Source organism: Galleria mellonella, unplaced genomic scaffold (assembly GCF_026898425.1).
Source record: "Galleria mellonella isolate WM207_F2 unplaced genomic scaffold, CSIRO_AGI_GalMel_v1 utg57, whole genome shotgun sequence".
NCBI classification, from domain to species: domain Eukaryota; kingdom Metazoa; phylum Arthropoda; class Insecta; order Lepidoptera; family Pyralidae; genus Galleria; species Galleria mellonella.
The window spans coordinates 555,107-989,759 of NW_026442119.1; the positions used below are offsets into that span (position 1 = coordinate 555,107).

The following is a 434,653-nucleotide window of genomic DNA, read 5'->3' on the forward strand; positions in this document are numbered from 1 at the left end:
CAGCATAGAATGGGTTACCCCTTTCTTTCCCGTGGCTACCGTAAGAGACGACTAAGGGAGGGCGAGGGATGGGCAGCAGCGTCTCTTTATTAACGTCTCTTTATTTTCATTAACCATGATAGTTTTCAGGGGGAACCACGAGGAGATCGACCTGGTTAGGTATATTGCTAGCAATGAGATTCTCAGTCTCCATTACTAACAATCCCTTTCCCCCTGGTTGAATGGTTTTGGTGCATGGGCAGGTTACCTATATCCTGACTTAACACAAAGCATATCATACTTTATATACCGATACGAGCAGGCAAAGCCGCGGGAAACACTTAGCGATCAATAACAATTAGTGGTACATTATTAATCATCATTAGAATCGGCTCAGTGATAACCGATAACTAAGTAATAAGTCAGCAAAATTAATTCATCGCCAAATGTTTCCCGGAATGCAATATGCCAAGAACTTCATACTAGGGGAGTGGCGCAGATAGATGACACGGATATAAATAAATATGGCTGGAAAGATTCCACTTTTAGGGATCAGTATCAAAATGTTGCAACAAAAGGGTTCCTTATAAAGGACTTTTTTAAAATAGACAAAGTTTTTTTTTTTTTTTTTTTTTTATTATTTTAAGGGCTTTTACCTTCTTCAGGTATATCAGTCCTATTGTACCCTGAACTGATTTCTCCAACAAAACTTTATCTACCTTCCCTAGACGCGGAAAGAGAAGAATTAATGGGCTTCAATAATTTACACAGATGTTCAAAAATTTCTGGTTTAAGTTCAGCTAACATAGTTTGAATAAGACCAACATTCAATTTATTTAAGTTAAAGTGGCGCATGAATTCTTCTCTTTCCTTCGTGTTAATACGACACTCTAATAGAATATGATGCACATCATCGATGGTATTACAAGTTTGACAATGGGGTGACAAGGACTTCCCCATCATATGTGCAAATTTTTTTGATGGATAATGACCAGATCGTAGACGAACAGCTAATTAGTTTATCATACTTTTGACAAGACAAAATTATGGTCTAAAGAGATTTATTTTTATCACTATCTTTAAATAAGATTTCATTTATATAGTAAAAAAGGAGATAGAAAAGATTTTTTTTAGGTAAAAGAAAAACAATCATATATGTCAATATATAATTGAATAATTACTTTAATATGTAAAATTACAATTGGCGTAACAATTTAAATATTTTCATGTTTTATTTATAAATTAATTGATCCTACAGATATTGTCCTGTTGTCCTGTCTAAATCCCATTTTTTTAAACCTTAAACTGGTTCAGTTAAGATTTTCAAGGTTGCAGTGTTGAATTTAATTTATTCATTTAATTAAAACAACTTGAGTTCATTTTTAGTTAGTAAGTGTACTTAAACACTATGTTAATACTTACTCACTAACAATGATATAGTCCTGTCGGCTAGCATTCTCATGAGACGACTATCTGATTTATTTCCAAACATGTTGAAGATACTGTGCCACACCCGCGTATTCCATATAAGAATGAAGCTATTTTTTTACGCCAGATTTCGTCAATTTTGTCTGTATTTTTTTAATGGGTGAAAATGGCATAGTTACCCCGCCTGCGCTATCGGTATACACTGGCGAGATACCAGAGAGGTGATAGGTGAGGATGAAAAAGCAGGTCATGTCAAAGCCTATCATGATGAATTCAACGATAAATTTGTTACGATAGTTTCCAGGGGGAACCGCGTGGAGGTCGACATGATAAGGTACATTGATAGCAACGGGGACTAACCTCTCCATTACTAACAATTCCTTCCCCCCAATTATCTATATTAGCTTTAGCAAAGATCGCTGAGACGCTACAGAAGCGCGGTAGCCGCAACAGCAACCTTTTTTTTATGCAACTTAGAATGGCAAACAAGCTGACGACCTGCTGTCGCCTATATATATGTGCATAACATATATGGGCATAACAGAGTATACTGTTTCACCCATGATACCCCCAATGCGTTGCATTCCTGAGGACTCAGGTGTTATTCCTCTGTACCCAGTAAATTCACGCCATATCCCACCCTTCAAACCGAAACACAGCCATGCAAACACAACTGCTTCACGGTAGGAACACGAATGGGACAGAGGTACCTAAGCAATCGACTTTTGTACAAAGTCTCCCTCTGGTATAACCTACAATTGTTGTTAAATTGGAAATTGATTTACAATATGACAATTAAAAAAATATGTCTACGATGTGTATGATTTGCCTTAAAAACGAAGAGCGTTTAATTTTATTCTATCATTTCAACAGTTAACTATCCACTGCTGAACATAAGTCTTCCCCATAAAGGGAGTTTTGCCACTAGTTGCCCCGCTTGGCAAGCGGGATGGCGATCGCAGTTTTTTTTAATGGATGATAATGGAATGGTAGCCTCGCCTGCGCTAACGGTGTACGCTGGCGGGGTACTAATGAGGGATGATAGGTGAGAACGAAAAGGGAGGTCAGTTAGCCCATCGTGAGAAATACACCTCGAATTTAGCACGATGGTTTCCAGGGGGCACCACGTGGAGGTCGACCTGATAGCAATGAGACTGATAGTCCGCATTACTAAGAATTCCTTTCCCCCCTGGCGACCGCAGTTAGGCTTTTAGAGATGTCTCAAAAATGTTTCGATTATAAGTTCCCTTAATCGCTTCTTACGACACCCACGGTTAAGGAAAGGCTAGTGCATACACGGCGAATTTTATCCTTTATTATATTTTGATGTAATTTTTCCACGGCGTGTCCGTTCCACTTATTTATGCACGCTCTATATCTGAAATATAGTTAGCGAAGTTGACTAGCATTAAGTTGGGGCAAATGAGATGCGGCAATTAAACCGCGCGGCCGTCTTGATTGCAATCTGACGACTCATTGCTTGCTAATAGTTCATTTTATGTTTCAACTGTTAATTTCTTACTTGGCGCCTCATTACACGACTGTCGAAGAAAGGTGTACTCCTTCCTTCGTTTATGTGTTTGTTGTGTTGTTTTTTGTCAGTGTCTATGTATTATGTATCTAAGAGATTGCACACAATCTCTTTCAAAATAAATTAGTGATTTTTTTTTATACAAGTTAGAATGGCAAACAAGCTGACGGCCTACCTGATAGAAAGTGGTAACCGTCGCCTATAGATATGTATATAGTAGTACCATGGACATAACAGTAAATTCAAGCTATATCCCACCCTTCAAACCGAAACACAGTCATGCAAAGACAACTGCTTCACGGTTGAAACACGAATAGGACAGGGGTACCCAAGCAATCGACTTTTGTACAAAGTCTCATCAAATCAGCCTTTAACTGTCCACTGCTGAACATAAGCCTCCATTTGGGGGGTTTCCCCAGTAGTTGCCACACTTGGCTGGAGGATTGGCAACCGCAGTTAGATTTTAGAGATGTTTTAAGAGAAACGCTGCTGCCCATTTCTCGCCCTCCCGACGAGTAACGCCTCTTACGACACCCATGGGAAAGAAGGGGATGGACTATTCTATGCCGGGACTACACAGCCATGAAATTTTCTACAAACTATCAGGGCTGAAATAATAACAATAATAAAACTTCTATTGAAACAAATTATACATTAACCAAATGAAATAGCTAAAATTAATTAAAAACATAATAAAATCCGTTTTCAATTAATAAATAAATAAGTTTCTTGATTCAGATTACATAGGAATAACACCTGAGTCCTCAGGAATGGCAACGCATGGGGGGTATCATGGGCGAAACAGTATACTCTGTTATGTCCATGGTACTGCTCATGTCTATAGGCGACGGTTACCACTTTCCATCAGGTGGGCCGTCAGCTTGTTTGCCATTCTAAGTTGTATAGAAAAAAAAGATTGTCAAACTTGGATATCCTATAAATCGGAATATTTTAAACCGAGTCAGTTAAAAAAAATCCCATCGATCCACCCGCCTCTTTATGCATCATAGAATAAAATAAGCAATACGCGAAAAGAACAGTTTACTTCATTAATCCTCTTTGGGCATCAGTTGAACATCAGCTTCAGTTCAAAACGTTTTTCCGCCTGAATAACATTCAAAAACAACTCTGCAACTCCCCATTAAAATTCTCGCGATGAAACGCGTTGGAAACTTTTAGAATTTCTCTCATTAAGAACTAGAACGATTTATAATCATAACATGATCAGAGCTCGCTTCGATAGTTGCTACTTCGGCTTAATTGGTTTTTCAATTATTTCTACATCACAATGTTGGCTAACAATCGATGGAGGGGGGAGGGAGGGATTGGATGCAATGGGACTGGTTGTTTTTAGTGGGTGATAATGGAATGGTAACCCCACACGCGTTATCGGTATATACCGGCGGGGCGCCAGTGAAGAATTATAGGTGAAGATGAAGCAGGTCAGTTAGCCTATCGTGACGAATTCAACAAGAATTGTTCACGATGACTTCCAGGGGGAACCACGTGGAGGTCGACCTAATAGGGTAGGTAGGTAGTAACGACCTAATTGCTAGCAATGGGGCTGTCAAAATCCCTTTCCCCCAATGGGACTGGTAATCCGCCTGGTAATTGGTCAGCCTCCACGTAGTCCCCTTGGAAACCATCGCGCTGAATTCTAGCTGCATTCTTCACTTTGGTCTAACTAACCTGCCCTTTCATTCTCATCATTCATTCCTCACCAGCCCCGCCAGCGTATATCATTAATGCAGGCCGGGTTACTATTCCATTGTCATTAATATTTTAATTAAATTATTTGGAATTATTAAAAAACAATCGATATGTATCGATAGAAAATAATTCGATTATTCGCTCGGGACTAAACAACAAACAATCGATTATATATGTTTTAATATAAAATAAAAGGTTAATGATTATCATCGATTAATCTTATCGATTGATCGATTAAAACACTATCACGTAATTGTGTTGTTCGTACGATATCATGTATTATAATTAACTGCGATAAAATAGATTAATCGATATAATATATAGCCAGTACAAACAGTAACATATAGCCTATACTGAGAGTATTGTTTTGAACAACAATATAATTGATTCGATTCGATTGTCGATATTTGTTTATTTCGAGTTAAAAAGTAGCATATGTCCTTCTCTATTTCATATAGTACATCAAATTTCAAAATATTTCATCGGTTAAGTCATTAAAGGGGTTAAGATGTCACAAACATACTTTCGCTTTAATTATTAATAATTATTTAATAATTAAAAATATTAATAATTATTTATTAAATAAAAATATTAATAATTATTTAATAATTAAAATTATTAATAATTATAATTATTTACATAATGAAAATTATTCATAATTAATTGTAATATTTAATAAGAATTTTAAGTTTTTTTTTTATAATTACTAATACACAACATAGTGTAAAGATACTGATATTAAAATATAATCAATTTCTGCTTCATGCATTAGTTACTAACACGTTCAGTAATAGCGTGTGGAATCATCGTTAAAAAAGTTGATGGATGCAAAAAAAAAACATGTCGAAATCATAGTTCACGCATGCGCGGTGCACCGATCGAACCGAAAAATAAGTATGAAATGTAGCTACTTCATAAATAAGTAGCTATAACCAGCGATTTGCTCACGCGAATTAAGTGTCATGTGTTAATCTTAGCCGTGTGGTCCCGGCATAGAATGGGCCACCTCTTTCTTTGCCATGGGTGTGGTAAGAGGCGACTAAAAGAAGTTAATTATCGAGGGATAGACAGCAGTGTCCATCTTAAAACGTCACCAAAGTCAAACTTCGGTTGTCAACCCACTTGCTAAACTTGGCAACTAATGATAAAACCTTCCAATAGGATAAGGAGTGTCCAGTTAGTTAATGCCATGGATGGATGATGATGATGACCCTGTAATTTCACCGCTTTATCCCAAAAAAGTCTTTCTGTGGTCAATACTTCTAGTATGATAAAGATTTTAAATAGGAATTTCTCACTATAATAAATTAGAATCTAGAAAAGAAATGAAAAAAAAAAAGTTAAATAGTGAATGCTTTAATCATGTGTTTCAACCAATTAGAATAGATATAGAATTTTGAATGACGTCAACACTTCGTTTGAATTTACTCTAACCGATGACTTTGCCGCCCAAACCGTAGCCGTAGCCAAGGCTGCTGCCCCATCCGAGTCCACTGTTCAGGCCGAGACCATAGCTGCCGAGTCCCAAACCGCCGAGGCCGAGTCCAATGGGTGCGGCGACAGTTTTAACAACGGGTGCAGAGATGACGGGGGCAGCGACGGTTCTGATGACGGGGATGGGGGCGGCCTTCACTAAACTAGCGGTGGAGATCGCAGCCGGGGCCAGGATGGGGGTGCTGATGATAGGCGCTGACAGACCTGGTGGTACAATTTATATATGTTCCAAAATTAGAAAATTAGAATTTAGTGTTGTTCGGACTACCTCGCTTTTGTAGCGCCTCCAGCATGTTTGCTCAATCTCACGTAAATGACTACTACGCTATAAGGAGAAAGAGAACCAGAGGGAGACTTTGTACAAAAGTCGATTGCTTGGGTACCTCTGTCCCATTCGTGTTTCAACCGTGAAGCAGTTGTGTTTGCATGGCTGTGTTTCAGTTTGAAGGGTGGGATATGGCGTGAATTTACAGGGTACAGAGGAATAACATCTGAGTCCTCAGGAATGGCAACGCATGGGGGGTACAAACATTATGGGCGAAACAGTATACTCTGTTATGTCCATGGTACTGCTCATGTCTATAGGCGACGATGACCACTTTCCATCAGGTGGGCCGTCAGCTTGTTTGCCATTCTAAGTTGTATAAAAAAAAAAAAAGAACTGCATCATTGCTACACAGGGGCTAGGACAAGCACCAACAGCATTCTGAAAGTAATAGGCGATAAATATAACTTGCCTATAATTGGGCATTTCATTCAGATGCTGATCTAGTCGGCTGGCTCACATCTAAGTGAACTGCTTTGACTAAATTGTAGTCTGAGTAATAAAGTATATTATAATATATAAAATCACATTTTGTTTGAAAAATAGCAACAGCCGAGTTTCTTGTCCGTTCTTCTCAGTTGAAGGTGTATTCCGAACTATGTGGTAGATTCGTAACATATATAATTTTTAAATAATGCAACCGCAGTTAATCTTTGGTGCCTTAAAAGGGACGCTGCTCTCCATTCAATCCTCTTAGTTGCCTCTTACGACGTTTACTCTTACTTAGGGATGTCTCATTCTATGCCGGACCACACGGCTAACTTTTCTTACTATGCTTAAATATATTTATTGATAATTGATTGCTTACCAATTCCACCGTAGCCAAGACCAATGGGAGCAACGGGGTTGCTGTGGCCAAGGCCGAAGACGGCCAGCAAGCAAGCGAACTGTAAAAATAAAAGAAATTTATTAAAATAATATTATCTATTTTTACTGAAACATTATTTGGAAGTGACTTCCAAAAAAACTGGTTCCTAGTTCATCTGGATTTTTTTGTTTTTCTATAATGTAATTATACGATTACGTTATGAATTCTGATCCAATTTTTATAGATATCTTCATAGCAGGTAAATTACTTGACAAATTTCCTTAAATCATTAATATGGACAATGTAAACTAAAAGAGAAATTAAAAGTTCTACAAACAACCAACCGAATTTTGCAAATTTTTACATTTAAAGTGATTTCAATACTATTTGTTTAACAATAGACAAAGCTTTAAATGCTTTGCTCTTTAAAGCTATGGGCACATGGGAGTAACCTATATGGTTTTATTTATATAGATCGAAAAATAAGTAACATTCGTTAATTATAAATTATCGCGTTGTTTACACATATTTTATTAAAAATTTTTGGCAAGAAAAAAGTTTGTCTTAGAACTTTTGACATAATAAATTTTGCTATTATGCTATCCTTTATAGCAAACCTTGGTGTCAAACTGTTTCGACTACCATTGCTGTATGAGTATATGAGCCTCTGAAGCATACCATCATGTCTTTTTATTATAAATTAAAAGGTTGTTAAGTAATTATCTTGGAAGAATCCATCTTAGAAGAACAATCTTGAATTACAAGCGTGCACGGTGTTAGTCGATCATGCACGGGTTTTTTAATGACCATGTAATTTTAGACATAGTACATTTAAATAAATACACATAATGTTAACAGAGATTCAAAAGAATAATTGTCGAGTTTCTTGCCGGCTCTTCTTACAACTTTCCAAACTCTGCGGTAGATTTAAAAAAAAAAATGACGGTTTAAAAGTGCTTGTAAAGAAGTCTGTTTCAATAAAGATGTTTTGAATTCGAATTTGAATTTAAGGGTAGTACAATTAGAATATGAGGCAATATTATTTGGTTCTGAATTATCAGAACAAAGCCTGTGAAGATCCCAGGAAGCTTCTGTGTTTCTGGGTGGAGCTGAGTTGGCTGTACTAGCCACGACTCATACGCACAATGGCCCAAATGAGAGGCTAAGCGTGGAAAAGAGAGTCCAATCTACATTACATTTATCAGAACAATTAACAACTATTCCCATTAGAGGAACTGAAAGTAGTTCCAATATGGATTCCGTCCATGGCAATTAGACAAATTATAACAATACGATACCATGAAATATAAACAATAGAAACTTACTGTGATGTAGGAGTTCATTGTTCTTCAGTTACTCAAACGAAGTGTACCAATTTTGTGTATGTTGGCGAATTTATACTAAGTTAGTATCCTGCGGATAGCACCGGACGCGGCTGTCGAGTGCGCGCACGCATTGCATTTTCTGATGCAACAGCATCAGAAATTTGCATCGTGCATCCTTGTAGGATTTATTATTGGTAAAAGTCACAAATCATATGTCTTCCTCATATTTATTTGATTTTTTTTATCTATAGAGAATAATTTAGACGCCATTATATATATTTACAATTGGATGTTGGTGAACGTAAGCCTACTCCATAGATTGGCAATGAAAGATCTTGAGTCGCCTACATGCATTAACTATTAAACGACGACAATTATAGGTCTTCTTACTTTCTCCTATTGCGGAAAGGGTTAGTAGGGGCCTTGAGGTAAATCCCTTTATCCCGGCTTCAACTCCGAGTGCGACGACCCCAGTCACTGAGTTCTATGTCGAGCAAACTGGCGTAGCGGTTTGGCCTGTTTGGCTTGTCATATATTTCTTTTGTTTTTTATTTTATATCCATACAACATTATACATATTTGCCTGCTATTTCCAACAGAGAGTTTCATTTTCATGTGAGTAATAATTATCTGTCCACTGCTGAACATAGGCCTTCCCCGTAGACTTCTATAAGGAACAGTTCCGAGCTACTCCTATCCTCTAACGCCCTTTTTTTTTAACGTCTGGAAACTGCTTTATGCAGACCCATACACCTTATGGGAGGTGAATGGGTACTGTGGGAGTCCCCCCGTAAGGTGGGGGTGTACCCACCAAAAACCAGACGATATACCCTCGAGGTGCCATATGTCGGAGACATGGGTTCGCTTTCGCACTCACCACATCTCCGACGGCAGCGACCCGCCCCCTGATGGTAAGAGCAGGTCTCCTCTTTCAAGATAGGGTGGATGGCGTGCTCACCCTACCACTCGGGGGATCCTCTAACGCCCTGCAATACTTTTGAGATCGTCGCTCCATCCAGTGGGGAGTCCTCATATACTGCATTTGCCTGTACAGGGCCAGCAATCAAGAACCGTTCTACCCCATCAGTCGTTGGTTTTTTCGGTTATATGACCAGCAACTTCAGCTCAATTATCCTTCGGGTCATTTCGGTCACTAGTTCTTTAGTATAGTTACACTACCCTAACTTTATTTAAATTATTAAAACCTGCAAGACTATTTCTTGAGAATTTACGAATAGAAACTAATTGGGTATGAAATGGTATGTTTATTTATTTATTTAAACTTTAATGCACAATGTAGCTATATGTACTCATATGGTGAACTTAACACAGGACGATGTTCTCTACCAATCAACAATTGGGCAAACAGAGAAATAGACAGGCGGTGTATTAAAAAATGGAGAAAACATAAAGTAATACTTAACATGTTTATACATTATAAACATATAATTACACAAATGCTGTGTGGTCCCGGCATAGTATGGGCCATCCCTTCCTTTCCCGTGGGTGTCGTAAAGAGACCTTGATAGTCGACAGATGGGCAGCAGTATCCCTTTTAAAATACCAAAACCTAACCGCGGTTGCCAATCCACTGCTAAGCGTGGCAACTATTGGTAATACCAAGGGGGTGGCCAATAGTTGCTACGCTTGACAAGCAGTTTGACAACTACAGTTAGGCTTAGGTGATGTTATAAGAAGGTCGCTGCTGCCCATCCCTCGACCGTTAAGTTCTCCTGGTCGCCTCTTAAGACACGTCTAATGGCAAAACCTCCCAAGGAGTTGTGAATGTTATTTCAAGATCTGAAAAATTTAACTATCTATTCTGCTTTTTTCTGCTCTGCTCTCTTCCGTTTTCCTCTGCTCTGCTTAACTCTATTATACTTAATTTAGTGTTATATTATCAGTGATTCTATTCTGTTTTTATCAAACATATATATTTAAAAATGGAATATTTCCCGACATAAAAAACGTGATATAGTGCGTTCCTTAATGAATGTTTCACATATTTATTTCCACTTCGTATTATATTGTTATATAACTTGTTACTAGTGATTTTTATAGTAAGAAACAAAAAAATAAATTTTCATTAGTGTTACAAATTGTCATTGTTTTTGTGAAGTTGAACAAAAGTATTTTATGTTCTCATCCACAATTTAAAATTGGACTTAATCTGTTTACTAAATTTTAGTAAAATTTACTCATCCCTTTAAGCAGAATGGGTAATAAACATCGCAATAAATTTACAAACTTTCACATTTATAGTTTTTATAGGAAGTAGGTATAGGATGTAATGTATGGTTAGAATAGTTAATTACTTAAATCCTGATGAATAACAATTATGAAGCGATTGAATGCCAACTCTTTGTTAACTGATGCGACATTAATCTGAGAGTACCCTATGGTCTCACTACCTTTTTTTTATGCAACTTTGAATGGCAAACAAACTGACGGCCCACCTGATGGAAAGTGGTAACCGTCGCCTATAGACTTGAGCAGTACAATGGACATAACAGAGTATACTGTTTCGACCATGGCACCCCCATATGTTGTCATTCCTGAGGACTCGGGTGTTTTTCCTCCACCACGCCAACACAACTGCTTCACGGTAGAAACACGAATGGGACAGAGGTGCCCAAGCAAACGATTTTTGTACAAAGTCTCCCTCTGGTAAACTTAAAAATACACAACAAATAAACCTCAAGACGCTGCCTTTTCTAAATCGCTTAAGAATATCTTTAAGGGACAATCGCCACTTTAAACCAAATGCATACTGTCCCTTTGAGATGAATCTCTTATATGGCTTCCATTATAAACAAATTTTGGACCTTCTGGCGGTACAACGAATTTCTTACCGCAATAAAATTACAGGATATGGAGGTATAACACTTTAGTCATGGGGCGAATGGGATTGTTAGTAATGGGGTCTAACAGCCAGCAGGGTTACCATTCCATTTCATTCTTGCGGTATAACCGCAAGCAGGGTTACCATTCCATTTTCATTCGTTAAAAAAACACTTCAGTTCTGAGAAATGGCAACACTAGTGGTGTGCGTGTATAATACTTATTTGCTAGAGTCGACCAGGGCGAGACTGAGAATCCTATTGCTAGCAATATACCCAACCAGACCGATCTCCTCGCGGTTCTCCCTGGAAACTATTATGGTTAATTCCTGATAATGGATTCATCATGATAGGCTAACTGGCCTGTTTTCATTCTCATCTATCACCCTTCACTGGTGCTCCGCTAGCGTATCCCGTTAGCGCAGGCGGGGTTACCATACCATTTTCACTCATTAAACAAAAAAAAATACTTATTTGCTATATATACCAAGTTGTAAAGATAAAAATAGTTTTGCTACATCTGGGAATGAACCTGTGTCCTTACAGCTATAATCAATAATCAAACTACCAATAAGACTAAGATAAGGTGATAATGAAATAGTAACCCCATCCGCGCTATCGGTATACGCTGATAGGGCACCAGTGAAGGATGATAGACGAGGATGAAACAGGTCAGTTAGCCCATCGTGACGAATTCAACGAGAATTGTTCACGATTGTTTCCAGGGGGAACCACGCGGAGGTTGACCTAATATATTGCTAGCAATGGGGCTGTCAAACTCTATTGCTAACAATCCCTTCCCCCCTACCAATAAGACATTATGTGGGTGTAAATAATTCATTAAAACATATTTAGGAAACAATTAAACGCATTATAACTTCGCGTGCATATATTAATTAACAAGAGTTCATTGTTCATATTGCTTTAGGCTTAGGTATATAAAATAATTTACATTCATGATTACATGATATAATAGCGGTTATTGTTTTAGTAATTACATTGTTTATTTTTAACCGACTACGAAACAAAGATGGGTAATGTTGATTGGGTGTTGGCTATGATTATAACTTAGATCACATAAGGTTTATGATTTATGGAACACAGACAGCATAAAAATATTATACCTATTATAATGTATTTATTTATTTATTTACACTTTATTGCACCAAGTAAAAAGAGATATAACAAATACAGTATGTACCTAATCCTTTTTAAGAAGCGGAAAGGGATTGTTAGTAATGGGGTCTAATGAACCCATTTCTAGCAATACACCGTAACAGGTCGACCTCAGCCCGGTTCCTCCTGGAAACCATCATTACTATGATGTATACAGACATAGAATGTATGTCAGTGAATGTTTCTCATAATTTTTTTTTATGCAAGTTAGAATGGCATACAAGTCGACGACCCATCTGATGAAAAGTGATAACCGTCGCCTACAGACATGAGCAGTACCATGGTGGGTATCATGGGCGAAACAGTATACTCTGTTATGTCCATGATACTGCTCATGTCTATAGGCGACGGTTACCACTTTCCATCAGGTGGGCCGTCAGCTTGTTTGCCATTCTAAGTTGTATAAAAAAAAAAGTAATTTGATTAGGATTATAAATAACTTAATTCAATTCGTTTCATTGGCAACAAGTCAAATGTTACAAGTGTAATTATTTATAAATGTCCGCTATTATTTGTTTTAGCGCAAAATTAATGTATTTATGTTGAACAGTAATTACGGTTAACTCGTGTTCTCGGTCGAATTAATACGATAATTGCGCCCAAATTATAATATTTTCCATTATGTATTGACCTAAATCTGTGGTTAAATAGACACACGTTTTGAGGTAAGCAGGTTCAATGATTGACAACGTATTTATTATACGTAAAAATTATTAATTTACTCTTGCGCCACCTACCCACTTCTACATGTTCTCCTTTAACCAAAGGTTGTCTGTAAGAGATTGCCCTAGCGATAAGACCGCCTTTTGTACCTTTATATGTATATTTTAACCTGTACTTCATGCTACTGTATTTTAGTTGAATTCTTTATATGGCATTGTTTATTTTTATGTTTTTAGTGCAATAATGAGTTAAATGAATAAACGTAATTGTGACAGAATTGTAAAAAGCCGAAAATATTCAAGAACGCCGCGGCCCTGTATACAGTAATACACTATTTACTTTTAGATCACAAAGGTATATATATATTTAAAAATATTAATTTTAAACTTTCTCATTGTTTACACATATTTGAATATACATACATAGGGGGGGAAGGGATTGTTAGCAATGGAGTTTGACAGTCCTATTGTTAGCAATATGCCCTATTAAGTCGACCTCCACGTGATTCCCCTGTAAATCATCGTGAACAATTCTTGTTGAAATCGTCACTATGAGCTAACTGACCTGCTTCATCCTCACCTATCATCCTTCACTGGTGCCCGCCAGCGTATCCCGTTAGCGCAGGTGGGGTTATCATTCCATTTTCACCCACCAAAAAATATATATATATATATATACATACATATTTTAAATACACTATCAAGACTACGCGAAACGTCAACGGTAATAAAGAAACAGGTATGTAGATGCTATTTATCTGCAAAAATTTGTCATCGTATTAAGTTCCGATATTGTGTTTTAAATAGTATATAGTTACTTTTTGATGTGAACTACCCTACAAGTGCAAAGATCTTAAGCACCCCTATTTACAGCGCAAATTACTCAGCTGACAGTTTGAGTAGAGCACGAACAATATGGAATCCAATTTGTTGGGAAGTTCCTTGAACATATTGAATTATTTACTGGCCGGAATAAACTGTTAAGTTGCTAGCCGTCTAGTCAGATTGTTGGCCGTGTTTGAAATTGAGAGATTTGTAGTACGTTTGTTATGTACAAATTTATGTATGTATTTATCTCGGTTTTGTTTATTTATTTATTTTTAGCTAAACATACAGCCCGATTCATTTAATACATAGTTAAGTTATATTTATGTTGAGTCATGAATAGTTTCCACGTTTGAGTCGGTAAACAATCGTTTTTTATATATGTAAAAAAATATATACATACATACATATATATATATATATATATATATATATATATATATATATATATGCATAAACATCATCATCATTATATCACCCGTTAACTGTTCATTGATAAACATAGACCTCCCCCATAAAGGAGGGGGCGGGGGGGTTTGCCAGTAGTTACCACGCTTGGCAGGCGGATTGCTAACTACACTTAGGCTTTGATAATGTTTTAAGAGGGACATTGCTGCCCATGCCTCGACTATTAGTCGCCTCTTACGACACCGACCAGGATGTATACTTTTTTTTTGATGGGTGAAAATGGTATGGTAACGGTAACTCCCCCTGCGCTAACGGGATACGCTGACGGAGCACCAGTGAAGGGTGATAGATGAGAATGAAAACAGGCCAGTTAGCCCATCATGATGAATTCATCAGGAATTAATCCCTTTCCCCCCGCATGTGTACTTTCCATCATGTACATCCAATAACTACTATATTCACATAACTCGTGACTCAGTTCTCTTTTATTCTAGAGTAAGGACAATGCAGTCACCATGACTGTGACATATTAAATAAAAGACGGCAGACGCCATTTTGCCGGAAGGCCGACATGTTCCGGCTTCGGAACTTTCTAAGCTTAGTCACTGAGCGAGTTGGTTTGAAAGAAAACGTTGGGGCAAAACGAGGAAAGGAGTTATGTTTATATACATGATAATAAAATGACAACCCTGCTAGCGTTAACGGTATATTTACCACCTAGTTTGTACCCACAAGCAAGGGATGATAGGTGAGGATAAAGTGGATCAGTGTGATGTGACTGTTTTCACAGGATAGGATAGACCTACGTCTATCCTATTCTATACTAACAATCCCATACCCCTGGAAAGTATATGTTATATTGGTGTGATTTTTTTTTACAACACAGGGGGCAAACGAGCATGCGGCTCACCTGATGGTAAGTGACTACCGTCGCCCATGATCACCCACAACACCAGCGGCATTGCAGGTGTGCTGCCGGCCTTTTAAAAAGGAGTATACTCTTTTCTTGAAGGTTATGTTGTCGTATCGGTTCGGAAATACTGCTGCTGTAAGTTGATTCGAAAGAATGGTTGTGCGTGGAAGAAAGTGCCTTGAAAAACGTACGGTGGAAGACCGCCACTTGTCCAGATGATAATGAAAGGTTAACGAAATGTCATTAAATGTCAGGTTATACCAAGCTTTTCTCGTTAGTATGGAGAGAATCAACTACTAGCACCACCAGAGGGAGACTGTACAAAAGTCGTCCGTTTGGGTAACTCTGTCCCATTTGTGTCTCTGGTGTAGAGGACTTGTGTTTGCATGCTTGTATTTTGATTTGAATGATGGAATATGACAATGAATTTACAGATTCCAGGATCATAACATCTTAGTCCTCCGGAATGGCAACATATGGGAGTACCATGGCTGAAACAGCATACTCTGTTACGTCCATGGTACTGCTCACGTCTATAGGCGACGATTACTTTCCATCAGGTGGACTGTCAGGTTATTTGCCATTCTAAGTAGCATAAAAAATAACATCACGTCAAGTGGACCTTTATGCGGTACTTCTTGAAATCATTGAGATTTCTGGTGATAATGTCATGAAAAACTATGAGCATTGATTTTAACTGCACCTATTATTCTTCATTTGTACCCCAGCAACGTAAACCATTAAATAGCGCTTCAGATAAGTATCAAAATAGCCTCCCTCGTAGTCTGTATTCATTTACATTTATTTATTTACTTTCAATCGACTTTAAGAAGAAAGAGGTTCTCGATTTGGTAGATTTTTGTTTGTTATCTTATAACCCCATCAGTTGTAAACCAATTTGGAAAATTATCTTTATATTTAAAAGAATATACGTATAGATTAGTCGAATAGAAATTTTATTAAAATCGTTTTAGTAGTTTAGTTTTTAAACCAAAATAACCGGTATTGTCATAATGGAGGTCTTTTTTATACCACTGTGGTGACAAACAAGCATACGGCCCACCTGATGGTAAGTGGTTACCGTAGCCTATGAACACCTGCAATACCAGAGGTATTACGCGTGCGTTGCCGACCCTGAAGAAACCTCTTTACCCCCCTTTTGAAGAACCCCATGCTGTAGTCTCTTGGGAAAACCTCGGCAGGGAGCTCATTCCATAACTTGAGTGTTTTTTTTTGGGAAACTATGTTTAATTATAAACAAGTTAAGATCCGGGAAACCAAATTAATAAAAACACAAGATTCAAAGTTCCTTGACGTTATATTTAGGTAGAAATTGAAATAAAACTTAAACAAAATTAATGATTCTGAATTTACTCTTAGAATAAAGACACGCCGTTTAGCAAACTCATGAACTATCGTGATGCTATACCCATTTGTCTTGTTTACATCAGCCAAGACGCGATACGGGCCCTCATAATCCCCATCTTAAGTTAATCCTGGATGAACGGAACTCTGGTCGCTGGGGAACATTGACCTTTCAGTTGGCAACTATCGTAAAAATTACAGATAGACCTGGGAGAAATTTTAGTATTAGCCTATACTAGCTACACGCCACGGCTTTGCATGGTTTTCTTCAACCAACTCCTTCTGTAGTTTTTTTGTATTTGAAAGGACATACCTACAGATTTGTTTTGTAGTACTTTCTGAAAATCAGTTTATATATATATATATATATATGTAATATTTACCATATTCGAAATTCTTTCTATTAAGTTTACTTCTAAGTTCTTTCTATTAACATACAAATACATACATATACATATGTGAGTGTGTGTTAATACACAATATTAATACAAAAATACACATACAAATAAAGTATAAAGTAAACTGTGGCTTACTTTACTTTGCAAAAAAAGTACAAGAACCGTTTTCTGTCAGGTGACCTCTGCATCGAGGTCACCTATATTCCGACCCCTACGGATTTAGTCAAGTCATTCATTATAGTCAGATAGGAAAATCGAAGTGTCTCAGCTATTAGCTTGGACGGATATAAATATATCAACTTCTGTGATCAAATTAAGAACACATAAATATAACTTTTTTTTTATACTACGAATGTGGCAAGTAAGCATACAGCCTGTCTGATGGTAAACGGTTACGGCAGCCTATGGACGTCTGTAACACTAGGGTTGTCACGTGCGCCTTGCCGACCCTGAAGAAACCTTAATATACCCTTTTTGAAAAATTCCATACTGTAGTCCCTAGGAAAATCTCGGCAGGGATCTCAGTCCATTGTCTAAGCGTTCGCCGGAAAAAAATTCTTTGACACCGTACTATTTAGTATAACCTATTTACCAGACTGACAGAATTTCACAATGGTTTTCAGTGGGAACCGCATGGAGTTCAACCTGATAGGGTACATTACTGTTTTTTTTAGTGAGTGAAGATGGAATGGTAACTCCGCCTGCGTATACCAATACTATTCTATCTTGAAGGGTGACAGGCAGGTCAGTTGGCCCATAGTGACCAATTGAACAAGAATTAACCGCTATGGTTTCCAGGGGGAACCGCGTGGAGAACGACCTAATAGAGTGTATTGCTAGCAATGAGGCTGTGAAATTTCATTACTAACAATCCCTTTCCCCCCGGTACATTATTGTGAGACCCAATTACTAACGATCCCCCCCCCCCCCCCTTGGGACAGAGTTACCCAATTAAACGACTTTAACTCAAAGTCTCTCTAGTAATATCTGTAAGATAAACATTCATTACTTAAAAATATCATACAGTACATTATACTCTGTTTAACAAGGTAAATATATATCCGAGAGCACATGATCCCGGGGGAAATAAAGAAGAGGAGGCAGGCAAATTGTTTGCCGAAGGTAAGGCTTTAAAATTCATTACAGTGAGACGGTTTGTTCAAAATGTACACGTGACAAGCGTATATAATTTTAATGAACATTTAATGAAAGGTACCTTAGATTGGATGTCATTTAAATAGAGTTGGCATTATAAACATTTCGATAAAATACTTTTAAAGTTTGTATAAAATGAACTCGTGACAAGCGTATATAATTTTAATGAACATTTAATGAAGGGTACCTTAGATTGGATGTCATCTAGATGGAGTTGTCACTATAAACGTTTCAATAAAATAGTTTTAAAGTTTGTATAAAATGAACTCGTGACAAGCGTATATAATTTTAATGAACATTTTAATGAAACGGACCTTAGATTGGATGTCATCTAGATGGAGTTGTCACTATAAACGTTTTTAAAAAAATAGTTTTAAAGTTTGTATAAAATGAACTCGTGACAAGCGTATATAATTTTAATGAACATTTAATTAAAGAAACCTTAGATAGTATATAATTTAGATGGAGTGTCTAACTGTAATATATATTATATTATAATCATTAAATTTTTCATTTTAATTCAATTTAATCAGAAAAAAAATGTTTGAATGTAAAAAATTATACTCTAAAGGGTAATAATAGTAGTAATAAATTACTATTTATATGTATCTATTTCCAACTTCTTTTATTTCATGAATGTCGTAAGAAATGACTAAAAAGGTAACACAATATGCCAATTCAAGAGAAGAAAGAAATCTAACAAGAATTCTTATGTAGGCTATATCCTCCTTTAATAAGACAAAATCCTGACCAGCAGTGGTATGCTATTGGATTGTCCTGAACATATCTGATTACAGTTTTTATAAGATATATAAAAAAACATACTTTTTACACAACTACCTAAAAAATTATTGAAATATTTTAAGGGTTCATGTTACATACAGCCTATGTTCAGCAATGGACAGATGACGACTGAAATGATTATGATGATGTACATACACATGCGTGAATTTGTTCATTCTACCATAATTTCTAAATATCTCAACAGATTTATATGTTATCCGTCCACTGCTGGACATGAGCCTCTCCCATAGACTACCATAAAGAACGTTCCTGAGCCACCTGCATCCACTGACTCCCTGCAATGCAATACAGGTTGTCACTCCATCTAGTGGGAGGTCGTCCTACACTGCGTTTACCCGTACGGGGTCGCCACTCAAGAACCTTTCTTCTCCATTGGTTGTCGGTTCTTCAAGCTATGTAACCAGCCCATTGCCACTTAAGCTTGCTTCTCCTTAGATTTATATGTATGAGGCATTATTAGAATCCATAGTACGTCCGGAGTGACACTGACACAAATATTTTTAAAATATGTTGTTTTTTTGGTAGTTCTATCGTATTTTTTTTTATTTGCAAACCAAAATGAACTTTTATCACATAAAATGTCATTCCATTTATCATTCCATTCGACTAAACATTCAACAGAAGTAAAAATACTAATAAATTTATTTAATTTTATAATTTAAACTCTTTTGTAACTGCATATAAAACACTGAAATATAAACTGACAGGTAAATTATCACTTCATTGCTATCGAATTACAATTAACACACAATATGATGTTAAGTACATATAGATATAGTACAATAGATATAGTCTTAATTTTATTATAAAACTATTTATTACAAAATTGATATTAAATAAAAAAAATTTTAAGTGATATTCTTGTCTTCACAAACTCCTGGCTCCGGTGGGATTTTTAAGGTATTGATGCCATGTTTGGTGGTGTCCGTAGGTTCCTGGAATGTTAAAGTAAATATATATGAATCTCTTTATATAGTTAAAGTTTATTTTTTAGTTCATTAAAAAATAAAATAAAAATCCACTGTAGCATACTTAGGATAGTCATCAGTGTGTTCAAATATCATCATATGTCAGCCTTTAACTGTTCACTGCTGAATATATGCCCCCTGCCTGCTGAAATAACCCCCCTTGGGGGGTTTTGCCAGTAGTTGCCACGCTTGGATTTTTTTTATATACAACTTAGAATGGCAATCAAGCTGACGGCCCACCTGATGGACAGTGGTAACCGTCGCCTATAGACATGAGCAGTACCATGGACATAACAGAGTATATTGTTTCGCCCATGATAACCCCCACGCGTTGCCATTCCTGAGGACTCAGGTGTTATTCCTCTGTACCTAGTAAATTCACGCCATATCGCACCCTTTAAACCGAAACACAGCCATGCAAACACAACTGCTTCATGGTTGAAACACGAATGGGACATAGGTACCCAAGCAATCGACTTTTGTACAAAGTCTCCCCCCTCTTCTAATAATTGATATTATTAATGCATTTATAAGTGCAATAAAGAATATTTATATAATTTTTTTTTTATTATTGATCACATCAGTAGAAAACTATTACATACAATAAACAGTAATCACTCAGTAGAATAAAAAAGGAAAACTAAATTAAAAATTAAAGGTACTATAAGGGTACATAACTAACATGTTCCGAGTCGAGCCTGTCCATCTCGTGCATGGACTTCATCATCCTCTGTGCTCTCTTCTGTGCGGACGCCGCTCGTTGTTGCAGTATCTATGGGCAGGCAATTAATAATTAAATAAATATCACAATATGTCACATATGAGTATGTTATGAGAAACCAGACAAAGAAAGTTTGAGATACAATTTATTAAATAAATGAATTTTTTATCTTATTGCATAAATGATCTGGTCCAGCTAAGAAATCCTGTATTATGAGAAATCTCACAAAGAACATCTGAGAAACAACTCATTAAATATGCCCCAAATAACCGTCAATTACATGGTCCTAAAACAGGGATACATAATATTATGAGAAACCACACAACGAACATTTATGGCACAACCCGTTAAGTAATTAAATAAGTCCTATACAATTGTACTTGTAGTCATGTGGCCCTCATACTGGTATACTGTATATTTTGAGAAAACTGACAATTAAGGTTGCCTTAAAAATGCACCAATTATCAAACAATTAAAATATAATTCTCAGATTTTCTTTGTGTAATTTCTCATATAAATAAATAATAATTAAATAATTGCCATAAAATGCACCAATTATCTAATAATTAATACGTAAGTGTCATGGAATTTGTCTAACAGCGACTATCAACACTTCTGCCAAACGTGGCAACCACTGGCAAAACCCCCCAAGAGGGAGGCCTATGTTCAGCAATGAACAGATAATTACGACGTCATAAAATTAGATTATGTATATGACAAGGAAGTGTAAATATACGAGGAATAACCGAAAAATGGATGCATGGACAGCAGCATCTGTCTTAAAACATCACTAATTCGCCTGCCAAGCGTGGCAAACACTGGTAAAACCCCCCAAGGGATGTCTTATATTTAGCAGTGGACAGTTAAAGGCTGATATGATTTTATGAAATAAAAAAAAACCGTTACACAATTGACGAGACTTTCGAGTAAAATACACTATAAAAATATTATAGCATTGAAAACTTTACTTTCGAAGTTACTTCTTTGATTTTATAAGGTTTTAAATTTTGTTTTTTATTACATTATTCTATAAAGTGTCTATTTAATTAAGGCAAAATATGAGGTTCAAAACATTAAAAACAAAATGTACATACCGCTAGTCTTCTTTGCTCGGCCTCAGCTAATTTCTCTTCTATATCTGGTAGACTAATTTCAGCTTGGGGTGGCTGCAGCAGCCTTTGCAAATGTGGTGGAGGCGTGTTGGAGTCCCGACGGTTGCCGTCGATCTCTTCTAGGGGTATCTCGAAGGCTATTGCTGAAAACAATTAGGTAAAGAATTAAATAATAAAACACTGATTGAAAAGAGGTTGTCATGTCTGGATTCAAATTATTTTTCTTTCCCTGAAACTTATTAGGGGTGTCGTAAGAGGCGATTAAGGCAGGGTGAAGGATGGGCAGCGGCGTCCCCCTTAAAACATCCCTAAAAGCCTAACTACAGTTGCCAACCCACCTGCCAAGCGTGTCAACTATTGGCAAAACTCCCCTTACGGGAAAGGCTTATGTTCAGCAGCGGACTGTTAACGGCTGAAATAATAATAAAAAATAACTTTTTAGGATATTAAAAAAAAAAAACAAGCAAGTAGTACAGCCGTTCTCAGATGGTATATTTTTGGAGGGAAGGGATTGTTAGTGATATGATCGTGGGTAGCTCCATAGCTAGCAACATACTCTCACAGGTTGAACTTCATTTGCCTTTCCCCACCGCTGGAAATCATCATGCTTATTTCCTTGTGAATTCGTCATGATTGGCCAATTGATCTGATTTCATCTATACCTATCATCACTCACTGGGGAGAAGAGACTGTTAGTAATGCGGACTACCAATCCTATTGCTAATAATATACCCTGTCAGGTCGACCTCCACGCGGTCCCCTCTGGAAACCATCGTGCTAAATTCCAGGTGTATTCTTCACGATGGGCTAACTAACCCTCACTGGTGCTCCACTAGCGTACACTGTTACCACAGGCGGGATTGCCAGTCCATTATCATCCATTACAAAAAAAACAACACTTACTGGTAACCTACTAGCGTATACCAATATCTCAAATGGAGGTTACCATTCCATTTTCATCCTCAAAAAACTCCATCTATATGTTATTAATCTATGTGTTTGTATAGATATAGAATACTTACGAGGCTTGGGTTTGATTGGCGTATCTGGCAAGACCACCGTGGGCAAGTCGTCATGGTCGTGGTCACTGTGATCGTTCGTCACACCGTTCTGTCCGTTGGCGGGCTTGTGGCCGTTTGCTGTCTCCTGCGATGGTACCACGTTGGCCGATGATCCACAGCCCATGGTTGCACCGGTCTAGTTCGTACCGCGTGTACACAGCACTTTTTAACTTTTTTCACGCACTCGAATGTTTGTGTGAATTAAAGATGTATATTTTATTGTCTGTGCCGAAGGACATTAGATGTACTTAACACGCTTCGACACATTAATAGTCTATGTCATTAATAAGGAATTTGTTTATTAATATTTTATTATGTACATTTTTTTATACAACTTAGAATGGCAAACAAGCTGAAGGTCCACCTGATGGAAAGCGGTAACCGTCGCCTATAGACATGAGCAGTACCATGGACATAACAGAGTATACTGTTTCGCCCATGATACCCCCCATGCGTTGGCATTCCTGAGGACTCAGGTGTTATTCCTCTGTACCCAGTAAATTCACGCCATATCCCACCCTTCAAACGGAAACACAGCCATGCAAACACAGCTGCTTCACGGTTGAAACACGAATGAGACAGAGGTACCCAAGCAATCGACTTTTGTACAAAGTCTCCCTACAACCCTCCCTCCCTCTGTAACAGTAAATTAGATTTATTGGCCATAGATAAGGTTACAATACTAGGAAACCAGACTTTTTTTAACTGGGTCAGGCTGGATGTTGAGTTCTGCTTCCAGAAACGCCTTTAACATACCTTAAACGATTCAAAATAACAATTCGGGATGTACTTCTATCTAAACAAGGAGTATGGAAAACTTCTGTACTGGGTTTATTCATTTTAAAGTATGACAAATATTTTATGATTATCAGCTGTCATGGCGCAGTGTTTTTTTTTAATGGATGATAATGGAATTGTGACGAATTGGCGGGGCACCAGTGAAGGATAATAAGTGAGGATAAAGCAGGTCAGTTGGCCTGTTATGCCTAATTTAACATTAAAATTAATCACAATAGTTTCCAGGGAGAACCACGCGGAGGTCGACCTGATAGGGTATCGCTAGCAATGGGATTGTTAATTTCCATTATTACAAATTCCCTCTTCCCTGGTGCAGTGGTTTTGATGGGTGAAAATGGTATGGTAACCCCGCCTGCGCTAACGGGATACGCTGGCGGAGCACCAGTGAAGGGTGATAGATGAGAATGAAAACAGGCCAGTTAGCCCATCATGATGAATTCATCAGGAATTAACCATGATAGTTTCCAGGGGGAACCGCGAGGAGGTCGACCTGGTTGGGTATATTGCTAGCAATGGGATTCTCAGTCTCCATTACTAACAATCCCTTTCCCCTCTCCTGGTGCAGTGGTAGGCACGTTGCTTTGCGTAAATAAGGTCCTGAGTTTGATTTCTAGTCGGGTCAATTCAAGAAACGACTTTTTTTGAATTAGCTCAGGTCTAAATATTCTGGGTTATGCCACCAGATGTTTGTCGCCTAGTTCCTCACAACACAGGATAATCTACTTTGAAGACCAATCGATTGGTGTGGTGGTCTGGCATTTATATTATATTGTTTATTTATTTTTGCCCGAAGCGGCAAAATGGCTAGTAGGGCACAAATTCTTGTTCACATGTATGCAGTTAAAAATTGGACATAGGTGATTGCATAAATAACCTCAAATAACGTCTTTAAAAAAGTTTACATTCATTATATTTTTTACCCACGCTTTAAAATCAACTTCCAGCAACATTATTTCCGAACTGATACGACATCGTAACTTTTAAAAAAAGAACATATTCCTTTTTTAAAATGTTGTGGGCACCCATGAAGAGTGCTAGTGTCCTTAAAGTACATTTACCATCAGATGAGCCGAATTCTTGTTTGCGCCCTTTCCAAATAAAAAAAAAACTTTTTAACGTGCTTATTTAAAACTTTTAAGACATGGATCCGATGTAATTTCCATAATCTCTATCCGACCTCGTCTCTCTTCGTAAAGAAGCGGCCACGGTTGTAAGGTATTGAAACCACAAAATACATTATGTATTACCAGGGCCGTAGCTAGACCCGAGTTTAAGGTAGGGCAAAAGTACTTTTTGGTAGGGCACAAACCATAATTAAGTGACTTCAAAAAAGCGAATCCATCTAATTGAGCAATAAAAGCTAAAACAATAATTTTTTAAAATTTTATCTGTCTGTATGTTTGTTCCGATATCACACAAAAACTACTCTATCGAACTGGAAGCGGTTTTACAGCTGTATTTTTGAAGATCTAACTTAAAAATTGGTGCATGTTTTATTTTGACAGCTTTACAGCCAGAAGTGCTTTACTTCATTGATTACTGTTTTTGAAGTCCACGCGTACAAAGAAACGGGTAAAAAGTGAATCTAAGATAAATATCCAAGCAAACTGTCTATTTTTTCGAAAACATAAAATACATACAACATCCGCACGAGATTTTTCCTGTTCAGCCAACTCTAGTGGAAGTCTAATCAGGAAATATTGCTGCCGGTTTCCCGTCTTATTTACCAAAGATCAGGGCACAGCGCTGCTAGATATTTTCACAACAATCTTGTTCACTTTAGCGGGCATTTTCTTCTGTAACTTCGCGTTATAATAAACTCTTTCCTGTATGAAAGATTGACCTATATTTATAATCAATATTGACGGTTCCTTATGTTACAGATATGTTACGTTTATGAGAGTTTGGTAACCATTAATCTTATGTCCTATTCTATAGGAATATATATATATATATATATATATATATATATATATATATATATATATATATATAACCATTTACCATCAGGTGGGCTGTATGCTTGTTTGCCACCTCAGTGGTATAAAAAAAACCCAATTGTCCTTATCCAAAATGTGGTATGCCAAATTCCATCACGTTTAATTAAACCATAAAAGCACTGAAATATTCGTTGTTATCACATATACGTTTTTACATTTATACTTTAAAAGCTTTTACATTTATATATATCGCCGTGTGGTTCCGGCATAGAATAGGTCACCCCTTCTTTTCTTGTAGGTGTCGTAACAGGCAACTAAGGGAACTTAATAGCCAAGGGATGGGCAGCAGCGTTCCTATCAAAACATATCTAACCTTAACTGCAGATGCTAACTCGCCTGCCAAACGTGGCAACTATTAGCAAAACTCCCCTTATGGGGAAGGTTTATGTTCAACAGTGGACAGTTAAGAGCTGATATGATGATGATAAAGCTATTACCCGCGACTTTGTCCGCGTGTCCGGGATATATTTACTGACCGGGATAAAGAGTAGCCTGGATAGTTAGATACTCTTTATTGTTTTCTCCAAAAGATTACCCAAAACCATATAGCTGCATCGTAAACGATTTGTCGTAATAACTAGAAAAATGTACCGGAATTTTCGGCTGGAGGCCCTTAGAAGACCTTAAATTGTCCTTAAATTAAATGTGTGTGTGTGTGTGTGTGTGTGTGTATGTATGTGTGTATATATATATGTGTGTGTGTGTGTGTGTATGTGTCAAATATAGGCACAAATAAAAACTTCTTTCCTTTTTTTTAAATAATATTTTTTTTAATTAGTATTGAGAAATAATTCTTGTAAGAAGTAATTTACAGTGGTACCCTGCATTTTGGTTGTTTTGTTAAGCGCTTAACCAGCGCTGTGCAGCTGTTCACATTGCGCTGGGACACTCACAGCATCAGCTGAGCCGGTTCCTTTTGCCGGGTGTGAGACATTTTTTGTATATGTTATTTGTATTTTGTCTTGTAATTGTATGGCAATAAATGTTTCTATTCTATTCTATTCTAAATTAAAAGAATTGACGGAGTGTAGAAAATCATACCGCTCCTTCAGATAGCGAGGGGAAGCCTATATCTTTCTACATCTCGTGTTATACCGTGTATACCAAATTTCATAGTGATTGGTTAAGCCGTTAAGGGGCTATGAAGTAGTAAACAAATAAAATTCTCTTTCACATTTATAATATTAGAAAAAATAATACAGGTGTTCAAATGTGCTTACTTAGCAATAGAGAGCAATTAATCGATGGTGACAGTCCCTACCTGACCATGACATGGGCATTTTCTGCACATTTTACTTTCCCACGGATATTTATTTTTCCTGAATTCATAAATAAATGTGCGAAACAATTATATCAATAAACCTGTTCCACGCTATTGAAGTAAAGCACGGGTAATATAGATACCGGGGGGGAAGGGATTGTTAGTAATGGAGACTGAGAATCCTATTGCTAGCAATATACCCAACCAGGTCCACCTCCTCGCGGTTCTCCCTGGAAACTATCATGGTTAATTCCTGATGAATTCATCATGATGGGCTAACTGGCCTGTTTTCATTCTCATCTATCACCCTTCACTGGTGCTCCGCCAGCGTATCCCGTTAGCGCAGGCGGGGTTACCATTCCATTTTCACCCATCAAAAAAAACGGTCCAGTAGTTCATTTTTATTACTTTTTTTATTAGTTTTTGCGTGATTCCGGAATTAACATACAAACAGACACACGGATTGACAAAATTTTTAAAAATTATTATTCTATCGTCTATTGGTCTTATTAATACCATTTATATATATTTTTTTACCCTCCATGTATTAATGAGATTAATTTTGTGACGTCAAGAAAAGGTAATTAAAAATAATTAGGTCGATGAAGGGGGATTTTTGTAGAAATTTGTTGTTTTCTGTCTCTTTCTATTTGGTTTATAAAGTCACTTTGAATGGAAACAGATAGAAGACAATGCAAATCGTATTTTTTTCTTAGTCTAAGTTTTTGGTCTATGGCAGTATTAAAAATATTTATGGGCTATAAAAAAAAACCCACCGCTCCTTCATTGTTTTGGAATAAAAAAGAAATTTTCTTTATGTGTTAATTAATAAATTACATACAGAGATTGTTGGCATATGTGGAATTTAGAATCATTTTTATGTTTTTTTTTAATTAAACGCTGTCATTTTTTTTTAATGGATGATTAATGGAAAGGTAACCCCGCCTGCGCTATCGGTATACGTTGGCGGGGCACCAGTGAGGGATGATAGGTGAATAATGAAAAAAGGCAGGTCAGTCAGCCCATCGTGATGAAAACACATGGAACTCAGCACGATGGATTCCAGGGGGAACCGCGTGGAGGTCGACCTGACAGGGTATATTGCTAGCAATGGGACTGGTAGCCCGCATTACTAACGATGCCTTCCCCCCACTTCCTTACTTCCTTCCTTTTCATTGTGTTGTGATATGTGTAAATAAAAAAAACGTACGCATGATTTCTGGTTTCTTCTATTCTAATTATTATTTTTTAGCTCAAAATGCATAAATATATTAAATGAATTAATATTAATTATAAATTTTATAACCTGTTGAAGTGTTTTTAATTATAAATATAACTAAACATATTTATTAACTGCCACTTAAATCCAAAATGTTTTTTCTGTAACTGTATGTTTTGAAAAAATCTAATTATATTTTTTTTTACACTGTTGTCGATCAATCTCAACACTGAATATTGTTAATTGCGTTTAATTCTATTATACAACGAATCGGGCGTCGAACCGGCACCCGTGCGGCCGCGGCCGCATCATCGACGGTACTATTCGCTCCGATTAGTAGAATTTTATTTTCACCTAACTAGTTTTTCTATGATAGTGTCGGTGTACAGCGACTTATACATTTTGATACTTTCTAAGCAACTTATGAAGCCAAATATGTTTATGAAGCAAATTTTTTATGCTACTTAAAATGGCAAACAAGCGGGCGGTAAGACATGAACAGCACCGTGAACATAATACCCCCCATGCGTTGCCATTCCTGAGGACTCAGGTGTTATTCCTCTGTACCCTGTAAATTCACTGTCATATCCCACCCTTCAAACCGAAACACAGCCATGCAAACACAACTGCTTCACGGTAGTAACACGAATGGGGCAGAGGTACCCAAGCAAACGAGTGGGAAGCAACGCATGGGAAAGGCAACGCAAGGGAGGTATCGTTGGCGAAACAGTATATTCTGTTATGTCCATGATACTGCTCATATCTATAGGCGACGGTTACCACTTCACATCAAGCATTCACATGTAGTTGTATCAAAATTTAAAATCTAACAAAATGAAAAAATAAAAAATTAAGCATGATAAAATATGTAATGTATAATTGTGTAAAAATGTATAATTGTATAATTGTTAGTTAATGTACATTGACGCTTATCTGTTAGAGCTGTATACACCTTTAATTGATGTGTTCACATGGCCTTAAGCTTGGTAGGGAGGAGTGAGACTTTGTACAAAAGTCGATTGCTTGGGTACCTCTGTCCCATTAGTGTTTAAACCGTGAAGCAGTTGTGTTTGCATGGCTGTGTTTCGGTTTGAACGGTGGGATATGGCGTGAATTTACAGGGTACAGAGGAATAACACCTGAGTCCTCAGGAATGGCAACGCATGGGAGGTATCATGGGCGAGGTATCATTTCCATCAGGTGGGCCGTCAGCTTGTTTGCCATTCTAAGTTTTATAAAGAACAAAAAAAGTGAGATTTTTTTGTTCAAACTTAGATTTAAACATTTTTGAATAGTAGTTTATCTCTTTTACTTACTAATAACATTGTATAATGTCTGCTTAATTATTGTGAGCATATTGCTGGTGTGTCTTTTTTTTTTTTATACAACTTAGAATGGCAAACAAGCTGACGGCCCACCTGATGGAAAGTGGTAACCGTCGCCTATAGACATGAGCAGTACCCTGGACATAACAGAGTATACTGTTTCATCCATGATACCCCCCATGCGTTGCCATTCCTGAGGACTCAGATGTTATTCCTCTGTACCCAGTAAATTCACGCCATATCCCACCCTTCAAACCGAAACACAGTCATGCAAACACAACTGCTTCACGGTTGAAACACGAATGGGACAGAGGTACCCAAGCAATCGACTTTTGTACAAAGTCTCCCTCTGGTTTTATAAATAAATAAATAAATAAAAATATATGGTCTTAATTGCCATCAAAAGTGGATAGTTCTCTCTGTAAATTGTGATACCCTTACGGGGTGTCACGTGACTTATGTACTTACCTATTAATAATAACTAATTTGCACCACGTGGCATTATAATAAATATAAATAAATAAATAAATAAATGATGGTGTTATGAGGTAACAAATGTAGAAAATAATTCGAATTGAGAACTTGCTACTTCTTTCGGTTAAAAAACATAATACCAACAGACAAATTGGAAACCTTTACTCAATTTGCGTGTATTTTTCGTGTACGTGTTACGCGATATTTCCCCCTATTATGGGGTCTATTAATTTTTTTTTAAATTGATACGGTTTACTTCCGTCTTGGTTTCATATTCATTTCCAACGGTTGAAGCCACAGTAATTTTTTGCGAAGCAAAATGATTAAAACGTTAGAATACGTGGAATCTGTCGCCGAGATTATGCGTAAAAAGTGGATATTGGGAAAGAGGACTCCTCTAGCTCCCCCGTATAAGGAAATATGGAGGAAATTTACGTTTTTTTCCAAATATAGGCATCATCATCAATCATCATCTTTAGGGTTGGCAACGCGTACGTGACACCCCTAGTGTTGCAGACGTCCATAGGCTACAGTAATTGTTTACCATCAGACGAACTGTATGCTTGTTGGTCACCTTTGTGACATAAAAAAAAGTAGATATTTCCACAAAAAAGAACCAAACTGACTTCAGTCGTAACAAAACCAGTTCTTTTGATTTAAAAACTTAAGTGCTAAACCGATTTTGATAAAATTTCTAGGGTACTATAAATAACATAAGGTCCTTCATAAAAAAAAATTGCAAATCAATTTATACATGTGGGAGTTCTGATGTAACTGACCTAAAAAAAAACAACCTAATTAAAAATCCTCTCCTTTCTTAAAGTCGATTGAAAAGCGTCAAATTGTTAATAAAACATGACAGAATGTTACCTTTGAGACTAGAAGGATATGAGAGCAGAAGGGTGAGGGAAAAATTGAGCGGGAAATAAAGTAACATAGGGGTTATGGTGTGGGGTAAGGGGTCTTGTAATGTGGGCGTGAAGACAGCAGTTTAAGCGAACATGTAAGCGGTTGGAAATATCGAAAATTAGTTTTTCAAGATCTCGTTGCTCATTTTAAGTATCAAGTAGTAATGATCCAATCGTATTCAGGATTCAACAATGCTTACATAGAAATTACAGCCGCCACTGTAGGCTTACACACAACCCCTTCGTCGCCGCGGCGTCACAAACAAATACGCGGAGTGGAACCGCATTAAAGATAATAAAACATTTCTAATGGCGCGAAAACCTAAAGCTGTCACGTTGACAGTCGAAGTACGAGTATGACCACAGATAATGTAATAATAACGTATCGTGAATACTCACTAACTGGCATTTTAATAATAAAAACGGGACAAAAAAAAATGTTACACTTTTGTGTAACAATTTCTTTGTCTCTTGTATGCGTATTTTGTAAATGTGTGCACTGATAGATCTGAATTTATATGGAATTGAATTTGCAAAAATCATGTATTTGTTATGTTTTATTAGAATTCCTGGTCTATTTTCCATAAAACGCCTGTTCAAGTAAAATAGCAATATCACTACAATATTCAGTCATATGCAAATTTTATCAGGAGTTGAAGTTAACTTATTTTTATTTCATAATTCATTAAGTAGGTATGGGTAAAAAAAAAAAAACAATTATTATATATATACAATAAGAGCGAAGAAAGAAGCCCTAGAAGAATGAAGACACCACGCCGGCATACACAGACCAACAGTATATGCCGGCAGCAAATCCAGCGACCTGAAGGTCGTCGCCTCCGGAGTAGAAGCCGGGGTAATGGGGTACGCCCCGAGGCCCCTACTTCGCCCGCCCACACATCATCTGGCGGGCAAAGAGTAGACCCTGTTGTTGTTGTTGGTATAGGTAATATGAATACAAATCCAACATATTGGATTCCTTTGGACATTGATATATTCTTTTTATTTTATTTTATCCTAAATACGTATCTGTAAATTTAAGTTGTTTGTGAGGAGACATAAATAAATAAATATATATTATATTATATTATTGATGGCGGAAAAAAGTCATCATGCATTTCGAATTCGCCCATATTGATCGGATATTTATTTTCGAATATATTAAAAGTCTGTTATCTAATATTATATTTTGGATAACAGACTTTTAACATGTTCATTATTGAATCAAAATATAGATATGATATTTAAAATACATAGATATTGCTATATATTATTCACCTCTTACATCGAGTTATTTTTTAATCCCAATTTACGTGTTAATATTTTTTTTTCATTTATACACCGACTCCACAGTTTAGACTAAGACTCGTCACTCGATGGGGTTAACAATCACCGACCGACACCTACCATTGATTGCCCCTACATAATGCATAGACAACCCTCCCCCCTTGCCCCCTATAGACTCAAATTATTCTACCAACCATTATACATTGGTACGCGTGATTACACATGTTGCCACTAATTACCCCACACCGTGAACAAGCAAGGGGGGAGTGGAAGGTCTCGCTACAAAAGTGTTCCATTGATGGTATGCATGTTGATAATTTCCAATCGATTTTAATAATTATATAGTAAACGTATGTAGGCGTGATGCGGTGCAAAAGGGAATTTGGGGTAACCATTGTGTTTTTTAACTTGAAAACCTTCTAACCCATATTTTAATGTCGCGTTACACAGATAATGAAATGTCAATTAATAATAATGTTCAACAATGGAAAATGTATGAGGTGTTTTTTTACTAATTGATGAAAATGGAACGGTGACTCTTACTATGCTATTGTTATACGCTGGTGGGGCGCCAGTGAGAGATATTGCAGGTCAGTTAACCCATCATGATGAATTCCACAAGAACTAACCACGGTATTTCCAGGAAGAACTATATAGTGCTCGACCTGATAAGGTATTTTGCTAGCAATGGGGTTATTTTTCCTTAGGTGAAATGATTATATGTCGAAAAGTTATGGGACCATGGGAGCATATTGTTGCTGGAGTCTTATATCACATTTTGTCACTGGTGCTCCAATAACATACACCAGTAGCATAGGCGAGGTTAACATTCCTTTGTACCCCATAATAAATTAAGATTGTGTCTAAAAAAAACATTCTTATTTTCCAAATCGGTTAACAACTGATGGAGTTATGACACAAACAATAAGAGTTTCTCTTTCTTTTCTCAATGCCCTCTACCCAAAGGTTGTCTGGAAGAGATTGTTCGGCGATACCACGTTTTTGTAGTGCATCCACAATGTTTGCAGCGGCATGGACAGATGACTTCTATGCCATCAGACGCAAACGGATCGCATCTCTTTTATACCGATTGCGTGGCAGCAGTAACAGCATTCTGAGGGCATTGTGTAATAAATACGATAGTCCGATCCTCTCATTGTGGGTCAAAATTATTATAGGGGCCATAAAATAAATTTTGTATTTTTTTTTTTCCACTAACATAGTTTAAGTCAATTGTTACTAACAAGAATGGATCTTTGTAATCTATAAATAAATTATTATTATTATTATTATTATAAGACCGCCTTTTGTATCATTTCTCATTACAGTTAAATGTATTTACTATTCTTTAAATGGTGCAATAAAGTGTAAATATATAAACAATAAAAAATACACCCAAATTGAGAGCTTCCTACTTTTGAAGTCGGTTGAAAAAAGACTTTATCCAGCTTTGAGATTCAGTTCTTTTTAGTTACTCAGGGATGAGAAGTATAGCGTGAAGAGAGAATAATCGTTCGAGAGCCAATTAAAAAGACAATTTCCCGTTTCATCCACCAGGGATTAATATCTCAACTGTACACTGCTGTAAAACATTTGATTACTTTAATCATTATTTCGAATTTAGTGTAAGTTGTTATTCGTAGTTTTTTTTTTTTATTCTTTTATAGCCCTTTTTAGTTTGTTTTAAATTATATAATATATTTCATGTAAAATCATGATTCGAAGAAGAAATAATCATCTTCAATTCATTGCTGATACCCATCGTTCATATGACGCTTCCAATGTGCGCTAATTTTATAGAAATAAACACATTTTGGGGGAAAAATGTACACCGAGTCAGCTAGCTACTTTAATTGTGTAGAACGCTTCATTCCTCTTTCAATTTTAATTACATCCCTACGCATTTATAGTGTTAGCCATTTTTTTTTATTGGACAAAACAAAGGGCTAATAACTCCAAATAATGTATATGGCAAAACAACGTTTGCTGGGTAAGCTAGTTTAATGTATATATAAATCTATTACGTTCTTTAAATCGGTTCTAATGTTTTTTTTTTTTAATGAATGATGATGGAACGGTAGCCTGGCTTGCGTTAATGCTATACGCTGTTTTGGGGGAAGGGATTGTTAGTATTGCGGAGGTTGGTCCTTATTGTTATCAATATATCCTATCAGGTTGACCTCACGCGTTTTCCACTGGAAACTGTGGTGATTTGTTTTTTTTTATATACAACTTAGAATGGCAAACAAGCTGACGGCCCACCTGATGGAAAGTGGTAACCGTTGCCTATAGACATGAGCAGTACCATGGACATAGCAGAGTATACTGTTTCGCCCATGATACCCCCCATGCGTTGCCATTCCTGAGGACTCAGGTCTTATTCCTCTGTATCCAGTAAATTCACGCTGTTAAATTCAATACAATTTCGTCGTTAAATTCCTCACGATGGGCTAATTAACCTGTCTTTTTATTCTCACTCCCACTGGTGCCCCGCCAGTGTATACAAATAGCGCAGGCGGAATTCATATTTTATTATCATTCATTAAAAAAAACGGTATACGTGTGCGGGGCACCAGTGAGGGATGATAGGTGAGAATGAAAAAGCAGGTCAGTTAGTCCATCGTGATGAATACACCTGAAATTCAGCACGATCGTTTCCAGGGGGACCACGTGGAGGTCGACCTGACATGATATATTGCTAGCAAAGCGACTGGTAGTCCGTTTTACTAACAGTCCCTTCCCAAAATCGGTTCCAATTATTTCATAGAAATGTACCTCCGTGACGCGTAATACGTGTAGGTGTCTTGTGAGTAATAAATTAGATCTATAGATAGATAGATACGTACGGGCTTTATTTCGAGGAAAATCAATTATCATATAGAATTTTCCTTGAAATATAATTAATTATGTCTGCTATTACCATACCTACTATTTTACATGCTTTTGATAAAATCGAAATTTTATATTCAATCGACGGCGTTGTGTTTTATGTATATAACACCATCTAGTACTTTGATTTTGTAACAGTAACTGCCAGTGTTATAGGTAGATGGCGCTGTACGTAGAAAATTGTATTCACAAAAAATATAATCAAGTATATAATTTTATTCTAACGGAACTTGTCATTTGTTGGTTACAAATGACAATTTTTTGATTTTTCTCTTTTAATTAAAAACGCTTCCCTAACATATGTTTTTTAAATATTATATGTATAATAATATTGATTTAGTGTTTAATGAGAAATTACACTTAAGTTAATAATCACTAAAATTGATGATGTGATCCGGACTTTTTATACCAAACGAAAACTCTAAAATTTTTTGTGTCTAAATAAAATAACATGATAAATATATATTTGTCACGTAATTAATAAAGTGCTAGATAAAATATAATACCTTAATAATACTACAAATATTAACAATGCTTGCAAATACATATATTGATTTTATATTTTATTCTATTCTTAATTGTGACAACATAAAAGCGCCATCTAGCGCATAATTTTCTCATTAGATAATATATATAGATTTTAAGCACGATCAATCGATCTTTTGCTATTTTTACATACTTTTAATTTTGAAATATCCAACAGGTGTCGCTATGTGTTTCAAAATGAATTCTTAAATTAAAATAATCAGTAAAATGTTTATTATATTTTAATTACATATTAACAAAAAAGGTATAACTAATTTTTTTTTTATTGCGGAAAAGATATTTTTTTAAAAAAAAAAAGATTCTTATCTTTCTACTAGTTTATTTCCGTTACCTATATATCTGTAATTAGACTTAGGTGATCATAGGTAATCCACAGATGTTGTATCAGCGGTGAACTGTTCACTGCTGAACATAGCTTCCTCCATAAGAGCGTGTTTTGCCAGTAGTTGCCACGCTTGGCAGGCGGGTTGGCAACCACAGTTTGGCTTTTAGAGATGTTATAAGAGGGATGCTGCTGCACATCCTTTCAGCAAAAGCTCTCTTAGGGCTTATTAGTAATGGAGTCTAACTGATCTATTGCTAGCAATACACCCTACTATGTCTCCTCTTAGAATTAACCACGATGGTTCCCCCTGGAAACCATCGTGGTTAATTCTATTGGAATTTGTCGCAATAGTCTAGCTGACCTGCTTCCATCATCACCTATCATCCCTCACTGGTGCCCCGCCAGTGTATACCGATACCGCAGGCGAAATTACCATTCCATTATCACCCATTAAAAAAAACATAGTATATATGACGATATGACTATATTCTCACCTATAATCTCTCACCGTATATATATATATATATATATATATATATATATATATATATATATATATATATATATATATATATATATATATATATATATATATATATATATATATATATGTTTCCATTACTTAGGCATTAAAATTACTAGAAAGCAATACACTATAGTGGCGTGTTCACACCGGTCGTTCAACCTGGACCGACGACCCCGAGCCCGTGCTGAAAAGCTGAAAAGCTTTCAGTAATTACATTATATACCTATGAAGAGATAGTAATAGTACGTATACTATTGATCCATTCTAAATCAATATAATTATATATAGTTAAATTAATAATAATAAATAGAACTCAAAGAGAAATCCTTAAGGGGATCCGGTGGTCTGGAAGCTCAGAATTACAGAATTAGTGGGTACAGAGGAATAACACCTGAGTCCTCAGGAATGGCAACGCATGGGGGTATCATGGGCGAAACAGTATACTCTGTTATGTCCATGGTACTGCTCATGTCTATAGGCAACGGTTACCACTTTCCATCAGGTGGGCCGTCAGCTTGTTTGCTATTCAAAGTTGTATAAAAAAAAACATGATTTTTTTTATATTTAAATAACAACCAAAACTTATGAAACTTTTGAAGGACTATCAAATTACTATTTAAGTATATAATAATCTTTATTACAAAGAAAAAAAAAATATTTTAACTATTTTAAAGATGGCGTTGAAGTCAGTCTCCTTAAAAAAAAGTACCTACATTTATAAATGTGAAAGTGAGTTTGTTTATGTATTATGCTTTCACGTCAAACCGCTGAATTCATTGTGATGAATTTTGGTACAAATATAGATGAGACCCTGTATATGGTTGTAGGCTATTTTTTTCTCTCAGATAGTGAACATATCTCGGTCATACGGACGAAGTCACAGGTAAAAGTTAGTATATTTACATTTATGATACAATCTAATTTGAGTAATCAGTTTAGGGTATGATAGGGTTGATATACCCGAAGAAGATAAATAATTATATAAATTATAAAAATTAAAAAATAATACAAAAAAAAAAAAACTTTTATTTCACTTGCTTTAATAAGTTAGTATTTCTGTTCCAAATTTGCAATTTTTTACCAATTACTAGCGTCCAATTATGAATGTCTTTACCCAACTTAGAATTTTGTTTATTTTTAGGCAATTTAGAATAGCAAACAAGTCGTAACCGTCGCCGATAGACATGAGAAGTACCATGGATATAACAGAGTATATTGTGTCACTCATGATACCCTTTTTGCGTTGCCATTCCTGGAGTGCCTACTAATGTAGTAGGGGGAAAAGGGATAGTTAAGGGGTCTAAATACCCCTTTATTAGTACTATACCCAATTAGGGTAGCCCTTACGCGGTTTCTCTTGGTTAATTCTTATTGTATTCATCACGATGGGCTACCTGACCTGCTTTCATTCTCACCTATCACCTTTCACTGGTATCCCGTCAGCGTATACCGATAGCGTAGACGATGTTGCTATTCCATTATCATCATTAAAAGAAAAACAAATATTTGCCATATTTGTTTTTCTTTTAATTTATTTACTTATTATTTACTTTTATTTAATTCTTTATTGTACACACCAGTTATAAGAATATGACAGAGGTAATCAAATGTACAAAGGCGAGCTTAACTCTAATAGAGTTTTCTTCCAGCAACACTCAAAGTGGAAAGGAGCATCAATGTAAGCGGATACAGCAGTGTACAATATTGTGACAATTTTTAAACAGACAAAATTAATTACATTATATTTAATCGTACAAATACACACATGCATATATATAAATATATACCTACATCTATGCATATACTTACACACACATACACATATACATATAATATATACATATATAGATAAATAAATATATGTTCATAGAGATAGAAGATGCTCTTTAAGTCTACTCTTAAAAATATTTAGGGATTGACTCTCACGGATAGATATGGGAAGAGAATTCCACAATCTAGTAGCATGGACGGTAAAAGATCCACTATAGCGCGTAGATGAGTGTGAAGAGATTTTGAACAAGGGATTCATGTACAGTAATTTCAATTCCTTTATTTTAAATCGAAATATTATCAAATAAATATTAAGTTCGCCTGCAGAAACACACGTGGAATATATATATCCGTCTACATGGGTGTCATACTAAATGTCTTTTTGCTTTTTTTTTTTATACAACTTAAAATGGCAAACAACCTGACGGCCCACCTGATGGAAAGTGGTAACCGTCGCGTATAGACATGAGCAGTACCATGGACATTACAGAGTATACTGTTTCGCCCATGATACCCCGCATGTGTACTTTGCTACTTTTAATTTAAGACACATTTAACCCATTAACCTGATGAAATCATCGAGACTGATACATATATGTATATAAATACATACATATATGAAAATAACTTTCACGCATCTACCCCAAAAGGCCGGTGGACATTTTATTGATTTTAAATTATAATATTGCGTACATTATAGCGTTACTAAAGGAGACACGATTTTCTAAAAAGGTATATTTTAGGTCGGTGCGTGGTTGTTCACAAACATGAGTTCAGTGACCGATTAACACCTATTAGTGTAAGGTAACTGCACCTACAATGGACATACAAAGGGGTGCGTGAATTTTACTTTTGCTTCTTTGAGCGACTCTTGCTATAGAATGCCTACATAATAGCAATTTGCTTGAACCCAATATGTGGTAGAATACATAATAGTAGGTATTCTAATTTATTTTGACCCAATACGTGATATAGACTAGCTTTTGCCCGTAACTTCGTACGTAGTGATCATGAAATCAAGTAACTAATTTTAGATGGCATATCAAGGCATAATATACACCAGATTCTAAGTTTAAACTTTAGAAATACAACAGCATCCAATTGGGTGCAGTAGTTTTTGTGTCATATAGAAACGAATATAAATAGATAAAACAAAAGTGCTAAAAATTATATTTTCGATATCTATCTTTCTTATTAAGACCCTTTATATATTTTTTTCTTAATTATCTCCTATCACAGTATATACAGACATCGTCTATTTAAAAAATACCAGAGGGAGACTTTGTACAAAAGTCGTTTGCTTGGACACCTCTGTCCCATTCGTGTTACTACCGTGAAGCAGTTGTGTTTGCATGGCTGTGTTTCGGATTTAAGGGTGGGATATGGCAGTGAATTTACAGGGTACAGAGGCATAACACCTGAGTACTCAGGGATAGCAACGCATGGGGGATATCATGGGCGAAACAGCATACTCTGTTATGTCCATGGTACTGCTCATGTCTATAGGCGACGGTTACCACTTTCCATCAGGTGGGCCGTTAGCTTATTTGCCATTCAACGTTGCATAAAAAAAAACTTGTTTTCTCATTGTGATTATTTCTTGTAATTATTTATATTTATAATAAGTTTACTATTGTAATCTTTTGGAGGAAATAATAAAGAGTATGTATCTATCTATCTTTCTATGTATATTTATATGATTTAAGTAGATGTATTTATAACTTTTAGATATTATATTTTTATTTACAATATTGTGAATCTATTATAATTTGAAACAACTTGAAACATTACTGATTCACAATTATTTCGTCTGCCCTTTACAATTATTAGGTTGAATTGATTAGGTATTGGGCTTTTGAATTATATATCAAATACTTACCACAAAGTATCTTAATACGTATTAGAAGAATCATGTTGTCAGTTAATATTCATCAACTTGGATTTAATTTATTGATGTCTTTATTATACATGGTGTCTCTAAAGATATAGTTATGACAGGACGAAACTCAGAAATTTGACAGAAATTTGTCCTTTGTGGGGATTCTAATTGTATTATAAAACTAGCGGACCCGACGGAGGTCGTCCTGTGCAAATTCCTTTTATTTTCTTTAAAATACTTAATTGAACTTTTAAAAATATAAAAAAAAAGTATATTTGACTGTCTTTTCAATTGTTACACTTACCAATGTTAAAATTTAAATTTTTATTTAGATAGATGTGAAATTTTGAAAAAAAATATATTAGATTTTTTGAGTTTATTGTTTAAAAAAAAACATAGTGATAAACATATGGTTTAAACATAAATAAATGGTTGTATGCATTAATACATATATGTACCGGTTTATATTTTTTATATACGGCTAAATATTTAAATTATTTTACTAATAAAAAAATATAAAAAATATTTATTTAATTTTTAATTTTCAGTTGATTAATATTCCATTTATTTCGAAATTTTTCGATTTTCCTTAAGAAAATTTTTTATTCTTAATAAATCAATAAATACTAACACTAAATTTTGACACACACTAGTTATACCCGTATCAATACACGCTGTATACGATCACATAGTCCGCCTGACATGTCTGATGACGTCAAATAGGTACTCCGTGATCCTAATTGCGTTTCAAATTATCTGATAGCATAACACGGGCTAAGTACTTGGTAAAATAGTTTATTTGGAATTCATTACAATGGAATGGATGGTCATTCGTCGATAGATAAATGTGAAAAGAAAAACAAAACATACATAAGAAAAAAGAGAAAAAATATAAATCCAGAAAATAAAAAAATTGTTTTATAAACATTTACATGCCAAATAATATGTCAGTTACCCTATTCGATTTTCTTGCAGAATCCGTTAAACCAACCGAAATGGTATTAGTGCGGTCATTTTCTGAATCAACGCTCTCTTAATGGTTTCTTACCCTTTTTCGTATGTTTACGTATAATTTCCAATGACAACGGTAACCGAAAATCGCTTTTTAGGAAAATCGACCGTTCGCCGTTCGATTCGCCGTTTCGCAGTAAACGGTAAATGGATATCCAGTTTTTGTGAATAAATAATAATAATAAAAAAAAATATGCAGATATCGACATAAAACACTTTTTTTTTATTTTATTTTATACAAAAATCCACAGCTCTGAAAAAATAACGTGAATTTACTGGGTACAGAGGAACAACACCTGAATCCTCAGGAATGACAACGCATGGGGGTATCATGGGCGAAACAGTATACTCTGTTGTGTCCATGGTACTGCTCATGTCTATAGGCGACGGTTACCACTTTCCATCAGGTGGGCCGTCAGCTTGTTTACCATTCTAAGTTGTATACAAAAAAAAAATTACATGCTAAGTCTTATGAATACAGCCAATAACAGATTTTATTTATACGAACAAAAATTTTGATTCCAAAGCGAGGTAGGCAAGTTAGAGTGGGTGTATGCAAGTAATAGAAGCACAAGTATGAAAGGAACCATATATAATATTGAGTGTCTATAAAGTTAAGTTAATTGATATATAAAATAATTAAAATCCATGTTGCTAAAGTTCAGATATTGACAGCAATGGTTTAATAATACAAATTCATGGTCACCAATTGTAAAGAGGGTGTTCTTCCAAACTATTTGAAATACTGATTAGTTCTTTATGAATTCATACGAATAGAGTACAGTGGCGTAACTATGCCATTTGGGGCATGTGGCAAATTCTTTTGATGGAGCCCTATCATTTATTTTCAAGTAAAATAAAATACTCAGGTACAATATAAAAAAAAATCTGAGCTCGCGGCCTCTTGAGCCAGGGCCCTTTTGGGTCGGGGGCCCGTGGCATTTTACCAGCCCTGCCACCCTATTGTTACGCCACTGATGCTGTTTTTTCCTCCAAAGAATTGTAAAATATAGGATTTAAACAATACGAGTAGATATTGCCGTGTAGGTCCCGGCTTAGAATAGGCCACACATTCCTTTCCCGTGGATGTCGTAAGAGGCGACTAAGGGAAGGCGAGGGATGGGCAGCAGCGTCCCTCTTAAAACATCTCCAAAGCCTAACTAAAGCCTAACTAAAGTTAAGGGCTGATATGATGATTATGATGATGTTTAACTGTATATTTGTTTATGTACTCTAAATATTAATAGTTGTAGCACTTCAGCTACCCGCTAACAACATGCTTTCTAACTGCATCGGGTTGACTGGAAGAGATCTCTGTCAGAGATAAGTCCACCCTTGCTCACAATATTTATAAATGCATTAACAATGTAATTTACAAGTGCAATAAAGAATATACAATGATGATGAAGTTGCCTAAATTTTTTTTACAAAATTTCGCTAAAAAAATATTTTAACCAAAATGCGAAAGTACCCCAAAGAAGGAGGCTTATGTACAGCAGTGGACAGTTGAAGGGTGATATGGTGATCATTATTTGAAGGGAATGATAGGAGTTTTCATTCATTCATCCATTAGTTCACTGAAGATCGACTTGACAGGGCATACTGCATACTGGCATCTCCCCTCACATTCAGTATTTATGGAATACATAAGTGCCTATGATACTTATCAGTGGATTGTTTTTTTTTTTCTTTCTTTTCCCATAAATAATGACGAACTGTTGTAAATTGACATTCATTGAACATAAAAATACAAGAGGTGTAAAAAATAAGGAAAGGTAACAAACCTGTGAAGTACGCAACGGTCTCTCGCATTGAGGAGTTCCGTACACAGGATCCTTACTAATATAATTAACATTTATATGAAAAAAAAAATTGTGGCAAAACCAGTTATTTTGATTTAAATATTAAACTGCTGAACCGATTTAGATAAAATTTCTATGATATCTATCTTGAAATATATACTTCCAAATAAAAAAAGAATTTTCCATATTGGTTCGCAACTGACGGAGTTTTTTTTTAATGGATGAAAATGAAATGTTAACCGCGCCTAGAGGCGTGAGAGATGATAGGCGAGGGTGAAAGCAGATCAGTTAGCACATCGTGAAGAATTCTGTGACAATTAACCACGATGGTTTCCTAGGGAAACCGCGTGGAGGTCGACCTGACCTATGTTAGAGGTTATAAATCTGAGTAGCAATGGGTTTCTTTGATTCTCCATTATTAACAATCCCTTTCCCCCTTTTTATCCCAGTTAGTAAACACATCGCTGTCACCCTTTGGGAGGTTTTGTTTTACAGTAGTTGTCACGCTTGGTAAGCGAGTTGACAACCGCAGTTAGGCTTTGGTGTTGTCTTAAGAGAGACGCTACTATCCATTAATTGACTATTAAATGCCCTTAGTCGCTTCTTACGACACACACGGAAAAGGAAGGGATGGCCCATTCTCTGCCAGCATCAAAAGCATTTTGTGTTAGGTGATATTCACGTTTAATTGACTATAAGGAACCCTAGAACTATATGTATATTTGTGCCAATTGTAAAGGCCACAGACACATATATATTCAATTGTACATAATGCTTTTTTCCAAGCAGATGTGACTTGATGCAGACCCCACCTTAAGACGGGATGTCGCGTGTATGTGATGCGACAAATTGTAATGTTAGCTACAGCTCGTGAACGATGGTGTGGGGATTATTTTAACGAACGGGTTATATTTATTTAAACTTTAATGCACAGTAAAATTCTATGTACATTTGGCGGTATTAACACCGGACGGTGTTCTCTACCAGTCAACCATTGGGCGAACCGAGAAATAAGTAGGCGGTGCATTATTGAATAGACGAAAAATAAAGCGATAATTGATAAATTAAATAAATAAATACGGGAGAAGTTACTCCATTTTTAAGCTTCCGTTGCGTGTATACCATTAATGGCCCAGTTTTAAAATGTAAAAATGTCCACCCGTGCGACGCCGGGACGGGCCGCTAGTATACAATATTATGTTACAAAAGGAACAAATCATAAGACATTACTTGTATAGATTACTTTTAACTCCGTCTGTGAACATATTCAAGGCATGTGGACGAAGCCGCGGGTGAAATCTAGCCATATTATATTATACTAGTTTTTACCCGCGACCTCGTTCACGGGATATGTTTACTGACCGAGATAAAAAAATAGCATATATGCTTTTCCATTTCATATTAGAAATGTAGTAAGAATTGTGGGAACAATTATAATAAATTATAATATATCAGAATCGATGGCATCGCGTAATGTGTACATTAAACAATGCAGGTTTCTTTTTTATACAACTTAGAATGGCAAACAAGCTGACGGCCCACCTAATGGAAAGTGGTAACCGTCGCCTATAGACATGAGCAGTACCATGGACATAACAGAGTATACTGTTTCGCCCATGATACCCCTCATGCGTTGCCATTCCTGAGGACTCACGTGTTATTCCTCTGTATCCAGTAAATTTACGCCATATCCCACCCTTCAAACCGAAATACAGCCATGCAAACACAACTGCTTCACGGTTGAAACACGAATGGGACAGAGATATGCAAGCAACTTGTACAGTCTCTCTCTGGTTAATTGAAAATCTCATTTTTAAAGTTGCAGTCATTTCACAAGTACGTATTTATCGTTTATTTTTAACAGAGACTGATAATATATAGCAATATTTATATATTTTAGATACATTATCTATATATTGGTCAAATAACGGAGAAGTTAATAATCTGCTATCGAAAAAAAAATATTTAATAACAGATTTTTAAGATATCCGTCCGATATGGGCAATATCGAAATGGTCAATGACCTTTCCACCATTAAGGTCTGGACCTAAGGGATATTAGATCGGTATTCATGTTTTTTTTTAATGGATGAAAATGATATGGTAACCCCGCCTGCGCTAACGGGATACGCTGGCGGAGCACCAGTGAAGGGTGATAGATGAGAATGAACACGGTCAGTTAGCCCATCATGATGAATTCATCAGGAATTAATCATGATAGTTTCCAGGGAGAACTGCAAGGAGGTCGACCTGGTTGGGTATATTGCTAGCAATCCCTTTCCCCCCCGATATCCATATTACGTATGCCTAGTATTTAGAGCGGATATGCAATAGGTAGTTAAACTGAACCGCCGCAACCGAAAAGTTTCCGCGTATGTTTATTTAAACAAAACTCACGAGGTTACGTAAAACGTACAAACTAAATTAGTTTTACAATAATTAGTATTGTACCATCAAAAGCGACGCGCCATATTGGGCGAGTCCAAATTATGAGACCAAACACGCTCAGGCACATATTTGGTGACGCGAATTGGTCCCCAAATGTTGCTTTTACAACTTGACAAAAACGGTGTTAATTGTTCGTTATGTCACGTGGGCTGTCAAGGTTTTTTTTTTTTTACTCTGCTCATAATTCTAATGTGACAAAATATCGTCATTGTACACATAAACAGAATGTGTGGTTCGGATTTTTGTTTTATTGAAACGTTGTTTTGATGATTCACTGATAAGCGAATATGAAATAGCTTAATCTCTTTTTGTAATTTAAAATGACAAAATCATCAGAAGTAAAGTGGAAAGTCGGTAAAGTGAAGATGTCGGTAGGGGCCGCCCTAGACGGACGTATGTCGACCAAATAGGCGACGTGCTGAAGAAGGGCCAAATTGAAAGTACCCGTAACCGGCGAGCGTGTATGAAAAGATTGATGAATGTGGAAGAAGCGAAAGAGGTTTGTTTGAATCGAAGCATTTGGCATTCCATTGTTTCTGCCTACCCTAATGGGAGACAATTGTGACAGATACATATGTATGTATGTATGTAAAGTGGAAAGTCATTACTTTTCAACCAACTTCAAAAAGAAGTAGGTTTTTCAATTCGGTTGTATTTTTTTTATGTTTATTACCACCATAACACCATCAGTTCTTAATACATTTAGATATTTTCTATCTAAATGAATATACTTATAGATTTATCCTTTAGAAGTCTTATCAAATTCGTTTCAGTTGTTTTGAAATTAAAATAACAGCCACAATTGAAGTCGGTTTTTTTGTGGACCACAAAGTTTAATCATGTTATAATTGTTAAATTTATCTTATATTTGTTATAATTTTTCACTGCATTGCAACTATTAATTAATAGATTTTAAGCCCTTATCAGTATTATACTCGTAAATATGACAATGACTTTGTTAGTCTATTCGATTGTTTGTTTGTTCCTTGACGCTTGAAGGGCTTAATCAGTTATCATGAAATTTGCACACAATTTAACACACTACCAATTTAAGATGGAAATACACACAGCTTACTTTTTGATTGACCCGATAAAAAGTGGTAATCGTCATCGTCGCCTATAGACATGAGCAGTACCATGGACACGACAGAGTATACCGTTTCGCCCATGATACCCCGCATGCGTTGCCATTTCTGTCATTCGTCTGACAGTAAATTCACGGTGTCATTCATGACTTTCCATCAGTCATGTAAATTAAAAAAAAATGATCCATCTTTTATCAACCGACTACAATAAAATTGTATGAAAGTGATCCATCTTTTTCCTAGTGTATTAAAAAAAAGGAACAAATATAATATCTTCGTGTACTGTAATCATATTTATATTTAATGAAAGACACTGCCATCTTTAGAGTACATACATCACAATTTATATTCCATTTTCAACTTGATTTTTATTGTACTTATTTCTTATTTATTGTCGAAGTATCCATTTTTGATGTTATAAAGAATGGCTGTTAAAAACCGTTATCGTTCATGATAGATAGATAGATAAACTTTTTATTTGAGCCATTTATGACACACGTAAATTAACAAATGAGTTTATACAACTAAATTATTTACACTATATATATATATGTATAACTTTTTTAATGTCAAGAGAAAACAAGAAAAACTAATATTATTATGTTGGCTACACCATCATTATATCGGCCGTTAACTGTCCACTGTTGGTCATAGGCCTCCCCCATGAGGGGGGGGGGTTGCCAGTAATTGCCACGCTTGGCAGTCAGTTGTTATTTATTATGTTGTTTATATTTAATTAAAATTACAAATTAGGTATTACCTTCTATCTAGATATATAGATATTATATTATATAGATAGTACCCATACAAAATGCTTCGAGAAAAGTGGGTAAATTTTTTCATTTGTATTTTTACGTGATAAATAATTGTGTCTTCCTTTAGAAATTCTATATTTATTTTGTATTATAATTTTTGCATATTTTTAATGCAAAAATTATATATACATGTAAGATATATATATATATTATATATATATATATATATATATATTTTACTCGATGTATCTCTATAATCTAAGTTCCTTTAGTCGTACGTTTAGCACACGTTTATTTTTATTCTATTTTTTAATTATTTACTAAACACAAGAAATTTACAACAGAGGGAGACTTTGTACAAAAGTCGATTGCTTGGGTACCTCTGTCCCATTCGTGTTTCTACCGTGAAGCAGTTGTGTTTGTGGCTGTGTTTCAGTTTGAAGGGTGGGATATGGCGTGAATTTACTGGGTACAGAGGAATAACACCTGAGTCCTCAGGAATGGCAACGCATGGGGGGTATCATGGGCGAAACTGTATGTATGTGTACTGTTATGTCCATGGTACTGGTCTATAGGCGACGGTTACCACTTTCCATCAGGTGGGCCGTCAGCTTGTTTGTCATTCTAAGTTGTATAAAAAAAAATTGGACTGCGCACTAGGCGAACCTGTATTGCGGGAGTTTCTAAGAGATTATTACCAAGGCACGGTGATTCACAAATATATGTAGATCGTTAGGTATTAATTATATTGTATCATAGATAGATATTAAAATACTTATTACCAAATTATACCATTCGCTACCCTATCTGCAATCACACACATGAATGTATTCATTCATCTAATATTAACCAAAATATGACTTACAAATAGGTTATTGTTTGTGTAAACATGAAAGCGGTTTACGCGACTTCCGAGGTATGCGTACACTAACATTTAATGTTATTTCAGTCTAAAGATACACTATGTTATTATTAGATGTTGCATTTTACGTCAGTGCCATTGTAATGAGTGTTTAACTGCGACTTTGTGTGATCAGGATACGTTGATTGACCGAGATAAAAGTGGCGAAGAATATATATCTGAGGGCCTACCATGAAATATTTTCCGAAATTTCGGAGCCGAACGAAACACAAATTTAATGTTAAAATTACATAATATTTACCGTTTAAAAATATTAAAAATATGAAAATATTATTCCTTGGGACTTTTATGGTAGGATTTATGACGAACGAAATCTTAAGCTCCATTTACTGGCCCAAGGGCCGAGGTGTGAACAAAAACACGAAATTGAGTCCGAAACTTCGGAATTTCATTTCATAGTAGGCCCCCTGTTTCTATATTAAAATCCACATATACCTTTCCGAAATTTCGTAGCCGAACGAAACACAAATTTAATGTTTAAATTACATAATACATACCGTTTACAAATATTATTATTTTATTATTTCAGCCGTTAATTGTCCATTGCTGGACATAAGCCTTCTCCGTAAGGGGAGTTTTGCCAGTAACTGCCATGCTTGGCAGGCGGGTTGACAACCGCAGTTAGGTTTATAGTTTTTATAGATGTTTTTAAGAGAGACGCTGCTGCCCATCCATCGCCCTCCCTTAGTGACTTCTGCGCCGTATGGTCCCGGCATAGAATAAGTCACTCCTTCTTTACCCGTGGGTGTCGTAAGAGTCGGTCTTACAAATATTAATAATGTCAAAATATCGTTCCTTTGGACTTTTGTGGTAGAATATATGACGAACAAAATGTTAAGCTCTATTTACTAAATTGATTTCGGTACGAATAAAAATACGAAATTAAGTACGAAAATTAGGAATTTCATTTCATGGTAGACCCTCAGCTTTAATCGCCTATCATCTCTCACTGGTATACCGCCAACGTATACCGATAGCGCAAACTGGCTTACCATCCCATTATTATTCATTTAATTAATCTACATATACTGGGGGGAAAGGGATTGTTAGTAATGGAGACTGAGAATCCCATTGCTAGCAATATACCCAACCAGGTCGACCTCCTCGCGGTTCTCCCTGGAAACTATCATGGTTAATTCCTGATGAATTCATCATGATGGGCTAACTGGCCTGTTTTCATTCTCATCTATCACCCTTCACTGGTGCTCCGCCAGCGTATCCCGTTAGCGCAGGCGGAGTTACCATACCATTTTCACCCATAAAAAAAAAAAACTACATGTACCAAATTGTATAACAATTGATAGAGATGCTGTTAAAAACGTCAAGAAAAAAAAACAATCAAATAAAAAAAAACTCCATGTACAAACGTATAAAGGTACAATAAAAAAACATAAATGGGACTAAAGACAAAATGTATTCAACCAAAACTGATTAGGTATCGGACGAGCGAACCGTAAACCCAGAATGGTAGGAACCCAGTGAATGAATGACACACTATTTATTGAGACAAGACATAAACAAACAAATAAGTCGAGGAAACCCCACGGTCCAGACGCGCCACGTGCATCTCCTTACACGCATCAAGACTACCCATAAATTTGGTTCCGATCCATAACTAAGGGAGCGATGTGTACTCCAGTTACCGCAGACTTATTTAGCAAGTTGACCATCTTTGTAAGGCGGCCTTAAGTGGTGATGCTAATGTTTTAGACACATGGGATTTTCTTTTTGGTCTGACCAAGCTCCAAATGGGCAGTTCAATGTTACGGTTGTGTAATAGTCTTGAATGAATGTGTTTACGTTACGACGATAGTAAAGCAATAAGGATTGGGAAGTGTAGTTTAGGTTAGGTGACCGACCGGACACCAAAGATGGATTGTATTGGTTTTTTTTGGACGAGATATAAATGGAATAATTACTCCACGTGCACTATTGGGATACGATGGCAGGGTACTTGTGAGTGATGATAAGTAAATTGGCCCATTATGACGAGTTCAATGGTTTCCAGGGATACTATGTGAAATCAACTAAATATTCCCCCCTTTTTGTAAAGTCAGTAAGACTGTTGTAACACTTTTTTTTAATGGATGATAATGGAATGGTAACCCCACCCGCGCTATCGGTATACACCGGCGGGGCGCCAGTGAAGGATGATAGGTGAGGATGAAGTAGGTCAGTTAGCCCATCGTGACGAATTCAACAAGAATTGTTCACGATGGTTTCCAGGGAAAACCACGTGGAGGTCGACCTAATAAGGCATATTGCTAGCAATGGGGCCGTCAAACTCCATTGCTAACAATCCCTTTCCCCCCGACTGTTGTAACTAGGTGTTCGATTTTCGCTATTCGATACAGAGGACATGGCAATCAAAGTAAGGCTACATGTTGAAGAGAAGAGTGCAGGCACTGGTGTGCATTTTAATAAAGATGTATGCCCTATTTTGTTTAATGGGTGAAAATGGAATGTTAACCCCACCCGCGATACTATCGGTATACACCGACGAGGCACCAGTGGATGATGATATTTGAAAATGAATTCAGGTCAGTTGGCCCACCATGATGAATTCGACAAGAATTAACCGTGATGGTTTCCAGGGGAACCGCGTGGAGGTCGATCTGTGAGAGTATATTGCTAGTAATGGGGCTATTAAACTTACTAAATTACTTACAATACGATGATATTTTTTTGTAATGGCTGATAATGAAATGGTAACTCCGCCTGCACTATCGGTATACCCTGATGGGACATCAATGAAGATCAAGGATAGAAGTAGCCATGTAAACTCAGCCAAAGTGGTTAATTATTGTTGAATTCCTCACGATGGATCAACTGTATTTTGGATTAAATATTGTAATATTTGTGGTACTGTTCATATACATAAGAGACGGTTACTTTTTTCCATCAGGTGGGCTGTGAGCTTATTTGCTATTTCAAGTTATATTTATAGATATATATGTATATAAGTACGCTTGATAGTACCACGTAATTTCAATATTAGATCTGCTAAAATAGTTAACACATTTTCAACATACGCTTGTCGTAATAACTTAGGATCCAATTCTCCCCTCAACAGAATGTTATCATCGTATAATAAAGCCGTAAACGTTGACCATGATATCGATATCTTTGGTAATTCTTTAGTGCAGTATACTAGGCTTATTAATAATATGGATTAGTAGTTAGGTCTTTTCTAATTGTATAATTGTTAGTTAGTATACATTGACGCTTATCTGTGAGAGCTGTATACGCCTTTAATTGATATGTTCATATAGCCTTAAGCTTGGTAGTGAGGAGTAAGATTTTTTTTGTTCAAACTTAGATTTAAGCATTTTGTAATAGTAGTTTTTCTCTTTTACTTACTAATAATATTGTATATTGTCTACTTAATTATTGTGAGCATATTGTTGGTGTGTCTTTTATAAATAAATAAAAAAATAAATAAGTATTTAGTTTTAAATAAAAGTAATGATTAGTAACTTTTTAACTATCTTTCAAAGAGTGTATCGCCATGAAACTGTCATGCGTTTTGGCGAATTAATGTAATATATTAAAAAGTGTCCCGTGTGGTCCCGGCATAGAATAGGCCACCCCTTCCTCTCCCATGGATGTTGTAAGAGGCAACTAAGTGAGAGCGAGTGATGGGCAGCAGCGTTCCTGTTAAAACATATCTAAATCCTAACTGCGATTGCCAATCCGTCTGCCATGGATGGCAACCACAGACAAAATCGCCCTAGGGGAGGCTTACGTTCAGTATTGGTCAGTTAAAAGCCTATATGAGAATGATTAAGTGTATTTTGTTTATAAATAAATTATTTTTCAGCTAACGATACCCTGAAGATGTCGTTGATGGAATCTGAGACGAATATTATGGTCTTTTAGAGCCACTGTTACAGGTTTTATGCATATGGTAGTTCTATCCATGTATAGTTTATATAACTCGGATAATTCAACTCGTTTAGTTCAAGATAGCTCGAAGATTTATATGGACATGACTACAGTCCATAGATCACTTCCTAGAAATAAAAAAGCTTAATATCACGTTCGTCGGGTGGCCTCGTATAGGATTTTATTTAAAGTCTTCATACACTTGCACTGATGTATTTTTACCTTCTGCGGATGAAAAAAAATGAGGTAAGTATAAAAAAATACAAATTGTACTAAGATACATATTATAAAAATTTTAGAAAAAAAGTGTTACTCGCAGTACATAAAAAAATATAATTACATACATTATATTAAGTCCAAATTTCTCCAACGAACTGTTCGATTCAAATTACATAGACAGCTTAGAAAAGATTTACTTCCTCCCAATTAAAAATAATGGCACGCTTTCATTTCGAATCGTTTAATTTCAATGTCAATCACAAACTTACACACCGTTGGTTATGGTGTACGTGTTGTGAAAACAAATAATCGCTATCATTTATTTATTTTCATTTCCGGTGCTCGCAGGAAGGACGTGGACAGTTAGTTTTGCGCCAATTGCATAACAATCGCCATTTTGTCGTGCGCCGGATACCTGCGCGCAAAATGGCCGCCGCACTGGGTATGACCTGATTTTGTTCGTGTTAATTAGTAAACAGTCGATAATTTCGGATGATTTAAACATTCCAAAATTTAAAAATATACAATTATTTATACAAAAATAGAATAAGCAGTATATCTATTGATGTTAATAGAAAGAAAAATTATATGGTGCTATCTTCAAAATAAAATCTTATACTACCAAACCAATTAAAAGAAATAATAATAACTATACCAATACCATACAATATATATACAATAACAATACCAATTCTTTCACCATTACTGCTATCGGCCTCTGGAATAAAATCCCTGTAGAACTACGCAGAGCACCCAATAAGGATACATCTGAAAGAAGACTTTTTAATTATTTGTTCAGTGAACAATACTAGCTTTAATCATAGGTTACTATATATCACAATGTTTATCATAGTTTTTATGTATATGTATATATATTTCATATATATTAGTATAACCATATTTATTATAAGTAGTATTTGTGTACATAATAATACATAAGAAGTACACATATAGTGTATTTTTTATGTATTATTATTTATAATTATTTCAGTATGTTACTCTATAATTATGTCACATATTTTTCACCACGTTTGCCCTTTATACGCTTTCTGTTTTATCTGTGTTATTTCTGTGCTAGTTATTAATATGGACTATCAAAATATATAAATATATAGTTACGATTTAAATGAAAGAGGGTATTAGCAAATAGAACGCGGAGAAAAATTCTACTAATTAATCTTTGAGGGAGGGAGAATTTAGACATGGGATGTAGGGCGCACACGTCCCCCATTATCTGGAGGTCATTTTTCAAGTTCCGTACAACATTCAATTATGCGTATAAATGTATGTATGGATAAGGAAGGGTTTACAATGATTTATAATCGACGCTGGAATGGCAAAATGTATTATATTAAGAACCATTTATTCGAATAATTGAATTCATTTTTTTTTCTGTGTAAAATAGTATATGTATTTAATAAATTTATCAGAGCAAATTGGCGCGAATTAGCTCAGTCATAAAATGGTCAAATTTCTTTGTTTCAAACTCTAAAACATTCCAATTTTTTTATTGATATAATATATGTGTCAAACATACAAAGATGCGACAGTTATTTTTTATTTTATCAGATATTTACTGTTTATCTTTAATTGTATAGACAGAACTACGAGTATTAAATATATATCAAAATCTAGTCTGTTAATTTGACGTTTGAGAGATTTTTTTTTTATAAAAACAAAACGCGCCTCTTTTCAGTGTTGCAAGTAATTGGTTTGAAATTTTTCCAAAATATGTTCCAGGTCGATTTTTTACATTTGTTATTGGAATTATTTTTATCAATTTAATATACGTGATAAATGTACCTTATAATTGCTTATAAATTGATTAAAGTATTAATTAAAATGGCGGCCATTTTTCATAATTTAAAAACGAAAAAATATTTCTTCTATACTCAAATATTCAGTATTCTCAAAGTATCTGAATACTTTGAAATATAGTACTATATGTAAGAATTTTGTATCGTTTTTGATTTAAACTTATAAGATAAAATTCTCCCACATACGTAGTATTAACCGTACATACTGGTAACCCCATTTACGCATACATAGACAATTTAACCTATTTTTGGCGAAGCATTTGTACAGAGTAATTCTATCTATATAATCTTAGTATCCTATCTATTTTTTCCATTGTCAATATATGGAATGAATCAATATGTGATTTTCTACATTTTAAATATAAATGGATACCTGAAAAACAACGCCGTGCTGATATATTTTGCAGATATACAAAAAGGATTTCGGCTTTCGTTTAATGTTATAAATGATTTATTCATTCTATCAATCATTCATTCAATCGAATCATTCATTCAATCGAATCATTCATTCGTAAGAGCTCTATGTTACATGTTATATTAGTAATTTTAAGTAATATTCTACAAGAACCGATGAAATGCTGCCGAAAAAATGTTTCAATATTATTTTGTCTTTATTCTAACGTACAGCAAATAAATGGCAATTGAGATATTAATAAATTTCATGTTTACGTATTTTAATGGGTTCATTGTTTGTAAAAAATAAAATGTTGTTTATCGTTCTTCGACCGTTTGTTGTTTTTTCTTCCTTAAGGAAAATGTCTAATTTCAAAAATAGAACACTCTTACAAAAGGAGAGCAAATATTTATTTTTCATTTTGTATATATTTTTGTAAAATTTAACATCATCGTCATTATATCAGCTTTTAACGTTCACTGTTGAACATAAGCCTCCCCCTTAGGCGTTTTTGCCAGTAGATGTCACGCTTGGCAGGCGGGTTGGCAACCGCAGTTAGGCTTTAGAGATGTTTTAAGATGGACGCTGCTGCCCATCCCTCGTCGTCCCTTAGTCGATTCTTATGACACCTACGGGAAAGGAAAGGGTGGTCTACTCTATGCCGGGACCACACGGTAAAGAGTTTAACAATGTACATTAATTTTCAAATTAAACTTTTTAATTTAAGACTTTTGTTTTAATTAACACAATAAATTAAATTTCAAAAGAGACTTTCAAGAAAACAAATGTGAAAACCGCATTCAGTTTGGTGCAGTAGTTTTTGCGTGTTGTCGGAATAAACATACATACAAAGCGACAGACAATTCTAAAAAATATTGTTTTTGCATCTTCTTTTATTGCTCTTACCAAGATTCCTCGTAATTTTTTAACTTATTTTTTATATATGTGTGTGTGTGTGTGTGTGTGTGTGTAAACGTGCGTTTTTTAAGGAGGTACTTTCTTCCACGCACTACCACTCTTTGGAATCAACTTTCAGTAGCGGTATTTCCAAACAGATACGACATCATAACCTTAAAAAAACATATTCCTTTTTAAAAAATGTATATTATTTTATTATTTATCAATTTATTTGTCCACTGCTGGACATAAGCCTTCCCGATAAGGACAGTTTTGCCAATAGTTCCCACGCTGGCAGATTAAAAAAAATGAATGTACTCGGTGTACTTACTCATGCCCTCCTAATAACCTATTCATGGTAAATACGCAAATAAATTGCATAAAATGTACAAGTTCACACATGACAAATTAGGCCTAAGCGCATGCGTGGAACGGTACTCATCCGGCGGATGCGCGAGGAAAGTAAACTAAGCTGATTGCTAGCCCATAAATTGTTGGGATATTCCTGCCGTGCCCGGGTCACCTGCGCTTGTTCCGATCCACCGATAGGAAATACTACCATTTCTACCGTAGTTTTTTTTTTTTCGTTAACAATTGTTTAATTTGTGAATAATTTTATATTGTTATTATTTTATAACTTTTGCCAATAATTTCATATGCGTGAATGCCCGGGTCACCTGCGCTTGTTCCGATTAACGTATAGAAAATACTACCATTTCTACCATAGTTTTTTTTTTCGTTATTAATTGTTTAATTTGTGAATAATTTCGTAATGTTATTATTGTATAAACTGGCTTTTGCCAGGAATTTGGTATGTATGGATTTTGTAAGTAGGAATTTGTAATTTACCACCAGAGGGAGACTTTGTATAAAAGTCGATTGCTTGGGTACCTCTGTCCCATTCGTGTTTCTACCGTAAAGCAGTTGTGTTTGCATGGCTGTGTTTCGTATTTGAAGTGGGATATGGCGTGAATTTACTGGGTACAGAGGAATAACATTTGAGTCCTCAGGAATAGCAACGCATAGGGGGTATCATGGGCGAAACAGTATATTCTGTTATGTCCATGGTACTGCTCATGTCCATAGGCGACGGTTACCACTTTCCATCAGGTGGACCGTCAGCTTGTTCGCCATTCTAAGTTGTATAAAGAAAAAGGAAAATTAATTATCACTTCTATATGACATGTGTAGCCGTGTAGGTTCTGGCATAGATCAGGCCACCTTTTTTTACCGTGAGTGATTAAGGGATCTATAGTCGAGGGATGGGCAGCCGCGTCATTCTTAAAGCATTACCAAAAGCCAAATTGCAGTTGCCAACCCGTCTGTCAAACGTGGCAGCTGCTGGCAATACCAGCCTTATAAGGGAAGCTAAGTTCAGCAGTGGACAGTTAAAGGCATACATACATACATATGGCAATAATATCAAATAAAACATACACCAGATTCAAAGTTCAATCTTCAAGAATACATCTGTGAAAACTGAATCAAATTTGGTGCAATAGTTTTCGCGTGAACAAACATATACATAGACAAAAATTTCACGTGGTTTACCAGACGACGGCTTTACGTGCTATTCGAATCATGAAGTAATTGTTGAATTCCGAAATTCAACTATCGCTCGTTTAAAAAAGTATTTTTTTTTTTATTTAGGCCCTCCGAACCGCAGTTAAGCGCTGCCCAACTGCATAGTTTCCACTCTAAGCATAATTAATGCTCCAAATCTTAATATTCCAGGGAGCAAGCTTACCAGCTACGTCATAATCTAGACGCACGACCCAAAATTTGAATCGCAAATTCATTTTCATTGGCGCACGGAATCTCCCGTAAATGCCGGGGAAGGCATTAAAATTGTACAGGATTCCGGTTTTTGTACGCGTGTCGTGTGTACGGCGAGCACATACGAGTACATAATTATAATTAACATAACAGTTCCCGTAATAACTGCAGGAGCGCGCGCGCCCCAAAATGGCGGCGGCCGGTTTTTGCGCGGTGCGCGTACGATGAATATCCTGAGGTATGTGCGTACAGTGCGTGCACACGGAGGCATTTTTCTCAATACTCTTGTTGACATTTAATTTTATTTATTTATTTATTTATTTATATTTTTTACGTTCACATGTAATATAGACGTTAAGTTCTAATAAAAATGTATACAAGTGGACTTATCCCTTAATGGGATTTCTTCCAGTCAACTTTGAGATCCCGAAAGGAAAAAGTATGTAAAGGATTTATATATAAAGCATAACATATATGGTGCAAAAATAATATATTTAATATATATTATAAATTGCATTATTTCTGGCAATGTAGACATTTAAAAAAAATACAACTAATACAAGAACTTCCATCTTTTTTGAAGTCAATTGAAAATGTCCTTTTTTATTTTTTATATATACATTTGATTTATACCCACATATTTCTAAATATTATATAGGCATATCATAAATGATATTGAAAAATATCTTAAAAGTCAACCTGTGTGTTTTACTATTGTCAAAGCGAGACGGAGCTACGCCCTGTTTGTCACTCCATACTGCCTATCTACAATTGATATATTCCTTTACAACAAACGATATGAAAATCATTACTATTTCATTATTTATTTTATAAACAGATTATTATTATTAGCAAGCTGAAAAGGTACTTAGGAAAAGAGTTGAAAAAATTCTAAAATTCAGCTGAAAATGTGAAAAATTAACAATGCATTTTTTTACGCAATCTAAAATGGAAAACAAACAAATAGACAATTTTGTATGGAAATCGCTACTTATTAAATAATTAATTAATTAAGAATTCCTTTTAATAGATAAGCGTTGTGGGTGATACGAAGTTCACCAGGTCATCTAGTTACGAATAAATTGTCCGTATCCCATTATTATCTCGCATATCTCTAAACCGTCGTATCCGACGCATTCACGGTAGTCGTACAACGTAAATTCTTTCCAGAACTTGGTTCTTAGGAGCGCCTCGTAAGCGAGCTGTGTGCGGTGTACCCACTACGGTCACCACATATCAATACTTGCAGGCGACATCCCGATCTTAACCCTTACGTGAATCTATTACTAACTATTCAGAGAATCCACACATATTTCGCAGTGTCTCAAGTTTTACTCGTTTTATTGGTCATGATATGGAACGAAAGCAATTTTTTATGCGTACAGTAATATTATTATAATTTCACTTTAGAATTTATTTAATATTACAACGTAATATTAATTAATAAAACTAATTAATTAGTAATAATTATTGAATTATTATTAATAATTGAATAATTATTATTCTTTAATGCAATAATTCATTAATAATTATTAATCCTACTCTAATATTATTGTGAGTGTTTGTATGTTTGTTAATAATGCTTAAACGGCAGAATAGATTTGAAATAAATTTGGTAGACGTCCCCGTCTTTTATAATAATTATAGCCTGAATTCACATTCAGGATATTTTATACAGTATGTTAATTAACGTAACTCAATCCTCAAAACTAGTATTGGAATTCTTAAAAAGGATTTAAAAAAAATCTTAGAATATATTTTACCCACGATACTGTACAATGTATGTACTTATACCTATTATTAAGAAGTGACGTTGGTAAAGATACATGGTGTTCTTTTATTTGAGTTTTTTATTTCTTTTTTATTTTAATAATATATTTTTTTTTAAAGGAAAAAATAAAACACTGAAATCCTTGCTTATATTATATAGTAGACGTAAAGATGAGTTTGTTTATTTGTACCTCTTGGCGCCTTGCCGTCAACAGGATATTGTAGGATATGAGATAGAAAAGGATATAAGCCACTCTTTATCCCGGGTAGTGAGTATATCTCGGTCACGCGGACGAAGTCGCGGGTAAAAGCTAAGCTATAGTATTAGTAAGGGTTCAATCCCATAATTTCTTACCCGTTCACTGGAAACACTAGTGGCGGGCGTACGTTTTTATTGGCACACGCAACACGATCGGTCCATCTCATAATTTTGCGTTTTTTCCGCCATTCTCGCTCATGCCTATTAAGGTCGGGATCAATTCCCTTATTACGTCGTCGAATCAATAAACTCGGAATAAGCTTTTCTTGTATCCAAAACGGAAAAGTTACACTTTTTTAATGAACTTCTGAATAGCAATCCAAATTGATTAGTTGACCAATCTGATGAAAAATTGTAGACGTCAAAGAATACACTGTGACGCCGATGCCACTCACGAGTTGCTATTCTTGAGAGCTAAAGTGTAACTACGTGTTCCAACCAAATTATTATAATTACATGCCATCTTATTTCTTCCATTTGTTGCCACTAACTATAGAAAAAAAAATCATATCTCTGGCGTGCAAGCGATAAATTTAATAAAATATCTAGAGATCTCCATTTAGACTTATTTAATGCTAAGATAGAATCGGCAAGACGCGTGCTGAGTCAGTGGTTTTATTTTGCGTAACTGCCTACCTATAATGTTGTTACTCTTGATTAAATTTTGTTGATTGTAAGTATCAGCGATATCATGTACATTTAGTTAAACCTTGTTTCTATTTGTCAAAACCTGTAATTGTATTTTTGTCATTATTATTTTTTTGTTATTATAACATTTTCTAACTGTTGGTTTTTCTTTAATAAAAAATAAAAGTAAAGAAGAAAGGTATGATTTTTATATATTTGTTTGTTTGTAATGAATAAAGTTAAAAAATAGTCAACAATTTTTAAAAATTCTTTCACGCATAGATATCTACATTATCAGCGAGTAACATAAGCTATATATAATTAAAAAAAAAATGGAAAATTCTACAAAAATTGCAATAACATAACACAAAATTACGAAAATTTATCTAATAAAACTTTTATATTAACTTATTATATACTAATTTATTTCTCTATCGATGTTTTCGTTCTGAGAACAGCACCATGGGCTTCACAGAAAAAAAATCTATTATATCTATGATATTCCTGCGTTGCAATTCATGAAAATTACTATATTGTCTCCAGACACTGTAAGTTCACTGCTCACCCTTAAAACCAAAGCATAACGGGGGGAAAATAATTATTAGTAATGGTGTCTCATTACAGCAATATACACTACCAGATCGACCTCCACGCGGCTCCCCCTGGAAAACCTGGTTATCTTCTATTAAATTCGTCACGATTGACCAACTGACCTGCTTTCATCATCAGTCATCCCTTACTGGTGCCCTGCCATCGTATTACGCCAGGCGAGATTACCATTCTATTTTTACTTATTAATAAAAAAAAAAATACCAAAATATGACCATGTAAGGACAATCGCTTGAATGATTCTATTATAATGAGATATTGTATTGGTTTACATTATTATCTTAATTGACTCGTATTGTCTCCAAAGAATGATGATAATCAGGGCCCTCTGTGGGATTTCCTTCATTACTGACATTTCCGAAATGAATGACATTAATTGGAAATCATAACGATGGTGTTGAGGTTTTATTTATATTACTTTTGAAAATAGATTTTTTTTTTATGTAAGTTATTATTTTATTATTAGAGAACGTCATTTTTAAATATCATTATTATTGTACTAGAAAAAATATAATATATCTTTATTTAGTACTTTCTATTTTATTGTTCTACACAACGAACCCTTCATAGATTTTTTTTTTGATGGGTGAAAATGATATGGTAACCCCGCCTGCGCTAACGGGATACGCTGGCGGAGCACCAGTGAAGGGTGATCGATGAGAGTGAAAACAGGCCAGTTAGCCCATCATGAAGAATTCATCAAAAATTAACCATGATAGTTTCCAGGGAGAACCGTGAGGAGGTCGACCTGGTTGGGTATATTGCTAGCAATGGGATTCTCAGTCTCCATTACTAACAATTCCTTTCCCCCCACCCTTCATAGATGGATTCTCTTTACTGTATTAATGTTAAGAGATTGTTAGAAATAAATTAACTGAATACTAATGTAATTCATTATTAATTCTTGAAATCCTATGATTGACGATGTGTGGTATTACATTTAAATATAGAACAAAGTAAGAAACAAAAAAAAATAAGAAGTAAGAAACAGTGTGATTAGAATCCGAAGTAGAAGACTTAGAAGTATGGACTTAAAGACGATGTAGTGACGAAAACTGTAAAGGTAATGTCGCATTGGTTTGACCATTTGGAGAGCATGGATCAAAGAAGGGATTACAAAAAAGATTTGTCGAGCAAGAATGAATGGAGATGTCGGTAGGGGCCGCCTTAGACGAACGTATGTCGACCAAGGCGACGTGTTGAAGAAGGGCCAAATTAAAAGTACCTGTAACCGGCGAGCATGTTGAATGAAAAGATTGATGAATGTGGAAGAAGCGAAAGTGGTTTTTTTGAATTTTTTTTAGCATTTGACGTTCCATTGTTTCTATATATATATATATATATATATATATATATATATATATATATATATATATATATATATATATATATATATATATATAATTAGAATGGCAAACAAGCTGACGGCCCACCTGATGGAAAGTAGACCGTCGCCTATAGACATGAGCAGTATATATACAGAGTGTATATATATGTTGCCATGACTATGTTATTCCTCTGTACACAGTATATTCTAGAAATCCTCTTGAATCACACTATCTATTAATGAAACCGCATTAAAATCCATTGCATAGTTTAGAAGATCTAAACGTATAGACGGCGGGAAGAGACTTCGTTTTATTTATGTACAGATGCATAAAGTCGAGTAAAAATAAATAAAAACATAACCATATAGCAAATTAAATGATAATTACGTACAATTGACTTGAACCTTATTGGTAGTACAGTTATAAACGGTAAGTCGGTAGGCGGGCTATAGAAATTAAGTGAATTTCAAGTAGTCTTTTCATTCCCCTGCCATTTAAATAGATGCACGTAAACACGGGGTGTTTTTTGTCGATTTACCCTACTTAATGAAACCGTTTTGAATGTCTTAGGGTAAATATGCAAGTTCCATTTTTTTTGATACGTAAATAGTTTTCAAATTGAAGCGAACGAGGTAATTGACAATATGGTTAATATTAAAAAGAAAATTATTAAAAAAAAAATAAGAACAAATATAATATAACATGTTAAGAGCATGTTAAGAGAACAAATGGAATTTTCATTTTATATATGTAAATATAATTCATAAATAACATTTTAAAGATTATTTTAGATGCATATTTATAAACAGATAAAAAAAAATGAGTACTAAAAATTGTATAAACGTATAAAAGTACAATCACAAATAAAAGCATGGCTTTTCATGCAACTTTGCAATATGATAGGAAAACTTATGAAGTCATTTCTTTTTTATATATACCTATATATATAAAAAAATAACACTATTTAGTACATGAAATACAAAAAATATTTTGCTGTATAAAAAATCAGCAAGTTTATAAAAGCTGATTTCTTTTTTCCTTAAATATAATATTATACAGGGTTATGAAACTTTTTTGTATTGTGTTTTATGTTATGTTAACCGTTAACAGTTTAACAGTCCACTGCTGAACATAACGATAAAAAGGGTTTCGGAATATGGAATTCTAAATCTTAAGTCTACAAGTCGACTTTACTTTGGGATAATAGAGATTTTGCTTTATTGATAAAGATGGTAGTGTTCCGTCGCAAGATTAATATGAATGGTGTTCAGTTACGTAAATAAGGGTTCGATTCCCTTTCGAGCCAATATAAGAAACTATTTTTGAAGTGGCTTGAATTTGCGCGGTTTGTACTTCCAGATATTCGTTACCTCCTTTTGCCACAGAAAGGAAATATTATATTAGTAGTTTTAATTTTTTTTTATACAACTTAGAATGGCAAACAAGCTGACGGCCCACCTAATGGAAAGTGGTAATCGTCGCTTATAGACATGAGCAGTACCATGGACATAACAGAGTATACTGTTTCGCCCATGATACTCCCCATGCGTTGTCATTCCTGAGGACTCAGATTTTATTCCTCTATACCCTGCAAATTCACGTCATATGGACTTTGTACACATGATTACCGTGGACATACCAGAGTATACTGTTTCGCCCATGATACCCCCCATGCGTTGCCGTTCCTAAGGACTCAGGTGTTATTCCTCTGTACCCAGTAAAATCACGCCATATCCCACCCTTCAAACCGAAACACAGCCATGCAAACACAACTGCTTCACGGTTGAAACACGAATGGGAAAGAGGTACCCAAGCAATCGACTTATGTAGAAAAATAAAAAAAAAATAATGGATAATATTGGAATAGTAACCCCGCTTGCGCTAACATTCATGCTGGCGGGGCACCAGTGTGGGATGATAAATAAAAAGGCAAGTCAGTTAATCCATCGTAATTAATAGACATATAATTCAGCAGGTCGAATTCCAGGCGTGATTTCACATGGAGATCAACCTAATAGAGTATATTGTTAGCAATGGGACTAGTAGTCCACATTACTAACCTTTGGCCCCAAAAAATTGCCTTACCAGAGAGAGACTTTGTACAAAAGTCGTTTGCTTAGGCACCTCTGTCCCATTCGTGTTTCTACCATGAAGCAGTTGTGTTTGCATGGCTGTGTTTCGGTTTGAAGGCTGGAATATGGCAATGAATTTACGGGGTACAGAGGAATAACACCCGAGTCCTCATGGATGGCAACGCATGGAAGATATCATGGGTGAAACAGTATACTCTCTTATATCCATGATACCGCTCATGTCTATAGGCGACGGTTACAACTTTCCATCAGGTGGGCCGTCAGTTCGTTTGCCATTCTTAGTTGCATAAAAACAACAGTAAAATGCAATTTACTGTTTAATTTAATCACTTATAATGATGATGAATATTATCCACCGTAACAAATAGCTTTAATAATAATTTAATTTAGGCTTTAATTAATAAAATAACTATATTTTAACCATAGTTATGTTCCTAATAATATCATCTTTATCGTTTAGGTTTTTTTTATGGGTGAAAATGGTACAGTAGCCCCGCCTGCGCTAACGGGATACGCTGGCGGGGCACCAGTGAAGGGGGATAGATGAGAATGAAAACAGGCCAGTTAGCCCATCATGATGAATTCATCAGGAATTAACCATGATAGTTTCCAGGGAGGATCGCGAGGAGTTCGACCTGGTTGGGTATATTGCTAGCAATGGATTCTCAGTCCCCATTACTAACAATCCCTTTCCCCCCTTATCGTTTAGGTTAGGTAGGTAGCATATACTGATGCTCTTAAATTATGTATGCAGGCAGTAACTAAATCATTAATTATAGTAACTCATAAAAAACATGGCTGTTAATGAGTGACGTTAATCGTTTCCCGCCTATCACGTTTACATTTTATGAAAATCGTCCTTCAGACATTGTGATGGGCGGCGCGGGCGCACACCGCGCCAAAACCGGAGCGGACGCGGTTAGGCGCGAGCGCGTGCGCGGCCATAATTATTAATTTTGATGGTGACCATCACTTGGTATGGTTTTTTTGGGACAGTAGATTGATTAACAGATTGCTCTAGCGATAAGACCGCCTTTTGTACCTTTATTGTGTATATTTTGATCTGTATTTCATGCTACTGAATTTTAGTTGAATTGTTTATATGTCATTGTTTATTTTTATTTTTTTGGTACAATAAAGAATTAAATAAATAAATAAATTAATTAAGACATCCTAATAATAGATGTCAATTAGATCGAATTTCCTCTGACATCCTAACATAATATATAATCGATAGATATATTTTATCTTAAAAGAACATATGTCGACCAAATAGGCGACGTGCTCAAGAAGGAACAAATTGAAAATACCCGTAACCGGCGAGCGTGTATGAAAAGATTAATGAATGTCCTCCACATTCTCTCAGAACTATCTCCACACAGCGAAAGAGGCTTGTTTAAATGGAAGCATTTGGCATTCCTTTATTTCTGCCTACCCTAATGGAAGATAGACGTGATATATATGTATGTAAATATTTTATAGATCTTTTAAGCATATAATTAATACATCTCGCGGATTCTCCTTGAAATGAAATTACGGTTAAGGATAGGTTTTAGATTTATATTGAAGCGACTAAAAGTATCTCAGTTAATGTAAGACCAGTTAGTACACGAAGGACTTATGAGTTAAAAACTTATAGATTATGATCAATGGTTTATTATTAGGTTATACGCCTCCACCCCGCCTGCAACGACATCTACACAGATTCTGCGAGCTGCAGCCCACAATACGAAATGAGATGATATGAAGCGAAGCACCGTACACCCTCTGAAGGAGACATCCGGATGAAGACGAAACAATTGTCGGAAATGTTAAACATAGTAAAAGAATAGAATATATTTTAATGCCCTTCAATAATAAAGGGTGAAGGGTTTTATAATATTTGTATGCCTAATAACGGCAAAACATGATTTTATATATAATAATCATGTAATTTATGTAATCTATGTTCGTGCAAATAAATGTTTGACTTGATTTGACTGGAAATAAATAATAAATATAAATGCCCCAATTACATGCCATTATTAACGTTAATAGTACTGGTATTTTTACACAACAATATTAAAATATTAATAATAACTATCATATAAAACTGTAGAATAACTTATTTATTTATTTATTCTTTATTGTACAAATTACAACATATAATATATTATATTATAAATCTATATATTATATAATAATAAATAGATTTATTTTCTCTTCACAATTTATCACAGTGGTATACAATGAGACATGTTTATATTAATCAAATTATAAATATAACTGTGAGAGACTGGTGCCTGAAATAGGTATAAGAATACCTGTATTACAGCTCACCAGGGCCTCACTCCGCAGGATTACTTACTAAGATATAGACATGACTATAAAGATAGAGACTTATAAAGATGTACAACAGGTGAGCTTAACTCTGTAAGAGTTCTCTTCCAGCATATATGTTTTAAATGATTTCTTGTGTCCTAAATTATCATTTGATCAGTATAGACACCCTAGCCGTGTGACGTATGTTACCTATTAAGGGAGGCACTATTAAAATAATGTGCCCATACAACGATCATTGGCAAAATATTTATTCGTTCACCGCTATGAATTTTTATGTTCCTTACAATGGTTTTTCAAACAAAGCCTATTGATAGTCGGAAAATTTTTAACTGCCAGACGCGTTTGTACGTTGACTTGATTGTTAACATAGATTATTAAGCTATTATAGTGGATAAAATATTTTGTCTATTTATACATACATATATATATATATATATATATATATATATATATATATGTATAATTAAATATATTTTATACAAATAGGTAAAAAAATATAATATACTCTACGTACTGTAAGTATCAAAAATAAGACCTTAAAAAAATATTTGGAGATCGCAAATGATAAATGATTTTTTTTAATTTTCGGTACCTTTCCTGCACTAGATGATCCGCCAATTAATTATTTTCTCTCTAACTACACTGATCTCTTTCAGAGATAAACCCTCCCTTGCTAACAAGTTGTTAAACTAATCGCTATATGTATTGTTTAAGTGCAATAAAGAATATATCTGTGCCTCTAGTGAGAAAAGGTTCAATTCAAAATGGCCACTTTTCAGGAGAGCCAAAAAACTATTTTAAATAAAGAAAAAAAATTCTGCTGCTTTTATTATTTGCTAATTGAACAAGTCAATGATTGCATTTATAGTAATTTTTTCTCCTCTTTCTTATGAAATTGTCGGTTTTTGTGTAAAACCTATAGTTTTAAAAATAATTCTATTATACCTAATCACACTTAACAAAAATATTAAAATTATCATGTGAAAATAGTTTTAAGTTGAATTAAAACTATTTTATTGAAGTATTGAAGAAAAACAATGTTGTGTATTTTACGCTATAAAAAAATAATTGCTATTAAATGGTGTAAAAGGGTTCAAATCGAACTGATTCATTTTACACAAAAATAAATTCATATTTAAAGGTTGGTTCTAAGTATCTTTTCATTTTTGGCACTATTTTTTGTAAAATATTGTAGTTTTATTTCTAATTATGACTTTTTTACCACAAATATTTTGTTAATTGTAGCCTTTTACATGTTTACTATCTCTATTGTTTTTAAAGATATCGTTACGATTCTTATACCATTCGAAAGAGAAAAATTTGCTTATTTAAAGTAGCCTAAAAAAGAAAAAGGCTATAACTTGAGTTATACCCTTTCTCACTAGAGGCACAGATATATATAAAATTTCTTTAAAATTACTACCAACTGGTACGGTACCTAGGAAACTTGCTGCATTTCCACGCTGAATAGCTATGGAAATGCGTTGACCAAAGTATAGGCCAGCCTGCCGGTCACCAGAAGTTTCCACCGGCCGGCGTGACATCTAAATCTATCTTTGTCTATTTAAATTGAGGAATAACACCTGAGTCCTCAGGAATGGCAACGCATGGGGGGATATCATGGGCGAAAAGTGGTAGCCGTCGCCTATAGACATGAACAGTACCATGGACATAACAGAGTATAGTGTATCGCAAATGATATCCATATTGTCAAATTTATGTAAAAAACTTGTTTTATAAATTAATATTTCCGTTTGCTGTACAGATTTATAATCAGTATTTCATTTAGGAGTCAGCACTGGCCTTGATATTGACGATACTGAAGTAAATCTATGCAACCAATTAGATCCTAATAGTCCAATGTGGGTAGTGTCTAAGTGCAATAAAATTAATTAGTATTCTTAGTATTATGAAATTTATGTAGCTATAAAGCTTTTATTTCAAATATCGATAACGACTAATTCTTAAAACAAACAAACATTTTTTTGTTTGATGTGGTATAAACTTGGTATACTGATTAATAAATAAATTTGTATTTTACGAATTAAACAATCATTAAGAAATATAGAAATTTATTTAACAAATATGGAAAAACAAAGCTACAAATAATGCAGCCGTTACAATGCACTGTTAATAGAAACACTGACTTAGTAATAAATTTGCCATGATGATCTCGTAAATCCACTTTATGCATGTTGTCCTTACACCAAACGGCGGACAATCCATCTAAATGTTGTTCATATGGATTATATTCAAGAATTAGGTTTGCAAACAACCACTGTGACTGAGTGACAACATGTCGATTCCTGATAGCCGTGTACAGATCTAGTTTTATGGTTACCCAGTTTATAGTACTAGACAATTCTACAGTAGTGACATCTACATGTTGCTTCCATAACAAATTGTGTATTACGCATACATTTTTATTATCTATACCTAATATTATAAAGAGGTAAGATTTGAGTGTTTGTTTGTAGCAAGTAAATTCAAAAAGTACTTAATTGATTTTAAAATACTTTCACGATTAGAAATCTATCTCTTTATTAGCGTATAAAATGGATTTTTTTTTATGCGTGAAAATGGCATGGTTACCCCGCCTGCGTTATTTGTATACACTAGCGGGGTACCAGTGAGCGGTGATAGGTGAGGATGAAAAGGCAGGTCAGTTAGCCCATAGTGACGAATTCAATGATAAATTGGTCACGATAGATTCCAGGGGGAACCGCGTGGAGGTCGACCTGATAGGGTATATTGATAGCAATGGGGACTAAACTCCCCATTATTAACAGACCTCCATGCAATTCCCCCTGGAGACCATCTTGGTTAATTCTAGTGGAATTCGTCAAGATAAGCTAACTGACCTGCTTTCACTTATCATCCCTCACTGGTGCCCCGCCAGTGTATACCGATAGCGAGGGCGGGGTTACAATTTCATTATCGACCATTAAAAAAAAATTACAAATTTACTTATTTTATATAACTTTAGTATAAACACGTAATCGACTTAGCACAATACGTCAACACGATGATTTATTTATCATCAACAAGTACCGTTCAGAATAGATAAAGGAAATTGGAGGACGATTCGTCGGAATGAGGAATCGGCCGTCAACTTAATTGCTAAATTTACCATTCCGTCGACGTTCGCGAACGCATTTGTTTACGTCGTAATTGTTTTGAATTATCTCCTGTAATTAATGTTTCGCCGTGCATTTCTGTTCTCTTCGTGTACAGTTCTCATTGAAATAATCCGTGGGTATTAATTGGTTTGCTTTTGTTTATTTAATGGCCGTGTTTCGGCTTGAAGGGTGGCGCGCGGCCGTGGAATTAGAGGGTAGGGAGGCGTAACATCTTAGTTCTTAGGGAATGGGATTGTTAGCAATGGAGTTTAACAGTCCCATTGATAGCAATATACGCTTTCAGGTCGACCTCCATGCGATTTCCGTTGGAAACAATTTTATTTTATTTATTTAATGCTTTATTGTACCTACTAATTATAGATATATATTAAATATGACAGAGGTAATCAAATGTAATCAAAGGCGAGTTTGACTTTAAAAGAGTTTTCTTCCAGTGAGTTCTTTCAATGACAATAGTACAGACGAGAGGGAAAGGGATTGTTAGTAATAGGGTCTAATTTCTCCATTAATAACAATACACCCTATCAGGTCGTCCTCCATGCGGTTCCCCCTGGAAACTATCGTGGTTGATTCCTGTGGGATTCGTCACGATGAGCTAACGGACCTGCTTTCATCGTCACCTGTCACCCTTCATTGGTGCCTCGCCAGCGTATACCGATAATGCAGCGAGGGTTACGATTCCATTATCACTCATTAAAAAAAATAGTGCAGATGAAGGGGGAGATTGTTGGTGATGGGTATTAGTGGCCCCATTGCTAGCAATATATCTTAATAGGTTGATATCTTTGTGATTCTCCATGTAAACTATTGCATTTAATTCCTAGAAAATTCGTCACGACGGGCCGACTTGTTTTTTTGTCGTCATATATTCCACTAGTGCTCTGTCAGAGTATACTAACAGCTTAGACGGAGTTACCATTTTTTTTGACCCAATAAAAGGATCGTATTTTTAGCATAAAACTGAGTTCACATTGATTAAGTTAGGCAGGAATCGCGAGGAATTTAAGACATATAAATGAACAGAAAGCGAATCAACGTTTCCACGCAAAGTTAACAAAGAAAGTAGCCACCATGAATATTCATTCGGCCAATTTGTAATTGAAGCACAGAAGTTGGTGTACTGTGGTATTTGACATTTCTTTAACCCTGTTACAATGTTAATATAAACAACTTGAAGTTATTAGTACCTAAGATTTTTATTTAATTCACAAACGCGCCATCGATTTTTTTTTCTTTCGAATTCAATTCGGTGATATCACTGTTGTTTGTTACCATGAGGTAAATTTTAGAAATTCGTTTAAAACTGACAGAATTATGAAATTCTGAGTATGAGATATCAGAATTCGAATTTCAAAATTTTTTTTTTTATCCGAAAAGATATACATCGTAAGTATATACTGGTTGCATAAGAATTTAAACCAATTGTTTCAGTTTAAATAAATTTTAGTTTTAATAAGTGGTTTTTGTCAAAAATGAAGTAAATTTTTTTTGTGGGATTACAATCTTCAATTGGATATCTGAATTATTTAATATATAAAATTCTCGTCTTTTTTTTAAACCAGGGGGGGGGGGGGGAGCAAACGAGCATGCGATATGCGGGTCGCGGTGTTTGTTACCAAACTCCTCCGAATCGGTTTTACCGATTTTTATAAAATTTTGTGTGTATATCGGGTAGGTCTGTGAAACGGCCAACATCTGTTTTTCATACCTCTCAATGACAAGGGTAAAGACACACCCATAAATATATTTTTTTATTATTTTGATAAAAAAAAATTAATATTTTATCATGATATAGCATTGAAAAATACATACAATATCAAATTTTCACCCATTTAAAATCAATCCCTGTTTTTAAATCACGTTTTTTATATTCCGCAATAGGGTTGCAAAATGGCAATTGAATATAATAATTGTAGTACTATATATTTTCATCAATATTGTCTAGTTAATTCTAAATATATATGGTAAAACGTTTGCCAGCTGAGCTAGTAATGATATAAAATACAAATTAATATTTAAAAAGTATCATAAATTAAGTATAGTACATACGTATTTGAGCGTATTGCATAATAGAACTAAGCGATGTATTCATGCCCAGTATGGAGTTAGGTATTCAAAAAGATTTTATAGCGTACATACATTGTAACTTGCCAGTTTTTATTCTGTATACACACATATGGTTACATGGGCGTAACTGGCAAGGCGGGGAGGAGGCATGTCGCTGGCCATAGATTAACAGTCATAGACTACAGTATGAGGATTTTAAAACGGATATGTTTAGGTTTCCACAAGGTCGGCAACGTTTACGTGACACTTTTTTTATACAACTTAGAATGGCAAACAAGCTGACGGCCCGCTTGATGGAAAGTGGTAACCGTCGCCTATAGACATAAGCAGTACCATGGACATAACAGAGTATACTGTTTCGCCCATGATACCCCCCATGCGTGGCCATTCCTGAGGACTCAGGTGTTATTCCTCTGTACCCAGTAAATTCACGCCATATCCCACCCTTCAAACCGAAACACAGCCATGCAAACACAACTGCTTCACGGTTGAAACACGAATGGGACAGAGGTACCCAAGCAATCGACTTTTGTACAAAGTCTCCGTCTGGTAACACTTCTAGTATTGCAGGTGTTCATAGGCTACAGTAACCGTTTACCATCAGACAGGCTGTATGCTTGTTTGCCACCTTCGTGTATAAAAAATAAATAAAAAAATACAACAAATATTTAATTAGAATATTATCTACTATTTTATGAATTGTGCAGTGAGAAATCAGCATCCATGGAACACTTGATGTAATTGTATAAGAGTCATACATTTGTATGATTTACACTATTGAACACTTGATGTAATAACTTAGCACGGAGAAAAACAGGCAAACTTTATTGTAATCAATTAGTATATCCCGGTCACGGGGACGAAGTCGCGGGTTGAACCTAGTAATAGTTTAAGACTGAGTTATTACAAAAAATTACCAATAGGAGACTTTGTACAAAAGTTGTTTGCTTGGACGGCCTTCTTCAGGCAGAAAAACCTGTGACAATGCGACTATTCCATAATCTTTTTGAATTTTCCATGATCATGATTCGTGAAAATTCTTTAACAAATCCTTCATGAAATTTGGTGCAATAAAGTGTTTAATAAATAAATATTCCATGATTTTTGTACTCGCCCTTATTTTTAAAGTTCGCTGCTAACTCCTGTCAGTGATGTTTTTTGTAGCAATGCTTTTTTAGTTATGAAGTAATTAAAAAAAAAAAAAAACATAAAAAACGCAAACGAATTGAGTACGTTCTTTTTCGTTAAATTCGTTGAAAAATAACCCTTTTATTCATAACTAGCGGCCTGTGTGGACATTTTTACATTTTAAAAAGTGACCATTAAGGCTGTATACGCGACGGATGCTTAAAAATGGAGTAACTTCTCCCGTTTTCCCAACATTTGCTTTCACTGCTCTGCTCCTATTGATCGTAGCGTGATGAAAAGTATACTATAACTTGCCCAGGAGTATGAAGAATATATGTACCAAGTTTCGTTAAAATCCGTCGAGTAATTTTTGTTTCTATAACGAACATACGTTGCAGACAGGCAGACAGACAAAAATTTTACTGATTGCATTTTTGGCATCAGTATCGATCACTAATCACCCGCTGATAGTTATTTTAAAAATATATTTCATGTACAGAATTGACCTCTCTACAGATTTATTATAAGTTATAGATGACACAATTTTGTTACTTTCATTCAAATTGGGAATTTAGTACAAAAGAAAAGGATAGAACAGTTCAGTACCTAAAATAGGTTTAAGGAATTTGACGTTTTTTATGAATTATAGGGTAAGTTTATACTTACTTTTAAGGTTCTCAAGTTGACGTTCGTAGCTGCTCTATGAATATAGTACGTAATGGTAGAATGTAATATAAATGATCACCTTATTAGGTGGCACGTTGCTTATCAAACGAGAACAGAAATTGCGTGGCGTCGATTTATTATAAATCGATAGTTTTTTTTTTGTGATGGGTGGAAATGGTATGGTAACCCCGCCTGCGCTAACGGGATATGCTAGCGGAGCACCAGTGAAGGGTGATAGATGAGAATGAAAACAGGCCAGTTGGCCATCATGATGAATTCATCAGGAATTAACCATGATAGTTTCCAGGAGGTCAACCTGGTTGAGTATATTGCTAGCAATGGGATTCTCAGTCTCCATTACTAACAATCCCTTTCCCCCCAGGAATCGATAGTTGTTGTATTAAATTTTTTGTTAAACGATTTTTTATGCAACTTAGAATGACAAACAAGCTGACGGCCCACCTGATGGAAAGTGGTAACCGTCGCCTATAGACATGAACAGTACTATGGACATAACAGAGTATTGGTGTTATTAAATGACAATATTTTTTTAATGGATGATAATAGAATGGTAACCCTATCTGCGTTAATGGTATACGCTGACGGCAGTAAGAGGTGATAGGTGTGAATGAAATGGCAGGTCAGTCAGTCCATCATGATGAATACACCTGGAATTCAACACGATAGTTTCCAGGGGAGACCAGGTGGAGGCAGGCCTGATATTTCGCATTACTAACAATCCCTTCCTCCAGTACTAAACATTAGGTACAACATTCTATGAAGTTTGAAGTTATTTAACAAGAAACTATTTTAGAAAATATTTCCAATCGACTTCAAAAAGCAGTATATTCTCAATTTCGTTGCATTTCTTTTTTATTTTTGAGTTCATAAATTACTATGGTTGCATTCATACTTCGAAAGATGTTATTTATAATTAAAACTGAATCGAGAGATGAACTGCCACACGTGAGGTAACCATTCTTTCTTAATTAAAATTAATCTTGTCATTATTCTTGTCACGTCACTTATTTCGTAGTCAGTACGCGGGAAATAAGCGTAGGTAGTACCTATAAGAAATATTGCAAGCATTTTTACTCCACTCCACAGATTCCTAGCTGTCAACATGGTGCGTGAATTATCAATCAGCCAAGCTTATTGGTCCGTTCCTAGCCAATAACAACGCGTATCAAAATATCGTATAAAATTCATGCCGAGTCATTGAATTACTAAAAAAATCCACTCACACATTATGACCTATAAAAATAAGACTATCGCATTGTGTTGCACGCTTAATTGTATTGAACACCGCAATTTACGGAGGTCTTCTCAAAACGGTCGATTATCATCGTTAAGCATAATTGTTTTTTTAATCAACTTTGACAGCTCTAGGTTCTAGTTTTTGCGCGCTCGCCTCTCGCGTTTCGAATGTGATTGTTCTTTTTTTGAAATCGAAATACTAATGGCCGATTGTAATTATTGTTCGCTGTAAAAAATAAAACTGGATTCGTTGAGAAAACTATTTCGTTTGTTTCAATTTGCTTCATTTGACTTCGCTAACTAGATAATAGGCATTCCTGCTACTTCCATTTTAATAATAATGTTTATATCTTCTAATGAAGTTCTGTTTAACCCTTCTTTGCATGATTTTTTTTATTGGTGAAATAAATGGTGATATAATTCATGTTCAAAATTAAAGGAGAAATGGTTAAAAAAATTAAATTTGACAGTTATATTTTTTTTTCTGCAATGGACATTAAAAGGTATCCAGACACGATCAACTTAAAGTGAACTTGTTCTTTTAAATAATTTTTGGATATTTAATGTTATGATGGAAATTTCCCCCATTATGCAAAGAAGGGTTAAGTGTTCGTAGTTTTAGCTTAACGAAGTGTGGTCGCATTTATATGTGAATTTTCTAAAACAATAAAAAAAAATTTCAATATTTTTGACTGATTAATTAAAAAGTGCTTTGCGTACGAACTAAAACGTTAAATGTTTTTCAGAGAACAATTTTACTATTTAAATATAATCGCCATGTAATACCGACATAGAATGCGCTATATCTTTCTTTCCCGTGACTGTAGTAAGAGGCGATTAAAGGAACATAGTGGTCGAGGGATGGGCAGCAGCGTCCTTCTTAAAACATCTCCAAAACCTAATTAAAGTGGGGGGAAAGGGATTGTTAGCAATGGAGTTTGACAGTCCCATTGTTAGTCTATTATTAATTTTAAAATATTTTGAACGTGGTTCCCCCTGGAAACCATCGTGAACAATTCTTGTTGAATTCGTCACGATGGGCTAACTGACCCTTCATCCTCATCTATCATCCTTCACTGGTTCCCCGCCGGTGTATACCGATAGCGCGGGTGGGGTTACCATTCCATTATCACCCATTAAAAAAAACCTAATTATAGTTGCCAACCCGCGTTCCAAGCGGGCAACTATTATTATTATTATTATTATTTTTATTTAACTCTTTATTGCACCATAAATAAAAATATACAATGACAAGTGAATAATTCAAATGAAATACAGTAACATAAATACAGATTGAAATATACACATAAAGGTACAAAACCTTATCATAGGACAATCTCTTACAGACAACCTTTAGTTAAGGGAGAACAGATAGAAAAGGGCGATGGGCAAGAGTGAATCAACAATTTTCGTGCATAAAATACAAAAACATGTAATGCACAAAAATATCAAATACATATAATTTATTAAACTACTTACTATAACAATATATATACATACATACATACACATACACATACATATATATATATATACATACATATACACATATAACATACATACAAAATACATAAACATACACATATAAATACATACATAGCACACACAAGGAAATATGACAAATCTAGTCCAAAAATTATCAACCCATGGAAAAAGTAACTACAGTGAAAGAAAATGTGATTTGACTTGTCCCGCGAAGCCAAGGATTGCGCACTCTGTATAGACGGTGGCAGTGAGTTCCATAGGGAGCGCACTGTTGAACGGAAAAGGATTTGGTGTGACAGTTAACGGGTTTTTAAACGGAGACTATTTAACGCGAAACTGAACTTGACGAGAAATATAAATCGCTCTTTAAGATAGTGAGGTGTAAGAGGTCGAATAGAATGGAATAAAGAAGAGATAATATATGCCAATCTCGGCGTCGACATGGGAACTTGAGCTGAGTGCGAAAATTAGTTTTGCCAAATACAAATCTAATACACAGGTTTTGGAGACGCTCAAGTTTATTAAGTTGGTCTTCGGTGAGATCAATGTAGCAGGATCAGCATAGTCAAGGATGAAGGATTTTATTACTCTAGTGGCCATCAAATTGTTCTTTGTAAAATGTCAGATGTAGGTACGGGTACTATACCTAGGATTGTTAGTAATGAGGTCTAATAGCCCCATTGCTAGCTATTGCTAGCAATGGGGCTGTAAGCTGTAGCAATAATAATATACCCTGTCAGGTCGATCTCCAGGCGGTTCCCCCTGGAAACTATCATGGTTAATTTTTGTCGCATTCATTATGATGGGTCAACTGACCTGCATTCATTCTCACCTATCATCTTTCACTGGGGCACCAGTCAGTGTATAGTGCGGGCGGGGTTACCATTCCATTTTCACCTATTAATAAATATGGATACCGATCCGATATCTATATATTGGGTTCCTCCAGAGTGTATTGGCAGAAAACAGGTCATCACCCATTTCAATATCGCCCATATCAGCCGGACATCTATTTTGGAATATGTTGAAAGTCTGTTATACAATATTATTTTCGGGTAACAGATTTTTAACAAATTCGTTATTGGACCAATATACATATACCGTATTTAAAATATATACATATTGTTATATACTCGTATTACCGTCTCTAATTAAATAGCATGGTACTACCTAGTACTTGTACTGGGGGGAAAGGGATTGTTAGTAATGGAATTTGCTAGCAATATGCTCTATCAGGTCGACCTCCACGTGGTTGCCCCTGGAAACCATCGTGAACCATTCTTGTTGAATTCGTCACGATGGGCTAACTGACCTGATTCATCCTCACCTATCATCCTTCACTGGTGCCCCGCCGGTGTATACCAATAGCGCGGGTGGGGTTACCATTCCATTATCACCCATTAAAAAAAAAAGTACCTGTACTATTAAATTTTTGATTAAAAAATTAGTTAAGCAGTTCTGTTCCGAATAAAAAAATAAAAGGGATCACACAATTTTTTGACATTTTATTATAAAAATTGAAACGAAAAGAACATTAATTAATAATAAAGTGAGGAAAACAACCAATACAACTTATCTGCGATAATCATATACCTACATACAGAGTGTGGGGTTTATACACCCCATGCATTGTTATCAGAACGAAATACTGGCAAGTTCGAAAATAATTTACATAAATGCTTTCAAAGTAAGTAACAAATTATTTGCTAAAACCACAAAACAAAAAACTCGAGGAAATATCGCAGCACGTGTGAGTATTATTGTTTTAATATTTAACAATTATTGTTATTTCAGATTATCATTATCGGTAATAAAATGTAATTTAAAAAAAGTTCCAACTGAAATAAAGATGTACAAAATATACAAAAAAAGGGCGCACTCTGTTTAAAAAAAAAACATTTTTTAAAAACAGTTTACCTACCTAAATAAAAACCTGCACACAAATACGAACTAAACGTAAACTTGTATTAAACATTTATGCATTAAAGTTCAAATAGATAAATAAAATTAGGCCTAGCTAGGAACAAATGAAAATTATCCGTTAGCAAACGCGTTGGTAACATTTTTCAAAACAAAACAAAGCGCGCCATTTTCTAGTGTTGCCAGTAATAATATATGTTTTTGTATCTCAATACAAACAAACACTAACAACAGTCCACAGATGAAAAATTTCTGCTAGTTTTTTGTTTTGCGGATAAAAATAGTGAAGTAATTAGTTGCACTTCTTCTAAATAGAATAATGATCGTGTTTAAATTATTTTCTAATATTTTTCAATACAGCCATAATTCAGGTTTTAATCTTTGTTGAGTTTTTTTTTATTATAAAAAAAATTCCATATTACACTATCTTTTACTCTATTATGAAGATTGCAACCCAAAATAACATAATAATTAAATTAACAAATCGATCGCTAAATAAGTACATAATGAAACTAAAAATGTCTGTAACATAATACAAAATGCAAAAAGAACATACACTAGGTTATCCAATTTAATATTAAAAACCTAATATTATGATTCTCAGCCATTTTAAGGTTATAGTAAAAAAAAAATTGTAACCGTAGTATCTCAAATTAAAATAAAAAGTTATAAAACAAAAGAAACAAATCTGCTTCTGTATAGATTTATTCCTTTGCCTTTCCCAAAAAAAAAAAAAAGAAAATACAAAGTAATTATTTTTACTTTTGTGTTAATTTAAAAACATTGTAAAACAATTATCTTTGTCTATAGTTATCAAACATATGAGGCAAGTTTCAATGTTCAATAACTAGAAGAATAAATTTGTTAAATTTTATTGTAGAGGATATATAGATATATAAAATATATCAAATTAGTTTTTGTATGAAACATATTTTAATGTTTCATTTTAAAACTCGAGACTGTTGAATTTATTTTTTATTTTGCATATAAACAAAATAAACAATGTAACAATCTATTAACCATTACGTTTGTATTAAAAAATGTATGAGGTTGACAGAAATTTGCGCATGTAGATTACGTGACTATTTGAAACCCTGTCAATCTCATACAGTTTTCATTTCTTTACAATCGTAAAAATACAAAGAGCATTTTTGCATTGTTTTTTCATTCTAATGAATGTCACTTTTTCTATAATTAACACTATTACGATATTGATAGTAGAAAATAATCAAAATTAGCTTAGTTCTATACATTTGAAATATATCAGTAATAGTAAATTAAATGTATGTAGTTTGTTTCATGCAAAACATTCAGAAAAAAGTAATACGAAGAAAAATTACATCGCCAACTGCTATTGAAGCATTGCCTTCTATGAAAAGGATTATTTATTTTCGTACAAAAATACAATATATGTTATTTTTGATACAAACAATATCTATTTATAAATGTATAATAAATAACGCATTAGGACCCAATATCATATATTCCTTGTTATATTCCTCGTCATAGATATTAAATTGATTAGACAACGCAACATTGACATAATATGAGTAACTTATGACTACAGAATAAGTAAAATAAAAACGGAATCAAACGAACTGTAAAAATGTTAACCGCGAATAAAAGCTACAACAATGAACTTGTATTAAATCAGGCCATTATCATGTTAATGGTAGACGGACATTAAGTGATAATAACTCTTTTATTATAAGTACAATATGAATAAATAAAGATGCAAAATGGTATAAAACGTTCCATTAAGGTATAAAAAATGAATATTAATATTGGTAGAGCGTCATAATAAATGAAAGGACTGCCTTAAATCTCATACAACAGATTTTATGAAAACTAAAGTGCCGAAGCATTTTTGTTATTGTCCATTATTTTAGAATTATATCATTCTATAACAATAAATTAAGACGTTAGTGAAACTACAATAAAAATATTTATCATATAAACATGATGCTAATTTGATAAGTAAACTGAAGTGGCAATAGACTGGTCATATAGCTAGAAGTATTTAGAACCGATGGGGAAGAAAAGTTCTTGAGTGGCAACCCTGTACAGGCAAATTCAGTATCAGACGATCCCCCAGACGACGTAGGACCGTTCTTTATGGCAGTCTATGAGAGGGAGGTGGACAGATAATGCCTGAGATAACAATGTAACATATAAAAACATATAATTATGTTTTCTTAATCGTTAATCACCACAATTATTGACTAATTCCAATAAAAGCAAAAATGTAAACATTTTTATATAAAAACAAAATATTGATTTAATTTTCTAAGTGAAACTGTTCTTAATTCAGACACTCAGATTGAGTCGATTTACGTTATCTATACATTTTAATATCTATGATTCTTGCACATTTTACAAATATTTTTAACTAAAATTTACAAATTGGCAAGAGTACATATTGTTAAGGATCGTGTTGTAATCATGCATTATGAGAATTATATGATAAAAATCGGTAAAAATATGATGATGAAATCAAATCATCACTCAATCATACTATAATCATCTAGACAATGATTAACTATGATTATAGTCAAGATATAATATTATATAATGACATATTAGTGATTTATCATTTTACATTAAGCTGTTTGCTATAGAAAAGTAGGTATTTCGTCTTAAGACTTCCTGACGTTGTTGTCCCACTTACTGAATCTGAAAATCTGCAGTGAGTGCACTTTTAGTGCACCTAATCCTCCATTTGTTGAAAGTCTTAAATCTAGTAGTAAGAATTTATAAGGCAGTTTATTATAAAAATGTTAATTTCTATTTCTGCCTGAGATTTTGTGTGGAATTCTATACATTTTAAATTTGACAGTCAAAAATACAACAGTGAAAACCGAACCCCATTTTGTGTAAAATTTTTTACGTGATACTTGAACAAACGTAGAGACATATCGTCTATAGGCGACGGTTACCACTTTCCATCAGGTGGGCCGTCAGCTTGTTTGCCATTTAGAAATATGAAAGCGTAGCGGTTTTTGTATTAATTGCCGCATGCATTCTTATGTAAAATGTGAATACTATAACTATCAGATGGCAATTGTGAGTAGCTTTGACGTGGTCTAGTGTTTTGAGTAGTCATGCTCACTAAAATGTCCAGACTTGTGGCGGCGTGGTGGGCCGGGTCATTGGGCTCCCTAAAATATGGTCGAGCGCAGTGATGGCTGGCTCATCCGTCATACTCGTGAACGGATGCTGCTTGTAGGGACTGGTCTGCTCTAATCACTATGACTGATTTCCTCTTATTAATTGTTTAACCAGTTGGTTATGTATTCAATATTTTTTTCTTTTTGAGTATTTAATTGAATTAGTGCTAATTGGCGGTTTGTATTCACACACTTAAACTTAAAAATGTTTTTTTTTTTTTTTTTTTTACAACACAGGGGGCAAACGAGCATGCGGCTCAACTGATGGTAAGTGACTACCGCCGCCCATAATCACCCACAACACCTACGGCATTGCAGGTGTGCTGCCGGCCTTTTAAAAAGGAATATGCTCTTTTCTTGAAGGTTATGTTGTCGTATCGGTTCGGAAATACTGCTGCTGGAAGTTGATTCCAAAGAGTGGTTGTGCGTGGAAGAAAGTGCCTTGAAAAACGCACGGTGGAGGACCGCCACTCGTCCAGATGGTTGGGATGAAATTTTAGTTTATGGCGGGTTGTACGATGGTGAAAATCAGCAGCAGGTATCAATCCGAACAATTCTTCAGAGCACTCCCCATGATAAATTCGGTAGAAGATGCACAGAGATGCAACATCTCTACGCAGTTTCAGTGGGTCGAGCCGGACAGTAAGACGCCGATCGTCAACAATTCGAGCTGCCCGACTTTGAATGCGGTCTAATGGAAGGAGTTGGTACTGTGGCGCTCCTGCCCACAGGTGAGAACAGTATTCCATGTGTGGCCTCACTTGAGCTTTATACAGTTTAAGGCGGTTTTCTGGCGTGAAATACCGTCTCACCCTATTGAGCACCCCCAACTTTTTGGAAGCTATCTTAGCTTTTTCCTCCAGATGACCGCAAAACTGGACGTCGCTAGATATATCGACGCCAAGAATCCCCAGACTCGACTTATTATCAAGGGAAGTGCCCTGAAAGTGAGGAGATACGACAAACGGTGTCTTTTTTGCGGTGAACGCGCATGTATAACGAAATGTAAAGTAATAATAAAATTATTTAAAAGAGCAACACGCAAGTTTCTTGCTCGTTCTTCTTGTGATGAGACAGCTTTCCGAACGAGCGGTAGATTAAAAAAAATTTAATGACTATTCAAAAGTGCTTCAATGTAAGTTTATTTGAATAAATGATTTTCTATTTTATTCTATTCTATTCTAGGTTGTATAAAAAAAAATTGTTTTGGCTTGTATTGCTTTTAAGACCCTTTATGGCATTTTTTTTAAATACGTCCAATATTATAGACATCGTTTATTCATAATTTTATTATTAGCCATATTTTTGAACGCAACACGATCCTTAATATAATTAATGTTGATAAAATTTTCTCTATACATGTTTTATGTCTATTTTTTTATAGTACAAAAATTTTACACACGTTAGGTATTGAGTATATTTTAACAGATAGTTAAAATCTGTTTGTTCAAAATATTCTTAAATCATCTCGCCATTTGTCGCATTTGTTATGTATTTTAACTTCAGACGTCATACTTTACATTCGATAATAAATAACAATTTCAAGCTTTACAAGTATTAATCTAATTTAAAAAGTTTACTACACTGATTAATGATTAGTTACGAAATGAAATGTACTTACATTCATTAATTTAAATTAAAAAAAGAAAAAAAAACGAACAGAAGTGCCCTGAAAGTGAGGAGATACGACAAACGGTGTCTTTTTTGCGGTGAACGCGCATGTATAACGAAATGTAAAGTAATAATAAAATTATTTAAAAGAGCAACACGCAAGTTTCTTGCTCGTTCTTCTTGTGATGAGACAGCTTTCCGAACGAGCGGTAGATTAAAAAAATTTAATGACTATTCAAAAGTGCTTCAATGTAAGTTTATTTGAATAAATGATTTTCTATTTTATTCTATTCTATTCTAGGTTGTATAAAAAAAAATTGTTTTGGCTTGTATTGCTTTTAAGACCCTTTATGGCATTTTTTTTAAATACGTCCAATATTATAGACATCGTTTATTCATAATTTTATTATTAGCCATATTTTTGAACGCAACACGATCCTTAATATTATTAATGTTGATAAAATTTTCTCTATACATGTTTTATGTCTATTTTTTAATAGTACAAAAATTTTACACACGTTAGGTATTGAGTATATTTTAACAGATAGTTAAAATCTGTTTGTTCAAAATATTCTTAAATCATCTCGCCATTTGTCGCATTTGTTATGTATTTTAACTTCAGACGTCATACTTTACATTCGATAATAAATAACAATTTCAAGCTTTACAAGTATTAATCTAATTTAAAAAGTTTACTACACTGATTAATGATTAGTTACGAAATGAAATGTACTTACATTCATTAATTTAAATTAAAAAAAGAAAAAAAAAACGAACAGAAACTATCATATTAATCCGTTATGAGCTTATATACAAAGTAAAATTCTGTTAGCAATGTTGCTATGAAAAATAAACAAGATGTATGGAATTGACATACGTCATACATCAATTTGTCATATTCATACATTTTAAATTTTTTTGCTAATTATTCTGTTAGCAATGTTGTTATTAAAAAAAAACAAGATGTATGGAAAAGATATAAGTCCCACATCAATTTGTCAAATCCATACATTTCTCACTTTTTTGCTATAATTCTGTGAGCCATGTTGTTATGAAAAAAAATTAGATGTATGGAACTGACATAACTCATACATCATTTTGTCAAATCCATACATTTTTTACATTTCTGCTAAGAAAACTTTGCTTTATATTGCCACTTATTTCTACAATTTAGGTTCATTGAAAATATACAGTCATTGTGCCAGTAACTGAGCTAGTAGTTACTAGGTAAGTTTGATTTTGTTTAGTTTTACTATCATTTATAGGAGCACCATATTTGAGTAGCACCTATCACCATTTTTAGTGCATCCTCTTCAAGATAAGTTCTATCGTATATTTATTTTAATGATGGATATAAACAAAAGAAATATTCAAAAATGTATACTGAGTTAAACCTTTCCAAGAGTAACATTATTTGAGTGTAATGTCATTTATTAATTATTTAATTGGTTACAAATCTAATTTGTATGACAATTCTGAAAATTTTGAGTAATTTTATTATAACATAATCAAAATTTTAATGTAATAACTACCGGTTCAACTTAGATGTAATTTGTTCAAGCTCAACTAGTTTCAGGACCATTCAGGAGCCTTAATCGTGAGCGGCTGTCACGTGTCCAAAGTTAAACCAGTAGTTGTCATATTAGAATTTAATGTGTACTTACGTGTTTTTTTACAATAAAACAATGTATTTTGCAATAAAGAATTATGTTACAGAGTATATGATATATAGTAACTATATAATTGTCGTTTGCATATACAATTTATATATCCAAATACAAAACTTTGGTAAGCGATATTCATAGTAACTTAGTTTTAAAAAAATACAAAGATCTTATCCATTCTTGGCATTGTTTTTATCTGTAACAATAAAATAAATAATATTAGATAGATAGATAGATAGACAATTTATTTACATTACTTACAGCACACAAATTACAATAAAAAAAAACATACACGTAATACACATCAAAAGAGACAAAAGAATAAAAATAAAAAAAAAAAACACAAATAAAAAAAAAATACAAAAACAAAATACATAATCTAACAATCTCCCTTGTTACCATTCATTCATGCGTGTGCCATAGTAACACAAAATGGTCACAGCTCAGTTTATTGCTTTGCCCTTAAAAGAGCAAAACACTGATATTCTGCTGTGGCCAAGAGTCAGTCGCGAAACTTTTCATTAAAAATTTACAATATAAAATATATATATATATATATATATATATATATATATATATATATATATATATATATATATATACATATATATATATATATATATATAAATAAACTGCATTTAGTATTATAACATTTCATATCAGCTGTTGACTGTCCACTGCTGGACATAGGTCTCTCCCATAAGGGAAGCTTTGCCATTTCAACCGTGAAGCAGTTGTGTTTGCATGGCTGTGTTTCGGTTTGAAGGGTGAGATATAGCGTGAATTTACTGGGTACACAGGAATAACACCTGAGTCCTCAGGAATGGCAACGCATGGGGGGTATCATGGGCGAAACAGTATACTCTGTTATGTCCATGGTACTGCTCATGTCTATAGGCGACGGTTACCACTTTTGATCAGGTGGACCGTTAGCTTGTTTGCCATTCTAATTGTATAAAAAAAAAATCGCCACGCTAGGCAGGCGGGTTGGCAACCGCATATAGGCTTTGGTGATGTTTCAAGAATGACACTACTGTCTATCTGTCGACCATTAAGTTCCCTAAGTCCCCTCTTATGACACCCACGGAAAAGGAAGGTTTTTTTTAATGGATGATAATAGAATGGTAACCCTCCCTGCGCTATCGGTATACACTGGCGGAGCACCAGTGACGGGTAATAGGTGAAAATGAAGCAGGCCAGTTAGCCTATCGTGATAAATTGACTAATGAATCAATTACGATGGTTTTCATGGCGAGGAGGTCGACCTGTAAGGGTATGGAAAGGAAGGGTCGACCCATTTTATGCCAAGATTTAAAGGGATTTCTCTTAGTCAACCTTGAGAATCCAAAAGAAGAAAGTGTATATAGGATTTGTATATAAAGCATAACATATGGAGATGATAAGATAGTGATTTTCAACTTAGGAAACATTTTTGAAAAATAATAAATTAGGAGCGTTTTATACAAAGTTTCCTGCAGGACGCGCCATATTATTATGGGAGGCTTTATGTTTCATATATCATCATCACCATCCTCATCATCATTATCATATCAACCTTTAACTGTTCACTGCTGAACATAAGTCTTCCCCTAGAGGGCTTTGCCAGTAGTTGCCACGCTTGACAGGCATATTGGCAACCGTAGTTCGGCTTTGGAGATGTTTTAAGAGGGACGCTGCTGCCCATCCCTCGTCCTTTCTTAGTTGCTTCTTATGACACCCACGGGAAAGAAAGGGATGGGCATATTCTATTCCAGGACCACACGAGAGTTTCATGAATAAAAATCTGTATTTGCTCACTCACCATTCTGTTCCGGTCACTTCCTCCCTGTGCTAAGGTCTTGTAGCTCGCTGCTGTCGTCACTAGAGGCACTAACTGGCCCTCCATTGGTACTGGATGCTGGGTTCGCCGCTGCCGCCATTGCCATCGACAGCGGGATGGTGATGAACTGGGGCTGGGTTGATGATGACGCTACAATTACGGAAACATTAATAGATTACGTACTTTCACAAAGGTGTAACGATGATCAAACATTTAGAGATTCATAAAAATGTCATACCTCTTATAAACCTATCTTAGCTATAGAAAATTTTGTCCCTTTCTTCTGCGTTATTTACTCAATTTGACAGACAGTGATAAAACATTCTAATAATTAAAGTAGATTTGCAGAACGTTTTAATTTTTATGAATAAGGAGGGTAAGTGATAAAAACTGATACCAATCTTTACTAAATAAATATAGGACTTTCCGATTGAAAAAAAAATCCTTTAGTTGCCTCTTACGACATCTGCGAGAAAAGAAAGGTGGCTCATTCTATGCCAGGGCCACACGGCAACGAAGGATACTATTGGCATAATAGTATATTCTGTGATATCCATGTTAGCAGAAGGAGACTTTATACAAAAGTCGTTTGCTTGGGCACCTTTGTCCCATTCGTGTTTTTACCACAAAGCAGTTGAGTTTGCATGGCTATGTTTCGGTTTGAAGGGTGAGTTATGGCAATGAATTTACAGGGTACAAAAGAATAACATCTGCGTCTTCAGAAATGGCAACGCATGGGAGGTATCATGGTAATATCGAAACAGTATACTTTGTTATGTCCATGGTACTGCTCATGCCTATAGGCGACGGTTACCACTTTCCATCAGATGGGCCGTCAGCTTGTTTGTCATTCTATGTAGTATAAAAAAAAAACATAGGCAACAGTTGTCACAGTTCATTAGGTGAGCCGTCCACCTTGTTATTCCTAAGTACTATAAAAAGAAACTTACCGCCTTCTTGTCCTTGATTGGCAAGCCCCAATATAAAGCTGTGAGGATAACCCATTGTTAGATTGCCCAAACCGATATTGGTACCGAGTGAATCTAAACCGGCTAGAACACCACTATGGTACAACATTGCACCTCCCGGAAGGTCGATTTTGGGCAAGAGTTTTGGCAAAGAGGACTGGCTAGATTTACTGCTGTCCGCTTCTTGGGTGGCCGATGACGTTGATGGTAGCGGCTCGTTCAAATGATCTCTGGAACTAACGGGAACAATTGACATATCTTAACTACTGAAGGGGTGAAGGATGTGTACAGTAAAAACTCAATTCATCATCGTATTAGCCGATAAATATCCACTGCTGAAAAAAGGCCTCCTACATAAGGGGGGTTTTGCCAGTAGTTGCCATGCTTGCCAGGCGGGTTGGCAACCGCAGTTGGGTTTTGAAGATATTTTAAGAAGGACATTGTTGTTAAAACACTTTTAACCAACCTGCTGTTCAGTGACAAGTACTTTTGACTGATTTTATTTGTCAACAGTACTTTTGACTGGTTAAGAGTTTTGACTGCAAAATAATAATATGGTGGTTGTTTTAATTGTACAAAATAAAAGAGAAATAAAGAAAAACTTCGAAATACCTTTTACTGCCTTCTCTTTCGCTCGTCTCAGTGTGGGTCCATTCCTGTTTGAGGCTCTGTGCGTGGAGAAGTTTCTCACTGGGCGACTCCGGTTCGCTGCCGCTCTCGTCACCGCTGTCACCTGATGATGCGGGTTCATCCTGTAACAAGGATACATTATTAAGTCAATTATAATAAAAAAAATCATGGAAAATGATGCGACCTCATTAAATTGCTTTGCGTAGTCAGATCCCGGGTTCGATTCTCCATCGTGCCAATTTAAGAAATGAATTTTTCTAAATTTTAGTTTAAGGACCAGTCATTTAGTGTGATTGTGCAGTTCTATCAGACCTGACAGTGTATATTGCTAGTAATGGGGCTATTTGACCCCATTACTAACAATCCCTTTCATTAGTATATTGCTATATTTTTTTTATACAACTTAGAATGGCAAACAAGCTGACGGCCCACCTGATGGAAAGTGGAACCGACGCCTATAGACATAAGCAGTACCATGGACATAACAGAGTATACTGTTTCGCCCATGATACCCCCCATGTGTTGCCATTCCTGAAGACTCGGATGTTATTCCTCTGTACTCAGTAAATTCACGCCATATCCCACCCTTTAAACCGAAACACAGCTATGCAAACACAACTGCTTCACGGTTGAAACACGAATGGGACAGAGGTATCCAAGCAATCGACTTTTGTACAAAGTCTCCCTCTGGTAAAATATAAATATATGCAATGGAGTTTTTAGATCCCTTTATTGACAATTTTTTTTCCCCTTGTATATTAATTACCTATTTACAAGACATATTATCAACACACGGATAACGTGTCTACAGTATATATCATATTTATGTATTTTAAAAAGGTATTACTGGGACAAAAAATTATAAATTTTTTAGTGACAAAATGGCCATGTTTTACTTAGGTGCTATGTTATGACGTCACTTCCACAGTTTTATACTATCTGAATGTTTCAAGAGTTTTAGCGCGCGGAACTACCTACCGGGTGCTTATTTTTGAACTTAAAAGCTGAGTTAAGATGCGCTGTATAATTTTACTATGTTATAATATATTAAATATTTATTTATTTCTTATAACATAATAAAATTGTAACTAGTCAATTTTTATGCATGGGAATATTTAAAAAATTTGATGTAAGGGATTTTAATAGGAGTTATGGAAGCCAAAATAATATTTTTTTTTTAGAAACTTTGTATGCCCATCTGTTTGTATGTATTGCACCAAACTGAATACAGTTTTTACGTTTTGATTTATATTTCTAATGATCTAACTCATAAACTGAGTGCCGATCCTGTAGGGACAAACGCAGTGTAGAACGACCCCCCATTAGATGCAGTGACGACCTCAAATGCATTGCAGGGAGTCAGTGGATACAGGTGGCTTAGAATCGTTCCTTATGGCAGTCTATGGGGGAGGCCTACATCCAGCAGTGGACGAATAATGGCTGAAATGATGATGAGCTAAAACCTGGTGTATATGTTATATGCTACACAGAAATAATTACTTATCGGCTAAATTTACATATACGAAGTTGCGAAAAAAAAAAGTAGATGTATAAATTACAAATTTAATAGAGTTTTAGAGGAAATAATTTTAAGTATATTTAGAGAGGTATGTCAGGAAAATTATATGATTTTTCACTACGAATTTTGATTCCACTTTGAGAATATGTATATTATTGTATGCGTGAATTACATACGAAGGAACTAAAAATTATCGGAGATAATTTTGACGACCGTTGAAATTACAGTAAACGCAACACTTGCCTTTCCCATAGTTACTTCAGCACATTGAACTAAATGTAATAGCAGGCGAACGCACCGCCATCTCTCGGATTAATAAGGTCAATATTGTTTTTATAATCGAAAAATTTGTTGTAAATTTATAATGAAATATTTTCGTCTGACACTTGTGATAATTGTTTTAATAATTCTACTTTAGCATCCTTATATTCTCACTTGTATATCATAATTTGTTTTTTGTTTTGTCAGTGTCAATTTTATTAATGTGAAATCGATGTCTTGAGAAAATGTTGTGTGCATCTGTAATTTATGTAAATGCAAGACATTGCATTTACACCAAAAACCAAAAAAAAAATTGATATCAATTAAAATCAATATCTGTATTGTCTACCAGAGGGAGACTTTGTACAAAAATCGATTGCTTAGGTACCTCTGTCCCATTTGTGTTTCAACCGTGAAGCAGTTGTGTTTGCATGGCTGTGTTTCGGTTTGAAGGGTGGGATATGGCAATGAATTTACTGGGTATAGAGGAATAACACCTGAGTCCTCAGGAATGGCAATGCATGGGGGGTATAGGCGACGGTTACCACTTTCCATCAGGTGGGCCGTCAGCTTGTTAGCCATTTTAAGTTGTATAAAAAAAATTACATTGTTGATGTACCTTTTAAAATAAATAAATAGATACCAAATTATAAATCACAATTTTTGCATTTATGAGACAATCCATTATCTTTTTCGGTTCAAAAGTTACGAAATAGATTTTTGAATACAGTGAAATTACACACGACAGTTTAAGCGTATCGCGCAGGTGTCGACAACAGTGGGCTTTTTGTAACATTTTACATTATGTAACCACTTACGCGTTATACCCACTGTGATGAACTTCTCACAGCCTCTACCTTCATAATAATTTAGTACCAAAAAGGGGTTTCTGTAGGCCAAGTGCGTTATTTAAGTGCTAGAAATTTTCAAGCGACTTCAAAAAAGGAAGACATTCTCAATTTGGTTGTTTTTTACATTTGTTACCTTTAAACTCAATCATTTATTAACCTATTTGGATTTTTTTTATGAAACTTAGAATGGCAACAAGCTGACGGCCCACCTGATGAAAAGTGGTAACCGTCGACTATAGACATGAGCAGTACCATGGACATAACAGAGTATACTGTTTCGCCCATGATACCCGCCATGCGTTGCCATTCCTGAGGACTCAGGTGTTATTCCTCTGTACCATGTAAATTCACGCCATATCCCACCCTTCAAACCGAAACACAGCCATGCAAACACAACTGCTTCACGGTTGAAACACGAATGGGACAGAAGTACCTAAGCAAACGACTTTTGTACAGAGTCTCCCTCTGGTAATAAATTATTAGTAGCTATATATGCACCAGAGTATGAATAAAGAAAATTTTTATTTCGTACTTTTTGGTCCGTTAATATTTATTTGTAACAATATTATGCAATATACAATTTGTGTTTGAAAAATGTATTTCCTATAAATATATATTTCTCAAGAAATACATGCACATCATATTAAATTGGAAAATAATTTATTAAACGCAAAATTATCCTCTTTCCGGTGGCGTTTAAAAAGAAATAAAACCATCAGCTATTTCCATTCTCCGTTATTAACTCGAGAATCGCAAGCATTTAATTTTGTCGACGTATTTTTTTTTAACAAAGCAATTTCCAAGTAAATCGAGCGAAATTATATTAAACATGCATCCTTATAAACAGTTTATTATAAGGGTAAAGGGATTGTTAGCAATGGAATTTGACAGCCCCATTGCTAGCAATATTAATATAGCCCTATTAGGTAGACCTCCACGTGGTTCCCACTGGAAACCATCGTGAACAATTCTTGTTGAATTCGTCACGATGGGCTAACTGATCAGCTTCATCCTCACCTATCATCCTTCACTGGTGCCCCGCCGGTGTATACCGATAGCGCGGGTGGGGTTACCATTCCATTATCACTCATTAAAAAAAACATCAATATTTATTGTGTGAGCTACCCTCTGAAATGTACAGACGAGTGGGCGACGCCATTACCGGTAGGTACTCGATGTAGGCCAACTTTTTCCCCAAAATCCCATATCTCCAGTATTGATCTCGCGAAACCGTGTCTAACTTTAGTTATCATTTCAGCATGAACGAACGCAATCTAAGAGATTTACTAACTTTCCATATTACCATGTGAACTCTACTATCTTACGAAGTTGGAGTAAGCTCTTGATTATTTTCGATAACACGATTCAGGACAGATTCGAAGATTCTTAAGATTCTTAATATATATTGTAGAATTATTATTGATATTTAGATACATATGTATATATATTGTTATTATGTTTACTGTTTGTTGACGTAAATAAATAAATAAATAAATAAATTATATTTAATGTGTTCATATAAGCTTGGTAGTGAGGAGTGAGATGTTTTCGTTCAAGTAAACTTAGATTTAAGCATTTTTAATAGTAGTTTTTCACTTTTTACTTACTAATAACATTGTACATTGTCTGCTTAATTGTAGTGAGCATATTGTTGGTGTGTCTTTTAAAAATAAATAAATAAATAAATTTAAAAGAACATTGAAATTTAAAAAAAAAAATTGCTTACGGCTGAAGTAGGTACTTTTACCAGTGATATAACATTAAAAATATATATAGGGACATTTAGAACTACATATTTAAAAAACCTTGATTAGTGAAAAAAGATTTTAAGGATGGAATTTATATTTTATTGGCCGACTCATTCGTCATACTAGAGAACGGATGACGTTTATAGGTAACATCCTAGACACAGGTATAAAAATGCTTGTGATCATAATTTGTTATAATAAAGATATTTCAAGGCATTATTTTTTTATATACATACATATACTCGAACTTGACAATACTCGAAGTCTTTGTAGATGCAAACAGACAATCTAATAAAATTGTACATACCGTCTGTACATGGGAGATATTTAAGAAAAATAATAGGACCGATAGATGCCAAAACAATATTAAAAAAAATGTTTGTTCCATTATTACGTAAAAATTCCTGAATCAAATTGGATGTGGTTTTCACAGTTGTGTCTAACTAAAAATCTAAGATGTAAACATAAGTAAATGTAGGAGTAAATCTGAAGTACCGCGTTCGTGATTCACTGTTCATCCCAAAGGTTGACTGGTAGAGAATGCTACTAGCATTAAATTCGCCTCTTGTACCTTATTTTATTTTGGTCAAAAGTTATTAATTTAATTAGTAGTTAAGTCAAAAGTTAAAGTTATTTAAATAAAAATAAATAAATAATATAAAGATCTAACTTAAAATCCACCAGAGGGAGACTTTGTACAAAAGTCGATTGCTTGGGTAGCTTTGTCCCATTCGTGTTTCTACTATGAATCAGTTGTGTTGGCATGGCTGTGTTTCGGTTTGAAGGGTGGGATATGGCGTTAATTTACAGGGTACAGAGGAATAACATCTGAGTCCTCAGGAATGGCAACGCATGTGGGGTATCATGGGCGAACGGTATACTCTCTGTTATGTCCATGGTACTGCTCATGTCTATAGGTGACGATTACCACTTTCCATCAGGTGGGCTGTCAGCTTGTTTGCCATTCTAAGTTGTATAAAAAAAAAACATTTTATCTTAATACACCATCTAGAAGTGAACTAGAACTTCTAAAATCTACGCGTACTTGTACGAAGTAGCAGACTAGAAGCTAGTCTTGAATACAAATAATTGTATTGTGTGGGAATCGAACCGGTAGTAGAGCCCTTACCGCTCTTAAGAGTAACACGTTCAGAGAAACTTCTTTGTGCTCACAAAAGTTACGTTCTCAATCAATTAAAACGACATCGCGACAGCCGAGCGCAAAGTTTGCTAGTGACATTTTTACTTGTGTGTGCAACCAGCACTCACTTTAAATTAGTAACAAAAAGAAAGAGAGCGCGATACATTTAGAAATAACTCCAATGTTTATTTTATTTGTTTGTTTAAAGTTTGTGTTAAAACTCTTTCTAATGGATAGTGCTGCAGTTTTGTACTATGTCTACAATTGTTTTTTTTTTTTTTTTGAATGGATGATAATGGAATTATATCCCCGCCTGCGCTAACGGGGCACTAGTGATGGATGATAGGTGAGAATGAAAAGACAGGTCCACCCGTCAGGTTAGCCCATCGTGACGAATTCAACAAAAAAACAATCACGATGGTTTCCAGGGGGAACCTGCACACAAGCACTGGTGCCCTGCCAATGTATACTGATAGCGCAGGCGGGTTTTTTTTTTTAATTGATGACAATGAAATGGTAGACCCTGGTCGTGCTAACGGTATACACTGGCGGGGGACGAGTGAGAGATGATAAGTGAGGATAAAAAGACAGGTCAGTTAGCCACCGTGCTGAATTCTGGGTGTATTCATCACGATGGTTTCCAGGGGGAACTATGTGGAGGTCGTCTTGGTTGGGTATATTGCTAGCAATTGGGCTCTTACTAACAATCCCTTTCCCCCCGAGCAGGCGGGGTTACTATACTGGCTGGTCCCAATTTGATACTACATTTTTGTCATTATAAAACTTCTATTCCCCGTACAATGGCTAAGACCTATAATTTTGTTATTATCAGATCGTTTACGCAGTTACGCCGGCGACCTTTTCGCTATATTACAATCGTCTCCTTTATTCCGCAATAAAAGTATTGTATTTTTTATTGAAGTCACGCGCATAATAAATCACGGGAGTAATTAAATGGTATCACAGAAACGTATCAAAGCAGTACAATTGTTAATAAATACCTACAAAGGATGATTTCGAACGGGCGACGGTTGCGCGCGCGCCGATACTATCGTTCGTTTATAGTTAACGCTAGAATATGATGGATATGGCGATGGATTATTTTAATTAACCTTATTTTGTGTTCCGGTATAAAGAGTAAGATTTTCGTCAACATTCACATAGACGTCTACTGTCCACTGCAGAGCATAGGCTTCCCCCAAAAGGGGGGTTTGATAGAAGTTGTCACGCTTGGCAAGAGGGTTGGGAACCGCAATTAGGTTTTTGGTGATGTTTTAGTAAGGACTGTTGCCTATCCCTCGTCCATTAAATTCCCTTAGTTGCCTCTTACGACACCCATGAAAAAAGGCACAGAGGTCCATTTTATATCGGGACCATAGGGCAAATCACAGAAAGCGAAGGCATAATACCATGTTTTTAAGGAATGGCAACACATGAGTGGTACTATAGGTGTCACAGTATATTCTGTGATGCCCACGGTGCTGTTTATGTCTATATACGACGGTTACAACTTTTATTTAATATCAGCTTATTTGTTATTCTACCACAAAATAAAAACATTTCAAAGGCATTTTATTCCATTTTCTTAATTTCTCAGAACATGTTTAAACAGATTATCTGTATGTATGTATGTATATATTGTATCTTTAAAACATCGTAGTTAACCAATTCCATCAATTTCGTTAAATTCCTCCAAAGTTAACAATCATTATAAGAAGTATTGGAAAAGGTTAAATTTGAAAGTTTATAAAGATGCTCTGAAATCGGTTATTGGATTACGCTTTAACGGTTTAAAAGATTTAAATGAAATTTAGTCGACGGATTACCGGACCTACATTAGCATATTGCGAATTTTTATTTTTATTAATGAATTAAAATAAAAAATATATTACGTAAAATATTATTCTTGCGAAAATACTTGGACAGTACAACTAATATAATCAAAGATTGTGTCCCACAAAAAAAAAACTTACTTTAATTGTGATAAAACCAGTTATTTTGGTCTAAAAATTAATAAATTACTAAACTGATTTTGATAAAATTTCTATGGAACTAATATGTAAGTATATCCTTTCAGATAGGAAAATATTTTATTCAAATCGGTTTAGAACTGACGGAGTTATGAGGTAACAAATATAAAAAAAAAAACAATCGATTGAGAATCCCTTCTTTTTGAAGTCAATTGAAATTTTGAATATACTTATAATAGTTATCGTAGAATCATATTAAAAACTGTTTCAAAAAATCTAATTTTTAAATAAATAAGTACGTAATTTTTTTGAATAATTATTAAAATTAATAACCATTTAGTAATCGTCGGTTATTCAAAATTATTATTTAATTTATTTATTATTATTATTTATTTATTAAAATTATTTAATTTATTCAAAATAGTAAGTATCCTATTTCGTATACTGTACGATATTAAAACTTTATATCAATCAGATATCCATTCCAAAATCTAAATCCAAACACCTTCTCTGCTATAAACAGACAAAATAAAATTTAACATAAAGATATGACAGATTTATTATTTATTTAACTCTTTACTGAACCAAAACACAAAAATAAATAATGATATATAAACAATTCAACTGAAATACAGTAGTATGGAGTACAGATCAAAATATACATATAAAGGTACAAAAGACGGTCTTATCGCTAAGGCAATCTCTTACAAACAACCTTTGGTTAAAGGAGAACAGATAGAAGTGAGTAGGTGGTGCAAGAGTGAATTAATATTTTTTACGTATAATGCACAAAAACATCAAATACATATTGTTTATTAGACTGCTTATTTACATACACATTCAGAGAGACAGTGTTGTTATTCCGTGTTATTGTCGAAGTAAATCTCTAGGCGAGCGAGCTCTCGGTTGGACAATTAAAATTTTACGTCCCACTTCCGTTTTGTGAGAGGCTTCTTTACTAACAAAGTTGCAGTTTAGTGTATCAACGTTACGCTACATAAACATTACATATTTATGTAATGTATGTTTGTTAAGTTGTTATGCAGGTTTGTTAAGCAGGACGTTTGATGTGGCTAAATAAAAGTTTATTTAAAATATTCTTTATATCGTTTATTCTATTTAAAAAAGGAATGAAAAAAAAATCAAAATCTCATTTCTTCGCTCGCTACATGGTACAATAAGAAGTTACATATACAAGTAGGCACAAAACATGCAGCACCCAATAGAGGTATGCAAATGTTAAACTGTATTTAGCCTTTACATTACATTACAATTATGAAGTCCAAATGTTTTTCGAATTACAGTGTTCTTTATGTCAAATTGTCATATAAAATTATGGTTTATATTTTAAGTAATCATTAATACATTACATATTTTAATACATACATTGTTCATCTTATCCTGCTATATCATCATATCAGCCTTTAACTGTCCACTGATGAATATAAGCTTTCCCCTTGTGGGGTTAAGTCATTAGTTGCCACACTTGGCAGGCGGATTGGCAGCTGCAGTCAGGCTTTAGAGATGTTTTAAGAGGAACGCTGCTGACCATTTTTCGCCCTCCCTTAGTCAGCTCTCACGACAACCACGGGAAAGGAAGGGGTGGATTATTCTATGCCGGGACCATAAAGCCAATTTTATGCGACTATATATTCGTATTTAATCTTTTAGACGCTAAAGATATTTATCTATATTAGAATAACAGAAACTTAATAAGTATATTTTTTTAGTAATTTAGCAAGCTATTTAGACGGATATAATAATTGTATTTAATAAATTGATAAAACCTGGAAACCATCTTGTTGAATTCTTCGTGACGGGCTAACTGGCCTGTTTCATCCTCACCTATCATCTCTCACTGATGTCCCGCCAGTGTAGAGTGGTGCTACTACCAGCGCGAGTGGGGTTACTATTCCATTATCACCCATTAAAGAAAAAACTTCGCATGCGTGTGGCGCCCTCTAGTAGAAAGAGCCACTAGAGCGCTTTCAACATAGGCAAATTATAATGAAATTTAAAATCACATCCACGTTCTGACCATGGTGAGTGTTTGTGGAGACCGCGTGGGCGTCTCCTTTATTCGCCGCTGTACTAAATAATAATAATTGTACTTAACTAACTACCGTTTAACGCATTCGGCTTTCTTTTGTACATCTGATAAGTGCACGCGGCCAGTCCACGTGGCCGTACCAAGAACTCACCGCCTGACATAGTAATATTTTATTTATTTTTATTTATTCATTAAAAATAACAATAACTAGAGGGAGATTTTGTACAAAAGTCGATTGCTTGGGTACCTCTGTCCCATTCGTGTTTCTACCCTGAAGCAGTCGTGTTTGCATGGCTGTGTTTCGGTTTGAAGGGTGGAATATGGTATGAATTTACTGGGTACAGAGGAATAACACCTGAGTCCTCAGGAATGACAACGCATGGGGGGTATCTTGGGCGAAACAGCATACTCTGTTATGTCCATGGTACTGCTGATGTCTATAGGCGACGGTTACCACTTTCCATCAGGTGGACCGTCAGCTTGTTTGCCATTCTAAGTTGTATAAAAAAAAATTACAGCTTTTTGACAGCAAAAGCCAAATCAATGTTATGAACCTAGTGTGCTAACATACAAAATTATAAAGGTATTTAACCCGACTCCAGATATGTCTGAGCCGCTTCCAATATCTTTGGCAGGTTACTACAAAAAATATCAATGATGTTTATTATATTATTTAATAATCGGTATATTTGTATGTATATATGTTACCCGATTCCTATTCAATTGTTATTTTTTTTTATATTTTAAGCGACTTCCAAAGGTTCTCAATCTGTCTTACTTTTTTGCCACTATATTACGTAATTGCTTAGTAAATTTGAAATAAAAAATCAAAACTGATTTTTATAATTCTTTTTGCAATTGTAAATTTTTACCTCCTAAAATTTTTCTCCAAAAATCCTCCTCCTTGCTCCTTATTAGTTGCATATTAATGTTGAAAATCATCCCACACTAGTGGCCCGCACGCGTATACCAATATCCAAAGCGGAGTTTCGATTTCATTATCACTTATTAAAAAAAACCATTAGCTTACCATAAGTGTTCTACCATAACAATAAAGACTATTGTTGTTTTGTTTGTTAAAAGTTTCAATTAATTTTTTTTTTTACAACACTGGGGCAAACGAGCATGCGGCTCACCTGATGGTAAGTGACTACCGCCGCCCATGGTCACCCACAACACCTACGGCATTGCAGGTGACCTGCCGGCCTTTTGTTTTTGTTGAGATATAGGCACCAGGTGCGTTGAATCTAACTGTACACGTGCACAGTAGATTCAGCGCTAGTCCATATTTAAATGTAACCATAATTATACTATATTATTTTGTAATAACTAGAACAACCATTATAGAGTTGAATATACCTATCTCTGTCTGTCTGTATGAAATGACTAAATTCCCCCCCTCTCATGTCACAAATGTACGAGTATAGAGAAATATTCAAGAGATTTGTTAATATCATCATCATCATCATCATCATTATCATCATAGGGAGACTTTGTACAAAAGTCGATTGCTTGGGTAAATCTGTCCCATTCGTGTTTCTACCGTGAAGCAGTTGTGTTCGCATGGCTGTTTCGGTTTAAAGGGTGGGATATGGCAGTGAATTTACAGGATACAGAGGAATAGCACCTGAGTTCTCAGGAATGGCAACGCATGGGGGGTATCATGGGCGAAATAGTATACTCTGTTATGTCCACGGTACTGCTCATGTTTATAGGCGACGGTTACCTCTTCTTATCAGGTGGGTCGTCAGCTTGTTTGCCATTCTAAGTTCGCAAAAAAAATTTAAGCTGCTTTTAAGAATAGCATAAACGAATACCGTGACATAGGATTTGTATAAAATGAGTTTTAATCCAGTACACTAAGCTCGAATTTGGAATGCGACTTTTAAAATTAAAGGATAATAATATACATAAAATTGCACACGTTATTTGTGAGTAAAGTAAAGGTCCATTAATCACTGAAGGAATCTCAAATGCGAAGTGAAAATGCAGCCATTACCGCCGTATCAGAGTACAGGTGCACGGGACCAGTGATCGAGGTGTCGACCTGTTTAGGACATATTTATAGTAAAAATATAAATACCGGATTTAATAATTAAATGTGAAATTTATTAATTCGATGATGACGATGATACAGCCGTTGACTGTCCACTGCTGGACATCCCTCATGGAGACCTCCCCTTGGGGAATTCTACCAGTAGTTGAAACGTTTAATAGGCGGGTTGGCAACAGAAGTTAGGCTTTGATGTTTTAATAGGGACGCTGCTATCCATTTCTGGACCATTAAGTTCGCTTAGTTACCTCTTACGATACTTATGGAAAAGAAAGGGGTGACTAGAGTACTATTCTATGCCGGGGTCATAATTATAAATTTATTTTTTTATTTATTACATAACACTATTACAATATTACATTACATGTATTCATACTGCATAAAATAGATATAGTAGAAATGAATACGTATGTACTATTTTAGGCATTTGTAATGGGAGCAAGAGAGATAGAAACCCTATTAAAAAAGTTTGTAAATACTAGCTGTTACTTGCGACTTCGTCCATGTGACTAAGACTATGTTGATCGCTGGAGATAAAATGTAACTTATGTCCTTCCCCATCAAACATAGTATGTATATGCTAATTTTCGTGACAAATGATTGAGCCGTTAAAATGCCAACAGGTAAATTTACCAGAGGGAGACTTTGTACAAAAGTCGTTTGCTTGGGTACCTCTGTCCCATTCGTGTTTCAACCGTAAAGCAGTGGTGTTTGCATGATTGTGTTTCGGTTTGAAGGGTGGGGTATGGCGTGAATTTACAGGGTACAGAGGTATAACACCTGAGTTCTCAAGAATGGCAACGCATGGGGGTATCATGGGCGAAACAGTATACTCTGTTATGTCCATGGTACTGCTCATGTTTTTAGGCGACGGTTACCACTTTCCATCAGGTGGGCCGTCAGCTTATTTGCCATTCTAAGCTGTATAAAAAAAAAAGGTAATAAACAAACGACCTCATTTTTAAATTTATAACTCTATCCCGCGACTCTGCCTTCGTGAATTAGTACATAAAGTATTGTATGTTCTAAGTTAGAATATATTTACCAAATTTTATTGGAATCTGTACAGTAGTTTTTGCGTAAAACTATAACAAACGTCCATTCATCGTTACAAACTTTCGCATTTATTACATTAATAGATATATGACGATAGTACAGAATTATATATAGTCGCCAAAGTTTCTGGGGATACCTTTATCGTTATTCGGTAACTTACAATTGTCCTCAATGTTTTTTAACAGCCTTTATTCTTTTCCTATCTTCCATATTATGCATTCGTTTTTTGGTTTACTTGATTTTTTTTTCTTGCTTTTTTATCTTTATATTATACATATAGGACTTTTTTTAATTTATAATGGGATTATTAGTAACTAGCTTTTTACCCACGACTTCATTTGTGTGACTTGGAGTTGATTTCACAGTATAAACTACCATTTAATATTAAACTTTGTCTAATAGGATTGCCGTGTAGTCCCGGTATAGAAAAGGTCATTTCATCTCTTCTCATGGGTGTTGTAACAAGCAACTTTTTTTATACAACTTAGAATAGCAAACAAGCTGATGACCTACCTGATGGAATGTGGTAACCGTCGCCTATAGATATGAGCAATACCATGGACATAACAGAGTATACTGTTTCGCCCATGATACCCCCCATGCGTTGCCATTCCTGAGGACTCAGATGTTATTCCACTGTACCCTCTAAATTCACGTCATATCCCACACTTCAAACCGAAACACAGCCATGCAAACACAACTTTTTCATAGTAGAAACACGAATGGGATAGAGGTATCCAAGCAATCGACTTTTGTTCAAAGTCTCCCTTTGGTAAGTAAGGAAGGGCTGGACAGCAGTATCTCTCTTAAAATATCACTAAATCCTAACAGCGGTTGTCAATCTGTCTGCCAAGCGTGGCAAATACTGGCAAAACCTCCCAAGGGGGAGGCTTATGTTCAGCAGTGGACAGTTAAAGGCTTATATATATATGATGTTTGAATTAGAATTATTCCTTACAAAAGTTAATGTAGAATAAACTGTCTACACTGCAGAGAGTCAGTGGATGTAGGTAGCTCAGAACCGTCCCTTATAGCAGTCCATGTGGGAGGCCTATGTTCAGCAGTGATATAATGGCTGAGATGATGAAGATGATGAAATTGTCTACACAAACATTATCGCAACAATCAAACGTTATTATTAAAGTAATTAACAAATAAGTAACAAAAGACTACAATATTCTTTGACTTCCATATCATTTACCTAAGTTGTAAATCAAAACACTTAATGTTTATTCACTTAATAGTAACTACAGTTGCATTATTAAATCATTTCACTATATCTTACATTACTATTAGAAATCCACAACAAAAGCTATTGTATTGTCATATTTTTAAAACTCGATCCAATGCAATCTGACAGCATAGTATATTGTAAAAGGAACAAATATCTGTAATGGCTGCTGGCACCGGCTACGAGATTGTTTGCCAAGCGACCGCTCGTTTGCAGTTAAAGGTAGTCCTCACAATCCGAAAGATAATTAGAGCAATTAGTTATGTTATTGCAAGGTATTAAGGGATCCACTTTTATATTATACAACTGAGAAAGAATCTTAATAATAAGAATCTTACAGTGGTACCTCGATATACCAATGTCCAAATATACGAGTATTTATAGATACGGGCCGTTGAGCGACCGATATTTTGCTTTGAGATGAGAACAAGATTTGAGATACGAGGAATACCACACTACACCGCTGCATACGACCACAACATGCGGGGTGGATGTTGGTGTCTAACTGTTTCTCCCATCTCAGACTAACACTTAACAAACACAACTGAGGTTGTTTTTTTGGGAGTATAGATTAATGGCATTTCAATTAATTTCAATGGGGAAAATTGCTTTTACATACAAGCAAGGTTACGGAACGAATTAAACTCGTATGTTAAGGTACTACTGTATTTTCTTTGTGTAATATTTGTATATTAAAAATACAAGTTTACGTAGTTTTTAGTTTACACATTCATTATGTGAATGTGAGAAGGACTCTGTTTTCCGCGCTTAGCCTCTTAAAAAAAAAGAAAAAATACAAGTATTTAAGTATATCTATCAGTTGACTAGTACCTGTAGACAAACATCGCTTAGTTTTGGACTAGATGGCGCTGAGTATAATATGTTCAGTGGTATTTATTTCTTACTATTATCAATTATCTATGTAATAGTAAATTTACATGAATAATGCCTTTTGTCGGTTAATTCTAAGATATTATGTCAAAAGTCAAGGATTTGATTCTTAAATAATATAAATATTTGTATTATATTATTTATATTTATATTATTTATATAGTATTATAGTATTTATTTTATTTTTCACTCTGATGAGTGAAAAATAAAATAAATACTTATATTAAAATTTAAGTGCATTTTTCAATAAAAGAAAGATATATTACATTAATATTAACATTAATATTACAAAAATGGTTATCTTTATTGCAATACAAATGAACTATATTTTATTAGCTTATATATATATAACTCACTTCCACATTTATAATGTAAACACGAATGCTTATAAATAAAAATTAAAAAATACCCAAATGAGATTTAACGAAACAGGACTGCACTATCTTGAGACAATCGGGCGAGATGCTATCGTTGCCGATGGTGTCCGATAGCTGAGTGCGATCGGGAGATACACGCATTATATTATACGGGCCCGATAATCAGCGTGCACTCTTAGTTTATTAAACGGCCAACACTTGAATTTTGAGTAACTGTACTATATTATTTTCAATACAAATGCCAAAATATATTTTATATTTAGAATAGAAAAGATATAGAATAGAAAACGTTTACTGCCAATAAACTCACAATCGCAATAGAAAATATAGAAAATTACTTTACCAGAGGGAGACTTTGTACAAAAGTCGTTTGCTCCGCTTCGTGATTCAATCGTAAAGCAGTTGTGTTTGCATGGCTGTGTTTCGGGTTTTGAAGGGTGGGATATGGCGTGAATTTACAAAGTACAGAGGAATAACATCTGAGTCCTCAGGAATGCATGCAGAAACGCATGGGGTTATCATGAGTGAAAGAGTATACTCTGTTATGTCCATGGTATTGCTCGTATCTATAGGCGACGGTTACAGCTTTCCATCAGGTGGACCATCAGCTATATATATATTTAAAAATATATATATTTAAAAATATTTTTATTCGCATTTCTTAAACTATGAATTTAGGTAGGTATAGTCAATACTATCCTATATAAATAAAAAAAAAACAATCAATTTATAAAGAATTTTACGTTTTTGGTTAATGATTTACTTCGAGCTTAGCGCTTGGGACATAGTGAGGGAATGATTTTTATGATACTTTTTTGGACATATCTTTTTTGTTTATCGTATAATAAATTAATTTGTTTCATAAATTTGTGCATCTAGTACAGTAGTTTTATTTAAAAAAAAAAATCTTATAATTGACGATCCTGGTTTACATAAATCATCAAGGACATCAATTTAGACTCTTTTTCGGAATTAGCCATATATATTATAACTAACGTAGTAAGACCAGTTATTTTAATTTAAAAACTAAAGTTCTGAACCGATTATGATTAAATTTCCATGAAACTAATCTATAACTTTTCAAATAAAACAAGAATTTTTCAAATCAGGGGGCCTACCATAAAATGAAATTCCGAATTTTCGGGCTCAATTTCCTGTTTTTGTTTGTACCTAAATCGACACAGTAAATGAAGCTTAACGTTTCATTCATCATAAATCCTATCCTAATAGTCCAGAGGAACGATATTTTAATAATTTTAAACGGCATGCATTATGTAATTTTAACATCAAATTTCTATTTCGTTCGTCCCCGAAATTTCGGAAAATATTTCATGGTAGGCCCTCAGGTTATAATTGACGGTGTTATAAAGAAACAAATAAAAACAATTTCACCGTGTGTGGTAAGAGGGAACTAAGGAAACTTACTGGTCCAGGGTAAGGACAGCTGCGTCCCCCTTAAAACATTACCAAAGATTAACTGTAGTTGTTAAATTTTTTATCTTTTTAATCCTAACATTTTTTTTTACAACACAGGGTTGCCCCCTGCAGTATTCGGCTCACCTGATAGTAAGTAGTACCTTCCGCCGCCCATGATCACCCACAACACCAACGGCATTGCAGGTGTGCTGCCGGCCTTTTAAAAAGGAATATACTCTTTTCTTGAAAAGGTTATGATGTCGTATCGGTTCGCAAATACTGCTGCTGGAAGTTGATTCCAAATAGAGGTTGTGCGTGGAAGAAAGTGCCTTGAAAAACGCACGGTGGAAGACCGCCACTCGTCAAGATGGTTAGGATGAAATTTTAGTTTGTGGCGGATTGTACGGTGGTGAAAATCAGCAGCAGGTATCGATCCGAACAGTTCCTCAGAGCGCTCCCCATGATAAATTCGGTAAACATTGAAAAAAATTATGCGTTTTGTTTTGATTTACAAAAAAAAAATATCAAATTGAGTCAGCCAAATGTCAGTTTCGCTGACTAAATGTTGAGCCTTTTTTGGCTCTCGATGTTCTATCTTTATTACTTATACTCCATTGTACATACTAATAACAATAAAGTTTTTTGCAGTTTATAATACGGAGAAAGATCCAAGGTTGCTGAACACCGAAAGACGCCTAAACTCCTGGTTAAAAATCTAAGATAGTGACTTGAAATGAGCATCAGATCCCTTTTCAGAATGACGGTGGATATAGTCAAGATCGTCTTGATGATCGTCAATCTCCGGTAGGAGATGGCACCTTGAGAAGAAGTACACACTAACAATAGATAAAAAGTATAACAAAGGCAAGAAACGTATAAAGGCAAGCTTGACTCTAAAAGAGCTCTCTTCCAGCAAATACAAAGTGGAAAAGAGCATCAATATCAGCGGATAGAGCGGTGTACAATGTTGTGACAATATTCAAACAAGTCATAAACTATCTTTTTAATAATAATTTTGTACTGAAGCTGCTATCCTCTTGTGAACAATAATTTTACTTTTTAAGGAAAAACCAATTCACTTTTTATTTTAAATGGATGATAATGAAATGGTAACCCCGCCTGCGCTATCGGTATACGCTGGCGAATCACCAGTTGGAAGTGATAAGTGTGGATGAAAGCAGGTCTGTTAGCCCAACGTGAAGAATTTCACGAGAATTAACCACGATGGTTTCCAGGAGGAACCGCGTGGAGGCCGATCTGATAGGGTGCATTGCTATCAAATGAAGCTGTTAGAACCCATTACTAACAATTCCTTTCCCCCCCCCCCCCCCCCCCAACCGATACACTTTGAGTACAACACCAAAACAGCCCCAAACCTCGGGTTATTCAAATACGAACACATTGTAAATCATTATTCCAAGCATCCCCATACAAGTGTCTGAACACACATACGGACTAACAAACATGTGTATAGTAAAGAATTCCTATTATACCGCCGGAATGTATCTGCTTGATTTTGAATGGCCGCTTATTATGCACCCATTTACACCCAAGCAGCGTGTACTGAGATGTAAAGATGCTGGAATGGGAGCGCGTAGAAATATAGTAGTTTTCAACGGTTTTCAAATAGAAGCTTTAAGTACTTTATATTATTCTCAATTTCGTGTATAATATAATATATTTTATATATGTGTAAGTATATTTGTAATTTACATATTTATTTAACTCTTAAATACACCATAAACAAAAATATATAATGACAATTGAATAATTCAAGTGAAATACAGTAACATAAATACAGATGGAAATATACACATAAAGGTACAAAAGGCGGTCTTATCGCTAGGGCAATCTCTTACAGACAAGCTTTGATATATATTTATATATATTTATTCGTTTATATATGTAATTTTAGTATGTATGTATATCAATAATTAGTAGTACCGCATTCGAGTACTCTGACACTTCCCTATGGTTGACTGGGAGAGAATGCTTTTAGCATTAAGTCCGCCATGTACACATATATGTACTAATGAATAAATAAAATACTCGTAAATAAATAAATAAGGTTTTGAATTCAATAGCATCTTTTATGTTTGGTATTTCATAACTCCGTCAATTGTAAACCTATTTAAAAAATCTTTTTTTAACTAAAAGGATATACTTACAGATTTAGATTATGTAGATAGATAGATAAATGCTTCGAGTAATACGGGTTTTTTGAAAATTTTTTCATACTATTTTACGTAATAAATAGTTATGAATGATTCCTTTATAACTTCTATATTTATTTTGTCTTATAAATTCAGCATCTAATGAATGCGTACTTATTTTGTTTATTAAATAATGTGTCAGGATACATCTTATGCGTAAGTATAGAATTGCGCTAAAGGTGCAGTTCAGTTAGTCCATCGTGATGAATACAACTGGAATTCAGCACGATAGTTTCCAGGGGGGACCACGTGGAGGTCGACCTGACAAGGTATATTGTTAGCAATGGGACTGTTAATTTGTATTACTAACAATCCCTTGCCCTCTACTGAACAAATCGTGATATATTAGAATATTTCTAGAAGAGAATCAAATTATTGGCTTACATTATAGATGTATGAACATATGTTCTTTGGTCGGCAGAAAGTCTACAGCAGTCTAGAGGCTTCGATGCTTCAATACACACTTTGATGTTGTCAAAGATTCAACTTAGTACAGCAAAGTCTTTGGAAGCCTTTGTAGAATTCTAATGTTTTCTCTCGTGCAGCGTCCGAGGATTTAATGTAAAACAAGCAAACAAAGTTATATTTCTACGTATTTTATTTAGTATTCTAGTTACCAGGCAGAATATTTCATGTAGGCATGGATATATGGATACTGAGGGCCTACCATAAAGTATTTTCCGAAATTTCGAGGACGAATGAAACAGAAATTTGATGTTAAAATTACATAATACATGCTGTTTAAAATTATTAAAAATGTTAAAATATCGTTCCTTTGGATTATTAGAATAGGATTTATGATGAACGAAATGTTAAGCTCCATTTACTGGGTCGATTTTGATACAAACAAAAACACGAAATTGAGCGCGAAATTTCGAAATTTCATTTCATGGTAGACCTGATTCGATATCTATATATTGGGTTTCTCTGGACATTAGTAGCGGAAAACAGGTAGTCGCCCATTTCGATATCGCCTATATCGGTCGGATACCTATTTTTCAAATATATTAAAAGCCTGTTGTCCAATATTATTTTCTGGATAACAGATTTTTAACGTAATTTTTTTTATAAAACATAGAATAGCAAACAAGCTGACGGCTCACCTGATCGAAAGTGGTAACAGTCGCCTATAGATATTGCTATATATAATATTACCCACTCCACTCCACTGCATATGAAAATATTTCAATAACTAAATATTATTATCATGAAAAGGGAATGTTGCATTCGTTTGGCCATTTGGGGGAGATGGATGAAAGAAACATTATGAAAGAGATTTATCAAGCACGAATGAATGGAGAGGTCGGTAGGGGTCGCCCTAGATGGACGTATGTCGACCAAATAAGCAACATGCTGAAGAAGGGTTAAATTAAAACTGTAAATGGCGAGTGTTGAAATTAAGGGTGCGTAATATACAGCATATCTATATATGGACCCAATAACGAATATGTTAAAAGTCTTTTTAAAAAATAATATTGAAATAAGAGACTTTTACACATATTCGAAAATAGATATATGATCAATATGGGCGAATTCAAAATGGATGACCTTTTTTCGGCCATCAATATCCAGAGAAACCCAATATATAGTTATCGGTTCGGTATCGATATTACCCATGCCTAGTTTGAATAGATTGATGAAAGTGATAGAAGCGAAATAGGTCTGATTCAACCAGAACATTTAGCGTTCCATTGTTTCTGCCAACCCCAATGGAAGACAGGCGTGACGGATATACATGTCTTTATGTAGTATTTTTTATACAACTTAGAATGGCAAACAAGCTGACGACCCACCTGATGGAAAGTGGTAACTGTCGCCTATAGCCATGAGCAGTACCATGGACATAACACTGTTTCGCCCATGATACACCCCCGTTCCATTGTTTCTGCCAACTCCAATGGAAGACAGGCGTGACGGATATACATGTCTTTATGTAGTATTTTTTATGCAACTTAGAACGGCAAACAAGATGACGGCCCATCTGATGGAAAGTTATAACTGTCGCCTATAGACATGAGCAGTGCCATAAACATAACAGAGTATACTGTTTCGTCCATGATATACCCCATGCGTTGCCATTCCTGAGGACTTAGTATGTTGAAGTATTCCAATTTCCTATACCACTTCCAGTCAGTCGCTCCCTCTATAACAGATACGAAAACAGTAGCCCAAAGGCGTATGATACGCATCTCGCCGCTACGGTAACAAGGGCCGTGTACCTGTCAATCGAGCTAATGTTCCGAGCGTACAATTGGTTAAATGTATGCGTAATTTTCATACAGAGTTTGTGCGGTGGGCGAGATCGAGGCGAAACGTGTTGGTACAGTTCGCCTGGTGTCCGACGTGGGAGATGTATTAGCTTAGTGTTCGATCGATGCGGCAGGATTTTGTAGCAATAAAATATCTGAGATAACAACTGGCCTATAGAGAAAGCAATCACTATTTCATTGGAGAGTCGGCACTGCCTTTGTATTGACAAAACTGGAAAATGAACCCATGCAAACATCTAAAAGTATCATTATAATAAAATAAACAAATATTCTCGTGTTATAACTATATTCCTGTTACCACAGGGAGACTTTGCACAAAAGTCGTTTGTTTGGACACCTCTGTCCCAAATCGTGTTTCTACTGTAAAGCAGTTGTGTTTGCATGAATGTGTTTCGGTTTGAAGGGTGGGTTATGGCAGTGAATTTACAGGGTACAAAGGAATAACACCTGAGTCCTCAGGAATAGCAACGCATGGGGGGTATCATGGGTGAAACAGTCACTCTGTTATGTCCACGGTACTCATGTATATAGGCAACGATTACCATTTTCCATTAAGTGGGCCGTCAGCTTGTTTGCCATTCTAAGTTACATAAGAAAAGCTACAATTATTTATAATCCTCTCACCAAAATATAATAATTTATCACAAAATAGTTGGTTACTTTATATTGTATTTTTTAAAAACTATACCAACTAACATAAAAAATACTTTTTTAGTAGAGAACACAAAGGCTTATTGTTAAAGGAACATTCATCCTATAAATACTTTTTATTTCTAGTCTATGGTACAGAGAAATATTACAAAGGAATACTTGGAACAAAAAAAAAATAAAGTCTACTCTGTATTTATTATGGCGGGAAAGCTTTGTGTTTCAATTTCAGCTGCAGTATTTGCACGGAAAAAGAAATGGAAAAACTAATACGAGTTGTCGGTTGCATTAAAACAGAAATTAACTGAGATAGTTATTTAGTTACACGAAGTTTATTTAAAATGAAAGATTTTATTTGAATAGTAGAAAATGGTATGACAGTGCAGCCTCCTAGGACAATAATTTAAACTAGTGGAGAAACAATGAGGGGTGATAGATGTGGATGAAATTAGGTTACCAATCGTGACTAATTTGCCAGGTACGCTAGTTTCCAGGAGAGACCGCGTAAGGTACACGTAGCAGTTTATTTCTTTTTTAGTGTTAGGGAGGCAAACAAGTAGACAGTTCACCTGATGGAAAGCGGCTAACGTCGCCCATGAACATCTGCAACACGAGAATAGTTGCTTGTACATTGCTAACCCTTTTAAATGTTTTTAGGCGCGTTATATTGTTAACAAGAGCTTTTTTCCTTACTACCACAGATTTTTTATGCAACTTAGAATGGCAAACAAGCTGACGGCCTACTTGATGGAAAGCGGTGACCTTCGTCTATAGACATGAGCAGTACCATGGACATAACAGAGTATACTATTTCGCCCATGATACCCCCCAATGCGTTACCATTCCTGAGGATTCATGTGTTATTTCTTTGTACCCTCTAAATTCACTGCCATATCCCATCCTTCAAACCGAAACACAGCCATGCAAACACAACTGCTTCACGGTAGAAACATGAATGGGACAGAGGTAGCTAAGCAAACGACTTGTACAAAGTCTCCCACTGGTAATTTTCAATTTATCACCGCATAATAACATTTTTATTCCAAAGGTTGACTGGGAGAGAATGCTTTATAGTATTAAGTCCGCCTTTTGTATCAGACATTTTGTCCAATGTGGTCAGTAAAGAATAAATAAATAAATATACTATATTAGTATTATTACCATGAATTTTCATCTTGTTTTTCTTTTAATAAATGAGAATGGAATGGTACACCCGCTTATGTTAACGGTATACAATGGTCGAAACACTAGCGGATGATGAAATGATGAAGTCTTTCAGTTTGCCCACTGGGGCAGTCATCATTACCATCTCAGTCATCATCTGACCATTGCTGGGCATAGGCCTCCCCCATAGATTTCCATAAAGAACGACCCTAAGCCATCTGCATCCATAACTCCATGCAATGCATTTGAGGTTGTCACTCCATCTATTGTAGTAGGATTCCCTTACAATGCGTTTGCCCGTATGGGGTCGCCACTCAAGAAGCTTTCTTCTCAAGTTGTCGGTTTTTCAAGCTATGTGACCAGTCCATTGCCACTTTAGCTTGCTTTTGATTCTTCTGTGGATATCCTTGTTTGGGATTCAATCACGCAATAAAACTCCGAGCATACCCCTCTCCATAGCTCGCTGAATTTGAAGCTTTTGCACACGGGCAGTTGTAGCGAATGTAGTAGTAATTAATCGCTTTATTCTCTAGGGGGGACCGCGGGGAGGTTGGTTGTTAGCGATGAGGATAAATGTTCTCATTACTAACAACAATCCACCTTGTTAGTTAAGTACTTCTGCCAATCGTGTGAAGGTGGCGCCCTCTGGTAATAAGAGATTCTAGGCCCTATTCTTTATCCATGAATGCCTCTGCCGACTGTATAAGGCTTTACCGTGTCTTTCGAAAGAAAAAAAAATACAATCTTTTTTAATTATAAAAATAAATTTGTAATATTGGCGATTATAATTTACCGCCAAAGTGGCTTTTAATGCTTGTTTTATTATTCCATAATTAAACTGTAAGTACAGAGTAAACAACTCAGGATGATCCCTTACTTTTTAATTAAAAAGGTCTTAAGGAGATGAGTCGAACGTTCCTATTTTGAGATAATTAATATGGGATCAGCATATTAATTTTCTTGAAATAGAATTTTAAGATATTAATTTTGTCGATGGAAAGCAATCTCTATTTATTTATTTATTAACCAACATAATGATTACTGTACTTTAAAACGTATTATAGCATTGAGAAAATATACAAAAATCATAGAGAGAGATAGAGAGAGAGATATGAGTTCTTTTATTTGCAACCAACTTTTATCCACGACTTTATTCGCGTGACCGAGATATTTATTTATTTATTTAACTCTTTATTTCACCAGAAACATAAAAATAAACAATCACATATAAGCAATTCAAGTGAAATAAAGTAGCATAAAGTACAGATTAAAATATATATAACATAAAGGTACAAAAGGCGGTCTTATCGCTAAGGCAACCTTTTACAGACATTTGATTAATGGAGAACAGATATATATACAGATATATATATATATATATATATATATATATATATATATATATATATATATACACCTGATGGTAAGTGACTACCGCCGCCCAAATGTGTGTATATATATATATATATATACACACATATATATATGTATATAGTCTTTCTCCATACCGAATAGTATACACCAAATTTCAAAAGATTGTCTCTCCAAAAAAAAATTCAAAAAAAAAGTTCAATTGTTACAAAACCAGTTTATTTCGGTCTAAAACTTAAACAACTGAATCGATTTTGATAAAATTTCTACACGAATAATCTGTAAGTATATCCTTTTGAATAAAAAAAGAATTATACAAATCGGTTTAGAACGGATGGAGTTATGAGGTAACAAACATAAACAATACAACCGAACTGAGTACCTCCCTTATTTGAAGTCGGAAGAAACTATTCAAACACGTATTATACGTAGAAGTCGGTCGAATAGCGACCACAAATGATGCCAGTTTAAATTAATGGAGAACTTTACCAACTGGGTGGGAGAAGTTTAGTGACAGTATTTAGTGCAATTGCCTTCCAAATTAGTCTTTGGTAACTAAGTTCCCTGAGCGCCGACAATATGAGGGTTACTACACTCGCTATTGTTAATAATAGAAGCTAGAATTAGTCTATGGAAGTTTTCTTCATCATCATCATCATCGATTATATTTCAAATATTAATCAACCATCAACTGTCCACTGCTGAACATAGGTCTCTCCCAAATCTCTTGGTAGGCGAGTTAGCATCTGCAGTTAGGCTTTGGTGGTGTTTTAAGAGGAACGCTGCAGCCCATCCCTCGACCGTTACGTTCCCTTACTCATTTCTTATTTCATTTCATTTTACCAGAGGGAGACTTTGTATAAAAGTCGATTGCTTAGGTACCTCTGTCGCATTCGTGTTTCTACCATGAAGCAGTTGTTTGCATGGCTGTGTTTCGGTTTGAAGGGTGGGATATGGAGTGAATTTACAGGGTACAGAGGAATAACACCTGAGTCCTTAGGAATGGCAACGCATGGGGTGTATCATGGGCGAAACAGTACACTCTGTTATGTCCATGGTATTGCTTATGTCTATAGACGACGGTTACCACTTTCCATAAGGTGGGCCGTCAGCTTGTTTGGCATTCTAAGTTGCATAAAAAAAAGTCTTACGATAGTCACGAGAAACGAAGTGGTGGCCCATTCTATACCGGGACCACACGGCGTAAAAATTTTAGTCAGATATAATTATGTCTATAAAAGTGTTAGCTCTATTTCCAACTCTTTCCAATGTAATTTAAAATGTACAGATTTTTTTACTTTTTTACGCCATCTATTGTAAAGAAGAGTTAACACTCTACTTGACTATGTATGACTTTGAATCTTATTTATTCTACAGAAAGAGGTTCCTAATTCGGCTGTATTTTTATACCTACCTTGTTTTGTAATCTCATAGCTCCGTCAGTTGTAAACCGATTTGAAAAATTATTTTTTTATCTTAAAGAATAAATTTACTGATTGGTCCTGTAAAAATTTCAACAAAAACATTTCAGTAGTTTAGTTTTAATATCATAATAATTAATTTTGCCACAACTGAAGTCGATATTTTTTGGTACACAAAATTATTTATGGAGAGGATAGAAAACAATGAATAGAACTGGTTATATTCTTGCTCCATGGTATTTATATGATATTTTATTTATCTATATACAACTTCCAAGTTTCAGCGACATAGGTCCACGATCTCCCTTAAACCTGGTGTGCAGACACGAGCAAACCATGTCGAGATATTGATCAAGAAAAAAGGTCTTTTACCAATTAACACCGCATTTATTTGTACTTGTAAATATTTAAAAATTATTCAAATAAAGAAGGCATAACGGAGTCGTTTGTCAATGGTGGCTTGTATCGGTGTAGTGTTAACCTAACACTCATTGAGTTTGATTTCAGCATAAGTAGCTATTATATTGGATCAATTTGGTTCAAATAGCCAATTAATCAGATTCAATATTAAGAATATTGTTTTACAATTAAATAAATTACTAAGCCGTAATTCTATGTAATTACAAAGAAAAATCGTTCAGACGTTCTGGATTACTAATCTAAACAGTTATCGTCATGTTACTTTTTTCTGTTATGACATAAAAGTAATTACATTGTTATGTTTTAATCTAGATGGCAAACAACACAAATCCTGTCTAAGCACAGCATCATTATCCATAAGTATGGCAATGCATACAATATGCCTTACTACATGTGACGGGATCAACGTATTTCATTTTTATGAACTTATTAGCTTTTATTCACAACTTTACCTGCATGATCAGGATGTACATTATCTCAATTAGTACGTGAATACCAAATTGCATGATGATTGATTGAGCCGTTAAAAAACAAAAAGATAACAAATAAACCAGCTCACTTTCACATTTATAATATTAGTAAGAACATAAACTACAGTTACTATTTAACACGACATGAGTTTTCAATGTATTCGTTTACCAATAAGTACGTATTAGTATTAGAAACCTATTTAATTTCTAATAATATAAATTGTACGAATAAGATGGTACCAAACGGGAACAACCCGCGATGGGGTCTAACCACCCGTGTTACTGTCTCGGCTCGCTGACGCGTGTCCATTGTAACGTGTTCGATTCCCGGCCGTGAGATAACGTTGATGCGACACCTGAATTTTAACTCGCGAAGGTGCCAATTACTTGTATATTTTTGTATTCATTCCATACTAGCAACTAACACCGGCTTCGCACGGGCGTAATTTATTACAAATAATTGAATTTATATACTTCTCGTCATCATCATTCCACCATTGTCTTTCCACTGCTGAAAGTATTTAATAATTTAATTAAGATGTAGGTATTGTATATAGACATATTCCTAAAAATGAATTATCTTAAATAAACTGATTACATGTCTGTTTTAGATACTTTATTATGTATGTATGTATTTATTTTATTCTATCGATACCTAACTATGAATAATTTTTTTTATACAACTTAGAATGGCAAACAAGCTAACGGCCCACCTGATGGAAAGTGGTAACCGTCGCCTATAGACATGAGCAGTACCATGGACATAACAGAGTATATTGTTTCGCCCATGATACCCCCATGATAAATACAACTGTATGGATTTCATAATTGTACTATAATAAAATTCATACACATTCAAAACGGTGGAGGGTAGGGGGTTGCAAGATATTTTTACATACTAAGGGGGTCGCAAGATATGTTTACATAATAAGGGTGTTGCAGATTCAATTTATTATGTAAGAATGAACTTTTTTTATTATTGCACGTACTGGCCACTTATACTTTTTTACTATTAAAATATAATCGATTTTTTTTTCGAATTTTAGTAAAATGGATGTTGAAAACATAATATGTATTTTATTTATCTCGTCGTCCTTATAAATATATAATAGTTTAGCCGCATTTGCATCGCAATTATCGCAGTTCTCAACAAAGGGGGTCGTGTCATGAAAAAGATTGAAGAACACTGGTCTAAAACATTCTGCACACTTCCATATCTTGCGCACATAACACTTATTCAGTGATAAATGCAGTATTAGTCACAAACATAAAGGCCTACCGCGATAATGTTGCGTTATAATTGTACCCATTACCGATTACAGGACAATGAGATGTCGTAATTTCTAATGTTAATAATATAATAACGAGTTTGCGCCTAATTTGGACTGAAAGGTAGACAAAACGGGAGCAAATAAATGTATGGGTGCAGTGAGAAAGGGTGTAAGACAGAATTTTATTAATCCACTAGCTTTTGTTCACAACTTTTGCATTTTTTCTCTTTCTATAATGGATTTTGAAGATAGGTAACTATTTTCAGATGGCTCCGAGCAAAATAAAACATGCAGCAGATTTTAAATTAGACTTTCAGGAGTATAATCGTGAAAACTGCATTTAATTTGGTGCTACAATGTTTGCTACTTAGAAATATAACTTATTAAATTTGAACAGTCGAATTATTTATAATACATAGAGCAGATATCTTAGGATAAATTGACCTTCAAGGTTTGACTTGGCTAGTTTTCACATACAAGTTTTTTTTTTTTTTTTACGAAAACAAAACTTTATTAAACTCAATAGTGGGTAGGTACTTTAAAACAAAAACTGATCGAGTTTGCACAGTAAATTAATATCGAGATTTTAAAGTGTTAAACCAACTTACTGCTATGGATCGATCTGACATTGTGGAAGGATGTTAATTCACACACATAAAACGATTCAATTTTAATATGTCATACTTATGTCATATTGATCCTTTTTTAATGGAGCAGTGTATATTTGTCAAAGTACTTTTTTTTTTTGATAGGTGAAAATGGTATGGTAACCCCGCTTGCGCTAACGGGATACGCTGGCGGAGCACCAGTGAAGGGTGATAGATGAGAATGAAAACAGGCCAGTTAGCTCATCATGATGAATTCATCAGGAATTAAACATGATAGTTTCCAGGGAGAACCGCGAGGAGGTCCCTGGTTGGGTATATTGCTAGCAATGGGATTCTCAGTCTCCATCATTAACAATCCCTTTTCCCCCTGTCAAAATACTTGGGCAAAAAGTAACACAAATAGTGACTTACGGCACTTCTTGCACCGGCGATGTGCAATGCACACGGAAGTCAACTCACCACAATGGGCGGCGAGATGAAAGCGCATTTAAATACGCGTGACATAATGGCATCTAATGGCCACCATGAACGCTTACCTACGACTATTGTTATGGGATTTATTTATCGAGAGGGATTCGCGGGGATTTCGGGATTCGCTATTTGCGTCTCATAACAAACGGCCTAAATTCGGGATTCCGTACTGCTATTGTATTGTGGCGTAATTTATTGAAAATTCTGAGGCAATGTAATGGAGTTTCAAATGGGATACTGGCAACCTTTGCAATACCTCTCAAATACGTAAACAATTTGGAGTATTACTATATAATACTTCGACAAATGGACTCGATGTTGTCTTCAAAAGGGAGGCTCTATATCTGTGGCTATTTTTTATGTATAATATTGGATAACTACGACAATTTCTTAAACCGGTTTTAATAATTATTTTTGTAGTAGACAGGTTTTACTTCCATTTTAGTTTAGGATACATTATAACATGATTGAAGTGTTGTTTTTTCAAATTCACGCCATATCCCACCCTTCAAACCGAAACACAGCCATGCAAACACAATTGCTTCACGGTAGAAACACGAATGGGACAGAGGTACCTAAGCAATCGACATTTGTACAAAGTCCATATGACGTGAATTTGCAGGGTATAGAGGAATAACATCTGAGTCCTCAGGAATGACAACGCATGGGGAGTATCATGGGCGAAACAGTATACTCTGTTATGTCCATGGTACTGCTCATGTCTATAGGCGACGGTTACCACTTTCCATCAGGTGGGCTGTCAGCTTGTTTATCATTTTAAGTTGTATAAAAAAAAATACAAATGCAAAAAAAAAAATTAAACGCACATACATCTAAGTACTTATAATAATCTACTTAAGTCGGTTACATATCACCTCTGACATAATAGCATGAAGTCTTCAAGATAATCACGGAATAAAGAGGAATAATACCTATTAGTAAAACAGTAATACAAAAAGCTCCCTTTGAAAATTCCCGTAACACCATCAAATAAAGGTATTTAAAAACCTACAATTCGGAAGACAGGGGATCGTTTAAGGCGATTTAGAGCCCTCCATTTGCTAAAGAGGGCTTTGAACAGAGCATCGACCTGCGAGGAGACAAACCGAAAACGGTCCTTCAACGCTCCAATTGAAGATTCCCAGTTTCAACTGAAGTTTTGATAAAGTACTAGCTTTTACACGCGGATTTGTCCGCGTGACTGAGATAAAAAGTAGCCTATATCTTTCTCCATCTGATACAGCAGGTGTATATCAAATTTTATAGGAATTCGTTGACCAATTAAAGCGCTATGAGGTAACAAACAAACACACTTTTATATTTATAATATTAGTAAGTATTATATTTATTTTTGAAACTTATGTTAATTTTTATTCTATGTCTATATAAATATGGGAGATTAATAAACTCACTGTTTTTGTCGTTTCCGACAACTGTTTCGACTTCGTCCGAAAGTCTTCTCCAGGGGGCGTTTAGCGCTTTGCGTCATAGCGTCTCGCCTTACAAATATAGTATTTTTTTGAGTTTGTCATTTTACGTATTTTTTATCATCATCATCGTCATCGACATTATACCAGCCGTTAACTGTCCACTGATGAACATAAGCGTTCACCTTGGGTGGGTTCGTCCCTCTTAAAACATCTCTAAAACCTAACTCCGGGTGCCAACCCGCCTGCCAAACGTGAGAACTACTGAAAAAACCTCCTTATAGAAGAGACTTATGTTCAGCAGTGGACAGTTAACGGCTGGTATAATGATGATATTTATTTATACTGGTTTCTGGCAGACTAATAATGTGATATCAGTATCTGCTTCGTAACTTTATGGCAAACATATACGAATAATTTATCAGCCAAGATTTTTTTAAATCACCTTTTCCCTCGGTATATCCCGTACACCGTTCACACTTCACCCACACGGCGCCGTTCCCGGCCACGCCTCGAAAATTTGCGCCGGCGCATCGATCCAACATTCGAACGTGACGAATTCAAATCGATCCGAGCGCAAACATCGTCTAACGCGCAAATCACAGGCGGTGGCGGCGATCGTTCCGTCGTGCCGCCCGCGGGCGACCGAATACACCGACTCCACAATCGAGATTATACACTTGTTTTATATTCACTGACGTTTAGATTCATCATCAACAATACTGTGATTGATTATAGTTTTTTATCAATATGGGGTGTTTTTGTAGAAATCTGTCCGATTCTGGAATAAGGGCATACGGGTATGCGACCGCGGCTTCCCGAGCCGCTGCAGTGTCCCAGTCCTTACCGCAACTGCCTTTCCTTTCCCACATAAGTCCCTTATTCTTCTCATTTACTAATTTCCTTTACACGTTTCCAATGTTCCCTTCCTTTTTTCCTCAATCCTTTCCACCATGCCGCAGGTGGCGGAAACCACCAACAAATGCATTTCTAAAGAGGGTTGACGTTAGGCAGGTGGCCGGTCGTAAAACTAAAAACCAAATTTCTTTTTGTAATATGGATAAAACCATATTACACCGACCCCAAATAATAATTGGGATAAGAGTAGGAAGGTGATGATGATGGAGTGTTTTTGTTGGTCCTATAGTCCTGGAATAGAGTAGGCCATAGACTACTCCTTCCTTTCCCGCAGGTGTCTTAAGAGGCGACTAAGGGAAGGCGAGGAATAGGCAGCAGTACCCCTTTTAAAACATCTCTAAAGCCTAACTGCGGTTGCCAATTCCCCTGCCAAGCATAGTTGTACTATTGGCAAAATGCCAAGACAGGTGGTGGTGGTTTGTGGGAATTTTAATTTTTACTACAACTATTGGCAAAATAAAAACCTTGTTCTTTTTAAAGTCGATTGATAACACAGCATAAATAGAAAGAAGGTGCTATCGTGATACAATTTCAATGACTGGATAATATTGTAACAGATCCTTAGACTATTTCTAAAGTGAAAAAAAGTGGAACAGGGTTCATAATTGAAGTTATGTTCAACAATAATAAATAAATAAATAAAATAAATAAAAATAAATAAGGTGGAGAAAAAGTGGACAGGTAAAGGCTGATATGATGATAAAGTTTGTGGTAATCACAGTTGCCAGTAGTTGCCACGCTTGGCAGGCGGATTAGCAACTATAGTTCGGCTTTGGAGATGTTTTAAGAGAGATGCTGCTGCTCATCCTTCACCCTCCTTAGTCGCTCCTTACGACACCCACGGGTAATTACTGTATATTACATTTTTTTTTAAATAAAGTTGTATTGAATTGAATTTTTATTTATTTTTGTTAAAGTCGATATTGCAATAAATCCACTTGCCACTGCGGTACATATTCCAACCGCAATGTATGCAATCCACTGCCACGGTGCAGTTGGCACAAATGAAATGCTAGAGCTATCGGGCACGCTTGAGCCCCGGATAAATAGTTCACACTTGCACGCCGTGTGGTAAGTAGCCACCATGTTATATTTTAATCAAAAGTCCGTATAATTTAATTTATTATAAGTTGATAAAGAGATATTCTCTGACACTTTCCCTCCACCATAAACACCCTTATGGGCAGCAGCGTCCCTTTTAAAACATCATCAAACCCCAAACTGCGGTTGGCAACCCGCCTACCAAACGTGACAACTACTGGTGAAAACCCCCCTTATGGGGGAGGCTGTATTCAACACTCGACAGTTGCTGATACAACAAAGAATAAGAATAATTTATTTGCTCGAGATGTGGTACAAAGATCTTAAATGGTAACTGAGCTACACATTTCACTTATCTAAAGGCATTTAAGATATTAATTAAATTAAAATTATTATTTAAATTAAAGATTTTTTTTTTTATTTTATTTATTTATTTGTTCTTTATTGACCACATTACAAAAAATGTCTGGTTCAAAAGGCGGGCTTAATACTATATAGCATTATTTCCTACTGAACCTTTGGCAAAACAGAAATTTAATTATGCGGTGAAAGAAATTGATAATTGTTTATATATATATGCCCTGTCAATCATACTTTCCGCTATTCCTGTATATATCGCAATATGGTGTTAAATCTGCCATTTGTACTATCTAGATATATTAAAGTTTGATAAATAAATAAAGAAAGTGGACCAATGTAAATATTTCAAATAATATCTTACTAACATTATAAATGTAAAAATTAGTTTTTTTTTTTTGTTATTTCCTAGCGAACTATCGGCTTAACTAATCACTATAAAATTTTATTAATTTATTAATTATTCTATGAATTTTTATTTATAAAATTATCAATAAGACATTCTATTTTTTAAGTTAAAGAAAACAATACACATCTATATAATTTTATTACAATTTGTTTAACAGTTTCAGAGATTAGAGAGAGAGAGAGAGAGAGAGAGAGAGAGACTGAAAGAAAATCGTGAAAGGGATTTATATATATTTAAGATTTATTTATGTAAATTACTTTACTGACTGAAATAAAATACGGTACAAAAGGTGGTCTTAATGCAAATAGCATTCTCTGTCAGTCAACCTTAATAACTCTCTACCAGTTAACCTATTTATTATATCCATTTTAAGGATTAAGTCTATTGAGAAGTGAATTATAAAATTGTTGGAACGTAAATGAGACCGTATCTTACCGTGCCGCGTGCCGGCACGTGGGAGAGTGCATCCGAGCAACGCCGCGGGGCGTTATCTGCATACATTTCCGCAGTTTTATACGGAACACCTAGATTTTTAAAAAGCATTCCATCCAACAACGGCAAGTCAACGGAGGATTTTTAAATTGCATTGTTCTAGTTTTTCATTTGGAGAGTTTATATTACTTAATTTGCGAACTGCCTTATCTATACATCTTCACGCCAAGTTCTTTGTGGGTTAGGCAGGAGCAACAATCCTTATTCCGTATAGGCTTGGCACCAACTTCAAACAGATTTTGTCCTTTAAAAATTGTAGACTGAAAATTCGCCCATGACTCCAATTATACGCTGGTATAAGCTTCGGTAAGAATGCCCTTGAAGTTTAAATGATGCCCAAAATTTGTGGAGAATATGACATTTGATACAAGAATGTTCTTAAATTCTATATGATATTAGATTAATTGGCATGTGCCATGTGGTCTCGGCATAGAATGAGCCACCCCTTCCTTTTCTGTGGGTGTCGTAAGAGGCGACTAAGCGGACTTAAAGGACGAGGGATGGGCAGCAGCGTCCCTCTTAGTAATGTGGACTATTAGTCCCATTGGTAGCAATATACCCTATCAGGTCTACTTCCACGTGGTCCCTCCTGGAAACCATCGTGCTGAATTCCAGATGTATTCATCACGATGGGCTAACTGTCCTATTTTTTCATTCTCACCTATCATCCCTCACTGGTGCCCCGCCAGCGTATACAGATAGCGCAGACTGGGCTACCATTCCATTAAATAAAATAACATTACTAATACCTAACTATGGTTGCCAATCCGCCTGCCAAAAGTGGTAACTATTAGTAAAACACCCCAATAGACGGAATTCTATGTCCAGCAGTGGACAATTAACAGCTGTCATAATAATAATAAAATTAGATTAATTATAAATATTTAAATCAAATTGCTCTACAGATCTCTCAAAGGGACAGTGATCGGAATAAGGGTCAAGGAATTTAATTAAAGTGTTAATTGTATGAAAATTTATGTAAATTGTTAAGCGCTAAGTCACCATAACATTATCGAAACTCCTGGTTTAATTTTATTTTGAGATTTCTTGTATACATTGTACCATAGAATGGCCATTTGATTGATGATTAGAAAGAAAATATAAACAAATATATCAATTTAAATAAATAAACGTTCACGACCATAATTCATGACGGGAGTAGACAGAGACATTTTTCGATTACCGAACTATTTGCCTAATTTCGAACCGAATTTTGTAATGCTTTATACATACCTCGTCATCATCGTAACAGTACTCTTAACCCACTAATAGCCTTCTCCGTAGGGAATTTTGCCAGTAGTTGCCACGCTTGGCAAAATCTCTTAATTGAAGGATTGGCAACCGCAATTAGGCTTAGGTGTTTTAACATGGATAGTACTGCCCAACCCTCGCTGTACTTTAGTCGCTTCTTACGATACCCATGGGAAAGGAAGGGGTGGCCTATTCTATGATGGGGCATATTAATTACACATACATACAAACATACACATTTACTTCATGTATATTTAAAACTAAACTCAAAGTCTGGCTTCGTGATAATATTTTTTATAATCTAATTTTTTTTTATACAACTTAGAATGGCAAACAAGCTGACGGCCCACCTGATGGAAAGTGATAACCATCGCCTATAGACATGAGCAGTATCATGTACATAACATAGTATACTGTTTCGCCCATGATACACCCCATGCGTTTCCGTTCCTGAGGACTCAGGTGTTATTCCTCTGTGCCCTGTAAATTCACGCCATATCCCACCCGTCAAACCGAAACACAGCCATGCAAACACAACTGCTTTACGGTTGAAACACGAATGGGACAGAAGTACTCGACTTGCATTTATATAATTTTATAATTATAAATGTTTGATTTATAATTTGATTTTAATTATTCTTTATTATATTAATTGTATTTACAAATGATATTTCTTTTTAATTATGTATTGTTTAATAGACTGGTAATCTTACCTGCACTAACAGTATACGCTGGCGGGGCACCAGTGAAGGATAATAGGGGAGAATGGAAAGGCTGGTCAGTTAGCCTATTGTGATGAATTCACTTGGAATAGAACACAATAGTTTCCAGAGGGAACCGCTAGGAAGTCGACCTGACACCTATTGCTAGCGATGGGGCTACTAATCCCCAATATAAACAATCCATTCTCCCCCCGCGGTACCTACATATTTTACTCATGTCTATTAATCAGTTCGTACAAACAAACGAACACTTGCGCTTTTTTATATTAGTATTTAAACAGACAGACACACATGTTAAATTATTTCACTTTTTGAAAATACGGGTGAAACATTAATAAAACAATAATCAGTATAAACCGTGAACTTTAAACCGTGATTTAGGAGTTTGATCGGGACAGACAGATCGCCGCGGGCCCGTCGGCCTATCACGAGTGCAGATATCGCAGTCAGCCACGAAGTAAGCGGGTTCGATTCCTGTCCGTCTGATATTTGTGGAAACCATTTGTCATGGAAAATGTTTTGATCCTCTAACAGTTATTTAAAGCTTACATTTATTAAAAGTATTTCTTTTTTTTCTGGGAAACTGATGACCTGATGATGAATTAACAATTAAAAATAAATTATTTAAACGAAAATTTACTTGGTCTTCTAATTTAAAACTCGTTTGTACAAAATTTGACTGTAATATTAACGAAATTAAATCGAAATTAAGTTATCAATTGTGATAAACAAAAAACGTTTTGACGTTCAATGAGGTTGTCGATGCTCTGTTATGTTCATGGTACTGCTCATGTCTATAGGCGACGGTTACCGTTTTCCATCAGGTGGGCTGTCAGCTTGTTTGATATTCTAAGTTTTAAAAATCTAACTACCACATTAGCAATATATATATATATATATATATATATATATATATATATATATATATATATATATATATATATATATATATATATAAGCGTAACAATAGTAGACCATCATCATCATTTCAGTCTTTAACTGTCCACTGCTGAACATAAGCCTCCCCCTTGGGGGGTTTTGCCAGTAGTTGCCACGCTTGGCAGACGGATTGACAACCGCAGTCAGGCTTAGAGATGTTTTAACAGGAACGCTACTGCCCATCCCTCGCCCTATCTTAGTCGCCACTCACGACACCCACGGGATAGGAAGGGATGGCCTATTCTACGGTGGAACCACCCGGCCAGTATACCATGTTCTCCCCATTTTCCCAACAATGAGACATCTTTTTTTTAATGGATGATAATGGAATGGTAACCAAGCCCGCGCTATCGGTATACACCGGCGATGTACCAGTGAGAGATGATAGGTGAGGATGAAGCAGTCCAGTTGGCCCATTGTGATGAATTCAACAAGAATTGTTCACTATGGTTTCCAGAGGGAACCACGTGGAGGTCGACCAAATAGGATAAATTGCTAGCAGTGGGGCTGCCAAACTCCATTGCCAACAATCCCTTTCCCCCCAACAGTGAGACGTTAATGGGTTATCGATACCGGAGGGCACGCCTCTACAAAAATGAAGTAATCAGAGTGGCGCGCGCGCACCGATCAATGTATCGGATAATACTATCCATTAACAAAACACGCCGTGGCTGGTGCCAGCTGATTTATACCAACACTATCCAACACTAAGCCCACACTTTATGACACTATTTAAATAATCTTTATATTAGGATCGGTCTGTTCTGAATTATAGTTTGACTAGCGATCCGCCCCGGCTTCACACGGGTGCACATTACATTACATCACATTAGAAACCTCTAAAGTTATCAGTGTTTCTCTACTATATTATGTATGTATTATACATATAAATCTTCAATCACTCTATTTATTAAAAAACCGCATCAAAATCCGTCGCGTCTTTTTAAAGATCTAACCCTATGTCAAATTTCAAGTTAGCAGTATTTTTTTCAAATTTTTCTCCCTTGTACTAAAATTCAGCAGTGACAATTAACGGCTGATATCATGATGATTATGATGATGATGATATAAATATAATAGTTATATTCGTTTTAAAACAGAACAATGAATTACTCTTTTCTTTTCATTGAAGAGTTTCCTCTTGTCGGTGCAACTAATTCATGCATCTTCTTCCAGCCACTTCTATCCCATGCCATATCCTTGACCTCCCTATACGACATGACACCTAGTGTTTCTTTTATCTGTCCCATGTAGTTATTCCTCGATCTTCCTTCTCCTCTTTTGCCCTCTATTTTTCCTTCTACTATACTCTTTAAAAATCGTCATGTCGTATAAGGTGGCCCAGCATTTTGCCTCTTCTATTCTCTATTGTTTTAATTAATGTTCGTTTCTCATTCACCCTTTTCAGGACTTCCTAAATATAATATATAATTCCTATATATAATAGTGAAATACTAGTTAATTTAATTTTGTAATTGAATTCGCTGTTTTTAGCAAGTAAAATATACATATCAACACAATTATTTATCAAAACTCTACCCAGTTCAACAACTTATTTAGTCAATACAGTTGGTACGGTATTGGCTGTGGATTTACAAGGAGGCGTAACATGGTGCAAGCTATCTATATGCAAATATCTTACATGTTGCAGCGAGAGTACTACGACAGGGGGTTTGATGCCCTATTTTTAAGGTTTCCGCATTCAAATTTAAGATTTTTTTTATATAACTTAGAATGGCAAACAAGCTGACGGCCCACCTGATGGATAGTGGTAACCGTCGCCAATAGACATGAGCAGTACCATGGACATAACAGAGTATACTGTTTTGCCCATGATACTCCCATGCGTTGCCATTCCTGAGGACTCAGGTGTTATTTCTCTGTACCCTGTAAATTCACGCCATATCCCACCCTTCAAACCGAAACACAGCTAAGCAAACACAACTGCTTTACGGTTGAAACACGAATGGGACAGAGGTATATAAGCAAACGACTTCTTTACAAAGTCTCCCTCTGGTAGGATCGTTTGATCACAGAAAAACCTACTTTGATTTTTACCAGGCGACGGTTACCACTTTCCATCAGGTGGGCCGTCAGCTTGTTTGCCATTCTAAGTTGTATAAAAAAAATGTTGCAAGATCAATTATTATGATTTCAAAACTAAACTATTAAGCAGACTTGATAAAATTTATTTATTTATATGTTTTTCTACATTCACTTATAGTATGGATATATTTTTTTAATGGATGATAATGGAATGGTAACCCCGCCTGTGCTATTGGTATACGCACGTATTGGTATGGGCACCAGTGAAGGATGATAGGTGAGGATGAAGTAGGTTAGTTGGTTCATCGTGACGAATTCAACAAGAATTGTTCACGATAGTTTCCAGGGGAAACCACGTGGAGGTCGACCTAATAAGGCATATTGCTAGCAATGGGACTGTCAAACTCCATTGCTAACAATTCCTTTCCCCCCTAATATAGATATTAGGTTATACCAAAATATACACAGACGGACTTATCCCTTAAAAGGATTTCTTCCAGTCAACCTCGGGAACTTAAAAGGAAAAAGTATTTACAGGGTCAGCATAAAAAGCATAACAAATTTCAATTTGCATTCCAAATCAAAGTCTACTCATCATATTAGCCTTTAACTGTCCACGGCTGGAAATAAGCCTCTCCTTGGGGGGGTTTGCTAGTAGTTGGCATGCTTGGCAAGCAGATTGGCAACTGCAGTTAGGCTTTGGAGATGTTTTAAGAGAGACACTATTGCCTATCCCTCGTCCTTTCTTAGCTACACACCACACACCCACTGGAAAGGAAGAGGTGGCCTATTCTATGTCGGGAAAGAGATTGTTAGTAATGGAGACTGAGAATCCCATTGCTATCAATATACCCAACCAGGTCGACCGTCTCGCGGTTTCCCCTGGAAACTATCATGGTTAATTCCTGATGAATTCATCACGATGGGCTAACTGGCCTGTTTTCATTCTCATCTACCACCCTTCACTGGTGCTCCGCCAGCGTATCCCATTAGCGTAGGCGGAGTTATCGTTACCATACCATTTTCACCCATCAAAAAAAAACAATATATATATATATATATATATATATGTGCATAATATTACAAGTCACTTTTTTTTTAATAATTGATATTTTAATCTAACACATTGCAAGAGGGCATAGATCGCTCGATTTGCTTATCAGGGCGGCCATACGAATACCACCCTCGTTGTACAAAATAATCCCTAACTAGTGATTTCTATTTATAATGAAATTTATAAACGATCCAAGGGGTAAAGGTCAATAATTAAGATTCATATGTCCCATGACCATTTCGGAAACACCATCAAATTGTAACGAACCATTCAATATAAGAAATGGAGAGCAATTATTATTGTGTCATCCCCATCAGTCATTCGACGGTGTCACGCGTCATTTTGACAGCAAATATATTATAGATTGACAGCTGTCACGTTGTCACGCTGTCACTGGACAATTGACAGGTGGCGATTAAAGGCGTCGCGGCCACCCTGGGGTCTTGTGAACTTGGGCGTCATGGAATTCCCAGTACGCCTAATAAATATGACTTTATCTTGGAATATTCTTGTTGTGATTCATATAAAATTATGTACGTAAGTTTGTATGTTTATTAGTAGATCGTTATTAAATACCAGTTTTTGTCTGTGACTGCGAATATGTCCATTTTAGAAGAAATCATACACCGTTTTTAAATGGCGTATCAAGACAAAAGAAACACTAGATTAGGTTAAAATAACTGAAAGTCTATCTTAAACAGAGTAACCAGTGTAAAAACCGTATCAAATTCAATGCAGTCGTCTTTGCGTGACACCGAAAAAATATACAAACAGACAGACAATAAATATAAAAGATTCATAATAATTAAATAAATAATTCAGTCGAATATCTAAAAGATATTGTCTTGGCAGAAGCCAATCAATTTTTCTTAAATATATTTACTTTGTAATATATATACAGCATGGGGTTCTTCAAAAGAGGTTTCTTCAGGGTTGGCAACGCGCGTAATACCTCTGGTATTGCAAGAATTTATAGACTATGGTAACCGCTTATCATCAGGTGGGTCGTATACTCGTTTGCTACCTCAGTCGTGCGTGCGTGCGTGAATGCGTGCCTGCGTGCGTGCGTGTGTGTGTGTGTGTGTGTATCAACATAGAGCATTTATCGTTATCGTATAATATGTTAATATATTTAACATATTACTACAACACTATTTGTTTGTGGACACATTTTAAACTATGACTACGACAAGTTTACCAGAGGGAGACTTTGTACAAAAGTCGTTTGCCTCTGTCTCATTTGTGTTTCAACCGTGAAGCAGTTGTGTTTGTATGGTTGTATTTCGGTTAAAAGGGTGGGCATATGGCAATAAATTTAGAGGAATAACACCTGATCCCTTAGGAAAGACAACACATGGGGTATCATGGGGGTATCATGAAACAGTATACTCTGTTATGTCCATGGTACTGCTTATGTCTATAGTCGACGGTGACCACTATCCATCAGGTGGGCCGTCAGCTTGTTTGCCATTCTAAGTTGTATATAAAAAAAAATTTACTACCGATAGAGATTACAACTTGGTTTCTTTATCGAGTTTCGACGCTTTTAATACCGATATCCGAGAACTTATTATAAAACATACAATACCAACACGCACCAGTGCCGGGCTGTGACAAAAAAATCAAAACAACTAATAACTCGTATACGACTGATCGTTTCAAAGTATCCATGAAAAAAACGCATTGATTTATAGACACGGGTTTCCCACGTGCTACGGGGAATAAAACCCGGAACTTTGTCCTGGGAATGGTACGTTACGAGACGGGCTTAGGGTTTTTCTTGGAGACATAGTGATGCGATTATTTTCCATCGAACGAATATGTCTTTTTTCGGAATATTACTTAATACGAGATGTAATCTAATCATAATCATAAGTTGAAAAACGACAAAATATTTTTGAGGTTCTGATAACGAGGCGCTGTTAGCAAATTATACATTAACTATTCTCTAATAGTAAAGTAGTTCAAAGTCTTTGTAAAGTATTTTATTTATATAATACACATGTATTAAAGTTACAATAAACGAAACATACTAATCTTGGGCGGGAAAGCAAATGTTAGTAATGGAGACTGAGAATCCCATTGCTAGCAATATATCCAACCAGGTCGATCTCCTCGCGGTTCTCCCTGGAAACTATCATGGTTAATTCCTGATGAATTCATCATAATGGGCTAACTGGCCTGTTTTAATTCTCATCTATCACCCTTCACTGGTGCTCTGCCAGCGTATCCCGTTAGCGCAGGCGGGGTGGGGTTACCATATAATTTTCACCCATCAAAAAAAAAACATACTAAAATTTGTTAAAATATGTAAAAATTACATTCATCTTTTGATTATCACTATTTTATTATCACATTATTTTTTCTTCAACAATTGTTTGTTTTTTAATTATTATTATTATTTCTTTGAACATTTTTCATTAAAACAATACAATAAATAGTTATTATTTAAATAATTCTCCTTAAAATTAATAAACATTTATATAGATGTTGGTGGAATGGCCCCTGCTTTTGATATACGCTGGCGGGGCACGAGTGAGTGATGATGCGAGTAGGTAAGGATGAAATCAGGTCAGTTGGCCCATTGTGACGAATTCTCCGGAAATTAACCACGATGGTTTCCAGGAGGGACCGCGTGGAGGTCGATCTGATTGAAGTATACTCGCAAAGAGGTCATTGGACTCAATCACTGACGAATATTTCTCCCATAAATAAATGTTAAGAATATAGGTCTCAAAATTGGTAGTGTCCCATCACTATTACGGAGTTACTAGAGACCGCAGATACTATAAAATAAAATAGCGGTACATCCGAGATAGCATTGCTTGTATACATATATCTCGAACTATCGCCTGCCGATCTATGTATAGAAGTTTAAATCGATTACAGAGTAACTTTGAAGTCTCAGATGTAATTATCAATTTATTAACGTTCCAAATGTTAAAGTAGGGAGAACAGCTAAGGAATTACCTAGAAGGAATGATAAAATAAAAACTGTAAATCATACGGTTGCCTCCTTTCTTCTTATGCAAATATAATTAGTAAAAGGAGGCCGAAATATACACCATCATCTATTTTTCTCAACTCATAGCAGGCTAGTGTATATAAAATGGCTGATATGTCAATCATTTGTCAATGACAAATTTAAATTACTAGATTATATATTCGACACAGTTTATGTAGAAAGTATGCAAGCAGGATGTATCTAAATTTGGTAGGGTTATACGGCCGTATAACATTTTTCTATAGACTAGCCTGCTATGAATTGACAATTTTATCACTCCTATGTAATTCCTTGTTTTTAGGGGAAAAGGAATTGTTAGTAATGGGGTCTAATTTCCCCATTACTAGCAATACATCCTAACAGGTCGACCTCCACGCGGTTCCCCCTGAAAACTATTGTGGTTATTTCTAGTTTAATTTGTTACGATGGGCTAATTGACCTGTTTTTATCGTCACCTATCATCTCTCACTAGTGCCCCGCCAGCGTATACTGATAGCGCAGGCGGGGTTACCATTCCATTATCGACCATTAAAAAAAATGCCAAAGTGACTCTTGTCTTTTTGTTATTAAATGATTATTAACTTTAAAACAATCACAATTAAAGTGTATAATGCTAAAGGTAGTATTTCTGATAGTAAATTGTAATAAATGATTGCTTTTTCTACATCATCATCATGAGTATAACCCATCTATTGTCCACTGCTGAATATAAAAACATAGGACTCCCTCATTTGCCACACAGTATAATTCCTATCTAATTTCATTTATCGATACTTTACTCTCGCAGGTAGGAGAGGAGTACCGCTCCAAAACCGAGTACCAATCTTATATATAAAATTCTCGTGTCACGGTGTTTGTTACCAAACTCCTCCGAAACGGCTTTACCGATTTTTATGAAATTTTGTGTGCATATTGGGTAGGTCTGAGAATCGGCGATCTATTTTTCATACCCCTCAATGATAAGGGTGACCCTCCCCAAAATTTTTTTTTTATTTTTTTAACAAATTTTTCCGTTTTTATTTTATTATGATTTAGCATTGAAAAATACACACAACTTTATATTTTCATCGTTTTACGATCAACCTCTGTCTTTTAATCGCGATTTTTATATTTCGCAATAAGTGGTAAAACAACGTTTACGGGGTCAGCTAGTATCTATATAATGGGTTTCTATGTACATTGATGGTGAAGAAAAAGGTCATCACCCATTTAAATATTACCCACAAATCTCGCGACTGGCTTTTGGCTTTTGGCCACAACAGAATATCAGTGTTTTACTTTTTTGAGGGCGAAGCAATAAACTGAGTTGTGACCATTTTGTGTTACTATGACGCACTCACGAGAAATTATGTAACCTCTTTTATGTAGTTCCTTTTTGTTTTTTTTTTTTTCTACAGGGCGGACTTAATGCCTGATGGCATTCTCTACCAGTCAACCGTTACTTTAAACAGAGAGAGTAAATGGCGTTACATAGATTAAAAAAAATTGTATATTAAATAAATATTTTGAAAGATAACAATTTATGATAATAATATTTTTTTTTAATATAAAAAAAACGAAATCTTACTGCACACACTCGTGTAACGTTCTTTGATTGAAAACCTGTAGTTTACTTCTTGGACAAACAAGTCACTGATGTACACTGCTTTTATTTTTTATTATTTCAGCCGTTAACTGTCGACTGAACATAAACCTTCCCCATAAGGGAAGTTTTGCCAATAGTTGCCACGCTTGGCAGGCGTGTTGGCAACCGCAGTTAGGCTTTTAGAGATGTTTTAAGAGGGACGCTGCTACCCATCTCTCGCTCTCCTTCAGTCGACTCTTACGACACCCACGGGAAAGGAAGGGGCAGCCGGGACCACACGACAATTTATTTTTATAAATGCCAAGAAATCTTTTAAAATAAAATTATGTTAATAATAAAACAATTATTTTTTTTCATTTACCATCAATAACACTAACATTAAAACCGAAAACAATGGTGACGGTGCAATACTAAAATGAGGCAACATACCACTTTCACGTCGAGGCACCGTCCGGTTTTTATACGTAGGTATATACGATAAATAAATATGAAACTTTTTATCGTCCGGACACGTCCCCAGATGGAATCCAGCTCGGGGGCATCCTTAAAAGGATGGGGATGCACTCCGGGTCCTTTATATTCTGCTGGAGTTTGCCGGCAAAAACTTACGCTACGGCGTACGCGATGTGTGTACGCGGTGCGCGTACGCCGAGATGCCTGGATTGCTAACGAGAGATGCCATCGTTGCATCGCCATTGCCACGCGTTTATGACGAAATTATTTCACGTTTGTGTACGTGATTTTATTAGGCGATATACGTATTTTTTATTCACCGTGGACTGGCCAATTTAATCCGACGTACGGTTGTCTCGCCCCCTGCCGCGTTGGATCCGACTATGTTTGAAATGTGGACATGCTGAGTGTTAGGTTAGGTTAACCAACAAGGGCAACCATCACGAATTCCTCTGACTACACCACCAGGTATTGTAGTCGTGAGTATATTTTTGTGCAACGTAGAATGAAAAGCTGATAGCTTGCTTGACATGAACAATAAAACAAATTTGGAAAACTGATTGAGAGGTCAATGGTATCTTTCATTTTCTATTCCTTGACAACTAAGGTAATCCATACTTGGCAACTACTGGCAAAACTCTTCCTTATGGGGGAAGGCTATGTTCAGCAGTGGACAGTTTAAGGCTGACACAACAAAATATACAATAATTAACATTTTTAACAAATTTAAAACGTGACATCTTTAGTCGCCATTATCAAGTTTCTAACTTTAGAATTAAAATAAATAAGAGTCATTAAAATAATGTATGTTTTTCAACCGACTCAAAAACTAAGTTCTCAATTTTATTATATATTTTTTTATGTTTATAACCTCATATATATGAGTACCTACTATTAATTATATTATTTCTCAATTTCATGTATAATATAGTTTGTGTCATATATGTGTAAGTATATTTGTTATTTATATATATTTATTCGTTTATATATATAATTTTAATATGTATGTATGTATATCAATAATTACTAGTACCGCATTCGAGTATTCTGACACTTTCCTAAGGTTGGCTGGGAGAGAATGCTTTTAGCATTAAGTCCGCTATGTACACATATTTGTACTAATGAATAAATAAATAAGTAAATAAATACCTTACATGGGACAGATAATAGAAACACTAGGTGTCATGTCATATAGAGAGATCAAGGATATGGCCTGGAATAGAGAAACGAGAGGAAACTCTTAAATGAAAAGAGAAAAGAAGTTTGTTGCCTCATAACTACGTCAATTGTAAACCGTTTCAAAATTTTTTCTGAAAGGATATGTTAGCAGTTTGGTCTCATAGAAATTTTATAAAACTTAGTGGTTTACTTTTTAAATAAAAATAACTGGTTTTAACAACAGAGGGAGTTTTTTATGGCACGCAAGGCACAATTACAATTAATTTTTTTAATATATACAATATTAACAAAATTCTTGCACATGAAAATATATATTTTGGAGAAGCTCAATAAAATAAAGGTTGGGGAACCCCTTGGACATGAAAATATATCAAATCTGGACAGTGGCGGATTTGCAATCTTTGCCGTCTTAGGCCGCAGGACATGTAGTAAGTACCAGCCACCTCTTTCTCAGCACCCATCATATCGAGTACATAATGAATTTACTCTTATGCCAACTTTTATCGAAATCGATTCATAAATTTAATTAAATTTACTACAATATCTGCTAGTTTGTAATATTTTCCGAGGTTTCTTTTAGTTATATGTAGTTTGAGTTATTTTTTGTTGTCATCAGTGAATTTTTTATCACGATTGGCCGCCCCTAATATCTGGTCACCGTAGGCCCGGGTCTCCTGGGGATCTGGAGAGGCACAATAAAAGAAAGGTTGAGGAACCCTGCTGTAGACCTTACTTGGCATTGCAAAATAGCATTACAAGAAGTACATAATTAAGTACTAATTTGCTTTAACGTTTAAAGAATTCGAAACGGGCCGTAACCGATTAGTGTTTCACTCAAAAACTAAACACAATATACTTCGTAACTCAAACGGGACGGCACGAAAGCATTCGGCCCTCAATGTCGTCATTCCTATATCTAATTGTTTGAATTAATCGAATAGTATAATCGATGATCGAAATGACGGTGGGGGTCATCAGGAAAGAATCAGGTAAACACAGGATTTGGGGAAATGATTCTTTTTAATCGACTTCAAAAAGAAGGAAATTGTCAATTCGGTTGTATTTTTTTTAATCTTTTTAAATTTGTTACCTCATAACTTTGTCAGTTCTAAACCGATTTGGATTTTTTTTTATTTGAAAGGATATATTTACATATTGGTCCCATAGAAATTATATCAAAATCAGTTCGGTAGTTTAGTTTTTAAATCAAAATAACCGGTTTTGTTACAATTTAAGTCGGTTTCTTTAGACATAATCTTTAATTATAAGAACATACATTACAGAACTAACTAAAAAACTAACTAGTAATAATTAACTAAAAAAATATTTCAAATATACATTAAGTATACATTATACATCACCAGAGGGAGACTTTGTACAAAAGTCGATTGCTTGGGTACCTCTGTCCCATTCGCGTTTCAACCGTGAAGCAGTTGTGTTTGCATGACTGTGTTTTGGTTTGAAGGGTGGGATATGGCGTGAATTTACTGGGTACGGAGGAATAACACCTGAGTCCTCAGGAATGGCAACGCATAGGGGGTATCATGGGCGAAACAGTATACTCTGTTATGTCCATGGTACTGCTCATATCTATAGGCGACGGTTACCACTTTCCATCAGGTGGGCCGTCAGCTTGTTTACCATTTTAAGTTGTATAAAAAAAATATTTAATCAACCGACTTTAAAAAATGAAACAGTTTCTCATCATCATAATATCTGCTATTTACTGCTAAACATAGGCCTCCCCCACAAGGGAAGTCTCGCCAGTAGTTGCTACGCTCGGCAGGCATTTGGACAACCGCGGTTAGGCTTTACTGATATTTTAAAAAGGACACATCTGCCCATCCCTCAACTATTAGGTTCCCTTAAACGCCTCTTACAAAACGTAGAGAAAAGAAAAGGGTCAAGTCCTGGTATTGCAGGCGCTCATAGGCTACGGTAACCGCTTACCATCAGGCGGGCCGTATGCTTGTTAGCCACCTCAGTAGTATAAAAGAAGGGTAGCCTATTCTATACCGGGATCATACGGCGAAATTATCATCACTTAAAATATATTAATTAATAAAATATATTTCACTACCCACAAAACAATACATTTCAGTTAGATACCTCTTTCTTACTTCAAAAATCATCATCAGGAAGTGACGACCAATAGGAATAAATATAAACCACATGACGTTAATTGTATTCAATAAAATGGATCTAATTAGGTAATTAGAATTGGTAACGTTGGATTGTAAAGCAATAAAATTAATTCAGTGCAGATACCTCGCTGACACGATTGCTGCCGTGAACATAATAGGGTCATGTCCAGGGTACGTCAGATGAATAACGTAGCTCCTGTTTGAATAACACCTTCATCTTTTGCATATGACATACTTGGTTTTATTTTATTTTATCTTTATTTGGACTTCAAGCAATTTTTTTTATACGACTTAGAATGGCAAACAAGGTCACGGCCCACCTGATGGAAAGTAGTAACCGTCGCCTATAGACATGAGCAGTACCATGAACATAACAGAGTATACCGTTTCGCCCACGATACCCTCCATGCGTTGCCGTTCCTGAGAACTCAGGTGTTATTCCTCTGTGCCCAGTAAATTCACGCCATATCCCACCCTTCAAACCGAAACGCAGCCATGCAAACACAACTGCTTCACGGTTGAAACACGAATGACTGGATGGACGAATAAATAGATTTGAATGAAATGATAATTCCATTCAAATCCATTTATTAGTTTTTGCATGAAAGAGAAACAAACATAAAATTGAAGAAGCAACACGACGACACGCGTGCAAAGCCACGGGCAATAGTTAGTGGAAGATACAAATGAATCTGCAATCATTTACAATGCAAGTTCACATTCCACTGCCAATAAGGGCCTATAAGTACTTCTACCAGCTGTGTATTTATGATAATCGTATTATATTGTCTCTAGATCTCTATTAATTAAATTGATTAATTATATTGTAAGGAAGTAATTATTTATTATTATAATAATATAATTAATAAACAGTTAGTAGAGGTTCTGTACGCTAGCAAGCCAATATCTCAGTTCTCGTAAGATTTTTTTTTTGTGTCCAATAAATCCCTGTAATATTATATAGATAGATAGATAGATAGATCGTTTATTTGTTTGTTACTAATCACACACAACATGTACATAAGAATAGATAATACATAAAACAACATAAGATTTATAATATATGTATATAGTCAGTAACATTGAGAACAAAACACTGATTTTCAGCTTTAACAAAGAAAATAATAAATAAAATAAATATAAAATAAAAAGAGTAATATTTTTGGTGATTGTCTGTATAGCAGAGGGAGACCTTGTACAAAGATGGTTTACTTGGGCACATCTGTCCCATTCGTGTTTCAAACGTGAAGCAGTTGTGTTTGCATGGCTATGTTTCGATTTGAAGGGTGGGATATGGCAATGAATTTATAGGATACACAGGAATGGCAACGCATGTGGGGTATCATGAGTGAAACAGTATACTCTGTTATGTCCATGCTACTGCTCATGTCTATAGGTGACAGTTACCACTTTCGATCAGGTGGGCCGTCAGCTTGTTTACCATTCTAAGTTGTATAAAAAAACATTTTATCTTAATACACCATCTAGAAGTGAACTAGTTTGTAAAGCAGGATAGTCTTGAATTAATATATGTTTTTTTACCGCTCTTAAGAGTAACACGTTCAGAGAAACTTCTTTGTGCTCACAAAAGTTACGTTCTCAATCAATTAAAACGACATCGACGTGTAATAGTTTGTAAAGAGGATGTATTATATATATTTTTTTTTATACCACAAAAAAGTCAAACAAGCATACAGCCCAATAATGTTAAACTAAATATAACTAATACATTTTAATAATTGCTAATTTATTAGTAAATTTTATACAAAAGTACATTTTGGCAGTAATCACTATAGTATGTACTGATTAAAGAAAAAAAAACTAAATACCCAGGCTACATGTCTTGGACAGTAATCCTGCAGCGTCTAAGCAATTCCCCATTAATATTCATACATAGCCAGAAAACCTTGATGGTGGCCTTACGTGGCAGGATTCCTTCACCAGTTCAGTTAGTTTTTCATGGATAATTACCTTTTTAGGGTTCCCTTTGCAATATATGAGGTGGATTACATTGATATTGATAACTCAGGTACTTTGGACTGATATACTTGAAGAGCTATGCACGAATTATTACAAACTTTTTAAGAGAAAAGTCTATTAATTTGTTTACTTTTTTATTATTATTATTATTATTATTCTCATCTCCCCTCTTAAGGAGAGGAGATGGCAACTAACCCCCGGCAGAAGCACAGTCGGCCGGGGTTCAGGGCCCCAGGGAGAGAAACCGGCGTACAATGCGGGCAGAATCTAAGAGCACCGCTTTCTGCATATTTCCCGGGAGTGAGCCGCCTCGGAATCCCAACCGTCTGAGATGATGGTTATTATTATTATTTTAAGGGCTTTTATCTTCTTCAAGTATATCAGCCCTATCATGCCCTGAACTGATTTCTCAAATAAAACTTAGACGTGGAAAGAGAGAAATTAATTGGCATCAATAATTTACAGAGATATTCAAAATTTCTGGTTTAGGTTCAGCCAATATAAATTGAATAAGACCAACATTAAATCTATTTAAGTTAAAATGGCGCATGAACGCTTCTCTTTTTTTTATACGACTTAGAATGGCAAACAAGCTGCGCTTCTGCCCATGCGTTGCCATTCCTGAGGACTCAGGTTTTATTTCTCTGTACCTTGTAAATTCACGCCATATCCCAGCCTTCAAACCGAAACACAGCCATGCAGGGGGGGAAAGGGATCGTTAGTAATGGAGACTGAGAATCCCATTGCTAGCAATATACCCAACCAGGGCGATCTTCTTTCTGCCATCAGTGCCCAGAGAAACCCAATATATATGTAGATACTGGATTAATATCTATATTACCCGTGCTTACCACCGACTGCCTAGTGATTAATTAAAAGAAAAAAAAAACTACTAGTAAATTTATGTCAGGAACCCACACTATGCGTGATCTATTCGTACTTGGCGAATATTTTTTTTTCTCCGAATTTGGCGGTGCCACGCGTTGCGCGCGCGACCGCCAAATATAGACGGCGGTAGATACTCAGAAACAATCAAACTTGTTCTGATTGTGAATTCAGTAAGTGACAATGACCACAAAGTAAATAATATTAAAATAATATAATTAATTAAAGAGAATTAATGAGCGAGCTTATTGTAGCAACTTGAAATGGCGAACAAGGAGACGGATTTCTTTTATATCACTTAGGTGGTAAGCAAGCATACGGCCCGCCTGATGGTAAGCAGTTACCGTAAGCTATGAAAGCCTGCAATACCAGGGGCATTATGCGCATCTCAATTCAGCTATAAAAAGAAAAATTGGCAAACGCGATTATATATTGACGATTAGGTAGGTCTATGATATTATTCGAAATTAGATTAAAAAAAAAATAAAAAAATATATATTTTTTCCATCTGTATTTTTCATTAATTTAATTCACTAAATTAAATAATTTCTAAATTCAAATTTAAATCATCTTTATTTAATAAGACTTGTTTACAAGCACTTTTTTTAATTTTTTTTTTTTAACGAACCCTGCAGTTCTGACATTGTTGTGTTGAGAAGAGCCCGCAAGAAACTCAACAGTTACTCTTTTAAATCTATGTTAACATTATGTGTAATTTAAATGTACTAGGTCTAAAATGGCATATTTATTCAAAAGCCTGTGTATAATGGATTAATGCATTGCATAGGAGAAGCCTATGTCCAGCAGTGGACAATTAACGGTTTATATAATAATAACATAAAAATTAAATAGTATTATTACTCCATATCAGAGGGATACTTTGTACAAAAGTATTTTGCTTGGATACCTCTGTCCCATTCGTGTTTCAACCGTGAAGCAGTTGTGTTTGCATGGCTGTGTTTCAGTTTAAAGGGTGGGATATGGCAATGAATTTACAGGGTACAGAGGATTAACAATCGAGTCCTTAGAAATGGAAATGCATAGAGGGTATCATGGGTGAAATAGTTATGTCCCTGTTATGTTTGTGATACTGCACATGTCTAAAGGCGACGGTTACCACTTTCCATCAGATGGGCCGTCAGCTTGTTTGATATTCTAAATTGTATAAAAAAATTTTTTTTTTTTTATTTAGTTGTATTATGTATGCAAAATAATCATGAAATCATTAGACATAATCACAAATAGTGCTAGTTAATACTAAAACATGCATTCAAAATAATACCAACATACTAACAAGAGAAAAAACAAAACAAAACAAAACAATATGCAATAGTGTCGTCAAACTTATTTCCCTACAATCCCGTACCGATTCACAATGCAAACACGTATATAGAGAACTCGGGGCTTGTAAATATTTTATTGTATGTAACCCTCGTCTGTCCGTCTGTCTGTTCGCTTGATTTGCTGCCGGCTCCTGTATAGTAATGCCGGCGGTCGTCTGACGGCGCACCCGCGCCGGCAACTCGATGATCGATTCGACGTTTGTAATCGATTGTGTGTAATCGATTATACACATCGATTTGTTGGCTTAATTATTGTTGACTGCTGTGTTATCTTTGTAATAGGTAATTGTTTTTTTTCCATGATACTTAGAATGGCAAACAAGCCAGGAACTGCCAACCTGATGGAAAGTGGTAACCGTCTCCAATAGAAACGAATAGCACCACGACCGTAACAGAGAGTATACTGTGACGCCCGTGATACTCCTTAAGCATTGCCATTCCTGAGAACTAAGGTCTTACATTTCAAATCGAAACACAGCAAATAAAACTGCTTCACAGCAGAAACACGAATGGGGCAGAGATACTCAAGCAGACCACTTTTGTACAATGCCTTCCACTGGTAAAGTATTTTAAAAAAGAATTATGAAACTAAATAAACTAATAAATTAATAATTAATTCTTATACAAGTACATTTAATTAATTTGTAAGTGCAGTTACATTATTGTTTCTTTTTAAACGACTGTAATGAGTCGATACTCAACTAATTTGCTTTTAATTGATTTTTTTTTTATTGGATGAAAATGGAATGGCAACCCCGCCCGCGCTAATGGGATACGCTGGCGAGGCACCAGTGAAAGATGATCGATGAGGATGACAACAGGCCAGTTAGCCTATCATGATGAATTCATCTTTTTTTTTATACCACTGTGGTGGCAAACAAGCATACGGCCCACCTGATGGTAAGTGGTTACCGTAGCCTATGAACACCTGCAATACCAGAGGTATTACGCGTGCGTTGCCGACCCTGAAGAAACCTCTTTACCCCCCTATTGAAGATCTGGAATTAATCATGATAGTTTCCAGGAGGAATCGCGAGGAGGTCGACCTGGTTGGGTATATTGCTAGCAATGGGATTCTCAGTCTCCATTACTAACAATCCCTTTCGCCCCTTTAATTGATATTCAAGGGGATTTTTATTTTTGTGGGACTAAAATATGGGATAGATAGTAAACATATTCAGGTGACACTAGCGAAATCGTGGTTAAAGCATAGATACTATAGATAATTTTGGTTTTGTGTCAATATTCTATAATTCAAATTTTAGGTTTACATGACTCATTTCGTCTTCTAGCTAATTACTAGAACTATTTACTAGAAGTAACTATATTCCAAAAGTTTAACTAACTTCTTATGTCATTTTAAACAAAGTCAGTTAAGTTTATTAATTTTTCATTCATTTGTAATTATATAAAGCGAATTGTTTAACCAATTCGGTTTATATATTCAATTTTAGGTTAAAGTTAATAAACATTAATAAAAAGCGATTTAATGAAATTTATTTAGTTAGCCGATATTTTTTTTCAGCGACAAACACTTTTATGCAACTTAAAATGTCCAACAAATTGACGGCCTACCTAATGTTAAATGGTAAGCGGGGAGGGAAAGGGATTGTTAGTAATGGGGTCTAACTAACCCATTGCCAGCAACACGTTCTATCAGATCGACCTCCACTTGGTTCCCCCTGGAAACCAACGTGGTTTATTTTAGTGGAATTCAACAGGATGTGCTAACTGACCTGCTTTCATCGTCACCTATCATCCCTCACTGGTGCCCCGCCAGTGTATACCGTTAGTGCAGACGGGGTTACTATTCATTAAAAAAAAATGGTAAGCGTCACCAAAACGACAACAAGATTCCGTATCTTTCATTGCTGAACCCTAAAGCCTCGAAGGAACCCGAAAAACGGTAATAAAACGGTCCAGCCGCCCGAAGGCAGACGCCCGTTCGCACTAAAGAGCTCTTTGCTTATTAATCACACTTGTACAAGTCAAAGATTCCGAGATAAAGTACGAAAAATAACGCCTTCGCAATGAGTTATGCATGGTGGACTCTTACAAATTAACTGTTTGGGTTGTAGCTATTAAACGAGAAGTTTGTTATCATACGTACATACATACATACATACAGACAGACAAACTTGATGATGTAGGGGCAAGAAGGATAACAATTTGTCTCATCTTTAAATGTTTTTTTCTGCAACTTAGAATGGCAAACAAGCTGACGGCCCACCTGATGGAAAGTGGTAACCGTCGCCTATAGATGAGTAGTATAGGCATAACAGATTATACTATTTCGCTCATGATACCCCCCCCCCCCCATGTGTTGTCATTCTTGAGGACTCAAGTTTTATTCCTCTGTGCCCTGTAAATTCACTGCCATATCCCACCATTTAAACTGAAACACTGCCATGCAAACACAACTGCTTCACGGTTGAAATACGAATGGGACAGAGGTGCCCAAGCAAACGACTTTTGTACAAAGTCTCCCTCTGGTTGCAGATTTGCTTTTTACACAATTTTATATTGTTGTATTTAAAACTATGTATATTTGAATTATAAAATATCTAATCTATATTTACAAAAATATGTATGATGATACTTACTCAATACTCATATCAGCTTTTAACATTGCTGAATACAGCCCCTCCATAAAAGGGGTTTTGCAAGAAGTTGTCACGCTTGTCAGGCAAATTGGCGGCGCAGTTAGGCTTTTGGTAATGTTAAAAGAGAGACGCTGCTGCCCGAACCACGACCGTAAAGTTTCATTAGTCGCCTTTTACGACACTCATGAGATAGGAAAGTGTCCCAAATGGGCCATTCTATACCGAGACTGTGGTCTCGGCATAGAATGGCGTTAATTGGGCGTCAAACAAAAAATAACCGTTTTAATATATTTATCAGTTGTCACACAAGCTGTACTTAGTTTAATTAGCTTAAAGTTAACATAACATAATGTGTGTTGTACTAATATGTATGTATATATGTGTGTACATGTCAGATATGGACTCACTGTGAGATCACCAGTCGAAGTCACGAAAGAAGGAACGAAAGACTCCTTACCTGAAACAAATATAAAATAATAATTATTTATAACAGAACAACCGACTGCAAAAATGGTATTTATTTATTAGTTACAAGCGAATAATATAAATAATAATAGTAGCAAATCTTTTATATTTCACTTATTTATGTTTTATATACCTATATAGTAGAGATTAATAATAAAATTATTTGTTAGGGTAAACCTGAAGATTCTCGAGTAATGACCTTGTACATGCAAATATAGTGTAGGGCAACCGCGCAATAGATGCACGTGGCTGGGAACCATTCCTATGACAGTCTATGAAAGACGCCCTTGTATATATATATATATAGGCACAATGAATAATCAGAGTAATCAGATGAAGACATTGTTTTTGTTCTGTCTGTGTCATTGCCATGCAACGATGTTTTAGTTAGAACATAAGGGATACTATGAACGTCACAGAGTATTATATATATATATATATATATATATATATATATATATATATATATATATATATATATATATATATATATATATATATATATATATATATACATATATATATGTATTATTTAAGGATAAGCAACCTAAAATGGCTGATGGAGTGACGACCTGAAATGCATTGCAGAGAGTCATACAGGTGGCTCAGGACCGTTCTTTATGGCAGTCTATGGGGGAGGCTTATGTCCAGCAGTGGACGGATAATGGCTGAAATAATGTTGATGATGTATTATTTTGTATAGATTATACGAAGTGAATTCGTGATTTACAGTTCATTCGTTCAAGAAAGAAAACATTTATTGACAACAACAAAAAGTTACATACATTATGAATAAAAAAAAAACTTTACATTTATTATTGCCAACGTGGTCACCACTCAGCATGTGCTGCAGCAATTTAATTGCTACAGCGCTGATATTCTATAGTGCCCATACGTGACATTACGAACGACGACAGCAAAGATACGCATACACCTATCCCCCGATTTACACGGTACTTGTTTTACACGTTTTCGCTTTTACACGGTTTTCCAAATAAGTTTTTTTTTTTTTGTTTTTACCGCACTCTACTAAATGCTACCGTGTTTGAACACGTGCGCTGTGTACACATCTCACGGGGAATCCCGAGCTTATGCGCATATAGATATGTACAATAATAATACAATAACAATACAACAACACTACATTATACAACGAAGCAGCAATGTTATGCAATCACAAGGAGTTACATGCTTTTTGTAGATTTAAATAATAGTTCTTAGCATATTTTTAAAAATTACATTAGGTACTCCTTTTGTACATTATTTTATTTTGGTCAATGAAGTTATTTAAATAAATTAAAAAAAAAAATACCTCTGGATACAATAATATGTGAATCGTAATTTAAAGTGTTGCCAGATAATCTAACTGTACTTAATTATTAGTACATTTGTCACTTTCATTATAAAATAATTATACTTTCAAACAGCGCATAAAATCTCTCGAAAACAGAAAAAAAAATTGTCGGGAAAAAAATTCAACTGTCTCTAATTGAGCGGCGATAATAATGACATATTTATGTCCCCAACGTGAATGGGACAAAAAGTGGGATTTATTAATAAATTGATATGAAACTAGAGAACACTGCCTCATAACAGCCGGCGCCTGCGCCCGTGTATGGTTGCAAAAAATGATATCATAAATGCAGTTTCGATAATGCAGTTCGCTGGAATTTGGACAGTATACTTTGGAAAGAGAGAAGTTGTTAGTAAGAAAACCAAAGTCAAAATAAATTTAGATTTTTTTATATTACAAAATTATTTTCAAAACTTCATTTTTTTGTGTTTAAGTTATCTTTTTTAACATGAAATTATGAAAAAACTGTCTATCTGTTAAGAAGAAACTAAAACTTCAAATCTCTGTAAACATTTACAAATATTTAAATGTATGATGGCGTATAATCCCAGCAATGAATGGGACACCCCTTCCATTCCCGTGGGTGTCGATAGAGGCGACTAAGGGAACTTAATGGTCGAGGGAATGGCAGCAACGTACCTCTTAAAACATTTACAATAACCTAACTGCAGTTGCTAGGCTGCCTACCAAAATGGCATCTGTCGGCAAAACCGTACTTATGGAGGCGGTCTAAGTTTAGCAACAGATTTAATCGATCTCCTTGTGGCTATGGAGTATCATCACCACTTTTCTTCATACTTTTGTTTTATGCTCATGCATCACAGTATGATCTGTGACATACATGACGCTGTTCCTACTTATCTACTTAGGTATTTTCTACACTTTTCACCAAGTGAGTCTTTAGCTTATTTTCCATTTTACATTACATAAAAAACATATTTAATTGTCACCCTTCCATACCATATTAGGCGTTAACTGTCCACTGCTGAACATAGGTCTTCCCCATAAAGGGGGGAATTTTTGGGGTTTGTCAGTAGCTTTGGTAGTGTTTTAATAGATACATCGCTGCTCATCCAGTTCCCTTAGTCGCCTCTTACGACATCCACGGGAAAGGAAGCGGTGGCCAATTTCATGCCGGGACCACAAGGAACATCACTCTTGTTGTACCAAAAAGCTACAAACTATTCTCACACTTGACATATTAACTACAAAGAATAAATCTGTAAATTTACGATATACTATAGCATATTGCTATCCCAAATGGCAAAAGATAAAGACAAAGTATGGTCGAAGCTCAAAAACTGAATATCAATTAACCGACACAGCAGAATTGTATAATGCTCTATATAGAACTTCAGTGGAATTTATCTGTTATAAATATGTACCGATCCTGTTTTGTGGTGACCACCATTGTTTTATTTTTGTGCTTAATAAACCCCTAATGTGACAGACTGAATGTCTTGCTTTATTTATGTCTGCGGATCTACATGAGCATTTTGTGGAGGAAAACGAAAGTGACAAATTAAATAATATTTAATGGTAGTAATGGTAAGATATTTGTATACAATAATATTTCTACAGGTAAGGAATTTTTTGATACGCTCTGATTATAGGTATTGAAGGTATTGAAAACTCGAATTACACTTCTAAACAGCCTGGGTATAAACACTGATGATGCCTAAGCTGGAACTGTAATTCATCACACACTTGGTATAGGTACTGATGATACTGAAAACTCGAACTGTACTTCATCACACACTTGGTATAGGTACTAATGATACTGAAAATTCGAACTGTACTTCATGACACACTTGGTATAGGTACTGATGATACTAAAAACTCGAACTGTACTTCATCACACACTTGGTATAGGTACTAATGACACTGAAAATTCGAACTGTACTTCATCACACACTTGGTATAGGTACTAACGATATTGAAAGCTCGATTTGTACTTCACTTGGTATAGGAACTGATGATATTGAAAACTCGAACTGTACTTCGTGACATACTTAGTATAGGTACTGATGATACTGAAAACTCGAACTGTACTTCGTCACACACTTGGTATAGGTACTGATGATACTAAAAACTCGAACTGTACTTCATCACACACTTGGTATAGGTACTGATGATACTAAAAACTCGAACTGTACTTCATCACACATTAGATAACATAAGTACTGATGGTCTTGAAAACTCGAACTGTATAGTTCACCATACACTGAGTATAAACTCTGACAACACTGAGAAATATGCTTCGTTACAAACCGGGTATAGGCACTGACAGCGCGAAAAACACACTGGATATTTACATATATTTAAAATATTATTACTTTAAGTAATAATATTTTAAATATATGTAAACCTACAGTGTCATTGAAATTTTGCTTATTTGTACGTTATGTAAATACGTTAAGCTAACTCTAAAACTAGTGATTACTATCTGTGCTAGTGAGTCGGTAATTTTTTTTATTTTTTTTTTATACAACTTATAATGGCAAACAAGCTGACGGCCCACCTGATGGAAAGTGGTAATCATCGCCTAGAGAGATGAGCAGTACCATGGACATAACAGAGTATATTGTTTCGCCAATGATACCTCCCATGCGTTGCCATTCCTGAGGACTCAGATGTTATTCCTCTGTACCATGTAAATTCACGCCATATCCCACCCTTCAAATCGAAACACAGCCATGCAAACACAACTGCTTCACGGTTGAAACACGAATTTGATGCACTATCCCCTTTCTCTGTTGAGACCTACCCTCATATAAAGATAATTGGTAGTAATAATTAATAGTCGTAATGAAGAAAACCGTAAATGTCTGTATGGTCTACATTTTATTGCCTAAGTGTAAGATTTGTTAGTATTGCGGACTATCAGATCCATTGCTAGCAATATACCTTGCCAGGACGATCTCCAAGTGTTCCTCCCTGGAAACCATCATGTTGGATCGTGAATTTACTGGGTACAGAGGAACATGTCCATGGTACTACTCATGTCTATAGGCGACGGTTACCACTTTCCATCAGGTGGGCCGTCAGCTTGTTTGCCATTCTAGTTGTATAAAAAAATTCTAGGGGAATTCATCACGATGAACTAACTGACCTGCAATTTCATACACCGTTAGCGCAGACGGGGTTACCATTCCATTATCATCCAATAAAAATATATTATTGATTTTTTCCATGGAAACTTCTAGAACGGAAGATAACAGAATCGTCAGTACGTATGAAGCCGCGGGATACAATTTATTGATAATAAACTCTGAAGCCATAATTTAACAAATCAGTAATAAATATATTGTCGATAACAACATAACACTGATATGTATAAAAATATTTGCTCGATGGAAAATAATTCATTTGGCGGCTGTAAAAATCCCTTTTCGAGGACCCGGCTCGATATATTTCGTATCGAAATACAATAAACAATAGTTAATTGTTTCGGTTCGGCAAGAAACGGTACGGGTTCGACTCCTCGGCGATGCACTTTTGTGATAATGTCGCCCGGGCACGAGGGTTATGATTGATGATCGATATTTCGCATTCGAATTAATACGTGGATCGATTCGATGCGATTAATAATTTATTTTTATGTTGATGGAAACCTATCAAAAGTTTTGATTCGGTCCGATATTATTTTTGCGATGCATTTCTCGGGTTTAGACGAAAGGGATTTCTTGACTATGCCTTTGACCCGACATTCCTTCAGTCAATACAGCCTTGAATGAATTTAATAGATATATATTCGAATATAACTATCACATAGTTTGAGAGAGACCAGGTGATTATTACTATCAATCATCACCTAAAGATGAACTATGCCTCTTGTGTTAAATATTCGATATATTTAACTAAGTATACATATTAGAAGTAGATCATATCTGTACATGGGTCACGTAAAAACTACCAAAGAGATCTTAATAAAATTTGATGTAGTGAAAACTTAATTTCAGCCATTAATTGTAAGTACACTGTTGAACATAAGCCTTCTCAATAAGGGGAGTTTTGTCAGCAGTTGCCACGTTTGGCAGGTGGGTTGGCAACCGCAGTTGAGCTTTAGAGATGGTTGTCGTTTAAGAGGGACGCTGCTGCCCATTTCACTAACATTAGGTGAAATGAAAACTTAGTTCATGTTTATTATACTCATATTAAAAATAATTTAAACTATGATTTAATATCTCATTCCTATTCGACAGTGTTAATTCTTAAATTTTTACATTTTACAACACACAGACAAACGTTAGAACATATGTATGTTATATTCCTATACAAATATAAGACAATTATAGCGCCCTCTAGAAAAAGAGTGGCATTCTATTTTGACGTCGCAGATATTACTGCTTTAGATGTTATCGAAGTTTGATTCTATTTTCAAAATATAAAAGTTATTCGCATAAACCCTTTAGGATAAAAAATATACTCCCCCATACTAACTAGACGAGTCGTGTATGTTTTTCGATTCATATATCTTTGGAATAAATGTTCAATTTCACACACACAAAAGTGCATAATTTTCGTTTCAATCTGTATACATAATAATAATAATTTGTTTGAAATATGGTCTATGGTTCAGCCGTGTGGTCTCGGCATAGAATAGGCCACCCCTTCCTTTCCCATGGGTGTCAGAAGAGCGGACTAACGGAGGGCAAGGGATGGGCAGCAGCGTCTGTCTTAAATTCCACTTTTGTAATTCCACTGTTTCCATATTCATCGACCTAAAATACAGCACAACCTCATCACAGCAGAAACCCAAGTAGGGCAGAGGTACTAATGCGGAACAGCTGCTATGACTATTGGGTGAAGAGGTGATCGATGGAGTATTATCTTGACCATGTGATAAATAATATCACACACCATAAATCCACATATCGAGCAGGAGATATATGTATTTGTGGGTCTATAAACATTGTCAGGTAGTGGCCAGGCATCAGACAATAGGCCTCATACAGGAGCTGCGACCTTTACCACGGCTCCGTATCGTATCGAATCATCTCGGCTACCGACTTCACCCTGCGACCTGTACAGTGGCTACAGTTTACTTTGTTTCAAGGACTGTGTATTGCAATAGGTACTAATTTAATTTACACCTAAAAAACAAAAAAAATAAATAACTAGCTTCGATGCTAGCAATATATTTGTAGTAATAAAAATAAAAGTAATTTTAGTATAAACACTTTTAAAGCTTTAAAATAAATAAAAAATATAAAATGTATTATATAAAACGCGCGGCCACACACGTGATGAATCAAATCGACAAAGAACAACCAGATGGCGCTACATGATTCACTTTCAACATTATCAAATCAAATTTCACATAGTTTTCTCAGAAAATCGTAGTGACTAGTTTCTCTTTACTTCGTCATAATAAGTTATCAGATCTAGCTTCATCTTTACTTGTTATTCCTCATTGAAATCGGACCGTTCCATTTTCCATTAAACAAAACTAAGATTGCAAATAATAATAATAAACTTGATTGTAACCGGTTATCATGGATAAAGTAGTCTGGCAGCCTTATTGCTAGCAATACATCCATATCAGGGATCTACTCCATTCGGTTCTCCCTGGCACCCATTGCGGTTAATTCTTGTGGAATTCATCAGGATGGACCAACTGACGTGCTAAATCCTCATCTATCTTCCCTCCCTTATGCCTCACTAGTATATACCAATAGCGCAGGCGGGGTCACTGCTTTATTTTCATCCATAAAAAGAACCAGCTACCGCAGCAAACGCTTGTAATTTTCGAGGAAATCACTCGCTGCTAATTATTTTTTTAGATTTTGAAAATGTTAAGTTACAGTACTCAGTAGTTTTATTGTTTTTATCATTTATGTCTCACCCTACACACGAAAACAAAGCGTCCAAGTAAATTAATTGCTTGCTTACAAAATTATTTGCTGACAGAAAATAAAACCGTGCAGTAATATTCTGCAAATAGACTATTTAATACACACAATGTCCATTTATTTGATTATATTTTTTACTGTATTAGTCCAGTGAGATTGCATTTTTTAAAATTGGTACTATAGATTTATTTATTATTACAAAATCCACAATTCTTAATGTCAATAATATTTAAATGTTATTTTTACAGCCAATTACGGATTTACAATTTATAAAATGTTTTTTATTAAGAAGTAAGCGTCCACAAAACTTATGTATGTGAGTGTGTGTGCGTGCTTGCGTGCGTGCGTGCGTACTTGCGTGCGTACGTGCGTGCGTGCATGCGTGCTGGCGTGCGTTTGTGTGTGTGTGTGTGTGTGTATGTGTGTAAACACCATATCAATCTCGGTGTTCTATGTATGTGTTATAAGCTTTTATTATTTCAGATTTACGCGGAAGGTTTCCACCATGGTCACCCTAACCTAAGCTCTTGTTTTTTGAATACCTGCTCTTGCGTCCTGCAGCGCACGCCCGTACTTATGAACTTTAGAGATCAAATATCAAAGCGTAGTCTTTCCTTTGGCACATTCATTGCTGGTTTTTCAATTGTTTAGTTACAATTAAACCAACAAAACAGGCATTGTACAAAACCTTGTTTACGAGAGGCTTTTATAAGTTATGTAACATATATTCTTACGTATCAGTTCGTACAACCTGCATTTTTTTTAAGTAGCTTATTTTTAAAGTCTTTTTTTTTTTAATTTGTTCATTATACTCTTTTAATTCAAACAAATGTGGTCCCGGCATAGAATATGCCTTCTTTTCCCATGGGTGTCGTAAGAGGTGACTAAAGGAGGGCAAAAGGCGAGCAGCAGCGTCCCTCTTAAAACATCTTTAAAAGCTTAACTGCGGTTGCCAACCCGCCTGTCAAGCGTGGCAACTATTGGCAAAATCCCCCTTAAGGGGAAGACTTATGTCCAGCTGTGGACAATTACCGACTGAAATAATAAGTAAGTAGTAAGTAGTAAATATGCCAAAAATAATTACTTATTATTACAATATACAGTAACTTCTTACAATTGTTACATTGTATAGAAAAAAAAAAACAATACAAAGCTTTCCCTTAACTTTTTTTTCTACAATAATGTCTTAATGAGACAGGATGACGAATATAGCTGTCGAAGATTCCGCCAGTTATGATTTAAAGTCGGATTGGACGAAAGTGAGAAAAAACAACGACTTGCCTTGCAAACATCTTTTTCTATATGATTATTTTACTCAATTATCGACTTTATGACTCTCGAAATAAGGAGATTTAATGATTATAACATGTGACACAATATTTGTGATCAATAAATCACTATGTATTGACGACATCGTTTTGAGAGAGTACCGCCTTAATAGAGGAGAAGGTATGCGCTTGAGCGTCGTATGTTTAAAAATAAACTTTCAAAAATATTTTATATGATATTGCAACTCATACTTGACCAAGTTTTTACTTATATTCATGAAGTAAAACAATTTTAACTGATACTTATTTATTACAGTATTATTTCAGCCGTTAACTGTCCACTGCTGGACATAAGCCTCCCCGTAGACTGCAACAAGGAGTGGTCCTAAACCACTTGCATGCACTGATTCCTTGCAATGCATTAGAGGTCGTTACTCCATATAGCGGGGGCCAGTCCTAAACTGCGTTTGCCCGTACGGGGTCACTACTCAAGAACCTTTCTCCCCCATCAGTTGTGGGTTCTTCGAGCTATGTGATTAGCCCATTGCTACTTCGGCTTGCTTATCCTTTGGGATATGTCGGTTACTTTGGTTCTTTTGCGGATATTTTCGTTTTAGATTCACCGAAAAAATACAAAATTAAGAAAAGAAAAATATAGATAGATAAATACTCTTTATTGTTTCCTCCAAAAGATTACAATAGTGAACTTATTATAAATATAAATAATTACGAGAAATGTTCACAATAAGAAAACAATGGGCGACCTTTGAATTTCGGGGTTAACGCTAAAAGCGTTCTCTTCCAGGCAACCTTTGGATGGAGAGGAGTAATTGTAAACAGGGAGCTCACCGTGAAATGTTTCTCAAAATTTCGGGGCTGAACGAAACTCAAATATAATGTTAAAATTATTCAATTAACACGGTTTAAAAATGTTTAAAACATTGTTCCTTTGGACCTTTATGGTAGGATTTATAACTAATAAAATATTAAGCTCCATTTACCGAGCTGATTTCGGTATGGACGAAAATATTAAATCGAGTCCGAAAATTCGGAATTACATTTCATGGTAGAAGCCCAGTTTGATCGGGAGCAAGGAATTGTTAATAATGCGGACTACCCTGTCAGGTGGACCTCCACGTGGTTCCTTCTGGAAACCATCGTGCTGTATTCTATATGTATTCATCACGATGGGCTGATTGACCTGCCTTTTCATTCTCACCTATCATCCCTCACTGGGGCCCTGTCAGCGTATACCGTTAGCATAGGCGGGGTTGCCATTCCATTATCATCCATAAAAAAAACAGATTGATCGGAGGCACGACGAAAATCCTACAAAATGTAATATAAAAAAAATATTAAACCAGAGGGAGACTTTGTACAAAAGTCGATTGCTTGGGTACCTCTGTCCCATTCGTGTTTCAACCGTGAAGCAGTTGTGTTTGCATGGCTGTGTTTCGGTTTGAAGGGTGGGATATGGCGTGAATTTACTGGGTACAGAGGAATAACACCTGAGTCCTCAGGAATGGCAACGCATGGGGGATATCATGGGCGAAACAGTATACTCTGTTATGTCCATGGTACTGCTCATGTCTATAGGCGACGGTTACCACTTTCCATCAGGTGGGCCGTCAGCTTGTTTGCCATTCTAAGTTTTATAAAGTTTTATAAAAAAAAAATATATATATATATTTTATCTTATTATGTTCATGTAACAAAGTAAAAACAATTTAATCCAAAATTAAGATATTAATTCCCACCGAAAGCATTACCACAAACATCCACGTATATTATTACTGTGATAAAATTGATAACGTGGACATTGTACGATATTAAATGAACGGGACGGCTCATTTGTTAATCCTTTTTTGCGGTCGTACCTCGTAAACTGACATTGTTTTACAAACAAACGGACACACAAATCATGATTACTGTTGGCCTGTGACAAATGATGGATCGCTCGCGAATATTGTTGCTGCTAAGAGGGGCGTTTGTATTTTTTTACCGACTTTGCAAAAGGTCGAATTTAAATAACGTATGTATGATTTTTTTATGAGGATCAAATGGTGATATTTCCAAAGAATAAAGCGTTATCTGATACTGATATAATATGATGACGATTACCACACAGTCTTTAACTGTCTATTGCTAAACATAGGCCTCTCCTTGGGGAGATTTTCCAGTAGTTGCCACGCTTGGCAGGCGGATTGGCAATTATAAAGTTAAAGCGTTTATTGTTTTTTTATTCAACTTAGAATGACAAACAAGCTGACGGTCCACCTGATGGAAAGTGGTAACCGTCGCCTACAGACATGAGCAGTACCATGGACATAACAGAGTATACTGTTTCGCCCATGATACCCCCCATGCGTTGCCATTCCTGAGGACTCAGGTGTTGTTCCTCTGTACCCAGTAAATTCACTGCCAATATTAGTTCACAAATCTTATTAAGCACCACTTATAGTTTAACTAGTTTTTACCCGCGACTTCTACCGCGTGACCGGGATATGTCTACCGGAATACAAAGTACTTCTTAACTTATGACCTTATTTATCCCATATAATACCTGTATACAAAATTTCATAATTCCAAGAAGTAATGAACAAATAAACAAATTCACTTTTAAATTCTAATAATATTATTCAGTTGGATGTTTGTTATTCCTTCATGATAAAACTACTAAACGGATTTGAATAAAATTTGGTACAGGGATAGGTAAAATATTAAAAATATAATATAAAGTATACATATATATGTAGATATTTAAAGTAGCACATAGAATTAAATATTGATTTACGCAAATAAAGTCACGAGATACAGTTAATTTGTTATATTAATTTAACGGTTTTTGTGATTATGTCACGCGATTACGTCACCATTTTTAATAATCATTTTTGCAATCGATAGGGTTTCCTTCCATGTTAATCCCATATTTATAATTGGATCTGATGTTTTTATTTCCGGAACAAATAACTGCTTGTAACGAAACAACTCTATATTCTAAATTCAAATATTTACATGCTTTTAAAATATCTCGTCATTAATTTTTATATTATAAGGAAGACAGGACTGTAGTTTAACCCGAGTTTAAAATAGGGCAAAAGAACTTTTGGGTAGGGCAGAAGCTATAATTAAATAGCTTCGAAAAAGTGAACCAGATGGGAGACTTTGTACAAAAGTCGATTGCTTGGGTGATGTGACGGTTCGCCTATAGTACAATAGGTTTAATACCATAAGTACATAGAAAAGAAACAGGGGTTCCTATGGGTGATCGCTGCGAAAGCTGAGCTATTTAATATAAACAAACTTTAAAGTCAAGGTTCACAATAGTATACAGAGAAGACGTTACCATATATGAAATATTGACACAGAAGGGAAACTCCTTTGATGTGTTTCCAGAGTGTAATGGACGTCACAAGAAAATTAAATAAATTAAACAAAAATATATTATATTTTATATTAACCAAATTATAGTTTACCTTTTTCTCATCAGGTGTAAAAAGGATGCATATAACACAGTTTAATAAGGTTTATGAGAGCCTTTAAAGTTTTATAAATTCGATAATCAATTTAATAGAAAATACCAAAATACGTTAACATATAATTAAATTGAATTTAAAGAAAAGTTCAGTTCGAATAATAGGCTAAATCCGATTATTGAAATATCTACCCTTCGGTAACATAATCTATGACGTTACTAGGTGAGAAAAAAAAAAGAAAAAAAAAAGGAGGGACGGCAGATCGGCGGGCGCGCGGGAGTCGCTTTTTAGGAATTGCGCAAGGAAAGAAAAAAAAAAAAAAAAAGAAAAAAAAATGGCGCGGGAGTTGTGTTTTAGGGATTGCGCAATGAAATGGAAAAATAACGGGGATATAGAGCTGGGAGTGACTGGATCTATGAAGGGGTTTAAGATCTTAGTGTATCACTATCGATTAAGTGTGTGAGGGGAGTCAGTGGAAGGCTGGAGAGTCCGGTGAGCTGGTTCCATTTATTACTACGTGGTTAGATTTTTGACTGTGATCACAGGCAAAGTTTATACTTGGTGTTTTTCCCAACAACTATTAAAATACGTATTTGGTCGAGTCCATATACCTTTAGGTAATGCGTGTGTCGTTAAATGCAATCACATTTGAACAAAGATCTACATCAATATAATTTACGTAATAATAATACATACTTGCGTTATTGTGCTCATATACAAGATTCAATTATATGGCTGTTTGATGGGAATTCATCGATTTGACTCAATGTTCTAATTGTCCAGTTTTGGCAAATACTTGTTGAATCAACTATTGAACTATTATAATACTAACTAAGTTCATATCTAGTTACTATAAATTATTTATTTATTGAGGATAAATGGACTGGGGTGGCTGTGGTCTGGTCTCGTTGCTGGGGAAGCAGCCATTGATGGGACAGAGGGGTTGTTGAGTGGCGACTCTGTATATGCAGGTGTGGTGGGGGCTGCCTCCGTTGGTTGGAGTGACTGTTTTATGTGTATTGTGGGGACTCGGTGGGTGCAGGAGAAAGGGGCCGTTCCTTGTGTCAGTCGGTGGAAATTGCCTGTGTTCAGTCGTGGGTTGGTGATGGTTGAGACGATGATGATGATGAAATATTTGTATTTGTTGCACTGTTACAGTGTTGGTTTGGAGTATCTGTTCATACTTGGCGCTTCATGGTGAAATGTTTTTATGCCATTACTCGGTCGACCAGACTAGTGATTCTTAGTCTATATTTGATTATCCATGACTACATGTGGGGATTTGTTTTACACCGGATGTACAAAGAGACAGCTTAACTGTTGCAAGTGATATTGTGTGAGTGTAATACTTTTAATACATTATTAATTGTGTTACTAAATAGGTTCATGTGACTGTGGGGTGTTTGTGGTAAGCAAGCCTGTATTGTTTGAATGGATATTTTGTCTTGATTTATTGTAAACTTTAATGTTGGTTTTGTTGTAGTAAGCAGGCTGATAATAGCAACTCTTTGTATATTGCTGCTTTTAATAATGTTTAATTATATTGATATTATAGGTGTGGATTTGTTTCCTAATGGTAATAAATGTACTAAAGGATTCTTTGACTATAGTTACTCTTAACTGGGTGTGAGGTTCGGTATGGAATTGGTACTGTATGACACTTGTCAAGCTATGTATTTTGCTCATATTTGGAAAGGAAGTTGTCCTGGCGATAAGGTTTGTATGTGTGTTGTTTGTTCATGTTATATTAACAAATTCAGACAGGGTTAATATTAGTGAATATTGACTGGATTTATTTTTAATATACATGTTTTGAGTGTTTTATGGGAATAGTATGGAGATATACAAGTAGTAAAGTGTGATATTAGTATTTTATAAATTTGATTGTTGAGTTGTATGTTTATGTCGGGCTGTATCCAAGGAGATATGAACCTATTGATGTCAGGTTAGGACAATTGCTTTAAATATTAATGGGGCAAGCACTAACACTGATTATTCACTTCTTTAATGAATTTGCATTGGAGGTTGGGAATCAAATAGATGGCATGTTGGGAAATCTTCACCACACATGTATTTGAGGGGTGTTCTTGATAATTAGTGCTGTGTGTATGTATTATTGCAAGTGCAATTGCAATAAGAATGTTGGACTTCTAATCTTCTGTTCATTCTTGAATTTGAGGGTGGGCTTGGCTGCTGATATGAATATAGGACTGCAGCATTACTGGATACTATTAATTATTGCTGGTGTAAACCTTGATTATTTATATCACTGATAATTTGGTTGTATATTACGGTTGATATATGATGATTTTGTGTTTAATTATATTAAGCAAATACAAATAAACAAACTTGCTAGTGTTTGTTGCGTTGACAGTTGTGATAGTTAATCAAAATTCAATTCAATACATCAATACGTCATTCAATACGTCATTAATGTGACAGATGTCAAACAAAAGGAGATTATACACGTTATGATTCTATATCTAAGTCTATAGAAAATTTATATAATTTTCTGTTATTTTATAATAACTGTAGGGGAAATATTGGAATTATTTATATGAGAAATTTCACTTAAATGATATGATAATTATTTAAAGACCTAATTTCTTAGGGATTTAATCATGATGATTTAAGCACTAGAACACTTGTTTATCTGATAAATCCTCTTAGTGAATAGGTTTTACTAAGACACTAAAAGGAAGTAGATATAGTATAACTATAGTACAGCTACAATAATTGTATGGGACTTACTGTCCTTTCTATACAAATATATATTTAATCTATATCTTTCACATTATAATTATGCAATATATTGCCTCTACTACTACAACAAACACAAATAGGACTTATTGTCCTTCCTATATACCTATATATAATAATTGACCTGGCACTTTAATGTGTAATTTATCAGTACTTATGGCAACAACCAATTAGGACTTATAGTCCTCTCTATAAAGCTACATAATTATTTAATCTGATTATTTCACAACGTGATTAATCAAACCTCTACAAATATTACAAAAGATCTCTATTACTCTCAACACAATAATAGCTTGTTGGACTTAGTGTCCTCAAACTTATAGAAAACCCAACTGGTTATTTCACGAGACGTTGTTAACTTGTGATTAATCAGTGTCTTTTAAAGGACTTATAGTTCCTTTAGATATATCTCTCTGAATAAATAATTGGTTAATTCACAATGTGGTTAATCAACAATAATATTATATATAATTGACTGGACTTATAGTTCATTCAATAGCACTCATTACTTTTAGTAGCTCTCGACCTATGGGTTGGACTACTCGTTCTTAGGCTCTGGCCTAATCAACAGATGTAACTTGAACCTTGAGTATTCTTGGTATTAAGTAAATAATATTAAATTGACAATGCTATGTTATGATATAGCAATTATCAACATTATATGGCTTGGCCAATTCCAGGGTGTGGAAGGTATCCCCTATCACACAAATCTTCATCTCTATCGGACTGTCTTCACAGGTGATCTCTAATGTCACATTATAGGGCCGAAGGGTTATGTCCCATCAAAGTAAGTTCTGGTGTCTGGGTGATCTCGCTTCTTGGTCTGATCTCTTGTGGAGCCGAAGGGAAACCCCATTGAGTAAGCTCATAACAGGGTGACGCTGGGAAACAGTTTCGTACTGTTAGTGGGTGATCTCTATGTCGCCATATAGGACTGAAAGGGTCATCGCCCATGAGTAAGCTCTCGTGTCGGAGTGATCCTGGGATTTCAGTTCCGATCCGTTTGCCTCTGGCAAACACTAATTTATACTGGAAGCATCGTGGGGCTGGTGGAGCCACTGTAATGTTGAAGTAAATGTACTTATGTTTGGTTTGGAACTGAGAATACTCATTCCCTTATTACCATCAGAGTGCATTAATAAATAGTAATACCCTTCCCTACCTTTTAGGAGGAAGAGTTATAGATAGTTGGAAAGTCTTCCACTGGTCCGGGCGTGTGAGGGGCCCGACCGCTCCCCCATTTTTTTTATTATTACAGTTATTCTGTAATTTATTATTAAATTAACATAACTTCCTTATTACATGAATTATGAGTATAATTCATTAATTATTCTTAATCCTTAAAGATTTATCAATCATCTTCATTATTTAACTCCTATCATATACCAATTAAAGAACCTTTTGGTTATTACACACACAACGGGTCCTACATTACTAGACGATCACACATTTATTTATCTGGCCAAATGATCAAGTGTTCTACTATAAGATCTGTTCAATATTATATGTTTATTGTAAAGGTTATATGATTCATAGGGTGTTTGGGGTATATAAAGCAATATAGGTATGGGGTTATATTGAGGGTGTTAGGCCATTCCTTAGGGTAGGTTTTCATTAGATTTTCATGAGTTTTCATTAGGTTAAGCTTTCATAGGCTTTTCTTAGGCTTTGTAGGTTTTCCATGTGTAGCTTAGTTTAGAAGGTAGTTAATATATAAAGGGGTGCACACAGGGGGGGGGGGACCGTCACAATTGGTGCCGTGACCAGGATATAATTGGTTCATGGCTATTTACATATCAGATCAATATGAACACTTGGTCACAATTGGAGCTTGTGACTTCAGGGATTGGTTAATGAAATATGAAAGAGTTTTAAAGTTAAACAGTAATATCTGCTGATAATATAATTCAACTCCAACTTTGAAGATTATGACTAAATAATTATACTGTCATAATTATTATAAAATCAGAGCTTTATAGTGTTTACCTTATGGTAAATAAGCCCATATTAATAATTCTTTTACTCTGAATTATTTTAATTATATATGTAGGTTAGGTATACGGGAGTCCATTCATTTATTCTTATATTTAATATAGATCTAGGATTTGGACCTAATTTCATGATCTCAATGTCTATAGGTAAATAGCCTATTTTACTGTTATTTTATGTTATTAGGATTTAATTTATCAAATTCATTCAATCGTTACCTATTGAAGTCAATTGTACAACAAATTACATAATTTGGTTTTTTTTTTTCTCATTTACTCTATATCAATTGAATAAATTATATTAAGAACTACACTAATAGGTACATAACAATAGTAGTGAGGATAGCTTACTAGGTTATATTCAGTTCACATTGATCTAATTTTATGCTACAGGACACATTTATTATTCTTTTGCTTCATTAATTCTCAATACTTACTGAACTATTAATTTAACATTATATTAATTTTATAGACAATAATTATGCTATAATAACTTATACAAAAAAATTGATTAATTTCATTTTATTATCAAAGAAATAATTTAAGATGAATTAATGACATTATTTATTTCTGAGGAAATAACTAATTGACTTTTATTTCATAAATTTTTATGATGCAGTGACATTGATTATATATATAAAAAAAAAAATTAAATAATTATGATTTAGTTTTAATTTAGGATTTTTAAATAGCTTATACAATGTTTTATAGGGATTTCAAATTGAGAGTTAGACGTTTCATAAAATATCATTAGGGTTAGTTAGGGCCTTTAGTTACCTTATTTAATTATCTAAATATGAAAATTTTATTAAATGTTTTCATATTGTTAAATTTAATTCCAACAATTAATTAGGATGCTATTATAAATATATTATTTAGGGTTCTTCACATAATTTATTTATTGCATTTTACAATTATATTTCAGATTCTATTTGATTATTCACTTATTTCGAATTAGACATCTTATAAAAAAAAAAAAAAAAACTTTATATTTATATCAAAGGGGGATTTTGTAGGCTGTTTATACGCGTGCATTCTCTACATGTCTAAGCATTCTACATATTTAGATGTTGCGCACACTTAGTTTATTTAGTCCTTTATAGTTGCACATAACACAAAATATTTGTATCTTTTGAAATAATAATTTATTATACAAAATAAATTAATTGATGTATCTAATGTAGTTGTTTGTATTTGTGTTAGGTTTGCTGTTGTGATCTTTTGGGGTATCTATCTATCTATCTAATGGGGTTACATAATATTTTATTATAAAACTTATTGATCATGTTATTTCTGAGAGTATTAAGAAATAGTCATTGGTAATTTAAGTATATTAAAGGAATTTAAAGAGAATTTATTAAAAGAGTTTTAAACTATGGGGGCCGTTTGTATTATTTTATGCAACATATTTATAAGAGTCTTAAAATTGGGGGCCGTGCAAAATTTGTCAAACAAGGGGGCCGGTGGTGATAAATTATTATTTATATAAGCTTTAGTTCTATGATTAAAATTAATAAACAAAAATTAAATTTATTTGAATTTTCTTAGGGACTGTTATATTTTTTTTTATTATTCAATGAATACTAGGTTTATTTCTTAGATAAAATATGTATTTGTGGTTAACTTAGACGTTTCATAAAGTTTTATTCATATTGTTTAAATTTATTTTAACAAATTTATTTGAACATCTTCACTTTAATATTTAATTATGTATTATTAAATAATTAAAATATTTTCAACTATTGGGATATTCTAGATATGCTTAGTTACATAGCAATTATCTTTCAATTGAATATATGTACTTGGGATTTTATTTAATCATTTATTTACACTTAGACAATTATTTTAGAATTCCTTTTTGCATTTATTACATTTTAATGCTTAAATTATTTCACTTCATTTCGCTTTAGGTTCTTTACTTAGGCTCTTTCGCTTGTTGATATGTTATACTCATACATTTAAGCTTTTATTATGAACTTCCATTTAGATGTTTTAACTCGTATCTTTTAAATAGATACTTTATCTAAATTTACTGATACAAATAACGTATCTATTAGGTTCTTTACTTGAAGCTCTTCACATATTTAGGTTTTATACATTTAGACTCCTCACATACTTAGGCTTTTCATACATTTAGGTTTTATAGACTCCTTTACACACATTTAGGAATGTATTCATTTATGCTGTTTATGACATTGTAATTACATGCATTGAATTTATTACATATAAATAAACGAGTATAAAAACTTTAATTATAAAATTTAATGGATTCACTCTATCATTACAGCGTATGCAAATTAATTATAAATAATTATTTACAAATCTATTCATAAATAAATATTATGCTTAATTATTAATATATTGAGTAGAAATTTTAAGGCTATTCATACACATAACATTCAACAACACATAACTTCGGGTTTAAAGATCTTTTTAATACTTTTATTGTTTTGAGTCTTAAGAATGTCAGAGTGTTAGGCTAGTATCGATGAATCAATGAAAAATTTAAATGATGATCTTAAGCTCTGTAAAGTTTAATTATATACACATATGTGAAGTACATTTTTAGGGTTGAAAAAAAAAATTGTAACAATAAACTTATCTTGTTGTAATTATCAATCCGGTAAACTCCTTGATAATTAGGGGGCCGGATGTGACGGTTCGCCTATAGTACAATAGGTTTAATACCATAAGTACATAGAAAAGAAACAGGGGTTCCTATGGGTGATCGCTGCGAAAGCTGAGCTATTTAATATAAACAAACTTTAAAGTCAAGGTTCACAATAGTATACAGAGAAGACGTTACCATATATGAAATATTGACACAGAAGGGAAACTCCTTTGATGTGTTTCCAGAGTGTAATGGACGTCACAAGAAAATTAAATAAATTAAACAAAAATATATTATATTTTATATTAACCAAATTATAGTTTACCTTTTTCTCATCAGGTGTAAAAAGGATGCATATAACACAGTTTAATAAGGTTTATGAGAGCCTTTAAAGTTTTATAAATTCGATAATCAATTTAATAGAAAATACCAAAATACGTTAACATATAATTAAATTGAATTTAAAGAAAAGTTCAGTTCGAATAATAGGCTAAATCCGATTATTGAAATATCTACCCTTCGGTAACATAATCTATGACGTTACTAGGTGAGAAAAAAAAAAAAAGAAAAAAAAAAAGGAGGGACGGCAGATCGGCGGGCGCGCGGGAGTCGCTTTTTAGGAATTGCGCAATGAAAGAAAAAAGAAAAAAAAAAAGAAAAAAAAATGGCGCGGGAGTTGTGTTTTAGGGATTGCGCAATGAAATGGAAAAATAACGGGGATATAGAGCTGGGAGTGACTGGATCTATGAAGGGGTTTAAGATCTTAGTGTATCACTATCGATTAAGTGTGTGAGGGGAGTCAGTGGAAGGCTGGAGAGTCCGGTGAGCTGGTTCCATTTATTACTACGTGGTTAGATTTTTGACTGTGATCACAGGCAAAGTTTATACTTGGTGTTTTTCCCAACAACTATTAAAATACGTATTTGGTCGAGTCCATATACCTTTAGGTAATGCGTGTGTCGTTAAATGCAATCACATTTGAACAAAGATCTACATCAATATAATTTACGTAATAATAATACATACTTGCGTTATTGTGCTCATATACAAGATTCAATTATATGGCTGTTTGATGGGAATTCATCGATTTGACTCAATGTTCTAATTGTCCAGTTTTGGCAAATACTTGTTGAATCAACTATTGAACTATTATAATACTAACTAAGTTCATATCTAGTTACTATAAATTATTTATTTATTGAGGATAAATGGACTGGGGTGGCTGTGGTCTGGTCTCGTTGCTGGGGAAGCAGCCATTGATGGGACAGAGGGGTTGTTGAGTGGCGACTCTGTATATGCAGGTGTGGTGGGGGCTGCCTCCGTTGGTTGGAGTGACTGTTTTATGTGTATTGTGGGGACTCGGTGGGTGCAGGAGAAAGGGGCCGTTCCTTGTGTCAGTCGGTGGAAATTGCCTGTGTTCAGTCGTGGGTTGGTGATGGTTGAGACGATGATGATGATGAAATATTTGTATTTGTTGCACTGTTACAGTGTTGGTTTGGAGTATCTGTTCATACTTGGCGCTTCATGGTGAAATGTTTTTATGCCATTACTCGGTCGACCAGACTAGTGATTCTTAGTCTATATTTGATTATCCATGACTACATGTGGGGATTTGTTTTACACCGGATGTACAAAGAGACAGCTTAACTGTTGCAAGTGATATTGTGTGAGTGTAATACTTTTAATACATTATTAATTGTGTTACTAAATAGGTTCATGTGACTGTGGGGTGTTTGTGGTAAGCAAGCCTGTATTGTTTGAATGGATATTTTGTCTTGATTTATTGTAAACTTTAATGTTGGTTTTGTTGTAGTAAGCAGGCTGATAATAGCAACTCTTTGTATATTGCTGCTTTTAATAATGTTTAATTATATTGATATTATAGGTGTGGATTTGTTTCCTAATGGTAATAAATGTACTAAAGGATTCTTTGACTATAGTTACTCTTAACTGGGTGTGAGGTTCGGTATGGAATTGGTACTGTATGACACTTGTCAAGCTATGTATTTTGCTCATATTTGGAAAGGAAGTTGTCCTGGCGATAAGGTTTGTATGTGTGTTGTTTGTTCATGTTATATTAACAAATTCAGACAGGGTTAATATTAGTGAATATTGACTGGATTTATTTTTAATATACATGTTTTGAGTGTTTTATGGGAATAGTATGGAGATATACAAGTAGTAAAGTGTGATATTAGTATTTTATAAATTTGATTGTTGAGTTGTATGTTTATGTCGGGCTGTATCCAAGGAGATATGAACCTATTGATGTCAGGTTAGGACAATTGCTTTAAATATTAATGGGGCAAGCACTAACACTGATTATTCACTTCTTTAATGAATTTGCATTGGAGGTTGGGAATCAAATAGATGGCATGTTGGGAAATCTTCACCACACATGTATTTGAGGGGTGTTCTTGATAATTAGTGCTGTGTGTATGTATTATTGCAAGTGCAATTGCAATAAGAATGTTGGACTTCTAATCTTCTGTTCATTCTTGAATTTGAGGGTGGGCTTGGCTGCTGATATGAATATAGGACTGCAGCATTACTGGATACTATTAATTATTGCTGGTGTAAACCTTGATTATTTATATCACTGATAATTTGGTTGTATATTACGGTTGATATATGATGATTTTGTGTTTAATTATATTAAGCAAATACAAATAAACAAACTTGCTAGTGTTTGTTGCGTTGACAGTTGTGATAGTTAATCAAAATTCAATTCAATACATCAATACGTCATTCAATACGTCATTAATGTGACAGATGTCAAACAAAAGGAGATTATACACGTTATGATTCTATATCTAAGTCTATAGAAAATTTATATAATTTTCTGTTATTTTATAATAACTGTAGGGGAAATATTGGAATTATTTATATGAGAAATTTCACTTAAATGATATGATAATTATTTAAAGACCTAATTTCTTAGGGATTTAATCATGATGATTTAAGCACTAGAACACTTGTTTATCTGATAAATCCTCTTAGTGAATAGGTTTTACTAAGACACTAAAAGGAAGTAGATATAGTATAACTATAGTACAGCTACAATAATTGTATGGGACTTACTGTCCTTTCTATACAAATATATATTTAATCTATATCTTTCACATTATAATTATGCAATATATTGCCTCTACTACTACAACAAACACAAATAGGACTTATTGTCCTTCCTATATACCTATATATAATAATTGACCTGGCACTTTAATGTGTAATTTATCAGTACTTATGGCAACAACCAATTAGGACTTATAGTCCTCTCTATAAAGCTACATAATTATTTAATCTGATTATTTCACAACGTGATTAATCAAACCTCTACAAATATTACAAAAGATCTCTATTACTCTCAACACAATAATAGCTTGTTGGACTTAGTGTCCTCAAACTTATAGAAAACCCAACTGGTTATTTCACGAGACGTTGTTAACTTGTGATTAATCAGTGTCTTTTAAAGGACTTATAGTTCCTTTAGATATATCTCTCTGAATAAATAATTGGTTAATTCACAATGTGGTTAATCAACAATAATATTATATATAATTGACTGGACTTATAGTTCATTCAATAGCACTCATTACTTTTAGTAGCTCTCGACCTATGGGTTGGACTACTCGTTCTTAGGCTCTGGCCTAATCAACAGATGTAACTTGAACCTTGAGTATTCTTGGTATTAAGTAAATAATATTAAATTGACAATGCTATGTTATGATATAGCAATTATCAACATTATATGGCTTGGCCAATTCCAGGGTGTGGAAGGTATCCCCTATCACACAAATCTTCATCTCTATCGGACTGTCTTCACAGGTGATCTCTAATGTCACATTATAGGGCCGAAGGGTTATGTCCCATCAAAGTAAGTTCTGGTGTCTGGGTGATCTCGCTTCTTGGTCTGATCTCTTGTGGAGCCGAAGGGAAACACCCATTGAGTAAGCTCATAACAGGGTGACGCTGGGAAACAGTTTCGTACTGTTAGTGGGTGATCTCTATGTCGCCATATAGGACTGAAAGGGTCATCGCCCATGAGTAAGCTCTCGTGTCGGAGTGATCCTGGGATTTCAGTTCTGATCCGTTTGCCTCTGGCAAACACTAATTTATACTGGAAGCATCGTGGGGCTGGTGGAGCCACTGTAATGTTGAAGTAAATGTACTTATGTTTGGTTTGGAACTGAGAATACTCATTCCCTTATTACCATCAGAGTGCATTAATAAATAGTAATACCCTTCCCTACCTTTTAGGAGGAAGAGTTATAGATAGTTGGAAAGTCTTCCACTGGTCCGGGCGTGTGAGGGGCCCGACCGCTCCCCCATTTTTTTTATTATTACAGTTATTCTGTAATTTATTATTAAATTAACATAACTTCCTTATTACATGAATTATGAGTATAATTCATTAATTATTCTTAATCCTTAAAGATTTATCAATCATCTTCATTATTTAACTCCTATCATATACCAATTAAAGAACCTTTTGGTTATTACACACACAACGGGTCCTACATTACTAGACGATCACACATTTATTTATCTGGCCAAATGATCAAGTGTTCTACTATAAGATCTGTTCAATATTATATGTTTATTGTAAAGGTTATATGATTCATAGGGTGTTTGGGGTATATAAAGCAATATAGGTATGGGGTTATATTGAGGGTGTTAGGCCATTCCTTAGGGTAGGTTTTCATTAGATTTTCATGAGTTTTCATTAGGTTAAGCTTTCATAGGCTTTTCTTAGGCTTTGTAGGTTTTCCATGTGTAGCTTAGTTTAGAAGGTAGTTAATATATAAAGGGGTGCACACAGGGGGGGGGGGACCGTCACAGTACCTCTGTCCCATTCGTGTTTCTACCGTGAAGTAGTTGTGTTTGCATGGCTGTGTTTCGGTTTGAAGGATGGGATATGGCGTGAATTTACTGGGTACAGAGGAATAACACCTGAGTCCTCAAGAATGGCAACGCATGGGCGGTATCATGGGCGAAACAGTATACTCTGTTATGTCTATGGTACTGCTCATGTCTATAGGCGACGGATACCACTTTCCATCAGGTGGGCCGTCAGCTTGTTTGTCAATCTAATTAGTATAAAAAAAAGTGAATCTGTCTAATTAGGGCCTATCATTTTACAGTAAGGCCTTTTTACAGTAAGGCATTTTACAGTAAGGGTCTTTTAAGGTAGGGGATTGCTCATCAATGCCTTCCCTCCCGTAGCTACGCCCATGCTTAAAGATGCTGTTTTGTTACACTTTATTAACAAATACAATTTTTTTTGGAAAGTGGTTTTTTTTTATACTACTGAGATGGAAAACAAGCATACGGCTCACCTGATGGTAAGTGGTTACCGTAGCCTATGAATACCTGCAATACCAGAGGTATTACGCGTGCGTTGCCGACCCTGAAGAAACCTCTTTACCCCCCTTTTAAAGAACCCCATGCTGTAGTCTCTTGGGAAAACCTCGGCAGGGAGTTCATTCCACAACCTGAGTGTTCGTGGGAGGAAACATCTCTGAAACCGCGCAGTACGCGACCATTGAGGCTGGTACATGATAATAATTAAATACTGTTAACACTCTTCACCAGAATCTGACATACAAAATTCATTTAATTATGCTAGAAAACGAACAAAAACCGAATGTCACATATTACATTTTACAATGGCAACATATTTACTTATTAACAATACATTATACAAAATACAAATAATCCAGTCAATTAATTGGGTCATATTATATTTAAGTTTTAAAATAATTAAAATATTCATTAACTGAGTAAAAACATTTTTCTATTAGCCACTTTTTTTTTCAATATATGAAGGTACTTCGACTCAGTGCTGCGACGGGCTATGAGAATTGTCGATGATCCTAGGCTTGCAAGCGGTATCGAACCCTTAAGTCTTAGGAAAGATTTTGCCTCACTCTGCGTGTTCTACCGCTTATACAACGGATTGTGCTCAGAGGAATTATTCAATATGATGCCTACGGTCACTTTCAGTCATCGTAAGGCTCGCCATCGACAGGGAGTTCACCCTCATACCTTACAGCCTAAATGGTCGCGTACAACGTGGTTTCAGAGATGTTTTCTCTCACGAACACTCAGGTTATGGAATGAGCTCCCTGCCGAGGTTTTCCCAAGAGACTACAGCATGGGGTTCTTCAAAATGGGGGTAAAGAGGTTTCTTCAGGGTCGGCAACGTGCGCGTAATACCTCTGGTATTGCAGGCGTTCATAGGCTACGGTAACCGCTTACCATCAGGTGGGCCGTGTGCTTGTTTGCCTAATAAATATTAGTTTGCATAAAAAAAGGTACTTAGTGTTTTCAATTAACAATAACTCTTTATTTAAATTTAACTGCTGTAAGACGACGTTTATATTTTTATATCACAGCAGAAACCTACTTAGAACAATTTACATCTCTTTCTAATATCATTCTTCATTATGTACTTCGCTTTTGGTTTATATCAAAAATAATAGTTTTTCCTTAAAACACATAAAACTAACACAAGTACCGCCTGGGCTTTTAGCATAAAAATGAACTAAAGCATAGGTATATTATGGTCTGAAATTAATTTCATGTTCATTAATTTAGATGAAAGAGAAAATATTAAAATGTAACTAACGATGTTTTTTTTTTACCATGTGGCAGCATCGCCGTAAAGTCCCGGCATAGAATGGGCCGCCGCTTTTATTCCTGTGGGTGTCGTAAGAGGCGACTAAGAGAACTTAACAGTCACAATTAAACAACTTAACAATTAAATTCTACATTTAAAAACTATTATAACAAAACATTAGATAAATATTGAGGTATTGTATCAATCACAGTGTCTCATGCAGGACAGCCGAATTACTGCGGACATCGGTTGCAACCAACCTGTGTGGTCTCAAAGTGGACTCGGCCGCAAAAACTAATGAATCGCTTTTTACAAACAAAACTGCCATAAACTGACGGCAATTTAACAAGATTACTCAAATACCAAATCTTAAATCTTGCACAAGAACGCTAAACTATTCGATTGCAGAATCGATTGTGCAAAAAACATATGTCAAATCGAATGGTCCCGTTGCGATTGATATCTTCAATTAATTGGTGGATATAATACACGAGGATAAGCTTGGAATAATTTGGAATGAAAATAGACCCCACTGCGAGATCACAGCAGGATGGTAACCGGTTGACAGGTGATTTCGTTTCCAAGATTAGAAATTGTAAACAGCTTAATCATCGTTTCTTGCAGAAATAGGGATTAAAGGAGTAAATTATTTTCTTGTAGTTATTTTATTTCATAAATAGCTTTTATTATCTGTGACCGGCATGTGTTCACTGACCAGGATTAAAATGTAGCTTATGACATTGTCCATCCAATGTTTGACGTTTTAAATTATATAAAAAAAAAGAGTAATTTATCAGGTAAAGGAACAGATTTTAGTCCAGTATAAAAAATATAGAGATTTATCAATCATCATCATCATCATCATCATATCAGCCTTTAACTGTCCACTGCTGAACATAAGCCTCCCTCTTGGGGTGTTTTTCCAGTAGTTGCCACAGCAGGCGTATTAGAAACCGCAACTAGGATTTGAAAATGTTTTAAGATTAACTATTAGCAATACATGAATTCTATTAAGAAAATGGGCACTGCAAACGATGCATGGATACAAACCAATAGCCATCAGCTCGGCAAAAAGATCGGAGCTTTTGGCCGACCCTAAAAATATAGTTTTCGAAAATGTCCAATTTTTATTCCTAACGATAAAACGAATTTGAAAATAATTTTTTACTTTTGTTTGTGAGTTAACCTACTACCTACAGTAAACTACAATGTAACACTTAATATCTTAAATTTAATGACAAAACAACAAAGGAGCATAGTAAATGATGCAGCATTAGCAGTGAGTGTAGATAGAAGATAAAAGTGTCGAAATATATTATTATTTCTCGAGTCGAGATGTCTTTTATTGTTTTTACAGCACGAGTCGGCTCTTTACGCTGCCTTCAGAGAGTGGTTAAGGCAGCCCCACACTAATAAGCCGCAATCAGCTCATTATAAAGCCGGTCACACACCTGAGGATCCCACGGTGACGTGTCAAGCGCTAACGCGGTTTTTGCGTGAAATGAAACGCATCTGTGATATTTCATAGACTAAAGACCGAGCAGAAGGGTTGCGTAACTTTTTTCTTTTTGGCTTTACTTTTTTTTTTAATGCTTCACCGTGCAATTGGTTATAAAGCCATGAGAAGATTATTTATGTGAGAAGTTGGTGGGTAGGATGCTTCCAGTGAAGAAATCGCCTCGTCACTACATTCTATCTGCGTTAAGTTGTAGACTTTTTCTTGTAAAGATCCCCTATATATTTTTTTCCTACCAAAGTTTTAGTACTTACTGGTTGTAGTATTCTGCACTTTATTCATGTGTATGGATAGATCCTTATAGTCAGGTGATAATATTATTTTTTATTTTCCCGTTTTATTTTCCCAACCTGTATTTATGTTTTCTTTTTCTATTTATCCAACATTCTAGAATACATTAATATAGTAATAAAATAGAGGTAAAAAACAAACCGATTTTTTTTAATACCACTTGGAATGCAAAACAAGATGACGACCCGCCTGATCGAAAGTGGCAACCGTCGTCTACAAACATGAATATTTAAAAAACATTTCAAAATTCCTTGTCACAGTCAAAGACAACAAGTGAAATATAAAGTTGCCAATTTGAGGCAAATGGCTAAAAGATAAAAAAAAAAACACTGCGATAGCTAAAATCAGTAATAGGTTACATTATAGGTATAATATACAATGTGTCACATCTGTTTTGTATTTATCGTGGTAGCATGAGTATCTGTGACTTATTTCATATAGATTCCATCGACAGTCAGCAATAACCAACACTGCTCGCTACTAATTGTCAACAGACAAAAACAAAATAACTAAAAAGGGAATATATCCGAATATGGTGCTATGTACACGTCGAGTGTTAAATAAACTACACGCACAGTATAACTTATGAAGAAAAATATTATTTGTTGCCAAGTTTCTGTAACTTGAACCGAATATAAATGATTTTTTTTAACAAGCTTACGACCCACCTGGCGGAAAGTAGTAAGTGACATGAACAGTATCGTGAACATAATAATATACTGTATCGCCTATGACACACCTCATGCGTTGCCATTCCTGAGGACTCAGGTGTTATTCTTCTATACCCTGTTATTTCATTGTCATATCCCAACTTTCAGACTGAAATAGCCATGCAAATACAACTGCTGCATAGCAGGAATACAATTGGAACAGAGGTACCCAAGCAGACGACTTTTGTACAAAGTCTCCCTTCTGGTCTTCATTTAATATAGACTATAATATTTTTAATAATTTCTAAAAGTATTTGCAATTTGACATTAATATTAGATAATTTAATTAGAGAGATACGATGTGAAGTTATTTCATTTTAAAATTAGGTAGCTACTTAGTGATATAGCACTAAACGATATATGAGATTCCTTTGAAAATCAGTTTAATTAAAAAAGAACAAGTAAGAAACTTTACTATTAATTTTTTCAAACAGTAATATCATTTTCAAAAAGAAGGCGGATTTCCATTCAATCTTTTTTTTTATATTTGTGACTTCATACCTCCGTCAGTTGAAAACCGATTTGGAAAGTTCTTTTATATCTGAAAGGTTTTTTAATTTCAATTCTTGGAATTCTATACTGTTTTTGCTAACGGATTACAAAAACAGCCTGAAACTGAGTTCTTTGGAGTTATCTAAACAGTTATGCTTACAGATTAGTTCAGATAGAAAGACATATTATCAAAAACAGTACAGTTGTTTACTTTTTAATTTAAAATAATTACAACTGACGTCGGTATTTTTTGCGGTACAAAATCTTAATTATAGTCAAATTTCGTGTGAATACAAACTACCAAAATAACATGAAGTAGTAAAAATAAGTATATAACAATACTTTAAAGTAAAACTAAAGATGATGAAACTACAATTAAATTAATCAGTCACAATTACTCAACTACTCAACAAGAGGGAGACTTTGTACAAAAGTCGATTGCTTGGGCACCTCTGTTCCATTCGTGTTTCTACCGTGAAGCAGTTGTGTTTGTATAGTTATGTTTCGGTTTGAACGGTGGGATATGGCGTGAATTTACTGGGTACAGAGGAATAACACCTGAGTCCTCAGGAATGGCAACGCATGGGGGGTATCATGGGTGAAACAGTATACTCTGTTATGTCCATGTTACTGCTCATGTCTATAGGCGACTATTACCACTTTCCATCAGGTGGGCCGCCAGCTTGTTTGCCATTCTAAGTTGTATAAAAAAAAAAGAGCTAACCAAAGACTTAACATCAAAGAAGAAAATTTTATAATAAACATTTAACTTTTCCAAATAGTTTTTAATAACCGCAAAACAATTTATAATAACGAAGAATATAAGAATTTACTGATAGCAATTTTCAAACATGTAACACTGTTAATTAAGGATTAAAAAACACTTCTTACAGACTATTGTCGATCAAAGTTCTACACGCTAAAAATATCTGGACTTTAATTTGTACCTGCAAATTCCGAGTCCTGCCTTTAGTAGCTAAGTGGACTTTTTAAGTGCCAAAAGCCAATCATCTTTAACACCTTCACATAACACGATGTAATAAAGATAGCTATCGCGGTTCCAGAATGCTTGTCCGTCACTTTGCGGGAACGGTCGACAAATAACCAAATCAATAGCCGGTCCACGTACAGAAATAACGATGGAGTTGCAGCCTCTTGTAGGACAACTCTTGGCGAATGCTTGGCTGCAGGGTTGCCAATAGGTAAATCGTCAGTGAAGTTCTAACAGTACATATTTTTGTTGCAGATTTCATGATTCGATTCGATTGTAATGAGTAGCACGAATTAATTGAACTAATTAAAAATCTCAATTTTAAATAAGTGTTCTATATTGAAACTGGTGTTACCATTAATCCTACTAAACCTAATGTGTACATGTTCATTTTATTTGGTTTTATTTTTGCTTTTCTGTAAAGTGTAAAATTTTTACTTACGATAATTTAAAACTTCAATGACGAAATAATGTTTTACTTTAGTCCTGCCAAAACCACGACGTGGCTCAATCCACGTCGAAACGTTAGAAAAAATAAAAATCAAGTACTATTTAACTGTAGTCAATCGTCATTATCGTGTTAAATGCAGAACATGAATTTTATATACGTGTAAACAACGCAGATATTTAAAATTAAGTAAATAATTTATTTTCAAAGATCGAAGATCGCTTCCTAAAACGATTCTTATTTGCATCTAATTGTTAAAGAGCATTGTTGAACAATTTTGACAGTCATCCTTTTGTTATTTTTTAGATCGGTTTAAGTGCCTTATCATCTGAGGCTCAGATTCGATCTCCACGTACTGTGCAGTCTTTGCGTAAGAAATATTAAGAGATTTTTTTTTACGACACAAGGGGGCTAACGAGCATGCGGCTCACCTGATGGTAAGTGACTACCGCCGCCCATGGTCAGCCACAACACCTACGGCATTGCAGGTGTGCTGCTGGCCTTTTAAAAAGGAATATGCTCTTTTCTTGAAGGTTATTAAGAGATTCAATAAATTACAGAATTTACAAAGGAGGTCGATGCTAGATTTGCTTAATCAACTTAATAAACGACTCAAAGCTAGATTCTATCTCATTCTATAATTCGAACTCTGAATACGCTAATTACTAATTTTAATATTTAAGATATTTAGAACAGAATAGAAATTATCTTTATTCAAATAAACTTGTTTACAAGCTGTTAATTCATCATCGTATAAATCATATGAATCTACTGCTGGGTTCGGAATGTTGTTATCTGCTGAGAACTGGTGAGAAATCTCAACAGTTACTCTTCTAAATCTTTGTTAACATTATGTGTATTTATTTAAATATACTATGTCAAAAATAACATGTTGATTTAAAGGCATGATCAAGTAATACCAGAGGGAAGGTACAAGGTCGTTTGCTTGGGCACCTCTGTCTAATTCGTGTTTCTACCGTGAAGCAGTTGTGTTTATATGGCTGTGTTTCGCTTTGAAGAATGGGATATGGCAGTAAATTTACAGGGTATAGAGGAATAACACCTGAGTCCTCAGGAATGGCAACGCATGAGGGGTATAATGGGCGAAATAGTATACTCTGTTATATCCATGGTACTGCTCATGTCTATAGGCGACTGTCTATCAAGTGGGCCGTCAGCTTGTTTGCCATTCTAAGTTGTATAAAAAAACATCGTACACGTTTGTCTTATCGTTTAGGTTTTGCTCAATAGGTATTTCTTAATAGAATTTTTTAATTTAGTAAAGGGTAGATACAAAATATTTTTCGGTATCTTATTGTAAATTTGTTTGGCCAACCCTGACTGAACGGTTTGACAAAAACGGTTCACCATGGAAGGACAAGTGCTGCAAATTCCGGGGAACGCATGTTTATAGACCGTTCCGGCTCGCGACAACGTACGTTTTTGTTTGCCAACGGTACAATCTTGTATGTATTGAGTTTAGTATCACTTATATTAAGAGGAACGTTCAAAAATTAACATTTCGAAATCTGTTTTCGTAATAGTCTTAAAGTATTATGCATTATCCTACTTCTACAAGGGGAAGGGGGGGAAGGGATAGTTAGTAATGGGGATTAGTAGCCCCATCACTAGCAATATACTCAGTCAAGTCGATCTCCTCGTGGTTCCCCCTGGAAACCATCGTGCTGATTTCCAGGTGTATTCATCACGGTGGGCTAACTGACCTGCTTGATCCTCACCTATCATCCCTCACCGGTGCCCAGCCAGTGTATATCGATAGCGCAGGCTGGGTTATCATTTCCATTATCATCCATTAAAACTTCTACAGAGAGTCAGTGGATGCAGGTGGCTCAGGACCGTTTCATTTCCACTGCTAGACGGATAATGGCTAAAATTACGAAAATTATGATCCTACTTCTATCTTACTAATACTATAAAATTGTAACTAAACAATGTCTGTACATCCGATGTATTTAAGAAAACTTAATATAAGACCAGTAGATGTTAACGCAATAATTTTTAGAAATTTTGCCTATCTCGTCATAGTCGTAGAATACTGACGGATCTGATGAATATTACATATAAAGATCCGTCAGTATTCTACGACTATGACGATCTGTCTGTCAGTAAGTTTGTTCCAAAATGACGCAAATACTTCTGCACTAAAGTAAATAATAATAAATAATAGTGTTTCGGTTTGAAGGGTGGGATATGGCGTGAATTTACTGGGTACGGAGGAATAACACCTGAGTCCTCAGGAATGGCAACGCATGGGGGGTATCATGGGCGAAACAGTATACTCTGTTATGTCCATGGTACTGCTCATGTCTATAGGCGACGGTTATCACTTTCAATCAGGTGGGCCGTCAGCTTGTTTGCCATTCTAAGTTGTATAAAAAAAAAACGGTTTTTACAGTTGTAATCCTGAAGGTCTAATTTCAAATCTGATGTATGTTTTATCTTAATACGCTAATCTATGTACATTGCATCAGGTTTTCTACTTCTTAAATCCATGCGTACGAATTAACGGACAAAAGGCAATCATCATTTCAGCTTTTAACTGTCCAGTGCTGAACATAAGCGTCTCCCTTAAGAGGAGATTTGTCAGTAGTTGCCACGCTTGGCTGGTGGATTGGCAACCGCAGTTAGACTTTGGAGATATTTTAAGAGGGTCGCTGCTACCCGTCCCTCTTATATCCACGTTTGGCAGCCGGATTGGCAACCGCAGTTACGCTTTGGAGATGTTTTAAGAGAGACGCTGCTGCCCATCCCTCGCCCTCCCTTAGTCGTTTCTTTCGACACCCAAGGAAAAGAAAAAGATGACCTATTCTATGCCGGGACCGCATGGGAAACAAAAAGCAACACAGAAAAATAACCACAATAAAATCCCACTACTTATAAAGGTGAACGTTCATGGGGATTGATATATTGTTTGTTACTCTTTCATCTAAAAACTACTAAACGGATTTTAATAAAATATGGTACACCGATAGCTTATATTCTAATTTAACATATAGAAGATTTTATATTCTGATTCACGCAGGCGAAGCCACGGGATATAGCTAGTGTATAATACAAAAACCAATTCAGTTCCTCACTAACCGCATCACATAAGAACGGCTCGATTAATTTGGATGTATTTTTTTAATTTTTGTATTAATTAATTTAAGGGTTTCGGGGTAAGGAAATATTGGGAATTTAGATAGGATAATGGAGTATGGGATGCCCCCAAGCTAGATAGTACGACGATTGGTATAAAATTACTGGAAACGTTTAAATATGTGTGTATCATAAGACCTTATAAAGTTCACGTGCAAAGTGACGCACCGCAAACTGACGAACTGTAGTTTGATGATGGCGATGATGATGATGATGAACATCTGGTAATTTTTTTGTAACTATATTATTTCCAAATCTAAACTTCTAATTCATAAAATAAACTAATATTATAAAGAGGAGAAAATTGTTATTACACTCACAATCCTAATAATTCATATTGTATTAAGTACTAATAAGTATTACAATGTTTGGTAAATAGAAATGTTATTTTTCAATATTTAAAAAAAACTCTGATAATGATAATAAGTATACTTTTATACTTTTTTATATTTTATTTTTTATATTTTTATAGCAAAATCTACTTAGATTTTGCTCCAAAAAGTAAAACAACGTTGACCGTGGCAAAACCAATTTTTTTGTTTTAAAAATCAGACTGCTGAACAAATTTTGACGAAATTTCTATGGAACCAATATGAAAGCACACAGTTTCAAATAAAAAATTTTGACAAATCGGTTTATAAATGACGGAGTTCTGTAATAACTATTTGTTAAAAAAGACATACAACCTAATTGGGAGTCCTCTCCATTTTTGAAGTCGGTAAAAAACCTTATGTATTATTAAGTGGTGGAGTTTCTTAATTCATCTCATTTTCGTTGTGGGTTCCTGCGCACCAACTCTAGATCGATTTTAACGATTATTTTGCAATCAATAAATTATATCTGTGTAGGTCTTATATTAATACTACATATATATGTGCGTGTGTACTTGCGTGTGTGCGTGCGTGTGTGTGTGCGTGCGTGCGTGCGTGCGTGCGTGCGTGCGTGCGTGCGTGCGTGCGTTCGTGTGTATGTGTGTGATCACACACAATATATGCACAACTAAAAACACGTTATAAAATCTACTTGTTATATTTAATATATCTGCGGGTATTTTCAACAGAAAAACATTCCACAGATAAGTCCCAAAGACAATAATGTTATTTAAAATTTTGATTGTGCCTTAAAAATACCATTAGCAGATGTGAACGCGTTCAATTAATTGGGACCCATGTTATATACATCTGCCACATAGTTGTGGCGAACCCGACCACAGATTTCGCGGTTTTTAGTGACGATTGCACGTGGCCGCCATGTTAAATCTTAACACTTGTGTTTGATATCTAAAGATGGATTCACACTGTATAAGACCTCAGAATTTGATTGCGAGCAATTGGGTAATGTACAAGTATTATTTGTGCATAGTCTAATTGCTCAAAAAAAAAAAACTACTTTAAACTAATAAAATAAAAATTTTATTCCGGAAAAACTTACTTCAATTGTGACAAATCTAAACTACTAACACGATTGTGATAAAATCTGTCAATATATTTTTTCTGATAAATTCCAAATGTTATTTCATTCAAATACCTCTGTTAATTAATTGAAATGAATTCTCTTGGAAAGAACAATGATTTCACTAATCTTCATTAGAAACAATCCGCCGAATAGAGAGATAAAAATTAGGATCCATTTTGGATACGACATTTTTAAACAAGGAATATGAAAGCTGGCAGCATACCTACAATTCCTCCAATATTTTAGGTGCTTACGGGTGGCGGTACTCACGTACCATCAGACGAGCCCCATATTCATTTGCTCCGTGTATTATAAAAAGAAAAACGCTCGCTTGATGTAAATCCACCTTAAAATGTCAAAACGTCGAAACAAAGGAACACAGGTTCATCAAAAATCAACAAAAAAATCGCCGGCTCTGGAACACGAATCTAACACGAAATCTTGTGTTACTTTGTTTTTGCTGGACAGATTCGATTATGTAGAAAGTACTGATCATGGGACGACATGGAATTCGGATACCATTGTAACAAGACCTATTTTTTTAATTAAATTCCAATTATTATTCGGGATATCAGCGAAGAGGTGTTAAGAAACTCAAAACAAATATCAACGTCCATACTTATTTAAAACTAGCGGCCCGTCCCGGCGTTGCACGGGTGGACATTTTTACATTTTAAAAAGTGGCCATTAAGGCTGCACACGCGATGGAAGCTTAAAAATGGAGTAACTTCTCCCGTTTTCCCAACATTTCCCTTCACTGCTCTGCTCTTATTGATAGTAGCGTGATGAAAAGTATACTATAACCTGCCCAGAAGTATGAAGAATAATTGTACCAGGTTTCGTTAAAATCCGTCGAGTAGTTTTTGTTTCTATAACAAATATACAGACAGACAAACAAAAATTTTACTGATTGCATTTTTGGCATCAGTATCGATCATTTATCTTTTTTTTTTATACAACTTAGAATGGCAAACAAGCTGACAGCCCACCTGACGGAAAGTGGTAACCGTCGCCTATAGACATGAGCAGTACCACGGACATAACAGAGTATACTGTTTCGCCCATGATACCCTCCATGCGTTGCCATTCCTGAGGACTCAGGTGTTATTCCTCTGTACCCAGTAAATTCACGTCATATCCCACCCTTCAAACGGAAACACAACTGCTTTACGGTTGAAACACGAATGGGACAGAGGTACCCAAGCAATCGACTTTTGTACAAAGTCTCTGGTAGAGGGGAATCCGGGAAGGAATCAACATTTTTGTATACAGTCTCAATTGAAACTGATTATTTATATATAACTAAATATATTTATTTATTTATTATTATTATTTTATTTAGACCTCTGCTTGCTGCTGCTGATAGATCGCCTAGTCCTTACTAATAATAAAATATACATCTGAAAGTAAGTTTGTTACCTTTCTTAATATATGATTTTTAAACCCCTGTGTGGGTGTAGTCGCATATTTCTGTAGAATAAAGTTTCTTTCTTTCTTCTTCTTTCTTTCTTTCTTTTGACGCCTTAGGGACTTAACTAATTACTATAAAGTTTAGTACTAAGTAAAAGGCATACGCCACTGTTATTCCGGCCAGTAAACATATCCCGATCATGCGAACGAAGTCACGGGCTAAATAAATAATAGAACAGTTGAAAACAAACCGCTAAAAACTAGACGTCGGCCCTGGGGGTTTACCATGAAATGAAATTCCGAAGTTTCGGACTCAATTTCGTGTTTCCGTTCATACCTAAATCGGACCAGTAAATGGAGCTTAACATTTCGTTCGTCATAAATCCTACCATAAAAATCCAAAGGAATAATATTTTTATATTTTTAATGTTTTTAAACGGTAAGTATTATGTAATTTTAACATCAAATTTGTATTTCGTTCGGCATCGAAATTTCGGAAAACATTCCATGGTAGGCCCTCTGGTTTTGTTATTCGAGAACGTTGTTCCACGTTGAAATTACAAAACTGCTACGATCCGGACGTATACGTATTTATAATGCACGTTCCACTCAACTCTCTGATTGCCAATGCCAGATTTCAACCGCAATTTTACGTATTATGTTAAAACAATCTCTGTTGTTTTGAACGCTTATCCTGATTCCGGCATGTGTGTTCATATTTTATTTAAACCTCGTTACCATGTGGAAAGTAAGCTGTGTAGATTCCGGTATAGAATAGGCCACGTCTTCCTTTTCTCGTGTCGGAAAGGCGACTAAAGGAGTTTACGATGAAGGGATGGGCAGCAGCGATTCTCTTAAAACTTTACCAAAAGCAAAACTGCGGTTGCCAATCTGTTTGCCAAATATGGCAACTACTGGAAAAACCTCCTTTATGGACTATATTTAGCAGTGGACTGTTAACGACTGATTCAACAACAGCCATGTGGCAAGACAGCGATCAAAAGAGAGAATATAAAATCGCGATGTTAATTTTTTTGTAACACAGGGGGCAAATGAGCATGCCACTCACTTGATGGTAAATGGCCACCGTTGCCCATGATCACCGGCAACACTAGAGATACTGCAGGTGTGCTGCCGGCTTTTTAAAAAGGAATATGCTCTTTTCTAGAAGGTTATATTGTCGTATCGGAAGTGAATTTAATACTTTTTTCTCTTAATGGATGGATGGAAAGGTAATCCTGCCTGCGCTATTGGTATATTCTGGGAGAATACTTTTTTCTTAATGATAGTAAGGGAGACTTTGTACAAAAGTCGATTGCTTGGGTACCTCTGTCCCATTCGGGTTTCCACCGTGAAGCAGTTGTGTTTGCATGGCTGTGTTTCGGTTTGAAGGGTGGGATATGGCGTGAATCTACAGGGTACAGAGGAATAACACGTGAGTCCTCAGGAATTACAACGCATCGGGGTATCATGGACGAAACAGTACACTCTGTTATGTCCATGGTACTGCTCATGTCTATAGGCGACTGTTACCACTTTCGATCAGGTGGGCCGTCAGCTTGTTTGCCATTTTAATTTGTATAACCCCCCCCCCCTTTTAGTTGCTTAGAAATACGAAATAGGATAATTAATTGCATATATTTGAATTTAATGGCAAAATTAATGATATATATATATATATATATATATATATATATATATATATATATATATATATATATATATATATATATATATATATATATATATATAAGTAGGTAGGAAAGTTAACCTCAATTTTATGGTTACCTTTTAAGGTCTTATAGGAAAGAATTTTCGTTTGATCATAATTAAATTAGATTTTACAGCGTAGACGTTAAGGTATATATTTGTATGTAATATTTATTAGTGTACCGTGTGCAACCGCCAACGCTTTTAAGACTAATGGCAAATAAATTGTTGTAACGAAGTGATTTTTATACACTAACTAGTTGATGCCCGCGACTTTGTCCGCGTACTATTATTATATTATTCCTGTTTAGTAGGTACTTATTTATTTATTTATTTATTTAATAAGGTTCACATACAACTTTTACATTTTACATGCAACTTAATAACACAAAAAATAATTTTGCCTAATGTAAAAATCTTTTATACGCGAACACCACATGCACTATTATAATATTTAATAAATCATTAACAATAACAGTATATATATAAAATTATATGAATAATAATATATATTATGAATATATATGTATAATATTTTCCGCAATAAGCTATATCTGCTGTTGGTGGGTCCAAAATTGATGTCAATTTGATCGCTGTGAGCATTCAGAATCCTACACAAATACCTATCTATTATACGCACAACGGCCCAAATGAGAGGCTAAGTGCGGAAAACAGAGTCTTTCTTACCTATCTATTATGTCTAGGAATACTAGATCAAAATTAACAAATGACGTGTCCTTCTCACTCTTTGCTTAAGTCAAAATTACTTTACTTAATTAGGTTGTGTACTAAGCTGTATAAGTTACTATAGTTTTTTAACTATCCCACGGGAACTTTTTAATTTTCCGTGACTACAAGTATGTGAAATGTTGATCGGGGATGTAAGGTACCACCATGCAAAATTTTATTAAAATCGGTTCAACAGTTTCGGAGATTAGCCCGCACAAACAGACAGAGAAGAAACAATCGAAAATATCTGGATGTGTTGACTCGGTTTTTAACGTTTTTTTTTTTTCTATGTACAGACATTCGACCTCTACAATTTTATTATATGTATAGATAGAGGTTTTAATTTAATTAATTCATAACATTCATACGGGAATTTGAAGAAGTAATTTTATACGGATCAAATGCGAGTTAATCTCACACAGTGAGGGTTTCATACCTATCTTTAATATTAATTTGTTCATCACGAGAACTTATAGAATACCGTATATAAAGTTAGAGCTATTAGTGTAATTACAAAGATGGGCCTTATGTAAATTTACTTAAGAAAGTTTTTTAATTGAATTTTCAATGCCTAACTAGTGCACGACCCTCTCATAACAGTATGACAATCAATAATCAATCGTAAGATACGTGGTAATAGATCATAAAATCAACCGACTGTCATTAATGACTAATACTCCATTTCCACGTACATATATTAAATTATATAAATACTAACATAAAAATAATTCGAATAAACAACGTATCAATTTTAAATGGACGTTCAACTTTCAAAACAAAAACCATTATATCTTGACCTGTAGAACTTTCTGGGCTAATGGGTCACGTGAGCGTCTATGGCTGTATTACTTGTAATAGAAGGAATAATTCCTCGAAATTGTTATAGTATACTGTTGTATCTAGCTCGGAACTTATTATGGTGTGACTAATATGTTTTGTGCGGGCTTTGATCATTACGATCACGTACGTATGAGCTGCCATATCGACATGCTATGGTAACATGAACAATGGCATTTTAATACGATACATTATCCATTATCAATTAATGTACTAGTAAATGTTTGCGGCTTTGTTTATGTGATTTTGTTACCAGAGGGAGAATGGTTAAAAGTATTTTTTTTTTTATGATAGACTGGTAACTCCGCCTGCGCTTTCGGTGTACGCTGGCAGGGCACTAATGAAGAATGATAGATGAGGTTGGAAGCAAGTCAGTTGGCCCATTATGATGAATTAAAAAACCATTGTGATTTCCAGAAGGAACCGCGTGGAGGTCGATCTGATATGCTAACTGGATATTCATTGCTAAAAACTAAATTACTGAACCGATTATAATAAAATTCCTATGAGACTAATCTGTAAATATATCTTTTCAGGTAAAAAAACATCAAAATCGGTTTAGATCTGACGGAGTTAGTTTAATTATTGGCCAGCCACACACTTTTTGGAATCAACTTCCAGCAGCAGTATTTCCGAACCGATATGACATCATAACCTTCGAGAAAAGAGTATATTCCTTTTTAAAAGGCCGGCAGCACACCTGCAATGCCGTTGGTGTTGTGGGTGATCATGGACGGCGGTAGTCACTTACCATCAGGTGAGTGCATGTTCGTTTGCTCGGTGTATTGTAAAAAAAAATTAAAATGTTTTTTTGTGAAATCAATCCTTGATTATAATTTGATATAAGCGTATACTTTATTGGCTATCTCTAAATAAATAAATATCCAATACATATTTAACACGAATATAATCATCCGACCTAGCGCGGAGATTTTTTTTTTATACAACTTAGAATGGCAAACAAGCTGACGGCCCACCTGATGGAAAGTGGTAACCGTTGCCTACAGACATGAGCAATACCATGGATATAACAGAGTATATATACTGTTTCGCCCATGATACCCCCATGCGTTGCCATTCCTGAGGACTCAGGTGTTATTCCTCTGTACCCAGTAAATTCACGCCAGCAGAATAAGCAAGCTGAAGTGGCAATGGCCAGGTCACATAGCTTGAAGAATCGACAACCGATGGGTAAGAAAGGTACTTGAGTGGCGACTGCGTATGTGCAAACGCAGTGTAGGACGACCCCCCACTAGATAGAGTGACGACCTGAAATGCATTGCAGGGAGTCAGTGGATGCAGTTGGCTCAGGACCGTTCTTTATGACAGTCTATGTGGGAGGCTTATGTCCAGCAGTGGACGGATAATGGCTGAAATAATGTTGATGATGATGATGATGATAGTAATTCAAAACTGAATGTCCGTATTCGTATCGTAAGACGTGTTCAGTTATTTATTTAACCCAATTATTAGCATAACGTCCAATGGGGACGGGAGTTACGCGCTGTAATGAATTTAACTGCTTAATACAATGTCTTAAACAAATTATCTGTGATGGGAATTGAGTTTGAGAATTATGATGTATCTCAGAATGTGTTGAGAATTAATGACATAACTTTAATTATAACTTCAATTTTCTGCAGTAATTGGATAATTCATCAAGTAGTTATTTAAAATAAAGGTTGGACAGAACGCAGTGTAGGACGACACCACACTAGATGGGAGTGACGATCTCAAATGCATTGCAGGGAGTCAGTGGATGCAGGTGGGTCAGGATCGTTCTTTGTGGCAGTTCATAAGGAAGACCTATATCCTGCAATGGACAGATAATGGTTGAAATAATGATGAGAATGATGACAAAACAATGATGTTGTATGATGAACAGGAGCTTTCTAAACAATATAAGTAAACTGTTTAGAAAAAAATTCAAATTTGTAATTGTTTCAACAAGTTTTTTGTCTTTTTTTCTGTAACATATACAGTAAATGACATATGTATATAGTATATAATGATATGTGTATATGTAGTTTTTTTTTAATGGGTGATAATGGAATGGTAACCCTGCCCGCGCTATCGGTATACACCGGCGGGACACCAGTGAAAGATGATAGGTGAGGATGAAGCGGGTCAGTTAGCCCATCGTGACGAATTCAACAAGAATTGTTCACGATGGTTTCCAGGGGGAACCACGCTGTGTATATGTAGTTAGCAGAGATTTTTTTTTATAATGTGGAAACTGAATGATGTCAGTCACACTAGCGCCGCAGTGCAGATAACTCTTCGATATGACAGTAAAATTAAAAGGTACGGAAGCATAACACCTTAGTCCTCAGGAATGGCAATGATTGAGTGATACCATAAAATCATCATCGTCATCATGTCAGGCTTCTTCTGTCCACTGCCGAATATAAGCCTCTCCCTTAGGGGGTTTGCAAGTAGTTGCCTCTTTGCAAGCGGATTTGGCAACAGCAGTTAGGCTTTGGAGATGTTTTAAGAGGGACGCTGCTGCCCATCCCTTGCCCAGCCTTGGTCGACACTTACGACACCCACAGGAAAAGAAGGGGTGGCCTATTCTATACCGGGACCACACGTCTACATAATCATATATCATAACATATCTTTATGTGATATGTTAGATAATTTGCCAGTCTTAAGATGCAAAAAAAAGATAGTTACCCACAAGTCACTGTTAAATAAATGTTATTAACCTCAGCAGAAAATAAAATCTAACTCCGGATCAATATTCGATACATGAGGCGTCGGTTCAGTTTCCGGCGCAAACAGCCACGGAGCGAATTGTTCGCGAATTAATGCCCCGGATTGGTGTTATGACGGTCGTCGAATGTTATATAGTTTAATAATAGAGAGAACTGGTGGAAAGTGGTACCAAACACCTATATATATGAGTAATAAATAGGTCGAGCACATAACTATAGTAAATGCATTATTATCTATCTATTCAGCCTACATTACATTTACCAGAGGGAGACTTTATACAAAAATCGTTTGCTTGGGTACGTCTGTCCCATTCGTGTTTTAACCGTTAAGCAGTTGTGTTTGCATGGCTGTGTTTTCAGTTTGAAAGGATATGGCAGTGAATTTACAGGGTACAGAGGAATAACATCTAAGTCCTCAGGAGTGGCAACGCATAGGAGGAATCATGAGTAAAACAGTGTACTTGTTATGTTCATGGTACTATTCATGTCTATAGACGACGGTTACCACTTTCCATCAGGTGGGCCGTCAGTTGGCTGCTTTGTTGTGCCATTCTAAATTGTATTAAAAAAATAAAATATTAATATATGGTGATATCGGCATAAAATGGATGAATGAAAAGTCACCTTTCTTTCTAGTGGATGTCGTAAGAGGCGACTAAGGGAGGGCGAAGGATGGGAAGCAGCATCTTTCTTGAAACATCTCCAAAGCCTGTGGTTGCGAATCCGCTTGCCAAGCATGGCAACTACTAGCTAAACCTCCCCTATGGAGAGGCTTATGTTCTATGCTTATGTAAACAAATATAAAATTCACTGAGTAGATTTTTTACCACGAAAGTGTCAAGCAAGTATACAGCCCTTCTGATGGTAAACAGTTATTGTAGCTTATGGATGCCTGCAACACCAGGGCTGTCACGCGACTTTGAATAAACCTTAATACACCCACCTTGTAGAACCGCATACTGTATTTCTAGGAAAAATCTTGGCAGAGAACTTATTTCACAGCCTGAGCGTTTGCGGGAGAAAATTCCATTGTAATCGTATTATGGGTCCCATTTAGGATCAAGTAATATAAAAAAAGAAAAAGTTAGTTGGCAAGTTTTATGTACGACCATTTTATTAATAATTAACTCTATATTATCGTACAGAGAGAAAAATAAATATTCGTTTAATATACGATTTATTTAGAAAGTATTTCTATGACAGTTTTAAAAAAATGCTACCTTTTTATTTAGTTCTATTGAAATGAACTATACGTCACTGGACTAAAGGACATAACTTAGCCAACTCTTCGGCTATCAAAGAAAAATTCGCGACTATGCGCCAAGCCAGGATTTACGAGCGTCTCTTATTAAATTATTCAATAGGCGAGAACTGTTGCGAGTACCGAAATGTCCACATTTGTATTGGAGACATGTGCTTTAACCTATTATGTCATCGATGCACACTTTTTTTTTAATAATAGAATAAACCTTCCCCGAACAATACTTATAATTCTATTACAATTGTCATAAAGATGAAAATCGAATGGTATTTTTGTTTGATGTTTCTATTCGACAGGTCATTCGAAAAGTTCACAGGAAACATCCGGTCTTTGATTTTGTATGCTGAAGACAACGGCGATCAGGAAGAGGTGCCTGCACTTCTGTCGGCTGATGGAAGAATACAGAGAACTTTGACACCGAACAGAAGGTCGTTGCCAAATAAGACGTAAGTATTCGAATGGTTAATGACACATAAATGTCCCTTGTTGTGCAATAGATTACAGTATTTCTTAATTTCCATAAAAATTCCTTATTAATATTGTATAAAATACTACGTTATCCCTCGCAAGTTCGTATATGTGGATTTTGGAAATAGATAACTTTCTAGGTTACATATCAGGATAAAATATGTAAATATGTTGAATGTCATGTATGAACTTAATCTTTTTTATACCACGAAGGTGGCAAACAACCTTTCAGCCCGTCTGATGATAAACAGTCACTGTAGTCTGCACGCCTGCAACACCAGGGTTGTCACGTGCGTGTTACCGACCCTCATAAAACGTTAATATACCCATTTTGATGAACCCCATACTGTAGTCTCTAGGGAAAACCTAAGCGTTCGTGGACGAAAATTCCTTGAAACCGCACTGTACGTGACCATTAAGGATCAAGCATGTGAAGACGATTTCTCTATCGATGACAAATGATACGATAATAAAAGGTGACTGTAGAAAATTGTAAAATGCCAATGCGAATCCAATTCCTGAGGACTAAGGTGTTATGCCTTTGTACGCTGTAATTTCATTGCAATATTCCATCCTTCACACCGAAACTCAGCTACGCAAAGAACTGCTTCACAGCAGAAGCCCAAATAGGACAGAGATACACAAGTAGACGACTTTTGTACAAAGTCTCACTCTCGTAAATATTACTGTATAAAGACATTATAAAAATCTGATTATAAATACAATTAGATTTTATTACGGCTACTTGTGACCTGCTTCTTATCAAGATCATTGTCCTGAACCACGTAATATTTCACGTCACGTACCGCCCGGCCATCACACTCGTCCTTAATTATATCAGTGCATTATGCATAGCTAATGCACTCGAATGCATATTATATTACATTCTGTATAATATATATACATATGTCCTGCTTTACACACAGCTACCAGGTAGGCAGGAATATTATGTATTTTTGTACAAAATATCTGTTTAAGTGTAAATATGAAAATATTTTCACACATTCTCACACTCTCTTCTTATCAGTTTTTATGCCCTCACGGATTGAGCTTTGTTCTCCTCTTTGAGTATATCACTACTTTTAATAGTTCCTCTCTCTGAATAGTTATCTAATAATGCATTAAGCAGTTCTCCACTATAAGTAGTTCCCCTCTTTGAGTAGTTCCATACTTTGAGCAATTCTACTCTTTGAGTTTTACACTTTGAGTAATTCTACACTTTAAGCAGTTCTCCTTTTTTAATAGTTCTACACTTAGAGTAGTTCCACACTTTGATTAGTTCTACACTTTGAGTAGTTCTCCTCTTTGAGTAGTTTCACACTTTAATTAGCTCTACACTTTGAGTAGTTCTCCTCTTTGAGTAGTTCCACACTTTAATTAGTTCTACACTTTGAGTAGTTCTCCTCTTTGAGTAGTTTCACATTTTGAGTAGTTCCACACTTTTAATAGTTTAAACTTAGTTTTGAGTAGTAACTCGTTATAATTTCATTCCGACATGACATGGAGAATTTTCAAGTGAATTTCTAAAGGCTAAAGATTCATCTTTTGCAACGTATATAGGTGAATTGAGAACACTTTTGGAAGTTCTCTCTAAATAGTAATATTTGTTTATTAAACTACATTTGTGAGTTAATATTGTTACATTAAACAATATTAACTCACAAATGTAGGTAATAACTACTTTTATATTATTTTATAACATAAACTAACATTAATTTTACTAAAAAAGGACATAAGCTTCATATTCCTTATTGATAAATACATGTGGGATATATATATAGTACGTACATAAAAAGTAAAAACCAAAGGAAAGTTAAATTATAACCACGAAGATATCTAATTAGGACTATATTTGTTGCTATGCAGGAAAATTGTGTGCAACAATGCAACTTCAAAATGAGGTTAATTTTGTTATTTAACACTGTTTTATAAATCAAGGAATTTTCCTTAATTCATTATAAATTTATTTGTCAATCACGTCAATGAGCAAAGAGTATATTTTATGTAACTTAAAATGGCAAATAAGCTGACGGCCCATCTGATGGAAAGTGATAACCGTTGCTTACCTAAAGACATGAACAGTACCATGCACACAATAGACTATACTGTGTCGCCTACATACTTTGCATGGGTTACCACTCCTGGGGACTAAGATGTTATGCCTCTGTACCCTTTAATTTCATTGTCATATGCCACCCTTCAAACCAAAAAACAGCCATGCAAACAACTGCTTCAAGACAAAAACACGAATGCGACAGAGATCCTCAAGCAGATGAGTTTTGTTCAAAGTTTTCTCTTTGGTAAATTATTTTGTTATTATTTGGTATTTGCTTGCAGTATTTTCTTTTTTGGTTTTGATTCATTTTCTTATGAAACCCTAAATAGGTAATATATTAAAATATATGTAGTTTTAATGCAGTGGTAAAGATTGAAAAAGGGATGATGCGTTGATTTGGCCATTTGGAAAGGACGGATGAAAGAAAAATTACGAAAGAGATTATCAAGCACGAAAGAATAGAAATAACAGTTGGATAGATTATGATATTTAGATGAATGTATGTCCACTAAAGAGGCGACGTGCTGAAGAAGGGCCAAATTAAAAGTACTCGTAACCGGCGAGCGTGTATGAATAGGAGCATTTGGCGTTCCATTGTTTCTGTCTAGGTCCACAATAGGAGCCAGGTGTGATGTATATGTATATATATATATATATATATATATATATATATATATATATATATATATATATATATAAATATTTGCCAATGAACGACGAGATATTACGTACAAAGCTCGGCAACAAGCAGGCTGTACAGTGCCTCAGCTTGAATGTTTAAAAAATATATTAAGAGTACATTTTGTTCCATCAAAAAAAAACACCTACGTCAAATGTGACAACACCAGTTATTTTAATTTATAAACCGATACACTGAATCGATTTTAAAGAAATTTCTATAAGTTTTTAAGTACACATTATATTTTAATGTAATCCCGCCCGGATTAACTTACATGTTAATAGAGGTAGTTCGATTAGTTTCCGGATCATTCGGGATTTTAGTCCTTAACGGCAGTGACGTGAATGTGACCCTATTCTAAGGGTTCCGGATGGTACCAAAACTAATTGAGATTTCTCGATTAAAATACAAGTAAATCCGCTCATTATCACATAAAAAATTATACAGCACTATCATACATGCTTGTACAACAATTAGTCCATTACCTTAAGGTTGTCTTGAAAAGATTGCTTTCAGCAATAAGACCGCCTTACTGTACTTATACAATTGTCTCGTTGTGTTTGTAAATTGTCTTGCTTATTTCCTATATTGTATAATGCAAATAAAGTATACTCATTCATTCATTCATTAAAAATTTCTATGAGATCAAACTAAAAGTATATCAATTTCAGGTAAAGGAAGAATTTCTAAATCGGTTTTTAAACAGTAACAAACATAAAAACAGACCTGAGTTGGAAACCTCCTTTTTTGAAGTCAGTTAAAAAGTGACTTCAGTCGTAAATGCAGTGAAAACAACTAAATGTATCTTACAATAACCCACAACAACAACAATAACACAATAATACAGGAATAACACCTGAGTCCTCAAGAATGGCGACGCATAGGGGGTGTTATGGGCGAAACAGTTATGTCCATGGTACTGCTCATGTCTATAGACGACGGTTACCACTTTCCATCAGGTGGGCTGTCAGCTTGTTTGCCATACTAAGTGTCATAAAAAAAGCAAAGTGTTTCAAAACATACAGTTACATTATTTAAATTGCATAGTTACATATAGATTTTGCTATACAACAAGCATTTTTTAACTCCGAAAACAAAACAGCAACTCCAATAGTCACAAGGGGAGCAAATCCTGCAGAAAGCAAATTGTGAAAATCGTTTCAAGATTCACGGCATAATCCCATTATATAATCGAAAAAATAAACACAAGAAATCGAGAAACTTTCTCCTTTTTAAAATCGCTTAAAATAATCAAGAATCTCCTTTAAAAGGGAGAAAATCGCTTAAAATCACTTTCCTGTGATTCGTTGCACGAGGAAAGACTGATTATGTACCGATTACTAGGAACTCATTTAGAAATACCTCATATTCGTATTAATAGGTAATTATATTAAATCAATTTGCGTAAACTGAATATAATGAAGTTGGATAATGGTGTGCATTCATCGCTGGGCAAATATTGTACTAATTGCTGTAAGTAATAATTAAGTTCAAATTCCCTGAAATTGATATCTCGAGGATAAGTTGGTTTGAATTATACTAGCGTAATTATATGCTGGTTATAATGGAAAGAGAGATAAATGTTACTAATAAATTTATTTATTGAATACTATACTGCAAGTAATCTAACGCATAGAAACCGATATCTCCGCTTCCACATACTCATACAACTTCGTATGGGACTTTCCCTTGAGTTATAATTATTTTGCTTAATTGTTCCGCGCCCAAAGTAGTGGTTAACACTGGGCTCCGAGCAGAGAGATCTATTAATTTGCCTAAGATGACTCTAAACGAGTCAAATTAAAAGATCCTTTTCCTCCTCCTAAAATGAAAAGGTCTCATTCAAAACACATGACGCAAAACGTGCATGGACGGAATAGCATTCCGAGATTTATGGCTAATATGGCAGGTTGTAGAACTTCTGGTAGTAATAATAGTAGTCAATCTTCGAGTGTTGGTAGTAACACGCATACTAATGATAGTGGAATTAAACAAAATAATTCTAATCAAATAACCAGTAATATGGACTTTCACAAAACATCTATTTCAGCAAAATATTTTTCTTGAGTATCATAGAAAATTAAGTATTCGCATTTTTGCACAATATTTAATCAAAATCGAAGATAATGGCGGTAAGAAATTGGTAACAATGTAGATTAATAGCCTCATGGCTAGGAATATGACTCTCTTAAATAGAGCTCCAAATTCCCTCATAGAAAATACCGTAGTTATTTCCTGGTGGATTCGACTACGACGAGCTAACTGTTCTGACGTCATCACTGTAACCCCTGTGTACCGTGCACGTGTAAAATAAAAGAAAATTCATTTGCCATTTTTAACCATTAAAAAAACATAATGCCGTACTTATAAACCGCACATAGTAACTAGTTAATATCAATTTTGTAGCTTGTCAATTTCCCTTTAGATAACTAGATTTAAAATGACACCTTTTAAATTTGCATGCAAACATAGCCATGCAAACACAACTGCTTCACGGTAGAAATACGAATTGGACAGAGGTACCCAAGCAAATGACTTTTGTACCAAGTCTCCCTCTGGTATATTTCATAATATCTGGTACTGTAAATAATACGGGTGTCCGTTACTATTGTACTTCCAATTTGGTGTCTGACGCTAATCCACAATCAAAAACAAAGCCCATAGTGTAAGCCTAATACTAAATCCCAATTAGAACCTGAGACACGCTTTGGGTTCGCGATCGTTCGGAAGCGCTCGCCGCACGTATATTCATTTCCTTTTGGTTTCGGTGACATTTCAATGACCATACTTTGGAAAGTTTGTAGGACTATCAATTTTTCCCGTAGAATTTTTAAGATAAGCATAATCTAGCAGATGGTAAGCAACACAGCTGTCATATAACAATAGTTTTGACCCGCAACTTTGTTTGCGTGACCGGAATATTTTTACTGATCGTGATAAATTGAACCCTATATCTTTGTCCATACCTTATAATGTATATAGCAAATTTCATAGTTTTCTATACTACGAAAGCAGCAAACAAATATACAGCCTGTGTGATGATAAACGGTTTCTGTAACCTATAGATGCCTGCAACATTAGGGATGTCATGTGGGCGTTGCCGACCCTGAAGCAACCCTTTTTGAAAACCCCCATACTGATTTTGTGATTATTTGGCGTTATAAGGTAACAAACAAATAAATACACTTACAGATTTATGATATTAGTAGGGAACAGATGTCTCATTAATGTTTCAAATAAAAATTATTTTTAATCGTCTAGGGGGAGAAGGGATTGTTAGTAATGCGGACTATCAGTCTCATTGCTAGCAACATGCTCTATAAGGTCGACCTCCACGTGGTCCCCCCTGGATACCATCGTGCTAAATTCCTAGCATATTCATCACGATGGGCTAACTGATCTGCCTGTTCATTCTCACTTAATCCCTCACTGGTGCATCGCAAATGTATACCGTTAGCGCAAGCGGAGTTACCATTTCATTATCATCTATAAAAATAAAACAAAAACGGTCTTTATAAAGTTACAAATGATAAACAACCTGTAATTCATCGGTTAGAATACCATTGCCTACATACACAATACTTGTTTATTAGTACATATGTATTAATACGTACTAATAATTAATTATACCATAAAACCATCGAAATCATTCATTTTGATTAAACCATAGAATATGTTCTTCGTTGTCAAACGGCTGAAAGATTTTTGATAATATTTAGCATACTGTCTGGCCTTGTCCTAAATAAAAAAAAATAACAGGTTCCATTTGATAATCAATAATCCACGTGAATAAAGTAGGTACAATAATTTGATTAGCACATACATTTTCCAATTTTATTGTTCAAAATTTAATTCTATAGAAGTCTTTAAACTGGTACACGTTTGATGGCCACCCCAAATTTAACAGTGTTGCTTGAGTCGTAATTCGGCGTAGGACTCGCATTTCTAATTTTTTTTATTAAAAATGTCAGCGACCTTACGTGGCGGAAGCGCCGTCTGGCCAGGACCGGGAAGTACTCATTGTGCATTTTTTTTTAATATACTATTTTCGTCACATTCGCAGGATATTACGTTTTTGGAGTGCACTGACCTTTTGAATACATTGTCTTTTATCCATTTAGCGTTAAAAACGTTCCTACTTTATCCTCCTTAAGTGTGCAAAGGAACGTCGCTATTATCAGTCAAAGTTTGATTTATATTTTGTTTTTTTGTTCAACTTAGAAACTTGGAAAGTGGTAACCGTCGCCTATAGACATGTGCAGTACCATGGACATAACAAAGTATACTTTTTCGCTCACGATACTCCCCATGCGTTGCCATTCCTGAGGACTCAGGTATAATTCCTCTGTACCCTGTTAATTCACTGCCATATCCCACCCTTCAAACCGAAACACAGCCATACAAACACTACAGCTTCACGGTAGAAACACGAATGGGACAGAGGTGCTCAAGCAAACGACTTTTGTACAAAGTCTCCCTCTGGTAATCAATACGCAACGTATTCTTTAATGAACGTTTTAATCACAAAGCCTTTTTTATACAATTAATAACAGATATAGAAAAAAAAAAACCAATGCAGAAAAATCAAAGTGACCGACATAGCCCGACGGATAAGCAAGCTGAAGTTGCTGGTCACATAGTCACGAAGAACCAACAATTAATGGGGAAGAAAGATTTTCGAGTGACGAGCTTTCACTAGATAGAGTGACGACTTCAAATGCATTGCACAGAGTCAAGAGATGCAGGTGGCTCGGGACCGTTCGCTATGACTGCCTATGGGGAAGTCCTATGTTTAGCAGAGGACAGGTAACCGCTGATATGATGATAATAATTAAAAAAAAATACAATTGAGCGTAGAACCTCCTTCTTTTTAGAAGTCGGATAAAATTGTTACACTGTTAGAGACATATTTATTCATAGAGCTCTTGTCTCATTTGAAATTGCGTATTAACTTCATTATAATTGAAAAACTTTTTAATCAATTTCCTTTGCGTACAATTGGAACTACGAAACACGAAACTACCTCCATATTGTTAATACAAATCAATACCCTAAATCCTAAATCAAAGCCCTCCATTTATTTATTTAGCTCGCAATCATTAGATCTTGTCGTGATGAATAAATCATCTGTAATAACGAGGCACTGAATGAATTCGATTGTGTGGGATGCGCAGGCGCCGGTGACGTCATACCGGGACCTGCCAATCGCGACTGTATTACCATAAAAGCAGATTCCATTTTCAAATTACCATACGAAGTTGTAACATAGCCGTTTGAATATTTAATTACATTTTAATCTTTAAAACTAGACGAGTTAGGTTTATTTTGGTAAATCTATCTTTTTTTTAATTATATTATTATTAAACTTGATTAATAGAGTTCAATAACATATTGATTGATTGACAGGACTGTGTTTTTTTTTTAGATATCTACTTATGTTTAGGGTTCCGTATCTAAAGACGATGCTCTGATTAAGGAATAATAGTGTGAAAAAATGTGTCAAGGAAAACGTATATTAAATCGACTATAAAAAAAAATACAAATATATATAAGAAAGGACAGCTTGCCAAGTTGTCCGTAACAGATGCCTTTACATCTTCTTTTTTGTATTTTGGAAAATAGAATTTTTCATATAACAATTTTTATATACTATTTTGTGAAAACTTGTAAATATTTTTGTATACCTATTTATTATTCAGTCATGCTTAAAATGCTGAAAGGGATTTTTCTTCGAACACCGCTCATAGGCGCCTGTTAGATAAGAGAAATTGCACGTGTGCTGCCGGCTTTTTAAGAAGGAATATGCTCTTTTCTTGAAGGTTGCAATGTCGTATGAATAAATATGGTATACGAATATATTATATAGATTAGAATGAAATTTAATATACGGGAAATTATATCCCAATTTAACACATAGTTAAGTATTTACTAGGGCTAGGTTATACTCCTATATAGCTATACCTATATATTTTAGTTATTTTTTATCTTTAACTATTTAAATATATTCCATTGTAAACTTTTTTTTTTATACTACTTAGAACGGCAAGCAAACTGACGGCCCACCTGATTGAAAGTGGTAACCGTCGCCTATAGACATGAGCAGTACCGTGGACATAACAGAGTATACTGTTTCGCCCATGATACCCCCATTCCTTGCTATTCCTGAGGACTCAGGTATAAAGCGGGTTGTTTGCGTTTCTAAGTTGTATAAAAAAAAGAATATTTATAGTTAAGTATCTACTGATGCACAATTGTTCACCTGCATTAGTAGTATACTTTATACATTAATGCACGCAGACAAAACCACGAGGCAAAGTCAGGATATAATAAAAAAATATAACAAAACAAAACACAGAAGAGAAAGTCGTTAACCAAAAACGTTTGGACAACGTTCCAACTACCATCTGATCCGCAATGACGAAACAATTGTCAGAAGCTATTCAAACATTTAGACAAAGAGGCAAAGTGGCCCGGCCCGGCACGGTAGCCACGCCGAATAAGGCAACAGTATCGTGCCCATGTAAATTTGGACAAAAAGCTGGTTTTGTGTCTCGTTTAATTGTCATTTACCTTTTTATGGAAGCTGGATAGATGACAGAATGACCAGAAATGGTGGGGTGTGAGTCAATGCGCCCACGTTCGGGACGTGGCTCTAACACCTGATCACATCTTGCTTTTATTACTGCTTATTAAGCAATGTATTAAATATATATATATATGGAATATATATATATATATTTATGTACACTTTATTGCACCATTTATAAAATAGTAAACACATTTAACTGTATATATATTCCTCAACATACATTCGTTGCACTATTATATATAGTACTATTATATTATATTACACTGTATTAGTATATATATATATTGCTCGAATAATCGTTGAAATAGTAAGATCATTTCACAAGAAACATTAGAGTATTCATTTTTCTATGCAACTTAGAATGGCAAATAAACTAACGGCCCACTTGATGGCAAGTGATAACCGTCGCCTATAGACATGAGCAATACCATAGACATAACAGAGTATACTGTTTCGTCCATGATACCCCCCATGCGTAGCCATTCCTGAGGACTTAGATATTATTCCTATAAATTCACGGCCATATCCCACCCTTCAAACCGAAACACAGCTATGCAAACACAGCTGCTTCACGGTTGAAACACGAATGGGACAGAGGTGTCCAAGCAAACGACCTTTGTACAAAAACTCCCTCTGCTATATAATTACAGGAATTTATTAAGACACAAAAAAAAAATGAAATTTTTTACCAGAACTGAGATATTGGCTTGCTAGCGTACAGAAGCGTTACTAACTGTTTATTAATTATATTATTATAATAATAAATAATTACTTCCTTACAATATAATTAATCAATTTAATTAATAGAGATCTAGAGACAATATAATACGATTATCATAAATACACAGCTGGTAGAAGTACTTAGAGGCCCTTATTGGCAGTGGAATGTGAACTTGCATTGTAAATGATTGCAGATTCATTTGTATCTTCCACTAATTCTTGTCCATGACTCTGCACGCGCGTCATCGTGTTGCTTCTAGCAGCATTAGCAGTACTACATACTACATAACAGTTACAGTTTCAAAACCACAACACTCTTTCGTCACTGCACAGTCGGTTAATTAAACACGTTCCGGACTTTGTACCTAAACTGTCATCAAGACCAATTAGATGATAGATAAAAAAAAATCAACAGCGACATATCCTTATACGTTTAACAGATCAAAATATTATGTTAGGGAGGGATTATGTCTCACGACGGCGAGACAATGGACCACCCACGTTATCTGGACATCGGCAAGGAAATCCGGTAGTCGGGGACAGTGCGTACACATCAAAGCGAAAATAGACGTGACACGATTCTATTTCTATCATATTTCTATATTTATTTGCATTAAATGTGAATTGTAATTCTATGCTAATTAAGAAAGCTAATATAGAATAATAATTAAATAAAAAAAAAAATACAAAGAACACAGGAATTTTTAACGCCCAATAAAACTGCGTAGAAAGGGATTGTTAGTAATGGAGAATGAGAATCCCATTACTAGTAATATACCCAACCAGGTCGACCTCCTCGCGGTTCCCCCTGGAAACTATCATAATTAATTCCAGATGAATTCATCATGATGGGCTAACTGGCCTGTTTTCATCCTCATCGATCACCATTCACCGGTGCCCCGCCAGCGTATCCCGTTAGCGCAGGCGGGGTTACCATTCTATTTTCATCCAATAAAAAAAAAACTGCGTAGAGATGTTGCATCTCTGTGCATTTTGTACCGAATTGGGGAGTGCTCCGATGAAAAGACATAAGCTACTTTTTAAAAATTTTTGTCACGCAGACAAAGTCGAGGGTAAAAGATAGTTTCATTCTATTTTAAAGCGAATTACAAAAGACGTAGGTTGTTGATGAATTAATCAAATAAAATTAGGGAGGGGAGAGGTGAATTTACCGACAACTGTGAAAATTGTTTTAAATTATAAAATAAATAAATAAATACCACCTATTATTACAATTTAAGGCAAAATTTCATGTAAGATTAATGACAATAAGTAAGACAGTATTTCTCATTGCATACCTTATAACCAAAGAATTTATATGTAGGTATATATATTTATGTATATGTATATGTGTATTTGTACGATAAAATATAATGTAATTAATTTAATTTTGTCGGTTTAAAAATTGTACACTGCTGTATCCGCTGACATTGATGCTCCTTTCCACTTTGGGTGTTGCTGGAAGAAAACTCTATCAGAGTTAAGCTCGCCTTTGTACTTTTGTTTACCTCTGTCATATTTTTATAACTAATGTGTACAATAAAGTATTAAATAAAAAAAAATTATAATAAAATAATTTTAATAAATGTTTTATTAATTGATGTATAATATAATAATAGTTTATATATTATAATAATGTAAAAATTTAAATTAATTAAAATTTAATTATTATCGCAATAACTGTAAACTATGGGTATATATACCTGATAATACAAGATTTATTATTATTATTACGTAGCGCCATTTAATACAAAAGAAATCAAAGCTTGACCGAGTAGTAGCTGGCCAAACATAATGGATTTCTAATGATAATGGAATAATGAATTTATAATCATAATGGACCGGAGAGAAGGGATTGTTAGCAATAGAGTTTGACAGCCCCATTGCTAGCAATATTTATTTATTTATTTATAGGATTACCAACATAAGACACAGCTAAACATTTCAACACAATACACTGGTAGATTAGATCTAACTGTTCTTACATTTATTGGCAACCACAGCATGCCTTGTGTTTGATAAACATTAAAATATAATATGCCCTAATAGGTCGACCTCCACGTGGTTTCCCCGTGGAAACCATCGTGAACAATTCTTGTTGAATTCGTCACGATGGGCTAACTGCCTGACCTGACCTGCTTCATCTTCACCTATTATCTCTCACTGGTGCCCCGCTAGTGAACACCGATAGCGCGGGTGGGGTTACCATTCCATCACCAAAATTTTGCAATAAATAAAAAAAATCGAGACTTATCCAACGTTTTTCATAACTTGTAGTGCACCTAACGTTTGCAATAGTAATGAAAAGCGAAAAAGCTTTTAGCAATAATGCGATAGTGTCGCCTGCGATACAGCAGCGCCCTCTGCCAGTTCAGAAGTACAAGAAAGAAATTGAGTTAGCATCTGTTGCGAGCTGCTCATTGAAATTGAATCGGGAACTGGGGTATTTCCCCATTTGATAAATTGTAAACTGAGTTTTATTTACTAACTAGCTTTCACCTGCGGCTTCGTCCGCGTTACCGGGATATATTTACTGACCGGGATAAAAAGTAGCCTATATCTTTCTCCATCGTATATCATAATACATGTGTAACGGGATGAAAGGGAATGTTAGTAATGGGGTCTGACCCATTGCTAGCAATACACCCTATCAGGTCGACCTCCACGCGGTTCCCCCTGGAAGCCATCGTGGTTAATTCTAATGGAATTCATCACGATGGACAAACTGACCTGCTTTCATCGTCACCTATCATCCCTCCCTGGTGTCTCGGCAGCGTATACCGATAGAGTAGGCGAGCTTACCATACTATTATCACCCATTAAAAAAAAATACATGTGTACCAAATTTCACAGTGATTGATTAAGCCTTTAAGGCGCTATAAGGTAACAAACAAACTGGAGATGGATAATATTCGATATATAGATATATATAGATGTATCCGATATCTATATCAGTTCAAAACTTGATGTTGCGCTCAATATACAGATACAAGAGAATCCCTCTATTACCTCTTTCAAGAAGAGGTTGAAATCACATTTTCTTTCCTTTGAATAATATTTTTTTTTTGTATTTTTCTAATTGAACTGTCAAATCTCAAAATCATTAAACGAAATTTCTAATGTAAGCAGTATATTCATTTATTTTAACATTTATTATATAAGTAGATAGGTATTATATGTATTTATAGTGTATGTACTTATGTAATATTTTATTATATATTTTAATATTTTATTTAACTGTATATTTGTTTATGTATTAATAGTTGTAGCACTTCAGCTGCCCGCTACCACGAAATGCTTTCTTACTGTACTGGGTTGACTGGAAGAGATCTCTGTCAGAGATAAGTCCACCCTTGCTCACAACATTTATAAATAGATTATTTTATATATAACTTACAAGTGGAATAAAGAATATAAAATAGATATTGATTTCTTCTGGATATTGTGACCAACCCTTGCAATATCGCCCATATCAGTCGGATATTTATATTCATTATGAGCGTTTTCTTCTTTACGATATTATATATTGGATGACAGAAAGTTAATATATCTGTTATTTGGTCAATATAGTATATACATATAGTATACGTATACATATGTACAATATCATATATATATATATATATATATATATATATATACATACCAGAGGGAGACTGTACAAAAGTCGATTGCTTGGGTACCTCTGTTCCATTCGTGTTTCAACCGTGAAGCAGTTTTTTAATTTTTTGATGGGTGAAAATGGTATGGTAACCCTGCCTGCGCTAACGGGATACGCTGGCGGAACACCAGTGAAGGGTGATAGATGAGAATGAAAACAGGCCAGTTAGCCCATCATGATGAATTCATCAGGAATTAACCATGATAGTTTCCAGGGGGAACCGCGAGGAGGTCGACCTAGTTGACCGTGAAGCAGTTGTGTTTGCATAGCTTGTGTCAGTTTGAAGGATGGGATATGGCGTGAATTTACTGGGTACAGAAGAATAACACCTGAGGCCTCAGGGATGGCAACGCATGGGGGTATCATGGGCGAAACAGTATACTCTGTTATGTCTATGGTACTGCTCATGTCTATAGGCGACGGTTACCACTTTCCATCAGGTGGGCCGTTAGCTTATATTACCACTTTCCATCAGCTTGTTCGCCATTCTAAGTTGCATAAAAAAAGTTGAAGTCGATATTTTTGTGAAACACAATCTATTATGTATTTAGATAGATGCATGGGTAAATATACTTCTGTTATTAGAATTCTCGTCACCTGGTAAATCCATTCTATCGAATATGCTAATTGTGGTAATTGTTGACGTTTGATGGAAATTCCAATTTGTATGGAATATAAACAAAAATACTATAATAAAGATGTACAAATAATAGTTTTTTATACCAAAAAGGTTGCAAATTAAAAACAGATTAATATTGTTTCTACCAGAGGGGAGACTGTACAAAAGTCGTTTGCCTGGACACCTCTATCCCATTCGTGTTTATTTCTGCGAAACAGTTGTGTTTGCATGGTAGTGTTTCGGTTTGAAGGGCAGGATATGGCATCGAATTTACAGGGTACAGAGGAATAACACCTGAGTTCTCAGGAATGGCAACGCATGGCGGGTGTCATGGGCGAAACAGTACGAGTATACTCTGTTATGTCCATGGTACTGCTTATTTCTATAAGCGACGGTTACCACTTTCCATCAGATGGGCTTTTTTATGCAACTTAGAATGGCAAACAAGATGACGTGTTTGCTATTCTAAGTTGCATAAAAAAAATATAGCCCGTCTGATGGTAAACGGTCACTGTAGCCTGTGGACGCCTGCAATACCAGGGTTGTCACGTGCACGTTGCCGACCCTGAAGAAACCTTAACATACTGTCACGAGATTCTCTAGATGTAATATAACAAAACCTTAAATTATATAAATAGAATGTCTCCATACAAATAAATCGAGAAAAGCGGGTCAACATTTTCATACAATTTTGTGATTTCATACAATTTTGATAAATAGCTATGAGTGTTTGTTTTATATGAGTTATTTTGTTTTATAATTTCTGCATCTTTTAAATGAGTAAAAACTCATAAAAAAAAAACGAGTCACCCAATTTGACAATTTGCTGACAAAAACTTGACCCGTTTTTGAGGTTCGATGCTATGTATCTATATAATCTAAGTTAATTCACCAAATTTTTGAGAATTCATTTAAGTTCACTTCAGCTGTTATTTATTTTTGGTGTTTAAAGCATATATATTAGTAGAGGAATATGGTAGAGAGATTAAATATTCGAATTCTGAAGCAATTTTAATATTTTATTTTTATAATTTACCTACTCCCATGTTAATCGTACTCTATCTATATGATCTAAGGTATTGTTATATTCCCTAATACATTTGTAGGAGAGGGAGAAGGGATTGTTAGTAATGGGAATTAACAACCTCATTGCTAGCAATATGGACCTTGGGCCTAATCAGGTCCAAACCATTGTAGAATTCATTGCGATGGGCCTACTGACCTGCTTCCATCCTCACCTACCATCTCTCACTGACACCCAGCTAGCGTATACTGATAATCCAGAATTATTTACACTATATCCTTAAAAAATCTATTTTATACTACAGTGGCCATCAGGCGGATCGTAAGCTTAATTTACATCTTCTCGTGATTCAAAACAGATAAGTAAATAGTTCAGATGTTTATCGCTCACACCTTTAAATTGAATGCATATCTACGTAAATTATTCACATTTTACATCAATATACGCTTATTATGTTATCGTAATGTAAATTGCTGTTATTAATTTAATAATAAATTAAAAACTAGACACAAATGCATATATGACTGCGAAATATTACCCGTTGTGAGTAATGGTTGTAAAACAAGTCTTTACTCGTGTTGTAACCGCCATTCGTATCTAAGCGATCTAAGCACCGTGGCGTCACCCCACCAGCACTCACCATCAGAGCCCCACTAGCCTTCGAGTTTCCCCACTTTCCCGAACCGAGCTGAAGTTATCAACAAAACAGTGGGCGGGGCAGGGGCGGGGCGGGGTGTGGCAGATCAGTGCGCACCGCACCGCCGCAATGAGTGTTCTCGCGTCACTCTGCGCTCCGCTTTCCCGCGCCCACTTCGTTTCCCGCTCGAATTTGAAAAGCGAACGTGTCAGTTCTGACAGTTGTTTTCTTTTTGCGAAACTCGCATGCCAGTATCCCTAACGCCTCCCGTAGGAGTTCGTATGAACAATATCCAATCAAACAGGTGAGCTGAACGCATCTATAATAAAGCGAATGACCTTTACCTACGCTATTTGTCACCACTCATGATTTATTCATGAGTCTTGCATAGGCTTTTTGCAGCGTAAACTGCGTATAAAACTACATAGAAAATTTAACGATTACTGTCATTTAAATACTAAATATATATCTCTGTGCATTTGCGTCTTTATTGCCACGTTACAGAGATGATATTAGTCTGGTTGGGGGTGGAATGTTTGTTTTCTATATATAGGGTTGATATTATAATTGACGCGACATTGTAGTGGTTGCAGTTCGAGTCCGGGATCGGTAGGCATGCGTTCGCGGATAAAAACTGATACGTGCAATGAAATAATCGATAGATTAAGTTTTTGCGAATGCACTCGATTCAACCGACTAGTCCAAACGACATTGTTCAAGATGGACGTCAATTAGAGCTAATAACGAGTTGTGTTTTTAAATGATATCTCGATTATTCTGAGATTCAAATTATTTATCAGGAACATATCTTGTAACTTCTTATTATAGTTGTATATTTTAAATACACAATCGGGACTTAACGTGATGAAAGGACCTTTGCAGGTAAATATTACCTACATACCTGCTTTTTCATCGCTGACATTTGGACATGCGTAAACATCAATTTCGTATGTGTAAATAACGCAAAAGTATCTTAGTTATAACTAACATTAGTACGATTTGAAATCTCCTTATTCAAATATCCTCGTAAAATTTGATAAAAGCTTGACCATTGTATTATTATTTCTAATTTATTGTTCCTTGAAAGATCTCAGTACAAAATTTTGCAGATAACTTATTATCGAAAAAATTAAAGAAAAGACAATGTTAATTTTAGTCTATCTATCTATCCTATTTAAGAGCTGCGCTCTTGTCGGTGAAGCTCTTGCCACTCACTACGATTTTCAGCGAGTCTCTTCACCTCTTGATACGACACGACACCAACTCCTTCCTTGATCTGCCTGATGTGACTATGTCTCGGTCTCCCTCTTCCCCTCCTTCCTTCTATCTTACCTTCTATTATAATGTTCATAAGTTCGTTGTGTTACAGAATTAGTAGAAATTACTAATTCTGTAACATGTATTATACTCGTATTTCCCTATATATATATATTGACGGTGGATTCATCGCCCATATAAGTTGGACATCTATTTTCGAATATGTTTAAAGTCTATTATCCAATATTATGTTTTAGACAACGAGACCCGATAACGGATATAATAAATATCTGATATCCAATATACAATATCGAATTCACGAACCCAATCAAAATTATTATTTATTTATTTATTTATTTAACACTTTATTGCACCAATTAATATGGATATCCGTCCGATATGGGCGATATCGAAACGGGTGTTAATTTCTCTCCCGTCATCAATGTCCAGAGACACCAATACATAGATACATAGAGCAGTACCAATATTACCCATGCCTAATTGTACCTATTGAATTGTATTCCACCATCCAGTTAGACCTGGTATTATATCAAGTTGACGTCAAATTAACTGTTTAAAAGTAGGTAGTTTGTTATCGAGATGACGTCAAATGTAAGGTAAAATAACGTGTATTTGACGTAAATTCGATTTGATCTCAATTTAATTACGTTAGAAGTTATCACGTAGAAATAAGTCACACGAGGAAAGTTCCAAGTTAAACTATTATTGTGTGATAAAATTCGATATGAGAATAACTGCAATACCTATAAGAGAAAGAGAGATAGATAATGGGGATAGAGGATGTGAGTTCATTCTGTACACCGATAAATAATAATAAGCTGTCCAGAACAAAAATACCCTAACTGTACACATATTACTGAAGTACTAAAGATGAATATGCTAGATAAAATACTGCCGCATGATTCAATTCAGATCAGTTATAATGATTTCATCGCTCTGTTAAGGAATCACAATAGAATATCCTTAATTTCTATACCTAAATTATTGATAACATCAAGATGTTATAAAGTTGGGCAAACCATGAAATTAATATGATAAAATAAACGATAAAAAAAAAAATAGTAAAAGTATTTCCACTTAATCTAAATTCCGTCACCAATATCAAAACCCGATAAACATTATAAAAAGGACATTATTCCCATACCAATAGCATTCTCTTTTAAAAATTTAAAATAAATATAAGAAACTCATGAATAATCTATTCACCAACATTCAAATCAAAACAAATTCAGAATGCCAACCTGAACAAAACAAACGCGTAGCGATATACCAAATAATTGGAATTCTCAGCACGGGACGTCTCTATCTAACGAATTTCTAATTTATTGTGTGCGATAGTACACACCCCGGCAGTAAATCCTGCGCGCACGCATCTAATCGTCGGTGGCGCTATCTCGCGGCGCTTTTGCGTACTAAGATGTAGAAGCGCGCCGCGCGCGCCGACGCGATTAAACACTATAATATTTCTATTCAGTTTCTATTTTCCATTATCTCGAATAACGCTAGGTGACGATAACGTATGCTTTTAATTAAATATATACGTAGATGCACAGTAACTACGCTCGATTTGCGTGTACTTCTAACACATTTTAATATCGGACGATCGCAATATAGCGACCTCACCGACGTAGTAAATTTAATTTTGCCAGATACCAATTTCTACTATCTCAATATCAATTCAACATTAATTATACCGGGGGGAAAGGGATTGTTAGTAATGGAGACTGAGAATCCCATTGCGAGCAATATACCTAACCAGGTCGACCTTCTCGCGGTTCTCCCTGGAAACTATCATGGTTAATTCCTGATGAATTCATCATGATGGGCTAACTGGCCTATTTTCATCCTCATCGATCACCCTTCACTGGTGCTCCGCCAGCGTATTCCGTTAGCGCAGGCGGGGTTACCATACAATTTTCACCCATTAAAAAAAAAATTATACAACAATATAATTAGAAAAACACTTGTTTTTCACACAATTCTTTAAAAAGTAAAGAAGTTATTATATAATAAATACCGGTTACCCCATTCAAAGCATTTTCACTCAATTAAGTTCTTTTCCGTGAGTATCGTAAGAGGCAACTAAGGGAACTTAATGGTCGAAAAGTGGGCAGTAGCATCCCTCTTAAAACTCCACCTAAAACCTTAATACATTTGCCAACCCTCCTGCCAGGAATGGCAACTACTAGAAAAATTCCCCTGTGGTGAAGGCCTATGTTCAGCAGTGGACAGTTAATATGATCAAGTGTGTAAATGAAAAAAAAAACTAAAATATAAAATTTTTAAAAGTACACTATTTCTATTATTATTTAATTAAAATACACTAATTATAATTAACTAATACATTAATAAAAGTACACTATTTAATTAACTTACTTGACCAATGTATTTCAATCATCTTCATCTATTTTTTCCAATGGACATAATGTTATGGCTGGATATGAAATATTCCAATTGAAATAGTCCTTTTCTGAAATTATTACATTGATATTATTTCAACATGTGTAGATCAGTTATTTTGTTTAGTATTTATATATTTATTTATAGGAACACCAACAGCATATTGCATTATAACACATATAACAAACATTAAATACAATACAGTATTAATGCACATTTTTTTATGAAACTTAGAATAGCCAACAAGCTGACGGCCCACCTGATAGAAAGTGGTAACTGTCGCCTATAGACATGAACAGTGCTATGGACATAACAGAGCATACTGTTTCGCCCATGATACCCCCCATGCGTTGCCATTCCTGAGGACTCGGGTGTTATTTATTTATTTTATTTATTTATTCATTAGTACAAATATGTGTACATGGCGGACTTAATGCTAAAAGCATTCTCTCCCAGTCAACCATAGGGAAGTGTCAGAATACTCGAATGCGGTACTAGTAATTATTGATATATATACATATTAAAATTACATATATAAAAGAATAAATATATATGAATAACAAATATACTTACACATATATGACATATACTATATTATACACGAATTTGGGAATAATATAAAGCACTTGTTATTCCTCTGTACCCTGAAATTCACGCCATACACCATCCTTTAAACCGAAACTCAGCCATGTAAACACAACTGCTTCACGGTAGAAACACGGACATAACAGTGTACTGTTGTGTCCCACATGTCTAGTAGAATAATATATATATATATATATATATATATATATATATATATATATATATATATATATATATATATATATATATATATATATATATATATATATATATATAGTGCAATGTCAATATAAATATTATTTGTTCTCTGCTAAACAAGGGCGTTTTTCATAGACTGTCATAGGAATGGTTCCCAGCCACGTGCATCTATTGCGCGGTTGCCCTACACTATATTTGCATGCACAAGGTCATTACTCGAGAATCTTCAGGTTTACCCCAATAATTTTATTATTTTCTCCCGTGACTTTCTTTCAGTGAATTTAGAAAAAAAAAACAGTATATTAATTATTAATGCGTAGTTCATGACTATTACGACACCAATATTCATAAGTATTCAGTAATTTCTACGCAATGTGTGTACAGACAAACCAAAAATACCATACGCCCTCTGGTGTCAAGTTCCTGAGCTGTGCCCGTTGTGAAAAAATCCCACGAGTTAAGGTAAGGTCTAAATCGATGTTTAAATATTTGGTTGTATATCACTCCATATCCCATAAACGGCTAAACGAATCAGGTAGAAACTTAAATACTTACAAATAAACCACATACATACATACGTTTGGGATCTCTAGGTTTAATGATCACACAGCACAATGATAAAAAATATCGTTTCAAAAAAAAATCCTACTTCATTTGTGGCAAAAGCAGTTATTTCATTTTAAAAACTAAATTACTAAACAGATTTTAATAAAATCTGTAAGTATTTAGATAAAAAGTGTCCACATTGGTTCACAATTAAAAGAATTATAAGATAACAAAAAAAAAAACAACCGCATTGCGAACTTCCTTTTTTTGAAGTTGGATGAAAATTATATTATTTACCAAATGATCATGACTCCCTCCCTTTTTCTTAACAAATTAAAATAATTGCATACGTGGTCATGAGTAAGGATTGACCCGTTCGATGCATAAATATCGATAAAAATAAATTACAAAATAACGAACATTATGAAAACTGTATTGGACAACAAACCTACATACAATTTGAAATCATCCTTTATTTCAAACGAACAAACAAAATTACATCTTAAACAGGAACAAATAAAGCTTAAAATAATTGTCCCATTGTTAAAATTACATAAAATATGTTACGCTTCTCTTTAAACACGTGTCATTACAATGCAAAGTAATGCCGGCTTTTATGATACGAAGTCACGAAAATGTACGGATTACTTCAAAAATGAACTCTATTGTAAAACCGATTAAATACTTTTTTAAACAGCAAATTTATAAAAGAAAAGTTCTTTGGATACGATACCTATTTTATGTATGAAACGACTGCAACATAAATTGTGTGGATAGAGGAGAAAAGTAAATGCAATAAGAAACTTATTTGCTTTTATGATTCGTTATTACATCGATTATGAATCGATATTTCATCGTAACGTAATATACAGTTATAATAATTAAATGTCTATAGTATAAATCTTTCGAGATATCAATTCAAAATTAATAAATGAATTGCCAAAAAATAGTGATGCGCACGGTGCGTAATGAATTAGCGTGCCGATATCGATTACTTTATTCGGCCGCGGTATCGATAAATTGCTGGCTGTCGACGCCGCACGAGTGCAGCCGAACTAACGAACTGACACACGAGACTTTCATTAAGCGTTTCGATTACATTTCGCGGTGTATGCGATATTAATGACTTTTATAAACAAGTTACATTGATGGTTTGGATAAAGGAATAAAAAATGTACTACCTCACCGGCCGCGTGAAGAATATTATGACTGTTGTTCGAATCTTACCTGAAAAAAAAAATCGTTATATGAGTACAAAGCAAATAAAATAAAAGTATACAAATCATAAATAACAAAATTTTGAGTTATAATTTATTTTCATTACACATTTCTCTATTTAAATTTCAATGTACAGTGTAAATAAATATAGAATATATAGCGACAGATAAAAATGTTTCTCTGGTTGACCATCAAAAATGAGAATAATAGGTTACATATTTATAATATTACATTCATATTTTTTATATAGTAGTAATACAATAATTTCTGAATATTAATTATTTTTTTTTTATAATATAGAAATAGATATGTATCTATATTATAAAAAATACATAGAATATAGATAAAATAAAGTTTTATGCTACCCACTTATAATTAAGTTTGAAACGTAATGTTATTTACTATTATCCATTTTATTACAAAAATACAATCACGTATAGCAACTAATAAGTAAACTTAGATAAATAAATATATTCTTTTATAAAATAAAACACCATTTTACTTTCTCATTAATAATGCATACCATGTAAAAGTATTGTACAAAAATGAATGCCTATTAAGAAAAATTTTGGCGCGAATATCGACGGACGAGTGCGGCCCTTTTGATGTTTACGTGCAAAGTAAACGTGACGCTCATCGCGCTGATAATTGCCCACACTGGTGAGGTGATAGTGTCGATATTTTTGGAGCCTTTTTATTTTCCAAAATAAAAACTAAAAAAAGAGAAATATTTTTAAAATATTATTTATTTTGAAATAAACACCAACAGTCTTTATGCTCTAAATATATAATAGTAAAGAAGAAGATGCAAAAAATGATTGCGATAGAGCTACTAACCCTATAGTTTTTATTCTTGCATGAGTATCTTTACGGGTATTAATTATAGTCATATATAATAATAATTAAAATATAAAATGTTAAAATAACTTGCAAAGTCTAAATTATTATCTACAAAGTATAAACGTTATTTACAAGATTTTTGAAAGTTATCACTTAACCTACGCATAAATAAAAATGTAATTAAGCATGTTACTAGAGCAGCTGCACTGTAATAGTCTGATATTTTTTCTCGCTTGACAATATCCTAGAATGAACAAAATTGAAAAATGAAGTAAATAAGTGTTTACAATCTAAAACAACAAAAAAGTGTAAACACATATTACTAGTATTCCATTACTGAAATAAATTAAAAAAAAAAAAAAAAACAATAATGGCTCAGTAGCTATAATTATAAGCCTCAGTAGCTATAATTACTATCGAACTATCATTGATAAGTATATTTTTTACGTTGCCACGTTGTAATAAGTTGCAATTAACAACGTTAATAGCAGCCAGACGTCAGCCTGACAAACATAGATGTGGCAGAGGTGAATAAACTTGTCAGCGTTATCGATATAATCACATCCCTACGCAGTCGATAATTATGAATTGTACATTTTTGTTTCCGCGTCCGCGCCTGGCGCCCGGGGCGCGCGTAATAATTCTTTTTTCCTCGCCAGTACTTTCTTTTTAGGAGCGTCTTCGAGTCTTCGTGAAAGTACATTCAATGAAAAAATCGAGTTAAGAATAAACCCGCTTTATTTATCGCGAATTCCTTTAGTTATCTACGTATAGTATTATATTATTTGTGTCTACGTACACTGTGTGTCGATATGATAATGCAGTCCTGCGGTACTAAATGGTAAAATAATACTGGATTTAAGATATTTAATCTCTTCCTAAATTCTGACACTTTCTTATGGTTGACTGAGATCGAATGCTTTTAACTTTTAATTAAGCTATGTACACATATATGTACTAATGAATAAATAAATAAGTAGAAACTAAATTTCGTAATTTTTGTCCAAATATTAGGCACTTTAAGTCGCACTGATTTGGTCCCGTGAAACTATTTTATTTATTTATTTATTCTTTATTGTACAATAATACTTCGTACGAGTGTAGAGCTTCATACTATATGACATTCTCTACTAGCTAATAATTTTTTAATGAACTATAATGGAATGATAAGGTTACGTTACGCCCCGTTGGTGGACCACCAGTGAAATAGGATAAATGATGATGAAAAGACAGGTCAGTTGGTGATGAATACATTTAGAATCCAAGAGGGAGCACGTGGAAATCGACCTGATAGGGTATATTGATAGCAGCGGACCTGGTATTCCTCCCCCCTCCTCCCGTCAGCTAACTGTGAGGTAAAAACAGAAAACCTATGAGTGACAGTAAAAGATGTGACATTTATATATATATATATATATATATATATATATATATATATATATATATATATATATATATATATATATATATATATATATATATATATATATATATATATATATATATATATATATATATATATATATATATATATATATAGTTTTTATTTTAACTTTTAATTTAAACAAAAACACGCACTATAAAATGTACAATCATCATAATCAGAGCGAGCGAGAGCCGTGTGGAATTATTAAAAGTGATGCACCTATCAGCGAGTCGTTCGAAACACTATCATTAGTAAAATTATCACCTGACCGCGTCCCGTCCACGTGTAATGATACATTTTGTAACGCTCGCTAACCGTTCGTTAAGTCATAATAGGAATGTTTGTTTAAATCTATTACTTTCTGGCGTATATTATTGTGTGGTACAAGCCATGAAATCTGAACGAGTACGTATAATTTAAAACTTGTCAAATATTAATAAAATTATATATTCTAATAAATGTAAAATAAATAAAACTAAAAAGTCTGCGATTTAAGCAAATCAATTTTTTTTATACAACTTAGAATGGCAAACAAGCTATAGACCCACCTAATGGAAAGTGGTAACCGTTGCCTATAGACATGAGCGGTACCATGGACATAACAAAGTATACTGTTTCGTCCATGATACCCTCCATGCATTGCCATTCCTGAGGACTCAGATGTTATTCCTCTGTACCCAGTAAATTCACGCCATATTCCACCCTTTAAACCGAAACACAGCCATGCAAACATAACTGCTTCACGGTAGAAACACGAATGGGGCAGAGGTACCCAAGCAATCGACTTTATTTAGAATAATGAAATTCAAAAATAAAAGAACCGACAACCGCTCCGCGTGACGATCTGGCCAAAAGTGACATCCCGGACGTTCCGCTGGCCCACGAAAAAACAAGCTCCTATTCAGCGTAAACAATATATTATAATTAAATATATATATTGAAATATTTTTTTATATACAATTTTGATTAGCAATTGATGGAAGTGTTTTAAGCTATATAGACATGAACAGTAACATGGATGTTATATATTATTTTGTAACGCCTATGAAATCCCTACGTATTATCATACTTGAGACTTAAGATGGTGTCTTTGTATAATTTCACTGATAAAACCCATTTTTCAAATAAATACTACAGCTATTTTTTTTATACCATTGAGGTGGCAAACAAGCATACGGCCCACCTGATGGTAAGCGGTTACCGTAGCCTATGAACGCCTGCAATACCAGAGGTATTACGCGCGCGTTGCCGACCTTGAAGAAACCTCTTTACCCCCCTTTTGAAGAACCCCATGCTGTAGTCTCTCGGGAAAACCTCGGCAGGGAGCTCATTTCATAACCTGAGTGTTCGTAGGAGAAAGCAGCTAGCTGTAAAGATGACTAGAATTGACAAATAAAAGGAGAAAACTGTTTAAACATTTAAGAAATAATTAGTAATTAATTTATATAACTAATATTTTAGACAATTATTCTTATAATAACCTAATTATAAGTGGGATATGGCGTGAATTTACAGGGTACAGAGAAATAACACCTGAGTATTCAGGAATGGCAACGCAAGTATCATGGGCGAAACAGTATACTCTGTTTTGTCCATGGTACTGCTCATGTCTATAGGCGACGGTTACCACTTTCCATCAGATAGGCCGTTGGCTTGTTTGCCATTCTAAGTTGTATAAAAAAAAATCTAAATTAACCATATTAAAACAAAATATTAAACTAATTTCAAATAGATACTTGCAAGGTTAACTAGAAGGTTAATTAACTATATTCAAAATAAATACGCCTATATATCTACTGCATTTGGCGTTCCATTGTTTCTGCCTACCCTAATGGGAGACAGGCGTGACAGATATGTATGTATATCTACTGTCTACTTTTTTATGTATCGAATGTCTCTATGAGAAATGTACAATAAAGAATTTTAAAAATAATCAATTTTTATTGTTAAAAGTTTCGTAAGTAAACTGTAAGATTGTGATTAACGGTCCTCGGTTGTCTTGAAACTAGTCAAGCATTTTTGAATAAAAAACACGTAAGGTCAATTTGGTTAGTCTTTACAGTCATAAAAAAAATACAATGGAACATAAAACCTTTTTGAAATCGAATAAAAATAAAAAAGCTGTTTAATTTGCAACGAACTAGCTTTCGCTTGTGACTTGGGACACACATCCAACAATTTCGATGAATGACAAATAAGAAATGATGATTACACTCTTTCCGATCATTAATGGGTAATTGATTCAGACGATCCACCGATCCGATCGATTTGTAACGAACGCTTTGATCGATATAGAGAGCGATCATCGCTCGATTTTTTTTTAATCGAGATAATCGACTCGTGAAGCGGTATCGATATTTGTATTTTGGAAGTATGTTTACTTTTTTTTATTTTATAACGTTCATGTGTACTACTCTGATTGAGTTTATATGCTACTTTTTCCAGTCAGTGAAGATATCACGATTACACGTATGAAGTCGCATGTAAAAACTAGTATTAAATATTTTAATTATCTTTCCTATTAATATTATAAATGCAAGTTTGAAACGATATGCATTGATAGATGTTTGTCACTCTTTCACGGAAAAACTACTGAATGAATTTAATTGAAATTTAGTACACACGTAGGTTATATCCTAATTTAGCACATAGAATTATTAATGTACTTTTTTTTTATACAACTTAGAATGCCAAACAAGCAGACGGCCCACCTGATGGAAAGTGGCAACCGTCGCCTATAGACATGAGCAGTACCATGGACATAACAGAGTACAGTGTTTCGCCCATGATACCCCCCATGCGTTGCCATTCCGGAGGACTCAGGTGTTATTCCTCTGTACCCAGTAAATTCACTCCGTACTGATTTACGTGTGCAGAGCAAAGGGATACTGCTAGTTAAACATATATAGAAAATATAGTAGGGAGGGGAGAATAATGGTTGGTATTTATAAAGTTCACAGTCTACGAAAGGAAATAGAAAAACTTATAATAAAGAATCCCATTCTTTAACATAGACGCGCCAGCATTACGCAAAAAAAAGATTTACTTCACACAAATTAAATGGAATTTATAGTCCAAGAGACGGCGACAAAAAAAAAACTGAAACGCATAAAATAAATATGCTCACGAATCAATTCGTAATAAGGTAGTGTGATTGATATTGTCGACTATTTCTCTTGTGATAAAAGTCGACATGCCATTATTACACAGAACATTTTAAATTTTAACGTAACAAGGAACAATTTAGTAGGAACATACGTACCTACATTATTCAATTTAAATTGATTTATTATTTTTGTATTTAAATATAATGCACAATTAATACTTGCGAACCGAAAATAATGAAAATTGCTCAACTAAAAACCAGAATTCATTAGTTTGCTAGAATAAAGTACATTTTTATAGGTGTTACATCAGAAGAAAATTATGTTCGTTGTTGTTGTAAGTAATTATAGTCAAAACCTTACATTGTAAAGATGGAGCATTGAGTCACAAAAACGGGTGAACTTTTTGTCAGCTAATTGTCAAATTAACTGACTCGTTTTTTTGTCAGCGTTCTATATACTTACGCACATAATGTATCTTGACATATCTATATTTCATGAATAAAATTAGTTTTTACGCATTAAAAAGATGCAAGAATTATAAAACAAAAAATATATACAAATTATAAAGGAAACACTCATAACTATTTATCACGTAAAACTGTATGAAAAAATTGACCCGCTTTTCTTGTATGGAAAAAAAATATAAATAGAGTGCCATCTATATTTTTTTTATACAACGTAGAATGGCAAACAAGCTGACGGCCCACCTGATGGAAAGTGGTAACCGTCGCCTATAGACATGAGCAGTACCATGGACATAACAGAGTATACTGTTTCGCCCATGATTCCTCTCATGCGTTGCCATTCCTGAGGACTCAGGTATTATTCCTCTGTACCCAGTAAATTCACGCCATATCCCACCCTTCAAACCGAAACACAGCCATGCAAACACAACTGCTTGACAGTTGAAACACGAATGGGACAGAGGTACCCAAGCAATCGACTTTTATACAAAGTCTCCCTCTGGAGATATAATCTAAGATTAAAACTTATTATAAAATAATATAAGACTTATAGCATTCATAACTCTAGTTTACCGAAATATAATCTAGATCGTAGATAGAAGTGGAATCTAGCATATAATCTAAGATAAAGCCGCAATTTAGCACACCTGCAATGTCGCTGGTATTGTGGGTGATCATGGGCAGCGGTAGTCACTTACCATCAGGTGAGCCGCATGCTCGTTTGCCCCCCGTGTTGCAAAAAAAAAATATATCTGTTAATTTTCGAAAAATATTTAAAAAGTGTCAATATTTTGCATATACATCGACCACTAAAACCTTTGCACTTACGAATACTTCATATTTTGCTTCGAATTTTTCAAGCATATTTTTGCTATTATAATTTAAAATTTTGTATGTGACAATAACAGCTTAATAAGAACATTAGTGCATAGTTATTGTCTTAGTTCGCTAGCAGAACACTTTTTTATTATACCAAAGGATATGTTGGAATTACCCTTAAATAAATTCAAAACATCTGTTAAATCATATTTACTGAGCAAAGCCTATTACTCACTAAACGATTACTTGAATGACGAGTGTGCATGGCAATAGTTGTTCATGCACTGAATTTTCATTTAATGTTAGACATAGACACCTATATAAATATACATTGTAAATAAACTGGCTTTAAAAAAAAAAGTAATTCAATTGAGTTTCTTGCCAGTTCTTCTCAATTGGATCTATATACCGAACTGGACGGTAGGGTAAATATAAAATTATAATGTAAAAATTTGACGTTCATAAGCGGCTAAAATGTCCTACATGAATAAATGATTTTTGAATTTTGAATTTTTTTTTGAATATTAATTAATCAATCAGAAACACTGAAAAATTTCAATTGTTTATGAAAATTGACGGATAAAAGTCATCTTGACATACTTCGATATAAACGCTCTTAAGACGCAGTTAATTAATTACAATAAAAACTAACCAAAATCATACAGATTTAGTTAGTAATATAAGTTTAAGAAATTACATTACACATTTTTTAAGCGTTTTAATGCATAAAAAATATACTACAACGTGAGTGAGTTACACATTTTTGTATTTAGCCCCTGTGCTATGATTATCGGGATCGCCTATGTGACGTAGTGTGGCGGTTTTGTTTTTGTATCGGTGGCGAGCAGCGGTGCTCGTAAATCCTGTCATTTGCACGCCATATTGACGAGTTAATGAAGGGTTACGATACACTGAACGAATATTGAAAGTGTGTTGAATTTCTTTCTAAAATAAAAAAAAAAACAGAAGAAAATTCTATATATATATATATATATATATAGTAAGATATATAATAAATAAGGTATAGAGATCGCTCTTAGCGATAAGGTCGCCCCATTGTTTCCTCATTGTGATTATTTCTTCTAAATGTTTATATTTATAATAAGTTTACTACCTGGAGGAAACAATAAAGACTATCTATATATATATAAATATATATATATAGATAGTCTTTATTGTTTCCTCCATATATATATATATAAATATTAGTAAGAGAGTATATTTTTTTCTTTCCTGTCGTAAGAGGCGACTAAGGGAGGGCGAGTGATGGGCGTCCCTTTTACAAACATCTCTAAAAGCCTAACTGCGGTTGCCAACTCGCCTGCCAAGCGTAGCAACTACTGGCAAAACTTATGGGAAAGGCTTACAACAGTGGACAAGTAACGGCTAAAATAATAATAAAACTTAAATTTAAACGTTTTTAAATAGTAATTTTTTTTATTATCGCCTATGACCCAAACCAAAAGTATCAAACATTTGCATATTATATTTTTGTATTTTATGCACGAAAATTATTAATTCACTCTTGCGCCACCTGTCCTTTTCTATCTGTTCTCCTTTAACTAAAGGTTGTCTGTAAGAGATTGCCCTAGCGATAAGACCTCCTTTTGTACCTTTATGTGTATATTTCAATCTGTATTTATGTTACTGTATTTCACTTGAATTATTCACTTGTCATTGTATATTTTTATTTATGGTGCAATAAAGAGTTAAATAAATAAATAAATAATAATATTAAAACTAATATAAAATACTAATTCATCTTTCCATTCCTCTACCGTATTCGTGAGAAGCCGGGGCGGTACGCTAGTTAATTATAAAAAAAATAAAAATAAAAAATATCAAATAATCCAGTGTTTCGAATAAAAATATCGATTTATAAACACACAATATGAAAATGCAGTTAATTGTGACATAACGAGCGAGGCGCGAACTAACTTGACATTTGAGATTAATTGTAATCGATTAGAGAGGTATCTCGCGATACGATTGTATCGATTCATTTAGAGACGCACCACTCGATTATGTGTGCCGCGATTATGTCTCTATTATCGCTCGCGACTATTAACTAACAAAGGCGGTTTTCTCTAGAGATTATTTGTTTTATAACACAAGGGGGCAAACGAGCATGCGGCTCACCTGATGGTAAGTCACTACCGCCGCCCATGGTCACCCACAACACCAACGGCATTGCAGGTGTGCTGCCGGCCTTTTAAAAGGGAATATGCTCTTTTCTTGAAGATTATGTTGTCATATCGGGTCGGAAATACTGCTGCTGGAAGTTGATTCCAAGGAGTAATTGTGCGTGGAAAAAAGTACCTTGAAAAACGCACGGTGGAAGACCGCTACTCGTCCAGATGGTTGAGATGAAACTTTAGTTTGCGGCGAGTGCACGGTGGTGAAAATCTTATAGTAACCCCTTTACCATCAGACGGGCCGTATGCTATTTTATTACAGCAGTCGTATAAAATTAAAAATATCAAAGTAGGAAATTTTACTCTGCAAAAAAAACTGCGTTTTCATTAGTCACATACATTAGATTTTGCTACACACGGTTTGCTCCACAAAGATATTTATTACTAGATTTTATCCGCAAACTTTGTTCGCACAGTCGGGATAAAATAGATATACGCGTACTATATGGGATAAAATACTATTCCATATAGTACGTGTGTATTAAATTTCATAGCGATCAATTAAGCCGTTAAGGAGTTATAAGGTAACAAACACACTCACTCATTTTCGTATCTATAATATTAAGTAATTATTACATGCAATAATAAAAATAATGATAAAACTTCTGTTTCCAATAACTTTATCTTTAATAAATATATATACTATTATTATATGATATGTAACCGTCGCCTATAAATATGAGCAGTACCATAGACATAATAGAGTATACTATAACGTCTACGGTAAGTCATACATAACCTAGGAACTATGATCCTGAAAAATAATAGATTTTTGTGATTAAAAAAAAAGCTAAGCGCACCATAAACGCTATGCTATATCAAGTATTTATCTATAAATAAATATTCAATAATATTTCAAAGTACAGACTTATGTTAATTCATTATCGGATAAGAATTAAAAAAATAATATTCCTTCGATTCAAAAAAAGAACAGCTAATTAAATATACAATGTAAAGTCAGAAGCGGTGCATTCTTGATACGTTTGTTGTGAAAAAAATCCACCAATGAATAACTCATACGACGTCGTGACCCCTGCTGCGTTGGACTTATCGTGCACCACTATTCTGGATTGAGAATGTGATACCGTATTCTGGAAGTTAATTTGAAAAAGGAACTTTTGTAACGGAAAACGAAATGGTCACTTCGATCGTAAGAAAACATACTGTCAATTGAAAATATTTGAATTTAGAACGTGCAATCGTAGAAGGTTATCCATAAAAACTAAAATCTTTAAAACTATTTTAACTCTTACACTGTTTTGTCACATTTTTCAAATTGGAAATTTACTACAAAAAATAGATATAAATCCGATCAAGAGCTAAAATAGGTTTATGAGACATTTGACGTTTTTATGAATAAGAGGGTAAGAGTTTAAAATTTTGAATTTAGAACGTGTAATCATGCAAATTTAAATTTCAAATAAATGAATTTAGTAGACAGAAACATATCTATTATAAATTTTGTTTTGCAAAAAGTGGCTTTTTGCTGAGCAAATAAAAATGTTAGTTTCAATAATTAATATAACGGCACTGTATTATAGGAAATAAATGATGTTGATTGTAAAAAAATATTGTGAAAAATGATTTAAATTCTTACAAAAAAAATAGATACATTAAGAAAAAAAGTCTGTTTATTAACTACCTATGCTGCAAATAAAATTACTTAGTTAAAAATAAACACACAATTGACTTAATTGTAGAGAGAAATTCATCACAACATCACATATTACAAAATAAAAAAAAAATACATTTTTATTTAATGTCATATATTCGCATCATTTACGATCAATATTCTTTTCAGATTGCCCAATCACATTCCCAGAATAAGGACGCCCAAGCACGGTGGTCTAGAATCCGTGTTTATACGGGGCCGCTCATTAGACATGTCACAAATATCTGAACGTTCTTCTAACACTTGCGTCGAGCAAAACCGGGCGGGCGGCTTGTATGACCGCACTAAATATACAATATGCGGACGTTAAAATCTCATATAAAATATCGATTGTCAGTCAGTCAGTCTATCGGTTTGTAATAGTGCTTTTTGTTGACATCGTTCGTTCGATGGAAGATTATATATAAATAAATGTTAAAAATCGGGTACATAATTAATTTGTGCACTCTGTTATTTTATAGTTTATTTCTACTGATAACTGAACACGTTTTCATTGGTCTAAAATGACTACTTCCACGATTCAAGTTAAGATAATAAAAAGAGATATAATAACAATTCTTACAATTGACACATTTCTAGGGAAAATCGAAAAACTGGCTTATTTTTTAGGCAGCAGTTATGGTACTCCATACAAACGGTCTCCGTTAATGAACTAAGATAGTTGGTTACTACTGAATGATTTTCAGCAAGTACGATCTCTAACCAACTTCGGTCGACCTTTCAATAGTGCTTTCAACTTCGAGCCCCCAGAAAAGCCAATGATTCCGTTTAGGTGAAATTCCGTTGAGATTCCGTTGAGGTGAAATCATCATCATCATCATCATCATCATTTCAGCCATTATCCGTCCACTGCTGAACATAAGCCTCTCCCACAGACTGCCATAAAGAACGATTTGAGCCACTGGCATCCACTGACTGCAAGAACCTTTATTTCCCACCGGTTGTCGGTTCTTCGAGCTATGTGACCAGCCCATTGCTACTTCAGCTTGCTTATTTTTTTTGTTTTTTTTTTTTATTTATTCATTAGTACAAATATGTGTACATAGCGGACTTAATGCTAAAAGCATTCTCTCCCAGTCAACCATAGGGAAGTGTCAGCTTCCCTATGGTTGACTGGGAAGCTGGGATCAGCTTATCCTGATGATAAAACAACCCCGCATATTCTATTGGTTTATACTACTGAGTGATAATAGATGAGGATCAACTGAGATCAATTCATGCTGATGAATTCATTGGAAACTAATCATGACAGTTATTGCCGGTTTTCAGAAGGGGACCGCGTGGAGGTCGACCAAATAGGACATATTGCTGGTAATGTTATACCCATTACTAATAATCCCTTTCCTTCTATCATCATATGAGGCTTTAACTGTCCACTGCTGAACATAAGACTGCACTAGAGGGATTTTGCCAGTAGTTGCCATGTTTGGCAGGGAGATTGGCAACCGCAGTTAGGCTTTGGAATGCTTTAAGAGAGACGCAGCTGCCCATTTCTCGCCCTCCTTTAGTCGCCTCTTACGACACCCACGGGTGTCGTAAGAGGCGACTAAAGGAAGGGGTGGACTATTCTATGCCGAAACTACATGGGATGGATCACATTCCCCCTATAAATCCCCATAAAGTATATATTTTGCTCTATTCAAAAACTACAATTACGTGACTAAGCGTAGAAAATTGTTGTTATTCTATGCTGATGTTTTAGAAATTGTGTCGAACAACGGCGCGGGCGCATGTAGCGATGACGTCACGCGCGGATTGATCTAGATTGCGCGGGATAATTGTTATAATCTCTGTAAGGCGCGCTTGTTGTTTAATAAATAACTGCATTTAATTTATAAGGGTATATTTATAAGCGTCCCTCTTGAAACATCACCAAACTGCGGTTGGTATCTCGCTTGCCAAGCGTGGCAACTACTGGCAAAATCTCTCAACGAGGAAGCCTATGTTCAATAATGGACAATTAATGGATTTATTATCATCGTCATCATCATAAGGATGCAATAGAACTTAACAATGTAAGCTATATACATGATATTTAAAATGGCAAACCTGATGAAAAGTGATAATCGCCACACGCATGAACAACACTATGGGCATCACAGTATATACTGTATCATCCATAATGTGTTGCCATTCCTGAAGAGTACAGTAAACTTCTTGCGTTGCCATTTCTGAAGACTGTGTTGTATTACGTTTCCGTACCCTGTAACTTAACTAGTACCCTTCAAATTGAAACACACTCATACAAATCCAGCTGCTTCATGGCGGAAACATGAGTGGAACAGAGGTGCCCAAGCAGACGACTTTTGCACAGTCTTTTTTTGGTATTTTATATAATAATTCTTAATTATTAAAGAACCCTACATATCCTAGAGACTACAGTACGGGGTTCTTCAAAATGGGTGTATTAGTTTAGTTTATTTTACTTTTTTTTTTTACACAAAGGTGGTAAACTCGCATACAGCCCGTCTGATGGCAAACGATCATTATAGCCTATGGACGCTTGCAACATTAGGTATCACGTACGCGTTGCCGACTCTGAAGAAACCTTAATATATCACTGAATTAGGTATTACCTTGTGAAAGTCCATATCACTTGTTATTCGATTAGAATTATTTTGTTTAATTCCGCTACCATTAGTATGTCAATATTCAAGTGTTGGCAGTCACACACATACTAATAGTAGCGGAATTAAACAAAATAATTCTAAGTGAATAATCAATAGTTTAGTTTTGTTGTATATAAGTACGGCTGTATGCCTGTTTGCCAACTTCGTGATATAAAAAAAATATCGGATATCAATTGATGTGATCGTGTGTTCCCTACATATACGAGGATGGTTTCCATAAGATACATCCGAAGATATCCACTCATGTGTCGAGTCAGGTGCCGGACAAAGTAGGCTGGCAATTTTTAATTCCGCCACACAATCAGTGTTAAAGTAAATTGATCGATAAATCAGCCATGGAGCTGTACAGAGTAATTGGATATTTAAATTCGCCTCTGCCGCGGGCGGACGCGCCGTTGCTGGTTTTTGCCTCTGAATTTGTATTGTCTGTGGTGTATTATTTACACAAACATCAAAAATGTATTTTTAGAATTTTAGCTCCGCAAAAAAATCCGTGAATCGCAATATGACAAAAGTAGGTAAAATTAAGTAAAAATTCCACTATTCTTATTTTTAAAATTAATAAAAAACGCTCATGAATGATTATATATATATTTTTGGTGCCACTGAAAACCAGCTGTATGTTCACCTAGGACATACATTAAAGCTGAGTGGAGCCATTTCAGTGCATTTTTGGATGTAAAAATGATTATTTTATGTTTATTTTTAATTATGGTAAATTAAGTTTAATTATATGTACATTTTATTTGCTCATTTTTTTTTCTCGTTTGTTGTTTATATTGTATTTTTTACATTGCACTGAATAAAATATTTTTCTTTCTTTCTTTCTTTCTATATATATAAGACATCACGCAAAAAATACAAGTATTAACAACTTAATAATCGTACTATCAAGATATTTACAATTTAGCTAATTTTAAAATGAGAAATCCGAGCTCTATAAGAAAGGTTTGCTTAGCAACCAGCAATATTTGGCTAGGTGAAGAAAAAATAGCGGTACCAATTAAAAAAAATATGAAAATATTTGCTAAAATTATAAATATAGAATTGAGTTTGTTTGTTTGTTACCTTATAATGTTCTACATGGGATGGAGCAGGATACGCTATTTTTTATCCTGAACAGTAAACATATCCCGTTCACGCAGACAAAGTCACGGGTAAAAGCTAGTAAACTCATAAATTACAATAAAATTTATCAATATTGATTCAAAATTAGAGAAGACATATTGTGTGCCTCTTTTTTTTATATACAACTTAGAATGGCAAACAAGCTGACGGCCCACCTGATGGAAAGTGGTAACCGTCGCCTATAGACATGAGTAGTACCATGGACATATATTACAGTATATATTTAATATATACTGTAATATATGTACTAATCACTGTATATAAGTAAACATAAACCTCCCCCTTGGAGGGGTTTGTTAGTAGTTGTTACGCTTGGCAGGCGGGTTGGCAACCACAGTTCGGCTTTAGAGATTTTTTTATACAACTTAGAATGGCAAACAAGCTGACGGCCCACCTGATGGAAAGTGGTAACCATCGCCTATAGACATGAGCAGTACCATGTACATAACAGAGTATACTGTTTCGCCCATGATACCTCCCATGCGTTGCTATTCCTGAGGACTCAGGTGTTATTCCTCTGTACCCAGTAAATTCACGGCATATCCCACCCTTCAAACCGAAACACAGCCATGCAAACACAGCTGCTACACGGTTGAAACACGAATGGGACAGAGGTACCCAAGCAATCGACTTTTGTACAAAGTCTCCCTCAACCTCAACCTCAAGTCTGTGTATAAGTAAACAACTAAAATGTTATCACTTAATTAGTCAACACCACCCGCGGTGTAAACCATGTAGTCATGTCATCTGAGACATTATTATGAATTTATTCACTATGCAAATAATTATTTAGTCATACAAGTAAATAAAGCCATAAACAATATCGTAGGCATTGTCTTATGCAAGTATTTGCAACCTTATACATTACTTCTGTGATCTGTTCATACAAAATACATTCAAATTACAGCAGATAATAAAGTAAGGCTCGTGCTCGCGTCACCGCTGCTCAAGACTAAGGGTCCCGGGTAGTCCCAAAACTAGTTCCGCTTTCTTGACCAAATAATATATTAATTAAACCAGATATCAAATTAAAATATTATGTGTGTTTACGAAACTTAAGAATAAGATAAAAAAAGTAAATGAAATATAAAACTCATTAATAATTATTAAACCAATTAATAACTGTTAAATTAATTATAAATAAAATAAACAGCTTTAATTTACATTTTATTAATTATTATATAATTTTTAATAAATTTTTTATTAATACATTATTGAAGTAATAATAATTGTCTATAAATACCCTGGTTCTTTTCTTTATGATGTTATTTATTAATTACATTAATTTTAAATGAAAATACCATCTGTTAACGTGATATATTATATTTATTTTTATTTATTAAACTCTTTATTGCACCATAAATAAAAATATGCAATGAAAAGTGAATAATTCAAGTGAAATACAGTAATATTATTTTACAGTAATTTATTATTAATTTATTTTACTATTTGCTTATAAAAAAACTATCAATTTCCATTAAGGTTCATTTTTCAATAACAATAATTTAATTCCATGTATTTTTTTTTCAAAAACGAATTTGTATCCATAGACAAATTGTCCATTGTCTGTACAGTACCTACTTACATTAAATTTACAAATAGGATATAAAATTTCAAATCGACCCTTTAAATCAGAGATCTAGTCTCATATCTCACAAAACTGCTAATTGTATCGTGGGTTCAATATTTAATGGCGTCCCGGGTGTCCCGGTTGTGTGGTCCGGGGCTGGGGCGCGCCCCGTGGCGACCCATTTGTTCATAGTTCACTGCGCCACGCCAATTTATCTATCTATAATAAACACCCTGTATTTTTATGACACTAATAAACTAGGACCACTAGGTATTGTATCATATCTATGATAGGACTAATTCATTTATTTATTTATTTATTTTGTGATACATAATAATGTAACAATGGATGCTAAAACAAGATAAGTCCTTTATGATCAACCCCATCTATCGAGGTATACAAATTCGCAATTATATAAGAAAAAATAGATAGATAGATAGATACTCTTTATTGTTTCCTCCAAAAGATTACAATAGTAAACTTATTATAAATACAAACAATTACAAGAAATAATCACAATGAGAAAACAATGGGCGACCTTATCGCTAAGAGTGATCTCTTCCAGGCAACCTTTGGATGGAGAGGAGTAATTATATACCTATATTAAAAAATCAACAATGTCACATTTACAGCAAAAAATTATAATATAATAGAGTCAAATAGTTGGATAAAAAAAGAAATAATAACCACATTTTAATGTAATAAACCAGTTTAACTTACACGTAATTTGATTTAGAAAGTTTAAAGTAAAATTTAGTTTCGGGGCCATTCGGGACCCTTGATCTTGAGCAGCTGTGACGCGAACGCTAATGGAAGTTCGGCAGGAAGATCATTTCGCAACCAAAATATTTTCATGTAATAACTACCGGTTTAACTTACATTTAATTTGATTGAGAAAGTTAAGGTAAAGTTTAGATTCGGGGCCATTCGGGACCTTTAATCTTGAGCAACGGCGATCTCTGTGACGTGCACGTTAATGGAAGCTTGGCAGGAAGCTTATCCCACAATCTGAGTGCTCGCAAGAGGAAGCTCCTCTAAAGCCTATGCGTGACGATTCTAGTTCTAGGGTGTGCGAATGGTGAGGATTCCTTGCCGATGGCGAGCGATGGGATGGTAAAAGACTTTAGGCATCGAGCCAAAGAGTTCTTCAGAATACAATCCGTTATACCAGATACCCGTGTTCCCGCTACAGCTATCTATATGGTCATTCTACAGCATTCGAACGCATTACTCATACATCTTCCCGCCGATACCTGTAGGCTTTAATTATTCAGTAATTTTTTTATTAAACCAAAGTGCCAATAACGCTGATTTAAGGTTGCGTTTGTCATTTAGACCACCAACAAAGTTAACTCTTATTTCATACTAAGTTAGTTGTTGGCTTCCCTTTATTTTATGCTAGCTATATACTGCGGTTTCGACCGCGTAAATCGATAAGTATATAGGATGTTGAGATATAAGCTACCCGTGTAGCAAACTTCATTCTAATTCCTTCAGTAGCTTTTGCATGACAATGTAACTAAGAATAACTAAACTATGATAGACTGTAGTTACAAATTTATTAGTAGGATAGATATTTAGGCTTTGGAGATATTTTAAGACGTGGTGACCTATTCTATTAAATCTAATAATACTTGTAAATAAAGTTTTTTTGTTTTTATACAACTTAGACTAGCAAAAAAGCGGACGGCCCACCTGATGGAAAATGGTAAACATCGCCTATAGACATGAGCAGTATCATGGACATAACAGAGTATACTATTTCGCCCATGATACTTTTTCCTGAGGACTCAGGTATTATTCCTCTGTACCCTGTAAATTCACTGCCATATCCCACCCTTCAAACTGAAACACAGCCATGCAAACACAACTGCTTCACAGTAGAAACACGAATGGGACAGAGGTGTCCAAACGAACGACTTTTGTACAAAGTCTCCCTCTGGTAGTAATCAATAAAAATAAATCGCTTACCGTTAAGTAACACCGCTTCACCCACAATCTTGCAACAAGTCGAACTCTTTCTTATCATCACATCATCATCATATTGCGTAAATTTGTCGTTTAATTACTTTGCGACTGTTACGCAAGTGAGCGCTACCGTTTTAATTGCATTTAAAAAAAAATCTCCTTAATTGGCCACCGTCCGCCCTGAACTTGTAAATCAAGCGATAGTTGCGCCAGATTATCGTAAATTACCGATTTTATGTCGTTTTCATATCGATATCTTTCCATAAACACCGATAATACAAAGATTATAGTTATATCAACGCGGAATTGTAAATCGCTGCTCCTTTTCACTCGTGGTTTTTTGGAAGAGAACTCTAACAGGATTATACATATTTATTCAAAATAAATTATAACAATGTAATTTTTTTGTATATAATAAAGTATAAACAAATAAACTGTATGTAATAAAAATATTAAAAAAAAAGTTGGTTGATTGGGCAAAAGCTATTTATTTTACCACTACCTACTGGGTTTATTTTTTTTATAGGATTCAGAATTAAACTCTTAAGTTAAAGTAAACAATACACATAAAAAAAATCAGTTCAGCCTTTCTAAAATTAGCGTGAATGAAAGTAATAATTTTTATATGTTCACGACTATAATCCTGATGGACAGAGGCCTTTGTTGACTATTAGCGTTATAGAAAACCTAAAATTAAATATTCCTACATTTCGCTGAGCATTATAGAATTCATTGCCAGTGACAATTTTTAACTATTTGTTGTCCTAATGCTATAAAAGATTGTGTGCCACAAAAAAACCGACTTCGATTGTGGCGAAACCAGTAATTTTGATCTAGAAACTAAATTACCGAAACGATTTTAATAAAATTTCTATGGAGCCAATCTATAAGTACATCGTACATACTCATATAATAAAAACAAAAGAATTTTCCAAATCAGTTTAGAACTGACGAAATTATAAGGTAACAAACAATAAAAAAAATGGTACCGAATTGAAAACCTCCTTGTTTTTGTAGTCGGTTGAAAACTAAACTAATTTAGTACCATAAAGATGGACAAATCCCATAACATTAGTGGTACTCATCCGCAGTAAAGATGTAAATATTCATGGAAGATCGCTGATAGTGCCTCTCAACGCCCTCTCACAGATATATACGTGGACAGGCGATAATTGAGGGCCATCTGAATACACTTGCTACTAATGTTTCCGTCTCGCTTCAACACGCACACCTTTGTAAAACGGTATCATTTGTGAATATCAAAAAATAACATTACCATCTCGATCCTTATTTCTTACAGAGATTATAAATTTGAAATTGTGTTCATTTTTTTTTGTTACATCTTGGAAACTTAATGACTTGACCAATCGTTATAAAATTTAACATTCACATAGTATTTGAAACGGAAAAAGTATTAAGGTAGCCTAGTCACGCTGATGAGTAATTAATATTATAAATGTGTATGTTTGTTCGTATATTATCCCTTAGCGTCGTAACCACTCAATCAATGGTCATGAAATTTGACATATACTCAGAAGTAGTACTTTAACTATCCTCTGTTGAACATAGGCCTCTCCTTATTTGAGGGATTTGCCAGTAGTTGCCACGCTTGGCAGCCGAGTTGGAAACCGCAGTTATATTTTGGTGATATTTTAAGAGAGACGATGCTGCCTATCCCACAAGTAACATGTTTTAAGGAGGATGCTGCTGCCTATCCCACAAGTAACATGTTTTAAGAGAGATGCTGCTGTCTATCCCACAAGTAACATGATTTAAGAGAGACGTTGTTGTCTATCCCTCAAGTAACATGTTTTAAGAGGGACGTTGCTGCCTATCCCACAAGTAACATGTTTTAAGAAGGATGTTGCTGCCTATCCCACAAGTAACATGTTTTAAGAGGGACGCTGCTGCCTATCCCACAAGTAACATGTTTTAAGAGGGACGCTGCTGCCTATCCCACAAATAACATGTTTTAAGAGGGGCATTGCTGTCTATCCCACAAGTAACATGTTTTAAGAGGGACATTGCTGCCTATCCTACAAGTAACATGTTTTAAGAGGGACATTGCTGCCTATCCTACAAGCAATATGTTTTAGGAAGGACGCTGTTGCCTATCCCACAAGTAACATGTTTTAAGAGGGACACTGCTGCCTATCCCACAAGTAATATGTTTTAGGAAGGACGCTGTTGCCTATCCCACAAGTAACATGTTTTAAGAGGGATGCTGCTGCCTATCCTACAAGTAACATGAAAACAGACGTATATTGGCCACTTTCACACAAATGAAATCACAATTAAGAACCTGAGATACAAAAAGAATTATTCCGTGTTATTTAATAGTATTGTTAAGGGTTTTTGATTTACTATACAATGTTAATAGTGTGAGTGTTAAGATCTTTACGCCATTCCTTACAGAATAGGTGGTAGGCAGTAGAGAGAATCGAGTGTTAAAGGTCTCTATGCTTTCACATATCTCTTGCCTCATTCACTTTCATAACTTGCCTGATACACGTACATAATAATTACATGTTGCTACAGTGACTATTACAAGTCGTCTGTAATTGAAATGACAACAAAAATATTGAAATAAAATGATATATTGCATCAGCATTTCATTTCATGTGCAAGAAATAAATAGTTTTATTAATTTTTAAATATTTATGAATTTTTAAAATGAATTAAAGTTTCAAAATTCATAAATAATTTCATAGTCAGGAATTTTGTAATTAAGCCGTGAACACACAGATAATCAACGAAACCAGATTTATCATTCAAAATTTACAATATTTTTTTTCAAAGATACTCATATTATAAATATTGATTTAATTTCACAACAAAGCTTTTTGCTCCACAGACAAATACCTTATCTTTTGAAAAAAGAATTATGAAGTTTGATTTAAAATTATAATCATTATAATCGTTTAAATTATTCCCAAAAATAATTTAGACGTATTGAAAATCCAGAGTATCCTTCCTTCGTCGTCTTTTAATATACTTTATTATTTCGCGTTCCTAATTCACTGTTCATCTCAAATGCTGATTATTGAAAGAATTGTTTACTTTTTATTTGTTTATTACTGATTCGTTTATCAGTGTTCTCTATACTTACGTATAAAATGTATCTTGGCGTATTATTTAATAAATAAAATGAGTATTTACGCATTAAAAATGCAGAAATCATAAGACAAAATAAATATAGAAGTTTATAAAGGAATCACTTATAACTATTTATCACGCAGAATTGTATAAAAAATCTACTCTATCTATATAATCTAAGATCCCGATAGTGCATTTAAAATATGTGCCAATAACAGGAAAATGTAAAATTAACTGTTTAAAGTTTGTTGCAGATAATGCTACTAGCATTAAATCCGTCTTTTGGGACATCCATATTTAATCAATGAAGATATTTAATTAAATAAAAAATAATTCAAAAATAACTTTACATCACTTCTCGCTCTGCTTCAATATTTTGAATTTACCAGTTTATTGAGTTGTGCACCCATTTTGAATTGGCACATCGATGGCTGGCATGCAACACACGCATCACTATATACTAGTCCGTCGCCACAAACTGCACGTTTAAATTAAATATTGATTCAGCCGTAATTCACGCGTGTCACACGTGTCGCGCCTGTCGTTGCATCGAATTTAATTTTCTTGTAATTTTACGTCCCGGCAATTTCATTCGATTTCAAAATGGCCGCCCGTCGACGAGTCGCGTCGCGTGGCGGGATCTCGCGGCGTGTTGTGTTCGACATTCGACAGGCTCATTTTGTAGTCGGGAAACTGTGAATTGATATTGTACTATAAACAAGATATGATGAAATGTTTTCCGAAATTTCGGGTCCGAACGAAACACAAATTTGATATTAAAATTACATAATACGTACTGTTTAAAGATATTAAGAATTTTAATATATTATTTCTTTGGACACGAAATGTTAAGCTCCAGTAATTAGATTAATTTCGTTATTAACACAAAATTAAGTCCGAAAATTCGGAATTTCATTTCATGGTAGGCCCTCAGGAGTCTACCATAATATGAAATTCCGAATTGTTGGGCTCGTATTTTCGTACATACCGAAATCTGACCAATAAATGGAAATTAATATTTTGTTAAGTCATAAATTTTACCATTAAAGTCCAAAGGAAAAATATTTTTACATTTTTAATATTTTGAAACGATATGTATTATATATTTTAATATCAAATTTGTATTTCATTCAGCCCCGAAATTTAGGAAATATTTCATAGTTAAGCCTTCAGGGTTGTGATCTATGAAGTCAAAGACTAATATCAACTGTTATATTAAACATACACTGCATCTGCTATCACATAGTCAATACGGTTTTTTGTTGAGATTTTCGACACTAGAGAATTACTAGAAAATTTAAATTAATTTATATTATTCATGATTATTGCTTTATAATAATAACAATACTTTTTTATGCAACAATGGTAAACAAGTTGACCTGCTGGGAAGTGATAACTATCGCCTGTAGACATGAACAGTACCATAATGTCTATGGTACTGTTCATGTCTACAGGCGAATAGAGTACTCGTATACTTTGTTGCACATGATACCCTTTATACGTTGCCATTTTTAAGGTTATTGCATAATTTAATAATAATAATAATAATGCATGGGGGTATCATGGGCGAAACAGTATACTCTGTTATGTCCATGATACTGCTCATGTCTATAGGTGACGGTTACTACTTTCCATCAGGTGGTCCGTCAGCTTGTTTGCCATTCTAAGTTGTATAAAAATAAAAAAAAACTTATAACTCCGTCAGTTATAAACTAATTTGGAAAATCCTTTTTTTTTTTAATTACACACTGACTGTTCTCAGAGAAATTTTATCAAAATTCATTCAGTAGTTTAGAATTTAAATCAAAATAATTAGTTTTCCCACGATTGGATACAATCTTAAGTTATTGACAGTCTTCATGTCAAATTACAAAATATATTTCCATTCGTAGAGAAAATTACTCGAGAATGTTGTATGAACTTTTTTTCATAAAACAAAAAGTGAGCAATTTTCCGCGGAATGCACAACGGAATTAAATTATACATTTTAATACACTTTGATGTTTGTGTTGCGTCTACAAACTGCACTGCACTTGCACATTTACACTGTTCTAGGAATAATATAAATTTTGCTCTTTTGCTTTATTAAAATTGTTTTTTTTTAATAAAAACTGTAAACAAAGATATTACTAAACTATATGTATACTGTATGTATATGTATATATATATATATATATATATATATATACATACATATATATATATATATATATATATAAGTCAAAATTAATAGATATTAATAATAAAGATTGTTTTCCACAAAGAAAAATGGACTTCAATTATGACAAAACCAGTTATTTCGGTCTAAAAATTAAACTACTGAACAATTTTCTACAAAATTTCTATGAAATTATTCTATAAGTATATCCTTTCAGTTAAAAAAATAATTTCCCAAATAGGAACTGACAGAGTTATAAAGTAACAAACATAAAAAAACAACCAAATTGCGAAACTTCTTAATTTTGAAGTCGGTTGAAAATCAAATATTTTATTTGTTATTTATTTATAATGATTTACCTAAATATTTAGATTTGTGTTCCTTAAACTTTTCAATATTGGATGGATTTTTTTTACATATAACTATTATGATTTAAAAATTGTAAAAAAAAAGTATAAAATTTATAATTACAGTCGACTAAATACTTTATGTCTATTAAATTTCATAACTCCACATTTCTAGTATTTACAAAATGAAATTTCACACAACGTGACAATTCACGACATGACCAGTATAAAATAACTGAATAATATTCAACAGCAACTACCAATACTGACATAGTAATGGATATCGATACGACATAAAGAAAAATAGAATCGAATAAATTTTCAACACAAATTCTTAAAATACACTTAAGGCAAGAAAAACATCGAGTTCTTGGTAAAAAAAGCATAGCTACATCATAATATGTTACTATTCCTATTTAGATACCAAATGTCGTGAGTGATGAAAATTTTGTGTAGCAATAACTCTCCGATGATGAAAATCAGCGATAACAAAGCATATCAACCGGTAGATTCCACATTCCATATCTGAACCCCGAGAAACTACAAGTACCTACTTCGTTCTGACTACGCCTTCTGATGTAACAGTCGTGAATATATTTATTAAAATTTTAATTATTTTAATATTATTTTTAAAGAAATCAAATTTTTATACGATAAATAGACTTTGAAAAGAAGAAATGTTTCCAATAAAAAAAAAATATTTATCTTTCCGAGTTAAAACAATAAATTAAACTAATCAAGCAAACAACTAAAACTGAAGAAAATGAAAAATGAGATAGAAATATAATTAAATATTATATCAAACTCTATATATATATATGGTATGGTATGGTAACTGGTAAAAAATTAACATAACTTTAAAAATCACTCCTATTACAATGCCTTAAAGGTACATGTGTGTCAATGCGTCCTATATTTAACTATATAGTATGAATCCATATGAAATGAAATAAAATATTTATTTGCTTTAAACAGACATTTGACATTTTGGCATCTGTTTACTTGCTTTAAAATTGTAGGCATGCAAATCTAGTGTCAGTAATGTAACAAATAAGTAAATAATAAAACTTCCTTTAAATATGACAACTGAGAGATTACACTTGCAAATATCGTAAATCATACAACTAAATAATAAAATACATTATAGCCACTGTATTCAAAAGTGAAATTAATAATATAATATAAATGCATAATGTTTGTTCCGTCTTCAATCCGCTTGCCAGATGAGAACAGATAATTTGCTTACAATATAATCGGACAACGATTGCGAACGGACTTCATGGAAAGGGGGTAAAAAGGAACGTATAGGATGGGCTATTATATTCAAATTCACTTTGGCAAAGGCAATTTATATGGAGTTTATTGACAAGACGGTGAGTCGAAACGGCGCGCCGCCGCGGCGTACGCGCGAAATACCTTGAGAAAATATCTTCAAGAGTTTCGGTGCGGCTTAATTGAACGCCGGAGACAATATTGTTAGGGTTTTTACCATATAAAATGCCTTTTGCCTTTATACTTCTCAATTCCATTGTCAAAGAAAAAGTATATTAAAATAATAAATCGGGATTGCGTCAATTATATTTTCGAATTTCGAATCGGTTTAAGTTTTTATTTTGTCATCATGCCTTTGATACTGGCCACTCGTAATTTATTGACAGTTTAATTTTTTTTTTGTCAAGTTTGAAGTTTCACGATTTTAATGTATATTTTATCAGAAATATAGTTACTATTTACTGGTAATGTTGTATCCATGGTACTGTTCATGTCTATAGGCGACGGTTACCACTTTCCATCAGGCGGACCGTCAGCTTGTTTGCCACTCTAAGTTGTATAAAAAAAATCATGTTGAGTGTAGTCTTAAAAATAAATATACAAATTAGTAACTTAATTGTTAAAAGATTCGTAAGCACACATTGCTTTTTAATGTAATAAATACTGCTTTAACTTGCTTGTCATTACATTGAGAAAGATTGACTAGTTTCAAGATCAATGACAAATGATACGCAAGTTCAACTGTTAGTTATTACATTAAAATATATGTAATTAGTAACTTTTTATTAGATCAAAGAAAATTATGCGTTATACATAATGGGTGATGTTAAAACGACTTTTTTTGAGTTGGCATACCATAAGATACAATTGGAAGTACAGTAGAGATCTTTTTCTAGCAGTAGTCTAATATGGAATAAAAAGAAATATTAAAAAAAAATTTACCTAGCATACTTAAGAAAGTTATAAAAAGCATATATACAATACAATTTACACACGATATTTCATAAATATGTATACAACAACGATCATTTTGTATAATCGTTTGATACAATTGTTCTCGATTGAAATCTACTAAAGTTTGTCCGTAAAAAAAATCAACAGGTCAAAGTACCTCCACATGCTGCATCTCTCGATTTCGAGATAAGATGTTTATCTTTTCGGATATTGCTCGCTATAATCATATGCGGAGGAAAAAAAAAGTGTTTTTTTTTTTTTTAAAGACCACGAGAGCTCAAGACAAAGAGGCGTGCTTGAAATAATGCTATATTGTCGTGGATAACGATTGAGTAAGCGAATTAAACGTTTTATTTATAATTTATTTATTCACCGACTGCTTTTTGCTGTCTCGTGAATGAACGGACTTTTTTTTATACTTATTCTTTATTGCACTCATGTGTACAGTAATAATTAAAAGAGTAAGTAATAAGAATAAAAGAAAATAAAAGAATTTCGATTCTTTAGATGTATAATAACATGATTCGGTATTGTCTTTTGCCTGTATTTGTATGGAATATTAAATTTTGGTATGGCATGGTTACGCCGCACATAAATAATAATTAGGATAAGGGTGGGAAGATGACGATGGTGATGATACTATATGATGGGGGAAGAAAGAGTTTTTTTTTGATGGATGAAAATGGTATGGTAACCTTGCTTGCGCTAACGGGATACGCTGGCGGAGCACCAGTGAAGGGTGATATAGGATGAGAATGAAAACAGGCCAGTTAGCCCATCATGATGAATTCATCACCATGATAGTTTCCAGGGAGAACCGCGAGGAGGTCGACCTGGTTGGGTATATTGCTAGCAATGGAATTCTCAGTCTCCATTACTAACAATCCCTTTTCCCCGGGGAAGGATTTCTCCTCCATGTGGTCGCCACTGGAAACCATCGTGCTGAAATCCAGGTGTATTCATCACGATGGGCTAACTGATCGGCCTTTTAATTCTCACCTATCATCCCTCACTGGTGCCTTCATCATCGCTTTCATATTTTGCTATACCAATATTATAAATTGTTTGTTTGTTTGCTTGTTGGTAACAGATATAATAAAAAAATATTATTTTTTATATATAAAATGCTACTTTACGAGTACCAGTGAGTAACACAACTATATATTATTATTTTTGAAAATTCTATCGACCCGTGCGAAGCCGGGCCGGATGGGTAGTCATTTATATTAGTCAATCCCCGTCAAGGTATAGGCTAGTTTCGAACTAGGCAGGCTAGGAAGGCAGCGAGGGGGCGGCGCGAATTACGAGCATCGGTCGCCCCACGGCGCGCACGCGCACCGATTTACGCGCGCCACTCACCCGCCTAGTGAGGCACGCAGGCTATATCGACTATCGACAACGTTGCCTCTAATCTTATTATATTATTATATAGATAGAGTATCGAGTGAAAACGAATCAAAATTTATTCAACTAATCTGGTTGACTAAATAGTGACACATTTTTTTTTAAATAAATCCTCTTAAATTTTATAATTACTCTAGCCACGACAAATTTATATCGCTAAGTCAGTTAAAACCTGTTATTGGCTTTTTTATGGATAAGTTGTTATTGTTTTAAGCTATAAATTGTAAGCTGTTGATTTTCCAATAAATAAATAAATAAAACATAACGCACTATTTTTCAGTGTTGCCAGTAATAGAATTAAAAATTTCCAAGATCAGGTGTTTTTTTTTAATCCGAATTAGAAACTACATTTTATGATATAATATACATATGTACTTATTACTTACAAATTACTATATATATATTAAATAAAATAGTGACCATTTTCAATTATTTATAAACGAAATCATATTTTATGTGTATCATCATTTCAGTCATTATCCGTCCACTGCTGGACATAAGCCCATAGACTCCCCCATAGACTGCCATAATGAACGGTCTTGAGCCACCTACATCCACTGACTTCCTGCAATGCTTTTTAGGTCGTTACTCCATTAGTGGAGATTGAAAAATAAAAACAATACCAAACTTTTACGAATATATTTGAAAGAGCAAGGTAAATAGTACGTAATGATTCGTAATGATGCTTATAATTGCTGATTTAGTGATTTTTATCGGAGTATACACATAGCTCGAAAAACCGACAACCGATGGAGAAGAAAGGTTCTTGAGTGGCGACCACGTACGGTTTAACGCAGTGTAGGACGACCCCCCACTAGATGGAGTAACGACCTGAAATGCGTTGCAGGAAATCAGTGGATGCAGGTGGCTCAGGACTGTTCTTTATGACAGTCTATGGGGGAGGCTTATGTCCAGTAGTGGACGAATAATGGCTAAAGTGATGATGATGATGACTCGTTATAGTTCGATTAAGATTTTATGGGAGAAAAAATAAATATAATATGAAATAGACGACATCTGTAGGATAAATTAGTACCAAATAAATTCTATCGATACACAGAACAACACTAGTCCGCCCTTGGCAACCACGCGCGTTATCGATCCGCTAAAAATCCACCGTGACCCCCGACACTAACCAAATTATTCTCGGTACTCGGATAGCGGGTTCGTTTCCCGGTCCGGTGTATTAGATGATATTGTCAAGTTGATCTATACGGACGCGATCGATGATAAGGTATGATTAAGTTGTAATATAAATTATGGGTAGTTCACGAAATACTAACAAGCTCCCCCAGCTTTACTTGCAAAGATTTTTTTTATAACACAGGGAGCAAACGAGCATGCGGCTCACCTGATGGTGATGATGCGGCTGACCTACAACACCAACAGCATTGCAGTGGTGCTGCCGGCCTTTTAAAAAAAAATATGCTCTTTTTTTGAAGGTTATAATGTAGATGAAAAGATGTTAGTAGAAATGCATGATGCTGTTCGTGTTTGTAAGTATTGGTTTTTTTTATACCACTAAGGTGGCAAATAAGCATACGGCCCACCTGATGGTAAGCGGTTACCGTAGCCTATGAACGCCTGCAATACCAGAGGTATTACGCGCGTGTTGCCGTTCCTGAAATCTCTTTACCCCCCTTTTGAAGAACCCCATGCTGTAGTCTCTTGGGCAAACCTCGGCAGGGAGCTCATTCCATAACAGAGTGTTCGTTGGAAAAAACATCTCTGAAACCGCGCTATACGCGACCATTTAGGCTGTAAGGTATGAGGGTGAACTCCCTGTCGATGGCGAGCCGTACGATGATAGAAAGTGGCCGTAGGCATCATATTGAATAATTCCTCTGAGCACAATCCGTTGTATAAGCGGTAAAAAACGCAGAGTGAGACAAAATCTCTTACTACTAAATAGCTATAAAATTGCTATGTGTTCACGGCATAGAATAGGCTACCCCTTTCTTTACTGAGGTTGTCTAAAGGTGTTTAAGTGCAATCAATGGTCGAGGGATAGGCAGCAGCATCCCCCTTAAAGCGTTACCAAAGCTTAATTGCATTTGCCAATCTGCCTGCCAAACGTGGCATCTACTGGCAAAACCTCCCCTAGATTACGGTAGCCGCTTACCATCAAGTGGGCCGTATGCTTATTTGCCACCTCAGTGATATAAAAAAATATCCTATTAACATTATAAATGCAAAAGCATGTAACGATGTATGAATTGGTGCATATTTATTCCTTTATCATACAAAAACTTTTGAACGGATTTGACTTACTTCATACACTACAAAGGATACTTTATGCATCGACTCACGCGGGTAAAACCACAGTATAGAACTAGTACACCATAATGCCCAATTTACATTACAAATGCACATACATATTGAGTACACAAGAAAATCGATAATAATAAATAAAATTAAAAAAAAAATCGATAAAGATAAATTGACTGTATTAATCGTTGATTATAAAATATACCTCGTGGCTAATTAAAAAGATTTCCAGTTTATATCCGGCTGTATTCGGGGTTTATGATTTGCTAAGACATTTTTATACGCCACGCCATTACTTAATACATTAATTTACATTAATTTGTAATTACTTTTATAAGATTTTTTTGAAAAGATTGATGAATTTGGAAGAAGCGAAAGAGGTTTGTTTGAATCGAAGCATTTGGCGTTCCATTGTTTCTGCCTACCGTAATGGGAGACAAGCGTAACAGATATGTATGTATGTATGTATGTAAGATTTTTTTTTTCTATTTAATTTAATCTACCCTCCAAAAATAAGCATAACATTGTCTCTCTGGAATCTGTAATTGGCTAAATAAATTGGTAAAGTGTAAAATATAATATTTTTAATTATTCTAAATATAAGCTGTTGATTTCAGATGTAATCACTACACAGTATAAAACAAAGTCGCTGTCGCTGTCTGTCCGTCCCTATGTATGCTTAAATCTATAAAACACAACGGATTTTGTGGCGGATTTTTTTTAATAGATAGGGTGATTTAAGAGAAAGATTTATATGTATAATACATGCATAATATTGTTGAGAAACATTGACAAATTTAGAGAATTCTAATGTGATATTGTAAATAAACACATTTTTTAGCATTACATTAGTGCGAAGCTGAGGCGGGCTGCTTGTATTAAAATAAAATAAAATAAGTTATTTAAATTTGATATATTACGTTTTTGAGGTGTGATAAAAAAAATTAGGATCACTATAAACAAATAAAGTTATGAATGAATAAATATATATACACATATACATATTAATTAAACAAAATTATATGTTAAATATGTACCTAATACTAGAATATATATTAATAATTATAGGCACAAGGAATTATGATTATTATTATAAAATATAGGAACATATATATATATATATATATTTATATTTATATATAATTCGCCGCGTGATCCCAGCATACAATAGACCAGCCCTAACTTTTTCGTAAGTGTCATAAGAGGCAACTAAGGGAACTTAATTGTCAAATGACAGGCAAAAGCCCTCTTAAAACATCACGCAAAGCCTAACTGCGGTTGCTAACCCGCCTGCCAAGCGTGGCAACTATTAGCAAAAATCCCCCAATAGGGCCTAGTCCAGCAGTGGACAGTTAACGGCTAATATTACGATGAAAATATATGGATTTATAAGCTGATTGCGAACCTAGAAAAGTTAATATAATGAATGCGCAAGCGCATACGAAACAAGTACATGCGCACACGCACGGACATAATTCAGCGCGCCACGCCTCTCAGTTTTCATTAGCCGCGATTTTGCTACAGATAAAGCCTGTTTTTGTGTTAATTAAAATCATTAATCGTAACAAAACGGCATTTTTAATTTTCGGGCATTTCGTATGGAGACAACTGGTAGGCCCAACTGATAAGAGGTAGCGTGGTACATAAATTATCCAAAGTTATAGATATTTTGTAGAATAAAATTGATTTGAGACTTGGATTTTACTCTACAAATAAACGACCTCAATATTGTCAAAACAAATTATTTTGATTTAAAAAACAAATTACTGAACCGATTTTGATAAAATCTCTAGGACTAATATTAAAGTATTCAGTTAAAACAATTTCTTGTTTTAAATAATGCAGTATCGATTATAAAATTAACACAGTATACAATAACTAATACAGCATAAATAGATTATTCTAGAAAATATTAGACTATTATTTAAAATTAGTTGCGGTGAAGTTTTCTTAATCACTTAAAATTGTCTTTGGTTTCGCAAATGAAGCTTGGAATTTGGCGCCACTCTCAAATAATTCGTGTAGTCTTATACATGGTAGTTATATAGACATGAGTAAATGTATTAGATTGTTTCTTTCATAAGGGAAAAGATTTGAAAAAATAAAGAATAAATGACTGTATAACGTTATATTTGCACGACTACATGAATAAAAATAAAAGTATTCACATTTATTTGAACACGCTACCTCCTGTAACTTGTACCACGACACAAAAGTACTGCGACATTCGTATTAAATGCAGTAATTGATATTTATTTGCACTACATTTTGACAGCGCTCGTGGACAATTTCATTCTTAGCCGATTGAGTTTCACTTTCACTGTTAGCGTAAACTTACCTGTTATTTTAAGGTTAATCGATATTAAAATGTGAATAATGAAATAATAAAACTGTTTTTTTTTTCTCTTTCATTTAAATTAACCTTTTTAAATAAAAAGCTTTGAAGTTTTTGTAACAAGTTTATTTGGATTATCGTGAAATATGCAAATTATTTTTGGACATGTCTACGTAAGCGCGTTGAAGTCTTTTCAAACGCGTTATGGCTCGTAGCTCCACCGTAGTATGTTATTCATAATAACATTGCTGATCATAAGCCTCCCCCGTAAGGGGGGAGATTTGTCAGTAGTTGCCATGTTAAGGGGGGGATTTGGCAACCGTGGTTAAGCTCTTAGAGATATTTTAAGAGAGACACTGCTGCCCATCCCTCGACAATAACTAGAATGTTGTTACTCATGTATTAAATATTACAGTGTACTTGGAGCTTTATTTAATACTAGAGATCCGTTCCGGTTTTGTACAGTTTTTGTAAAATAAAGTACTAGCTTGCCAAGCGTGGCAACTACTAGTAAAAACTCCTTTTATGGGGGAGCCTATAATGATGATGAAAATACTAGCCTATGTTATTAGCGAGTAACAGCAAATGATCTAAACAGCGGATTATGTAGCTTTTGATAGATGAAAGAATAATTAAAATCGGTTAAACAAATTTAATTTTATCAATTACAAATAAACTTACAATATATGTAATTTTAGTATGTATGTATATCAATAATTATTAGTACTGCATTCGAGTATTCCTATGCTTTCCTATGGTTGACTGGGAGAGAATGCTTTTAGCATTAAGTCCGCCATGTACACATATTTGTACTAATGAATAAATAAATAAAAAAAAATACAAAAAATCTTTAAACAATACCAAAGCCTGCATTGCAAACTGTGGTTGCCAGTCTACCTGCGTGGCAACTACTAGCGACCCTCCCCCCCCCCCCATAGAAGGAAGCCTATATTCAGCAGTGGAAAGTTAACGGTTGATATAACGATAAGGATCAAAAAATCAAAATTTACTCTTTTTTTTATACAACTTAAAATGGCAATCAAGCTGACGGCCCACCTGACAGAAAGTGGTAACCGTCGCCTATAGACATGACCAGTACCATGGACATAACAGAGTATACTGTTTCGCCCATGATACCCCCCATGCGTTGCCATTCCTGAGGACTCAGGTGTTATTCCTCTGTACCCAGTAAATTCACGCCATACCCCACCCTTCAAATGAATGGGACAGAGGTACCCAAGCAATAGACTTTTGTACAAAGTCTTCCTCTGGTTTTTTGTTGTTTCGGTTTAAAGGATGGGTTATGTTAGTAAAATCATAAAATACGGAGACAATATAGATATAGCAATGAAGCGTACCTTAGATGTCCCAATACAAATCAGGTAAGCTATTAGCTTGTTTTCTAATGGGACTTAATATATGACTTGGATGTCAGTGAATGCAGGTTCCTTATGGCAATTTACAGGCGAAGCTTATGTTCAACCATAGAGCGATATGATGACGAGACTTGGACTTAGTTATAAGACTTACAAGTTTTATAAATAATATCATCATCATCATCACCATAGCTGAATATAAGCCTCCTCTATAGACGCCCTTGTCATTGGGATATATTGCCAATATATCCCAATGACAAAATTTGACGTTCATAAGCGGCTAAAATGTCCTACATGAATAAATGATTTTTGAATTTTGAATTTTGAATTTTGAATAGTTGTTATGCTTGGCAAATAGGTTGGCAATTGCATTTATACTTTGGTGATGTTTTAAGTGGAGCATTGCTGCTCGTCCCTCGACCATTACGTTCCCTTAGTCGCCTCTTACAACACCCATGGGAAAGGAAATAGCGACCCTTTCTATACCGGGACAACACGGCAAAAATAATATATATTTACATAATAAATATTATGCCTACTTACTACGATGTGGGTAAACCCTTTCAAAATTCCCATCAAATTCAGAATTGGTTAAACAACAAACATCGGTACACTAAACATCACAAAGCAAAATAATTACATTAACTTTAAATATATCTCGAACTCATCGAATTACCATTTCGATTCAAAAGATCGTAAAAAGTCGACTCGGTATAAACCACTGCACAAGGAAGCGTGCCGCCTCGAGGCGTACGGACCGGGGCGGGTCGGCTCTGCACACGACAACTGACTCACGTAAATATTGTATTAATTAATTTGTACAGTTGGCAGATGCACTTCGACCATTATTCCAATCACTGTATACTGTCTGAGGAGTAGAATTATTTAATAGAAATACTCTATCCTCGTAGAACAAAGAAAAATAATAATTAATAAGAATATCAAAGAATATGACATTTAACTTACGTAGATATTGTATTAATTAATTTGTACAGTTGGCAGATGCACTTCGACGATTATTCCAATCACTGTATACTGTCTGAGGAGTAGAATTATTTAATAGAAATACTCTATCCTCGTAGAACAAAGAAAAATAATAATTAATAAGAATATCAAAGAATATGACATTTAACTTACGTAGATATTGTATTAATTAATTTGTACAGTTGGCAGATGCACTTCGACGATGAATCCAATAACGGTATACTATCTGAAGGAGTATAATTATTTAATAGAAATACTCTATCCTTCTCGAAAAAAGAAGAAGACTGAGTAATAAGAATATCGAAGTATACGGCCTAGGGCGGGTCAGCTTAGCTCAGCACATGACAATGCACTTATGTAGACACTGTATTAATTAATTTGTACAGTTGCCAGATGGACTTTGAAAATGATTCCAATCACTGTATACTATCTGAAGGTGTACAATTATTAAATAGAAATACTCTATTGTCCTCGAAGAAAGAAGACTGAGTAATAAGTATATCGAAGCGTACAAACTAGGGTGACTCAACTCAGCTCAGCACATGACATTTCACTTACGTAGATATTGTATTAATTAATTTGTAATGTGTCATCTGTCAAGATGCACTTTGAACACGATTCTAAGCACGGTATACTGTCTCAGAGAGGAGTTATATTTACAGAAATAGAGAATATGGATGACAAAATGAAAACTCTTAATTTTTCTTTCAGAAATAGAGGAAGAAGAATAAGAATGTCGAAGCATATAGATTAGGGCGGGTTAGCTCAGCACTGCACACGACATTTGACTTACGTGAATATTGTATTAATTAATTTTGATGATGCAATTTAAGAACGATTAAGAGAATGAATGAAAAAATAAATCCAAGACCTCACTTTTTATTGTTTCCTTTGAAAAAAGGAAAAGAGAATCAAGTATAAAAATCTCGAACTTGAACGAAAGAGGAACTTCTCTAAAGAGTGTTAATATATCAATAGTGATAAAATAAATATGGAACAAATATGGAAGTAATCAGTGATTAATAAATTTAACAAAAAATATACGTTACAATATATTTTTTTTTTGTAAGTCGCTGAAAAAAATACTACTTTTTCAATTCTAATAAAGATTTTTTTGCAATTACAACTGCAAACGGTACACAGTACATAATCATTACGCAGTAGGTGCATCGGCGGAGATAACCAAAAGATCCAAGTAAAAAAGAGATCGCCAAGCAACGGCACGACCGCGATACGGAGCGCACTCTGATTTTTATTGTTGTTTAAATTATTAACAATGTTTTCGAGCTTCGCTTACAAACAATCAATAGAAATGAAACTTTATATTTATTATTGCCAACATGGCCATCACTCAGCATGTGCTGCAGTGAATTAATTGCTACAGCGCTGATATGTTGTGTTCATTAGTAATTTACTCTATCTGGTCTATTTCTACACTGTCCTTATGGAAACCATGGTTAATTCTTTGTGAATCCACAATCAGACATCCCTCATTGTTGCCCCGGCTGCGTAAAGTGATAGTGCAAGGATCATCAGGGTGTAATCATTGCATTTCTAAAACTAATCAAACTAAATAACATGACAATGACTCATATGGATTTTGTAATAGATACATACCGAATTGTGACTGTCCAATAGTGACCACTAAAACCTTGGGTAAGCATCACGGCGGACTACCGGTTAGACAATAAACGCCAAGATTTGAGTCATGTTTGTGGTTGCGGTACAAAGATGCACGCGCCGGAATGCGCGAGCCAACCTTGCGGCAAATGGAATGCGCTAGATGCGCAACTGAGAAAGTGTATTGTTTTATGCCTGCACAAGGAAGTCTCTGAGAGACAACATATTCGATTACAATTCATTGTGTATGGTTAATGTAAAGTATGATAATGCCTAATATTCTATGGTAGTGTTAATCCTCTAAAAGATTTTTTTTTTTATAAAGATACATATACATTACGTATTGATTCATAGTGTCTCTAGCTTCCTTGCTAGGAAAATCCTGTATTATGACAGTCAGACTACCGTACATTACATAATAATTAAAAGTATAACATATATTTTTAACCGACTTCCAAAAAGGAGGTTCTGATTTCGGTAAGATATTTTTAGGTTTCATCATCATCATCATCATCATCATCATTATATCAGTTATTAACTGTTCATTGTTGAACATAGATTTCTTTTATAAAAGAGGTTTTGCCAGTAGTTGCTGCGCTTGGCAGGCGAGTCGGCAACCGCAGTTAGGGATGACGTTTTAAGAGTGACACTGCTGCCTATTACTCGACCGTTCTTTTAGCCGTCTTTTACGACATCCACGTGAAAGGAAAGGGCGGCCCATTCTATGCCGGAACTACACGACTATTTTTTATATTTTGGTATATCTACACACAACTAAAAACATAAATGCCAATATTATTATATTAAATTGTTTCAGACTACGCGATTTGCAGATACAAAAACTGCCCCATCTGTCACAAGCGGCTACTACTCTTTGACTATACGTGGAAGTATCGTCCGTCCGTCCATCCTCGCTTTTCTCACATTAAAGTGGACGTTTGAAATTATTGGCATTTGACTGCAGTTAATTAAAACTTTTAGCGCTTCGTCTCGACCGCAATCGGAAAAAAAAACCATTTCGTTTCCAATACATTTCCAATAAACCGAAGTTTCTCGAGAGTGTTTTTAAGGAAATTTCTTAATTAAAGCATTAATGGAGAATTTAATTGGGTCATCGTTATTTGGTAATCGAACTCCTTATTATTTCAGTGACTTGAGTGCAAATTTGATTAATTATGGTTATGATTAAAGTATTAAAATCTTTGAAAAATTGAGAGTTATAATTTAGCTGTGTTTTCTTTAATGCAACTTAGAATGGCAAACAAGCTGACGGCCCACCTGATGGAAAGTGGTAACCGTCGCCTATAGACATGAGCAGTATCATGTATACTGTTTCGCCCATGATACCCCCCATGCGTTGCCATTCCTGAGGACTCAAGAATTTGTGTTGTGTTTTGGTGTTTGAAATTTCAAAACAATGCCATAAATATGCACTATAAAACTAGTTCCAAAATAACTATAGTGTAACTATTTATTTATTTATGTAAGAACATGAATAAATAAATGAATGAGTATACTTTATTTGCATTATACAATATAGGGAATAAGCAAAACAATTTACAAACACAACGATACAATTGTATAAGTACAGTAAGGCGGTCCTTATTGCTGAGGGCAATCTTTTCAAGACAACCTTAGGGTAACGGACTAATTGTTGTACAAGTAGGTATTGTATAATTATGAAAATTAACAGAATAAAACATTAAGGAAAATAATCAACATCAAAAACATATCAACTTAAAATGAATGACATGGTTATATTATAAACTGCTGCTTTAATTAAAGGCCGCGTATGTATATTCATTATATATGGTATATAATGAATAATATATAATATATATATATATATATATATATATATATATATATATATATATATATATATATATATATATATATATATATGTTTATTTATTGAAGGCAAATAGACAACTATAACAATACATAAGTACACACATAAATAATAACTTAACAGCCATTAAAATTTGCACAAATGTATAATTTAATGTATAAGTTATCATGGGCGAAACAGTATACTCTGTTATGTCCATGGTACTGCTCATGTCTATAGGCGATGACCACTTTCCATCGGGTGGGCCGTCAGCTTGTTAACCATTCTAAGTTGTATAAAAAATGCATGTGAAGGAATCATACAAAATTAAACAATACCATTGAAAACTGCAGCAATTTTGTCAACATTGTCAATTACTAATTAAAAATAATTGTCAAATATTAATTTAAACATTAATTTATTACAACTAGTTTTTTTTTTTTTGGTGGAGCAAAATCTACTTGTATAAATGACAAGAAGTGTAGCTATCATTTCGCGATTTATAACGGAACACCTATTGCCGGTTCATTCGTCAATCGAGCGTCCAACCGGGAGCCTAGGTCACAATATCTGCAGATCGATCGTCTAGCTGAACTGCCAACAAACAGCAGATAGGATCGCAGCGGTAAACGCACTGCGCTCCCACGGTGTCGCGCGACAAAAACCAGCCCTCATTATAATGCGGCGCGCGACACGGCCGCGACGCGAGCCCGCGGCCAGTGTTGCTAGATTGGTTATTTTTTTTCGCAATTTCAGGGTAAAAATTTTAGTTTGGATAAAATTTCGGAGCAATGGAACTGTTAGAGAAAAATGAAACGGGAATGAAGAGTTTTGGGCAATCTATTAGTTTAAGGCATTTGTAATAGTTACATTCATTTTTTTAACTATTTCTATATAACTGAGCAACTAAAATTCAGGACATATAGGTTTTTTTAATGGGTGGTAATGGTATGGTAACCACACCTGAGCTATCGGTATACATGGAAGATAAAAGCAGGTCAGTTAGCCCATCGTTGTATATATATATATATATATATATATATATATATATATATATATATATATATATATATATATATATATATATATATAGACACGATACCGTAGAGAGGATTTTTTGTTTTGTTTCAAAGTCCATTATACGAATAGTAATGTTTACTTAGTAAACATAATAAAATCGGACAAAAGTAAATAACTGGGTATAACTGAAAAAAATATTGTATTTACTTATTACTTATATATTTAACATATTATTGCACAACTATTATATAATACTAGATGTGTTGAAGGATTTTCAATAAGCATAGTGTTGTACTAAAGGCAGTCCTATTAAGCAATCTCTTCCAGACAACCTTTGTATCGATATGAAAGTAAAAAAAAATTAGGGGTAAAATAAAAAATCACATCTGACAACGCTACCCACAGTTGCACTACACTACACGATCACCATTGTCTTCAACTAAACTTTTGAACCTGTACATAGGGCCCGGAATTCTCTTTTTCCACACTTTTAATGGGGACGCATGAATTTTAACTAAATACAAAAATATAGGTAGTTTTCATGTCTATAGGCGACAGTTACTATTTTCCATCAGGTGGGCCGTCAGCTTGTTTGCCATTCTAAGTTGTATAAAAAAAAGGTAGATTTTCTCAAAACAAATTGTGTCTTCAATTATGAAAAATAATATTAAACATTTTTCATATACAACAAAGGTGGCAAAGAAGCTGTATACTTCCGGTCTGATGGTAAACGCTCACTGTACCCTATGAACGCCTGCAACACTAGGGGTGACACGTGCACGTTGCCGACCCTGAAGAAACCTTAATACACCCTTTTTGAGAATCTTTATCTTGGAACGAATAAAACGCAAAGATTAACGATTATTAGTGGATATCATGTTTAAAATGTTTAAATTTAGACTGTAGAATTGTAAACTTACAAAGTGATTTTGCTTCTTGAACACACACTTTGATTCACAGCGGCTTGAAATTAATATGGATCCAGCACTGTTGAATACTCTATAGAAAAAGAATATCAAAATCGGTTCAGAATTGGCGAACTTTCGAAAAGAAAAAAAAAGGTAAAAGGATAGGTATACCATCCTTTTTGTCTTTTAGAACTTACAATAGCAAAGGTATCACAGTGTAATTTGTAATGTTCAAGACCACGTGGAGGTCGACCTGACAGGGTATATTGCTAGCAATGGGACTGGTAGTCCGTATTACTAACAATCCCTTCCCCCTCCTATAAGCAACAGCGACCACCCTCCACAGGGCCGGCTATAAATGTATATAAATAGTACAATTTACAATTACAATTCTAGCACAATTTGTATGGGACCAACAAGACAAAACTATCATCAAAATTAGTCCATTTGGAAAACCTGTCGAACACAATCGCATTAACAATCTCTTCCTTTTTAAAGTCGGTTGAAACATACAGGTAGGTATAAAAACTAGATTTGAACTTGAGATCGTCATAAACGTGGCGGCCCATCCAGGATGTATGATGTAAGGCAGTAGTACATCCGTGCAGCGTAGACTGGAGGGCGCCTTTCTTAGAAACGCATTGCACATTCGCTACATGGGCTATTAATGGGTTTAATATGGTGCTAGACACACTCTATTGCATCCATACTATATAAATATAGGGTGGGGGGGGGGGGACTATGAATCCCATTGCAAACAATACACCCTATCAGGTCGACCTCCACGTGGTCCCCCATGGAAACCATCGTGCTGAATTCCAGGTGTATTTATCACGATGGGCTTACTTTTTTTTATACAACTTAGAATGGCAAATAAGCTGACGGCGCACCATGGAAAGTGATAACCGTCGTCTATAGATTTGATTGTTTGTTTGTTGGTAGTGGAAAATCTCGAAAACTATTTAACTGATAAAAATCTTTCTCAGCTTTTTTATAGCAAGCTACGAGTACATAATCAAAGAGTAACACAGGCTATAAATTATTTTCGAAAATTTTATTTATCCGAGCGAAACTGGGTTAGCCCGCTAGTTATAAATATTTTGAACACCGTCGAATATTTATATAATTTATATATATTCTTTATTGCACTTGTAAATTACATTGTTAATGCATTTATGAATATTGTGAGCAAGGGTGGACTTATCTCTGACAGAGATCTCTTATCATATATTTAAAATTTTTTTCGATAAACAAACCACTCTATTCATTTCATATTATTTATTTTGAATTAAAAACTAAACTGCTAAACAGATTTCGATAAAATTCCTATGAAAGAAATCTGAATATACGAAAAAATATTTTTCCAAATCATTTTACAAATGACGTAGCTCTAAAGTTATAAACATAAAAAAACAACCGAACTCAGAACCTCCTATTCGAAACCGTTTTAAAATGGGAACAACGACAAAATTTACGACGCAATTCTAATTGTTTGCCGCAATGACGGCGCGGCAAAACGCCGCGTTCGCAAAAAAACACGCCGAGCCTAGAACTGAACGCAATCGGGAATCGAAACGATCGAATGCATTTTAATTTCTAAATTCTTTCGCACTTGCGATGTATTTTTTCACCGTCCGCCGTCCGTCCACGCGTCGCCGACTTTTTGCGTTCACACGTGCCTCGGTGGATTGTCGCCGGACACTTTTTTGTCGGCTAATCAATTTTGGCGCAAACCGCTATAGTGACACGTTTACACTTGGTGCTGTTACTTTGGAAAATTTATCTAGTAATTATATTATTTTAGTTTTGATGTCAGACCGTGTGGTCCCGGTATGCAATAGGCCACCCCTTCCTTTCCCGTGGGTGTCGTAAGAGGCGACTAAGGGACGGCGAGGGATGGGTAACAGCGTCCTTCTTAACTCTTCTTTGCATAATGGTGGAAATTTCCATCATAACATTTAATGCACAAAAATTGTATAAAAGAACAAGTTCACTTTAAGTTGATCGTGTCTGGATACCTTTTTATTGGCTATCGCAGAAAAAAAAACATAGCTGTCTAGTTCATTTTTTAACCATTTTTCCTTTAATCTTGTACATGAATTATATCACCTTGATTTATTTCACCAATAAAAAAATCATGCAAAGAAGGGTTAAAACATTAAAACCTAACTGCGGTTGCCAATTCGCCTGTCAAGCGTGACAACTACTGGCAAAACCCCCTAAAAGGGAGGCTAATGTTCAGCAGTGGACAGTTAACTTTGATATCATGATATTAATTGTGTGTTACATACTAACAAATTACATGTAACACTGACGATTTACGAATAAATAAAATAAAAAATAATACCAACCAGTACGTAAATATTTAATTTTTATATATTTTTAATTTGTAAAAGATGCTTTTTTAATTATACAGCACTATCATACCTGCTTGTACAACTATTAATCCATTACCCTAAGGTTGTCTTGAAAAGATTGCTCTCAGCAATAAGACCGCCTCACTGTACTTATACAATTGTATCGTTGTGTTTGTAAATTGTCTTGCTTATTTCCTATATTGTATAATGCAAATAAAGTATACTCATTCATTCATTCAAAAGAGGCAATAACCAAAATAAATAAATCCTTAAATAAATAAATAAAATAAACATATTTCGAGGACAATTCAGTTGACCTCTGCACCTCCAGCCTAACGGCTAAGGGCCACCAATTAAACCGGACAAGCGTGCAAGCACCTTTGCGAGTAACCGACCATTGTTACCATAATAATGGAAAGGGCACTTATTCGGCGTTTTTCGACAACATCTTTATCTGAATCAATAGGTCGTTACATTTCTTAGGTTTTGTTTGACGCTTTGGCGCGCAAAGTGTGAATATCATCGCTCCCGAACCGGTTCACAGCGGTTATAAGTGGATATTTCTTTTTATTTACACATAATAATATATTTAAATCGTATAAGTACAGTTATATATAAATAAAACTAATAAAACATTTCATATATATATATATATATATATATATATATATATATATATATATATATATATATATATATATATATATATATATATAATGGATTATAAAGGGATAGCCTGCGCTATCGGTATACACTGACAGGACCCAACAGATACTAAAACAATCTTTTTTTTGAAATTTTGTCTGTTCGTTTGTATGTTTGTTCCGACATCACGTAAAAACTACTGCATCAAATCTAATACGATTTTCGCAATTATATTTCTGCAGGTCTGATTTAAAATCTGGCGCACGTTTTATCTTGATACACCATCTAGAAGAAGTCTATTTAATTGGTTTTTCAAAATCCACGGGTACAAAATAGCGGGGAAAAAGCTAATAAATAAAAAAATAAAACTAAAATTATAATAAAACAATAAAAATTAAATTCATCATCATCATCATCGTGGGTATTTTTTTGATGGGTGAAAATGGTATGGTAACCACCACCACCACCACACCACCGCCAGTGAAGGGTGAGAATGAAAACAGACCAGTTAACCCATCATGATGAATTCATCAGGAATTAACCATGATAGGGGGAACCGCGAGGAGGTGGACCTAGTTGGGTATATTGCTAGCAATGGGATTCTTAGTCTCCATTACTAACAATCCCTTTCCCCCCATCATCGTGGGTATTGTTCAGAGCATAATGCATGCACCTACTACCAAAATTGCTTTGTGCTTAAGTGAATTAGTAAATATACTATTTACTATTTGTTTAGTTATAATAGTAGATAACCTGTTTAGATTTTATGGAATTGACATGTTAAAAAACAAAAATCCCAAATTTAAGGTAGAGAAGAAAAAATAATCTTTCTCAGCTACTATCTGTCCATTGTTGAACAAAAACCTCCTCCATAGACTGCCATAAGAAATGATCCCGAGCCATCTGCATCCACTGACTCCCTGCAATGCATTTGAGGTTGTCATTTCATCTAGTGTGTCCGTCCTAAACTACGTTTGGGAGTCGCCACTAAAGAACCTTTCTTACCCATCAGTTGGCGGTTCTTCAATCTATGTGACCAGCTTATTGCCACTACAGCTTGCTTATGCTTAAAAAGCCGGTCAAGTATGTGTCGGACTCGCGCAACGACGGTTCCGTACAAAATCATCAAGTTTATTTTTTTTTTTTGTGAAAGAAATACAAATTTACAGTTTTTAGATTTTTTCCTTCACTTGTGCTACATATCACTGTTTCTTGCCAAACTTCATGATTCTAGGTCAACGAGAAGTACCCTATAGGTTTTGATTCATTTTGTGAATGTCAAAATATGCGATACAAATGGAACATAAACGGCCGTATCTTTTGATTGCATCGATTTAGAATCTTTAAGAAATTGCAGACTTGAGTATATGATATTAATTTCAACTTGATACCTCCACGCGTTCCTAAGAAAAAGGATCTTAACAGACAAACTGACTGACGGAGAACGAAATGAACCTATAAGGGTTCCATTTTTTCCTATGAAGGTACGGAACCCTAAAAATTTAAATGATAAAGACAACATTAAAAAATATTATCGGGATTCGAACACGACGCGACTTCAAGTAAATAATAACTACATATATGATTTTATTGCCGACGTTTTGACGCGAAATAAACATGTGTATAAAAAAAAATGAGAAAGTTTAAAATTATAAAGACAATAATTTACAACTATACTTTTATTATAATAATCATCTTGTATCACGCAATCAGCCGATTGTCACGTTAATAAATAAGTTTAAATTGGTCATTGTCCATCGTTATTCGTTTATACAATCCCTTTGTTTATAAAGTAAATCAGCATACAGTTATGGAGCGGTTTAAATGGACAGAGGGCAGTAGCAAAAATAGAACTGTGATAGGTGAAATCACAGGATACAGAGAGATTACACCTTAGTCCAGTTTTTTTTAATACAGCTTAGAATGGCAAACAAGCTGACGGCCCACCTGATGGAAAGTGGTAACCGTCGCCTATAGACATGACCAGTACCATGGACACAACAGAGTATACTGTTTCGCCCATGATACCCCCCATGCTACTATTCCTGCGGACTAAGGTGTTATTCCTCTGTACCCAGTAAATTCACGCCATATCCCACCCTTCAAACCGAAACACAGCCATGCAAACACAACTGTTTCACGGTTGAAACACGAATGGGACAGAGGTACCCAAGCAATCGACTTTTGTACAAAGTCTCCCTCTGGTATATATATTGGATCGGTATCTATATAACTGATATGGAATTATCCATATTATTATAAACACTGACGTAATTTTGTAATTACTATGTTATTAATATAATATTCAATTTGATTCTATGGACTTACTGGATTTAATATATATGTTAATTACTTATTATATACTAGCTATTTGCCCGCAACTTCGTATGCATTGATTTTAGAATTAAAAAGTCAATAAAATAAATTACTTCTAGATGATGTATCAAAAAATTCTCTACTTTTTTAAGTTAGACTTCAATATCACCACTGTGAAAACTATATTCAGTTCGATGCAGTAGTTTTTATGTGATACCGAAACAAACATACAGACAGACAGATAAACAGACATAAAGAGAAATAAGTAATTAACAATATACCAAAGTAGCTTTATAATTAAATTATAATATGCGTGTTACAGTCAGTACTATCTCTGTGTATACAAAAACTCTTTAAATGATAAAGAGAGAAAACAATATAATAAATTGCAGAAGAAGAAGAGAAATAATATATTTATACTTTTTACAATTATAAGATAATTGCGGTATGGTCTCGACCCATTCTTTATCCGTGGGTGTTGTAAGAAACGACTAAGGCAACTTAACGATCGAAAGCTACGTACGTTGGAAGAATCCCTCTTAAAATATCACCAAAACCTAACTACGGTTGCCAACCCGCCTGTCAAGCGTGGCAACTACTAGCTAGGCATATGTGATGACAATGATAATTATAAGAAAAAGAAATTTTAATTATGTAGATACTTGATGTTGTAATAAAATAGAAACAAAAATTATTTGAACAAAATGCCGAAGCTCATAAAATAAAAATAAAATCAGAATTCATAACAAAATTTCAAAATAATGTTGAAAGACTGTTACAAAGTAAATCATTCCGATGCTACGTACAATCCAATGTGTCGTAAAGACAAAATGGCGGAAGCTGTCGAGTTAACAAGATGGCGGATTGGCGGGACATTAAACCGGAATTAAACCGCATTAAACCGGAATTAGTGTCGCTTTGTCAGACGAAGGACGGTGGCAGTAAAACATGGCATGTCACTGCTGGTCATTGAACAGCAGTTTATAAGTAATAGAAAATAGTATTAAGGAAGTTGTTGGGAGGAGCAATCTAGTGAACTACAAGTAGAGTGGAGCAAAACTTGTTACAAACATTTTGATACAAAAATATTGACTACCAACACAGAGTAATCAATTATTTAAAAGTCGGCACTGCTCTTATGTTAACGAAACTGAAATATTAATGTATGTCACCTAGAAGTCTCAATATGAGAAAATAAATTCATATTTATGGTATTGTACACCTTTATCCAGAATATAGATACCCATCGGTATCGCAGAATTTTAATTGCTCTCATATCATAATTATATTAGTTTTAAGTATGAAAATTATTATAAAATGGCGCCAAGTGATAGAGAAAGCTCTAGTAACAAGATAGTGGTAAGGACAAGAATAGTACAAAATTTTTAAATTAAATGAAATGATTGCACAGGTTTCACTCAAAATGTTTTTTGGAAGTAGCGCGGGTCTGACTAGTATTATCCCTACTCTTATTAAAAAAAAAAAAGAATAAAACGCACCCAAGCATCCAAATTCGAATTTCGAATTGAACGGCTATTGAAATCGGCCAGTACAACAGCGCACCGGCGACATCTACATAGGGGCAAGGCTGCGCGCGCATCGTTTATAATTATTCAAAAACCACGGCCGCTATTAAGGCCATATAAATCGTCTGTAATAGTGTGGACATGGCACACAATAGCTGTGTATTTTGTATACCTAAGACATGTGACTCGGTACAAAGAAGTAGCGTTCAGAAAACTAAATTATATTTATTACGCAATTTATAATTAATGCATTTTAAATTATGCAGTGGATGTTGGTGGCTCAGGACCGTTCTTTATGGCAATCTATGGGTGAGGCTTATGTCTAGCAGTGGACGAATAATGGCTGAAATGATGATGATGCAATTTGTAATAAACAAACTGACGCCCAATCTAATGGAAAATAATAACCGTCACCTATAGACATGAACAGTACTATAGACAGATAGAATGAGCTGTTACGTTCATAGTACTTCCTCATGTATTGGCCTTCTTGAGGACTGTGTTATACCTCAGTATCCTGTAAATTCACTATTATTTTTTTTGATGCGTGAAAATGGAATGGTAAACGCCCGCCTGCGCGAACGGGATACGCTGGCGGAGCACCAGTGAAGGGTGATAGATGAGAATGAAAACAGGCCAGTTAGCCCATCATGATTAATTTATTAGGAATTAACCATGATAGTTTTAAGGGGGAACCGCGAGGAGGTCGACCTGGTTGGGTATATTGCTAGCAATGGGATTCTTAATCTTCATTACTAACAATCCCTTTCCCGCCGTAAATTCACTATTAAACTATTTATTTTTTATAAAACAGTATTTCAATTTGGAAGGTACTTCATTACATCAAGACAGATGTTTTAAATCAATTTCATACTTATATTGATTACCTTAAAAGGGTCTTAGCGACCCCGTATGGACAAACGCAGTGTAGGACAAACCCCCACTAGATGGAACGATAGCCTAAATTGCATCGAAGGGAGTCAGTGGATGCAGGTGACTTGAGACCGTTCCTTATGGCAGTTTATGTGAAAGACCCATGTTTAGCAGTGGACAGTCCACGGCTGATCTGATAATGATGGCGATTGTCTTCTCAGAGCTACGTGTTTATTTCCGCATTGCGTAAACTCTCAACAAGCCTTTAAAATGAGTTTGGAACATGTTAAAACACGACGTAACGTTTAAAGGTCAAATTTAAAACTATCAGAGGTAAACTTTGTACAAGTCGTTTACTTGGACACCTCTATCCTATTCGTGTTTCTATCGTGAAGCAGTTGTTTGCATGGCTGTTTTTCGATTTGAAGGGTGGGATATGGCATGGAATTTACAGAGTATAGAGAAATAACACCTGAGTCCTCAGGAATGGCAACGCATGGGAGGTATCATGGACGAAACAGTATACTCTGTTATGTCCATGGTACTGCTCATGTCTGTAGGCAACGATTACCACTTTCCATTAGGTGGCCTGTCGGCTTGTTTGCCATTCTAAGTCGCATAAAAAAAAATATTATTAAAGTGTTTATTAAATTTTGTTTTTTAAACACCAAGGCCTTGCTCGCCCCGTAACAGTATCATGGGCATCTGTATCAGTGTATTCTGTGATGCCTTGTTCTACTTGTGTGTATAGGTGACGTTTACAAAAAGAATTATCATAATCGGTTCCAAATTAACAATGTAATCACGTAACATATGTGAAAAGGATTACTGGTAATTGAGCCTAGCGATCCTATTGCTTAAAATACAGCTTGCCAGATCGACCTTCACAAGGTCTTCCTTGTAAACTATCATACTTATTCCCTGTTGCATTTGTCAGTACTAATTGACTTAACTTCATCTTCACCTGTCATCCCTTACTTATACTCCATTTCATCCCATTGAAAACATCACACAAAATACATACAAACAAATATAATAAAAATTAACTTACATCTTTTTTTTAAATCACTTTATAATTAAAATTGTAAAAAAACAACTTTCATTGTGTCAATACCAGTTATTTTTATTTAATAGCTAAATCGCTGAATCGATTTTGATAAAATTTCTACGGAACCTATCTGTAAGCACATACTTTTAGCTAAGGAAATAATTTTCCAAGTTTTTTTTTACAACACAAGGGGCAAACGAGCATGCGGCTTACCTGATGGTAAGTGATTACCGCCGCCCATGATCACCCACAACACCAGCGGCATTGCAGGTGTGCTGCCGGCCAAGTCATACCAATTTGGTACACAACTGAAGAAGTCACGAGGTAACAAATATAAAACAAAAATACAACAGACGATTCCTAATCTTCTTCTTCTTTTTTATACGACTTAGAATGGCAAACAAGCTGACGGCCCACCTGATGGAAAGTAGTAACCGTCGCCTATAGACATGATCAGTACCATGGGCATATCAGTACACACACATACTGTTTCGCCAATGATACCCCCCATGCGTTGCCATTCCTGAGAATTCAGGTGTTCTTCCTCTTTACCCTATAAATTCACGCCACATCCCACCCTTCAAACCGAAACACAGCCATGCAAACACAACTGCTTCACGGTAGAAACACGAATGCGATAGAGATACCCAAGCAATCGACTTTTGTACAAAGTCTCCCTTTGGTAAAAACATGCAGCGAATTCGAACTCGCGACCCTTTGTTGAAACACAAAAGTATTCATTAAAATTATTGCCCTTTGACTAATATATTCCACATTACAATAAACTGGCAATATAATGAAACAATTCTAACGAGGTATACGGGAGCTGGGGCTTTGAATAAGCCACAATTCACGATCCGAGTTGCACCTTTATGGGTCTTGCGACGGCGCAACTCGTAAATAGAGTAGTGTCACGCGTCCGTACATTGTACAAGCCACCCCGGGAGTCAAAAACTAGCTGTCTGAATCAGTGCAGTGACCAAACAGAGATACTGTCGGCGTAAACTCTACTTTACGACCAACATATTAAAGTACAAAATTGAATGCGCTCGACGCGGTCGTGTTTCTATTCAACTGCATTCCACGCGAATTACAAAAGGTCATAAGAGAAAATCCTCTTTATCAAGAATTGGGACGTAAATGGAAAATTTAAGAGCCATTTTCCGACGTGTAGGCCGTACGTTATTATGCACGATTATAACTGCGTTATGTTTATGCAAACCTAGTAGGTCGAATGAGTCATTTTATTTAATAAATGGGGATTATGGGATCCTATCTATTGTTTAAATATTAATGATATTAGCTACGATTGTTCCAATTTACATATATGAAGAAGATTTTCCTTTTTAACCGACTTCAAAAAAGTTCTTAATTGGGTTGTATTATTTTTCGTGTATTTTCGATTCGGAGAATTCTTTATCTGAACTGGTCCCATCATTAAAATCAAATACTGATTCAGGCATTTTCTTCCACTCTTCGGAATCAACTTACAGCAGCAGTATTCCCGAATCGATACGACATCATAACCTTCAAGAAAAGAGCATATTCCTTTTTAAAAGGCCGGCAGCACACCTGCAATGCCTCTCGTGTTGCGAGTGATCATGGGCGAAACAGTATACTCTGTTATGTCCATGGTACTGCCCATGTCTATAGGCGACGGTTACCACTTTCCATCAGGTGGGCCGTCAGCTTGTTTGCCATTCTAAGTTGTATAAAAAAAAATTATTCCAAAAACTATTTTAGTAGAGAAGAACAGGTAAGAGACTTTTTTAATGGATAATAATGGAACGGTAACCTCGCCTGCGCTAACGGTATACCCTGGCGGGATGAGTGGTGGAAGTGAAGGATGATAGGGGTAGATGAGAAGGTAAGTCAATTAGCTCATCATGACGAATTCAATGATATCACATCATTAGTACGTAATTAGTCACGATGGTTTCTAGGGGAAACCGCGTGGAGATCGACCTGATAGGGTATATTGATAGCAATGGGGTATATATATATATATATATATATATATATATATATATATATATATATATATATATATATATATATATATATATATATATATATATATATATATATATATATATATATATATATATATATATATATAATAATTATAAACTGTTTAATGCAAATAAACTAATTTCATTTCATTTCATTTCATTACTAACAATCTCTTCCTCCCTAAGTAAAAGACTAGACTACTTCAAAATAGTAAAAGTTTAGAATTTTAAATACAATATGAGAATAAGAGCATAGTAGAGGGAAAAATAGAGGGCAAAAGAGGAAGAGGAAGACAGAGGAATAACTACATGGTACAGATAAAAGAAACACTAGGTGTCATGTCGTATAGGGAGGTCAAGGATATGGCCTGGAATAGAGCTGGCTGGAAGATGCATGAATTATTTGCACCGACAAGAGGGAACTCTTAAACGAAAAGAGAAGATAAGAATACAAACGACTGGATAGTACGAAATTATAAAAATCAAGATGCATATTTCAATATACCTAGATAGAGAGATAAATACATTTTATTACCATAAGACGTGGTCTTGATACACTTTGAATAAATAACGACGTCACCTCTCACAAGAATGTTCTTTTATTATCAACTTAATTTCGAATGCATTAAAGAACAATTCCTTTTGGCAGCTAATAGATGGAAATGTGCAATTAAATTGAAGCCCTTAGTCATATGTGTAATAAAGTAGTAATTTCAATGTCCAAGACAGACGTTATGAGGTACGAAGCTGATACATTTATAGTGTTAGAGCCTAGGTTCTTAATTGTAAACTAGGTCATGCGAGATGAAAATTATATTTTAACCGACTTTAAAAAGGAGGAGGTTCGCAAATGAATTGTATTTTTTTATGTTTGCATAATCATATCCTCATAATCGCATTAGTTGTAAACCGTTTTGGAAAATATTTTTTTAACCTATATTATTTATTTAATTCTTTATTGTACACACCAGTTATAAGAATACGACAGAGGTAATCAAACGTACAAAGGCAAGCTTAACTCTAATAGCGTTTTCTTCTAACAAAGCCAAAGTGGAAAGGAGCATCAATGTCAGCGGGGAGAGCGGTGTACAATATTGTGACAATTTTTAAACAAACTTAACAAAATTAAATTAATTACATTATATTTAATCGTATAAATACAAATATACATATACATAAATATATACCTACATATATTCATAAATAAATATATTATATTATATATACTACTACATAAATTTTTTATCAAAATCGGTTCAATTTTTTATTTTTCAATCAAAATAATTAATTTTGTCACGATTTAATTCGGTTTTTTCTTTGCGGAACTCAACATTCAATTATGTAATAAAACATCTAAAATTTATTAAACACCTATTATAAATTTAACTTTTTTGTGGTGAGACCTGTCTGTTAAACTGTGAATGTTAATATTTTTCCATCGAGATAGTATTCCACTTAAATGGTGGATGCAACTAATCCAATATCACATTTCATCACTAACTGTTATTTTCAAAGCAAAATAACTGGTTTTTTCACAGTTGTAATCAGTTATTTTTATATCGAACGTCTTCTTAAAATATTGTTTTGGACGATTTGCTTTGTTTAAAAAAGTATGTTCCTAAAAAGCTATATATTTTTATTATAAGTACTTATAATGGCAAACAAGCTGACGGTCCACCATGAAAACCCATTAAAAATTATTTATTTTTATTGATTTTTTATTCACAACTTTTTTAACTGACTTAATTAAAGGCTTGAACTAATTCGTTGTATTTGGCATGAAGATGGTCATAACTTCATCAATTCTTTTCATTGCAGTCAACAAATATCTACCAGTCATGCAGACAAAGCCGTGAGCAATGCCAATACAAATTCATCTCCGCATTGTCGAATTGCGCAGCATAAATTATGACAAATCATCGCTACCAAAGCACTTTTTAAATAATATTTCAGACTTTTAAAATAATAATAAAAAAATAGTAACATTGATTTATTAAAATTGTTCAGTTTTAAGTATTAATTATTTTTTTAATCGATCGATAATTTCATCCTTCACATTTTCCTATAAATGTTCTTAAAAAACATGGCACATTAGCTCCAAGTCTAGTACAGTACGCAGCAGGCGACGTCGGGTCATGCCGATTGTATCAGTTGACCGAGAGGTCCCGAGGCATCGTTTAATTGCAGTCCCGGGTTCGATTCCCGCTGAATGGGTGGGCGGTTGGGGGCAGCTTTATAAATTGTCTATGCGGTAGCTAGTCTGGGTGGCGAATTGTCTATGGCCATGTGCAGATCTGTTTCAATGTTACCTTTTTGTATTGAGTATTAAATAAAAATTATAGTGCACGTGAGATCCAGTGCATCGTTATTTTATTAAATTTCAAATATTAATTCTCTTTTTACATATTTATGTGCATTTCTGAAAGAGCGTAAGTAAAAATATGGCCCTTTACTGGAGAGCAAAAAAAATTGGAAATTTTACTTTATGGTTAATCTACCTATTCTTTGTACAGCCAAGGGCCGATAGTGGAGGCCAGAATTTCGTAACACAGGATATCCTAGTTCGAATCTATCTACTTCCATACATACATACATACATACATACATATCTGTCACGCCTGTCTCCCATTAGGGTAGGCAGAAACAATGGACGCCAAATGCTTCGATTCAAACAAACCTCTTTCGCTTCTTCCACATTCAATTGCACACTATGTATTTTCTGTTGGGTATTTTTTTTTATACGACTTAGAATGGCAAACAAGCTAATGGCCCACTTGATGGAAAGTGGTAACCGTCGCCTATAGACATGAACAGTACCATGGATATAACAGAGTATACTGTTTCGCCCATGATACCCCCATGCGTTGCCATTCCTGAGCACTCAGGTGTTATTCCTCTGTACCCAGTAAATTCACGCCATATCCCACCCTTTAAACCGAAACACAGCCATGCAAACACAACTGCTTCACGGTTGAACACGAATGGGACAGAGGATCCCAAGCAACCGACTTTTGTACAAAATCTCCCTTTGTATAAAAATATAAAAATGAAGTGCCACTGTAATAGGAAATAAAGATTTATTATTATTAATTATTTATTTATTCTTTATTGTACACAAACATAATGATAAGAACAATTAATTTTAAATGTAATATACAAAGGCGAGCTTATTTTTAATAAGAGATTTCTTTCAGCAAACTTTTTCAAGTGAATTAAATTGTTATTTAAATATAAAAATACGCAATCATGCGATTTGTATACATTGCATAAACATATTTGTTTTATATTTATTTATTTTAAAAATTCTAAAATAATGGTAATTATTAATTCTTCTTTCCACTCAGGTTTGCTGGAAGAGTACTCTTACAGAGTTAAGCTCGCCTGTTGTACATCTTTATTTAATATATATTATAACGTTTGTAATTTTTTGTGTACAATAAAGAACAAATAGATAAAATTTTAAAAAACAACCACATATCTTCGATAGATACACTTGGTAAATTTCTTAGTATTGTAAAAAAAAAAACATAGATACGACCTCAGGAATGTAAACAAACGATATACTCAAATGACTCAGCTGCTTTGTGGAAATCTACTGAGGAAAAGTTTCGTTTTTTTTTATACAACTTAGAATGACAAACAAGCTGACGGCCCACCTGATGGAAAGTGGTAACCGTCGCCTATAAACATCGTACTACCAAAGGTACTATAACGACACATTAAGGTTCTATTACTGAGCATTGGTCTCCCCATATTGTGGATATTATCCTAATATGTATGACTATGCTAGCTAGGTAGCTTAGTATATGAATTATTTACTTAATTAATAATTACTTAATTTATTTATTTATTTATTGGTGAGCCTTACAGTCTTCCAATACGCTCACCCAGGAAAGCATGAGTACAATAACATATAAAAAAGGAATATTACACCGAAATAACAAGAATAATATAAAAAGTTTTAACTCAAACAAGAAACGTCTGAACACAAATACTCTGTGGCCACTCGACGAAACTCCAGCAAGTTGAAGGCATATATATATATATATATATATATATCATACATACATACCGGGCCCACTTTTTCTTATCCCGATAAGAAAAAATGGGCCCGGTAGATGGCGGTAGAGAGCTAAACAAAGTTTTCCAAGTCAACTAGTTGTCTAATAGAATGCTGATTAAATTTAGTACCTACTCGTTAGACAATAAGTTAAGTATTTGTTATCATTTCTAACCAATCTAACTTGGAATGACCAAGCAGGCACGCGGTGTACTTACTAAGTTAAGTAAGTCACAGGACCATCTTGATTCATAATTTCGTTGGAGGATCTCACGTCCACGGGGATTTAATAATAGAGCATTCAAATTAAGGAGTAAATTTAGCATTAATATAAACCTACGTGGTTTCTAAATGCTAATGTAACCTACTTTCTGTAATTTTGTATTTTAGTGATAATAAATAAAAAAAATTATATAACCCAAGGATTTATAAATGTTAGTGCCTTATGAGTTTATTAGAAGATTAAGCCTCAACGTGATCAACGAATTGACTCAGGAGCGTTTCTTAGGACGGTTTTTGGGGTAGACCTATATTTAATAATGACAATAGAAAATTAAAATAACTATGAATTAACAATTTAATTATTTGAGAAATAGATTTATTTTAGTAGATTTTGCTCTGCAAAAACTCCTTCAATAATGACAAATGTAGAAGTGATTAGCAAAACTTCCCGATTTTTTAAAAAATAAATAATGCATATGTTACTGGCTGATTATGTACTTATATATAGTCGTGGCTATGTACATAATACGAACATAAAAGTGCTGAACTGTATTTTCGAAACAGTCAACGGTTAACAATAATGTATGCATCATACCATCCATTTCCAGCAATTTTTCGATATATTTTACAAATTTTTATAATAAAGACTTGTGTTAAAAAAAATAATTTTCTTTTTAAAAAGTCTCATCTGACCCACCCCGTACCAGTACCTTTCAATTTTTAAAATTGGTTAAGCATTTATTGAATTTATATTTTTCACCGCATAATAAAATTTCTGTTTTGCCAAAGGTTGACTGCGAGAGAATGCTATATAATATTAAGTCCGCCTTTTTTACCAGACATTTTTTTGCAATGTGGTCAATAAAGAATAAATAAATAAATATAGCAATTTTATTTAACCTCACAAATCTTAATTTAAAACGTATAAAATACCCCAGTGGACGACAAGATGTTTTATAAACACACAAAATATAGGTCCACAATGAAAAACTTTAATCGAAACAAAATTATTAATGGAAGATCATTATTGTTGAAGATATCACGTAACAAATAAAAATTAAAAGAAAAAACAGGCGAATTCTCCATACCACTTCCTTTCTCGTGGTACCTACCTTCATCTACCATCTCTCACTTGTGCCCCGCCAGCGTATACCGTTAGCGCAGGCGAGGTTGCCATTTCATTATCATACATTAAAAAAAAAGATACGATGCCGCATTAAAATGACGCTTAGTGGTATGGTAAGTGTTAGAAGCCGCTCTATGTCGATCATCCTCGTGCAACTTAGAACCATAAGGCGGCACAACAAAACCGCAGCGGTACCTTTGGTGCGACAATCGCGCGATCGCGCGACACGACCGATAGCGCGCGCGATAACCGATGCACTCGCTTTCGCCGCATCACCGCGGTCGGGTGCAGTTATCGCGCTGTGAGCTGCATAGCTGAGTTTGCTCGCTTATGAGACAGCACTTGTAATAAACAGAAAAATGTTCCGTGTCAAGTCCGCCATGAGTAAATAAACTTACGCTGTGCATTAAAATTTACGACCGTGTAGTCCCGGCATAGAATAGGCCACCCATTCTTTTCCCGTGGGTGTCGTCACCCAAGTAAGGGAGGGCGAGGGATTGGCAGCTGCGTCCCTCTTAAAACATCTCTAATGCCTAACTGCGATTGCCAATTCGCTTGCTAAGCGTGGCAACTACTGGCAAAACCCCCCAAGGGGGAGGCTTATGTTCAGCAGTGGATAGTTGAGGGCTGATATGATGACGATGATTAAAGTTTAAATGAATAAATAAATAAAAAATCATAAAAAGTACTGTAAACATACGTTAAATGCAGCAACTTTATAAAAACTAAAGATACAGAGTGCAGCCTCCTTGGAGAATTTGGCTAGCGAATCCATTGTAGGCCGGTTGCTGTCTCATTCCATCTTGTGCATGCGGTAACGAAAATGTGTCTATCGATATATTACTTTAAGATTTAATCAATTAACATGTCAGTCTGATGATAAACAACAAACACAGTGTGAGTTGTGCGAGTTGACACTTTTTACCATAAATATCTCAGGTCGCATAGAATTTTTATCAAAATTGATTCATTTGTTTGATTTTCAAATCAAAATAACAAAAATTGGTTTTGCTACAATTCAAGTCAGTCTTTGTGGAATACAATTTCAATTCAATTTGTAATTACAAAATTTCTCTATCCGGCTAATAATATATACCCCGTCCTGCAACCCACAGGAAAAAGGTACATATGCCCCCTATTGATAGTGCCATTCTGTTTCTACCTATATATATATATATATATATATATATATATACTAGTTGTATATACTAGAGGAATAACACCTGAATCCTCAGGAATGGCAACGCATGTGGGGTATCATGGGCGAAACAGTATACTCTGTTATGTCCATGGTACTGCTCATGTCTATAGGCGACGGTTACCACTTTCCATCAGGTGGGCCGTCAGCTTGTTTGCCATTCTAAGTTGTATAAAAAAAAAAAAGATTTCATAATCCATTAAGCAGTTTTCAGTTCATCCATACATCGCAAACAAACTACATTTATTACATTACATATTCTTTACCTTAGTAGTTGAAACAAAGGTGCTTAAACAAAAATTTTGTTGTATATACACGTTAAATGAAACCTATATTTGATTTACAGCACATACGCACATTTAGCTACAGTGACAAATAATATCTGTCTGTCCATCTGACCGCACCCCGCAGGTCATGGCCATGTTAAACTGGTAAAGGTAAATTGCTAAATACGACAAGTGTTCCGTCTAAATTCTAATAAGAAACAATTAACCTAGCATAAAATCCAAAATACGATAAGTGTACCGTCTAAACCAGCCTTCCCCAAAGAAAGCCATAACGCCCCCTTGTGGACGCTGCAGGCCTAAAGGGTAAGAGACCCAGAAAAAATGGGGGCGTTGTGTAGAGGCTTGGGTGGTGATTTGTTGATCTTGAAGTAATAGTGGTTTTTAAGTAGGCGAAAAAATGGGGGCGCTAAAAAATAATTTATTCTCAAAGTAGGTAGTAGACAAAATAAGTTTGGGAACCCCTGGTATAAACTCTCGACAATAATCTAGGATAAAATCCATCTGTATCATTGAGAGATAAACTCCTAACATATTTACAATATTTCACATCACTATTTTCATCATTATTTATCGAGCAAGAATGAATGGAGATGTCGGTAAAGGCCGCCCTAGACGGACGTATGTCGACCAAATAGGCGACGTGCTGAAGAAGGGCCAAATTAAAAGTACCCGTAACCGGCGAGCGTGTATGAAAACACTGATAATTGTGTAAGAAGCGAAAAAGGTTTGTTTGAATCGAAGCATTTGACGTTCCATTGTTTCTCCCTACCCTAATGGGAGACAGGCGTGACAGATATGCATGTATGTATGTATGTATGTATGTATGTATGTATGTATGTATGTATGTATGTATGTATGTATGTATGTATGTATGTATGTATTATATCAGTTATTAACTATCCACTGCTGAAGATAGTCCTCCCTCTTGGGTGGTTTTGCCAGTAGTTGCCACGCTTGGCAGGCAGATTGGCAACCGCAGTAAGGCTTTGGAGATGTTTTAAGAGAAACGTTGCTGCCTATCTTTTGACCATTAAGATTCCTTAGTCGGCTGTTACGACATCCACGGGATAGAAAGGAGTGGCCCATTCTATGCCGGGACCACATGGAATTAACATTTACCTACAAGTAAATACGCGATTCTATGGCCTATATTTAATGGACAGTTGACGACTGATATGATCATAGCGAAATACACGATTCCGCATTCTAAATTTAAAAATTATGAATCTAAAGTGTCTACAAAACACCTCGGTTAGTTTTATTATGTAATATATTACTTTAGTGTCTAAATGAACTGCCATTTAGTCAGTGAATCTTTTGCGTATCTACACGTTTGGCGTGAATTTACTGGGTACAGAGAAATAACACCTGAGTCCTCAGGAATGGCAACGCATGGAGGGTATCATGGGCGAAACAGTATACTCTGTTATGTCCATGGTACTGCTCATGTCTATAGGCGACGGTTACCACTTTCCATCAGGTGGGCCGTCAGCTTGTTTGCTTGTTTATTTTGAATGAGTTAAAAAAATATCTATAAAGAAATCTAAAATACGTTATATTATATTTTTGTATTTAATAATTGTATATACATTTTTATAAATATTATTTACATAATAATTAATGTATTTAAGAAATAAACACTAGTCATTTAACGACTCAGTGGCAATAATTAATGAATATAAAAATGGCGATACCCTTTTGGAAAGGACAGTCTTGTTTTTTTTAACGGGTGATAATGGAATGGCAACCCCACCCGCATCACCGGTACACACTGGCAGGTCACCAGTGAGGGATGACAGATGACAATGAAAGCAGGTCAGTTAGCCAACCGTGACGAATTCCACCAGAATTTACCACGATGGTTTCCAGAGAGAACCGCTTGGCGGTCAACCTGATAGTGCATATTGCCAGCAATGGATCAGTTAGATCCCATTACTAGCAATCCCTTTCCCCCCATAACAGTCATGTTCGGAACGTATAAGAGAATGGAATTGTCGAATATAATACCATCAAGACAAGCACCATTAATGAATATTTCGCTAAAAAACAAATGTAATTCACAACCTACACTAGAGATACCATCGATGCTTCTGTTCTTACACTAATTAATATCACAGTTTCTTAAAATATTCTATTAATTTGGACAAATATTGTATAGGCTTTTATTTTCCGTTTACTGTAATAAGTAATAATCATGTAGATAGATAGATAGATAGATACTCTTTATTGTTTCCTCCAAAAGATTACAATAGTAAACGTTATTATAAATATAAATAATTACAAGAAATAATCACAATGAGAAAACAATGGGCGACCTTATCGCTAAGAGCGATCTCTTGCAGGCAACCTTTGGATGGAGAGGAGTAATTATAAACAATTTGGTAGGAGGCACGATGAAAAATTTTGTATGTATTGTATGACTAAGGAAAGGAAATATAATGTAAAATATATATATATAAATTTCTTATATTGTTAAAAATTTGCACACCGACATAGAGACAGAATGCATTCTAGCAAAATAAATTCATTTCATTTCATTTCACAGTGTTACTTTATGGCGATCACTGTAAACGTTACGATCCCTAAACCTGGGACAAAACCCAACCAGCCACAGCGTCACAGCGAGTGACTAATGAAGGAAGTGTGCTGGGATGTCCAGCGGATGTCAAATATTTGCGGCAGATACCGGCCGCGCGGTCAACTGCGACAAGACGACCGTCACCGCCAGTATAATGGTGGAACTGCGGTCATCGTGGTGAACACTATATTTATTCTATCACTTTTATTTATTTATTTATTTTTATACAACTTAGAATGGCAAACAAACTGACGGTCCATCTGATGGAAAGTGGTAACCGTCGCCTATAGACATGAGCAGTACCATGGACATAACAGAATGTACTGTTTCGCCCATGATACCTCCCATGCGTTGCCATTCCAGAGAACTAAGGTGTTATTCCTCTGTACCCTGTAAATTCACACCATATCCCACCCTTCAAACCGAAACACAGCCATGCAAACACAACTGCTTCATGGTTGAAACACGAATGGGAGGGGGGAAAGGGATTGTTAGTAATGGAATTTGACAGCCCCATTGCTAGCAATATGCCTTATTAGGTCGACCTCCACGTGGTTCCCCCTGGAAACCATCGTGAAGAATTCTTGTTGAATTTGTCACGATGGGCTAACTGACTTGCTTCATCCTCACCTATCATCCTTCACTGGTGCCCCGCCGGTGTATACCGGTAGCGCGGGTGGGGTTACCATTCCATTATCATCCATTAAAAAAAAAACACGAATGGGAAGAGGTACCCAAGCAATTGACTTTTGTACAAAGTCTCCATCTGGTAAATTCTTTATTCTATCTCCATCCATTTAAGAGCTGCGCTCTTGTCGGTGGAGCTCTCGCCACTCACTACGATTTTCAGCGAGTCTCTTCACCTCTTGATACGACACGACACCAACTCCTTCCTTGAACTGCCTGATGTAACTATGTCTCGGTCTCCCTCTCCCCCTTCTTCCTTCTATCTTACCTTCTATTATAATGTTCATAAGTTCGTCGTGTCGTATCAAGTGTCCTAACATTTTTCCCCTTCTGTCCTCAATAGTTCTTTATTGTACACAAAAAATTACAAATATATAATATATATTAAATAAAGATGTACAACAGGCGAGCTTAACTCTGTAAGAGTACTCTTCCAGCAAACCCTGAGTGGAAAGGAGCATTAATTACCAGCGGGCAGTGTGCGTACAATAATAGGAGGAAACATTATAAATGTTTCTATTAAGAAATAATAAATATGTTGACATATATACAAAGTAACTCATGTAATTAAAATCAAAATACATACATATCTGTATATAATAATACATATCATCACATTTGTAATTTATTTATAATATTAGTAAAGATTATTCAGCGAAAAAATGAAATTAGTCAAAAAATTAAAATACCGACGGACAGGCAACTCCTGTGGTACTGTTAGTTAGGTTAGCCAGTAGTTGCCACGCGTAGTGTAGTTTATTAGTAATGTTTACCAGTTCTATCGCTAATAATATACCCTGTCAGGCCGACTTCCACGTGGTCCTCCCTGGAAACCATCCTGCTGAATGCCAAGTGTATTCACTACGATGTGCTAATTGCTTTTAATTGCTGCCTTTTCATTCTCACCTGTCATTCCTCCATATGTGGCGCCACGCTAGCGTATACCGTTAGCGCGGGCGGGGTTGCCATTCTATTATCATCCATTAAATAATACCCTTCTAGAAGGTCTAGACGATCCGTATTGGTTGACTATTTTCTAGACAATATTTAATTTTTTATATATATATATATATATATATATATATATATATATATATATATATATATATATATATATATTTCTGTAATCATAACTCAGAATTACCGTTTTAAATCCACGTCAAATAAAAATCGCATTTAAATCAATCCGTTTAAAAGCCATAATACTACAAACAGACTGACAACACCCCATATTGGATCTACAATTAAAAACTATTGTCTTTGCTTTCTAACTCTACAATAGTACACGAAAAAAAATGAAACAATAACAAACCACGGCCGCCACGTATAAGGGCGTAACTGAGAAACGCACCAATATTTAGCGCTTCGCGACACATAATTATTATGACAGCACAATGCTCCCGGGACGACACGCGGACAGCTGTTTACATGGTGTAACGAGAGCGGCGGGACAAAACTGGGCGATAGCATCGATATGAGCAATGCTAGCGTTTTGTATCGTATTAATCTGCTTTATGATTGTGCCTCGTTTGTTGTAACGCGTTTTGATTTATTTATAAGTGCGCGCGTATCTGCGCCATTTGTAATTCATATTTCTATCTGTTTTAGAGCTGTTTGGAGCGCGTTGCTGTAAATTTGTCTAAATGGTCTCTATGATTTGGTTTGTTTAACGAAATTATTGATTATTTAGAACTAGTGACATGGGTGAAATTTATTACAAAATATTGAATATATATATATATATATATATATATATATATATATATATATATATATATATATATATATATATATATATATATATATATATATATATATATATACAACACAGGGGGCAAACGAGCATGCGGCTCACCTGATGATATGTGACTACCGCCGCCCATGATCACCTACAATACCAGCGGCATTGCACGTGTGCTGCCGGCCTTTTAAAAAGGAATATACTCTTTTCTTGAAGGTCATGATGTCGTATAGGTTCGCAAATACTGCTGCTGGAAGTTAATTCTAAAGAGTGGTTGTGTGTGGAAGATAGTGCCTTGAAAAACGCACAGTGGAAGACCGCCACTCGTCCAATTAAAACATATTTTAAATAAATATGTTAGTAGTGTATTAAAAACTCTGTTATGTCCAAGGTATTACTCATGCCTATAGACAACGATTACCACTTTCCATAAGATGGGTCGTAATATAGAATGGTAAACAAGCTGATGGCCCACTGTACCCTGTAAATTCACTGCCATATCCCACCCTTCAAATCGAAACACAGCTATGCAAACATAACTGCTTCACGGTAGAACCACGAATGGGACCTCTGTCCCAAGGGGTCGGGTCCAAGCAAACAACTTTTGAACAAAGTCTCAATGCTAATAATGGAGCTGATGAACCCCCATTACTAACAATCCCTTTCCCCCCAGATTAATAAGGTAATAATGAACGTTACTCTAGTGTCAGTCGCCAGTCGAATATAGTTATCGAATTATCAGCGACATAAACAAGGATAATTTCACAAATTAAACAACGCAAGCTAATTCAAATGAGAGAACAGGTTCCGACACACTTACCGTCAAGTGTGGCGTGGGCGCGGCGCGTGGGTGTGTACCCGCAAAAAGTGTCCAAGTTTTAAATTACTGTTTTTGTGATAAATCAAAGACTTGCCTCTCTGACCTGGCTCCGATGTTTATTTTGTTGTTTTGCCGCGAAATTACTTATTTATTTCGGCGATGAATCATATTTATTTGCAGGTCTTTTGATTTTTTTTTCTATAACAATGATTTAGAAGATAATTAGATAGTGTAGTGGTAATGACGATGGTTGTAGGTGATATAATAGTGAATCGATTTTGCATCATTTTTATAATAATTAAATAGTATTATGTTATTACGAGTATAATTGATTATTCTATTTTTAAAATAATTTTGTTATAGTAACGAACACCGAACGGTTACCACTAAGCTCCAAGCAGCTATCTAATAATTTGCCTGAAGATGCCTCGAATACGTTTAGAAATGAAACTATGTCGCAAAACGCGAGTGGACGAAATGGCGGTCGGAGATTGATGGCTAATATGGAAGGTTGTAGAATTTCTGGCCATAATAATAGGCCATAATAATCAATCTTCGAGTGTTAGCGGTCGCACGAATTCTTAAACTCTTAGCGGAATTAAACAAAATAATTCTAATCAAATAACCAGTGATGTGGACTTCAGTAAAATAACATCTAGTTCAGAATAAGAATGTTATGTTCTAGTATCAACCTATTTATACATTAGCATAGTGATTTTTAGTTCAAAACATTAATATCATTTTGTTATTTTCTATATTGGTGATTCCTGACTATATAATACTATAGTGCAAATAAACAAGTAGTTCACTACACTTTTTGATTAAAACGAAACAATTTAGAATTACGTCGCTAACCAAATTATTACCAAAAAAAAAACAATACAGTTATTCTAAGTTCTTCACGCTAAATTGTATCAAAATTTTAACCACTCATCCAGATCTTTAAAAAGCAGGAACATGCGTTTAGTATACCAAATTTACAGGGTACAGAGGAATAACACCTAAGCCCTCAGGAATGGCAACGCATGGGGGTATCATGGGCGAAACAGTATACTCTGTTATGTCCATAGTACTGCTCATGGCTATAGGCGACTGTTACCACTTTGGATCAGGTGGGCCGTCAGCTTGTTTGCCATTCAAAGTTGTATTAAAAAAAAAAGGCTGTCTAATAAAGACATATAAAACTCTAGTACTATTTTTACATTAAAAATTTCCTCTATTTTTATAAGTACTATAGAAAGTAACGTGCGACATTGCATTATGTGTCCTACACGCCGGTTATTCGTAAATATATCAAGGAAACAACACTAAATGACACGACCATAGAAATCAGAGCAATCTATCTTAGGGTACGTTCATATTAACTAATTCAACTTGATATTTATACGTTACAAAGCGCGACAACAAAGCATAACCCAGATAAGGGCCACCGCATACTATAACATAATAAATAACGTCATATTAGAGCTGGCATTAAGAACGGGACGCGTGGGCGACGTGTTACGTGTATAAGGTTTTCGCTGAGATTTTTTTTCTCGTGTTAATAACTTTTCGTTTTTCTAGATCAGTTTTTTTTCAAACTTATTTGTACTTTTTTTTAATAGGTTATAATAAGTGGTCACCCCGCCTGCACTACCGATATATACTGTATATATATATACCGATATATACCCCCTCAACTTATTTGTACTGTAATTGTGAAAAACGAGTTAAAAGGTAGTTCGTGAACCGCCTTTATATGCAGTTTGTAATTCTGTAGTCTAACGATCATTCATTACAGCGTCTCACAAGAAAAAAATTTAATGTTAGTAACCTAAAACTTTGGAAAGCATTTGTCTAGTCTCACACGGATTATATTATACAAAAAATGTAAATAATGAAAGAGTTAAGTTTAATTTATATAAATATAGCATGTGGTGGCTTAAGGCGCTCTATCAAGGCCTACTTACTATAAAAAGGACATAATATTCACGTTTTTATCAAGTATTTTAACTATATAATATGTAATACATTAGTGTACATTTATCACACAAAATATATATATAAATAAATATTAGCTTATCTATCTGTTCTCCTTGCTCTAGCGATAAGATTGCCTTTTGTACCTTTATGTATATTGTTTAGTCTCTAATTTTCACTTAAATTATTTAATTGTCATTGTATATTTTTATTTTTCTGGTGCAATAAAGAGTTAAGTAAATATCTAAATATAATCTATTTGAAATATCAAAAACACCAGTTACCACCTTTTGCTTGCAAACCGTCGGAACAGTAGTCGAATCCGACTTATTAATTTCAATGTCGATACTATCTCTGGTTGTAGGAGTTGTAAACGTCGTACCCTCTTTGCCGATTGTGTCGGGCGTCGGCAGCGAAAGTCCATTGTTCTGGCGTCAGTGTATTTGTCACTATCGCTTTTGTAACTCTCTGATCGACAAGTGATCGCTCGATTAACGTTGTGTTTTGTCTAATCTTATTTAGTAAAATACTTCATAACAAGTATTCGGTAACGAACATTATTTTATGATTTTTTTTTATACAACTTAGAATGGCATGCAAGCTGACGGCCCACCTGATGGAAAGTGGTAACCGTCGCCTATAGACATGAGCAATATCATGGACATAACAGAGTATACTGTCTCGCCCATGATACCTCCCATGCGTTGTCATTCCTGAGGACTCGGGTGTTATTCCTCTGTACCCAGTAAATAAATGTAACAGACACTATGAAACACTTGTTGTCATTTATATGGCATTTTTATATAAAAAAAATAACATATAAAAGGTTATTGGAAAAAATTCGAATCCCACTACTTTACCAGAGGGAGACTTTGTACAAAAGTCGTTTGCTCGGGTACCTCTGTCCTATTCAAGTTTCAACCGTAAAGCAGTTGTTTGCATGGTTGTGTTTCGGTTTGAAAGGTGGGATATGGCGTGAATTTACTGGGTACAGAAGAATAACACATAAGTCCTCAGGAATGGCAACGCATGGGGGGTATCATGGGCGAAACAGTATACTCTGTTATGTCTAAGGGTAAGGGTCATGTTCAACGGTAGATAGCTAAAGGTTTGCATGATGACGTATATATATATATATATATATATATATATATATATATATATATATATATATATATATATATATATATATATATATATATATATGTGTTTAGCAGTGGACGGCTAACTTAAAATCTATTAGGGGGGAAAGGAATTATTTGTAACGGAGACTGAAAATCCCATTGCTAGAATTTATACCCGACCAGGTCGACCTCCTCGCGGTTCTCCCTGGAAACTATCATGGTTAATTCCTGATGAATCATTCAATTCATGAATTCATCATAATGGGCTAACTGGCCTGTTTTCGTTCTCATCTATCACCGTTCACTGGTGCTCCGCCAGCGTATCCCGTTAGCGCAGGCGGGGTTACCATACCATTTTCATCCATAAAAAAATACCCCATCAGGTCGACCTCCCCGTGGTCACTCCTGGATCATATCGTGTTGATTTCCAGGCGTATTTGTCAGGATGGGCTAACTGGCCTGCCTTTTCATTCTCACCTATCACCCCACATTGGTGCCCCGCCAGCGTACACCATTAGCGCAAACAGGGTTGCCGTTTCATTTTAACCACAAAAAAACATATCTCGATCGAAGTCGCGGGTAAAGCCTCACATTAGATTGTCGATTTAAAATCAATAATTATATGTACAATCGAGTTACGATTGTGAGGAGGGAATTACGTAGTAGGTAACTAACTGCGGACAACTAACGCCTCGTAGCGATTGGTTAAAATCGTATTGTTAATTGTAACTACACACGTTCAGCTATACGTGGGCGGAGCATGGGAATATAGAAAGTGAAGTAGGTAGGTTTGTACTAACAATTTTTATGCGCCACTTTAAGTCAGAGGCGGGAGGCGGTTGCGACAGCGGATACGAGAGGAGCGATTTTTGCATGATTTTTTCAACGATATATAACTACATAATAGTATCCGTTTTCAGTCAAAAAAGGTTAACTTCAATAAACTTTTGTCATTTTTTTTTATGCAATTTTGAATAGCAAACAAGCTGACGGCCCACCTGATGGAAAGTGGTAATCGTCGCCTATAGACATAAGCAGTACCATGGACATAAAAGAGTGTACTATTTCGCCCATGATACTTCTTCCTGAGGACTCAGGTATTATTCCTCTGTACCCTATAAATACACTGCCATATTCCACCCTTTAAACCGATGCACAGTCATGCAAACACAACTGCTTCACGATAGAAACACGAATGGGACAGAGGCGCTCAAGCAAATGACTTTTATACAAAGTCTCACTCTGGTAATTTTTTTTTTAATATTTGTACCTTTGTCTTATTCATATCCATTAGCCATTTATTACATTGCTGTAACTCACGTTCTTATCTACGTAAATTACAACAGAAAGCTTGCACTAATCTAGAATGTTCTAACTTTAATACGTAGCTTACAGCTTTATGAACCTTTACTTTAATAATATTAATAAGTCTACATACTTCCAACATAAGATTATTAGACAGTATTTTTAAATAAAAAAGTATTTATAAATTAAATCGATTCATAACTTCAATGTATTCTGAAGACAAAAATAAACATATACGTATCAAAGACGTTTAAAATAATATAGACTATTAATCTTTAGAACCTAAGAAGCTATTAAATTATGTTATTGAAGCTATAGAAATTGAATCCTATATATACAGCCCACCTGATTGAAAATGGTAACCGTCGTCTATATATATATATATATAATATATATATATATATATATATATATATATATATATATATATATATATAGACTATTTTTCTTTATCGACGCCGATCAATCAATATTTACGGTACCTACGAATAAAATAAACAGACGACACGCTCTCCGCTCATATTTTGCACCACAGTCGAACAAGTTAAACGCTAATTGCACAGTAAACGAACGCAAGTGGCAAACGAGAAACTTAATTGTTTTATATTGTTTGCACAACACAATACAAAGGGTTTGTTTGTGTTTTTAAATGATTGTTCTGCGTTTTAGCAGCCGCGATGTTGGTGGTAAAACAACAAATATCGAGCTCGGAAAAAGGGGTGATACTGTACTTAAATATAAATATCCTCAGGTCCTCAGGAATGGCAACACATGAGTGATACTACGATCAACATAGATATTACAGGATATATTGTGATTCTATGATATCTATGTTTTCTTTTAGTGGATGATAATGGAATAGTAACTCCGCCTGCGCTAACGGGAGGGATGATAGGTGAAAATGAATAGGCAGGTCAGTTAGCCCATCATAATGAATACACCTGGAACTCAGAAGTTACAAGAAGGGACCACGTGGTCGTCGACCTGACAAGGTATATTACTAGCAATAGAACTTGTAGTCCGTATTACTAGCAATCCCTCCCCCCTCTATTTTAAAGGATAAGGTATGGCAGAGAATTTACGAGATAAAGACGAATAACACCTGAGTCCTGGAGGGAAAGGAATTGTTAGCAATGGAGTTTGATAGCTCCATTGCTAGCAATATACCCTAGGAGGTCGACCGCCACGCGATTTCCTCTGGAAACCATCGTGAACAATTCTTGTTGAATTCGTCACGATAAGCTAACTGACCTGCTTCATCGTCACCTATCATCCCTCACTGACCCCGTCAGCATATACCGATAGCGCGGGCGGGTTTATCATTCCATTATCACCCATTAAAAAAAAGTACTTAATTAGACAAAAAAAAATTATATTAATTAGAAAATAACCGAGATCAATTTAATTTAATGTCAGCCTAATTAAAACGCTCATTTCCTCTATCTATTCTAAGGTTGACCAACGATAAAGTAATATGGCGCGAACGCATAAAATCACGCAATACCGTTGCGTTGGTACCCTTGACCGGTGACCGGTGATTCAGTGGCGCCGGCATACAAACGGCAAGGGCAAGATGTGACACTGGCAGGCCCATTCATACTGTTCGATTTTTAAATTTTATTTCTCTTTCCGACGCGAATTAATAGGTATAGTTGTGCAATTTATAGCTGGCTGAAAATATTTGTACACGTTTGATTTTTTTTTAATTAAGCGTGAGTCAATGAACAAATATTTTTTTTAATGCAAATATATAATAACATAAATCATATATGACTTACATATAATAACATAATCGTGTAGACCCGGCGCAGAATGGACCACCCTTTCCTTTCCCGTTGATCTAGTAAGAGGCAACTAAGTGGAAAAAAGCGTCACAAAAACCTAACTGCGGTTGCCAATCCACCTGTCAAGCGTAGCGACTAACAAAACCCCTTAAGAGGGAAGCCTATTTTCAGCAGTGGACAGTTAACTCTTGATGTGATGATCATGATGATAAACTACTTTATTGAATTAGATGTTATTTTGCTGCATAACACTGATTATTTCATTAGAATTATTTAATTCCACTACCATTAGCATGTGTGTGACTGCAAACACTCAAAGATTAACTACCAATATTAACACCAGAAGTTCTAAAATCTTTCATATTAACCATCCATAGCCATATTAGATCTATTAATTTGGCTGAAGATGCCTCGTTTAGAGGTGAAACATGTGTCACAAAACCTGCGTGGAGGAAATGGCAGTTGGAAATTGATGAGTTATATGAAAAGAATAATAAGTTATTATCAGTTATTTAATTCTAATTAAATATTAGAATTAATTAACATTCTATATTTAATTGATGAATGAAATTGATCACTCCTAGATATCTATCGAGATAAAACATATATCAGTTTTTAGGTTAGACTTTCAGCAACACACAGTTGTGTTGCTGAAAGTCATTCAATTTAGTGCCGTAGATTTTGCGTAATCCTTAAACAAACATACAGACAGACACAGACAAAATTTCTAAAATTAACATTATGGCTTCTACATCTCCATAACATCTTCAACGTACAAATATCGACCAGTTACAATTTTATTAGTATTAGCAAGATTTTTATATTAGTGTAACTTATATATGACGATTTATACACTTACATTAGAAGCTGGCGTGCAGTGACGTAAAACAAGTAATAAGTATAAGAACAAGTACTTAGTCACGCCCCACCTACGTAATTCACTTCGGTTACGCTTATTTAAAATTTACAACAATATACATGCTTTGTGTGTTGAAAGGGCACCATTTATTGTTATAATATTTGCTTTAATAAATATATATTTTATATATATATATTTTATATATATATATATATATATATATATATATATATATATATATATATATAGAATGGCAAACAAATATATGATAGAAAGTGGTAACCGTCGCTTATAGACATGAGCAGTGCCATGGACATAACAGAGTATACTGTTATATATATTTATTACCAAAGGAAGACTACAAAAGTCCTTTGCTTGAGCACCTCTGTCCCATTCGTGTTTCTACCGTGAAGCAGTTGTGTTTGGGTGGGATATGGTATTGAATTTACAGGGTAAAGCGGAATAACATCTGAGTCCTCAGAAACATCAACGCATGGAAGTATCATGGGCGAAACAGTATACTCTGTTATATCCATGGTACTGCTCGTGTCTATAGGCGACGGTTACCGTTGGCTATACGCCATATCCCACCCTTCAAACCGAAACACAGCCATGCAAACACAACTGTTTTACGATTGAAACACGAATGGGCCAGAGGTACCCAAGCAATCGACTTTTGTACAAAGTCTCCCTCTCAAACAAAGACGTTAAGCGAAAAACTTGTTTAAATGAAATCATATCACAATTTGAGCGAACGTAATATTATCGTGAACGAATCCAGTTTCGGCTCGCGACAAAGGCTCAGATGCTGAGTGACACAATGGGCGTAATACGATCCCAGTGCTCCGGCTACCGGGAATGCACTTACTCATCAAATATTTACACACGTGTCACGTTTCTAACGCTGGCTGACCTTTCTATGGAGTGATAATAATGAATCGATTATTTATTAGCTACTAGTTACAGCCTACGGCATTGTCCGCGCGATCGAAGCTTACTGGTTGAAAAAGCCCAACACTAACGCTACCGTTTTGTATATATTACCGTAATTTTGGTTACAAATTTTCGTGTTGGTGAAATGAAACTTTTGTATCATAGAAAAATGAAATGAGTCTGAACAAAATTGTTACTAGATATATAGATAAAGTCTTTATTACCAACAATAATAGTTAATAAAAAAAAAAAAAACAAGAAAAATTAACAAATTAATTTTACTGGTAACAATTTATTATTAGAAAAAAACACTTGAATGTGAAGAAATTTGGCTATTTTTTTCGCTTTAACATTACAATTTTCTTTTTATTATGCACAAAATAGAAAAAAATCAATATTGTTTTGTCTATGGTCGTAACGCTATGTTAAATGGATGATAATGGATAGTAATTCTAGCTAGAATATTGGTAAGCTATGACGGAGTACCAGTGATGATGAAAGCAGGTCAGTTGGTCCATCGGCATTGTGACGAATTTAATAGGAAGCAAGTAACAAAGGGGGAAATGGAATGTCACTTTTAGATTTGGGTCTAAAAATCCCATTGCCCCTATCGTGTCGACATCCACGTGATTCCCCCTGTGATATTAATTCTTGTTGAATACTTCAGGATAGATGATAACGATGGTGTCTCGCCAGAGAGATACCATTCCATTTTCACACATTTTTTAATCACTGACGAAGATGAAGCATACCTACTATTTTTTAATAGTAGCTATGCCCTACCTTCGTCTGTCGATTTTTTTCGATATTTTTTAAGAAAGTGCTGTATACAGAAGCAAAAAAAAAAAGAAACAGGGTCATCGCAACTAGGAGGTGGTCGTAATTTATGTAAATACATTCCATTAACCCCGCGAAGCAGAAACTTTACGTAAGGATGCCCGGACATCTCTGTGTAAATCTGTAAACTTTCACCGGTCGACGTTCGGCTTTATTAAAACTGTGGCCACAGAATAAATATTACAAGTAGGTCGAGTACTAGGTAGGTACGACTGACGCGGATGATGACTATCTGGGCTCTGGATTAATGTATTTATTAGAAACTTATTGTTTTGCGAATGTGGTGATCTTATTTAGGTATAATAAATTAAATGATTTAGCAATATAAGTAAAAATGAAATAATTGTACCACCAACAAACTTTCAAACTTCTATGATTGCCCCATGGATGTTTGATAAACAACGTCTTTAGGTGTTTTCTCTAGCATGTTTACCTTTACTTTCAACCGACTTAAAAAAGAAGGAGTCTTTCAATTCTTTTGTATTATTTTTATACTTGTTTCCCCGTAACTCCGTCATATACGAATCGATTTGGAAATTTCTTGTTTTATTTAAAAAATGTATTTTCAGATTGGCCCCATAGTAATTTTATTAAAATCTGTATAGTAGTTTAGTCTAGCTGGATCACAATAACTGGTTTTATCACAATTGAAGACAGTTTTTTGAGGCACAATCTTTAATTATGTACATAATGTTAAATAAATCTATACTTATATTATAAAGATGAAAATTTTCAATGTTTGTTTGTAAAACACTCAAAAACTATTCAATCGATTTTGAAATATTCTTTAACCTATAGAAAGCTACATTCTAAGCAAGTAACGTCTTAAGTAAGTAGGTTATATAATAAATTCTGAAAATTCTATCTACCAGATCGGATTAAACCTACTGATCATACTTATTCTGTGACAATGTGCTGTCGAATTTCGGAAGCATCGCCAATTTGGCCATCATCCGTGGCCCTTAAGTTGAACAGATAAGAATACGTACGATCAACAAACAAATGTCGCTGAGCCGATGCACTTTATTGCTTTCCAATAAAGTCTAAAATTAGTAAATGCCACATATAACAACGGTACTGGCACTCTGCGGCAAACGTTGATATTGACCTACTGGTAAATACCAGCGATCAAACGAATATCAGTGAGTTATTTCGCAAACAGTCGCTATATATATATATAAATATATATATATATACAAGATACAATATACAGATTTAGTTACAATATTAAGATTGTAGTTCTCTGGCATAGCAAATAGCAGCCATATATATAGTATATAGTAGCATATAGTAGCAGCATATATATATATATTAAAAATCGTATATTTAACCTATTTGAGGATATTTTCAATTGGAGGTTCAATACGTCCATCTGTTTTGTGTGTATGTTACGCAATATCTTCTACAACCCTCACTCTATTATGTATTTTGATATTGATATAGATATTAATATGTTTATTCAAGATTTTTTATGCAACTCAGAATACTAACCAGCTACCGGCCCACTTGATGGAAAGTGATAATCATTGCCTATAGACTTAAACAGTAACATAGACATAACAGAGTATACTGTGTTGCCCATGATATCCTTCATTAATTAACCTAATAATTAGTAAATAACCTTTTTTAAAAGTTTTATTAAAACAAATAAGTTTTTTTATATACGTAATTCTTCTTAATTTTGTTGATCATTTAAAATTATTAGACTACCGTCTTTTTAGTTTCTGAATGATTAAAATATAATATCTGTTCCATTCGTGTTTCAATCGTGAATCAGTTGTGTTTGCATGGCTGTGTGTCGATTTGAAGGGTGGGATATGGCAGTGAATTTATAGAGTACAGAGGAATAACACCTGAATCCTCAGGAATGGCAACGTATGAGGGGTATCATGGGCGAAACAGTATACTCTGTTATGTCCATGATACTGCTCATGTCTATAGGCGACGGTTACCACTTTCCATCAGGTGGGCCGTCAGATTGTTTGCCATTCTAAGTGGTATAAAAAAAATCTATTAATTACTTAACTAAACAATATTTTAATAAATCACTACAAACAATTATACACAAACACGTCAAAAGGAATAGAATGCAAACTAATGTATAATATTATTTTATTTACCCATTTCCAACTCAAATTACCGGAATTTAACTAAGTAAACGTTTTCATATAAAAAAAAAACACCGTTTACATAATACAAGTCGGTGCATTCAAAAGAATAAAGTATTTATAAATACAAAAGAATCCACCATTAATTGCGCTTCCAATTTCACTGAGCAACTTAAGTGGACATTAAGAAATCGGCATTTAATTAATGGAATAAGTACAAACATTTATTTGATTTAGCGCATGAACAGGAGCCGTGTAACGGCGGCGTCCTGCTGACTCATGAATTGTTAATACTATTATAATTAGCAACACAGAATTAACGTTCACGAGGTTTAGTAAAAAGGCAGTATTGCGAACGGTGGCTACGAGTGTAGCTAATGCCCTGTTTACATTGCTGAAGCGCTTGAACGCGAACGCTTTAGTTGAAGCGTGTAAACGGTAGCCTTTTAAACTTTGGCGGGAGGACTCTCCTGGCAAGTTTGGTAGTTCTTTTTCAACCAACTTCAAATAGGTGGAAGTGTTCTCAATATGACTGTATTTTTTATGTTTGTTATCTAATAACTTCGTCTGTCCCATTGCTAGCAATATACCCTATCAGGTCGACCTCCACGTGGTTCCCCTAGAAGTCATCGTGCTGAATTCCAGGTGCATTTATCCGGTTGGGCTAACTGACCTGCCTTTATATCCTCACCTATCATCCCTCATTGGTGCTTCGCCAGCATATACCGATAAAGCAGGCTACCATACCAGGTTACCATACCATTATCGTCCATAAAAAACCTCTCTACACGAAGTGTATAGCCAACTTCATACATTTTAACGTATTGTTGTATAATACAAATTAAATTAAACCAAAAAAAAAATGTATTACACAGTAAGAAGAGCATTCCAAGCATTCAGACTGCGATTTGGCAGAATTCAACAAAGAAAAATGTACGTACGGAATCCGATACTAAAAATAATTATGCTAATTATCAAGTAACTAAATGAATTGACCTTTTTTGTTCCAATGAGAACATTTGATAACCCCGATAGCGTAGTGGATAATACACTGTCTTAATTTCCGATGGTTGTGGGTTCGATATGAACAAAAATATTTGTATTTTTTTTTTCAAACCGTGTAGTGCTGTTTTTTTTATTTTATGTGCGAAAATGGAATTTTTACAGCTATATTGACTCACTGACACATATTTTTTTATACTACTTAGAATGGCAAACAAGCTGACGGCCCACCTGATGGAAAGTGGTAACCGTCGCCTATAGACATGAGCAGCGCCATGGATATAACAGAGTATACTGTTTCGCCCATGATACCCCCCATGCGTTGCCATTCCTGAGGACTCAGATGTTATTCCTCTATACTATATAAATTCACTGCCATATCCCATCCTTCAAACCGAAACACAGCCATGCAAACACAACCATATATCAACGAACAGCCAAAATCACTGAACTTTCAACGACTTGAAATTTTTCAAATAGTTTAATTATTTAATTTTGCAATTAGAAAGGAAATTTGAAAATCCAACCCCTAAGAGGGTAAAATTCTAAAACTTCTAAAAGGTAACTAAAGTTAGTTTTAAATAAGTATAAAAGGGAATAAAACTTATTAATTACTCGAATAAAATACCGTGCATGAAAAAAAAACCACGTGTACCTACTGCATAGTAATAAAATATTAGCGGAATTTAAAGCGTAATCAAAAAGAGCAAGAATTAATAATAATAGTAGGTATAAGAATATATTTTGCTGACCATACATTGCATATAAAAGAAATGGACTTTGACCTGATAAAATAAATAATGTTTAAAATAATGGACCGCTGATGGTAATACGATTCGACGCGGTTCCGATTCGGATAAAGGGCTCCTCAACATTTCACTGCGATTATAATTATGTTCATGACTAGCGGCCCGTCCCGGCGTTGCACGGGTGGACATTTATACATTTTAAAAAGTGGCCGTTTAGGGTGCACACGCGACGGAAGCTTAATAATGGAGTAACTTCTCCCGTTTTCCCAACATTTCCCTTCACTGCTCTGCTCCTATTGATCGTAGCGTGATGAAAAGTATACTATAACCTGCCCAGAAATATGAAGAATAATTGAACTAAGTTTCGTTAAAATTCGTCGACTAGTTTTTGTTTGTATAACGACCATACAGACAGACAGATAAAAATTTTACTGATTGCGTTCTTGGCATCAGTATCGATCACTAATCACCCCCTGATAGTTATTTAGGAAATATATATCATGTACAGAATTGACCTCTCTACAGATTTATTATAAGTATAGATAAATTACAGATAGTAAAAAAAATATTTTCTAATATTAAATTTAAAATTATTATAAATTTTGATCTATACATTTTTTTACGCAACTTAGAATGGCAAACAAGCTGACAGCCCACCTGATGGAAAGTGGTAACCGTCACCTATAGACATGTGCAGTGCCATGGACATAACAGATATACTGTTTCACCCATGATACCCCCCATGTGTTGCCATTCCTGAGGACTCAGATGTTATTCTTCTGTACCATGTAAATTCACCACCAAATCCCACCCTTCAAACCGAAATACAGCCATGCAAACACAACTGCTTCACAATAGAAACACGAAGAATTCTTTGCATCTGAGCCCCACGGGCTTTATTATTTCTTGGCATTTGCTGAAGACTATGAAAGTCTTCAGCAAATACCAAGAAGTAATAAATACGTTATTAATTAAAATGCGATATGACATAAACGTTGGGGAGCCCTGAATCGATGATTTATCTCTAAAATCTGAACTGTCATCAACATTCTCAGAAGTGGTATGAGCCGATGCAACGCGATACTGTCACTAAAGCGTACTGCAACATACGTAAAATATTATATTCATCTCAATCGATATGTCGGAATAAGAGACATGACCAAATATGAAACTGGTCCAGGAATCTAACTGGAGGAGTACTCTTTCAGAGTTTTTTTTTTATGCAACTTAGAATGACAGCCCTGATGGAAAGTGGTAAACGTCGCCTATAGACATGAGCAGTACCATGCACATAACAGAGTATACTGTTTCGCCTATGATACTTCCCATGCGTTGCCATTCCTGAGGACTCAGGTGTTATTCCTCTGTAAAGCTAAGCTAAGCTCGCCATTGTACATTTGATTACTTCTGTTTTATTTTTATGTATTATCAGTATGTATAATAAAGTATTAAATAAAAATAATAAAATAAATAACTCTAATCAGAGATGCCTATTTTCTGTTATTTAATTTGTTAGCGGATGTAGTAGAAAAAAAGTATAAATCTAGACCAATTTAAGACAAATGTGAATAGGGAGGGGTACCTCTTGGGTACCTCTGTCCCATTCGTGTTTCTACTGTGACGCAGTTGTGTTTGCATGGCTGTGTTTCAGTTTGAAGGGTGGGATATGGCGTGAATTTACAGAGTACAGAGGAATAACACCCGAGTTTTCAGGAATGATAACGCATGAGGGGTATCATGAGCGAAACAGTATACTCTGTTATGTGTTACTGTTCATGTCTACAGGCAACGGTTACCGCTTTCCATCAGGTGCGCCGTCAGCTTGTTTGCTATTTTAAGTTGCATAAAAAAATATTATTAATAAAACACAATATTTTTAATTCACTTACAAAATATAATATGTAAGGTTCACATGTCTCATTTTTTGAGATATAAAAAGTATATTATGTATAGAGATTTGAGAGATGTTCAGAATAATCCATACAAGAAACAAAATTATCTGGCGAATAAAATACAAAAACGTAATTACTTAATTTTGCACGTCGTATTGGAGGCCAATTAAGTGCCCAATCGCGGGATAATCTCAAGGAAAAAATCCTGTGATGCGCATTAAAATACAATTATGCCCGACCAGTCCCGGGGCTTCCGTGACGAAATTAATTCAATTTTTATACCGAGACCAGTTTCTGCCCGCGACTTCTTCAGCGTGCCCGGGATATGTTCACTGACTGGGATGAAAAGTAGGCAAATTTTATAGTGTAGTAACAAACAAACTCATGTTCATCTCAAAGAAAGCTTTTTCGCTGCAAATCTTGTTACTCATTGTATGTATACCATTCTTCTGTCGATATTTTAAAATCGAACTGTGAGGATATCGTACAATATTATTTACAAACAAAAACAATATTATTTAGAAACAGAATTGCTAAACAGGTACGAATAAAAACTTGTATTTTTCCTATAAACCTTTTGCACTGTCATTCGTACATTGTTGACGTCCTATTAGCTATCAGTATTCTAGATCTGAACTGTTTGAAACTTCTGAAAATATTGCACTAAATTTGGTGTACAAGTAGGTTATGCCCAAGCTTAGCATGTATATAGACTACTTAATGTGTCGATTCTCGCGTGTGAAGTCACGAAATACATCTAGTTAAAAATATTTGAAGTACGAATACGAAACAGGTACTAATAGAAACCTATATTTTTCCTATAAACCTCTTGCACTATAAACAGTCATTAATTTATTGTTAACGTCCTATTAGCAGCTAGTATTCTATATCTGAACTGTTGAAAACTACTGGAACTATTGTACTAAATTTGGTACACAAATAGATTGTATTTAAGCTTAGCATGTATATAGACTACTTAATAAACTCCTGCAGTCGAAGTCGCGAAATACATCTAGCTAAAAATATTTAAATTTCGAACACAAAACAGGTACTAACAGAAACCTGTATTTTTCCTATAAACCTTTCGCACTGTAAACAGTCATTAGTTCATTGTTGACGTCCTATTAGCGACCAGTATTCTAGATCGACAACAGTATCATATGGACATACATGTAATTAACTTAATTGGACCCTTATCGACTTGTAAATTGTTTATTTAAATCCAGTTATTATTTTTTTGCGTTGAACTTTTATAAGCACTCATAGGGATCCGTTTACATCCGAAAAAGAATTTTATCATGTCTGTCTGGCCGTCTAGTTATCTGTCGTTTTTTTATTTTATCTTTTATAGCTAAGGTAAGTTGGATTTTCGTAAAGGTTTACATACAATATGTAGAACCCTTCCTATAATTTTATAATTAAATGTAATCTAAATTTAATTTTTAATGTTATTTTATATACATATTCTATACAATATATTGTATATTTTTGGAAAAAATGAATAATATAAAAAAAAAATATGACTTCAATAGTGGTTAATAGAAAAAAAAATATTTTAATTTAAAAACTAAAGTATTGATAGTAATGAGAATCAACCCCATTGCTAGGATCCCGTTGCTAGCAATATACCCTATCAAGCCGATCTCTAAGTGGTTCCACCTGGAAACTATTGTAATTGATTTATTGTTAAATGAGTCACGATAGGCCAATTAACCTGCTTTATTTTTACCTATAATCCCTCACTGATGCCTTTCCAGTATATTTCACCAGAAGGAGAAGTACAAAAGTCGTTTGCTTGGGTACCTCTGTTCCATTCGTATTTCAACCGTGAAGCAGTTGTGTTTGCATGGCTGTGTTTCAGTTTAAACAGTGGGATATGGCGTGAATTTACAGGGTACAGAGGAATAACACCTAAGTCCTCAGGAATGGCAACGCATGGGGGGTCATGGGCGAAAGAGTATACTCTGTTATGTCCATGGTACTGCTCATGTCTGTAGGCGACGGTTACCACTTTCCATCAGGTGGGCCGTCAGCTTGTTTGCCAATCTAAGTTATATAAAAAAAAATCATCAGAGAGAGTGATTGTTACCATTCCATTCTCATCCATAAAAACCCTTTAAACCGAAATAAATAATAAGAACAACAAATGGGATAGAGGTACCCAAAGTCTCCATCTAGTAAATCAGATACTTCACACGCCAGAATCTAGATCGTATTGCAGGTCATCTGTACGGACATCCTCACCACACTTTGTTGAACTTTTCAACGCCGAAGTAAAAAATACGCAAACATAACATAAACTCGTCTCTATTACGTTGACATAAGATCTATTGGGAGATGAAAGACATGTGTGCTTTGCTGGCGGAAACGGCACGGCCTCCTCGTGTTATATGGTACAAGTGACAAACTGACAGCGTGCGCAATATATCTGTGCCTACATAGTATAAAACAAAATCGCTTCCCGACGTCTGTACGTTTAGATCTTTTAAATTACTCAACGGTTTTAATGGGGTTTTCATTGATAGAGAGATTCATATGTAAGGTATTTGGTATTAATTTGTTGAAATATGAAGATAAATGTACAAGAAAATATGTCGAAAGAAATAAATTCGACTAAGAGCTTTCATCGAAAATTTTGAAATATATCAAAATAATGTATGATGAAATTGTTTCTCTTTATTATGACTACAAAGAAATCAGCGTTGGTATTCTATATTATACAGATAGCTTTTTATAATCATTTTAATATTTAAAAAAATGTATACACGTCATATGGAGTTTGGAAATCTAGTTAGATACAATAGTAAAATCATTAATTACTCCCCACTGACACCAAATTGTTTTCACATTGCACCCGTGCGAAACCGGAGCAAGTCGCTACTTATTTATAAACTGAGAACTATAAAAAAATTTAAATTTATCATATAAAATACTTTACGTACTGATTCACGCAGGTGAAATCGCGGAATATAGCTACTAAGAAATATTTGTGTTTAAAACGCGAAATCGTGGCCATTTTCTTTTCCATAAGATATTTTCCAATTGTAGATTTTGCTTCTTAACGAACAATTTTTCAAAATCAAACGGCAATATAAGCTAATATGGACCAATATAGGAGTAATCCTATCGATTGTAAAATTAATAAGACAAAAAATACAAAAGAATTAAGGATATCCTATTATCGGAAGCTGTTTAAAAATAATCTAACCATAATTCCCTTAAAAAGGTCACAATTATACAAAATCTAAAAATGCAGTCGCTCTCAGCTTGTGAACTAGCCCATTATTTTAGTAGAGCGGCGCACGCGCCGACCGGGAAGTGACGTCACGCCGCGCCCCGTCCGCCGCGTTATCTCGGCCGCGCGTGTTCTATTTATCAAAGTTTTTCCGGTTACAACTAAGACATAGTTCACTAACATTTTTATGACATGGTCCTTCTTCTCGGACTACGATTCAAAATATTGCTTGTGTTAAAGAAAAAGTAATATGTACCTAAACGTGATAAGTAGAAGGGAGGGAAAAGGGATTGTTTGTAATGGGTTTTAACAGCCCTATTGCAAGCAATATACTCTATCAGATCGACCTCCACGCGATTCCCCCTGGAAACCATCGCAGTTAATTCTTGTTGAATTTTTCACAATGGGCCGACTGATCTGTCTTCATCCTTATCTACCACCTACCACCACTGCCCTGCCAAAGTATACCGATAGCGTTGGCAAGGCTACCATTCCATTTTCACACATTAAAAAAAAATGTGACAAGTTTTTATCCACAATTTAGACTGCGTAATTATGATTACGCACTCTGCCTAATTAAACAGTCTAAATCCTTCTCCGTTCCAAATAATATCAGTCAAATTTTATAACGGTTACTTAATCAGCTTAGACGTCAAGAGGTAGTAAAGAAATAATCGTAAACAAAGTTACATTATCATTTTTAATATTAGCAGGGATTATGTAGGAAGAAATGTATATACATATGTAAGTACCTATCGCCTGACTTTAGGCGCAACATACAATCTATAGGACTTGCATTTATATATACATATAATTGAGTATCGTTAAATACGTGCATATCTTATATTAAATAAAAGATTTGCTAGAAGAGAACTCTTGTAGAGAGATAAGCTCGCCTTTGTAGATTTGCTTTTCACTGCCATATTTCTATGTATGCCATATTACTGAAAGATGAGCTTTTTCAACCAAAAAAACCTGTGACAGTGCGACATTTGCATGATCTTTTGCGCTCACCTTTTTTCTTAAATTCGCTGCTAATTCCTATCAATGATAGGAATTTTAAGATGTTCTTTGTAGCGATATTTTTTTATCTCAGGATATGTATAATATTAGGTATCAATATTTGTTCAGATAAACTTAGATTTAAGCATTTTTGAATAGTAATTTTTTACTTTTTACTTACTTATAACATTGTACATTGTCTGCTTAATTGTTGTGAGTGTATTGTTGGTGTGTCTTTTATAAATAAGTAAATAAATAAATCAGTGTGTACAATAAAGTATAAATACTTAAATGGAAGTAAGTACATGACAACACCATAATAATAAAACAAATATGGCGGACATAACTATCAAAAATTAATTTAACAGTTCTCTATGACTGTCACGTGCACGTTATATCGAGTATTTACCAGTTCAAACAGGTAATCAACACATCAACTATTGACGTGGCGATATCATTTCCATATGTGCCTAATAAGGGCAAGAGTTGATATTGTAATTGTCGATGATCGATGACGAAACCTGAGCGCGGTGAGAGGTGATCTCATTGAATAGTTACCAAGTCAAAAATTAATGAGGAAAAATGTATTCACTGAAACTGGAGCACTTTCGTCGCTTTCGAATGCGATTTGTGGGGAAAAACTGGTCGGGTGCAAGCCCCGCTCTCGCTGTAAGGGGTCCGTATAATTAAAGCGTTCACCTGTATATACAGGTTTAGTGGTAATTCATATTCCAAGTGGAAACACGAAGCCGAAGTGACAGTGTTGCTGAAACTGAAAAACTCGCCCCAGGATGCGAGTACATAGTTAAAATTCCCAAAGATAAATAGTCAAATCTAAAAACCAGCATATTGTATATAAAACAATAGATTTATCATTTTTTTATTATTTCACACCTAACCGATTATAAGACAGCTAACAGCATGGTTTGGGAGGGAAGGGATCGTTAGTTATGCGGGCTACCAGTCCCATTGCTAGCAATATACCCTGTCAGGTCGACTTCCACGCGGTTCCCCCTGGAAACCATCGTGCTGAATTCCAGGTGTTCATCATAATAGGCTGACTGACCTGCTTTTTTTCATTATTCACCTATCATCTCTCACTGGTGCCCCGCCAGCGTATACCGTTAGCGCAGGCGGGGATACCATTCCATTAATCATGCACTAAAAAAAACCGCATTTTGTGCTATAAATTCAAAATATTTTTTAAGAACGAATAAAAGAAAGGTTTTTATTCAGTGAACTTAAATTTAAAAATTTTTTAATACACATTTTTCAGATTTTACTATCCATTCAACACGATTTCAGCCAAGAAGTACAGGCAAGAAAATTATATAAATTTTTAATCTGTGTGAATACAAATTACTAAGCAGTATCATCAGATCATAAAAAATAAAATATAATTAGAAGATTAATAAGGTTTCAATAATCACTCAATTCCAGCGACGTGTGGTCCCGGCATAGAATAGGCCATCTCTTCCTCTCCCGTGGGTGTCGTAAGAGGCGACTAAGAGAACATAATGGTAGAGAGATAGGCAGCAGCGTCCCTTTTAAAACATCTCCAAAGCTAAATTACAGTTGCCAAACCGCACGCCAAAAGTGGCAACTACTGGCACAAGTGCACAACGCTCTTTTATGGGAGAGGCCTATGTTGAATTGAAATGAATGAAATATGTAATCACTCAATACAACTGGTAAATATTACTAGTAAATTGGCTTGTGGAATGAGCTCCCTGCCGAGGTTTTTCCAAGAGACTACAGCATGGGGTTCTTCAAAAGGGGTGTAAAGAGGTTTCTTCAGGGTCAGCAACGCACGCGTACCTCTGGTATTCATAGGCTACGGTAACCACTTACCATCAGGTGGGCCGTACGCTTGTTTGCAACCTCAGTGGTATAAAAAAAATATATATATATAAACGGACCCCTAAATACCGTAAGTGTACTAAATTGGAGCAATATTGGTACTTTCGAATGTTATAATTTTCGAAAATCACGTAATGTTTGGTTTGTGTATATGAGTTATTGGGTTATAAAGTCATTATACGAACCTATAAATTATGACTTGAGTGGAATATTAACGAGATGCCACAAAAAGAGGTTTCAATCTTAAACGACTCCCAAGAGGACGAAGTACTCAATTCTTACTGCCTACCATTTTTTGTTTGTATATACGTTAAATCTATACTAATATTAGGTACATTAATGAATTATAAAATTTTGATACTTTTAATAAAGTATCAAAAATTACATATTGAAGTTGATATAAAGCACTAATTTATCTTTTATATATCTACACGATATTTAATTTTGAATCAATTTTAATTATTCCTTTTGCAATCTGTGATTAACAAGGGACTAAATCAGGATTTAGTTCCTTGTTAATCACAGATATTGATTCAAGTGGCGTCTTAAGGGAGGAGTTTCTCAATTCGTCTATCTTTCTATGCGACACTAATATGTTTATTGCCAAGCAAAATTTACTCTTAGATACAAAACAGCACATAATATGTAATGGAATATTACATAGATAGATAGATACTCTTTATTGTTTCCTCCAAAAGATTACAATAGTAAACTCATTCTAGATATAAACAATTACAAGAAATTACATTTTACAGAATTAGTTAACAGTATAAAATATCACAACTGAAAATAAAAATAAATAAATGTATTAAATAACTGAAATCGCTTCTTTTTATAGAATATAATTAAAAAAAATATCTACACACGCACACACACATACACATACATACACACACACACGCGCGCGTACGCGCGCACACACACGCACACGCACATGCACACACATATCAGTAAAAACTAAACTACTGAATCGATAAAATTTCCACGATACGAATCTGAAAGCAATAACCCTTTGATGTCAAAAAAGAATTTTCCAAACAGAATTATAAATGACGGAGTTATAAGGTAACGAATATAAAAAAAAACATATATAACCGAATTGAGTATTCCAACTTTTTTAAAGTCGGTTAAAAATGTAATGCAGCACTTGTCCGACACAGGCAATATGTAAACTCGAAGACATTTTTTTCGTCATCGCACATTGACGACAGCGAACCGAGCGGCACAAATAAAACCGTGTACACACAAGCGGTTTTGCATGAATTTTAATGTGTACCGGGGCAACGTGTGAAAAATGCCCGCGCCGGCCACGCCGCGGGGAAACAAATAACAATTTACATACATTATATGTATCATTCGCGATGCTCGCAAACGTAAGAAACTTATACGAAAAAATAAATGTATAAATTCAATTTAACTGTATTCCAGAGGCTAACGGTCTTACCATGAAAATAATTTAAAACACTGTCTACCTGAATAATGTTTGAAAAACTCTAAGTGATTCAATATTGATTAGTCGGTATAATAAAGTTTTATTTTATTTTATACTTTATTGTACACAAAAAATTACATCCTTATAATTTATATTAACAGGCGAGCATAACTCTGTAAGAGTTCTCTTCCAGCAAACATTGAGTGTATTTATTTATTTGTATATATATATTTGTATATTTTATATGTCAAAAAACACGAGATTTTTACAATACAATTTATAACTTTATACCATTTATATTTTTAATAATACTGGTTTTCTTTTTAGACAAGACCAGATGTTAGATATTTTGGTTGTATTTTTTTATGTTTGTTACCTCATAACTCCGTCAGTTGTAAACCGATTTGAAAAATTCTTTTTTTACGTAAAATGATATACTTACAGATTGATTGATTTAAAGAAAATCGATTTTGTAGTTTAGTATTTTAATGAAAATAACTGGTTTTGCCACAACTGAATTTAGTAATTTTTTTTTTAAATACTAAATCATTATTTCAATTTTACGTGTTATTGTAGCAAATTTACTGGTCTTGTGTATTATTTTTGACATCAACATGACGTAATTTCTCGTTTTGTCCTATTAGAAACTTAATCTCCTTCTTTTTGATTCTATCTTTTTTATACTTTTTTTTGTGGATCTTGTAATAATAACAAATAGATAATATATATTAAACGACTTATGTACATTACTCATACTCTGTGGAAACCATTGACAGTCGTAATATCAACTTTTCGCAACATTATAATGTCAAACAAAATAGTTTCCGCAATAAATCGCCTTATTGCGAGAACGTGCGACTTTACAGCGACAAAATAATGCGCTGGTGTGTACAAGTGCTGTGTTTTGTATCGACTATTCATACAGGCGATTTTCGATCGACAAATACGTTAGTGTGTGCTCGCCATTATTTTTTTATTTTTATAACGAATAACTACCTAATGCTACATAATATTAAACTTATAACAATAATCCTCAATAAATATTTTTTCAATTAATAAGTTTATTCTTGAATTAACGTTATATAAAAAAAAAATCTAATTTCTTGTACTAAATTATATTCTCGATTAATTATATTAAAATATTTATAATCTCACTGTTTTTACACGTTACAAGTATAATAAATGTAAATAATATAGTATTCCTACTTCTTTTGTACTTTGTTCTTTGGACGCTATTTTTTTTTTTATGTAAATTAGAATACAATCCAATCAAACTGATGTCCCATATAAGGAAGGCTTTGTACAAAAGTCGATTGCTTGGGTACCTCTGTCCCATTCGTGTCTCAACCGTGAAGCAGTTGTGTTTGCATGGCTGTGTTTCGATTTGAAGGGTGGTATATGGCGTAAATTTACTGGGTACATTACATAAATATTACTCTGTTATGTCCATGGTACTGCTATAGGCGACGTATGTGTATAGGCGACGGTTACCACTTTCCATCAGGTGGGCCGTCAGCTTATTTGCCATTCTAAGTTGTAATAGCTGGAAGATTATTTACCGGCTATTATCAGAAATAAAAGATATTTTTAATCTTGAATACGAATGTTTAATGTGTTCTCTCGGCAAAAATTAAAGCAGGAATGAATGACACCCAGTCTATTCATTACTGCCCTCTCCAAAAATTATAAAATACAAAAAAATATGTAACGGATACATGATCGAATCAATTGCAATACTTAAATCCAAAATTAAAACAATTGACATTCCAATAATCTAATTAACATTTACGTGACAATATTTTATTAACATTGTAATATAAAATATTGTATTGTATTTATTAAAATAATATAGTAACATTTAATAATTGAATTATAACAACGTCAACAACAATCAATTGACTATCTATTTAAAGTGTTAGTTAATAACAATATGTATTTGAATAAAATATGATCATATAGTCTAACAGTTGTATAAAAAAAAATTAAGGAAAGTGGTAACTGTCGCCTATAGATATGAATAGTACTTCTTTGTGTAGTATAAAGTATAGCGACACAGTTAACTCTTTTATGTCCATATGTATGGATGGCGATACTCTATACTATGTTATGTAACATAGTATAGAGTATCGCCCATGATACCCCTCATGCATTGCAACAAATACAAAATGACAAATAATTTACAGCGATAATAATCGCCCAGCTATCGCTGACTAAAATCCGTAATGTGCGGCGAACCTTAATGCGTCCGATCTCTATTTATTGCCATAAAGCTTTACAGATAATCACAGTAGATACGTCTGTTTGTTTGTTAACGGTACAATCCCCTAAAGGTTTAGGTTTATCTTCTAAAATATCACCAGAGTTTCATACTGTTTTTGTCAATATATGGATAGAAATCTATGTATTTCATACTAACATATTAAAGCGATTAAATTTACTTTTTCTTTGTTAGTTGATTAGTTTATTTTGTTTAATTCCGCTATCATTAGTATGCAACTATAGTACTAATGGTAGCGGAATTAAACAAAATTATTCTAGTCCATATTACTTCCGCAAAATAACAACTAAGTAAAGTTGCGTTTGTACTCGTATTTTAGGTACAAATTTACCGATCTTTTATGCAATTTGATGACGCCACCTGATGGAAAATATTAGCCGTTATTATAATAATATGAATAGTTTAACCTTATATGGTGCTATTATGAAAGTTGTTTCACTAATAAGAAGATGCTCTGTCCCTCAATTATATTTCCTTGGATACAATTAAATATTTAAAAGGCCAGCAACACACAAGCAACTGCCTTCGTGTTGCAAGTGTTCATGTAGCCACTTTCCAATAAGGCGAACCATCTACTCGTTTGCCTAACAATAAAAAAAATTTGTTCGTTGGTACGAAGTTTAAACTCGTCTCACTTCTAGTAGCTACTTAGATTGGGATTAATAGAATATCTATACTGTGAAGCCTATGGTACCAGCACTACTTGTACCATTAATGCGTTACGATTCCTAAGCAATACGGTTCAGATTTTACATAAGTAGACTGTTGTTAAAATAAATTTGAATCATCATATCAGCTATTCACTGTCCACTGCTGAACATAGGCCACCCCAAAAGGGGAGGAAGGTTGCCAGTAGTTGCCATGCTTGGCCAACGGATTGGCAACTGCAGTTAGGCTTTAAGGATGTTCTAAGAGGACCGCTGCTGGCCATCCCTCGACCATTAAGATCCCTTAGTCGCCTCTGACAACATTCACGGGAAAGGAAGGAGTGATGAATTCTATGCCAGGACTACACGGTATTGTGTAGTATATAGACAAAAATACAGGCTAATAGAAGTATATATTCTTTTTGAAAAAAAAATCTATAATGATTAGGTTCTATTAGGTTCGTACTAAAAACCTTTATTAAGTACCATTAAGACACCTATAACAGTAAATGTAAAAATAAATGATACATTAGATTAGACGATAACAACAAACTGGACAAGAAAAAGCTCGCTTTCATTAAGTCCATCATTAGAGCACCTGCGAACCATATGACGACAGATTATCGACTCCTGCGCATCCCACCGCGAAAACTATCGACGCCATATTTAAAAATGTCGTCTCTAATGAAAAACAACATTCGTGAAAACTCCGTGCCTGTAGTGATGTCAGAACTCTTCGTATTAAAGTATTTAGTCACATATGATCACCGTATTTGGTATCTTGTTTTTGCTTTATACCTGTCCTGCTCGTTCGTTATGTGGGCGAAACATCTATCCTTTTCAGTGACGTCATACAACAGTAGTTAGAGGCTGACTGGATAGGGCTAATTCTCATTTTAATTGTATATAGAATTTTGAACTTAGAAAATTTATACGAATTATTATTATTAAAATGTAGCTTAAGTTCAAATAAATCATATTTAGAATTTAAATCTAAATAAGTCGATTATTTGAATACTTCAAATAATAATATTCAATAAGTCCTGACTAGTTGTCTTTATGTCATACTTGTGCTAAAAGTAGCATGAATATCTGTTCATTAGGTGACTTGTAACACAGGTTCTTCTAAACCTACTGCAAGCACCGGTCTCTCACAAAATTGGTCTTCATATCAAATTGTACCTAAAGTTGTCACTTTATTCTATCTTTTGTGAAGAGAAAATAAACCATTCATTCATTAATTCATTCATTCATTAGGTACTGATTTCATCAAATTCTAATTCAAAATAATCTTTATTTAAGTAGGCAAATACAATAGCTCTTTTTCAGTCGTATATTTTTGCTTACAATGGTTTACTGTAAAAACTGTTATCTATTATATAATAATATAAAATTTAGTTATATAAAATCTAAAATAAACTCGACACTTTTCGAATGTATTTACATAGAAAAAAAATATTTATAAATTGGAATTAAAAGAAATAAAACCAATACATGCATGATAGACTAAGCAATGCTATTATATACCAAGTAAATTGCATAAACAGAAAGCTTTATGCATAAACACACACATACATAACCAATCGCTCAGCGACCTGTCACTTCGCTTGAATTAGTGTTGCCATGCTCGCGTGTCTTCAGTAGCGGGTGTCGATACTTTATATCGATATTTATCGATGTGACGCAGCAACTTATTACCGCAGATCGACTGATAACGAGCCAATTTGTTAGCGTCTCGTGAGGCGTGCACGGTCGATGAAACTTTTTATTTGCTTTTCAGTGAAAATAAACGATAATCCAAATAAGTTTAGCAATAAAGATGGAAAGAAGTATTTCAAAATTTTTGATAGCAAAATATTTGGAAAAGAAGAAACGACTTGTTATTCTGGATTAGCTAGATGGTCAAAACGTTTGAGATTTTATAAATATTTTATTTTTGATTTTTTGACATATACACAAATTATTCGATATAAAATGTTAAATCACTTTTTAACCGTTTTCTGATTTATGAGTTTAAACAATAACAATACGATAATAATACCTAAAAAACAGTTATATTCTATTCTTCTGGATAGGCTAAAATAGACTACTGTTGTTATTATTCTCAATGTAACAAAACAAAGAATATTTAATTTCAAGCTCCTATTTATTTTCTATTTCATTTTCATCAGTTAATCTATTTAATTAACATCTAAAAAAATACATTTCGATACCGTATTTTTAGTCGATATAATTTTATCGATATCGATCTATAGGAAACATCACTAGTGACTGGCCAGCTCGTTAACTAGGCGATGATGTGACGACATTTCTGTCACTGTACTGTAACTACGGCATTTTTCCCCTTTTTATGAGCAAACGAGACGTGCGAATGAGACACAAGATAAAGTGTATTTTTTGTTTGTTACGTTCCAATAAGAGGGCCGTGTTTGTGTAGACATTATTTCAGGTACATTGTCTAATGTGGCCACGTATCGACTTTTTTTTTATACGCCATTGGAAATAACTTAAGCTTTCTAAGTTATGTCTCTAAAATAATAGTAAAATTATTGTCAATTTTAAAAATAATGATGAGAATTTAAATAGAGATAAATTTGTATGCTTTAATTCTATTTTAAAATTTATTTAATAATGCCATAAATTAAATAAATATTCATTTTTTTTTATACCACTGAGGTGGCAAACAAATATACGGCCCACCTGATGGTAAGCAGTTGCCGCAGCCTATGAACGCCTGTAATACCAGAGGCATTATGTGCTCGTTGCCGACCCAAATGAAACCTCTTTATCCCTTTTTTGAAAAACCCCATGCTGTAGTCTCTTGGGAAAATTAAAAATTAAAATAAATCTATATTTAGTATGTGTTCTATACTTGTTACTAAATACAGCATCAATGCAATTTTCTAATATTTTATTAGTTTGATAATTCCATTAATAAATAAAATAAGTTGAAACAGTAGTACTCCACATATAGACCGATATTATGTCGTTTTTATATTACTCAATAAATTAAAATAAATAAATTGATAATTTAAAAAAAAAAAAAAAACTAGGTTCGAGATTCAAAAACATGAACAATTACAATAACAGAACAAGAATTAGTTGTTCGTAGATCTACTCAGATAATATTATTTAAATTTAGTATTTAAATATTTTTAAATTAAGAATCTTTTTTTAAAATTAAGTCAAAATATGACATATTAATACCATCAATCCAAGATACAAATCGGCGCTGCTGTAAAATAATAAAAAAAAAAAGAAATACACAACACAATTTACGTTATGACACCTCTATCGTTACAATCTATAAAATATTATAAAAGCGTAATTCCACAAAACCATATCAAATTGCAACCTTATCTCGTTTTAAATTAAGATTAATGTCGTATACCGTGTCCGTTGGAATTATAATAACAATTTTTATTACATTTTCTAACATTGAAAAAATATTCTTGTTGTTCTTGTTATAGAGTTTACAATCTGTTTTGCTTATGATATAGATTATGCGGTTTCGGTAAGTGATAACAAGCAGATTAATTACTCAGATGCATCTTCACTGCAGAAGTTGACGGACTGGTTGCGCGTAACGGTCGCGCCGTGGTAAAATTTGCGAGAAATATGTGAGAATTAATAAGTTTACTTCTGGGAAGAAGATTATAATGTTCTCTTGTATGAACAGAATAAATTGGGCCCGATATCTGGACCTAGTGATAACTGTAACTAACAACTACAGTTTTGCACCGAAAATACTGCGTTTTCAAACGTGAATGCACTCACCGATTAACTACAAAACGTTTCGTACCTGCGTCTCTGAAAGTCTCTCTTGAAGTCGGTCAAAAAAGCGCATTACTTTTTATGCTCGACTTCAAAAAAAGAAGGCGGTTCTCAATTTGATTTTATATTTTTTTTATGTTTGTTGCCTCAGAACTTCGTTATTTATAAAATAATTAAGAAAATTCTGTTTTTATCTGAAAAGATATACTTTACCATACAAATTTTAACAAAATCGGTTCATTAGTTAACTGTGAAAACTGCATCCAATTTCGTGTAGTAGTTTTTCGTAATGCCAAAATGAATGTACAGACAGATAAACACATACAAAACTACTAAATATTATTGTTTCGACCTCTACTTCTTTTTATTATATCCCCTCATATTATTCTTTTTTCTAATTTCTCTCACATACAGACATCGTCAAGATACAATGTCAGTATTAGTAAAAAGTAAAATGTCAAAGATTATAATAATGTAAAAACATAGTGCTCATCAAATCAATATCAAACCATCTGTATAATTCCATTATACATATAACTTCATTATATATATATATAATATTCCATTATATATTTTTTTCTATCTAACCCTCTCTTAAAGTGTTGATGAAAAACATAAAACACTTAACTAAAACACTAGCTTAGTGGATATCAAACTTATAATCATTAAAAAAAAAACCAAACCACACACAAGTCGACAGATGGCGCAAACGATCGGACGCAACAGCGAAAAAACAAAGTATCTAACAATTTGTAGGCTCGAGTTAAAATTTCAATTTTTAATTGAACATCATATAGACCGCTGCAGGTGCTCGTATGAACGCAGGCGGACAAACATACAGACGTTATTACCTATTAGTGAGGAGATACGAGCGCATTACACTTTCATGAACGATGCATTAAGAGAAAATGCTAATGTTGGCGTTGAAACCACAGTTTTTATGTGAAAAAATTTCAATTAAAACTAATATTTTTTTTAACATAATAATAAGAGGTTATAAAAAATGAATACGTTTAATTTAATAACGCAATATATTAAACTTTAATTGAATCAGGTGTCGGCGCAAAATTTTAGTTAAACACCTTGTCTTTTTTATAAATTTTATAAGTGTAATGCGATGAAATAGAAAAACAATAGGTAATAGCCGATGTCGTGAAAATTTTCAAAATATTAGTATACTCGTAATAGTATATAATTCAAAATAAAAATTCATTTACTTATTTAAAATTACACATTCATTAAAAAATAATAAGTTATAAAGCTGAGAGTATTCTATAAATGAAATAAGAAAATCGTTTAGTATTTATTTTTGTGAATTATTCAAAAAAGTAAATAGTAATGGATTTGATCATAAATTGATAAAAAAAGAAGTTTAATAGAAAAAAAAAAATTTTTAAATGATATAATTATTTAAAAATAAAATGTAATATCGCTAATGAATAATATTGTCACTAATTTTACTTTATAAATAAACAAAAAATTAATTATTCCGGATCGTATTAGTTCAATAACAAGGTATGTGACATTAATTATTGTAAATAAATATGCAAGTCTGACATAAATTAATGTTTGTGTATAATATGTCAGTTTTATATATTTGCTGTATTTATTATTAGATACACCTTTCTGCGACATAAAGTTTGAATAAATATATTTACAAACCTCCTAATTAATCAGGAGTACGCATTAGCAATAGGTGCGCATATATGGATAATAATATGTGCGACAGCTGTGCCATGATACGTATGGAACACGTACGTGCTTTAATCGAACTTAGACATTAATGAGAAAATAAAATCAGAGGATCTACCATGAAATATTTTCCGTAATTTGGGGGCAGAATACATAAAGCATACCGTTTAAAAATATTAAAATATCGAACCTTTAGACTATTATAGTAAGATTTATGACGAACGAAATGTTAAACTGCATTTACTGGGCTGGTCTCTGTACGAACAAAAACATGAAATTGAGCCTTAAAATTCGAAATTTCGTCTCGCGATAGACCCGTAGGTAACCTAATCAATGCACAGACAAAACAACAAGATGTAGAAACATGAACTATGGCATTGTGATTTCTTTAAAATAATTTTTATTTTTTGAGATTTTTTAAATTAACGACGGATCAAAGTTCCACGTTGCTCAGCGAAATGCAAATATGTTAAGTATCGCATTCACCAGGATAGCAACAGATGATAAATGATTCCATTTAGGTTTATTTATATATTTATATATTTTAAATAGATTAGATTAACGATTTGTCGGAAAATTGACAGATTTGTCGAAAAAAAGATATTTACCGACATTGATCGTTAATTCTTGAGTCTTCTTTTGCTTCTAAAGGGAACTAGTGAAAAGATATAGACATATAATTAAAATATACGAATAAATATAAGAATTACAGCTGTGCGTGATTGTTACCGGATAACTTTATACGCAGATGCGCCAATAAACAACAAGCGTACAGACTGACACCCAGAACTTAGCAATTTAAAATTTATTAACACAGGTGGGCTTTAGGCACGTACCCACTTCTCGCACGACAGCGTCACCACATTGTTGCTAAATTGTGGACTGGAAACGGGAGGACTATTTGTTCGATTGATTTTTTTTAATAAGAAATGATACGTTGTTTTATAACTAAGGAATGCAAACATCCAGCCAGTATTAATACTATAAAACAAAAACTGGATAAGAACGTGTTGGAATTTAATAATGAGTAGTTATTAATTTGTGTCACAAAAACAATTTTTAAGCGATTTAATAAAGGAGGGGGTTTATATAATAAAAAATAAAAAAAACATGTTTACAGAAAACACTCAATACAAACAAATACACTCATACTCATAAATACAAATATTCGTAAGGGGATCGAACCCACGACCATCAGAAGTTGATCCAATGTGTTAAACTGCTGCTTTACTAAGGTCGTCAACTGTGACTATGTTTTTTTTTAATGAATGATAATGGAATGGTAATCCTGCGCTAACGGTATACACTGGCTGGACACCAGTGAAGGATGTTAGGTGAGAATGAAAAAGCAGGTCAGTTAGCCCATCGTGATAATTACATCTAGAATTCAGCGCGATGGTTCCAGGGGGACCACGTGGAGGTTGACCTGACAGAGTATATTTTTAGCAATGAGATTGGTAGTCATCATTACTAACAACCCTTCCCCCTCCAAACTGTGATTATGTTATACTCGTATCAAAACTAATTAATCGTACACCATAAAACAATGGACACGCGCGCTATAAATTTAAACGCATCCCGTAGGTGACAAGCATTTAAATATACTGTTGATATCCACGCCATGTTATTGATAAGTCTAGGATGATGATAATAATGTACGGAATTCCAGGACTAGAGTGCTGAAAACGCAGCTGTCATTAACGCACCATGTGATGGGGAGACGACTGTTAGTAATGGGGGTCTTATAGCCCCATTGCTAACGGTATATTCTATTAGGTTGACCTCCACGCGGATCAGTATGAAAACCATCATAATTAAACCTTGAATGCGCCAACTGCCATGCCTTCATTCTATAGGTTAGATGACCAGTCATCTCTTATTAATGCCCCGCTAACATATACCAATAACGGGATTAGAAATCCATTTTTCCAATTAAAAAAAATACACCTTCGGAAGGTGGGGGTAATGAAGACTATAATCCCCCTCCCCCCACTACGGTCTCCATAATTAAATATTAATAACAATTTATTAATTCAGACCACAAGTCCCACTGCTAGTAATATACCCTAACAGGTCGACCTCCCCGTGATTCCCCCTGGAGACCTTCGGCTAACTTGTCATTCGCATCTATCATCCCTCACTGGTGTCCCGCCAGTGTACACCGTTAGCGCAGGCGCTACCATTCCATTATCATCCATTAAAAAAAATGGACACCGTCAACGAAATCTAGTTATATATAAAAAGACTTACTACGCAGTGATCAGATATGGTATTTCCAGTATTGAAATGATTACGGTAAATTATAAGACGCGTCATTCTAAGAAATTAGCGGTATGAGAAATTATAATTGTATATCATATCAAGCATATCACTCGTGTTATAAAACAGCTAGCGAGAACGATGCCGCATGCCGTACTTAATATAGGTTATCGATTGTTTTATTAGAATAATTTTGTTTAATTTCACTACCATAAGTATGTGACTGGCTGATTGTTTGATTACAATTATTTTGTTTAATTCCGCTACCATAAGTAACTGCCAGCACTGGAAGATAACAATCGCACACATATTAACGATAGCGGAATTAAACAAAATAATTCCAATCAAATAACCAGTGATATGGACTTCCGTATAATGGCTGAGGTGATGATAATGATAATGAACTTCCGCAAGATAACATCAAGTTTAGTAAAATTTAACATACGAGTAGGTTACAATTAAACCTATTTAAAGAAAACTTAATAAAAATATAATGTACCTACGGCAGTGAAATTACATGGTGTTGAGGCAAAATATCTTTATCCTCAAATGGGAACGCGTAAGGGGTGTGGGCATTGTATTTTATAATATCTGTGGCAGCGTTGCCAGACCGCAATCAAATCCCAATTTTACGTAAAAATATTTCTATTTGCTAAATTCTAGAGAAATGGAATTTTTGGAAAAATGTGAAATAAGCTTGGAGAAATTTGAATATTTTTTTAGAAATTTTCAGTAATATTTTTAGTACTTGTAAACTGTACAGATATATGAGGTACATATTTACAGTAAAATATATAACTGAAGGTGTATAAATGTAAAATAGAAGTAGAATTAAATGAACTTTTTTTCCATTACTCATTTTGTGGCACATGGCAAAACATAGTGAAAAACTTTGTAAAACAGTAACATTATGAAGTTCATATTGGTTTCAGAAAAAAAAAAATTTAATGTTTGCGTAAAAATAATTCATCTGACAACCCTGTTCTGTGGCACCGTTTATGTCTATAGGCGACAGTTATCACTTTCCATCAAGTGGGCTATCAGCTTTTTTGCAATTCTAAGTGACATAAAAAAAAAATTAAAACAAACGAATATAGAATAAAATTAAAACTAATTTAAACTTAGTTCTTGATAGTCGATATCTTACCAAATATTTTCGCTACACACAGATCAAAATAATAATTTTAGTAATGACTGTTGACCTTAGAGATCAATTACTAGTACGTACATACGTACGTAATAAAAAAACAATTTTACCATCGGCGCCACATACTTCTTCATTTATGTGTTAATCCATGACCGTAGGGCATTTAAAATTAACAATTATCGTAACATAGATTCCTAAACATCACGAATTGCACATATTTAGTAGGCATTAAAACCGAGATCTCACCTACATCTGGCGGCCTACACTCCAATCTCTGATCTTCGAGTGCGTTCACTCAACATTCATAAACAACATTAACATCGTCGTAAATTGTTCACATGACGTAACAGTACTACGCTATCATCCCAGGGGTGTGCAAAATTAAGAAATAACCGTCGAGCTACAAAGTGAGCGATGCAACAATAGCGGACTAGAAATAGAATTGAGAGCATATTGCGCGCTACTTGACAAAAAAGTTACTTCAGTCATACACAAGCATACACACCCTTGAATAATAACATATTTTGTAGACGCATTAGGTATATTAAAAATATTTGAAAGAAAGAAGAAAAGAAAAAAAGAATTTATTCACAGAATCATGAAACCCACACAGTAGCTGAAATGAAAAAAAAATACAATATAATTAAAAACAAAAATATTTGAATTTAGAACTTGACATAGTGTACATGTATATTTTTCTTCGCAACAAGGAGTATTCAAAATTCAAACGAATTGTGAAACTCCGTCATTTGAAATTCGTTTAACAATAATGTATTTACATCTGAAACCGATCTCTGGGCAAATAAACGTCCTAAAAGGAAACTACTTGTAGGTATTTAAAGTCGTAACATAGATAATATAGGTTTTCCGTTGAAACATTGGACAGTCAGCCAGGACAAGTCTTTTTAATGATTAATAACAGAATTAATTAGCTAGGTTCTTCAATTTTTTTTAACTAATAGTTTTGTTATTATTTTTTATTACTGTTGATTAAAGACATCAATTTTATGAATGCATTTTGTTCAAGGTCATGTTGTCCACGATACATTCCTAATCAAGTAAGCACAACATACTTTTTTTTCAAATATTGTATTTTTGACAACCCTTATATTTAAAGATCGGAAAATCGATTTGAATCGCGAATGTGTTGGCCCAACGATTCGTCACTAGGCGAAATAGGCGCGATACGCAGCTACCGTGCGCACCGCAATAACTCTCAATTATCGACATCAAAGCTGCGCGCGCGCCGGCTTTATCGCGCCGCACGCGACCGCGACGATTGCGCGACTGGCGACACGCGATCTGCATCGATAAATTGTCGCATCTAACTATTATTGACCTTTTGTCCCATAACACCCAGTCTCTAGGAATGTTGACACATGACGGGTATGTACCCGGGGCGGGGGGGAAGGGATTGTTATTAATGCCAACAACCACTCCCATTGCTAGCAATATTCCCTATCAGGTCGACCTCCACGTGGTTCCCCCTTGAAACCATTCATCACAATGGGCTAACTGACCTGCTTTTCCATTCTCACCTATCATCCCTCACTGATGCCCCGCCAGCGTATACCGTTAGCGAAGGCGGGGTTGTCATTCCATTATCATCTATTAAAAAAAAAGTACCCGGGGCATCACAGTGTATTTATACTATGCCGTTTTTGTAAATAAAGATGAATGTCGCCACTTTCCATCAGGTGGGCAGTCAGATTATTTATCGAAGACTATTATTCGAAGTTGCATAAAAAACTATTGAATACGCCAGTGCTCACTACAGATTGACTACTAAACTACTATTGCTGTGATTTAATTTAACCGCTTACCATCAGACAGGCCGCATGTGTAAATTTTCCAAGTACAGAAAGTCTCCTAAATTTTGGCCACTTACGTATACGTATAGCTCTTCAAAAGGGGAATAAAGAGGTATCTTTAAGGTCGGCAATACACGCGTAATACCCCTAGTATTGCAGGCATTCATACGCTACGGTAACCGCTTACCATCAGGTGGGCCGTATGCTTGTTTGCCAACTCAATAGTATAAAAAAATATAGTAATAATCCAAAAGAATATGAATAATTATTAAAAAGAGATTTCTTAAGTGAATAAAAAATTGAAGAATGACATGCATAACATAAATGTATCTACGTATGCATTTAATAAACTACGTGAATCAAACCCACAAATAAGAAAAAAACTATTTAAGAATATAAATAAATAGATAAATAAAGCTATCATATTTATCAACTATAATAAAATATACTAAAAACAGTTATGGAAGACATACCTTTCGTTTCCCATCAGTCTTCCCATCAGCAGATCCTTCTGTGTCCTGCCAGAGAAATGAAAAAACATGCATTGGTCATAATGTTAGAGAAGCATAGAAAATTAGAATTGTTAAAATTATGAGAGAAGTAAATTGGCATTAGAATAGAAAAAGAAATATCAAGAAAAAAAAAGATACATTGATATACAAAAAACCCAAGATCAAATATTAATAAACAGGCACCGAAAATGCGCAGTTCAAATCTTAATTCAAAAATTGTGCAGTTTTTTCTAATCAGCCAGTGGCTATTATACAGAAATATTATTAGATTTTTTAGACAATATCTATACAGATGCTTCCTAATTTTGTTAATTATTCTGCTCCGCACAGAACTTGTTCTATTATATATATATTTTTTTTATTAAATTAATGAAATAAAATAAGTTAAGTCATATGTTTTTTTTTTTTTTTATTTTGTACGACAAAAACGAATCTTAGTTTTATGTATATCAATAATTACACAAGCATTAATATAAAAATCCCATCTCTATCGCTGTATCAGTGAACGGTCTTATCCCAACTAGACTAGAACAACACCTCAGACGGTTGGGATTCCGAGGCGGAATACTATCGGGAAAGACCCAGAAAGCGGTGCTCTTAGATACTGCCCGTATATAGTACGCCAGTGTCTCTCCCTGGAGCCTTGTACCCTGGCCGACTGTGCTTCTGCCAGGAGTTAGTTTGCCATCTCCTCTCCTTAATAAGGAGAGATGTAAATGTTGTTTAAACAATTAAATATAATAATTAATTAAATTATTTATTTATTTCTTATTGCATTCCATAATATAATTAGTAGATAACATTTCAATTATGGACCCTGTTGGGCAACAGCAAGTAGGAGAGAGGAGGACAACACTTCTTTCACTTTAGAAATAGTCTAAAGATCTGTTACAATATTTTATATTTTCATAGTAATCTACAGTTATAATCATCCAATATACAATATTTGAAAATAAGTAATGTACAAGTAATGCTAAACGTATAGGGTAGTCCAAGATATGGACTGACACAGAGCTGGCTGGAAGAAAATGTATAAATTAAATGCATCGATAAGAGGAAACACTTAAATAAAAAAAAGTGATACCAATTACAATTTTAGAATACTTTGCCCAAGTTATTTAATAAATATCCAGAAATTAAATTAATTGACAGGCAATGTAGTCTATTTCATGATTGTTAATATTTCGAGATTAATTCGCATATCGATGGCTCGATTTTTTCCGATTCGATTTATGAATTAATACGGATTTTATAACATAAATATAAACAAATACGGTTATATTTACACATTTATAAGTCGTAATTGAGTAGCAATACACCCAAAAAATTTTATCGGTCACTACTACAGGTTACAACTTGCATTATATTAAACCAGGATTCAATCAATGTGAATATCTATCCGTCATATTATAAATCGTTATTAAAAATGAAACGTTAATAATAGTTCTATATGTGAACGGGCCGTTAAACAGTAATCGGTACAGCCAATTTGACTCGCGGCAAAACTTGAACTCAAAGTTCAAGTGAGGACACTCCGGGTCAAGCAATCTACCATTAAATGATAACTAAATTATACAACAACCAAACATTATATAGGACAAGAATATCTAATGTTCATTCCATTTCATATTTCATGTATTTCATAAAGCTTTATATATTTTTTTTTTAAAAAGAAAGAATAACTCATGAAGATAATTACTATAACATGAATGATGTTACTTTTATAATATAATAGTATAATATTTGTATTGTAATGTGTGTATTGTTGTTGTATTGTATTGTAAGTTGTTATTTTTTATTTATTTTTTAAACTTTAATACACTTAGAAAGTGTAAACGGTGGACTTAACACCATACGGCCTTTTCTACAAGTTGGGAGATTCGATTTAATTCAAAAATAATATATATATCATACTCATATTACCTACATATATATATATATATATATATTTCGGTATGTGTAGGAAAAATATTTATACATATTTTAGTAGTAAAGTAATTTTCTGCTTACCTCATGGATGTCTGGTAGAGAACGCCATTAGGTATTAAGTTCGCCAGATATACACTTGCTTATATTATATAATTGTACATTGAAATTTAAATAAATTAATCAATCATTTACTTGGATTCTAATATTTGTACAAAGCGTAATTTTTAGTACCTTTTTAGTATACACAAGAGCAAGATTTGTTCACAAAAAAAAAGTAAATAGTAACGTAAAAAGAGAAAGAAATAAAACGTCGACAAAATATTAATCTTAATATTTATTACATTAATAAAACAATCAAATTGTTTACACATCAGTGTGAAAACATATGAGTATATTACATAAGCAAATATGACCTATATAGGATCATATTTAGCCATAAATTTATGACATTTACTGGCATGTTCTTAAATTTTAATAAAATTTATATTTCAATATTGCTAAATTATTTTTAAGCTCTAATAGGTAGGTTCATTAAAAGGGGAGTAAAGAGGTTTCTTCAGGGTCGGCAACGTGTGTTTAATACCCTTGGTATTGCAGGCGTTCACAGGCTACGGTGCCCGCTTACCATCAGGTAGGCAGAATGCCTGTTTGCTACCTCAGTGGCATCGAACCAAAATTAGAAAAAAAAAACTTTTTTTTTATATTTATGATCCTTACAAATATTTACTTATACAATAAAGCCTTATAACCTAATGTTACGAATATAATAAACAACCTGATAGTAACTACTTACTATCAGGTGGGCCGTATGCTCGATTGCCACCTCAGCGATATAAAAAAAATGTAACTAAACGATATCTATACATGGAACATATATAAAAAAACATTATATAAGGAGTGTGAATAAGAGCAATAGAAACAAAAACGATATTTTTAGAAATTTTGTCTGTCTGTATGTTTGCTCCGACATTACCCAAAAACTACTACATCAAATTGGATGCGGGTTTCATAAACGTATTCCTGAAGATCTAACTTCAAATCTGATGTATGTTTTATCTTGGTACGTTATCTAGAAGTAATTCTAAAATGCATCATACAAAATAGAGGGCAAAAAGTAGAAGATAAGCTACAGTACGAGTATATAGTTGTATAGTGCGCACGCGCAGGTTAAGAACTGCTTTGTTTATACATAAATTATTGCATTTTAAAAATTAATAGACACTGTAATTAACATAGAAGTATGTTAGTCCTTAGAAGTGGTAACATATGATGGACACCATGCATTACATTACATTACATACATATTACATACATTACATATTACATTACATGCACACTATTGTTGATGGTTCATGCGAATATTATCATTTTTAATTTTTTTTTTTTATACAACTAAGAATGGCAAACAAGCTGACAGCCCACCTGATGAAAAGTGGTAACCGTCGCCTATAGACATGAGCAGTACCATGGACATAACAGAGTATACTGTTTCGCCCATGATACCATGCGTTGCCATTCCTTAGGACTCAGGTGTTATTCCTCTGTACCCAGTAAATTCACACCATATCCCACCCTTCAAACCAAAACACAGCCATGCAAACACAACTGCTTCACGGTAGAAACACGAATGGGACAGAGATACCCAAGCAATCGACTTTTGTACATATAAACAAACTTTCTTAAAAAATAAATTAAACTGACTTCAAAAAAGATAAAACCAAAAAGAAAAAAATAAACTGATATTAGACTTTTAATTTAAAGGACAAAATGTGTAACATATCAGTGCTTGCGCATAAATAAAAAAAAATACAATCAAACATAAAACCTCCTAATTTTTTTAAGTCGGTTAAAAATTACCGCCATTTCAGCGTGTACACTAAACAGAGAATTCTTTTTGGTAATTTAATTAAGTGATCTTATTCACACCATTCTAATTAACATCTGTGTGCCTATCATAATATCTTAACCCTTAAAAGCCTGATTTTTTAAATCAAATTAAAAAATATATATAAGTGTACCTTTACTGTGTTTACTAATGGGGAAAAATAGTAAAAAAATCAAAACGATATTTTTATATATTTATTTTAAAAAAAAAAAACATTTGGTAACATGTAAACAGCCAAATATTAAAATAAAATCGATTGTAGGCGCCCAATGCGATTTCTAACCCCGGTATTAAATTTGAAACTTCAGGTATTTAAGGGTTAAATTTATATTTTATACCTCTATTAGAAGTTTCAAATTACAATAATAAAGTTTTACCGCCAAAATGTAATTCAAATAAAGAACACCAGATTATTAAAACATCATACGCCATAAACTATACGCACGGCCAAATTTCAATCAATAAAGCTTTACAAGCGTGTTCAGGAGATACCATTAATTAAACAGAACGATTAACAATAAATATTGATCGTAAAATTAATAAGCTTAACGTCACTTTTGTATCGATTGTGCCGAGTCACGAGAGCGTAATAACGGGTGTTTATTGGGCAAAAAAATATTTTTTCCGATATCCTAAAACCGAAGGATGGATGCAAAGGACGTATTGTATACAGCTATATTTAGCACTGAATAGAGAATAGAAAAATTCGGATTGATCCAAACCTAAATCTAGATAAAGAAATGACTACGTGTACTCTATGTAAAGTAACTATTAAGTAATCCACATCTATACATAAAAACAACATAAAACTCGAACATAAAGTGAATTATTATAAGAAAAGGTCGCAGGCAACTTTTTATTTACAATGTTAGTAGTTTTCTAATATATATTAGAGAACTACTAACATGTGAAATGTGAATAAAAAGTTTGTAAAGACGTCTAAATGTAAATTTGAAGATCCCCGATCCTTTCTAACCGTTCCATATCCTGGTCCTTCGAGCCGGATTTGAACCAGCGACCTATGCATATAAATCTTACATGTCAATATCAATATTTTTGACAGACGTATCACAATAAATATTGGTAGAACACAATGAATATTTATTGAATTTATAGTACTGATACTTCTAAGCGGTTGCATAAATTGATTTTCAAGTTTCAACAATATATGTGTAGTGCCGACTCTTAAAAGACGTAGTAATTGTTCTGTGTTAAGTATTGCTAAGAAAATATTAGCCTAAAAATAAAATAATAACAGTAAATATATGATTTTTATATAAACCGTCTGCACGTCGAGCTATGTGAGAGCGGCCGGCCGCTGACCCACATACTCTAAGCGTGAGCCTTGATCTAGGAGCGGCATTAACCACGCATTCAGAATAACTCGACGGTCCTAGCCTAATTAAAGGCGCTAAAGCTGCGTTCACATAATATATACTTACTAATATTACATATATAAAAGTGAGTTTGTATGTAACCTCTTAGCACCTTAACCAATTTTTAACCAATGACTATTAAAATTTGGTATATACGTATCATAAGGCTTGAAGAAGGACTAGGCTAGCTTTCATGCCGGTCAGTAAATATATCTTCATCACGCGGACGAAGTCGCGGGTAAATACTAGTAGTCCTATAATTCCATGTTACATATAAAAGTGGAATTACACAAAGTGAACAACGAATGTTCTTTCTGTTTAAATTCTTTTAAATTTTAAGAGATTTCCTAAATATGATTTTCAATTCATTTGATACTATTTGAGCAAAATTTACTTGTTTTTATTTTAAAATGCTAAAAACATTCTCTAAATTCGGAGAGCGTCCGTTCCGTAGCTCGTCTATGTTCACGAAATAAAATTCTTGCAAAAGTAACACCATCATTAACATGTTGGTAACACACTAATGACATAGATCTTAAGTTTCCAATATTCAATAACCTCACTGCCCAATCTCAGATTTCTGCTTAATGACTTGCTTGTTAACAAGACAGGGAATCCTAGTTTTAAAAAAGACAGCGGTAAATACTACATAATATGTTTATTTTTATACCATTATGTTCCCAACAACATATGTACTACTTCAAATATATGTGGTTTACGTGGGCAGAGCGCGGGCGAATCTACACGCCCGTGAAATTGTGTCAACTTAACCGAACATATGCAATATGGAACCAATTAAAATAAATCCTGATATAATTTATTTAAATTTAATATATTATACTACAAATAGGGTAGAAGACTTTAAAAGATATGGAAGGACTGTGTGAAATGATATGGCCAGAATGAGAGTGAATGCGGACATAGAGACAAATGGAAGAGAAAACTTATCATGGCGACCCCAAATAATAACATAATTGGGATAAAGATAAGAAATTGATATTATATTACAAATAATTTTAAAAATCTCATCAGAACTGATACTAGTTTGAAGAAAGAGAGAAGTAGTAAGATGAATATTTTATGATACTACATTTCTATATTTGAAAAATAATAGAAAAAATCTCATACAGAGCTGCATATAATAAATATAAACCCACTGTGAACAACTCTTTATCAGATGGTGCAATGATTTTAAATTTGTTACATAGAATTGATAGACTCATTTGTCAATTAACTAGGGAAGCAAGACTGCCCCTCATCGGCAGAGTTTTGAAAGACCTTTATTCAGTAGACAATGGAAAACTAAAGATGGTGTTAGTCGATCATGTACAGGCTTTTAACGGCCATGTAATTTTTAGATATAGCACGTAACAGAGATTAAATAATTACACATAATGTATAACAGAGATTTGAAAAGAGTAACTGTTTTCATCCTCATCGACCCTTCACTGGTGCCCCGCCAGCGTATCCCATTAGCGCAGGCGGGGGCTCATTTTCATTCAATAAAAAAAAAAACAGAGTAATGAACAGGCTCTTCTCAACAGATAACCGAACCCTGCAGTAGATTAAAAGAAATTGACCATTTAAAAGTACTTATAAACAAGTCTAATTTGAATAAAGACGATTTAAATTGGATGATTTTGAGGTCTTTTTGTTTGTAAATTGCTACAGTACTACCTGCTACTACTGTTCTACCTACTGACATTAATGTTGTTTTCCACTTTAGACTTGCAAGAAGAGAACTCTTGTAGAGTTAAGATTGACTTTATACATTTACTTTTCACTGTCATATTTCTTTATATTATGTATAATAAAGTATAAATAAACTTAATTGTTATGTCATTCTTGTAAATATATTTTAATATAATTTGTAAGTAAAAAAATCAAGTGTCTTAGTCAAAGCCTGTTACACGCATGATAATCATTGTTGCCATATTGACTTATTTAGTTGTAATCTTAGTACTTACACGTATATTTTATCCATTATTTGTGTTACATTTGGCGTTCCATTGTTTCTGCCTACCCTAATGGGAGACAGGCGTGACAGATATGTATGTATGTACTTGTGTGACTATGGCACACACATAAAAGGAAAAATTATGTTACTTCTATTTATGTACTTTCTTTTTTTGTACATGTATTATTTTTTCTTTCTTTTTGTATATGTCTAACTATATCTGTTGTTATTTGGGTGCTGTAAATAATGAAAAAAAATGATCTACTTGTATCTATCTTTTAAAAAGTTTATTTATTTTCATTATTAGTTTTTCTGAATTTGCCACGTTTGCTATAATTCACAATAGTATTGCTTGTTTTTGTGTGTTTCCTTCACTTAGTATCAGCAACTTGTATTTCATCAGTCAATAAAGTTTGCTTTAATTAATTATACAATTATCATCAGGTGTTGTTAAAGCTGTGGGTTTGCCTTAAATAAACAAATAAACAACACACACACAACACAAACATGCTAGAACCGACCTTAAAACCGCTCGCGACTGATACCAACCTGAAAGAGTAACAAGCAATAAATACGAATAACAAATATATTGCTATTGATGATTATTGACATTTGGTGGATAATAGAATTGATCTCAAAAAGAATACATAGTCTAAACATACACTATACATTATTATACATACACTACACATATAGAGGGAAACTGTACAAAAGTCGATTGCTTGGGTACCTCTGTTCTATTCGTGTTCCAACCGTGAAGCAGCTGTGTTTGCATGGCTGTGTTTCGGTTTGAAGGGTGGGATATGGCGTGAATTTACTGGGTACAGAGGAATAACACCTGAGTCCTCAGGAATGGCAACGCATGGTGAAACAGTATACTCTGTTATGTCTATGGTACTGCTCATGTCTGTAGGCGACGGTTACCACTTTCCATCAGGTGGACCGTCAGCTTGTTTGCCATTCTAAGTTGTATAAAAAAAAATATACATTATTTTTAAATATGCTCGCAGATGCACATGTATGACTTGTTACAATTTACTTTTTTACATATTTGGTCTTCTATTTCACTCTCTGTTATGACAGTTATCATTGCTAAACTTCGTAAGTATGATAGAAATAAAAAGATATTTATAGTATACATATATAACTTATACCTTTCTTATTAAAGTTATTACTCATTTATTCGTTCATTTATCGCCAGTCCAAATACGAGTTGGGGAGAATTCAACTCGAATTTACTCGAACTTAGCACAATTCGAGTTAACTCGAACTTAGCACAATTCGAGTTAACTCGAACTTAGCACAATTCGAGATAACTCGAACTTAACACAACTTGAGTTAACTCGAGTTAGTAAATCCAGTGGACACATCTCTAGTTATCATTACATTAAAAAATACCATTTTATAAGCATGATAAGTTAATAAAATTATACTAAGTATACTTTTTTCTTTTATCTCCGTTAATTGTTATTCATATGTATATACATATGTATTTTATTAATTTATTCTTTAACGATCCAAGTAGGCTTTCAAACAGCGGCAAGATGTGTGGCAGCGCTAACAGGCGTAAGCGATTTGAATATATCTGCATAATATCTATTAATATTGAGCATTATGCATTCACGGGCAGTCAGGTGCAAAATATCTTGCCCCTCGTAATATGTAACTGTTGTTGATAGTGGACTTGTTAGTAAGCCTACAATGGTATGTTTACCTCAGTAGTCAGGTTTATTCTACTTCAAACAATTCACGAGTGTAATATATAGTTATAGTATCTATATATTGACACAATAACATATATTCAATATATCCAATATCAGTTACCCAGCATATAGTATCGAAATGAAGAACTCGAAAAATGAATATACATATTCGACTGCTATCGACGATACGAAATAGATGATGATATTTTATTACGTCGTCAATATCAGAGGAATCCAATAAATAGATATAGTAGTAGCATCGTTATTACTCATTCCTATTTATTTATTCTTTATTATACACAAAAAAATTACAACATATAATATATATAAAATAATGATGTACAACAGGCGAGCTTAACTCTGTAAGAGTTCTCTTCCAGCAAACCCTGAGTGGAAAGGAGCATTAATTACCAGCGGGCCGTACCTATTATGAGGTAAATTTCCATACTGTCATTTGATATTAGTTGTAACGTCCAATAGCATTTAAAAAAGAAAACAGATTTATGATACCTTATGGCCTACCAGATGGAAAGTGGTAACCGTCGCTTATGAACGTGGGCAACACTATATATGTATGTACATTACAGAAATGCCCATGATACTACCCATACGTTGCTGGTCATTGATTTTTTTCGATTAATTAAAAATATTATCAAATAATTTAAAAAAGGTAAAATAATAATAAACAATACAACCAATAATTAACATTTATGCGAAAGTGTATCTAAATGCTCTATCTATAGTGTTGCTAATTGCTAATTAGAATGTCATTTTTAACGTGTATGTTAAGTGATATCTTCTAACAATTTTTCAATAATAATCACACAATTATTTTAATGACATTCATCAACATCATCATATCAGCCTTTAACTGTCCACTGCTGAACATAAGCCTTCCCCTTGGGAGGGTGTTACCAGTGGTTGCCACACTTGGCAGGCGGATCGGCAACGGGAGTATACTTGGGAGATATTTTAAGAGGGACGCTGCTACCCATCCCTCGCTATCCCTTAGTCGCCTCTTATGACACCCACGGGAAAGAAAGGCATGGCCTATTCTATGCTGGGACCACAGGGCAATTACATTGCTTAATGTGAAATATTTTCAATTATTTTTATATCAATGGTAGCAAAAAAGCAGACAGAGGGAGACATTGTACAAAAGTGGTATGCTTGAGTACCTCTGTCCCATTCATGTTTCTACCGTGAAGTAGTTGTGTTTGCATGCCTGTGTTTAGGTTTGAAGGGTGGGATATAGCAGTGAATTTACAGGGTACAGAGGAATAACACCTGAGTCCTCAGGAATGGCAACGCGTGGAGGGTATCATGGGCGAAACAGTATACTTTGTTATGTCCATGGTACTGCTCATGTCTTCAGGCGACGGTTACCACTTTCCATCAGGTGGCCGTCAGCTTGTTTGCCATTCTAAATTGCATAAAAAAAGAAGCATATATCTCCTTTAATGGTAAACTGTCACTGTAGCGTATACACGCCTGCAACACTAGGGGTGTCACATTCACGTTGCCGACCGAAATATTAAATATATAAAAATAAATTATTAAATATTGCATAAAGCATTCCCAGCGAGTTCGTAATGGATGTTGGACAATGTCTTGGTCACCTCCGAAAACGCATTGTGCGTTCTTTAAAAACGATTCACACGTAAGTACCGTCCGCAGAATTGTCTAACATTCTTTGAAAATATATTTTTAAATATTCACATCAATGCTTAATGCGATTTCTGTACGATATCGGTATTTATATACAGGTATTTATATAGGAATATGCGGACAGGTAGAAACAGGCCGTTTATTTAGCAAATTTCACAAATCACAAAAAAAAAGAATATTAAATGAATATTTATTCAATAATATCTCTTCAACTAATTTAATAATTCGCAAAATAATACATTATTATTAATTTCAATAGAAAATAATATAATATAGTGCCCATTAATAAAGAACAGTTTTTTTTTATAGAATCTATTTAAATTTCAATTTAAAAGAAACGAAAACTTAGAATTAAAAACAAACTATATATGATATTTTTTAATAAAGTATATTAATTACCAGAGGGAGACTTTGTACAAAAGTCTATTGCTTGGGTACCTCTGTCCCATTCGTGTTTCTACCGTGAAGCAGTTGTGTTTGCATGGCTGTGTTTCGGTTTGAAGGGTGGGATATGGCGTGAATTTACAGGGTACAGAGGAATAACATCTGAGTCCTCAGGAATGACAACGCATGTGGGGTATCATGGGCGAAACAGTATACTCTGTTATGTCCATGGTACTGCTCATGTCTATAGGCGACGGTTACCACTTTCCATCAGGTGGGCCGTTAGCTTGTTTGCCATTCTAAGTTGTACAAAAAAAATCATAAATTAAACGATACATAGGTACCTTTATATGTGTAGGTTAATTTTTTTATTAAAACTTTCTTAAGTATACATAATATATTAGTGCGTTCGTATCGAGCCGCTCACGATTAAGGATCCCATATGGTCCGGAAACTATTCGAGCTTTTTCGACATAATTACACACAACACGTAAGTTTAACCGGTAGTTAAAGTACATTAAAAATAGGTGTTTTTATTTATTTTAAAATAAGCAAAATAATAACAAATACAAAAAAAAATAAATAAAAGATAAACAAAAAATAACTAAAGTTAATTTGCCCAACATTTGGAATATGTTGCACTTTGTGTCGTGTTGTTAGCATAAACCGTCACTGTCGCATTACAACTTTATCTGCCGACCGTACAATTATGACAACTCTGGCCACAATATGTCCGCGCACATTTATCATCATAAGAGCAGCTCCACCGCACATTGTGTGGCGTCGCGAGGCAACAATAGTCTTGTACAACCACTGTCCACCATCTGTCCAGACGTGCATTCTCGAAATAGCGCTTTGTTACATAAAAGTTACGGTCGATATTCAATAAAATATGTCATGTCATACATAGATTGTGGCCGATTGTATGGACTTGTATGAACAAGATTTGTATGTGTCCACCTAAAGATTGTATTGTGTTATTTACTAGCTTGCTCAACTGTAATGTAACGTATGCAACAAATTAGACCACATTAGTTTGAAATATATTAGAATATTGTAATAAAAAAATTGTCAAGCTCTAGTAGTCGAGCGGGATGCCTCGCGTGTCAGGGTCACGGGCTCTATTACCTATTGATCTATAGACCTGCCTGCCGTTACTGGTATACGCTTGTGGAACACCAATGAGGGATGATAGGTGACGACGAAAGCAGGTTGTGACAAACTCCACTAGAATTAACCACGACAGTATCCAGAGGGAACCGCGTGGAGGTCACCCTGATAAGATATTATATATTGCTAGCAATGGGACAGTTACGTCCCAGCATTAGCAATCCCTTTCCCCCTATCGATGGTATACAGACATAACCTCCAATTTGCTGGAATTTCGTCGAGTGGGCACAGAGTATTTGTGTTCAGACGTTTTTTGTTTGAGTTAATAAATAAATACTCATACATACAGAGTTGTAAAGTTTCACAACAATTACTTGTCCCCGTTACATCGATCGGAAGCGAAATAATCAAGCAAAAATATTTGTGGACAAGAGATAAACTTCTGCCTCTTCAATTTAACCGGACTTCTTCTTAGAAACAATGAACATAAAACAATACTTTACATACATTTACATTGTACGATTCTCACCATATCAAACATACAGACCGCCTATTACATCGTAAAATTTTACACGCCGATTTATATGTATCGATCGCGCATCTCTATCGCATGTACAGAGTTGGACAAGGAGACAAGACACGATGGTCGGTGTAAAATTAAATTGAATGTTCAGATTAATATTCGTTTCTTAAAGCAAACAGAGGGAATACCATGATTTTGGGGCATACGGAGTCGAGCAATTTTTGTGCAGTACGCCACAAATTTGAGTCTTAATTCGAAGGTGCTAAAGTAAAAATTCCTTATTGAACTGTTTTGTGTCATTGTAAATTATACAGAGAGATTCTTGATGATGGTTTTTTTAATGAGTGATAATGGAATGGTAACCCCGCCTGTGCTATCGGTATACACCGGCGGGGTACCAGTGAAGGATGATAGGTGAAAATGAAAGCAGGTCAGCTGGTCCATCGTGATAAATGTCATAAGATTGAACCACGATGGTTTCCAGGGGGAATCGCGTGCAGGTCGACCTAATAGAGTATATTGCAAGCGATGAGGCTTTTCCCCCATTACTAACGATTACTTTTCATCCAGGAGCACAATATTTTAAATCTGAAAGTGAATTTGTTTGTTTGTTACAGCGTCTTAACGACTTAACCAATATTTATGAAATTCCTCATAACTCCTTCCTGAGTACTCAGATATTACTCCTCTGTACCTTGTAAACTCACTGCCATATCCCACCCTTCTAACCGAAACACAGCCATGCAAACACAACTGCTTCACGGTTGAAACACGAATGGGATAGAGGTACCCAAGGAAACGACTTTTGTACAAAGTCTCCCTCTGGTAAAAGATATAAAATACTTTTATCCTAGTCAGTAAATGTATCTTGGTTACGATTACAAAATCACGATTAAAATATTATATTTATATATAAGTATATATTGGTCGAAATGTTTGTATGTTTATATGTAATTCAAGGAGAGAGCATAAATTCTAAAATAAAACATAACACACTTTTTATCTTAAATCAAGCAAACAAAGTCGCAAGTTTATAATAACATTATGCAGTCTTAGACGAGTCCACTAATAACTGAAGCGTACAAAGGTTTTTTATTTTTAAATATTTCATCTGTAATTAAGTTAATTAAATTAAACTCTAATAACAACTAGCAATAAAGTCCATTTTATTATAACACGCCACATACAATCTGAATATAAATTGTTAACATTATCAATCTAAAAATGTGATAACGCTAAGAAATTACAATGACAGTTTGTCAGTAATAAAAGGCGTTTTCTGGGACACGAGATGGTATTCATCACACCGCTAAGATAATTCGCGGACAATTTGCTTGGTTTATCAGTACGTAATTATCCGAAACGCGCGCTCTAATGAACGGTTGCGATGTTACGCGACGGTGCAAGTGGAGGACGGAGGCGATTTTGATTATAGGTGATTTTATTTACCTATTTTTAAATAATTAAATCGACAGAACGTATTTTGTCTTAGTTACGTGATATGATAGCTAATTGTCAACGATTTTATTGATTCTTAATACATATTATATTTTTTTTTATAAGTTAAATTTAAAATTTTTAAATGTACAAAACAGGTAACGTCAAATCAAAATTAACGCACTGATCTCTCTAAACCGTGCAACAGGAATAAAACTCAAATATATTTATATTAATAAAAGCTGTGTCATAGAATCAATAATTACATTAACTAATTGTCTTCACTCTTTGTTGTCTATTTCAAAAAGTAATATGGAAACGTATATCCATCTTTACTTAACAGAATACTACAAGAAAATTATAAATATTTAATAATTTATTTGTGTTACGATGGCAAACGCATGAAAAAAGGTAATTGTTGTTTTATCTATTTTGCTTTTTGTTTTTCATTCTTTTATCTCTTTTACTGTTTATGTCTATATTATGTGTGTGTTTGTATTGTAATTCGAGTGTTGTTAGTGACGCAAATAAATTATCTATCTATTTAGAAATCATACGAACTATTATGTGAAAAGCTATACATGATTTTTAGTTGCCAGAAATAAACAGATATAATCCGCGTACAAAATCGCTGTGCGCTTATACTTCGAGCAGTACATTGAAAAATTGCACTCCCGCGCATCCTCGTAAGAATAATGTGGACATGCACCGCCGTGTCATTAAACTGTGAGTTATGGCGTTAACACTTATAGTGGCCCCAAGTGTACGCACAAAGGCGATAATTAGCCGCGAAATTTAATTTCCGTGAAACGCTGAAAGTGCGCGGTTTAATTAAGATATGTAGAGGTTATATTTGATGCTCTGAGGATTGTACATTTAAAGAGTTATAGGTTGGAGTGTTCACAGCCATATGATCCCGGAATAGAATAGGCCACCCTTTTCTTTCCCATGAGTGTTGGAAGAGACGACTAAGGGGGGACGAGGCGACGTTCCTCTTAAAACATCTCTAAACCTACCTGCGGTTGTCAATCCGCCTGCCAAGCGTGGAAACTACTGGAAAAATCCCCCAAACGGGAGGTTTTCTTATACTACTTAGAATGGCAAACAAGCTGACCGCCCACCTGATGGAAAGTGGTAACCGTCGCCTATAGACATGAGCAGTACCATGGACATAACAGAGTACACTGTTTCGCCCATGATACCCCCCATGCGTTGCCATTCCTGAGGACTTAGGTGTTATTCCTCTGTACCTTGTAAATTCACACAATATCCCACCCTTCAAACCGAAACACAGCTATGCAAATAATTGCTTTACGGTTAGGCTTTAAATGTTTTAAGAGTGACGCTGCTGCCCATCTCTCTACTTTTAAGTTTCCTTAGTCGTCTCTTACGACACCCACGAGAAAAGATAGAGTGGCCTATTCTATACCCAGACCTACACGGCAATGATAAAACTAACTAAAACTTAAATAACCATTATAGACACAAATTCACATCGGTTTTACCGTTCGGCGGATAATCTCTTGAAAGCACTGAATTTGAATCGTGGAATCTTGGAGTTTTAAATTCTAATCCCCAGCGCAAACGCTATATCCAAATGTAAACGAAACGTGCTGATGCATTGTACTAGCAACTTTATTTTGCAGACATGCACCAAGTATGCAATTTTCTAACTGCAACACTCCCTACTATACAATCTTTTGATAAGACAATCCTGTTATTTTATGGGAGCTAAGAGAATGCATCTCGCAACATCTGGGCTTCGGGATTTATGGTATATCAAGTTTGTCTTACGTCGTGACTTTAATATAAAACTAAAAAAAAAACCTTTTTTGATACCACTGAGGTGGAAAACAATCATACGGCCCACCTGACGGTAAGCGGTTACCGTAGCCTGTGAACGCCTGCAATACCAGGGGTATTACGCGCGCATTCCCGACCCTGGAGAAACCTTTTGAAGAACCGTTTTTGAAACTGTACATGGCAAAGCTAGCTGACAGCCCATCTAAATGAAAACTGTGACTGCCATGTATATATATGAAAATAAAATATACTGTAATTCTTCTGATACCCCCTGAACCATTCCTGAATTTTACTTTCATATCCCACCATTTGTTCCTTCAACAGAAACAGTCATGGAATTACAGCGGCTTAACGGCAGAAACACGAGTAAAACGGAAAAACCATCAGCCGTTCACTGTCCCTTAATAAACATAGGTCTCCCAATATTTCCCTCACATCCCTAGTATCACCAATAATTGCCATGCATGACAGGCGAGTAAGCAATCACAGTTAGGCTTTGGTGATGTTTTAAAAGGGCTATTGTTACCAAGTTCGACCATTAAGTCCCCTTAATCGCCTCTACGAAACCCAGAATAAAGGCAGAAATGACTCGTTCTATGCCAGAACCACAGGGCAACCATGCAAAAGATTTAAACAAAATCTCTGCTCTACTTTAAGATTCGTTTTACAATAATGAGGTAATGGAATCTAAACGACAAACCAGCATATGCTCAGACTGTATCTTATCTTAACACATTTGAACAGTTTGGGAAAGTTCCTATTCCGAGAAGCATAATAAGATATCCGTCTGTTTCGCTTAATTGTCAACCATTTCGAAATAAAAGCCGTCAATTGTATACGTAGATTCTGTGCAGGATGCGTCAGGACCTTTCACTATCTCGTAACGTAATGACTTAATAAGATCTTTAATGACGTGGGCGGAGTGATCAAGCTTGATTTCTTTTCGATACAAGTAATCGTTACAATCGATTGCTTTTTTTTTGGTTCGATTCTCGATCCGTCACTTTCAATTGATGTCCTGTTATCTTCATTGAGATGCGATTAATGTATATTCGTATGTTGAAGTTTACGATTTAACAATGCCAATGTTAATAACAATTAAGATTTTTCTATGTAATTCATTTTATTTTTTTACCCGTCACGGATTTAACACTTAAACCGCGGACCTATTTATTTATTTATTTATTTCTTATTGCATTCCATAATATAATTAGTAGATAACATTTCAATTATGGACCCTGTTGGGCACAGCAACTAGGAGAGAGGAGGACAACACTTCTTTCACTTTAGAAATAGTCTAAGGATCTGTTACAATATTATCCAGTCATTGAAATTGTATCACTATAGGTACGTATTTTCTTATTATTATTCATTATTCAAGTATTGGTGTGTATCTATTCATATCGTAATTGTTATTAGTATTATATAGTTATTTAATATATTCTGTCGTTTATAATTATTTATATTCATATTGTAAAATTAATTAATAAATAGTTTAATAATAAAATTTACATACCTAATCACTTAATATCTCCAAAATTTGTTGTTATAGAGAGCTAAGTTTTTGTTACTTTTCATTTACCACTTTTTACTGTATGATGCGAAAAAACTACAATTAAATAAATATTATAATTATCACTTTGTGGTTTGTACACCTAGAACTGAAGAACCTTAATCTCAGCTATAAAGAGACTACAGATAAGGTTGTATTTCATTATTAAACAACGAAATCTTTAGCAACTGTCAAACTAGCTTCACTCCAAGCTTTATAATGTACTGAATTAAATTTGGTACATAGATAGCCATTTTCTGGATTAGTACATACTTTATATTCTATTTACCAAATACGCGACTGGCGATAAAATATATTTGGTCAGTGCCGGATAAACTCCAAGCAGTTATGTAGTTATATGTTTATAGCATGTACTTCTATTGATACTCTAAACGAATGAAAAAGAAATGGAATGGATATTTTTTATTCTAACTAACCAAGATAAAGTAATGGGATTATGAGTGTTTAATGAATGTGTTTTTGTAAAACAACCTACTCTATCACTATCTACAATTTTATCTAGCTACTGTTTACAACGATCGAGAAACTACATTTCATAATAGGTTTTCCCCTAGCAGTTTTTGTATTTTGTCCTTTACCTACTATATTCCATGATTAATTCGACATTGGCAGAGTATAGACATAGTAAATTTCATCATCTTTGTTAAAATAAAAGAATAATATAATCGGCACAAACTCCAAATAAGAATTATTGACATTATAATTTATGTGATTTTAATTCTTGTTCATTATTAGCTTTCACCACTGAAGCCGTTTTAGTCGATTATAAATTATACAGAAGTCCAAAAATAACAAAAACAGTTACATGAGATATTGTCTACAAAAGTGTTAACGATCTTAACCAAATACAGCCCTAATGAGAGACAGACAAACCTATTATTAATGTCAACCTAGTCCACTGTTGATTAAACACTAATAAAATTTAACTTGCAAAAGCACTTGTGGGCGATATCGAACGATAACTCATCATAAATAATTAAGTAATTAACGAACTAGGAACATAAAATAAGGAACTTATATCGGACAAGAATGTGGGTAGCATAAATAATTTTAAATTACCATTTTTTTTTTCGCGGCAGCCCACGACAAGATTAGTCAGTTTCGACATTCGCGGCCCACGTGCTCGCGGTTATTAACATAAAATGCTACAATTCATTGTGCAATAAACGCAAAATGCGATTTTATCTAGCAACAAAACGCGAACGTAAAATTCAGTAACGTGTTTTTTTTTTCTGACAAAACAAAACATTGGGCAAACTTTGAAGCCAATAGAATGAGTGTTAACTTGAGGTGTTGCATAAGTAAATCCTTTAATCCATTTCAGATCCCAAAACAATGCATCTAGTCATAGTTGCTGCGGCTAAAAGCATTCCTGTATGAGACTGAATTACGTTTAAAAATTATAATTAGTTAACAAATAGTTAATAAGAAATTTTAGTTAGAATAAGTTTATAATGCAAGGGACTTTGTAAGTTTTTATATATACTCAGGTATATATTTATCTCTGCAAATTTTTCTCGCCTATCAGAGATATGACGATGAAATTACTGGTAAACACAATACCCAAATTCCTCAGTAACGGATAAGGAAGGTTACCATATACATAGAAACATTCTGAGGCGTTATTTAAAATCAATTATTACAACTTTCTAATTAGGAGGACTATTAACTTGTTTTTCATACAACACTGCATGCAAATAAAGCAAAAAAGAACAGAATAACTACTAATATTAATAACTTAATAGAATCTAAATTTATAAATTTATTTGCTAAGAATTAAGGTTCATAAAGTTACCAAATAAGAGTACCATACATGAATTAATTAATTATATTGGTTGTATTTGATCCAAGATTGGCGCCAATATTGCTACTTATCGGAGGTTAACTCCATCACGAGTATAAAACGAGTATATTGGAGTATCGAACTTCATTGTGTACATTTACACCCCCACATTGAATTTAACGATTGCACTGTAAATATTTCTGTGCATCTTACGAGTGCATTGAAATTTAACTGCCTGTCTCGTCTTTAGTGTTCGATTGAAATATCTTAATACACATTTTCATTGGTTACATTTTTTTAGTGCCTGACAATTTTATGCAAGTTAAACGTAAAAAAAAACTACCTGAAATAAACTAGTAACCTACGATTTTAACTTGATATTTAATCTACCAATGATGTCAATTGAATGTAAAGAGTAGTTTCGTATGAAATCTATATTGGACTATATACAGATAGGATCTGATGGGCTCATCATTACAACCATTATCTGGACACTGCTGAACACAAGGCTCCCCATAGACTGCCATAAGAAACGCTCCTGAGCCACCTGCATCCACTTTCTTTCTGTATTTGACGTTGTCACTCCATCTAGTGGGATTCGGCACTCGAGAATTTTTTTCTTCCTCAGTTGTCGGTTTCAACCAAAATGTCACAAATGAATTTAAATATAAAACTATGAAAACCATGCAATTTTCTAATAGCATTTCTAAACGTCGCCATGTGTGCCCCAGCATAGAATGGGCGGCCCCGACCTTTCTCGTGGGTATCATAAAAGGCGATTAAGGGAGGACGAGGGATAGACAGAAGCGTCCCTTTTAAAACATCTTTAAAAGCCTATGTGCGGTTGCCAACCCGCCTGCCAAGCGTGGCAACTACTGGCAAAACTCCCTTTATGGGGAAAGCTTATGTCCAGCAGTGGACAATTAACGGCTGAAATAATAATAATAATTTTTAAATGATGTCTATTTTAACAAAGGTAAAAGGGGATAGGCAGATAACTAGATAACAGAGTCATGGCCAAATATCTTATACACTTGCAACTATAATTATACATAATGATATAATCAATCATTTAATGAGTTTGAATACAGAGCTATATGGAACACACCGGTTTTTCTAATTGAATTCCCCTATAAATTCTAGACAATTAGTAACTTTCCCTGGCAATTCTTAAAACAGTAAAAGGCAACTTAAAACCTCTTGATGTTAAGTGATTACTTAACATCCGATGAAGGTGGACGGGCCGTTTCTCATCCTGATCATTAAAAAATACTGCAAATTTCTCGCGTTAAAACGTTCAACGGCGTGGTTACTATTAAATAAATGAGCAGATTCACACTTCACAGTTTTCACTTTAAATCAGTGATGGCACGTCAAATTTATTATTATATTTAAAACACAATTGACCAAGTGAACCGTTGCATGTTGAGGGATCATTATGTGCCTTGAATGTCTCCGGTTAACGATACCTTTATAATGTGTTCCTTCATATTTTCTGCTATTACTTTTTAAATTTGGTCTCTCACTTCACTAGTTCCGTGTTGGTAAGTTGCATTGAGTTACATAGGTTTGATTGGAACTTTTCTTTGATCTACTTGCTTTATCTTAATTACTTTATCTTTAATTATTATAATTTGTTTTTCTTGTATTATATTTAATATAAAGTAACAATTAATATTATTACTTCAAAATAGTACTCGTCTAGTGAATCATATTATTATTTGAAGTAAATAAGCGTTGTATATGCTAATAATACTGTAGCGTTGAGAAATTACTCAAACATTGTTACAATAAAAAAAAGTATTTATATATATATACATAGAGTTATATTTATATATATAGAGTTATGTGGGAGAAAACCTACTTTTATTCCTCTTACAAATTCCATTACCAAACAACTCCAAAGCTTTACGGAGACACATTTCATGTTTAGGGAACTTCTTAAAAATATAAATGCGAAGGCCTATGTATACTTTACGAGTATATCCCGGTTTTATATCATAAAAATACATGTAATTCAGTATTAATACCAACATTACGTACCAATCAACTCTGAAATCATATTGCAATAATTAAAAGGAACAGTTAAAAAATATTGTCCATTATTTAAAAACAACACACATAGGTACCTACGTAAAGCAATTTGTACAGTTAAAAAATAATATTTATCTTTATCTGAGAGACAAGTGCAAGATGACATGTTCCAAGTTATGCAACGAGATGCAATTAAACGCGCTGCACAAGTTACGCAATAAACCGGCGAGACCCAAAATGCCCTCGGAATTATTTCAACTGATCTGATAGTCAAAGAAATGTGAATAAACAACCTCATTCTCGCTGCCAGAAAAACAATGTCCAGTACACAGTTTACAGATAATATTTCAGATGAAACAAAGCTCATACAATTTCGCCAACCGACAAAGCGGCATCGCAAATCTCATTTGCAGACAACAAACAGATAACTATCTTATTCTTTCAACAATGGCCGGTACGCTCATAAACAGAACCTAATTAGTAATATTCCGAGTGCATTGTGGTATCTCGGTGAACGGACAATAAGATGGAAGCCGTTTATCTAGGGCGATACGGCAGGAATGGCGGGGAGCGACAATTATCAGCCAATGACGTTTTGCGTGGTGCGTTTTTGTTTCTCCAACGCGAGTTGTTTTAATAAAACCTCCAGCGATTGTTTTACGGTGCAGATGATTCACTACTGCTTTGGAATCGGCTTTCATAGGATGGCTAGCGTTAAAGCCAGCATTGAGACAGGTACAGCAGGTTTGGTCGTTCGGAGCTTTCTCGAGCCGGCGCTGAGATAGGATCGTGGTTCGAATACGTAATGGTTGGTAGTGCTCACTCGTGTAGCCCCCGTTTATTGTTACCGCTCTTGTCTGGAGTACAACGTAAATTGAATAAGTGAGGCGAAGAAAGCTGTGAGTTACGAACGTTAAGTTACGCGCTTTATAGATAAATCCGATATTGTATTATAGAATGTGAAAGATAGATTTAATGAAATAATGTAATCATTTTGTGAAATATTACAAATTCATATAATACATTTCGTTGTTATTATATTTACAACTGGTTTTTGGCCACGTTTTTGCGTGTCCAGGATAAGTTCTCTGATCAGGACAAAAAGTGGCTTATATCCTTTTTCATCCCATAAAATACCAATTTTAATAGTGATTGATCAAGCCGTTAAGATTTATTTATTTATTTAAAGGAACAACAACCGCATATTGCATTATAACATATATAACAAACATTAAAAACAATACAATATTAATGCACATGCTTATTAAAGGTACTCACAGCATTTTAACATAGTTATACAGTGCGAGAAAATGAAGTAACAAGAAGTAAGATGTCATTAGGTATCACCTCCTTCACTTTCCCATTTCCATTCCACAGAATGTAAGTAGTCTTTTGTAAATTATAAATACAACAGTTCCATCAAAGAATAAATATTTTTATAATATTATTATTTATTTAACACAACAGATACAGACAGTAAAAATCAGAAGATAGTAGTGAATTTTAATAATTAAAAAGCGTATTAGAACCTTAACATCATTATTATGTCTACCAATATCTGTCCACAGCTAAACATAGATCTCATCCATAGACTGCCATAAAGAACAGTTTTGATCCACCTGCATCCACTAACTCCCTGCAATTAGAACCTAATTTAAGAAAAACTAATGCATTACAAAACTGCTACTTATAAAAATATCAAAAACCTTGTCTGCTGCTGTACGTACTGTACATAAGAGTGACAGACATTATTCACTAGAAGGAATCTTTTAACAAACTCGCTATCCGCATAGATACCTCTATCCCACATATTTCTGCCATCAATCCGTTATGCTCCAGTTTGAGAGGTGAAGTATGGCAGTGAAATTATTAGGTACTGTGCACAATTTTGCAGTGCAGGTCTCAACAACTTTATTTCACTAGCATTGGAAATACGTGAGTGATGAGTCTAGTTCTTGAAGCAAGCATTAATGGCTATAGTGGTTTTATACCATCAAATAAACTATATGATTGTAACCCTCGTTCTATAGAAAAACTTGTATACGAGATCTACAAAAATAATCATCGAGAATTAAAAATATTAAAGTTCTCACGAAAATCCATACTAATATTATATCGTCTATAATAAAAATTAAAGAAAGTGAAAAAGGGGAATGAAGCCTGTAAGTCAATAGTGGATATAAAACTCAGTTCTATGCAGATATAGTCGCGGGCATCAACCAGTTTTAATGTAACTGTAAGAGTGAGGTAGCAAATTAGGATTTTATTTCACTCCCCGATAGCCTCTCAGACGTTCTCAGATATTATACGACCCTTATACATATTTATGAAATGGTCATCAGGATTGGGTAGCAGGGATAATTTACCAGCACAAATAAAACATTCAGATTAAGTTGAATTATCTACGGAAATAAATTATGTAAATTTATTATTCATTACTGCATATGTTTGTTATGAATGGTAACATAATATCAATACATAAATGTATTAAGAAATGAGGGATGGTTTGCAAAATCATTTGTTTAAATGTGGACAAAAGATGCGCCGAAAGGATTTTGACGTTTGTCTAAAAATAACAATTATTAATTTAACAAAAACTTGATAAAAATTTAAAAAAACTTCAAAAAGTAAAGTAGCTTCTCGAAATCATTGCACTCTTTTTGTTTCGTTACACGATATTTTTGTTCATTTTCAACTAAATTCAAAAAGAAGAAAGGTTTTATTTCGGTTGATTTTTTTTATATTTGTTACCTCATACCGTCGTCAGTTGTAAACCGATTTGATAAAAATCTTTTTTATCAGAAAAAATACACTTACACCTAGTCCTACAGAATTTTTATCAAATCGGTTCTGCAGTTTAGTTCTGACATCAAAACAACTGGTTTTGTCACAATTAAGTCAGTTTTTTTTTCAAACACAATCTTAAACAGTAAATCTAACTATACTAATTTGACAATTTTTTTTCGTGTCAAGACGGAAGGTGTAAAATTTATATTGTTTGAACCGTGTCTTTTTGGGAAAAATATTTAGTTTTAGTAACAGAATTCTATTAGAGGATTTAATTATTTCAAATTCAACCTGTATGACGTCACCATTTTAAACCTACCAGCTAAAATAAAGATGTTTACAGGGAGTAGTGGCCCTCATAACCAGTTTCCAAGTATGTAAATTCTGTTCATATAGACATCAGGAGAGTAACATAATGTAATAAGAATTGAATTACAAATGTACTTGAATTATAAACGGATTAAAGCGAAAACTCACTGGTAACGCCAAGAATCAAACTAAAATAATTGGGTGGTTAGATTAAACCTGGGATTTTTTTTATAATTTACGATTGACTTCATTCTCAGATCAGTAAATATACGAATACAATGGCCGTATGGTCCAGGCATAGAATAGGCCACCTCATCCCTTTCCGTAGATGTCGTAGGCGACTAAGGGTAGTCAAAGGATGAGCAGCGGCGTCCCTCTTAAAATATCTCCAAAACCTAACTGCGGTTACCAATCCGCCTGCCAAACATGGCAACTATTAGCAAAATCCCTCCAAGGGGGAGGCTTACGTTCAGCAGTGGACAGTTAAAAATTGATATGATGACATGATGAAGTATACGAATTCACCACAGCCTAACTGGAGTTGCCAACCTGCCTGTCAAGCGTGGCAACTGCCAAATTCTTCCTTAATGGAGGAGACCTATATTCAGCAGTAAACAGTTAACGGTCGACATGATGATGAAGTAAATTGAAGGCGTGAATTTACTGGGTGCAGAGAAATAACACCTGAGTCCTCAGGAATGGCAACGTATGGGGGGTATCATGGGCGAAACAGTATACTCTGTTATTTCCATGGTACTGCTCATATCTATAGGCGACAGTTACCACTTTCCATCAGGTGGGCCGTCAGCTTGTTTGCCATTCTAAGTTGTATAAAAAAAAAATCACCTGCCAGCATATACAAATAGCATAGTCGGAGTTACAATTTCACGCAGAATCCCAATTTAATAAGAAAATCAGATCCAATCTAACTAAACCATACTCCTGGCAATTTATAAACTTCAGCGGATCGACTTAACGCCAATCGAAATCCGATCCTTGAGGATCAAAGCTGAAGCGATAACAAAAGATACCGATTTATCAATATAAAACTGATAAAACTTTTTGCCAGAGGAAGACTTTGTACAAAAGTTGTTTGCTTGAGTACCTCTGTCTCATTCGTGTTTCTACCGTGAGGTAGTTGTGTTTACATGGCTGTGTTTCGGTTTGAAGGGTAAGATATGGCAGTAAATTTACAGGGTACAGAGAAATAACACCCGAGTCCTCAGGAATGGCAACACCTGGAGGGCATAATGGGCGAAACAGTATGTCTATGGGACTTCTTATGTCTATAGGCGACGGTTACCACTTTCCATCAGGTGGCCGGCAGCTTGTTTGCCATTTTAAGTTGCATAAAAAAAGCCATCACTCACAGAGACTAATATCTGTTCATGATTCAGAAAAAACTACTCCATACCAATCGTTTAAGGTCTCTTTAGCACAAAGTCATAACGTAACATTATCAAAGAAATGTGTAATACAAAAACATGAGTTGAAATATTTATTGGTCGGATGATTGAATAGCTTTGTAGAGTGACTATGAAAATTTCCACTGGGGACTCGGCGGATTGATATAACGGAAAATGATTTAGAAAACATACCGCTTCGTAATGCATATTACATTTATATCAAGGAATAATTTGCTAATAGGAGAGATGAATGAAATGTATTCATACATTATATATTAATGTCAAATGAAAATGTATCTTCATACTTCCAGTTTTGCGTCGTCTATTCATTTCGTCTTCCTGATTGTCTAAAAAAACTCCTATTCTTTAAAGTGGAGTTTTAAAGTACTTTTAACTCAAGATTTATCTCTGACCTCCCTTCCTTTCCCGTGGGTGTCGTAAGAAGCGACTAAGGGTAATTATGGTGGAGGGATGGGCAGCAGCGTCCCTCTTAGAACATTTTTTTTATACTACTTAGAATGGCAAACAAGCTGACGGCCCACCTGATGGAAAGTGGTAACCGTCGCCTATAGACATGAGCAGTACCATGGACATAACAGAGTATACTGTTTCACCCATGATACCCCCCATGCGTTGCCATTCCTGAGGACTCAAGTGTTATTCCTCTGTACCCAGTAAATTCACGCCATATCCCACCCTTCAAACCGAAACACAGTCATGCAAACACAACTGCTTCACGGTTGAAACACGAATGGGACAGAGGTGTCCAAGCAATCGACTTTTGTACAAAGTCTCCTTCTGGTAAAACATCTGTAAAAACCTAACTACGGTTGCCAACCCGCCTGCCAAGCATGGCAACTACTGGCAAATCTTCCCTTATCAGGAAGGCTTATGTTCAGCAGTGGACAATTGAAAATAATAATTATTATTATCTCTAACTACTTGAACAGAAGAAGGTTTTTTTTTATATGGATATAATAAAATGATAACGTTTGCTCTAACGGCATATCGTCATAGTCGTAGAATACTGACGGATCTTTATATGTAATATTCGTCAGATCCGTCAGTATTCTACGACTATGACGATATGCTGGCAGGGCACCAGAGAAGCATGATAGGTGAAAATGAAAAGGCAGGCCAGTTAGTGGCGATGAATATACCAATACCTCCTAGAAACGATGGTTTAAAGGGGGACAATGTGGAGGTCGACCTGACAAAGTATATTGCTGACAACGGTACTGATAGTCCGCATTACTATCAATCCCTTTCCCCCGGGCAGAGGTAGGTAGAGGTCGCTTTACGTAATTAAGGGTCCTATTTTGATTCCCATTCGCGATTATTTAGGAAGCAAAATTTTCTGAATTAGCTCCGATCCGAGTATTTTGGGTGTACCACCAAATGTCAGTTGCCTGGCTCCTCATAGCCCAAAATACTCTAGCCATTTTAAGTTCTAATTTTGCCATTCTAAGTTGTATAAAAAAAAAAGCCAGACAATATGTGTGATTGTTGGCTCTAATACTCTGAATTTACTTCTCCGTAACATACAAATTAATATAATAAAGACTATAGAATTATAATAGTTTACATGTTGACCGCTAATAGTTTACACGTTGCTTCTACTGGGGAGTTAATGCTAAGTCTCTTATGTCTATTATTGTCGATATTACAATTCATAGTTCGAGAGGTCACTGACTCTAGTACAATTTTTTCTGCGAGAACGATGAAAATATTATTGTTAATTCAAATTGATGAAGGTGAGGTTAACTGCTAGTTAGAAATATTTAGCATAAAACTTACACTTGTTACATGTAATACAGGCCACTTTACTCTTGACGAACACTAACACATATACATATAGCTACGAGTACATGCAGACAATAACATACAAGTTAGGGGGGAAAGAGATTGTTAGCAATGGAGTTGGACATTGCTAGCAATATGCCCTATCAGGTCAACTTCCACGTGGTTCCCCTGGAAACCATCGTGAACAATTCTTGTTGAATTCGTCACGATGGGCTAACTGACCTGCTTCATCCTCATCTATCGTCCCTCACTGGTGCCCCGCCGGTGTATACCAATAGCGCGGGTGAGGTTACCATTCCATTATCACCCATTAAAAAAAAATAACATACAAGCATAAAAAATAATCTTACTAAATTAAAATACAGTTTAAATAAAAAAAGATCAATTTTATATTGCTAACAACCTATTGAAATACAGAGCATTAAATGGATTAAAGAGATAAGTGATTAAAGAAGGGCGAATTACAAAATCATCGGTGCAAAACGGAGAGATTTATTATGTAAATCGTTTAATGTGCAAAAAAGAATTATAACCGATACGTCTCGAAATCGGATAGATGACAAAAACGAATGGGTATCGCATCGATCACGAATCGACTGCTTCGATTATGGGTAATTTCGCTGCCGTCCAAAAACTGGACCTAAACGGCTGGCGCAGCTTCAGCGAATACTTCTGTAATGAAATGACAATTACCAACGACAAGACAACGGATTCCTGGAGACCTTGCGTAACTAGGGATCGAATATTGGACGACTTGTACTAGATGTTTTCGATCGCACTTCAGAGTATTATACAAGATAGCAGTATTATATCTAGTATGCTCTTTGCTTCTAAGCATGAATCTGTTATGGTACGGAAAGAATTAAAACTAAGGAATACTGGAGTCGATAAAAACACGCTACTTCTCCAAATCAATCTTTAAAATTAAAAATCCAATTTATTCTTCTTTTTCATTTTATCAGCCTTCAACTGCCCTTTATTGCATATAAGTTTTGCCAGTAGCTGCTACGCTGGCAAGTGGATTAATAACCGCAGTTAGGATTTGGAGATGTTTTAAGAGGGACGCTGTTGCCTATCTCTCGCACTCCCTTAGTCGCCTCTTACGACCCTCACGGGAAAAGAAGACGTATGTAGGGACCATATGGCAAACACTCGTTGTACAAGTACAGATAATTAAAGGCCGGCAGCACATCTGCAATGACGTTGGTGTTGTGGGTGATCATGGGCGGCGGTAGTGACTTACCATCAGGTGAGCCGCATGCTCGTTTGCCCCCTGTGTTGTAAAAAAAAATCTAATGATCGAGATCAAAAATAGAAATCTAACAATTTACTAATTGTATAACCATTACCGACACATAAAACTGACATTAAAGCTCACGAGCGCCTAGAGTTATCACATATAAAATTTATATCACTTCCATGAACGTAATTTATGTGAAACGTCTCGCAACCATTGGTAGGGGTAATCACATTTATTGCATCGGAGACGTTCGATTGTTTTATAAATAAAGCAACCGCAAAAAATACAATCGATCAATCGTGCGAAAGTCGAGAGATGGGGACCGATAACACCCGGAGCGATGGAATCCCAGCTTTCTTGTTCAAGATTTAAGATATATTTCGCATTGTTACACAACAAAGGGCGCCGCTTCGAGTGGATCCGTTGCGATCGCTGTCGATTTTCAACTTTAAATCAAGTGGATATGATTAATAATCGAATGGGCCGATTGTTAATGGCACGCGTCATATTCGTGCGTTTACAAACGTGAAAGATTCCATACGAGAACTGTCCAAACATTTTATACTTTCAAATCTACGGTGCCTTATCTATAGTGATGATCTGAATGGCTTATCTGAGTCGGATCAGCTCATGGGAGGTAGTCTTAGATCTTTATTACATGCGCTTCGAGACGCCGCCAGTTGATGGTCCAGATATGTGGACGGATGATATTCTGATGTGACGTCAAATTATGCCATTGTATTCCTTGCTTCGCGACTGTCAGTGCGCTGACATATTTATTGGTGCACCGTGATGGGTGGCAGATCAGCGGTGCCGATATTACACAGAAGTAGGACGATGATAATCATCATCATTTCAACCTGTTCGAGAAGTGTTCCCAGTCGCATCCACATGACTGCAAAAAATGCAATGATTAAGGAAAACATTGTGCTTTATACTTTCCATTAGTAAAATCATTATATATATATATATATATATATATATATATATATATATATATATATATATATATATATATATATATATATATATATATATACTTTAGTGCAATTGAACAAAAAATACATTCATATTTAATTTTGTTTCCGAGATAAAAACACTAAAAGCAAAAATTACATTTTAAAAACATTGTCTTCTCTATTTGCTCTCTTTTACCTATTTACCTCAATTTACAATTATTTCAGTTTTTACATTCTTTCTGACCATATCATCTTTCCCATAATTCATCCATTTCTTTTTGGATCTTCCTCTAGTCTTACGACTATCCACATCCATATTTGACACTTTTCTTAAAACATTATCTCTATCCCCTTGCTTCACATATCCACACTAAACCAAAGGATCATTTCTTAGCTTTCTCACCATTGTCACCGTTTTGAAATTTCCTCTAATAAATTCATAGTAAGTCTAGTCTAGCCTTGATAGATCAACCATAAATTTCAACAACCGCATCGTAGCGGTTGTTGAAACACGCAGTTGCCTTTCATTCATCAACTTTCTTCTTTTGTAAATCTTTACCACGAATTTAAGAAGAATTTGCGAATACAATTCTTCTTAAATTGCTGTGTGGTCCCGGCATAGAATGGTCTACTCCTTCCTTTCCTGTAGGTGTCGTAAGAGGCAACTAAGGTAACTTAATGGACGAGGAATTGGCAGCAGCGTCCTTCCTAAAACATGATAAAAGCCTAACAACGACTACCATCCCGCCTGCCAAGCGTGGCAACTACTAGAAAAACCCCCCAAGGGGGAGGCTTATGTTGAGCAGCGGACAGTTAACGGCTGATAAGATGATGATGATATAATTACCATAACCTGTCGCCACTTCATCCAACCTACGTTAATTCGTCGCTTTATTACTCTAATATGTAGAACAGGAGAGAAAGGGATTGTTAGCAATGAAGTTTGACAGCCCCATTGCTAGCAATATGCCTTATCAGGTTGACCTTCACGTGGTTCCCCCTGGAAACCATCGTGAACAATTATTTTTAAATTCGTCACGATGGGCTAACTGACCTGCTTCATCCTCACCTATCATCCTTCACTGGTGCCCCGCCGGTGTATACCGATAGCGCGGGTGGGGTTGCCATTCCATTATCATCCATAAAAAAAAATATGTAAAACATGCTTAGTAAATGGCACATTAATGAAGTAAACAATATTTGTATTTGTAACCGTATAAAGAACATTCACAACTGACATGAACAGAATAAAGATTTATTAAGGTATAAATTACCCAGTGAAGCCGAACACGGCCGTCAAAACCAAATAGGCTAGTGAAATTGTTAAAACAACAATATTTGTCATACTGTTTTTATGTCGCCCACTAAACTGCGAATAAAATGTTTGGCGGTGTGCATGTAACAAGCGATCAGCGTTTGTTTTCGATATCTATTATCTATAATAAATAAACGCGCGTCCCGCATTCTCGTTCTCGTGGAAATCATAATAAAATAGTTTTCGGTAACAATGTAGACTAAGATTTAAGACTTTTACAAGAAGAAACGTATGCAGTTGCATAGTAAGATATTTGAGCACGACGCATCTTTTTGATTTCTTTTATACGTTAAATTTCATATTTTTTTATTGAAATCGTCAATTTTATTTTGTTTATTTCTTTTTTTTTTTTTGCTTTGTATTTTTATAATTATATTACCTTCCTAAAGGGACCATATTTCCATATTAGATTACAGTCCTTTCGCCCGGGGGGAAAGGATTGTTAGTAATGGAGACTGAGAATCCCATTGCTAGCAATATACCCAACCAGGTCGACTTCCTCGCGGTTCTCCCTGGAAACTATCATGGTTAATTTCTGATGAATTCATTATGATGGACTAACTAACCTGTTTTCATTCTCATCGATCGCCCTTCACTGGTGAGCTCCACCAGCGTATCCCGTTAGCGCAGGCGGGATTACCATACCATTTTCACCCATCAAAAAAAAAGTTCTTTCGCCCACAATATTAATAGCTTATTATGATAATATTGATAAGTTTTTATACATATTATATTGTATGTATGTAGTATTAACAAAAAAAACTTGTAACTTAATATACATACATTTCTGTTTTTCCAATGGTTGACTAGGAGAGAACGCTATATAGCATTAAGTCAGCCTTTTTTGCCAAAAATTTTTTTGTAATGTGGTCAATAAATAATAAATAAATAATTTTTATCAATTGTCTACAACAACAAAAAAGGCCTCTCTTTGCGACTTAATGGTATGACGGGCGAGTATATTTCGGGGTTTTTCCGAATGGTTGACTGGGAGGAACAACCTATATAGCATTAATTCAGTCTTTTTTATCAAACGTTTTTTTTCAATTGTCTTGTAATACCCACAATACAAACTCTGCTTAGTTCACTAGATAGAATAAAATAGAATAGAAACATTTATTGCCATACAATTACAATATAAAATATAAATAACATATACAAAAAGTGTCCCATACTCGGCAAAAGGAACCGGCTCAGCGGATGCTGTGATGTCTCAGCGCAATGTGAACAGCTGCCCAGCGCTGGTTTTCAGCCAGGTGGCATTTATTTATATTTAATTATTTATATACCAATGTATCAAACTTTCCGCAACCGCTCCTAACTTATTCCACAAAAGCTGCCTTCAATTAAGGATCGCCTACACCCGAACTGATATGACGTGTCGATCATTTTATTACATTTATTACAGGTTACGTGATATGTCAAACCGCGTACCTACACAGCTTACAAAGGTCAGAGCCGTTTTATAAATAGGCTCTTGTTTCGACTTCATTCTTATCAGAATAAATTTATTAAATCTTTTCCGATGGTATATTATACAAAGAGATGGTAAAGAAGCGACAACCGATGGAAAAGTTTTTGAGTGGCGTCCCCGTACGAGCAAAAGCAGTGCAGGCCGACCCCCCACTAGATGGAGTGACGACCTCAGATACATTGGAGGGAGTCGGTGGATACAAGTGGCTCAAGACAGGACAGGCATATATTCACCAGTGGACAGATAATGATGATGGTAAAGGAAAGGATGAGAGGATGTATTTATTAGTAATGGGAACCAGCAGCCTTTAGTTAGCAATATACCGTGTCAGGTCGATCTCCAGGCGGTTTCTGAAAAATATCGTAGTTAAACCCTTATATTCATCACAATAGGCCAACTGACCTACCATCATCCTCACCCATCACCAGTCACTTATGTCCGCCAGTGTATATCAAAAACATAGGTGAGATAACCATTCCACTTTCATCCCATAAAAAAATTTACCCTGTCGGGTCTACGTCTACACAATTCCCTGATAATTAATTGTGACTTCACCACGATGGGCTAACTGACCTGCTTTTTCATCCTCACCTATCATCCCTCACAGGTGCCCTGCCAGCGTATATCAATAACGCAGACGGGGCTACCATTCCATTAGTTAGCAATATACCCTATCAGATCGACCTCCACGCGGTTCCCCCAAGAAACCATCTAGGTTATTTCTTTTTTAAATGTGTCATGATGTGCTAACTGGACTGCTTTCATCCTCGCCTATCATCCTTCACTAGTGCCCCGTCAGCGTATATCAGTAGCGTAGACGAAGTTACCATTCCATTATTAGCCATGGAAAAAAATCCATTCCATTATCATTTATTAAAAAAAAGACCTGCTTTCATTCTTACCTTACTTGTGGCCGCATAAACCGATAAGGCAGGCGGGATTACTATTATCGTCATTAAAAGATAGTAGATGCCTTTTTGAGAGTCTCGTGACCTAGTCCACTAGCTTACTTAAAAATCTTAGGCGAGTCTAAAATGAAAACGCTCACTTAAAAAACTGAGGCGAGTCTTTTTTTTATACAACTTAGAATAGCAAACAAGCTGACGGCCCACCTGATGGAAAGTGGTAACCGTCGCCTATAGACATGAGCAGTACCATGGACATAACAGAGTGTACTGTTTCGCCCATGATACCCCCCACGCGTTGCCATTCCTGAGGACTCAGCTGTTATTCCTCTGTACCCAGTAAATCCACGCCTAAAGCTACGAGTCTAAAATGAAAACTTGGATGATTCATAATAATACTTCTGAACGATTTGAATTTAAAATTTAACTAATTTGCAACATTTTTTTAAGAATGGACCGGTTTCGCTTTTAAATTAGTGTTCTTTTTTATTCTAACAATTCTGTGATTTGATTTAACAGTAATAGATACACATAATTTCAAAAAAGGAGATTCCTAATTTTGATAGTTTTTAATAGACTTTAGGAAGGAGGTTTTTTTTTTATGTTTATTACCTCGTAACTCCGTCAATTATCAAGCGATTTGGATTTTTTTTTATGTGAAAGAAAGTTCTCCATTGTATGTGTTGTAATTTTTTTCACCGCATAATAAAATTTCTGTTTTGCCTAAGGTTGACTTGGAGAGAATGCTATATAGTATCAAGTCCGCCTTTTGTACCAGACATTTTTTTTATATGGTCAATAAAGAATAAATAAATAAAAGAAAAATAATGTAAAATGATTGCAGTTTGTAAAGTTTATTTCCATTATTACATTGCATTACATTTCCAGGATTATATTTTGGGAAAGGCTGTTCTAGACTATTGACTAGAATAAGTAATTTCTAGATGGCGTATCAAAATGCGAAAACTGATTTCAAAATCTTGCAGTAGTTTTTCAGTCAAATACAAACAGACAGACAGATAAAATGTTTAAAAATTATCATTTTGATTTGCATTGCTTATTAAGATACCGCATTTTTCATATATACCATGCCCCCCTGGAAACCATCGTGATTAATTCTTGTGGAATTCATCACAATGGGCCAACTGACCTGCTTTCATCTTCACCTATCATCCCTCACTGGTGCCTCGCCAGCGTATACCGATAGAGCAGATGGGGCCCCTATTTAATTTTCACCCATTAAAAAAAGTAGTTATAGTACATTATACTTATTGAAAATCCTTCAACAATCCATGTAATATATACAGTAAAGTGTAAATAAATACATACACCATATATACACATATATACAATAAAGTGTAAATAAATACATATACCATAAATGTATTACAAACTGTTTTTAACACACTGTAATATGTTTATTTTAACTGTAGGTGTAATAAACACACTACAAGACTCCAACCCATTAGCAGACGAATCTATTTCACCCTACAACATAGCAATTATCAGGCTGTTACAAACGACAGAGGCAAATTAAATCATTTGGACAATTACTTCAACACGGACGGTTAACCCAATAAACATTGCCAAATTACTTACCTGTCAAAATAAAAAATAAAAATATGTATATCAATTCGTCAGCTGCAACGAACAAAGTTAATCACCAACAAGTAGACTATGGATAACATTAATTCACGCACTTAATGTATACATCCATACATATTTATCTGAATCTATTTTAGTGATGTGCGCGATACTAAAATAACATCGATAATTCAAAAACAAATTGTCGACAGTGACGGACACACGACGACGGACGCACGGACGGTCGGAGTAAAAAAAACATTCACTTACTTTTCGAATATGTTTCTTTTTTAAGATATAAATGGAACTGTAGATCCCGCTTGCGTTATGGGTGTACACTGGTGAGGATCTAGTGAAGGGTGATAGGTAAGGATAAAAGCAAGTGAATTGATTTACCATGAAGAATTTTCCACGATTTTTTCCAGAAAATACCACGTAAAGATGGATCTGATTGCCAATAATAGGATCTGAGATGGAAAGCCGCGGACAAATGTTATAATAGTTAGAAATATAGTTGAGCGAATAAAATACTTGTTACCAATACCATACTGCCCCTGTTCTCGCTCATGATCATGAATTAAATTAAAATTGTGTTCCATAAAAAAACCGACTTCAATTATAGCAAAACCAGTCACTTTGATTTAAAAACTAAACTACTAGACCCATTTTGATAAAATTTCTATAGGACCAGTTTGTAAATTTATACTTTTAATTAAGAAAGAATTTTTCAAATCGAATTACAACTGACAAAGTTATGAGGAAACAAAAATAAAAAAAAATACAACCGAATCGAAAACCTCTTTTTTTTGAAGTCAATTAAAAAAGTATCACCAAAAAAAATACAAGTACTAGAGAGTTTCCATTTTTTTGTAAATCGCAAAATAAAAAAAAAACAAAGTCCATTCTTTATAGTAGTCGAGTGAACATTACTTGCACATCACTACCGTAGCGAGCGGCACCTGCTTCCCAATCCCCTTTATCATAGACGACAAGTTGATTGTAAGCACGATAGACAGGCAAAATTGTAAATGATGGAATAAGGTAAAAGTATAATTGTTTAACATTGCGCACGATCTCGCAATTATGAGGGATTGATTCATTTTTAATAGGACCTGTAATGACGGCGATGAGTGTCCATTTTTTTAATGGGTGAAGATGGAATGGTAACGCAACGCCTGCGCGTGGGGGGGAAAGGGATTGTTAGTAATGGAGACTGAGAATCCCATTGCTAGCAATATACCCAACCAGGTCGACCTCTTTGCGGTTCTCACTGGAAATTATCATGGTTAATTCCTGAGGAATTCATCATGATGAGCTAACTGGCCTGTTTACATCCTCATCTATCACCCTTCACTGGTGCTCCACCAGCGTATCCCGTTAGCGCAGGCGGGGTTACCATACCATTTTATACCCATAAAAAAAAACCCCCCGCCTGCGCTATCGGTATACGCTGGCACCCCGCCAGTGAAGGATGATAGATGAGGATGAAAAGTCAGTTGGCCCATAGTGATCAATTCAACAAAAATTTACCACTATAGTTTCCAAGGAGAACCGCGTGGAGGTCGACCTGATGGAGGGCGTATTGCTAACAATCGACCTGTTAAACCTTATTACTAACAACCCCATTCCCCCTGGCGATGAGTGTCTATACTTCAAATGTGCTTTTGTGTTTTTATTTATATCATATGTACTTCTCACTTCAGCAACATCATCAGGTGTGACATCAAGCTAGATCTAACCTGATCTAAACCTATTTTTGCTATAAAACGATATTATTTATGTTTAAAAAGCGAGATGGATTACAATAATATAGTCATGTGGACTTATTTTTGGCAGCTATTTAATTGCTTAATAAATATTTATTTATTTGTTATAAGTAACAATAACAGTTTGCTAACTTTACATTGTAAACATCATTTAGCAGTAAGTTAGAAGTAAACGTTACAACGCTTTTATAGACGTACATTACATTACTGATTACAGTTATGATCCAAACTTATTCCATTTCAAAATTATATAATAACTTCTTAAAACTAATGGTACTATGATAAAAAAATATCGAATTTTAGGCAGATATATATAATAGGTAATATACAGGTATACAAATAATAATTTGATTTTTAAATTAGAAAACAAAAAATGAAAATAACAGTATCTCATGGCATCACATACCCAATAAATTTCAGTTAATTTCTCGCTCTTTTTAAATCAATCTGTTAACATAATAATTATTTATATACACTGCATTTTATATATTTAAAATTAAATTGAATATATATAAAATCACTGGTCACTGCTCCATTTTAACATAACTTATCGGGACAAACTTATTAGAGTGAAAATTAATACAATTATTTCAAGGCAGGAAAGGAAAGGAAAGGAAAGGAAAGGAAAAAATTTTCCGGCATAATAATGCCTTTTCATTCTCGTGTCTTGTTACAGAAACACATCCACGTCGAGAACTTATCGATGGATCAGATGGAAAAAGTTGAATATTAATATATATATATATAAACATATTTTATAATATTCTATAAGCTTATCTGCTATCGGAATCTAATTATATAATGAGTATGTTTAATTTATTTTTAAAGTAGATTGATTTATATGAGAACCCTTAGGGCTTATCGTGTCCATATATGTATATGTACATTAACATTTGTAATTTATTTTAGACATTCCCAAAACAGCAGGGACTGGAATTAAACGAGTGAAACTGTAAGTTTTTAGAGCGTATCATCAGGACCACCATGTCATTACAATCACTATCGGAGACAACTGAAACAACGGGGGGTAAGTTACTGGCAGATCTGTAAACATCTGCTAATTAGCTCAAATCTTAAAATATTAATTAAATCCCAATATACTACTTACTGATAAGAAATGTTATAATTGCAAATTGCATCTTATTTATTGCATTAATTGTGATTTGTCGATGTAAATGCTGCATTATATTTTTAAATTAATTTTTAATCAGTTAAAAATGTGACGCCCTGTATCAGTCATCGGTTTGAAGGGTGGAATATGGCAGTGAAATTACAGGGTATGGAGTGTAAAGTTATGTTCTTAGGTGTCAAGAGATATCTCATGTGTATCACACTGTGTTTCATGGCATCCATGTCTATAGGCGACGGTTGCTACTTTCCTTCTGGTGCACAACCATACATTTGACATACTAAGCGTTATAAAAAAAAAAAAAAATATATATATATATATATATATATATATATATATATATATATATATATATAATACTAAAACATACAGTAATAATAACAAATAAAGTAAACTAAGGCAAACAAAAAACTAAGAGATTTCTTCCAGTCAACCTAACACAGTGGCATAGGAAGTAGTGAGTGGGTAGTAGTAGTTCCAAACAGGAAACTAATAATGAATAAATAATCTTATATACTCGTATAATATTACATGTAAATGTAAAAGAAATCCAAATAAATATATATATTATTGAAACTTTAACGCGCGGTATCTTTAGCTGGTGATCGCATGGAACATCCAGAAAAATCGGATCTCACAACAAAATTTATTGCTCACCGCATAAAGCACCTACCACTTTGTACACTTTAGCGGGGACCAGTTTGAGAAATGACCGTATGGGGGCGACACCGGTGAGTCCGATGTTATTTATCAAATTGCAAATTAGCGATTATAAATATTTTAATTTTAATAAAGTTGTGTTTGGGCGGAAATATTTTTCATCGTAACCGCCGTGATAATTTTAGCCAGCGTATTTATATTTTTTATTCATTTATTTTTATTTATTTATTTATTTTCAATTTGTCTCCAAGACTTTAAAAGACTCGGAAGGACCAAAATAAATGACCCTAAAGAAGCGCATCACGACACAACAGGTTAAAGGTCTTGTCGATAAATTTATACTTTTTATTGTAATTTGTAAGTTGTACAATAATTTTATAAATATATTCCGATGTATGTACGTATTTTTTAACAAAAAATAATACTTATTCGGATGTAAAATAATACATTTCAGTGTTTATCTTTTTAAAACCATGTCATATAGCAGAATAATCGTAATTTCTTTAAGCTTTTCAACGAGGGAAATAAAGGTGTACAAGACTGCTTTTAATGGATAATGATGGAATGATAACCCAGCTCTCGCTACCGGTATACACTAGCGGATTATCAGTGAGTGATGAAGGTAAAGTCAGGACAGTTGACTTACCTGACGAATTTGCTTAGAAATAACCACGATTGTTTTAAGTAGGAATCATGTGGAGGTCAACCTGATATTGCTAGCAAACGCGAGGTCAAAGAAGTCAGATTATTGTTTCTACTACATTGGAGTGAAGGGATTGTTAGTAATGTGGATTGCCAGCTTCTTTACATAACCTCCCCGCGGTTTCCTCATCCCCCGGAAACTACCGTGCTAAACTCCAGGGGTACTCTTCACGATGGGCTAACTGACCAACCATTTCATTCTCATCTAAATTATCTATATTCTCACCTAAAATATCAGACGTGACCCGTCCACTACTTTAATACAGGCAGTCCTCGACTTACGTCGTTTCAAGTTACGTCGAACAATGTTTTGACACTATTCCTCAAGCATAAGTCAATTGTTTCGAATTCCGACATAGGAGAATTCACTTCACTTCATACTCGTATATAATTATTTCAAGAACTTACTTTTGACAATAAAATATGTATATCCTTTGTTATAAATGCAGTTTTTTTTATTTGAGTCCGTGTGAATCCTTAACCCTTGAGTTTTACATCTAAATATATGAAAAATATGTCTCAACTTACTTCATTTCGATTTACGTCGTGTATTTCGAGAATCTAAAATGCCGTAAGTTTACCCATTACAAACAAACAATCAAATCCTTCAACTTTACAATATTAAAATAGATATAATATGAAATCATTATATGTAAACATGTTTGCATTATTAATATATACTATTTTCATCAGGTGAAAAAAAAAATCGGACAGTAGTTTTTTTTTCATTTATGTTTGCTACTTAATCACACTTTTTTTTCATTTAAGAGTTTCCTCTTGTCGATGTAACTAATTCATGCATCTTCTTCCAGCCAGCTCTATCCCAGGCCATATCCTTGACCGGGAGGTCAATATATTATATATTGTTACGCCCGTGATACCCCCATATGTTGTCATTCCTGAGGACACAGATGTCATACCTCTATACCCTGTAAATTCACTGCCATATCCCACCCATCAAACCGAAATACAGCCATGCAAACACAACTGCTTCACGGTAGAAACACGAATAAAACAGAGGTGCCGAAGCAAACTCCCTCTGTCTCTTGTTTCTTCGTGTCATCTTTCTAGAAACAAATACATTTTTTATTTATTAAATTCGAGCGGTAAAAGCCGCTGAATGCAGCTAGTAACAGAAGTACAATGTTGCCAACATCTTAACGAGCCACCTTTCCACAAAAGAAAGGCGTTTAATATCTCGCTTAAAGCGCATGTGTCAATCTTTAACGACGACAAGCCATGAATTAACGCCAGAAAATTATCTTTAAACAAATTGTTGGGCGCATCTCTTCCGAGTAGAGCGAAAATTGGATGGACCGGTATCGCGGACATTATCAACGTTTAGGGCGTGCACACACGAGGTTTTCATTTTATTTTATACAGGCGACGCTTTCGCGCTTCGCCGTAATGCTTGAATGAAACTGTTACATAGATAAAGTATTGTAAAGATGGAGCCAATATTGTTATTGGTATTTATTTGATAGAAAGTATAGATAAAAGAATGCATACAAGTTGCTCATGCTAACTCTCTGACTGTAGTCAGAGCCCGATCTAGGGGAGGCAGGAATCAGACCAAATGTCCAGGGCTCGGAAATGATGTAAACAAATATTTTTGCCCAGAGCGGCAAACTGTAAACTATCATTGTCTTGTTTCATATCAAGTATAAAACTATCATTGTTTCTCTTTAGAATCAAATAAACCCTCTCCCCTGAGGAATGAGGATTGTTAATAAACAGGGCGTAATGGCTAATTGCCAATAATATTCCACTGGCTGAAACCCAGCGCTGTGCAGCTGTACACATTGCACTAAGGCACTCAGAGTATCAGCTGAGCCAGTTTTATATATTTTATATAGTTTGCCTAACATGAGACACTTCTTATATATATAATATTTTTGTATTTTCTGTTATAATTATGTTTTTTTTTTCTGGAAAAAAATATTTTCTATTCTATTTAATTCTAGTGAGAATGACCAAGGGAAAGGGTTTGTTAGTGATGGGCTTTAACAACCCCATTGCTTGCAATATACCCTATCACATCGATCTAATTGCGGTTTCCCCTGGAAACCATCCTGGTTAATTCTTGTCGAATTCGCCACAATGGGTTAATTGACCTGTTTTGATTCTCACCTATCATCTATCACTGGTGCCTTGCCAGCGTATACAGATAACACAGGCGGGGTTACCATTCCATTTTCACCCATTAAAAAAAACAACACCAAATAGAATAAACCTTTAAATATATTTGAAAATATACAGCTCAATACACATCTCTCGATACGAAGAGATGATATTATTAATTTGTCCTACTATGTTACATAAAAATATAGCTTGTTAGGTGGCGCCACCGATGCCTGGGTAAATTGCCGTGATATTAACCCTCTAGTAGACGACACAAAAAAGTTACATAGTAATAATGGCAATAAATCTTGAGCACACGATAGCTGAGCGTGTGACATGCTCGATCGAGCTGCCAGCGTCGATTTCCATGCTAACTGACTCGTTTTATAACGAAACTTGATTTTATTTTTAAATTCCGCTGTTAAGTTACAGTGAGTAGGGATGGGTAACACCCGATATCTATATAATGATTTTTTTTTTGAGTTTCGATATAGACAATATTAGTCTGACTACAAATTTTTAATATGTTGAGATCTAAAATATTTTTTTTAATAATAAATACTAGTACACTATGTTTTTTTTTATGGGTAAAAATAGTATCGTAACGGTAACTCCGCCTGCGCTAATGGAATACGCTGGCGGAGCACCAGTGAAGGGTGATAGATGAGAATGAAAACAGGCCAGTTAGCTAATCATGAGAAATTCATCAGGAATTAACTATGATAGTTTCCAGGGGGACCCGCGAAGAGGTCAACCTGGTTGGATATATTGCTAGCAATTGGATTCTCAGTCTCCATTACTAACAATCCCTTTCCCCCCAAAAAGTACACTATGTTAACCGTTAGGAATAGAAGCATTTAGCGTTGCAATATTTCTGCCTACCCTAACGGGAAATAATAATCCCTAACGGAATTATATAGCTTTTTTATAGGTAAAATAATTTTTACGATATGTTGAGTAGTTTTTGAGTTTATTTGTAACAAATGAACAGACAATCAAATCTTTCTCTTCTAGTTATTAGTATTCATATAAACATAGGTATAAATGGAACCTTTTATCCATTTAGTACTATAAAAATTATACAGCTAGTAGGAGTAAATGGGCAAAAAAATCCGTTCCTTTTCTACTTTCTCCAGTATGATATAAATGAAGAACTAAATAAATACAAGCCACAATGCATTGTTCAAAAATTGAACATTTTTTTTTATACAACTTAGAATGGCAAACTAGCTGACGGCCCACCTGATGGAAAGTGGGGACCGTCGCCTACAGACATGAGCAGTACCATGGACATAACAGAGTATACTGTTTCGCCCATGCGTTGCCATTCTTGAGGACTCAGGTGTTATTCCTCTGTACCCTGTAAATTCACGCCATATCCCACTCTTCAAACCGAAACACAGCCATGCAAACACAACTGCTGCACGGTTGAAACACGAATGGGACAGAGGTGCCCAAGCAATCGACTTTTGTACAAAGTCTCCCTTTGGTATAATGCTAAATATCATTATCTCCCAATCAACGTTAGGAAAAAACAGAAAAATTCATAAAAGGGTAAATAACCCTTTAAGGACAAGAGCTTCTAAGACGCTTCTATTCTACGACAGCCTCTGACATAGCTTATACGACGAAAGATCGAATGTGCTCTCAAATATATCAGCAAAAATTAAAATCCCTCTATAATGATTCGAAGGCGCTAATTACATTATTTCTTCTTAATTAAACGTATCTCCCGCTTAAAATTATTGATTGTAAACATACATTCTTATTGATACATATTTTTGTATATTTATTATCAAATATAAATTATTCATATAAGTTAATTACATTACTTAAGACACCCACTTAATATGCACATTTTGCAAAAATTAAGTAGTTAAAAAACGTTACAAAAAATAACAAATCTTACTAATATAAGAAAAAAATTGTAACCGAACGAAGTCTGTACATGGGAGATATATAAAAAAGTGATGTGAAGAATTTTAATAGAAGCAATAGAATCCAAAATATTAATTTTTGAAATTTTGTCTTGCTGTCTGTCTCTTTGATCCGGCATCACGCAAAAACTACTGTACCAAATTGAATGCGGTTTTTACTGTTATTTCTGAAGGTCTAACTTAACTGAAGGCTACGGTAACCACTTACCATCAGGTGGGTCGTATGCTTGTTTGCCACCTCAGTGGTAGAAAAAAAAAACTTAAAAACTGTGTTTCATTTTGATACGAAATCGAGAAGTAGCATAATTTATTGGTTTTTCTTCTTCTAAAATCCGCGCATACGAAATGGTGGGTAAAAAGCGAATTTATATTGAAATATGTCTACGATAGCAATACCTGACGAGGTAGTAGCAGTTCCCATTTATTACCATTTTTTTTTTACAACACAGGGGGCAAACGAGCATGCGGCTCACCTGATGGTAAGTGACTACCTCCGCCCATGGTCACCCACAACGTATTATTTTTGTTCCCATTTAAAACCGGTGGAGGACCGCCACTCGTCCAGATGGTTGGGATGAAATTTTAGTTTATGGCGGTGAAGATAATGCTCGACATGGTCGCACGTTACGGAAAATCTCATAACTCATATATATAATATAAAAACCGACTTCCAAAAAGGAGGAAGCTATCAATTCCTTGGACCATCCCTTTCCTGTAGGACGCTCACAGGAAAGAAAGGGATGGTCCATTTTGTGGCGGGACCACACGACATGTTTTAATGGATTATAAATGTTACACATTAAAAGACCTTACTACACTTTACTACACACTCACTTACTGATAAGCCGCATGCTCGTTTGCCCCCTGTGTTGTAAAAAACTATCATAGTGATCCCATTTAAATTTTAGCATGATCAAATTATTTTTATCGTTACCACTTGTTACGGAGTAAAATTTTAAAATACGCTACGAAATCGACAATCAAGTATCCGTTGAACAAAACAAACAAAAATTTTCGAAAGTTCACAATATCGCATTGTACTTTTCAATTATCGACAAGGCACATTTCATATCAATTACACGGCAACCAAATTGATGGGTACGCACCACCATTTAACCATAAGCGGTGTACCAATATGGTGGTATTTGTTCTGTGCGGCGCAGGCGCAGGCGCGAAATCACACTGGGTGCTTGCTAACATTTCGTTTTGTTCGTGGAATTCCACGTAAATGCTACACGCCCGGGTGGTTAAGGATTGTGCAACCGCCAATTATGTCAGTCACTGTCGTCCGGTTACTGAGAAGATGGTAAGTGTTTAGTAAAGTAAATATTCCAGCGTACGACAAAGGTGAGAACGACAGTACCCAAGAAGGTTTATATCCCAAAAAAAAAAATATCAAATTCAGACGCGGCCAAACCATTTATTTTGATTACAAAACTAAACTGAATCTAAACTGAAAACTATTCCGATTTTGATGAATTTCTATAGACATTTTATCATCATTGATCCCATAAGACCATAATGAAAGTATACATTTTAAGATAAAAAATAGTATTTTCCAAATATTTTTATAAATAATGAAATTCTGAGGTAAAAAAAAAAACATAAAAAATATAAACAAATTAAGAATAACTTTCTGTTTTTTGAAATATATTGAAAAGACATGCAAAAGTACCCCAAAAACATGAATATATATTCATATTTCTGGGGACAAAATTTACTTATCAGATTATTGCGGTATGCAGGATAGGATCCCTATGGCAGTAGAATTACATGACTGTAAAAGCATAACACTTTAGTCCTCAGTTATTAGTAAAAATAAACAAAAGCGGTCTACATTCAGACCAAGTCTATACAAACGTAGGTAGGGAAACCTGTGCAAAATATGTCTAGGTCTCCCTCGATACCTGCATTCTTCCACTTTGGTGTTGTTATAGTCTTATTTGTTATTTTTCAATTACAAAAACTATGTAGTTAGACAATTTTTTAAACATAATAAATACATTAAACAAGAAATTGTTAAAATATATTTATTTATAAATTCACAAAAATTACAGTGTTTTTAATTATTTTAAATAAAATTGCACAATAGGCAAGCTTAATTTACTCTTATATTTTCATCCAGAAATAGAGGTATATATATATATATATATATAATATATATATATATATATATATATATATATATATAGAGTTTATTATATATTAATATATTATATTCTATTGTAATCTTTTGGAGGAAACAATAAAGAATATCTATCTATATAATAATTAACACCGTAATTTTTTTTTCCTTTTAAAGGATCAGTAACACGACACTTAAACGCAAATTAACTTATTACCTATTATAGTATATTAAATGATAATACAAAAAATAATTGACGATACGCTTCATGATATGGGAGAAATAAAATGGGCTCATCACTCATTACAAGTCAATAGATAGACATTCAGTTCATAAATTCAATTAATATAACAAAAAATGGACAAGGGTGAGCAGGCATTGCGTATTAACAAGTCCCGTCCATTATCTTCAGAAACTTTATGTGCAAAAAGATTCTTTTTTATCTTTAGTCGCAAGAGCTAAAGGTTACAGTTAATTTAAAAATATAAATAATATGTATCCATAATAAACGTAAAGAATTTCTTATTATGCGTATAAAAACGCTCGATAACATAGCGCGACACTTCAACCGTAAAACAGTTGTGTTTGCATGGCTATGTTTCGGTTTGAAGGGTGGGATATGGCAGTGAGTTTACAGGGTACAGAGAAATAACACCTGAGTCCTCAAGAGTGGCAACGCATGGGGGGTATCATGGGTGAAACAGTGTACTCTGTTATGTCCACGGTACTGCTGATGTCTATAGGCGACGGTTACCGCTTTCCATCAGGTGGGTTGTCAGCTTGTTTGCCATTCTAAGTTGTATAAAAAAAAGTTGACGAATGAGAGTCCTCGATGTAATAATGGAGATGGCATCCATAAGTAATCCAATATCTTCATTTATTTATTTATTTAATTTAATAGTAGGTACTCCTTAAGAATAACTGCAAGTCTATATAATACTAGCATCCTACAATCAGAACTTAGCCGTATTTCATACCTATTATCGCTACGGCAGCAAATGTCTCATAGCGCATGTTCATGTAAAATGCTCAAAATCAAAGCCAAAGATAACAGTTTACTACTCGCCGCATTTGACTCAGCCTATCGAATAATTTCACTCGTCAATTTTAAAAATACGGAATCCCAAAAAAAAAATGCGTACAAACATCACACTAGCCTCTTACGTACGGACGTAACGGAACTCATCCCTTTATTAATAGCGGCAAGGAATTTCTCATTGCGCGTATAAAACTACTCGACAACATTCCTCTACTCGTATAATATAAACGTGATTTTTCTTAACTTATCGGAAAATTCACTTATTCATTTATTTTAAAGTACTAAATCCTAAAAAATAATTGTGTACGAACGTCACACTAGCTTTCTACGTACGAACGTAACGGAACTCATCCCTTTAGTAACAGCGGCAAGGAATTTCTCATTGCGCGTATAAAAATGCTCGATAACATTGCTCCATAATATAAGCGTAATCTCTATTAGCTTATCGGAAACATTCATTTGTTAATTTATTTAAAAGTACGGAACCCTAAAGAATAATTACGTACGAACGTAACAGAACTCATCCCTTTAGTAATAAAGGCAAGGAATTTCTCATTTTGCCTAAAAAAATAAACGACAACATGGCTCTACTCGTATAACATAAGCGTAATCTCTTTTAGCTTATTTTAAAACCCTTATTTGTTAATATATTTTAAAGTACTGGACCCTAAAAAAATAATTGCGTACGAACATCACACTAACCTCCTACGTACGAACGTAACGGAACTCATCCCTTCAGTAATAGCGGCAAGGAATTTCTCATTGCGCGTATAAAAATGCTCGATAACATAGCGCGACGCGGCAATTTGCATTAATATGATCTACGAGTATACGCGTTATGGCCCTTAGCGTATCGAAAATGTAGCGTACTCAGTTGCTTAATTATTTTATAGACGAATACTTAAAAGCGTTTTTTAAGTTTTTTTTTATTTGTTTATTTATTATCACAAAAATACAGAATTACAGAAAATATGTTACATTAGCATTCAAAGTAAAGCTATGAATGATCTCCCGCTAAAATTATAAATGTTTACCACGCAGGTAAAAGCTAGTGTAGATATATGTTTATTTGTTAATTCTTAATGCTTTATTTATTTATTATTCACTTCAAACATGAGATACATGGTGTTAAAATAAGCATAAGTACATGTTTCTCCACACATACGCATGTAATTTTTTGGGTACTTAATAATAATTATATTTATATTTGAGAAAAATATATATATATTGATATAATGTCAATTCAGTAGGTATAATAATGTCAATTCAGTAGGTATAATAATGTCAATATCCCATTTTTTTACCTCAAATATTCATTTATACTATAAAAACATTTTAATATACAACTTAGAATGTGAAATGATGGAAAGTGATAACCGTCGCCTATAGACATGACAAAGTATCTTATTTCGCCCATGATACCTTTCATGCGTTGCCATTTCTGAGGACTCAGATGTTATTCCTCTGCACCCTGTAAATTCACTGCCATATCCCACACACAGCTATGCAAACACAACGGTTTACGGTTGAAACACGAATGAGACAGAGGTGCCCAAGCAATCGACTACTGTACAAAGTCTCCCTCTGGTAGGCGACTAAGAAAGGGCGACGGATGGGCAGCAGCGTTCTTCTTAAAACGTTAATATATAACCTACCTATGTATCAAGTTTTATTCAAGTCCATTCAATAGTTATTGCATGAAAAAGTATCATGCATATATACATTCATCTATTCATACATCTGTCGTTATAAATTTTCGCATTTATTATATTAATAATAGTAGAAAATATCCTTGTAATACAATCATTACTCTGAATTAAATTTACCCCCATATTCCTCGTTTACTGCCTAATACCATATTTTACTGGCCATTTACCGGCTCTGCCGATAGAGGACGCCATATAATTGTACATTACCTGGTTATATCCGGAACAATAAGTGGGTTTTATGACACTTTTGATTAAATAAAGTATAATAAGGTGGTATAACAACGTCGTTATATAACTAAACAGCGAAATGATATTATACGTGCATTAAATATGAAACACTTTATCGTTGGTGAATCATTTCATATCATCATCATAACAGCCGTAAACTTTCCACTACTGAACACAGATCTCTTAAATCAAATCAAATCAAACATATCAAATCATATCAAATCAAATCATATTTATTCGTTTGCTACATGGTAAAATAAGATGTTACATATACAAGTAGGTACATAGCATGCAGAACCCCGTAGAGGTATGCAAATGTTAAACTGTATTTAGTCCCTACATTATATTACAATTATAAAGTCCAAACTTTTTTTAAATTACAGTATTCTTTATGTCAAATTATCATATAAAATTACGGTTTATATTTTTAGGTAATCTTTAATATATTACATTTTTTAATACATATATTGTTATGTCATTTAAATATTCAATAACTGCATAATAGCATTTTTCTAAGAGAAAGTGAAATAACTTTGGTTTAAATCTCTTTATCGGAAGACCCTTTATTTCCGGAGGTAACTTATTGTTATTCCCATAAGGAGTTTGTTTGTTTTAATGAACAGCAGCGTCCTTGTTAAAACATCACCAAAACCTAACTGCGGTTGCCAATCTGCCAGCCAAGTGTGACAACTACTTGTAAAACACTTTAAAGAGGAAGCCTATGTTGAGCAGTGGAAAGTTAACGGCTGATCTGATCTGAACAGTTCTGAATATTATAAACAGATTTTATTGTTTTTAATAAATATAATAAAAAAGTATTTCAACCTATTTTTTTAATTCTTTCACCTATAGAAAGCTACATTATCAGTAAATAACACAAACTGTATTGAATTTCAAAAAATCGTACGAAATCGATGCGGGGCGCCAATCCATGGTTAAGGATACACGTACAAGGTACAAAGGAATAACACCAGAGTCCTCAGGAATGGCAACGCATGGGGGGTATCATGGGTGAAACAGTATACTCTGTTATGTCCATGGTACTGCTCACGTCTATAGGCGATGATTACCACTTTCCATCAAGTGGGCTGTTAGCTTGTTTGTCATTCTAAGTTGCATATAAAAAATTTAAAAAAAATCACTAAATCAGTCAAATATGATGGGGTGAAGAAAGAACATTCTAAGTTGTATAAAAACAAAAAAACAGAACAATCATCCTGATGGGTGACCCAGATGATAGTGATAATCCTTTAATCATGTCAAATCTAATTTGCAAGAACATATGTAAGCCTAATTAAAAATTGCAATAGGGTAAACGTACCAAATAGGGTTACTCACATACTTAGTCACTTCCTCAGTTACGCATTATAATTTGCGGCCGAATTATTTTGAATAACGTTTGCATACCTACCCTTATAAGGTTAAGCCTTTGTTCGTACATCGTTCATGATTTATCACTTATTATATGTATATGCAAGTATTTAGACACTCAATAAGGCATCAGATTATATATGTCTATCGAACATTCGAGAATAATAAATTATCTATTAATTAATTATTGTTCAATGGCAATGATCCTTTGCTGAAATGTATGCGTGCGAGATAAAATATACCTACAGTGTGAGAGTTATTACATTATGTACCCTAATAAATAAATAGTAAAAAAATAACTATCACAGCACAATATGGTACATTCTATGTCATGTGATTTATTTATTTATTTTATTTATTTATTATTACATATATGTGTACATGACGGACTTAATGCTAAAAGCATTCTCTCCCAGTCAACCATAGGGTAGTGTCAGAATACTCGAATGCGGTACTAGTAATTATTGATATACATACTTAGTATGTATGTTACATATATAATATGTATATTTATTCGTTTATATATTACATATATAAACTAATAAATATATATAAATAACAAATATACTTACACACATATGGCATCACTACACAGTATAAAATAAAGTCACTGTCGCTGTCTGTCCGTCCTTATGTACGCTTAAATCTTTAAAACTACGCAACGGAATTTGAAGCGGTTTTTTTAATAGATAAAGTGATTCAAGAGGAAGGTTTATATGTATAATATAGTAGAGAAACACTGATAATTTTAGAGATTTCTAATGTAATGAGATGTAGTGTGCACCCGTGCGAAGCCGAAGCGATCGCTAGTATACTATATTATACACGAAATTGAGAATAATATAAAGTACTCACTGCTCGGATAAACTAAAAAAGTGAGCATGAACGTTTTTTGTCATGTGATTCCAACATAGAATGGACCACCTCCTTTTTCCCATGAGTGTTATAAGAGGGAACTTAATAGCCAAGGTTCACCAAAGCCTAACTGCAGTTGCCAACTCACCTGACAACCGTGGCAACTACTAACAAAACGTTCCAAAGGGGAAACCTATGTTCAGCAGCGGAGAATTAATGACAGATATGATGATTTTGATATATTTTTGAAATAGATTGTGTTAGTAATGAAGTATAACAGCCCTATTGCCAGCAATATACCCTATCAAGTCGACCTCCACGCGGTTCCCTATTCAAACCATCGCAGTTCATTCTTGTGGAGTTCACCATGAGGCAGTTAGCCTGCTTTAATCCTTACCATCTTTCACTGACGTCCCGCCAGAACCGTGTGCGATCTACCAATTACGAATCCTATTGCTGGAAATATACCCAAACAGGTCGACCTCCTCGCGGTTCCCCCTGGAAACTATCATGGTTAATTTCTGATGAATTCATCATGATGGGCTAACTGGCCTGTTTTCATTCTCATCTATCACCCTTCACTGGTGCTGCTAGCGTATCCCGTTAGCGCAGGCGGGGTTACCATACCATTTTCACCCATAAACCCCCCCCCCCCTTATTCATAAAAAAAAAAACTAAAACCGTCCTATAAACCTATTTTAACTATTAAAATGTTCTGTGACTATCTTTCATATTGACAAAACACTGTAATAGATAAAATAGGTTTTCAACAGTTCTGACGTTTTTATGGATAAGGGGGTAAAAGTATAAAGTCCTCAATACTTTAATAATTATCTAGATTTATATTAACTTACTATTTTATTTGAATTATACAATCTTGTTTTGTTTGCTAGTTGCTTACTTTTAGAAATAAATACCCTAAGTACGTAACATTAAGTCAGACCCAGCATTACCCAGTTTGTTATACTATAAGCTGTTTTAAGTAAGTAATTACTAAATAACTACTAAATCTTTGTTCAATTTACGTCGCACGGGTGGACAAAAAGTGGCCATATATGTATATAAATAAGTAACTTCTCCCGTTTTCCCAACATTTCCCTTCACTGCTCTGCTCCTATTAATCGTAGCGTGATGAAAAGTATACTATAACCTGCCCAGGAGTCATCATCATCATCTTCCTACCCTTATCCCAATCATTTGTGGTCGGCGTAATATGGTTTTATCCATATTACAAAAAGATTTGGTTTTTAGTTTTACGACCACCTGCCTGCCCAGGAGTATGAAGAATAATTGTACTAAGTTTCGTTAAAATCCGTCGAGTAGTTTTTGTTTCTATAACGAACATACAGATAGACAGACAAAAATTTTAATGATTGCATTTTTGGCATCAGTATCGATCAAATCTCTGATAAATGATATACAACATTCACTCCATTCTCTACAAATTTACTGTAAGTATAGAAGAAGATAAACGTTTTTATTTTATTCTTAGCTGTTTCCCGCGGCGTTGCCCGCTTCTATGTAGTTCCCGTATATGATTCCCATTTGTACCCTTCATGAATCTAGTCTAAATGATAATTACGTATATAATACCTTCATAAAGTTACATCCAATTCATCTGATCGGTTATTTTATAGCATTTTATATGTGATTCTTTTGATTGATATAACTTTTTAATTTATGAACCGATTGAAATAAAACAAACACTAAATGTTCAGTAAAGCAAACCACAATGCATTAGTGAAAACGGCATTCCAATCGGTTAAGCCGTTTCTGAGATTAGCGTGTCTAAACGTTGTTATTGTTTTTGGTACTATTGCGTTCATATAGCCCCCACTATAATAATAGTTTTTCTTATATATCTTCCATGTATAGACAACAACCAGTTACGATTTCAGCCTCGCTATCTGTAACCCTTCAACAATAAACGGACATTAACCGACAATTTCTTACAAAGCATCCATTACAAATACGTATGTAAATCTGAAACTGCTAATTGCATCCGTCACGATACACTGACATCTTCGTTGATGGCCGCGAACAATAAACAATGGCATATCTTCACGCTATCGGTGATAGGGGGGACGAGCAGTCAATCATGTGAGGCGTCGGCACTCGGCACCACGCGCGTTAATGCAACGCTCAATTGATCGTACATTTATTTTACTTTATAAATACTTTTAAGTAACATTAAAATATATTTTATTAACGAATGAAAACAGAATTTTTATCGTTAAAAATTTCATTTGTTACTCTTTAATAAAATTATACTATTAAATTATCATCGGTGTCGTAAGAGGCGACTGAGAAGCTTATGGTCGAAGGATAGGCAGCAGCGTCCCTTTTAAAACATCTCTAAAGCCTAACTGCGGTTGCTAACCTACCTGTCAAGCATGCCAACTACTGGCAAAACTCCCCTTATGGGGAAAGCTTATGTCCAGCAGTGGGCTATTAACGGCTGAAATAATAATAATAATTACCATTGTTTGTCTTGCTGTCCCAAATTGCATAAAAGCTTCATTCACACAAAAAAAAACAGACGAATTGAAAAATGTCGATTAAAAATATAATACCTACCTACCTATATAAATTCTTATGCGGTTTTTTGTAATCATACACCAACTGGGTTTTATTTTTATCAGTTTTGGATTCTATAGTTTTATTTACTATAACATCAACTTTCATTAAAATCCTTTTAATATAATTGTAAGTGCTTTTTTTTTCTTTTTTTTTTTTGCTTCATCATATCAGGCTTTAACTGTCCACTGCTGAACATAGGTCTCTCCCATAAAAAGAGTTTTACCATTAGTTGCCATGCTCGAAAGATGGGTTAACAACCGCAATTAGGATTTGGTGACGTTTTTGAGAGGGACGGTGCTGCCTATCCCTCGATTATTTATATATTTATTTATTATTTACTGACCACATTACAAAAAAAGGTCTGAACTTTTGACAAACAGAAATGTAATTATTCAGTGAAAAATTCAATATTTTTGTAGATAAACAATTGTTGTAAAAAATCAATGCCCTCTACCCAAAGGTTGTCTGGAAGAGATTGCTTAGCGATAAGGCCGCCTTTTGTATCATTTCTTATTATAGTTAATTGTATTTACTATTTTATAAATGGTGCAATAAAATGTAAATAAATAAATACATGTACGTATCCACTCCTTTAATCGCTTCTTAAGACACCAACGGATAAATAAATTAATAAAATAAGATTTGTTTTTTAGTAAACATTTTTTCTAAGTGTAGAATTGAGCGCTAAATAAATATTACTTTCTTTCTTTCAGAAAGATATAGAAAAAAATAAAAAAAAATAAACATAAATACATACATAATTAATACCAGAGGGAGACTTTGTACAAAAGTCGATTGTTTGGGTACCTCTGTCCCATTTGTGTGTCAACCGTGAAGCAGTTGTGTTTGCATGGCTGTGTTTCGATTTGAAGGATGGGATATGGCGTGAATTTACTGGGTACAGAGGAATAACACCTGAGTCCTCAGGAATGGCAACGCATGGAGAGTATCATGGGCGAAACAGTATACTCCGTTATGTCCATAGTACTGCTCATGTTTATAGGCGACGGTTACCACTTTTCATCAGGTGGGCCGTCAGCTTGTTTGCCATTCTAAGTTGTATAAAAAAAAAACCTAATTTAGATTCAGGGTGTACGACTCAAACAAATAAATCAGCAGTATCTCCCTGTGGCCGAAGATAAACACGCCGGCGCGTATGAAATATACGAATATAATTTTACACGTGAGTTCGTCGAAATAATTCAGTGAATATATGCTGTAAAGATTACTTTATACAATTAGATTCAATATAAACAAAAAGGTAAATAAGTTGCAATTGCAACAATAGGTCTACTCGAAAAAACTGGCAACTAATACGGAAAAAAAGGTTCTCTAGTGGCGATAATGTACGAGATAGGGATTTTTTTACCACTTGGCAAACAAACATACAAGCCACCTGATGGTAAGCAATGACCGTAGCTTGTAAACGCCTGCAATTGCAATTGCTTTGTCGACCCTGAAGAAACCTCTTTATCCCTTTTTTGAACCTCCCAATATGAGTAAAGACCCCCAAATATGTGTACGTAAGTAATTTAGAGCTATTTCTTAGATCTTTATGGCATAGATTGTTTAGCAGTGGACAATTATTAGCAAAAATGGATTAAAGAAATAAGATTTTCTATAGGGTGTTTTACTGGTATTCACATATTTTTTTTAATAGGTGATAATGGTATGGTAACCCCGCCTCCGCTATCGGGATACGCTGACGGAGCACCAGTGAAAGGTGATAGATGAGATTGAAAGCAAGTCAGTTAGCCCATCACGATGAATTCATCAGGAATTAACCATGATAATTTCAAGGGAGAACCGCGAGGAGGTCGACCTGGTTGGGTTTATTGCTAGCAATGGGATTCTCAGTCTCCATTACTAACAATCCCTTTCCTCCCGGTTAGGTACTTTTAACTGTTATATTTTTGTCAATAATATTATTGACTAAAGCATACAATCAAAAGTACTTTTAACTGATTTTGCTAGTCAATTGTACTTTTGACTGGTTAAGAGTTTTGACTGCAACATATACAATTAAATAAACAATTGAAATCCTAAACATTCTTAATATGAAAAATATTTTTGTAAATATATCAATACGTGTATATTTGTTTTATTACTCAATCATAATTAATACATTTAAATTAAATTTGATATAGAAATGAGATATATCCTAAAATAATACATAATGATAATTTTACCCTAATTAATTAAGGCAAAGCCACAGGATATGGTACTTGTATTACGGATGCCATGATGTATGTACATGTTAATGTTAGCAATGTAATGAACTCTGTAATTATGTTTTCCCTTAAACTCACAAACTACTATATTCTTTACACTATATGTAAATGATTTTCAATAAAAAGTTAATTTAATTTCATCTTTCACCTAATTAATCTGATAATATAAAGTACTGAAGCAAGTTTGTCGAATTGATTTCGTATAGTCAATTTCATTACTGTATCCAGATAATTTATTTTAATTATAAACCTTTACAAGTACCGTTTTATAATAATTACTACAAATGCAATGAGAATATTCAAATATAGACTACAGTATTTATGCACATGACTGTACCGTAATTAGGTTTACGTTTTATATAATCAAACCTAAAATTCAAATTCTACATAAATCGATATAAAATATTTAAAAAATATACATATATACCTATTTCGAAAATAGGTCACTATTTATATTATGAATTAAAACTATTTCTCTTTAGTTTTTTTTTTTTTTTTTATCACAATGGTAGCAAACAAGCATATAATGGTAAACGGGCATGCAGCCTATAGACGCCTGTAACACCAAAATGCATGTCTGCAGTTTGCACGTTATCGCAAACTGCAGAAACTTTAAAACATCGTTCTTGAAGAACCCCTTACTTTATTCGGCAAACATTGTTACTTTTTCTGGTTAGGGACACTAATCAGTCAGCGATATGATATTTTTCTGGTTAGTATAAAAGTTTTTTAAAAATTTTATTTTACAATTATTCAGGACACCCTAAATCGCCGCACTGTGAGAAGGCTCCTTGAAAGTCCTCTGGTTGTAGGTTTCTCAGCTGCCCCGTCGTAGCTTTTTTTATCTCATTTATGTCCCCCAAATGCCGCCCCCGAAGTACCAATTTGGTTTTTGGGAACAAGAAGAAGTCACACGGGGCCAAATCCGGCGAATAGGGGGGTGTTCGGGTAATGGAATTTTTACTCAAAAACTCACGGAACGATCTTGGCGCAAATTTTTTTCATTTGAAGTTCGTTTCTTAGAATATGCCCACTTTAAAAATAAATGGTTGATATGGGAATAGGTCGTACAAACGTACAAAACAAACAAATACATAAAGAATTTCATAAAAATCGGTCGAGCCGTTTCAAAAGAGTTCGACCAGAACACCGTGACACGAGAATTTCATAAGATATATCTTGTACATCTAGTATATCAATTAATGTTAAACGTATTTCTATAAAAAGACTAAATAAAACACTAAACTATACAGAATTACCTAAAGCGTTAAACCTAAAGGGTTATTTGCCTGTGAATTTATAATTAAGTAATGAACGTCGAAACGTCCACCTAAAATTAATAACCACATACAAACTCAATCTCTCCATTATGCGACCGTTCAAATCCCCATATTATGAACAAAGACATCCGGATTGACGGTCAAATAAAGTCTGCAAGCAAATGAAACACTGCTTCGAGATTACTATAAATCTACGCCATTGAAACGACGATCATCAGGAGAAATTACACAACTCCTTTAATAAGATCCTCGCCGCCCCCTTAGAAAGTTCTTTGGATAACAAGATAGAGGGGTATGCTCCTACAAAATGAGAGCTCAACGTAAATTGGCCACAACAATGTGGTAAGCAGCTCACGTAGCAAATATTATTCACAAAACGTCACAATATTTTAAACGAATACATTAAGTTTTGACCCCTCGCTGATAATATGGGTGTCGGCGTTAATATATGATTTAATGAATGTGGAAAAATAAGCCACAAGCACTTACTTTAAAGTGCAAATATAATGTAATGTTATAGCCTTATCATTCTCTTTAAAGTTCACATTTATTTTTGATGCTTCAAAATTGTAGAATATATCATTAATATGAATTGTTATTTAGCTGATGTCATTATGAAACCCGATGTAAGTCAGCGGATGTTGATACTATAAAAGGATTCCTACCTGGGTACATCTAAATAAACATAATCATTAGCAAATCTAATTAGTCGTACACGTTAATTGAACGAGTTGCCATGCTAAACATGATTACGCGAGTCACCGTTTATCTAGCTTTCAATTTATATACAGACGGAAGGATCATGATTTTGAAAATCTATTGATACCTGTAACACCTGGAAATGCACATCAAAAACAACACAAAAAAATGTTAGTGATTAAAATGCAGTAAACTAAAGACTATTAATATGAAAATTAACATACCTTAGATAATCTCCTTCTTCTTCTAATCTTCTCTCTTCAATGTATCACTCAAAACGCGAAAGATTGGCCAATCTTAAATCTACGAAAGCAAACGATGCCAAAAGAAAGCTGCCGGTGCCGTAAAAAACATCGATGGAGCATCATTGAGCAATTATTGCATGTTTATGATTGTAATATTCACGTCCCAACGGCGAAAGTAATTACGGGGACAGCGGCACAACTTTTGGCATCGGCTCGCCTTAAAAAACTGTTAACCGACCATATCGAGGATGCATCTTCGTGAAACGAAAACTCGAAGAAGACGCCTCCTCGTAAAGTCGGCGTGGCATCAATAAAAGCCAAACACTATCGGACACACCCCTTTAAAACATCGGTATTAATATCGCAAAGTAATTAAAATGTCAAATTTGATGTTTTACGGCAATATTTGTAATGAAATTAATATGAATACTCCGCGAAAGGAGGGTGATCCGTACAATCCAATTTGGCGGTGTCCAATGTTAAAATACGACAGAATTCCAAAGAATGCGCACACATGGCTTTAGGCCTTTAAGACATGTGTGGAATGTCTATGGAAGAGTGGCGCATCTTAACCAGGGCCCTTTGGTCACCGCCCCTATTCACATGGATGTATTAAAGACGCATGAATTGAAGTTTCAAAACACTAGTAGTAAATGTCTAAAAATTTTAAAAACAGTTAATCTGAAAATGAATAAAACAATAATAAAATTAGGACTGATGTATTGTCCTTGATACTTCAATTACAAGCATTAGGATTCCATACAGGACCAGCATCCTTGAGGTAATCCGATAGTGGATAATAAGGTAGGAAGAACTTATTCTATTCTGAATATAAAACCTGAACAAATTTTTTAACATTTTATTTTTTATAATTTTTTTAATGTCTCCTCCAATTTCAATTATGACATTGTACAAACACATAATATAAATTATTCGAAACGATAAAATAAGTAATTATTAAAATAAAGTGGATTAAATCTTTCAAAAAAAAAATATTTAAATAGAAAAAAAAAACTTGTACAACATTGTATCTAGTATTAAAATTATTCTCGCTTATGTCGTTATATTATTGTACATATTTACACAATGTATTTTACAACAACAATGATCTAGCGTCTTAAGGTATTGTTTCTATCACATTGTCATAGAGTCTCCTATGGGGGCTTCAATTTAACAATCCCAAAGTAAGTGACATTATTAAATTTAAATATGCATCACGTTCGTTCACTCCAGTATGAATAAAATTTAAATAAATTATAATAATGTCACCTCACAACCATTTAAAGATTCCAAAAATATATGTCACAACGTTGTCGGAAACAGTTTCTTATCTCCTCTAAAATAATTTGTTGCTAATTTGGAAGATCTCGACCCACTCATTAACAATCACACTAATACATTATATAAAATCAATACTCGCACTTATTGTTCCTGATAATACTACAAATACGTTTTGAGCACAAAAATATATTATGCTACCTCAGCAAAAGTGTGGAGAGGCCTTTAAAATGGACAAGCCTTTTAAACAAGAATTGAATTATTACACGTCGCACATTTATCAGCCGACCATGAATAATCGTTTCAAAAGGCAATGAAAGCCTGTCGAAAAACTTAATTTTGTATTTAAATATATGTTTTCGACTTTGTTTTGGCATTCGGAGTGTATTCGTCAATGATGTAAGCATTAGTTTACACATGCCGACTCAACTGCATATAAATATTGTAAAGGAAACTATATTAATTGTATTTCAAATTGTATTATGTTACTTTGAATATTCATAGTCTTAAGAGATCTTCGCAATACTGCGGAGACTAGCGACTGGTTAACTTAAGTACTTGGAATTAAGCCTCTTCGATAACCCTTAATTGTTTCAGTTATTCGGGCAAATTAGCACTAAAAGTCTAAAGACTTGTCTTCTTTACAACAGTATTAAATATTTGGACAATTTGCTTAATAATACTGAAACTTAACAGTCTGATTTTGAATTTAAAGTAGATACATCTTCAACTTCCCACTGGATCGTTTAGAAAGGCACTAAGAAGACACTGTTTCACAAAGTCTCATAAGTATCACCACATCTTGTTAGGATATATCATTCGTTACTTATACTTATTATATTAATTTATTATTATAACTAAAAATCTCTAGATCCAATTTTACTAGTAACACCAGTTAAATAAATCTGTTCAATTTTTTCAAAATGATTACTAGTAAAATGGAATCATGGTTCAAACTAACACTTCATTGAAATCAAATTAAAAACCGTATTATTAAACTTCTATGAAGCATTGGATCATTGCAAAACGGATGATAGATAATAGCACCAATAACAACAATAACTATATATGTAGAAAAGAAGTGAAAATAGATTTCAATGAAGTATCAGTAGAAACCACAACTGGTCACGTTACTTCTCGATCAGTAAACACACAACATCATGCCTTAAAGATACGTTGGATGGATCACAAACAATGTTAAAACGGATACTAAAGCGCAAACTGGGAATGTTACGTTTTTCGATACAGGTATCAATATTGTCTAGGACTTGGTCCCAAATTTTGTCAGATCGACTACTAAAACTAGAGTATAAAATAATATATTAAGATTTATCATAATAATAAGAACATTTATAAAGGAAATAGAGATCACCTATGCAAATTCTAAACCCGATGCTACTGCAGCAGCACCGACAACTTAGCACCAATTTGAGTATGATAACAATAAAGATTTTGACAAGGTAAAGTTTGGTAAGGAAGGGAATGGTACTAATGGACGTAAAATCTATTCGTTGCATTCAGATATCAACCTCGTTGTACTTAAAAACTATACAGACGATGGCACTTGTTTAATGGCCTGAGAATTGTTTGAGTAAAATGCATTAGAGTAAACCTTAAAGTTAAAAAATAACGCGAAAATATAAACAAAATTTACATAGCGAACGCAGTTTAACTATTCTAAGCCTCGCGTCTCGATGATTTGGTAAACCGAGTCACGTTCCGTCTTACAATATTTGTTTGTTTATCTAGAATGTTCGCTACTACTACTATCTTTTTTGATATTAACTATTTATGATGGTTTTATGTTAATGACTTCTCGTTATCATCCGCCTGATGAAGATTTGAGCTTCTATCTTTCCGGAAAAACTGGGAAATTTTTCACAATTTAAGTAACATAACCAAGAATGGACTGCGTAGCCCGATAAATTAATATAAAGTTGATACTTTTAATATCGTCATTCACTAAAAATGGATACCTAATTGCGAGTGGACTTTTACGATCATTTGGCATTTCTCAATTACTGGCCTAGATTCTACGTATTCATCAATTCAACTTCGACAAGATCTTATTATGCATTTGATAAAGGTAACAAATTGCGTATAGTAACAGATACTGAGCTTCGAGCATTGTAGTCATAAAATGACTTTATAAATGTAAACAAAAACACCGTTACTTAAAAAGTATGCAACATCTGTATAAAATAACAGAAAAAGGCGTAAGGAATTAAGTCATAATTTAGAGAGAATGGTCATTTCGACACAAGGTTTCGCAATCAAATTGTCCGCTAACACATTTTGCCACAAAAACCACCAACGGTTGATGTCACTTCTTCCACAGCATGAAGACTTAAATATACGATTCAAAGCACATTAAATTAAATTGTACTGATATTTTAAAAGAAATAACAGTCCAAAAACAATTGTCTCGAGCAGACCACCGGCTCGCGATTTTTAACTTAACCGCGTAGGTGGCGCCCGCGCTAGCGTGGGCGGGCGGAAGTGAGAGCGTCAGCTCGGAGACTTTGTGTCTTTGTCTAACGCTGTTAAAACTCGTAAGCCAAAAAGAAACGACCGATAGAACAATTCCGCAATGTCACAGATCACAAACTTGATACAACATAACCAAGGCTCTTCAGTTTATGACCACTTTCGGTTCTGGATGTGACGCAACCGTCGATTGGTAGTTCCATACGAGTTAACATTGCTACATGTAAGCCTTTCATTCGGAAAATATGGTCATTACTTTGTGCAAGCGCTTATTGCAAAAATTGCAATATTCAAGTCACGTCCCATCCTGCTTTCTGGTAAAAAACTTTAATATAAATGAGGAAATAGCCTTAAACATGGTCTAAATGAATGAGCGGCTTGTCATTCAATATCGCAGGGCCTGTTTGATTGATCAACTCCTGTGTTTCATCGTGTACACAAAGATATTATATCACACTATTCTATGTATGTAATGCGTAGGCGGTACATACTTTCACCACAAATCTGTATTAACACATTGTTTTTCAATTCTTACGTCATGTTTAGTTAAGCCAATAAATTTTGTGTTCGAAATTCAAGACGAATAAATATATCTAATTTAATTTCCATATCAGTTCCAATTGATTTATAAACTTATTTACAATGTATATTAAATAACAAAATCATCAATAAAAAAATAAAACAAACTAGTATGGCATGATAATAGTAGTATCTACAAGGTTTTAAAAATATAATTAAAACAATCAAGTTTTTTTTTTTAATTAACAATTAGAATTTATATTAACTACCTTAGTATTCTAACCGATTACTACGCATAGACAATAGCTTACCGTGGAGTAGTTGCAGTAAAGTTCCTAAAATAGTCCGTTAAATACGGTCTTTCAAGCTAACTGTTTGTACCTATACAGATTCGTGTATTTTTATTGTTAATAACATGTAATACAATACAATGTACTAAACTCACTCATTATTTTATATTATATGTTTGTTATTTGCTATTTTCTTTCATAAAATATTTTTAACATGAGAATTGCAACCGAAAATTTGAGAATACCATCTATTTCTAATAGTTTTTTTGACATTGTAAGAATTTAATAAGAGCTTTGCGTAAAATTAAATTATTTCGAGAAATCGCCCGCTCGCTTCAATCTCCTGCGACACACACACGACCGTAACCCGCATATATCGCTGGAAGTTTACGAGCCAATCGACGAACCTTGTGATCCAGGCAAGCTGGAATCCGCGGAATCTACACAGACTTCCTAGCTTCGCTAGACTGATGACTTTACAACCAACGTTTAATTAAATACCATTCCATTAAATCTTTTATAAGGTGCGAAATGTCCATTGCACGATCTATTAAAAAGTTTCTTTCCTTTTTTCACAAATCTACATTGCGGTCCTTTCACGAGCATACCTTCGAAAACAAGATTCGAAAATATTTATAGAAAAAACAAACCGGTTCAAGTGATACAGTTTTTTAAAGAAAGGCCCGTAATTGCTAATGAAAGCAATTTCGGTAACTGGACTGATTAACGAGACGGCGACAGGGATCGATAACGAATTAAGAAAACTGAACAGTCAAGATATGCGCGGATGAGGGACGATGTATCATTATACGACTTTAGATTCAAGACACGCCCGCAACGGTACGAGAACTGCTTTGCGAACACAATAATTCCGGAATATATCTAGTTAAATGAACCAACACGAGGAATACCGGTCATACATAAATCATGCGAGGGAGTACGCGAGAGCTGCGCACGCGTTTCTGTGTAACAAACGCACGCATTAGACGATCAGCATTCGATGTGGAAGGACGTCGCCCACGCCTAGACGAGATACAACCATGAGCCGATACGCTAATCGAGCGATTATATCACCGATTATGTAGGTGGCCTTATAAGGTTAATGTACAAAAACAATTAGTCAACTACAAAAGATGTATAGAACAAGAGAATTTCTCACGTAGTACGTACCAGTACTGGCGGAACTGATCCAGAGCACGTTCTCTAGATTAGCATTTGAAAGCTCTTTGTTTGTAAGCTCTCCGATAGTTCAATAGAAAAAGTATGATGGATTGGTCGGTCACAAAAGCTAAGGATTTGTTTTCAGAGCTGAATAGCATCGAGTTAGCACTGGACGCGCGTGGAATACATTATTCTTTGATGTCCATTTCCACACTTGAGCCGGCTGTCTATATGTTAGGAGAACAAGTTGTTACAACGTCCAATTTACAAGAGCGGCAATTTTACCAACACTACAGACATTGCTATCTATCAATGCAGTTCTGAAAACTTTATTGGAGATGATTAACTTATAAAAAAAAGTAATCTTATGAAATCTCTGAAGAGTAATTAAAGGATCTATCTTTATTTTAGGAAACCTATCAATCACTTTTACAAAAATAAACAAGTGTAAACATTTAACATGACACACAATGTGTAAATTAGACCAAAAAGGACACTACCACGAAAAAATAGAGCGATATTTATCAAAGTAGAGATTGAATTACTACATAAATGCAACAACTAGTCACCAAACGGAAGCTGTCAATCTACATGTTATGCAACATCAAATTAATTTCATTTAGTTGTGAACTCAAATAAACACGTCAAAGGCTAGATGTCGTGCAAAACCAGATCACCCGAACTGTCCGAGCACAAATTACACAACAAAATTCAAAAACGAATGACAATATCATCTAAATATCCGCCCTGTACAATCCCCAGTTCCCACGTACCTGTCACCGTCGGCGCAGGTCTATACACAGCCTATCGCCACATCTACACTCCAGTGGACAATCGTCCTAACAAAGCCTCACCGACCATGCCGGCCCAATCATTTCCCACGCGGTAACGGTCGGACCCCACCTAGAACGCTAGTTTGAATTTATAGACACGGAACATTTGGCCCGAACGACGTCCAATTCCAACTTCCTTTGATAATAAGTGCAGATGCTGTCTACCAAACCAGAAATGTATAAGACACGAACGAAGCAACTCGTACACCCAAAACACCGTACCGAGATCCCGATACAAAAGCATGACCGATAAGTTGTACTCTTTCAATAACAGAAGAAAACATTGTTTGTTTGCGAACAATAATGTTAAAAATTCGCTGTCATCTCCGAGGTTGGACGACGAACTATGACCGGACTAAAGCTCAATAATTTGCTATTACTGTGTTCTTTAAGGATTGAATAGCACATCGGACATACACAAACATGTATATATGTAACAGATGTTAAACGCACATTGAATAAAATTAATAGATAAGGTCAAATAACATAATTCTTGTAACTAGTTTCTTTTCTTTTCGAATTAGTTCTAATTACGAGTACAAGCAAGCTAAAGGACTACCAGCTACAATGTTAGCAACGTAGAAATTACCAGTCACATTTTAAACATAATAAAAAATTTCAAGTGAGATTTTTAAAAAGTAAAGTTATTACTGAATTTATCCGTTAATCATACAAAATATAGATGTATCGCAAAATATTCATATTTTACATGTGAAATGTACAAATTAGCTACTTTTCATAATCAAAGTCCAAAGTTAAATAATATACAAACAAACTTATATAAAATATATTTAGTATTTCTATATTTTTATTCATTAATATTTAGATTCTTACAATGTCGAATATAAAATATTTCTTAAAATACATGCAATGATTCCAAAAAAACTTTTTGTTAATGATTCAAGAAAACTACCTTGTTCGGTGCTATATTAGAATAAGAATAAAGCAGCGTACATTCCAGTGGCCTATATTCCCGTGAATGCTTCGTGCATAAGATTTGATGTACTGTAACACAATATCGGCGGTCGGTGTGCGGTGACGCTGCGCGCGCGCAGTTTACGCTATTTTCGGAGCACGCCTAATTTTAACCATGTGCGTCTCCCAGTCTAGTTTTAGGAAGTGGGCCGGTTTGGATTCGTCGAATCAATCTGAACCCAGATTTATAATGTCTCACTGCACGCGTCTTTTAAACACGTTTGAAAAGTTTACAGTAAACACTTATTTAAGTTACATAGCGAGGTATATAACCAATTCTGTTGATAAAAATAGTTTTTATAATTGCAGCAATTTATTATTTTTTTACTTATTCTTTTTACTGACATTATATTAAAAAAAAACATGCATAGCGTATATCTAAACCGTATATAAATAAGATTTATAATGACTGTCTGATCCACAACGATGGATATAATAAATTATTGGTCTATTATAAAACCCAGCCTATTCTATAGACCGGTGTAGCTGTGAACAGCTGCATTTATCTACTTAATTGTACTAGCAAAAAGAGTGTCTCGGCATTCGCTAAAAATACCTACGCGTTCTAACCATGCGCTGTGTCCAAGCTGAGAACAAAAAATCACGATACGGCTTAGCTATTCTCAGCCTTGAATTAATTTTTAATCACAACAAAACATAATTGAAGCCATTCGGTTTCCATATGACGCAACTATCGAGTTGTCAATCAACAGAGTCATCGCAGATGTTCCCGGATTACGCAACTGGATAATCATAGTCCAATTATCGAAATGACACAGACATACGCCATATAAAGGTGGACGATACACTCCCGGTATAATCTATAATGGATGAGGCGCGTCCCGCGTCAATCCAGTAAACGAGATCGCATAAGTATAGGCGCATGCATAACTAAACGAGATAGCACAATCGATGCCCTATTCATTAATCGAATTAAAGCGTGATTGGTTAATCGGGACGCGTCGATGGGAGCCGCGAATAAATTTCAATTAGAGCAATCGGGACGGTCATTCGCAGAAGTTTCTGGAGATGGACCGGGATAGTGGTCTCGTGCAATGCATACAAAAGTTTTTTGCCCTGCGCATACAAAAGAGGACCTCCAGTACAAATGATTAGAATTGCGGTAAAGGAAATGTGTGTAGAATTCTGTAACGATCACAGACTAAGATAATAACGTTGAGGTTTTCGATTAGCTAGCTTGTTCATTGTCGCCTATCAGGGTCGTGTTTTAAACAGATAAACAGCCTGCATAGATAAACAAAGAGATAGATGTAAACGTGCCACGTGACGGACGAGAATGATATACAATGTAAACGGCGTCACATTAATTTCCGTGGAGTCGCGAGTTGTGCCGTCAGCTGGTGCTGCGATGCATCTTTGTACGCCAATTTGTAAGCGACGACATAAACCGTGAATGTAACGAAGCCCCTAAACAACGAAATAAGCGAGCGCATCAAGTCGAATCCCGCGAAATATCTCAACGGTTGACATGCCGACAACCCAAGAAGCTAACTCTGACTTTACATTCGCCGACGTAACGAGGGGAGCCGCCAGCTCGCCCATTGTATTTATGCCTTAAACACAATTTATTTATTCGGTAAACATTACGGAGACACAAAATCTTGTCCATAAATACATGTGAAAGCACATATCAAGTATCGGAATGCAAACGGCGGGGCTCGTGTCTGAATTATGCAACAGAACGGCGCGGGCGCAGGCTTGCCGTAATAGTGCACAGAGTGCTCGCTGTCACTGGACGCAACTCCTAAAATAATGCGCAGATAAGAGTCTACATCGCCGCGTGTTTACTATAAACGCCGCAGTCTAATTTCTTTAATGGCGGTTGATTACAATTATTTGCAGAATGTCATTTTTTAGCGAGATTCCACAGAACAGATTGGCATACTTTACACGTTTTCAATTAGTAGGCTGATCCATTACTTGAATGACGGCGCGAATCGAATTTGTGACGGTCATTGCTCTTGTGGAAATTTCACCAAATTGAGAATACTGTTTGGAGGACAGCGGTGGAATCTCTTCATTTGTCCAGTCGGTGTGGACACGACAAAGGCGGTTTGCGAATATTGCCCTTATGTTGGATTAACGGTAGGTCCATCGATCTTGCGTCCGGGTGGTCGTCGGTGCGACGTTAATTACAGGGGAGGACCGATCATTTAATGTGAATTTCGCAAACATTAAACAATTTACAAAAAAATTGAACCGGCGGTGCGTTCACGCGCGGAATAATAAATTAATGGTCGCACCAGCCACAACATCGTGTCGACAATTTAAGCGCATCTTGCACAATCCACTTAAAAGTTAACTTCTTAGCTAGATAAATCGGAGATCAAAATTTTTTTTTTGTCAAAATAACGATATAACAAAGGAAACAAATCCTACAACTATTCGTGTTTTTAAGAATGAATAACATTTGAAAAATAAATTTCACGCAAAAACTACTAAACATTATCGAATTAAAATTGTAATCATATAAGTTATATCTTAACTTAGAACACGCTGGATACTTTATATTCATACGGGCGAAGCCGCGGGATACACCTAATATACTATATAGAACAATAGCTTTAGAAAAACGTTCATTAGTTGCTGAACTTAGACACGCAGAAGAAAGTCGGCTCGATAGTCTTGTAATCCTAAAACCACACGCGGTGACGATTACAACGCACCTATTAGTCAAATTAGCTTTATTGTTGGAGCCCGTCAGGCTTGCACAAGACAACCAATCGGCTTACAGGCAGACAATTATGTGGGCATATTAGCTAGCACAATACGATGAGTCAACAGAAATTGCGTCTTGGGCGTTTATCAAAACAATAGTATTGATAAGTTAATAAAGCTAGGTGCGAGACTAACGAGCGATTACTGAGCAACGTCGAGAATAGACGCGCGTCCCATGCGAACAGAATACGTTATTGGCCGCGCGTGAGTCACCGAGCCACTATTGGAAAGGCGGGCCAAAGCTTGATTGTCGACGTCTAAAAAAGATCAAGAATTTACGACTCGCGTTAACTTCTAGTGGTGGCAATGGTTACTTGCAAGACTCCAGGTTTTTTTATAAAGAACGACTAAATATACTCTAAAACGATACTGAAGATTTCGCATTAGAATTCATAGAAATTGTCTACATTGAAAGCGAAATCTCAAGAGTTGTACAATTACGAAACGTGAACTCGATTAGGGATACGGGAGAAGCGAGGGCACTGACCGACTTCCACATTTATACGGCTAATTCATGCACAAGAGCATCTGCATCCTACGAGCGGTATTACGCCAAACATCAGTCGCAGAACAGGGTTACGGGTAATACCGTTTATATTCACGGAACAGACGCGCCAGTCGGCATTTGTTACACACTGAGAATACGTAAAGAATTATATTTATGTAAACGACTTTATAGTGATGACAGGTGAAACCGTTCCTAGAGAAAAAGCGAAATATGCCGCCTTTGAATCTAAAACTTTATAAAACATGCACATAGCTGTAACTCTAACTTGAGCGATAAAGCCGCGAGAAGATGCACATTGAATAGAACACAAAACAGATACGATAATAATCTAAGAAGTGATCACGGGACGCACTTATCATTCAGAATTATAATTACAGCGAGAATATTTCAATCAGATCGTGTTATCGATGATGCGTGAACAATAATGATCGATATCGGTGCGGACGTATTATTTCTGTACGTAAAGCGTGTACGGTTGAGAACATACCACCTGAAGGGGAGAGAGAGAGAGATTTTTATCGAAACAAACGCGAAACGAAAGAATCGATGCAATCGATTTCAACATATCAGAGCTGACAAGATATTCGAGGTCGGGGGCGAAGTCGCAGTGGGCGCCGGATGGGTTCGAAATTAAAACAATATGCAAATGAGAAGTAAGAATTAATCGTTCGAGGCAATCGATGCGACGGCAACGGGAGCAGCTACTGGGTACAAATCGATGAATAAATAGTGTCCGATTAGCGACGCAAGGTGCGTTCAGCGTTTAATGGATGAATCGAATCTGAGCGTCTCAATGAGTCGACTCGGCGCACGGTCCGTATTTGGAGTACATTTCAGTTGTACGTTTCATTGATTAACTGCTCGCGTGAACACGTCTATTCGGACCGAATTAGAGGTGATAGAGTTCTAAATTGGATTTAGAAATGTAAATTACACGGAGTGGAATCAGTAGTTTGTTTATGAGGTTCGATGTGAAAGCTCCCGCGTTACACCGATTGATTTCCCTAGCACCATGCTAGCGGGCGCCGAGCTTGACAGGGGAATTTATAATAATCACCAACGGTACCACCGAAAGTAATTTTCAATTAAGTTTCTAGATAATCCGGATCAGGCGGCGCGGCTGAGGACTTAGAACCTGAGGCGACAGCGCACTGCCCCTCTTAATTAGAAACTGTAACTACTCTCACTGGCAAACTACCTTGCGAAACCTTTGACATTGGTTATTTTCTCAGTATGTTATTTATACCTGTTCTACATTCGAAACGAATAGCTTTGATAACAAAACAACAGGTCTAACATTGTATTAACTGCTAATTTTAGAGTATCTCATTTATAACAAGACTCGTATATAATTGCTTTAAATATGAACACATGAATGAAGTAAAAGTAACTATTCACTATTAGATGAATGTAATATCGTCGACTTCCTTCAATTTCAAGGATAATCGATGTTATTAAGCACCTCGTTTGGTGTGTACACGATCTTTTTACAGAAGCGCTAGATGAAAGGCCGATTCATTGATCATAATGAATGAATAGATACCAACCGCTCCTACTTCCGAGGCGTCTGCGTCAGCGTCAGCCCAAACCGTAAAACCGGTTAGTCGCGTTAATTATAAACCGATTTTAAATCTGATTATTTCGCTACTGAATCGATTTCGACATCTCTATGCTGATCATCAATTTCATTGATAGATTTTTGACTCGAATGATTTATTAAACTATCTTGATTAAATCGATTTAAAGTTTTGTAATGAAAAAGTTTACGTTGTTTTTATTATACTTATTTACATAATTTTTTGCTATTGCTCTCACTGTATTTATTATATTTCATATACAGAAGCATACAATTTTGACAGATATAAATTAATTATTACACTTACATTATACACTGAACGGTATCTCTCACTATACGAATCGATCTGTCATGTTACTCATGTTTAACATTCGCTTCCGAGATGATGAGAAATTCGTGGACTCCCAGTGTAAATTACAAAAATACAGATTCTCGGAAAACGCTTCGCCGCTCGAACCCTCGCCAGACGGCGCACAGATCACGGAAATTATTCTATTCGTCATATTTACAAATATATTAACAAAATAGTTTATTGATTGTATATTATTCTTTTTCTTAATAATCTAAATTAAACATTCACTTGTAAATATTGTACTGGTAATTTCAACTGCATGAACAGTTGAACCCAACAAGTAACCGACACATCTCGTTCAGCAATTCAATGCATATAAAACAGATTGTCTATGACTATGTCCCGTTGGTTTGCATTGATTGGCTAAACATAATGTCTTGGTTAATTGTTCCGTTATAATATAATAGCTTTAGGGGTACATTTAAAATAATATATAATTTAACCAATAACAACGTTTACAAGTAAAAGCATCAAAATTAACCTAACCTAGAACGTGACTATTTCGATAATCCAGTCGAAATCTCCTCACCGTGAGGAGTGATCGATATCCAATAAATACCAAATATAGATTTACTCTAGTGCCATCAGACTACCGTTGTGGGTGATGGGACATGTGGGGATGAGACAGATGGGCGTGGGGATAGGGCTGCCCTAACGAGCTCAACGGAAGCGGCGACGGACACGGCGGATGTTGGTGGTACTGCTGCAGCGGCGAAGGGGCCAACCCTGAATGATGTTCTATAGGGTACTGCGCAGAGCTTGCGTACGCCAATTGCCTCACCTTCATATCGTCGTCAACTACGTTATAGGTCAGCTCGGTTTCCTCGAAGCCGGTGGCTGCCATCCGCTGCTCGCTGGTGGTCGGCGGATCAGGGGAGTTCAGGCACGTTTGGATCAGCCGTTTTCCAGCATCTGATGTGATCATCGGTTGGAGTTTCCGCGTCGCGAAAGTGTAAACGTGCCCGGTCTCGGACGCGACTAGTAGCATCACTTGTGTACCCGTCAACGTTGATAGCTCGTATGCCTGGAAACAAACATTTCATCTGTTAGTACAGTAACAAATACATTTGAGATGACGTTGATGATGAAACAGAAATGACGACCCACAAACCAAACTCAAGATAATTATCAAATGATAATAATTTACCGCCGGGTTTGGAAGCCAGCTTCGTACACAAAGTGGCCTCTGACGTAGCTTAAGTTATTTATAAACAATACGATTTACTACACGATTGGTAGAAACAATCAGTATAAATCGGGGGAAAGGGATTGTTAGTAACAGGAATCTAAAATATACTTTATCAACTCGACCTCTCTTCATCACGATAAGCCAAGTAACTAGATAAGGATAAATGTAGGTAAGATGGCCCATCGTGACAAATTTAACAATTAACCACGATGGTATCCAGGAGGAACCACGTGGCGGTCGACCTAATAGGGTATTAGTATTAGCAGCAATGGGACTACCTATCTATATTACAAAAAAAAAACTTAATAGTCCCTTTCCCCCATTTCATAGTGATTATTTAAGCTGTTAGGACGTTATAAGATAACAAACAAATAAATTCACTTTCACATTTATAATATTAAGAATGGTACCAATCATATACCAAAAATGTAATCACGTACGTAGACAATTTTGCCAGACGACAGCTTTACGTGCCCTCAGGAACATAGAGCAAGTGATAATATTTAATTAATCCAAATATGAATGCAGGAAGGTATGCCAATTGGAATTCAATCTTGGAATGTCAAGACCGCAGTTAGACGTTCCACCCAATTAGCTTAGATTCCAATTAGCTATTAATCCCTCACTCAGTTTAATTCATGAGACCTTTTTGTTATATTTTCTGTACTCTTTTTTTCAGGAGCATAGTCAAAATAATCCAAATAGTCGACTTTTTCAAAATCGTGTTCAAATTTTATTAATAGCTTAAAAGTAATATCATGTTAACTACATTAAGCAAATGAAATAGTAAACAACATGTTTATCGTGCATCAATAAAAAAAATACAATGTCGAATCAATGCGTCGAATATATGTTGTTTGTGAACATTTGTCTCGTATTTACATAAACTCAAGAGCATCTACTTTCACGTATCATGAATTGATCACAAATTTTATGTAAAATTTGTGATCAAACATTTTGTTAAGGTGGCACGACAATAGTTGACACTGGATGCTAAATTACCAGTGGTAGTCCAGTTCGGTTGGTGACATCAAAGTGAAACTTTAGGATAATATCGGCATCCAAAAAGTTTCGACCTTTCACCTCTCCCACGCTACTAATACGTAAGCAAACCACACATTTCGGGAGCAATATCACGCTCTCACGGTACTCTCTGTGTGTGCAAGACGAATTATCACACCCACCGACCGGCGCCCAACCACCCACACTAGCAGCGCACCACGTTATCAGATCCAGCGACACATTCCAATCTCAACTTCAATGCTAACAAATTAAAGCTTTAATACCAACAAATTGAACCTCGACAATTTGTCGTGCACAATTGACAAAACTCGAGTAAACTAGTTGCCCCTAAATTAATACATCGTAACCCTTACATTGTACGCAATAAAACCTCATTTTGTTTCGGCCTCTGAGGTTTCATCGTGAAGCTGTATTGACCACAGTTAAATTTGCTTTTCCATTATGTAATAGGTTTGTGGTCGCAGTACAATTCGCCCATTTATCAGTTACGTGGTAACCGTCCCATGCGTACACCGCTTTGCGTTTTCAATTTGAAACTTTACAGTTTAGTAGGGGAAAATTATTCTTCGTGATAATTACTATTTAGTTTATTCATTATACCATCATATTCTTTTGAGATTTGAAAGTTCTATATATAACAATAAATTTGTTTTTTTAACTAACATCGAACCGATAGAGGTTTACAATGCCCGTTTTATAGGCGATATTTTTAACAACTGTAGATCAAATACAGTCGGTAAAATTAAAGATTACCAAAAACATATAACGGTACCAATTTCTAAATGGTTTGTTAAAGTCTTTTTTTTTTTTAAATACTATAAAATGTTCAAACGAATAAGCCTGATAGTAACCCTTCTTGAAGTGCCCATTTCTTTTTAATTTAAAACACAACAAGGTCATCGGATCGTCGCAACCTTTAGTGCGCCGGTAAAGTTCGGGATGAGGTCAACGAGCCTTCAATCAATGCCGACGTAACGTCAGACTGAAAGTTTATCAAAATAACCGATACAGTGACATGTGACGTCCTCTATTGATATTGATCTTATGATTATTTCACTCTCATCATATTCTTACAACTTGCTCTTCATTTAAAAAAAAAAAGTCTTTAAAAAAATAAAGTTACACATTCGACTCGTATGTTTTATTTTGAATAGAAGCATGATTATTTATCTGAGGATTTATGACCCATTTTTGTGACCTTGGTGGGAAATTAAGTTTCTTAAGATCATAAAACTTATCCGGAAAAAAAATTGCAAGACGTTTTAAGAATGAGAAACAAGATTACGGAGGCCTGATTGAAACAAACATGAACGGTACCAAGGATATCTTTTCTCGTGCGTTGAATATTACCTATTCCTAAGGACATAGTAGTTATACTAAGGTTGGGATATAGCAGTTAAATTACGTGGTACGAAATTTCCCTGCCCTACTCCAATCTTCAAACCAAAATGCAGCTATGGAACAAATGGGTTGCAAAAATTAAAATGAGACAGAGTTACCCATGCAAACGGCTTTTGTACAGTCTTTGTACCTTCTGATGTACGAAAGTTTTCGTAAATACCATTAAAACTTTCGAATATCATTATAGGATTTTTGAAATTAATATAAAAATTGGATAAAATCGCGAATATTAACAAAAAATCTGAAGGAAGATCAGTATCACAATTAATGTGCTGAAAGACTACTCATACAGCAAACAATTCTGAACTCAAAAGTCTTATTGCATTAGAGTTTAGTTTAGCCAAATTTATCAGATCAAGTATATTCCGAGTCTACCTTGTACTTGCACCCTTCCATTCATATAAATGATTGATGATAGCACTGTAATTAGCAACTCTACTCCTTGGCTTGCATCGTGACACCAACACCGGTGCCACTGCGGGTCACTCGAATATAACCCTTATGTACCAGTAACAAGATTGACAGTGACAGCATCATTTTAATATCCTCAGTCAGAAACAGTGCCGAAATTGACAATTACAAATGTACCTTTAATGAGCTTCGTTGTTAAATGTGATTAATGAAGGCGCAGTGAAATTTCAGCGATCTTGAAACAACGTCTGAGTTCTGCGGGGTAATTAAAAAAAAATACTCAACTCGATCTTTCGGTGACTGTTAAAAATTTAAATCGTTACCGAACATAGACGGTACCATTTGACCTCTGGCTGTTCAGGATTAATTCTTTGGCCTTCACTGAGAATGTTGGTATTAATTTAAATAGAATATTTCCCTCCAATTTCATGCAATTCAAAAATAGAATCGTAAAATGATTGAATCATTTATGTAAGGTCAAAGGAAACGCGGGGGCGTCAATGTTGTCGAATACGCACAAGGTAGGTCAATTTTATCTTATATGTTAATTAAGGTGAATATAAAAATCTAATGTTTCGTAACGTAAACTAGTGCGTAGGAAAAACATATTTTAAGAATAACTTAAAAATATTAGGTATATGTATACATAACAATTAGGATTTTGCTCCGCAAAAACAAAACGGCATCTTGAATCGCGATGTGACAAAATTAATACGGAATAATAAGGAAGTAAACTCCAGATTTTTATAGTACTAGGAATTCCTAGTAACTTGAAACGTAAACGTAAAACTTGGAAAAGGAAATACTGAAACCAGAAAGACGAAATAGATCATACAATCATCATCGCGTCATCTTACTTTTAAAAACTCACTCAGGAACATTTAAACAGGTTTAATTTTATACGTACTTTAATCATTTAAAAAATAATGCCGAAAACTTACGCAATTTACGGTAGTAACGTACTTAAATTGAACAAATAAATTTGCCCATAAAAATATGCTACTGTATCAGAGGCGATAATAACTATATGTAACTATATACATCATATTGTGTTTGTACGAAAGTCGAACACAATTATTTCATTTTACGACACCACAATAAAAATATCTTCGACTTATTCATACCACTTTTGTGAAGCTTTACTTGACCTCTGCACAAAACATGTGACAATTCTTTTGACACGATCTTAGAAACTTCGGGCCCGTAACTGTCTCATGAAGGATACGAACTTTTAACAAAATTTTAGGTTGAATAATAGCTATCGTGAGTTATAACCATATCAGCCTTTAACTGTCCACTACTGGACATAAACCTCTCCATTGGAATGTTTTGTCAGTAATTCCCACGCTTGGAAGGCAGATTGGTAAATAATTGGTAAGCAGTTAGGCTTTAGAGATGTTTTAAGAGGGACGCTGCTGCCAATCCCTCGCCCTCTCTTAGTCATTTAGACACCCACGGGGAAGAAAGAGGTGACCTATTCTATATCGGGAGCACACGCACACGGCAATCGCCTGCGTGCCATCTTAAGCCCCCAGGATAACATTAAAAAAAACTACTTTAATTTTTAATGTTTATTATATATGTCAAACCGGGAAAAAAATTAGTTTTTGGTTAACTGAAATCGGCCCAGTAAACAACTTGTAACGACGAACCTGCGTGCTGCACGCAATGAACGCCCGTCAGGCACGGCCCTGAGCACACGGCAACTCACTATCTTAAGTCATACTGTAATGTAATTACTTCAACTTTATTCAGTACTGCTCGCGACATAACCACGAACCGCGCTCATGAAGCAGGGCTCCTATTGATTTCAAAACTAGTCGGGCATCCTCGAATTTAAAAATAAGTTGGTAAGTAAAGCCAACACAATTGCAAAATTTTAGGTATAATGTAAATTGTTGCGAACTATCAATAGTTGTTTTTAAAGTTCTTCCTGTTTACAGTTAACTATGAAATTACTTTGAGGGAATAGGTTATAAAGATTAGCCAAGCAAACAATCGGTTAACTGCTTCACTTAGCCGCTGACCTTTGTGTAGGGTTGGCAGACTGTATTTCCTTATAAAAGATTTTTTTAAGTGTTATTTTTAATTTTGTATTTTCTTTTCTCATATTGTCAATAAGACCTTGTAAAAGATATTCAGTAAAATTTTGTTTATACTATTCAAGCCGATCTCAATTAACTGGAATAATGGCAGGAAGATGATGATGATGTTGATAATAACTATATAAAAAGCTAGCATTTACAAATTGTAAACAGTTGTAACAGAACCTAAAAATTAAGAATTTAATTTCTTTTATACACAAATCCAAATTAAATCCACGCTTTCTGGAAAACCTTCACGCGGTCTTATAGAAAACATTGTAATTCCAGTCCTGACTTTATCTATCATACTTAACTAATAGCGTAGGCACAAATATCATGCCACTTTTACCCCTTAAAAATTACCAACCATCGGTGGCAAGTCTGTTAACAATGAGGTATGGCAGCCCCATTGCTAGCAAAATGTATTTCCAAATTCTCTCATTTTCACATCATTCCAAGCTTTAAAGTATATTTCAGTAATAAACATTCCAACATTTTTACTTTAATCAGATATTATTAGAATTATATTACGTCATTTATATAAATTAAAAGTTTCTTAAAAATTAATAAAATTCATCCGGAAAAAAAATTGCAAGACGTTCTAAGAATGAGAAACAAGATTACGGAGGCCTGATTGAAACAAATATGAATGGCACCAAGGATACCTTTTCTCGTGCGTTGAATAATACTTATTCCTGAAGACAGAATAGTTACACAGTACCACGTAATTTCACTGCCATATCCCAAGCTTCAAACCAAAATGCAACTATGCAGCAACTTGGTCGCAAAAATTTAAATGACAGAGTTACATTTGCTCGGCCAACGACTTTTGTACAAAGTCTTCCTCCAATGTATGAAATTTTCATATTGTAATATATAAGTAATACTGTTCATTTAGCCGTGTAGGTCCCGGCATAGAATGGGCCAACTTCTCCTTTCCCATAAGTGATTAAGAGGCGACTAACGGAGGGCAAAGGATAGGCAGCAGCGTTCTTGTTAAAACATCACCAAAAGCCAAACTGCTTGCCAACCGCCTATCAAGCATGGCAACTACTGGCAAAACCCCCCCTTATGGGGGAAGCTATGTTCAGCAGTGGAGAATTAACAGCTGATACAACAACACCTGTTCATTTATGTCTGTAGGTATAAAAAAGTGTTTGCTCAATTTATGCTAATAAGTATACATACAGCCATAATCAGATCTACCATATTACTTAAGTGCCAATAGGTGCTATTTTTTGTTTAATATCAGTTACAAAACTAGATATAAGTAAGGTGATTATAAACTTTCGCGCATCGAGGTCCGAGGCGAGTACACACTAACGTACCATTATGTTACTAAAAGTTTTACACACACATGTCGAAAATTACAATGTAAACAATTATTTTTTTACACTAAACATATAAGTGTGTAAATGTAGATGTAAGAAAAAGTATATTAATTTATTTAAGACTAAACGTTTTATATGAGACAATTATTCTACCTGATTACTAATTTGAAATTATTAATTTATACTCGTGACTGTAAGTTAATCTCTGTTACTTGAGGAAACGAAATAAAAGGGAAATACAGCAGGCCAGTAAGAAAAAAAATTATGGGTTCATTTCCAAATAAACCTTAACAAAAGATTATCTATCTAGTACATATGGACAATATTTTTATAACGATGATGATGCTGAAATGCGTTCCAAATTTTCATTTCATTATATTTTATATTTAGTCTTTATTTATCAAGGTAAGAATGGAAAAAAGACAACATCAAGGATATAGAAAAAATTGCCGAGCTAATTACCCTAAAAACTAAATAAATTTATATTCTTATTAATAATTATACTGCGAAATTTATTTACACTAATTGTATTGTCAATTAGCCTACTCCGGTATCACTGTTATAATGCAAAATTTATAATTATTATCTTGATTACTAGTGTTAACGAAGTGTAATCAAAATAAGAGTCAATAAAATTATAAACATATATAATGGCTAAAGGGTTACGCTTTCAAGCCAAAACCCCAATAAAAAAAAAATTAAAGCTGTAAATTCCCATGTGTATACTAAGCTTTAGTCACAAGAATATTAAGTCGAAAATGGCTTTCTCTATAATCCCTTTAAAACAAGTAACTGTGACGCAATATAAATCCGTAATATTAATTATATTTAGTTTAATTAGGTAAGACTGACATATCGACACGGGCCGATTTTGTTTTTATACGGCGGCATTGCAAAAACGGATAATGTGCTCCAGTTATGTCAAGAGTGATTGTAAAATTATGTGTAACAAAATACACGAAACCCGTTCGTTTTGGGGGCGATCCTCCCCGCACGAAAGTTATCGGCACCGTACACTCGACGCGGAATTTCTTTTAAAAATTACAATGGTTTATTGTAATTATATAAATTAATAAATAAATATAATAAATAAATGAATAAAAACCCTTTATTGTTCCCTTCAATGAATGATACTGATTATAAGGATTAACAATATATACATAAATTAATATTTAGTTACAATAATAATATTGTACATTATTATATAATCAATTGCAGGTAGACAGAGGTAGATTTCCAATTTACAGATTATATCAGACAAAGACGTATCTAAGACTAAAATTTATGCAAATATATACTGTAAAAATATTAAAGCTAATCAATTAAAAAAAAATAAATTAAAAAATGAAAATAGCTATTCTGAAAAAGATATCTTACTGTCGCCAACATTATGACAGCAAAATTTGTATAGACTACTACACTAATTTGTATAAAATTTGATACATGGACAGACTTAACCCTTCGAGTGCTGACGAGCGCCATCGCGCTCGTGCGCATTGCAACTAAAAGTGCCACGAGCGTCATAGCGCCCGTGAAATCAGTCGCTGTTTAGCTTGCTGTAAAAAAAAAAATATTAAAATTGGATAATTTTTGGAGGAGATACAGTTTTTTTAGAGACAAGGGTAAATGACATCAACACGACAAAGATTTCATTGGCATTTTTAATTAGATATGAGTAAAAATCAATGGCACTAAAAGGGTTAAAGCCTAAGCATAGGTAGTGTGGATACCGATATCTATATATTGGGTTTTTTTGGACATTGGTGACGGAAAAAAGGTCATCGCCTATATCCGTCAGATATCTATTTTCGAATATATCAAAAGTCTATTATCTAATATTATTTTTTGGACAACATATTTTTAACATAATCGTTACTGGACCAATACATAGATATTGTAACTAAAATACATAGATATATGTTAACTATATATTACTCATCCCTATTATAGCCTTGCTCGTAAACTAACACAGGATACTTATCAGTCTAATCCATGCGCACAAAACCATAGGATACAGCTAGTTTTATAAAATAGTTTTAATATATATAATTTAAAAACCCAGTTAACTGTACAATGAAATAAAAAGGAGACAAGAAAGTCGAACCATACTTGTCAAAATTAAACACGCGTGAAAGGCGTGATCTGTTTCACAAATATAATCATCAAGTTATGATAAGTAGGGCCTACTTATCGCAACTTGAGTCTTCAATTAAAGTTACGGTGATTTAGGACGACCTTCAAACGTATTGATGTCGTTTTTTTTTTCTTTTTTTATAAGAAGACTCTTTCATATTTTGAAATTTTTCTTTGTAAGTATATTCCTTTTTAAAAGGCCGGCAGCACACTGCTGGCTGTTGTGGTGTTGATGGGTGATCATGGGCGGCGGTAGTCATACCATCAGGTGGCCGCATGCTCGTTTGCCCCCTGTGTTGTAAAAAAAAAAAAAAAAAAATGGCAAGCAAACGGCCCACCTGATGAAATCACCATCACTTACGGATTATATGAATACCACAATGGATACCACATAATATACTGTGACGCCCATGGTGCAGCACAGTGTATGTCAGATCAAAGAATATATTTGTATTATTCATTAACTTATAGCAGCCGTTAACTGCACATTGTTGAACATAGCCTCCCTCATAAGAGGGGTTTTGCCAGTAGTTGCCACGCTTGGCGGGCGGGTTGGCAACCGCAGTTAGGTTTTGCTGATGTTTTAAAATGGCCGGTGCTGCCCATCCCTCGACATTTTAGTTTCCTTAGTCGCCTCTTACAACACCCACGAGAAAGGAAGGGCCCATACTATGCCGGGACCATACGACAATTTGTATTATACGAAAATCGAAACCACAACCATCGCAAAGAGTACACTACCAAGGTTTTTTTTATGCAACTTAGAACGGCAAACGAGCTGACGGCCCACCTGATGGAAAGTGGTAACCGTCGCCTATAAACATGAGCAGTACCATGAATATAACAGAGTATACTGTTTCGCCCCTGATACCCCCAATGCGTCGCCATTCCTGAGAACTCAGGTGTTATTTCTCTGTACCCTGTAAATTCACTGCCATATCCTATCCTTCAAACCGAAACACAGCCATGCAAACAACAACTGTTTAACGGTAGAAACAGGAATGGGACAGAGGCGCCCAAGCAAATAACTCTTGTACAAAGTCTCTCTCTGGTAAATCATGCAACAATATTCCTTTACCTCAAACGTAAAATATTTTATTACATTTAATAAAGTAATCTCGACCGCGAATTGAAATTTCGTAATTTAATACTGTTCATATTTATATGAAATTTAAAATATGGATGTGCATTATCCTTTGTGAGGATAAAGCTTGTCCAATAACATATTTTAACATATGTTTCTGCGTTAATATGACGGATAACAGGTGAAAAAAAAATGGGGACAGGAGGGTCTTAATTTATTATCTGTGGCTATAATAAATTTTTCTGGTAGTTATTTTGGGTAAAGGGCTTATTACACTATCGCATTACTGCTTCTTATAATATGTACAAAAAAATATTAATTTATTAGTTTTCACCCGCAACTTTGCCGTGTAGTTCCCGGTATAGAATAGGCCACCGCTTCCTTTCCAGTGGGTGACGTTAGCTGCGACTTAGGGAGCTTATGTTAGAGAGATTGGCTTTTATGATGTTTTAAGAGGGACATTGCTGCCTAACTGCAGTTGCCAACCCGCTTGCCAAGCGTGGCAACTACTGGCAAAGCCCTCTCTTCGCTATCGGTATACACTAGCGGGGCACCAGTGAGAAATGATTAGTAAGGATGAAAAGGCAGGTCAGTTAGTCCAACGTGACGAATTCAACGATATATTAGTCACGATAGATTCCACGGGGAACCGCACGGATGTCGATATAATAAGGTATACTGATAGCGAAAGGGACTAACCTCTCTATTACTAACAATCCCTTCCCCTTAAATGAAATCTACTTATATGAAGCAGCAAGCAAAAATAAGTAATAATTAATATACTTCTGAACTGCACGCCGCCAACCCTAGCTGAGTTAGTGAGGCGCCACGCCGCAGCGCTAGCTAGACACACCGATGGGCGAGGAAAGCGGCACTTTTTGCCAGCACCAGATACAGAATCTGATGGGACGATAACTAATAGCGCCATAAACAAGATTATCGTTGAGTTAGAGCTGGGAAAAACGGAGAATTGCTAAAACGCGAGCGAAATTTCTAAAGACAGAGACCAATGAAATGTTTACGACTTGTTTAATAAATATTAAAGGATGTATGAATGATCGCTATTTATACAAAGAAAACTAGCAATCGACTTCGATTATATCATTTGTAATGAGATTCAGTAACTATGTTTACTGCGGACACAGTATAGTTATTTCTGAACCTATTTCACTACTGCGCTAATTTCTAATCCCAGAAATATAAGCTTATGCTTGGATAAATTAGCTAGTCAAAAATATTTACTCTGGATCAGTCTTTTTATATGCATAGATTAAGTTAAGCACAAAAAAAATACTCTCGGCAGGTGATGTATCCCGGTATCATACTTACTTGTATTATATATTTTCTGATCTTAGTTGATCGTCTTTATAGTACTTACATCAAGGTTCTAGAACTTTACAACCTGTATTCGATAAGTATTTACAAAAATAGAATTACTTGCGAAATACTACTAGGCAAGTAATTAGTATACAAAAATATGTGTATGGAAATGGTGAGCGAACACTACTATAAAATATAAACATGGATTTTAATATTCAAGAGCATATGAAACCGAAGAATAAGCAGTAACGGTAAACGCTACCATCCCAATTGCGGCCATCTTGACAAGCGCGATGAATAAAACAAAAATGTCGAGAATCCAAAAAGCAGAATGATGAAAAATGTCAGTCAATCCATTCGCACATGAATAACCGCATACAAAACTCGAGTCAACATTTGATCAACTCAAAACGTCGAGCAGGACTCGTCGCATTGCTAAAATATTGAAATAATGAAACAACCGACGAATGTAAATAATAACCCGGTGGGTAAGTCACAAATTAATGAAAAACATGCGGGACAAGGCATAAAGCGATGCGACATTTCACTGGCAAGTGCAAGTCGCGAAAAAACGGCTAATTGCGACTACAATGAGTCTCAAAGCGGCCGCTTTTCCCACGGCGCATCTGAGGGCATGCGTACCGATCATTTCGTGAGCGCCCCTCTTTTATTGCCAAAAATTAATGTCCAGTAAAGAGTCCTTAATTGCAAGCCAGTCTTGTTATACCAGACCCCGCAGGACTCGCGGCCCGCCCGTCTCACCATGAGTTGCATTTCCGAGAATGGGAAACCAGAAAACGCATAAAATCCACGATAAATGACTAATATTAACGCAATATTACGAATACCCTGTGATTCGCTTGTCGACTTTTGTGCACAATCAGCGTTTTATGACATTTTAATTTTATTGGTTAATGCCGTATTTTCACCAATTCAGCGGTGCTTTTACAATTTCGCTTAACAACTTTATAGTGAGTTAAAAATTGGCATATACTCGTATATACTTACACAGAATCAAAAATATTCTGCAGAAGATTACAATGTATAACTACCAACAATATCTTCGTACTCAAAAGATACAAAAATAATACATCTATAGATGTAATACTATAAAAGGTAAAAGACAAATACTAACTAATATATTTGATATTTAAATTATTTTTATTACCAAAGCCAATATTAAAAGAACACTTGTATATATCCATATAAATATAGAGTACATTACATTGCAGGAACCCAAAGAAACTCCCAGAACTATTATAGACACTTAACGGCAACACATTAATATCGAGATGTTAACAGTAATTATTATGAGCACCCGTGACCAGCATATAAAGCAATAATTATTTTTCACGAGATAAACAACACTGAATTTAATTAAAGTGGAAAAATATTGTTACAAGATATGCATCTAACACCATTATATCGCACATTAAAAATCCAAAAGAAAATAAATCATCTCTGGTTTTTGGTACAAACAATAAATGACTTTAATACTTTAAATTTAAGGAGCAGACTAAGGAATTTACGTGTTCCACGAATGACAAATCCTGGGACAGAATCACTTTCGCTACAATCCATAGTGTTTACACATTATTATATGGGTAGACTAGACAGTAGCAATTCGTATGTTAATGAAGCAACCCGCACGCCCAGTTGTATTATGGCTCAGGTTGGCTGCCTCGCTGACGCCGAGGGAAGGCTAAACGTCGATTAATGTTTATTAGTTTTCAGGAAACTCCGGTTCGATGAGAAAATGACGTGTGGAGCGATGTTCACGCTCATTGAGTTGTATTGAGAGATTTAATTTAAGATACCATTACGCAGATGCTGTCTGGAATGAAGCTCGATTCGCGCTCGAGTTTCGTCGCGGCAAATTGTAAATTTCCATTTAAATGTATATCCATATTAATGTATATAAATGAACACATTAACACTGTTTGATTAATTATTTTAATCATATCAATGAAATTAAAAAAAATGTCAGACACAAAATTTTCTTTTTAAAAACAGATAATAATAATCTTTACAAATAAGTACGAAAACACCTGAATCTACGGAAGAGCATGTGCGCTATAAAAAAACCTGACATACTTTAACGCCAGGGTCTGAGGAAACCCCAAAAACAGGTTATGAGAAGCCAGGTTGCCATATTTGTGAGTAGCTCTGACTGGATTAGTCGTAAAAGGTTTAAACGGGCCGAGCTCGTCTTTTGCCTACCGAGGCGTGGAAGCCACGTGGCTTTGTTTGGTTTACAGGCTCTCGACATTTTACGTCAGCACACACCCTTTATGGCAAGGATGCTGTTTCCATTAAGGCAGAGTTGACTGACCCTTTCATATATGGATTTAGAACACTGATTATCTCGCTTAATATAGCATTGGGTCATGTGCCAATATTTTGGATATGTATTAAGAAGTTCTTTTCGATTTGTAGTTGGCGTTAAGGTTATTTGCCGTTATACTGATTCTTAAATTGGGAAAGCTATGTAAAATAAACTCGATGTCCTCTTTATATCGGATGCATCACTCGTAATGATCGAAAAGTGAAAACGCGGACATGGTTCATTATCGCTCGATCAGAAGCCACCCATTTAATCACCATTACAAGTACTTGCAAACAATTACCGAGTTAACGTTACCTGATTTCGTCTCCGACATTAAAGTAGCAAACTTAAAAATGCTCTCGACGACAGAGAAGTTGATTGCGAAACGGCTTGTTTGTTTTGTGAGCTCCTCAAAAATTGATTACGGAAAAAAATTATTATTGTATATGAACCAGCAAGTAGCTACTTCCTTGTACAGCAGTACCGAATGGAAATTACCTGAGATGATGTATCACTGAATTCTGCTGACAATCAGCGTGTATGTGAAGAATATGTATTAAAAATAACAATGCCACAATAAACTTCTCAATGCACTGTATGCATAAAAGTGGACACAGAAATTGAAATTCAACAGTAAGAAATTTGATGTTGCCGAGATTATGTACGAAGTTATTATCTTAAAACATGTTTCTTGTCGAAAATTATATCTACTGACTGTGTTCTTTCGTTTATAGAAAACCAAAAAGGACGTTGTTGCAGATTTATGTACTTCCTTCCGTGTCTAAGATGCAAAATTTCTAATAATTTAGTCAGATACTTTATTTCTGAACAGAACTGAAATTTCAAACTACACTGAAAATATGACGAAATTTTATTCCTTATATTTTATTTACTATAACGAAGCAAACTAAATTGTTTCTGTTTGTATTAACTAAAATCTACTTCTCAGAATCGTCCCAAGATATGATTCTCTAAGGGCACAACTTAAGTATACTAAACAATCAATCGTATTCATTAATTAATTACCAGAGGAAGACTTTCTACAAAAGTCGATTGCTTGGGTACCTCTCTCCCATTCGTGTTTCTACTGTGAAGCAGTTGTGTTTGCATGGCTGTGTTTCGGTTTGAAGGGTGGGATATGGCGTGAATTTACTGGGTACAGAGGAATAAGACCTGAGTCCTCAGCAATGGCAACGCATGGGGGGTATCATGGGCGAAACAGTATACTCTTTTATGTCCATAGTACTGCTCATGTCTATAGGCGACGGTTACCACTTTCCATCAGGTGGGCCGTCAGCTTGTTTGCCATTCTAAGTTGTATAAAAAAAAAAAAAATTATTTACTTCTATCATCGCATTTCGTCGCTTTAAAATACACAGTCAGACGAAAATAAATCTTAATATATTTCTTTAACGTGACAATTATTAGCACAATCGATCATCTAATTGCTGCAGGCGTATTTAAATCACTAGTATATCCGTCACCTTTAACTTTATTTACTCCTACATTTATGGGCATTGATTTTAATGAAGCGATATCAGTATTCATTATTTTGTACGCTTTTTTTCTAGTTTCTAATAAACCGCCAAGCTTCGTGTAAATAGCGACAATTACGGGCCTATAAGCTAAACTAGCCGATAATGATAGCGAGCAAGGACGCGGTGAATGTTGTTCGCCGTGTTCATTAAGCAAAAATAACAGCTACCGATTTCATTTATACATAGTTATTGTGCACAGGCGCAGTCAGTTGCAGCGATTAGTTAAAATGGCGCTTAACAATAATTATCGAGTACTGGTACTTGTATCTGATAATCTACATAATAACATAACAGAGTTAATTCAGTAAGTCGCTGCGTAATTTAGCTCCTGGTTACGATTGTTAAGCTTTTTTTTATTTGAAAGAAGAAAATGAAAATAAGTTTATTAATTCTTACAATTTACAGTTTATTGAACAGAAAACAATGGATTAACTACAACAAATTGTCACAAATTTATAATAGTAAAATCAATTTTTATTGAAAAAAAGCAACATTTGTGTTTCTCGCACGTACTTCTCAGCTGACAATGTATTCCAAAATGGCGATAAAATCATAAAAAATGACTATTCACAATTGATGGTAATTAAATTTACTTAAACGTAGTATAAAATGACCCGTCACTAGATGGAGTGACCTCAAATACATTATAGGGAGTCAGTGGATGCAGGTGGCTCAGTACCGTCCTTTATGGCAATCTATGGGGAAGGCATACATTTAGCAGTGGACAGATAATTGCTGAGAGATGATTATGATGAAATTATTTAAATAAAAAATATATATAAATATTATTATTAAAGTTTTTGATCGAGAAAAATAAGCAGCTACTTCAATCAATACCTACATATGAAATAATAGCACAAACAAACTATTAGAAATTAAAACATACAGACATACATACCAGAGGGAGACTTTGTACAAAAGTCGATTGCTTGGGTACCTCTGTCCCATTCGTGTTTCAACCGTGAAGCAGCTGTGTTTGCATGGCTGTGTTTCGGTTTGAAGGGTGGGATATGGCGTGAATTTACTGGGTACAGAGGAATAACATCTGAGTCCTTAGGAATGGCAACGCATGGGGGGTATCATGGGCGAAACAGTATACTCTGTTATGTCCATGGTACTGCTCATGTCTATAGGCGTTACCACTTTCCATCAGTCAGCTTACCATTTTTTTTTTTTTTTTTTTTTCATTTATTCAAATCTTACATTCTTTTGAAAAGTCATTACATTTTTTTTAATTTACCGCTCGGACATCACAAGAAGAACGAGCAAGTCGTGATGCTCTTTTAAATAATTTTATTATTATTTTACATTTTTAAGTTATATTGTGTATACAAACCACCAATTAGCACTAATTCAATTAACTCAAAAGAAAAAAAAAAGAATACATAACCAACTGGTTAAACCATTAATTGTATGACGTTCTAAGTTGTATAAAAAAAAATACAATGTGATCTTACAACTCAAAGACCATGCAAATGGCGCGATTAATAAACAGTTATGGCGTCGATAATTACAACTTTATAATGGTTAGTTCATTCATAAACAACGCGAGATCGGTTGTGAATGGTGTAGTGTTTAATTTATTATAACTCCACTTCCATAAGTTTCCTGTTTGCTATTACCATTATGAATGTAAAGCTATAATTTTGTCGACACCAGTCTGACCTTCAAAGTTCATTCATAACTGGAACGATTATTCATTGTAACGGAGACAATAAATATATACTTGTTATACTTCTATCTATATATTGACATAATATTTATTGACTTTACCTTTAATAATATTTAGGTAATTAAATAATCTAATTGTATTTGATGATAGGTTACGTTAATATTATAAAATATAAATAAAACGAATCAGCAAGTAATTTTAAAATTATACAATTTCTTGTAATTATTTATATTTATAATAAGTTTAGTACTGTAATCTTTTGGAGGAAACAATGAAGAGTATCTGTCTATCTATTTGAGTGTACAGTACCGTCGCCTTAACCAGTTTATGAAAATAAACGAAAACGTTAAAATCGAGACAGATTTCGCTATTCATGTGGTGTTTTATTTCAACCATTTATATACAATATAAACTAATAATATTATTAATTATAAACATTAACAATTCAAATATATTTAGTTTAATGATGCATCACTTCTTTTAAAAAAAATCTAGTGAATTCTATAGTGCAGGCGAAGCTGCGCTAGTATTGGTATTCTCTTTACTAATTGAAAATAACTGACTACTTAGTAATGCACACGTGTTTTTTGTGAAGATAACGAATACGAAGTCTGATAATACAATTAACCCAATTACCATCCAGATGTTAAGTAAACATCATACTGAAATCGAACAAAATAACAAAGTCTATAAAAACTCATGACCAAGTCTAGGGATGAATTAAACGAATATAATCTTAGCACAGCATATTAAGTGCCCCGCGCATATGCACGCACATAATTAATTAATCCAAAGCTCTAATAAGCGGTTTCATAACGGTACTTTAAAATATGAACATTCAATTCATTATTGGAACACGCGAAAAAACAAACACAACCCAACACGCTATTACCAGAGCATATGAACGTAAACCTGTCCGACTGTTAATAATTCTCTTGTTAATGGGCTCTCATGGCTGAATAAATTTTAGCACTAAATAAACAAGCTTTATCTGGGATCTTCACAATGCATCAGGGCCGGGGGTAACAGGAGCCGACTGAAGCGCCGCCACGGCGATACCATCACGCCGATACGAATCAAGGAAGACCAGTTGTCAATACATTTCACCTGCGGACTCAACTTGATGACCCGTCCGAGCACGGAACCCGTTCCTATGAATTGTGTTGCACGCAGACATTTTTATATCTTTGTCTTACATGGTGTACAAGTATTTATTTACTAGCAGGGTCAGAACGTCAATCACGCAGAATCGATCGCTCGTGATGCACCTAACCGCACCGCATACCCACCGCGTAAATGCTAATTCCTGCCTCCGTGCTATGCAAATGAACAGCGAGGCCACTAAATAGCATTAAGACCGTATAGGCAAATATTCCGCTAACCTTATTTACGGGACAATTCATACGTCCGAACAAACACAGGTGGTCCCAATAAAAGGTTCGGAGGAAGCCGAAGCGGCTCCGTGTGAAGATGCCGACCTCCCTAAAAGGATAATAATACGTCGTTTCAGAGCCTCCGACCAGCGGAGGCCCTAGAGCTCCGGGAGAAATGTAAATTGTCCCCGCACCTGACAAATAGCTTAATTAACGACTAACACGCGAGACAAGAGTTATTGCGATTATCCGTGCCGTTCATCCAAGCACAAGGGAGTTCGAGTGCCGATAAATTGAATAGCTATTTTAATAGTCTTAATAACTTATTCCACCACTCGTTGGCTCCTCTAATTGTGTCCGATGGTGAGTTACGAACGATTCCAACATTACTTTGAACGGTTCCGGTTAATTGACCGATTCAATTCCGAAAAATTATTCGAGGGGACCATTAAATGACTTTGAATACAATGAACAAAAGAATCTGAAGGAAACTTATAACGCGCTCCTACGTAGTACACAAGCAGTAATTTAATGAAGGCACTAAATTTCAAGGTTGAAATGGGAGTTACGTTAAGAGATTTAGTTTTTTCGCAATATTATGAGTCGGTAGGCGTCAGGTGGGCGCGCACGTGACTGTTATGCGTACCGCCACACGACCTGCCGTGTGGGCGGCCGCGGCAATACTGACACGGATGGGTGCGTTTTATACATCCAACTTGACGACGTTGTCTATGGTGTTTTGACAACTTGTCAATAAGAAGATTCTTTTCATGCCACCAAAGTGCTCGGCTACTTCAACACCATTGTTTGCATTGTAAAGCGAGTGAAATCTCACTTACCATCCCACCTTCAATTACGAGCAAACGGGAGAACAAAACGAAAAACTTGTCGGAGGCATTTATTGAGGGCATTATAAAAAAAATCGAGTCCTCCCAATATATACGAAGATCCCTTTGAAATCAACAATGAAGGCAAAAAGATTTGGTATTGTTCACTTGTATGATGACAATGGCAAAACCGGAGCTTTCCCACCGAAATCTGGATGTTCCGCGAATTTTTTTAATTGATTTAAAAGGAAAAAAGATTGTAGTGGCATCGGAGCGCAATCAAATAAAAACCTACTCGTTAATGTTTTATGTATGGAATCCTCGATACATTATGTATGGAGTCCCGCTGGTTGGCGTTCAGAAATTTTGACACAGCGACAAGTACCGCCGATCTCTATGGTTTAGACTTTTTTGACGTTACACGATAACATCATGGTGTGATTGGTCGTGAAGTATTTCCAACTTTAAGTGGTTACTTAATGGAACAGAAAATTAGGAAAGCAATAGCAATTTATCTTTTACTTTTTTAACTCTACTTATTGTTTGTGTGTAATGTTTTTATGCTTTTATTCTCCGCGTGTCCCGGCATAGAATGGGCCACACCTTTTCCCGTGGGTGTCGTAAGAGGCTTCTCAGGGAGGGCGAGGGATGGGCAACAGTATCGCTCTTAAAACATCTCTAATAAAGCCTGGCAAAACTTTATGGCTTACGTACAGTAGTGGGCAGTTAACAACTAAAATAATAAATAATAATGTTTTTATATATACATAAGTTGAAATGGAAATAATCAAGCCTTTTTTAAAATCTAGTAAATTGAATATTTTTCCTAAACATTGAGAAATGAACATTTTAGAGGGTCTCATATTAAACTAACAACTGTATCCTGCACGAATAATGTTAGTATGAAAGGTCAATTTTTTTTTCCACTTTTAACCCATATTTCTTTTGGGAAAATGTTTAATTTAACTGGAAGAACTAGTAGTAAAAGAAGAATAACTATTTCGATTTTAGTAATTTTATTTTTATTTATTCTTTATTGGCCACATTACAAAAAATGTTTGGTACAAAAGGCTTAATACTAAATAACATTCTCTTCCAGTAAACCTTCAGCAAAACAGAAATGTAATTATGCGTTAAAAATTGAGAATTTTTGTAGATGAAAATACATTTTTTCCATAGTAATTAGGTTCACAATAGGCAATGAATTAGCTATGGGTCCAAACATCAAAAACCAATTGTACTTACATCATTAACATTCATTAAGAAAACGTTAAAATATATACATATATAATTAATGGGATAATTGCAATTACGTCTGTAGTAAATTACAAAAGCGACATCTATTGGTGGCAAGCACCTGGGATAGTCAGATGCGCACGCGCAGGTGCCTTATACGCCATAGGATTTCATTCTATTTATTAATTGCGTCTTAGATACATATTAATTGTACGACCATATGTAATGATAATCTTTATTAAAACGTTTAAACAGCTGTACAGTAATATTAAAAGTTTTGTATATATATAAATATTTCAAAATGGGAATCTTATGTTTTGTTCGAACCGGAGTACTTAATTTATGTCTACACAAATGAGATAAGCGCGACGTATATGTTTTTAATATAAATTTTACTAATTCATTTATATACTTGTACACTCTTACCTTTACAAATCAAGTAAAATAAAATGTCCTTGAGTTTGGAAGCTTGGTGATCTGTAAGACGGGTCTATCCTAGTATCGACACCAGTTTCTTACAAAGATTGTTTTAAATTGTAACCTATGTATCTGTAAGTTTTATGATGTTATTTTGTGAGAGAAATAAATATATATTTACATATGTACAGATTCAGAATATTCCTCTAAATTCCTGTTCCTCTGGTACAATTCGAACCCACAAATATTATATGCCACGGAATATTCAATATACACTTGATTTTCTTTTTATTCTTAGAAATTAGTAAAATCTTTATTGTACATTTGTATTATTTATTAGGTACACTTAATTTTTTACTCATACAAAATAAATCTTATTTATCTAAATTACTTAATTATATTACTAAGTGAATTGATGTGAATTTATTGGGTACAGAGGAATAACACCTGAGTCGTCAGGAATGGCAACGCGTGGAGGGTATCATGGGCGAAACAGTATACTCTGTTATGTCCATGGTACTGCTCATATCTATAGGCGACGGTTACCACTTTCTATCAGGTGGACCGTCAGCTTGTTTGCCATTCTAAGTTGCATAAAAAAAAACTAAAGTGAATAGTACAAAAAATAAACAAGTATTTTTGTACTAATCAATTTAGTATACTATTTCACTGTGAAATTTAATATACACATACTATATGGGATGGAGACGGATATAGACTTTTTATCCCGGTCAATAAACATATCCTCGTTATCCGGATGAAGTCGTGGGTAAAAGCTAGTAATAAATATTTTTTTAATATGTATAGCGGCATCTATCGTCAGGCATGCGGCCGGTCGTAAAACTGTAAGCCAAATCTTTTAGTAATATGGATAAAAAACATATTACGTCGACCCCAAATAAATTTGGATATGGGATGGAGATATTGGGGATAGTTACATCTAATCCCAAATTAAACAAATCTTACACTATGTGTATGGGTGTTACACAAATGATGATGATTATGATGATGATGATTATGATAATACCAATACTACGTAATTCCGATCCCGTACTACAAAACCGGTCAAGTTCACGCTGTTAACAGTTTGCAATATAAGTTAGAAACTGTAGCGATTCTTACTAATATTATAAATGTGAGGCACTAACTGACCCATTACTAGCAATACACCCTATCAGGTCGACCTCCACGCGGTTCTCCCTGGAAACCATCGTGGTTAATTCTAGTAGAATTCGTCACGATGACCTAACCTAACCTAACCTGCTTTCATCGTCACCTATCATACCTCACTGGTGCCCCGCCACTGTATACCGATAGCGCAGGCGGGGATACCATTCCATTATTATACATTAAAAAAAAAATTATAAATGTGAAAGTTTAAGACCTTACAGTCTTAGCCTTAACAGCTCAACTAAAACGTCATGAAATTTAATATACAAGTATAATAAACATATGCAATAATATAAATAAACTTCATATTTTGCTTTAAAATTTTTCAAATGCATTTTTGCCATCAAAACCCAAATTTTCAGTGATCACTCAATAACATTATTATCGTATGATTACCATTTCAATTCACTAGCAAAGTAATTTTCAAATAAACAAATAAAAAATTTTCAATTGTGAAAATTAACAAATAGTTGCAAGAAGAAGCATGGATTAAGAAACTACAAAAAACATATCATATTTATTTTAAATACACTATCGAGGACTTCACACGATTAGAATTTTTTGGAGGTAAATAGTACCTGCATAGCTGCTTCTTTATTGTCGACGTTTTTTATTATTAACATACTTCTAAAATCCATGCCCACAAACTTGCAGACAAAATCTATCAGAATAATATAAGGCAAGGAAATTAACTGCATAGTTGAAAAAGCCCTTTAATCGTAAAAAAAAATTAGAACCCGCTCTCGCCTATGACTTAAATTGATATACGTCTGGTCTGTTTGTCCAGTAGAACTAGGCTCATTACACGCGATAATCACCAGATCTTCTTATAATTCTATCCGCAAGTGCGATACGACATCGGATCGCATTGTGCTCGTTATCTGGGTAATACGGCGAATATTTTTTTTTTTACATCCCACCGCATTGCTAGATAATTAAACTAAAGACAACAGCTATACGTTTTCTATTTTAACTAGCAAAGGAATATGCAGATACAGCCATTGTGTATTTTAATAATCTGTATTTGTCTGTTAAAAAACATTCTCCTCTTTATCTTGTTTTTATGTAATTAAATGTTGTAATTAAGTATTCACTTTGTTTATGTACATATTGTAAATACTTATATCAGAAGTCTAAAACTAAAATTTCGTACCTCCAGTTTCAATTATAACAAGACTCCCGTACAAATTTTAATTCCCTTCTTCACCCCGTTTGGGGTTAATTCTTCAATACCCAATAAACATATTAATTTTTGTTTAGAACTAAGAGTTTAAATATAAAATTTCACGTGTCTCACTTCTAAACTGGCAAAAATCCATTGCAAATTTTCAAACACCGTTTTACTCTCTTAGGGGGTGTATTTTCAAAATTCCTTTCTCATTGTTCACTTGCGCTATATATATAAAAAAAAATCTGTTAAATTTCAAGATTCTAGATTCAGCGGTTTCGGGTGTGTGTATTGATTGATATCAGTCAATCAGTCAGTCAGTCAATCAGTCATTCAGCATCCTCTTTTAGAACATATAGATATCACTGAATCGAAGCAGTACATTCTAATATTAGGTACTTAAATAGCAATCAAACACACAATTGCTAAAATCAATTGTCATTCGTCAATGTTCGGTCATGTATTGATTAGAATTCATACATTCGTACTGTGACATTATACACACAATACATTACATATTTGACCGACATCCATGATTGTTCAAATTCGTGCACATAACGTGGGTTTCTTGAAATCTCGCCTCGTGAATGTTTTGTCGTGAGTGGAAACCCCCTTTGATGTGAACCGATGACTAGGGCTGTCGATCGTCAAAATAATAGAAAAAAAATATTTCTTTTTCAGATTAAACTAGCTGTATCCCGCAACTCCGCCCGCGTGAATCGGTATATCATAAGTGCTAAGTTGGGATATAACCTACCCGTGCACCTAATTTCATTCAAATCTGTTTAGTAGCTTTTGCGTGAAAGAGTAACAAACATCCATCTAACAACAAACATCGTTGCAAATTTTTACATTTATAATATTAATTATGGTGGTAACCATTCTGTAGGCTCAAACAAAAAATGAGCCACTCCTTTCTTTCCCGTGGGTGTCGTAAAAGGTGACTAAAGGAACGCAATAATTTTAACTTTTTTACAACACAGGGGGCAAACGAGCATGCGGCTTACCTGATGGTAAGTGACTACCGCCGCCAATGATCACCCACAACACCAACGGGATTGCGGGTATGCTGCCTGCCTTTTAAAAAGGAATATGCTCTTTTCATGAAGGCTATGATGTCGTATCGGTTCAGAAATACTGCTGCTGGAAATTGATTCTAAAGTGATTTTGCGTGGAAGAAAGTGCCTTGAAAAACGCACGCTGGTAGAGCGCCACTTATCCAGATGGTAGGTATGAAACTTTAGTTTATGACGGGTTGTACGACGGTGAAAATCAGCAGCAGGTATCTATCCGAACAATTCCTCGGAGCACTCCCCATGACAAATTCGGTAAAAGATACACAGAGATGCAACATCTCAACGCAGTTTCAGTGGGTCAAGTCGGACAGTAAGGCGCTGATCGTCAATGATCCGTGCCGCCCGACTCTGAATGCGGTCTAACGAACGAGATGGTACTGTGGCGATCCTGCCCTGAGCTCCTGCTTGGCTTTAACCATGAACGCACCGATAAACAACTGACGATAATGTATCATAGATACTCTACGACTTATTTCCTAGATATCCTACAATTTTAAAATTGCATGTTTATAGGTACATAGATTTTGCTTACCAACAAGCAGTTTTTGCTCTGCAAAGAAAAAGCAGCATTATTCTTCACGATACTAAACTGAGACCAAATCAGAAGCAAATATTTAATCAAACGAATTCAAGTAAAAAGAAGTTCTTAATTCGATTGTGTTTTTTTTTTATGTTTGTTGCCTTATAACTTCGTCAATTGTAAACCGATTTGTAAAATTATTTTTTAATCTAAAAGGTTTTATTTAGAGATTGGTCCCAAGGAAATTTTATTGATTCAGTAGTTTAGTTTTTAAAATTAAATAACTGCTTTTGCCACTATTGAAGTCGCTTTTTTTTTGTGCAACACAATCTTAAATTTATTCTTAATTCAAATTCTTATTTCAAAAAGAATTTTGAAAATAGATTTAGAAGTGGTGTAGTAATCACCGTAAAAAAACTTGTAGATTGAGGACCTCTTTTCCTTCTGGAGATCTCTTAAAACTGGCGTTTTTGAACAAATCCTTTGATCGTCTGGAGAGCCCTTAACGACTAAGCAACTAACGAACTCTCTGACCGATAAGTCTACCGATTAGTTGCTCCGTCAAGACATACTGATGGATCTCGAGTCGGACTAATCAGGAGCAATGACAACTTTTCAAGGCACGAGCGTAATTGCATTAACTTTTTTTTTATAATATTATGCGATCTGCTGCGGTCGCAATGCGCGCTATCTTGTAACTGTATCCCGTGGGAATACATGATATAGACAGAATTGTTGAACTAATGAAATAAATCTATAGGCAGTCTTTGAGGGGGAGTAAACAATGAATGTATAAAATAATAATATTAATGATGAGTGTATAAAATTAACAATACTAAGAGACAATAAATTTTCAAATACATATATGTATTATAACATACTAATACAGCATAATAGAACATACAACTACAATACCAGAGGGAGACTTTGTACAAGTCGTTTGCTTAGGTGTAATTATATATAATTGTTTTAGTATTAGGTTCATATTTAACATATATGTACCTATAGGTTTATATATTGCATATAGTTAATAAATTTATTCACTATTTAGTACTTATAATTATATTTCTTAATGTTTTACTTTCTTAATTATACAATAATACAATACAAGAGGGAGACTGTACAAAAGTCGTTTGCTTGGGCACCTCCGTCCCGTTCATGTTTCTACCGTGAAGCAGTTGTTTGCATGGCTGTGTTTCGGTTTGAAGGGTGGGATATGGCAGTGAATTTATAGGGTACAGAGAAATAACACCTGAGTCCTCAGGAATGGCAACGCATGGGGGGTACCATGGACGAAACAGTATACTCTGTTATGTCCATGGTACTGCTCATGTTTATAGGTGAAGACTACCACATGCCATCAGATGGGCCGTTAGCTTGTTTGACATTCTATATTGCATAAAAAAAAATACAATACGTCCCTATTTGCTATATATAAATGGATGCACAAATCACAAATTTTCTTTAAGACTTAGATATTAGAAGTATTAATTATCTAAACTAATCAATACTTTAATGGACCATACATATTTTTCTTTGTCTATGACGGTGTAAAAAGTTATAAAATGTGCACACGCCGGAACAGTTGGTATCGCAACAGTATCCGAGTACTAGGCGCGCATAACTACGAGGCGTACACGCTAGGCTGGGAGGCGGGCCGACGCGCAAGACATTCCCTTCCCATTCACCAATTAGTTCAAACCCTTTTCGCCTCCCACCGAACAATGCTCCCCAGATACCACAGGATGCGATCAAATTAGAGATCTTTATATAATGGTCGTATATTGATGAACTCTAGTACAGATGTGAGCTCCTGGTATATGAGTTGGTTAAAACGTATAGGCGGTCCCGAAATTACTTTTGGAATTCCATTTTAGAAAGAGAAAGAGAACTATTTTATTGGTGGATCAAATCATAAAAATATTTATCCATGATACGCGACAATAGCTAATTACGTTATGTTATATTAATTTCATCCTGATTCATTCTATATTTTTAAATAAATTTGTCTTATTTTGTAATTCGAATATATTATATGAATGCGAATATCTTTTTAGTTACCTATAAATTTCATTATTTAATACCTAAAATCACTCATAAAATGCCACATCTAATAATTTGAAAGAGTCAGTGATAACGCAAGTGGTAGTAAACACTGTTTCCAAACTCTACATCCCTGGTACTTTGGAAACCATATACAATAATTATACCTTTTAGTTTTATGGACTCCTTTGGAATAAACTAAAATAAAAGAGATTATAGAAAATTTTAAAGATACAATCGATCAATTTAATTTATAATTATTTCTTTACATTTTATTGTTCGGAACAAATAAATCACTAATCACCTGTTGTTATCTATTACTTAGCTTTATAATAAATCTTTAGATTTTAAAACAAAATATTAGAAAAGAACATGTAATAATTAAACCCAATTAGTGCATCATCAATATCATAATCGATCGATTTCATTCTCAATCATTTGTTTTCTAATTATAGTTTGGGATAAAATCAAATTTATGAATTCAATAATTATTAAATAAAATTAATTTAGTTAATAATCAAATAACATTACTAAATTAATATAATATAAGGACAGGTTAGATAGAAACACTAAAACACTTAAAATTAGTAACAAATCGAAACACATAATCAATCGATTATTGATTTGTACTACTATCGAACATCAGTAGACTATTTTACGATTGAGTCAATAATTCGTTTGTTTGCATTTTTATTAAGTTCTAATGAAACAGACTATAGTGACATTCATTTATAATTAACTTAGTTATAATTTAGTGCATCGGCGAGGAGACCACCGAAATGCAAAATAGCGCCTGAAGTGGTACTCGTCAGAATTAGCATTACAAAACCTGCGGGCCGTGAGATATAGGTCGCAAATGCGCACCCGCGCTACTCCGCAATTAGTGTAGGCGCAATAAATAATTGTTTTATTTCGGAATAACCACAAAATTTCCTATTTACGAATAAAATTATAAATTGATAAAAAAAATACTGCACATAACTCCATACGTAAGGAAATATTTTTATGCAACTTAAAGTGGCAATAATACATGATTGGTATACGTAACAGAAAGCAGAATTATTATTGCATTTTATAAACAAATGTTAATCTATTATAATTTTTTTATCCTTAATAATTTCAAACAGTTATTATCATAAAATACAAAGGAGATAAGCGAATTATAAATAGTTCTGTTCTTAAACCTTTGCATTAATCAATCAGATACCTACTGACGTACATTCTTACAAACGTACATATGTGGACAAGAATGCAAAATCACGTCGAAACAGTCTTTTAAACAATACACTAACAAAATCTTTAGATCTAAACGTAGTCAGGTCGTGTGGGAAAATAATCTCAGTCGCAATCTACATCCGAGCTAGGTCCTAATTAATTTAGTAATCGTTCGTGACGACTTATTCCGGCCCTAGACCGTACCGCGAACCTAACGAAATCACGACTCCGGCAGACAACGATAATCGTTATTTTAAATTTATTAAAATGTCCTCTTTAAGGACTATATCGGGACCCCTGTATCGGACTGTATAATTTATTCTCTTTCTTCAATGCAACGCTTTCAACAATAGCTCACTATATTTTCTGAGTTAAATATTTCTTTTCTTCTATGCCAGAATATCGTTTGTATAAAACGTATAACGGAACGTTATTAAATATTCCGTTATTCACATTAAAAATCAAGATGTTGACGTGGTGAAATTTTTATTTATACAATTGAGACAGTAAGCGTCCGATAGTATTTCTGAGAAATCTTGCGGAAAGATCTTTACGTCCGAAATGTACGTTCAGCCACTAGATCAAAGGGCCCTAAACAACATATTGTCGGCAATTTCACGACAAAGTCGGCACAATGCCGGCGCGCCGACAACAAATGCAGTCGTGTTGGCCCGACGGCCCCTGCGGCGTCGTAATTAAAGTGCCGGTAACGCTGGGTGATCAGTTGGCCAAACTAAATCCTGTTGTAATGTCTAGATACTGTTTATAGAGGAATCTGAAAAAAAACTTCAGATTTGAAGAAGTAAATCCTTAATAATATTTTAAATGTATAAATGAGTTTGTTTGTTAGCTTATAGCACCTTGACAGCTTAACCAATCTCTATTAAATTTGGTATATGCGTACTATACAGGATTATAGGCTATATTTTATTCCGGTGAGAAAACACGTCCCGATCACGCGGACAATTTCGCGGGTAAGAGCTAGTATGAATATACATACGTTTAATGCAGTATTACTAGGGTAAATAAAAAAAAATGTAAATTAATGTATTTACGTACATGAAAAATTATATATTTTATAAGTTATTAATAATTTCATGATTTTCTTTCAAATGAAGAAGAAAGAGACAATAGATACCAAATTCAAGAACAAATTGGTTTAAACAGTTGTTTTTAGAGATTTCCTTAAAGATAAGACCGTCATTTGTACCTTTATGTTTATATTTAAATCTGTACTTTATGCTACTGTATTTCACTTGAATTTTTTAATTACCATTTTATACTTTTGTTTCTGGTGCAATAAAGCGTTAAATAATAATGATATAAGTACCTATTAATATTTGTTTTAAACCTAATTTAAGGGCTAAGGATTTAAATGGAGTTAATGATATTAATTATTAATTCATTATTTTAATTTGTTTTTATATTTAACAGCTATTATCCGTAACTTCGTAAGCACGGATTTTGGAAGTAGATAATCACTACTAGATGTCAAATTAGGACAAAACATAGACTAACGATGGTGTTAAGTCCACCTTTTACACTGTCTATGTGTATTAAATTTAATAAATAAATTAATATCAATTAAATCTTCCGGAACACAGCAGTAATTTTTGTATAATGCTGAAATAAACGTCAAACAGATAGACAAAATTGTGTAAATTATTAATTTTACTTCTATTTTTCTTATCATTTTTTCTTGAATATCTCTTAATGTGCAGACATCGTCTAATTAAAATTTTATTATGGTATACTGGTACTGATATAGATTACAAGCCCTGCCAACATCAAAACAAAAATAAACACAAACAATTTAACGAACCTGGAATTTACATAGTTGCGGGGGTCATTAAAAACCGTTGCTTTGCACCGAATAAATAGATAAAAATGTCGGCATCAACATAACAAGAGCGGATGCGCAAGCGCACGTTAAGCTAACAAGTAACAACAGAGCACGTCGGCAACTTTGATACCCGCTGCGCGACAGCGCCGCTTGCGTGCACGCTACGCGACTAGTGATGTGGCGCAAGATAAAAGCGATTAGTAGGAACTACCACATTATAGCTAGATGTGCGCCAAAGATTTGATTTTTTTATAGCCAACACTAAATCCACGACCTTATTACATTATGACGTTTGAATGACGGAAATATTACTTGCCGTGAAATAAATATAATGCACATATAAAACTACTAAATAGAAGATAGTGATTTAAATATTAATGTTTTTTCGGAAGCACAAGAAGAGTTTCGCAATATAATAGGAACTGATAACGTGACTGACTTTTATTATTAAGAATAAACATTAATATAATTATTGACAACTATACTAACTTACATTTCTGTATAAAAACAAGCAAATTAGGATGTTTTCCACAAGAATGATCAGTATAACGATGATAAATTACGATTATTAAATATTTATTAAATTTTTACACTTTCCTCCCTGTTCGAACTACTTTTCGAGTTTTTTTTAGCCATAATCTCAGAAATTGTACTTAATATCTATTATTCGTAATTGTTTTATTAACACAGATTATTTTATATACTTCATATAGTACCAACGTAGTAAAAAAAATATTTTAATTACCGTAAATTTTAAATTACATCTAAATACGCAGATGAAGTCACGGGCACGTTAACTCAAAAAAATATATAAAAATAAATATAATAGTAATAATAAGTAATATATAATAATTCAAATAAATTTAAAAAGAGTGACGCGCTATTTTTTTTTTAAGAAGATCAGCCTTATATTGTTATAAGGCTGATGAATACACCGATTTATCGACAAGTACGTTTTAACGTTTCAATGGTTTGAGCCACCGATGAATGACAAGGGATTTCATAGACATATTAGACTGAAAATATTTTAATTTTCAACACAGGATCATATATAATCTATATCAAATTTTTCTTCAGAAAGAAAAACGGCAATTTCAACCGTCATAAAATTAATTTGACATTAATATGGGAGTAAAAAGACACCAACACGGGTGAATACTCTATCAATTCTCTCGCTCCGCTTAGCCTTATTATTCTCTTTTTGAAGTCGTTCTTCAAATGAAATCTATCGATTACGAAAAGAATTTTCATAATTTGTTCAGAATTGTCAAACAGTTGGGGAACAACTCCAAACCAATACAAATGAATTGAAAATCCAATTATTTTTAAAATCGTTTTAAGTCAATATTGAATTGTGTGCGTGTAAAGTCTTATTTGGTTCTAGTATCAGTGATACGTTAAGGTAAATAAAACGTGCAATATATATAACAAACAACGATCAGAAGCCACTCATTAGGTTCCACACGATTCAGTTCTCGTAAGCTTGTCGTCCCTCCGCTTATAGTATGCATCAGTGTTCTAATGGAGTATTTTGACGGACACCAGTACAGCGCACCCTCAGACGTTTCAACATGCACAGATTGACAATATCTACCAGCTTAATGAAGCGACTGGACCTTACACAGAGTAATAGGAAGTTATACTTTTATAAAGACTACGTAACATGGTGAGTTTCGGGAAATATAGAAACTTCTTTGCCGAAAATAAAAATATTAAAAAAAAAGAATAAAAGGAATAAATTGTACGTTTAAATTTATTGTTATCTCTACAAAAATGTTATGTCTTTTGAGAAGTAAGCCATTGTAATTGGTAAATTTATTAAATTGATTATACAATAACAAGTTATCGTGTCACATAATATCGTTTTGGATAAACGTAAGTTAAAACGACAGTTACTTATTAATATTCGATAAGATACTTTTTTATGACTAAAAATGAAACATTAACTTATGAAATATGAGTAAGCTAATAACTGCTAAAAAATCCACAATTTGAAACAAAAATCGAGATAATCAAAGTTTTCTGAATAGACTTTAAGAATATTAAATAGTTTCTACATTAATTATAAATCGCGTACAACGCGGTTTCAGAGATGTTTTCTCCCACGAACACTCAGGTTATGGAATCAGTTCCCTGTCGAGGTTTTCCCAAGAGACTACAGCATAGGGTTTTTCAAAAGAGGGGTAAGGAGATTTCTTCAGGGTCGGCAACGCGCGCGGAATACCCCCTGGTATTGCAGGCGTTCATAGGCTACGGTAACCGTTTACCATCAGAAGGGCCGTATGCTTGATTGCCACGTCAGTCATATAAAAAAAGTATCAATACACCTCCATTTCGTATATACGTGTCTTTATTATCTAATTTATTTATATGCTCTTGTATATTAAGTTTTAATATAGATATCAAATTATGAGAAAAATTTACACAGACCGATTCGTCTCTTGAGAGGATTTCTTCCAGTCAATTTTGAGCACCCGAAAGAAGAAAGTATCTATAGGGTTTGTAGATATATGGTGCAAAAATAATATCTTAATTACATTAAATATGAAAAACTGTAAATAAGTTTCTTACACAATTACACTGAACCGATTTAAATGAAATTTGGATATAACCTACCCGTGTGGAGTAGGTTAGATTTAATATATAATAAAAATTTTAACTTAATACATAGGATCTATTGATATACTGATCCACGAGGGCAAAACCGCGTAATATAGCGAGTACTAACACAGGTTCACTTAACTACGTTATTATTGTTTAGAATGCAAAAAATGTAGATGTTATTTCAACAAAGCCGTGCATAGAACAAATATACATACTAGATTAAATACTTTAAACCTACGCTTAATCGTTACTAGTGTGTTCAGAAAATAAATTAAGTACACATTTATAAGCTCATATTCGAGTATCGAATCGAATCGAATTATATAGATGTACAATGGGGCCGATTTTGGAGCATTATTTCTGTAAACTGTAAACTCTTAACCTAATATTTTATCTATATTTCTTTTTTTATTATTTTTTTTTTCAATGGAATTTCGCGGCAAATTTTTGGCCACAACAGAATATCAGTGTTTGGCTCTTTTTAAGGCAAAGTAATAAGCAGAGTTTAACCATTTTCTGTTACTGTGAATATGCATGAAAGGGAAAAGTTGTTACTAATTTTATGCATTTTATTTTTTATTTTTTGTACATGTATCTTTTTTAACTTTTTTCATTGTGCATTTATGTCTATTGTTGTTTGTGTGCTGCAATGAAAATAAAGTATCTATCTATCTATTTTAATTTAATAATTTCGCTACATTACTGTTATAATATGGACCATTAGAACTTAATTTATAATAATTTTTATTTAAATATATTAGAAGATTAGTTCATACTAGTTGTAGCCCGTGGCTCCGCCCGTGTAAATCCGTACATAAAGTATTCTATGTACTAGTTAAGTTATGATATGACCTATCCATGTAGCAAATATAATTAAAATCTGTTCAGTAGTTTTTGCGTGAAACAGTAACAAACATCCATCCATACATCGTTACAAACTATCACAATTTATTGTATTATAGATACATATAATTAATAGGATTACCTTTACAACAAGAATTACTATGTGACATTAAATACATTTAAAGAAACAACGCTTCAGAATCGATCCCAATGTACAGTTTTATTAGCATTGCTTTATTAGGTACTTATTTGTGTACTGAATTAAATCCCAGACCGAACAATAAGTACATGTTTATTTTACAAGAATAGCTTGGAATTACGGTAAAGAAAATAAGACATATTGAATCTGACTTGATTTTTATCACAAAGATATATGTTCATTAGTGAATTATTAAATGTCAGACTCAGCATCTTTACTAAATTTACTTTTGAGCTAAAATTAAAACTTCTAAAATCCACACTTTGGAAACGGGAAATATATAACCAGACAAGTAATAAGTTTAACGTGTCTTTGAACAACACGTGAGATTATCTCTGAATTCATCGAAATAGTGTAAACCGGCGTTGCGTTTTAGCGGAACAAATATTGAAACATTGTGCAGACAATAGTCGGAAATGAAGATAAGTAAGTACCTACAACACCTATTTCATTTAAAGACGATAGTAAAGCATCTACTTAGTGGATATCTTAACTTTTTCCCCTACATTGTGTTGTTAACATGTTTGCACAATTTTAGGCAAAGAAAAAATATTTTTTTTTACTATCATTTAAAATCATAGCGACAAGTAATTTAGAAAATAATAAAACATACTTAATTAAACATAATAGATATAACGATTATTTACATAATTGCATATTATTTAATTAATTAACAGAGTAATATAATTACAATTCTAAATAGTAACAAGGAGATTTTTAATTTGAATAACAAAAACAAATAATAAAGTTACTAATAACATTAAACTATCATGAAACTTGATTTATAAAAAAACCGTAGAACGTACAATCAGACATTTGAATCGAGAAAGCGTCCATCACTAATATACTAGTAGCGCCATCTATCTTTTATAAATGTAACTAAAAATGACAGAATCGACCAATATTTTTGTTTTTAACTTGGATTAATAAGATATTTTCACCGCCTAATATGTCATTTAAACTATTTCACTGCATATATTTCCATAAAAAAATATATTGTTTAATAAAAGTGCTATTATAATACTTACAAAACATAAACTTGTATCAGCTGTCATCTGTCAAAACTTTCGCCACAAATGTTCACAAAAACAGATTAAATTATCATATAAAACACTATTTTGACCGGTTTGGACAAAAAACTATTGGTACAATTGAATAAAATATGCATCAATATCGATTTTTGGCAATATTCCATATGTTTTCTTAGGATTTCAAAACATAACCTATACAGCTTCTAATTAGGTAAAGTTTTAATTATTTCCATTATTAAGAATTACAATTTATTGTCAGTATGCATAGAAAATAGCATATATTTCTCACTACAGTTGAATTTAGTATAAATAATCATTAAAATACAAAAATTTTTACACTACTTTGTATGATCACTTGAGTCATCTAGAAATTGATATTCAATTTTTTTTTTTAATATTCCTTGCAAAAACTGAATATTTATCATTATTAAGACAAAATTAAAAAAATCTTTTTATATATTCCTACTTCAAATTATCTATAAATATTTCTTCCATATTTTTTTTTTTGTCAAATTACACTTGATATTCTGGAAACTTAAATTTGAATAAATTGTAATAATTTCAATAATCTATCATGGTATTTCTATTTATTTTTGTACTATTAAATGATTATAATTGTTATAACCCATATTCAACTGACAATAAACTCTTAAAAGTGTTCGCTCACCAAACTTCTTATGCATATTTAGCTCACTGCGACTCACAAAATGCAGCAGATAGATTGTAACAGAAGTAGTATTAAATTATATAGTACAGATATAATGCACTTTTACACATGGCACATACTCTGTTCCCCCGTGTGATGAGTTCGTCCCATATGGAATATTGCCAAAACCATATCTCTGCGACCCACCTTCTTCATTATCCCAGTCTTCCTCTTAGAAAATGTGGTGTACCGCCGTAGTTTGTTGTCTATGTACTCCATTTTGATCTTGACACGGCCCTTGGTCTTTTTACCATTGGACGGTGGTGACTTCTTAGGCTGAAGAGAAGCATAGCCATCATCTGCAATATCTGGCATGGTACAGTGATCTAGCCCGACACTTTGAGAAGGCCGCTCGTCGTAGCACTGATCCGAAGGTCTCTTCACACCAGGCCGTGGCATCGGGCAAGTCTGCATGCCCGGCCGTAGGCCTCCGCCGCCAAGCGAGCTAGGTGGTCGGCCCGCACCGTACATATCCGGCATTTCCCCGAGGAGTCCCATACCGTACGGCGACCCGAAGCGGGGCTCCCGCGCTCCGCCGGGCGCGTCCATTATAACCTCGCAGTACGCCACAGTAGCCGGTGCGCGCACGCGCTTTGCACACCTCACCGTCCGAACGTCGAACGGAGACTGACCGAAAACGCGAAAGAACCGAGGGCGGGACTGACGACTCGGCCGCTCGGACCGCGACTGACTTCGCGCGGTTCCGTCCCGCGCACCTCGACCGCTATCCGTCCCGCTCGCACGTCAACGTTAATAGCGAACTACGAGAGCGACGGAGAACCGAGCGCGGACGTAACCCGACACATCCGTAGGAAAAGCGTTGTGAACCGGGAACCCGCGAACGCGAACATTTCAGTACCCGAAATCAGTGTTAAAATAGAGTTTTTATTTTTGAGTTTATTTCGTAAATAGAAATAATAGAGTCGGAAGTGTGGCGGCGCGCGCGCGACGGCGGGGCGGTGGGCAGGCCCAGAGCCATATTTAGACTCGAGCCGTACCAAATATGGCAATCGACGGTCAAATGGGGGCCACTGAAATCCCTCCTACTTGCACCTGGCGATTTTCACATCTAATAATTAAAAATTATGTCACGTCACTTCTTAGATATCTACACATACTTAGCTGCTTCAGTTAATATGAATAGGTACTTACGCATTTATATTTTTCAACATTGTGTATGTGTTATAGCTGCTAGGTAATTTATCTTACAATTTTCCTATGAAAATACCGATGTACAGGTATAGACGTGCGTTGGTAATCTACCACCTACAACCCACCAAATTAAGACATAGTATAGAAAAATTCTCGTCTATTATGGGATTTGAGAAGTCTAATTAGTCTTTATTAAGAGCAATATAATTATTTGACGTTAAACAGCTATTATGTCTACTAGAGTACATAAGTATTTACTTAATTATGAAAAATGATGATCCGAGGTGACCGATAAATATTTTTTTTAATATTACTAATTATAAGACTTGACTTCGCCTGCACGAATTTAGCTTGTCAATTATTCGACGATTATGAGGATAAAAGTACCTACTTTTAATCTACACAAGACATAATTTATTTGCAAGCAAAATTTCAGCCTTATCTGTTCAGACAATTTTAAACCATTTGCTAACAAAAACATATTTGGGAATAAAAGATAAAGTGTGTTTCTCGTGTTGACCTCAATGATCGACAGTTTTAATATTTTTTTTACATTATCATCATCATATCTGTCCGCTGCTGAACACGGGCCTCCCTCTTGGGGCGTTTTGCCAGTAGTTAGCACGCTTGGTCGATGGATTGGCAACCGCAGTCCGACTTTGATGTTGTTTTAAGAAGCACGCTGCTGCGTATCCGCCGAGCATTAAATCGCCTTAGTCGCCTCTAACGACACCCACGGGAAAGTAAGGAGGCTCATTCTATGCCAAAATCAAACAGCGATTTCTTTGCATGTTATTTATTTATTTATTAAAAAGACGTTATATTTATTTATTTATTTATACTTTATTATACACAAAAAATAGATAGATACATAAATAGATAATTTATTTGCATTACAGCACACAAATTATAACATATACAGATGTACATAAAAAGCGAGATAAATTATTAAAAAGAATACATAAAGTCAAGCACAATTTTTCGCGCGTGTTTGTAAGCTTTTGTGCGCATGCCATAACAATACAAAATGGTCACAACTCAGTTTATTGCTTCGCCCTCAAAAGAGCGAATACTGATATTCTGTTACACACTGTTATACACTGATATTCTGTTGCGGCCAAAGGGAATAGGGTTACAATAAAATAATACTACCAGATTATCCGTACAGTAAATAGACAGATATACAGTAAACAGACAGATATGACAGTCTATCTAGTAAATTACATAGTATATATATATATATATATATATATATATATATATATATATTCACAAGGATTGAAGATGATTTCTGCCCTGTCTTCTTGAAGTTCTCTAATTTTTACATGCACATCTTTGCAACTGAAACGTATTTCATTGTCACTCATTAAATATTGTATTTAAAATTGCAAACAAGCTGCCGGCCCACCTGATAGAAAGTGGTAACTGTCGCCTATTGACTAAGTGTAAATATATAATACTGGTCATCATAGAATGTACTTTGATGCTCATAGTATCCCTTATGCGTTGCCAATCCTGACAAGTATGATGTTATACCACAGTAACCTTAATTTTAGTATCATATTCAATATTATATTGATAAACTAAATAATATATCTGTATGTATGTTTGAGATTAATAGACTCCAATATTGTTTGTCACATAAGTCACTCAAGGTTTGCTGAAAGAGAACTCTGGCAAAGTTAAGTTCGCCTGTTGTACATTTGCTTTTTACTGTCATATTTCTTCATGTATTGTGTATACAATTAAAGATAAATAAATAAAATTACAACGTACAAAGGCGGGGGAAATGGATTGTTAATAATTGGGTTTAACAGCATCATTATTAGCAATATATCAAGTCGACCTCCATGTGGTTCCCTCTAAAAACTATCGTGGTTAATTCTTGTAGAATACGTCACGATGGGCTAAGTGACCTGCTTCCATCCTCACCTATCATCCATTACTGGTATACCGATAGCGCAGGAGAGGTTACCATTCCATTCTCACCCATTAAAAAAGAGGTATGAAGGTATAATATCTTAGTCCTCAAGAATCGTATGTGCAAGCATGGCAAATGTATTTTATACACGACGATTAGCTTCCACTTTCCATGACTAAACCATCAACCCCCATTCCAAGTTGCAAGTAAAAAAAAAACTCTAAAAAAACTACAAACTCTGCCAAAGACAACATCCAAAGAAATTTGAAAAAGTCGTTTCCTTTTTATCACGATAGGAAATCGAACGTGGAACAATAAACACGCAAAATACCACTACGCTGTGTGTGATGGTCGTAAAAATTATCTCTATGTAACATATATGGGGAATTAGTCTCGTTTTATGGCGTTATTAGCAAAAGTTTGTGAGTTTAATTGTGTACCAGTGAGCCGCCCACCCATCCTTCGCGTTACGTCGTCTTACTGCATTGGTATTGCCATGTACAGAAACTATTTTATTACACTTAGTCACGGTGCGTTCACCTCGTCATTATATATTTAATATAGGCATCTATTTATTTGAAATAGGAACACCAATAATTTTAAAATGGCTTAGATTAGGTATATACCTAGGGAGGTAGGCAATGTCTGGATATTGCAGTTACAGTATCTATGTATAGAGGGAAAGGGATTGTTAGTAATGGAGACTGAGAATCCCATTGCTAGCAGTATACCCAACCAGGTCGACCTCCTCGCGGTTCTCCCTGGAAACTATCATGGGTAATTCCTAATGAATTCATCATGATGGGCTAACTGGCCTGTTTTCATTCTCATCTATCACCCTTCACTGGTGCTCCGCCAGCGTATCCCGTTAGCGCAGGCGGGGTTACCATACCATTTTCACTCATCAAAAAAAAAAATATCTATGTATATATTAGTCCAATACTATCGGCACCGCCGGTTCGCACCTGTACTGCTCAGTTTGCTCCCACTATCAGGCTATTTCTCTGCTCAATTCTCTGATTGCTCAGCAGCCAGATATTGATATTTTTAATGATAAATTAGATATAATTTTTAAATGTTGTTTAAAATTTTCAGTTTGTAAAATAAAGGGAGGGAGACTTCGTACAAAAGTCGATTGCTTGGGTACCTCTGACCCATTCGTGTTTCTACCGTGAAGTAGTTGTGTTTGCATGGCTGTATTTCGGTTTGAAGGGTGGAATATGGCGTGAATTTACTGGGTACAGAGGAATAACACCTGAGTCTTCAGGACTGGCAACGCATGGAGGGTATCATGGGCGAAACAGTATACTCTGTTATGTCCATGGTACTGCTCATTTCTATAGGCGACGGTTACCACTTTCCATCAGCTGGACCGTCAGCTTGTTTGCCATTCTATGTCGTATAAGAAAAAATTAACTATATTATTTTCGAAATATCTATCCACCTGTGCGTATCGCTAATTAGGATAAAATAAACCACTACGACATCATAGCCTTCAAGAAAAGAGCATATTCCTTTTTAAAAGGCCAGCAGCACACCTGCGATGCCTCTGGTGTTGTGAGTGATCATGGGCGGCGGTAGTTACTTACTATCAGGTGAGCCGCATGCTCGTTTGCCCTCTGTGTTGTAAAAAAAATCCCCTATAATGTTGACATAAAAAATTTCTAAACATATAATATTGATCATAATATTACCAACAAACAGTATGATAGCGTGTGCAGTTGTTCCAGAGCTCACATTCCATACCAAAATGGGCAGCGCCACAGAAGGCAGTGTTGACGCAATGTCATTCAATATGCCAGCAAGGGACACTACGTTGTCCAATAAGACGGACACGGTTACCGAGTTAAATAATATAAAACATTAAAAATAATATACTCACATCTATAATTTCTGAATGGCAACTTATGGGGAATATCATGGGCTAAACATTATACTCTGTTATGTCCATGCTTTTTACTAGAGGGAGACTTTGTACAAAAGTCGATTGCTTGGGTACCTCTGTCCGTCCATCAAGTTTTTGTGTGTGTCATCAAGTGTCCATCAGTGTTTCAACCGTGAAGCAGTTATGTTTGCATAACTGTGTTTCGGTTTGAAGGGTGGGATATAGCGTGAATTTACAAGGTACAGAGGAATAAAATCTGAGTCCTCAGGAATGGCAACGCATGGGGAGTATCATGGACGAAACAGTATACTTTTATGTCCATGGTACTGTTCATGTCTATAGGCGACGGTTACCACCTTCCATCAGGTGGGCCGTCAGCTTATTTGTTATTCTAAGTTGTATAAAAAAATGCTATTGCTCATGTCTATAGGCGTCAGTTACCACTCACCATCAGGTAGGCCATCAGATTGATTGCTATTTTACATCTCATAAATAAATCCCTAAAAGGATAGTTATCCTAATTTTAACCCTCAGGAATGGCAACACATGAAGGATATCGTGTCCTTCACAGCGTAATAATAGTGTTAATTTTGTCTATAGTCGATGGTCATTTTTTTCCATAGACAGTCACCTTGTTTAACGTTCAAAGTTCTATAAAAATATATATATTTTACAACACTTGTAATAAAAACAATTACAGACTTGTAATAAAAAATATTGTTGAAATGTATAAAAACTAATACTTCTGTCTAATTATCTATGGTAAACACAATCTAAACGATAATCATCGATCAATAATTGAATTCAAATTCAAAATATCTCTATTCATGTAGGTCTATTCCAGACTCTTGTGATATGTCAAATCTACCGTCAGCTCGGAATGACTACGAGATGAGAAAAACTGACAAGAAACTCAAGGTCGTATTCTTTTCAAATAAATTGTATACATGTTTACAATAATACAGATTCATTTTTAAATTCAAATTACCAGCATATGCTATTGCAAACGTCTGTAATGTTATTCTCTAAATATATAATATAAACCATAATGAAGTAGACATAAAATGTCCTCATAGCTACATACTTATACCAGAGGGAGACTTTGTACAAAAGTCGATTGCTTGGGTACCTCTGTTCCATTCGTGTTTCAACCGTGAAGCAGTTGTGTTTGCATGACTGTGTTTCAGTTTGAAGGGTGGGATATGGCGTGAATTTACTGGGTGCAGAAGAATAACACCTGAGTCCTCAGGAATGGCAACGCATGGGGGGTATCATGGGCGAAACAGTATACTCTGTTATGTCCATGGTACTGCTCAAGTCTATAGGCGACGGTTACCACTTTCCATCAGGTGGACCGTCAGCTTCTTTGCCATTCTAAGTTGTATAAAAAAAAATAGGCAGCATGATAATAACTACTAAATCCAAATTTTTTGAAAAATGGGTAGTCTGTCTCTTTCTCATTTTGAACACATTTTAAATATCACATCTGTTGTTACGACAGTCGTCCTACACTACAATATAATATTTAATATTTACAGCGAATAAACATATCCTATGATTGGTATATAATTATGGTGACCATACACGGCAGTTACCATAGATGTCGCGAGTCGATGAACTTTGGACGTCGATACGTGTGATTGGCAGATTTGTTTTTAAACGAAGACTAATATATACACATATTTAATTATGTATATATTATTTTAATATAAAAATTTATATAAAGATTGACATTTTACAATTTTTGTATGTGTTTTCCCGGACGTAACTTTTTATGTTTCATTAGGACTGATGATAATGCGGAGTTACAGCAGCTAAAAAGCTTCCAAAACGACGAAATTCTTTCAAAGAAGTTTTCTCAATTCTATGTTTTATAAGAGGTGGGAATTGACTCGATCATTTAAGTAAACTATGAGAATATACCCTGTGGTTCCGGCATAGAATGGACCACCCCTTCCTTTCCCGTGGGTGTCGTAAAAGGCGTCAAAGGAAGCTTATGATGGAGAGATAGACAGCAGCGTCCCTCTTAAAACAAATAATTTTACAGATAAAAGCCTTACTGCGATTGCCAACCCACGTGCCAAGCGTGGCAACTACTGGAAAATCCCCCTTTATGGGTGGGGCTCAGCAATATACAGTTAACGGGTGATATGACGGTATATGCTGATGATAATTTGCCTGGATTATCTCGAGATTTCGACCAGGTTACACCGGCCAGAACACCGATAGACTACTGTGGCGCTAATTCACGTAAATTATTATAGTTTACCTAAAAGATAGTGTTAATTCCCATCTCTTATAAAACAAAGCATGCGACCCAAAAGTCTGTAAGTACTCATTCGTCTATTTTGTGCCTGATCATCATCTTCATCTCACTCACTAACGTCCCCTGTTTGTTATCCAGCAATAGTCGGGTAATAATTTTCTATTGGCAGTAACTCTGAAAGAGTTTCTTAGACTTTCTTATTACTAGTGCAATATTATGTTAGTAGACTTCTATTCTTCTATTACTAGTAGAATATTATTAGTGAAAGTGGCGCCCTCTGATGTCAAGAACTTCTAGACTGCCATCATTGTACACGAGGACCTTGGACATGGCTTACTATGGACGAAAGTTTTACGTACTTTTATAAGCAAATCCAGTGAGCTGGAAATTGATCTTGGGTCTTCAGACCACCGTCAAATATTGTCCGACTTGCCTGTTGTCGTTAATTGTCATAAAGAATGATATTTAACCACCGTGCATTGATAAATTCTACGATTTTTTTTAGATCCTTGTTACACTTAGTATATGCACCTGAATTGTACTAAAGGAACTTTCTGCTACCTCACTTAAAGCGTACTTGAGTCGTCGTCTTACGAAATACGCGGATTACATCGGTTACGGTTTTTCTGAAGATATCTGCTTTCAAATTCTATCGTGTAGTGTTCCAGTATGAGGAAAAGTTCTGGGCCCATAACCAAAACAGTAAGAAACGGTAGAATAGAGTACTAAATGTTTTTGTAATATATTCTTAATATAATAAAAAAAATACAGACATATTTTATAAGAGATTGTTACAGATGAAATAAAAAAAAAACAAGACTACTGTTCTAGATGACATAGACTTAGTATAACGTACTTAAATACTAAAAACATCAATATAAACAGCCAGTATTAAAACTCCAACAAAAAAGAACATAAAATGATCACCATAAAAATCGTCGTCATGATGAATCACAACTACCTAAGCGATTTGGAGCCCTCAATAGAAATAGAAAAACATTATTCTAGCATTTCACACAGGAATACAAAATAGGAAAATATTTTTTTTTGATGGGTGAAAATGGTATGGTAAACCCGCCTTCACTAACAGGATACTCTGGCGGAGCACCAGTGAAGGGTGATAGATGAGAATGAAAACAGGCCAGTTAGCCCATCATGATGAATTCATCAGGAATTAACCATGATAGTTTCCAGGGGGAACCGCGAGGAGGTCGACCTGGTTAGGTATATTGCTAGCAATAGAATTCTCAGTCTCCATTACTAACAATCCCTTTCTCCCCACATATTATATTTGTGTGTTAAAAACACCTTGTACAAAAACTGTTCGCGCATTAACCTCCAATAGAAATGCCTGACATTACAAGATGTGGTAGCAATAGCTGAACAAACGTCGAAATACCGAACCGAACGGCCGGCATTGTGCAAATATTGTCATCTCGTAGCCAATTATTGTGGAACGCAACATTAGGTATGGGTACGCCCGGAGAATCCAACAACACACTTTATGTCTCTATTCATTAAACGCCGACCATTCTAATTAAAATTGTTTCAGTATCCGTGAAATAAATTGCGACGCGGTCTCGGGCGCTTGTTGGCAGTTTTGCTTTGTTTTCCTTACATATTTGTTGCCGACATTAACACCTACCGGTGTCGAAGCTACAATGCTCCGTCGGATGACCACAAAGCTTGTTGAGACGATTTGCGGCCGCCACACTTTAAATATGTCGACGGCATTACAATGAGAGGGGGCAGTCGTAAGTAAGCTACCGATATATGGGCCCTAGCTAGCTTTGTTCGCTTTAGATTACATCTTATGTAGCTAATAGAAGTTCGTTTGCGTGCTTTATATTGGTTTGAAGTTAGATATTTTCTCGAATAACTAAGTTTGTTTATTGTTATTGAAATATTGACAACTGTGAGTAATATTTTACCAGAGGGAGACTTTGTACAAAAGTCGATTGCTTGGGTACCTCTGTCCCATTCGTGTTTCAACCGTGAAGCATCTATAGGCGACGGTTACCACTTTCCATCAGGTGGGCCGTCAGCTTGTTTGTCATTCTAAGTTGTATAAAAAAAAAAAATATTTTACACAATATAAAAATTTTATGTTATCTTCATGATTGTATATTTTAAATATTTTTTTTTTAACCACGAAGGTGGCAAAGAAGCATACAGCCCGTCTGATAGTAAACGGTCACTGTAGTCTATGGGGTGTCCATAGACTACAGTGACCGTAGAGGAGCAACACTAGAGGTGTCACTTGCGCGTTACAGACCCTGAAGAAACTTTAATATAGCCTTTTTGAAGAACCCTATACTGTAGTCTTTAGGGAAACCTCAGCATGGAGCTCATACCACAGCCTGAGCGTTCGTGGAAGAAAGTTTTCTTGAAACCACACTGTAAGTGACCATTTAAATAAATATATTTGATGAAAATAGAGATATATGTAACGATTTTTTTTTAATGGGTGATAATGGAATGGTAACCCCACCCGCGCTATCGGTTTACAGCGGCGGGGCACCAGTGAAGGATGATAGGTGAGGATGAAGCAGGTCAGTTAGCCCATCGTGACAAATTCAACAAGAATTGTTCACGATGGTTTCCAGGGGGAACCACGTGGAGGTCGACCTAATAGGGTATATTGCTAACAATGGGCTGTGTAACTCCATTGCTAATAATCCCTTTCCCCCCATACGTAACGATTGGTAGGCACATAGACGACTAGCATCCTCTCCCGGCTTCGCACGAGTGCAATATAGAAACAATATAGTATTAGTGCGGAGTGATTAATAATATTACTATTGTATCTGTCTAAATAGCTTTCCAAACTCCGCATATAAAATAAAATATTCTCTCCGTTTGTTGAGTGGTATCAATAACTTCACTCTACAGGGTTCAAATCAGGCTATAGTTATGACGGGCTAACTGAGCTGCTTCATTCTCATCTGTCATCTTTCACCTATCTTTCACTGAGGTATTTTTTATGGTAAAAATGGAATGGCAACCCCGCCGGTGCTAACAGTATACACTGGCAGAGCACCAGTAAAGGATAATAAATGAAAATGAAAACAGGCCAGTTTACTAACATAATTGTTTTTATTATTACTAGCAATTATACTATCTGAGAATATATCTGATATCTATCTAAGTTATTGTTCTGATTGATATCTGCTGGTGATTTTCACCACTGTACTACCACCACAAACTTAAAGTTCCATCCCAACCATCTGGACGAGTGGTGGTCTTCCACCGTGCGTTTTTCAAGGCACTGTCTTCCACTTACAACCATTCTTTGGAATCAACTTCCAGTAGTAACATTTCTGAATCGATACGACGACCTTCAAGAAAAGAGCATATTCCTTTTTAAAAGGCCGGCAGCGCACCTGCAATGCCGTTGGTGTTGCGAGTGATCATGGGTGGCGGTAGTCACTTACCATCAGGTGAGCCGCATGCTCGTTTGCGCCCTGTGTTATAAAAAACAACTATTACATGATACTTTTCACAAACAAATGTTTTTATCTATACTTATAATAAATCTGTAGAGAGGTCAATTCTGTACATGAAATATATTTCCAAAATAACTATCAGGGGGTGATTAGTGATCGATACTGATGCCAAGAATGCAATCAGTAAATTTTTTATCTGTCTGTCTGTATGTTCGTGATAGAAACAAAAACTACTCGACGAATTTTGACGAAACTTGGTACAATTATTCTTCATACTTTTCATCACGCTACGATCAATACAAGCAGAGCAGTGAAGGGAAATATTAAAAATGTCCACCAGTGCGACGCCGGGACGGGCCGCTAGTTATTAAATAAAAATTAAGTTTATATAACTTATAAATTCGGCAACTTGTGTTCAGACTTAACTGTACTTACCCAATTAAAGTAATGAACTTAAATCATACTACCTTCGTATCGAGTCGAGTAATACTTTAGTCGAGTAATTATACCGAATTATCTTATAATCAGATATTAATAATTTACTCAATTTATTTATGTAATGGGAAAATAAAATTTACCAAATACGTGACTTTATAAACAAATAAAATAATCAATTAAGTACTCATCAAAAATTTATATCATAACTAGCGTCCCGCCCCGGCTTCGCACGGGTGCAATGCTGACTGCGCCGCGCCGCCGGTACACCATTACATTACACTACATTAGAATCCTCTAAAATTATCAGTGTTCCTCCACTATATTATGCATGTATTATACATATAAACCTTCCTCTTGAATCACTCAATCTATTTAAAAAAAAGCGCTTCAAAATCCGTTGTGTAGTTTTAAAGATTTAAGCATATATTGGGACGGACAGACAGCGACAGCGATTTTGTTTTATAATATGTAGTGACGATATTTTTTTTAATGGGTGATATTGGTAACCACGCCCGCTCTATCGGTAAACATTGGGATGATAGGTGGTGATGAAAGCAGGTCAGTTAATCCATCGTGACGAATTCCATTAGAATTAACCACGACGGTTTCCAGAAGGAACCGCGTAGAGGTCGACCTGGTAGGGTGTATTGCTAGCAATGGGTTCATTAGACCCCATTACTAACCCCTTTCCCCCTCCTATCTCATAATATCATCATCATTTCAACGCTTAACTATCCACTGATGAACATAGACTTCCTTTATAAACAAGAATTTTACTAGTGCTTGCCACGCTTGGCAGCTGGGTTGGCAACCGCAGTAAGACTTTAGTGATGTTTTAAGAGACGCTGCTGTTCATCCCTCGAACATTCAATTCCATTAATCGCCTCTTACAACACCCACAGGAAAGGAAGAGGTGGCCTATTCTACTAGCATGGACGTTATGTGCAATTGAAAAGCTTACCAAAAGACCTTTTTCCGCAGATAAAATATCTATCCAACCTGTGTGAACGCTTTTAAAGTAACATAATGGATTACGGAGGTATTCATCTATGAATGTTTTTGGATCGCTCTGAACCAAGTACCGATTTAAGAACAAGAATTACATAGAAGGAGTGATAAAATTGTCAATTCGTACCAGGCTAGTTTATAGAAAATGTTATACGGCCGTATAACCCTACCAAATTCAGATACATCCTGCTTGCATACTTTCTGCATAAATTGCGTCGAATATATAATCTAGTAATGTATAATTTGTCATTGACAAATAATTGACATATCAAACATTTTCTATACACTAGCCCGCTATGAATTGAGAAAAATAGCAACTGATGGTGTATCTTTCATCCTGTTTTTACTAATTATATTTGCATAAGAAGAAAGGTTTCAACCATATGATTTAAAGTTTTTATTTTATCATTCCTTCTATGTAATTCCTTGTTCTTAGGTACCGACGCAGCGGGGCGTCTCGTTTGGCTAATGTTCATAAGCGTAAAATAACCTATCTTACAAGCACCGTGGTTACATTGATTCACATATTGTATAATTTAAAAATGCACCTTGACTGAACTGTTCATTAAATTTCAACGAGCTCTGATTAGATCTTAAACGTAAAAATATTTAATTTATTAAGTAATCATCGGTAGGTATCCACTCTTATTATTTTTTGGATTCAATAGCATAACCCTTAATATTAAGTCAATTAAGTCCGCCTTTGATCCAATTCTTTATTGGTCAGTTAAAATAAATTAAAACCCTTATATACTAGTACGAATTTGTCATATCATATGCAGCATACTTTTTACAAGTGCCCGATTCATCTATTTTGCTTCTGCGGACAAAAATTACATTTCCCACTCATTTGTAACCGATTTCGAAAAAGAAAAAGGTTCTAGATTCAGATTTTTTTATGTTTATTACAATATAACTCTGTCATTTATACTATATTATATGTATATAAACTGATTTGGATATTAATAATTTAATAATTAATAATTTTTTTTTATACAACTTAGAATGGCAAACAAGCTGACGGCCCACCTGATGGAAAGTGGTAACCGTCGCTTATAGACATGAGCAGTACCATGGACATAACAGCGCATATTCCTGAGGACTCAGGTGTTATTCCTCTGTACCCTGTAAATTCACGCCATATCCTACCCTTCAAACCGAAACACAGCCATGCAAACACAACTGCTTCACGGTAGAAACACGAATGGGACAGAGGTACCCAAGCAATAGACTTTTGTACAAAGTCTCCCTCTGGTTTAGTTTTTTAACCATTTTCCCTTTAATTTTGAACATGAATTATATCACCTTGATTTAGTTCACCAATAAAAAAAAATCATGCAAAGAAGGGTTACGCCATTAAAGCACCAAATGATCGTAAACAAACTTACCTTCTCATTTATAATCTTAGTAAGGATATAAGTAGCTAACTGAAAATCCTTTTTCACATATAATTCAACTAATAAGCAGCTATCCAAACAAAAAAACAACGGTTCAAGATATTTACCTACGTGTGTGTGCCGTCGTCCCTGGAATCCGTGGCTACATGCCCTTAAGATTGCAGCTGGAATGCCTCGCGCTGGGCATTCGTGTTCTTAACATACCGATACTGTATTTTTTTTTTTATATACGAATATATATTTTATCCAGTCATTGCTTATTTACTTATAATTGTGAATGTTGACAGTTACATGTCATTAAATAGGGTAGATTTGAAACGATGAAAATCGAAGAATGAAGAAGAAAATTAGATATAAATATTTCTATTTTTTTTATACCCCCCCCCCCCCCCCCCCCCCCCCCCCCCCCCCCCCCCCCCCCCCCCCCCCCCCCCCCCCCCCCCCCCCCCCCCCACCCCCAACGTAACGTTTTTTTCATTACATCATCAATATTTCAGCTATTCATATCCGTCCACTGCTGGTCATAGAAGATAATTATTTATTTTTAAATTTATTTTGTGTCAAAAAACAATGTAAATTTACATTTGTTTAATTCAAACAAAATATGTACTGTCATGTTCTATAAACAATGTACGTTGACTAGACCCATATTGGGGGGAGAAGGGATTGTTAGTAATGGGAATTAGTAGCCCCATTGCTAGCAAAATACCCTGTCACGTCGACCTCCTCGTGGTTCCCCATGGAAACCATAGTGATTGATTTATTGTTGGATTCGTCACGATGCGCTCATCCTCACCTGACGCTGACCTGCTTCATCCTCACCTATCATCCCTCATTGGTGGCCCGCCAGTGTATACTCATAGCGAGGAGGGTTATGCATTTCATTTTCATTTACAAAATAAAAACTAGCCCCACATTTCTTGCGAATTATTGAAATTTCTTTGCTAAACTAAGGGTAGTAAAACACAAAAATATACAAACTGATATGTCTCCTTTTATTCATTGTATATATTGTACTATTTACATGCTGTACATAATTCCAACAAAAGAAAATATTAAGTACTTACACATAAAACGTTTATCTACAAAATAAATATTAACAAATTCATTTAGTTGCCTTCATTACCAAATAATAATGTCATTTCAGATGGTACAGTTGCACGCGTATATGTTAAACATCTGATTACAATCTAGAACAACTGTTTATCTAATTATATAGGGAAATATCGGTAAATATCCAATTCTGGAAGTAGCTAAACTTTTACATATTGTATGCAAATGTGTCATTACATATTATTATTATTACAAAGAGAAATTCAGCGATATAATTTGCAGAACTGCACAGCTTTTCTCGTAGTATAAAATCACGTGGGTGATTTAATTTTAAAGGTCAATAATTATTCATTCGACTGTACTTTTTAGGTAAAGTTGTACAGTTACACAAATTTCAGCTTGTTGAAATTCTGACCGTTGCATTTATAAATAAAACACATTAATTTTAAAATAACAGTTCTGCAATGTTTAAATCTCCATAATAAATTCTATTTAAATTTACATTTAGTCGATAACATATAAGGTGGATAATAATGTTGACAACTGTACCATACACTTTGAATGCCCTAATACAAATAAAATTATAAATACAAAAAGATAGTGAAATGGAGTTTCACTGGAGTAGAGTAACCCCAGAATTCTAATGCAACAAACCGCCCTTGAATTCAATTCCAATAGTCAAATGAAAAATATTCTCAATTAATAAAGAAATTGTTACATAGAAACAAATTTGTCATAGTGACAATTTAGACATAGTGTCATAGTGACAAATCCATCCACATATATAGTGTACACACCGCAAACATTACCATGGAATAACTATACATCTAGATTCTAACGCCTGATTCTTATGCCTGACGAAATTGTCACGATGACAAATATCGCTTAAGTGTGGTATAAGTGACAAAAATAACATGACAATAAAGTCACCCGTGCGTGTTATCTCTAATACAGTAAAATTGTGGTGTAGCACGAGTCTAAAAGATTTTAAAGCCAATATGATAAAGAATAATGGAGAAGAATATCTCGATGTTAAGACCTGACACAACTGAGGTACGCTTATTAAAATAATATATTTACAATTAAATTATAACAATTTAAGTAATGAGTTCCTTTAATACTAAAAGTACACTTATAATAATTATCGCTTACAAGCTATACAGTACTTCGACTAAAGCAGATTTCATACTAGTTTAACAAAACGCAGTAGTTTTAATGGAGACTTCAGAAGACGGACTTAAAGTTTTAAGTTATAATAATAATCTATTTTTTCGTGTACCACTGGGAATAGTAAACAACTTCTTATGGAAAATGTTATACATGTATACGTTACTATACACATAATACAAAATGTAAGATAAAAATTAAATGATTAGCATATATATCCTACAAGTTAAACAGAACATACTTCCAAGAAAATATAAGTAAAAAAATATAGTATTTGGAGATAAATAATTTATTAAAATAAATTAACATGTAAATCTAATTAGCTTCTCAAGTCTTATATCAAAACTGCGTTTCGTTAATTGCTTGATTCCTTGACTAAGTCTCACAGGCATCTAAAACATAATCACTAAAAAATGTTATGAAACATAATAGGGAGTTCGTTTTTATTCATTCAATTAATCACTACTTTCATTTTATTACGTGAAACTTATTAAATAAATGTCAAAGTTGCAAGTAAAGTGTATTTGAATTTCTATGAACGACAGACAGGCTGACCAATCTTGTTTGAATTTGTAATTACATTTACTCAATTTGACTGTGAAATACAATAATTTAAGGATTTCTCAGGTTAATTACAGATATGGCTGAAATACAAAACACACGTTAACTAAAACGTTACTATTGTAATACATATTCGAATTCCTTCAAATAATTTTCTACAATCTAATCCAATCTAATGTTAAATAAAATATAGTAAAGTAAGCAATAAATATTCAAACATAATAATTCGATATTTTTTTCCTATATAATTCCATTATGTAAATTATTATTATAACATATTCTGTATTGTTATTTTATTGTAACTAACGTAACGCATTACGTATATTCATTAACCACGTTCAAAATTTTTCAGTACAACAATATCTCAGATACTGCACAACCAAAACAAACACCTGTGAGACAAAAAAGAACCATGTCTTATTCCGTGTCTAACTATATTTAGTTTCTATTTATATATATATATCTGTAATAAATTGTATTCTAAAAAACAAAACCAAAGTAAATATTATTTATTAATACAATCCTTCTGTTTTATATAAAAACTAATATTTCAACCAAAAAAGATATGCATACCTTTTGCCTAAAACGTGACTTCCTAAATATATAACACCACTATTATTTCATGGATATATTTTGTAAGTTCATTATCAGCAACTCACAGTAACTCATAAGGATAGTATACACACGAAACAAGACCTCAAAATTTGACTACTAATTCTACACCAGCATACAGCTAACATCTAGCAACACATCTAACGATAAAAAGAAATTTCTCAGTCTGTCATATTGATATCATGTTGGTAACATTTGACCCGACATAAAACATCTCTTACCAATTAATTTACTAAATGCAGAAACCATAAATATATCTCCGAGACTAGTACTAGAAGTCTTTGGCTATGGTTTTTTTTTCTCTTAAAAAAAAAAACAATTTTATACATTTTGTGGCGGTTAACTAATAAGATTGATAAAATCAACGAAGAAAACAATAAAATTAATCCATTTAATTCATTATGCTTTAAAAAGATGACTTCGCATATTAAATAAAATGTACTTACGGTTGACATCATGAACAATTCATGTATAAATTTAAAAAATCGAGAGGTTGTATAAAAGTAAAAATATTCAAGTAGCCCATTAGTTCAGTTGTAAAATTATTAAAAAAATGCGAAATATAATATGTAGTGTAAATCAATAATTTACAAATTGTAAAGCATTATGTTGGGGTTTTACGAAATGGCGGCTGAAATTTGTATACTATAATGTTGTTCCAGTCTCCATTTCATAAATTTATTATACAAAAAAATATATTTCTTTTCGCGAAAAACTCATATGTACTATAAACTACGTATATCTCACTACATCGATCGTGTGCTGTATATATATACAAACACATTTATAATATCTACATTATTTATATATAATTAGGAATAACTTTTTCCTTCACACAAGCACCGATATGTCGAGATGGACTAAAATTTCACTATCCACTATAGTACGTTTACTAACATTTTAGAATATCATTTCATTACTTTCCTAAGGACAGATGGCATCATTTATTATTAGATACTTCACGATTAATACTACAATTTATGTAATGCTAACCAGTTGTCAAAATTTAGGCAATATAGATTTGAGCAAAAGTGATAAATATTTGTTATCGGTAATTCTCTTAAGATGTTATTTTACACATATATAGGAACTTCCAATTGTCATAATAAAATAAAATATTTTTTAAAATATATATTAAAAATTCACTAAAAAGGAAAAAAAAATCTCGTTCGGACAGCCGAGCGAAATATAATAATAACGGCATTAAAAACATTTATGCCGACTTAATTTTTTTTTTCTTATAAATTTTAGAATAATATTTATCAATACCTGTATTTTGACAACTATTAGAATCACGTACACTTTAGAGTAAGAATTGACATGAAAGCAATTAGGGTTATTATTACTAGAAACTTATTGTCGTATAAAATTACGGAATTGCACTGGCAAGCGACATATCGCCTCGAACTGAACAAAGAAATTAAGAAGTGTACACCTTTACAATATGCACATAATATGTATATTATCGTATAACCTGATTTAAGAGTTTGCAGTAAATTTATAATAAATATTTAACAGCAAAATAATATTGATTTTATAAATAATTATTTACATAGATAAAACACATCTCTGCGAGATACAGATAGATAATAAAATAATAAAACTATTTTTTTTTGTAATAAAGTATTAAATCCATGTAAAAAATAATTATTATTAAACATGTTAATAAAAAAAAATGAATTATGAAATGCAAGATAAATCTGTTCAATCTGGAGTCACGTTAGTATTCGATCTGTACATGAGTCTAGGATAATATAGATTATTCACATAGAAATTTTTATGTTATTCTATTGTAACTGTATGATATGTAACATTTATCATTATTACATTTAACACGGGATAGCAATGTAAATGCTAAAATATAGTCTTTAAAAAATTACAGTTATTATGTTTATAAGCTCATATTTTAATAAATTCCAGATTGTCATAATTTCGACCTTATATGAGTATACATAAAGATAATATCTATCTATATTTATTTGTTTCAGTTCGAAGCGATACGTTATATTTGTGCCATATTCCGAATAGATATGTTTAATTATAATTAACGCACAAAATGTCGGAAGTCAGGGACAATTTACTTTTAAGAAAAGCTCAAGTGAATATTTGTTTATAGACAACCATATTCACATTATCTGTGGTACAATTATTGTGTTTATTACAGTGTCACAAGCAGACAGTAATATCCAAACACAAATGCACCGAATTAAATTATTATGTTTTAAATGTTTTTTTATTTTTCCAAATTAGAATAAAATTAAAAAAAAAGTATTTTTTTAGAAATGTCCAGAATTGAGTTTAAGTTACTTAATGCCACCAAATGAGGCATTAATATTCTCGTTAATGCAATTCAGCAAACTAGCTAGTATACATAGCGCGAGTGATTTTTGTCATAGTGACTAATTCGTCACTAAGTGTGTGTACGTGTACACATTATAAAGTGACATAAACACACCACAGATTTCATAGAGGCGATGAAATTGTCACTATGACAAATGTCACTTATTATTTTATTTCACTTTAAATGACACATTTACAGTTATAAAAGTACTGCATGTCATGATAATATAAATAAAAATAAACTAAAATCATTGATAATGTGAACAGAGTTATCATATTATTCCTAAACAACGTAGAAGCTCATTTTTGATATAAACAAATATTAAACCGAAATAAATTGTGTATAAAAATTACTTTTTTTTTTAATTCTAAACAATATATAAAGGCATTTTATAAGCTCACAACACAAAGTATTATAGTTCGAAACAAGATTCTTTATTGTATCGTCACAAATTGGTGTAAATTAAATGTTTTGATATAAATAAATGGTACAGTAAGGACAAAAAGTTTTCGCGAGATAAGACACATGGCACTGAGAATAATTAAAATAAAATAGTAAATAAATTTTCATTTATCCCGCAGAGACTATTTTCCGTAACAGTACCGTCGACGATCGCTAAAAGGGGGGAGGGGGTTAACTTGAAAATTAAAACAATAAAATACATAAGTTAACCCTACATACCCTGGTATTGGGGACGTAATCCCAAATAATTCTCTTACAGCCTTCTTTCGTTATTGTCCATACCTTCTAATCTTTCTAATACTTAATAATTAGGCCCTCTTTACAAGTTTCAATTAAATTAATGAGTAATTTATTAATAACCTAATTCCTTATGACATACGCTAAATAAATTTAGTCGATGGCTACATTTTTCAATACACAATCGGGACTTAAAGCGATATAAAAGCAAT

At 34.6% G+C, this 434,653-nt stretch overlaps 3 protein-coding genes across 8 annotated transcripts; all 3 read right to left on the reverse strand.

The window, feature by feature from the left end:
* Positions 1-5,974: 5,974 nt before the first annotated feature.
* Positions 5,975-8,670, reverse strand: LOC116413385 (cuticle protein 63-like). The gene is made up of 3 exons (XM_052899335.1): positions 8,601-8,670; positions 7,276-7,354; positions 5,975-6,346 (listed from the first exon to the last, which is right to left on the reverse strand). Exons 1-3 carry the CDS (start codon positions 8,616-8,618, stop codon positions 6,078-6,080), a joined length of 366 nt encoding a protein of 121 aa, XP_052755295.1. The 5' UTR covers positions 8,619-8,670; the 3' UTR covers positions 5,975-6,077.
* An 11,099-nt stretch (positions 8,671-19,769) lies between these two features.
* LOC113522248 (uncharacterized) lies at positions 19,770-28,592 on the reverse strand. 5 transcript variants are annotated; one of them, XM_026907924.3, is made up of 5 exons: positions 28,374-28,592; positions 22,970-23,231; positions 21,930-22,090; positions 20,797-20,886; positions 19,770-20,081 (listed from the first exon to the last, which is right to left on the reverse strand). In XM_026907924.3, the coding sequence occupies exons 2-5, from the start codon at positions 23,130-23,132 to the stop codon at positions 19,995-19,997; spliced, it is 501 nt and encodes a 166-aa protein (XP_026763725.2). In that variant the 5' UTR covers positions 23,133-23,231; positions 28,374-28,592; the 3' UTR covers positions 19,770-19,994. The 5 variants fall into 5 exon arrangements, with proteins under 5 accessions (XP_026763725.2, XP_052755348.1, XP_031766672.2 ...); XM_052899388.1 differs by lacking the exon at positions 28,374-28,592 and adding an exon at positions 28,278-28,294; XM_031910812.2 differs by having other exon boundaries at positions 19,771-20,081; positions 22,970-23,282.
* A 48,871-nt stretch (positions 28,593-77,463) lies between these two features.
* On the reverse strand, positions 77,464-415,169 carry LOC113513626 (serum response factor homolog). 2 transcript variants are annotated; one of them, XM_052899365.1, is made up of 7 exons: positions 414,643-415,169; positions 379,494-379,736; positions 308,332-308,376; positions 87,738-87,877; positions 87,108-87,361; positions 86,140-86,307; positions 77,464-84,534 (listed from the first exon to the last, which is right to left on the reverse strand). In XM_052899365.1, the coding sequence occupies exons 1-6, from the start codon at positions 415,042-415,044 to the stop codon at positions 86,153-86,155; spliced, it is 1,239 nt and encodes a 412-aa protein (XP_052755325.1). In that variant the 5' UTR covers positions 415,045-415,169; the 3' UTR covers positions 77,464-84,534; positions 86,140-86,152. The 2 variants fall into 2 exon arrangements, with proteins under 2 accessions (XP_052755325.1, XP_052755326.1); XM_052899366.1 differs by lacking the exon at positions 308,332-308,376.
* Positions 415,170-434,653: the final 19,484 nt, after the last annotated feature.

Excerpts from the sequence above, each read along its gene's own strand:
- LOC116413385 (XM_052899335.1), bottom strand. Across the intron at positions 6,347-7,275 it reads TCTTGGCTACGGTGGAATTG|GTCTGTCAGCGCCTATCATC; the intron begins GTAAGCAATCAA and ends TTGTACCACCAG.
- LOC113522248 (XM_026907924.3), bottom strand. The coding sequence starts at position 23,132 with ATGGGCTGTGGATCATCGGCCAACGTGGTACCATCGCAGGAGACAGCA. Across the intron at positions 22,091-22,969 it reads GCCAATCAAACCCAAGCCTC|CAATAGCCTTCGAGATACCC; the intron begins GTAAGTATTCTA and ends AATTGTTTTCAG. Across the intron at positions 20,082-20,796 it reads ACAGGCTCGACTCGGAACAT|GAACCTACGGACACCACCAA; the intron begins GTTAGTTATGTA and ends TTAACATTCCAG.
- LOC113513626 (XM_052899365.1), bottom strand. The coding sequence starts at position 415,044 with ATGGACGCGCCCGGCGGAGCGCGGGAGCCCCGCTTCGGGTCGCCGTAC. Across the intron at positions 379,737-414,642 it reads AGACTGGGATAATGAAGAAG|GCATACGAGCTATCAACGTT; the intron begins GTGGGTCGCAGA and ends GTTTGTTTCCAG. Across the intron at positions 87,362-87,737 it reads GAAAGAGAAGGCAGTAAAAG|TTCCAGAGATCATTTGAACG; the intron begins GTATTTCGAAGT and ends TGTTCCCGTTAG.